Below are 576,716 nucleotides of genomic sequence, written 5' to 3' on the forward strand. Positions count from 1 at the left end.
CAGAATAACTTCTTCCGTGATTCCAGCTACCAGAACTTCGTGGCTAACTGTTGTGTTTCCCAATTCAATGGTGGAGACGATCGATCCATAAGTCGGTATTTCCTGTCCAGATGCAGTTCGAAGTTTGATCCTAACTGGGCGAATCTTGAATCCTTCAGCAATTTCTGGACGCGCAATGGTTTTAGTCGAGCCAGTGTCTACGAGTATTTTCACACTTCTATCATTTATCTTTCCTGGGATCACTATGCTTGATAAATCCTTAGACATTATTCCTCGGATTATCACTTCGGGGGCATTTTTGGTTTGGGTCGATTTATGCCCCTTATCACCGACCCCTTCTAGTTTCCCTGCTGAGACTCTTTTTCCAATTCTGGACAGTTTCGCTTAAAATGCCCACTTTTGTTGCAGTTCCAGCACACAGCATCCTTTTTCCTAACTTGTGATATTCTGCGGATTTCTTCTCTGACAATGTCCTGGATAGATCGGTCTGTGTCTTGGACTTGTCTTACACGAAGGTGTCCTCTATGTGAAGCTTGCTTTGCTGCCTCAATTTCTAAAGCCTGGGCTAAGGCATCATCAATGGTTCTAGGGCGTGCTAGTCTCAGGGCTTGTTGTATTTCGCTATCCTTTATCCCATCCACGAATGTCTGGATTGATAGCTGTTCCAGGAAGCTATCTGGAGCAGATGGATAAGCCAGCCTGACTAATCTCGCCACATCAGCTTCAAACTCCTGGAGATTTTCCCCTGTTTTCTGCACTCGGTTCTTTATTTGTGCATGGTATACTTGTTGTAAATGAGCATCACCATATCTCATCTGAAGTTTCGATGTAAGAACTTCGTAACAGGCTTGTTGACTCTCCGGGATCGTCTGCAGAATGTTGAGTGCCTCTCCTCGTAGAGCTATTATTAATGCCGTGGCTTTTTCGTTATCGTTCCAATTGTTCGCCAGCGCAGCAGCTTCAAACTGTTTTTGGTATGTAGACCAGGGTATTTTTCCATCAAAAGTTGGAGGCTTGATCTTCATTCTACTACCTTCGCCGTCATTTTCCGCTTTCGCTGTGCTGTAGGGTGTTGAAGCCAGAATATCTGTTCTGTTTGACATTCTTTTCAAGGAATCTATGAACTTGGAATGATGTTCAATTATTCCTGCCATTTCTTCAAACTTTCCGTTAACCTTGTCAAACTTTTCATCAACTTCGTCAAATTTTCCACTCACTATATCGAATCTCTCGTCCACTTTATCGAATTTTTCATTTATGGTTTCCAGTTTCTCATCCAATTTGTCTGTAAGTTGACTCACCACATCATTACAATTCTCCCTAATCTGGTCCATTTTCTCATTTAATTTCTCATCAATTTTCTCATTTAATCTTCTGGAATTTTCTTCCATTTGTTCATTCAACTTACATGAGTTCTCGTCCATTTTCTCATTCAATTTTCGAGAATTTTCTTCCATTCTTTCGTTCATCTTACTCAAAAAGTCCATTACCGCTTGAGTCTCCATTGCGTTCTGTAATCTTGTGGTCACTGGCATGAACAAATAACCGAAAATATTTATTTAATTCGAGCGATGTTTCACCTCACACGTGACACCAATGTAACGTTTTCTTTGCTTGATTAAAACGTCCAACTTATTAAAATTATTTATTTACACTTAATACACACTTATAACTCACAAACTAACTATCACACTACTATTTATTTCCACTCTTGTTTATTTGCACTAGTCGCTTGCACTGTTACTATACTTGTACTTGCCTACCTGCTCCTCCGCTGGGCTTATATAGGCGCCGGAAACATTCAGGTAGATTCGCGGTTATTCTGGAATTTCTCGACCGCTCTGTTTCTCGAAAGGTCCGACCGCAAGGGCCGGACTGGTTACATAATGTAGAAGAATATTTAGATTACTGTAGAATACACAGAAATATGTGATTAGGCTGAAATATATTTCGAATTATGAAGTATGATAACATACTAGGACATTTTTTCTTGTACTCACAATTAGTATGTACTATGAATTGAATAAAAATTGTTATTGTTATTGTTATTGAATATAGGCTGATGAGGACTATTAGACGTAGTAGGCGTGCATACGGGCAATACATTCTCACTGGACACATCAGCACTAGGTTCAGGTCTAACTATTTCATCTGTTGATTCTGTCGCTGACGAGATTTTGTGTGGCTGATCTATGGCTGGAGTAACCGTCACTGATAACTCATTCAATTCACTATTTGAATCCGGAACAACAGCAATATTTAGAGGTGTATGGGAGTGTGTAATCCTTCTTGGGATTTCTGCTTCTTAACGAAGAAATCGAACAACGTTTTTTCCCGAAGAACGCTTCATTTTGAACTTTCGATTTGACCAGAAGAGGTTATATTAACGATGAGGTAATGCGCATGCAGTGAACTCTAAAAGAATTCTTATAGCACAGTTCACTGTGCGCATGGCAGTAGGTTCAGATATGATCACGAATTGTCGTATGACGTCGGTTTGCGAAGGCAGAGCCTCCCTCGCCACGTCGTGAGGGCCACTCATTTTCAAAAGTATACAAGTTCTGCTACCCTAAAAAAATTATATAAATTCATTTCATATTCCCCAGAAAGTGAGGGGGCAACCGCCCCCCCCTGGCCCCCCCTAATCGCCGCCAATGCTCGTGCTAACCTAGATACGGAAATACACAACCGTAACAATTCGGCATCACGGGCATTCTGGAAGCTGAAGGACAGAGTTTTTCAAAATCACGACCTCAATGTGAGGACCAAGACAGCTGTTTACAAAGCAGTGGTCCTCCCAACGCTTCTTTACGGAAGCGAAACCTAGACGTCCTACAGGCGACATATTAAACAGCTTGAACAAACGCAACAACGTCATCTAATTGGTACCACTCACTAGGCGTTTTCTCCGGGACTTTACGATAGGGACTATCGAGGAATACCCATCATAAGTCCCCGTGTGTGGCCGACCAGCCCCTACTATCGACATCCCCAATATCTGGGAATTTCTCGTACTCGGGCGACCGAGTGATATTCATTGATGCTACACTGGAATAAGGTTCCTAGTCCCGAGTAGAAGCCCCGTGTGTGGCCGACCTAGCATAGCCTAGCATCAGATCGCCAGATGGGATCCTCTTCGGCATCGATGATCTACCTGATAGTCCCGGAAAGAACGCCTCGTGAGTGGTACCCGTAAGACAAATAATGCACATCAGATGATTCCACAAAGTTTCGAATGTAGAAGTCTTGCTACGAGCGAGTTGTACCTACAACAATTGAGACTCAAGTAACGAGGGCCCTACTCAGATGGTCGAGCGGCCGGCCATATTCACAGAGGGAGCTCAAAACCCAGGAGGCCAGTATAAGCGGTTTAAGGATATACTACATCAATCCCTAAATTCAGTTAATGCCAATCATAACTGGAAACAACTAGCGTTAGATAGATCACAGTGGAGATCTTTGGTTCACAGTTATAATGGAGACTCGAAAAGAATACAGCTGCGGCCAGATCTGATTGGTGACTATCCATGCCCGGAGTGTGGAAGTATCTGTAGATCGCGGCTGGGTCTCTTGAATCACAGGAGGGCACACAGTCGCAATTAACCCTCAGAAATTATTATTATTATTATTATTATTAATGAAAATAAGAGTTGAGGCAAAGCCTATAAACTCAATACAAAATAACAAACAATTCTCGAATAACTAAACTGACAGCAAACACAGAGTCGTATGGCACTCAAAGTACACTCTATAAAGTTCAATTGACACAGCCATCGAAGCGATTTTTGAAGGCATTAACCGAAGGAGCGTTTACAACTGAGGGCGGCAAACCATTCCAAACGTCGAAGAGGAAGCACTGACGCTGGGTAGTTTTGAATTTTTCCTTGGCCAACTTCAGACTGTGTCCTCGGAGATGGTTGCGGTTTCTCCCGAACATGTCCCCGATTGACTTGCCAAAATGACCATTGAGGGCTCTATAGGTCACGATGACATCACCTCTCTCGCGGCGCTTCTCAAAAGTGGTCAATCCAAACAATTGTAGTCTCTCCTCATAGCAGGGGCGCAACCAGCCGTACGGAATTCTGGTATTCCAACGTTGGATCGACTCCAACAATGCTGCATCACTCCTCCGGGCAACCCACCAAGCAGGACCGGCATACTCCATAATCGGTCTTACATAGGTCTCATATAAAAGCTTTGCAGTCTTGATGTCACATCTGCTAAAGTTTTTCTGGAGCAACCAAGTGACTTTTCTGGCTTTGGCTGATACAGACGCAATTATAAGTGTGTTCGCAACGTTTTTTTTTTGTAGATTGATTCCTGGTAACGGGATACAGCAATGGAATGGAATATATTTCCTTTATTTTTAAATAATTCTGTTTTTATGATCATTAAGTGAACGGATACGATTTTTCTCCAAATCAGTCTCCTATGAAATTCATGATAAGATCAACCAATTTTTTATTGTTATGGCAGCTATTTGCTTTTGGGTAACTATATTCAATAGTTTTTACGTTTAAAGTTTTGAAATTCTGAAAAACTACTTTTCTGGACCATAATATTTCATACTGATTTCATTTTGATTAGTATTCTTTGTGTAATTTTCGAGGATGCACATCCATCTTTTGTGACTCTAGCTATACCAAAGAGGAAAGTTTGGCTATACAGAGGGTATCACGCTAATTCCGTTCGTAAAAATTTTTTGAGATGGAATAGAAATTCACATTTGCGATTTCAGAGTTAAGCTTTGACCAAAGATATAACACCCTAAATTCTTCGAGATTCGTGGGACTTCCAGAAGTGAAACAATTTTCCAATGGTGAACTTTGGAGTTATTGCTGTTCTAGCAGAGCTTCATTATTTTCAGATCTGTTTTGGAAATTCCAAATTGAAAAATAATTTTCTGAAAGTTTGACATTCAATAAACAACTCAGACTTTCATGAGGAATCATTTTTAATATTAAAATATGAGGCTACCCATTTGAAAAACGAGAGCTGGTGTCACTTCTAGTGGAAACGCGAATCTTGAAGAATTTAGAAGCAGTGATCCCTCTAGTCAAACTCCGAGATCGCAAACGTGTATTTCGATTCCTTCCAAAATAATATTTTAAGATGAGTTATATAACATGGGACTTTCTCGCCATCCGTATACGCAGTAAGGGAAAAAAGACTGTCAGAATGTAGGGGGTGTTTTGCCAGAACACTTGAACGATCGGTAGAAGTTAAAAATATGCAATTACAATAGTTTCCACTTTCGTAGAAAAGATGGCAGCACTTTACGAACATTTTCAATTTCATCAGGTTTCGAATTGTAGCCGATGGCAAGACTTTTCGAGGAATTTTTTATGTAGAAATTCTTGGAAAAAATTATTTAACCTCGGAAAGTGAATGATAATTTGTTCTTCAATGAAAGAATGTTTCTAGTTTTTCCCGTTTGACGAATAAACAAATTCTGACTTTCGGAGATGACGAACTGACTAAATTGAATTTTAAAGAAAACACCATATAATTAGTGGTTTCTGACGTAAGATATACCTTTTCCCTTTTTGAACTAACTGACCAATAAAACCCTTCTTAACGAACGGAATTCTTGTGTTGTGACAGTTATCGCTGACATGGTCCCAACCGAATCTGTTATCAAGCCAAATCGGTATTGAATATCAGGAGGACTAGAAGCGAAATATTCAAATTGAATTGTGGACAGATTTTATTAATACATGAAGTTTTGGCAGTGATTCTGATAAAAGTACAATTCAAGTAATTATATACATCCACAAATACAATGGAATGTCAGAAAATCACACAAAATGGATACATGGATTACAAAAACCTTTGAGATCTCCATTCTTCCTTTTATCTACACATCTAATAACGATCACAGAAAATTCATTCGAAAAAAATAATTTCAATATGGGGTGCATATAACGAGAAAAACAAATGTAAGTAATATTTTTTACTGAAGGAAATTGTTCATCGTGTCCCTAAGCCAACAATTAAAATATGAACATTACTCGCCATATTGTTATTGATCAAAGTTCATGCATTTCCAGCAATTAGTTAAGAAAATATTCCCAGAGATATATTGCAAGCGACGAAAAGATCATTTTGTTGTTTAATTATACAGCATTCATATAGCCATTTCATATGAAATGATTAATCTGTTCATACAATTTGTTTGATGAACATGTATATATTTCCATTTTATTATCATAGAAATTAGAACTTCACAGCATAGAAACCAAATTTCGTTTGCGAAATTTCAAAGGAGAGCGTTCACGAAGAATGGTAATATTTTCTACTATTTTCGCGAAAGGTAAATTTACTGTAGGACAAGAATGTGGAAAAAGACTTCATATACCTATTTTATTTATAATTACAAATCATGGGAGAAACTAGAAAGATTATATATTACATTTTCTTTGGTACTACACAATTCATACAATAAAATCTCAACATTTATATCAAATATAATAATTTCCCCTGTATAGTTGTATTCAACTTTAATAAATAGATATTTTCACCTTTCTAGGAAACATTTTTGTACATAGAAATGAGTAGAATAAAAATTTTGAAACCGGAATTAAAATTTAATTATACAAGTATTATATACTATTTACAATGTTCATATAAGAGTCCTTTATAATTTTTATCATTCAATGAAAAGACTGAGTGCTCACATTCACTTTGTGCTGATTGTGATGGGACATTGGAAAACAGACCATATGAAGATTAAACAGTTCGGAACTGAGTTCACTTTGAATGTAGCAAATCAGTGTTTAACAGCTCATTATTTTGAATGGAAGAATTCTATACACTTCACTGTTCACCCATAAAAAAGTTTGAGTAGAGAGTACGGTTGAACTGTTATAATAATTTAAATAAATATATAAGTAATGAAACTTGTTGGAAAAATTACTTTCTAACTTTCAATTGCTAAGACTGTCCTTGATTTCTCTTTTATTAGTTCACTAGTCGTTAAATACACGATACTAGATTTCTCACTTTATTTTCGAATTTTAAAATATGTAAATTATCAATGTTTATTAGCTTCAAATTTATCATCAAAACAATCGCGAGACTGCGAGACATTAGACAGAAATATGTTTTTGTTATTGTGAACATGTCACAAGTGATAAGTAGTTTTTACACTTCAACAGGCGTTAAAGTCCGCAGCGATTCAGTAATTTTAATTTTTTTTTGGAGATTATGATGACAGGAGAGAAAGTGTAGCGATGTTTTTTTGTCAGAGCTTGCAATGGTTGACACTAGACTGTATGAATATCTGGATGTCATATCATAAGACATAATATGTTTTAACTTCAAAAATAAATGACCAATGTAGAGAGTGAAGACTCATTCCATTGCAGTTAGGAAAATACGGAAAGAAAAGAACAATTGAAAGTTTGAAAATTTTTCATAAAATATATATATATATATATATACATATTTTCATGTTTTTTATCATGTCTGAATTTTTCATATAGATTTATAGTCAGGTAATAGGCATATCTGAAAAGCAGACATTGTTACCTGGGTGACTAGGAAGTGGAGTATGAATTTGGGACAAAGTGAAATGTTTCGAAGGCTTCAGAAAAATATTACTGCTGTTGCACGAGTAACTGTTCTAATTCGTCAGCAGATCTCAACAGGAAGGCTGCAGATTCTCTATATCCAGTAATAAGTTGCCTGACAGCTGCCATTTCTCCTGTACTCAGTTTGTGATTGATCAGTGGTTTTTGTTTCATGCTCAGATCTGTTGGACCTGTAAGTAATTCAATTTAACTTCTTATTTGTATATCCTGAAAATGTGAACCTAAAAAGTGATTAATCCTATACTCTCATTTTCACTGAACATTTTTGTTTCTTCTTATTTCAATACAATAACAACACTTTTATCTCATAATAGAATTATATTGTGGACGCTTGGTTAGAATGAATTAATTCGAAATTCACGAGTTGATAGGGCGTCCCAAAAATAAAAGACGATCACCTACTACATCTTTGAAAATCCAAAAAACTTATTTTTCATCTTATTTATGAATTCTTTATTGAATTCTGAGTATACTTTGTGTATAGCCGGATAATCCCAAAAACTTATAAACTGTCAAGTTTTTACTAAAGGTCAAGGTATGGCATATTGTTGAAATTGTCTTCAAATCAGCTATCTAACGATACAAACATTTACATGGTTCTCCATTTGAGATAAGAAAGTAGTAGGCAGAGGACTGAAAATTCATTTTGTCGAAAACCCAAACATACAAATTTTCAGCACAAAATTATGGTTAGTTCTCTAACGTCTAATAGGCCATATCGCTATGAATCACCTTGTATATGTGTAACCGTTGTGGAAAAAGGTTGCAAATGTTTAGGTTATATTTTGCGAATTCAGAGGGTTAATGAAGAAAAAATTAAATTCTGGGTGTTGACCTGACGAAGTTCTGTTGCATGTCTGTAACCAGACTTAAACTGGTAACGTATTCATTGGAAAAAAATTGTGATAATTTGCAGGAATTTGATTAATTTGAACCAAAAACGTGAAACAAACGAACAAAGTGAAAAGGTTTGCGCCGAAATTGTCTTCAAAACACGAAGCCTTATTCACAGATACATTCAACTGCAATGTAGAAACCATTATCCATAGAAATCAATGCTTGGAAACATAATTCTTTGACGAAACTTTCTTCAGTTTAGAACCGAATAATTCGAAATTTGGTCTTTAAATGGTCTTCTTTCTTTGTTAATTTACAAAATTTCCAGACGCCTTACACGAGAGATAATTGTATAGTTATTTATGACATATATCATGCTTAAAATTTGGTGCAGATATTAACCATTGGTAAGAAGACTAGCACCGCCTGAAGAGAAAGATGAAGATCCTGGAAACAACGGATAAGGTCCTGACCTCTGGAAGGCTTGGGTGAAATTAGGTCTATACATGTTGGTGGGAAGGGAACCGGCTGTACTAGAGATGCCGATGCCGTTCATATTGTTAGCACCTAAACCAGCCACATTCGATGCACTGCAACAAAAATAATTTTATTAGTTTATAAACTACATTACACATTATTACTACGTAAATTTCCAAAATTATTCTCCAGAAAACACTTAGATGTTAGTAATAATTAAAATAATGTTGATATAATGTTAACAAGTTGCCACAACTTACCTTAAAGAAGTTTTTATATCCGACGTGATGGACATACTTTTACTCATGGCATTTGAAGTGCTAGATGGCGTTGTAGACGAAGGAAATACATTCATCACAGGTTCCACGTCCATTTTTACTGAGTTACTGCTAGAAAAATCTAAACCCCTACTGATGGGTGCAGTTGTATCTGTGGGCTGAAGAAATTTGGTACACATGAGTCTCAAAGCTTTCTTCACATCAATATTTCAAATACAAATCTGAGTAAGTTACTATTCGTATGAATTCCAAGAATTTGCCTGAGTTTCTCGAAATGCTTACACGCCTCATGAAATTCAAGGCATATATCTACATATTGTTTACTAAAGGTACGTCAAAACGGCAGGATACTCGGCAGGAGATGATTCCTTATCCGAAAAATCAATGTTGGGTGAAGAAACATGGCGTTGAATATAAACCAAATATGGGACATGGGGTTCAAAAATAGAAATCTTCCTCATGTTTCATACAAAATTTTTCATAGCATATAACTAACATGTCACAAATGCGGGAGGATAAATTCTCTCACAAAAAATATTTATATTGATGTAACTGCGGCATAGGCATCAACTTATTCTGGTTTATAGGAAAACCGGAAATAGGTAGTAGGTACTACACACTACAAGTACCAAAATATTGAAAATGTATCAGTGTTTCAGGACTTCATCCTTGGAAACGATTGGGTTTTATTTATATTTATGTAACTGCGGCATAGGCATCAACTTATTCTGGTTTATAGGAAAACCGGAAATAGGTAGTAGGTACTACACACTACTAGTACCAAAATATTGAAAATGTATCAGTGTTTTCTACTGTTTCAGGACTTCATCCTCGGAAACGATTGGGTTAAAGGTTTTAGACCAAAAGGACCATTTTTTTTTACAACCACTCCAAGGTTTTAGAGAATGTACGAAAGTAAATTTGCATTTTGGGTGATAACTCTTGAAAACACCACCGAAACAAACGGTAGGTGATGAGTTGATATTTTTCGTTCAAAATAATGAAGGATACCAACATTTCGATTTCAATGAAATATCCCATTCCTTTTCAATTTCAGTTTAACAAGGAAAATGTGACAAAAAACTGAAAGTGTTCCATTTTTGACACCTCTCATCTCAGGAGAGATGAGCGCCTTGCCCCTTCATCTTTTGAGAAAAAATTTCTCAGGGCGCGTAGATGCAGAATCCGTGAAAAATTTGTGTCTGCGTGTGTATGTTTGTGAAATCGAAAAAATTCTGTTGTGTTTGAGTTACACACATTAAAAAAATTATGTTGGAAATGTTGGCATGCTACAGTTCGCAATTTCGAAACTATCGATGTGAAATTTTAGACGTTGGTGCTGATCTGAATCTTAACGAAGCCAGCCTATTGATTTTGGTCGAAATTGATTCAGCTGTTTTAGAGTTTCATTGAATTAATGGCAATTTGAAGTCTTTCAGCAGTTTCTGCTCATTAGATATAGTGATTTTTCGAAGGAATTTCATTTTAGGTTATGACAGAGGATCAGAGGAAATGCTTTTTTCGCGAAAAAATCGAGATATATAAAAGATTTATTTCATTTCAGAAGATGCTCAATCAGGTAGATTTATTTTATTTAGATCACTCCACGGTGCGCCACCTGGTGTCAGTTTTTGCAATTAGGGTAAGTAATTACATCCAGTATTATAACAAAATTTGAAGTCCCTTCAATTTTAAACCTTCCTTTAGTACATACTATCAACAGCCAGTTTCATGATCAGTTTGTCCCTTCAAGATTGAACCCTTTACGTTCACTTTCATAATCAAATTTAAGTAAGTGTCATTTTTAGTAAGGTTAGAGGAAGCTTTAAAATTAAAGTGACTTTAGTTTTGATTATGAAATCGGCCGTCAGTAGGACTAAAAGAAGCTTTGAAATTAAAGGGACTTTGGGTTTGATTATGAAACCGACTGATAGTTTCATTCTTACGCCAGTTTCATATTCAAACTTAAAGTTCCTTTAATTTCAAAGTTTCTTACTAACGGCAGATTTCATAATCAAAACTAGAGTCACCGGCCGTTAAAATAACAGTAAAGGAAGCTTTAAGCTTTGAGTGACTTTAAATTTGATTATGTAACTGGACATAAAGCAAGCTCTTAGCTTAAAGTGACTTTAAATTTGATTATGGAACTGGGCGTAATAAAAATGACACTGAAGAAGGCTTTAGGCTCGAAGGGACTTGAAAATTGAACTGACCGTTAGTTGTTGGTTTACATCGAAGAGAAGATTTTTTCTTGTTTTATAATTAAAACAACAAAATCTTCTCCGAGTGCCGTACTTCTGACTTCTGACACTTATAAATTCTCTTAGGCCCGGTACTTTCACGTTCGAATAAATAAATTTATTCGATAGATAAGTCTTATTCGTAGGATAAGTGAATATGCAGTCTTTTCACTTTCAGATAGTGTTATTCGTCGAATAAATCTGTCATTGAAACTCGTTAATAAGATTTTATTTGTCATAGATCGAATGTCGGTACGTCATTATTGGTTGAATTTTTAAGATTCTGGATGTATGGCTATTTTTTGAGTGATTTTCACGAAATATTCGCTTTGTAGTTGGAATTATGACAATTTCTACAATACGGTCTCTTATGTTACATTAATCAGTGAAAAGTAGTATACCATGTTTTCATAGAATTGTTATTCGTCAAATAATTTCATCTGAAAGCACCGAAATAAGGTATCCTTCAGATAGGAAATTATTTGACGGATACTTATTGACAGTGAATAAAATTTATTCGAAGGTGAAAGTACCGGGCCTTAGTCGAAAATGGCGAAGATTTTGTTGTTGTTTTAATTATATAACAAGAAAAAATCTTCTTGGAACTTTTTATTTTCACCATCATAATTTTCTCATCCATTACGTAATGTTTTGGTTTCTTGTTGTTTCTTCTTCTTGAATATGCTCCGAAACATGTTAATCTTTGGTTCATTCGGTTAATATTTGTCATGAAGTGCCAAACCGACTGCGAGATTTGTGCTTTCCTTGTCGCTTGTCGCTAACGTCTTTGTCGGAAGATTTCCTCAAATTTCGAATAAAGTCGACATAGAAATTTAGTAATCACATAGTTTTTAAATTCTTCACGGGTAACAGAAAAAAATGACTTTGTCATTTTGTCCATAAGGATAGTAAGTTATTTTATCCGATTCGTTCTTTTTATGATATTGAAGCATATTTTCGAAACAAAACACTTTAACATATTATTATTCTCTTATACAATTACAGAGTACATGGACACATTCGTAGCTGTTGCAACAGTGAAGATGGATTTCAATTTTATCGCAGGATTGCTACATTACAAACGGCACATGAAGCGCCGTGAAAGCCTCGGCGCCAATTTAGAAAAACTCAGTGCGTCATTATGTCCGCATATTATGTATTTCTGTCCGTATTTCCCCTATATTAAAACTACCGATCTTCTGGACCACTACTTTAAATCTTGTTTCTTCACTATAAATTGATGTTTTCAGACGAGAAATCAACTTATGCATTTCTGCCGCATCTTTAGTAACAAACTGCATACAAACTTAGCGAAACCTCTTGTTTTTACTCTGATTTGTTTTATAACTGGCATCTCATTGCAGAATGAAAAAATTAAAGTTAACTCACCTGTGTACCAGGTACAATTGGCATTGGTTGACTCACTGGCTCAAGTCCTAATCTCATTCGTTTAGCATTATGACTTTCGTTTTCACAGGCTGTGGCTAGAATTTGTTCTGCTTGTACTGAGGTTAGATGCGCAGGTGTAGGCCGAGTCTGGAATACAAAATACAAAGTTATTTATTGATGAAAGAAAGTTATCTCAGTGTTCGTACCAATTTACAGACCAAATGGAACCAACGCATACAGTGCGTCAATTTGAAAAGGTACCACTTTTAATGTCTCGGCCCCAATGCAAAATCAGAGAAAATGCAAGAAAAAGTAAACTTTGGTTCGAAGGAGGACATTTTGTACGGTTTGTTCCAATCAATTTGTAGCAATCAACCCTAAGAGCGTGACGACAACAACCCTTAAAATCTTAAATAGGAAGGGGGCTAGCTGGAGTGACACCTTGTTTTAAAGGTAATTCGATTGCCTTTTCAAAATGCCATACAATTGTTAGAGTACTAACACTTAAATATGAAATAATGAAACAATTTTCACTATAAAAAATTGAGGAACAAATTCTGGAAATAGTTGAAACAATATCCAGTACAAGATATACAGGGAGAGTCAACAGCGCTCGATTGGTCGATAACTGTTAGCAATTTTAGGCCTTTGAATTTTAAAAACTATTTATTTTAGGACTGAAATGTTTCCATAAAAACGAAGACTACCCACTGACACGAAAAGTTCAGGGCATGCCATCTGCCAAAAAGGACTTTTTTACATTTTTCAAAATTCATTTTCGAAAAATCGCTGTGTCTCTCGGACCACTGTAGATTAATCGAGAAACCCGAAAGAGGAAAAACTCTACTGGAATCCAGTAATTTGTCATCCGTGGATCCAAATAATCGGACTTTTTGTTTGTTTTCCTTTGTGTCCAATTTTCATAATACTAGACTCATTATTATACACGAAATGTTCGAGATTATCTGGATAATTCGTTTGGAGTCATTTGTAAAAGTTGGAGTAGGTATCGTGAAAGGAAAGTGAACAGTGTAGAATTGATGCATGGTATTGAAAGTTATAAATTGTTCGTAATTATTCTTTTACTGCAACAGTATTTTCCCCCAGAATAGACTGTGTGGACTACAAACTAATGTTGACAACTCTGAACAATTACTGCCAATCATGTAGAGCAATTTAATTGGTGATTTTTTTAACTTATTTTCAATATTGTTAACATTCTCAAGTCTACAACGTATCGAAATGAAGCATTTGGTGAAAAACTCACAAGATAATTAGAAAATTTAAATTCAAGTTAATCATATTTTTCTCGCTGATTTTCAGGGAAACTGTTTGTATTGAGTTATACTTTTTCAGTTGAAAGAAAACATTTCCCAAATATATTTTGGGATACTCACCGCATCCCATGACGAATTTGGGTCTCTGGCTCTTTTGTTTCTCCTACAGGATTTAAGGTACGTTCGAATCCGCTTTCTTGCTCTTTCTGCGAATTCTGGAAACTGCCTCGTACACGAGTCGATGATAGCTTGTATCTTCTCTTTGGGTTGTTTACTAATTGGCACCATTCTATCTAAGTTTTCATCTACAAATAATCTGACGAACATCTGAAATAAAATATCGTTATATATTCATATGACACATATGTACACATAATACAACATTTGTAGGATTGTAGGTAACGGGAGGCCTGATGAAAAAGTGTAGTGTAATAATTAGAAGGAAAACTTTTTCGAAATTCAAACATTTAATGTTTTGGGAAGACCATTTTTCAAGAATTCCCCATTTGTGGAAACGTTAATAATAATTTAACGGTCTATTGAAATTTTAATCCTCCACCTTCATGGTCCAACTGTTTTCTTAATTCGAATAAAAGGGACTAGGAAATTTGGCAATCTGAATGGAATACTATTTAAAACAAAGAATTAGTTTTTCATCCTTCGAATAGAGTTCCAAGAAAATATGTTGTACTCTTGATGTATAAGAACATGTCGAGGACGTTACAATAGTATGCTTTTCGGATCGAATTCTGCGGGAAGCAGAAGAAATAATAAATCACCGGTTTAATAATAATTGTCCAATTATGAATTTCAGACTGGTGACTGTCAAATCGTTGAACAGTTTTGTGAAACCCGCTGTTAGCATGCATATAACCTTAAGCTATTATAGAAAATGATAAATGAGACCATTTTTACTGATCAACTCACATTAAAGGCTTTTAGTCTTTCTGGATCATGAGTTTGTGTGTCGATTTTGTCATCACTCTCATCATCGTCGTCGTCCTCATCCTCCTTATTACCACTAGAACTAGTTTCGTCATGTGCTGATCCTGTTTCGGCATTCACTGGACTCTATAAACAAAAGTAGAAATAAATATCATAGGGCGGTCGTTCCTGGTGAATATTTATATATTCATAATTTCAAGAAACTTGATGATGACAGAAAACTGCGGATTGCGAAGGCGTAGAAAAACCACGGATTCTTTTTTTTTCATCCAAATGTATAAGACATAGGAACCAAGTAAAATGTAATCCACAAACGTCATATCTTCGGTATTTATTTACTATTTTGTACAAAAATGTTCGAACAAATAAACTTGAGTATTTTTAGGACTGAAAGATATTTCGGATTTTTTCTTATCTGTCCCAATAAATTTGCGATGAAGGAAATACACGAAAGATCATATTTCATATGATTTTCACTGAAATGATCTGTTCAACCACGACACGTGATTCGCTCACAATAGCATCTTTTATAGATATTAATATATACAGAGAAGCGTCTACTCTTACCAAGAGGGGGTTATGACAGTTTCCAGAACATTTAGAGCAAATACAGAACAGCTATGAGTCGAAGGATCGGTCGTTGAATAATATAGCGGAAAAACTTTCTACTAGTCCGAATATAGATACTAATTTAGTAAGCACCTAGTGGGAGGGGCAGAAGGGGAAAATCAGCTGATTAAGAGGTTTGGGAAATCTCTATTTCTTCGAAAACCGCCGCACGTCCATGTCCGCGAAAAATGCAAAACGAAAGACTAATAACCGGAGCACAAGTACCTACTACCAAAAAAAGTATCAGTTGATAGTTGATACTCTTTGCTACTAGGTACTCTCGACTCGAGAAACAGATCGAAAATAAGAAGGAAAAGCTTCAGAAATTCCAGATTTTATAACTCGAATGTTAACACATCCAGCTTCACCTAGGGCTTGTTGTAGTTTCTTATATTTTCGGGAGGAGTTTTATGATTACTGAGGACCTACCTCCCTTTCAATACGAAACCAACCTGGAAAGGCATTTTTCATATTGCAAAATATCGAGATGAATTGTGAATTTTCAAAAATTCGTTCGTTCCGTTTCCTCAAGTCGGTAACGTTCATTTCCGCAAAACGGCCAAGCGAAATCAGCACATCAGCTGACATTAACATTATCTACGTACAAGGTGTCCGAGCTAAAGTGTCCCTATACCTTATTGTGGAAAATAAAGGAGCTAGAAGAAAAAGTTGAATACAAAACTTATCTGTGATAGAGTGAACTTTTATTTTTCATAACCCATCTTAACATAGGGTGCCCCGTTTTTTCCCAATTGGTATCAACTTTTTTATTTCAAATGGAACACCCAGTAAATTATTGCATTTTTGAATGCCTTGTTAAATTTCAAGGTAACTCTGGCGTAACGGGTTTAGTTTGCAAAAGGGTTTAATCTCGAGCGCCAGCTATTCTTTCAATAGGGAGGAATAGCAAACCCACCCAGGTACCTACTACTCTTAGACAAAGTTCGGGGTTATCTAAGGTGGTAGCGATAACAAGTACTTCAAAACCGAATTTATTACAGTGAACCATACAATGATTTCCAAGTCAAGAAATATATATAGCTGAAGACCCAGTTCAAAATGAGGAAAACAGAAATGCAATAATTAATCTGTCTTGGTGATCAGAAATTCAAACTCAACACAGTGAAATTAATGAATTAAACAATATTCAAATCAATTATATTCAGTCAAAATATCAGGTATTAAAGAAAGAAAGTAATCAATAGCGGTCACTTTGATTCCTTCTGAGACAATGAGGGTTGTACGGGGTTTAGACAAAATTTACAGTAACTGGTTGTCTCAGAAAGATCCAAGTCCCTGTAATCGGTTAATTTAGCGATGGGTTTGATCCCGAGCACTTTCAGTGATTTTCAGTGTACAGGCCAATCAGAATTGGAACTATTCAATAAACGGGACGGGGTTGATGCAGGTGGAACACAATGCAACAATTTACAGGATAACGGGGTAGTTTATCGTGGTCTCTCCGTGGCAACCTTGGGTGTACGCGCCAAGCATTACCAGCGGAACGGCTTCGAGACTTCTGTCGATTGGTCTTGGTTCACCAGAGAACCAGGCGACAGAAGTCTGCGTTAAACAGGGGGATTAACACAATTAAACAAATAAAAGAATGCAACTTTGAATCACGAAATATGCGGTATTAAGAAAAGACTTACGGTACGTTCCAGTACGGTCACACCACCAATAACAGATCCAGGATCTTCGAATTTAGAAAAACAATTAATAGGTAATGAATGTCGAAGAATGAATTGCGAATCAAGAATCACTGCCAAATAATGAATAATGAATCAAGAATGATCGAATACAGAATAATGATTCGCAGTGAATAATGAATAATTGTCGAATCAGGAATCAAGAATAAAGAATCAAGAATCGTCGAATCAAGCATAAAAAATGACCGAATAAAGAAACATGAATGACGTTCGTCTGGTGGTGCGGCCCTATTTATCAACTTTCCAACAAGTGGACGAACATGTGATCAAAATTGCATCCAAAAATAATAACAAGTAATTGGGAGCGAGTACTGATTATGAGTAAAAGAGTCTTTTTGTCTTTCATTAGTAAATCTAGTTAATTAAATTTAAAAAGAAAATCCAAGCTAACCATATAGCAGCAACACTAATTATGTAATAATTATCGTTGGTTCTTACGGGAAAATGCACTTTTTCGTCCATATTTCTGAAACTATTCACTTGACAGAAAAAGCTTGAATACATTTTTTGCTCCTTCTGACCTGCTCTACGTGATGAACAAGAAAAGAATATAGGTTGCCATTCCAAAAACTTTAGTTTTGATTCAACTTCTATTTGAATTTTTATCGAAGACCCTGTATATCAGAGTGCTAAAAACAGAGATGTAACGTATGATCCAAGATGTTGAAAAGAGCTGGGCAAAATTTGGTTTCGATACATTCATTAGAAAACTAGTATCAGTTATTTTAGTGAGGACCTGCAGCTGTCAAAATTTTAGGAAAAAGTCGAATATCTCAGAATCGGTGATATAGAGGACCATAGTTGTCATACCAGTGTAACGATACTTGATTGTTTTATATAAAAATAAAGCTACGTTTTGAAGGCCCGTTTCCCTGAATTTTACAGCTGAAGCAATGCAACACCGTCTGATGGAGATTTCAGTTTTAATATAGTTATTCCGTTTCATTTCAGAAATATTTTTCAGAATCCTGATTAATAAATTCAAAATCCGTATAATTGAAATTTCCATCATTAATCTGCCGTAATAATCCAAAACAAAGAAAAAGTGTCTTTCTGCATTAGGCGTTGTTTTTCCGTCCATAAAAACACACCGAATTCAACATAAAACAACGTGGATTGCAGATAACGACAGTTTCTTCTTCGTCCACATGTTGGAAAGTTGATAAATGTTTCTTTTTTCGGTCATTCTTTATGCTTGATTCGGCGATTCTTGATTCTTTATTCTTGATTCCTGATTCGACAATTATTCATTATTCACTTTTCGGCGATTATTCATTATTCTATATTCTGCTAATCATTATTCTGTATTCGATCATTCTTGATTCATAATTCATTATTTGGCAGTGATTCTCGATTGGCAATTCATTCTTCGACATTCATTACTTATCAATTGTTTTTCTAAATTTGAAGATCCTGTGATCTGTTATTGGTGGTGTGACCGTACCGGAACAAACCGTAAGTCTTTTCTTAATACCGCATACTTCGTGATTCAAAGTTGCATTCTTTTATTTGTTTAATTGTGTTAATCCTTATTGTTAATCCCCCTGTTTAACGCAGACTTCTATCGCCTGGCTCTTCGGTGAACCAAGACCAATCGAGGGAAGTCTCGAAGTCGTTCCGCTGGTAATACTTGGCGTGTATACCCAAGGTTTCCACGGAAAGACCACATTAGCCTACCCATCCTACCTCTGTCGTGTTTCGTTTTCGTTTTCCCGTTAAACGCAGACTTCTATCGCCTGGTTCTTTGGTAAACCAAGACCAATCGACAGAAGTCTCGAAGCCGTTCCGCTGGTAATGCTTGCCGCGTACACCCAAGGTTGCCACGGAGAGACCACGATAAACTAACCCGTTATCCTGTAAACTGTTGCATTGTGTTTCACCTGCATCAACCCCGTTCCGTTTATTGAATAGTTTCAATTCTGATTGGCCTGTACACTGAAAATCACTGAAAGTGCTCGGAATCAAACCCATCGCTAAATTAACCGATTACAGGGACTTGGATCTTTCTGTGAGAACCGGTTACTGTAAATCTTATGTAAACCCTGTACATCCCTCATTGTCTCAGAAGGAATCAAAGTGACCGCTATTGAGTTCTTTCTTTCTTTAATACCTAACATTTTGACTAAAGATAATTAATTTGAAAATTGTTTAATTCATTAATTTCACTGTGTTGAGTTTGAATTTCTGATCACCAAGACAGATTAATTATTGCATTTCTGTTTTCCTCATTTTGAACTAGGTCATCAGCTATATATATTTCTTTACTTGGAAATTATTGTATGGTTCACTGTAATTTAGATTATTGTAATGAATTCGGTTTTGAAGTACTTGTTATCGCTACCACCTGAGATAACCCCGAACTCTGTCTCCGACTAGTAGGTACCTGGGTGGGTTTGCTTTTCCTCCCTATTGAAAGAATAGCTGGCGCTCGAGATTAACCCTTTCGCAAACTGAACCCGTTACACCAGAGTTAACTAAAAATTTGACAAGAAATTCAAAAATGCAATAATTTACTGGGTGTTCCATTTGAAATAAAAAAGTTGATACCAATTTGGAAAAAACGGAGCACCCTATATTAAGATGGGTTATAAAAATAAAAGTTCAATCTATTACAGATAAGTTTTGTATTCAACATTTTCTTCTAGCTCCGTTAGTTTCCACAATAAGGTATAGGGACACTTTCATTCAGACACCCTGTACATGGCTAATATTAATGTCAACTGATGTGCTGATTTAGCTTAGCCGTTTTGCGAGAATGGATCTTACCGACTTGAGGAAACAGAACGATTTCTCGAATTTTTGAAAATTCACAATTCATTTCGATATTTTGCGCCCGAATATGGTTTTGTATTCAAATTTTTTTTCTAGCTCCTTTAATTTCCACAATAAAGTATAGGGACACACAAACTCGGACACCCTGTACCTAACTTCACTCAGCCGCTGACCCAGATTTGTACTCCTGAATATTTCAGTTATACCTAAAACTTCGAATCTTTTTTATTTTTTCCATAAAAATGAGGGAACTTTCAAAAATCAACAGACTATGGAAATTCTTCAGTTGAAGGGGCTGAATTGTGAAATAAAATCGAACAATGAAATTGGTGATCAACTGTATACTCATCTTAGATTAATAAAACAGGAGATAGAGCATTTCGACAAAAACGCGTTCACAAAATACTGCCATCGTTGTCTTCGTCTGGGTTTCTATCTGGAGGGGATTGAATCGGACTTTCATACTGGGTGGCGCTCTGTGTCACTGTATAGTACTTAGTAGTCGCTGTGTTACTGGATAGTACTCAGTAGCGCTTGCCAGTAATGAATGAGGGTCCATCAATTCCAAACGATCTCAATCGGAGAAAAAGCTATGTTGCTCTAACGAGGTCAAATGAAACCGAAACAATGGTCAGCATCTGCTTTTCTTCGATGGAGCGTACTCCATTTGGGTTCTTGACGATGGCAAATTGGCTAGTTCAATACAGATCGTAACACTTGTTGATATTCATATAAGCGGGTGGTATGCATCTGAATTAATTCTTCTTATTGTATTAATTGCCTCACTGTTTCAGCGTGATCCTTTTTCATATCCTAACATAATTTTTTCTTTATACTAGAGCTCCGAGGATCAAAATGAACTATTCAGTCTACCATGAAGTGCATATCTGTCATTTTTCAAGTTCAAAATGGCCGGCAAAGATAATTGATGGATAGAAGAAGGTATCAGATGTACTACTTTTGTTACATTTTGACAGCCCCAGAACCCCCCACTCCAACGATCTAAATGAACCGATATTCTGGATGCGATGGATTTTTCGAAAATTTAAGAGTGATATTCAACAAAATTGAAAGAAATAGAAATTTTTCTGAGTGAATCTGATACATTCCTCTATCAATTTTATTGGAGAGTCGTTTTACACATTCGAAAAAAATATGTGGATCATGCTCTCTATCGTTGATAGAATGGTGGTGGTTCATATTAATCTATGGAGCAGAGGCTCTAGCGCTTTCAGTATGAAAAAAATTTTAGGATATTTTATTCATCCCTCTATCAACTCTATCCGGCTATTTGATATTGATATTTCTTCCGGAGTAGAAATCCTTCAAATATTATGAATAGAAAACAGAACGTTGTATGAAATCAAGGATTATAAACCAGAATCTATAATCCTCGGTAAGAACTCAGTCCATCCCTCATCTTCGTGAAGTTGTTCCTCAATATTCCAAGATGACCACGAATTTTTCCTGTGATAATGGGTTTGAAGGGTTACCCAGTTACCCCATTATTAATCCTTCATTTGATGAATAATTTAATTTTTGAATTGTAAATAACTTGGGGACCGACAGACTTTTGGAAAATCCATTATTTCATTGCGAATAATTGGATTCTACTAGAGATGTGTTTCTACTATAAGGACTGTTTCATCTGGAGGAATGCTTGGGAATAGATTTTCAACATCGAAAGGAATGAACTCAGAATTTTTTTGGAGAGATATTATAATATGAGAATTCTTGATACTAAATTTTGGTTCTTAGTTTCTAACATAAAACAAAGAAACAAACAGAAAAAGAACAAAAAAGCCATAAAAATTGAATGAAAATTACATGTGAAATAATAATAAAGGGAAAAAATCTTTAAGATCTAAGGGAAGGTGATATGTAGCATGCAGCTTTTGATACCATCGAGGAATATTTCAATTATTCAACGGCCGATCCTCCGATTTGTATACCTGCTCTGTTATTGCTCTGAATATTCTGAAAACTATCATTACCCCACTCTAGATATTTAGGAGTAGCGTTAATCGCTTGTTTATATTATCTTCTCGTTCGATACCAAATATTTCACTTTACCTCCACCAACCTAAAGATTGAAGATGCTATTGTGATAGTTAAACAGCTCATATCAGTGAAAATCATTAAATGCTATTTTTAGTTAAATTATGGATATTCATCAAATATCGGCCACATACATCAATTCAATATTTCGGTGACATATTTGAATAATACTTACAGATTGATCTCTTGTACTCGGTGGTGTCGCTTTCCCCTTTGCGAATCCTCCTAATGCTGATTGATATTGCGCCCAAAGCCCGGCCATTTCTTCATTTCCTGCTACACTTGATAAATCGACATCTGAATTGCAGTTCCTATTTCCTGAAGAGGTAATGGATTATTAGACTGATACCTATTTCCGTAGAACAATTATGATTCACAGGTCAGAACAAAATACTCCTCAAGTGATAATTTTTGAATTTTTAGAGAAAAAGCAGAATTTCTTCAGGATACATTGAAGAGTGCTCCATTGGAATGTAATCAAATCAAAGGAATTGTAAAATTAGCCGGTCCTCGAATATAAACCTAAGTCTAGCCGGCTTATCTTAAGTTTATGCTCACACCTATTTTTAGCCGTAACATCTACACTGATGTTCCTCGAACTAACGGAGACATAGTTAACTGCATCAGTCAATGCATAAATCAATTTTTGTTGACGACTTGCTGAGGACAAAACTCAGACAGAACAACAAGGCTAATACAACTTTGTATAAAAAATAGCCAAGTTCATTTTCTCTCTGACAAATAAACCTTAAGTAAAGAAATTCACAAATATTATAGCCTTTCTTGGAATAATCTTTGATAACAAACTCACATGGCGTGAACACACGAAACAACTCAAGTTCTAGTCTAATAATTGTATTGGACCAAAAATATTTTCACGTAAAATATTGCCAAGATAAAACCAGCAAACTATAATTTCTGAATCCTGGAGAAAGATTTTAAACAAAATCAGACTTCATTACACCACCTATAATAAACTACCATCACATCCAACGGTAATACTAAACACATCTTCCTGTATTGAAAAATCTTGGTTTCAGTGCGTGCAAAAATATATTAAAAGTGTCCGGCTATAGAGTTCAGGCTAAAGCCAAGTTCAACTTAATCGAAAAAATTGGTGTCTGTTGAATGAAAACTGATATAATGCCTAGTTTCTTTACTGAAACACAACACTATTAAAATATTCCCACTACTTTAGTAGAATCATAAAACAAAATGTAACATTCTGTAGTAAATTAATTTATACTCCCTTCACTTTAATAAAAGTAGTCGGTTGGCCATGCAATATTTTTTTGAAGTTTTTGTAACTAGAACGGAAGAAGGTTGGTATTAATAAAATGTCGTTAATGTCAAAACGATGTTGCCACAACTATTTACTGTGCCAGCCGAAGAGGAAAGACAATTTCGAAGAAAGTGCTACTTGGAATTAAGATCCGCTTATTTTAATATAACACTGATTGAAATTAATAATACAGGGTGAGTCTTTGACTCTTACAAATATTTTAACACTAGATTACTGAGGTAAAAAGAAACACTTTTGTCTTTATCATTGTTACCAAATCGACCCGGTTCAATAGATACAGGCTGTTGAAAAACCGCAAAAAAAATGTGATTTTTGGTTCAATCTCACAAACGGTTTCATCGAATGAAATGAATTTCGAAATATATTTTATATTTATTTGATGAATCTTTTTAGAACACAAGATATCACCCAAGTATTCCAGTTTTCTCATTATGACCATTTCGTACCATAAAAATACCAAAAGTGTGAAAACTAAGTTGGATACCATATAATGAATATTTGAACGTTTTGTAAAATAGAAGAATTCTTCATATTTTCTCGTAAAATGCACCATTTTCAAATAATTTAATGTCCAAAAATTAAAGAGTATCTGTGAAATTTGAAAAATTATGTAATTTGGCTGAATATAAAACTCTGTTTAAAAGATCCAAGGATGTGTAGTGTCACAGATTTAGCTAGTTATTCTAAAAATAATTTGGTTTTCTAGGGGTGGCACAGCTCATTATGAAAATTTAAAATGGCTTCATATTTTTATCAGGGCCGAATCGGAAAAACGTATTAAGAAAAAAGTGTTTCTTTTGACCTCAAGAGTCTTCTGCTAAAATATTTGTACGACTCAAAGACTCACTCTGTGACGGTATCGAACATATTCAATCAATGTAAGAAAATTTATATTATGTTTCGTCTGAACGTGAACGACTTATGATTAAGCTGAATGTTTCTTCCTTCTATTGGAAGATCCAAAAAAATTGTTGGCAGTTGACTAGTTTATGACTATTTCTGAAAAAGACCTGCAACGACATATTTGGAATTATAATTTTAGAAATACATAAGATCACCTTTGGGTTGATTTTTGTGAATGAATTCTTGATTAGAATCAACCTTCAGTCCAAGAGGATAACCAACATTAAATCTTCTCAAGCAACTGCTCATTATGTGTTAATAATTTAATTTTGCTCCAAAGCTAAAATGAATATGTTTAAACACTGATGTCTTATACTTTCCGTGCAAATAACTAGATGAGGAATCCCTTCAATCAAATTGTATAAACATTCTTTAGGTATTTTCGAACTCATTTATATTCTGAAGTGAATTCATATATATGTTGTGACAAGAGTCATAAACTTATTTTCGTTCTATAAAGGGTGGAATGTGTCAAATTTCCATGAACAGCCGACTACTTTAATAAAAGTGAAAGGAGTATAGTCAGAAACATAATCAGATTAATTCGACTCCTCCACCTATATACAGAGTGTTTTCAAAGATGAGGCTTTTTTTGACAGAAGGTAGAACTCATAAGTCGTTTAACCAAAAATTGTATAAAATATACAAGATGGCTGAGAATCAACCCCTAGAAGTTCGACAAAATTTCATTGAATTTCGAGTACGGGACTGTGGAAAGTGACTTCGGCATGGCAAAAACGAAACAAAACATAAAAATATGGCTTGACAATGAATGGTTCAGTACCAAGTTCATCGGATAAGATGCATCAGGTCACTTTTGAGAGAATCATAATTGTTGTATCGCGCAATTTATGGTGAAAAAAAATGTAGAAAATCGAGGAAGTTTCTCGAAAGTGCTTCTGTTAGTCATATAAGGGGTTCAGAGCTGAAGTGAACCAACTCCATGCAGCCTAGTTTCGAGATAAATTGCTTAAAAGTTGTTTATCACCAAATAATTCAAAAGTGACTTCTTTAGATTTTGAAAGGTTAGAATGTAAGCTATGCTTCTTACTAATCTTTCAAAATCTCAAGAAGTCACTTTTGAATTAATTGGTAATAAACAACTTCTAACCCATTTATCTCAAAACTAGGCTGAATGGACTTGGTTCACTTCAGCTCTGAACCCCTCATATGTAGTTTCGTTATTATTCCTACAACATATTTAATATCGAACCCGAGAACATTACTGTGGCAGTAACTAAGACCTTTCGGAGTGAATGAAGAAGCGTATTATATCAATACCCACCAACTTTTGAATGCACATTAAAAAAATACGAACAGTTCTTGGACAATTGAAAAATTTTGATATATTATATTATTACAAGGTTTACTAGCCACTACGTTAACAAGTGAACGGCAAAGAAAACGGCATTTGGGTCTTCATCATTTATTTTGTTTTTACACAGCAGAGAGTGGAATCATATTGCCTTTATATTATGCTGCGTCCAGACCAAAGCTCGAACGCCAACCAAGGCAAACCCTACGAAATTATCAATTAACGTTGGGATTCGAAAAGATTTTAAGCGACTCGATGTTGTCGTCCACATGGGATTAAGTTTAAAATTGAAAACCGTTTGATGGAGTTCGATGATACTTTCGACGCCAGGATATGATTATCTACCACTGAAAACATTCCAGTTCCATCCACACCAAAACAAACTTCGATATACCAGGCCAATGCCATCCCACCGTTGGCGTTTAGATAGATTTGGCCTCGTCTTCCACACCAAATCCATTTCTCCGATTCTCTATTCACATATATGATTTCGTTGCTGTTCGCATTTTTTTTTGGGATTAAACATATTGTCATACTTTTGTGTTTTGTGTTCGTATGTGTATTCAAATTTAGGCCAATAATTTCCAGTTCTTGTAAAACATATAATGCTAATTAGTATGAAGGAGCAGAAGGACCACAGAATTATTTTATATTTTGGCTATTATTTTATCTCCGAATTCAAACTAGTCGTAATTTTTTCGAGTTTGTGAACCACAAACACGCGAAAAATTCTGCAACACATTATCGATTATACCAATCTGAAGAGCAACAGGAAGTGAATTCTGACAAATAATTTGTAGTCAATTATACTAAACTCTTTGAAATACTTTGCAAGCAATTTTTTTGACCTTCATTTTTTGAAACATATGGAGACGAATGTACATTAGACTGGGATTCTACATTTACCTAAGGCTAAGCTCTTTGCCCTCATCACCATCTAGTTCGATAACGGTTAGGACTCATAGAAATCATATTATATATTATTACTCTAGAATGCTAATCCAGTAGTAAGAAATGCGGCGAAAAATTGACAGTGGTCGTTAATACGAATGCGCATCATTAGTTTATTAGTAGAACGTTGCCGAGTTCCTGAATATTCTGTCGATCGAATCATATAAAGAGGGGACAATTCAAGTATCGAAGGTATACCGTCGGTTGTTGGACAACAACGCGTTTTCTTTCAGTCATTCGATTTTTCACTGTAGCACGATCTGCTCAGAGGTAAGGAGTTTTAATTGACATTTTCTGAAATGTTCCCGTGTACTTGTCTATCATATCATATTTACCTAATGAAATATGTTTATTTCTCATTAATATCAAATAAACAATTCGACTGACATAAGGTAGGAAAGTCTAGGCAACGTTCGAGTTAAAATAAACTAATGGCGCGCCGTCGCTTTAACGACAACTGTTAATTTTTCGCCGCATTTCTTACTACTGGATTAGCATTCTAGAGTATATATGTTACGGCTAAAGATAGGTGTGAGCATAAACTTAAGATTAGCCGGCTAAACTTAGGTTTATATTCGAGGATCGGCTAAAGTTCGATAAAATATTCATCTGCGTAAGGGCATTTCATCTTTAGCCGGCTAATGTGCACACTACCCAAAACGGAACGGCTAAAAATGTATTCGATGGATACGCGGAGAGGTGATGTCTCATGAATGATCGGATAAGAGAAGACGAAAGCACGAGGCCACGTTTTTGTTTAAATTTTCAGAATTGAAATATGCAAAAGAGCATCGAATGTATTAGGGTTGTATTACATAACGTCCATGGGTTTTCAACTCAACATTGAACGAGTTTTTTTCATCTGTTCAGGAGATTAATGCTCTTCAAACTGAGCCTAATTTGTGAAAAACCATAATATGACCTCAGAAGAAAAGTCTTAGCCTTAGTACACATAAGGGCGTTAAACGCCGCGTTGAGCGCGCGTTTGTAGTTTTCACTTCGACCGTCGCGTTTGTTTGTAGTGCGCTTCGAGTTACTAGACTGGGCATTGGAGCGTACACATGTACGCGCGCTCAACGCGGCGTCTAACGCTCTCATGTGACCATAGCCTAAAGCTTATCAGCCAAATCGAAGATTATAGAGTAACAACTGCTACCGATCAGAGCCGACAGATGGAGTTACCTGGTTTTCAAGCTTAACGGAACTTCCCACAATTTGAACACTGTTTCTTGTACAGTTTTGTAAATAAGTTATTGGTACTATTGGTAGTGTTGAGGGAAATAAAGAACTGTATATATTGTAGCCATTTATTGCCAGTAAAAGTCAGTTTCAACAGGTTTTTCCGTCAGAAGAGGACCTTAGTGTTCATGGATATCCTTCTCTACTGATAATTCAAGTCTACCTCGGCCCTCTAATATTCGGAGATTCCGTGACAGATATGGAGTTTCACTGATTGCCCTACTAGCGCCCGAGCAAAGGAAAGGGGCTGCCAGAATGTGGAAAAGGTCTATCAGCGTAAAAGAAAGTCTGACTTAGCATTGTACTTGGCCTGCCACGGCAAACCATTGCTCCGGAATTGACCAAAAGTTTAAGGCAGCTATCTTGAAGTGGAGTCGTTCTTCTGACACGTTCTATACCTGTAGATCTTTTTAATTCAATATCCGACAACAAGTCACTATCGCAGTGGAGGCCTGTGTATATCTATCATGTAACGGCAGTTTTTTTCTTTATATTTTTTATATGTAATATATCCCTTCTGCACCAAACTACTCATTTTAGGACAAGGTCTTGGCATATTTTCCAAAAACAGCATATCCTCGTGTGACAAACTTTTCACCGTATCAATCAACAAATCAACTTCGTCCGGAATTTCACCAGAAGCGACAAATTCTTTAACCTGATTTCTCGTAAATAATTGACTCTAGAGTCTAGAGGAAACGTATACGCCAGCGCGCCTATTGGCAAAAACATGAACTACCCTATTGGTTCATGTTTTAGGGGACAAAAAAATCTATGGTCTCAAAGCAGCGATCGTTCTCCTTCTCTCTACTCTCCATAATGTCTATTATGACGATCGCTGCTTTGAGACCATAGATTTTTTGTCCCCTGAAATAAGTACCAATATGGTAGTTCATGTTTTTGGCAACATGAGCGCTGGCCATCAAGAGAGTGCGAAATTTTGATTTAAGCAAATTGTAGTTGGCTGAGTGAACTGTTTTCCTGGTGGCAGATGATAGGAATATTATTATTTTCGATTCTTGATAAGAGAACAACATATGACCATGGTGAAATGTTGGAGTGTGCGTTAGTATAAGAGTGTTTTGACATCGGAAAGAAAGGGAGAAGAGATAAAATTTCCAAGAGCATTTTTGAGAGAAAATTGGAAAAAACCTTACCTCAAGAATCGACTCCAAATCAATTTGTTTGTCAAGAGCTTTTTTGCGATGAAGATATCAAAAAGATGATGGATTAATTATAAACGAAATCGAAATTGTCATCCCTCGTGAGAAGTAGACTCTTCTGAATAAGAATATCTAACCAATAATAAAACTACTTGGTGCAGAAGTGAATATTCTCGAAGAATTTTGTTGGCACGCTTGAATCTCCACCCCTTATCGATAAACGTAGCGATAGCAGCGACTTCTGTCCTACGTTTCCCGTTTTCGGGGACACATTTTTAGTACGGCGACTGTTCTCCTTCTCTCTACTCTCCATAAATAGAGAGTTGAAGTGCAGCTATGAACGTAAACGTTAACGTTATAATTGACATCTACGCATGCTCATTCGTCCGTTTTTAACGTTAACGTTAGCGTCAGCTTTACGGCCTACGTAAACTAGCGGTCTCCCACGTATACCTTAAACATCGACGTACGTTAACCGAACGTTAAACGAGTAGCACCGATGACTTGCGAATGGCCGAATTTTGATTGTTAAAAGCAATTCTCGATAACCTCAAACTGTCTTTGTTTACATTTCCTGTGCATTTTCTCATAATGAACGAAAATTCTAGGAAATCAGCAGTGATTTGAAAGTTATCAAAAGGATTAAGTTAAATTACTGTGTTATCAGATTACATTCAGTACATAAGGAAATGGCTGAAACTACATTGCTGATGTCTCTAACACTTGAACATTTCATTGATAATAAAATACTTTCAAGCTGAAAATTCTCTTTATTAGGCATATAAATCATTAGATTTATTAGAATCAATATTCCAAATGTTATTCCAGCTGTCGGAGCTCAATATTAGATAAAAGAGAGTTCACGCGAAACGAAAGCAAAATCAAATTGATAGGTTATGTTTAACGTCTGACGTTTCATGATGGCAGCACTTCAACTCAAATTTCATCACAACACGTAAACGTTATATCTGACGTTATTTCTCACGTTAACGTTTACGTTCAGGCTAACGTATTGTGCACACTTCAACTCTCGAATGACATGATGAACAAATAGAAGCATTGATTATATTGTATTTTGAGTATTGTACGACGATCAAATGCGAATTGTAGCTAGAAAACATATTTATTGCTTACTTATTTTTTTTTTTTTGAGAAGGGATTACTCTGAAGATGATAAAACTGATCGTTTTTTATCCTGACTCAAACATAAATAAACCTAGAAATTTTTTCGAATAAATTCATTAATACTGGGTGTTCTGTTTTCCATGTAAATATGTGAGTATATATTCCGGACACCCTTGTCCTCTTTACCCACATACTTTCGACTAACGTCAGTACTTCCTACTCACTACTACTACTACTTTCCTATCTCACAAAATTTTTTATAAACTCATCTATAGCCTAGGGCGAGGCCTATAGCCGTTAATTCCATGTTTCATATTATCTGCAAAAATAAATATATCTCATCGTTGAAACAAATATCTTTCGATCGATCAGGATCTTGAATAATCAAGAAGTATACAAATACAGAACACCTATGTCAGAAAAATCTTCCCGAAAGAGTCAATTCTGATTCGTTTATCGTTTTGTTTCGAAAAAATTCGAGGTCCTATGAAAGACTCACAGCTCCTTTGGTTTTACACAGTTTCCTATTTCTCTGAAGTTGAAATTGAAAAGTAGAAAAACTTTCAATGATTTTTTAATAGGTACCCTTCTCTAGAAATAAATGAAATCATCACTTGAGCCGTATTTTGGCGATCTTCGAAAGAAAAGATGGAATTCGTAATATTGTGAATACGAGTCAGTGTTAACTTGTTCAATTTGTGTTACCTTGTGATTGATTGTGGTAGTTCCATGCCAATAGCATCAGCTTGAGTTTGTCCGTATCTTTCATCGAGCCACCTCCTGCACAGCCAATTATATCACGATTAGCAGGGTTAGCTTACACTATTGAACTAATTGGAATAATCAAAATTAATCGTGAAATATCTCAGAAGGAAACACAGTGAAATTGATCGAATAATACGTGAACATAAAACGAGATTTCCTGGTTTGTTTGTAGATACACATTTCGAAAATTCCAATCAGCGCATCACTACTGAAAACTATAAAAAGAAAAATTTTGACTCGCGGAAAGTACCAAACAAAATGATATTTTCGATGGACATATGAGTGCACGAGTTCGGTTTGTTTTTGAGATAAAACCTGTCATAATTGATCCTGAGATACTATCGTGTTTGATTTATAAATGATTAAGTACGTAAATTATAAATTTCAGGAGTAAGCAGAGTGGAAAGTTCAACATTTCTGAATTAATCACATTCGTATTGAGTAGTTTCGCTGTCTAAACTTTACTAACAACTAATAGAGATTGGTGAATTCATGTACCGTATAATTTACATTTTCTAGAGATTGAAAAAATAAATTGAAGTTTTACATTTTTGTTCAGATCTTTCATCTTTTGAATGCAAAATGAGCCCAATCGATAATTTAATTTGTTGACTACAAAATTTGTTTCATTCTCGGAATATTTTAAGGGACAAAATTGAAGCATTAAAACTACAAGCCATCAACAATCGAATTTCTTAAATATGTAAACTAGATCCTTCTGAACGTGGATTGTGCACCTAAACTGATGAATATATACTGCATTCACATTTATTTCAGCAGTCGGTTGGCCATGAAATAATTTTCCCAAGTTTTTGTAACTAGAACGGAGTAAGGTTGGCACTCATGAAATGTCGTTAATGTCATAACGCCGTTGCCACAACTTATATCAAAATTAATATTACGGAAGGCCGAAAGTGATTGAAAAAAGAGGCAGGGTGTCAGGAAGTGCTATTTAGAATTCACGTCCGCTCATTCAAATAGTTATACCCTGATATTCTAAAATCCACAATACGTTAGACGGTAGCGAACATATTCAATGTTAGAGAATTTATATAATGTTTCATCTGAATCTAAACTACTTATATTTCAGCTGAATATTTCCACAATCAGAAAGATTGTGAATGAAGAGGATGACAAAGAATTTCCTTCTATTGGGAGACCCAAAAAAGTGGTGGCATTTGAGAATTTTATGTTTGAGTGAATTAATGCAAAAAGTTTACTACAGGATTTTCGATGGATGTCATCGTAGATTGAGTTCCCGAAAATTGATTTTTCCATTTTTCATTTGACTTGTCCTATACATTGTAAATGTCTCAAGGTACCAATAAATACCTAATTATTATTATTATATCAATGCATTAAGATGAACAGCCACAAATACGCGCCAGTTGTCCTGCTAATTGTTTATTCATGTGAAATTTTTGTTCAAAGGTGAAGTTCGTCTTGATTGAAACTTCCTTTAATTCCTTTTACTTATATTGATGCAAGATGATTTTGTTGAAGAATTTAACATTCTTATAATTATCTGTTAATTCTTTCGGGAGATACCCATTCCCAACTGCATCATATGCATTTCATCTTCGGGTTAATATTTTTGAAATCTACAAATGATGTAGCGTATTCAAACTTTGGCCAAAGAAGATAACGAACATTAACTTTCCTCAAGCTAGTGCATATTATGATATTATACTGATCTCTTGTATTTTCCAAGCGAATAACTGGATTTGGTATGCCTTTAATCAGTTTGTATTAACTTCAATTATGTTCGTCACATATTTTCCGAGGAGAATCAACATTGTGATAAAATACGTAATAAGAGAAACTTTTACGTAGAACGGGCAACATAGCGTTGATTTAAAACCCAAAAATGTTTTGACAAGCGTCATAACCACACATTTTCGTACTATACAGAGTGAAATGTGCCAAATTTCCATGGCCAACCGACTGCTAAAATAAAAGTGAATGGAGTATTAAAATATTTTCAAATTTGGATAGGTCTTTCGATATGAGTGAAAAAATATAAAATATGACTAATGAAATGAAATTGACGTTTGAGAACATAAAGCCATAATCAGAATCAATCAAGATGCATGATAACTGCCTATAAAATATGTACCGTAAATTAATGCAACAAAACCTGGCCATAGATTCTCGGGACAAAAACAGGAGATGCCTGTATCTGATTAAGGCACTTTCGGTTTCGGTCCCTTAAATTCCGGCTCTTAAAAATAGCCTTTCTTCTCTTCTCCAGTCATCAAGAAAATCACTGACTTTGGCACATAGGAATTTTATGATATGCGAAATCCCACAGTGCTCTACTCATTGTGACGGTGGACCCCCTTAAAGGCACTTTTTACTAAGCCACAATGTCTTTGGGACCACTTAACATTAACCGTATATTTGGATCTCGTTAAAATTGTTGAACCGTTAGAAAGCCCGCATTCAATGTTTCTTTTATGAAAGTGTTTCAATCGAATGGGGTTTCTGACGGTTTAAGAATTTCAACAATTCAAATACATACGCGTTTAATGTTTAGCAGTTCCAAAGACATTTTGTTTAGGTAGCACTATGAGATTCGGCTTTGGCAGGACATCATAAAACTCCTGTGCACGAAATTAACAGATTTACGGATACCCTGCACAGCGCTAGTCTTCAACTTGGAATAAATTCAGTAAATCAAAGAATTATTTGTTGTTGTGAATATGCTCACTTAGGACGATTACTATAATAAATGGCGCTCTTATTGATAAAAAGAAATCTTATTCAGAACATATTTTTATTTATTTCGAGGATGAAAAATTCTGGACCTCAAAAAATTAATGAGTGGGTTTCTTGGCGAAACAAGTCCCTGTACAATAATATTGTAAAATATTATTCACAAATTTGGAAAGACCAGTAATGAATGTTTTTTGTTTTTTCGCATATAATTTTTCACTCTTTAACTTGAAAAATTGAAAAAATGTCTTCCTCAATTGGTACTTTTCTATAAAATCATCAACTTTTTCTGATCCTAAATAGTGGTTCCCAACCTTATTGAAAGAATAGAGGAAATGTCCATGATAAGTACAAATTATTATCAACAATAACTGAGTCCGAAGAAAATAATCATAATATTTGTTCATTGCACTACATCGAAGCAAAAAATTTCCGTGGGAAAAATTCATTTTAAACGAAATAACGTGTACATTTTGAAGGATGAACCAAAATAGAAAATCAATAAACCAGAATTTTTCTTTTATCGGCGTCTAGTTATTTTTTTAGCTTGAGTATAAGCATTTCATGATTCTTCTGAAGCATTTTCGCTGAAAATAATTATAAAACGCAGCAGTCCGTACGCACCTATTGATTAGTTTACTGAGTAATAAACTTCAGATTCATACTTAATTATAACAGTATGGGATATCGAACTCACAGTGTGAAGTTTACTAAATAAAACATACGTATACACTGGTGCATTTTTATTTTCATTATCAAGAATACCGTCAAACGTGGTGAAGTGGATCAAAAATCGAAGTTTTTTAGCAATAAGATTCAAAGTATCAGTGCGAGCGGGCTGACTTTTATAATATAGATTCTATGATCCTTTTGCTATCGATTGGCCTATTCACCAAAATTTTTGGCTGCACAGTTTTTGAAATTTTTTGGTTGAAGTGCGATCCACTTCACCTCGTACTTTGGGGTGAAGTGGATCACATTTTAAAAATCAATGGATATTCACTTTAACTATACAAGGGTGGAAGTGGGTCAGCTGAAATGAAAAAAAAAATTATTTTGAGTATTAAGACCAACGGGTGCTGTGAAATCAGAACTAGAACCATTGAAAAAATAAAAAAAACTGTATTCTTCCTGTGTAAAACTAAACATATTTCGTTTCAAAACAAAATACAATAAACAACGAAAATAACTTTCTAACGAACATAAAAACAGTCCTTTGAATGAAGACTCTGGCATAGCTACGAAAGTGGACAACTCCCCCCCAAAGATACCAACAATTCAAATTTTTTTCTATTACAATCATTGAACGATCGTTCGTTGTAAAGCCCCCCCCCTAAACGAAATCTTGGCTGCGCCACTGAATGAAGGTATATAAATGTTCTCTATACTCTAGTCAGTCTTCATATAGGTAGAGATTCAATATTCTCTTCTTTGGCTTCCAGAGTAAAGATGTGCCGGCCACGTGTAGGGGAGAGTGGGGTAATTGGGAACGGCGGGTAATTGGGAACAACTAGATAAAAAATACTTCCTCATGTGCGACACTGTCTTCAACATTTTCAACGGATGCATCTGGCGATTCTCAGGGCTTACTCAAAAGTTGCGGCGATAAGTTGCATATTTCCTGTTACAGTGAGTCGATGAATGGATTCCGCATTTCAACTATAATTTTTTCGTGTGTTAATAATAATTGTAACTATCTTATTTTGAAGTTTAGAGGTGCCAGATTTTGTTGATTCCATACTGGTACTATGTTTTTCCAAAACCTAGGTGATTTGAAGTTGAAAGAAAATGGGTAAGTGAATGCCAGCCATTTTCAATTCTTTTGATAACTTGGGGTAATTAGGAACGATGTCAGGTGGGTTATTTGAAACGTTCCCTTGTGTTCCCAATTACTTCTGTGCTGCTCTGGTTGATGGTTAACAAATATATTAACGTTGAAATGTGTTCTATCTAGATGCCAAGAAATTATACAAAGAAGACCGAAACGAAATATAAAATTGAATATCCCTGCTGTGTGTTCGAAGATTTGAAAAACGAAAAGCTCACATTAGGCTAAGCTTGAACTAAATACTCTATTCCGAAAATTGAAACAAAATGAATTCAAGATATTATCAAGTTCACTAATGAAAAATCAACACGAAGAAAAGCAAAGAAGGCAAATACCCACAGAGAAATGTTAAGAAGGAAAAAAATTAACATAAAGAACCTAAAACCAACATAAAAAGGGTACAAAAAGGCACGCCAAAAGCAAAGGACTGAGAAATTCAACCCAGGTCACACAGAAGAAGAATTTTTCTGCATAATTTGCTATATAAAGTATGAAGCCCCACCAATGGAGGATTGGATCGTATGAGATACCTGTAAACTAGGGGCACATGAAAAATGTACTGCAAGAGAAACAAGACGTGGATACTTGTGTGATATGTGCCACTTCTAATTATTTTTATTTGCTCCAGGACTGTTCACAATTACCCCATAGGGTGTCGGGTGAATAGAAACGATAGTATTTTTTGATTTCGTTGATATTTTTTAGGAAACGTTGATTTTTTATAGTTTTTTGTTTCCGATTAGTACATAAATGAGCAAAGTTCATTTTTCAATGGAAGTTTAATACTTTTAGTGATTTTTTGTATAATTTTTCAGCGTTTGAAATTAAGTGTTCCCAATTCCCCCACTTTCCCCTATAACTTGCTTCAGGTGGATTTTGCGAATTATTTGGTGCCTTTCCACAAGAGCTATATCCTCTGCATGCGTATATACTAAAAGGGTAATTTTGCGACATAGGCCTATACGCAACATGGTCAAACATCATCATTGGTGATCGACTTCACCCCTAACTTTTGAGTGATGTTACAAATATTTTTTTTCCTGAAGAACTGTGGTGGTTTAATTGATTTCAAAAAGGGGAATATCATTCCAACTAGTTTATACGTAACTTGTAAAAGTTTAGGTGAGAATAACTATCGTAGTTGTTGCCAAATATATAATTGAAGTTGAACAACTGAAAAACTGTTTATTCGAGAGACTACGAAACTTTTTTTTTGTGAGAAAAATAACCATCCAGAGTTGTATCCACTGCACGAGTTAGCAATCTTAGGAGGTAACAGTGGACACAGAGTTTTTTCTAGGGTCTTTTCTATGAGTTACGCGATAAAATATGCGGAAAAACACGGTTGATCCACTTCACCCCGCTATATCCACTTCACCCCGTTTGACGGTACATCAGAAGAGTTCAGAAATGATTGTGCTACCAAATTTCTGAAACATCAGAATTTGACCCATGCTAACCAGTGGACCAGTCTTACTAATTTTCTCTGCTCTTTCCGAACTTGTAAATGAAGTTACAAAAAAAAAATGAATAAAATATTACGAAAACGTGTAGGGTGGTTCATAAGTTAGGATTAATTGAATGAATGAAGCAATCAATATATCACCCTGTATCATGGTAATAAAGAATGATCGATCTAGAAAATATGGGTTATTTAGAAGCATAATTTGGTATCCTCCATATACCCAGATGTACGCGCATCGCGCATTTCCCAATGAATCACCCTGTATGGAGACCATAAATATTAGGCTGTGACTAGAGTCCCGACTCGGGACTCGTGTCCAGTCCCGAGTGACGTCAATAAATTCGGGACTGATATTCGGTCCCGATTTCAACGATGCACTGCACTGGTGCAATTAAATTTTTAAGTAGTGAATGGAGTAGCGAAAAACTCAATATTCTACAAATCATAAGCTTATACCCAGTCAAATAGAAACAATGATTCATATTTCAATCGTGCATGTAGTTAAAGATAAATATGTTGTTGAAGTATATCTCATTTTCAAATCATCACATGTATATCGAGAAAAAAGAGCAATCTTGTAATGAAACATCTAAGGTGAACATTTTAAACAGAACCACTACCTTTACCTTTTTGGCTAAATTTTCATACACTTAAAATAAAAATACATTTTATTGAGGGGCCCAGCTTTGTTTCATTATTTCGTATCAAATATAATACATTTTACAAATATATTTGGCAGCTTCCTTTCTCGATCACATTTTTTTAGTCAAGAATGGCCGTAAGGAAGAGGTTCGCTGAATCAAAGATTACGTCTGGCAATTCCTCTGTATTCACACTAAGCAATTCTCAACTTTCCCACTAGTTAGAATTGCATACTTTGCTACACCTTCCATTCTCAAATTCCAAGATACTATTTTCTCCTGTCTTTTCAATCTTGATTCAGAAAAAGCCCACACTATTTTTTGATGAGGAATCACTCCTTGAATTTTGTCGCAACTATTCATAAATAATATTATACGATTCGCGAACATAACCTCAAAACCCTTTAACAATTTACGGGACTGGACACAGATCGCGAGTCGGAACTCTAGTCACAGCCTAAATATTAATCATATTTATAATTAAGTTGAAAAAATTGTCGATGACTTCAAATCTCGAGTCATCATCATGATGTACCTGTCCGAGTATATCTGCTGCAAAAAACTATGTTTTATTTACACAATATATTCCAAGTAAGAGACTTGCACTGTAAAAATATCCAGAAACCCGTAACTCGAGGTATCCATGGATAGACTATTCTATAAATTTGTTTATATTTATAATGACGGATGTTAGGCGTCTGCATTGATGTAAAATATAAATTAAGTCACTTTCAGGAGAAAAAGGTTAGTCTTAAGGTGCCTACACATTACTCTGACGTAACGTGGTCCCACGTCATAATGCGCACGAGTCAGAAATCTAAACATAGGATTTTGCGCGGAAGCGTTCGCATTGTCCTGACGTGACGTGGGACCATGACATTTGAATCATGCGCATTATGACGTGGGACAACGTTACGTAAGAGTGATCTGTAAGTAATCATTAAACTTATGATGAGTTTATTGACTTTGTGAAAAGGTTTATAACCGAAGTTGGAGTGAATTCAGAGTGGAGTATCATCCCAAAAATGGGCTTTATAAATTTCGCAGTTGTATGATCCGAAGGTTTGTATTAAAAACAGGTTTCATGATGCGCTTAACAGTTGATACTTCTCCTCGTTCGAAATCATATAATTGACAAATGACTGTTGAGAATCATAAAGCCCTAAAATATGAGATATTCATAATAATATTTTTGTAACTGCTGTGAATTCATGTCTGGTCGGGAGAACATAAGAGTATTGAAAGAGGCTCATTGAGTCTGAAATGTATAATCTAACCCTGCTTTGGTACTCCGCAATAAATAATTTGGTAAAAGCAATCTGAAAGATACAAATGATTCCGAAATTTTCAAGGAGCAAACTCCAAATTCCAAGTAGTCTCAATTCTGTGTTACAAATTTTGATAGTTCAGAGGCAAAATTAGGTGCAACAAACTGATATAGGGAGAAGTTGTTATCCATCCATGTCTCAGAAAATGACTAGCTATTGATTAAAATAGTTACCTATGAATTGATCATCTTCGTTTGACTCCAATGATTCCGGATTGGGTAGATTTTCCTGTAACGAAAAAATACATGTATAAAAATATGAGACAATTCGTGCATCAGACTAGTAGAAAAAGGCCTTTTTCTACATCAACATCAATTAATGTAGCTCCAATAAAATGTCCGTACTCCACATAGGGAGCTACTATTAATGTAACAGGGTGCTACTCCCCTGACAACGAGCCTGTTAGCAACACACGTAAAAGTAGCGACTCCACTGAGCAATGTTCGCTAAATCGCTAATACGGCTGTTCCTCACAGCTTTGTGAAGATCCTGTGATTTTCCAGCATGTATGGTATGAAATACAATAACTGACCCAGGTCAATTCATTGAAGGGTAGTACCGTTGGAAGCGTTGGCAAAATAATATTTTGTTATTTCAGTTATATACAGGGTAAGTCTTTGACTCGTACAAATATTTTGACAGTAGATTCTTGAGGTCAAAAGAAACACTTTTCCTATACCATTTTTCCGATTCGACCCTGATACAGGGGCGGATGGGACCACTGGGAAACCGGTAGATTCCCGGTGGGCCGGTCGATTGTTGGACCGGAGGGCTGGTCAGTTCGTACCATTTTTTTGTCTTCGGCGGAACATATTTTACGTCGATATTTTTATTTTTACAAATATTGAAAACCAATTCGAAATGAATGTTGGGAAAACTACCAATAAATATATGTTTCAATAAGTTTTGAAAATAATATTGTTAAAAATAAATTATTCCTGAACAACTGGCATAAACAGGGTGGCTTGAAACGTAATGAAATACAGAAGTTGCAAAAAAATCTACACGTGATTGTATGATTATTATGCTGAATTTGCCTTATACGAATGTTTTAAGTTGCGAGTCCATGGGACACGGGGTGTGAAAGTAAAGTTTGGTTATGTGATATTAAACCTCTGTTTTTAATATCACACTAATAAACTTTACTTTATTACTTCATTTAATATTATTTGACAGAAGCTTGCCCGCTATAGAAAAAACAAAATCCATGTCGGCCAACTTAGTATTTGAAGATGCTTAGATTGCAATTCAATTATGTAAAACGAAAATCTCTTAAAAAAGGTTAAGGTTATTGAGAAAATATATATTCTCTGGCAGGATAGGTCTCTTCTTTGAGATCTAGCTTTTTAAATAATCTACACTGAAACGAGTTATATAAGTATTCTTATTTCTCAACAAAAAACTCCTACAACTCAATTTTCTTGTTTCTACAGTCAAAATTATCATTATTATAAATTTTTGTGTTTTCCACATCACGAAACTAGCAACATTAGGCGTGTTTAGCTTAATCAGTAGTCTATAGATTTTATTTAAGTTTTGAATAATATGTATGAGTGTTTCTTCGAAATTTATGTAGGTACAGTGGGTATCTCACGTAAGTGGGTCACTGGATAGCACTTTATTCGTTAAGCGAATGAATAATCAATATGATGATATTTCAAGGTATATAAAAATAACATGTCGAAAAAACTATCTAACATAATCATGGAAAGGGTATTATCGTAAAAAACTAAAAACCATTTTTCAAATTAGTAATAATTCTTCAGTGTCGACTGGCTTAGAAATTAATGGTACATAGAGACTATTTCTAACCTTTTTTTTTTCATTTAAGATTCCACCAATTTCATTCAAAATTACCTACCCTAAGGAAATTTGAAATCGAAATTTGGAAACTATGCATCCATGGTTCAAAAAATACTTGATGTCAAATGTGAGAAAATTTGAAAATTTTCATTTTTTCAACCATACTTATAGATAACATAGATACATTTTTCGTTGATTCTATTTACTCAGAGTTGTTTTGAATAAAATGGATTGAAATAAATATAAAACTAACATAATGCAGATTGTAAAGAAGTAGTTAATTTAAGGGTCGATTTATAGTCGGTCTTTCATATAATATTTTTTTTTTGAGCAGTTTGTATATATGTTTATATACAGCTTCCTGAAGAAAGCATATGAAAAGAAATGTTTAATTTTTTTTCTTAGAAACCAGAAAGGGGACAAAAATCAAATTGAGTAGTTGTTCTATATAGGCAATAAATTTTTTTTTGGTGTTTCCCTATAATGTCTGCATGCTATCCGCCAACTAGGTGAAAACTTTCACTTAAAGCAGGAAATCAAAAATTAATTTCTCGAAAGTATTACATGAATAAGAAACGATTTTAGAGATGTTTTTTAATATCCCTTGCAATTATATAGGAACATGGTGCAATTTTTTCATCGCCTTCTCGCTCCCACAAAATGTCTGCTCAATTTTTTGACAGTTTTTTGAATTGTAAAAAAACATTTGAAAATTGCTTTTAATGTGCCATCTTTAGGGGCTGCTCATCAAAAAATTTTTTTTCATGGCAACTCATACTAGCTACTCCACTGAACCCCCACCTTAAAAGTACTTTTTTTGTTCTTGAAGTGGGCTGGTCTGGAAGAAAATTCCTGGGCCGGTTCGAGGTAGCCCATCCGCCCCTGCCCTGATAAAAAGATAAGTGCATTTTCAACGGTTTTCTTCAATACAGATGTTTTTTCCGAGCAGGAATAAAAAAAGATGATATTATCAGATTTTGAATGTATTGGATCCATTCTAAAATCAGTTGTTCTCGATCAATTCTAGTGATCAATAGTTTTTTCTTTCGTTTGATTTTCTACACTCGATCACTATGCAAAGCGAAACACGCAATTTGACCCAAGAGGAATGTGCCTAAGCGGTAGTTTTGCGAGAAGAAGGGTGGACATAAACAAGAAGTGCAGAAAGGTTTGGAGTTTTCCATACAAGTGTGTCCAGAATGTTGCAGCGATTCAGGGAGACAGGTATGAATGTCCGAAGACCAGGACAGGGTAGACCACGGATAACAAGTGCCATTCAAGAACGTCCAGATCTCAATCCGATTGAGCAGGTTTGGGACAACCTCAATAGAAGGTTGAGAAGTTCAGAAAATCATCCAGTTACTCTTAATGACTTAGGAATCCAACTCGGAGAAATTTGGGAAGGATTAGATCAGAACATTTTAAGATCAATCATTTTGAGTATGAACCGTCGTTGCCGAGCTGTAATTAACGCAAGGGGTGGAAATACCAAGTATTAAATCACTTATCAGCATTTCAGTATTTCACATAATATTCGGTGAAATCCTGAATTTTTATTCCATTTAATGTGTCTTGTTTCGTTCAAAACCTTCCCGAGAGAACATAAAAAATAAGTTATAAAGTCAATGTAGAGTTAACTTTCATTAAAATTGAGATTTTCAGAATGTAAATTTTTTTGCGCAGTGTAGTTATTTGAAATTCGAAATACGGAGTTATATTTATTTTTCTTTTATGGGAACGAGTCAGGTCCTCGAATATTGAAATAATTGATATTCATCTGATTAGATCCCAAGCTTCAATAAATTCCATCGGTAAGTTTGTCTTTGATGATGGTCTCAGTATTTCTATGAATTTCGAAATTAATTTTTTATAGTCAATCCACACTCAGCTAGTCCTACTCCATTTTTGATAAGAGTATGTACGGTTACTCCCGGAACACCCTGTATAAACATATAAGGAAAATTGCCGAAGCCGAATAAAAAAAAAGAAGCAAGACAATGATGTACGGCACGTCGGTCTTCGTCTCTGATTGATTTACTGCAGTAATAAGCATCCTATAAGTTAGAAATGCCGAAACGTGGTCGTACATCAGCGGCGCACCGAACACATAATATGAAAGTCAGATATCTGGAAGTTGTCGAAAAACCGGCACCGATTATTTCATATATACGCGTAGCACGTAGACGAGTAACGTAGCAAGTTGTGATGGATTGTCCATTTTCATCACACGAAAAAGTATTGCGAGATATCTACGCCCATCTTTGCGAGCGATTATTTCCATAAAAAGAAATGCAGGTGAAGCAGGTGTTTCACGAGGGAAAAAGAAGGATGCGCATCAACATTGTCCGACTCCTTTGGAGGTCGACGTGCTTCAGGAGGACGGAAATGAGGACTACTTCTCTAACCGGAAACGAACTATTGGCAAAAATACGCTGTTAACGTAACTTTTTGTGATTAAATTTCGTTATCACAACTTTCACAAGTAGAAACTCAATGGTTTTTAACTTCGATCATAAATACGGACCTAATACCATTAGTCGAAGGTTTATTGACCTTCAAATTGAGATGCATATTATGAATTTAAGTTCGATACATTCAGAACAAGTGGAGATTTCGATGCTCGATTCAACAGACACTGAGATAAATTTCATGAAAACTGTTGTATCACTTCGTACCATATCTTAAATTTCGCATGATTTACAAATAGAGATGCATATTGTGAATTGAAGTTCCATACATTCAGTACAAGTTAAGATTTCAATTCTGGATTCAACAGAAAATGAGATCTATTTCATGAAAACTTTTGAACTAGTTCGAACCAAACCTTGAAACTCGCATAATTTCAAAATTGAGATGCATATTGTGAATTACAGTTCGATATATTCAGTACAAGGTGTAAGTGAAGATTTCAATGCTTACAACAAAGAATCTTCATGAAAACTGTTGTACTAGTTCGAACCAAATCTTGAAACACGCTTAATTTACAAATTGAAATGTGAATTCAAGTTCGATACATTCGATATAAGTGAAGAATTCAATGCTCTATTCAAGAAGGAATGTGATAAATGTCGTGAAAATTGTTGTATCAAATCTTTAATCTCTCATAATTTTCAAATTCAGATACATTCGATACATTCAGTACAAGTGAAGATTTCAATGCTGGATTCAACAGAGAATGAGATCTATTTCATGAAAACTGTTGAACTAATTCGAACCAAATCTTGAAACTCATATAATTTTCAAATTGAGATGCATATTGTGAATTACAGTTCGACATATAGTACAAGGTAGGTACATGTGAAGATTTCAATGTTGCAACAAAGAAACTTCATAAAAATTGTTGTACTAATTCGAACCAAATCTTGAAACTCGTTTTATTTTCAAATTGAAATGTGAATTTAAGTTTGATACATTCGGTATGAATGAAGATTTCAATGCTCGATTCAAGGAGGAATGACATAAATGTCGTGGAAATTGTTGTATCAAATCTTAAATCTCTAATAATTTTCAAATTGAGATGCATGTTATGAATCAAAGTTCGATACATTCAGTACAAGTAAAGATTTCAATAATGGATTCAACAAAGAATGAGATCTATTTCATGAAAACTTTTGAAGAAGTTCGAACCAAATCTTGAAACTCGTATAATTTTTAAATTGAGATGCATATTGTGAATTACATTTCGATATATTCAGTATAAGGTAGGTACATGTGAAGATTTCAATGCTTGCAACAAAGAAACTTTATGAAAACTGTTATACTAATTCGAACCAAATCTTGAAACTTGCTTTATTTTCAAATTGAAATGTGAATTTCTGTTCGATACATTCGGAATAAGATTTCAATGCTCTATTCAAGAAGGAATGAGATGAATTTCGTGAAATTTGTTGTATCAAATCTTTAATCTCTCATAATTTTTAAATTGAGATGCATATTGTGAATTAAAGTTCGATACATTCAGTACGATTAAAGATTTCAATACTGGATTCAACAGAGAATGAGATCTATTTCATGAAAACTGTTGAACTAGTTCGAACCAAATCTTGCAACTCGTATACTTTTCAAATTGAGATGCATATTGTGAATTAAAGTTCGATATATTCAGTGCAAGTAAAGATTTCAATGCTGGATTCAACAGAGAATGAGATCTATTTCATGAAAACTGTTGAACTAGTTCGAACCAAATCTTGCAACTCGTATAATTTTCAAATTGAGATGCATATTGTGAATTAAAGTTCGATATATTCAGTACAAGTAAAGATTTCAATGCTGGATTCAACTGAGAATGCGATCTATTTCATGAAAACTTTGGAACTAGTTCGAACCAAATTTTGAAACTAGCATAATTTTAAAATTGAGATGCATATTGTGAATTACACTTCGATATATTCAATACGAGGTAGAAGTGAAGATTTCAATGCTTGCAACAAAGAAACTCGCTTTATTTTCAAATTGAAATGTGAATTTAAGTTCGATACATTCGGTATATAAGTGAAGATTTCAATGCTCGATTCAAGGAGGAATGAGATAAATTTCGTGAAAATTGTTGTATCAAATCTCAAATCCCTCATAGTTTTCAAATTGAGATGCATATTGTGAATTGAAGTTCGATATATTCAGTACAAGTAAAGATTTCAATGCTTGCAACAAAGAAACTTCATGAAAACTGTTGTACTAGTTCGAACCAAATCTTGAAACTCATATAATTCTCAAATTGAGATGCATATCGTGAATTACAGTTCGATATACATATTCAGTGCAAGGTACAAGTGAAGATTTCAATGCTTGCAACAAAGAAACTTCATGAAAACTGTTGTACTAGTTCGAACCAAATCTTCAAACTCGCCTTATTTTCAAATTGAAATGTGAATTTAAGTTCGATGCATTCGGTATAAGTGAAGATTTCAATGCTCTATTCAAGAAGGAATGAGATAAATTTCGTGAAAATTGTTGTATCAAATTTTTTATCTCTCATAATTTTCAAATTGAGATGCATATTGTGAATTAAAGTTCGATACATTCAGTTTCAGTACAAGTAGAGATTTCAATGCTGAATTCAACAGATAATGAGATCTACTTAATGAAAACTGTTGAAATAGTTCGAACCAAATCTTGCAACTCGTATAATTCTCAAATTGAGATGCATATTGTGAATTACAGTTCGATATACATATTCAGTACAAGGTGTAAGTGAAGATTTCAATGCTTGAAACAAAGAAACTTCATGAAAACTGTTGTACTAGTTCAAATCAAATCTTGAAACTCGCTTTATTTTCAAATTGAAATGTGAATTCAAGTTCGATACATTCGGTAGTATAAGGGAAGATTTCAAGGCTCGATTCAAGAAGGAATAAAATAAATTTCGTGGAAATTGTTGTATGAAATCTTTAATCTCTCATAATTTTCAAATTGAGATGCATATTGTGAATTAAAGTTCGATACATTCAGTACAAGTAGAGATTTCAATGCTGAATTCAACAGATAATGAGATCTATTTAATGAAAACTGTTGAAATAGTTCGAACCAAATCTTGCAACTCGTATAATTCTCAAATTGAGATGCATATTGTGAATTACAGTTCGATATACATATTCAGTACAAGGTGTAAGTGAAGATTTCAATGCTTGCAACAAAGAAACTTCATGAAAACTGTTGTACTAGTTCCAATCAAATCTTGAAACTCGCTTTATTTTCAAATTGAAATGTGAAGTTAAGTTCGATACATTCGGTATAAGTGAAGATTTCAATGCTCGATTCAAGGAGGAATGACATAAATGTCGTGAAAAGTGTTGTATCAAGTCTTAAATCTCTCATAATTTTCAAATTGAGAAGCATAATGTGAATTAAAGTTCGATACATTCAGTACAAGTAAAGATTTCAATGCTGGATTCAACAGAGAATGAGATCTATTTCATGAAAACTGTTGAACTAGTTCGAACCAAATCTTGCAACTCGTATAATTCTCAAATTATGCATATTGTGAATAACAGTTCGATATACATACTCAGTACAAGGTGTTAGTGAAGATTTCAATGCTTACAACAAAGAAACTTCATAAAAACTGTTGTACTAGTTCGAACCAAATCTTGAAACTAGCTTAATTTTCAAATTGAAATGTGAATTTAAGTTCGATACATTCGGTAGTATAAGGAAAGAATTCAATGCTCGATTCAAGGAGAAATGAGATAAATTTCGTGAAAATTGTTTTATCAAATCTTCAATTTCTCATAACTTTCAAATTGAGATGCATATTGCGAATTAAAGTTCGATACATTCAGTACAAGTAAAGATTTCAATGCTGGCTTCAACAGAGAATGAGATCTATTTCATGAAAATTGTTGTATTAGTTCGAAACAAATCTTGAAACTCGCTTAATTTTCAAATGAAATGTGAATTCAAGTTCGCTACATTCGGAATAAGTAAAGATTTCAATGCTCGATTCAAGGGGGATTGAGATTAATTTGGTGAAAATTGTTGTATCAAATCAATTTTTCATAATTATCAAATTGAGATGCATATTGTGAATTGAAGTTCGATACATTCAGTACAAGTAAAGATTTCCATGCTGGATTCAACAGAGAATGAGATCTATTTCATGAAAACTGTTGAACTAGTTCGAACCAAATCTTGCATCTCGTATAATTCTCAAATTGAGATGCATATTGTGAATTACAGTTCGATATATTCAGTACAACGTGTAAGTGAAGCTTTCAATGCTTACAACAAAGAATCTTCATAAAAACTGTTGTACTAGTTCGAACCAAATCTTGAAACTAGCTTAATTTTCAAATTGAAATGTGAATTCAAGTTCGCTACATTCGGAATAAGTGAAGATTTCAATGCTCGATTCAAGGAGGAATGAGATTAATTTCGTGAAAATTGTTGTATCAAATATTGAATTTTTCATAATTTCCGAATTGAGATGCATATTGTGAATTGAAGTTCGATACATTCGGCACAAGTAAAGATTTCAATTTTGGATTCAACATAAAATGAGATGTAATTCATGAAAACTGTTGTACTAGTTCGAAGCAAATCTTGCATCTCGTATAATTCTCAAATTGAGATGCATATTGTGAATTACAGTTCGATATATTCAGTACAACGTGTAAGTGAAGATTTCAATGCTTACAACAAAGAAACTTCATAAAAACTGTTGTACTAGTTCGAACCAAATCTTGAAACTAGCTTAATTTTCGAATTGAAATGTGAATTTAAGTTCGCTACATTCGGAATAAGTGAAGATTTCAATGCTCGATTCAAGGAGGAATGAGATTAATTTCGTGAAAGTTGTTGTATCAAATCTTGAATTTTTCATAATTTTCAAATTGAGATGCATATTGTGAATTGAAGTTCGATACAAGTAAATATTTCAATTCTAGATTCAACATAGAATAAGATGTAATTCATGAAAACTGTTGTACTAGTTCGAAGCAAATCTTGAAACTCCTATAATTCTCAAATTGAGATGCATATTGTGAATTACAGTTCGATATACATACTCAGTACAAGGTGTAAGTGAAGATTTCAATGCTAACACAAAGAAACTTCATGAAAACTGTTGTATTAGTTCGAACCAAATCTTGAAACTAGCTTAATTTTCAAATTAAATGTGAATTTAAGTTCTATACATTCGGTAGTATAAGGGAAGATTTCAATGCTCGATTCAAGGAGAAATGAGATAAATTTCGTGAAAATTGTTTTATCAAATCTTGAATTTTTCATAATTTTCAAATTGAGATGCATATTGTGAATTGAAGTTCGATACATTCGGCACAAGTAAAGATTTCAATTCTGGATTCAACAGAGAATGAGATATAATTCATGAAAACTGTTATACTAGTTCAAAGCAAATCTTGAAACTCGCTTCATTTTGAATTATCGTAACCGTCCATAGCTTTTCAGAATTATCTACCGCATTTACCAGCTGATTCGCATAGTGATTCTTTCTGGCCTTCCTGGTAAGTGTAACAATAACTTTTCTGTTCGCCTAAATCAGTGGCGGCCCGAGCATATTAAATTTTTTTTTAAATATTTTCTATATGTATTTCCACAACACCATAGGGTACTGCACTCGGTGCGTTAGTTTTTCATAGTGGAGTGTCGCCAAAATTTTCGTTTCTGTTTCAATAATCTCTGAAGATTATCCGGAAAATAAAAAATGATTGAGAAATAACTATTTTAGCCCTGCATGCCACTTGAAAAATAAACATAATTTCGGAACAAATATGAAAATAAGAACCGAAAATATATATAACAAATAATAAACTCTAAAAATAGCTTATCCGTAAAATAAAATTGGAAAAACGAACAAAAGTGCATTCTAACGAAATTGAGAATCACCTCTAGCGCAAACGATAGAATCGAGATATCCCGAAAGACCATTCTTCGAGCTATCAAAGAGAGGCATTCTAGGGTCGGCAGGGTCGCTGCCTGCCGGACCTATATGTCCTACACCGTGCGAAGTATTGAGCCAACAATATCAACTTTCATCATAGTTTTGGTCCTTTATTCTTTGTAAAATTCTTAAAAAATTGTCGGAATTTGATTAGTATTATATATTCAGCACTAACGTTTATAGAAATCATCAAATATGATTAAATTTCGTTTTTAGTAACAGCGATCTCTTGTAATTTGTTATAGGAAACTGAAACTATCGGATATTGGCGAAACAAAACATGAAATAAGAGGCTTATCTAATTTTAATTGTTATCCGAATGAAATTACAACAAAAATTATTCAAGTTTGAAGCAATTTGACTCATTGATATTAGCGCTCCTTCAATATGTTTACAAGGCAGGTTCGGCATGCCGTACCTGACTGAACTGAACGAACGGTCGGTCACTCGGTCGCTAGGGAAGGCATCTGCAGCGCTTTTTTCGTAGCTCGATGGGAGATGAGCGTATTTTGTCTACGGACCGAGTAGATGTGTGATGTGTGATTTAAATTGAAACAGCGTATTTCTAACAAGTTCCATATTCCATTGATATCAGATAATATCATATACCTAATTTTTTCGATTTTTATAAAATTTATTGAGAGCTATGTAATGTTTGGAATTTCTCATACGTTATTATTTTACACAAGTGAGAATTCACATTTTTGCTGCTCGTGAAATTTTGGGTCGGCACTGCTGACCCTGCCGTCCCTAATGGGCCGCCACTGGCCTAAATCCATTTTCAGAATTGAATAGCTGACTCAGAATCTTCCAAGGCTGATTCCTATTTTTATCGTATTCAGCAAACTTCCAAAAGGAGGTGTCACTCAACGCCTTTTCCAAATTTAAATGATTGGGGTTGAAACGCCCTCTCGTAGAGGGTGGAGTTTGTAAGATTATTGAGTACCGCGAAATATGCTTCTCTACGAATCTTAACGAACGTATTACCTTAAATTTTGCTATGAATGAGAGATATGAGGGGTGGTCGCTTTTCATTGGGACACCATGTATTTCTCCTGAACGATGGGACTGAATTCTGAGCAAATGGCCTTAAATCTGTTACTTCCTTCGCAGGCAGATCTGAAACTGTCGACGAGTGATAACTTTTTATTCGATGTCGCGTTTACCGCATGCGACCTCAGGTTCCAATTTGAAAGTTGTATATTTGAAGAGGGGCACGGCCGCCGCCGCCGGGCGGGGGCGGTACGTGGGCTTTGCGGTCTGATGCACTGCGCTTGGTGTCCATTCTTCGAACCCACATGAGTCCGTAGCTATGTGACCCGCTGTGGAACCAGCAGGACTGTAATTGCAACAAAGAGCTCGATAATGCATCGCGGTAATAGCCGGTTAATGGAACTGGCTGCTGCTCGTGGCAGCTGAGTGATGAGTGAATATTTCTAGCTTCTGCTGCATGAAATCGGAAAAAAAAAATCATGTCATTAGGTTACTACGAAGACGTAGAAGGGTCAGGTATTCTCAATACCGACTTATAATCAGGATGATCTATACTCCATTCACTTTTATTTTAGCACTCGGTTGGCATTGGAAATTTGTCACATTTCTCTCTGTATAGTACAAAAATGTGGGGTTACGAAGCTTGTCAAAACATTTTTGGGTTTTAAATCAACGCTATGTTGCCCATTCTACGTGAAAGTTTCTGTTATTACGTATTTTATCACAATGTCGAATCTCTTCGGAAAATATGTGACGAAAATAATTGAAGTTTATACAAACTGATTGGCATACCAAATGCAGTTATTTGCATTGAAAATACAAGAGATCAGTATAATATCATAATATGCACTAGCTTGTGAGAGTTCGTTATCTTCTTTGGCCAAAGTTTGAATACATTACATCAGTTGTAGATGTTAAATTCTTCAGCAAAAATCATCTTGCATCAATGGAAGTAAAAGGAATTGAAGGAAAATTCAGGTCAAGAGGAACTTGACCTTTGAACAAAAATTTCCCATGAATAAACAATTAACAGGACAACTGGCTGGTATTTGTGGCTGTGTATCTTAATACTTTGATATAATAATAATAATCATCTATTTATTGGTACCATAAGACAATTAATGAAAAATAGAATAATCAATTTTTGGGAACTTGTTTAACGATGACATTCATCGAAAATCCTGTAGAAGCTTGTCGCATTAATCCACCCAAACATAAAATTCTCAAACGCCACCACTTTTTTGGGTCTCCCAATAGAAGGAAATACTTTGTTATCCTCTTCATTCACAATCTTTCTGATTGTGGAAATATTCAGTTGAAATATAAGTCGTTTAGATTCAGATGAAATATTATATAAATTCTCTTATATTGAATATGTTCGCTACCGTCTGACCTAATGTGGATTTTAGAATATCAGGGTATAACTATTTGAATGAGCGGACCTGAATTCTAAATAGCACTTCCTGTCTCACTTTTCAATCACTTTCGGCATTTTCGTAATAATAATTGATATTAGTTGTGGCAACGGCGTTATGATATTAACGACATTTCATGAGTGCTAACCTTACTCCGTTCTAGTTAAAAAAACTTGAGAAAATTATTTCATGGCCAACCGACTGCTAAAATAAATGTGAATGGATTATATGTTCTCGAGTTATGAGTCCAAGAGTCGGGATTTTGGCTGCAAACTTTCAATTTAACTTAGTCCTGTCGTTTTATTTTACAATAAAAGAGCTATTATAATACATACCTGCATATAACGGTTCTTTTCGGATATTTAAGAAATGTAACTCATGAGATCGTATAGTCAGCCATCTAATTTCAATTACATTTCAATTAATGTAATTATTTTCTCCGAGAGGACTGAAAAGATACTGTTTAAAAACCATGGAAAAATTTTTTTTCAGTTCTCACAGTTCTCACAAACGGTTCTATAGAATGAAATGAATTTCGGAATATAGTTTTTGATTTATTTAATGAAGAATTTTTTTCGAACACAAAGTTTCACCCACGTCTTCCAGTTTTACTTTATAACGTTTACGTACCATAAAAATACTGATGAATATTTGAACGTTTTGTAAAATAAAAGTATTCTTCATATTTTCTCGTATAATGCGCTGGTTTCGAGTAATTTGATGTTCAAAAATGAAAAATATCTGTGATACGGAATACAGAGAATTGTAGTGTTATAGATTTAGCTTGTCATTCTGAATGGAAGTTTGTTTCTTCAGGGGTGGCATAGCTAATTGTGAAAAGTTAAAATGGCTATATCTTCTTATCAGGGTCGAATCGGAAAAAACGTTATAAGAAAAAAGTGTTTCTTTTGACCTAAAGAATTAGGAATTCCAAACAAGCGATACTCCGCCTGGTGTCATTGTTGTAAATAAAAAGTTAATGCACTTTTGTTTGTTTACATCGAGGAACGGATAATATTTTGGTGTTTCAATGATAGTTTTTATAAGAAATGTATCTGAATCTGCTGAAAATATCTTAATCTATTTCGTGACAATGGGGAAAGATTAGTAAAATTTTCATAATTTGTATCCTTTGAGCAAATATCCGATTACGACTTTCAAGGGAAGATGTCAGCTTTCACTATTTTCCACGATGATGAACGTTTAGTCGATGTTTAATGACATATCACAAATGTATCTCGTCCTTATAGTAGGGTAAAATTGTTGTACATTTCAAGATGGTTACAAAGAACAGAAGGTGAATTAACTAACCTGTACATATAACCTCAAAATGAAAGGATTTACACAAAAAACAAATAAATTCAGATTAAAAAATATTGCCCCTTTAATCAGCTGATTCCGAGGCTGATTCAGAACATTTTTTTCATAAATACTAATACTTCATGACTATTGACCTGAAATTAATAATAATTACGACATTTGAATCCAGATTGGACAACCAATGAAAATGAAAAATGAGAAAAAACAACCATAAACTGAGAAAAAAGGATTTATTTGACAAAAATCTCAGAACCCCCTTCAAAAATTAACAAAGACTGCATTGACTTTCTACTTCGGACTGTCATCACCATGTCGCTGCAATCTACATTTGAATTGCCAATCTACTGTTAAAATATTTGTACGACTCAAAGACCCACCCTGTATATACAGTTATTTTGTGTTGCAATTCCGATAAAATTTATGTTTCTCTTTGGAATTTATAAGCATAGAATCTCCTTTCCTTAATCGACGTGAAACAATTGATGGTGGAAATTTATTGTAGGTATGATCTATTTGGCTATTTCCATCAGTTTGGAACATTCACTATAAATTTTAATGATAAGTAACGTCGATATGATTACATTGATTACATACACTGAATGAAAATTCTTTAGCATAAATTTGGACTGTTTTATTGAATCTATGTATTATAAATTTTCTCGATGTGTTGAGATCTATTCAGGTACATTTTAGAATTAATATGACCATTGTTTTATTCAAGGTGACTGTTACATCATGAATATGTTAGGATGCCTGACTCGGGTTTGTCAGGCGGATTTTGTCCCAGTTGGTGGCGACGCCTTGCGAACAGAGAGCAAACTCTCCGACTATCATTCATAATGATTTAGAATCATCATCATCGTCGTGCATTCCAAAAGTTTTCAAAAACCCAAAGTGATATCAAACCCATTTGCGAACAATTAGTGACAGAATTTGAATCGATGTAGTTACGAGTCTTGAGAAAGAATCATGAAATATTCGAAACGTTGGCGATGTACTAATATAATAGATTCGATAAAACTCCTCAAATTCCTTCTGAGGAATTTTCATTCACTATAAAGTTCGACTACAGTTGGCCTGTTTATAATTGAAAAAATTAGTTAGTCACATATCATTCGGAAAAGAATATTTTTGAGAATTTTTTCTGATTAGATTTCCATAAACATCTAAGAGACCATGCATTGCGGTGAATCACCTTGTGTACATTTACATCAACTGTTTCATGTGGAGATGCACCATTTTGTTGGAACTTAAAACTCTGAACAGAGTCCTCCCTTAGAGGATCAATTCATTGAGTCAATGTCTCTGAATTTACAGGGTGACCAATTTTGAAAAATGCACTGAAACAACTCCTTGGGAACAGCCTTGATCAAAAAATGTTTCTTAGTTTTCAGAGAAACATAGAAGGCACATCAGTTTGATTCCAAGATCATTTCAAGGTCAATTAAAATTTTTGAATAGAAATAAAAAAATTTCTGGGCAGAGCATAGATGAAAGCTATCATTCTTCACGATCTGTATTTCGAAAACTAGTCATACCATTATGACTTGACCAAAATCCATTTTCCATACAGATAATGCAGGATCCTTTTCTCTTTTACCGTTTTAATAATAGTCGATAAGCTATATATCATACGTGAAAAATGTCTGGAATCCGAATTCAGGGTATTCAGGTACTCAACCCTTTTATTTCATACCGCTAGTGTCAGATAAGGAAACTGAAATTCCTCGGATTGCGTGGTATTATTATCTAGGCCTCTGTCTTACCTAATAAGATATCGAATTGTATTGCCCTCTTCCGCAGTTCTGTACAGTATCTCAAGCTATAAATGACTTTCGGATTATACATGTACGCACTGGCCTCAGGGCAATCCTAATTATACCACCTTGCACGAGTCGAAACACTTGTCTGGTTGACCTTGCTCCGTCACATTACTATTCGCGAATTGAAGTGCAACTATACAAAGCTATCAACAGAATTCAACTCCACATATTTGATGGGTTAATCATTCTAAGAATGTTTCCCCGATACACTTTTTCGAGATTGCTGTTGGTATACAGTGTGCCAATTTGCAAAATGAAAAAAAAAGAGGTTACCTCTGGTTCGTTGTCAATTTGTATCTATGAGCGTGATGACAACAATCCGAATCCCTTAAACCATAAATGGAAAAGAGGGTTGAGTGACAACTTGTTTTAAACACTATTCGATTGCCTTTTCAAAAATGCCATACTCTTGACCTTTTTGGTTAGTACTTTCGAAAAATAAGAAAAGAGTAGAATAATAATAATGATAGCAAGTGTTGCAAGGAGGCATGAAAATAAAGAAATTGTGTTCGTATCGGTTCATACTGGGTCACGCTTTTTATTACTCGATAATACTCAGTAGCGTCTGCCAGTAGGGTTTGTCAATTCCAAACGTTTTTCCATAGAAGAATCTATGTTGCTCTGACGAGGTCAAAGGAAACCGAAACCATGGTCAGCGTCTGCTTTTCTTCGGTAGAACGTACTTCACTTAGATGGTAACACTTGTTGATATTCATATCAGCGGGTGTTATGCATCTGAATTGATTTTTATTATTATGATGAATTTAATCTGCCACTTAAATGCCTTGAGGTGACTCAGAGCTCAAAACAAGGGGAACTTAATCGGCGTGGAATGAAATACTGCTCTCCCTTTAAACGTTCTCATATTTTTATACAGTATTTTGTAACAATGATGATACTCCATGAATTAGGCAATCATTTCCATTCTCTGTTAACACTCCACTCCAACAAGTTGTAATTGAGCCACCAGGTTCACACTAATCGAATTCACTCCAGGCCGTCTAATTACCAGAAATTACCCGAGTTGACTCCAATTTATTGAAATTAAATTTGTGTGAAAACCTTCCAATGAATACAGAATGGTTGGTTATTGGCATCCGATTCAGTCAATTTTTTTCCTGAATTCACCCAAAATTATACGGAGAAATACTGAAGATATCTGCATGTATGTTATTGGGAAAATTTCTATACTTTCACGTTTTTGTTTCTTCCGGTTAGACCGGTTGTAACTATTAACTTCTGTTTCTTAAATGGCATTATGAATGAATTATCACATTTTTGGAGTCCCCATCCAATTTCAATGTTTCTCTGATCATTATCACCCAGAGTGTGTACAGGCCATTTGGGTGACATTATCATCTATTGTCCTTCAACTGTAGGTATGTTTTTCCACAGAAATAGTTGGTCAAGGCATATTTAGCCTTATGGCCATATTTCTGTCTTAGTGTATGTCCTAATAGTTATGGATCCCCTATATATTGCTATGTCTTTTTACTTAATGCGCAAAAAATCCCAACTAAGTTGAATCGTATTATAATTTGTTTAGGCCACAGCTGTATCACTTTACGATGCAGTAGAATGAAAAATTTCTGCGATCGATTATTCTGTTAAATTATCGACAAAAACAATTTATTCTTTGCGAAGGTTTGTGGTGTTGTTCTGACTTATTTTGTATCTATTAAATGTAATAGGACAACTAGTCACTCATAACCAAGAAGTAGATATGCCCTAAATTTTAGAACGAATTTCTTTATTTCGCGAGTCAAAAAAATATTTCAACAACAAAAGTGTGTGCAGAATCATACACATGCTGGTCATACTAAAGCATTTTTTGGATTTATCTGCTTATACTCTCATAAAGGCATGTGAGGTCGACCAAAAAATGTAATATGCACCTCGGCAAAATTCTGTCCACATTGTCTCGCCTGTTTGCTTGCCTCAGCTGCGTCTCGGCTATCAATTGGCAGGCTCTACTATTATAAGCAGTGTTACGTCCTTGGTACATAAATAACTTTTTTGCGTGGCGTTTGTGTCCTGGACCAAACAAAACCTAGATTTCGAGTTTCCATTTTCATAGCCATCAAGAATATTTAAATTTGAGTGTACTCTTTTGTATTTCTTTCTTGGAACATAGCTTCAATACTAAATATCGAGGAGTTTAGCTGGATTCCTAGCTGAATTACTAAACCCATTTGGAAAGTTTCGTTTGAAGTTAAAAACTAGGAATGATGCATAAACTATCTGGTAACTCTTGAGGTGCTGATGCAACTACTTTTCAAGCGACAGCCCTAGTTTTGGTTTTTTCGGCTGATGAATACTGTTGCCTCATTAAAATTGATGCACAGCTAAATCAACTATCCATGAAAATTATATCTATAACTATTAGGTCCTCACCTAATCAATAGTTACCAGTTCTTTCAAATATTGCACCGTCCCTTATTCCCAAAAAGACTTCAGTTATGAATTCTTGGAATGAATTTTGCTCCTTCCCGATTCAATTCCAATTCTGTCCTGTATTCTAGACAATACGATTCCAAGACCGAAGTCTCGTAAACCTTTATGGTCCAACTCTTTTCTTAATTTGAATAAAAGGCAAAAGTATGTTTTGTAGTCTAAATGGAATGCGAACACTTTTTTTCAACGAAGAATTAGTTACTGATGCTTCGAATAGCCTAGTTTCGATCTCCCCAGGGAATGTGGTGTATTCTAAATCGAATAAGAACATGTCAAGGACGTTGCAATAGTATGCTTTTCAGATGGAATTAAGTTGAAAGCCCTAGTTGTGAATGCGGGGAACCAGAAGAAACCATAAATCATCTGGTTAATCATTGTCCCTTTTATAAATTTCAAGATCGTTTTGTGGCTATGCATGTAGTGTGAGAATACTTTTTCAATTGGGTTGTGAATTTCAGATCAATCTGACATACTGAATTCAATTTCATTATCCTACATACTTCTGCTTTTATTTTCTTCATATTTCAGATAAGAGTTTCTGGTAACTTGGAGAAGACACTCAGGATTTTCAGTTTTTTCTAGGGAAGAAACAATTTTTGCAGAGCGGGATGCCCTACAATATCAAATTTCTTTTTATTTCGTGTTTCATCTTTTAAAATTCACTACACTCACAAGGAGAAATAATTTTTCACTAAGCTCTTGTATCATACGCAAAATTGTATGGTAACCTATTACCCCTAACCTCTGCTAAAACATCATTTCTTATATATGCTATATTTGTTGTTTGATTTCACATGGTGATACCAGTGTTGCCAGTTCTCAATACATAAATAGCAAAACTTGTATTCCGAAGCTTTTTGAAAAGCATTCGGGATGATCAATACTTGCACAAGTTAGAAAATATTTTTCCGGAACTGATATGGAAGCCATATTGTACATTTTTCAATGTGATTTTGACGAAATTCTTAATGCAAAAACATGCCGAATTTCGAACATTAGATCCTTATAGAGTGTCCATTATTGATCATTCTCCACTACTAGGTTTTGACCGTTTACACATCTCCATTCAGGAAATAATCCAACCTTAATTGGGTGTTCCTATTTCTCTCAGTATAAGATAAAGATACTGGAACCTTGAGAGCACTGTTGATATGAAATTCTTCGAGGTCTACTGACGAGTGTCATCGGGTTGGATTCACATGTTTTTCCTTAGCTTTTATCGGTGAATGACCCGAACCAAGAGAAATCGACTTTGTTAATATTTTGTTTCTGATAAAAGAATTCAAATACAACAATCGAATGAGTCAATTCAAATAGGACATTTCCGATTATTTCCAGGATCCAGAAATCTCAAAATACGGATACTGATGCCTCTACAGGTCACGCTCGACTGTGACAGGACTAAGTCATGTAGCCCTTCTAATCGGATTTAAGCAGTGGCTATGTGAAATTTGGAGTATTTCATATAGAACTTTCAGAATGTAACGTTCTTTTACATCTGTTCGAAGATGATTTCCTTAAATTTTTTTATTATTGTAAATAAACCAAAGCATCGCAAGGTCGAAACTTAGCTTTTTCAGTTGAAACGTGATAAAAATTCATTTTATTCCTTGACATTGCTTGTCCCATTTTGAATCTTGCCATGTGTAAGCAGTTACTGTTGTAAGTAGGTATTTATTTCTAAGAATTTATCGATGAAGTTCCAGACAAATCAGCATCACTAAATCTTCTAACATTAGGTGTTGCTAAATCTTCTTTTCCATCTTCCTCACGAAAGCACATGTTCCGAAACTACCTTCGATTTTTTGATATAGCTGAATAAACTTATCTCTTCTTTCAATTACATCAAAGATAGTTGATTCGACTACTCATTTCTTGATCTGAACCGTTTGAACTTTTTTCATTATTTTCACTTCGATTCACAGTATCGATATCGAGCAAAAATTTCACAGCACCTAACCTAATATGCACTGCTCGTGCAGAATGCAGATGCGGTCACATACACACTCACGCACGTCTGATCATTCAACTCTCGAAAGGTCAACGTTTTTCAGGGGCCCCATTTCGAAAATCGACGATCATAACATTCAACAGTAACAATAAGCATAATCTTCCCAGTTTTCAGTCCAACATACCTTGTGATGTTGTACGATGGCTGATGATTTGCGCTTAGCGGACATCGTTGAATGAACTTGTTGCTCCTGATCGTTTGCACCAATTAATAGAACATGAAAAAATTGCGACGGGCAAAGCAGACCGAATAAATCTTATCGCAAACGATTAACAAACTGAGTGAACACAAGTTTGAGGAGCGGTAAATATAACTAAATATCCTTGAGAATAACCATGACCGATTAAAATGATTCCAACGTTGTGATAGGTCAGGTCTCGCTTACAGTTTGCATTCGAACAATTTACTATACGGTACTCCTTCCTATCCAGATTAAATCACATTTGATTTCACTGTTGTGGCAGTCATAAATTTCACCGATTGTTTTATTTTCACTTGATCACTCAATTTTTTTTCGAAAACTGTGTTGGATTGAAGGTTAGGTTGCTTCAAGAATGTCGTCTGTGGTTAGATTGGAAATATTCTTTTGTATATATATTATCACTTATAATCACTGAAACTTGACATGAACAGGTACAACTCGATTAGAGGTTATAGTTCACCGGTGAACTTGACAAATATCACTTTGTCGGATCGAGTTCATGCCTGTTACCTGTGTCAATGCCGACTAAGATACTGTTCTTCCCCGCCCTATATTGCTTCCCTACTCCCTTGTCCACGCGCAGGCGTGCCATCTCGTGCTTCCCGCGCGCTTCTCGTTCGACCCACAGAATACAACAAACTGTGACAGTAAAGTAACGCAATCGACCTCAACTAAAAAGATAACCCCTACTTTGGTCACTACGATGGAAGGCCAGGATAGACGACGATTCGATAATCACCTTCTAGCTTCTACAGATGGATCAGTAAATAAATCTAAACTGACTTATCTGATTGGTACACACATCACTTATCAGTTTGTTAAGATGGGTTTAATCCTCTGTACTCTCAGACAATAACGAACACTTCCATCAAAGCAGGAGTATTTTAATCTTTTGGAAATACATTGTGTTGAAAGAACACAATTCACCTCTTAAAAGGGGTGAACCTATATTGATCATTGATCTTCATAAATAAAAATAGAATGGACCCCTGTTTTGCTTTGTCATCGCATCACGTAAAAACGGCTGAACCGATTTTCGTCAATTAGGACTAATTAGGAAAAGTTGCCAGGAAAACTGTAAAAATTAAGAAAACTAAACCAGATTGGGTAGTCTAGCCTACTCGGACAGATGGCTGTTTACAGTTGACAAATGAACAATTCATCTGAAATGATTTAAGGGTCTCAAACTTCATCATATTGATCATCAATCATTGAGAGTCTTAAAATTATGCTAAATCTATACATCGCGCTTGCGCTTTGCATTTTTATTTCTACCTCAAATTTCGGCGAGAGAAAATTCTACTTTAAAAAGGTACAGCAATTTTAATGAAAAAATACATAATATTGTATGCATAAATATATGTTGATTACCAAATTATGCAAATTTTCAAAAGGAAATGAAAATAGTGCTCACCAATACTGACTGGGAGATGTTTCGAAGTTGTTGGGGAGAATATTTGAAAGAAACGTAGATGATATTAAACAAATATTCATTCAGTTGAAAGATACAAAACAAGTGGGAATAGAAAATTTGGGAAATTTCCATAATCACAGAAATAGAAAATGTTTCGGATTTTACTATGCATTCCGGATTGACCAAAGATTATAGAGTAGATGAGAGATAGGAAACGCCCTCATATCTCTAGTACTAAACACCAACTACATTTTGGCCAGCGAAAACACATTTGGCAATGAGATGGCGCTGAAAACGTACTGTCAATACAGAAAAACTTTTTGAAAACAGTTTTCTGTTTTATAATTGAGGGGCGCCAAATTCGAACTCTATTCCTTGTATTTAATTTCAAACCAGAAACAAACATCCTGAGCGACAAACGAAAGTACCTATGGTTTTATTTTGTGATAAGGATGTTAATTTTCATCTGAACATTGTTTGGAATCAATTGATATCAATATAATACTCTGTCAGATGTGATATATTTTATTTGCAATTTATAAAAATTTACAGATATTTGAAATTATGGACAACGAATAGAGCTTTGACTAGGACAACTCTTGTGATCTGCTGTACGTCAAAGGTGTTATTTCTGCGCAATACGTTGTTTCGATATTATATACTTCGTCGAATTTGTACAATTTATATCAGAAATTAATAATGAACCAATATTCAATATACTATCATAGCATACACATTCCAGTTACTCACATATTATTTACAGAATTTTCAGAACTACAATTAAAAAACCTTACAGAGATATAAAACAAGACCTGTATGTTAACACATCAGTATAATTTGTTTATGCTTTTTTATGATTTCTTCATGATATTGTCTCTTTGTGACACAATATACAAATTGATTAATGAATGAACAAAACACTCACACCAGGTTGCATAAAACTTTGAATTTCCAAACAACAGTTACTCGATTCCCAAAACGAAATCAATAAAACCTTTGCATTTCTGTATATAAATGTATATTAAAGGAGTAGCAATTGGGAATCTTTGAATGGACGTATAAAGTTCATAATTTCGCCTAAATAGGCCCTTCATGCAAGGGATGCTTCCTGCATACAACAATTTACCTGGATGAACAGTTCTCAATTGACTTCAAATGTTCACTGCACATGGTGTAGTCAGTAGTGTTCGCATACCTTTATGCCCTGCAAATTTTATCTACTTCAGAGCAATGAAAATAAAAATTAATGAATAACCGAGTCACATGTTAGCAGTTTTAATACTTACATTTTCATTTTCCTTAGTAAAGTAAAAAACTTAATTTCGGAAAATCCATTTCATGTGATAGTAAAATTCTACCGATTCACAGTTCTTCACCGTGTAATAATTTTCCAACGATATTTTGAGATTTTCACCAAGAAATTAAACATAAAAATTCAATAATCAGCAACTAGAACGAGCTAGATAAACAAAAAGCGGTATTAGAATCAAAACATTCGAAACCTATTCGATCAAAATGTCCATCTAAAATCTCACAAAATTTCATCTGCAAATGGCCCTCGAATTAATAGTTTAGCCAGTCGTAGGGTCTTAGAAACACATTTGAAACACAGATGGCGCTCACATCACTTTAGTCGCTTCGTTTCCCATCTTTCTACTGTATAATCTTTGGGATTTACGTCATTTGAGGGGCAAACAACCTAGATATGACATTTATGAATACGAACAATTGAACGTGTCAATATCACTAATAATAGTCAGTTTTCTATCATACCGAAAGATTATTAAAGAAGACATCAGTTTGTTTTCATATAGATATGAGAATATGGAGCTGCTGGAAACCAGAAAAGTGAAGTTATGTGAAGCTGGAATCACCAAATGAGAATTTTGTCCATGTTTGTCCAGGCACCGTTTGAGAGAAGAAAAGAAGAAGTTCTTTTGGTGCAATTTCTGAGCAGAACCCCCAAATTGCGAAAACGTGATTTGAATGGGCTATATTGTTTGTTCAACGTAAGTCTACTTGTGTGATGTTGGCACCACCAAATGCGAATTTTGAAATCAAAATTTCAGGATCATCTGTTCATCGTTGGTCCATGTTTGTCCGCCTTTTATTTTCATTTGTCCAGTCACCGTTTGAGAGATCTGGAAATTGCACCGAAAAAACTTTTTCTTCCATATCTCTCAAACAGTACCTGGACAATTGAAAAAAATTGGTTGACAAACATGGACCTACGATGGACAAACGACCTGAAATTTTGATTTTAAAATTCGCATTTGGGGGTAACAGCTTCACATAGCTGAAAAGTTTATATTGGGACGCCTTATCATTCTCAGAAATTGGAGTTTGATGTTTAACAGCAGAACTTCTTAGAGAAGAAATCCTAATGCTTTTTGTAGCTGAATTTTCACGATATGAAACCAACCATTTGAATAGGACAAGTTGATCGGCCACTGATGAAAGGATGAGAAGTTTTATATGAAAACTGGAAGGGTCCAACCCACTCGAAATTATGGCTTGGTTAGATTATACACGAAAATTTAGTGCTGAAATTTCAATTGCACCATAATTTCACCCTATACATTCGAAAAATCTCACTGAATAGAGAGGGCTTTGTCTGGATTCGGGTTTTTTATTTACCTACTCGCTGAAATTATTAGTTTATCATACCTATCTTTACAACTGAATCACGATAAAATGCTAAGTAATGAGAAAGGACAAAGACAGTGGTGAAGGATTAAAGGCAGAAGCAAGAATAAACCATATCCAGACACATCTTATTTGATCATAAAATTCCTTCACAATGGAATTTACAGTATTCAAACATGATATAGGGAACGCCTTCAAGTTATGTTTTAGGATAAAATTGCCAACTCTGCAAAGAAGTTTTCGAGATATGCTGTCAACAGAATTTCAGGAATACCTAGATCATTCAAAAAAGCAGCAAAGAGAATTCCTTTCTCTAATATTGTGAAACTATCCTTCAGACTTGAGTCATATGTCATTCAGTTTTTTTATACTCTTCGTTTTGTTAGATCACCTCAAACGTACTTTGCAATTAATCAAATGTAAAAAAATCAAACAAAGCGCCATAGTTTACCGAAAGGTATCAAACTTTTTCTCGCTTTTATTAAAGGTACATCGCATCGGTTAAATATCGGCATTCTTGCTTCATCAAAACTTCGAACAGAAGCAAAGGAATGGAATTTAATTCATTGCCACCTATAGTTATCACAAGGTTCGAGAAATCTATATAGTATTTTCGTGTCTATTACCAATTATTATAGAAACGCTTCGGTAATGAACTTATTTGAGAGTGAGGGTGGATGTGAAAATGATTTCTGCAACTGTAGACGAAAGGTAGATTATAGCTTCGGGAGGATAGGGCCAAATTTTTTTCCTGTGTAGAGCAATGCCGTCTTTCTGTTAGAATTGTTTATTTCTTAGGTCTTAGTTCTTAGAAACTTTACATGAACCCACCGTGAATCAAAGTGTTTTTGTTACGAATATCATTCGATTAGTATTTCAAATAGCTTTCTATATAAAATATTATACAGGATATCGCAAATTCGGAATATGACGTCATCGATAAGTATTTCGAATGGCTATCCTTATTTTTTGCAGACTACTCTTAAAAGATATAGTTACACATGCATACTGAATATTAAAATCTTCTTAGTCCTTGCCATTAAAGGAATATTCAACAAACCTCAACTAAATAAAAAACGAAGAAATTTTATTCACATCAGTGAAATAATTAAGGCAATTTAAAGATGGAATGTGATGCGTTATTTGTTTGAAATTTTTTGTTGAACAAAATATTTATAAGAAGCGGAGATTAGCGATGATATTCATTAGTTTTTCGTTTTGTGAGAAACAACGTTTTCAGCCTGGATCTGAAATAATTTATTGACAGAACTCTCTCTGTATAGGGTGGTCAAGATTCGTTGGGGTTGAATGGCAGCTCAGTAACTGTAAAAACTAGGGAAAACTGGAAACATGGATAATGATCAAAACCACATCCCTATTCCCTCCATCTTCTTTTGTTCTCAAGTTATAAGTGAAAACTCATTTTTCGTCTCTTTGAATTGGTGCCAATATTTCGTAAAGTTTCAGTTATAGCGAAAAACCAATGTAACGTTCTACAGTCACTTTTTATGTATAATTCAGTGGCGTAGTCGAAGATTTTGTTTCAGTCCGAAACTTCACTGATACAATCGTAATATTAATTTTTTCATTGTATTTAAAATATATGTTTTTTCTACATGTTCGACTTCCATGTTTTTTCTGATTTAGAATATATGCCTATATACTCCATTCACTTTTATTTTAGCAGTCGGTTGGCCATGGAAATTCGACACATTTCCCTCTGTATATTCGTATAATACGAAAATGTGGGGTTATGACGCTTGTCAAAACATTTTTGGGTTTTAAATCAACGCTATGTTGCCCGTTCTACGTAAAAGTTTCTGTTATTACGTATTTTTTCACAATGTCGAATCTCTTCGAAAAATATGTGACGAACATAATTGAAGTTTATACAAACTGTTTGAAGGCATACCAAATCCAGTTATTTGCATGGAAAATACAAGAGATCAGTATAATATTAAAATATGCACTAGCTTGAGGAGAGTTAATGTTCGTTATCTTCTTTGGCTAAAGTTTCAATACGTTACATCAATTGTAGATTTAAAAAATTATAACCCGAAGATAAAATGCATATGTTCGAGTGGTTGGGAATGGGTATTTCCCGAAGGAATTAACAGATAATTACAAGACTGTTAAATTCTTCAACAAAAATCATATCTTGCATCAATATAAGTAAAAAGAATTAAAGGAAGTTTCAATCAAGATGAACTTCACATTTGAACAAAAATTTCACATGAATAAACAATTAGCAGGACAACTGGCGCGTATTTGTGGCTGTTCATCTTAATGCATTGATATAATAATAATGATTAGGTACTTATTGGTACCTTAAGACATTTAAAATGTATAGGACAAGTCAGATGAAAAATAGAAAAATTATTCTACGATGACATCAATCGAAAACCTTGTAGTAAACTTTTCGCATTAATTCACTCAAACACAAAATTCTCAAATGCCACCACTTTTTTGGGTCTCCCAATAGAAGGAAATTCTTCGTCATCCTCATCATTCACAATCTTTCTGATTGTGGAAATATTCAGCTGAAATATAAGTCGTTTAGATTCAGATGAAACATTATATAAATTCTCTTACATTGAATATGTTCGCTACCGTCTGACGTATTGTGGATTTTAGAATATCAGGGTATAACTATTTGAATGAGCGGACCTGAATTCTAAATAGCACCCTGCCTTTTTTATCAATCACTTTCGGCATTTTCGTAATATTAATTGATATAAGTGGCAACGTTGTTATGACATTAACGACATTTCATGAGTGCCAACCTTACTCCGCTCTAGTTACAAAAACTTGAGAAAATTATTTCATGGCCAACCGTCTGCTAAAATAAATGTGAATGCAGTATAGTAGATGTCATATACCAAATTGTACCACCATGAAAATTACTCCTTATATATGTTGAGCTACAAATATTTTTTATAACAGCAATAGCCAAATATGAACATTATCAATTTCCGTATCTCAGATCGTCAGTGAAAACAAACTAATAGTTGCGTATTCTCTATTACTTTGAGTTTCACACTCTCGAGCGAAACCCTCAATATTAAAGCAAGGGTGAACCAAAATATATTAAAATATCTGAAATGAAGTTGATCTTCAAAATCTCTTATAACCTGACAAGATATAGAAGCTTAAAATTCTACACGTAATACCTAATTATCAAAGAAAATGCCCTGAGAACTTTACCGATAGTCTTTCTTATTGGAAAAACAATTCGAATATCGACGTAAATTATATTTATACAGGGTGATTCATAACTATTGGGACATAGCATAAGGGCAGATTGTTTGGACCAAAATATGGCGATAGGACCAAATATTCCTCAATAAAATATTGCTGTTGAAAAAGATAGAGGGTGTTAAAGTTGAATTTTTTTTTCGTTTTTTGCTAATAATTTCACTGTATATTTTTTCATCCGTTTTCAAGAAAAACACAATTGAACAGTTCAGAGCATCGGAAGGGGATTTGAAGTATCGATTTATTTATTTTATTTATTTATTTCGATGATAAAGCATAATTAAAAACAATGTAACATAAAAAGAATAAAATTAAATTAAATGTTGTACGTGGCCTCCTCCAACTTCTATGCCTTTTCTAATTCTGTTAATAAAGGACTTACAAACTTCGAAGAAAATATTATTCTGTCCCCTCATAAAAAGTTCAACTTTAACGCCCTCTATCTTTTTCCACAGCAATATTTTATTGAGGTATATTTGGTCCTATCGTCATATTTTGGTTCAAACAATCTGCCCTTAGCCTATGTCCTAATAGTTATGAATCACCCTGTATGAAAAAATACGGGACTGGAATATGTTAAAAAAATAGGGAAAATTTAAAGTTACGATTATATTACTGAAGTGGTGGACTCCGCCACTGAATTCTGCACAAAACTACTGAAACTTTACGAAATATAGGCATCTACTCGAAGTGTTAGCTCTTATAACTTTAATACGAAACAAGATAACAAGCCATCATCCACCTTTTGAAAATCGAGTTAGAAACTGTGCCATTCATTTTTCCCCAGCCCTTACGCCCCTTACAGTAACGGGGCGGCTATTCAATCCTATAAAATCTTGCCCACCCTGTACAGGGCACATTTTCTAAATCGACAAAATATGAAAATTTGGTTATATCTTCAAGAAAAATGACTACTTTCGACGATTTTACTGATTTAGTCTAAAAGAACGAGAAACAGCCAAAATCAAGCAATTTGGGATACCCTGTGAACTGAACATTTCAATTCCAAATCCGTAAATCAGGGTGTTCGTTGTCCCGCCTTGTTTGTTTTTCATTGACGATGACTTTTCAATCAGTATCGCAGGTCTTTCTTGAAACAGGGGAAGACAGGATTATTGCTGGGTCTGGAATAGAATCAATCCCCTCTGTTTCAGTGGCTAACATTGTACCTCTGCAACATGCCGTTAAGTGCAATTAGGGAAATATAATCCCCACACCGTTCCAAGGAGGCCCGAACACGCACCCAACGCATGTTGTCCTTGCCGCGCCCGTGAGCGACATCGCAGTCCCCCAACGGGGCATTAGCCCCTACCCTACCCCTATCTGACAACGTGAGTGAGTATATATTGAGTATTCTAGTCCACCCCATGAACCCTTAACCACCACCCACCCCTATAAAACAACGTCCGTATGACTAAATACTGCCGGCCGTCGCACAACGTCAAAATGCAGTGTTGCTATGCTAGTTTTAAAACTATTCTAATCAGTGAGTGTTACACACTCAGGGGCGGCTTCTCCTGTGAGGCAGTGCCTCGCCAATTAATTATATGTTTGACGAGTATTAATGGAATATTTAATCGCGATATACTAATTTCGTAAGCACCTAGTGGGAGAGACAAGAGGGGAAAATCAGCTGATTTAGAGATGCGGAAAATCTCGTTTTCTTCGAAAACCGCTGCACGTCTATGTCCACGAAAAATGCCAAACGAAAGACGAATAATTGGGGCATAAGCACCTACTACTCTCGACTCGGGAAACAGATCGGTAATAAGAAAGAAAAGCTTCAGAAATTAGAGATTTTACATCAACGAGATTGTAAACACACCCAGCTTCACCTATGCCTGTTATCTTTTCTTATAGTTTCAGGAGTTAATTCCTGACAACCTAAGCAACCTGGAAACACCTACTAATAGCAAGCCTACAATCATTTTTCATATCCCTAGCACGCTCTGTAACCCACATACACGGTCGTAAAATATCGAGATGAGCTGTGAATTTTCAAAAATTCGATGTTACTTCGTTATTCCCACAAGTCGATAAGGACCATTGTTCCCATAATAGCCAAGGGAGATCAGCACATCAGCTGACATTGAAATTATGTAAAGATAAACATATAAACAAACACACTTTCACATTTATAATATCAGTAAGGTATAGTAAAGATATAGGATTTGGAAGGTTGATGGTATTTTGCACCGTTTCATGTAGGCAATAATTCAATTCTCAAAGCACCCTTAGTTCACAGAAATTATATGCTTGAACGCAAAGATTATAGAGTAGAAAGATAGGAAACGCCCCCATATCGCTAGTACTAAAAACCGGCTACATTTTGGCCAGTGAAAACACACTTGACAATGAGATGGTGCTGAAAACGTATTGTTAATACAGAAAAACTGTTTAATAACAGTTTTCTGTTTTATAATTGAGGGGCGCGAAATTCGAATTCTATTCCTTGTATCTTGTATTTCAATATTGACCTTGTTGAGACCAGAAAGCAAGCATCCTGAGCAACAAAACAAAAAGATGGTTTTGTTTTGTGATGTTAAGGATGTTAATTTTCATCTGAACATTGTTTGGAATCAATTGGTATCAATGAAATACGCTAATGGATGTAATAAATTTTTCTTTGCAATTTATAAAAAATTTCTAGAAATTTGAAATTATGGACAACGAATAGAGCTTTGACTACGACACAAGAGAATATGGTTATCTGCTATAGGTACGTCAAAGGTGCTTTTTCTGTGAAAACATAGGTTTTATTAATCTTGTTGAATTTGTACAATTTATATCAGAAATTAATATGAAGCAATATTCAATTTACCGTCATAGGATACACATTTCCGTTACTTACATATTATGTATTTACAAAATTTTCAGAACCACAATTGAAAAAATCCTTACAGAGGTATAATACAAGACCTGTATGTTAACCCATCAGTATAATTTGTTTATGCTTTTTTATGATTTCTTCATGATATTATCTCTATGTGACCCAATATACAAATTGATAAATAAATGAACAAAACACTCACACCAGGTTTCATAAAACTTTGAATATCCAAACAACAGTTACTCGATTCCCAAAACGAAATCAATAAAACCTTTGCATTTCTGTATACAAATGAATATTGAAAGAGTAGCAATTGGGAATCTTTGAATGGACGTATAAAAGTCATAATTTCCCCTAAATGGGCCTTTCATGCAAAAGATGCTTCCTGCATACTACAATTTACGTGAATGAACAGTTCTCAATTGAATTGAAGTAAAATATTCATTGCACATAGTGTAGTCAGTAGTGTTTGCAGGCCTTTACGCCCTGAAAATTTTATCCACTTCGTAGCACTGAAAATGAAAATGAATGAATGACCGAGTCACGTGTTACCAGTTTTAATACTTACATTCCAATTTTCCTCAGTAAAATTCGTTTTATTTGATTCACAGTTCTTCACCATACAATAATTTTTGAACGATATTTTGAGGTTTTCACCAAGAAATTGAACAAAAATTTTAATAATCAGGAACTAGAACGAGCTTGATAAACAAAAGGCGGTACGAGAATCAAAACATTCAAAACCTCTGAAATCTCAGAAATTTCATATGTTTCTGTGAATGTCCCTCGAACTGATATTTTAACCAGTCTTAAGGCCTTAAAAACACATTTGAAACACAGATGGCGCTCACATCACTTTAGTCGCTTCGTTTCCTATCTTTCAATCTATAATCTTTGTTTGAACAGGGGGTCGTAGGTTCGAGTTCTGCTTGTGGAGGTACTTTTTACTCACTTACTTCAATTAATTCAGATACATACTATCTGTTGTCATTAAATCTACAAATGTTTCTGAATAGAACTAACAAATCATCACCATTCAAAGTATCAACAGATTACGGTGTCCGGGACAACGGTTACTGCCACTCATTCGAAATTTTCTGCATTCTTTCTCTCTCTGTCTTTCTCTCTCTCTCTCTGCTTGATTAGCGTGATATGATATTAGATATTAGAGTTTGAGAATGTAATTATGCACCCCGTACCTTGATCAATGGAAGAGCGGCTTTCCACTGGACAAGGAATGATTATTTTTAAGATATTAATACACAACATTGAAGGCCCTCTGAAGGGCAAAACTGTGGATTCGGATGGGCGCGAGAAGGAGAGGCCTTGAAGTTGATATTATTTCTATATTTTCCTGAGGAGAAAAATATGTCTAAGTGGAAAGCCGCTCTTCCATTGATCAAGATACAGGGTGCATTATTACACTGGTGACAGCGGTGGGACGTCAAAGTTGTGAAAAAATGGAGCACGACCAAGGATGTTCACAAGAAAATAGACTTTGCAATTGTACTTGAACTGTGATTAGGCGGATTCAGAAGCGACGGGTTAGGTTCAGGAAAGAATGAAGAATTATTGAATTTCCATCCAATACTTCCGAATTTCTGATGAGTTATCCATGATGGAAAAATTTCAATTCACTAATCCTCTCTATAATTAATATTTAAGGTTGAAAAGAGCTCTCCAATATCCTTCCTACAGCGCGTTTTGTGCAGGTCGTAGTAGAGTAAATAATTCATTAACGGAAAATACTGCAATCTATCGCTTTCGCTAATTGCAAGAACAATTTGGACGTGCAGGAAGAAACAGAGTTGCGTGACATCGGCTCGCATTTATATCACTGGGGTGGCGTCAAACAACCCTTTGTTCGGGAAACCCTCATTTGTGCAAAGGCCTCTCGAACGAACATCGTTCGGAAATTTGAGTTGTTCGTCAATAATTCTGAGAATACTCCCGAACGATATTATCTGGTTCGAAACCACAATGTACCAGAAAAAATCGAAAGAGATGGAGCATATAGGTTTTAGTTAGAAAGCTTTTTATCTAAACCACATCCAACATCTCTTCTCTATTCAAAAAGTGTTGGGGATTGTTGCCTCCCTCATGTGTTTTCGGAATTCTTTTTCCTTAATAGAGAAAATTATTTTTGTGATTCTTCAAAACTCTTAGGTTCTAGAGTTTGGGTGAATTTCAGATCTCTTTTAAGCCAAGTCAAAATGGTGATCTGTAATTTTCGAAAAAAGAACAGAAAATAAATATTTTTGTCTGATTCTGCTCCATATGTTGTCCGATCTGATAATATAACACCAACAATATCTTTCGTCTGCCTATCAGTTGAATTGATAATTATTGACAAGAAGTGTTTTCCAGCAAGGTAATTCAGATCAGTTAGATTCATTCCCGAAATCGTGAATGATATTTCAGAAAATACCAATTGTATTTATTCAGAAAAAAATGAATTGAATGAGGCACGCGTTAACTGATAATACTGAGGATGAAAAACATTCCGACTTTTCAGGAGAAGGAAAAAGTTGTATGAAAAATAAGGTGTCCTTTTGAAATAAGAAAATAGGATCACATTCAGACTTTCAGCAACACCCTAAACAGGGTGATTATTTGACTCGTACAAATATTTTAACAGTAGAATCTTGAGGTGAATAGAAGCACCCAATTTATCGAATTTCACAGAAAATGTTGAACATGAAATTACTCGAAAACGGCGCGGCGCATTATACGAAAATATGAGGAATACTTTCAATTTAAGAAACGTTTAAATATTCATTAGATAGCGTCCAACTTAGTTTCAAGAGTTGGGTTTTTTGAATTTTTGGTATTTTTGTGGTATGTTGTGGTCATAATGAGAAAACTGGAAGACGTGGGTGATGTGAGATAGAACTGAAAATAACATTTCTTATGGTTTTTCAACCTATATCTTTTGAACTGATCTATTTCGGAAGAAATGGTAAAAAAAGTGTTTCTTTTGACTTCAAGAATGTGAAAAACAATTCTGAATCATTTCGAATCATAAAACTTTTGTAGGATTGTATTTTTCTCACAAGGTGACACAAAAAAGTTGAAGAGAGGATAGGGGCATGTATAATCACTCACCCTGTATTGAGTTATCAAATAAATCTTGAAGACAATTAACACGTTCATAACCTTGAATCACGGGTCAACACCAAATTTGACTTTGACTGCAAAGCATAAAATTTCGATAGTTTAGATTGCATTTACAATAACTACAAGCAACATGTGGAGCCCATGGCTTGTCCTCATTCCAAACAGGAAAGTCAAAATATGCTTCATAGGCTTCAGAGTGAACGTGAAATGTCTTTAATTCGTATTTCACGTCACGAATTATAATAAATTCACCACATATAAAACAAAATGCATCGGCATCGTATTTACACTTTCTTGACGACATTTGAAGTTTGTGTGGGCTTGTAAACAACACCTTATCGTTGTTTATGACTCGAGTGCCCACAAGCGGCTTTTTGTAAGGGTAAACACCCTAGTCTCATCGCGCGGTTTTTGAATTATTAAGAATTATTAAAAAAATTGGGGAATAAGTATTAATACTATAACTACCACAAAAGCAAACTTTATACCAAAAAAAGGTATTTTCTTTTCGTTTTTGTGCATAATTAACCGGAAAATCCTAGTATAAACATTAGGACAAAGAACGAAAATTTTTTTGTAGAGTCTTGTAATATTCGTAATTATTGAAATACGCAGTTTCTTATACAAATGATTAATCTGATTTACAATTATTTAATCTGAATTACATTTGGTATTTCCTGAAATAAATGCGACTAAATTTAATTTCAAATTTCAATTTCAATTTCAAATTTATTTCAAATTTAAATTTCAATTTAAAATTTTAATTTCAAATTTAAATTTCGAATTTCAATTTCGAATTTAAATTTCAAATTTAAATTTCAAATTTAAATTTCAAATTTCAATTTCGAATTTAAATTTCGAATTTCAATTTCTGAAATTGAATTGACTAATCTGAAATACAATTCACGGTTTCTAATATAAACTTGACTAATCTGAATTACAATTGGAAATGTTACTCACAAGTCGGCTTCGCGATTTGCCCGCCAGTGGTCCAGGTTTTCAGAATAATCAGTAGACAACTCTGACACGAATCAAACAACTTTTGGAAAGTTTATGAAGCTAAGTAAAGCTTTAAAACAAAGCTAAGCCAATGCTTGCTTCAAAATGCTTGACTTTCAAGCCCAAGCCAAGGTTTTATAATTCCAGCCAAACTACCTAGTTTGGTGAATCCCTGTCACTATGAGATTCTCATTGAAAATAAATTCAGGAAGAGAATGAACTACAAGAGAAAGGTGGAGAATAAATCCGTAGCCAGACAGAAACTTGGATATTGATTCTTCGCCAACTTCTTTTCCGGTAACGAGCCCGCAAGGTACCGAGAAGAAAATTATTCATGAAGGAACTCTGGAAGGTGGGTGCTCCTCCTTAGGGAAGTTCTGATTTCCTCGCCCGAATCTGTTTACTTATATATTTTATATCCTCCCAGTGCCGGGGGGTCCGGACGGACGTTTTAATTTGTTTGTGCCTACAGTCAACTTTGGTCCTCCTGGAATAATAATCTAGAAACGAAATGAACGTAAGTGATAAATGTAGTAAGTGGAGGTATCTACTTTCACGTTTTGATTTTGTTTCAGTTGGTTTGTCACAATACATAATTTATAAAAAAAAAACAAAAAATTCCTTCAAAAAAGGTTTCTCACCCTTTGAAAGCTAAAAATAAATTGTAGCATAAGGACAAAACATGTGTCAGTACTATAAATCATAATTATGCTGAATTTGCATTAAGATAATATATTCGGAAGTTTAATAGGAAAAACTCAAAAGATCCTTTCTGAGAGTTGTAACATCTCGAATAAAGGAATTCGGCTATAATTTCATTTGACAAATACTAAATATATTTCTTGGTTTTTTATCCCTCTTGTACTATTTTAAACGTCTTCGGCTATACAATACGATAGTGGACGAATTTTGTAGTCTCGTGACCACAGATTCATGAAGGTTTTCATCTGCAATGAACGAATGTTAAAAAGTGTAAATCGATTGATGTTCTGTTCATTGTTGTTTATTTCTTGTTTTTATTCAATAACGAAAACTTGCTTATTGGACAAAAAAAGGAGTCTAGGTACTATTTTCAATCTTGAATAATTCTTATCCATAAGTAGAGCATATTTTTAATGATTTTTTTTATTAGAAGACATTTTATCGATATATCGAAATCTAAACCACAGATAATAGAAGAATAGAATTCAATTCACAGGTATTTACAAATCACGAGACGATTTTGAATATACTGATCATCAGTTTGCTATGGATAATCCATAACCAAAGGTCAAATTTGTATTTAAAAAGGCTTTGCTCTGTCGAAATATGCCTCAAACTTTCTTTGCGAACGGTGCAGATGTACATTCTCCTCAATCTGGATGTCATAAACGAACGATTCAGAGCAATCCGAGCTGTCCAAGATAATTCCGAACGCAGCCCTAGTAAGTACCTAGTCAATTTTGGTCCAACTCTCTGGACGAACGTGTCTATTTTTGAAATTAAATTAATCGAAAAGGGTTGGTTCTTTAATGATAATGTAGTTCATCAAGTTATTCATTTCACAATGGTGTGGAGACTATGACAATTTATTAATGTCATCAGTTAGTTGGGGAGCCGAAGGGGGAAATTCGGGATTTACTCGAGCGTGTCAGATTAATATAAGGGGACATACCTTGGACCTTGTAGAGTACGTCTACCAAAAATTAGACCTGTATATAGGTGGGAATTGTTTAGGACAGCCGGTCAGAATAGTAAAAAAATGATCATTGTACATACTCGAGCGTGTCAGATTAAGATAAGGGGACATACCTTGGACCTTGTAGAGTACCTCTACCAAAAATTAGACCTGTATATAGGGGGAATTGTCCAGGACAGCCTGTCAGAATAGTAAAAAAAACGATCATTGTACATACTCGAGCGTGTCAGATTAAGATTACATGTTGAAAAGTATATATTCTCTTAATCTGACAATTTGAGCGTATCGAAAATATGTGGGAGGGCGCCAAAGTTGCAAAAAAAAAACGTCACGTGTACATTCGCGAGCGCGAAAGCATTTTTTCTTATTTTGAAGCTAATGATTCAAGAATAACGAAAAAAATATAATCTGATAGTTTTAGCAAGCCGAAACAATAAAATTGGCCATAAATGTCACAAAAATCAGTTTTTCTTTTAATTATCTTCTCCCCTGGGCTTCAAATCTTTTTCGCATTCATTATAAAAGTTGTAGAGCATAACATTTTCTATAAATTTTGTCCTAAGCAATTTTTTCGACGTTCAAACGTTTTTGAGATATATGCCGATTAATGCGATGTGTTTAGCAATGCATGCTGAAGCGAAAATTCACTGGTTGTAAAAAAGTACATTCTAAGGTTCAGTCAGAGACTAATTTCGAAATTGTCATCGTAGAAATTCCTTGTCATTTCGACAATTGGATGAATCTAGATTAGACTGGGATTCTACATTGACTTTGCCCTTTCGCATGTGTGGCTAAGCTCCTCGCCCTTATCGACCTCTGACTCGAGAACGGTTAAGAGTATGTAAAATTGCTTCAGTCAAAAGTTGTGTAGAATTTTATTATCTACAACTTTCATAATGAATACAAAAACGATTAGAGTAACAGGCAGGGAAATATTCGGAAAAAAAGCATTTTTATCATCTTCAAAGTGTCAGATTAAGAAAACCCCCTGATTAGTATCAGACTAATAGGTCAACACATCTACAACACCGAGATTAACCATCTGTATAAAAATCTGACACGCTCGAGTATGTACAAGTAACGATTTTTTTTACATTTTCAAAGGACTGCTGTGACCTTCCGTCACGTCCAAATTGTCAGTCCCTTGAAAAGTAGCTTTCTCTGGGTCCAATTAACATATCCTCAAAAAATCTGACACGCCAAATTTTTTTTTTTATCATTTTCAACTCTTCCGTACGGCCAGTTCCACCGCGCAAACTGTCAGATAAGCATGAATTCATTAACAGAGACACGTAGGGCATATATACAGTATCTTAATCTGACACGCTCGAGTATGTACAGCGGACGATTTTTTTACATCTTTGAGACCCTGCAGACGCTTCTACCACCGCTGAAAGTGCATACATCATAAAACCTTTTTTTCTTCCTACTAAAATAATCTTCAAAATCCACTAGGTCTCCACGACGCTCGAGTAAATCCCGATTTAGCATTGTCGGCTCCCCAACTATTATTGTGTAAATAAATAATCCATCATAACATTTGGCGACGAGAGTGTTAGAACTCACCTTATCATGAACTCACTCTCGTAAAAACTCAGCAATAACAAATGCAGAAACAACAAGAGCTATTTATAAAAAATCAGCAAGAATTTCTGGTTCAATAAGCCAACACTATTGCTTCTACCTTTGAGTATTCAACTCAATGCTTCTATAAATATTCAAATATCCAGTGCAGCAAATGATTTCAGAATGGAATCTCTTGAGCATACAAATACTGAATTCCATCATGAACATGAATCTGGCATAACATTTGATATATGGTATAAACATAAACGCTTTGAAAATTTCTTCACAGAAGATGATAAAAATTCGTCTAATTCGGCCAAAGTGAGATTACTTCTCAGAAAAATAGATGGTCAATGCCGTGATTAGTATATTAGATATGCAGGGAGAAATATTTTGATACGTAGCATCTGGAAAACTGGTAAAGAAAACATAAGTCTAGAAAAGGTTCGCTCCCTTGCTGAAGCTGAAGAAGCAAGGAAACCTAAGCAAACAACGGGTTATCTACGAAAAACCGATTACTGTCAGGCCCTTTTTAGTTTATAAAGCCCGTTTGCAACAGCCGAGAATTCTCTGGAGAATTCTCTACAAAATTCTCGCAAGAAAAGGGCGGAGACTATTTAGTACGCAACTGAACAGAGAATTCTACCGAAAGTGCGTATGTAACGGTACATAATTCACGGCGCATGAAATCTCGAGTAAATTTTCTAGAGAATTCTCGGCTGTTGCAAACGGGCTTTAGACAAAAAGAATTCAATTTCTGTTGTTCTACTATCTCTAGAAATACAGGGTGTATTCGAAGGTGAGGCTTTTTTTATCACCTATAAAAAACTTTCAAAATGACAAAGTTGGAAAAAAAATTGAAAATGATTACTGAAATAGATCCTAATACGACCATAAACCGTTTGTTAGCTGAATTATCGCAAAGCAGTGGTACAAAACTTCTCCTGATTCGACCTGGTTTCGTTTAGCTTTATTTATTGGCTCGTTCGATATTTACGTGGTAATGAAAATGGAAATTTAGGATTGCCGAATTGTTCTCATTATTTCTTAGTAACATACACGATTTTAAATCGAAATGGCTCATTTCGATAACAACTGACAGAAAAGACACAACTGTAAGAAAAAAATAATACTTAAAAATCTCACCAATAACATTCGAAATTATTCACAATGGGCGTCACTCACAATCTTCTTGTTCGAACATTCCAACAATTTTCGTGAAAATGGGATGAAATGGGGAAACATCATAGCCCCTTTCAACAGAACTAACAAAAGCACTTTGAAGAATCAGCCTCGATTTTTTACATTTTTTTTTATCCTAAATTGCATGAACAATTACGATTTTTTGAAAAGTGACCCAATGCATCTAATCCGATGAACTTGGTACCGAACAATTCATTGTCCAGCCATATATTTATGTTTTGTTTCGTTTTTGCGATTCCAGAGTCACCTTCCACAGTCCCGTACTTGAAATTCAATAAAATTTTGTCGAACTTCTAAGGGTTCTATCTCAGATATCTGGTATATTTAGTATAGACAATTTTTTGTTAAACGACTTCTTTTGATGAGTTCTACTTTTTGTCAAAAAAAAGCCTCACCTTTGAAAACACCCCGTATTGTACGACATTTCAGATTCAACTTGTATAGAAGAAGTTTCATTATTCAATACAATAATTGCAGGTGTATATTTCCTGAGTAATTTCAAAGCAAAATGTACATTTATAAGTATAGGTGCGCAAACTCTTAGTTACAGGGTGGTACAAGTAAAAAAAAAATGTATAGCATCGCAAAAGACACATTTCCAGCATATTTTTGAAAAATATTCTTAAATTAAAAAATTAAGATCATCAAAAACGAAATATCAAAACCAAACTACGTTTTTTATTTAGCTTGTCCGCCTTGGTGTAGTTTTGACAATTTGACAATACACAATACTGCACGAAGAAAATACTTTTTACACTAATTTTCCCTAACATTGCTTGAGCCGTTAGAAATTTTGAGGAATGAAGATAGTCAGTTTTTTTGAACGATATGTCAAATTTTAATCTTCGTGAAAACAATCGCATAAAATTGATTAATTTCCCGACCATAACACATGAGACTGGGCACTGTATGACATCTGACAGCTCGGACTTTCCGCTAAGTCCCGCAAGAAAGCAGAAAAATTAAAGACGAACTGAACTTTTCAAAACCACATTGAAGAAAATTTTTAGAATAGTATTTAATCGATCATTAAACTGAATATCTTGAATATCGAGGTATATTAAAGAACCTCCATGTATGGTATGTAGAATATTGCATAATCTTACTTGACCTGTCTTTCCACACATTTGCAACAAACGATCAGAAATATATGGTTTTTCAACAAGAACTTTGTTTTTCACTATGGCCCCACCGGAACTACATGAAAGTTTTGACATTTGGTTTTTGACATATCTATAGTAGCAACTCGGGCAATTGTTACAATGAATTCCATTTCACTCGAAAATCGTTACAAAATATTAAAAACTAGCTGACCCGGCAAACCTAGTTTTGCCATTTAAATTATTTCTAGATAGGTAGATAATAATAACTAACTCATCGTGATTGCTGGATTGGTCGTAAGAAAAAGGAATGCCTTTTTTTCTGTTCTGTACAATTTTTTTTGGGAATATTTTGTTATATAAACCTTGCCCTAACAATAATAAACACAACAAAAAAAAGAATTTTCCAATTTGGTGCGATCGTTTGAACAATAAAGCATTTTGAAGTAAACCATAGATCCTCTTTTATTAATATATAGATTCACTATGAAAATGTTGGATCTGTAAAAGTTTTACAGATCGGTCAACATAATCGAGAGATGTTAACTAAATTTTGGCCTATTGTTGAAAATATGGATATCACAAATATGTGGTTTCAACAAGACGGTGCCACAAGTCACACATCTACCGAAACAATGGATTTGCATAATTTCACGAAATTCAGCCGTTAAAGGGCTAGCTAGATCATGCGGACTAAACACCGCTGTAACCGTGGTCTTGGTGGACATTTATAAGATATCATTTTCCATTCATAATTGAAAAACCATCCTTTTCTGAATAATATAAAAATTTGAATCATTGTCATCTGAATTTATTGTTTTATTTTGATTTACAAAACAAAGTTCTTGTTAAAAAACCGTATATGTATACCTTTCAGCTGGCCTAATGAAGGTGTGAAATAAACCGAAATCGATCGCCATTAAATAAATAATATAAGACAAGATAGTGTTTTTCTATGAGACCATTCTTTTCAATTATTGATGCAGATATCGAAATTTCTCACACGAGAAATTCTCCCCTAAAACCTTTTTACGCTCCCGCAAAACCCAGGAACAGTGGAGTCTGCTCGGAGGGTAGGTCAGTACGCTCGTATATCTTCTGCGCCGAAAGGAATCAGTAGAGATGCCGCAAAAAAGGGGGACCATAAAGAACGGGGATAATTGCCGTAACCGACGATTTCTTTTCCTGCGAACCCTGCGGAGCACGATCTTGTTTTTGACGGTGTTACCAGCAAGTTTCGAAGACGCATTTATTTTTTGTCTAGCCAAACGTTCCTCTCGTTGCCATCATCACTATTGCCCCCTTTTTTTGTCTCTTATACAAGAGTTTTCTCCCCCATTCTTAAAATATATATGCAACTTATTTAAAAATTAACGAATTCTTGTATTTTTACTTTTTCATTGAGCTGTGCCTTTATGTTGACGTGAAATAATTGATGAGGAATATTTGAAGTAGGATTTATTGGGCATGAAAGCTGGCGAATGCTACCTGAAAGGCTTGATATAATAAAACCACATGACTAAAAAAGAACAATAAATCTTACTGTGCCAATATATCGTAACTTCCTCAAGTTGTGAACGAATTCAGGAAAATTATTTCAGATTCATCATTTGGAAACTTGAGCTTGTAATAATGTTGTTTATTTTTTCTTAGCGTCATATGTCATATGTTTAAAGCCAAAAACTTCAATATTCTGAAATTTCTTCAGGGTTTTCACTTCCAGTCTCTGAAAAAAATCAATAAAAAAATTGAAATAATCGATTTGCTCCTGCGTTTCCGAGGCGAGCCTCGATATTTCAAGGACGAGACGAGAGGAAACTTTTCTCGGTCTCGAGTCTCGTACGAGAGTCTTGCAGTGGTCTCGTAGTCTGCTGAATATTTTGAACAATTGGAAATTCGAAAAAAGCGATATGCCCTCTGGTGTCAATTTTTGTAAATAAAAAGTTAATAGACTTTTGTTTGTTTACCTACATCGAGAAACGGCGAATATTTTGGTGTTTCAATAAGAGTTTTCATAAAAAATATATCTTAATCTATCTCGTGGCAATGGGGAAGTTTTCATAATTTGCATCCTTTGAGCAAATCTTCGATTCAAGGACGTGGTGTAACGTGGTCACCTCGGAGACAACTTATCTCGAGCGCCAGCTATTCTTTTCACTAGGAAGAATAGCAAACCTACCAGAGTAGCTGCTAGTCGGAGACAGAGTTCGCTGCTATCTAGGGTGGTAGCGATAACGAAGTAGTCAAAATCAAATTATGTACTAGTTTATTCACACCTTCGGAAAATGATTATATGTACAACGGAGATATGTGTAGGTATGAAATATGAGCGAATCGATCAGCAAACATACATTCGGGAAATTGAATCCGATCACGAACACTTTGTAAAGTTTATACCGGGTACAGTGAAAAATCAAAGGTTGTTCAATAAAATGCGCCAACCAGAACTGACGAAATGGATACTAAGGATGACCTCGCGAAGTGAAATGACTTTCTATACGGATTCGGGATGTAATTAATTGTATTTCTCCAGAAATGAAAAGAAACACAACCAGGGCGCATCTATTCGAGACTTTTATTCCCTACCCCAAGGGCTAACGCTCCATGACTGATAGCGAAGAAAAGGTCTATTTTGAGCACAACTCAGAGATATAGAAGGGGGGAGATTGAGCTTCGACCACTGCGCATCCTATTTTCATGGGACAAAAGTGGGTCCGCCATTTGTCAGGTCATAGCACGGTATTATGATCACGGTCTAACAATTTAGTGAATATTCTTGTCATTTAGCTGCCATTGCCTGCTGTCAAGTCAAAAGAATGTAAACAATAATAACAAATATGAACGTATTTTTGGTGATATTCAGCGGATTCGTGTGGTTTTATTAGCTTTTTTTTCGCTGAATAGCAGGATATTTACGATGGCTTACTTCACAATTATAGGTAAGTTCCCAATTATATCAATTTTTGAATATCTTTGATAGATTTACAAATTTTTTAAACTTGTTTCAGTATTTCTCCTTCAAAATTGATGAAAAGACTCATCGAATTGAAAAAACTCCATATAGAAGGAAATTATACAATTAAGTCTCTTAAAAATAAAATACAACACATGAAAGAAGTGATGGACTTTTTGAGAAAAGATCAACGTATTTCTGAAAATGCTGCCCATCATTGGGAGAAATCTTTTGATTCAGTGCCACATTGATGAAGAGACATTCAAAAAATGTAGAGAATGATACTGTGACCCTAAAAGTTCCAGTCTTGAGGGAATTGTAATATTCTTCAAAAATCAAGGTAAGATGAGATAAGTTCATATGAAACTGAGATGATTTTATTTTTTGTTTGTTTCAGAGGGACTTCATGTACCATCATATGGAATTATAACGATATGTCAATCAGGAATTTGATGATTTCAACTGAAAATAGAGTTTCAAGAGATGAAAATTTTCTCGAAGCATTTGCAACAATTCAATCCCAAAAATTTTATGATCGTGTTGATGATTTGTTCCCTTCCTTGAAAGAACATTTTTTATATTCTTCAGTGATTGGAAGACATTATGGCTTTCTTTTAGTGAAAAATATTGCCAGATCTCATTTTAAAATTAGAATATTCAATCTGTAAAAAGTTTATGCTGAAAAATTCAAGGTTCTGCAATTAGAAGACTTCATCAGTTGATTTTATGCAGCAATCGATACTGGATATACAATATTGTATAAATAAAATGAATAGAAAAATGTTTTTTTCTTTTATATATTTAATGCCAGTAGCTACTGAAAAATTTATCGACTTGTTAGCTTTCATCATATCATGTCTTACTTCCAATAAAAAATATCGGATCAATTTATCCACTTTGTGCAAAAAATTTAGTGTCCTTCATATTGACAAAATCGTGTTTCCTTAGAAACAGAAAACAAAAATTAAAACTTAAAAGCAGAGTTCCAGAATTGCATCTCGAAGGAAAGTGGGCGAGCAATTTTTCAGGTTACTTTCCTCTGATCGTAATTAGGGAACAGTAGTGAAAAGAAGCGATTCTGGAACAAACCAAATATTGGTGACGCTTCGAAGTCTATATATATCAAACTACCCCATAAGACCAAATTGCTAGAATCTTCGAAATCATGGATTTTATTTTGAAAACGTTATCTATTTAGAAAAGACGAAAAGAAGAAAAGACAATTAAATTAAAATTCATCGTTGGTTACAAACGCTTGAATATAATTCAAAAGGATTCATTGGTTTAGATGATATGTTCAATATTTGGACATCTCATTATATTCACCAGAATACATAAAACAAAAAATTTTTTCCTTCGTTGACATTTTTGGTATTCATTTTGTATTGTACTGAAGAAATAAGAAACGAATTGACCGAAATCTCATCATTTCAAGTACTGTTATCAACGAAATCATAACATTCAAATTCTGAATTTTACGTGCCCCTGTATATAACTCTTGCCACATGCTATCACTTTTAGGCGGTGCTGTATATATTTCCTGACAAATGGCGGCCTTCAATTTTAGCCAGTTCGCGCAGCTTGAAGCTCAATCTCCCCCCTTCTATATCTCTGGCACAACTACGGAATTTCACTGACGACGAGCGGTATCCCTTATTCTCTACACCAAGGGCTTACGCACCATGACTGATAGCGAAAGGAAAAGTCAGACTCGCGATACAGGGTAAAGTACGATAAAATATAACAGAAAGCGATACAGTACAGCAGTGTCAAAGAAGTGACAGGTGTAGGTCTAATGAAGAAACTGAACGGTAAAGACGGGGACCTACTTCCTTTATTTCAGGCACTCGCGGAAAACAAACGAAAACTAAAAATTAATTCCTAAGAGCACTAACTTCGTAATACAAAATTTATTCTAAATTCGCTGAACGGCTTGTCGCGCACACAATTAAAATCGAATCGCAGAGAAAAGAGAGTACAGAGCGTAAAAGAGACTAAAGAGTAAAAGAGTCAAAGTAAAAGTGCCGTCGCTGGGAAAAAATTGCTTTTATAGGCAAATCCCCACACGTTAAAAATCTGGAAATTCCAGAATGCGACAAGGGTGAAAAACGTCGTCAGCTCCGGTTTATCGCATATCGACATCAGAAAAACGTCAAAATCTTCAACGGCATGCAAGAAAAACAACGTTAAACACAGATAAACGGTTTTTTACATTTACTCTGCCTATCGGAATGAATGTACTGAATATTTGAGAATTAAATATTTTCAAAGGCGGAAATGTGAAATGAAAGAAATGCACTAAAATGAACTCCAATTTTTCTCAGAAAACTGGACATCATTACAATGTGTATGTATCTCGTTCTTACGCATGATAAAGTTTTCGTACATTTCAAATTAGTTATGAAGAATAGGAGGTGAATTAACTTACCTGGATAGATAACCTCAAAATGAAAGGATTTACACAAAGAACAAATCTGTTTCCCCCAGAGACGACATTTTCCACCTAGTAAGATGATATACATATGAATTTCGATAACATTCACACAAAATTCATTTAGAAAATAATTTCGGATTTCCAGTTCAACTTGGACAAGTTTTCTTAGCATCAATGTTGCAATTTTAACCATTGTATAAATGGAGACGCCTCAATATCATAGTTGTGGCCCTCATATAATCAATTTTCTTCTATTATAGTCGTGTAATTAGCAATGAAAAAATTGAAATAATCGATTTGCTGCTGCGAAATTCCTGCACTAATTTGTCGGGAGCATATCAGATGGAGAAAAATTGTTGACTGACAATGAACGAAAAATGGAACTTTATGGTAAAACTTCCTGAAGTTTTGAAGTCTACATCAGACTCCTTCATCAGACGAATTCTTAAAAATCTTCAGAATTGTAGTTTGTCAATTGACATTAGTCAACACACGGGGACGTTGATTTTTTAATTTTGAAATTACCGTAGGTCAGTTCGTTCCTCAGTGAATAAATCCAAATACGATCTATTCCTACTGAAGAATTGGTCAAATTATTATTTTGATCCAACAAAATACACTCTTTAATTTTTCGCTTATAATGATCAATGATTCGGTGCTGTCCTTAAAATTTTAGTGTTATTCCGATCAATTATGTGGTCTCTTGTATCAGAATACACATGATCTGCAATCTGTGATATATAAGTTCCTCTATTTTTAATGTAAGTTTTATGTTAGCGCTTTTTTATTTCTATTGGCGAATCCAAAAATGTAGACGCCCTCTGCTGAATTACTAAACTACTTTGTCAGTACTACAAAGTCAAAACAAGTTATGTTTCTTATGTTTTTTCTTATCTCACGTTGTCCACCAAAGTATTATAATTATTATTTGGAGAAGTTATATTGGAATTATTGTCTGGGTTTCTGTATGGAAATATTGATTCCGAAAAAATATTGGAAAAGGTATTTATACCAGTGCTTTCAACTGGCAGGTTAGGAGTCAGGTTAAACGATTTTTCTTTGCGAGAGTTGCTAAATTCAATTGACGATTAAGAAATACAATTTCATAATTTTCATACTTCAAATGAATGCTTTTTCTCATCTGCAGAACTTGTTCCATAAGCTGAATCATATTTGTGTCTCATGAGATTTCAGTATGAGGAATACCTATATCATAACATGGAATTGAAATACTTTAAAAAGAAACTTTAAAACTTCCACATAAATGCTTTACTTATCAAGATGTTTAGTTCCTACCTCCTTCACAAACTCAGTAGCTTTACTTCAAGAAAGAATCTGTGAAATAATAGGAATTTTTGTCTAGGTACAGTGGATCACTAATATCATCGCTCGATTTTATTCCACAATTCATCCCTTTTAAATGAAGTATTTCCAAAGAATGTTGATCTTTCTTTACGAAACTAAATCAAACAATTCACTTCCGATATTTCCGATAAATTTACTAGAAAAACTCTGTTAGGCCGCGGCCGTACAAATCTCGAAAAGGGTACTGACAAACGTCAAAGTTTGTTTTCATTGTGCAGCGCCTTCAACGGTAATTGTATTCGCGAATAGAAATATACTATAATATAATAATAGTTCGAATTGGCGCTAATCAGAATCAAAATGACATTATTCAAAATCAAATTGGCAACATCAATTTCAAACTGGCAAATCAGAAGCAAATTGGCAATAATCAACTTCAAACTGGCATTATCAATTTCAAATTGACAATAAACAAAATAAAATTGCAACTGCAAAAACCGAACATCCAACTTCGAATGGAACTGAATCAGTTGATCACACATATCAATATACTTTTCCAGCTCTTTTTCTCTGTCTTTTTCGTTCAAAACTTATGAGTTTTTCTGGTTGAAACAATTTGAAAGTATTAGTAACTGTCTTCAGAGGCTTCCAAAACTTAGAATATATAGTTTGCGAAATGAAAAAAATAATATTCAAACAACAGTAAACGTTGATTCTAAAACACAATGAGGGGCTGAAATCGTCTCTTTTTATGATAACTGATTGAGAAAACGCACGATTGTGGTTAACTTTTGTTTCTGTTCAGAATTTGCAGAGATTACTGAGATTAGAGAAAATCGTTCATAACAACATTGGCAAGGTAACTATTGTTAATTGAGCAAAATTTCTCACTCATATCATTCCTTTTTGAATTGGATATGGAAGATATAAATTTTCGAGAAAATTTGCAATTGATGAATGCCAAGTTCAAATTGATAATAGCCAATTTGCTTTTGATTAATGCCAGTTTGAATTTGAACTTGAAAAGGTATAGAGGTCTAGACGTTTCACCTGTATAAGTTTTACCACAAATACAGGGAATGTTGTAAACACAATTTTTTGCTTTTTGTTTTTCATTCAAAGTTTTGATTAGTATAGATCTTGAATCATTTTGTGATTTGAAAACAGTTCTCATGTTGTATTTGAAACCGATTCTTGTTATTTTTCTGAAAGGCCATTAACATAGGGATTGACGTTTTTGTTTTTAGTTGTTCTTGACGGTTTCTTGGTTGTTTCTGATGATCATTATCATTTTGGTTAGACATTTTTTTTTCTGAGTTTAATATTATACGATCAACACACAAAAAAGCAGCCTCTACAGTAAACAAATTTTTTCATAAATTACTTCTTTGAGTCATCATATTATTACGCCATAATGAAAAAATTAATCGGAATCATTCTCAGGAAGCCTGCACTGTCAAACTGCCCCCATATCATCTCTGTGTAGATATATGGCTTTGTCCGTCTTAGAAATCCCTTTCGTTCGCATTTTACGTAACGAACGACAGCGGAGCCAAGGTTTGGGGTAGATGTAAACGGTCCAACGGAATATCAAAGAAAAACATCGCTTTGACTTTTTCAGTCTGTGGCGCTCAAAGAAAGATCTGAGTGAATAATATGCTGGAAGGAGAATCATTAAGTCACAAGATCTGGGGGGTATGAGATGTGTTTTTATGTGGACGCGAAAATGTGGGTCGACTAGAAATCGTTGAACATAAAAAAAAAGGATCTGAAATTGCAGGAAACGACTTAACCAGATCTGGTTATACATGGTGTTCCAATCTGTATAGATTCACGTATTGTCATATGTGGAATAACTACAACCAACAATATAAGTTATTAATATTTTAACCCCTCTATTCAAATGAATATTTGGTACTGTGACACATTTAAGATTGTTGATGGGCGATGGTATTTCTATGATGGAAGTTTGGTATTTCTATGATGGAAGTCATGGAAATTATACCTGTCGATTTCTATGCACTTTTTAACATTCATACAATTTCTGTGACGAAACTTCATGCTTGACATAAAATGTCAATGTTCTCGCGAAGCCAAAGTAAAATTAAATCCCTCAGGGGAATCCACATAAATGTTCCACTGTTAAAATTTAATCCCTTGGTGTACGCACCCCCCTACAAACGTGACGCTGTCACCAAGTTCAGGGTTGGTAATCGAGAAGTTGTCGGCTATGGATGGAATGGAGAACCGAATTATGGCGACAGAAGCCTCTTTCCTTTTCCGTCGATAAGATATAAGGAACCTACCCAAGAAATATTGGTGAGATGTATTCTTCATATTTCAAGGATCAATTGATGTTCATTCTGCACCTAGGTGGTGTTAGTCCTTGATTGAACGATATCCTCAAAATTGTGACTAACTAGTAACAAACAATGGAATACCTAATGAACTCTTGTGACTGATTTATTTGATTTGAAATACTAATGCCAATGCCTCTTCGACTTTCGATATTGCATGTTTCAATAAGGATGCTTTTGAAATATCTGGTATGTCAGACAGAAGTTGAAGCAGCCCTGAATAATTAGGAATGGCGTATAAGCTTGCTCAGATTTTGGGATTCAAATTCAAAAAAATTCGCCAAAACTAGAGAAGGAAAAGGAGTTTCCATTGGATCTTTCAAACTGAAATTATTAAAGTGATATACTTAGTTTGAACAATTCACGTATACAATTTGAGAAGGAACTATCCTTTATATCTTGGTCCCCATACTGGAACATAAATACAGGAAATAGCCATTGCAGTGCTATGAATACATTAGTTACCTCTCTGTCTAGCTCGACACTAAGGTAGTGGCGTTACATGAATAAATTCGTATACCTATTTCCTATATTTTCGCATTGTAAACTCACTATAGTCTTTGGACAACAACAAATGTTTATTTTCCATTCCTTGCATCTATGTTACAAGGTCTTCATATAAAATCACAAAAAATGCAAAAAAAGGTAAACTTTGTAGGAGGCCATTTTATACGGCTGGTTCCAATCAATTTGTATCAACCCTGTGAGCGTGATGACAGCAACCCCTGAAATCTTAAATAGGGAGAGGGTTTGAGCATAGACATATAGACATAGACTGTGCCTTCCCTTTATATCTATGCATGAAATACGGTCAAAAAAAGTGACAGAGAGAAACGCACGTCAGGAATGCAGTTGTCTCTTTCTAGAATATTGATTGGTCCACACTCACCTCTATGTGAACAAAAAAGAGAAGGTATATGCCCGACCATCATTTCTCTCTTTCTATAAAAAAAGCCAATTTCATGCTGACATTGCTCAGTCCATGTCTCTAAGTCTATGGGTTTGAGGTTTGAGTGACACTTTAATCTTGCCTTTTTATGTTAGTACTTGACTTTGAAACCAGTTGTATCTGTAGATGGTAGCAACTCTCTTTTTTGCGTGAAGATATCATGCTCAAATAGGTAACGATAGATAATTATCTATCGTTACCTATTTGAGCATGATGTATTTCATACGCTGATACGTCTGATGATGAAAACCTTGACAAAGACAATCGTTAGTCATTGGAAATTGTTTTCTTTCAATGTTTTTCCCGATAACCAAAATTTAGGTCAAGTCTCTCTCGCCCCCTCTTCAACTCTCCCATGAGTTAGGGAGACATGAGCCAATTTTCAGTTCTTAAAAAAATAATTGCTGTACCTACTCAAAATGTTCATCTCACCATCTACTCTACTCTCTACTATTATAATAGTATGGGAGAGTTGAAGAGGGGGCGAGAGAGACTTGACCATAAGTTTGTTTATCGGGAAAAACATTGAAAGAAAACAATTTCCAATGACCAACGATTGTCTATGTCAAGGTTTTCATCATCAGACGTATCAGCGTATGAAATAAATATTTTCTATTTCAGAGTCACTCTCACTTATTTCCGATATGTTTTTTACTTTTTTGAACCTTTGTAAATTTTTTTATAGTTATTTCAATTTTCTTTTTTTGAACTATTATCTAAGCTCAGTGCGGAAAACTTGGACCTCTGATTATGTCTCCCGACCATAATCTATTCAACAAATGTTTTCTTGAAATTTTCATAACTATTATTAAAAAGGCTGTTCGTTTATAAATCAATATTAATGAATGAAAGCAATAAAGCTAAATAAAACCACGCACCTATTAAAATTTTCGGAGAGTGTAACCAACAAAAATTATTCAATTCCTTACTTACTAACAACAAAATCACGTTCAACCCTCTCAATTCCGCACTGTTCTGATGGCAGCTAAAATAGAGCCGCCACTAGTTGTGCCTTGTTACGAGTATGTCACAAGCTATTTACGGTACCGGTAGCGCGAAATTTGAATTGAAATATTTGAGGTTATTCAAGTCTCCCACCTGAGCAAGTCTCTCCCTAGAATATTTTCTATGAAAAATTAAAATAATGAAATATTAATTCAAATTTTCAAAATCGGTACACAACTTTTCACGAGAAATCCATTTTCAACAAAAAATAAATTCTGCAAATTCCACTGCTTCTCGAAATTAAATGGTACCGTGACCATTTTCGAATATTTTAATTTCTTGGATGTGGCCGATCCTTGATGAAAATCTATAATTGAACTCAGAACAGTTTTTACTAAACTATAGTGAGTTTACCTTGACCCACCTGAAGATGCTATTGTGATAGCGAAACATGTGTCGTGATGTAAAAACTCATTTTGTGAAAATCGTATAATCTGTTGTTATTTCAATTTCAAATCTTTCCAGAGAGTGCAGCATTCTTCATTCACATTCAAGTACTTTCTTTTTTTTCATATTTTGAACCAAGTATGAAATTAAAAATAGAACGATTTCTAGGCACTACGTGAGAGAGAAAAAGGTAATTGGAAACTACTTTCGAAAGAAGATAAGAAAGCCCTGTATCGAGCCTCTTTCTGTCAAACGTTTGCCGAATTCTCAACACCAAGACCTGGAGGATTCTGTGAGGTTATAGGTTGGACTCTGATGTGGCTTTCTGTTGGTTTATGGATCTCTATAGGGATTCAATATTATGGTTTGTAACCAGAATAGTTGAAAATTATTCGATGTGTTGAAAATTTTTTGATCTCATCTGAAAATTTTGAAGGTGTTTTCAATTTGAATAATATGTTCCCTTTTCTAACATTATTCCCAATCATAACGATAACACGTACAAAAAGATTTATACATACAGGGTGTTTCATCATAAACTGGACAAACATATATGGTCGGTAAATGACGCCGGGAGAATCATTTTTGCCATATGATATACGTACACCGTTTTCGGCGCATAAGCGTATCTCGCTTATGCGTGTGTTCATCGTCGTATTTGAGCAATATTCTTATGAGTGTTGTCAGTTACGTATAAACCTCAAAGTAACGGATTTTTGAGTGCTTAAATCAGAAAATAAGAATAGCTCCGAAAAAAATTACAAAATGGCGGAAAACCTGCAATATTCGTGATTTTTTTGCGGTCGCCAAATTGAATTTCATTTTCTGAATGAACACAATTTTCGCTTTTCTATTTCCGTGAAGAAATTCTTTCATAAATCGTCAAATCGAACACAACATGTCTACAACAAAAAAAATTTCATTGTTGAAATGTTTACAGATTGTACTTCCTTTTATACCAAAAACGAATATGAAAACAGAATCGAAAAATATCAAACTGTTTCTTTACTGAAGCCGTCCAAATATCCCGTAGGAACCTCTAACATAATAAAAAAAAATAGTTGCGCTTTGAGACCCAAAATTTTTTAATTGAGCTATCAAAACATTTCAGATGCTAATATGAATTTATAAAAAAAAAAAATTTCGATAAAACTTTGTTGGGAGTCGAACTTCCTTTTATATCTTTTTGTCCATAACCACATGTGTTATGACTTTTTTCCGATGTTTTTTGAGTCATCGTTTAGATATAGCCTTTTATCTTGTATTATATTTTATGTTTTGTTTCATTTTTGTTGATATTTCTTGCTTCCGGATTTAAAATTATCTTATTGGTCCTGCGTTATTCTACTTATTGACAGGGTTCTGATATTTCGTGTCTCATTCTTTTAAAATTTTGAAGCCCTGATGAACTATATTTGGTTTGAATGTTCGGTTGAATTGAAGTTTGTCTACGTACACGAGAATTTCGTTTCACTATTTTGTTTTGGAAATCAGGAATTTTTCATTCAAGTACAATAAAATTTTCATTTGGTTTTGGGTAATAGAACAAAAAATGTGGTGGTTGAACCTCTCACGTCAAAAGCACTACATGAAAAGTTATGTGGTATACAGAGAGAGTTAGTCTTTGACTCTTACAAATATTTTAACTGTAGATTCTTTTCTTTTTACTTCTTTTTTCCAAAACCATTTTTTCCAATTCGGCCCTGATAAAAATATATAGCCATATTAAGTTTTTCCAATGAGCTGTGCCAACCCTGGAAAAACAAAATTACCTTCAGAATAATTATCTAAATCTGAGTTGCTGAATACAACTCTAAAATACCCAATTTTTCAAATTTCACGAATACCTACTTTTTATTTTTTGAATATCAAATTACTCGGAAACGGCGCATTAAACGAGAAATTATGAAGAATACTTCTATTTCAAAAAACGTTCAAATATTCATTGGATAGCGTCCAACTTAGATTCAAGAGTTGGGTTCTTTGATTTTTTGGTTTTTTTATTGTACGGAATGGTCATAATGAGACAACTGAGTGATATCTTGAGTTCGAAAAAGATTAATCAAATAAATTAAAAACTTTATTCCGAAATTCATCTCATTACATAAAACCGTTTGTGAGATAGAACTAAAAAATTTTTCATGGTTTTTCAACCGATTGGGCAAAAATTATAAAGGAAAAAAGTGTTTCTTTCGACCTCAGGAATCTAGTGTTAAAATATTTGTACAGTCAAAAAATCACCCTGTACGTTTACGTCAAATACGGCGGTGGCCTTCGACATATTTCAAATATTTGATTCATTTATGCATTCGTACTTTAAAAAACTCAATAGACGTTTCTGTCTCAAAACCGTCCGTCGGCTTTCAAAAAATAGGTTATATGGTATGTCACGTAAATGGTTACACGTTTATATTCTACTAAAGGGTTTTTCTTTGAAGGTGGGGAACAGAAAATGTTAAATATCCGGAAACTTGATAAGAACTAGGCACCGTGGATACCTTATTCACATTCCGGAATAAAAATGGATATTTCACTAATTTTTTGTTCTAATATTCTAGTGAATCCTGAACTTCCCGATAGCTTCACACCAACTAGAAAAAGGGCTCAGATGCGTCGACAGATTTTATTACAAGTCGACCCGGTGTTTGGAATGGCATCTAATTGGGATTACGAAAAAATGGATTGGAAAAAAGTTGGGTGGTTCACACCTCCGAATCCATTCATCATATGTCCTGATGATCTTGATGAAGACGATGAAGAGAATGAATCTTAAATATAGAAATGTTTTCATTTCAAATGATCGAATTGAGGTATTATGTCCTGCTGATGAATGTTAATTTTGTCCTTATTCTAAAATCCATTACGCATCGCAAGAAGAAGATTTTTCATTTTCTATGAAATATTGGAATTTTATAGTCAATATGAAAATGTAGTAAGTAAAAGAGAAACTAATACTTGAAGACTAATATTTTTCCTCCCTACAAATTAGGGATTATCACCCCGTGCATTTCAAATTCGAACAACACGTTAATTGGCATGAAGTTTACGAGTTGGGGCCTTCTCTCGAATCTGGTTATTTAATTGTTTTCGGCTACTATCTACCCTTCATCAATATCAATTCAGGGTCGAACATCATTGAGTCATATTCTCATTAAATTTTTGTTGATGTTGATTATTGCTGTCGATCATTAATTATTATTTCTTTGCGTTTTTATTTTTTGTAGTGAGATTTGTTTATTTTCTGCTCATTATCTTTCTTGAATTAATCTTATTGTTGGGGAGCCGACGATGCTAAATCGGGATTTACTAGAGTGTCGTGGAGACCTAGTGGATTTGATGGTAGGAAAAAAAAGGTTGCAGGTTCTCATAGATGTAAAAATAAATCGTCAGATGTACATACTCGAGCGTGTCAGATTAAGATACGGTATATGCCCCATGTGCCTCTGATAATAAATCCATGTTAATCTGACAGGTTGCGTGGTGGGGCTAGGCGAACGGAAGAGTTAAAAATGGTAAAAAAAAAATTTTTGAGCGTGGCAAATTTTTAAAGGATACGTTAATTGGACCCAAAGGAAGCTACTTTTCAAGGGACTGACAGTTCGGATGTGACACAAGGTCACAGCGGCGGTCCTTTGAAAATGCAAAAATATCGGTGTTGCAGACGTGTGGGTCCATTAATCTGACAATAAGGGAGTTTTCTTAATCTGACAGTTTGAAGATGATAACAAGGCATTTTTTAAAATATCTCTAATCCTTTCTGTATTCATTATGAAAGTTTTAGATAATAAAATCCTATACAACTTTTGTCTGAAACAATTTTACATAATCTTAACCGTTTTCGAGTTAGAGGGTGATGAGGGAGAGGAGCTTAGCCTCACATGCGAAAGGCCAAGGTCAATGTAGAATCCCAGTCTGATGTACAGGGTGGGCAAATTTCGATGTTTTAGCAGCCCAGTTTTTAAACCAGAGGAGATACACAAAATCTGATACCTCATTCTCATTCTCTTTTTCTGAGAAACTAACAATAGTAGTAGTCATTTTTGGCCACTTTCTTTTGTTTTCGAGTTTTTATTTTTTTTTATTTATTTATTTGACATTGGGAACACAAACAGGTCAATGACCCATAAACAGTATCCACAGAGTTATAAGCAAAAATTGGAAAAATGGCGATATCGAAATAAATTTATATCTCCGCTAATACTGATGATGGAGCTCTGAAATTGCAACATTATACAGGCACTTTTTTACGTAGAATCCAGTGGCGTGCTCGTCTTTTTAGCAGGATTTTTAATTACGAATTTATGACCCAAAGTTATGTTTTTTTAGATGGGAACACTAGATTTCTGTACAATTTTTCGAGAGCTTAATTTTTACTGATTTCAAAAATATATAACATCATATGGTTTGTAACAATATAAATAATAAAAAATGGTCAAAAACACTTTTTTCCAGTATTTCTATGGTTTCAACTTTTGACGAGCACAGAAAAATAGAATTTCCTATATCAAAAGCAGTCACCTTCCGGCAATATCATTCTTTCTATGCTTTTTACCAATTTTCACAAAATTTGAATCAAGATATATTTCATGAATTTTCATAATAATGAAAGAACTTATAGAAGGAGGCACTGGTAATCATACGATGCTATATTTTTCTATGCTCATAAAAAGTTGAAACCATAGAAATATTGAGAAATAAGGTTTGTGACCATTTTCTATTATTTATATTGATACAAACCATATGATGTTATATATTTTTGAAATCAGTAAAAATTAAGCTTTCAGAAAATTGCACATAAAACTAGTGTTCCCATTTAAAAAAACATAACTTTGGGTCATATCTTTGTAATTAAAAATCCTGCTAAAAAGGCGAGCACGTTACTGGATTCTACGTAAAAAAGTGCCTGTGTGATGTTTCAATTTCAGAGCTCCATCATCAGCTTTAGCGGAGATATAAATTTATTTCGATATCGCCCTTTTTCCAATTTTTGCTTATAACTCGAAAACAAAAGAAGGTGGCCAAAAATGACTACTAATGTTGTTAGTTTCTCAGAAAAAGAGAACGAGAATGGGGAATCAGATTTTGTGTATCTCCTCTGGTTTAAAAACTGGGCTGCTAAAACATCGAAATTTGCCCACCCTGTACATTCATCGCTATATATCTCGAAAACGTTCAAACTTAGAAAACATTGCTTCGGACATAATTTGTAGAAAATGTTATGCCCTACAACTTTTATAATGAATGCGAAAACAATTTGAAGCCCAGGCGAGGAGTCAATTCGAAAAAACTGATTTTTGTGGCCTTTATGGCCAATTTTTATTGTTTCGGCTAGCTGAAACTGTCAGATTATATATTTTCCGTTAATCTTGAATCATTGGCTTCAATATAAGAAAAAAAGCCACCGCGATCGAGAATGTACACGTGACTTTTTTTGCAAGTTTGGCGGCCACCCATTTTCGTCACGCTTAAATTGTCAGATTAAGGGAATATATACTTTTCAACATGTAATTAACCACATATATCCTTATCTGATACGCTAGAGTATGTTAAGGGTGTTTCAAATTGCGCGTTTTTTTTTTTTGAATAAATAAAATATAGATGGCACACCGAATTTGTCTGGGTATTTTGATATTCGAAAAGTATGATGAACGACATTTATAAAAATGGTTTCGTACACGATACAACAACGCGTTCAGATTGTTTAATTATTTCATGAAAATCAGCGTTCTGTGAAAAGTGTTTTATGGTTTACATAATCGTCCATCTGAAAGCACTGTTGGTCGAATTGTTAACAAATTTCAAGAGACCGGTTCGGTGATAATCGAATTTTTGTGGCCTGAATTAATAAATATTGATAAAGAGGACATTTGGTTTCAACAGGATGGCGCTACACCTCTCTTTGCAAATGACACAATTGATTTATTGAAACAATAATTTCCTGGACGAATAATCTGCATAAACGCTGATGTCAATTGGCCACCAAGATCATGTGATTTGACATTGTTGGACTATTTTCTTTGGGGGTTATGTAAGAAGCCAGGTCTATAAGAATAATCCACAATCGCTTCTCGAACTAAATAATGAAATTATTCGTGTCATCAGTGAGTTAGAGCCTTAATTATGTCGAAATTTCATTGAAAATTTAAACGTCTGTGGAGCTGCAAGAGGAGGCCATTTGGCAGATATTATTTTTCGTACATAAATGTCATAACTGATACATTTTTTGAAAACGATTGCAAATTATGTGTTTTATTTATTTTAAAATAAAACCGCGTAATTTGAATAACCCTTTACAATGATCGTTTTTTTTTACTATTCTGAAGGGTTGTCCTGAGTATGTGCAATGATCGTTTTTTTTTACTATTCTGACAGGCCGTCCTAGACAATTCCCCCTATATACAAGTCTAATTTTTGGTAGAGGTACACTACAGAATCCAAAGAATCTCCCTTTATATTAATCTGACACGCTCTAGTGAATCCCGAATTTTCCTCTTGGGCTCCCCAACTATTATTATATTTTTGCGTTTTACAATGAAATATTACGCGGATTCATGCATGTAGTGGATAATATTCAGAATTTATTAATGGCAAACTGTTTTACATCTACTGAGCGGAGGTAACTGACAGAACATAATATTTGAAATCGAGAGATACATATTATTGCACCTACTGTTTCACCTGCCCGCAGTATTAAAGGTTATATCAATTTCTTTATTTGGCACGAAGATTCGGAGCCAGGATAGTTGCTTCAAATTTTACTCAACCATGTGAAAAAATTTGTCGAATTTATTGCGCAAATAAACACAATGTGTCCTTCCACATGAGATCAGCTTATCTCGTCTTTGATTGTATAATTTTATTTTCGTTAGCTGAAGATAGACCAATAGGTTTGAAACATGTTCTTTCAGAATTGATCACTTTGGACTGATTATGAGCCTTCACACCGTATCCATCATGATGAAAAAAAAATGTTCTCGATAGGAGACAATCTTAGAACTCATAATATAGCATAGCTATCAGTCTGAAATGCCAAGCTTTCCTAGCAAAATCTTCTCATATAGGAGACTTTCTTTCATTATGAAGCATCGATATCCCCCATCGTCATTTGACTCATATCCTTCGTATATCCCTACAGCACTCAAACTTCGAATGTGAGCTCAATATCTAGGAAACTTCCCAGCCCCTAATATAGCCCAGCGTAGGAAAGAACAGAGTCGAGTGTCTGCCTTCATTTAACGTTCCTGGGTGTTCACCCCCATCCCTTCAGTTCGCCCTCTCGTGCCCGTGTCGCCCTTGGGGGTTCCGACCTGCCAGATACCCGAAACGAGGACTGCAATTTACTTGATGAAGGGTGGCGGCGCCGGGGGTGAGGTTGGGCCGATGGGGTGGGCCTTGTATCTCCTGTGTGCCCCTTTCCCCAAACTCGGGGGGTATCCACCCTTCCAGCCTTGTCCCCAGCACAGGAACGTAGTGGAAAAAATTTCACCGCTTCCAGCAAGAAATTCTTCGTAGCGCGATATATTAGGAGGTCTGAAGATTAGAACATTTTTTATGGTGGTGATTTTTGTTGTCTTTAAAGTCAGTAAGGAGTAACGCAAGAAATACCTATTTATTTTTCTGCAGGTCTATACTGTTTTGTAGAAAAATGGGTCAATATTCGTAATTGGGATTTCAAATGTAGATTGCAGCGACATGGTGATGACAGTTCGAAGTAAAAAGCTAATGCAGTCATTGCCAGTTTTGAAGGGGATTTTGAGATTTTCGTCAAATAAATACCTTTTTCTTAGTTTATAGTTGTTTTTTCTCAATTTTGAAGATAGGTTGTCGAAACTGGATTCCAGTGTGTTAATTATTATCAATTTCAGGTCAATAAATGTCAAGAAGTATTAGTATTCATGAAAAGAAATCCGACTATCTTCTGAATCAGGTGAGAACAGAGAGCAATATATTTTGAATCCGAACTTCTTGGCTCTTTATACGATCGTAATAGAAGAAAATTGATCATATGGAGAGCCACAACTATGATATTTTGCCTCCTCCATTATATACAATGGCTAAATTTGCAACATTGATGTTACTTGTCCAAGTTGAACTGCAAATCAGAAATCATTTTCTAAATGAATTTTGTGTGAACGGTATCGAAATTCATATGTTTATCAACTCACTATACTCCATTCACATTTATTTTAACACTCGGTGGCCATGAAATAATTTTCTTAAGTTTTTGAAACTAGAACGGAGTAAGGTTGGCACTCATGAAATGTCGTTAATGTCATAACGCCGTTGCCACAACTAATATCAATTTTTATTACGAAAATGCCGAAAGTGATTGAAAAAAGATACAGGGTTTCAGGAAGTGCTATTTAGAATTCATGTCCGCTCATTCAAATCGTTAAACCCTGATATTCTAAAATCCACATTACGTCAGAGGTAGCGAACATATTCAATGTAAGAGAATTTATTTATTTAATGTTTCATCTTAATCTGAACGACTTATATTTTAGATTTTAGCTGAATAATTCCACAATCAGAAATATTGTGAATGAAGAAGATGACAAACAATTTCCTTTCATTGGGAGACCCAAAAAAGTGGTGGAATTTGAGAATTTTATGTTTGAGTGAATTAATGCGAAAAGTTCACTACAAGATTTTCGATGAAGGTCATCGTAGAATAAGTTCCCGAAAATTGATTTTTCTATTTTTCATTTGACTTGTCCTATACATTGTAAATGTCTTAACGTACCGTACCAATAAATACCTAATTATTATTATTATATCAATGTATTAAGATGAATAGCCACAAATACGCGCCAGTTGTCCTGTTAATTGTTTATTCATGTGAAATTTTTGTTCAAAGGCGGTGAAGTTCTTCTTGACTTGAAACTTCCTTTAATTCCTCTTACTTATATTGATGCAAGATGATTTTTGTTGAAGAATTTAACATTCTTGTAATCATCTGTTAATTCCTTCGGGAGTTACCCATTCCCAAACACTGCATCATATGCATTTCATTTTCGGGTTAATATTTTTGAAATCTACAACTGATGTAATGTATTCAAACTATAGCCAAAGAAGATAACGAACATTATCTCTCCTCAAGCTAGTGCATATTATGATATTATACTGATCTCTTGTATTTTCCATGCAAATAACTGGATTTGGTACTTTTACGTAGAACGGACAAGATAGCGCTCTTTAAAACTCAAAAATGACAAGCGTCGTGAAATGTACAAAAACTTTACCGTGCTATAAGGATGAGATACATATGTTCTTAAACATTGACTAAACGTTCATTTCATTGTGGAAAATAGTAAAAACTGAGATCTTCACAAGAAAGTCGTAATCGGAGATTTTCTCAAAGGTTGCAAATTATGAAAACTTCACTAAGATGTCCCCATTGTCACGAGATAGATTAATATATTTTCAACAGAATAAGAGATATTTCTTATAAAAACTCTTATTGAAACACCAAATATTCTTCGTTCCTCGATGTAAACCAACAAAAGTGCATTAACTCTTCTCTTTATTTACAAAAATTGACACCAGGGGGCGTATCGCTTGTTTGGAATTCCCAATTGCGCAAGTGCATCAAAATTACCGATAATTTCACATGACAGCGTGTTGTCAAAAAACTGTATGAGTTCATTTTTATAATTCGGAAAATGGAGGCTCCTTCTCCAAAAAAAGATATGAACTCATGCAGTTTTTTGACAACACGCTGTCATGCAAAATTATCGAATGAAATGTTTACTTATCAAACTGGCTTTATTAATTTATTGATTCTTACGGCAAACTTAACACCTCGATTTTCCGGCTTTAAAATGAAAATGTGGAAAATTGCTCGGACCCGTAAAGTTCTGATTCGAGGAGGAACAACTTTTCCGCTTTTTGCATTCCCGTGACTGCAACCCCCTAAGGGGGTGAGCACAACTCCTTGATTCTGAAAATGAATAAGTAGTGTTGCCATATCTCATGTTGAAGATCTTATCAAGTATTATCTGATCCTGAAATTTCGCTTCAAAATTTCCATCGTTAACGAAATGACAGGTAAAATAGTGGAAGAGTAGTTACTTTTGTGATTAGTTGATTAAATGCTGGAAATGGACACCATTCACTTCCATGCAGTAATATAAGTTTTACTGAAAAGGTTCACCTACATTACTCAAGTTTTCTAGTATAATTTGACGGCATTCATTGATGATCGGAGTTCACAGAACGAGAGTCGGAGATCGGGATAATCCTCATAAAGTTCCTGAATCAAACGTATCTTATAAGGATGGAATTTATGTTGTTAAAGGATTCTTATGATTGTGATGCGTGAAACACCAGATACATCGGGCAATTTCCCAAGTGCTAAAGGTCAGATCCATTGCTACATGACCTGAGACAGCCACGTCCCTCGCTTCGTCTTCTTCATGCGCCCTATTTTTTGTTTCCCTCTGAACTAGTAGCGTCAAATTTAACAACCAGTTGTACAACGTAACCATCGGATACATTTTTTCCAGAATATCGTTCGTTGAATAAAGTCGCTGTTGTTCGCGTAGAGTCGTTATTTCTAAAAAATAATTTTATCATTTCCACCATTTCTTCTTTTTTTCTACGGAAGACACCATTTCAATTCTAGTGCAAACTCAAAATCGTTCTAACAAACTTGTAAAGTTCTTAAAAATTCACAATACACGAAGGTAAAAAGACAGAATCAAAAAATAACTTCTCTTGCAAACCACCCGGGGTGTCAGAACTACGAACCATATTTTCAAATTGATGGTATTTGAAAAAAACTGCACTTTCCTTTCTTTTCTGTGGATCATTCTGTAGTTGTTTTCTCGTGGCATTTTACGCATCCCTGGCTACTTCAGACTCAATATCAGTAAAAGGGTTGAAATTGATGATCTAGTGAAATATTTTTCCATCAGTAATGTAGCGGTTACGTTCCAAATCGTTTCAGCCGTATATTCTTTGTACTCATGGCCATTGTGCTTACATATTATTATATTGAATGCCCAGTCCATTTTTATTGTTGGCAGAACGTTCATTTGTGTTTTTCATTCAAAATATATTTTTCTCGGTAGAGCTCATAAACTGACGATACAAATATTTTCTGTTATGTTTTGTGTTATTTGGTTCGTTTTTCTACACTTCTTCCTCGATAGCTTGCAATGAAGCACGACCAAAACGAGACATTTTCAATTTCTAGTAGTTTTTGACATTACTCGTAGAACTGACGTAGAATGGAATTACCATGGATATGATCTGTGCAATTATCACAGGACTCTTTCGCTTCCTACAATGCAATTATCGCTATCATTTTGCGATAATTGCACTGCATTTGCATGGGATTTTTGACAGGGGGGAAATATTCACTTCGAATTACACGACCTCTCATGTGTAATTGAGAAGTTTGTCATGCACCCTCTACGAGGGGTGGAGAGTAGTTGAGTTTTTTGAAAGGCAACCGTAACTTTGGGAAGATTTTCAGTTGCTTTGGATATTTGGTCAAGGAAAGGGTTTTTACACTCTTTTCATTATAGGGATAAAATGGTTGAACTTGTTGATTTGGAATTTCAACTTTTTTATGCATTTTGAAATCAGTGATAGGCCTAGGTACAATTTATGAGTCTAATATATATTCGAAGTGTAATCGAAAAACATGTTGCTTATAGGGTATTGATTGATGAGTTATCTGAGAGAATACATCAATAACATGCTCAGTTATTTCTGTGAATTTGAGTTTCATTTGAGATAATTCATCAATTAACTTCCTTGACCCTACGAAAAACAGATGTTTTATACAACACTTAAAAATTACCAATCACTCATTTGTCATTGACCATAAAATACGTAATGAAAGTAAAAAGTCAAATTTAAGAGGGGTCTACACCGTTTTAGTGGTCAGTTCAAAAAGAGAACTTGAATATCTTACGTCAGAAACTACTAATTTATATGGGGTTTACATTATGATTCAATTCAATCAGTTCCTCACCTCGGAAAGTCAGAATTTTTTTTAATCGTCAAACCAAAAAAAAAATTAAGATTTGTTTTCATTGAAAAAAAAAAATTACAATTTACCTCTCCTATGAATTTCCACATGAAGAAATTTCTCGAAAAGTCTCTCCATTGGCTACAATTCGTATCCTGGTGAAATTGAAAAAATCTTTTCGACGAAAGTGAAAACTATTGTACTATTCGTAACTTCTACTTATCGTTCAAATGTTCCGGCAACACCCCACATTCTGGTAGTCTTTCCTCCTTTACGCCTTATACGGATGGCGAGAAAGTCCCGTGGTATAAACTCCTCTTCAATGAGTTTACGTCAAACAAATTTTCGGATGTTGAATCAAAATAAGAACGTAAAACAATACCTTATCTAAAATTATTAGAAAGGTAAACAACTAGAACTTGCCTGAAACTGAAAAATGTTATCAGACGAGGAGAAAAAAAAACATTTCAGATATAAAAAAGTAAACATTTTATTTCCCATTAATTAATGAATACTTGGTGGTCAAAAATCGTCAACTTTTGAAACGGTCATTAGCAGTTTATTGTCAGCAGTTTATTATATTTATATTTATTATAAAAAAAAAATAAGAATTTATTATTATTAGATTATTATTATATTTTTACAATTTCACTACGAATACTCCATTTCTTTGAAATCGCAACATTCCCATCAGATAAAATCTACATATACAGAGTGATTCACCGCGATGGTCTATCAGAAGTTTCCGGAAAACTTGATTTGCATGTTATGGTTTTCGACAATAAACTTTCCCATGAAATATTTTCCTACCTCTGCAACTTCCGGTTATACCGGGAACAGCCTACGACTTTTCACTGCACACCCAGTATACCTCTCTGCATTATAAGAATTGTAAGATAGCTGATTCGATGGCAATTTCAACAGAATACCATACCTCGCCTAAAATCTCAACGGTTTATGAGTTATTGGGGTTCTTATGAAAAAGATTATGAAAACTGGAGGTCACACTTTTTGGAATACTGATTAGGTTTTTTTCAAAAAAAACTTCAGCATTTTTAATTTCATTCAAATAGTAGGTAAACCTGATATTCTAATATCTACACAATATCAGGTGGTAGCGAACATATTCAAAGTAAGTGAAATTGAATGCTGCATCTGAATCTTTCCCCAATCAGGAAGATTGTGAATGAAGAGGATGACAAGGAATTTCCTTCTATTGGGAAACCCTAAAAAGTGGTGGCATTTGAGAATTTTATTTTAGGGTGAACGAATGCGAAAAGCTACTACAGGATTTTCGATGAATGTCCTCGTAGAATAAGTTCCAGAAAATTAATTTTTCTACAAGCGTGCGCGTTCAACCTTTTTCCCGCACGCATTTCAAGTTGCAAAGAGTCACTTTTCCAAAACGTGCGGGAAAAACGCCTGCTATTTCTTTCCCGCACGCATTTGCGTGCGGGAATGGATTAGCAGGGGTTTTTCCCGCACGCAAATATTATAGAGTAAATTAAATTCTATCATGTTTCTACGCACAGAACGTCAACGATGAGAAACCCATAGTAATAACATGCAGAATTACGTCTGTCATTATATATGAATTAATCAAATGAGATATGATCTGTTTCGTGAAATGGTTATATTTATATATTTCAAGCGCTTGTAGAAAAAATATTGTTCCTAACTCTTGCGTAAAGTGTCTTGCCCGCACTCAACTGCTTACCCGAACTCTGCTTCGCATCGTTCGGGCAACGGCAGTTTCATGCGGGCAAGTATCACTTTCCGCACTTGATAGGAAAATAACTATTTTCTACAAGCGTGCGCGTTCAACCTTTTTCCCGCACGCATTCCAAGTTGCAAAGAGTCACTTTTCCAAAACGTGCGGGAAAAACGCCTGCTATTTCTTTCCCGCACGCATTTGCGTGCGGGAATGGATTAGCAAGGGTTTTTCCCGCACGCAAATATTACAGAGTAAATTAAATTCTATCTTGTTTCTATGCATAGAACGTCAATGATGAGAAACCCATAGTATTGACATGCAGAATTACGTCTGTCATTATATATGAATTAATCAAATGAGATATGATCTGCTTCGTGAAATGGATATATTTATATATTTCAAGCGCTTGTAGAAAAAATATTGTTCCTAACTCTTGCGTAAAGTATCTTGCCCGCATGTGATAGAAAAATAACTATTTTCTATTTTTCATTTGACTTGTCCTAAACATTGTGAATGTCTTAAGGGATCAATAAACATATAATTAATATTATTATATCAAAGTATTGAAAATAAACACCCATAAATACGAGCCAGTTGTCCTGTTAATTGTTCATTCAGGTGAAATTTTTGTTTGAAGGTGAAGTTCCTCTTGCCTTGAAATATCATTTAATTATTGTTCTCTTATCCTTTTCATGCAAATAACTAGATTTGGCATGCCTTCAATCAGTTTGTATAAACGTCAATAATGTTCGTCACATATTTTCCGAAGTGATTCGACATTGTAATAAAATACGTAATTACGTAATTACTAAGACTTTTAAGTAGAACGGACAACATAGCGCTGATTTAAAACCCAAAAATGTTTTGACAAGCGTCATAACATAACCCCACATTTTCTTATTATACAGAGTGGAAGGTGTCAAATTTTCGTGGCCAACCGAGTGCTACAACAAAAGTGAATGGAGTGAATGTTTCAATGTTTCAGTCGATTCCACGAAGAAAAAGAGGTGGGATTGCCTAAATGAACCCAGTACTTAAAATGGAAATCAAAGAAAAACTTGAAATAAAGGAAAAGAGCTATTTCGAACTGTTTGACGCGCGGTAACCCTAGAAAAAAACTAAAATTTGATGTTTCGATAAACAAACTCCACATTTCATGAATTGTAGATGAATTCACAACAATTCTTACGAACAATTATTCATAAGATACATTTCATGAAATGTCAAAATTTCTTATCGGAACATAGAATTTTATTCTTTTTCTTTGGTTTCCAGAAGTCACAGTTTTCTTTGATAACTCTGAAAGTTTCCATTTCAGATATAGGGTTTATTTACGCAACCCCCTCTTTTTCACGTAGAATAGATTGGTTCAAAAAATATATGTAAAGGTTGTAATTTGAATAACTTGAGTTTGTATTCGATTTGTCCAATTAGATGACCTGTTCAGGAACACCCTGTACATTTTGGATCCAAACAGCAGACAGTGTCATGATAAATTGGGTGTTTCTGAAGAGAACGCAAACATCCTTAACTATTGACGAGAGCTTTATTTCAACGGTTGTGGGAAATACCCATTAAAAGTATAGAAAGTATAGGAAGAGGAGATCGCATAGAAGGGAATATGAGGTTTGAAGCCCACACTGTCCACCGCCGCTTCGGGGGTAGGATATCTGCGGTATATAACAACTTAGAGCACTAGTGGCAGGGTTGGTCTTGACAGTTTGGTCTGTCCGTTCTGGGGGTGGGTTACGACCCCCGGGGGGTGGGCGTGTGAGAATGTAGGGACCTCGGGGTGTGTGCGGCGGCGGTATCCAGGGTGGACACTATCGATCAAACACTGGCCGGCTCGTTCAGCCGAATATGTGCGTGGGATGAGTAAAAATATATAGCGCTCTAGCTCTAGCCCTAATTGCGCGATGAATTATTTCGTAGCCAATAGAAAATTGGATTGACGATACTGAATTGGTGCCATAAGCGGAATGATCATTTTCAGTACAGGACAATTAGGATTTTTACATATCTCCACTGAAATCTGTAGACTGCATTGGTGCCTCTATTATATCGTAATAACAAAACATTCCGTGTAAAATGAAGAAGTTTTTCATGCACCCTCTACGTGGGTTACGCAACCCTAACTTTTTATGGATAGACTTTTTGTTGCTGAGGGTTATTTGGTCATTGATGATTGATATTTTCGATAAATTTCGAAAGCATAAATCACTTCCAAAATGACTGCCAATATATCAAAAATTGGAAATTCGAATACAATGAGTTTAACCATTTTTTGACTACCTCAATGACATCCTCAGCGATAAAAGGTTCACGCATTTCTATCACAAAAAGTTACCTACCCTCCACCCCTCTTAGATGGTGCATGACAAACTCCTCAACTACCTAGAAACGAGAAGTTGCATAATTCAAAATAAAGTTAACCTATTCTAGCATTTTTTACAAAATAGTGAAGATATAAATTTTTTGCGTTCCGTTTTAATCACTCTGTATATGTATAACAAGCAATGATTGAATAATGATGTGTTGCATGCTCATAACGATTGAGAACAATTCAATATAGATCCGCCAATCAAGCGTTGATTCTCTGATTACCTAGTTATTTGTGCAACCAGTTGGGAAAAGCATTATTTTTCGTAATAAGCGTATTTTTGCGTAACCAGCGAAGCGAGTAACACAAACGCCTTTAAAAGCTTCTCTCGGAGATTCTTTTAAAATCGTCTAGTGATTGAAATTATTCAATTTTTCAATCCGTTACTATGAAATCAAAAAGCAAGTTCATCATCAGTTGCGAAATATTTTACTTTGCCTAACTGGTTGCTAAAAGTGAAACGTTTCAAAACGTCAATGAGTTTGTGAAAGTGTCACTTCATTAGTCAAAATTAGAAAAAAGAATTGTGAAACCGGGCATAATAATAATTATGGTATTAAATTACGATCAATACATACCATTTGTTTATTTCAATTCTCATATATTTTGAACTTACACTTTGACATTGTTCAACCCAACAAATATCAAATGGTTAACAGGGCAATCGAAATTTTTTGATGCACTCCGCAAGCATGTGAATACAGGATGATTCTTTCACCTCAACCAAATTATACGGACAAATCAAGATATTTTCATGAAATAATTTCCAGTGTACATCCTTTTATGTTTATATTCGAGTTATACCGGAAGTATCAATCAACTTCATTCTTTCTGGCATGCTCAATAAATTTAACATTTATGACTTTATTCTTTATTTGTGGTGATCAAAAAGAGTGTCCAAATTGTAAATTTCAGTGACTGTTATTGTAGTTATTCAATCAACTAGGTTATTAATGACAGCGATTAATGATCATTAATCGCTAATAAACGAGTTGATTACAAGATTTTTCCGTCGACCACATTTCGAATTGAACGGGAATTCTTGATTGCAAACATTTTCTATAGATACGTAGTCAAATTCGACACTTTATAAAATTTTCTATGTTCATATCGGAATGTTGATATTTATGCGGCCGATCGAACAATTCGAGAAGTCTATAGAGGGCACATTCGAGTTGTGACATTTTGAGTAAATCACATTGATATCGTACCCTATAATATCTGTTTGAGAATGTGTGGAGCTGGTGGAAGCTAGAGTTGTAGTACATAGATATATTGATTACTCTCTAAGCATCATAATTTTTCTGCAACCTCCACAATTCATCTCTTCTCAATTCACCCGCTAGGTACTACGAAAATCAATGCGGCATACAAATAAAATAATTATTTGGGTAGCTGATGAATACTTCTATCTTCTATTACCCATGACAATAATGCATTAATAGAAAATCAACCAATAAAAGGGTTCATTAAAGGCTAATTTCTTTTATGTTAAACAGTGCTTTTATTAAGAGGTGGGCGGAAAAGCTATTTTAACCCATATTTTCTTATCGAATAATGATTGAAAAAACGAAAAACACATTAATTTTACCAGTTTCGAAATTCTCAAGAAATAACACGTTTCTGAGAACGCATTGAGTTCCCATTATTCATAGATTGTATAAAATGATTCGATATTAAAAATGGTAAACATCAAGAGTTCACTTCTCCGAAATTTAGCTTTAATCTCACACTCACATAATTGAGTTGGGAATAGAGCAATTAGACTCTACATGGAGAGATTCCCTGATAGACCTACATCACCGAGTGAAAAACTCTGTGATGAAGGCTGAAGAGCTAGAGTTATGTTGTTCTAGCATTAGGAGAGTTTTGAAAAAACATATACTGGGTGAGTCTTTGACTTGTACAAATATTTTAACAGTAGATTCTTGAGGTCAGAAGAAACACTTTTTTTCTTTACCATTTTTTACGAATCTACTCGGTTTAAAAGATACAGGCTGTTGGAAAACCATAAAAAAATTTATTTTTAGTTATATCTCTTAAACGGCGTTATCGAATGACATGAATTTCGGAATATAGTTTTTCATTTATTCAATTAATCTTTTTCGAACACAAGATATCACCCACCCAGTTTTCTCATTATCACCTTTACGTACCATAAAAATACCACGAATTCAAAGAACCCAACTCTTGAAACTAAGTTGGACGCTAGCTACTGAATATTTGAACGTTTTGTAAAATAAAAGCATTTTTCATATTTTCTTGTATAATACGCCGTTTTCGAATAATTTGATGTTCAAAAATCAAAAAGTATTTGTGAAATTTGATAAATTGGGTAATTTGGCTGAATACAACTATGTTTTAAAGATCCACAGATGTTTAATGTCACAGATTTAGCTATTTATTCTGAGGCTAATTTTGTTCTTCCAGGGGTGGCACAGCTCATTATGAAAATTATGAAATGATTATATCTCTTTATTAGAGCCGAATCGGACAAAAATGGTATAGGAAAAAAGTGTTCCTTTTGACCTCAAAAATCTACTATTGAATATTTGTACGAGTCAAATTTGTGTGTGTGCTTCCAAATTTGTGAATAATCTAAATAATCACATTTAGGAGACACTTTGGATATTCAGGAATATTGAAAATTCCAAACAAGCGAAACGCCACCTGATGTCAATTTCGTAAGTAGAAATTTAGTGGACTCTAGTTTGTTTACAGCAAGAAACGGAGAAGATTTTGGTGTTTTGATAAGAGTTCTTGAGTTCTCATGAAAAATATCTTTGTCTGTTGAAAATATCTTTATCTATCTCATGATAGTGAGGGAGATGTTATCATAATTTAGATTCTCTGAGCAAATCTTCTATCTTCAACTTTCCTTTGATTGTGTCAGTCTCCACTACTTTCCACGATGGATTGAACGTTTAGTCAATGTTTGAGGACATATCTTGTCTTCATAGAATAGCAAAGTTTTTGAACATTTCAAATTAGTTTCGAAGAATGAGAGTTCACTCAACTAACCTGAATACATAACTTCAAAACGAGAGGATCTGCCCAAACAACAAATTTGTTTTCCACAGAGAAGACTATTCAAACCAAATTCATTAATAATATCGTGTCAAATTTCCAGTTCATCTTGGACAAGTTTTCTTAGTTCAGTTCTTTGTTCAGCAATTGTAGATAATGGAGAAGGCAAAATATCATAGCACTGAACTTCATATGATCAATTTCTTATTAGAACTATGAATAGAGCCAGGAGATTCGGATTTTAAAAATATTATTCTGTTTTATCAGCTGATTCAGAACATATTCAAAATTTTTTTTTCATAAATACTAACACCTCATATCATTTTTTGATCTAAAAGTGCTAATAATCCATTCTTGACAAAAAATCTTCGAAATTGACAAAAAATAACTATCAACTGAGAAAACTGGATTTATTCGACGAAAATCTGAAAATCCTCTTCAAAACGATAATGACTATACTATTCAGCACCATGTCGCTTCAATCTGCATTTGGATCCTCAATTGAAACAAGGATTGAGCCGCTAGTGGATAACAATATTCAGAACTGATGATTCTAACAAGATTGCGCACATCCACATTATTCAGTTAATTTTTTGGCAAAAAATGGTCCTCATCTCTAGCCACCACGTTTTACCGATCTAACGCCCTTAGATTAATATCTTAAGTAAAGGTTGAAAAAATTAGATATGCAACTTCCCTCACTGATAAGAGTATTTCATACAACGCGTCAAGATTGTCAGGAATACGAGAAGATGTAACAAAAAGAAGGCGCAGGTAATTATGATAAGGATAAAGAAAAAGGAAAAATAAGAAACAATAATTTATTTTTCACAAACTAGCTCTCCGAAACTAGGAGAAAGGAAAGGAATTTATACCTAAAAACCAGATCGATGCTACGTTCAGATTTCTCATAGGACCATAGTTTCCGAAGAATAAATATGAAAGCTACAACCTGCTGGTGGAATGATTTGGTTTTTATATCTTTTATATAGCTAGCTATCAAAACCCGTACTCAAAAATTTTATTGCTGCGCCTTGCACCACCTGGTGGATTACTCGGAAATTTCAAATATTATCCCATCACGAGCGTGCCTTGGGCGCGATATTGAACTGAAAATTCATTTTAGAATTAACGAATGTTCAGTTAAAATGCCTCAGAAGGCACCTAATTACTGAAAAGTTGAAATGTCATCCCGTTTTGAATTTAGATAATTCATCGAAATGGAATTCTTTGAATTAAAAAAAAATGTGTTAAGGTATTAGTACCGTATACAAGTGATATGTCAGTTTTACTAAAAAATTTTCCATTTGAATCCTGACTGAATGGAATTAATTTCATCATAGAAGTCATGGCTTCAATTGGATAATTTATAGATTCTTCTACGTCAGGTTGCCTGAGAAAATAATGTATCGATAGGAAATCAGGCATTAACAGTGCCATTAATGGACGATTTTGAGTATATCAAACTGACAAGTCGACATAAACAAATTGATGTTTGAAGGGACGCTTTCGAGGAATTCAGGTTGATTATTTTGACGAAAATTAAAATTCTGCTCCTTGAAGTTGGTCGCCCAAATGTGGATTTTGAAACCAAAAATTCAGGGTCGATTGTCCGTTGTAGGTCTTTGTTTGTTAACCATTCGTTTCATTTGTTCAGGCGCCGTTCAAGATATATGGAAAAAGAAGTTTTCTCTGTTAATTTTCCAATCCTCTAAATGCTAACCGTCTGGGCGGACAATAGACGAATTATGATGAAAAAACTAAGATTACAAATATACAATTTTCAATATGGTTTTTGATTCAGGTGTACAGATGTCTTTCTTTATATTTTACTCAATAGCTGGCTCAGTTAATATTGGTTCAACAAAATCGTTTAAATGGGCTAATATGAAATATTTTCATGGGCATTCAGAATTCAGTGCCAGGAAATGCAGAAAAGCATCGTAAACCTGAAAAATTTAGGTAACCTGGTATTTTTTCAATGGAACACCCTGTATTTTATTTTACTAATTTTTCTCTTCTTTCTGGTTTCAAATACATTATATATACTTTATTGGGGTTATCTTTGTTTTCGAAAAATATAGATTTTTCATCTAAATATAAGGCAACTGATAAACGCCACACGACAGCAATGGATAATAAAACAATTAAATTGTTTTGTTTGACATTGACATTTCTTTTCATTCACTTTGAACATCTATTTCATGATCCTTCATAATTTATTGCTCAATTTTGTACTTCATCTTAGTTCTTTATATTGTACCAAATATCCCTAATCACTTGGTTTTATTTTTTCTATTTCGATTTTTGCAATGAACATTAAAATGATAACATTTTTCGAGTCTCTTCGAGCAATAAGGTCTTCCACCACAGTTTGCCTCTTCTGTTGAGGGGAGCTGTAAGGGCAGGACGAAGAACATTTCCAAGAAAGGTGTGGGAGATTTTATACAGAAACCAAACAACAGTGTGGAATCACATAATTTTGATAAGGTTTATTATAAAAGGTTTTTCTCATCACAAGAACGAAAGAAAAAATAATTATATTTGTTTGTTTTGGATAGAGTGCTTCCAAACGAAGATTTATGAATTTTCGGTTTCAATTGACTTATTATTAAGTTGGTCTTATATCATGAAAAATTTTAGAGTATGAAAATTGAAATTCAAAGTAACTACCTATTATATAAAGCCTTCTATTCACACAACAGAACTATGATTCGTTCAGCTGTATTCGATTAATAATTCTTTGTTATTTAGGCCCGGTACTTTCACGTGCGAATAAATAAATTAATTCGCATTTATTAAGTCTTATTCGTAAGATTAGTAAAAATGCAGTCTTTTCACTTTCAGATAGTGTTATTCATCGAATAAATCTGTCATTGAAACTTAATGATAAGAGTTTATTTGTCATAGATCGAATGTCGGTATGTCATTATTCGTTGAATAAAATTTATTCGAAGGTGAAAGTACCGGGCCTTGAAGGTATAACTCATAAAAGATACCATCAGGTATCTGGTATCGTTCAGGTCATAAATTGTTTAACTTCAAACAGATTAAACGATTTTCAAAAAAAAAACTCATTTTATGAAAATCGTATAATCTGTGATTTATAACTATTGAGAAATTTTCTAAAGCCCGTTTGCAACGGCCGAGAATTCTCTGGAGAATTCTCTACAAAATTCTCGCAAGAAAACGGCAGAGATTATTTTGTATGCATCTGAACAGAGAATTCTACCGAAAGTGCGTATGCAACGGTAAATAATTCACGGCGCATGAATTTTCGAGTAAATTCTCTAGAGAATTCTCGGCTGTTGCAAACGGGCTTAAGATATAACAATTTGAATCAAAATATGACGATGGGATCAAGTAGGACTCAGTGAAGTACTGCTATGAAAAAAGATCAATTTTTTTTCGTTTTTTTGCTGATAATTTGGGCTTTTATTACTCAGTGCCATCTAAATCGGCATAGAGGCATAGCTTTGGGAAAGTAATCTTATTTTACGAATCACTTCAAATTTTGTTATAGAAGCCGCCACATGAATGAATTTTAGTTATTTTTGATGAAACTTCTTGGTGATTTCGATTAGATATAGTAGGATGTAAAAATCATTTGTACATTATATTGGTGATATTGAAATTAGATAATTTCACCTGTTTTTGAGAAAAACGCAGACGAAAAAAACGAAGACTTCATTGTCTCAGAAATGTTTCTAAATGAGATTTCTTCAAGGGAATTATTTTTCTGTGACATTATAGTCTATTGTCGTTCAACTTTAATACCCTGTATGTTTTTCCCACAGCAATAGCTAGTGATGCCCACGAGAGTCTCGTTTTCAAGACGAGACATATTTCATCGACAAGACGAGACGAGACCTTTCTCGGTCTCGTCTCTAGTCTTGTGGGAGAGTCTCTCAGTGATCTTGTAGTCTCGTAGACGTTTTGGACAAAAAATTAGTTTTGCTTCCGAATTTGAAAAATTTTAAATCATTTCTTCGTAATCATAACACTTTTGCTTATTTTTCTCCCATACAAAATTTCAAAAACTATAAAATAAGTTGTTTTCATCGAGAATTTCAACACAATGGACGAGAGCAGACATTCTTCATACTTCTGCATTAAATATACCAAGACGAAGGCACTTGGTGAAAACTTCCAGAGTATGTTTAGGTAAAACAAGGTGGTATTTGATAAATTTCCTAAATATTCCATTCATTTGTGCATTCACTCTGAAAAATTGAATAAATCGTGAAGTGAAGCAGCTGTGACCTAAACAAATTTAATATGATTTAACCAATAGGGATTTTGCGTTTTGCAACCTTCAATAAATTGATGGAATAAGACTATTCTCCACGTGATGAAGATTTCCTAGAGACCGTTTTTCTCTTTATTTTTGAGAAAACATTGTTAGTTAGCATTCGATGATAGTATACATGGTGATTCATAACTATCAGAACTAAGGATAGAAATATAGAGATAGGATCAAATATGCCATGAAAAGCTTTTGCTGTGAGAAGAATATTCAGGTTGTTAAAGTTGAACGACAATAGATAATATGTCACAGCAAAAATAATTCACCTGAAAAAATAACAGTCAGCCACAAAGTAAAATTTTCTGGCATACTTTTCATGAATGAAAAAAAATTAAATTTCCCTCTGAGATAATGGAGTCTTCAATTGCGTTTTTATCAGAAACGACTAAGATTATCGTGTTCATACAATATCATCAATATTCTAAGCAAATCAGTTTTACATTCTTTCTATATAATCACTAGGAAGTTTCTTCAAAATATCAACCATTTTATTTCATCATGAGAAATCATTCATGTAGCGGCCATTATAACCAAATTCGAAGTAATTCATAAAATGAGATTACTTTCCCAAGGCTATCCTCTGTAGTGATTTTGATGGTAATGACAAATAACGCTAAGATTATCAACAGAAAACGAAGAAAAAACAACTACTTGATCTCATCGTCATATTTTAATTCAAATCATTATTCCTTAGCCAATGTCCCAATAGTTATGATTTATTATGTATATTTTCATTGAATGCTTACTAAGGATGTTTCCTCAAAAATAATGAGAATATAGCTATTCCTTAGAAATCGTACGCAAGTACAGAATAGTCTCATTTCACCAATTTATTGAAGGCCGAGAGAAGGTTTTGATGCAAAACGCAAGATTCCAACTCGTAATTATTAAATTGTATTATTATTTGTTTAGGCCTGCAGTTTTTCAGAGTGAACGCATAAATGAATGGGGAATATTATGAAATATGTCTAAGGCCCGTTTGCAACAATCCCCCCTAAAATGAGTACTTAACTCAAGCGTAGTTTAAAGTTAATGGACGCTTAATTTTATTGTCAGTTGCACGACTGCGGCTTAACAGAATCTTAAGCAGGGGGCCCTTAAGTTTTCATATCTAGTGATATTTCAGTTTTTTATTTTGGTGCAACTTCATTCTAGTCTAATAAAGCATTTTCATATGTTGGCCGGTTGCCGATGATCGTTGTCATTTTATTAACCTAATTTTATTAACCTAATTTTATTACCCTGTCAGTCAGTGTCAAGTAAACTATTATATTATTATCAAAGAGTGACAACTTTTTGTTGCTGAATTAGCATTATTATTGATAATGAAATGGATTGTCAAATAAAAGCTACTTGACATTATTAGAAAAACCACAGCAGTTCTGCAGCCAGTTTATGAGTTCAACAAATTATTTCAGGTTAGAATCCCGCCCTTAAATTTAAGGCTAGCTTTAGCCATTTAAATGTCACTTTACAGTTGGTGCCACGTAATTTAAGTTAAGGGTTCATTTTAAGGGACACTTAACACTAAGTGCGTTTGGTGCAAACAGGTCTAAGACATGTTTTACATAATCATACCCTGAAAAAACTTTCAGGTAACTTGGCAAAACTACCAAGTGCGTTTGTCTTGGTATGTATTGTGTAAAATGAATAATTTCTGCTCTCGATAATTGTGTTAAAATTTCCGATTAAAACAACTATATTTTCGTGCTTTTGAAATATTGTATGGGTGATATGATAACGAAGAAATGATTCCAAATTTTTCAAATTCGAAAGGAACACTAAGTTATTGTACAAAATATTCACGAGACTACGAGACCACGTACGAGACTCGTTACTGTCGTGGGCATCATTAACCAACAATGATAACCGATCAAGAAACTGAAAAAAATGGCGGTGTTTTCCACACATTCTAATCAGTAGGTACGCGCCACTGGTCAACGAATACGGAATGGTGCAATCTGTGTTTTCAGACAGTCCCGCCGAAATAATAATATGCCCTTATAAAACCGCAGCATACACATCCGATGCACCGCCAGAGCATGCTAAAACCCCCATCTCCGTCAGGCATGTCTGCAAGAGCCATAGCCAGCGCGATTATTGCCTATAAACCTGAATTACTTTCAATATAATCTGGTGTGTTGTGTCGGTTATTCCGTAGCATTTACGTTCGTTCGGCATCGCTGTATAAACGGAGATGTGGGGGTTATAGGAATTGGGGGTCGGGAGGTTGCACAGAATGTCCTCCCTTTGCATCGGGTTGGCCTAGGATTTTCTCATTTTCTAGCAGGGGCGCATAGGAAAGAATGATGGATAGTTAACTTTCAGACGAGAATTGCTTTTATCTCGGTAGTTTCATTCTCCCAGATCCAAGCGGGGTAATTTCGACGATGCATGAACCAGAAAAATCAGATTCGAACAATGAATTTTTCGCACTACATGAAAATCTCTCACCAATCACACGGATCGCTGGTTTGGGGACGAAATATCGGACAAGATATGTTGCAGACTGTGTCTGCCTATGCTCGTCTCTATGGATCATTAGTCCTTTCAAATTGTGATTCAACTAGTATACTATACTCCATTCACATTTATTTTAGCAGTCGGTTGAGCATTAAATAATTTTCTCAAATTTTTGTAACTAGAAAGGAGTAAGGTTGGCACTCATGAAATGTCGTTAATGTTATAACGCCGTTGCCACAACTAATATCAATTTTTATTACGAAAATGCCGAAAGTGATTGAAGAAAGAGCGAGAGAAAGAGGCAGAGCTTCAGGAAGTGCTATTTAGAATTCAGGTCCGCTCATTCAAATAGTTATACCCTGATATTCTAAAATCCACAATACGTCAGACAGTAGCGAACATATTCAATGTAACAGAATTTATATACTGTTTCATCTGAATCTTAACGACTTATATTTCAGCTGATTATTTCCACAATCAAAAAGATATTGTGAATGAAGAGGATGACAAAGAATTTTCTTCTATTGGGAGACCCAAAAAGGCATTTGAAAATTTTATGTTTGAGTGAATTAATGCGAAAAGTTTACTACAGGATTTTCGATGAATGTCATCGTAGAATGAGTTCTCGAAAATTGGTTGTTCTATTTTTCATTTGACTTGTCCTATACATTGTGAATGTTTTAAGGTACCAATAAATACCTAATTATTATCAATGCATTAAGATAAACAGCCACAAATACGTTGTCCTGCTAATTATTTATTCATGTGAAATTCTTGTTCAAGGGTGAAGTTCATCTTGATTGAAACTTCCTTTAATTCCTTCTACTTATATTGATGCAAGATGATTTTTGTTGAAGAATTTAACATTCTTGTAATTATCTGTCAATTCCTTCGGGAGATACCCATTCCCAACCACCGCATCATAATATGCATTTCATCTTCGGGTTAATATTTTTGAAATCTACAGCTGATGTAACCGTATTCAAACTTTAGCCAAAGAAGATAACGAACATTAACTTTCCTTAAGCTAGTGCATATTATGATATTATACTGATCTCTTGTATTTTCTATGCAAATAACTGGATTTGGTATGCCTTCAATCAGTTTGTATGAACTATCTTTTTCCACAGCAATATTTTATTGAGGTATATTTGGTTCTATCGCCATATTTTGGTCCAAACAATCTGCCCTTAGCCTATGTCCCAATAGTTATGAATCACCCTGTGTAGCGTTTCGAGAATATACCCGAAGTCGGATAAGAGAATTGAGAAATATAAAAAAATTTGAAGAGGAAATAAAGAACTGGATGATTTCTGATGACGGCTCCATGATTCATAGAATTATAAACTCAACATGAAAAACAATTTTACAGAAAAAACAATAATAATAATAAAATAAACCCAATTGGACAAAAAATTCCCGACCGTGACTGTAAGCCTGATGAAGACAAAAGAAGACTACCAACTGCGTGACGAAGAATAGAAGTTTGGACAGGACCTTAATGGGTTTAAAATTTTGGTGTTTTTTTTAATTTGTTGTCGTTAGAAAGAAATTTATTTTGTACAACTGTAAACAGTTATTAAGTGTAACTCACATTTTTTTGGAGTTTACATCAATTAGTATTAGTTGAATAAACTCATTTATATTTTATTCTATTCTAATAAGAATTTATTTCCTAAAAAATTTCCTTAATGTATTTAAACAATCCTAATTTTCTCACGGTGAAAGTGCGTTCAACAATGTAATCCCAAAAAAAATTTTTCTAAAAGAAAACTTAATATCGACTGAGCTAGATTGAAAATACAAAGTTTTACGTTAAATGACAACAAGCGAATACTTTTTCGACGACCCGTTTTCATAATAGGGGATTGAAAATTTGGACCAAATTTCGGAGATACATATGTATATTGTCATGTGTGCAATACTGATTTTTCTAAAACATCTTCGAAAGTAACTTCTACATTGGGTGTAGGGTTGTGCTCCTTATTCACTCCCATTGGACCATGAAAAGGGAGAAAATCTATACAGGGTGACCAATTTTAAAAGATCCGAAATAACTCATTGGAAAGAGCCTGGATGAAAAATGTTTCAAATAAAAATTTCTTAGTCTTGAGGACATCGAATTCAGACATTTAATTCAACCTTGGAGTTTGATTGCAAGGTAATTTCAAGTTCAAGCAGATTTTTTGAGTGGGAAATAAACATTTTTCTTCGCAGAATTTTATTCTCAGTAAAAAACTACGAACGTTCGTTTGGTCCATTTCATTTTTGCCATAAAATAAATCGTCGTGGAGATATGAGTGAGTATCCACGGAGAAACGAATAACAGATCAAAAATTAATTTTACAATTAAAAGACTCAAACCAACCATTAAAAGTTTAAAATTATATAGCAATGCATCTGTTTGAATTGGTAAAAATTCTAAATTCAGCACGCGGTGAGATTTTATTATTAACTCATATGTACGGTTTGAAAAAAAAACGGAAACAAACTACTTTGTCTTTTTGAATATCTCCATATGGAATACAAAAAAAAAGATTTTATGAGAAATAACTTTGATATACTTTATCATGACTATTTTGAGCATGAAACATTTGATATTTCCAGAGAAATTCATTTCACGAAGATACAAAATTTGCATAGTTTTTTCCGAAGATAAATATTTTGCAAAAAATGTTCCGTATTCAAAAAATCTATTCGACCTTGAAATCCTAGTCCAGATTCAATAACTGCATTCGATGTCTGCTAAAAACTATGAATCTTTCATTTGAAACATTATTAATTCATCCAGGCTTGTTCCATCTCCCACTTCATATCTCCAGAGCAATTCCTTTTATGGAAACAACGAAAGAAAAAATGTTGTTAGTTATATTATATTAGATTTATAATCTGCAAAGGAAAGTGTGTACTTATTCCCTAATAAAAAACTGAAAAATACGCATTAATTCAGATGCATACTACCCGCTGATATGAATATCAACAAGTGTTACGATCTGAATTGAACTAGCCAAATTGCTAGTCAGGGCACCAAAAGTCTATAGATTATTTTGAAAACTTTTAGTTTGGTTGTTTCGATATTTCTCGCTTATCTTATCTTATATTCCCTCAACTTTGTTGAATTCATTAAATTGCTGTTATCGTAAATTGTGTCTAATTATTCCACCCAATAACTCATAATAATTATAAATCACAGTCCTTTGTGACCACCCAACACACTAAACGCGTAGTATTAGTTATTTATTTTCTCTGTTCCACTGTCTCACTCAAATATTAATCCTACTTTTTCTTCGAATATGCCTGCTAGATATTTGAACTTATTCACTGTTCTACTTCTTCCGTGGTTGATATTGCCATCCCATTGATCTTGTATTTATTATTCATCTTTAGTGAGTAAAGTGTAACGCACAAGATTTATATCTTCAGTATTTACCAAATAGCGGAGATTTATTCTGAATATCGGAACTTTTTATGTATTATTGAGGAGTTTGTAATGCACCTTCCACGATGGAATTCACTAACACCCTGTATACTGGAACTTTCGAAATTTTTGCACATTTTCAGATATATCTATGTTTTAGATTGATTTATTCCACGTAATTGCACGTAATTTCTTAAAATTTTATCGACATTAGCTTGCATATCTTACAGTCAGCATAAAATAATTTTTGTTATCCAATTGACATTTCAACTTTTCTTGCATTCATTTCATAATTCAACCAAATTCGCATTAATTCATTGCAAAGGTTCAATTATCTTTTCCAAGGGAGGGAATTCTTGACATTGTAAACAGAAAATAAGAAGTTTGAAGTACGTCTGAGAATGATGAAGAATCTTTAAAATTGAAGAATATAGATACCGATAACTTTCAGATTTATGGCACCGATTTATGACACTCACCGGATTTGACTAATAACTTATATCCTCTACCAATCACAACTTTTCGGCCATGTCCATACAATACAATACCACACACAAGAAGTATTTTTAATACTTACTTACTGCTTCGTGGTTATCTGGATTTATTGTTTATTGGTAAAATATGTAGTGTAAACTCTTTTTCCTTTCCTTACTAATAAACTTTGTTATTATTATTAGTAGTATTTGCGACGAGAGCATTGTGACTCTGCACTAGGTTGTCCTGTTGAGCGGATTTCAGGTGAAACACACTGTATAGCTCGAACGAGAACTGTCCATTCAATAGGAAATAATTTCCTTCCGGTTAGGTCACCCCTTGCTCTGTACGTTGTTAATGAGGGAAAAGGGCCAACTATCAATGAAGAAGGGGCCTTGTTGGCCGGACGTATATCGAACCCTCGTCTATAGTCTTATGAAAATTGGTATCCTAAATATACTTGAGCTGAAGCTCAGTATAAATAGGATTTTGAGGGATGTGCGTCCATCAAATCAGCACACCCACTAAATATCATCATGGAAGTTCATCGCGAAAGAAGGCGGCAGTGGGTACATAGGAAATTGTAAATTATTTTTATTCCATCATTTTAACTGCTGAGTGTGATTTATTTATCACTAGCTGACCTGTCAGGCGCTGACCTGTCATAACGAAGAAATATTTAATAACTGAAGTAAAATGAAAAATGCAAAATATTAAGTTAGAATGAAAAGTAAAGAAACTAGAGAACTAAATAATAGAGTATACTCTAAGAAAGTACTCGGTTGGCCATGGAAATTTGTCAGCTTCCACACTATACGCGTATAGTACGAAAATGTAAGGTTATAATGCTTGTCAAAATATTTTTGGGTCTTAAATCAGCTCTATGTTGTCCGTTCTACGTAAAACTGTCAGTAATTGAAGTTATTACATTTAGGATCTATCCTATAGTGGAAACATTTGTCAACTAAGATATGAGTCGCTTAGATTAAGATGAACCATAACCGTCTGATATATATGTTTATATAGTATTCAGAATAATGTAGAATCATGGATACTGCTTGAATGAGCAGCCCTCATTTCTCAATATCACTGATACTCTCTGTTTCATCTCTTTTTCAATCACTTTTATTATACCAATTTATTAGTTGCGGCAACGTCCTGTTGACATTAACGACATTTCATGAATGCCAACCTTACCCCATTCTAGTTACAAAAACTTAAGAAAATTATTTTATGGCCAACCGAGTGCTATTATAAAAGTGAATGGAGTATACATATTTACACATAGAATATCATGTTTTTGTTATCTCTGTTGCACAAACAACTAATGTTGAGGGTTTGTCAGCACACGAATAGGCTACATACAATTGACCGTGTGAAAAGCATGGATTTTCGTACGATGAATTTATTGACCTAGTATCTTTCTAACTGAAATTGAACTTACAGAACTTACCGTCTAAACGAAATTTGAAGTGAATGGAAAAGTACACACCATAATCGCGTATACATATAGTACTCAAAATTAATATACCCACTGATCGTTTAAACTCACAATAAACAATTAAATGATGACCAAAATGCTGACTTTTTAAACGTTAAATCAATATCGAGATGGTCTTGTTGATTAAGTTTAATTGTCAACCGACAGCAAGTGTCAATCACTTGGTCGTAGAGGATAAGTCGAACATACATTTGTGTGCGAAATTCAAATTCCGTTTAGTTTTCTTTTTTTTTAGTTTCCTAGGAAACTTTTCCGAATTTTTCTTCCGTTAAAACGTTTTTTCATACTTGACGAATTAAGTAAGCAAACTTCACCACGTTGGTAAGGGGTTTCGTATGTTATTTATAATGGTTTGTCACATGAGATTAAAACACGTAATAACCACAGAAGTTTCAAAAACTATCGTAGAAACTTGTTTTTTTTTTCAATTATTATTATGAGTAAATCTCAAGGTTGAATAATGCTACACTGACTTCTCAAAACTTGTGCTCAAGAAATGGAAAAAAAATTTAGTGTGTCCCGTTTACACTTTTGGGGTTTATCTTTGTTGGTTACCCAGTGTGTCTGTAGATTTACACACAAAGTAAATAGACCAAGAACCAAGACGGTTCATTCACTGAAAAGGCCACGAAGGTTTGTAGTAAATGTTTAATGCTTGCTACTAATTTTTATGAATTTTCAATTGGATTGAATACAATCCCAATGTATAAAAGTAGTATAAAATTTATTTAATTTTTACTTTTCAGATGCGAATAGTGAAAAACAATTGAAGATAACAGAAGTTGTGAATAAAAATGAATAATTTCACGGGCAATTTCACACTTGGCCTATTTCAATCAGATCACCATAATCAGATCAGCATAATTCACTTTTTAGTTATTTACCTGGATAAAGGTTAGTTTGAAATTCGAAGTTTCAAAACTGGGGGTTTTCTTATTCTAGTCTGACTCTACATGTGTGTGATATTCATTTTAAGTAGTCGATATAAGTATTTTAAATAGAGCTCTTTTTGGTGTACGCAAAACAGCGTGTAGGTACCTACGGAATTTGGGATAATGACGTCATCGATATTGTTCTGATAGGAAACCCTATTCCTTTAATTCGTATAACAAGTTAGATATGCGTACCAAATATAAAATTTTCCTTCCTTTTCGTCAAAAATTCAACAAACATCAACTAATTCAAAAATGAAGTAATTTTACTCACCTAAATGGAACAACAACCCAGGAAGTTTGAAAATCGAAAGTCAACAGTTTGTTTTTCAGTCAGTTCATATACCCCTCTTTGCATAAAATGAAATGATAATTGAGACGTACTTACTCGTTTAGCGTAATAGAGATTAGTTACAGCCATATTGTAAATCAATAGAATGAATTATGTTTACTCGCATGCACCTAACATTCTGATTTTACTGTGAATTTATTACTACCTTGCGTTTATTAGGTATAGCAAATACCTATAATGCATCTTGTTCACTGGGACATCGGAGATGAATTGATATTTCAGATATAATTTTTTACATAATCCATACAGGGTGTGTACATAGGCCATAGCTACCGACATGAGTATTTTTACAAACAATAGGCCGGACAATGACTGTATTCTAACAATATTTCCATATGGAAACAGGTGTCCGAAAATAAAATTCACATAAAAACCAATTCTAGTGATATTACATGAAATGAAAACAGCAGTAGAGAGTAAATCAATAACAGTAAAATAAAGAAAGCTACTTATAAAGGGTGCGACAGAGCCGATTGATAAAATTCGAAGGGTCCTTGCTCGGGCTGTGGTGGGGGCAGTTAGGTGCGGAGGGCTCTTTGTGTACCTTAGGGCATGTAATTTTTGGTCGGCGCCATGCCATGATTTGTAGCAAAATCAATGGGATGTAAGGGGGAAGGATGCGTTTTATAGCCTCTGCTCTCAAATGCCAACCTCACCTACTCGCAGTGCACCCTGTTCTTACGAACGAGGCTCTGGCGACCGAACATGAGCGGTATAACTCTGTTTCCCATAATTACCTAGCCTAAACATTTGCTTGAGCAGGAAATGGCTCTCAGCGTTGCTTAAGTTACGTCTTAGACCTTGTCGTCTCAGGATACCTATGCCACAAGATAATCTAGGCGAAACTGCAACCAAAGTTGCAGATGGAGCGTCCACATTCTGAGGATGCAAGACACAAGACTCCCCAAAAGTCACCAAAAGTTTTCATCATGAGCTGTGCCACCCTTGGCAAAACAAAATTACCTTCAGAATAACTATTATAGCTAAATCTGTCACACTACACTTATGTGGATCTTTTAAACAGAGTTGTATTCAGCCAAAGTACCAATCTGTCAAACTTCACAGATACTTTTTAATTTTTGAACATCAAATTACTCGAAAACGGCGCACTATACAAGAAAATATAAAGAATACTCATATTTTACAAAAAGCTCAAACATTCATTAGATAGCGTCCAACTTAGTTTCATGAGTTGGGTTCTTTGAATTTTTGGTATTTTTATGGTACAGGGTGTCCGACTTAAATTGTCCCTATACCTTATTGTGGAAACTAATAAAGGAGCTAGAAGAAAAAGTTAAATACTAAACTTGTCTTTAACTGATTGAACTTTTATTTTTTATAACCCACCTTAATACAGGGTGCTCCGTTTTTTTCCCTGTTGGTATCAACTTTCTATGATAAATGGCACACCCTGTATATTATTGCATTTTTGAAATCCTTGTCAAATTTTATGTAACTTTGATATGACAACCATGGACCTATATAGCACCGATCCTGAGATATTTGACTTTTTCCTATAACCTATAACTTCAATAAAATAATGTAATGTTACACTCAATTGGAATAAATATCGAAAAAAATCTCTATGATAAATTTTAATATAACTGATAAAAAGTTCTCAAATTGAGTTCCATTATTCTGTAAACAAATATTTCTTTTTCAAACAGAATTCACTGAATTCAACAGCATAACTGGGGAAATATCTTTGATGTCGTTCCTGACTCTGAATCAGCCCTATTTATGACTGCATGGAGTCTTGAAAATTTTATTTTCAACATATCCCCATACGAAGAAATCTTAAGGATTGAGGTCTGGTGATCTTGTTGGTCAGGCAATAGGACCATGCGTTTCCATCCACTAATTCTCGAATAAATTATTCAATTTGATTTTAGTTCGTTGCGAATTATGGGCAGGTGCGCCATCCTGATGATAAGAAACAAAATTCTCTGAAATATTCAAATAAGCCTGCGTATCCAAATTTTCTTCATATATTTTAGGTCCCAGAAATCTTCCGTTCACAATTGCAAGCCATACATTGAATCCAAACCGTCCTTGCCTGTTTATTTGTCTACAAATATTTTCATTTTGGTTGGACTGATAGGGTTCATTATGTCTATTGAATAGCCCATCACTATTGATTCTCACTTGTTCTATCCATATAACTTTATGATCGGAAAGATTGAATTCGTATCATAGAGATGGAGATTTATTGGTAGTGGACAATTTTGTGTGTCAATGGTTTCATAGAATTCTATCAAAAATGCAAATTTTACAAAAATGGTTAATTTGCCTTGAGTAAGAAAGTGATATATCGACATATGTATAGTCCATTCAAGAATGATTGACATCCTAGTAGGTCTTGAAGGTCCAGGCGTAGCTTAATATCTGGTCACAAAAGATCTTTAAAAATTTCTGTACTGTCAATCACAGAACTGGAATATATTAATATAACCTAGAAAAGTATATGAAAATAAGAAATATTCAGATTTGTAGCATATTAATCAGCATTCAAATTTGACACAATTATGTTTCCAATTTATACGATTAAATTAAGAGCATAAACAGCTGTACAAAATTCAAAAAACAGTCGGTAAGTGCATAGATTCACATATAATAGGTCTATAGATCAATGTTCATTCACAAATACTAACATCAATTCCGCAACACAAAATCTCAACTTATGGGCTATTACCAACTTAAATTCGATTTTCCATAGCCACCCGAGATGTCAATCATTCTTGAATGGACTATATGTAAAATAACGAAGTTGTTTTTTTTTCCGCCCTTAGTACAAGACATAAAAAAAGTTAAATATGGTACCGTATTTCCAATAAAAATGTACCCGTAGAAAGTTTTTACCGTTTTCAGATATTTTCGAAAATAAAGAAGTTACGTTTTCGAAATCGACAAAATATTAAAAATTTGGTCAAATCTTCCAGACAAATGAAGATATCGTGAAACGATTTTCAGTTATGGACTTTTCACGAAAAACGAGGACCGCTCCTCTCAAAGTTTTTACCTATCTAGTTTAGAAGTACCAGAAACAGCAAAAATCAAGCAATTTGGGATACAGGGTATCCCAAATTGCTCTTGTTTCGATTTCAAAAACATAATTTTTTTTCACATTTTAATTTTTACTGTATTATCAATGTTCAAAATTATTCAGTTTATGCATTGTAGTGTAACAAATATTCTGCGTTAAAAAAATCAAGAAAATCCGTCTTTTACCAACGAATTACGATTCTTAAACGCAAACTCAGAAACAAGCAACCTTCCATTCAAACGTATCTTTTCTCATAAGTTTGACGGTCGTCATCAGCATGATATCAAATCAATATTTCTCCTTGCCATCGCAGATAGCGCGTATCAAATTTCTTTTTGTTTCATCAAAGGAGGCTCCCTCGAAAATCCGAAGAATGGGAGAACGATCAGCAGGCGAACCGCTGCTCCCCGACAAAGGACATCTATCCTTGAACCGACGTCATGAGGGTCTTATCCTTGCCGTCCGATGCTCATGATTCATCCTTTCAGTGACCAACCTTTTTCGTCCCCAGACCCCAGCTCCTCCAGCCGATGAGCATCCTCTAACCCTCCCCCTTGCTTTCGGGACAGAGACCCTCATCTCCGAAACTTTCATATATACACACGACGGACGTTCTCCGGATTTTGTTTACGGAGGGCCGAGAACATCCGCATTAATTGCGAAGCCGCAAAAAAAGAACTCGGATGGACGTGAACGGGGTTTAGGGTTTCTCCCTCAGGGGTGGGTCTGTCTCGTCACAGGAAGGGAACGGAACAGAATTCCACGAGTGTTGTTTTCCGTTGCTGCTTTATTATTTCCAATAATGGACCATTAGAATCGAAAGAAAAAATTATAACATAAACATAGATCTCAAATTAGACACTTGTACAGGGTCATTCTATCTTTTTACCCAAAATTATACTACAGTACTTCCATTAAAGATATTTTCAATGTCTTATGCGGGGTCACGGAAAAATCTGAAATATTTTTAAGTTTCTTTTCTAATGGATGTAATTGTCAACTTCATTAAGGATTTTCAGATATCCCACAGAGTTTTGATGAGATTTCGACAAATATTCCCATTTTTCTCTAAACGGAATGATCACAAAGAAGGTTATAAACTCCATTCCCTTTTATTTTAGCACTCGGTTGACCATGGATATTTGACACATTCCACTCTGTATAGACCGAAAATGTAAAATGTGGGGTTATGACGCTTGTCCAAACATTTTTGGGTTTTGAATCAGCGCTATATTTGTCTGAATGGCCTAAGCAGCCGTGGACATAGGAAAAGAAAGAAGAAGAAGAAATCAGCGCTATGTTGTCCGTTCTACGTAAAAGTCTCAGTAATTACGTATTTTATCACAATGTCGAATCACTCTGGAAAATATGAAGTCGAAAATATGTGTCGAACATAATTGACGTTTATACAAACTGATTGAAGGCATACCAAGTCAAGTTATTTGCATGGAAAATATAAGAGATCAGTTTTTGAATACAGGGTGTTTCCTAATTGAATGTCAATATTTATGGGGATGATTTTTAGGCCCATTTTAAGAAAAAACTTCATATGAACATATGTCTCACCTTTTGAGATACAAGGTGGTATTATTTAGAGAATCAGTGGCACGCCACTGACCGTACTCAACTATGAGCAAATTTGACCTCTTGAATTTTTTTAGTCCGACGCACAGGTTTCATCTAAAAAAATTAAATCTACGTATGTCACTGCATGGTGATATTGTCATTTATGTATGTATTAAGGATATTGTTATTATCATGCAGAGAAACGGTTTCTATTTTTTCAAGCGGAAATCGTGAATCCGATTGAAAAAAGTCAAGTGATCATGTTTGGTAAGAAATGATTGGGAATTTCAAAAATAATTTTTATTTTAGGAAAAATCTGTGGCGTATCATCACTGCCAAAATAGGTAGGTCAAATTACGTACGAACGCCACTGGTGGCAATTAAGAAAAAAGTGATACATTAAAAAATGCCTCTCGATTCATAGTATACATGTATGACAAGATTCATTGAAATATTTGAAGTGGTATTGTAGATATTGATAATAAATGATTTATTTTTGAAAACTAAGACGTTTAGGACATATGTTCATATAAAGTTTTTTTCTTAAAATGCGCCCAAAAATCACTTCCATAAGTATTAACATTCAATTAGGAAACACCCTGTATATTTAATTCTGCTATGGAAGAAAACTTAATTATTGACACATAATATGCAGTAGTTTGAGGAGAGTTAATGTTGGTTATCTTTTTCGGCCAAAGGTTGAAGACGTTACATCAGATGTAGATTTTAAAAAAATCAACCCGAACATGAAATGCAGTGGGTATCTCTCGAAAGAATTAACGGATAATAGAAGAATGTTGAATTCTTCAACAAAAAATCATATTGCATCAATGGAAGTCAAAATAATAAAAGAAAGTTTCAAGGCAAGAGGAAATTCACCTTTAAAAAAAATTTCACATGGATTAACGATTAACAGGATAACTGGCTCGTATTTGTGGCTGTTTATTCTTTATATTTTGATGAAATAATAATTATCACATATTTATTGATCCCTTAAGATATGGCCAGATGAAAAATAGAAAAATTAATTTTCTGAAACTTATACTACGATGACATTAATCGAAAATCCTGTAGTAACTTTTTCCATTCGTTCATCCTAAAAAAACTTCTCAAATGATACCACTTTTTTGGGTTTCCCAATAGAAGGAAATTCTTTGTCATCATCTTCATTCACAATCTTTCTGATTGTGGAAACATTCAGCTAAAATATAAATTCACTTACATTGAATATGTTCGCTACCGTCTGATATATATTGCAGATATTAGAATATCAGGGTTACCTACTATTGTATTTGGATGAGCGGACCTGAATTCAAAATAGTACTGAAAGCCTGACTTCTCTCTATTTCAATCACTTTCGGCATTTTTGTAATATTAATTAATATAAGTTGTGGCAACGGCGTTATGACATTAACGACATTTCATGAGTGCCACCCTTACAAAACTTGAGAAAAATTATTTCATGGCCGACCGAGTACTAAAATAAAATTGAATATAGTATAGCTAACCCTTCAATATTAGGAAAGATGAAATTCTGGACTAACTTCTTAACTATAATTTTTGAAGCCACATAATGTAATTTTGACAGAGAATTCATAAAAACTAATTGTGTAACAGTTTTTATCACAAACTCTCTGATTTCATTAAATCGAATCATGAACTCCTCAAAACCATTAAAAAATGCCCTAGCAACAATATGCATAAAATTGACCATTGTCGATATATTCAAGAAATAAAACGTTTCTTAAGTGATTACCGCATTAATTTCTAATCATTATCAAATAATTCAATATTGGAAATAGAAATGGTTCACATCAGGAAACAGTTTATTTCTTTGCCGGTCCAGAAAGTAGGCTTCTTCAGGAAAAAGCCTAATCAGGATTGGGATTCTTTTCAAGACTTAAGATTTTTGCTTATTGAAATAAGGCGTATGGGACACATTTCTCTCTCTGAAACAAAAACTACAGGAAATACGATATCTAAGTTTTGTGTGTGATGTGATTTTTTTCCTCTTTTTAATTATTTTAATCTTTTCTTTTTGTTTTATCTGTTAAACAATGGTACTAACCAACTTGGATAGATTAATATTTGAGTCTATTTAATATCATTGAAATTTTAGACGAGTAACACCCTTGAGTATTCATTGAATACTCAAAGGTAACACATAAATTAATATTTCGTCAGATTTCTGGTTGTTAAGGTTTTTCAAGTGTTTGCTTTAATCTGACTGACAAATGATATACGGGGAACTTAATAAATACTCCATTCACTTTTATAAAAGCACTCGATTGGCCATGAAATAATTTTCTCGAGTTTTTGTTACTACAAATGAGTAAGGTCGGCTCTCATGAAATGTCGTTAATATCATACCAACTTTGCCACAACTTATATCAATTGATATTACAAAAATGCCGAAACGGATTGAAAAAGAGGCAGTGTATTAGTGCTATTCAGAATGGAGGGCCGCTCATTCAAATAGTAACCCTGATATTTTAAAATTTACAATAATATAAGGCGGTATCAAACATATTCAATGTGAGTAAATTTAAATAATGTTTCATCTGAATCTAAACGACTTATATTTTAATTGAATATTTCCACAATTAGAAAGATTGTCAATGAAGAGAATTACAAACAAATTCCATTCGAAGACACAAAGAGTTGGTAGCATTTGAGGACTTTATTTTGAGACAAAAAGTTACTACAGTGTTGAGGATATTCGATGAATGTCGTAGAATAAGTTCCAGAAATTTATTTTTCTATTTTTCATTTGATCTTAGTCCTATACATTGTGAATGTCTTAAGGGATCAATTAATATATATTATATTGAAGTATTTAAGAAGGGACAGCCATAAATACGAGCCAGTGTCCTGTCAATCGTTAATTTATGTGAAATATTTGTCTAAAGGTGAAGTTTCTTTTGCTGTAGAACTCCCTTTAATTATTTAGAGTTTCATACTTGCAAATATCCATTAAATTCCTTTGAAAGATACCCATTCCCTACTACTACATCAGATGCATTTCATCTTTGGATTGATTTTTTCGATTCAAGAGCTCATATAAAGTCTTCAACCTTTGGCCAAAAAAGATAACTGACTCAACTTTCCTCAAGCAACTGCACGTTTGAATAATTTAATTATCTTCCAAAGCAGAAATAAATATATTTTAACACTGATTTCCTGTCCTTTTCATGCAAATAACAATATTTTAAATCGCTTCAATCAGTTCGTATAAACGTCAATTATTTTCGACTTCATATTTCATGACATGGTGATAAAATAGGTAATTACTGAAACTTTTACGTAAAACGGACAACCCAGCTTCGATAAAAAACCAAAAAATGCTTTGACAAGCGTTATAACCTCACATTTTCGTACTGTACAGTGTGGAATGTGTCAAATTTCCAACCTAGTGCTTTTATGAAAGTAAATGGTGTATATGCGAGGGGGTGTTTCAGTGGTCCGAATCAGTATCTATTTCATCAATGATTTTTCCTACTCGGTCATTTCGATAGGTTATTTTTGAGGTTTTCGAGGTTTCTACCCTATGTAGAAATGACTCACTTTTAAAACCAACTTGTATTATACAATGAAATTGATGTATTTCTCCATCGGCGTGTAGATTATAGTAAGAAAAGATGAACACACTGGTTTTTGATTATATATTTAATCAGCTATCGATTTCGGCAAAATACTTATACCATCATCAGGATGTCCTGAAATGACACTCATGTGCAAAAGAAAAATAAATATTTCAAGAAAACCTTACTGTCATGAAACACAGAAACAAGCTGCAACTTATAAGATGTAGTACAAACATAACATAAATGAATTTTCACTTAAAATGGAAAATTTCATTAGTCCAAGACATAAATTAAAATGGTAAACAACATATTGGCTGGAGGACAGATGTAGATTCATAACAGCCATGCGTCACATAAGGGCCGCACATAAAATATAAACATAGAGATAAAAAGTTATTTTTCAGGCTATCGTCCCTAAATTAACGTTTTCAAGATATTATGTAACGGAAACTCTTTTACATCGTTTACAAGGTTGATGTCATCCTGATGTCCAAATACGCTTGGTTTGTTCGACATCTTGATTAAAGATTTCTATGTCAGTGGATTGGAGGGAGGAAGCCACAGTCATGGTTGTTTTGAAGCTCAAAATGTCGATTTTTCACAAAAAAACACTACAAGTGCCATGAAAACACCACTTCATTTACAAATACTTAGTTAAGAATATATTTCTAGAACTAATGCATAAAATGAAAAAACAATTACTGTGCTGAAATCAGTATAAAAATACCTTTCAAATGAGGTATAACTCACCCCATCTTCCCTATTCAAAAATTGGGGGTGAGGGTTGTAGTAGCAAGGGTTGAAGCGCTATGCGTCCGTAACCTACATCTTAAGTTGTCCCCCTCGAAACAGAAATCGACCTGTCCGAGCATTTCTATCGAAAAAATTTATTTCGTCTGTAATCTCGTCTGTTTCGTTTTCAAATGGCCACCCTGTATAACTTCTATGTTACTAATAAAGGTGGTAATACTCTGGGTAATATTCTAGTTAACAACAAACCAAAAATAAAAACTGAACAAAAGAGTGGAGTCTACAAGATTGATTGTGAAGAATGTCAGAATGTTCAGATTTTCTGAACACGTGAAGAATAAACCTCCATCGGCACTAGGAAACCACCTCACATTGACAGTAACCATAAAACTTCAATCCATAATCTCAGTATTCTTCACTACGAAAGGAATTTTTATCGTTTGACCCTTTTAGAACAATTGGAAATTTTGAGAAGAAAGGATGACAGCAACCTTGTAAACGATGTAAAAGAGTTTCCGTTACATAATATTTTGAAAACGTTAATTTAGGGATGATAGCCTGAAAAATAACTTTTTATCTCTATGTTTATATTTTCTGTGCGGCCCTTATGTGACGCATGGCTGTTATGTATCTACATCTGTCCTCCAGCCAATATGTTGTTTACCATTTTAATTTATGTCTTGGACTAATGAAATTTTCCATTTTAAGTGAAAATTCATTTATGTTATGTTTGTACTACATCTTATAAGTTGCAGCTTGTTTCTGTGTTTCATGACAGTAAGCTTTTCTTGAAATATTTATTTTTCTTTTGCACATGAGTGTCATTTCAGGACAGCCTGATGATGGTATAAGTATTTTGCCGAAATCGATAGCTGATTAAATATATAATTAAAAACCAGTGTGTTCATCTTTTCTTACTTGTATTATACAATTTGTGATAGTATGATTTATCATTACAGCCTGATCGTACAGTATATCCGCGTTTTTCGAAATATCTTTATTATATTTCTTATATAGGTATGATTATTGCAAGAAACCAACAAATTCACAATTTTATGACGCCAGGTGACAAATTAACTTAGAAAGAATTCAAAAGAGACGAATATTTCTCCACATTGAATGTCGCGCAGCTTAAAGAATTACCGTATTTCGGTAATAATTAGTACAAATGTAAAAAAAAACAAGAAAAAATAATTTTTACCTCATTTTAATTAGAAAAAAATAATCAAATTAAATCAATAAATATATAATACTCAAGAAAATATTAATAACGTATTTTTATGTGAATCATTGTATAGAATATAATATATTGGTTAATTATAAGAGTAGTAATCCGATATTAGTTCATGCAAGAGACCTTCAATCAGTGAACTCACGTTTCTCTTTTCAAATTTCAAGGCATCTTCATCGCTGCATCCCAAACTTCTCATGTATTTCAGGTAAGTTGTCGTTATAGGCATACTGTAGTCGATTTCTCCAGGCATCAACAGATTGTCAGAGTTCTCCCTTTCTTTCTTGACACTTTGTAAAGGAGACCAGAGTTTGGGAGTAGGCGAAGTACTGGCCTTGGTACACTCGGATTTGACCTCTTTCAACTTCGGTGGGCTTTTTGGGGGATCTTTGGAGGTGAGATTGCAGACGTCTAATGGGTTACTCGATTTCTTCGTTTCGGTGAAATGCTGAACCTGTCTCTCGTCATATTGGGGCGCCTGGGTTAGGCTAAGATTTTTCTTCGTTATATCCAGGTTTTTGTCCGAAGAACAATTCTCGAGTAAACTTGACGAGGTTCGACATGATTTGCTCAGATCCAGATATGTCAATTCTGATCCTTGGGTATTATGAACTACCACTATGGGAGGGGCTGTGATAGTCAGAGGTTGCGGCGTGGAGTGTACCAAAGGTAGCGTGGGGCTAGGGCTGGGGGTTGGCAGAACTGATGAAGGGGAAGGCGAGCGAGGGTGCTTCTGACATTCCGTGCATCCCAGTAGGAAACGTGTGACAGCTTCTCGCGGCAGGAATGCATACGTCTCGGTTATCTGAAACACAAACAAAGTATAGTTAGCGTGGCGTGACAATCGAATCTACTCATTTTCATGGAAAGCGAAATAGAGCTCTAGTTATTTTCAAATATTACGTTGAACTTTCGATTCATGTTTTATGAGATTCAATCGATATGCAGAATGCGGAAAAGTAAGGCACAAAATTCATATTTTTGTATTTGTGTTTGCAGGAACATGCTCGAAGAGGATACTTTTCATTTTAAATTACTCAACTTTTCATTAGGAATTTGTCAGCCACTCTCTAGGAGGAGTGGGGTGTGGTTGTCATGTGGGTCATTTTTTCAAATGAGAATCCTGACATATCATAGACCTTTTGTTGTTGAGGATAATTTGCTCCTAGTTGTTTTTTCATCAACCCTTTTTATTATAGAGATGAAATGGTTCGTATTTCTACTTTTTTTATGTATTTTGACGTCAATCATATACATATCAGGACTGATTGTTGCTTTAGAAATGTTACGAAAAACATGAATTTTTCTGAATTACAAAAATGTCATTGATACGTTGAACTGTACAATCACACCCTGAAGTGTATGTTGCAGACTTACAAAAGAATAAAATTCGAATTCAATAAGTTCAATCACTAAATCCATATTCTGAAAATAGGTGGGTAAGAAACCATTCAATTATCAAATTGTCCTCAGCAACAAAAGTTCCGTCCATTTTTGACCCAAAAAACTCGAGTATAAATGAAATGAGAGGTTATCATTGAAATAGATTATCTCAATTACAAAAATAAATGAACATGTCATTGATACGTTTAACTGTACAATCAGAAGCTGAAGTGTATGTTGTAGACTTACAAAAGAATAAAAATTCGAATTCAATAAGTTTAATCACTAAATCCATATTTTGAAAATAGGTGAGAGAGAAACCATTCAATTATCAAATCGTCCTCAGCAACAAAAGTTCCATCCATTTTTGACCCAAAAAACTCGATTACAAATGAAATGAAATGAAATGAAATGAAATGAAATGAAATGAAATGAAATGAAATGAAATGAAATGAAATGAAATGAAATGAAATGAAATGAAATGAAATGAAATGAAATGAAATGAAATGAAATGAAATGAAATGAAATGAAATGAAATGAAATGAAATGAAATGAAATGAAATGAAATGAAATGAAATGAGATAACAGCGAAAGTAGTGAAAGAAGCAATGTGGAATTTATCTCGAGAATATGGGAATATTATTCGACACATTTCCAAAATATTTAGTAGTTATGTTGTAAATTTTTTGACCAAAAAAGTATAATTTTTTTTGTCCAAAAAAGTAGTCGATCATGTTTTTGATTTACCCTAGTATATCGTGAATTTTGAAGAACGTTAACAATGTTCAAAATTTGTAATAGAATTGAAATGGCGCTTTCCGTAGAAAAATGGGGCAACTGGTTGCCAAATTTGAAGCTACTGTTTCGGAAACAAAAAAGGGTGCATGAAAGGGACGAAGCAAGGGACATGGCTGTCTAATGTCATGTAGCAATGGATAAGACCTTTAGTATTAGAAAAATGTCTGATGTATCTGATGTTTCACGCATAACAATCATGAGAAAACAACATAAATTCCATCCTTATAAGATACGATTGGTTTAGGAACTGAATGAGGATGATCCCGATCGCCGACTCCAGTTCTGTGAAGTGGTCAGAGAAATGATTAACAGTAATCAAAACTATATGTGTTTATTTCACCTACACGGCATTGTAAATCGACATAACCTACCGACAGTTATGAAAATCCAAAATGATTTCGTGAGGTGCATACCCAGCTTAGCCAAAAATTAAATGTAAGGGCAGGTACTTATAGAAATCACATAATCGGGCCTTTTTTATACCCGGTAATCTCACTGGCCATATTTATTTAGATCTAATGAAGAACGCTATTTATCCACCCCTCGTGCAAGTATTGGAGAATAGAGAAGTCGATGAAACGATTATTTTCCAATAAGATGATCTTCAACATGAGATATCGCAACACCCCTCATCCCTATTCAAAATTAAGGGGTTGTGCTCACCCCTGTTAGGGAATTGAAGTTACGGGGATGCAGACAGTGGAAAAGTTGTTCTTCCTCGAATAAGAAATGGAAGGGTCACAGCGATTTTCCACATTTGCACTTCAAACCCGGAATATATAGGTGTTGAGTTTTCATCGGACCACACAGTATATTAGCAAATTATAATAATCATTTGCTTCACCTTCACTGAGTTTTTCGAGAAGATCCTTACGTTTCATGTATTTTGAAAACTTCTCAAAAACGAAACAAAAATTTTAAATTCTAAATACAAAGTTATATTTTCACCCTAAACATTCTACATGAGGATTAATGAGTCCAGCCCTGGAATATTGAAATAGTCGATAGCTCTCTGACTAGATCTCAACCTGTATCAATAACTTCCAAGATTCAATAAATTCCGTCGATAAGTTTGGCTTTGGTGATTGTCTCAGTCAGTATCTATTCCCATGAATTTCGAAAATACTTGTATATTTCTGGGGAAAGTCAGAAATTATTTTTTATTGTCAATCCGGATTCTACGAAAGCGCTGAAGTGCCACACAAAAAAAAATCCGACTTGCAAGTCGGAATTCTGAGATACATGTCAGAATTCTGACTTGTAAATCAGAATTCTGAGATACAAGTGAAAATTCTGACTTACAACTCCGAATTCTGAGATACAAGTCAGAATTCTGAGATACAAGTCAGAATTCTGAGATACAAGTGGGAATTCTGAGATGCAGGACAGGAAGAGGGCCAAAATAGGTCTAATGACTTTTGTTTTTTTTTTGATCCGTGAATGTGTTTTTGGCTTCTTGGTGGAATTTTGGATGAATCAATAACGCCAGTTAAAACTTTTGAAAGAAAAGAGATAAGGTAGGCGTAGGTTAAGGGTCCAAATGTGCCTATATATGCCTTACATCTCAGAATTCCAACTTGCAAGTCAGAATTTGAATTTTTTCTGTGTGGCACTTCAACGCTTTCGTAAGATTCAGCTAATGCTACTCTACATCCAATAAGAGTATGTACAGTTACTCTCGGGATACCCTGTATAATCAAACACGCTGTATATGAAAAAACGGAGATCAATTGATTGCAATATCGAAAACACACTTAAAAAGAATTAAAAACTGCTTCAAAATCTACTTCGAAAAATTTATGTCTACCAGCTATTAGCATCGATTAGTAGGTACACTAAGTGATATAACCATCCAGTTAAATTAATGGGATCCCAAAAGGATCAATTACGCAATAAAGAGCTGTGATTGAGTTGTTACGGATTAGGAATTATGTGAAAATCCGCGAGGGGCAGCATACCGCCGTGAAATAGAGAGAAAGCATTATAGACATCCCTTAGAGTTGAGGCTTCCGCCCAAACAACCCCATTTCCATATTGCCAGACTACAAACGTTCAAATATATTGGGGATCAACAGGTGCGACGTAACCGGAATATGAAATAACTCCGGGCGCTGAATCTTTACTTGCTGGTCGGATGAAGGAAGATCGAACTGTTGAAACCTAATTTCCCATTTGTTACGATGATAATTCTCTTTGTATAAATACTATTCATATGAATGGAACTATTGATCCTGATCTTCCGATCGGCAAAATAAAGGAAATGAAAATATAATTTGAAAAAATTTATCGTGGGTTCAAAATAATTCTTCGTTAAGAGGGGTCTACACCGTTTTAGTGGTCAGTTCAAAAAGAGAAAATGAATGTCTTACGTCAGAAACCACTAATTTATATGGGGTTTTCATTATAATTCAATTCAATCAGTTTGTCACCTCGGAAAGTCAGAAATTTTTTTATTCGTCAAACGGAAAAACAAATTTTTAAATGTAAATTGGTGCTTCCCTGACGAAGATTCGTCTCTTATGACATTATTATGAGCGATAAAATAAGAAATGAACAGAATGATATCTAACAAGTATGTGTTAAAAGTAAAGAAGAAGAAGTTTATTACATTATTTACATTGATTACAAGAAGATTTTTTGGTTTCATCTTGAAATTCAGGGTAATATTGGTTGGAAAAGGATTGATTGATTGTTTTTATTTTTTTTTGCAAGAGTTCTTCTGATAACCCCAAAATTGAAACAAAAACAAAGATTAGATATGGTATATGTCTTCATTTAAGGAACGTAAGTTCATGGAGTTCACAGAACATAAACATCAATTATGGATGTTGAAGCTAAGGAGTTCATGAGAAATATTCGATTTTAGTGCCAAAAAATAAATACAGTTATTGGTGACAAACTCTTGATTTTATTGTTTCCAAGAGACTTTTGTGTTTCTTTCTATAACCTCAAGTTTTATCTTTTATCTGTCTACAAAAGATATTCAATGTAATCAATCCAATTCTTAGATGTTGAAGTTGTTGTGTAATTTGACAAAAATTATGTTATGTTGTTGCAACAAATTGGGGGTTTATGATTATATTCTGAAACTACTATGTCTAATGGATGATCTTCAACTTACCGTTCTGTAGGTCCTCTTCTGTCCGGCATGTTTTCCAGGTCGTCCTTCGAGTTCCACGTGAACGTTATAAATGATATCGAAGAAGTTCTCCACCACCGCAACTTTTCGGTAAACAGGATCCCCGATAGAGTTCTGAAAAAAATAAAGAAAAAAATTAGATATTTCAAAGACGAAGCGCTCAGAGAAATCCAAACTTTGGTGTTAATTTCAGGACATCTATTTGTGAAGGGTTATTATATTGAAGATGTTCTCGAGTTAGAGGGACAGTCAAAATAACTGCGATTAACATCCTCATACCTACAGAGTCGACTATTCTCATGCAGAAAGGCCAATACGTTTCTACATTTTACATATTTAGAGTTACATAAGGGCAGCTATGATTGTACATAATTTTTTTTGGGAAAAATGAACATTAGGACCTCACAGTCCCATTGAAATTCACTGTATTATCGATTGAAAACAAATTGACGTCTATTGGTCAATCAAGCGTTGATTCCCCGATCAAGCTTTCAGATCAATAAATGTCATGAAGTACCTATTTATCGAACAAATTCCGACTATGTTCTGAACCAGCTGATGAAACAGAGTAATATTTTTATATCCGAACTTCTTAATTCTTCACACGATCATAATTGAAGGACATTGATAATTGGCGAACCCAAAAATCTAAACGCCGCCTAGCGGCCAATTCATTCACCTAGTATTTAAGTAATATATCGAGTTTTACTTGTTTGAGCTTGATATTTTCATTACATATTCGGTTATCAACTATATTCAGAAGTTTTTTAGGATTTCTGAATGGAAGAATAGGTATTAAAAATATTGAGTGAGTATTTATATTATTTTCATAAAGTTGTGAAACTATTAACCATTTTTCGTTATAATTTTAGGTTAGGAGATTTCTTTGTTCTAGATGAATATTCTGATGTAGTACGACTAAGAAAGGCAATGTGAATAATCCATGATTTCGATAGTGCCGAGAAACCTGAGCAAAAAAAAAGTATAAGATTTAATTTCTGACATAATTGACGTTGTGCATGAAATTGAGTAATCTTTGAGGAATGATAATATGGTGGGAGCATTTCAGATGAAAAGTGGTGATTTGACTTGGAGTTTTGCAGGCTCCATTGAAAGAATTTCAAATTTTGCTATTTGTCAATTGAATTTGAACTGTAGAATCAGTTGTCAGGCGGTCTTGTTGAGGTGGTTGTAATTGTAGGAAAATAACTTCTGTGTTGATATTTTGTAATATGTAGTAGGTATATTTTAATCGAAAAAAATATCCCAAATATTTAAATTCATTCATTTCCACAAATTACATTAATCATGTAGGTGAAATGATCTTGATCAAACGGCACTTATATTTTCAATTACTTCACTAAGCGCCGATTACTATCATGAGATAGATAAAGATATTTTCGACAGATCGAGATATATTTTTTTATTATTAACTTAAATTATATTAGAAAGCTCAGGTCGTTGAACGCCAGATGTCGCAATAATTTATTAATTATGTACTTCGATGCCGCCACTGTCTTCCAACAAAAGGTCCTCTGCTTCATTCAGTCGGCATCGGTTGGTTGAGTTATGTGATACTGACGAGCTCAAACAAGAGCGAAACCGGTCTATCGCTACTCACCATCGATGTCGGCACGTTATCTATCATGGCCTTTCGACGTCAATCTATCTTCATCAACAAACTATTATTAAAACACCAAAATTTCCTCATTTCCTCGATGAAAATAAATCAGAGTCTACTAACCTTACTTACAAAGATTGACACTAGGTGGCTCGGGTAGAAACAGATGTACGCACCCCAGTGTCACTCTGTATATTTCCGGAAAGCTCCTAAATATCAGTAAGTCATAATCGAAATCACAACAAAATTCGATGGGAAATTCAGAAATGTTATAATTAATCGGGCATGCCATTTGAAATAACAAAGTTTGTCCGAAACTTGAAAATATTTCGGATTTTCTCAATTAAATAAGAATTGATTTCATGATCGTGAGATCTTGTATAATTTTTGGGTAAGGTCAAGAAATAATGACCTTGTATATCTATCGTGTAAAGGTCGCCACCGTCTGTAAGTTCTTCGTTGTTCGAAGTAAGGAAATAGAAAGTATTCATTTAATCACTTCATTTTTTTTTAGGTACGTACTAGATGTCTATTTATATATTTCTTCTCAAGTTTGACATATCATTAATGTCACCAATAATTTTCAGTCCCATCTTCAATAACACGGTGCATGAGTTCGTAAAAGAATAATGAATTTGGTTTTCAGTCATTAAAACGCGAGTCTTCCAGCCAAAATAATTTTGAGAGGGAAAATAAGCCATTATATAGAATTCAAAGTTAAGCCGGCGTCGTCTGCCTCCATCTCCAGGCCATTAGGATTAAAATGAATATTTGAACCGTGAACATGGGTGGCAACCATTTTTTTGTATTTTCCACCTGTCCCCAGGCTATGTCTCTACGTTAAAACCATAGTAACAGGGGGTAAAGGTCCGTTGCCGCCGCCATCGCCGCCGTTCGAAAAAGATATTTTTCCTTTGTGCAGAGGAAGAAGGTTGAGCCTGTCCCTCGTTTCGGAGAGCTACACGAGCCAGCCGCCCTTCCTCCTCAAAAGGGTCGTCCGCTCTATCGAATCCACATCAGAATTGCAGAACCGTAATCAGGACCTCTTTCACACTTCAGTTGGAACAATTTCTACTGTTTTTGATTTTGAACTAGAAACTAGGCTTAAACTACACCCTTTTCATTTGTAATTCAGATGTAACAGATTATATGATTTCTACAAAAATTAATTGTTAAACCAAGACACGTGTTTCTATATCACAATAGCATCTTCAGGTGGGTGAAGGTAAACTGAAATACACTGCGCAAAAAAATTAACGCACATTCTGAAAATCTCAATTTTAATGAATGTTAACTCTACATTGACTTAATAACTTATTTTTTATGTTCTCTCGGGAAGGTTTTGAACGAAACAAGACACATTAAATGGAAGAAAAATTCAGGATTTCACCGAATCTTATGTGAAAGAAGAGAAATGAACAATTTTCAAAATACTGGAATGCTGATAAGTGACTTAATACTTGGTATTTCCACCCCTTGCGTTAATTACATCTCGGCAAAGACGTTTCATAATCAAAATGAGTGATCTTAAAATGTTCTGATCTAATCCTTCCCAGATTTCTCCGAGTTGGATTCTTAAATCATTAAGAGTAGCTGGATGATTTTCTGAACTTCTCAGCCTTCTATTGAGGTTGTCCCAAACCTGCTCAATCGGATTGAGATCTGGACTTCTTGCTGGCCATTCCATTCGAGAGACTTCAACCTCTTCAAGGTACTCCTGAAGGATGCGCGCACGATGTGGTCTGGCATTATCGTCCATAAAAATGAAATTTTCACCAATGTATGGGGCAAATGGCACTACATGCTCTTCAAGAATGTTCCTTATATACTTATCAGCATTCATAGCTCCATTTTCAACGACCACTAGGTCTGTGCGAGCAGTCAAAGATATTCCTCCCCATACCATAATCGATTCTCCCCCGAAACCAGTAGTATTCGGGAAATTGCACTGAGCTTATCTTTCATGTGGTAAGTAAGTAAGTAAGTAAGTATTTTGCCATAAAAAACTACAAAAGTAGCATTGACACGTCAAAAAAATAATACGGTGTTTCTCTATCACAATAGCATCTTCAGGTGGGTGAAAGTAAATAAGTATCGGCCACATCAATATTATATTGTTTGGACTCTTGTTATCTAACTCAAAAAATTAAATTCTTGTCGCAAGTAAGCAAAAATAATTATTGAATCAGCTCTCTGAAAAACTGCCTTTCAAAACAAAATGGCGATATAGAGATTTACTCATCAATGTTTACATACATATTTTCATTTTGGTAACGTGAAGTGTTTCAAACAAATACGTTCAGTCGCCTTCAAAATTCCATATAGACAACTTGACGACGCACATATTTTCTAGTGACTTCATCTCAATTTTTTGCAGTGTACTTTTCCTATGGAAATTCACATTGTTTGGTATTTTTGATCGATGCAGCTATACTCCATTCACATTTATTTAAGCAGTCGGTTGGTCATGAAATAAACTACTATCTCTATCTTTCTCTAGGCAACACGTTTCTCTTTCCTTTACCGCTTCCATTGTAATTTCTATGTCTCTTGTATTTTACATGCAAATAACTGGATTTGGTATGCCTTCAATCAGTTCGTATGAACGTCAATTATGTTCATCACATTGTAATGTGGTTACCTCGGAGAAAACTTATCTCGAGCGCCAGCTATTCTTTTCACTAGGAAGAATAGCAAACCTACCAGGGTAGCTGCTAGTCCGAGACAGAGTTCGCTGTTATCTAGGGTGGGAGTGATAACGAAGTAGTCAAAATCAAATTATGTACTAGTTTATTCACACCTTCGGAAACTGATTATATGTACAGCGGATATATGTGTAGGTATGAAATATGAGCGAATCGATCAGCAAACATACATTCGGGAAATTCTATCCGGTCACGAGCACTTTATAAAGTTTATACCGGGTACAGTGGAAAATCAAAGGTTGTTCAATAAAATGCGCCAACCAGAACTGACGAAATGGATACTAAGGATGACCTCGCGAAGTGAAATGACTTGCTATACGGTATCGGGATGTAATTAATTGTATTTCTCCAGAAATGAAAAGAAACTTTTACTCGCTACCCCAAGGGCTAACGCTCCATGACTGATAGCGAAGAAAAGGTCTATTTTTAGCGCAACTACGCGATTTCACTGACGACGAGCGGTATCTCTTATTCTCTACCCCAAGGGCTTACGCGCCCTGACTGATAGAAAAGAAGAGATTTCGGATTCAACACTTATGACGCGGAACGCGGACAGGGGGGTTGACGGGACTTTCCCTTCAGTACCCCAAGGGCTTACGCGCCATGACTGATAGCGAAGGGAAAAGTCAGACTCGCGAAACAGGGTAAAGTACGATAAAATATAACAGAAAGCGATACAGTACAGCAGTGTCAAAGAAGTAACCGGTGTAGGTTCAATTAAGAAACTGAACGGTAAAGACGGGGACCTACCTCCTTTATTTCAGGCACTCGCGGAAAACAAACGAAAACTAAAAATTAATTCCTAAGAGCACTAATACTCGCAACACAAAATTATTTTTAAAATTGTTGAACGGCTTATCGTGTACACAATTAACGTCGAATCGCTGAAAAGTACAGAGCGTAAAAGAGTTAAAGTGAAAGAGCAGAAATCAAAAAGTAAAAAGAGGCCGTCGCGGGGGAAAATCTGCTTTTATAGGCAACCCACACGTTAAAAATCTGAAAATTCCAGAATGCGACAAGAATGAAAAACGTCGTCAGCTCCGGTTTATCGCATATCAACATCAGAAAAACGTCGAAATCTTCAACGGCATGCAAGAAAAACAACGTTAAACACAGATAAACGGTTTTTTACATTTACTCTGCCTATCGGAATGAATGTACTGAATATTTGAGAATTAAATATTTTCAAAGGTGGAAATGTAAAACGGAAGGAATGCACTAAAATGAACTCCAATTTTCCTCAGAAAACGGGGATTCATTACAACATATTTTCCGAAGAGATTCGACATTGCTATAAAATACGTAATAACATAAACTTTTACGTAGAACGGGCAACATAGTGTTGATTTAAAACCAAAAAATGTTTTGACAATCGCCATAACCTCACATTTTCGTACTATAAAGAGTGAAATGTGTCAAATTTCCATGACCAACCGAGTGCTAAAATAAAAGTGAATGGAGTATAGATTTGTCATAATTTACTCAGTTTCTTTTTATGGACACCTGTCTAGCCGGTATGATTGGTTGCTAAGTTCCGAGTTTTCAGGTTCCCCGCGTTGAGTACCCCCCAAAAAAAAAACACGAATCAGCAGCGTACCATTGAAAAAATTCGAGTAGAGTCTAGAGCGCATTATCGCTAACAGATCGAGGATTCCACATTTTCCTTTTTGACCTCTGGGAATAAATTTCCACCGCAGCATACGGTTGCATCACAATCCACTCCAGTGAAATAGTGAGCTGGAATATGGACAAAACTGCGGTGGCGTGGGTTTAGTACAGGCGGACGAAGGGGGAAAAAGGGTATCCCGTAGGTCCGCAGGGTTGAGGATGATTTGGCACAACTCCGACAGGGCACTCGGTCGACGGGGGCGGTTGGAGGTATAAAACCGGAGAGGTGGTGTGGGTTGGAAAGGCAGGCACGGATTAGGTACCCAGAGAGTGGAATTATTCGGGACCAGTTGTTATGATCGAATATTTCCTATCCGCAGATCGATTTGCACCATTCAAGAGTATGGAATGAACAGTACACGGAGCATGCATACGCTTGTGGATACAGGGTGACCCAGGGATGCGTACAGGGTGGGCAAAATTGGTGATACCTGAACTGCAACTTTTTCAACCCAACGAGGTAGAGGAAAATGCATGGCATATAACGTTCGTCTTTTTTCGAGAAACTAATAATACCATAAACTGAATTCCTCTATCTTCTTTTGATTTCGAGTTATAGGTCAAAATTAAAATTTCAACTTTGGTCATTATTTCCGTTTCTGCTGTTCTAGGATGTTGTAATGAAATCCTCATACAGACACTTTTTTGATAGCAATCCAGTGGCGTATTATGATTTTTTCCAATAGGTATATTTGCTGAGCTATAAAATAAAGATGTGTTTTGTCTTATGAAAACAGTAGTTTAAAATAACTTAGAAAAACTGAGGGCGATGTATGATATATTTCTGAAACGGTAAAAAAATGGTGATTCTTTCTAAGTCATTTTAAACTACTGTTTAATAAAACTTTATATTATAGCTCAGCAAATAAACCTGTAGGAAAAAATCATAGTACGCAACTGGATTGCCATAAAAAAAGTGCCTGTATAATGTTTTCATTTCAACATCCTAGCACGAACAGAAACAGAGATAATCGCCCAAACTTAAATTTTAGCCTATAACTCCAAAACAAAAGAAGATAGAGGAATGCAGTTGATGGCATTATTAGTTTCTCGAAAAATGACGACCTGAATGGAATTTTTATTTTCCCTTATCTCGTTGGGTTAAAAAATTGTAGTTCAGGTATCACCAATTTTGTCCACTCTGTACAAGGTCTATAACTGTTTCTGTCCAAGCTTTCGATTTTTTTTCTTGAAACAATAGCCTCGACAATGTACATATCCCGGAAATATTATCATATCCTCCATTCACTTTTATTTTATCACTCGGTTGGCCATGGAAATTTGACACATTTCACTTTGTATAGAACGAAAATGTGGGGTTATGACGCTTGTCAAAACATTTTTGGGTTTTAAATCAACGCTATGTTGTCCGTTTTACGTAAAAGTTTCTGTTATTACGTATTTTATCACAATGTCGAATCTCTTCGGAGAATATGTGACGAACATAATTGTTCAGTTTATACAAACTGATTGAAGGCATACCAAATCCAGTTATTTGTATGGAAAATACGAGAGATCACTATAATATCATAATATGCACTAGCTAGAGGAGAGTCAATCTTCATTATCTTCTTTGGCTAAAATTTGAATACGTTACATCAGTTGTAGATTTCAAAAATATTAACCCGAAGATGAAATGCTTATGATGCGGTGGTTGGGAATAGGTATCTCCTGAAGGAATTAACAGCAGATAATTACCAGAATGTTAAATTCTTCAACAAATATCATCTTGCATCAATATAAGTAAAAGGAATTGAAGGAAGTTTCAAGTCAAGATGAACTTCATCTTTGAACAAAAATTTCAGATGAATAAACAATTAACAGGACAACTGGAGCGTATTGTGGCTGTTCATCTCAATACATTGATATAATAATAATAATTAGGTATTTATTGCTACCTTAAGACATTTATAATGTATAGGACAAGTCAAATGAAAAATAGGAAAATCAATTTTTGGGAACTTATTCTACGATGACATTCATCGAAAATCCTGTAGTAAACTTTTCGCATTAATTCACTCAAACATAGAATTCTCAAATGCCACCACTTTTTTGGGTCTCCCAATAGAAGGACATTCTTTGTCATCCTCTTCATTCACAATATTTCTGATTATGGAAATATTCAGCTGAAATATAAGTAGTTTAGATTCAGGAGAAACATTATATAAATTCGCTTACATTGAATATGTTCGTTACCGTCTGACGTATTGTGGATTTTAGAATATTAGGGTATAACTATTTGAATGAGCGGACTTGAATTCTAAATAGCACTCTTTTTTCAATCACTTTCGGCATTTTCGTAATAAAAATTGAGGTTTCATTTCATGAGTGCCAACCTCACTCCGTTCTAGTTACAAAAACTTGAGAAAATTATTTCTTCTTCTCGAATACTTTTCTAGGTTATATTTATAAATTTCAGTTATGTGAAAGTTGAAAAGTTCAACTGTTTTTTCCTATAATGAAAATGCCAAAAATAGTCCCATCATTGGCCTATCCATTTCTGATAAAAAAAGGTATCTATGTTTGCCGTCAAGAAAACATTGTATAGGATGCATCACAAACTTATGAACAAACGTTGATATTTTATTAAATAAAAATTGACATATTCGAGCATTAATAAGAAAAGTTGAAATTGAAATTGGAAATAAATGGAAAACGGGCAGTTAGAAAAAGAAAAATTGAAGAATGAGAAAGCGAATATTAAAGAAATGGACGTGAGAATCACGAAAAAGATATGCAAAAAAAATGACGATCCAATGACTGAGTTCAAATTTTAGAGTCACTTTGTACTGCCAATGAGTTGACACAAAAAATTCCACAATACTTCATCAAACTTTGTGAAGTATCTTATGAGATGTGAACTCCGCAGATTCCTGCACTGGATTTTTACGCTTAAATACTCATTAAAAATCGCATTTGTTCCACGGGGGCCGTCACCCAATTATTTCAACATGACAAATTATTTTTGCTGGCAGAGAGGCCAATATTTTTCGTTCGACTTTCGCGCACTGTTTACCGACTGAATGACAACTATGCGTTTGATCCTTAACATAGGGCAATCGTATTTCAGCCGAATTTTGTCTTTTGTCCACAAAATCGAAACGAAGTATTTATCAGTAATTTTTTCATATAGAATACAATTAATCAAAATAAACTGCTCGTCGAAAGTTGGGAGTATTGAAGTTTCCCGAAAATGCACCATTTCGTTATCTTAATAGATAGATACATAGATAAATCTTCTTTATTTCCAATCTTACAAACATGTTAAAATATAAGAAATGAAATGACGTCAAAAAAAATCTAATTTCTACAAATGCAGACTAATGGAATTAAAATATTCATCTAAATTATATGGTTCCAATCGAACCAGCATTTTTCTTATCAAGTTCATGATTACATCACTTAACGTTGTCAGGCAGTTTATTGAACAGTTTAATACACATATTGTATGGACCCTTCTCTGTCATGGTTAATCTGTATTGTGGAAAAAAAAGATCTAGATATCTTGTATTATAATTATCTCGATAATTATGTTCTCTATTGAATTCAAAAATATCCTTATTATTGAAAACAAAAACTAAACACTCATAAATATATAAATCATAAATGGTAAATAAATTCTTTTGAGGAAACTTTCCTCTACAAGATTCTCTAAAATATAATATGTACATACATCTAAAAGTTCTTTTTTTATGTACCTATTTTTTTTTCAATTACATAAATCATAATAATTGTAGAAACTTCTACTGGTTGATAGGGAAACGAGTATTCATTAAGTATAATCAGTTTTTCATCAAGTTTGTCAAAACATTTTAATGATTTTCTGTATGATCTGTATTTCGAATTCAATAAGATCAAAGCAGTTTTTGTGCAATAAAAAATGGAATTTTTATTAAACTGAGACAAGTTTCATCCGATGACGATGCCAACAGATCCCTTGGGTTGATTCTGGCTGGTTGAACACAAATTCAAGTGAAAAATTATAATATTTCGGTGAGAACACAGCCTTTCAGCTGTGTCTCGCAGCTCAGTATTTTTATAGACATTGTAGAATTTAGCAGAGCCGGAGCGAGGGCGTGGCGAGAGAGGCGGTCGCCACGGGCGCTAGCGATTTGGGGGCGCAAAATAAAAATAATAAAAAAACAGTATTCTCCCCAATTGAATATTTTTCATTTAATATTTAACACAAAACATAATATTATAAAAATATGCCAAACACATTATACATATGTGTGTGAATTAAATTAATCTGAACGTAAACGAACACTATACAGGTGGGACTGTAAACGTCCGTAGTCCACAGCATGGACTGGAGAATAATAATCAAATACTTAATAATAATAAATTATTAAGATATAGTCCACACCATCAGTCTGAAAACAGAATGCGTCGCCACAGCCTTCTAAAGAACGTCTCTATTGACGGCTGTGGCGTCGCATAACTACCAACGCGATAACAAAGGCCATTTCGAGATCTACTTACAAAAAAACTATCGGAGACCGATTGAGGCGCGAAACCTTAGCCGATTGGGGGTATTTCCTTCAGAACATAGACAACAATATCTCCTGGAGAACTGGAGAGCTGGTAAATTATCACAGATAGAGGTTACAGAAGAGGAAAAGAGAAGAAAAATAAAATAGCCTGGAGAAGAAGCTGATGATGAAACATTCTAATTTTGACTAGAAGAATAAGCTGAAAAAGGACCTCATTCAAGTATTGAACTATATTTCAGTGCAACTCGAAGAAAGATTTAGTGTTTTACCAGAAGTTGCTGAAGACAGCTTTCTCGAGGGAATATGTTTGCAAGACTTTCTACTTGGCGAACTAAACAAGAAAGCATTGAAGTATAGTTCCGATTCAGATTCATACGAATTTGTGGCCACTCAAAATATTCTTGACTTTATCAGTAACTACAGCTGCCACAGCTACATATTAACGTTCTTTCAACAAAATGAAATTAGTGAAAACCTATTTAAGGTCTTTAACTGGACAGGAAAAGCTGTATTATTTAGCATAGCAGTCCCATCAATAGAAAAGAAAAAGAATCACGACATCATTGATATTCTTGCAGAAACCAAAGCAACAAAAGACAAATTATAGTTCATTTTGAATGCATGTTATTGTTATTTCGTATCCCTTTTATTTTGATTTTATTTGTATTAATTTCTTTAAAATAGGAAATATTTTCCCGATCAAAAAAAGCTAGGTATTCGATTATGAAAGATAAATACAAATCAACATAGGAAAGAGAATTTCTTAGGGGCGCATTATGAGAATTCGCCACAGGCGCCAGAATCCTAGTTCCGGCTCTGGAATTTAGTACTAGAAAATGCCAAAAAGCATGGTCCCCTGGTATTTTTCAAATAGAATGCCCTGTATTTTATTTTCTTAATCTTTCTTCTGATTGCAAACATAATTTACACGCCGAGTCTTTGACTCGTACAAATATTTGAACAGTAAATTCTCGAGGTCAAAAGAAACACTTCTTCCCTTAGCATTGATTCCGAATTGGTTCGGTTTAAAAGGTGCAGGTTGTTGAAAAACCATAAAAAATGAAACTAAATTGAACGCCATCTAATAAATATTTCAACATTTTGTAAAATGAAAGTACTTCATATTTCCTCTTATAATGCGCCGTTTTCGAGTAATTTGAGTTCAAAAATGAAAAATTTCTGCGATATTCGAAAAATTGGGTACTTTGATCGAATGCAACTCTTTTTGAAAGATCCACAGATGTTTAGCGTCACAGATTTAGCTAGTTATTCTGAAGGTAATTTCGTTTTTCCAGGAGTGGTACAGCTCATTATGAAAACCTAAAATGAATATATATTTTTATCAGGACCGAATCGGAAAAAATGGTATGGAAAAAAAGTGTTTGCTTTTACCTCAAAAATCTACTGTTAATATATTTATACGAGTCAAAGACACAATATGTATACTTTATTGAGGTTATCTTTGTAAGTTTTCGAAAAATATAGATAACTTCGTCTAAATGTAAGGTGAAAAGTTAGTAGACTCTGATCTGTTTACATCGAAGAACGCAGTGTTTCAATAAAAGTTTTCATGAAAATTTATCTTAATCTGTTGAAAATGAGCTGAATGATTTTCCACACAACAAATCAGTTTCCCCTAGAGAAGACTTTTTCCCACCTAATGAGTTGATATACATATGAATTTCGATAATATTAAATATTCATACAAACTCTATTTACAACAGCAAACCCAATTTCCAGTTCAACTTGGACAACTTTTCTTATTCATTGTTTCAGTTTAAGGCATTGTAGGTAATGAAGAACACAAGATATCATTGCATTGACGCTCATATAATCATGGTTCTTCTATTATGATCGTGTGAAGATCCAAGAAGTTCTGATTTAAGAAATACTATACTCCATTCATATTTATTTAAGCAGTCGGTTGGCTATGAAATAATTTTCTCATGTTTTTGTAACTAGAACGGAGTAAGGTTGGCGCTCATGAAATGTCGTTAATGTCATAACACCGTTGCCCCAACCTAATATCAATTTTTATTACAAAAATACCGAAAGCGATTGAAAAAAGAGACAGGGTTTCAGGAAGTGCTATATAGAATTCTGGTCCGCTCATTCAAATAGTTAAACCCTGACATTCTGAAGTTCGCAATACGTCAGACGGTAGCGAACATATTCAATGTAAGAGAATTTATATAATGTTTCATCTGAATCTAAAAGACTTACATTTCAGCTGAACATTTCCACAATCAGAAAGATTGTGAATGAAGCGGATGACAAAAAATACTGGGAGACCCAAAAAAGTGGTGGCATTTGAGAATTTTATGTTTGAGTGAATTAATGCGAAAAGTTTACTACAGGATTTTCGATTAATGTCATCGTAGAATAAGTTCCCGAAAATTGATTTTTCTATTTTTCATTTGACTTGTCTTATACATTGTAAATGTCTTAAGGTACCAATAAATACCTAATTATTATTATTATATCAATGTATTAAGATGAACAGCCACAAATACGCGCCAGTCGTCTTGTTAATTGTTTATTCATCTGAAATATTTGTTCAAAACTGAAGTTCATCTTGACTTGAAACTTTCTTCAATTCCTTTTACTTATATTGATGCAACTTGATTTTTGTTGAAGAATTTAACATTTTTGTAATTATCTGTTAATTCCTTCGAGATATACGCATTTCCAACCACTGCATCATATACATTTCATCTTCGGGTTAATATTTTTGAAATCTACAACTGATATAACGTTTTCAAACTTTAGCCAAAGAAGATAACGAACATTAACTCTCCTCAAGCTAGTGCATATTATATTATACTGATCTCTTGTATTTTTCATGCAAATAACTGAATTTGGTATGCCTTCAATCAGTTTGTATAAATTTCAATTATGTTCGTCACATATTTTCCGAAGAGATTCGACATTGTGAAAAAATACGTAATAACGGAAACTTTTACGTAGAACGGGCAACATAGCGTTGATTTAAAACCCAAAAATGTTTTGACAAGCTTCATAACCCCACATTTTCGTACTATACAGAGTGACATGTGTCAAATTTCCATAGCCAACCGTTTGCTAAAATAAAAGTGAATGGAGTATACTTCATTCATGGCGCTGTGGGTAAATAATACCCACGAGAACATGACAACATTGAATAAAGTTCCATCAATTCCAAACGTTCTCCACCGTGGAAAAATGCTATGTTGCTCTGATGAGGCCAAATGAGGCCGAAACCATGGTCAGCATCTGCTTTTCTTCGGTGGAGCGTACTCCATTTGGGGGCCTTGACGATGACAAATTGGCTAGCTCAATTCAGATCGTAACACTCGTCGATGTTCATATCGTCGGGTGGTATGCATCTGAATTTATCCGCATTGGAGTATACTTAGTTTTAACAGCTGATTCTGAAAAAGTCGGAATTTTTTTCATAAATCCTAACAGTTCATAACATTAAAATTGCTAATTTACTGTCAACTATTTAGTTCGAACTGTCATCATGATCTCGCTGCAATCCAAATTTGAATCCCCTATAAGATGTAGAGCATTTAAATGAAATTTCGAACATCTCGGATCCCCGGTTGATTCACTTTTTCCTGCTTGGATGGAAGAAATACCGTCTCATCTGTGAGCGATACGCTCCGGACCCTGAACATGTGAGCGATGACGTTAATTCCGGATATTTCAACTGTCAACATAGGTGGCACCCATCCAGAGGCTAGGGGGGAGACAAAAAGGAACCGAAGAGGGGCCCGTGCACATGTATGGATCTCCAATCGGGCAAAAACACGAGGGGGCTCGTCGCAAACCCGAGAGCCGACCGGCCAGCGAACCCTGCTGGCCGCAAATAAGAAATGTGTATATATAGACATTCGATTCAGAGCCGGCTTCACAACGAAAACTTCACAAAATGAAAATTCACTTCTTTCCCAGTAAGGCATAAACATGATAATCTGGAAAATTGTGGCTCTTGAAAATTTTGCTTAGCGTTTCATTGAAAATTTTTGTATAGGTTGGGTAGAATTCGTTGACTGAGTGGATCTCGAGAGCATTAGAGCTCCAAGAAAACGGATGACATATTTCTGAGCTATTTTTCAGAGAAACAAAGAGTGGTGAAAATCGTAGCCTCCTACGATTCTTCGTTTTTGAGTCATAAGCAACAAATGAGATTTTGACGATTTCGAAAAGTTTTCATAACTTTTTTGTCTTTGAAGTTTAGGTACAGATCTGAAACTTGAACCTTCATTGGCACTTTTATCTTATCTTTATGTCATCCGTTTTCTTCTAGCTCTTATAGTTTTCGAGATCCCCTCAGCAGACAACGAATTTTAATCAACTAATACTGCTATCAACGCCAAAATCACCCCTGGAATGTGTCGAACCATTTCATGAGAAAATACAAAACGTTGGAAAAACCCTATCAAGCATACTCAGCAACAAGAAGTTCCATTTCTGGCACCAAAATTAGGGTTCCATTTAACTGAAGTACCCTCTAACTCTTGTAGAGGGAGCATTGGAAACTCATCATATGTGAAAAGCCTGAATGAAAAACATATCTATTGAAGCATTTTCAAACTTACAAAATAGTAAATACCGAAGATATAAATTTTCTGCATTACTTTCCAATCACTCTGTATACTCTTCAATGTAACCATAATAAACTCGCGGTAGATTATTCAATTTACTCTACTTTTTATTCACAGCCTCGCTTGCAGTTTGGAAAGGATGAACCAAAGTACGGTAGATCTCGAGTAGATAACTGAAGAATAATTGGGGCTTGCTTAGTAACGCCATCTATATTCGAGATAAAGAGCGTTGAAGATACAACCAGGAATTTGTTTTTATATCTGACTCTCATAGAGGGCGCTAGCTACACGGTTTGTACCAAGTAGTGTTGAACATAACTTTTGTAAGGTTAGATTCATTCTTTTCCATTGGAAAATGATCATTTTTGAGTAGAATGAGATTAATGTTAAAGTTACATATCATAATATAGATATGGTGGTCAAACCTCGAAAGAGGGAAAATTCAAATTGGAAATCCATTTGTTTTATAACCATAATGGAATCCACGTTGAAAAATAATGTAATTCAACGATAACTTATTAACATTATTAAAATGAAGAGTAATATCTATACTCCATTCACTTTTATTTTAGCACTCGCTTGCCAAAACATTTTTGGGTTTTAAATCAGCGCTCTGTTGCCCGTTCTACGTAAAAGTTTCTGTAATTACGTATTTTATCACAATGTCGAATCTCTTCGGAAAATATGTGACGAACCTAATTGAAGTTTATACAAACTGATTGAAGGCATACCAAATCCAGTTATTTGCATGGAAAATACAAGAGATCAGTAAAATATCATAATATGCACTAGCTTTAGGAGAGTTAATGTTCGTTATCTTCTTTGGCTGAAGTTTGAACACGTTACATCAGTTGTAGATTTCAAAAATATTAACCCGAAGATTAAATGCATATGATGCAGTGGTTGGGAAAGGGTATCTCCCGAAGAAATTAACAGATAATTACAAGAATGTAAAATTCTTCAACAAAATCATCTTGCATCAATATAAGTAAAATGAATTAAAGGAAGTTTCAAGTCAAGATGAACTTCACCTTTGAACAAAAATTTTACATGAATAACAATTAACAGGACAACTGGCGCGTATTTGTGGCTGTTCATCTTAATACATTGATATAACAATATCTAATAATTAGGTATTTATTGGTACCTTAAGACATTTACAATTTATAGGTCAAGTCAAATGAAAAATAGAAAAATCAATTTTCGGGAACTTATTCTACGATGACATTAATCGAAAATCCTGTAGTAAACTTTTCGCATTAATTCACCCAAACATAAAATTCTCAAATGCCACCACTTTTTTGGGTCTCCCAATAGAAGGAAATTTTTTGTCATCCCCTTCATTCACAATCTTTCTGATTGTGGAAATATTCAGCTGAAATATAAGTCGTTTAGATTCAGATGAAACATTATATAAATTCACTTACATTGAATATGTTCGCTACAGTCTGACGTATTGTGGATTTTAGAATATCAGGGTATAACTATTTGAATGAGCGGACATGAATTTTAAATGGCACTTCCTGAAACCCTGTCTTTTTTTTTCAAGCACTTTCGGCATTTTCGAAATAAAAATTGATATTAGTTGTGGCAACGGCGTTATGACATTAACGACATTTCATAAGTGCCAATCTGACTCCGTTCTAGTTACAAAAACTTGAGAAAATTATTTCATGGCCAACCGACTGCTAAAATAAATGTGAATGGAGAATAGTTAGTAGTCAAGATTGGATGCGATACGCATTATTTAGACCAATGTAAACTTTTGCGCCCAGTCCGTTCCTGAGCAATTAACTGCCGAAGGTGACAACCCCGCAGTGCTTATTTCATTCAAGTTCAGTTCGGTTATTACTCCTCCCTAAAACCCCTACATCAAAACGGTCGACAAGGCCCGTTTATTACAAGTCTACTTCAAATAAAATGAAGAAAAGAGATTTTACTCAATACGTCATTTTCCGTGGAAATGGAAGCCAGCAGATCCACATTCGAAGTAGATCAAAAATTGGTAGAAGTGGTAAACTGGTTGTTACCAGTGAGACTGAAGTATAAAAAGGTTAAATTTTTGAACAAGTGGTGTCGAAAGCCTGAGCGAATTTTGCGATATTTCAAAAATTCATTAACTTCATGAAGCACTGTGTAATATAGGTAATAACAGGTCAGGATCAGGATCAATTTTTCCTATATCCAGGAAAAAAAATATGTCCCACATATACCACATCCATGAAATTTCCGTACTTCAACCAAGGTATCTAACTATTTTCAAGAATACCAGGACAGCCTAACTCAAGATTATTTAACAACCCAAAAGTTTTAGCTAGCTAATTAGGATATCCGTTAGGTATTCACTGAATGTGGAAAAAATGAACGAAAATTCAACTTTGTCTCCACGAAAAAGCATTGAATGTTATTTTATGATTTTTGTTAAGTCATCCCGAGTTCTGTTCTGAAAAATTCATCAATTAAAGAGTCGACTTTTCCTGAGAGATGAGGCATCGAAGAAATGAGAATAACATAATGCAAATGGCTTAAATAATAAATCAATATCATCCCCCACATTGTCAGCGCCATCTAAACAGGAAAGCTCGGAGTAAAGGGGATCCTGGAGTAGATTTCCACGCATGTGAGATCAAATCTTCACATAATTCAGATTTAGAGGACTAGGTGGCACTACAGGAAGGAGTTTTCTTTTTTCTAGTTTTATTCAGTAATGAAAACAAAAGTTGAATATAGATTATTTGCAGATCTCACCAACGGTTTTATCAAAGGAAATGAATTCCGAAATATAGTTTTTCATTTATTTGATGAATCTTTTTCGAATACAAGATATCACCCACGTCTTCCAGTTTTCTCATTATGACCTTTATGTACCATACCAAAAATCAAGAAAACTTAATCTCTAATAGTTTTAATTTTTTTCTATTATGTTCCACCACTTCAGAAAAAATGAAAAATTTCTTGAGGTTAGATAACTACGAAAGACATTTTCTGACAAAGTTTCGTGGTGGACACTTTTATAAGTAACATAAAAAAAATATATAATATTATTTTATATCTGCTCTCAAAAATAAGATTTTCAACTGAGAGGCATAATGAAATATGCCTTCCTTATCACTCTTACTACTGAAAACGATAAAAAAAATCACCATCAACCAATTTTGAATTTAAGTCGAAAAAAAATTCAATTGAAAAAAGAGTTTTTTTCGAAAAATTCGGAAACCGTTGGAGAAAAACAGCTGAGAATCGGGGTGAATTATTTTTGTTTAATGTCAAATCGATCACCTGTGTTTAAATTGAAAAAGTCGCGGGGGCAGATTTTCCATATAAACCAAGCGATTGAAGCATTTTCAATGAAAATCTTTATAATAATCTCATATAAGAGATGTCGATAGTATCAACAAGAATTAGGGGATGTCACAAATTTCTGATAATTTGTTTGAAAGAATATCTAACAGAACATTTAAGATTTTTGTCAGGAAGACGAAGATGGAGACCAATACTAACAAGATTTTGTTACTAAGTGAGATTTACATCATTGAAAAACGATTTTGAGAGTGAGTAATGAAAAGTTGCGGAAATAAAGGATTCAGGGGACAAAACACTAGCTTGAAGGTTGCGGTGTGTTGAAAAAAGAAGCGCATATTTTAGTATCGGTCTGTATACTTCTGTTGTTAGTTGTATACTCTTCGAATAGTTTCCGTCGAAATTAAGTTGCGTGCATGAAAAGAAAGCTTTTATGTAAAAGATACCTACTACGAATTTTGATTTCAATATTCTAAATTTTTTATGATAATATGACAATTGGCGTTTGCACCGTTTCAGTAATCACTGATTACATTCTTAAACCACGTTCAAGCACAGAATTATTGAAACGGTGCAAACGGCCATAAAACTTCAGATTGAGTAGATTGAAGCCAGAAATTTTAAAATTTAATGAAGGGAACAAGAGTGTTCACTTCAGAAAAATTTCCCCCTTGAACTAAATCTTGTTCAACAATAGGGGCTGGACACGGGGCAGGATCATGCTCCTTTGGGACTGTAATTCCCTTGAAATATCTCTACTTTGACAGCAGAGGGTGAATCATGTACCGTGAGGAATATTATACATTAAATAAGTACGCTTTTTCCAATAGTAGAAGGGGAATCATGTTACTTAGACTTAGAAAATAATAATCTCCTTAAGAGCTTAAAACTTATCTACACGCTACAAAGCAATGTGGAAAAATATCTGTTTCACAGCGTATACCTGGTCCACTACAAGGAAATAACACTTTTTTTATCAACAGATATGGACTGGCGATTCATGAGTGTAACGAAACATTTCAAAAGAAATTTCGCAAGAAGGTTAATTTCCATCAATATGAAAACCATTAGGTACATAATCTGAACTCAAAATCAGATTTGTGATTCCCTTTATTAACAAGTGAATCTTCCACCTCCCAATTTGGACAATTAGTGTGTTGGTTAAAAATAGTGAAAGGATATCCAGAATATTCCTAAAAGAAAAGATCCATGTCCTTATGTAACACCCTGTAAAAGGTTGTCATATCATTGTTATGACCTCTCATAGAAGAAAACACAAGTAATATGTACACCTTGTATACATAATCATCCATTCATGATAAATGTGGGAACACCTAATATTATATAAATTTGAATATTTGTAGAAAAACAACCTGTATTTCAGGAACTGATCCAAATCGTCATAGAACACCCTTTAGAAGGTCGGAACTGAATAAAATTCCAAGAACGAATTTTTAAAATATGATGTGACCCTTCTACGCCTTCGTAATAAAGCTCCTTCTGCAAACGAAATGGTTCTTAAGTTTTTAAATTCGAAAAAAATATTTCTCGATTACCGTTGATTTGGGTGACTTGGAACGATTTTTAAATTCAACTTGTCATATTTTAAAAACGGTGACCTATTTTTATCTGAAATAGAGGTTTGAATATGGTCAATGATCCAGACTATTGATAAGGATACATACAATGCTTCGGAATTCGGATATGAATTTAAAAAAAAAAAACTAAAGTTAAAATCCATTGATATCTCAACTGTCAAATGAAGTAGGTGACTTGGGACGGTGTAGTTGAAATTCGGTAAGGAAATCAAATGATAAACTCCTATATCTGCGAAAGTAAATATATTGAAACTCAAAAAAAACTAAAAAAAAAAACTAAACAAAAAATTGTTTATTACCTCCTCGTTGGAAGAAAATTTACGACTTTTTGAACTTTTTTCAGTTGAGGAAAGAGATGATAGTCGGATGGAGCCAAATCTGGTGAACAAGAGGAGTGTTTTAGTATTTCAAACCCTAAATCACGAATTTTTGGCATGGCAACATGAGATTTGTGTACAAGGGCGTTGTCCTGCAAAAACAAAACACCTTTGGATAGCTTTCTGCGTCTTTTCTCTTTAATTTTTTCCCGTAGAGTGGTCAGTAATGTCGAATAGTAATCTCCGGTTATTGTTCTACCCTTATCCAAAAAATCAATCATGATTACTCCATGGCAATACCAAAATACTGAAGCAAGAATTATTCCAGCAGATTTTTGGACACGAAACTTCCCAGGTCTTGGAGAACCAAAGTGTCGCCATTCCATCGATTGTTGCTTTGTTTGTGGATCGTAGAAATGTATCCAAGTCTCATCCATAGTAACAATTCGGTTAAAGAAGTCTACATCGCTTTCAAATCGAGCACAGATCGAACGCCATTGCTTCTACCCTTGCACTCTTGTGGTCAACAGTCAAACATTCGGGGATCCATTTTAGAGCAATTTTTTTCATCTCCAAATTGAAGTGAACTATATGATGAACGCGTTCTGAAATATTCCGTGCTTCAGATATCCGTAAGCCTAATTCGACGGTCTGATAAAATCATAACATGAACTGCATCGATATTTTCGAGGACTGACACAGAAACTGGCCTTCCCGATCGGTCATCATCTTCAATGGAAAATCTGCCCTATTTGAAGCTTTCAGTCCAATTTTTCACGGTCGCATACGAAGGACATTGATCATCAAGGGTATTAAGCATATCTTCGTAAATCTGCTTACCTCTTAACCCTTTTAAATACAAGTACTTGATGATGGCCCGATACTTCGATTTTCACAATTTCGGTGAACATCTTCTTTCTTTTAATTTATTGCGTAACTCTGGTTTACTTTTTCACCTCAAACTTCACACTGACACTTTATATGAGTTATTGTTCGTTGCTATGGAAACGCAATTTTTTTTTCATACATGGAACTGGTCTAGGCTAACTAGATATCAATACATCCTCGTATTTGAATGAATACGAAACAACAAAATGAATGAATGAGATCCGTGTTGCCGTTTGATTTGTAAACAACCTTGTTTCATGACATATCTTATATCCCACGTATCCACAAAAAAATTACACATGCAAATAATGAAACGCATGTACAGGGTGGGCAAATTTCGATGTTTTAGCACTACAGCTTTCAAACCAGTGGAGATAGACAAAATCTGATACCCCATTCTCGTTCTCTTTTTCTGAGAAACTTACAATAGTAGTAGTGATTTTTCGCCACTTTCTTTTGTTTTCGAGTTATAAGCAAAAAATGGAAAAATGGCGATATCGAAATAAATTTATATCTCCGCTAATACTGATGATAGAGCTCTGAAATTGAAACATTATACAGGCACTTTTTTACGTAGAATCCAGTGGCGTGCTCGCCTTTTCAGCAGGATTTTCAATTACGAAGCTATTACCCAAAGTTAAGTTTTTTTAAATGGAAACACTAGTTTTCTGTGCAACTTTTCACTGATTTCAAAAATATATAACATCATATAGTTTGTATCAATATAAATAATAGAAAATGGTCAAAAACCTTTTTTCTCAATATTTCTATGGTTTCAACTTTTGACGAGCACAGAAAAATAGAGTTTCCTATAACAAAAGCAGTCTCCTTCCGGCAATGTCATTCTTTCTATGCATTTTACCAATTTTCACAAAATTTGAATCAAGATATATTCAATAAATTTTCATAATAATGAAAAGACTTATAGTAGGAGACAGTTGTAATCATACGATGCTATATATTTCTGTGCTCATCAAAAATTGAAACCATAGAAATATTGAGAAAAAAGGTTTTTGACCATTTTTTATCATTTATATAGATGGAAACCATATGATGTTATATATTTTTGAAATCAGTAAAAATTAAGTTTTCAAAAAATTGCACAGAAAACTAGTGTTCCCATTAAAAAAACATAACTTTGGGTAATAGCTTCGTAATTAAAAATCCTGCTAAAAAGGCGAGCACGCCACTGGATTCTACGTAAAAAAGTGCTTGTATAATGTTTCAATTTCAGAGCTCTATCATCAGTATTAGCGGATATATAAATTTATTTCAATATCGCCATTTTTCCATTTTTTGCTTATAACTCGAAAACAAAAGAAAGTGGCGAAAAATGACTGCTACAATTTTTAGTTTCTCAGAAAAAGAGAACGAGAATGGGGTATCAGATTTTGTCTATTTCCTCTGGTTTAAAAGCTGTAGTGCTAAAACATCGAAATTTGCCCACCCTGTACAGGGCACTAGAAAGTATAAGGGCCATGAAAAACGCGCTTTTACACACCTGAATTCGTTAATTTTTCCCTTCAATTCAAACGCACTGGTCACGACAAACTCAACAGGAATTTATTGTTAAACTAACCGAAGAGGCGCTACACAATCTTATAAGTTTGTTCCCTCACTCATAAATGGTAAGAAACAAAGGAATCTCCAAGAGGTGTAATTGTCCCAAGTTACAGGACTGTTCCATGTCAGACGAATCTACTGATAGTCTATTGTTGAAGTATTTACGAGACTAGGTAAGTACTGTGATTCTCTCATACGAGACCAAGAGAAGTGGACTTAAGTTACAGAAAGATATTGATCCTCTTCGTTGAAACAATTTGTTGGACTTGATTGCAAAGATCGAGTGGTCCAATTTTTGACCGTGTAATCAATTTTCCGTATTTACTCAAAATTAGTTCGTACACATAATTCGGAAGAATATTCAAAAACCCCCGTTCGGTATTCGTAACCTTCCCAGGCCCGCAATTTCCGGAAAGGCGAAGCATGAATATTCATCCAACGTCACGGAATAGGCAGAGACGGTTTACCTTGAAAACATTTCAGACTCCGGTATTTCCCGGACGATCAACATCTCAGACACTTCGCCAAGTCTCAATCTTGGGGAAATTAGGAACGCGCCGAGGCAGTTTCCACGCCCGAAGGGAATGCTAACGAATTTTCCGTCCCCTTAATATTCGACCTCGCTGAAAAGAGCGTCGGAATTAAGAGATCGAACGTCGCGGGGCGCGTACCAATCGGCGGGTACGCAGAGTAAACAGCCGAGATGTACTTCATTAGAAATTTTTAAATCTAATAAGGACGAGAACGGAAGTTATCGGAAACAAGCAATTAGGAGCTACGTTCAGCTAAGTTCACTGCTGCTAGCTCTAGTTCCACCAGATCGAAGTCATAATCCGGCCAAGATACAATCCCAGACCTGAAAATGCCTACCCTAATGGTGAGTGAAACGTTGAGTGGACTGGCTAAATGACCACAGTGAAAAAACCCGGACATTCCGAAAATTTACCTCTAAAAAGCTTACAGAATTTTTTTTTGGAGAGATTGTGGATTCGTTAAGTTAGCAGCAAATGTGTTTCATTGGGAAACGACAATACTTATCAGGCGGATACGTCGCCACGAGGTGGTTCAGGATATACCACATTTATTGGCTCTTACTGTCTTCGTAGCCGAGATACAGGATGTTCAACGAATTATGCTCTTTTTTTCCAGAGGCCATATCAGACGATCCACCCAATATATTTTCTTCATATTTGGCGAACGTGTTCCTTATTCAAAGCTCAAATGTATCATTCAATAACCGCAAGGATAATCCAGGTTCGGGTTAACAAAAAAATTATGAATCGTTTGAATCCTCGAAACAACACCCTGTTGTTTGATGTGACTTTTAATGATGATTAATCAAAACTATTGAATCCATAATTAATTTAACATTACTTAGTTATTATTTATTACCTTGGTTTTGATTTCTATAGCTGCAAACCATTTCAGTTTTCAATTTAAGATATCCTCCCGTCATTTCTCGAAAAAATTAAGGTCCTGTATGTACATAATGATTATCTAAATTGATATTGCTTGGATATTTTTATTTGATATTTCGGTAAAAGAATTGAGATGAAGATAAATTAGGTCGATTTAATTTCTGTTAAAACAATTATGTTCATCTTTTCAAAATAAAAAATTTAACAAAATAAACAAAATACAAAATAAAAGAAAAAACTACATAAACTGCGCTTGAAATGTCTTCCGTTTTGGTCTAAACATTTCCTTGCTCGTTTCAGAACATCCCGAACTGCTTTCCGAATTACATTCAGAATGTTCATTATTTTCTGGATAGGTTGTTCTATTTTCATAATAAGCTGATGCTGAGAATTGATCTCACGGGAAGATACTAGTGATTTCACGTAACCCCAGCAGACATAATCATCCACGAGATTGAAATCAGAGTACCTTGATTTATGTTTGTTTTGTTCATTTTTTCATTCTAAAAACATGTAGGTACCTACATAATTGCTTGAACAAAAATGAAATTGACCTTATTCATCTCAATTCTTTCACTGAAACATTCAATAACAATATCCGAGCAATATCAATTTCGATAATCATTATGTACATACAGGGACTGAACTTTTTCTGGAAATTACGAGAGAGTACCTTAAAAATGAAAATTGAAATGGTCTGCAGCTATAGAATTTAAAACCAAGATAATAAATAATTACAAAGTAATGTTAAAATAATTATGGATTCAATAGTTTTGATAATAATTCATCATTAAAAGTCACTTCAAACAACTCTCATGAATCCAAGTTCGAAACTACACTTTTACAATAAAAATTTGTGCAGTAAAACTGTCTGAGCGAAAATTTAAAGCAGAAGCCTCAGTTTAGTTTTTTGTGGTCTTTTCAAATTTTGAAACAGATTTTCAGTATTTCCGTTTCTCAATGAAACAACCTGTATAATGTGCCCTAACTCGAAAACGATTTTTCCGATTTCAACCAAAATCAATAAACTTCCTGATGCATCCCCATAATCGATGAAAGATTCGAAATTGCGACCTGTAGCATGTTCACAAGATCTACAAGGGACCATTTCACAAACCCATAAGTATACAGGGTGTCCCAACAAAAATTTTACCCCCACCAGAACTCATAAACGAAGATTTAAAAAAACAACAGTTCAACTTCAGTTTTGAGGGGGGCGAATTTCCATCATGAGTTTGTTCCGAAAAAACCACCCCTATGAAAGTGTCATCAACCCCCAACATAGAGGGAGATGTCAAGAGTTGGTTAGTTTCAGAGTTATTCATGTTCTGTACACAACCCAGTTAAAATTTTCAAAATCGGTCTTTTATTCACGAAATAATGTGGAAGGAACAGATTCTAGGATCTGTCTCTTGTTGCCATTTCTTTACAACCGCTTCATTGTTTTTAGATTTTAGAGACAGATCCTCTAATATGTTCCTCGTTCCAGATATCAGTGTAAGCAGAGGAAAAACGTCAACAGGTTACCATACACATCTTCGTATGATACAGAGATAAAAACCTCAGCATAATTTTCTAAGGAATATTTCGCCAGACGTGACAAATTGAAGAAATACAAATTCAGTCAAGAAAAAATTCATCCAGAATCGAAATGTCACATAGTGGCTACTTCGAATTGAAGTTAAAAGCTTCACGATCTATATTATGATCATTTCGAATTGTAGAGTTTTTTTCACGGTTTTTAGTTTTCTTCATAGCGAATTTTTGATGTTGATTATTAATTATTATTACTTTTCGATTTCATTTTTCGTTTTTGTTGATCTACTGCTTCCATAAATTTCTCTAATATTTATACCTTCACTAGCGTTTTACAATGAAACATTAGGCGAGTGAAGCCTCGGGTTTGAGCTAGTGCATATTATAATATATAAAGGAAAAAAAAACTATTTTCCTGATTGCTTTGACCAGAAAATTTCTTACCGGTAAACATCCTGCAAGAAATGTTTCCGCTACTTACGTTGTACAATTGGTTGCCATATTTGACGCTACTAGTTCAGTCGAAATCAAAAAGAAGGGTGCATGACAGAGGCGAAGCGAGGGACGTTGCTGTCTTAGTTCATGAATCCGACCTCTAGTACTGGAAAATGGTCCGATGTATCTAGTAGTTCACGCACAACAATCATGAGACTCCTAAAACTACCTATATTCCTCCCTTATAAGATACGATTGGTTCAGGAACTGAATCGCCTACTCGAGTTCTGTGAAGTGGTCAGTGAAATTATTGACGATAATCAAAACTACATGTTCGATATCTATTTTTTGGACGAGTGTTCATTTTACCTTAACGGCATTGTAAACCGGCATAACTGTCGGTATTGGTCAGATGATTATTTCGTAAGGTGCATACTCAGTTTCCCAAAAAATAAATGTATGGGCGGGTATTTATGGAAATCACATAATCGGCCCGGTTATCTTGCTGGCCAAATTTATTCAGATCTATTGGAGAACGCTATTTATCCAGCCTTCGTGCAAGTATTGTACAATGCAGCAGGCCATCAAACGATCATTTTCCAACAAGATGGAGAGCCACCTCATTTCATTCAACTGGTGCGTCAGCTCTCAAAAGAAAATTTTCCTCACGCCTGGATTGAAAACGACATATTGAGTTGCCACCCAGATCAGCTGATCTGGCTTCACTGGATTTTCTTTCTGTAGGAGTCACCTGAAATCCAAGATTCACATAACCCAGCCTGAGTCACTGGATGATTTGGGAACTCGGATAATTAATAAAAGCCGTCAAATTCCACTAGAAATCTTGAGTAATGTACGTGAAAGTTTTCAGCAAAACTCCAACATTTAATAAACTTATCACAAAAGAAAATGCTCGAACACTATTTTACCTGTCATTTCATTATAGATGAGAATTTTGGAGCGAAATTTCAGGATCAGATAGTATTCGATAAAATCTTCAACATGAGGTGTCGCAAAGCGCCTTATCATTATTCAAAATCAAGGGGATGTGCTCACACCGGTTAGGGGGTTGCAGTAACGAGGATGCAAAAAGCGGAAAAGTTTTTCCTTCTCGAATCAGAAGTTTTCGTTGGACCACTCTGTATATTCTATGGCTCACGCTGAAGAATACTTAGATAAGGTCTTGTTCAGGTGGTAGCTTTCCGAACTCAATCACCAGAATACTAAAATATGGGATCACGCGGACAATTTTCCATATTCCGTATTTTCGGAGCTTTTTTGTCCGGACCATAATACATTCTCCTGCGGGTTTTTCCCGTTCGAAATCCCGCACAGCGTGAAGGGAAAAAGCCGAAACTCCCCACGAAACAGGGCCTCCGGCCTTTCCGAAAGCCATAACTCACATCGGATGGAATTAATTCCCAAATGATCCAGGAAGCCGGAACAAAAAAACGGACAAGACGCAAAGACGAACCGCCGTCGACGCGACGACGACGGTCGGTTGCGAGGCCGATTCTCGGGTTTCTGGGTAATTTATCAGGCCCGGGATACGACTTAACGAGAAGTCGGGGTATCCTGTGACGTGCGAAACGCAGTTGTTGCGAATTGGGTCATGCTGTTTACATATCTATTTTCGGACACCTTTCGGGGGTTCGGTGCAGGAATTCGCACACACGGCCACTACGGCGAAGGTGGAAAATAAATATCCAGAGGATATTCTCTTAGGTGAGGCTTCTTTGTCGAAAAGATGCGAAGTCCAAAAAATTCTACCTTACGGTGAACCCTAAGCGGATGAAAAATCCATAATATTATTGTGCATTATCAAAAAGTTCAATTCTGAATGTCTAGTGAAAATTTACGTTTTCAATTTGATTACTCTGCTGCATATCAAATATAATAAATTTTGCTTTCTAAGCAAAAATTCATCCTCATTTCAAATCCAGTACAGGACTCAGATATCGTTGCAAACCATAAAGATTGCTGAACGTTTTTTACCTCTCTTTTAAGTTTAGAAAAACGATACTACCGCGAAAAACATGAGGTTGGAGATAACCGCGTTTTCGTTCGTCAGTATCGAGTAAAAACATTTAATCGACGCGAATTTTACAGATTTTTAGCATATGAGGGACATACCGTTTCCACACCCCACCGGTGAGTACAAAAGTAGATGTCCCCCCCTACGGTCCATCATTCATTATTCGCAAAGCAATATAAACTAAATATCGATTCGAACTCGCAGAAAACTCTTAACAGCATGACTACTAACGGCCGTTTTCAATAATCCTATCTATCCACTGTTTCAGTTACTGAAGATAGAAAATGCATATGATTTCGTTTCTATGATCTATCTGTAGATATATTTTAGAATGGTTACCAATGGTTACTAATCGCCAGTAAGTGAAACGATGGATAAATAGGTTTATTGAAAACGGCCGTTAAATGCGAGCTCGAGTTTTCTTGCTTTGCGAATAATTTAAATGCGCTTTAAGATATTTTTTAGCCCCTATTTTGCTCAACTTCCGTAGCCCTGCTAATTTTAATGTTTTTCGCTGTAGATCCGTTCTGTGCAGAGTAGTTAACGCACTTAGAGGTAACCATTCATTCATTCATTCATTGCTGCATCCCATTACCGAGAATAAATCTACAAAAAGACTCAAAAACAGAACTATCATCGGTGCGATCAAACTTATAATTTCTTAGGGCTACTGGCGACTGTGACTGAAGATAGCCAACCGTGACCTACAGATCCTTCCACAATCCGGGCATGGATAGTCAATAATCATATCTGGCCGCCGCTGTATTCTTCTCGAGCCTTCGTTAGCTGTATTCGGGTTCGGCTTTCGGACAGTCCGAGAATGGTTCTAGAACTGCAAAGAGGATTTTATACTAGGGCGCAACAGTTTTGCGCAGTTTGAGAACAATTCTCGGACCGTCCAAAAGCCGAACCCGAATACAGCCATTATAACTGTGGACCAAAGACCTCCACTGTGATCTGTCTAACGCTAGTTGTTCCCAGTTATGATTCGCTTTAAATTATTTTAGGGCTTGATGTAGTATATCCATAACCGCTTATACTGGCCTCCTGGTTTCCAAGCTCCCTCAGTGAATTCATAGCCATACAGAGCTATTTTGGGGAATCTTGTGTCTTGCATCCTCAGAATGTGGCCGCTCCATCTGAGTCGAGCCCTCGTTACTTGAGTCTCAATTGTTGTACAACTCACGCGTTGCAAGACTTCTGTATTTGAAACTTTGTGGAACCATCTGATGTGCATTATCTGTCTTAGATGACGTTGTTGCGTTTGTTCAAGCTGTTTAATATGTCGCCTGTAGGGCGTCCAGCTTTCGCTTCCGTAAAGAAGCGTTGGGAGGACCACTTCTTTGTAAACAGCTGTCTTGATTTTCAGATTGAGGTAGTGATTTTGAAACACTCTGTCCTTTAGCTTCCAGAATGCCCGTGATGCCGAATTGATATGCTTGTGTATTTCCGTGTCCAAGTTAGCCATGGTATTTATGAAGCTTCCCAAGTATTTGAACTGCTCGACCTGTTCTAGAGTTTCATCCTCCAGGCTGATATCTGTTTGAAGGCTTTCTGGCGGACTTACCAGGATTTTGGTTTTGTCAATATTAAGTCTAAGACTAAGTCTAATAAGTATATGTTTATAAGTGTCCAACATTATCTATAGATCCTCTGAGCTGCTAGCGATAAGTGCGCAGTCGTCTGCATATTGAAGTTTTGTAATAAACTTTGTACGGGTTTCTGATCTGAGGTGCTTCAGGTTGAACAGGCCTCAATCAAATCTGAATCTTAGTCCAACACCTCTTGCAGGCACACTCATGTCAGCAATTATCGAGATAGCTATGACGAAAATATTGAACAGTAAAGGCGCTGCCATGCTTAATTTCAGAGTTGGTCGGTTGTAGAGCCATTATGCTGTATTCTAGCGGTGCTGTTGATATGGCGGCTTTTACACACTGCTACGAATTTTTCTTAGCCTTACTTAAATCGATATAGACTGTATAGATCCTTGATTGTTGTTCACGGGCCTTGTCTTGCAATTGTAGCAGTGTAAAAATTAGGTCCACTGTACCTCTAGTGGGTCGAAAGCCGCACTCGGATTCAGGTAATAGCTTTTCTAAGAGTGGAATCAGACGATTAGCTATAATCTTCGTGAGAATTTTACCGGCCACCTATCCAACGATATGCCCCTGTAATTGTTGCAATTTGACGTATCGCCTTTGTTCTTATAAAGCGTCTCTGAAGTCTTGAGGCACATCTCCTTGTTCCCAGATCTTGCGGAATAGTGTTGGGAGACTATTGACAATGTCTTCATCCAGAGCTTCGAATATCTCTGATGCAACGCCGTCTAGACCAGTGACTTATTATTTTTTATATTTTTTATCGCACTATACGCTGTGAGCCAGTCTGAAATGGATAAATCCGAATCGTTATTTTGATTCAAGACCTGATAGTAATGCTCCTTCCATCTTTCGAGAATTCTATCATCAGTTAGGATAACTCCATGAGCATCTTTTATAGGAAAGTTAGCTGTTCTGCTTGGACCGTAAATAGTTCTAGTAGCTTCTAAAAAACGCCTTTAGTCATGGTTAAGGCGTAAGCTTGTATTTCCCTAGATTTTTCTCTCCCCCATCTATCCTTGATTTTTCTAATTTCTTGACGGACCTCGCGTTTTATGTTTATGAGACTGTTTTGGGCTGCAACATTGCCAAATAACACATATAATAACAGATATGGCAGAAAATAAATGACTCAACAAAAGCCACCAACAGAAATAGTGTATATTTCAGTTTTTCTTGAATATAGATTTTGATTAACATAGAGAGCACAACAGCCAGGATTGATGAATTCATTAGAAAGCATTTCTAGGTAATTGGTACCTGCTCTGAACATTCCTCGCCCTAGACCGAATTGTACCTGTTATGAAATTGCTCCGAATGTGAAAACCTTCAGTACTCCTTCTAGACTTTCAGGAGTTAAATGCTTGGTTAAACAGGGTGAGTCTTTGACACGTACAGATATCTCAACAGTAGATTCTTGAGGTCGAAAGGAACACTTTTTCTTTTACCATTTTTTTCGCATCGGCTCAAAAGAGACATATTGTTGAAAAACCATAGAAAATGCAACTCTGTTTAAAAGATCCACAGATTTGTAGTGTCACAGATTTAGCTAGATATTCTTGATCTCTTTATCAGGGCAGAATAGGAAAAAATTTCGAAGGAAAAAAGTGTTTCTTTTGACCACAAGAATCTACTGTTAAAATATTCATACGAACCTAGGACTCATTCTGTATATCTTCATGTTCGGTACCAAATATTTCAGTAAACCTTCACCCACCTGAAGATGCTGTTGTAATTGTGTGGTTTAGCAACTCATTTTGTGATCTATTTTTACCTCAATTATGTATCGGCCATGTTTCAAAATCTAATGAAATATTCTTGGGAATTTTCACGCCCCTGAGCTCGAACATAATTTCCGATAATTTCGAGAAAATATATGCGCACAAGCGGATAATTTAATAGCCGACCATTTTGAAATGTCTGAGGTCTGAGGAAACACAAAACAACCCCTTTCCCTCCTCGTACCTCCGGGCAGACCGAAAAAAAGAACAGCTTTCGTCGTGGAAGTGCTCCGACGTCGGAAAATCCCGGTCCGTCGGGACAGTTTTCAGCGTCGCCTGTTAGCCCGTTCGCTCTTTCATTACCCAGGGACCCGTATTCAAGCCTTGTTATCGCTCAGCCAACGAGCGGATAGTCGAACACCCTTCGTCCTTCCACAATCAACCATGGTCTCTTCCGATTCCGTTTTTCCGGTCAACCGGCTCCTCTCCCGCTCCGCCATCCCTCGCCGTTTTCCGGCTTTCCGCAGATCCTATTTTTATTAACCTCCCGATTCGGGAAATGCTGGATGTTTTCCCTGCAGTAACCGTCCCTGCGGTATTCCTTTTATGTAGGTACAGATAGCGGGAATATTAAAAATAAATATCCTCCGCATGAAACCGAAACGATCTGGAGAATTCGCAATCAAATTTATTTCTTCTCATGTGTGAATGTGTTGATTAATATGTACTTACTTTGGTATGTAGAGAGTATCCCAAAATTAACGCAAGATTTGAATATGTCGCCATTTTAGCAGTAGCAAAGATTATAGAGTAGAAAGATAGGAAACGAAGCGAATAGAGTGATGTGAGCACCATCTGTGTTTCAAATGTGTTTTTAAGACCCTAAGACTGGTTAAAATATCAATTCGAGGGACATATGAAATTTTGCGAGATGTCATATGGGCATTTTTATAGAACAGTTTTTGAATGTTTTGATTCTCGTATCCTTAGATAACCTCGTATCGCCTTTTGTTTTTCAAGCCCGTTCTATATAGTTGCTGATTATTGAAATTTTTGTCTGATTTCTTGGCGAAAACCTCAGAATATCGTTCGAAAATTATTGTATGTGAAGAACTGTGGATCAAATAAAACGAATTTTACCCAGGAAAATGGGAATGTAAGTATTAAAACTGATAACATGTGACTCGGTCATTCATTGACTTTTATTTTTAGTGCTACGAAGTGGATAAAATTTTCAGGGCGTAAAAACCTGCAAACACTACTGACTACACCATGTGCAATGAACATTTTACTAAAAGTCGATTGAGAACTGTTCATCCGCGTAAATTGTTGTATGCAGGAAGCATCCCTTACATGAAGGGCTCATTTAGGGGGAATAATGACTTTTTCACGTCCATTCAAAGATTCTCAGCGAATCTATCAGCAAACATACATTCGGGAAGTTCTATCCGGTCACGAGCACTTTATAAAGTTTATACCGGGTACAGTGAAAAATCAAAGGTTGTTCAACCAGAACTGACGAAATGGATACTAAGGATGACCTCGCGAAGTGAAATGACTTGCTATACGGTATCGGGATGTAATTATTTGTATTTATCCAGAAATGAAAGAAACACGACCAGGGCGGATCTACTCGAGACTTTTACTCTCTACCCCAAGGGCTAACGCTCCATGACTGATAGCGAAGAAAAGGTCTATCTTGAGCGCAACTACAGGATTTCACTGACGACGAGCGGTATCTCTTATTCTCTACCCCAAGGGCTTACGCACCATGACTGATAGAAAAGAAGAGATTTCGGATTCAACACTTATGACGCGGACAGAGGGTTGACGGGACTTTCCCTTCAGTACCCCAAGGACTTACGCGCCATGACTGATAGCGAAGGGAAAAGTCAGACTCGCGAAACAGGGTGAAGTACGATAAAATATAACAGAAAGAGATACAGTACAGCAGTGTCAAAGAAGTAACCGGTGTAGGTCTAATCAAGAAACTGAACGGTAAAGACGGGGACCTACCTCCTTTATTTCAGGCACTCGCGGAAAACAAATGAAAAACTAAAAATTAATTCCTCATAGCACTGATACTAGCAACACGAAATTATTCTTAAAATTGTTGAACGGCTTGTCGGGCACACAATTAACTAACTAAAGAGACTGAAGTAAAAGAGCAGAAAAAGTAAAAGCGACTGAAGTAACAGAGAATCAAAAGTCAAAAGTCACCGTCGCGGGGGAAAATCTGCTTTTATAGGCAAATCCCCCCACACGCCAAAATCCGAAAATTCCAGAATGCGACATGAAAAACGTCGTCAGCTCCGGTTTATCGCATATCAACATCAGAAAAACGTCGAAATCTTCAACGGCATGCAAGAAAAACAACGTTAAACACAGATAAACGGTTTTTCACATTTACTCTGCCTATCGGAATGAATGTACTGAATATTTGAGAATTAAATATTTTCAAAGGCGGAAATATGGAATGAAAGGAATGCACTAAAATGAACTCCAATTTTCCTCAGAAAACTGGGCTTCATTACACGCTTCAAACTTTAAATACCCATTTTTTCATTTTTAAGTGCTTAAATGATTTTTTTGGGGAAACGGTTGAAATGGTAATTTCAAAATGTGACGTTTCAAAGATATTCCATAAAAAATACATCATTTTCGTCAGAAGGAGTATTCCCTATTATCGTGAAGAACAGTTATCAACATTTCGCCAATTATCACCTTGTATCACATCCCCGCCTTCTCCTCGATCTTTTCCTAATTTTTCATGGATCTTCGCTGCTTCCGGCTCTGAATCCCGTTCAGCCGTGGAGTGCGAGATGTGATAAATCGACGTGACTGGTGCCGCGATGGGTCACGAGCGCAGAGCCCGTATGTTGGGGCTTTGCGGCGGATTGCCGGAGGGAATAACAAGCAACCCATTCTAGAAATTAACTTTGACAAACACGGGGCTCTGCTAAATTTATGCCCATGCAGATTGCCTTCCTGGAACTGGTGCCTGAGCCGGCCGGCTGAGGCTTCCGATGGATTCAGGCCGCTGGGGATTCGACTGGTCACAATCTGCGTATTGAATTATTTCGCACACATGCAGGAGAGATTTTTGATGTTTCGCAGGTCTGCCTTTCTTCGATTGAAACTGTCAAACATCAAATTGGAAAGATTTTCTGAAAGGAAGAGAATTATACTGGAATATTATATAGAATTTTGCAAAATTAATCATAACTAATACTCTTTTTTGAAATATACACAATTTGTTTCTTCGATTGTCTCCAGCACAGAAATTTTCCCTCACCAGTAGTTTTCACATCAGAAGAGATTCGTACTAACAGTAGAGGTGGACACTGGAAAGTTAGAAAAAAAAGGAAAGGCAGTTCACCCCAGAGTGTGTTCTGCTCCCTCCGGGTTTTCACACCAGCAGAGAATCGAAGAACTAACAGTAGTGGTAGAACCCAAATTGTAGCAAAGGATAGGCAAAGGTGAAGGTGCTGTCTTACCTTCGGACACTGGACGGCTCCTCTAAAGCGCCGGATTAATCAAAACTGAAAATGACTGTACGATAGAAAAACTCGGACAGAACCCCCGAAATGATTCCTTGAAAAAAATCAGTAGGAGATGATAAAATTCGACATGCGACATCGTTTTTCAGAATTGAAAAAAGAATAAACTGTCGGGAAAATATACAAAAGATACTGGCAAGGAATGAGAAATCAATAATTGGAGAGGAGAAACAAATGGAATGCAGATACAAAATATGAGAGTACATGGGAAATACGATATATCGAGTGATCATTACCTGTTGATTAAATTGACTAAAATTAAGAAGAAATTAAATGAAAAAAAAACAGCGAGAGACTTGACTAAAAACCAAGAAACAGTAAATTAAAGCAAGGGTAAAAGAAGTTGCTGATTTATGCAGTGTAAAGGGTTTTTCTTGGAGTTCTCGAGTACCGGCTTCTAATCGACAACCTTTTCCTTCTTTTCTATGGTGTTACCGATAACTATCAAAATCCGAGTTCACAAATTTATTCAGTATCTCGAAATAAAAAACACAATAGTTACTAACACATAACCATGAAATCCACCGATTGAAAGAAATATAAACTAGTATCAGTCAACTAAAAGTACATTTCAATAGATGGAAATAGAAAACGCACAGTTCGAAGATTCTCTCAGTATTATGTGCAGATAGCAATGAGAAGTGGTTATTTTATAAAGTGAGTTCAACGAAAATAAAATGGGACGGAATTCCCATAGCCTCAAAAATTACAGGTTCACAGGTTGGGAGCAATGGCACAACGGTGGGATTCGTTTCTCCGCTCAGTTTTCGTCTTTCCAGGGGTTTTCGCACCGCCAGTCAAAATACTCACAGTGGGGTGAACCCATCGGGGACGGGTTTGTTTCTTCTTTCCAGGGGCTTTCGCACCTCAGGTCAAAAAACTTCCGCAAAGAAAAGGGCTGGACGGATTTGGTTTAATCTGTGTTTTGAATTTAACAGTATGGAGTGGCTATTTAGCTCTTAACTCATCATACTACCTTCGAAGTCTATTGAAGTTCTTCGAGATAGGTTGAATTTTTACTAGGGATGAATCACATTCGTGGTCGCTCAGGAAGACGGGAACAAAGTTTAGGCTCGAGCCAACACTAGTTAGAAAATCAAGAATTACTACGGAATACAGAAAACGGAGTCATTTAAGAATGCAGAATTGATACTCAATAAGAATGAATCACGAATGAAATGAAAATCAATCAAGAATGAACGACAGACAGGGAAAGATCCCCTTTATTAATCCCACCTGAGGGAAGAGGAAAAGGAATGTCTCGCATCTGCTGAAAAATGGCAAAATTCGCACCGGTCAAAATGTCTTTGCTCTGGCTAAACTGATTCATCTAAGAATGAAGAAGGATTTGAAACAAAAAATAGAATTTCGTTACAGAAGGTGTAAAGTGATAAGAAAGAAGAGAAAAAGCTAACTGACGCCGTGCTTAACTAAATGAAGTTGGAAGAATTAGGCAGCTATTCAAGGTAATTCTTAGAATCGGCTGAACAAATTTGGAATTAGGAAAATTATGAATAATAGGATATAAAAAAATTGGTGGTCTGTAAGTACCCGAAGAAACTCCAAAACAGATTATTACAGAGTATAAAGAAACTCAACGGTGTCAACAATGAATTATGCCGATACTGAAAAATGTATACTGAATTTCAATACTCAACAATATCGGTAGTGGTGTAAGCACTCATGCGCAATAGTGTAAACCAGCACTCAAAACACATGAGAGCAAATCTTTAACAGTGTCAATACTGAACAGTGTCATCATGAAACTCATGACTGCCAACGATGAGCCTTATCAACTATTCTGTGTGTTTACACTTACATGGTCAAAAATCAGCCGTATCAACACTCAACAAAGTCGATACTGAATAATGTCGATACTTAACTGAGTCAAAAATCGAAAGCTAAACACTCAATAGGTTCAACAAACAACAGTGCACAAGGGCGGTTCCCCTTGAAAACTTGAGAGAAATATTTTTTCGAATATGTGTGTCAAAACACATGAGGGCAAATCTTTAACAGTGTCAATACTGAACAGTGTCAATATCAAACTGTCACTATAATAATGACTACCAACCATCAGCATTATCAATTCTTCTGTGTGTTTACACTTGCAGGGTCAAAAATCAGCCTTATCAACACTCAACAAAGTCAATACTGAATAATGTCCATACTTAACTGAGTCAACAATCGAAAGCTAAACACTCAATAGGTTCAGCAAACAAAGACCACAAAGGTAGCTCCCATTGAAAACTTGAGAGAAATATTAATTCGAATATTTATTTCTAGAAGATGTTGCTCTTCTAGAATATGTATCACATTTAGATTCACCATGATTCGAAAAATTTCCAAAAAAATGATGTCAGTTGTAAAATCGTCAAGACAGAACAATTGCACCGAGGTCGATGAAATTTCACATTTGGGTTACCTTGACTTTTCTCTAGATTTATTACTAAAAAGAATGATTTTGTTTTCCCCCTCAAGAAAGAATAAGTTTCAAAGTAGTTTTCTTTCAAACATGTAGCTTATTTAACAATTATGAATATATAGGTACCTATTTATATCAACAAACACCGAGACAAACACCTTACAGAATTTCAAATATAAAATTATGCTTTTTCTCCGAAATTACTCCTGGAACCGCAACTATAACAGTGTCAATATTCTTGTATGCCGACGCTAAACAGTTCAAAAACTCCACAATTTCAGTACCCAACACCCGAATCAATATTCATAACTGCCAATGACCAGAGTATGAAGAAGCAATAGTGGCGATTCTGGATCAACAATCATCAGTGTCTTTGACCCTCAACTGTGTCGTTAATAGTATCAAGTCTAAACAGTGCCAATTCAACAATGTCGACAGTCAATAGAGTCAACACATGGATATGTTTACATTTATGAGTTTCTCTAAACAGTGACAACTAATGTTGACACTGTTAAGAGAGCACTATTTAATAATAGTGCAACGCCTAACAATGTCAACATTGACGATACAAGCTGCCATGGATGCTAACGCTAAACAATGTCAGAACATTATATTTTTGATAAGGATAAATTCAGATGCATACCACCCGACGATATGAATATCGACAAGTGTTACGATCTGAATTGAGCTAGCCAATTTGCCATCGTCAAGGCCCCAAATGGAGTACGTTCCACCGAAGAAAAGCAGATGCTGACCATGGTTTCGGCCTCATTTGGCCTCATCAGAGCAACATAGCATTTTTCCACGGTGGAGAACGTTTGGAATTGATGGAACTTTATTCAATGTTGTCATGTTCTACCGGGTATTATTTACCGTTATTATATTTTTGATTTGTAATAAATCAATGATGATTCAAAAGAAGATTTAGCAGTAATTGTCTAATCCTAATCTAGTATCGCCAGTATCGCCATAGTACGGCTTGACACTAACGCCAACGTGAAAAAAATTTGATGGCGTTACCCGAGCACGTCCTTCATTCTCCGACACGACATCCCGTGACCCCGAATTCACGTGACACCTCGTCGTGTTATTGGGTTTCGGAGTTCGATCGCGTCCGCCAGTCAAAACCACGATCCCGCACTAATTGATTGTCGTTAACTGCCAGCAGAGGCGAAGCATTTCCCGGCATTTATATCGATATTACGAATCTCGGCCCAGGGTGTTGATTCTCGATTTGAGCAGAAAATAAATCGAGCGCGCCACGCATTAACGACGGGGAGGTTCGCCATGGATCGCACGGTCCGAGCTCACCCCCCACATAATTGATTTTATGGAAGATGGATTCGACTACCTCGTCGGAAAATAATTGGGTAATATCTTCACGCAATAGCGTTGAACTTTCCAGCCTCTGAGGTGGAAGAACGGATATTACAATATTGTACACATTTCTAAAAGCATTTTTTGACTGCGAAGTCTGTCTTCAGAATTATTTCTCTACTCTTCAATGTAGTCTAGATTTCAGACAGATTTTCATGGCCGAATTTCGAGACAGCAGCGTAGAGAACTGGAATGGACAAGTGTTCAACGAGCCAACAGGTGATTCCAACAAGGAACTACTTGAAATATATCGCCAAGGATGCCTCAGTGGCGGACGATAGCTGTCGTTATGGCTGTGCGACACATGAAACTATCCAACACATCACCGGGGGATTTCAGAAGTTCGCAGGCACGGAGTAAAAAAATAGACATGATGCTGTTGCCAAGATTTTACACCAAGAATTGGCACTAAAACACCAACTTCTAAGTTCGAAAAAGGTTCCTTATTACAATTACCATCCGGATGCTGTATTGGAAAATGAACATCACAAGCTCTACTGGGATCGCACGGTTCTCACAGACCGGAAAATAACCCACAATAGACCAGACCTCATATTGCTCAATAAGGATGAGGTCAGAGCACTATTCATCGACGTGGCGATTCCTAATAATAATAATCATCTAGATAGGCACACTGGAAAAATTTCAAAGTACAGAGATCTCGAGGAACAAACCAGGAGACAGTGGAAGCTGAAAGATGTCAAGACCATCCCTATTGTCATATCATCTACAGGCTTGATACCGAAGAAACTACTAGAGAACTTGAGGAAACTTCAGTTGGACGAAAATATCTATAGAGTCATGCAGAAGGCGGTACTGCTGGGAACGGCGAGAACTGTACGCAAGTACATGGGGAATGCAGAGGAACACCGTCTGCTCCGACAGGAAGTACGGGTGGAGCAGGAATCCAACCGACGGCAGGGAGCCGAGGAGCGACCCGGACACGATCACCACCAAGAGCCCGAAAACCTGGAAAGGGCTCCAACAGAGCTCAATTCTTTTGATATCTGAGATATCTGGGATACGTGAATGTTTCTCGGACGAGGATTGTGAAAGCCGCAAGGCTAAAGTCATGCGACACATGAAACTATCCAGCACATTACCGGTGGATGCCAGAACTTCGCGAGCACGGAATACAAGAATCTACATAATGTTGTTGCCATGATTTTACACCAAGAATTGGCAATAAAATATCAACTTCTAAGATAAACAAAAGTTTACTATTACAATTACCAACCGGATGCTGTTTTGTTTATCATTACATTTACAATAGACCTAACATCATATTGCTGAATAGGGATGAGACCAGAACACTATTCATCGACGTGGCGATTCCAAACAACAACAATCTACTAAATAGGCACATAGAAAATATTACGAAACACTGACACCTCGAGGAACATACCAGGAGACAGTGGAAGTTGAAAGATATCAGAACTATCCCTGTTGTTATTTCATCTACAGGCCTGATGCCGAAAAAACTAACAGAGAATTTGAGGAAACTTCAGTTGGACCAAAATATCTATAGAGTCATGCAGAAAGCGGTACTGTTAGGGACAGCGAGAACGGTGCGCAAGTCCCTAGGAAATGCAGAAAAACATCCACATCCACTTCGACAGGAGATGCGGGGAAATCAGGAACCCAACGGACACCGAGAAGACGAGGAGACAGGACCTGATCGATATCAGGAAACCGAGGAGCAACCCGGACCCGACCACCACCATGATCCCGACAATCGGGAAAGGGCTCCAACAGAGCTTAATCTTTTTAAGATCTGAGATAAGTGAATGTTCCTCTGGAGAGGAGTGTGAAAGCCGCAAGGCTAAAGTCACAACCTAAACAGCAAAAATATGACCGAAGCAATAATTAATACATACGCTCGCTCGGCACTGAGCTACTCATTCGGTATCATCTCTTGAACCACCACCGATTTAGCAATCTTACAGAGAAAAATAAGAACAATGCTGACAAAACATCATTGACATCACCCTAATAATCATAATCATAATTTATTATGATTGTAAGGGTGATGTTAATGATGTTTTGTCAGCATTGTTCTTATTTTTCTCTGCTGATGTTTCCTCATCTGTTTAAAACCAACACGAGAGGGAGGGGATATCTGCTTTTTTACTTCTTTCAATATTCTTTTCGAAAAGTAGTCTATATCCAGAGTCTCTTTAGATTTGAGCTGACTTATGATGTTTTCAATCTCCCTAGCATCAGTAGGCTGTAAATAACATAGACCATTGTTTTTTAGCTTAACATTTCGCATATAATTTTATGCTGACCCATCTGTTCAGTTCCTCAGCGCAGAGATCAGGATCAGGTGATGTTTTTTTTCTAGTATTGGATTCTTTTCTGACAATATTCCAGATTGTCAATAGAACGTACACAGCTGTCCCGACGCCCTAGGGGTCAAGGATTTTAGGATTTGTCGAACCATATGTCTCAGGAAATTGAAGGACATCAGGAATATTTTCTGAACAAGGCTGCTTCATCAGAACTCCATCGAGTAGTTGGTGTTGCTAATAATTCGACTCTTTTGAAGCTGCAACAAGCACACTCAGAAATAGTCGAACACTCTGCTGAAACTGATTGGGAAACCTTTGCATGGAAGGCACCAGAACGAGGTCAACCATGATAACTTCGAAATATCTGCGTCGAACTACAGGTTGACTTCCGGCAAGTTGTTTTCTTAGACGGAGGGCTTCATCATTTTCATACAAGATCAAGTGATTGCAACAAAAAACTACATATATGGAATATATCGCCAAGGATACCTCAGTGGCGAACATAGATTATTGTTTTATTAATCTGAGGAGGCGAACGATAGCTATCGTTATGGCTGTGTGACAAATGAAACCATCCAACACATCACCGGTGGATGCCAGAAGTTCGCAGGCACGGAGCACAAGAATAGACATGATGCTGTTGCCAAGATTATACACCAAGAATTGGCTATAAAATACCAACTTCTGAGGTAAAAATTGTTCCTTACTACAACTTCCAAATTCTGTATTGGAAAATGATCATAACAAACTCTATTTGGTTCTGATAGACAGGAAAATCACACACAATACACCTCAAGTAATATTGCTGAATGAGAAGGAGAATAAAGACCTGGAGGAAAAAACGGGAGACAATGGAAGTTGGAAGATATCAAGACCATCCCTTGAACCATCCCAGTTTAATTGTCATTTCATCAACTGTCCAATACTATTGAAATGACGCGAATTATCCGCTTCATTCTTGAACAGTGTAGTTCCAGGAGAATGAGGAGCTGGAAGAGAAACCTTCTGGCGGAATCTTCCAAGGATTCATCACTTCGAAAAGTTTCTTCGGGACTTCAAAACTGCAAGATCGAAAGGCTATCTTTATCTCATCAAGAATAAGTTACACCTCTTCAGTGGCTTTCTCATGGGACACTGTTTCCTGGTGAGAATTGGTTCAAGAGAAACTAAAGAATGCAGCTTCTATGAGGAAGAGGAGGTGTCTCTGTGACACAACAGACCCTTCATAATTACAAATTATCACCTCAAGTCAATCTACTTGTTCTTTCAGAAAATGCAGCTTTGAACGCTTTCTAAAAACGCGCCCCCTCACAAAAAAAATATGGTTTCTCTAACGCGTTGATTGACGAAGAATTTGGCCCATTAGTCATACGTGATTTATGATACGAAATGCGCAGTGCGATACCAATAATATCGTATATTCGATCGATCCATAACCTTTCCAGGCATCGGACGACGGGGACCCAGACCGACCCCTAATCTGCAGCGTCCCGCATTAGCAACAACAAAAAAAGGTTTATATTATTTTCGAGAGAATATAAGTAAAACACCGAGATACGAGAACGTGAACAAGATATTCGGGAAAATATGGCATTTCCGACAAAATCCCTCCTAGCCGAATGGGTCGTCATTCCCATTTTACGATACCCGGAAAAGGCGAGGATGTTGCGAGCGGAATGCCGAGACTGGAAGGAGGACTTTTTGCTCCGGTTGCTTTTCAGCGTTTCGGCCCCCGTCCCCCGATCGGTGGCGGCGGCGGCGGGAGTTCACCTCTCCGGGCGAACAGTTCAGATGTTAGCGGCGGCGGGCGGCTGAAATGTACACGTACACGCATCAAACGGGAGACGGCGGCGTCGGGCATGATGGGATGAGGGCCCTAGCGCGAAGCTTTGTCGGATATATGTTGGCATGCACGATGACGCGACGGGGAATGACACAGGAGGGCTGTTTTGTGCCCGCAATCCTCGCGCACTGACAGATTGACGCCGCCGGTAATGACATTTATTCAATTCCCTGTTTACTCGGCTGAATCATAACATTCGCTACGTCTCAGCAGTCATTCTATCTAGGATACTTGATGATGATCATTATCACTCAACGGGTTTATCGATAATGTGAAAAGACCACTTGGAATATTGTGATAATTTTCGGTAAATACACGTGTCCCGAAATATATTCTTCATATTTTCTCGTATAATGCGACGTTTTCGAGTAATTTGATGTTCAAATATGAAAAAATATCTGTGAAATTTGAAAAACTCGGTAATTTGGCTGAATACAACTATGTTTAAAAGATCCACATATGTGTAGTCTCATATAATCAGCTAGGGTAATTTTGTTTTTCCAGGGGAGGCACAACTCATTATGAAAACTTAAAATGGCTATATCTTTTTAACAGGTCCGAATCGGAAAAAATGATATAGGAAAAAAGTGTTTCTTTCGACCTGAAAAATCTACTGTTTCATATTTGAAGAGTCAAAGACTCACCCTGTATACATATATAAAAATCTGAAAAGTGCACAAATTTTTCGCAACTCTGCCGTGATTCTTTCAATGTTCTACTGTACTGTACTGTACTGTATACTGTATACTGAAACTTTTCCATGCTTAAAAATCATTAATGGATTTGTAAGATATTATTTACAACAAACAGCGGAAAAGAGGAATTTATACCCGTCGCATGCGCCAATTTGCAACGTTTTCGTCAACCAATAAAATTGAATGAAGATAAGTAGAATAGAAGACAGTAATTTACTGAAAACCCCAATTTTGAAATTTTATGATGATTGTATAGGACAAGAAGACGAAATAAAGTTCTTCGTTTATTCAGAAAGAAGTAGGCTGATTTCCGCACATTTCGCAAAGTTGATACCATAAATATATTCGTTATTCTCCATCCGATATGATGCTACTCTAATTAAGTACTTGTTATTGGGTTTGTATCTCAATTTGACCTCAAGTTCTAAGAGTTCTGGGTTGGTGAAAACTTAGGGACTCGAGGATTGAGATTGATAATACGGAGGATCACTTGATAATGAACGTTTATTTCCTAATCTAACAAACTATATATAGTAAAATTGTACAATGACGTCAAGACCACCTAATCGAAATCGAATTACATTTTGCATATTTAGTACATTTTTCTTCACTCACAATATTGCTGCAGTTCGATTAAGGAATGTTAGATATTAAAACAAACTATTGCAATTGCCGAATCCTTTGTCTCGCCTGGCCCACTTACACATAAAATAACAATTATGAAAGAGCGAATGATCTAAATAATCTCGAATGAAAATATTTGGTTGAATTGAGTTTCTGAATTTTTTGATATATCTAATTTTTCATATTTATTGTACGACTCGTACACTTGTATATTTATGTAACTTTCTTGGTAGAAGAAAAATGGCGAGTAATAGCTCTGGAGATTCCATTTTTTAACCTTCTGAATTATTTCATTGAGTTGAATCGTATTACCCCATTTTACGAATTAGTTTTTTTAAATGTCTGTTTAAGAACAAGAAATAAGAATTTGATATTTGGTACGTACGTGTAACTGCGCATAAAGGGTTAATCTTTGACTCGTACAAATATTTTAGCAGTAGAGCGCAATTTGAAATACACTGCGCAAAAAAATTAACGCACATTCTGAAAATCTCAATTTAAATGAAGCTTAACTCTACATTGACTTTACAACTTATTTTTTATGTTCTTTCGGGGGGGTATTGAACGAAACAAGACACATTAAATGGAAGAAAAATTCAGGATTTCACAAAATCTTATGTGAAAGAAGAGAAATGAACAATTTTCGAAATACTGAAATGCTGATAAGTGATTTAATACTTGGTATTTATACGCCTTGCGTTAATTACAGCTCGGCAACTACGGTTCATTCTCAAAATGAGTGATCTTAAAATGTTCTGATCTAATCCTTCCCAAATTTCTCCGAGATGGATTCCTAAGTCATTAAGAGTAGCTGGATGATTTTCTGAACTTCTCAGCCTTCTATTGAGGTTGTCCCAAACCTGCTCAATCGGATTGAGATCTGGACTTCGTGCTGGCCATTCCATTCGAGAGACTTCAACCTCTTCAAGGTACTCCTGATCTGGGTCTGACATTATCGTCCATAAAATTGAAATTTTCACCAATGTATGGGGCAAATGGCACTACATGCTCTTCAAGAATGTTCCTTATGTGCTTATCAGCATTCATAGCTCCATTATCAACGACCACCAGGTCTATACGAGCAGTCAAAGATATTCCACCCCATACCATAATCGATCCTCCCCCGAAACCAGTAGTATTCAGGAAATTGCACTGAGCATATCTTTCATGTGGTCGTCTGTATACAAGGGAACGTCGATCACAATGGGTAGAGGCAGAATCTAGACTCATCTGTGAAGAGAACTCTTTCCCAATCGGCCTCTTCCCAATGGATATGCTCTCTCGCAAAATCCAAACGCGCCCTTCGATGGGCTGGGATAAGAGCTGGGCCTCTTGCCGCGACACGAGGCCTTAAATCATATTCTCTGAGGCGATTTCTTATTGTCATGAGTTTGCTCAAGCTGAATTTGAAGGAGGCGAGCGGTTGCAAACCGTTGTCTCAACGAAGAAACTCTCAAGTAACGTTCTTGAATGGCAGTTGTTACCCGTGGTCTACCCTGTCCTGGTCTTCGGACATTCATACCTGTCTCCCTGAATCGCTGCAACATTCTGGACACATTTGTATGGGAAACTCCAAACCTTTGTGCAATTTTATGTATGTCCACCCTTCTTCTCGCAAAACTACCGCTTGGGCACATTCCTCTTGGGTCAAATTGCGTGTTTCGCGTTGCATAGCGATCGAGTGTAGAAAATCAAACGAAAGAAAAACTATAGATCACTAGAATTGATCGAGAACAACTGATTTTAGAATGGAGCCAATACATTCAAAATATGATAATATCATCTTTTTTTATTCCTGCTGGGACAAAACATCTGTATTGAAGAAAACCGTTGAAAGTGGATAACATGCATGCATAATTCTGATAAAAATAATTATCATTGAGAACACCTTCAGTTGTAGAATAAATTTGAGATTTCCATAATGTGCGTTAATTTTTTTGCGCAGTGTACTATCCGAGCATATTTAAAAAACTCTCTGTTAAGCCCGTTTGCAACAGCCGAGAATTCTCTAGAAAATTTACTCGAGATTTCATGCGCCGTGAATTATGTACCGTTACATACGCACTTTCGGTAGAATTCTCTGTTCAGTTGCGTACTAAATAGTCTCCGCCCTTTTCTTGCGAGAATTTTGTAGAGAATTCTCCAGAGAATTCTTGGCTGTTGCAAACGGGCTTTAGTCTGTATTTACTGAATTTATTGCAAGTTAGAGACCCGCATTGTTTTTATAATTACGTCCGGATGTCCATCTTCTGGTACGAGTGGCGAAAACTCCCGACCCACTCCACTCTAGAACGGTAAAAAAAAAATAAATAAGAAAATCCCCCGGATGATCGAGCGCCGCGGAACATCCGGGCGAACCGGAATTAATTCCCAGCTTCCGAACGTAGGCTTTTTGACATTTCCCCCGCACCCCTCGACCGCCGAAAATTTCCATGATCCCACACACGGCCGACTTGCGAGGTATATGTGATGGGGGGGCGGAAATAACACTCAAACCGTGGCGGCGGAGAGCGAGGTGTTTATCGCCCCGTTTCTCCTCTCTTTTCCGGATACCAGCCGCCCGCCCGCCCGCCCGCCCGCCGACACCACCCTCCCGGCTTGTTGGCAGATTGGATTGGGCCGGGCGCCGTTCGCACATAATATGAATTATTGGACCGTAAACGGCGCAGTTTTAGGGCTTTTCATAAAGTTGATTTGAGTACGTAAGGCAGAACACTTCGGTTTTATGGTGTCTATGACCTAATTGAACCTTTTTTCTGTTTCTTGGACACATCGTCGAGCTATTTCGGAACGCTACCAAAAAAAAACACCGCCGATTTTTCACTTGCTTCATTGTTTGCAGTCCAGTCTTAAAGCAATCACACACGTTCAGGAAACGTATAAAATGAGACAAAAATTCCTCTTAAGTAACAACGATCGAGTAGAGAAAAGTTATCGACTGTACAGTGCATCCCCTTTTAGGTGAGACAGCCAGGTTTCTGGCTTGCTATTTAAGATAGAGCCTTGCGGTTTTCACGTTCCTGTCCTACTTTTTTGTAAAACCCAAGTTGTCCTAATCAGATTTTGCATAACTGTTTCCGTTTATGAGATACAGGGCGATTTTGGAAATTGATACTTTTTCGAACCCTTCCTTTATCTCCGAAGTTATTAGAAACAATGCTGAGCTTAAAACTGCGTCTGATACAGAATTCTGCGTAGAATCCAGGGGCGTACTCAATATTTTTTTTCGGGGTATGATTTTGAGGACACGACACAATTCTATATTTTTTCAATGGAACACCCTGCATTTTATTACTTCGTTGAATTCGATATTTTTTTCTCTTCAAAATGATGTATAATATTATATAGGTAGGATGTTCAGAGATTTTTTTGTTAGTGGGCCATGAATTTCCCAAGTTTCAAAAAGAGAATTATTACTTTTGATTATTAAAAGTAATAGGTCATGGTTGATAAAAACATCCTTTTTGTTATTAAGGCTACTATTCATTTGGCAGCATTGTTTTATCAAGTAGGCATATTGGAAAGAAAAAAACAAATCTGATCTAGCTGTCATCGCTATGAATTCTTATTGTCTTTCAGACACAACACTCCCGAAGAACTTCGTGCATCAACAGAGACAGCTTTCCAGGATTTACAGAACCGCCTTTTTTTAATATTAAATAATAATATTAAATGCACTCAGCCGAATATTGAAAACTGTCAATTATGTATTAGGGAAAATGGGCAGCAATTTGAACAGTTTAATTAGTAAGATATTATGTAATGGTGAAAATTTGTATTAATGATAAATACTTTATTGGGTATTTCATCTGTATCTAATTTGTATTATGATTTCATCTAGGTAGGTACCTTGTTTTTCGTGTTAGTGATGAGTGTATTATCTTTGTTCGCTTACTATCACAAATGAAAATTATTCAAATGATTCATCTTTTATATGGGAAATCCATGTCCCACTAACAAAAATCATCAGTATGTGATGTTTTAGTATTTTTTAGCATTTCTAAACATCCTACCTATATAATATTATACATCATTTTGAAGAGAAAAAAATATCGAATTCAACGAAGTAATAAAATACAGGGTGTTCCATTGAAAAAAATATAGGTTTGTGTCGTATCTTCAAAATCATACCCCGAAAAAAATATTGAGTACGCCCCTGGATTCTACGCAGAATTCTGTATCAGACGCAGTTTCCAGCTCAGCATTTTTTCTGATAACTTCGGAGATAAAGGAAGGGACCGAAAAGTATCAATTTCCAAAATCGCCCTGTATCTCATAAACGGAAACAGTTTTGCAAAATCTGATTAGGCCAACTTGGGTTTCACAAAAAAGTAGGAAAGGAATGTGAAAACCACAAGGCTCTATCTTGAATAACGAGCGAGAAACCTGGCTGTCTCGCCAAAAATGGGATGCACTGTACAGACAACAAAAATTATTGGGATAAACAGTCAGGTTCAAATTAGAAAACTCTTTTGAATTCATTCGAGCTTTCACTAACTGTTTTATTATCATCTTCATCTTCAGGAATCTACAAATGTAGATTATTGAAAATGAGAGTTACACTGAATATATTTGTAGATTCCTGAAGATGCTAATAAAACAGTTAGCGAAAGCCCGAATGAATTAAAAAGAGTCTTTTAATTTGAACCCGACTGTTTATCCCAATAATTTTTGTTGTAACAACGATCTGTAGTACTTTGTCATGTGAACCGGATATCAATAAAAACATTGAATAAGTGGCGAATCTAATTTCATTGTTATCTGAATAAAATTCTAACAGAAATTGGCCAAATTTAAACAAGTAATTCTCATTGGTATTTACGCTCCATCGATATGTTTATGGGACCAGTTCGGGCAGGGCCGGCAGGTGGTACCTGAACGAGCGGTCGCTAGGGAAGATTCTATAATGGGCGAGGCGGCGCTTTCGCCTTCATATTGTTCGAGATGAGCGTATTTTGTTTACGGACTGAGTTCATGATGAAGGATTTGAAAAAAACTGCAAATTCAAAAAGAGTTTCATAATCAATAGATTATTTCAATTCTTCAAAATTTTTATGAAATTGATTTAGAGTTATGTAACGTTTAGAATTCTCTACATTATATACATGGTTAATTCGATTTTTTGGTGAAAATGTGAAAATTCACATCTTTGCTGGACGAGATATTTTTGGGTCGGTTCGGCCGATCCTGCCGTCCCTAACGGGCAGCTAGGGTAAGAGCAGAAGACGCATTTAGAGGCATAGGTCAATATGGGAAGTTTTTCCATATCTTCACCTCTGTATTACGCCTTGAAATACAATCCTGGACAAAAAAAACGGACAAACAATAACATTTTAGAGTGTGCATCGATTTTGATCATTTTGTTGTCTATTTGTAGCGTATCTCATCTAGTTTATTGCTTGATGTTGATTCTGCAGGAATTTCAATTGAATTTGATGGTATACGGGGTGGAACTGAAAGTTCTAGCTAGAGCTATTTCCTCTAAATTTCTGCAGTACTTAATGAACGTAGAGAGAATTTTACTGCAACCTCCACAATTCATCTCTTCTCAATTCACCCGCTAGGTACTACGAAAATCAATGCGACATACAAATAAAATAATTATTTGGGAAGCTGCTCAATACTTCTATGTTCGATTACCCATGACAATAATGCATTAACAGGAAATTATCCAATAAACGGTTTCATTCATAGCTAATTTCGTGTACGTTAAACAGAGCTATTATTAAGAGGTTGGCGGAAAAAAGGAATTTCAAAATGAATTTGGTGAAAATTTTTCTGTTCATATCAACTTGGGATCTACCTATACCTTTTCAAGTTCAAATTGGCGCTAATCAAACTCAAAATGACATTAGTCAAAAACAAATTGACAATATCAATTTCAAACTGGCATTAATCAGAAGCAAATGGGCATTAATCAATTTCGAATTGGCATTTATCAATTATTACAAATTGACAATAAACAAAATCAAATTGGCAATTCTGAATTTAAATTCTTCATTGTAATAAAATGTATTAATGAAAAAATTTTATTGAATGATATACACACTAAATAACGTAATAATTAATTAAAACTATTCGAGAATAACGAATTTTCTCAAAAGATTTATATCTTGCATATCGAATGCAGAAAAAATGAATCTTTGGATATGAGCGATGAATTTTGCACAATTAACAACCGTTGCCTTGCCAATATTATTTTGAACGATATTCTCTAATTTCTGAAATTTCTTTCTGGAAATTCTGGATTCTATTATACCATTTCGTTTCATTTACAGAACACAGACGGAAGATCGTGTGTTTTTTAATGAGTTATCATAAAAAGAGACGATTTCAGACTCCCATTGTGTTTCAGAATCAACGTTTATTTCGCTGTTCTTTGGATACCTATTAACTATTTCATTTCGCAGAGTATGGAAGATTTGAGAGACTCCGATTACATACACTGCGCAAAAAAATTAATGCACATTCTGAAAAACTCAATTTTAATGAAAGTTAACTCTACATTGACTTTATAACTTATTTCTTATGTTCTCTCGGGAAGGTTTTGAACGAAACAAGACACATTAAATGGATGAAAAATTTGGGATTTCACAGAATCTTATGTGAAAGAAGAGAAATGAACAATTTTCAAAATACTGAAATGCTGATAAGTGATTTAATACTTGGTATTTCCACCCCTTGCGATAATTACAGCTCGGCAACGACGGTTCATACTCAAAATGAGTGATCTTAAAATGTTCTGATCTAATCCTTCCCAGATTTCTCCGAGATGGATTCCTAAGTCATTAAGAATAGCTGGATGATTTTCTGAACTTCTCAGCCTTCTATTGAGGTTGTCCCAAACCTGCTCAATCGGATTGAGATCTGGACTTCTTGCTGGCCATTCCACTCGAGAGACTTCAACCTCTTCAAGGTACTCCTGAACGATGCGCGCACGATGGGGTCTGGCATTATCGTCCATAAAAATGAAATTTTCACCAATGTATGGGGCAAATGGCACTACATGCTCTTCAAGAATGTTCTTTATATACTTATCAGCATTCATAGCTTCATTATCAACGACCAGTAGGTCTGTACGAGCAGTCAAAGATATTCCACCCCATACCATGATCGATCTTCCCCCGAAACCAGTAGTATTCAGGAAATTGCACTGAGTATATCTTTCATGTGGACGTCTGTATACAAGGGAACGTCGATCACAATGGTAGAGGCAGAATCTAAACTCATATGTGAAGAGAACTCTTTTCCAATCGGCCTCTTCCCAATGGATATGCCCTCTCGCAAAATCCTAACGCGCCCTTCGATGGGCTGGAGTAAGAGCTGGGCCTCTTGCCGCGACACGAGGCCTTAAATCATATTCTCTGAGGCGATTTCATATTGTCTGAGTGCTAATTTGCACCTCATGAGTTTGCTCAAGCTGAATTTGAAGGAGGCGAGCGGTTGCAAACCGTTGTCTCAACGAAGAAACTCTCAAGTAACGTTCTTGAATGGCAGTTGTTAGTTGTTACCTGTGGTCTACCCTGTCCTGGTCTTCGGACATTCATACCTGTCTCCCTGAATCGCTGCAACATTCTGGACACACTTGTATGGGAAACTCCAAACCTTTCTGCAATTCTTGTGTATGTCCACCCTTCTTCTCGCAAAACTACCGCTTGGGCACATTCCTCTTGGGTCAAATTGCATGTTTCGCGTTGCATAGCGATCGAGTGTAGAAAATCAAACGAAAGAAAAACTATTGATCACTAGAATTGATCGAGAACAACTGATTTTAGAATGGAGCCAATACATTCAAAATCTGATAATATCATCTTTTTTAATTCCTGCTGGGAAAAAACATCTGTATTGAAGAAAACCGTTGAAAGTGGATAACATAGGCATGCATAATTCTGATGAAAATAATTATCATTGAGAACACCTTCAGTTGTAAAATAAATTTGAAATTTCCATAATGTGCGTTAATTTTTTTGCGCATTGTACTTACTAATACTTTTCGAGATGTAGTCATCAAAAAAACTATTTTTTTTTATTTTTTAACGAAAAAGACAGAGAGAAAAAGAGCTGTGTTGATCTGTTTGATCAACTGATTCAGTTCCATTCGAACGTTGATGTTCGATTTTTACAATTGCAATTTTATTATATTTAATATCACTTTGAAATTGAGAAATGCCAGTTTGAAATTGATAAATGCCAATTTCGACTAATGTCATTTTGATTAGCGCCAATTTGAACTAGTATAGACAACGAATATTCAGTTCGATAATTTTCGTCGAAAAGAACTAGCCCGTCCGCAGTCCCCCTCCTCGCACCACCGAAATCAAACAATCTCCAGCATCCGGCAGAGGGTAGATTCATAAATCTCGAAAATAACGATAAAGCGAGTCGAGCCGCGATCCGCTGTGCCATGCCATGCCGCCGCCGCCGCCGGTCCACTCGAGAAAGAAACGACCGCCTGCCCGCCGATCGTATCTATCTGGAAAGCGCCGCGACGGCAGGCCGGGCGGAAAGAGGAACGGAAAGTGACGGGCGCCCTCCTACCCCCACCCCCACAATTAATATTGCAAGCGACGCTCCCGATCGTCTAACGAGATGGGCTGCACGCTAGCGGCTACCGCTATGATCACCGGGTTTAGCGAGGGGCGAGGCGGGGTGCGGGCGGAGGTCGGAGGCGGCGAGGGATAAAGGCTCGCTTTCGGGCTTTCCCCAACCGGGGCTGACAGATCGGCCGAGAACGGAGGGAACCTTCCGTGTTCCGCTCTGGGGTGAACTCGGATCGCTCCGGGTTTATTGGTATCGAAATTTCTTTGTTCCGGCCGGAATCGGGGAACTTTACGAGTTGACGGAATACGTTCATCAATCCCGCCCGCTTCATACAGAGGGACCCGATTTCGGATCTATACCTACTTGCATATTTCGCGAAATACGTGGGTGTCATTGATTTTTTATCCGGTCTCGGAATTATGAGGAACGAGAGTTCGATAACGAGCTTCCAACGAAATTTGTCGTCTGGCATTGAATTTAGAAATACGTGCGAACAAAAATATTGTCGATTGACTGCTTCTATTTATTTTTCTCATGTGTTGATTAATATTTACCGGGTTCTTCATGGATTCCCCCTTTACAAACAGAAATTTTACGAAATTGATAGAATTTTTTTTAAATAATTACGTCAATTGAAATACAGGGTGTCCCGGATAAGATAGAAAACATTTCAAAGGACAGAAAACCCTTGGGGATCACGAAAATACCCCATATCTAGCATCTGGGAGTTCTAGATTCTGATTTACAGGTTTTTTTTTTTCAAGTTTGAATGGAAATTAAAACCAAATTAAAATGAAATCACCGATTTATCCGAAATTTAGAATGAAGATAGCTTCTACGAGATTCCAGAAAACTTCAATCAAGTATCATTCGATTTGCAGGACCTTATTACATAAATTTGAGCAGTTCTTAAAAATTCGCGAAATCATCTTGTACGAAATGAATTTCATTATCTATTTCTTTGATATATGCGTAGAGCGTAAACTGTAAGGTTCATTTATTCAATTCGCGCATGACACTATCCAAGTTCCTGATTTTTTTTAACTTGATAGTCTCGACATTTAACATCCTTCTCATCTCATAAAGAAGTGAATTTTGAATCTTTATGAAATTAATCTAATGGAAATACATTATTATTGAATATTAATTTCAGTTTTCATTTGATCGAATACATCAGTTTTTTGAAGCATAACTCAAAGTTTTCTAAGAATTATTTATTTTTGAGTAATTTAATTAGCAAGAATGAACTTTGAAGTGATGGATAAGAAATAGGTAATAGACTCTCATTGTCTGTTCGAAATGAAGACAAACTAGATGTTTCTGATTCTTCTTTAAATATATCATAATAAGTCAAAAGTGGAAATAAATCAAAGGTGCCTACTATTACTTTGACAAATAACATCAAATAAAATTATCTCTGCAAGCAAAGATATGCCGTTATTTCATTGATGAAATTCACTAGGATTTACATTCATTGTACGGGATGATTTCGCAAACTTTAAGGAGCTGTCCAAATTTATATGATACGATCTCGCAAATCGAATGATATTTGATTGCAGTTTTCTGGAAACTCATGGAAGTTATCTTCATTCCAAATTTGGATAAGACGTAGTCATGTATGCGGATGATACTAATATATTGGTTGCGGCTACCAACATATCTGAGGTAGTTGAAGTATCACAAAGAAAATTTTCTAAAATCACGAACTGGTGTCAAAGGAATCAAATCAGCTTGAACCTGAATAAAACTGAATGTTTAATATTCTGCACCTCACACAACAGAATACAAAAGCCAGAGAGTGTCGATCTTCTGGGACATAATATTAAAGTTAACCAGAGTACCAATTTTCTCGGTATTATATTAGACGAAAATCTCAACTGGCACAATCATATTGATGCACTCCAACGAATACTAAATTCAGTTCTTTACACTTTTCGAATGTTAAAACAGCAGACTGACTTTGAGTTGCTTAAAACTGTATACTTCTCTAATTTCCAGTCAATCATGGGCTATGGAATCATCGTGTGGGGAAACAGTTCTGATGTTTCTAGAATATTCGTGATTCAAAAAAGGGCTTTAAGAACTATGCTGAGTTTATCCTCCAGAACATCCTGCCGAGGAATATTCAAAAGAGAAGGCATCCTAACAGTAACTGCACTGTATATATATCGAACTTTAGTATTCGTGAAGAATAACTTCCATTATTTTGAAAAATATTTGAATCTAAATATGACCAGGCGCATACACTCATTCCATGTTCCGAGGTGCTCTCTCACGCTAACACAAAGAAACGTAGAATACATGAGCCTTGTTTTGTACAACAAGTTGCCCAAAAAATATCAAATTATAGCAGATATAAAAAAATTCAAAAAAGTTGTTCAAAAACTACTTGTTGATTTGGAACCATATTGTATGAGTGAATATTTGAGTCATAGTTTTCTTGTGTGAACATCTCTGTTTTTTTTTCTCTTGCTTTTGACTTGTTTTCTCTTCAAAATTGTATTTTTGATCATGAAAATAAATATTATTATTATTATTATTATTATTAAATCCAAATTCAGTTCAAATTTTAAAAACACCTAGTAAATCAGAATCTAGGAGTCCTTGATACTACATATGAGGGTTTTTCCTGATCTTTTAGGTGTTATCTATCTCTCATTAATGTTTCCCGTCTGATCCGGGACATTCTGTATATTCAAGTGGACCAACACATTGAATGCATTATGGGACCCCCTGTATATTCATTTATATTTTTTGATAGGTCTTCCTCTCCTGATCCTATCCTATGCATATGTAGATCTGTCTCTCTTATTTGGTCGAGAACTTCAGAGTTTCACAGTTTCAAAATTATGAAATAAAAATACAGAATTTAAAAAAAAATGATAAATTATCCCAAAATGACAAAAACAAAGTAAGTATGTATAAGGGTGGGATATAAACTGTATCAAAAATAAAGAATATCTGTGATAATCGGAAAATTAGGTAGTTTGGCTGAATGCATAACTACAGATCCACAGATCTATCTCATAGATCTAGCTTTTTATTCTAAATGAAATTTCGTTCCCCCAGAGGCGGCATAGCTCATCACGAAAACTTAAAGTGACTATATCTTTTCATCAGGACCGAATTGGAAAAATGTGTTTCTTTTGATCTCAAGAATCCACTTTTGAAATATTTGTACGAGTCAAAGACTCACCCTGTATAATGTAGAACGCCAGGGCAATCATAAAAAAATATTTTTGTTCCTTTTATGTAGAAATCGGTTTGAGTTTTCAGACAAGGAATTATCTCCTCAATTTTTTCCAAATCTTTAGGAAACTTCCAACATCCTGTTAAATATGAAATTTGAACTCTTCATCACTTACCGTAACCAATAACTAATTGTTTTTCTTTTGTTTCATGAGAGATAGCCTCATGGCTTCTCACCTTATTTGATGTAGAAATATTTTGCTCATTGGTTCGAGGGAGAATAGGAAGAAGCTTCATTATTGACACTTCGATAGAACTTACCTGAAAATGAAAAGAAAATATATGAGTTTTATAATCACACGAATCTATTTGTAGGAGATAAATGCAGGGTGTAATATATGTAATTGTAAATAATTGCAATATTGGAGTACCCATATGCAATTTACATTATTCCTTCACTCTCCATTTTAACAAGTATGAAAATCTTGTGCAACTTCGATTTCTAAAATCGAAAAAATCCTTCAAATCTGCAAAATGAGATTATTTTGACGCCGAATGCCATGTTACGAGACATAAAGGCCCTGTATAATGTATATGTACATATAAAACAAGTGTCTAGGTATTTTTATGATTCGTGGGAGCAGAATGAATATCAAAACACCAGAAGAACATTCTATTCGCATGAAAGGGCTTTTCTGTGATTTTGAAGAAAAAATAATTCTTTGTATTTTTCATTTAAATCTGAAACTACTGAATTGATTCCAATAATTTTTTCACCATTAGAAACCTGCATCTGAGGTGACCGATAGATACCGTGCTTCATTTCACTAAAGTTATGATGGCCAAGTTGAAGAAAAAGAACTATTTTTCAAGATCTCCAATAGTGTTACATCAACTGAAGCAGCGGTCGATGCCTTTGAAAATGGAAAAAACGGACTGCAATCAGAAATTTGGAGATTTCAGAGAATTTTTTCTACTGATGCAAAAACGCATCCTGAAGAAAGAATACTTCGAAAATTATTAATGTTTTTTGAGAATAAACTGTGTTCCACTTGACTAGGCTCAGCAGAAAGAGAGCAATACCTATATCAAGTTATAAATGCTGTGATTTAGGTTGAAAACATTATTTGAGCCATCTGAATGAAATTAAAAATTTTCAGTAAATATTATTTCACATTGTTTCAGGCCAGTGAGTTACAAGATCCTCACCCCGACCCTGTAGTCCCGATCAATTATCCAGCGGGAACGAGAGCTAACGGTAACAGAGGTAGAGCTGCCGGTCTCAAACAGGAGATGTTCGAGATTGATGAGAGCCATGTTGCGCTGGTTTTTAGGAATTTCCTGATTCTACGGATCGTGGATGGAAAAAAATGGGATTTTAGGTGCTGATAAGAAGACTCCACAAATTGAGAAACCAATTAGGAATATAATGATTCTAAGATGTAGTTTTACTGACATTATTTGGGATTAGTTCAATATCCAAGTGATCTACTGCCTGTTTCATTTCGATTTATAATTTTTAAAACTCTTGTTTTCAACTTAACCAGTGCGTATGTAATGAAATCTTTCAGCGTAAATTTCACCACTTTAAAAAGAATCTGGTTAACTGGTTAATCTGGGCGCGTTTCGAGGGCCGAAGATTATAGAAATCTGTTTCATCCAAAATCGAATAAGAGGTGGGGAAGTCCGGCGCATTCACCAATTCGCCACTTAACAAAACCACCAAAATAAAGCGGATTTAATTTCGAACTGAATAGAAATATCGCTATGAAGTTTCAAAGTTACTGTCAGCGAAGAGCGTAGTTATATAAAAAAACTCACAAAAACTCGTGGAGAAAAAATGAAAAATGATAAAAATACATAAAGAAGAAGGAGACTGACCAGAGAATGACCGAAACTATTAATTGATGTAAATGAAAATTACCATAACTTAAGAAATATGCCTTCTTTCAGCAATAGGTGGAATCATGATTTGAGCAGGAAAAGACAAAATTACAATCCCAGAGGGGTGAAATTATTATTTTCCAACATATTATGACAATTTTTTTCAGTACTTATAGAGAAAATAGAATCGTCGATGTAACTAGGTCCTTTCGTTTGCATAAAAAGTGTAGCACTTTTCTACACTCGATTTGATTTACACCAGTGTAGAGGAAGTGTAGTTTATCTACACAAAGTCAAAAGGAGATGTAGATAAACTACACCTCCTCTACACTGGTGTAAATTCAATCAGCGAACGAATACTAAAATCGAGTGTAGAAATTGTAGAAAAGCGCTACACTATTTATGCAAACGAAAGGACCTATAATCTATGATGAAGAACTATCGAAAAACGATTATGAAGTGAAGTTTCAAGAATTAAATTGACGAAAAAAGGCGCAGTGACATCAAAACGTCCTTCAACTTCAATTTAAAGATTATTTCATGGACAACTTCTTGAATTATGGAAAACAATTAAAATATTTGGGTCTAATACTCTAATGGCCATATGCACCGTTTCATTAAACGAGATTAGTTCCTTAAACATCCTTTTGTCCATAGAAACTTAAACGTCGTTTTAGAGCTTAAACTTCGTTCAATCAAACGGTGCATAAGGCCATTAATGATTAATGGGAGACATAAGAGTGCTGTATCATTTTGAATCTGTGATCAGATACGGTATTGTTTTTTTTGGAGAACAAGACAAATATCTCGGATCGGATAGTTCGGTGTACACTGTGTCCCATTTTGGTTGAGACTGCAATGTCTCTCAGCTATTAGATAGAGACATGCGGTATACGCGACCCTGTATCACTTTTTTGTAAAACTTTTGAAGCCACCAATAGAAATATTCCAACTACTTTTATTCATTGAATGCAGGACGAAAACGAAAATGTTCACTTTTGCCCTGTATAAGATAGAAAAAAAATAAAACTGCTTATAATAGATATTTCTACATGAAAGTCACTGATGGCGTAATAAAAATTACTGTTTTCAAGATTGGACACAAACTTGGTAGTTTTTAAGCCCGTTTGCAACAGCCGAGAATTCTCTGGAGAATTCTCTACAAAATTCTCGCAAGAAAAGGGCGGAGACTATTTAGTACGCAACTGAACAGAGAATTCTACCGAAAGTGCGTATGTAACGGTACATAATTCACGGCGCATGAAATCTCGAGTAAATTTTCTAGAGAATTCTCGGCTGTTGCAAACGGGCTTTAAATGGAACTCTCCTTAAGCCCGTTTGCAACAGCCGAGAATTCTCTAGAAAATTTACTCGAGATTTCATGCGCCGTGAGTTATGTACCGTTACATACGCACTTTCGGTAGAATTGTCTGTTCAGTTGCGTACTAAATAGTCTCCGCCCTTTTCTTGCGAGAATTCTGTAGAGAATTCTCCAGAGAATTCTCGGCTGTTGCAAACGGGCTTTATATTTTAACGTAAAATTTTTGCAATTTTTTTTCCGAATGCATTGATGTATCACAATCTAATCTTGAGTTTCAGCTTCTGAAACCAGAAAAATCTATATTTATGTTTTTTTTTCAATAGTAGTCCAAGAATTCCTTCACACCTGCATTTAATTATTACTTTTTCAAAACGCCATGTGATGTTAACCTATTTATTCAATTATATTTTAAACATAAACTCAAAATATCACTCTTCAACATAAATTTAAAAATGTTCAAAATATAATTGAATAGATAGGTTCTAATCATATGGCTACTATTAAAAAAAACTTAAATATGGATTTTACTGATTTTTGAAGCTAAAATTTATTGAATATAAGGTTGTGATACGTCAATGTATTTAGAAAAAAGATTGTAAAAATTTGACATTTAATTATACAGGATGTTCCATTTAAAAAATACCAAGTTTGTGCCTAATCTTGAAAACAGTGCTCTGAAAAAATTTTCAATCACGCCACTGACCCTTATGTAAAAATATCTGTTATAAGCAGTTACAATTTTTTATATACAAGGCCTAAGAAATAATAACATCTCCAAAAATGGACATTTTCGCTTTCGCCCTGTATTTCAGGGCGTAGTTGGAATATTTCTGTATGTGGCATTAAAAGTTTTACAAAAAAGTGATAAAGGGTTCCGCAAATCGCATGTCTCTATTTTTAAATAGCTGAGATATAGTGCCCCCCAAAACAAAATCTTGGCTGCGCCTCTGGTTGCATCAAAGTTTTCAACATATTACCAAATGAAATTAAAAGTATTAATAGTGTTTAATTGTTCAAGAATAAAGTGAAGTTGTTTTCATTGAATCTTAAGCCATACGATTTAAAGGAATTTTTTGATGGGTAGTTTGAAGGTGATTCTTTTTGACTTAGTTCCATTAAGCATTTTCTGGGTGTGTGGGTACTCATATCTATAATTATGATGTAATTAGTTGAGAGAATTGTAGGGATATTGTCTGAAATAAATACAGTATTCATTAAGTTTACTTTACGTGAAAGATTTTGAATTTTTTTTTGAATGTCTTAGTTGGGACATCCTGTAAAGATATTAACTCTTTACGGGAAAGATACTTGAGGATACAACGCGCAGAACAAACAAGAAGATGACTTATTTATCCATAGCGTCACCCGAATCCTTCTTTATTTGAACGCTTTCGAACGAAATTTTCAACCATAAATAGGTCGGCAAGGTCTACGGCCCACGGACGCTTCCCCTCGCAGCTATAACGGTTGCCGTAATTAGCAATCGGCGTGGCTGTAGCCCGGAATCGAACAGTTTGGGAGCTCAGCATTGTTCGGGTCCTGCAGATTAGTATCTCCCTACATGCGACGCTTTGATACGGCCCGACCTGACCGCCGCCGGCGGCTTAAATTGGAATATCCGTAAATTATGTTGCTGCCTGTCACGTTTCCGTATTCTTGGGATGAACAGGATATCCTTACGCTACATGAGGTAAACAGCAAATCTCATTACGGAGCGTTCAGAGATGACGATTTATATTCAAGAGAAGTGTTAAGTTGTGAATGCAGATTTTTCAACAATTCCGTTGAATGAACTGATAATTTGCAAGTTTGTTTCTATTTTAGGAATTCTTCCTTAAACTCTGTCGATTTTTAGCCGAAAATGGTCTTATTAAACGATTAATTTGCACTCATTGATAAAGAATTCGTTGTCGAATTCAATTTTGTCTGTATCGAAGATTATAGAGCAAAGATTATAGAGTAGAAAGATAGGAAACGCCCTCATATGGCTAGTACTAAAAACCGACTACATTTTGGCCAGTGAAAACACATTTGACAATCAGATGGCGCTGAAAACGTATAATGAATACAGAAAAACTGTTCAATAACAGTTTTCTGTTTTATAATTCAGGGGCGCGAAATTCAAATTCTATTCCTTGTATTTAATTCCAATATTGACCTTGTTGAGACCAGAAAACAAACATACTGAGCAACAAAACAAAAGGATGGTTTTGTTTTGTGACCAGGATGTTAGTTTTCACCTGAACATTGTTTGGAATCGATTGGTATCAATGAAAAACGATGTTGGATGTGATAAATTTTTATTTGCAATCTATAAAAAATTTACAAAAATTTAAAATTATGGTCAACGAATAGAGCTTTGACTAGGTTACAAGAGCACATGATTATCTGCTATAGGTACGTCAAAGGTGTTTTTTCTGCGAAAACGTTCTGAATTAATAAACTGAGCTGAATTTGTTCAATTTATATCATAAATTGATATGAACCAATATTCAATTTACCGTCATAGGATACACATTTCCGATACTTACATATTATTTACAAAATTTTCAGAACCACAATTGGAAAAACCTTACAGAGGTATACAAGACCTATATTCAAGCCCGTCAGTATAATTTCTTCATGCTTTTTTATGATTTCTTCATGGTATGGTCTCTTTATGAGACAATATACAAATTGATTGACGAACGAACAAAACACTCACAGAAGGTTTCATAAAACTTTGACTTTCCAAACAACAATTTGACAGTCACCCGATTCCCAAATCGAAATCCATAAAACTTTTGCATTTCTGAATATATTGAAGGCAATTGAGAATCTTTGAATGGACGTATAAAAGTCATAATTTCCCCTAAATGAACCCTTCATGTAAGGGATGCTTCTTGCATATAACAATTTACGTGGATAAACAGATATCAATCGACTTGCAGTAAAATGTTCATTGCACATGTTGTAGTCAGTAGTGTTTGCAGGCCTTTACGCCCTGAAAATTTTATCCACTTCGTAGCACTGAAAATAAAAATCAATGAATGACCGAGTCACATGTTACCAGTTTCAATACTTATATTCCCATTTTCCTTAGTAAAATTCGTTTTATTTAATCCACAGTTCTTCACCATACAATAATTTTCGAACAATATTCTGAGGTTTTCGCCAAGAAATTAGACAAAAATTTCAATTATCAGCAACTAGAACGGGCTTGGAAACAAAAGGCGATACGAAGTTGCCTGTGAATACGAGAATCAAAACATTCAAAATCTGTTTGATCAAAATGGCCATAAGACTCTGATATCTCGCAAAATTTCATATGTCCCTCGAATTAAAATTTTAACCAGTCCCAGCTCCTTAAAAACACATTTGAAACACAGATGGCGCTCACGTCACTTTAGTTGCTTCGTTCGGAAATCAAAGCTATTAAAGTGATATGTGCGCCATATCTGGTTTCAAATGTGGGATTTTCCGAAATTAGCTTTTTTAGATTACCACAAAAAATGAAGTGAGTCTGTTATGCATTGATATTAATTTTTAGTGCTGTATGCTGTATGCAGGAAGCATTGCATGTAGGACCCATTTAGGGGAAATTATGATCTACGAGATACGAGTACTTTTTCAACTGTGGTTCTGAGAATTCTGTAACTAATAAGTGAAGAAATGAAATGTGTATGCTATGATTGTACATCGAATATAAGTTTATATAATTATCTGATAATTGTTCAAATTCAACTAATTTTATCAATTCAAAACTTGATTCCGAATATAATTAATTTGGTCCTTCTTATTTTTCTCTGATATGCAATTTTTTTTCCAATCTGTCTGTTTGTGTTTTGCTCGATACTTTGTATACATTTTTTCAACGTTTTTTATCATAGAGTGTGAAATTATTTCATAAATTGTAATCATTGTGAACCTCTGTTATTGGATTTTCTGTTGAGGTTCCTGTTGTAGAAATAAATAAAATAAATAAATAAATAAATATAACACTGTATTGCACGGCAATAACACCTTCGACGTATAACAAATCACCATATACTTTTGTGTCCCATATTCAAAGCCCTTTTCTTCAAAACCCTACTTTTGTTTTGTCGCTCAGGATGTTTTTCGAATTTCGCGCCATTCAATTATGAAATAGTGTTATTAAACAGTTATCTGTATTGAACCTAAGTTTCTAGCACCATCTCATTGTCAAATGTTTAACCACTGACCAAAATAAAGTCGGTTAATATAGTACTAGAGATATGAAGGCGTTTCCTATATTTCTCCTCTATAATCTTTGGTCTGTCTGTTTATGGCTTTCAGTCTTTTCATCGTATCATGCACTAAACATCGTACAATGACGAAGAATCTGATTTGCTCCTGACAAATTAGTGCAAGAATTTACGCAGGAGCAAATCGATTATTTAAATTTTTTTAATGATTTTGTTTCAGAGACTAGAGAGTTTCAGAAGATAAGAAATCTAAATGTTTACTCGCTTATTTAACTCATCATTTTGTCCATTTTTTCATAAGTTTCACTGTTTCAGGTGTAAATTTATTTTCAATATTTGTACTGTACAAACTCAGTCCACTCCAAAAATTGAAAAAATTAAATTCAACAGATTGTTGAAATAGGGATCAATTTCCAGAGTTGCGATAAAAGTGTATGTACAGGTCAGGTGGTTGATGAGGATCCAAAGCTCTTTGTAGCCGATTCCAAGCTCTGACGAACGAGAGGACAGGGCCAAATGCGGAATACCATGAATTTCTAGAGCTTCAACGACAATTCTCACACGATGGGATGGCGCATCATACACCAGAAGCGTTCAGAAGCTGTTGTTGCATGATTCGACAAGTACTCGAATGCTCGCTACGGATAGACAGAGTCAGAAACCGACGGATACCGATCTTGTGCAAGGGTGGAAGATCTTTGGCGTCCACTTTTTGTTTTTGCGGTCACGATATCGATAGACGAGACGGAAAACTATACAGGGTGGGCGAAATTCGATGTCTACTGAGGGGATCTCGAGAACAGCAGCTAGAAAAAAAATATATACATTATCGAGCTCTTTTTTCCTGAGTACTCCAAATCTGAAAACAAAATCTGCCTATCGTTTCTTGATTTTGAGATATGCACAAAAATTATAAATTGCCAGTTTCAATAATGCCGAATTACTCGCTTGTTTCAACTCGTATTCGAAAAGCATTATGATATTCTACAGGCATTTTTTTTGAGTAATTCGAACATGATTTTATTAAATTTTTGGATCCAGCTAAATATTTCGTGATATTGACAATAAGTAGCTAGGCGTTACCATAAAGACTGTTGAATATGCATTCATTTTTCGTGGACTCAATGCTCTATGATCGGAATTACAGATTGTCGAATCACTTTTCCTATGTACCTATCTATTTCTACTTCAGCATTATTGAAAACGGCAGATTCTCTGGTTTTGTTTTCAGATTTTTATTTCTTCTCGAAAATAACGACACGGGAATATATTTTTACGACGCCACTGGTCGTTCGGGTATATTCGGAAACTGGCTGCTAGCTTCATGCCGGTTTCTTCAAGCTGTTTAAGTTATCGCGATCCCCTCAGTAGACAACGAATTTTGCCCACCCTGTAAACTTTCACCGATGAAATTCACTGAATACCTTTAGACCAATAGTCTATAAGCTTTATTTCTACTAAGTTTACGTCTAGGCATTATTGCAATCGAAATTTTCAGATATTTAAACTAAGATAAAAACTCACCTGAAACTGAAAAGTTATCAAACGAGGAGCAAAAAAGCTATTCTGATATAAGAGAGTAAACATTTGATTGCTCATAAATGAGAATTTGATGGGCGAGCATCTAAATCTATCGAAACGGTCACAATATTTCTGAATTTGCTTCTTGAATGTTGAATGTTTGCCTAACTTAAATGAACATATTTTAAATACTGTATCGTTGTAGCAGATACATGATGGAAACTATAATTGAACTAAAAAATGAATCAAGGCATACCTTACTCCACCTTATAATTGATACATGATTAAGATTTTTTCAGCATAGAAGTATAACCAAAAACCATTTCTCCAAAGAGTGATAGATTATGAAGTAGAAAGATGGGAAACGAAGCGACTAAAGTGATGTGAGCGTCATCTGTGTTTCAAATGTGTTTCTAAGACTTTAAGACTGGTTAAAATATTAATTCGAGGGCTACTTGCAGAAACCTATGAAATTTTGTAAGATTTCAGAAGGCCATTTTGATCAAAAAGGTTTTGAATGTTTTGATTCTCGTACTGTTTTTTGTTTATCTAGCTCGTTCTTGTTGCTGATTTTTGAATTTTTTGTCTAATTTCTTGCTGAAAACCTCAAAATATCGTTCGAAAATTGAGTTTTTTACTTTACTAAGGAAAATAGAAATGTAAATATCAAAACTGGTAATATGTGACTCGATCATTCATTGATTTTTATTTCCATTGCTCCGAAGTGGATGCCTGCAAACACTACTGACTACAACATTTGCAGTGAACATTTTACTGCAAGTCAAGTCAATTGAGAACTGTTCATTCCAAGTAAATTGTTGTATGCTGGAAGCATCCCTTGCATGAAGGGCCCATTTAGGAGAATTTATGACTTTTGTACGGCCATTTGAAGATTCTCAATTGCTACTCCTTCAATATATTCAGAAATACAAAGGTTTTATTGATTTCGATTTGGGAAATGAGTGACTGACATATTGTTTCTTGGAAAGTCGAAATTTTATGAAACCTGCTGTGAGTGTTTTGTTCATTCATTAATCAATTTGTATATTGTGTCATAAAGAGACTATACCAAAAAGAAATCATAAAAAAAGCATGAAAAAACTATATTGACGGGCTAACATACGGGTCTTGTATACCCCTGTAAGGTTTTTTTTTTTTAATTGTGGTTCTGAAAATTCTTTAAATAATATGTAAGTAACTAAAATGTGTATGCTATGATGGTATATTGAAAATTGGTTTGAATTAATTTCTGATATAAATTGTACAAATTCAACTAAGTTTATTAATTCAAAATAACGTATTGCACAGAAATAACACCGTTGAAGTAGAGCAGATCACTTATACTCTTGCTCTATTCGTTGTCCATAATTTCAACTTTCTGTAAATTTTACAAAAATTGCAAAGAATATATAGCACATATGACTGCGTATTTCATTGAAATCACTCGATTCCAAACAATGTTCGGATGAAAACTAACATCCTAGTCACAAAACAAAACCATGCTTTATGTCGCTCAGAATGTTTGATTTCTGGTCTCAACAAAGTCGATATTGCAATTCGATACAAGGAATAGAATTCTGATTTCGCGCCCCTCAATTATAAAGTGTTGACACTATTGACACTGAGTTTTCAGCGCCATCTCATTGTCAAATGTGTTTTCACTGGCCAAAATGTAGTCGGTTTTCAGTACTAGTGATATGAGGGCGTTTTCTATATTTCTACTTTATAATTTTTGCATTTCTCGTTAAATCTTCACTGAATTTTCTGACAACTGTCGTCCATTCCACAATCATTGTAATGACAGAAAAAGCTGATGTAATGAGGACGATAGAACGCATATAAAAAAGTTCCAATTCCATTGACAATTGTGAAGTAGGATTTTGGCAATGTATGCTTCCACAGTATGTTTCTGTATATTATTGGTGAATGTAAATAAAAACACACTGTAATTATTGTATAATTCTTTGGCGATCGCTTTCGGCTATGATTAAGCCATCATCAGGCCAGGTGAAATTACATTTTCACAATTTAAGTAATGCTATATTTTTATATAAATGGTAGTCATTGTAAAAGAATGAGAGTGTGCAATCTTACCGTCGTTGGAGGTAAATTGTCAAACATATATGATGAGACAAGATCAAGGATGAAATATGTGACTTCAAGAAATAATTCTTCTCTATTCAATTCTTTGAAATATATCCCAAACTTCGAAGTTCCTGTCGCGTTTAATATGTAAAATGTAGTGGAAAAAAGGAGTAAGATTAGAAGATTAATTTGGGATGTCATCTGTCGAGTTTCCAACGTTGTGTGTTGTGTTCGGGAAATATATCATTTTTATTATGCTGTTATCTCGTAAATTAAATTCTGTCAAATCGTTTAGTAAATGTTGATTACTTCTGTTCTTTAGAATTTCCAATTGTTCAAGTAATGTTAGTTTGTAATTATTATGTTCCTTATGTAGTATTTTTAAGTTGTCAAAGTCAGTGTTATGTTTATGTTCGTCTAGATGGCATCCTAAGGCTGATGTGTATTTCTGCGGTGTTCGTTGAATCGTTTCTTAACGTTACGTGTGGTCATTCCGATGTAGAATGCAGAACCATCTGTGCAGTTGATTTTGTATATTCCTCTTTGTTCTTCTTTTTTGGTTTTTGTCTTATTGTTAACTAATAAATTTTCGATATTTTTATGTCGATTATTTATCAGAGTATAATCATATTTGTTAACAATATGTTGGATGTTTTCATGTAAACCTTTATAGAATGGAATGGATAGATATTGTTTTCTTTTTGCAATGTGGGGGTAGATTTTCTTCAAAATTGTTTTTCTTTTGATTGAATGGTATATCTGATCTATATATTCTCTAGTGTATTGATTATTGTAGCCAATTTGGTATATAATATTCTTTTCTTTATTGTATTTTTCAGGGGATAGGGGAATGTTAATTAGTCTGTGAAATAGAAAGTTAAAAGCAGCTCTTTTCAATGTTGGTGCATGATACGAATGGTAAGGAATGATAATATCGGTTTGTGTAGGCTTTCTATAAATATCAAAAGAGAAGTTATTGTTTCTATCGAGATTAATTGTTAGATCGAGAAAATTTATGGTGTTAAAGATCGAGTGTTCGATGGTAAATTTTATCTTAAACATAGAATTGATGGTTTCAAAGAATTTTTCAAGTTCTGTTTTAGTTCCATCCAAGTAGGATATCGAGAAATCTCTAGGGGTAGCGAAAATCGATTTGACTGCAGGGGCTGTAACATGTAGAGAACTTTGTCAATCCGTTGAGGTCTGATGAATGAGAGAAATCAATCTAAACATCGACGTAAGAAAAATTCGCATATCGGAATTTTTTCACATTCCACCTGTATTTCCTTGAAAGAATAGTGAAGTGAAAAGTCGAAGTCACAAGGACTATATTTTGCCGGTTTCATTGAATCGACCATCCCGGCTGCAGACACAGAGATCCGCGAAAACTTTTCAATTTATCTGGGCTGCGAACAGCACACAAAGTTCGAGCCGCCCTCAACCTTTCCCTAATTAGAGTGACGGTTTTCCGGTCCCCGCTTTCCGCCGCCGCCGACGTAGTAGCGGGGACGCGAGCTCCGAAATGAGATCAGAACATATCCGAAGCCATTCTGGCCCCTTATCTACGAGTCGGGTCGGGCAAAAGGCACACAGAGAGCAGGTAAACACCTGCGACACGTCATCCCGGTGTTATACATCTCAAGGGAGAACCGCCTGCTAGACGATAATGCACAGCCACCGTAAATTCTGCATTTTCCGGAATGTAATCGAGGGAACCGAAGTGCAAGGTTATGAAGGCAAATTTTATATCTAGCGCGGGGGCTTTCATTCCGGGTAATAGAGACTTTGTACTTAGGATGCTCGGTAATTCGATTTTTACCGCGATGCTGATAAGTGAATTAGAGTTATCATCAACAGATAATACTAAGGAAACCTTCGGAATTATCAGCAATTATAAGGAATAATTGTGTTGAAACGTCTGGGGATTTTTTATGTTTTGTCCGTTCACATCCAAAGTGAAAGTTTTCCTGCAACTAAAAAACGTTCTACACAGTCCATATACCGGATGATCCACAGCGATGGCCTATTAGACGTTTACGATGAACTAATCATGATTTTGTGCTGAAACATTTGGGGTTTTCGATAATTAACTTTCCCCTTGAAATATCTTAAGATCTACTACTTCCTTATTTCAAATGGCGCTCCCAGTACATCTTGGCATCATTCGATAGATGATTTGATGGCAATTTAAACAGTATGTCATACCCTTGGTAACAACTCAAAGGTGTATGAGTTTTAGGGATTTTCATGAAAAAAAATTGTTAAAAACACTGTTTTAAATTATCACAAACAAAGGAAAACATCTAAATAACCACATATCAAAATATAAAAAATACAACATTCGCATCAAAAAGATCTTTAAAATGGTCATCAAACCAGCTGGGTTTAAAAGTTGACTAGAAATTATACTAGTCAACATTTTTCATTTTGATTTGTTATTATTTAGATGTATTTCTTTTGTTTGTGGTAATCATTTTTGTCCTCTCCTTTAAGCCTGAAGAAGGTGAAAAATATCACCGAAACGTCGCCTTGCGATTGACTGTTTTTTTTGTTCTTTCTGACCAAAAATTCCATTTTTAATAATTAGAGGAACGACAGGAATTTTTAAAGTTTTGAGAATATTCCTACTGGGGAGGTTTTTCACAAAAATCTTTTGGTGAAATTCATTTTGCTAGTTGGTCCGAAAATTTACAGGTTGTTTATGAAAAGAAAACCAAGTTGGATAAATCGGATTAATCTAAATTCAAGATTTTCAAATCGAAATCGAGTGGTGCTAATGAAACAACACACAAGCACAAGTTCGATGTTACCAAAAACCATATATAATCGTGAAATTAATTCGAGTGAATGATATTTGGTTATACAAGAGTTCGAAATCTTTCGTGATTGCAAATGAATGTGAAATTTTCGGTGAAATGACCTATTTCGATGACTTCTACCTTCTATAAGGAGATGTATTTTATAGTAGTCTGTTGTTTCTGTAAAATATCTTGTCAAAATGAGTTTATTTGTTATTTCTTGTATTGTATGTGTCCTCCTTGTGGATTTTCCTATGTTTTCATGGCTCACGATTCTTAATTTTTGCACCTGATGGCAAAATTTGTTACAATTAACTATGTACTTGCTGTACTGTTATTCTATTATTTTATTTATTTCAATGCGTGTAAGGAACTGGCTGGTCTTGGACTTTGTGCATTTCACATATTGAAATTTTTCTTGTGCTGATGTGAAAATGATGAACAAATGTAATGTGTGTGAGGATGTTATGAAGGAGGATGGTGCGACTGTGAAATAAAGAAGACTCTGAATATTTCTTGAGTGCACTAACTAAAGAATTGTGATTTGAAAGTTTTAGTTGATTTTGTAGCTTACCTATTCTTTTGCTATGACGTTAGTTCAGTGTGAAATTTTCAATGTTCGTTTTTTGAGGATTCATTTTGGGTGGACCTACAGTTTAATTTCTAGGGGTACCTTAGGGTACGTGGGTTTTGATAGTTTTAATTACTAGAGCTGAAGCTCACTTTTCCATCGATGTTTTAAAGTGACCCTAACTTGAAATTCGACTTTTCTGAAATGTGTGGTATGAAAAAAGACCTCTGAATAGTTTTCGAGACAGAATTCAATGCTCAACCACTTTTTAGACTTAACTTTTATCATTTATACGTTATTATAGAGGATGTACTGGTAGTTAAACGAATGATTATTCGTGTGAAGAAGATTTTCTTCAATCTGAAAAATTGGTCAAACTTTCAGCATCCGTAAAACGAGAAAGGATAGTCTCATAAGTAGCAGAATTCGATGCTCTATAACATTCATATTGACCTCAGGGTCCTCAGGGTGGCCCATTTCAGCCTAGGAAATTCAAATTGGGACATATCTAAAGCTATTCCAGCAATAAATGCTTAGGTTGCAATTTTCTCATAATTGGAAGCTCTACTGGGCTAAGAAGGGTTCTCATCATTTTGGATGAGAGCTACTCTGTTAAGTCATAGGTTTTGGACCGTCGTGGTTTGGCAAATCATAGACAAAATGTATGAGAACCGTTATTTGGGACAGGAAATTGTGTACGATCTGTCAGTTTGCAAAACTGCAGACCACGGATCAAGACGAATAGCTTCGTAGGTTGCGGTTGGTTAAATGAACCACCTCAGCAGACCACCGATCAGTTTCGTGGTTGAAAACCATAGACCGTCCAACACAGTATATAGCAAATAGGTCTCTTGAAATCTCTCAAATAAAATCATTAAGAAAACTGAGTAAATTTGAATGAAATGATTTCTGATTGAATGAAGAAGCCTCCGCATCGGCGGACTCAGTATTTATCAGACGTATCATCATGTTTACGTAAGACGAGGCAAGTTTCGCCGCTACCCAATTCTACATCATCATTAATTTTCAACGTCTGTAGCGCGAATAAAGACCCGAGGCCCGCTAGACTGTCGATTGATACTGCGAATCTACCGCTTCGCTTTTAACGTGCGCTAATGATGCCACCGCCGACATCGTCTCTTCGCATGGCCCAGCCGGCGGCACAACGGTTAGCGCGTTAACCAATCGTTGCGATTCTAATTGGAGCTACGCCAACGTGTGTAATTCCCGCAAATGTTCTCCGGGCTATCCATCTATTTCAACCTAAGCCGGTGAATTCTAACTCATGAGCGAATTTTTTGTGTATTTGCAGTGGAAAAACTTTGTCTCGAAGTGCGGACGAGATGATGAGGATTTTGAGTACGGCAGTTTCGCGTATACTGCCGCTTTGAGTCGGTGCATTCAAGATTTAGGACATGCAGACCATGCGATAATTTATATTCGCGAAATTTTCACTGATTTGAATTGGGAATAAGTAGGGCGGATTCCACATTGAAATTTTTTCCGGTAGGGTGTCAAAACGTGGACGCTCACAAAGACGACACGAATAAAATGGAGTCTTTTGAAATGTTTGAAATTGAAAGATTTTTAAGGGTTTCTTGGACATGCCATACAACCAGTACCGACGTCCTAAACCGTATAGAGAAACAAACAGAGAAATGATAACAAACCTAAACTGAACGAAGGTTGCCACCATGCCACCGACGTATTTGCAATCAGATGGTGTTTTGTTGACACGGCGTTTTTCTAAAAACTCATATACAGGGTTAGACTTTGACCAGTCTGGGAAAGTCGGCGACAGTATTTCAGGCAGAAATCTTCGCCATTGATCTGTGCGAAAGCCATTTGCTTAACAGTGGTTGGGCGGGTAGGTCAATGAAAATCCTAACGGTTAGTCAAGCTGCAATTAAATCTCTCGCAGCAGACAAATGCAACTCGGCACAGGTATTTGAATGCAGATCTAAACTCTCCAAATTGGGAAGCTTCAACAGACTGCAACTGATTGGGGTAGCTGGACACTCTGGCTTCAGAGGCAACGAAGTATCGGATGCTCTAGCCAAAGAAGGCGCAACATCAGCGCTTATTGGCCCGGAACCTAGTAAAGAAATTTCCAATTCCTCAATCAGGGAACGGAACAACAGCTGGTTAAAGCGAAAGGTCCTGGAGCAATCGTCCTGGACTGCGTCACTCGCACAGGGCTATTTCAGTGCCTCCCAGCCTATACGCAAGTCGTTGGCTAGAGTTTTCTAGAACCAATCTGAGATCTATCATGGCGGTTTTCACGGGACATTGTAGACTCAGAGCCCATCTTAAAAAGCTTAGCATCATCGATGACCCGCTCTGCAGACTCTGCTTAGAGGAGGACGAAACGATTGAACACATCCTCTGTGACTGCCCGGCGGCAGACAGGGTCAGACTTGGTGTATTTGGTTCTCCGAAGATGGTCCTAGAGAAACTCAAGAATCACTGCCCGTCCGAAATCTTCTACTTTTTGAGTAGGATGGGACTGGAGGGAGAGATCTAGCTCTACGAGCTTGCCTGTGTGCAACAATAGACCGCTTGGTCGCAGTGGCAGGTTTGGTTTATCCGTCCAACACACCCAGCAATCAGTAATCAGGATACGGATGGCGAGAAAGTCCCGTGATATAAACTCCTCTCAATGATATCTTCGATATTATGGATGTAGCAGTATTGTTGTTCGCACATGATTTGAAGAAATATCTCAGGATACTGAACCTTATTGATTGTATCAGACTACAGTCGGCTCTTGATCGTCTTTCAGGGTGGTGCACTAGTAACTGATTAAGCTTGAATATCTCCAAATGTTACGTTATGACATACACAAAGAACATAAATTGGAGATCTGGGGATTTTATGCGACTCTGATTGATCTTTAATACCACATATCAATCAGTTAGTAGTTGCTGCCAAAGGAACAAGGATTTATAGTAAGAAAAACAAAACACTTTTGTGGTTCAAAGACTTTGATAGCTCTATTTAATAGTATGATTAGAAGTAGGTTGGAATATTGTAACATAGTTTGGAGACCTATACATCAATATCATAGGAAAAGAATTGAGTCAGTTCAAAGAAAATTTTACAAATATTCAATTTGGAAGGAGGATGGTGTTTACCCTCCTATAGTATATGATCAGAAATTGTTACTCTCGTGATTCTATGCACAGTCCATTGTGAATAGGGTAAATGTGTGTGCATTGATGCTTCTTTATAAAATTGTTAATGGCAGAATTGATTGTTCGGAAATTTTGTCTGGTTTGCCATTTCTGGTTCCCCGTTTGGCTTCTTGGAGTGAGGAGGTGTTCAACTGTGGAGCGGGGAGAACGAATTGGAGTAGTAAACTACCAATTTATTTTTCTTGTAGATTGTTCAACTCGCTCTCAAGTATATGTGACATACATCACGATTCTATTCGCTCCATCGTGGAGGCCTATTATTTTCACAGCTCTGTGAGTTGATCTTGAGGTTGGGTTGGTGTATCTTTTTCCTTTTTTCTTGTTGTTGATTGATTATGTTTATTGTAATTCGTTATGTGTTCCACATGGCAATATTGTAATGAAAGTTTTGTATTTTCCTGTAATTGGGGATTAACCCTGTTGGCAATAACTGACTAATGATTATATCATTATTATTTATTATTATTATGAAGAAACTTGAAGATGTGGAGAGAATTTTTTGGGAAAAGATTCACACGAAAAGGTATTAATTGAACTTTACATGAATTCTCAACAGCCTGTATCTTTTCAACCGAATCGAATTGGAAAAATGGTAAAGCAAAAAAGTGTTGAACTGTTGAAGCATGTAAAAAGCCCATTAACAAGTAAAACTACTCAGCACCTGCAGAAACCTTGTCAGTCCGTTGATCAGAAGACTATATTGATTAAGATATGGATGTTTTTGCGATGGTCGATGATTACCTACGAATCACATACAGAAGTCCATCTATTTCGAGGAGGACCAATCATTAAGGTTTGTTTGGATGCCAGAGCTGATTTATTTGTATTTCCAAGAACCATGAACTAACAGATGTGGTAGAGAAAACCGGGGATTTCCTCATCTGGCATGACCTTAACGATTCCCTGACTAAATCCAATGGAGCAGACTTGGGAGTCTTGAGACCAGTTACAAACAGCCCTTGGTGTACACAGAGTACAGCCACAATATTTAGGCAACAAATTGAGCAGGATTATCACAACAAGTTGGTGGAAAGCATGCAGGCAAGATCTCAAGCAATTGTTAATGCACGTGGAGGTCATATTTTGTATTGAGGGTGAATAGAACTATGAATTTCTGAAATCTTCAGGTTTTCAGTAGGCTTTCATACGTCAATGTGAAAACAATGCTTTGTATTCTAACTTTAAGAACTCTATGTATATATACATATTTCAAGGTGAAATTAATTTTTCAGTAGAGAAAACGAAAATTAATTCAATATCCCCAACTTTTGTCGAGCAGTTTAGCTCAGATTTTCATCGCAGAACGACCCCCATCTTCCCAAATTCGGCAGTCTCGTATTAACTCCGCCGATATGGCCACGCGGATTGAAAGATCCCGGCGGCGGCCTGCACCGCCAACGTTCCCGATTTCCCCAACGGGGGCCACTCAGACCGGATAAGCCGCTCAACAATTCACCGGCACGCTTTATGTCTTTGCAATATGTGCGGCGCGGCGTGGAGAAAGAGAGACGAGCGCCGCGACACCGATCACAAGCCCCGTCCGTGCGCCCAGTGAACCGTTGACCCTCGGCGGTTTGTCGCTCGATCATGCGGCCTTTTGGACCCTCGTTCTCGGTCCCTCCCGTCTAGTTTAACGCCCTCGAAAGGTATTATATTCGTTTTCGTCATAAATTCTCCCCCGCTTGTTTCATGCCCGGTTCCATCCAGTATTGCTTAGCTGCTTAAATTATAACAAAGAAGTACAGGCTGGGTCGAATCGGACGCGTCCTCTGACAACTCTGTTTCTATCTGAATTTTTTATCTAAGTAAATTTTATCTTTATAATTCTTCTTCAAGAATATCTCAGATTTAGACGTCTACGGTGTTTCAAGATTAAAAGTTCTGAAAGATGTTCAAAAAGTTGTTTTTTTCTAAAAATGTTTCTCGACTGAGCTACAGTCTTTCGGAGGTACCTTGAAGGGGCTAACACACTAGCCAGGAAAGGAGAAGGAACTCCTTTCAGTGAGCCAAAACCTTTCTGTGGAATAGGAAAATGTAACTCGAATCAAGGAAAAAACCGATAGAGAAACGCTCCGGCTGAAAATTCCTGGGTTGAATCCTTCCAAAAAGTTCCTTCGAAACTTTAGTACTGCGAGATTAAGAATATGCTACACCTATACTCCATTCACTTTTATTTTAGCAGTCGGTTGACCATGAAATAATTTTCTCAAGTTTTTGTAACTGGAACGGAGTAATGTAGTTTCCCTGATGAGATGTACTTTTAGAGAGGACCAGGACTCTCTTTACTATATGTAGCGGAATGAGATCTGCGATGACTCCAAGTGCTCTAGTTGGACACGTTGTACTAGTCTCAGTGATGCACGCACAGGCAAGCCTTTGTACCTTGTCGAGTATTTTTCTCGTGCTCTTCGACTCTGCTAGGAATGCATCAAGTATACTCCATTCACTTTTATTTTAGCAGTCGGTTGGCCATGGAAATTTGACACATTTCACTCTGTATGGTACGAAAATGTGGGGTTATGACGCTTGTCACAACATTTTTGGGCGCTATGTTGCCCGTTCAACGTAAAAGTTTCTGTTGTTATTTATTTTATCACAATGTCGAATCTCTTCGGAAAATATGTGACGAACATAATTGAAGTTTATACAAACTGATTGAAGGCATACCAAATCCAGTTATTCGCATGGAAAATACAAGAGATCAGTATATCATAATGTGCACTAGCTTGTGAGAGTTCGTTATCTCTTTGGCCAAAGTTTGAATACATTACATCAGTTGTAGATTTCAAAAATATCAACCCGAAGATGAAATGCATATGATGCAGTGGTTGGGAATGGGTATCTCCCAAAGGATTTAACAGATAATTACAAGAATGTTAAATTCATCAACAAAAATCATCTTGCATCAATATACATAAGTAAAAGGAATAAAAGGAAGTTTCAAGTCAAAATGAACTTCTCGTTTGAACAAAAATTTTACATGAATAAACAATTAACAGTTCAACAGGCGCATATTTGTGGCTGTTCATCTTAATACATTGATATAATAATAATTAGGTATTTATTGGTATCTTGAGACATTTACAATGTATAGGACAAGTAAAATGAAAAATAGAAAAATCAATTTTCGGGAAGTTATTCTGCGATGACATTAATCGAAAATCCTGTAGTAAACTTTTCGCATTATTCACTCAAACATAAAATTCTCAAATGCCACCACTTTTTTGGGTCTCCCAATAGAAGGAAATTCTTTGTCATCCTCTTCATTCGCAATCTTTTTGATTGTGGAAATATTCAGCTGAAATATAAGTCATTTAGGTTCATATGAAACATTATATACCTAAATTCTCTTACATTGAATATGTTCATTACCGTCTGACGTATTGTGGATTTTAGAATATCAGGGTATAACTATTTGAATGAGCGGACCTGAATTCTAAATAGCACTTCCTGAAACCCTGTCTCTTTTTTCAATCACTTTCGGCATTTTCGTCATAAAAATTGATATTAGTTGTGGCAACGGCGTTATGATATTAACGACCTTACTCCGTTCTAGTCAAAAAAATTTGAGAAAATTATTTCATGGCCAACCGACTGCCAAAATAAATAAGAATGGGGCATACACTTCCTCTACACTGGTGTAAATCAAATCGAGTGTAGAAAAGTGCTACTCTTTTTATGCAAACAAAAGGACCTACTAGAACTGGCGAACAGTTTGAATTGAAATTTTTGAAGCTCCATGCATTGACCATAACTGCACTTCAAGGGATCAATTTGCTGGCTATCTATGGAGCTGAGATAGTTCTCAAAGTTGTGCCACTGATGAAAGAATATATAAACGTGCCTCCATCTGCGAAGATGACAATTTTGTTTTTGGTTGAGCTGAGGAGATTGTTCATATGAATCAAGAAGAACAGACCTGAGCCTTGGGGTACTACAGGCTACAGGATTAACATCGAATGCAACCAAGTTTACAGCTTCCACGATCATTATGACTTTAGTCATAATGAACTACTCTCCACATTCACTTTTCTCATATATCAAAAGGATTCAGCTCTGTTTGTGGTGATAGAGTCCAGGCTACACAACTTGTTGTCGGTTGAACTTTTGATCTCCCCGCAGTTCTTTTTTAAGTGCTTGTCAAGTTCTTCTGTATTTCCTATGTACTTGCGTATCGTTCTCGACATCCAAGATTACTGCTTTCTGCATGACTCTTCAGAAACTTTCGTCTAATTGGTCTTTTAAATTCTCTGGTAGTTTCTTCACTATTCGACCTGTAGGTGAAATGACAATATCTATTGTCTCCTGGTTTGTTTCTCGAGATCTCCTTATTTTTTATTTTGAAATTTTTTCGATGGGTCCAGCTGGTAGATTGTTATTATTCGGATTCGCCAAGTCGATGAATATTGTTCTGTTCCCAGCCTTATTCAGCAATATAAGGTCAGGTATTGCGAGTTATTTTCCGGTCTGTCAGAACCGTGCGATCCCAGTAGAGCTTGTGATGATCATTTTCCCATACAGAATCTGGATGGTAATTGTAATAGGGAACCTTTTTAGACCTTAGAAGTTGGTATTATTTATTTAGTGCTGATGCTCATCGTGTCTTTTCTTCTAATCCGTGTCCGCGAACTTCTGGTATACCCCGGTGATGTGCTGGATGGTTTCATGTGTCACACTGCCATAACGACGGCTATCGTCCACCACTGATATTTCATGTAGTTCCTTGTTGGAATCACCTAACCCTGTATGCCAAGGATGAAGTCCTCTATCTCGATAAACAACCTTCAGGAAGTCAACTGGTAGTTCAATGCAAATATTTCGACGTAATCATGGTTGACCCTGTTCTAGTGCCTTCCATGCAATCAGTATTTACATTTTGCTTTCAGCAGAGTATTCGACTGCTTCCGTGTGAACCTTATGCAGCTTTAATAGAGTAGAACCATTAGCATCACACACTACTCTATGAAGTTCTGATGCAGCAGCCTTGTTCAGGAAGTCTGTGATGTGGGTATGTTTGGACAAATCAACAACTCCTCGAACCCCAGAAGCAGCTTTTTTCGTTCAATTGAGCTTTTAGGGTGACGTTTGTAATGTTTTATCAGCATTGTTTTTATTTTACTCTGTAAGGCTGCTAAATCGATAGGGGTTCAAGGTTCAAGAGATGATACCGAATGTGTAGTTCAGTGCTGAGCAAGCGTAGGTATAATCGCTTTTATCCGATTTTTCATTATATCGCAGTCTTCTAGTAAAATCCTCAGCTAATTATTTCTTCATCTGGCTCTGATTGATCCTTCTAGCCTGTTTGATCCCTAGATACTTGTACGTGTCTCCCTCCTCCAAAACTTCGATTTCTGCACCTTCCTTAAGTTTTAATGAACCGTCTTCTATTTTACCTTTCATTATATTGGGAAGACGATTTCCAGTCCAAACTTCATTTTTTTATCTTCAGAGAATTCTTCTGCCATTTTCAGCATCTGTTGCATTTGTTTTTTAGTAGATGCAAAGTGTTTCACATCCTCCACGTGAAGGAGATGATTCAGCTTCATCATTGTTTCACTGCTGCTCTTGATGGGAATCCGTGGTCAGTAAAATTCAATCTATGAGACTTGGGATTCAAGGCCATGCAGGACCACAGTGGGTTGAGCGATTCTCCTTGGAAAATTTCGCTGCTTTCATTTGTAGATTGGTGGGCCAGGTTAACATGACATTATTATTATTAGGTGCATTAGGAGGATGTAATATTCTGCTCATCTTTCTCTTGAGGAGGTGATGGCTATCACAGTATAATTTCAGTTGTTGGCATGTGCGGTAGAATAAATCTCAAAGATTTAGAATATTGGAATTGCTAGTTCAACAGCTAGAGAATGCGATCATTCTGCTATCCTGGTATTTGTAGAAAATGTGGCTTCTCTTGAGAATCTCGGTATGACCTCACAATGTCGTAGATTCCACAAGAGGTGGATATTTTCTGCGAAGGACGTGAATTAGAAAGAAAAACCGGGCAATGAAAATGAAGTAATCAATCGCACAGGAACTGAAAAAAATGGGTGTTTGCTTCCCGGCGAGGTTGAAATACGTAAATTGGTCTGCGGTCATTGATGGAATTAGCGCCCACAGCAGAGTGTAATGGATCGTTAGCCGTTCGATTGATCACCGTTCTCGTTTAACTACGGTTCACAGAATCGACGTAAATAATATCCAGCCTTTGCTATTCGAATGTGGAGTCCGGGATTTGCATTCCTGCGACGGTACAACCGACCGGGATATGGTAACGGCCCGTAAGGATAATGTCACATGAAATTCCATACCTAGTGGTGCATAAGATAACTCGACCTCTCGATGCCAAACAATATGTGACTGACCGATAGCTGCGTTCATTTGACCGGGGATTATGCTGTTTTGCGAATCACCGCTCCTGAAATGATATAATTTAAATGATCATAATAAACCTTTCAAATGAAAGCCTCCATACATAATCGAGCTACACTCTAGGTGCCTTTGTGTGAGCAAGCAAAATTGTTTTCCCCAAATCTATTGAATTTCTAAAAAGAATACTCGAACATATGGGGACAACAAAACACATCACAAGGGTTTTACCGAAGAAGCCCAAACACTACCAGAAATTCGCCAAGGTGACAGTCTGAGTCCAATTTTGTTCAATTCAATTATGGATAAAATAATCAGTAGTGTAAAAGAAGTCTCTGGAGGATACAGGATGGGACAAAGATCAATAAAGATAATTCATTCATTCATTCATTGCTATATTGGGGAATGGGGGGAATGAATCTACAAAAAGACGAAAAAAGGGAAAAAACAAAAAGAAAAAGGAAAAAAAAAAGAGGTTCAAACAGACTTATAATTTTTCAGGGCTTATTGCGACTGTGTGCTCTCCTGTGACTGTAGAGACCCAACCGTGACCTACATATCCTACCACACTCCGGGCATGGATAGTCACCAACCGCTAGTTCTTCCCAGTTATGATTGGCATTAACTGATTTTAGGGATTGATGTAGTGTATCCATAAACCGCTCATACTGGCCTCCTGGTTTCCGGGCTCCCTCAGTGAATTCGCCATATAGAGCTATTTTGGGGAGAATGTGGCCGCTCCATCTGAGTCGGGCCCTCGCTACTTGAGTCTCAACTGTTGTACAACTCGCGCGCTGCAAGACTTCTGCATTCGAAACTTTGTGGAACCATCTGATGTGCATTATCTGTCTTAGATGACGTTGCTGCGTTTGTTCAAGCTGTTTAATATGTCGCCTGTAGGGCGTTCAGCTTTCGCTTCCGTAAAGAAGCGTTGGGAGGACCACTGCCTTGTAAACAGCTGTCTTGGTCTTCAGATTGAGGTCGTGATTTTGAAACACTTTGTCTTTTAGCTTCCAGAATGCCCGTGATGCCGCATTGATACGGTTGTGTAATTCCGTGTCAAGGTTAGCCCTAGTATTTATGAAGCTTCCCAAGTATTTGAACTGCTCGACCTGTTCTAGAGTTTCATTCTCCAGGCTTGAAGGCTTGCTGGCGGACTTACCAGGATTTTGGTTTTGTCGATATTGAGTCTAAGGCCTAAAGCTTCGTATATATGTTTATAGGTGTCCAACATTATCTCCGAGCTGCTAGTGATAAGTGAACAGTCGTCTGCATATTGAAGTTCAGTGATAAACTTGGTACGGGTTTTTGCTCTGAGGCGCTTCAGGTTAAACAGGCCTCCATCAAATCTGAATCTAATCCCGACACCTCTTACGGGCATACTCATGTCCGCTATACTGATTATGCAACCTTGATAGTCGACGACGAGGACCACTTACACGATTTATACGACTGCTATATTGGTTCCAACTGAAAGCCTTAATATGCAGATATCTGTAGAAAAACAGAATGGTCATAGCAAAAGAGCCTACAAGATGTAAATTAGCTGTGAACAACAACCCCATTCACCATAGCATGCAATGTAAATCACAAGCTCCAAAAACTTACAACAAGAAATACAAGCCCAAGTGAATAAAGCCTCAAGAATATCTGGCTATCTGAGTGACCGGAAAAACAAATACATGTCCGTTGATAGTAAAGTCCGCATATTATACAAAACAGTGATAAGACCTATACTTACATATGCAGTGGAAACTCGAGCGGACCCAGCAAGAACGAATAACATAATGAGGGCAACAGAGATGAAAACATTAAGAACTTTTGAAGTAGTAAGCTTAAGAGACCAAATAAAGAGCGGAGTTATAAAAGAAGATCTGAAAATTCAAGACAAAGTACGATTCATGAGATCTGCTTTCCAAGAACCAAGAAGCTGAAGAGTAGAAGAAAGAAAAATTAAAAAAAGAGAAAGAAGAAGACTTGCTTACCTTCTGTTAATTTTGCAAGAAACATTAACTCACTCAATGCAACGACATTTCATATGCTATCTTACCACAGTATAAGCGCACCCATTGCCGAATAAACACACCTTGTTGACAAACAAATCTGAACGCTTGATCATTACATATTATCGTTTGCTAACTTATCTAATTCAGATACATAATGTCAACGAACTTTAAGGGAAAAGGAAAAATATTACCTATAACAATGTATTTTCGTGAGATCAAAATAGTAGCACTTTCTGAGATAGGACGTCAACAGGTATGAAGAAAAAGCTAAAACCATAATGGATAGGATTTGTACATTTCGTGAGATCTTCCATAAGAGAAGTCGATTTTTGGAGGTACGTATCTCAAAAGAGTAACTTTTTGAAATTTGAAATACGTCACTTTGTGACATTAACGACGAATTGTGTAGCATGATGCTGGAAGGGTGGGTATTCCAATCAAAAAATGGGAAAAAAATGTGATTCTCGAATAAATCCGAACGCGAATTCGGAAGCAGAAAATAACGAAACCCTAGTCCGGGCCTGTTCGTCAAATGAACCGGTTAGTCATCCTGCTAGCGAGGATTGCCACTACACCCGCCGCCGCCGCGCTGCTGCTCCGTTGATCATGACGGCCCCCGGCGTCATTAGGGCCCGCTTACGACACGAAACTGCTGTGGCGGGACCGCGTTTACGATGCCGAGGGCATTATCTCTTCGCTTATGCCTCGTTTCCATGTTCGCTTTTTTCCTTTATCTGCGCCAGGAACGATGGATGGGTCGAAGGGTCAAATGGAGATTTTAATATGCTCAAATTAATTACCTAATTCGTTATTACGCGAGGAAGGCCGATGATTTATTGGGTCCACCGTCAGGAACAGCTCGAGGCCGAAATAGATACACATCCGAAATTAACATTTCGACAGTACCCTCTTCCAGACTATAATGACTTTGATTAACAATAATCAAAACAGGTTATCATTTCTGTATTGATATTCCAGACACTTTCGGTTCTCCATCTTCATTAGTCCATCTTTTGTTGTTCTATGCATTCCTACTTGCGACTAATCTATATCTTTCATCAGTTTCATCTCTCCTTACTTCAAGAGAAGATGAAAGAACGTATGAATTTCATGTTTGACGAAGAAACAATGACCCATCAATAATACTCAGCAACTAAAGGTCTATCTATTTCTTGCACAAAAAATTAGGTTAAATTAAGTTAAGTCAGATTAGTTTAGGGTTGCCAATCAGAAACATTCCACTACCTCCGCCCTACATAAAGTATAATTCATGAAAATCTTCTCAATTGTGAAAAATTAAGTACCTAATCTTTCTTTATAGATAAAAATAAGATGTCTAAAACACTGGTGTGTGCACTTGTCACTTTTTGCAAGCATCAACATTTCAGAAAATCGGGGATATGGGATCAGTTTCGTGGCGGCGCCACCATGTCATTTGCTTCGTTTTATCCTTGTTCTATCAAAGGAAGTCCAAGATACTCTCTCGTTTTATTTTGTTTTGCGTTGATATCGAATATCGATCAACGAGTGCAAAATATGAACTGGCCCATTTTGTCAGCTGTTGAGGAATATTTGTGATTTACAGTTCAATTTTCGTTGTAAAAACAATTTTGTCAACATTTCAACACTACCGAATAAGGGTTCAAAGGAGTATTTACTGTTCTTCTTCAAGATAATTTCCGTTTGACAACTTGAATTCGTGAGGAGGGTAATTCAATATGATTTAAATAAAACACAATTGATTGGTCAAATATCCAATATATTCAGTTGATAGAAAGGTAATTTTCACTATATCTATTCAGGAAGAATATTTGAAGAACAAACTCGAATAGATTTATCAATTTCTGATTCTCAATACATGCTCACAATTCACATTACTTATTTCCAATACAGTTTCTTTGAAATATTGCTGAAGTTGCCATAAAACTTAGCTATATCCTTCCCGAATGTTCGTTTATCTGATTTTTTCTGCCTCAAATTCCAACAACACCGAATTATTAGCTGTAGTTCTTGATTGTCCATACAAAAACCTGAACTTACTGAACGACATGTTGAATAAATGAATGTTCTACACCCCTTTCTCGAAACTAATACATTTTCACACACCAATTGACAATGCTCTGTCAAATTCTAAACAGCGCTACCTACAGTGGGAAAAACGAAACTGGTCCGATATCCCCACGAAATTAAAAACAATATCGAATCAGTGAATACACCAGAGTTTTAGACATCTTAGATAAAAATTGTGCCATTTTTTTCGTTGTCACAGAATCACGTAGAAACGGCTGAACCGATTTAATTAATACATTTTTTAAAACCCTATTCATAGTCTGTAGAATGTTTTTACCGAAGAAAAATTTGAAATCTTTTCCGAGGAAAATGAAGAAAACTAAACGAAATTTAAATTTCGCGTACAATTGTATGTTGGGTCGTCTACCCTCAACGACCAAGTGATTGACACTTGCATAGGCGTATCTGTGAACATAAGCGTATCTGTGAACATAGGTGTATCTGTCAGCATAGTAGCATCTGTGAACATAGGCGTTTCTTATCTACGGGCTTACTAGTTCTATTAATTTTAAGAATTATATGTATACATCCAATACATCGATACAGCGATTACGCTTTGCACTTTTTTATTCATTTTTAATTTCGGTTGAAGGGTAACTTTTTTAAGTTACATTTGCGTTAAAAAGACGTAAGACTGTGTTTAGTGAGACTTGCCTTCACAATAACAATGAATAAATCGCCTTTGAGTGTTTGCAGCCTTAAGAGGAGTTTATACCACGGCACTTTTTCGCTATCCGTACAAGGCGTAAAGAGGGAAAGACTACCAGAATGTGGTAACAATGTGGAACACTTGAACGATACGTAAAAAATAGTTACAATAGTTTCCACTATATGGCAGCACTTAACGAACGCCTTTTTTCAATTTCACCAGGATACGAATTGTAGACAATGGCGAGAATTTTCAAGAAATTTCTTCATGTGGAATTTTAAACAACGTTTTATGAGTTATTAGAATTTTTATGAAAGAAATGTTGAAAATAGTAAGTCACACTTTCCTTCTGGAAAGGTTTTTTCAAAAAAATCTTTACCATTTTCAATTTTTCATTGTGTACTATAATAACACCGTTTGCTGTTGGGAACTTAAATGTATAGGGTGTCCAAGGGAAGATGATCAAGTTGTACGTATGGAATTAATCAAAACACAAGATTTTCAAATTGACTATATTTTTTCAGACAATGCTACGTAACAATGAGGGGAGTTTTTACCTAAATAAACCCTATAAAAAAGATATCAAGAAAAAATTTAAAATAAGAGAATACAGCCATTTCGAAATGCTGAAGTTATACTGAGTGGTTGAATAACTTATTCCAGCGAAATTTCTAGCAAACTATAGATTTTCTGAGTTGATTGGGCGGATGCGAAGGCCGCCGGAATATAGTTCCTATAAAAAAGAATAACTAAACATTCCGTAGTCGATTTCTACGTCGGGATGGTGGAAAAGGGGGAGAGTGATTACTCGGAAGGCGACGTTCATTTAGCTTCGTTTATTATTCCACGAACGTCTTCATCGCCTACTAGGTAAACAGCAGCGTCGCACAGGCAGCAGACATCGCGCTATAATACCGAGGCCTGACGCGACCTTCCTAATTCGTTTCTAAACCGTAACCGATTTACGCGCTGAAGACGACGAACGATCAAGGCGCCCGGAAAAAGGGTCGTTGCCAAGAGTTGCCTACAGAGCCGGTTTTCGATTATTTCAGCTGATCCAATTCCAGCAGAAGCGGAGCTACAACGCGATCGTGGTGGAGTTCAATTCAGAAACAAGACACTTTTGAAAAAATTAAAAGGATACAGAATGGTTTGAACTCAATGGAACAATACGAAGGCAACTACAAGACGAGGGTAATTGTTGAAACCACAGAGCAAAACGAAGGTCTTCGAGTCATTGCTCAGGATTCACAAAACCTGCAATAGTACCACAAGCGCACGACTCGACAGTAATTCTCTTTTCCCATCTTTTTGCCACTCTATCTTTGAGACGAGTATGTAAAATTTTCACCTCAGATGATCGATTTTCTGCTTGAATATTTTGTTCACACGAAAACTATCGGGTATAATTAGATTATCAAGATGAAAATACTTGTTGGGTTTGGGAACATTATTAAAAGAAACCACTTTGTGTGATGGCCAACTTTTCGCAAAATTTTTAATTGCATCATCAGGGCTCTAGAAAAACAACTGAAAGTCAGAAAACCACATCGCAACCGAACAATTTGATACAACCTTCAACCAACAGAAAACCAAGAGGAGTACAATCATTTGAAACAGATATATAAACACGGACTACATATATAAAAAGGATTCTTTTCCTGAATGATATAAATATAAATAATATGAATATAAATAGAAAAATATAAAAATGTAAAAAATATAATAAAAAATTGATTTCTCTCGAAATACTCACATTCACAGTTGTGCTTTCTTTGGTCTATTAGAATATCACAGTCAAAAATAAAACAGTAAAATAACATTATGGGTACTATAAAATTCATCGAAAATATCAGGGTAGCAGATATCCAGGAGAGATGAATAAATCGAATAATAATCTGTCATATGTACCAGTCTAACAAGAACAATAACACAGGAGTGACAACATGTTTGAAAACAATTCAGGTGTTAAATCTTCCTAACAAATTAAAATATGAGGAACTAAGTCCATCAATGTCAGATCTTTTGTTGACAGAATTAGGCTCTTTTTTTATACAAATCATCTCCTGTAATAATCTTTTTTTATAATTGGATTGTGATGCTAAAATTTTTACTTCACCAAAGTTAAAATCATGTCCAGTATCTTTTTTATGTTCTACTAAAGCAGTTGGATTTTTTTTAATCAAAAAATTTTTACAATCATTAGAATGTTCATAAATTCTTTGTTTCTGATATCTACCTGTCTGACCTATATAACATTTTGAACAACTTATACAAGGTACCTGATATACCACATCTTAAATCAGATCTTTTCCTGTTCTTGATTTCAAACGAGAAAAGAAAAGGTTTCGAAGTGTATTATATTTTTTACATTTTTTATATTTTTCTATTTATATTCATGTTATTTATATTTATATCATTCAGGAAAAGAATCCTTTTTATATATGCTGTCCGTGTTTATATTTCTGTTTTAAATGATTGTACTTCTCTTGGTTTTCTGTTGGTTGAAGGTTGTATCAAATTGTTCGGTTGCGATGTAGTTTTCTGACGTTTAGTTGTTTTTCTAGAGCCCTGATGATGCAATCATCAATTTTGCGAAACGTTGGCCATCACACAAAGTGGTTTCTTTTAATAACGTTTCCAAACCCAACAAGTATTTTCATCTTGATAATTTGCTGCAACGAAAAATCTATCTGTATAATTAGATTGCCGACCACGCATTAGCGAATTCGTCATCGTTAAGTTGCTGATAGATTTTCGATTGATCGTGGTACCACTACTGGTTTCTCTGCTGGAATAAAAATGCTGTAATATCTTCAAAGAACTACCCAGAGGTAATAAGGTGCCAGAGCATCTAGTTAGCGAAGGAAATGACAACGCCCCTGGACGCTTAGGAAGGAGAAATGGACAAAAAGTCGTCCTCCATATGGTGAACTGACAGGTCAACATAAGAAAGAGGGCATTGGGGTATGTGGACGGATAAAACAGCACCCATCTTAAAGGCAGCGAAACTAGCTGCCTACACTTGTGCCCGAGAGCCATCTATATTAAAACTGGTAGCTACGCCACGTTGGGAATCCTGAAATCATACACCCTAGGATTTCTGCTGATATGGCAATATACCTTAATGCTGATCATCCGGTCTCATTTGGCCTTGCCAGAGCAACACAACTCATACCTTGACGAAAATGGTATGAATTAATGGTCCTTTTATCCGGAAGGTTACGGAAAAGAGATAAGACACTTGATGCCTTGATCTTTATAATAGTTGCCTGAGACAAGAAAGTGTACCAGAATCGTGCGTGGAGCAGAATTCATATTGATATTTTGGAAAGGAGTTGCTTCAAACTTGGATAACAATTGACCCATTAGTTTGCTAACTCAAGTTTACAAACTTTTTACCAGGATAACTGCTTTCGGAAAAGCAGTTAACTCTCTCTTCGTTACAGACATGGGTTACCTCTTTCCACTCCACGCTGCCAAGGAGGACTTTAAGACTACTCCGAGAAGCAACTTTCTCCTCAAAAGACTGTTAGAGACGTGGAATCGGTTTCTCACGAAAGCTGTGTGTTCACAATCGGTGAATCTCTTCAAGAACTCTCTGGATAGATGGTAAGGCCAACAACATTGATTAATTTCAGTTCATTCAATTTTACGTTCCATTCTCTTGCTTGCATCTACTTCTTGTAAACCATCCAAACCAAGATTGTTGGGTAGGACGAGTTATTTTTTGTAACAAAATGGCGAATGCGAAAGTTTAATGGCCACTGCTCTAACCTCATCTACAAATAACGTACCTATGCTAAATATCATTGCTTCCCTAACTAGGTAAACTAGTTCCTCCTGCCGAGTTCCGGTGGCCACGTATAGTACCCCATTTCTGCGATGCGCTAATTGACCGAAGCAGCAGCCCCACTCTCAGTGTTTTCAAAAGCGAAAAACTACACATTTTATTATTCATTCTTTTTGTTCGCTTTGTTGAATTAATTTCTCAATGTTTTCACTTACATTGTGGTAAAACTTCTTTTAACTGTTCACCTCATTTAAGTAATTCTCTTTCTAGTCCTCTCATTCAATACTGGTGTCAAATTGTTCTACAGAAAGGTCATGTACTCTCAGTCTTCTTAAAATTATTACTTAATCCATTTCCATGTCCTTTTCATGATTTCATTATAGATTAAATGTGTCCACGTGCGAGACTATAAAAAGTCTACAAAAAATTTTGATGATAATTTTTTACTGTTTTATTATATTTTACACCTCAACTATATTTTCAGATCTCTTTACATTTTCTCACATGGAAATGGGTATGCAGCACCAGAATTGAATTCTTCTCACGTCATTCTCATTGATAATGAATACTGATTTATTGTCCTCTCATGATTATCTCTTTTATTTGAATCAGTTTATTTCATTTCTCAGCCAACTTTTTTGACTGCTCAATTACATATGACTAATTACTCTTGTCGAGTTTCAGATTAATGTTCCTCATGTTCTCCAGGGTGGATCCTGGATTTTTAGTTTTCCTTCAGAACACGATTTGAACTTCTCAAAGATGGTCCAATGGTCAGTGATAAGCCATGATACTGGTTGACAGTCTCTCGTCCTGGTTCCACCCTGGAAGGTCTGCTCTGGTGATGGTGTACACTCTCAATTGTTATGATCTACTCGTTGAACTCTCATTGATACATTCTCATATTCATTCACCGTGCTCTATATACATGTTAGTTTTGAGCCTTCTACTATTCTCGAAACCAACGATTAGTGGTTTTCCTCATTATAACTCTCGATTTGTACCTCTCATAATTTATCAATTGTATATTCTATTTTTCTGATGGACGTTCTAATCGTGCTTACTTGTAAGTAGTCCGTCTCTATAACTGTTGTATTCATTGATGAATTTTTTTCAGTCTTCAAGACCAACGTTATGTATATTAGTTATAATATTCTTCTTTTTCTCATATTAATCATAACATTCTTGCTCTTCTCATATCAATTATAATATTCTTGCTCTTCTCATATAAATTATAATAGTCTTGCTCCTCTGAGATCAATTATTCTTGCTCTTCTCATTTAAGTTATAATATTCTTGCTCTGCTCATATTTAAATTATAATTATTGCTCTACTCACATTTTATGTATTGATCTCTCATTGATGACCAGACTTAGATACAGTTTCACCTCTACACTATTACAACTCAGCCTTCTCATTAAAATTCATTATTCTGACTTTCTGTTTTTCTGATGGAATGAAGAGGCTCTCGCAATCAATTTTCAGTGATTGCTTTGTTACTGTAAACGTTGTGTTAATTTTGAATTTATTGAACTTTCTCGAAGTCTAAGTCTGACTCAAGTGACTTTTCATTCATACTACTTTGGATTATCTCTGCTTTAGTTGAATAATGCCTCTCTGAGTCTATAGATGTTGTTATTATTTGTTTCATTACTGTATTAGCTTCATGCAGCTGCCTTATTCATTTTATGGTTGTGAACGTTATACAATAAATGTTTTCATATCATATCCAACCCGATTATCTGGTAATACAGTCAACTACTCTTTTTTTACAAAATCGTAACACTGATTTGGAACAGCTTCAAATCAAATAAGGGTATCATTCCAACGGACAGCACACCAAGCAAATAATAAATAATTAAGAGGAATTGACTCCAAAGCTCATTCTGAGTATTCATACAGATATCATATTAATAAAGTTAGTAGGTCAGGAGTCCCACCCTTTCGGGCCGATTAGATTAAAAGACCATAATGAAATGAATTTCATAAATACCGTGGCCAGAAGATTACTCCTTGCTCTGTGAGTTGAATCGATACTTGCACAGCCTCTTATAGAGACTTCAAAGTAACTTAGGTGGCTGTGATACTACCCACCTCTGTCCGTGATAGGTTATAACCTCCCTTTTGACAGTTTTGTGAATATGTTCACATTTGCATTTGGTGAACGTCAAAAATCTCAGTTTTTTCAGACTTTTTCGGTCTTTTCCGATATGGAACCAAAAAGTGCTATATTTAGCTCCTTTGCTATAAACACCGTCTGATTGATTATTCAGCTTTCGTTTGGTTTCTCTCGATGTGTTAAAGACCATGTACCTTGTTTTTAAGTCCTTGAGTCCTTAATCGAAAGGTTCATTATCAAGTAGAATCAACCAATTAACTAATAATCAATACCTATACTTCATTCAAATTTATTTTAGCAGTCGGTTGGCCATGAAATAATTTTCTCAAGTTTTTGTAACTAGAACGAAGTTAGGTTGGCACTCATGAAATGTCGTTAATGTCATAACGCCGTTGCCACAACTAATATCAGTTTTTATTACGAAAATGCCGAAAGTGATTGAAAAAAGAGAAAGAGACAGGGTATTAGGAAGTGCTATTTAGAATTTAGGTCCGCTCATTCAAATAGTTATACCTTGATATTCTAAAATCCAAAATACGTCAGACGGTAGCGAACATATTCAATGTAAGAGAATTTATATAATGTTTCATCTGAATCTAAACGACTTATATTTCAGCTGGATATTTCCACAATTAGAAAGATTGTGAATGAAGAGGATGACAAAGAATTTCCTTCTATTAGGAGACCCAAAAAAAAGATGACATTTGAGAATTTTATGTTTGAGTGAATTAATGCGAAAAGTTTACTACAGAATTTTCGATAAATGTCATCGGAGAATAACTTCCCTAAAATGGATTTTTCCATTTTTCATTTGACTTGTTCTATACAATGTAAATGTCTTAAGGTACTAATAAATACCTAATTATTATTATTACATCAATGTATTAAGATGAGTAGCCCCAAATACGCGCAAGTTGCCCTGTTACTTGTTTATTCATGTGAAATTTTTGTTCAAAGGTGAAGTTCATCTTAACTTGAAACTTCCTTCAATTCCTTTTACTTATATTGATGCAAGATGATTTTTGTTGAAGAATTTAACATTCTTGTCATTATCTGTTAATTCCTTCGGGAGATACCCATTCCCAACCACTGCATCATATGCATTTCATCTTCGGGTTAATATTTTTGAAATCTACAAATGATGTCAGCCAAAGAAGATAACGAACATTAACTCTCTTAAAGCTAGTGCATATTATGATATTATACTGATCTCTTGTATTTTCCATGCAAAAAACTGGATTTGGTATGCCTTCAATCAGTTTGTATAAACTTCAATTATGTTCGTCACATATTTTCCGAAGAGATTCGACATTGTGATGAAATACGTAATAACAGAAACTTTTACGTAGAACGGACAACATAGCGTTGATTTAAAACCCAAAAATGTTTTGACAAGCTTCATAACCCCACATTTTCATACTATACAGAGTGAAATGTGTCAAATTTCCATGGCCAACTGACTGCTAAAATAAAAGTGAATGAAGTATATATTCAATTCGCCCTATGCAGTTGACTAATTCAAGTGGGCGGGTCTCCAATCTAATCACGAACAATATCAAAATAGAAAGAGATCTAAAAGAGCCTCATTATAATTCTGGAATTGTAACATAGTTAGAATATATTATAAATACTTTTTTCAGTAGAAGCCATTCATTCTGAAAACTGAAAAGGCACACAAATAGTTCACCTGACGAACAAATACCTATATTTAAGGAATATAAATACTATCACATTCGCCGTACCCAGGAAACCAACAAGAAAAATTGTCAGATTGGAATAATTTCCCGAGGAAACTTCATTTATAGTGGGAGAATTTATTCTCGCCACTTATGAAATCTTCAGAATGTATTTTCCGTCCTGAAGCAGCCCGATTAACCGGTACACTTCAATGCCCCGAGGGTCGAAGTGATTAACATCTTGCAACAAGTTGTTAATAAATCGCGGTGTATCATCGCTACTTCCTTTCAGTCGTCGGACCCACGGCTCTCGTCCTTCCTGGGCGCTCAATCTCACATTTCATTTCGAATTTGCAGCCCACTCCTTCTCTCGAACATCGGGAAGTTATACAGGGTCATTCCTTCTTAACGTCACCCTAAATAATACGGAGAACCACTCAAAATATTTTCATGGAATTCATTTTCTTTGTGTCATTTGGAATGCTGTGAAAATCTAGATCAAGAGTATGTTTATGTTACTTCTGGTTATGCTGGAAGTAGCAAATAGCATCAGTACATAATATTAAATGACGTCCTCCTCCGCCCCTGTATGTCTATCCGTTCGCGATAAACTCAAAAGATACTGAACGGATTTCCATGCGATTTTCACCAAAAGACAGAATGATTCAAAATAAAGGTTTGGGTGTATAATTTGTTAAGGTTTTTGTTTGGAATATTACGATAATGGGGGATTCTCCTCAATTTGGGTTATCACAGCATATGCAAGTTTAAACTTAATAATTATTAGTTTCATTCATGAATTTTTCAAATGCACCGCGGAAACTATTCAAAATCATTCTTCGAATATAAGGTTTCAAAATTTAAATCGCTTCGTTTCTAGTTTACGATTTGGCAACAGCTTCTACTAGAAAATAAAAAGGACACAATCTTGTTTATAAATTAACAGCTGTTATCTGCCATCATAAGGCGCGTGCTCACTGGCGAGCCTCAACAGCAACTGGCCATAAAATTTCCATAAAATTTTACGACCCCCCTAGTTCGTCGCAGACTTCATAGACAGCCATCTATCATGTCTATCTCATCAAGAAAGTGTATTTGTTGTCCCTTATTATCAACGCATATTTCAGTCGTTGTTGCCAACTTGTGCAAAAGAAACGAAACGCTTTAAATTTTAAATACCCATTTTTATTTTTCATTTTCAAGTACTCAAAATAATTTTTTTTGGGAAACGGTTGAAATGGTTGTTTGAAAATGTGACGTGTCAAAGATATTTCATAAAAAATACATCATTTTCGTCAGAAGGAGTATTCCCTATTATGCAAAATGTGGGAATGAGTGAGTCCTTCTTTAGCTTTCATTGTCAGTTTGACAGTAGGTCACTCCAACTATCTAACCTCAAAAAATTGTGGAGGACTAACAAACGCAGCATTACAAGTGAAATTCCAAACTTGAAGAATATTTTCGTTGTTCCAAGGTACAAAATAATGGCATTTAAGTTCATCAACTCCAAGAATTTTTATTCGGCAATCCGTGAAAGAAATACGACTTTATACGGGTAGTTTATAGAAGAAATGAATATTTTTTCTAAATGTAAATACATAATTTTATGTAATTCAATTATAATAAATATTCTTGAAAAGATGCACTGTTATATTGAAAATATATATTCACTATATCTATAAAACAGGAACAGTGTGAAAATATAATCAGTACAAAATATAAACAATAGATATAAATTGTAAGAAAATAAACAGCATAAATTAAAAGAGTATAAAGCAATATCCAATATAAACCATCTCTCTTAATAATAACATCCAAATATTTTTGTTGTCTCCTTGTCAAGTGTCATTTGTATGTGAAGCATCTTATGTTAAAATACAGAAATTCCTGCAGGAAAACTAACAATATCTCTGTTTCCTCGGCTTCCACATCCAACAACACAACAAGCATAGACATAGAGACATGGACTGAGCAATGTCAGCAAGAAAATGTCTTTTTTATAGAAAGAGAGAAATGATCGTCGGACACCTGTCTCTTTTTTATTCACATAGTCACATTCACATTCACATAGTCACATAAAATTCTAGAAAAAGATAACTGCATGCCCGACGTGCGTTTCTCTCTGTCAATTTTTTTGGCCGTATTTCATGCATGGATATAAAGGGAAGGCACAGTCCATGTCTATATGTCTATGACAACAAGTGAATGTGAATGGCATAATTATTCACTTCCTACGAAAATACTGTGTGACTTGTCCAAGTTATTGAATACTTTCATTACCATTACTAACGCAAATTTTACACTATTAGAGGTAGAACCACTAGGACTAACACCACCAGCAACTTTAAATTTAATGCTATTTCAATGTACGTATGTACATTAACTAAAAGTTAAATAATATTTCGAATTATATGTTATGTTTGCATACACAATACCTAAACTCCATTCACATTTATTTTAGCAGTCGGTTGGTCATGAAATAATTTTCTCAAGTTTTTGTAACTAGAACGGAGTAAGGTTGGCACTCATGAAATGTCGTTAATGTCATAACGCCGTTGCCACAACTAATATCAATTTTTATTACGAAAATGCTGAAAGCTGAAAGTGACTGAAAAAAAGAGACAGGAAGTACTATTTAAAATTCAGGTCCGCTCAATCAAATAGTTATACCCTAATATTCTAAAATCCACAATACGTCAGACATATTCAATGTAAGAGAATTTAAATAATGTTTCATCTGAACCTAAACGACTTATATTTCAGCTGAATATTTAAACAATAAGAAAGAATGAAGAGGATGACAAAGAATTTGCTTCTATTGAGTGACCCAAAAAAGTGGTGGCATTTGAAAATTTTATTTTTGGGTGAATTAAAGCGAAAAGTTTACTACAGGATTTTCGATGAATGTCATCGTAGAATAAGTTCTCGAAAATTGATTTTTCTATTTTTCATTTGACTTGTCCCATACATTGTAAATGTCTTAAGGTACCAATAAATACCTAATTATTATTATTATATCAATGTATTAAGATGAACAGTCACAAATACGCGTCAGTTGTCCTGTTAATTGTTTATTCATGAGAAATTTTTGTTCCAAGGTAAAGTTCATCTTGACTTGTAACTTCCTTTAATTCCTTATACTTATATTGATGCAAGATGATTTTTGTTGAAAAATTTAACTTTCTTGTAATTATCGGTTAATTACTTCGAGAGATACCCATTCCCAATCACTGCATCATATGCATTTCATCTTCGGGTTAATATTTTTGAAATCTACAACTGATGTAACATATTCAAACTTGAGCCAAAGAAGATAACGAACATTAACTCTCCTCAAGCTAGTGCATATTATGATATTATATTGATCTCTTGTTTTTCCATGCAAATAACTGGATTTGGTATGCCTTCAATCAGTTTGTATAAACTTCAATTATGTTCGTCACATATTTTCCGAAGAGATTCGACATTGTGATAAAATAGGTAATAACAGAAACTTTTACGTAGAACGGGCAACATAGCGTTGATTTAAAACCCAAAAATGTTTTGACAAGCGTCATAGCCACACATTTTTGTACTATACAGAGTGAAATGTGCCAAATTTCCATGGCCAACCGAGAACTAAAATAAAAGTGAATGGAGTATATGTTTGTCCTCCACAATTTTATGCTGACGTCTATCTGACAGCGGTTTGTAGTGGCTGACAGAAGTTAGGTTAGACTGGGTCACAAATAGGGGTGGGTAGTACGGATTCAACCCATCGATAGGGAAATAGAGTTTAAGGCATTGGTACTTACTATATTCATTTCATTATGGTTTTTTTAAGGCCCTTAAAGATGAATCTCCTGGCCTATTAATGTCTGTTCCTAATATCCTGATAACATTGTATCCTGGAGTCCCGAATATTTTAATAAATTTTGCAAAACTTTTTCGAGGAGGTGCGAGTCTACAAGCGGATGCGAAGTGTCCGAACGGAAAATGAAATATGGTTATCAAGATGCTGAAAAAGGTAGAGGTGGAATATCGCAGGTTCCGGATATACATCAATTTCGTTAACGAGGCGAACGTTCGGCCGTCTCTGCCTGCGGCAAGGATATATAATAGAATACTTTCCTCGGGGATCGATACGGCCTGGTGTCGGTTCCGTCAACCGTCTAAAGTATTTATTATTAGGCCCGCGCTGCCGTGCAACCGTATCCGCCGCCGCCGCCGCCGTCGTGTCAATCTTGGGGGAATTGCGAGCCCGTCCCGCTCCTTCCGCTTATTTACATAGTAAGACCCTTGCGATGCAGACGCCAAGACCCGAGATTATTTCGAACTTCGCCTTGTCCCGCAACCTGTTCGAAATTTCCATCATTACTCGGGTACGATTGCGAGACGCTTTCGGCGCTCCACTCTCTAGACGCCGATATGTAATATGGCCATTCATCATCAGGAACAGTTCTCGAATAGATCGATCAAACTGCTCGTCAATTATTTTTTCAGTGTTGTTATTTTCAGGTTAGAATAATAACGATGTATTCACAACAACAAAAATATTTGTTGTATTGAAATTCACAAAAAACCGAAAATTTCAAAAATTCATAGTTATTCACCGTTCGTGCGTCAATGACGGCTCGTTAGAGTATGCTGGGTCAGTCGTGCCTGCCCATAAATAATCGTGAAATAAAATTAGTAGTATAACTTATTTGGATCAACATGTCAGTTCTCTTTCATCTTTCCTCACACTGCTGGGCCGGCCAGCCGAGCGAGCGCTTCATAGTACTGTATAACACCTATGACGAGCTGTAAGTACAATATATCGTATTACGTCGCTGCTTGATATACAGGGTGTGGCGTAATGAATAGATAATATGGAGCCTGCAGGTAGAGGACTCTATGGCGGTTCAGAAAAATATATTTTACGTTCAGTAAAAGTGCCTTGGTTTTCGAGATATTCGAGATTTTCGAAAATTCAAGAAAATCACACCCTTCGCCACTCTTTTTGCAGGCAAGACTCCAAATGAAGGAATTTTTTCAAACTGTTTTTTGGATAGTTTTCTTGGATAGATGCGCTATCGAAGGTAAATTATTATTTTTGAGGCGCATGAATAGTTTTTCATGAATAAAAGAATTAACTCAAATTTTCCGTTTTGCTTATTTTTTTTCCCAAGTTCAACCCAGAGTGGTGTGAAAAATAATATGGTTACCTGAGTGCCAAAGCAAGAGAAACCATGCCTGTTTCACTGAGATTCTGAAATGGTATAACTCACTCTATTTTCAGCATTAAATACAAAATAAATTTCTATTACAATGAGTCAATACAGAGTTTGACGTAAGCCTTTTTCTTCAATTTTTAGCAACTGAAATGAGACTTGCAAGCAGAATAAAGCAATTATTCATAAGAAGTTGTAGAGCATCTAATACAGCTCCTGATGCACACTTTGAACACTTTTTGTAAAGCTCGATTCAATTAAACAATATTTTAAAATTGGTTTTTTTCCCCCGTATTCTTTTATTATTAGGCCCTATAGTTATAAAGTTAATAGTTGTTGAGCGAATTTCAAGTAACGAAGTGAATTTTAGCACTTTTGTTAATTAAGAAAAAAAGCTGAAAATTAGGTAATTTTTATTACATTGAGTCAAGACTCTTGTTACAAAAATCCTGAAATTTAATGTATAACTTGAAATTAATTTGAAAATATTGATTTCACAACGTTGAAAAAAAAAACAAAACGAGAAAAAATATCAATTTTAAAATATAGTTTCATTGAATAAAGTTTCACAAATCACAAATGATGCTTAAATTGGCCACCATGAATTCTGATACATGCTCTATAGTCTAAATGAATCATAGCTTTATTGCATAGATATCATTTTAAAATGAGTATCTTTTCATTGAATTAAATATTACAAAAGATTCTCTAAGAGGCCACCATGAGCTTCAGTAAATGCCTTATACCTTCATATGGACGATTGTTTCATTCTGCTTGTATTTCTCATTTTAGCTGATAAAAATTTTAGAAACACTGTTTACATTAAACTAGGCCTCAACTGATTGCAATAGGAATTTATTTTGTATTAAATGCTGAGAATTCAGAGAGTTATACCATTTCCGAATCTCAATGAAACTGGCATGTTTTTTCTTGCATTGGCTCTCAGGTAACCATATTATTTTTTACACCGCGCTAGATTGAACTTATGAAAAAAATTAGCAAAACGGAAAAGTTGAGTTAGAACTTTTTTTCATGAAGAACCATTCATGCGCCTCAAAAATAATGAATTACATTCGATAGATCATCTATCCAGGAGTACTATCCAAAAAACAGTTTGAAAAAATTCCTTCATTTGGAGTCTTGCCTGCAAAACGAGTGGCGAAGGGTGTAATTCGCTTGAATTTTCGAAAATCTCCAATATCTCGAAAACCAAGCCACTTTTACTAAACGTAAAATATATTTTTCTGAACCGCCATAGAGTCCTCTACCCTCAGGCTCAATATTATCAATTCATTACGCCACACCCTGTATACAAGGAAGGCCAGAATCAGCAGGGCCTACCCAGCTATAGTTTGGGCAGCAACGTTTTAGTTTTCACAGTTTTTTATTGTCTATTCCAAGATATGATATTATTTAGGCCCGTAAGATTAATGGTAGTTTGAACCATGAATGAGCGTTTAAATTTTGGAAAACGATTATTTCTTAAGATCAAACATAGTGAATCCATCAAGGATGGTTTAAACTATCGGGACGGTAGGTTTAAACCATCCAAAAGGGATTAAACCCTGTATATTCTATAAAACTATTTTCTACCTGCTTCTATGAAGTTTTTTGTTTGTTTTGATTCAAGAAATTGTGTTTAGGTTTGCGTTGCCGGTTAGAGAATTATTGAGTTCAATGTTTGAAAATGAACATTGGAATATGATAGTGATTCGGATTCAGATATTGAAATCTTGCACGAGTTGAATGATTTCAATAGATATCATGATAGACCATATATTATCCGGGATCGAGAAAATCATTGGGATAAATGGGATGATATCGAATCCAAAACTTCTGCAAGAGCAATTTTAAGAAAAAAATAAGCCACCCTACCTTAAGGTGAAATATCAACATTCAATTTCATATTTTCTCTCACTTGCAATCCATCTTCTGAATTGCTATGTTCAAAAGCAATTCTTTATTTCCACTTCGAAATTTGCCTTTCGTCAGATACTAAATATAGATATTTTTAGAAACGAAGCACTGATGCTATGTTGCTATGTATCAACTATAGGTTTTACCTCACACCTCAATACTACAACAATAATAATGCTGATACAAAGATCACAACAGAACACAATAAATAAATAAACTGATCGCTGCAGTCTGACAGAGCACTGATCCAAAGATTAACACAGAAAACTAAGAAATGACAACCAATGAGTCACAATTAGTTCAAATAGCCAACTATTTTAGCAACTGCACAGGATTAGTTAATCTCTTCTCATTTTGTACTTGATCTTAACACGGCGGTTTAAACCATAGATTAACTATAATCGGAAGTTTAAACTGCGATTAATCTCACGGGCCTAAATGAATAGTGAATCATTAGATATTATGTCTAGTTTAGAAAAGAGCGTATTCGTACTAGAAGCAGTTTAGTCAATAAAAATATAATATATTCCTAACGGACAGTTCCATAATCGTCACTTTTTGAAATAACCATTTCAACCGTTACCCAAAAAACTATTTTAAGTACTCAAAACTGAAAAATAAAAATGGGTATTAAAAATTTGAAGCGTTTCGTTTCTATTTCACAAGTTGTCAACATCGACTGAAATATGCGTTGATAATAAAGGACAACAAATACACTATCGGCAAAGATGGCTGTCTATGAAGTCTGCGACGAACGAGGAAGGTGGTAAAATTTTATGGGTTTTTTATGGCCGGTTGCTGTTGAGGCTCGCCAGTGAGTACGCGCCTTATGATGGCTGTGAATCAATAGCTGTTATTTTATAAACAAGCTATTGTTCTTTTTATTTTCTAGTAGAAGCTGTTGCCAAATCGTAAACTATAAACGAAGCGATTTAAATTTCAAAACCTCATATTTGAAAAATGATTTCGAATAGTTTCCGCAGTGCATTTGAAAAATTCATGAATGAAACTCATAATTATTCAGTTTAAACTTGCATATGCTGTGATAACCTAAGTTGAGGAGAATTGATCGATATCAGAGGCCAAGAGCTTAATAAAGTAAAATAATATTATAATTCTTCTTGAAAGGACTACAAATTCATTTCAATTTGATCTTTATTAGTGAACAACATAGTTATCTGATCCGAAAAAAAATCTTTTAGCTACACGAAACAAAAAAATTGTTCAGTATGATTAACATCGAAACAACTTAACCATATAACAGAAGATGACGAAGAATCATTTGGAAACCGGGGGTTGTAAGCTAATATCGAGATAACGACATGAATAGATGTCTCCCATACAAACATTGAAATTTTGTCATAGGGCTAATAGCTTATCGATTCGGTCCCATTTGAAATAATTCGCTCGAGCTGATTTGGGAAGGACACAAATTATTTACGTCGGCATTAATTGGATAATTTGTGACAACGAATCGCACGTCCACCGTGATCGGATATCGAAAGTGCCACTAATTAGTGGCGTAAATAATTATTCACGGCATTGTTGATGAAGACGCGAAGGGAAGAAGTTCGTATTTCCACTTTGATGAACTAATTTCTCGAATACGATACACGAAATAACATTCGTGTGTTAATAGTAGGTATACAATGTGTCCCAAGAAACTGAAACGAATTCCGTATTTAATTTAATCTCTATATTCCTAGAAAAATACGGGTACCTACATGTCCAATTGGAATTCGTATTTCAAATTGGAAGGAGAAGCGAATACTTTGGCACGCGCTACTGGGTACCATACTATACTCAATTCGTCACACGTCTGTTGTTCGCAAAGGGAATCGGCGTACTGAATCAGAGAAAATATGGGACATATGCTATTGTCTTCGTCTTGGTTTCTATCTGGAGGGAATTGAATCGGACAGCGTTTCATATTGGGTGGCGCTCTGGGTAAATGTATAGTACCCAGTAGCGCGTGCCAATATTGAATAAGGTTCCATCAATTCCAAACGTTCTCCATCGGAGAAAAATGCTATGTTGCTCTGATGAGGTCATATGAGACCGAAACCATGGTCAGCATCTGCTTTTCTTCGATGGGGCGTACTCCATTTGGGGCCTTGACGATGACAAATTGGCTAGTTCAATTCAGATCGTAACACTTGTTGATATTCATATAGGCGGGTGGTATGCATCTGAATTTGTCCTTAAAGTCTCACCAAAGTTCATTCCAAGGACAGTGGACGATTTATCATGTTCAACAAGATGTATGCGGCAAAAGAGAATGATGAAAAATTCATTAAAAAAATCAAAGGGTTTGTTTCAACCCACATTTTATAGTTTTGGAAGTCATTAAAACAAAAGGTGCTACGGACGATTTTCGTCAATTCGATATTGCTCAATACTACTAAGTACCACTGTTTAAAGTTTAGTGCGGAGAATAAATGGTTGGCTTCTTCTGGATGGTGCCCTGAAACCAACATGATTTCTGGAAATTTCAACTCCGATACAAGTAGAAAATGTATTATGTAATTGAGCTAACACATCTTCAGATGATGAAAAAAACTCTGATTGCGACGACGATAGTGACAACTGCGATTGTGAAAGCAGCGAGGAATCGGACTAGAAAATGTAATACACTGATATAAAATGTAACTTGATTCAAGAGACTGATTTTGAAGAAACACGAAAAAAAATTCTTCAGATTTAATTACATTTGTACTTGATGAATGAATTATTCTTCATTATAAAATAAATCTCTTAATACTTTGAGTTTTTTTCATAATATTCATTACGTAATTATAATTTTGTAAATGTTAAGTCGGCTGGCATCCACCATCCTCATCTAACAAGTGGCGTTGCGCGCCAACTCTTTCACTTTATTTCAGATATCTCGCTATTTTAACAGATGGCAGACCTAACTTGCGGCCATTTTTTCACAGGCAGCCATACATCATCCTATTCGAAAAAAAATTAGCTTTAATTTGATATCAAAAACATCCGTAGTAATTCTGCAGCGGGATCTCGTACTATTAGGTATTCCTAAATCAGATAACTCAGATTCAGCTCGTGATATCGTAGATTTAGGAGTTGGATAAGACTATCCGTAGAGGTGACAGCACTTGATCCTGAAATTTCAATACTCTTTTTCATATTAAGCTAAGCATGTTACTTATTCCAGAATAATATTTTTGACGTTTGTAGAAAAAATTTTGTCTTGTTAAAAAAATCAGTTCTCGATCAGCAAAGTAGCATTTCGCGCACTAGATACAAAAATAACTATTATATTATGACAGCTGTCAAAATAGTCGGTTATTCGATATCAAAACCCAAGTGGAAAACGTATCAGCTCAGCCCACCTGGAAATTTTCAAACGGAAATTCCAATTTTCTAAGGCAAAAACCAACTCAAACATAAAACTGTTTCTGTAAAATCTCTTTGGACGTTTCTTATTTCAACTAACGTTGTTTACTCGGTTTTTTATATTAGTATTTTAAGTTTGAAGCTTGCTCACCTACATTTTAATGTTGGTGATTATAAATATTAAATGTTAAATACTTCTGTAAAATGTGCAGCCCGTAGCTACAGTGTCAATTCGGAGGATCAACAATTTTTGCATATGCATTTTTTATCCGATAGCACGGCACCCGGTTGCCCCTCGTCAAATCTCGCGTGAAATACCCATGCCGAAATCTGAAGTAGGAGGTAGCCGCATCGACGACTACAAAGGAGGCATCGGAGTCGGGGAAATTTTATGGAATCCCGTGGCATCTATAAGCAGGGGGTCCGAAGCGGCGGTGGCGGCGACGGCGGCGAGGAGATATAGAATTTTGCCGTCGGCGTTGGCGCATCGCACATCTGCCGCGACGGGAATGCTAATAGCGGAAACATCCCACACCCGCACGTCGTATCGATGCGCGTCAGCCTCCGCTCCCCTGCTTTTCGCTGCTGCCACCGAACCAAGCTGCCCACACGGTATTTACTCATTCACAGGACCGGAATACATTATTTTCCGCAGAAAAGTGTCCCACGATATTTCACCGAATCGTTCATCACCGATTCGGGTAAATGGGATCCAGGAACAACATCCAAGGCGATTCACATTTACCAGCTTCAAATATGTTTCTATACTCCATTCACTTTTATTTTAGCACTCGGTTGGCCAGGAAATTTCACTCTGTATAGCTCGAAAATGTGGGGTTATAACGCTTGTCAAAACATTTTTGGGTTTTAAATCAACGCTATGTTGCCCGTTATTACGTATTTTATCACAATGTCGAATCTCTTCGGAAAATATCTGACGAACATAATTGAAGTTTATACAAACTGATTGAAGGCATACCAAATCCAGTTATTTGCATGGAAAATGCAAGAGATCAGTATAATATCATAATATGCACTAGCTTGAAGAGAGTTAATCTTCGTTATCTTCTTTGGCTAAAGTTTGAATACGTTACATCAGTTCTATATTTCAAAAATATTAACCCGAAGATGAAATGCATATGATGCAGTGGTTGGGATTGGGCATCTCCCGAAGGAATTAACAGATAATCACAAAAATGTTAAATTCTTCAACAAAAATCATCTTGCATCGATGGAAGTTCAAGGACTTGAAGGAAGTTTCAAGTCACGATGAACTTCACCTTTGAACAAAAATTTCACATGAATAAACAATTAACAGGGCAACTGGCGCGTATTTGTGGCTGTTCATCTCAATACATTGATATAATAATAATAATTAGGTATTTATTGGTACCCTACGATATCTACAATGTATAGGACATATCAAATGAAAGGATTTCGATCATCGAAAATCCTGTAGTAACGTTTCGCATCAATTCACTCAAACATAAAATTCTTAAATGCCACCACTTTTTGGGTCTGCCAATAAAAGGAAATTCTTTGTCATCCTCTTCATTCACAATCTTTCTGATTGTGGAAATATTCAGGTGAAATATAAGTCGTTTAGATTCAGATGAAACATTATATAAATTCTCTTACATTGAATATGTTCGCTACCGTCTGACGTATTGGGGATTTTAGAATATCAGGGATAACTATTTGAATGAGCGGACCTGAATTCTAATATCACTTCCTGAAACCACTTTCAGGATTTTCGTAATAGAATTGATATTAGTTGTGACAACGGCGTTATGACACTAACGACATTTCATGAGTGCCAACCTTACTCCGTTCTGGTTACAAAAACTTGAGAAGATTATTTCATGGCCAACCGACTGCTAAAATAAATGTAGATGGAGTATACAAATCATTACAAGTTGTTGATAACTTGTTGGTCGGGAAGAGGAGACTGCCATCACTACCAGTACTGTCCAATGTCCATACAACAACCCCTGTGGTCAATACCTACCTTTTTGAGGAATGAGATTATGCAAGATGGTGGCAACCTTCTTTCCGATCTCCTCTTAAGTTCGTGCTGACTATAGATTTCTGCCTGAGGATGGACGCAAAAGATGAGCTTGGTAGTTTTCTATGGGCAAAGTCTGGGCGGTGTTATTTCTACAGTTATCAGCCACTTGCTTCAAAATGCTGCCACAAATAGTTTTCAAACTAGAGGGGATTGAATTGGCTCACGTTTCATACTGGGTGGCGCTCTATTGAATAGTACTCCGTAGCGGCTGCCAGTATTGAATAAGGGTCCATCAAATCCAAACGTTACTCCATCGGAGAAGGAGCTATGTTGCCCTGACGAAGTCAAATGAGACCGGAACCATGGTTAGCATATGCTTTTTTTCGGTACTTCATTTGTTGACCGTGACGATGGCAAATTGACTAGCTCAATTCAGATCGTAACACTTATTGATATCAAAGGGGTATTATCACCCTCCAGAAGCAGTTCGAACACATGAAAAGTCTCTGGCTTCACGAAGAGTGTGCTGAAGAGTCTTCAATTGATCTAGGCAAAGCCTAATAAGTAGATCTTTTTTAAGAATATGTAGGGCGTGTATTGAGGCTGATTGATGGTGTTGGAATAAGATTCAGATTCGATGGAGGCCTATTTAATCTGAAGCGCCTCAGAGCAAAAACCCGTTCAAAGTTTCTCACGGAACTTCAATATGCAGATGACTGCTCACTTATAGCTAGCAGCCCAGAGGATCTACAGGTAATGCTGGACACCTTTAAACATATATACGAAGCTTTAGGCCTGAATATCGACAATGCCAAAATCCTGGTGTGTCCGCCAGAAAGCCTTCAAATACATATCAGCCTGGAGAATGAAACTCTAGAACAGGTCGAGCAGTTCGAATACTTGGGAAGCTTCATAAATACTAGGGCTAACCTAGACACGGAAATACAAAACCGTATCAATTCGGCATCACGGGCATTCTGGAACCTAAACGACAGAGTGTTTCAAAATCACGACCTCAATCTGAAGACCAAGACAGCTGTTTACAAAGCAGTGGTCCGGTCCTCCCAACGCTTCTTTACGGAAGCGAAAGCTGAACACCCTACAGGCGACATATTAAACAGCTTGAACAAACGCAACGTCTTCTAAGACAGAAAATGCACATCAGATGGGTCCACAAAGTTTCGAATGCAGAATGTCTTGCAGCGCGCGAGTTGTACAACAATTGAGACTCAAGTAACGAGAGACCGACTCAGATGGAACGGCCACATTCTGAGGATGCAAGACACAAGACTCCCCAAAATAGCTCTGTATGGCGAATTCACATAGAGAGAGCCCGAAAACCGGGAGGCCAGTATACGTGGTTTAAGGATACACTACATCAATCCCTAAAATCAGTTGATGCCAATCATAACTGGGAACAACTACCATTGGACAGGTCACAGTGGAGGTCTTTAGTACACAGTTATAATGGAGACTCGAGAAGGATATAGCGGAGGCCAGATCTGGTTGGTGACTATCCATGCCTTGATTGTGGAAGGATCTGCAGGTCACGGGTCTCTTCAGTCACAGGAGGGCACACGGTCGCAATTAGCCCTAGGAAATACAAGTCTGTTCGCACTTTTTTTTGTCTTTTTATAGATTTCTTCCCGGTAACGGGATATATCAATGAATGAATGAATGAATGAATGAATTGTAAAATCAGTCATATTATTCTAGGCTTTTTCAATAAGACTAGGCCTATTGCAACATCACCATAATAATCCAGGATCTCACAATTTCACTGATAATTTGAGGCGTATTATAATATGCCTGTTGCTCTTCAGGCTTATTATTGTCAAAATTCAAAGGCGCGCGAATATCCTGAATTCTGATTGATTTTACTCGTCGTATGGTAATACGACTGACGGCTTGTCAGGCTAATTGTGCAATCTATGCAAAAATGAAGAAATCATGAACCAGAGGAAAGAATGTGTAGTGGGCCAAAAAAGAGCTGCAGAAAAAATGCTGAACGTGAGTAATAAGTAATTGAAACCCTCTAATAAGAGAAACCGTAGCAATCGAAGTTCCTAAAGTAGATAGAGGAATTCCAAAAATATCATGGTAAAAATCTCCAATGATGTTTACCAAATTGGTACCATTCATGGACTGTTAAACAGATGGATAGCCACAGTAACGAAGTGATTAATATTCCAAAAGATAAAGTGATTTCCGTAAGAAGAGCTTTCCTTTTTTCAAAATTCGAAGGACAGGGATTCAAAAAGTGTTCTTGCTAACCATGCAAGTCACAGTGTCCCCATATGAAATGTACAGGGTGGGCAAATTTCGATGTTTTAGCAGTTATGTTTTTTTAAATGGGAACACTAGTTTTCTATGCAATTTTTTGAAAGCTTAATTTTTTCTGATTTCAAAAATATATAACATCATATGGTTTGTACCAATATAAATGATAGAAAATGGTCAAAAACCTTTTTTCTCAATATTTCTATGGTTTCAAATTTTGATGAGCACAGAAACATATAGCATCGTATGATTACCACTGTCTCTTTCTATAAGTCCTTTCATTATTATGAAAATTTATGAAATTTATCTTGATTCAAATTTCGTGAAAATTGGTAAAAAGCATAGAAAGAATGACATTGCCGGAAGGATACTGCATTTGTTATAGGAAACTCTATTTTTCTGTGCTTGTCAAAAGTTGAAACCATAGAAATATCGAGAAAAAAGGTTTTTGACCATTTTATATTATTTATATTGATACAAACCATATGATGTTATATATTTTTGAAATCAGTAAAAATTAAGCATTCAAAAAATTGCACAGAAAACTAGTGTTCCCATTAAAAAAAAAACATAACTTTGGGTAATAGCTTCGTAATTAAAAATCCTGCAAAAAAGGCGAGCACGCCAGTGGATTCTACGTAAAAAAGTGCCTGTATAATGTATCAATTTCAGAGCTCTATCATCAGTATTAGCGGAGATATAAATTTATTTCGATATCGCCATTTTTCCAATTTTTGCTTATAACTCGAAAACAAAAGAAAGTGGCCAAAAATCATTACTACTATTGTAAGTTTCTCAGAAAAAGAGAACGAGAATGGGGAATCAGATTTTGTCTATCTCCTCTGGTTTAAAAGCTGTAGTACTAAAACATCGAAATTTGCCCACCCTGTACAAGCAAATGTGATAAGAGTGGACTATAATCCAAATCGATAATTATTTATTTTTTGTCCTATCAGCGATTTCTATGATTTGCTTGGTAAAATACGACGTATTTTATACAGTCAAATTCTAAAAACATCGCGTACAGATTCTGTTGAACAATAAGACAAAGAAGCGTCAGGCGTTTTATAACACGTCTTAAATAATCAGTCATACTGTTCGATTTTCATTTACTTTGGTAGTTTTACAATCACCTATTCATATTGAAAAAACCTAGGCGTATTATAATTATAATAAGACTGATATTATGATAAGCCTGCGATACATCTATGTTCTAAGATATCATGTTAATCCATCTCTGATGTCGGCGGCATCGGGATAAAATATATCCGAGGCGACGTGATCGAAACGTCTCGGCAGGAGACGGTCGATCGTCAGTTGCCGCAGTTATTAATAAATTATCGACTGGGTCGGAAAAAGTGGATGTCCCGGCCCGAAAATAAAAACGTTCACATCCGGAGCAGCGGCGGAGGACGGTTTGCAAATGCGGTTAGAGGACGATAATTTCGAAAGCGACGGCGACAACGTACGGTGCCCGGTCCGCTACAAAGCCGTTACGGCGGCGCGAGGATTGGAGCAGCGATGGGACGGACCCACATTAGTCAGCATTAATATGAAATGCATGGGTAGCTTTCGTTCGGTCGCTCGGTTCGGCCGGAGGAAGGATACAGGTGCGGAATTGATACGTTTTCCCTCTTCTTTTTTTCCGGGAAAATGGTGAAATGATGCCGGATTCAGACGTGGGCTCTACACAGTAGAAAGACTATTGCTTGAAGCTCTCGACTCTTGTATTTCAGACAAGTTTATTTCAGAAAACAGCAAATGTAATTCAGATTACTCGATTCAATTTCAAAAATGGCCATGTGAAATGCAGTTAGGTCACATTTATTCAAGAAATCGTCAATTGTAATTCAGAAAATATTAGATTGATGCGACCAATACTTGATGAAAATCCATAATTGAACTCTAAAAAGATTTTCACGAAACTTGGTTTTTAAACTACGATACGTGTCTCGATTTTAGCTTCACCCACCTGAAGATGCTATTGTGATAGCGAAACCGAGGCCATCTTTGTGAAAATAGTACATATAATCTAAGTTCAGAAAATATCGATTGCAATTCAGAAAATATCTATCAAGATATTCAGAAATATCAATTGTAATACAGAAAGAAATTAATTTCATACTGACGATGGAAAAGATACAGAATTTTCAGGCTAATGAAAATATTGGATGGAAAAAATAAGGTGTCCATTTGAAATAACGAAATAGGATCGCGATCAGACTTTCTGCACCATCCTATCTATACAGGGTGAGTCTTTGAATCGAACAAATTGTAATGAACGAGTATTTTTCTGACAAAAATGCACCTTCATTTTAGAATAATCTTTTAGTTTCATTTTAAATGATTTTATTTTGAATTAATTTTGGAGAGAAAGATTTTCAGTTTCCAATTCAGGATTCCGGCATCGTTTTTATTCCGTTTTCAGTTCTGAAAAACGATGTCGCACCGTATAAAACATCCTGAATGGGAACATAACCGTGTTTTTTGTTCGCTAGCACAGATTAGTCGAAATTAAGACGTCTTCATCGACGCAAATTTTACCGAATTTCGATAGTCGGGGCACATCTGATTTCCGCACCCCCCTTGTGGGTATAAAATCAGATGTTCCCCCGCAGGTCACTTCACTTACGATTAAATTACGATTAATTCACTTACGCTTGAATTCCGATTAATTGACTTGCTTACGTACGACCCGAATTAACGCTCCGTGTCGACTCAGAAATTTTCTTTTGTTTTTTTTTCGCACAGTTAAGAGTAGAATTTTATTTTATTTTTCTTCGTCACTTCTATTTGGTGATGAAACCATTGGTAAGGCGACACTCCGCCTTTTTTTTTATATATCATTGGAAGTCCAGCCTTCCTTCATCCCTTACTACCCAGGTTCCTACTGCTGAAGCACCCCGCTGGCGTGGATACTCAGGGGGTGCAGAACGCACTTTGAAGTGGCGAAAAACTTCCTCCATCCCTTACTACCCCGGTTTGAATTCCACTCCTACTGCTGAAGCACCCCGCTGGCGTGGATACTCAGGGGGTGCAGAACGCACTTTGAAGTGGCTAAAAATTTCCTCCATCCCTTACTACCCCGGTTTGAATTCCACTCCTACTGCTGAAGCACCCCGCTGGCGTGGATACTCAAGGAGTGAAGAACGCGATTCTCAATTGCGATTTCTTCAATATATTCCGAAAATAAAAAATTTCGGTGATTTAATCTTTGAAATTGAGTAACTGTCAAATCGTTGATCGCGCAATCAAAGTTTCGTGAAACCCGCCGCTCTCAGTATTCTTCCAAATATGGAAGTTACTTTGATGTCTGAGAATAAATTTGAAAAAACTTTTAAGGGCAGAATTTTCAGGCGAATGAAAATATTGGATGAAAAAAATAAGGTGCCCATTGGAACTAAAGAAATAGAATCGGGTTCAGACTTTCTGTAACACCCTACTATACAGGATGAGTCTTGGACTCCTACAATTATTATAACAGTAGATTCTTGAGGTCAAAAGAAACATTTTTTTCCTTCACCATTTTAACCGAATCGGCTCGGTTTAAAAGATACAGGCTGTTTAAAAACCATAAAAAAATCTCACTAACGGTTTTATCGAATGAAATGAATTTCGGAATACAGTTTAACATTTATTTTATTAATCTTTCTCGAACACTATATATCACCCACGTCTTCCAGTTTTCTCATTATGACCCTTACGTTCCAAAAATTCAAACAACCCAACTCTTGAAACTATCTAATGAATATTTGAACGTCTTGTAAAATAAAAGTATTCTCCATATTCTCCAGTATAATGCGCCGTTTCTGAGTATTTTGATGCCCAAAAATAAAAAATATCCTACAATTCGAAAAACTGGGAACTTTGACCGAATGTAACTTTGGTTAAAAGATCACCAGATGTGAATGTATCACAGATTAAGCTAGTTATTTTGAAGGTTATTTTGTTGTACCAGGGGCGGCAACCAACAGCAACCAACAGCTCATTATGAAAACTTAAAATGGCTATATCTTTTTATCAGGGCCGAATAGAAAAAATCGAAGCAATAATACCTCTCATGTCATTTCGTGTTCATGTTCATTATTCTCTGAAGTGTGTTAATATTTGAGTCCTAATCAAAATGAAATAAAATTTTATATAAAACACGTAAGTTATAAATGTTTATTCATTCGAAGATCAACCTCGTGTGTTGAATTTTCTTATTTTGAATGAACGTTCGTTTAACTTACTTGTTGTATAAAGAACTAGTATACAACATGTGAATTATAAATTTTTATTCGTTCTAAGAAATAAACCTACTGACCCTTAAGGCTCATAGGTTAAACTTTTTAATCAAGAATAAACTACTAAAAAGCGTCACAAAACGGTCAAAAGAAAGAAGCGGCATTCATAATAAATCACCTGTACTGAGCTATCAAATAAATCCTGTAGACAATCAACACGCAAATAACCTCAAACTATATTCCTACTTCCTGAATTACAAATGACAGTTCCTGAATCACAAATGATTAATCTGATTTAAAATTAATGTTTTCTGAAATTAAATTGACTAATCTGAATTACATTTGATATTTTCTGAGATAAATGTTGAAAAACAAAATTTCAAATGACCATTTCTAAAATTAAATTGATTAATCTAGAATACAATTGACGGTTTCTAAAATAAACTTGACTAATCTGAATTTCAATTGATCGTTTCTGAATTACAGGTGGAAACGTTGAGAGGAGTCCTGGGCTACCATTTTCAATCCGTGAAAAAATATGGGAGACAGTAAGAAAGAAACGAAACGTCCTGAAATGACCGGAATGCAGCTCACGACGGACTCCCTCGGTTGTGTTTTTCACCGGATCGTTGCGTTCGTCCAGTCTAATCGAGGTATTAGCGCCTTATCGAACCGACAGTCGGCACCGTATAACGGGCAGCCGAACAGGAAGCCACCTCGATGATTAAGGGCATTTATGGTGACATTAAAAAAACGCCACTGCGACACGAACGGCGGGGGGAAACGTCGAATCATCGGACTGTGACATGCACACAACTTGTCATCAAACAGAATGTTAGCCGGTTCGTTCACGATCACAGGCTGAGTCGCCGACCGCTAGATCCGATTTTAGCGTTTACTACCCACTTGAATGTTTCCATTACCAGTTCAATGCACAGGCCCGTACTGGTCATGAATGTCCAGAATGTTGCAGCGATTCAGGGAAACAGGTATGAATGTCCGAAGACCAGGACAGGGTAGACCACGAGTAACAACTGCCATTCAAGAACTTTACTTGAGTTTCTTCGTTGAGACCACGGTTTGCAACCGCTCGCCTCCTTCAAATTCAGCTTGAGCAACCTCATGAGGTGTAAATTAGAACTCAGACAATGGGCATGTTCCGATATTGCTGGTTTTACTGGCCCGCAATCGAATAACAATAGAACTCGAACGACAGGGCCAATAGGCTAAGGCTTTGAAATACTGACAGTACTGTTCAGGAATTTCGGAACAGACGGTATAAGAAATCACCTCAGAGAATATGATTTAAGGCCTCGTGTCGCGGCAAGAGGCCCAGCTCTTACCCCAGCCCATCGAAGGGCGCGTTTGGATTTTGCGAGAGAGCATATCTATTGGGAAGAGGCCGATTGGGAAAGGGTTCTCTTCACAGATGAGTCTAGATTCTACTTCTACCATTGTGATCGACGTTCCCTTGTATACAGACGCGTCCACATGAAAGATATGCTCAGTGCAATTTCCTGAATACTACTGGTTTCGGGGGAGGATCGATTATGGTATGGGGTGGAATATCTTTGACTGCTCGCACAGACCTAGTGGTCGTTGATAATGAAGCTATGAATGCTGATAAGTATATAAGGAACATTCTTGAAGAGCATGTAGTGCCATCTGCCCCGTACATTGGTGAAAATTTCATTTTTATGGACTATAATGTCAGACCCCATCCTGCGCGCATCTTCAGGAGTACCTTGAAGAGGTTGAAGTCTCTCGAATGGAATGGCCAGCAAGAAGTCCAGATCTCAATCCGATTGAGCAGGTTTGGGACAACCTCAATAGAAGGCTGAGAAGTTCAGAAAATCATCCAGCTAGTCTTAATGACTTAGGAATCCAACTCGGAGAAATCTGGGAAGGATTAGATCAGAACATTTTAAGATCACTCATTTTGAGTATGAACCATCGTTGCCGAGCTGTAATTAACGCAAGGGGTGGAAATACCAAGTATTAAATCACTTATCAGCATTTCAGTATTTTGAAAATTTTCATTTTCCTTCTTTCACATAAGATTCGGTGAAATCCTGAATTTTTCTTCCATTTAATGTGTCTTGTTTCGTTCAAAACCTTTCCGAGAGAAAAAAAATAAGTTATAAAGTCAATGTAGAGTTCACTTTCATTAAAATTGAGATTTTCAGAATGTGCGTTAATTTTTTTGCACGGCGTATATCCTATTCTCAAATTCAGACCTTACTTCAAACTTGAAATTATCATTCCCGGTTTCAGTAACCTTGATCGGGCAATCAACGCTTGATTGAAGCTAAACGTCAATTGGTTTTCAATCGATAATTCAATAATGAACATTCAGAATATCATTCTTCAAATTATGATCCATATACATCCATTCAACGATTCTCAATTGCGATTTCTTCAGTATATTCCGAAATGAATAGGTTTCGGTGATTTATTCTTGGAAATCGGGTAACTGTCAAATCGCTGATCGCGCAATCAAAGTTTTGTGAAACTGCTGCTTATTCCAGAATTCAAAAATTGTGTGTATGCCGTTAAAAATGTTTTCAAAATCTTCTGAATCTTGGGACTCTTTTTCATACACAACGTAAGAAAACAGAAAGATATATTTTTGTCAACAACATTTCGAAAATCTTTTACGGTAAAAAATTTTTTACTATTTTCATGTATCATCGAAACTCTTGCTATTGTAACTACCAACCATTCTACCACGATCACGTAGATATTTTGTTCTCTACCCTTCTCATTCATAGAAACCATGGAGGTCATCAATGATGCTGATAAAACCGACAACATCCTTAGGAGCCTTGGTAGTTAGCTCGTGAATACCCAGGACCGGTTTCGCTATATGAATGGTTATTAGGCCAGCCAGCTCTGGCTTACCATGTGTTCAGCTGTTTCTGCTTCTGATCCACAGAGCATACAAAGCTCATCTGCTGACTTTTCCATACGGAACAAATGATATTTGTACCCACAGTGCCCCGTCAGCAGTCCCACCATCACCCGAAGCTCAGCTCGTGACAGCTCTAGCAGTTTTCTGGTGTAGGTCGGTGAAATCATCAAGAATTTCTTTGACTGAGTAAGTCCGGGAGTGTTTCTCCAGAGGGCTATTCTGTTGTTCAACTTCCATTGTTGGACCTCTGCCTTATATCTATTGGTCTTTTCCAAGCCCACAGAAAGGCTCAGGTCCAGCAGGTGTTAACCTTGATGCTCTTTTTCCAAGTTCATCGGCTTTTTCATTTTCTTCAACACCACAATGCCCTGGTACCCATAGTAGAGTCACTCTTTTGCCTCTGGCCAGTTGCTTCATGGTGTTAGGGAACTCCCATGTCAGCAGAGATCCCTGGCAATGTGATTCCAGGGAACACAGCGTGGTCTGGCTTGGCTGTCCGTGATGATGATATTTCCTTCATAACGAGGTGGTTTGATACAAATTGATTGGAACCAACTGTATAAAATTTCCCCCTACAAACCAAAGCTTTTCTCCGAGCTTTTCTCATTTTGCATTTTTTGTGCTTTTGCATGGCGGCCGACATATTAAAGGTGATACCTTTCCAAATTAACACAGTGCACACCCAGAATTATTCAAATATTTGATCTATCAGTAAGTTTTCTTATTTCGATAAGTGAAGATCTTGCTGAAAGTGAAAAGTGTACTGGCTCACAATCCGCTCCAGTCAACCCAATTTTACCGTTGATATCAAACCATACATCGTTAGAAGGAACGATCGTTACCGAAAGAACTTCACAATGCGAATTTCGAGCAGCGGTAGCGACCCACACAAAGTTTCGAATCCGCTCGCTTCCCTCCCGATCTCCCAATTCACCGACGAAATACGGTAACGTGTCCCAAATCTGACATTCACCATCTCCGCCTGAAAATCCGGCAGCTTTTATCAGACCGCGACGGAGGCGGCGGCTCCAATAATTTAATCCCCCGACCGGGAGCATACACACGGGCCCCGCTGGCAACGGGATTAAGAGCGCTATCTGACAATCTGAAAACAGATGATAGCGCCCGTTCGGTTGCTGCCTACTGCGGACCGGTGACGTTGCTTGATGCATATAATGACGGTCAGCGGTACCTAACGCCATTTCCATATCACACTGATCATTTCGCGATTTTTATTTCTTTTTCCAATATTCTTGGGAATGGCAGACTGTAATGTGGCAGTAGTAAGCGAACGCAGCCCTTAATGGCTCCTACTGGGTGGGACACATACGCCTGGTTTCACAATCGATGGTTAAGTTTTAGGGTTATGCTACCCACACTCGATGGTTGACTTATACCAGGCGTTTTGCAATAATCGTCGGAATATACCAATACGCGTGGGAGAGGCAAGAAGGGTCCACTGTTTCTTCGAAAACCACTGCACGTCTATGTCTATGCCAAACGAAAGACGAATAAACGGAACAAAAGCGCCTAATACTCTCGACTCTGGAAACAGATCGGAAATTAGAAAGAAAAGCTTCAGAAATTCGAGATTTTGCGAATGTACACGCATCTGGCTTCACCTGGGGCCTGTTATCGTTTCTTATAGTTTCTGGAGGAGTTTTATAATTGCTGAGAACCTATCTCCTTTTCTATACGAAATCAACCTGGAATAGCCTACTAATAGCAAGAGAATCCTTCTCACCTAACCTAACCTACTGATTGCTGGGTGTATTGGACGGACAAACTAAACCTGCCACTGCGACCAAGTGGTCTATTGTAGCACACAGGCGAGCACGAAAAGCTAGATCTCTTCCTCCAGACCCATCCTACTCCAGAAGAAGATGATGTCGGAGGGGGGTGCTTCTTGAGTTCCTCCAGGACCATCTTCGGAGAGCCAAAACTCCAACTCTGACCCTGTCTGCTGCCGGGCAGTCACAAGGGATGTGCTCAATCGTTTCGTCCTCCTCTAAGCACAGTCTGCAGAGCGGGTCATTGACGATGCTAAGTTTTTTAAAATGGGCTCTGAGTCTACAATGTCCTATGAAAGCCGCCATTATGGATCTCAGATTGGTGCTAGAAAATCCTAGCCAACGACTGGTGTATGGGCTGAGAGGCACTGATATATGGCCCTATGCGAGTGACGCAGTCCAGGACGGTTGCGCCAGTATTCCAGGACCTTTTGCCTTATCCAGCTGTTGTTCCCTGATTAAGGAAACCAACCTGAAAACGCCTACTAATAGCAAGAAAATCGTTCTTACCTACGATCCGTAAAACACATTCAGGCACAAAATATCGAGATGAATTGTGACTTTTCAAAAATTCGAAATCCCTTTGTTCCGTTCCCTAAAGTCGATAAGGTCCATTTTCGCAATACACTAAACTGTCAAGCGAGGATCAGGTGACATTGACAAGAAGATATATTCTTGGTGCCTAACTTCGATGTAAGTCAATGTCAGCAATATTTCGGTTTTTCATAAATGTTAAAAGTTATACTATTCTTCTTATAAAGGGTCACGAAACCCTTTAGGTATTTTTCAATGTTGGTGGAAATAAATAAGTGATTTTACCTCGGATTTTACCTAATAGTAGATTATTTGATCAGTTTCTCCTTGGAAGACATTTGTCCGAATTCATAAATATAAACAAAACAATTTAATAGGAAAATTAAAGAGATTTAACGTAAAATCGAATTCTTTCGTTACCAATCGGTTGAGTCAAATTTTGCCATTCGATAAATACGCGTAAGTAATGTTTGTGTACCAGGTGATTGTTTATATTTTACTTAATAGCTATCCCAGTTGATATTGGTCTCACAAAAACGTTCAAATGGGTAAAATTTTCATGGGCATTCAGAATTCAGTACCAGAAAATTTTAAACCTAAAAATTTCATGTAACCTAATATTTTTTGAGTGGTGCACCTCGTATTGAACTTTCCTAATCCGTAGAGCTCTTTCTTTTGATTTCAATTCCAAACACACAATATAAAGGGTGAGTCTTTGACTGGTACAAATATTTCAACAGTAGATTCTTGAAGTCAAAAGAAATCCTTTTTTGCTATACCTACCATCATTTCCAAATCTTGCAGGCTGTTGAAAAACCATAAAAAATGTTTTTTTAGTTCCATCTTATCGAATGAAATGAATTTCGGAATATAGTTATTCATTAACTTGATGAATATTTTTCGGACACAAGGTATCACCCTTGACGTCCAGTTTTCTCATTATGAGCAGTACGTACTATAAAATACCAAAAATTCAAAGAACCCAACTCTCGACCCAACTCTTGAAACTAGGTTGGACGCTATCTAATGAATATTTGAACCGAGATTTGAACGTTTTGTAAGATAAAAGTATTCTTCATATTTTTCACGTGTTTCGCTATCACAATAGCATCTTCAGGTGGGTGAAGGTAAACTGTTTTCAGCTCTGTACGGCGAATTCACAGAGAGAGCTCGGAAACCAGGAAGCCAGTATAAGCGGTTCAAGGATTTATTACATCAATCCCTAAAATCAGTTAATGCCAATCATAACTGGGAACAACTAAAGTTAAACAGATCACAGTGGAGGTCTTTGGTCCATAGCTATAATGTAGACTCGAGAAGAATACAGCGGCGGCCAGATCTGGTTGGTGACTATCCATGCCCAGAGTGTGGAAGTATCTGTAGGTCACGGTTGGGTCTCTTCAGTCACAAGAGGGCACAAAGTCGCAAGTAGCCCTAAGAAATTATAGATTCATTTCATTATAAATTTGATCGCACCGATAGTATGGTTTCTAAGTCTTTCTGTAGATTTATTCTAGGTAACGAGTTTTAGCAATGAATGAATGAATGAAAGATAGCGAAACTCATGTCGTGGTTTAAAAACTTATTAGGTGAAAATCGTATGTTTTACGCTGAATGATGTATTTTCATTAAGTATTGGCCATATCAATTCAATATTTTTCTTAATCTTATAAATTGCACTGCTCCCTTTGAAAAATAGTATTTCCTTTGAGGAAGGAGCTATTGACCTGAATTAAACAGGAAAATGTTGAGAGAAGATCAGGCTTCAAAACTTATTTAAAGACCCATCATTGCGTCACTAATTAACTCCACAGGGTGTCCAGTAATTTAGAGTAAATTTCAACTTTCAGTTCTACCCTGTATTCCATCAAATTCAAATCAAATTTCTGCGGACTCGACAGCAGGTGATAATCTAGATGAAATAGGCTACAAATGGACAATAAAATGATCAAAATGGATGCACACCTCAAAAAGTTATATCAAAATGAATTTGGTGAAAAACTTCTTTGTCCGGTCTTTTTTTGTCCAGGAGTGTATTTCAAGTTTACCTTCACCCACCTGAAGATGCTATCGTGATAGCGAAACACAGGTAGTGGTACAAAAACTTATTTTGTGAAAATCGTATAATCTGTTCAAAAATTGGTTTGAGAAAATGAATTCATATTCAGCATACGCACCATAATACTTTATGATTTGGGTTGGAAAAGAATGACCTTGTATGTGTGTTTGGTTGTGCGTATTTCAAAAGTCAACATGTGCATGCCGTCTCTTCCAAGCCGTTCCGTATTGAATAAACCGATCAATCGATATGACCCCTTGTTAAGTCCGCTATGCGGGGAACTCTGGAGAGATATGAAGCCGTGTAGCCGTCAACGAAGAAATGGCATCTATAAAAGTGATTGTCGACAACGAAGACAGAGCAATCCAAACGTTAGCCCTCTCTTTCCTCGACTCACCCCCATGTCTTTCGAACCCCTGCTGCATTTGGAATGAATCGAACACTTCTGAACGAAGCCCACGATTTATATGGCTGATCGCTCATCCAAATGAGGGTGCATTCGGTTCCAGCTACATCGTCACAACCATGCGATTCCAGCCAGTCCTTAATTGCTTCGAATTAAATTTCAAAACTCGTACTCTTTCCATAGGTTTGGAGCTGGGTTTCTTATCAGAGGTAAGCCGTGGTTTCACCATGGAGTTATCCATATTCCAACGCTGCGAAACCGAGTTCTAAATCGTAAAATACCATAAAAAGTAAGAGGGGAATTATTATTTCCAACAGAAATGCAGAAGGTTTATATTCTGATGGTTCCTCTGTACGAGTATTAGAACTATTACACATAATTTTCTGTACTTTAGTATATTTCATTTAGAATTAATTTATTCCTTTCGATAACATTATAATTCAGTGATTTTCGTGTTGTTGTTAGTTAGCAGAACTGTTAAATTGACATCTCTATAAATACATCGAATAATACAAATATATTCAGGTTGTTCACCAAAGATGCGACAAAAACGCTGGAGGCAATAAATGTATTCAAATGGTAGTTAGTGGTATTGTATGGGAGTCATGGATAGGTGTAGGATTCTACAGAGTAAATGAGGGTTGGTACAGTCTAGGTGGGACAGGTGGCCCGTCATGATGAAGAAAATATCCCTCATGGTGGGCCTCCAATTTCGCTTAAAGACACCATTTTTCAGTTCAGATGTGTAACACTGCACTGTACCGATGAGGGACAATAATACCGAAACCGGCCTACAGTTTGTGTATATATGTTTCAACCTCTTTGGGAATTCCTGCGCTGATTCATGACTAGCTCGTTTATTCACTTCTGGGTAGATATGGTATTTTTCATTCGTTCATCGAAATCTTCATCTTTCAAAACGAAAACTGCAAAGAATGTGACTTTTGTATGCGCTAGATTCGATCCGTCTAACACATCAAGACTGTTGCAACTAGACACCAAATTTTTTATTACAATGACTCAAGTGCCGTAACATAATTTTAAAATAAAAGAGGTTAATATCACGAAGCGTTTTTCAGGATCCCTCAAGGATGCACTGCGTTACCTTCGAATTTAGTTCAAAGGGGGACCCTTGTCGTTTGAATAAATGCAGGTAAGAATTACAAATTACAGGTGACACTACCTGTATCCCAAATAAAGGTCAACGGCAAGATACAATTAGGGTGTACAATAACAACAATAAAAATTTGTTTACACCTGCAAACAATGCTTAGGCATTTTTTATAGGAATACTTGTGTCTTAAAGATAATCCGATAATTTTAAATGAGTCCTTACAGCAAGTGAAATATCATATGAGAGCTACTGAAAATGCCCATTCAGTCAAACTAATGTATGTTGGTTCGAGCTGATTTTAATGGATAAATTGAATGGATACTATTATAAAATAATTAATAATTTCGAATTTAGTCAGCTTATTTTAGTCAATAAGATTTCCTCACGAAGATTTCACAACTAGTTTCAAAATGTGCTCCATTTACTTTTGGCAAATGTAGTGAAAATGTGTCAGCGGAAAGTACTCCACAATGATTGTTTCAAATTGTCCCGTACTACCGAACTCTCTAGCAGTTCCCAATCTTATGGTGGGTTTATGCCGAGTTTTATGCAGAGCTCCTGAAAACTAAGACCTAAGCATTGCCCAATCTGATGGGTAGATGACAAAGAAGTGAACGCCATCTACCAATTAGATCGTCCTTATTTTATAGGCCTTATAGTTCTTAGTGAGGTTCTCTTAGTAACGCTGTATGAAACCACCCCGAGATCCACCCTTAAGGTAAGCGCACATACAACGGCATCGGACGGACGGCATGGAAGGGACGGCACGGCAGCGGCGGAATTTTTATGAAGGTATCGCACATATAACATCGGAATCGCCGGACTCCGGAGGAATAGATTAGTTGCGGTGAGGAACCAGCGTTCGTTCTGGAGGAAGAAGAGTTTCAAAAGCGAAGGAATCGTAGGCGAATGTGGATACATGACATATGTAAAAAAGGAAGGATTTTGGAGAATATGTTCATTTATTTCCGGACTTGATGAAGGACGAAAAAAAATGGTTGCTATAATTTCTGTCACTTGAATTGTACAGGGTGGGCAAATTTCGATGTTTTTGCACTACAGCTTTTAAACCAGAGGAGATAGACAAAATCTGATACCCCATTCTCGTTCTCTTTTTCTGAGAAACTTACAATAGTTACTAGTGATTTTTAGCCACTTTCTTTTGTTTTTGAGTTATAAGCAAAAATTGGAAAAATGGCGATATCGAAATAAATTTATATCTCCGCTAATACTGATGATAGAGCTCTGAAATCGAAACATTATACAGGCACTTTTTTACGTAGAATCCAGTGGCGTGCTCGCCTTTTTAGCAGGATTTTTAATTACGAAGCTATGATCCAAAGTTTTGTTTTTTTAAATGGGAACACTAGTTTTCTGTGCAATTTTTTGAAAGCTTAATTTTTACTGATTTCAAAAATATATAACATCTTATGGTTTGTATCAATATAAATAATAGAAAATGGTCAAAAACCTTTTTTCTCAATATTTCTATGGTTTTAAATTTAGACGAGCACAGAAAAATAGAGTTTCCTATAACAAAAGCCGTCTCCTTCCAGCAATGTCATTCTTTCTATGCAGTTTACCAATTTTCACAAAATTTGAATCAGATATATTTAATAAATTTTCATAATAATGAAAAGACTTAAAGAAGGAGACAGTGGTAATCATACGATGCTATATGTTTCTGTGCTCATCAAAAGTTGAAACCATAGAAATATTGAGAAAAAAGGTTTTTGACCATTTTTTATCATTTATATTGATACAAACCATATGATGTTATATATTTTTGAAATCAGTAAAAATTAAGCTTTCCAAAAATTGCACAGAAAACTAGGGTTCCCATTTAAAAAACCATACTTTGGATCATAGCTTCGTAATTAAAATTCCTGCTAAAAAGGCGAGCACGCCACTGGATTCTACGTAAAAAAGTGCCTGTATAATGTTTCGATTTCAGAGCTCTATCATCAGTATAAGCGGAGATATAAATTTATTTCGATATCGCCATTTTTCCAATTTTTGCTTATAACTCGAAAACAAAAGAAAGTGGCCAAAAATCACTACTACTATTGTAAGTTTCTCGGAAAAAGAGAACGAGAATGGGGTATCAGATTTTGTCTATTTCCTCTGGTTTACTTTTAAACGGGTAATTTCGATGTTTTAGCAGCTTTCTGTAGTGCTAAAACATCGAAATTTGCCCACCCTGTACAATTCATTATAATTTTGTACGCGCAGTATTAAGTTCTCCTGAAAACTCATGCTTTTGCCGTGAATTCGTATTTCGTATGACTACCCGTACAAGCCGCTGCATGTAGAGACTTGTAAAATGACGCAGATGCCGCGGCAATCTCCTATTGGTATCGCACATATGTCGGGATCGGCCGGCACAGCACGCATCGGTCGGAATTTAATTCTCGTTCCTCAATTCCGTCGGATGCGATGCGATGCGATGCCTGCCGTCCGCCCATATGTGCGTTGCTCCATTCAGTTCCATTTATTTATTCGTGTCAGAAGCATCATATATAATAAGTATTGTAACATAATAAGCATAGTCATATAATAAGTACAGTAATAAAGTATAGTAGGGCTAAACATTTTTTGCCCAGAATCGGGCGACGTCAATTGCGTTCGGCTTCGCTGCCACAAGGTCCTCTATGGTACATCTAGCAGGGCACAGTGGGCATTCAGTTCCATTGAAAGTAATTTATTCCGATCCATGCCGTCCGTCCGATGCCGTTGTATGTGCGCTTGCCTTTAGCTTTCGAATACCCCAGATAAAGATCCAATGGTGTGAGATGAAATTTAATTTTAAACGATATTCTGTTCTGCTCTTTAAATTCACAGATAGACGCAACTTGAGCTTTGGCAGAAGTTATTACTGTTTCTACAATTATGTCTACATTTTGTTCGCTCAACCACATATCATATCATATTGAAATTGAACTTTCTATCAAACAATACTTGTTGCTCAAGCCTCCGAAGAAGCTCTTTCAAATAAGTCCACGATATAGGAAAAAAGGGGTAACTCTCATTAAAATACGTTCCGCTGCTTGGAAATTGTTTCCACACTCACCAACAATTATTAGAACAGCTGCTGTTTTGTCGGCCATAGTATGTACATACCGAGGTAGGTACATACATATATACTGGATCTACTGGAGTTAGGGTATCGAACCTTCCTTCCAAAGGAAAAATTGACGTTTCGAAAGGTTCTGCTAAATCAAGGGACTTAATTATGAAAATGGCCTGTTTTAGTTAGAACAGGCACCTTCACTCACGCCTTCACCTTTATTTCAAAGAATGACTTTACCAGCACGCGCACATAAAAAACCTTGCCAAATAGATGGCGACACAGATAATAGATCAAAACATTAGCACGGTTAGCTTTGGCATAACTGTGTAACTGATGTCCGGTTTTTGAGCTCCATTTATCGGAAGTTCCATTCGATAAACTTAATGAACCGATGAATGGTAATTTCAGTTGCCCGCTCGGAAAAAAGGAATCCCAATAACCTTGGATTAAGTCAACCTCTCCTACTATCTGACGTTCTTGCTCACAGGCATTTAACCTCACTTCAGTAGATACCATCCTCGTGCTAATTTTTGTATTGATGGATTAATCTACCTATAGTAATCCACCAGTTATCGGATTGACAGTTATCAAAACATTGAAAGTTTTAAAGTGACCTCAGAAACTCTCCCAAAATTAAGGGCAATTTATCTATCGTCAAAGTTTTCGAACTTAACCAGAAAAACCAGGCACTAATTATCCAACTTATAATAGAGATTTCTGCGTTTTAAAACTTATTCAAGAGCGTAGAGACTAAAAACGTTCGCCAAAACGCGACAAGTCCAAAGACCTCAAAATGATATAATCACAAGATGGATGATTTATATCAACCGATTCTACTTAGATTATCAGGGAGACAACACCTGTTGCATCGAAAGATCTTCAACGATATTCGACAGGTGGCGCTGTGTTATTACTTGACCCCAACGAGCATAGAATTCCGCCCTCCTTCTATGCGCGATGTTTTGTCGGTTCCACTGTCAGGAAGGGCCAAATGTAGCCACAGTAATCCTAGCTACTCCTTCTCGTTTCCTGTCATCTGACTTAAACCCTAATAAATCAAAGCTCTGAAGACTTTGTTAGATATAGTGAAGGCATAGAAGCTTCAGTAATTCGTCACGTTATCGCTATGTGGGTAAGACAAGTGACGCTCTTATAGGTATACAAATAATAAAGCTTCACCAAACTTCTTTTTGGTAGGAACGAAAAACATATTTCTCTTTGAAATGCGGTGAGATTACATCGACGTTGCTTTGAAAATATGGAATATTCCAAAACATATGCGAAGGTTTTTGCTCATCAGGACTGAAAGTAACGCTTCTTCTTTATGGCCCAAGTGAATGTTAGCAATTATCGACCAACAATAGGAAGTTTGCCGGTCCTGTAATGAAATTTCAATTTGACAAGCATCCGTTCACTCCCTGCAGCAGTGAGGCTGTGGAAAAGGAAGTAAAAGGATGAAGAAGAGGGTAATATCTCTTTACCTTGAATGGGGCATTGGGCACATAGAGCGGTGGATCCCTCGCCGAGCCCGTCATTTTATCCGAGATTGGTGGAATGCCCTCGTCTATATCACAAACACTAAAACGTCCCACGATCGAGTCTGCAGGTTTCGGATCATAACCCGCAGGCCGGCCAACGTGAAAGCCCTTGGCTTTCACCCAAAACCGAAACTTGCTATTATCCGCACTCACTACTTCCTCGCCGCGCAACGTCCTCAAAATCCTCGCGTATTTCTTCAGCGTGATGGTCTTGGTCTTGGCCAGATCGCCGTATGTCTGTATCACCCACGGCTGATAAGCCGCCAACATGTCGTCCCTGCTGTCAGCCGAAAACTTCTGCTTTTTCATGTTGTTGTTCGCTTCCCCGTTCTTGGAAGATTTGCCGCTTTTGACGCCGTTCGGGCTTTTGCGTTTCGTGCCCCTTTTTTCCTTCTTGTCCTCCATTTGATGCGGTACTTCGACACCAGTCAATATATCTGTTGCCATTGTCTCAACACCAAACACATTTATAAACTACTTGGTTCTTCACTTATTCGGTTGGTCCATTATTACATGGAATGAATAAAACACTTCTTTGATCACCTTGACAGGAGTAAAACAATATTAGACACGTTGGAATATCCCCCCTTGGTGACACTTCTTAGGGGTATCAACAATATCGAATCAATAGGCTTCGATCAAGCACAACAACGTCACACGAAAAGAAATTCCGAATACAAGAACAAATGGTTCCTTGTCGGGACTCACTTGTTGATGCACGTCTGTTTCACTAATTGTCACATGGAATCAACAGTCACAGATATCGAGGAGGCTTCCCGTGCGACGCAAAATAAGACTTTCGCGGTGCGCACCTTGATTTCGAATTCAAAAAAAGCGTGAATGCGCAACACAATCAGGAGTGCGGCAGACTGAGAGACCAGGGCAGGTTGGTATCCCGTACTGGAATGATAGGGATTCACGTCTCGTGCTCTCGTTTACGGGACCCCTTTGGTATTTCCCCTTCCCCTCTCCTCGTACGTCGGTTATGAAACGGCCCGTGCGGGGATCGCTATAGGCGCTGCGGCGTGGCCCTTCTGTCGTGCTTTTGCGGTCTGGTGGATAATCACTTTGTTTTTGGCAGGGCGCATGTGGAACGGCCGAAATTACTTCTAATTTTTCACGATTTTATCCATTATCTTCAGTCGGAGCCGGTGTAGGTGTGTGATACGATTTTATTTTATCGATCTGATCACAGATAACTCTGTCGTTAATTTCGCAACCGGAAAATTTGCATTTCAGGCCAGTCTAAACCAAAACCGACTCAAGTTCGAGAAAACAATTATACAACATTCACATTTATTTAAGCAGTCGGTTGGCCATGAAATAATTTTCTCAAGTTTTTGTTCCTAGAACGGAGAAAGGTTGGCACTCATGTCATGTCATAACGCCGTTGCCACAACTAATATCAATTAATAATGCGAAAATGCCGAAAGTGATTAAAAAACAAGAGACAGGGTTTCAGGAAGTGATATTTAGAATACAGGTCCGCTCATTCAAATTATTATTATGAATAGAAAAAGACAAGAGGCCGTAGCCTATAAATCTCAAAATATAATACAAAGTAATGCTTTACAATTGGTGTCACAAAAAAAAAACAAATAGTTGTACCTTGATATTCTAAAATCCACAATAAGTCAGATTGTAGCGAACATACTTATTCAATGTAAGAGAATTTATATAATGTTTCATCTGAATCTAACCGACCTTATTTGAGCTGAATATTTCCACAATCAGAAAGATTGTGAATGAAGAGGGTGACAAAGAATTTCCTTCTATTGGGAGACTTAAAAAAGTGGTGGCATTTGAGAATTTTGTGTTTGAGTGAATTAATGCGAAAAGTTTACTACAGGATTTTCGATGAATGTCATCGTAGAATAAGTTCCCGAAAATTGATTTTTCTATTTTTCATTTGACTTGTCCTACACATTGTAAATGTCAAGGTACCAATAAATACCTAATTATTATTATTATTATATCAATGTATTAAGATGAACAGCCACAAATACGCGCCAGCTGTCCTGTTAATTGTTTATTCATGTGAAATTTTTGTTCAAAGGTGAAGTTCATCTTGACTTGAAAGTTCCTTTTTTCCTTTTACTTATATTGATGCATAATGATTTTTGTTGAAGAATTTAACATTTTTGTTGAAGAATTTAACATTCTTGTAATTATCTGTTAATTCCTCCGAGAGATACCCATTCCCAACCACTGCATCAAATGCATTTCTTCTTCGGGTTAATATTTTTGAAATCTACAACTGATGTAACGTATTCAAACTTTAGCCAAACGAACATTAACTCTCTTCAAGCTAGTGCATATTATGATATTACACTGATCTCTTGTATTTTCCATGCAAATAACTGGATTTGGTATTCCTTCAATCAGTTTGTATAAACTTCAATTATGTTCGTCACATATTTTCCGAAGGGATTCGACATTGTGATAAAATACGTAATAACAGAAACTTTTACGTAGAACGAGCAACATTGCGTTGATTTAAAACCCAAAAATGTTTTGATACGCGTCATAACCCCACATTTTCGTACTATACAGAGTGAAATGTGTCAAATTTCCATGGCCAACCGAGTGCTAAAATAAAAGTGAATGGGGTATATCAAGACAGAGTTTTCTATTAATAGTTTTCTAGTTAATTAAAATTAATATAACATTACTAAATACTCCTTTTTCCCTATTTTCGCTGTTTTTTCATTATCGATTGATATTTGAAGCGAAATTTCAGGGTCAGATAGTATTCGATACCTTCTGCAAAATTAGTTATCGCAACACCCCTCATCCCTATTCAAAATCAAGGGCTTGTGCTCACCCCCGTCAGGGGGTGTCAGTTACGGGGATGGAAAGAGCGGAAAAGTTGTTCCCCATCGAATCATAAATTGATGGGTCCGAAAGATTTTCCACATTTTCATTTTCAAGCGTGGTGTTAAGTTTTCGTTGGACCACACTGTATAAAAAGTCTAGATTACTGTTTATTCACAATAATACTAACATGAATTCCGCAACACAAAATCTTAATTTATGGGCTATTACCAACTTAAATTCGATTTTCCATAGCCACCCGAGATGACAATGATACTTGAGTGGACTTTAATATGTTCGAGAATTATTTTTGTTCCATTAAAAATAAATATAATGAATGATTTTATACAATATTCATACGAAAAATTCAAGAGTTGTGCCATTTTCGAACGAGTGTTAGCAATAAACTCAAAGGCCAATATTTTTAACTATGGTTGGAGAGTTTTATAATATGAGGGGTTTCGTAAATGTAGGAACAAACATGGTTAGCTCATTTGCTATCACACAACCATTTTATCAGAATATCTCAAAAATTGTACAATTAAGGTTGTATTTTTTCAACAGAAGGTAGAACTGGTCAAAATGAAGCGTTTCACCGAAAATCATTATACAAATCTTTCAAAATGACAAAGTTTGGAAAAAATTGAAAATGATTACTGAAATAAATCCTAATACGAGCCTAGACCGTTTGTTAGCTGAATTATCGCAAAGCAGTGGGAAAAAACATATCTCCTGATTCAACCATGTGGTTTCGTTTAGGATATTGGCTCGTTGGATATTTACGTGGTAATCAAAAGGGAAACTTAGGATTGCCCAATTTTTCTCATTATTTTTTAGTAACATGCACGAATTTATTAAATTGCTCATTACATTTCGACGCCAGAGATTTATTACACAAGTGTAAAAAATAGAAAAATTCTTCAAAATCTCACCAATAAAATTCGTCTAAATTATTCACGAATTTCTTCACAATGGGCATCACAATCTTTTTGTTCGAACATTCCAACAATCGTCGTAAAAATGGGATGAAATGGGATAACATCATGGCACTTTTTCAACATATCTAACATAAACACATTAAAGAAACTGCCTCGATTTTCTACAATTTTTTTCACACTAAATATCACGATACAACAATTATGATTCTCTCAAAAGTGACCTGATGCTTCTAATCCGATGAACTGAACCATTCATTGTCCTGCCATATGTTTATGATTTGTTTCGTTTTTGCGATGACGGAGTCACCTTCCACAGTCCCGTTCTTAAATTCAATGAAATTTTGTCGAACTTCTAGGGGTTGTATCTCAGCCATCTTGGATATTTTATATAGACAATTTTTGGGTAAACGACTTATTTTGATGAGTTCTACCTTCTGTCAAAAAAAAGCCTCACCTTTGAAAACATCCTCTATAGGGAAAATTCAAAGGAGATGTTAATAAACATCTTCAAATTGAAAATTGGGGTCAGTCTCGTTTGTACCTCCTGTAGATCAGAACCTTGTGCTGCCAATAGAATATCATCGAATACCTTTTCGGTATCCAATGTCATAGGTACAGTTGATCTGAGTTTCTACATTGGGTTTCTATTTCTAAGATAACAGTTTCTCATAAGCCTCCACCAGTATTTTTTTTAATTGTGAATAACTCCAAAATGTCTCTAGAGTCAGTAAAACTGCTGCTGTTCAAGCTGCACAAAATAAATGTAGGAATTAAAGATACATTGACTATACAAGGCATGCCATTGGACTTGGTGAGTTGATATCTACGGTATCGCCTTATTCATCTTTGTACAAAACTTCAACAGATCCATTATCCTTCTAATGATGGGAAATCCTGGTAGGACACGCTGTATAAGTGCATATATACTTAGAGAAAACATTTTTTACTATTTTACGGTATTCAGAAAACTCAAACTGAGATTGAGTATTGATGGAATAAATGTTGAAGCACTCATTTTATATTTATAATGAAATAAACCATAGACATGTATAAAAAAATGAGGCAATCTTCAACAAAATCTTCAGTTGGCTTTCGAGGCAAATATAAATATTATTGGAAAAGATTAACACTTCTAAGCAAGAGAATTCACATTTGGGAGTGGTAAAGCTATTCGTTTATTTTTTAATATTTTTGGGATTTTTGAACTGTACCACTCTCACAAGGTCATCTAGTGAACGTAACTCCGGATATTTCTACAATATGTTCTTTCATATTCGTTATAGGTATTCAGTTCGTGTCATTGTCCGATGAATTAATACATATTGCTGCTGCGACGTTGTTGATTTTTCTACTTGAATTTCCAATTCCAATCTAAAATGTGAGTAAAGATTCTCCATCTGCCTAAATATTTTCATTCTTGTTTGTTTCATCGAATTCAATATTTCAAACAATGTTTCTTTCATTTTGATAGAAATGAAAACAAATAACAATATTTACATACAGACTTGTGACTCAACATCAAATGTTCCATTAGTGGTTGAGGTTGTTTGATTTCCAACACCCTAGGATTTTTTTTGAGAAGCCCCTGCCCAGAAACAGCCCCTTTTGTCTGCTCAATTTCATTTCTGTCAGTTTTCTGGTTTCCATGAAAAAAATTAAGAATTGCTTCTCAGGTGTCATATTTAGGGAGCTGTATCTAAGCACAGCAGGGGCTGCTCAAAAACCACATATTATTTTTGGACAAGGAATCCTCCCCTCAATTTTTTTTGCTACTATTTATTCACACCCTATTTACTTCTCTAGAAGATTTTCATCACAGTGAATTAGCATGAAAAGAAATTAGACCAGACATATAACCAAATATAAAAATGGAAATTCTGAATAAAGTCCGATAAGTTCTGTTCATAAATGGTAGGCAGTTTGTATATTGTTAAAATCTAGAATATATTAGATTATTTTATTTATCACTTTTAATGAGAAAAATTGCAAAACCTTCAATATGATATCACTCGACGTCTATTTTCATGAGAATTTCAAAGGGGTTACCACCTCATTCAGGAGGGTGATCATACACAAAAAATCGAATGCAATCAAAAGATGTCTTCTTCCAAACTGTCATGATGAAAACGGCCACCATATATGCACAAACATTTCGTACGTCCCTGTGTTTACTGTAGAAGGTGAATCGGAAATATGAAATAAGAAATATTTTTTCTGGTGATGATTAAACACTAAAAATTACATTGGTGATGTTGCATTGATTTTAACTCCGAGATGCAAAGCATTATCCATCGCCAGTATTTTCTTTCCATCTCCTGAATGCAAGAGGCAGCCTAAAATTTCCAGTTTTTGGCGAAGTATTTGGGAATAGTAGAGAGCTTTACAGAGTTTTTTATGCTGATTAGATTATTGTCAGGTCAACTCCTCGGGAAATATTTGCTTGATTTGCCACTTTTCCCATACAATGGGTTATTATTGAAATATGGCCATTTTATTAAATCACATCGTTGTCTCAAAATTCTAGCTATAACTTTGATATTTCTACACCGTTGTTGGATTTTTCAACATTTGTTTAAAACCACCACCCTTTCTTCACGCAACTGAAGAAATACTCTGTTATGATCAAAAGCAGTGGCGTGCTTATGTGGTATATGATATAAAAAAACCTTAATTTCATTTGAAATTTTCTACAGTCCCGTTGAGTTCCACTGAGAGGAGTTCAAAGTGGAGTTTTGTGAAAATGGCATATTTTCGTCATTTGTAAGATTTCACCTAGATAGTCTGGCTGACCCTTCAGGAAAATCTCCAACTTTATGCAAGAGGATTGATGTCAGGGGATCTAGGTGGAAATTCACTATACGATTATCGGATTCTGCACTTGAAAATAGGCAGTATTTATGGTCGATGACGCCTTGCGCCTTGCAACATAGCCCACAAAATACACTCTATATAATCTTCAAAGCTGCAGCTCTGAAAATACTCAGAGAATTCCACTTAAAATTAAGTTTAATTATTTTTTTATAATATGTCTCCTGATGCACGTTAATGCAGTTGATAATTTTAATCATAAGACATCCTTGATTCTGTTCAGACGGCAATAGATTTTCATGAAATGGAGGTATTTCTACAGCAACGCAATGTATCAGGAAAATGACAAAAATATCCCGACGTAACGATCAACAATTCATCCAACATAAACAAAAACTTAATAACGCCTCGATATTTCAATAAGTCAAAAAACAAAATAAAACAAAGCGCCATTTTCGTAAAGATTAAGGCTAGGTCTTCACACCACTGTTGAAAAAACCAACATCGGCAAAGAAATGAAGTTTGAAAAAAAAATGATTTCATAATCATTGTATGTGTAAATTGGTGAACACATCCGGAGGTGTTGACCCAACAATCTACCCCAGCATCAAGAATAACTTCTTAACGCCTTCTACTGTTGCGAAATTCTTCACAAAAAACGCAAATTTTCGGCTGTTCTTCATTCACATTCTGTACAACAAGAAGGGATGGAAAAATACCTTGCGTCAGTGGCATACAGACAAAGGATAATACTGCACCTCAGGCTGAAAATCCAGCATCACCTAAGTAATGATAATGTTAGAGAATTTCTTAGCTTTCCCTCTCCATTTGCTGCCTAGTTTATTTCAAAACCCTGAATAATTTTATAACAATAAATCGAAACGACAGCAATTAACTATGTAAATAGATTATCATCATATAGTTTACATCACCTTTTTCGATCAAAAAACTGACATAAGATAATTCCTTAACCCATCGTTGGTCGTTAAATTTTGCTTAAACAAGTATCAAAAGTCTGTCGGATCTGGTATAGCAAAAAAAATCCCGATAGACTAGGACCCCGGTTAAAGAATACCTTCAGATAACCGTTAAAAAATCCCACCGTATTCCCCAGCATCTTCTACTTGATCTTCGAGTTCTTCGAAAAAAAAAATAACTAGAAACATCACACCATCGTTTGCTTCGTCTAACGGTCATTCTTGCAACCCCTGGACCAATACTGACCTCTGACATCACGACGCGTAGACGCAGCATCCAACCCTTCATTCCCATTCCCTCTCGCAGCATCACTAACCTGTTATCCCGTTCAATGGCCCCCTGTCCATCTGGTACGGCAGCAGCGGTTATGGCAGAAAAAACTGGTTTCGATATCGGACAGAGGCACACAGATGAGTTTTTGTACACCTTGACTCACAACAATAGTGCACCCTCATGTCGTAAGAAGGGAATTTCGGGACAAGAACTTGTCAAGTGTAATGGGGTGCCTTTACTAATGGTCATCGAGAGGGTTAGCGAGGGAAAGTGGAAAGACTTTATTGCTGTCGCACAATTAACTACCATCCTATATTATCTACTTTGCTTAAATCCATAAATCCGATCATATTTTTATGAATATTTTGGAATTATACAGAGTGAGCAAAATTAGTCAATATTTACTTTTTTGTAGGACAATGCTCGTTAGGGTCAACCGTTATTTCAAATTACGTAATGTTCCATGTATAATTGTTGAGTTAATGCACCCTCTGGAAGGCTTGCAGTGTAGTTGAGTTTTTTAAGGGGTAACACTAATTTATTGTGCCAGAAATGGATAAACCTTTTATTGGTGTATTTGGCAATTATGGGCTTCTTCATTGTGATGATTGAAAGGTTAAAATTATTGAATTCGAATTTCCACCTTTTTTATGTATTTTTGAATTGTATGTTATTTGAAAAAAATCACAATCAGAAAAATAAAAGTGAATATGTAATTGTTATATCTGATCACTTAGAGAAAGTATCATTGAATTCCTATGAAGTGGAATATAGTAGGATTCCAACTTATAAAAGATTTTTCTCCTCAGAGAATATTGAGGCCTTCAGGGGAGATTTGAGGGAAAATGACTGGGAGCCTGTGTTTCAATCAGATTGTAGGGATGTTTAGTCAATGGAACAAATTCATAGGTTCCTCTAAAAAGATGTTTGAAACTAAATAAGTTCAAGAATCAAAAAATAAATTAGACTATTTATTGTTGTTGAGAAGTAAACATAAATTATACGATGATATGTACAAACAAGAAAAGAGAAACTATGAATCCCTTCTCATCAAATCTAGGGCCTGGTATTATGAGAAAAAAATTAAAGATTCTGACAACAAGTCGAAAACAATTTGGTCAATAGTACGTGAATTAACTGAGAAAACTCAAAATCAAGATCACAGTTGTGGTGTTCAGGGTACGCCATCTGAATGGTCAGCAAAATTTTCTGATTTTTTCAAAACACTCATCCCGAAACTAAGCGAAATAATTATCGATATATCATTTGTTGACAATTCACCACATATCTCCGAAGTATTTACTCCCAAACCTATGTCACCTGAAGAGGTTATTTCAATAATTAAGAACTTCAAAAATAAAACCTGTTGTGGTTATGATGAAATTCCCTTAATGCTCATCAAATCATGTGGAGAAGATCTAAAATATGCTATTTCATTTATAATCAACAATTCTTTTCAATTTGGAATTTTCCCTAAACAGTTAAAGCATTCTGTCATTAAACCAATATTTAAAAAAGGCAATGATAGAACTGTTGTAGATAATTATAGACCCATAAGCCTTCTCCCTTGTTTTTCTAAAATTTTTGAAAGAGCAATGCACTCGAGGCTTTTAGAATTCCTTGAAAAAAACAATATATTCAGTGTTAGGTGACTCACAACATGGATACCTCAGTCAGAGGTAAATCTCCCATCACTGCCATTTTTCAGTTCACGAAGAATATAGTACAGATATTGGAGTCTGACAAACTTGGATTAGGTTTATTCATTGATCAGTTTAGAGCTTATGATTGCTTAAATCATAGTTATTTGCTACAAATATTGGAAGATATAGGAATTCGTGATGTAGCAAAAGAGTGGTTTCAATCCTACCTACAAGGTCGCCATCAGAGAATTATAGTAAGAAAAAAAAAGAGGGTAAATTATCAGAATCTGAAGAAGTAGAAGTTGTTACAGGAGTACCTCAGGAGAGTACATAAGGTCCCCTACTTTTCATTGTATTTATAAATGATTTGTGTCTGCCTGATTGAGTTCTTGTTCATTATTATCACTTGTTTTGTTGATGACATCAATGTTTTGTTAGAAGGTGAAAGTTTTTCTATCATTAAAAGCAACGCAAATGAGATTTTCAGTGTAATTAAAAACTGGCCAATAACCTCCTGACAAATGAAGCCAAAACAGCAGCACTTGTCTTCAGCACAGGTAGATCTCGTAAAGAGATAGATAATTCTATTAAGCTTGGTGATAACATTGTAGTTATTGACAGGTCTACCAAGTTCTTAGGTTTATATGTTGATAAATTTCTGAAAGGGCATGATCATATTGAGTATTTATCTCTCAAACTGAGTAAAATCACCTTTGCAATAAGAGTGTGTACCAAATATCTGAATGAAAGTAGTTTACGATCAATGTATTTCGCTAATGCTGAATCAATCATGAGATATGGAATAATATTTTGGGGAATCAGTTCAGCAGTAGATTCTGTTTTCAAAATGCAGAAGGAAATTGTTAGAATTATGTTACATATGATGTATGGACTATCTTGTTGAGGTGTATTCAAAGAGAAAAAGTTATTCACGTTATGTGCTATTTACATTTTTGAGTGTTAAGTATTTTTCAAGATAAAATATGTAAAAATAATAATAAGCAAAAAATATGAATGGAAAATAGAGAATCATTTGTCAGTCACACCACGAATCATAGTTATCAAACAACCTACATTACCCTATGCATAGATTGCCAGTAACTGAGAAACATCCTTCCTATATGTTCATAAAACTGTTTAATGCCCTTCCTGATACTTTGAAGGTCTTAACAGATGTAAATAATTTCAAGAATAAATTGAGATTCGTTCCCTTAAATATGAAATCTTATTCTTTGGCAGAGTTTCATGAAGCTGTCAAATCTGTATGATGTGTGAAATTTTTGGACGTCATTTCATTTGCTCTTTGTTGTGTATCTACATGTTTGAAGGTCCTTTGAAATAAAGTTGATTTGTATTGTATTTTTCTTCTTCAATGTTCAAATTGACTTGACACTATCCCAACCTAAAAAAAAACACTGAGACCTGAGTGGACCTTTGCACAAATATACTCTTCTGACATTCTACCTTATAAGAACTATCAAATCATTCAAGACATTCAAAGAAACTATCCTCCACCGCTCCCAGAGGGTGCATAACAAACTTCCTCATAACATATGAAAATTTGCTCATTTTAAAATGAAGACTGACCTGTTCGGGAATTTTCCTACAAAATAGCAATTACCGAAGATCAATTTCATGTGTTACTTTTGACTTACTCTGTGTACAGGGTGAGCAAAATTCGTTGTCTACTGAGGAGATCTCTGAAGTTCAGCAGCTAAAAAAACGATTGACACTCTTTTTTCCTGACTAATCCAAATCTAAAAACAAAACCGACCCATCACTTCTTGATTTTGAGTTATGAACAAAACTTGAGAAATTGCCATTTTCAATGAATTAAATTACCCACTTGTTTCAACTCATGCTCCAAAATAATAATTACATTTTCATTTTACAGGCACTTTTTTATGAGTAATTGGAATATGATATAGAATTTTTTCTACAAGCGTGCGCGTTCAACCTTTTTCCCGCACGCATTCCAAGTTGCAAAGAATCACTTTCCCAAAGGGTGCGGGAAAAACGCCTGCTATTTCTTTCCCGCACGCAAATATTATAGAGTAAATTAAATTCTATCATGTTTCTATGCACAGAACGTCAACGATGAGAAACCCATAGTAAGACATGCAGAATTACGTCTGTCATTATATATGAATTAATCAAATGAGATGTTTCGTAAAATGGATACATTTATATATTTCAAGCGCTTGTAGAAAAAATATTGTTCCCTAACTCTTGCGGAAAGTGTCTTGCCGAACGCATCGTTCAGGCAACGGCAGTTTCGTGCGGGCAAGTAGGTATCACTTTCCGCACTTGATAGGAAAATAACTATTTCGATCCAGCCATTTTCAAGATATGAGGGGAATGTCTGATTTTTCAAATGTAAACTATAGTTTAAAGTAGGTACTTTTATTTTGCTGTTTTTTTTTCAGATTTCAAACATGTATCATATGTAACTAGTAACTATTCACCTATGTAGATATTTCATGAGAAAAGTATGAAATTTTTCCTGCTTCCTGTTTCGCACTATTGAAAAAAGAGGCAATAAGTTGGTAGGCGTTATCATAGCAATTTTGATTCTGGTCAGATCAATAGTGCATGATCAATAAATATATTGTCTGCTGCTTTGCTGATTCCACAATTTTCGAGCTACATTTCACACGAACCCCAATAAGTCATAAGCTGCACTGGCGCAGCTAAGGGGGGAGGCTTTGGGGCTAACAACAAAATAGATTCTTTTGGTACTAAAGTTAGTATCTCAATCATTACTCATCATCATCGTCTCTTCGAGACGGGCGGTAACTTCAAAGAGGATGAGTAAAGTAATTCTGACAGTTCTCTAGTTTTTATACCTTATATTTCGACCTTCAGTTTGATCCATGTGTAGAATGAATATTTTGTTACTTCATTGAAATATTTCAATTATATAATACGCTCTCGATCGTTTGGTGTGCATAGCCCCCTCAAAACAAAAACCTGGCTGCGCCAAACACTAACTTGGTGTGCCATTTGAAATAACAAAATAGTATAAAGGCTGTCTCAACTCCGGTATAACCGGAAGTTGTAGAGAGCAGAGATCTGGGGATATTTTAAGAAGAAAGTTCATTGTCGAAATCCCCAGCATGCAAATTTTCAGTACAAAATTGTGATTAGCTTTCCATAATAAACGTCTAATAGTCCATCGCAGTTAATCAGTTCCGCGAGGATATGAGTATTCATTATAGTTTGTCGTTTTATGAAAACCAATTTAATGGGGATGAGTTTTCTTAAGTCTCGATTCTAAGGAATCACTGCACAAACCCATCCATTATACAAGGTGAGTCGCTGACTTCGACATTTATTTTAATAAGAGGTTCTTGAGTTCAAAAGAAACACTTCTTTCCGTTGCCATTTTTCCGATTCAGCCTAGAGAAAAAGATACCTATATCTACCTAGACACAAATTTTATACAGTTTATATCTAAATAATACCGATAAAATGTAAGGGCTGGTTCTGTTATGGAAATTACCTGTTGGGTATTAGGTATAAAACCTCTCCCAGTAGTCCCAGGCAAAATTTCACTTTCCCGAAAATTAACAAAAAGATTGTTTGTTTCTTTCTTATTTTCCCTATACAGAGTGTTTCCTAATTGAATGTCAATATTTATGGGGGTGATTTTTGGGTCCATTTTAAGAAAAAAACTTCATATGAACATATGTCCTAAACGTCTTACCTTTTGAAATACAGGGTGGTAAAGTTTTCAAAAATATATCATTTATTATCAATATCTACAATACCTCTTCAAATATTTCAATGAAATTTGTCATACATGTATACTATGAATCAAGAGGCATTTTTTAATGAATCACTTTCTTCTTAATTACGTTCGTACGTACCAGATGTCCGATTTTGATGGAAATTTAACTATAGTGTTGATAATTTATCAGATCAGGTTTTGATAACTTCATATACCTATATATAATGAAGAGATGACGAAATATATCGAGCTTTTCTAAATAAGTCGTGCATGAAACTATTGCCTTGTATAAGTGTTTTTGGTGTAGACTAAAACCATTATGAAATTTTGGTGAATTTTGGCGACAATTTTATTTGGAAACCTACCGATCACCGTCGGTGCCTGGCGTCATTAAGTGTTGGTACCTACTGAGTAATGATATTACCTATTCTCGAGTGAATAGCAAATTTGATCTTTCCAGTTGCTCCAAATAAAAATGATCAAGAATGTAAATTCTTGTTAGCTCAGATGTAATTCAGATTCATACCCTTTCCTCTATCTGATACATTTATACATTTCAGCTTCGCACTTTTTCAATATGGGTATATTATCTTTCGAATTTCAAACCGATTCAATATGTGTTAAACTGTAAAGAATGCCTACTTACTCCATAAATTACACAGCCACTTGCGGAGCTAAAAAAAGAATACCTTCACCTGGAAGTTTTCTGGAAGTTATAAATATTGACGATTTTGTAGACTTCGATGGGCGGAATATCTTCTTGTCTTCGCTGTTCTTGATAGATCAGGTGTTGCAAGTTCATCGTCTTGTATACTGATCTTAAAATTCCTCCCGCGAGTAACAGTTAACAGTTTAATCGCAATCCCCTTCGTTTTCGATTCCACCATATACGATTGTTCGAAAATTAATATATAGTCCCCGTTTTCTCCTTATTTTCCTCGCTATTATAATAATATGTGCTAAAGCTTTCGGATTATCATACAGTACAAATTCAGTTTTCATATACTAAAGCATTTGAACCCCAAGGGTTTCTGACATTCTTATATTATATGCATTTGTAAAAAAATAAGTTTCAACAATCGTTCCGGAGCAGTTGACTTGAATCAGCAATCATCCCATTTTTGTTTCTTTTCCATTCCCATTGCTTTGCATTTTGTTCAGTCCACTTTATACCCCCATATCCCATATTATTATACCATATTAAGTATCAACCTCCGGGGGTTAAATACTTAAAGATTATATACTGTGTTATTATTCAGTCAGATATCTTTCTTTTATCGAATTGGAAATTTGTCGGATATTTCACTCCGATATTTTTCCAGTTGACCATGACCATAATGTTCATACATTGATTAGTGCTAGCTTGAAATTAAGCTTGTTCTAAAGGAAAAAGAGGCTTTCATTTTGAGGAGCTGCAGTAGTTCCTATGTAGATAATACGAAATACAAATTTGTCCTATATTGCACAGAACTGAAGTCGCCTAAACCCTTATGGTCCAACTCTTTCCTTGATTCGAATGTAAGGGACAAGGACATTTGGCAGTCTGAATGGAACGCGTGCACTACTTTCAACTAAGAATTAGATAGCGATCTAATAATATCTAGATAGCAATTGTACAACAATTGAGACTCAAGTAACGAGGGCCCGACTCAGATGGAGCGGCCACATTCTGAGGATGCAAGACACAAGACTCCCCAAAATAGCTCTATACGGCGAACTCACTGAGGGAGCCCGGAAACCAGGAGGCCAGTATAAGCGGTTTAAGGATACAATACATCAATCCCTAAAATCAGTTAATGCTAATCATAACTGGGAACAACTAGCGTTAGACAGGTCACAGTGGAGGTCTTTGGTCCACAGTTATAATGGAGAATCGAGAAGGATACAGCGGCGGCCAGATCTGGTTGAAGACTATCCATGCCCTGAGTGTGGAAGGATCTGCAGGTCACGGTTGGGTCTCTTTAGTCACAGGAGGGCACACAATCGCAACTAGCACTAAGAAGTTACAAGTCTGTTCGAATTTTTTTTTCTTCTTCTTTTTGTAGATTTATTTCCGGTAACGGGATACAGCAATGAATGAATGAGATAGCGATCCCTCGAATGGAGTTTCTGGTTTTGATCTTCCCATGAAAATATGGTGTATTTTGAATCGTATAAGAACAGGGACGTTGCAATAGTATGCTTTTCTGATGGAATTCAGTTGAAAGCTCTATAGTTGTGAATGCGGGGAACCTGAAGAAACCATAAAGCATCTGGTTAATTATTGTTCCTTTTATAAATTTCAATATAGTTTCGGAGCTATTCCATGCAGTTTCCGAATCTCTTTTGAATTGTGGGTTGTGAATTTTAGGTCAATTTGATATATAGTAGGTACTTAATTTATTAGCTCACTTCTTCTGCTTTTTTCATTTTTTTTGTCTTCGAGGAAAGGGTCATGAATTTTGCAGTTCGAGATGCTCTTTAATATGAAATATTTCAGCTTATTTTGTAAACAATTTCATCCCTTACAATCCACTACACTCACGGGGAGACAGAGTTTTTACTGGGGTTTTTCCGTAAGCTCTTGTATCATACAACAAATTGTAGGATACGGTACCCCACCCTGTTACGCCAATAATCTCGGCTAAAGTGCTAAAACTGTATCTTACGAGCCGTCTGTTCCGATATTCCTGAACAGTACTGTCAGTATTTCAGAGAAGATGCCTATTGGCCCAGTCGTTCGAGTTCTATTGTTATTCGATTACTGGCCAGTAAAACCAGCAATATCGGAACAGGCCCAATACAACACAATATACACAATACACACAATATATAATTATTACTCGATGTTTAAAATTGTAATGCTCTATTTCAATAGAATAAATTAAAATAAACATCATTTAGATTATGGGAAGCAAAAGTCTCGATTAGGAGAAAACCTGGAAGACCTATGGGCAAACAGTTGGAGGAGATAATAATTTGCGCCAAGAATATTTTCACAAAATTCGCCGTATATTTCGCGAACTCGCAAAAAAAGTTAATCCTGCACTTTAATTTCTTCTACTCTACTCTACTTAACGAAAATTCATCTCATTTTTTGGCCAAGTTTAGTACTTTTATTTTTGCTTGTCGAAAATTAATGAAAAAATTTGTGTCGTAAATATTTCCACTAAATTAATCTTATTTTTCGGAAAATCGCAAAATTATAAAGTTAATTTAGCACTTTTGGGTTCACCTCTCGAAAATTTGTTGATGCCGTGCATATTTTGACTAAAATTTGTCGTAATTTCCGGGAAATATCAACATGGAAAAAGTGCTTTTGTTATTTCTTCTGGAAAATTTATTGAAAAAAAGGTAGACCAGAACCTATAAACGAAAGTTCATAGCGACAAGTGCAAACTAAATAAGAAAAAATTGGACTACCACCTTAAAAAATGATAGACCATGACCATCACCTATAAACGAAACATCAAAGCGATAGTGCAAAAACAGTTGAAGTTATAATTTCCAACGAAAATTATGTTTCGAGTTCAACAGGCAAAATAATGTCTGACCGAAGCATTGAACTTAATAAAGAAATGGAAGGGACACACTCTGGTCAGGGAAAGTGAGGCCGACTGAAATGGAGAATTGAGGTATAACTATCTCACTCTTTCCCAAATAAATGAAATTATCACAAAAACGAAATTGAACCGAGTAATCATCAAAAAAAGTCAGCTGATGGATGTGAACAAAACGCTAATGCGAGAGACGGATACCCGTCAATATGTATATCTCACTCCCACACTTTTGGACACACTCTGTCGATTGCTGATCTGCGGGTCCCTTCCATTTCTTGATAGAGTTCAATGGACCGAATTTAAAAATTTCAACGGCACAAAGCAAGTACAATTCAGCACAAGAAAAATCGAAGTCGCCTAGTGAAACATGGGGCGACATTGGTCTGCCCACTTCCTAGTTGGTCCTACCTACCTTAAAAATTCAGCCTTCTGAGGGAATTATACCATGCGACTTTTCAGATGCGGTTGTTGGGAACTTACGAAGTTTGTGTCGTCTTATACTACACACAATTTCAATTTCGAGAATTCGTTTTGCTTATTTTACAGTTCCTTCTTATTTGATTATTTTTGGTGGAAAATTCTTGGAATGGATAAGGTATCGGTATCGACAAAGCCTTATTATGACTTTAGCCTTGCGGCTTTCACACTCCTCTCCAGAGGAAAATTCACTTATCCCAGATATCTCAGATATCAAAAGGATTAAGCTCTGTTGGAGCCCTTTCCAGGTTTTCGGGCTCGTAGTGGTGGTCGGGTCCGGGTCTCTCCTCGGCTCCCTGCTGTCGGTTGGATTCCTGCTCCACCCGCACTTCCTGTCGGAGCAGGCGGTGTTCCTCTGCATTCCCCATGTACTTGCGTACCGTTCTCGCCGTTCCCAGCAATACCGCCTTCTGCACGACTCTATAGATATTTTCGTCCAACTGAAGTTTCTTCAAGTTTCCTAGTAGTTTCTTCGGTATCAGGGCTGTAGATGAAATGACAATAGGGATGGTCTTGACATCTTTCAGCTTCCAGTGTCTCCTGGTTTGTTCCTAGAGATCTAGTATTTAGAAATTTTTTCAGTTTGCCTATCTAGAATATTATTATTATTTTGAATCGTCACGTCGATGAATAGTGCTCTGTCCTCATCCTTATCGAGCAATATGAGGTGTGGTCTATTTATGGGTTAGTTTCCGGTCTGTGAGAAGCGTGCGATCCCAGTAGAGCTTGTGATGTTCATTTTCCAATACCGCATCCGGATGGTAATTGTAACAAGGAACCTTTTTCGAACTTAGAAGTTGGTGTTTTAGTGCCAATTCTTGGTGAAGAATCTTGGCAACAGCGAACAGCATCATGTCTATTTATGTACTCCGTGCCGCGAACTTCTGACATCCCCCGATGATGTGCTGGATATTTTCATGTGTCGTACAGCCATAACGACAGCTATCATCCGCCACTGAGGCATCCTTGGCGATATATTTCATGTTGGAATCACCTGATCCTGGATGGCGAGCATGAAGTACAACCTTCCGAAAGTCAACCAGTAATTCGACGCAGATATGTCGACGTAATCATGGTTGACCTCGTTCTGGTGCCTTCCATGCAAAGGTTTGCCAAACAGTTTCTGCATTTCACTTTCTGCAGAGTGTTCGACGGTTTCCAAGTGATCCTGTTGTAGCTTTAACGGTGTAGAACTATCAGCAACACAAACTACTCGATGGAGTTCTGACGAAGCAGCCTTGCTCAGAAAATATTTTCGAAGTCCTTCAATTTCCTGGGATATACAGTTGGACAAATCAGTAATTCCTCTACCCCCTAAGATGTCGCGGCAGCTCTGTCCGTTCTATTGAGCTTTTGCGGTGATGTTTATTGTGTTTAGTCAGCATCGTCCTTATTTTTCTCCGTAAAACTGCTAAATTGGTGGTGGTCGAAGTGATGATACAAAATAAGTAGCTCAGCGCCGAACAAGAGTAGGTATTAATCGCTTTTAGCTGATTATTGCTGCTAAGACCAGTTCTCATTATCCTTCTCAATCTTCGGGTGAACTCCTCCGTTAATGTATATTATTATTATTTTTCCGGAACACTGTGGAAAATAATTTTATTTTTGTTTCCAAATGTAATATGGTTGGCTTTGCCGAATGAAATAAATTTTTCATGAAATATCCTTGAAAACAACATAACCATACGAGGTCTGTAGCGGGAGAATAATGTCATTTAAATTTGTATGTAATGTAATTTCCTCTTGAGAAGAGGGTTATGAATATAACAATATTCATATTCAGTGCCTGTTATTGTTAGCAAGTAAAACAAATTTTTTATATTGGGATTCTTTTTTATAAATGTAGATACATTCTTGATTCAAATATCAACTTTATACATATTGCTCCTCTCACTTTCAACAACTTTAATTAATTGTGAGATGACTATGAAGAAAATAACCAACATTTTTGACAAGGAATTATAAATGTACATTGAATAGAGTATAAAATGGAATGTATATATTACATTGGTTATTTTCTCTTTGCATTATTATATAAATCATGGTACAAAAATGGTGTCATATCCAAAGAAAAACTAGTCATTAAATGAAACCATGTGTACTCCTATGAACTTCAGCAAAAAGAAAACATTTTCTTTTCAAGTACAAAATTACAAGCCTTATTTATGTTGTTAGATTGTGACAATTTTCTTCAAATATGTCAACATTCTGAATATAAAATTTGAATTTTTCAACAAACCAAATGACAGAATATAATGACCTTAGAGTGAAATAATTTTCGTCTGGAGCGAAGTTGAAAAACAAATAATTTAACAATTCTAAAATTGAAGTTACCTGCGTCATTATTACATAATTTCAATTTTGTTTGCAATTATTGATGTTTATATAGAAAACCGTGGAATAAATGTATTTTGAAGCAAAAATCCAAAAAATAATTGCTCACTTTCAGGGAGTTAATTTTCACAGACTTCTCCCTAAGGTCGTACTCGTAAGCTATTAATCGATTAAAACACACAAATGTTCAACTTAAACAAGCAATAACATAGAAAACAAAGTGGGTACATTCCACCGTCGGTGGCATTACAGAATAAAATATGATCCACAATTCTTGGAAAACAAAGAAACATACAAAATCAAATAAAAAAAATGTACAAAACAACTTAGGTCCCTATTCAATAAATGGATTGATAACTTATTTTCACAAAATCATAATGATAAGCATAATAAATAGTTTTAACATTGAATGTTAGATACAAGATCCTACGAGAAAAAAAATCCTCTGGAGGCACCTTCCTTCTTGTCTTCTAAGGTACATGAAGTCTTAAACACATTTGCGTTCTTGAAACGGCCCACCTTCATTCAAGTACCGTCCTTAACGAGTTGGTCAACTTTGTATCTATTGTAGGACATGTAGGGAGGCCTGGAGGTATCATTGTCCGTTAAAATTCTAGTCCTGTTCGGCACAACACCTTCACAACGTCCCATCAACCAGTCCATACATTGTTTATGTTGTAAGTCACTCACGTTTTCACTTACCCACCCCTTAAGCCAATATTTGAATCGAGTTGAAAGTCGCATCGTTATACTAGGATGAGACTGAAAACAAAAAAATTAAATTAGATTTAGAATATTCAATAGTAGTGAGTAAATACACATATCCGATACATCTTTGCATTGTTAGATAGCTGATTTAAATTTCAAAAATACGTTGGGTAAAAAAGCAACAGTTCATGAGTTGTTGGGATTCTTATGAAATAATGGTAAAAACACTTTTTTGAATATTTCTGTTGGGGACGTTTTTAATAAGAAATATTCATCATTTTCAATTCTGCCATTATGTAGTATTATGAAACTATTTGCTTTTCGGACCGGGTGTTCATAAAATCATCAATACTCAAGATTTTCGAATTACAACCTACCGTCTTTATTATTTCAGTCGAATCTACGTAAACAAAACAAGAAAGGGTTACCTGAATGAACCCTATACCAAAAATTGAAATTTTCAGAGTTATTAATGAAAAACTTCGAATAAGGGAAAACAGCAATTTCGAACGAATAGTACCTAATAAACTGTTGGGATTGTTGAGATTCTATGAACAATCAATGAAAGGTCAAAATTATTTTTCGCAACATCGAATTCAAGTTTCCATTTGCAGTTTCCGTCACAAACTAATCAAGCAGTTCGAAATTGCTGTTGTTCCTTATTTCAAGTTTTTCCAAGATAATTCGAAATTTTCATTTGTGGTACATATAGTTTATTAAGGTCACCCCTCCTCTTTTTTACGTAGAATCGACTGAACTAATAAAACCTACAGGTTGTAATTTGAAAATCTTGGGTTTTGCTGAATTATATTTGATGTCATAAACACCTTGTACATTTTCTGCCCACACATCAAGTAGTGTGTAATAATTATATGTACTACATAATGGTAGAATTAAAAACGATAAATGCTTTTTAGAAAAAAAACGTACCCAACAGCAATATTCGAAAACGTGTGACTTTTTCACAATTTTTTTTCATACGAATCCCAATAACTCATAAACCGTTGGTCTTCTAGCCCCAAATGGTAAAACGTTTAAATTGCCATTAAGCCAGGTATAGAACGGAGTTCATAGTGGAAAACCCCAATATGCAAATTTTCAGCACGAAATTAGTTCTCTATTAAGAAATAAGTAGTATAAACGTCTAATAGGATAACCTGTATGTAATCAATAAATTTTCTCTGCAACATTAACCATTCCTTATAATGTAAATTCCATTTGATTGTTCAGTTTCTCATGTTTTTTACTGTGTCACTCAAATGAAATAAAAGTCAGTAGCACCCATCTGCGATTAGAGTTTTTCACTATTAAAAAGTAGACAGGGAGAAAATAACAACGCGTTTTTTTTTGCAAATCCACTTATTGCGAGAATACATTTTCGATTCAATAATAACGGGATAAAGTTGTCCACACAAAAAGAGTTTTACAGGCGATTTTGAAAATGCTTCAACAATATCGACGAAGTTAAATTCTCCATCTGATGACTACACTTCGTCCCTTCAACAGATGCGCTTTCCAAAAACTTCTGATAGATACAGCTTTAGGGTTGGTTCATGCTGGCCGGTAAATTATTTCCTAACCCCATAGATGGTTTTTCGTCTATCAAAAAATATGAAATTTTTAGATGTTAGCTTGTAAATATTGGCCCGAAACCTCAACTGATATACGAGGGTGTATTTATTGAAGTTTAACATCCAAAATCCTGCAAATTTTTAGTTTACTTCAGAGTTAAGAATTAGGGATTTAGTTACCACCCAGCATAAACCAACCCTGAGTCAGGAACTAAGTCGGATGCAGACAAAAGCGTTGAACTGTTTGTAGATCGAATTATCAAGTAGTAATAATCTCAGAGTCCTGGAGGTCGATTCTAAAATGTTCAACAGAGCATACTCTCCATAGATTAACGTCCAGTTGCAGGAAAATCCGTTCAAATTTAAAACTCCATCAAAATGTTAATCCTCCATTTCTCGCTTTAAACTAGTTTCAAATTTTGATGGATATCTAAATCTTAATGGACCTGCAACTGCACTCTGTTTAATTAGTCTGTAATACTCGCGCATGTGATTTCAACGAATTGCAGAAACGAAAGCAAAAATCGGTAGATTTCAATTACAAGTAGTGTCGACACTTATTCAAAAAACATTTGAGAATCGCAGAGCCCGATCACTAAATTGGCGAACGAAAGCAGTAGTAGTAGCACGATCAATCGACAATCTATTGACAACTTATCGATGTCGCATTTGATAAGGCGTTGTCGGCAATCTAATTACACCAGGCAGTTTTGCCTGGTCATTCTCAAAAGTTCCACATCTGCTAGATGTGAAAATTATCGGGATCTAAGAAAAATATGTTACACCCCCGCTAGCTTCGTTTGGTAAGGAAGAACACTAGCAGTCCAGAAGAACCACCTTTTCGGGTCGATATGCCTCAAAAAAACATCAATTTAACAAATACCTATGTAAGAAACACTACTCTTCGCTATCGATGAGTTGAATTTGTACTTAACAACCCTGTCCGTGATCGGTTCTAACCTCATATTTGTTAATCTTGTCAAAACGTTTGGTTTTTCATTTCCGATCTGTCTACCGGGTCGGAGAGTATTTGCTGTGTACGCTCCGATTATTCGACTTTTGTTTGGCCTTTTTGCGAACCTCAAGATGTAGCGATTTGCTCACAAATAGCAATTTCCCAACCCTCTGAATCAGCTGATTTTCCCTTTTTACCTATCCCAGTCGATGCAGAAAAAAACAATAAAAGGAATTCCATGAATACCGAGGGCAAAAACACTATAAATCCATTCAAGAATTATTTACATATCGGGCGTCCATAAAGATTTTGACTTGCGGAATTTAGGTTGGTATTGGTCAAAGATTATAAACAAACAGGATGGCTCATTTCGGCGATTTTGTGTGCCATCTCCGATCTCCGCCATGCATGACCTCACCAGGTCTACACTATTGCAAAACTATGGGTATTCGTAAAAAACACCGATCCGTAGACCAATTCAATGAGTTAAATCAGTATTACCCACTTTCAGTTTTGCCAAAAGATTTTTTCCCTCCCTGGTTGAGCGTATTTGTTGGGCACGATCCGGTTATTCCTCTTTCGTTTGAAATTTTTAGCGGCCCTCAATATGCAGCGGTTCGCTCACATTGCGATTTCCCAACCTTCTAATCAGCCTATTTTCCCCTCTTATCTCTCCCACTCGGTTCTAACAAAATTAGTATACAGGTTGACAGGGCAGTTAACCGCCATATTTAAACTATGAATTTAAAATCGAAAAATAACCCAATTTCTTCCTCAATAAACCATAGGCCAAAAAGACGTCCTTTCGAATTGACAGAGTGTTGTAGTTTAATTGAAAAAACGGTATATTTTGCCTTAAATGCAGCCACCATTATGGTTCCATCAGTAATAAGACGATCAGTCGTTTGGTGATAAGTTAGTCATGACAAAACAAAACCATGCATTGCTTCGTTATTGATGTTGAAAATTAGACGCTCAGAAACGTACATCAGAAGTAACGGACAAAATTTCGCGCAATTTACACTGTTTCATTGAAACTGATTTGAAATTATTAGCTTGAACGATTCATTTTGCTAGTTTTGTTTTTCAATTTAACTTCAACAACTTGTGAATTCGAAACGAATCAGTTTTGGCCTATAGGTTATGAAGAATAGAGTTATTTTTTATTTTGAACTGATAGTTAACGTGTGGTGGTTTTTATTTCGAGACACCCTGTATACCGATAATAAGAATAGATCTAACAGAAACCGGAGACAGCTGACCCTTTGGTGAGGGGGAAGAAACTTCGTACTAAAAAGATATAGCAACGAAGGCGCAGTAACAGATGGGTCGTTACCTCTATCTACATGACACTAGCGCATGCAATATGACTGAGCGTACATTGGCGTAGCTCACGGTAGTGTCGTGCAACACATTTAAATGATTTCTTTCTTCTTCACTAATTCTTCTAACTTATGTAAGTATCTGCAGCACTTCCTGTGACTTATTCAGCAGATTAACAATGTTTTCGCATAAAAGTTGAAGGTATTCGCTTTACCCATTGTCTCCGTTACGCCACTGCTAACGATTCAGTTTGACCTTAGCCTCCAATTACGTCATCACCTTTCCGACGAATTTATGAATTGCGCCTCCTTTTATATATCTTCTTGCTAAGAACCACGTCGATACAGAATACCGAACTATGGCTGTAAGAGCGGGCATGTAGCCTCTTTAAGGCTATCCCTGGAGCTCATTAGAACTGAAGGGCGAGCTAAAGAAGATGTAGCAATGAGAACAGCTGCTCTGTCGAGTGACGATGGGCATAATAGATAGTACGGTGAGATAAAAAAAAATACTCTTCCAAATTCTGGAAGAAGTACCTATCCATGTAGGGCCCGATTGCCATTCGAATGCCCTTCGTTCGAGCTACGACATGGAACTTTTACCCACAATCGGTGAATACCTTCTACCAGAATTCATAATGTTATTAGTGTCGTTTTACCAATCTAAGAGGTGTGAGAAACCATTAAATATAGTAACAAGCCGTTAAATTCTGTTTCCTTCTATTCATCTTGTCTTTTTGAGAAATGTTTGATCCGCCTTGTATTTATGTTTTATGAGAGTTATACCTGTTTGTTCACAGACATCAGTCATTTCACGCAGATCCCCTCTTCCTAGTAAAATACAAAATGATCAAGATTTTATAAAATTCAGCTATGTTAAAGCGAATATTGCAAAATCGGATGTGAAATTTAGCGTAAAAGGATCACTCGAATAAACGTTGATCGAGAACGAAAGTGATCTTGCTGTTGAGAGCGAGCTATCGTTGAAAAATCTATACACTTCGTGTAGTCTGGCATAATGCCTTACTCAAAAATGAATATATCCTTACCTCTTTCGCTCTTTCTAAGGCACTAACTTTATATATATAACTGTCTTTATTAGAGGTAAACACTATCTTGGAGTCTTGGAAATTGAATTTGCATTCTGTGTCATCTGCAACGTGATATCCTGGATGATGCGTTTGATTGCGTTCTGGTACATTGCATCCTCTCAGTTCACCTTCGAATTTTTCACTACTTTTTTCCCCTACATCATCACCTGCTTGCTCGCGTTTTTCGTCTTCTGCAGATGAAAAATTCTGGCGATTTTTGGCATTCCTTCTAGAGTGGGATATGCTCTTCATGGCCCTCTTTTTATACAATCTGAAAAATGTTTTACTTTCAATGAAACTATTATAGAATCTATGATATAATGGATAAATAAAAATGAAATGAAAAGTCTTCTTGTTTTCCAATACTTCGTCTCTATGAATGATCACGGCATTCCAATTAAAAACCTATTTTTTACAGCTTTTTTTACTGAAAAGGTCAGCGCAGGTGGACTTTAATATGGGGAGTACTGTGGATAAAGGGAGCAAGTCAAATTTCTCCGGAAAAGCCTCCGATGCTCTAGGTATAAGGCTAGCCGCACATTGAGGTCAGCGCAGCACAGTACAGCAGAGCCTAGCCTAGTAGAGGATTTTGTAACAAATGCAATTAAATAGAACACCGCATATTGGACGTAGCAGAGCATAGGCCTACGCGACGTATTAACAGAGTCTACTCTGTCTACCCTGCGTCAGTTGTGGAGTTCGCACAGTTTCCTCTGCAGAGTGACCACGATTTTTTAAATGTAAGCGTAAAATTTTATGAAAATGGAATTTACGATACGAGTAACAACGACTACATGCGTACAAAGCATAAAGATCTAATCTGGGAGTAGATTAGCAAAAATTTGGAAAAACTATATAAAAACAAAATATTTGCATTTTCTGAATTTGATTTCGAATCCAAAAGTAGGTTCAGCTTATCGGCTGCATCCACATTTTTGTAAGAAACTAACTAGGGACACAGAAACAACTATCTACTGGCAATATGTGCGCATTACCCTATGCTTTGCTAGGCCAGACAGTAACTATGTAGTTACTCCGCTATGCTGTGCTACGCTACACTGCCTTCAATGTGCGGCTAGCCTAACTGCGTGATCGTGTTAAATCGTTTTAGATATTCGAAGCTTGTAACTTTCTCATTCGAAATCGAGTAGTACACACTCTTTGTAGTATTTAAACATAAAATTACAAATTTGAGCAGATATCAATTCAGTTTTATCCAATTCAAAAGTTAGGATGATCTCTCTAACTGGATCGGTATGTTCCGATATTCTATTCAATAATTTAATTGAAGCAGAAGCTGAGAAATAAAAAAATCACTAACGTAATGTTGGCTTTTAAATTCGTGCAAAATTTGGAGGCCATCTGACGGATAGTTCTAGGATTATACTCAGCTCACGAAATTATGGAGAGATCGCAATATATCCAACGCTACCAAGATCAGATGGTTAATAGTCTAATTTTTCCGATTTTCTCGTACGTCTCAGAGACTTGGACCATTCGTGCTGCTGATCAGCGGCGAATTGATGATTTTAAGATGTGGGTTTGCCGGAGGATGCTGAGAATCCCATGGACGGCCAGAAGAACTAATGTCTATGTACCGAAGGAGATCAAACCAGCCCAAAGACTATCATCCTTAACTTATGGGCGAATCCTGAAATTATTCGTACACATTGCACGCCATGATAATATGGCTTTCCTGGGGGGAAAGGAAAAGAGAGCGACCACCTACTCGCTGGAGCGAAGTTGTGGAAAAACTTGTCGATTCGAGTTTTGTGTCTGCCACATTGCAGGCGAGTGATCAGAAACGCTGGAGAGAGGCTGTTGTGGAGGTATTCAAGAGTTTGGAAAACATCGAGTGACAACCATACATCGACAATGATGTTAGGATTAAGAAGAAGATTTCGAGTTTTTTTTTATTTTCTAGTATCACGATACCCGCAATGTCTTCGTATCAGTACAAGCTGTTTGATTATAAATGCCCAGCCCTTCCATAACTTTTTGTCACTGTATTGAAAATAACTCAATTTCGAAATTGATAACAAATTTCTGAAAGAATTTACTTTCACATACACAGAGTGCTTTAGAAATCCTAAGCGTGATCCTCTCTCATTTTCATTTGATTTTTTTCGCCTGGAATTCCGAATCTGTTCTACCACACATAAACTATACCAAAAGATATTGATATGAAAAAACGTTATTGTTTCGTCGACCTCAACAAAAAATTACATACGTAATAATTTCCGAAATAAAAGTGGACTATTTAAAAACGCAAATAGTTAATAAATTCGATTTTTTTTTTGGCAATATGTTTTTATACGTCAAACCAAACAAGCATCTGAAACGCCCTGTACAAATGAAATAGTTTTTTCAAAAATTCGTGATAAATTATGAATATTTTCACGTTTTTATTCTACAGGAAACCCAGATCTAACTGAGATAAAGTGTTCCCAGAATTAAAGTTGACTACAAATTCTTAATCAATCAAACGAACTCGATAGATTCGATACCATTTGCTGCAATGACAGGAATTTGGCAAAATGATAACTATACAGTTGGTAGAAAAAGCGGGCAAAAGTAAAGTGCTTTTAAATATGGGTTTTTTCTTATACCCAGAAAGACTAAAATGTTGGCTCAAACAAGAAATTGAGCTCGGAAAATAATGATACAATACAACAGAATATATTTTTATTGAGAAACTAATACAATGTCTTCTTCAATTTACAATAAATATTCAAAATGCTATTCATTTTTACATTCCATCATTCTCCGCAAGTTGTCCATCAATATGTACCTCAGCATGTCTTGGTGAAAACTTTGCCAGCAATGAGTAATTGTTGCAAACAGTTCACAACGTTGCACTGTGTAACATTGGCAGGAAAAGAAGGGCATTATTTAGCATTGAATATTGCTTATCACTATTTCCCCATTTTTTTAGAATGTTCTGCAGCAATATTGAAATTGCCGCTTGCCGCTATGCTAAATTGAGTACTTATTTCACCTCTCAAAACTTATATTAACCGCGAGCGATTCATGAAGCATAGTTCTACCAAACAGTTCTACAGAAGTTTCAGCATTTGGGCTCTACGATAAAGGAGAGACATCAATAAAAATAGTAAATTACATCACAATCGAAAGCGAAGAGGTTTTTCGATCAGGCGGAACTATAAAAAAAGGACCTACTTACTGGTTTCTTTTTGCAGGGACAGGCCTAAGGGTGGGGAGGAAACTTGAAGGGCGTTGGCAAATTTTCTAAGCAGTTTGAAAAATTTCAAAGCAGACGGAAGGATTTTGAAGTAGTTGGAAAAATGTCTATGTTACTGGACCATCTTTTCGTCTTTCTCAATTTTCAGGGGAAATCAGAAGGACTTTCGATAAAAATCTCACGTTGAGCACAATCTATTCAAGTCGCTTAAACCAAAAAAGTGCTGGTCTGCCTAATTTCATACTTTTTGTGGAACATCTTGAGTAGAAAAATTGAAAGAGAGTGTAAAATGTTTTTAATATCAAGCGCTGCAGGTTTAATTCACCTCCTGATGTTGGAATTCAAGACAAAACCAATTCTCTTACATTGAGATAGAAACTAAGAATCTGATGAACAGTCGGCACAGATACACCTAATAATAATTTTATGACAGTTTCAGCAATATCCACTTGCGAATTATTTGGATGAAACACATTCATTTTTATTCCAACTTAAGATGAATTTTTAACACTACTCACACCATTTCAAAAATCAAACCCTGAAGACGACACGCGAAGACATGCCGAAACGCTGGGAAAAAACATCAAAATGATTATGGAAATAGCCCAGACTATTATCCAGCAAAAAATTTACTTGACAGAATCGATTGTCATTGCCTCCTTTCGGAAGTATGTCTTGTGCACATTTTTTTTAGTGATTTTGGAATTTGTTAATGTATCATCGGCATATTGCTTTTATACTGATCCAGGCTAGTTTTATCCCTTATGTTGCAACAATTGTACACAAATATGTCAAATTCTACGAGTGGATTCCATACTCCAATATGAGGTAATTATTAATACTCTTCCCAGCTAAGATATAAAATAAAGCCTCTCCTTAGGTAGGACTACTTAAGATCATGTGTCGTTGCATAGTTAGCAACTTAGATTTAGGCTATTTGAGTAGAAATAAATGTTGCTGTTGTTTGCGGCCACCTGGTGTCAATTTTTGTAACTAGAATCAATACTTAGCAATGCTGCTGGCGCTTTTAAATCATTTGGGTCGCGGCCAGTGTATCAAATCTACCAATCCACTTCAAAGATAACTTTCGGATCGGATGGAGTTCTTTCCAAAAAAAAGGATAATTCAATCTGCCATTTATTCTGATACCATCAGATGGCGCTGTACCTATACACCGCGATCCTGTGGTTTATTGTGCCCCCTATCTGAACCGTTCTCATATCTGCCAAGTGAAATTGATTTACGGCCGTTTATAATACTCCATTCACTTTTATTTTAGCAGTCGGTTGGCCATGGAAATTTGACACATTTCACTCTGTATAGTACGAAAATGTGGGGTTATGACGCTTGTCAAAACATTTTTGGATTTTAAATCAACGCTATGTTGCCCATTCTACGTAAAAGTTTCTGTTATTACGTATTTTGTAACAATGCCGAATCTCTTCGGAAAATATGTGACGAACATAATTGAAGTTTATACAAACTGATTGAAGGAATACCAAATCCAGTTATTTGCATGGAAACTACAAGAGATCAGTATAATATCATAATATGCACTAGCTTGAGGAGAGTTAATGTTCGTTATCTTCTTTGGCCAAATTTTGATTACGTTACATCAGTTGTAGATTTCAAAAATATTAACCCGAAGATGAAATGCATATGATGCAGTGATTGGGAATGGGTATCTCCCGAAGGAATTAACAGATAATTACAAGAACGTTAAATCCTTCAACAAAAATCATCTTGCATCAATATAAGTGGAAGGAATTAAGGGGGTTTCAATTCAAGATTAACTTAATCTTTGAACAGAAATTTCACATGAATAAACAATTAACAAGACAACTGGCGCGTATTTGTGGCTGTTCATTTTAATACATGGATATAATAATAATGATTAGGTATTTATTGGTACCTTGAGACATTTACAATGTATATAGGAAGTCAAATGAAAAATAGAAAAATCAATTTTCAGGAACTTATTCTACGATGACATTCATCGAAAATCCTGTAGTAAACTTTTCGCATTAATTCACTCAAACATAAAATTCTCAAATGCCACCACTTTTTTGCGTCTCCCAATAGAAGGAAATTCATTGTCATCCTTTTCATTCACAATCTTTCTGATTGTGGTAACATTCAGCTAAAATATAAATCGTTTAGATTCAGATGAAACATTATATAAATTCTCTTACATTGAATAAGTTCGCTACCGTCCGATGTATTGTGGATTTTAGAATATCAGGGTTTAACTATTTGAATGAGCGGACCTGAATTCAAAATAGCACTTCCTGAAACCCTGTCTCTTTTTTTCAATGACTTTCGGCATTTTCGTAATAAAAATTGATATTGGTTGTGGCAACGGCGTTATGACATTAACGAAATTTCATGAGTGCCAACTAAGCCTAGTTGCACACACACCGATTTTGGACGGCCCGGAATAAAATCGACCGATATTTTATCGGTAGCAGTTGCTAGCACACTAACCGGATATTTACCGTCCAAACGATCAGCCGACTAAAGTCGACTGAAATGGTCGGTAAAAAACATTGAACTCAAGAAAGAACTCCTTCTTGAGTTCAATGGTAAACAATCGGTGCTTGTACAAACGTGTACTTAGTCACGTACGCCACTACATCCCGGTATTGCCGGTATTGGACGGTTGCTCACCGGCATTTTACCGTCACCGATCAGTGGTCGGCGTATGTGCAAGGTCCCGTTCCCACACGTGGTTCACTATTGGAATTTGGACGACCGATATAAAATCGACCGTCCAAAATCGGTGTGTGTGCAACTAGGCTTAGATGTCTAAAAACATCTTAGTGCCAACCTTACTCCGTTCTAGTTACAAAAACTTGAGAGAATTATTTCATGGCCAACCGGCTGCTAAAATAAATGTGAATGGAGTATATATATCCATCTTTTCATTTACTGACGATTAGTAACCATTGGAAACCATTCTAAAATATATCTACAGATAGATCATAGAAACGAAATCACATGCATTCTCTATCTCCATTGAAATTTTTGTCTAATTTCTTGGTGAAAACGTCAATATATCGTTCGAAAATTATTGTATGGTGAAGAACTGCGGATCAAATAAAACGAATTTTACTAAGGAGAATGGGAATGTAAGTATTAAAACTGGAAACATGTAACTCGGTCATTCAATGATTTTAATTTTCAGTGTTACGAAGTGGATTTTTCAGGGCGTAAAGGCCTGCAAACACTACTGACTACACCATGTGCAATGAATATTTTACTTCAATGCAATTGAGAACTGTTAATCCACGTAAATTGTTGTATGCAGGAAGCATCCCTTGCATGAAGGGTCCATTTAGGGAAAATTATGACTTTTATACGTCCATTCCAAGATTCTCAATTGCCCTAAATATATTCAGAAATGCAAGTTTTATTGATTTCGATTTGGGAATCGGGTGACGTGTCAAATTGTCGTTTGGAAAGTTAAATTTTTATGAAACCTTCTGTGAGTGTTTTGTTCATTCATTAATCAATTCGTATATTGTGTCATAAAGGGACCATTCCATGAAGAAATCATAAAAAAGCATGAAGAAATTATACTGACGGGCTTGAATACAGGTCTTGTACAATACCTCTGTAAGTTTTTTTTCAATTTTCGTTATAAAAATTTTGTAAATAATATGTAAGTAACGGAAATGTGTATCCTATGACGGTGAATTGAATATTGGTTCATATTAATTTCTGATATAAATTGTACAAATTCAAATAAGTTTATTAATTCAAAAAGTTTTGCACAGAAAAAACACCTTTGACGTACCTATAGCAGATAACCATATACTCTTGTTTCCTAGTCCAAGCTCTATTCGTTGTCCATAATTTAAAATTTTTGTAAATTTTTTATAGATTGCAAATAAAAATTTATCTCATCCAACAGCGTATTTGATTTATACCAATCGATTCCAAACAATGTTCAGATGAAAACTAACATCCTGGTCACAAAACACAACCATCTTTTTGTTTTGTCGCTCAGGATGTTTGTTTTCTGTTTTCAACAAGGTCAATAGTGAAATTCAATACAAGGAATAGAATTCGAATTTCGCGTCCCTCAATTATAAAACAGATAACTGTTATTAAACAGTTTTTCTGTATTGACAATACGTTTTCAGCGCCATCTGATTGTCAAAGGTGTTTTCACTGGCCAAAATGTAGTCGGTTTTCAGCACTAGTGAAATGAGGGCTACACAATAATCTTCGCTTCTATCTGTTTTTAAGGTTGAGGAATCTAAACGTGTAAACAACGTATAAAATGAAAAATATTACGATATATTTGCACATTCAACGATAATAAAAATATTAACAAACACAAGGATGATCGCAATGTATCATTCCAAAAAATACAATAGGAAATGAATTTCGAAAGAAATATGCAGTGAGATATACGAGCCGTTCACAAGAAAAGCTTTTTATCCTCCAAACACTCGTCTTTGAATGGAGGTAGTACGAATATTCTCTTACTCATGTAAGCTTCAATAAAAAAGGCACTTTTTGAGTTATGTCACAATATAGCAGGCCCGAATTTTGATCTTAAAACAGTAAAATCTTTTTTTCAATAGAGCGGAATTAGGAAACATAACAAACGTTTTATTTGACTAGAGAAAAGTACTGTTTTAAAAAAATATGTACAAGTCAGAGATTAAACCCATATCAGGGTCAGTTTTCAAATTACAAACAATTCATCTCGATCATTTAACTATGTGTGCTCACACGTCTGTCACTTACCGAAGGTTCCTCTCCAAAAACACAGGCGACTTGATCTTCCCCGTGTTCATGCAATCACTGTAGCTCTCTCTGTACATGCTCCATTTTTTAGTCTCTTCAACTCTCTTACCATCATCGTTTTCGGTGTCCAGTAGTTCAATAGTCATTCTACAATCTTTTTTGTAAAAGAATATTTTGAAGCAATTTTCATCCTGCACCGCCTTCTCGGCCGCCCTCTGATACGCAAACTCGGCGTGCGCTCGTTTGTAGGCCGTTATGCACAGACCTCCAGTGGCGCCCTTCTTCTGTTCCGATAAGAAGAGATCCGTGCACGCTTTTGCCGTTTTTTCGGACACACAATGTTGCAACTGTCTGACAGCATTAGACACAACTTTGTCCAATGTGAAAGCAACGTAAGCGTAGATGCCAAACATTTCACGGAGAGTATCTTCGTAAGCGTTCGCGTCCATATTGCCGTCCAACAGATTTTTCACCATTTCTAAGAAGGCAGGATAGTATTCTTGTACTTCAATGTGGGGTTTCGGTTTTAACCTAAGAGATATTGCTGTGCTTTCTTTTCGCTTCGGCTGTTGTCTCGCTTCTTCCTCCGCCAATATCACAGATCTTTCATAAATTTTAGACAGTCGATCGCATAAAATTGCGTGTAATCTAAGAAAAATATACCAATTATTGTTGCCCATGAAGAGAGTATATGCTTCCTCCTGGAAAAAAATACGAGATTTACAAACATTTAAGATAAAATACATGAGGAAGAGAAAAACTCGAGATCAATAAAATTGATTTGTGTCAACACTAAAATGATAGTTCAGCGTGTTGAAAAAAGTACTCACTGGATCATTCGTTTGGGCGTGTGGAAGTGTTTGTTCTTTTGTATTAGATTCAGGTTCGGCTCTGTCCGATTCTGATCGTACAGGCGATTTACCACAGTTCGAGGTACTTTTAGAATTTCTATTGCTACTAGGACTACTGTTTGGACTTTCACCTTCTTCTTTCTCATCTGAAATTAAAAGAAAAATGTAAACTGGATGCGACCGACATGGATTTCTTGTCAACTCAGAAAACATATTTTGGATTACAGAGAGGAATAGTCAGATTGGTAAATTCTCTTTCAGAATGAAGTATTTTATTTGAAATATCTTCAAAACACATTTCAAGCCATTTTTCCTGGGAAAATCATTTCAAGTACTCGCAAAAAATATTAATATGGGGATTTAATATTTCAAGGCTTTGTTTCTATTTGACCATTTGGGAATATCTGCGCAGATTACTTTACTTAGATGATAAAGGACAACAGATTGGTAACGGTGATTAGATAAACGAAGATGGCTTCTCGAAAATAACCTGATTTTAAATGGTAAACAAGACATAACCTCATTCTTTGACAGACAAGAGTGCCGAAAATAGTTCCATTAATGAGACAATCCTCTGTCTTAGACACAGTGCATATACATGAGAGGCGCTGTTGCCACAGTGTACACCAGAAACATTTTAAGTTTTCATAATTAGCTATGCCACTCCTGGAAACCTGCCACGGAAGTTTTTCTGAGCATTAGATACATATACCATTTTAACCTTCGAAATAAGCTTCTAGCGGAATTCTCCTCAATAAGGAATACTCCTGCTGACGAAAATGATGTATTTTGTATGAAATATCTTTGAAACGTCACATTTTAAAATAACCATTTCAACCGTTTCCCAAAAAAATATATTTAAAGCAATTAAAAATGAAGAATAAAAATGGGTATTTAAAATTTAAAACGTTTCATTTCAATCGCACAAGTTGGCAACATCGACTAAAATATGCCTTGATAATAAAGGACAACAAATACATTATCTTGATTAGATAGACACAGATGGCTGTCTATGAAGTCTGCGACGAACGAGGAAGGTCGTAGAATTTTATGGGATTTTTATAGCCGGTTGCAGTTGAATCTCGCCAGTAAGTACGCGCCTGTATATCAACATCTGTTATTTTATAAACAAGCTGATCGGACATGGTTCTTTTTATTTTCTAGTAGGCGATGTTGCTTAATCGTAAACTTGAAACCAAGCGATTTAAATTTTAAAACCCCGTATTTGAAAAATGATTTTGAATAGTTTCCGCGGTGCATTTGAAAAAATCATTAATGAAATTCATTTAATTATTCAGTTTAAACTTGCATATGCAGTGATAACCCAAATTGAGGAGAATTCCCCATTGTCAAATATTCATTAATGAGCGTTCAACTTCCAAGAGTTGAGATCTTCGAATTTCTTGTATTTTCATGGTATGTAATGGTCATCATGAGGAAACTGGAAGATGTGGGTGGAAATTTGTGTTCGGAGTAGATTCATCTATAATACATATTTATGCATATTTCGAAAATCATTCCATAGGATGAAATTACAATTATTTTTTTTGTAAATTTTCAACAGCCTGTATCTTTACAACCGAGGGGAATTGGAAAAAAGGAAAAGAAAAAATTGTTTTTCTTCAACTCGGGAATGTTCTGTTGAAATACATAAGTCAAAGACCCACCCTGTATAATAATTTCGTATACACCAAGTTATACAAGACTGTTGAAGCATGTAAAAAGTCCATTAAAAAGTAAAACTAGACAGCGCCTGAAGAAACCTTGTCGGTCCGTTGATCAGAAGACTATTAATTCAGAAAAAATGTTGAAATCAACAAGTTAACAGAGGGAATATTATTTAAGAAGATTATATGATGAATTTTTTGCAGCACATACTACTTCCTGATTGTGCATAAAAGATAAGATGATAATTTCCTGCTAATTATGAGATTATGATTTTGATTGAAAGCTGTAAAAATAAGTTCCCAGTGAAAAATATCTCCAACAATTTCCATTTTTGAAATCAAATTATCAACAAAAATAACTGTACAATGTATCCCATTTCCATAGTTTCCATGTTACGACTTAGATTTTGTGAAGCTCAAGTTGGGCTATTTCGATAATTCGCACTTTTATTGTTATTTGTGATGAAACAAACGCGATCCTCCATTTTTTTTTCTCATACTCAGTATAAGTATGTAGTATTCAGTAGAGTTACGGCAATAACGCATAAGCTTAAAAACAGCTTCAACATACTGATGTAAGATACAATGTATGAAAGAATTCTCAATATTACTATGTTGAAAATTTGCTGATTTAAATTATGATTATTAATTCTATATCATATCAAAAATATTTCAACCCTAGAATCTCGTTTGTCAACTTGGCAACATTTGAACGTTCAGAAAAAATATCATTTATTTATATGAAAATGAACGATTCAATTGGGTTAGGTTCGAATCTGCCAACTCTTGTATGTAATAAAATAAACAAGAATAAACAATTACATACTGGAGATTAATATAAGTGCTAATATGGATGATTGCAAGCTGAATTCGTTATTTTATTATTATCGAAAATGAAATAAAATTTAACGAAAAAATATTGAATATTAATAGCTGGCGAAATTGCAGTAAATCATTTAATGTATTACAAAAAACACTTTGTTCACAAAATGGAATCGAAAAAGTGAGTTTATGCTTGTTTTTCCAAGGTTAAAATGGCGTAATTTTTCACGTCAAAGTCTCGCCCTTTATACACCGAAAAATGCGAATCCTTTGAATATCAGTAGTAATAATTTGCTATCTTCACCATGAAGAGAAATTCAAAGGAAGGAAAATATCACAGAAAGCTTTTGCTCAAACAAAATTCTGAAAAACAAAGCGTCCAATAGATATCCTAGTTAGGATATCTATTTAAGTAATCCGTCTACACATGTATAAGAAATTGCTAATATACCAGTTGAGAAATATCAAGAAAGTCTTGATATTTCCATCAATTTCAAAGTAAAAAGGAATTCCTCACCTTCTTCATCATCACTCAGATGCTGCTTGGGATGAAAAAAGAATTCTGGTAAAGTTCTGAAGAGGAATTGTTTTATTTTGTGCTTCTCACTTTTTTGTATTCCCGTTTGTCTTTTGACATTATGAATAAGTAAATTAGTGGCATCATCTAAAATGGTGCGATCTTTGTAAGGAATTACAATGTGTGGTCCAGTAACAACCTCTCCACCTGATTCCTCATTCTGTTCATGCCTCTAAAAAAAAAAAAGATTCAAGATAAATAACCAACATTTCCAACTATCATTGCATCACAAAAATGACTCAATATCAATTACTATCAGATAATTGCAGCAAATTGCATATTAAAATTTTTGAATCTAAAATATTCAGTTTTTCAAGAATACAGTCCAGATGAAGGATCGGAATATGGATATTTCAAGACGATTGTGTTGTCGTTGACTACAGAAGAAGTCATAGCCTGCTGAGTACAGTTATAGAAGTATTACATATTCCTTCGGGTAAGTTGTGCATGACACACTCTGATGTATTGACTGTCGGAAAAAAAATCTTCACGAAATATTACAGTTCTTACCTCATCGAACAAAGTCTCTATCTCATTAAACAGGCTTTTTGATCTCAAGGCTTTCACATCAGTTGCCTTAAAATTCATGCCCTGATGGTCCAAACTCTTCAGATAATATTTTTCATTTTGTTCACGCCAAATCTTGTTGAATCCTTTTTGGGCTTCCCGCCATTCCACCTCCTTAGATTTCAAACGAGTTAAAATTGTACCGATTGCAGCAGCAGGATTGCACTTTAATCCCTCGATAATATCTTTTGCTCTCTCACCATAAATCCGTTTCAACGCTTTTTGATGGAGAATTGCAGAACTTCCGCCTAAAACGTAAAAACATCGATTCTTCAAAATGAAAAAAACACAATGAAGAGAGGTCTGGGGCAGCACCACATGATGATGGATATATTCTGCCACCAACAAAATTACAACATATTTCACAATATTCCATAAAAAAATATTTAAAACGATAGTATAAGTATTAGAAATCTTTCCATCTCAAACATTTAGAATCTAATAGATAACAGACACTTTAAAATGCTCTCAAATCGAAATCTAGGTATTCCTTGATAGAGTCACCTCTTCATTGACCAATATTTCCTTGAGCAGTGCTGCGAATCTCCTCTAGTTTTCCTTACCACCACATCGGTAGGTTCAAAATCGCTACTTGTGGTGTGTTCATCGATAGATTACACAACTAGATGGAAATTATTTACTGCTTCTGAATCTACGTCTTTTAAAACGAAATTAACGATAATTGTCTTTCGACAAATTTTTTCTTCAAATAAGAGGGCGCACAATAAGCAGCTATGGACACCGCTGGAGCCGTAGCTACTGTTCAACAGCTCTAAGTACATATTTCACATACATACAAGGTGTTAGTGAGTAAGTTCGATAAACTTCAGTAGCTGCTTTTACATGGAAAAATATTTACAATTTGAAAATGCTTCGTTTTCCGATATACAGTTTTTCTGTACTACATATTTTATTATTGCTCTGAAACCGGGCGCCATATGCAAAAGAATAAAACGAGTGTTTTTAATGTCCTCTACTTTTGTCGATAATAAATAATACAGTGTATCAAATAGATGAAAAATACGCGTTAAGAAGTTTTACCTATTTTTCAAGTTTGAATGTCAATGGCGTACCACTTCTTCTTTTGAGAAAATTGATTACTAGTAATAACTACATTTTTTGTAGAAAACATATTTTTGTAGCACACATATGTTAGGAGTTACAGCTCCGTGAAGTGTCACTATTTGTGAAAAAAAAAAGTATTATATTTTGTTATTATGCTAATTATATCAAAATCATTTTGATAAAGGCTCTACTTGGATTTTATATTAACAGGTTGCTCTAAACCTTAACGGATAGGCCGGTAGCGAGAGCACAACTGCTGTCTAGTAGCTGTGCAAGAAAATTTTGATTCACACGCAATTTTTGTTTTTATGGATATCCAACTGATGGTGGCAACACAAATACAAAGACCGCAGAAAGACTTCGTCGATCGAAAAAGCACCTGTCTGTCGATGTCCTTTTTGATGAAAAAACGGTGGTGCATGTTTCACATGAGCGATTTTCAGCCAATGAAAAAATTAGGTTCGTCTCATATCAATGCTGAAGAACAAATGCTGAAAATGATGCCGATGTACTAATGGGGTATTTTCCTAAATTTCAAAATATATGTCATTAAAATCCTTATGACTCGAATATATCGAAATATATTTTTTTCGAATTTTAATATATTGCATTTTGTCTGTATTCACTTACGAAAATTCTGATTTCAGAAGTGCTCTCTTATGAACATTCTACGTCATTTTCACAATCCGGCAACGCCCATCGAGTCAATAATGGTCATGAAAGTTTTCTGATCATCATAGATGTAATAAATATCATGTTTTGTGATCACATTTGACAAGAAAAACAAACAATGACACTAAGACTACGTTTGGCCAGTAAACACCGGTACAGAGCGAGTAGAACTAGAGTTTTATCACAGATCAGCTAGGGCTAATGGAGCCTGTACAAATTGGCAATTTTTGAATGAACGAATGACAAATGTCAACCACAAAAATCATGGGAAAAATTTGAATTTGAATGCAATTTGTTCGAAAATGTATATGAATAGATAATTCTTAGTGTGGATTAAACGGAAATTTTACAGTTTTATGAATAGTTTGTTCATAAGCTGTTTTTTTATGGTTTGTCTCGTTTCATAACCCTACTTCTACACAAACTCCTTTCGCGCCCCACCTTGGGAGCTGGGGCTCATAGAGTTGATTCCGAAAACTCTACTCCGTCTAGAACGAACGAGAACTATTGACACTTATTGTTTTGAAACTGCGTGCCCGAACGAGTCGGAACAAAAAGTGCTGATAGAGTCTACTGGCCGAACGCACCTATATTTGATGCTGTATCTGTGATCGGGGAAGACGTCGATCTTTTAGTACTTCTGCCTTAGCACCAGGCAAAAGTTCTATCTACTTCCGTAGATCTGGTAGAGGAATAACTCCTGAGAGGACATATTCAGCAAGTAGTTTCAAATACGAAGAAGCAGCCAAGCATATTCTGTTCTTGCATGCCTTCAGTGGTTGTGACACTACGTCATCCCTATTCAATCGGGGGAAAATAACAGAGCGGCGGTTCGTGAAATAATAAAAATTTTCAACCAAAAAGATGTTACGCCTGAGCCTGAGCACTTCCGGATATACAAGGAGTGAAAATAATTTTTATTTGTCATTTTTTTGTTTCTGATATGAATGAGTATTTAATGCTAAATACTTCTCAGTTAAAACCATGGTATTCATTCGAATAGTTAACAAAATATCGAAAAAAACTGAAAAAAGAAGATACATGAACACATTATTTTTTTATGCAAAATAACCTTAGATCAATAAAACCCCTCGAAGGTTGTCGCACCAATTAAATAACTCGCTCTATACACTAAACATATTAAAGTATTAAGTAAACTCACCCAAATTATCATCCAATGTAAAATTAGAAAGTTCCTCGGGCTTCATTCTACTGATCTTTTTCTGTACATTTTCTAGAACCCTAATTGTCGCGGCGTTTGTCTCGATCACAACGTCCATCTCGAACCTTTCATCCTCGCATCTGTACATGTATTCTTCGTATTGCGTTTTGCGCGAACCAACAAAAGTGCTGTCCTCAGACCATGTCGGAAAGGAGACCCACTGATCGTTCAACACTTCCTTACACAGTTGGGTTCGACTAGAACTGACTTGTACTTCTTGAGACGCTGGAATGATACAGTAGCTTGCACCTAGCCTTTTGGCAGTTGCAAAATCGATTTCTTGGGCAAGGTCTCCTTTAGGCCTTTCATTTTGAACGGTATTGAATGAAACATTTTCCGTTTCTGAGCGTAGAAAATCTTTGAACCATCTCATCAACTCTGGAAACTTCCCAAGGAGCGGATTGACCATCAATATCAATTCGCCTCTTGTAACAATCTGCTCATTGTACAAGGTTAAGCATCTCAAGAAATTTTCGTAGGTGTCGTAGGATTTCATCGACTTTCTCAACTGAAAAAATAAAAAAAATTTATTGCAGAAGATATTTTCAGGTGATACGATCAAAAAATAATTGGATCGTAGTTGGAACCTTCCAGCATATTATTGAATATGATAACGCCAGATGGAAAATCACGAGCTCTCGAAATTTCTTCTCCCACAGATTTTTTATAATGATAACTAATGAAAAAAAAAAGAATGAAACTTAACTAAACTAAGCAGTAAATGAAGTTAGACACCCAAAAATTGTCTATGTTTGATCAACTATTTCGTCTCTATTTCGTAAAGTTTCGATGATATCGAAAAATAAATGTAACATTCCCTTGGCACTTTCTATGTAGAATGCAGCAGCGAAGTCAAAGATTTTTTTTCCAGTCCGCCACTTCAGTTATATAATGAATAGCAACTTTCATCACTTTTTTTTTAAATATTAACCCCATGTTTTCTTACATATTCGAGTCCCATTTTTTTTTTTTCATAATATAAGTATATGTAATATAAGTCGTGCCTCTAATTGTTCTTCCAATAAAAAAAACTCAAAATCTAGTTCTGTCAAGTCGTCAAGTTTTTTTTTCATTGATAATATGAACTTTATGTATATATGTGTGTCAGGACAGTCAGGTTATGAGAGACTGAAGATCAATTTCATTCTCGGAATGAGGAAATGACGAGAATTTCCATCGCTACTTCATATTTGCCTATACTAGTATGTACTAGCCCAGGCGTCTTTATTTGTGAAGGTGTTTAAAAAGGCTTTGGTGATTATCTACTAGTTGAAAAGTTTTCGGAACATATTCATTTGAAATTTCCTGGAAGTGAGGTATTCCATGAAAATTTTTCATCTTGTCGGATATACTGAATGAAAGTGATTTTCAAACTCACTCAAAATCTGACATGAATATGACCAGCCAACTTGACCGAACTAGTTTTTGAGCTTTTTTTATTGGAAGAACAATTAGAAACACGACGTATATTTCTGAATCAGAAAATAATGTGAAAAAAATATAAGGTTTATATTTAAAAAAAATCTTTAGACTTCGCCACTGCATTTTACAGCAATTCAAAGAGCCGAGTTTTCACTTATGACTTGAAAACAAAAGAAGATAGAGAGATGCGGTTTTGGCCATTACATCTTTTGAAAATTGTGGTCGGAAACATGCCATCCAATTTTCTCTAGCTCCTACGGTTACAGAGCTGCCATTCAATGCCATCGTATTTTGGCAACTCAGTACAGGTTTTGAATGTATTTCTATATTTTGACCTACCATTAGGGAATTGTAAAGGGCCTTGAAGAAAAGTTCTCCTTTTACGAGGATATATTGAAAAATTCTAAGCCTACTATAGAAACGATCAGAAATTCAAAGTCAAAATATTTTATTACTCAACATATTCTCCTCTTAGTTGGATATATTCATTACAGCGAACCTGCAACGTCTCTAGACCTTTAAAAGAATGTTTCTTCTTGCTCTGCAAACCAAACCTCCACAGCTTTTAAACTTTTTTTCAGTTGAGGAAAGAGATGATAATCGGATGGAGCCAAATAATAAGGGAATTTTTTGCATGGCAACATGAGATTTCTGTGCAGGGGCGTTGTCCTGCAAAAACAAAACGCCTTTGGATAGCTTTCCGCTTCTTTTCTCTATAATTTTTTCCCGTAGAGTGGTCAGTAATGTCGAATAGTAATCTCCGGTTATTGTTCTACCCAAAGATTATAGAGTTAGGAAGATAGGAAACCAAGCGTATACACTTGCGGTAGCGCCACCTGGTGGTTCAATTGTTGTGTTACTAATTTGCCAAAATGCCAAAATGCCAAAATATTTATTCGACGGCCATTCGAAGAAACATAATTTGACTTTTGTAAGATTCGGAAAAACATGGCCGTTTTGTTTTGATTCTCTTTCCCCTCGTCGTTTATTTAGTTCATTTTAGTCGCTTATTATTAGTGAATACTTCAGAATCAAAGAAAAATATCTTTGCTCAAAATGTCTTATGGAAACTATTGTATGGTGAGGAACTGTGGAAACTGTAGTACAAAAGATTCTCCGAATATAAGTTTTTTGAATTTACCATAAATATCTGAACGTAAGTATTGAAACTCGTACAATTGATTGATTTTTATTTTCAGTACTCTGAAGTGAATAGGATTTTCAGTATGTCCAGACATTAACTTGGTGAACTGCAGTAAAAAAGTTTTTCCTGGAATACGTAGAGTCATTATAGATTCTTTGAGGTTGCATCTCCCAAATACTGAGCAGAAAAAAGAAATTTGTTCTCTGATGTACGATGAAATTAGTCTATTTGAAGAGTTGCACTTTGGCGATCACCACTTTGTCTATGAGTAAGTGGTGAGACAAGCTGAGGATGGTATAAAAGAGTAAGTCCAAAACTTCAAGTGAAAAAGACAGAGCAATACAAAGTACTAGAGAAACCAACAGGTCGAATTTGGGAATAATTTTTAACTTTAAATCTGATTTTCTCAAAACCACCCAAATAAAATACACTTGTACTCCTAGGCTCTTACACTACAATTTTATACATAGATAGAATAGATACACGTATTTCAATTTATCACTGAATTTTATTATTTATAGCTGGATATATGTATTATTATGTTGATATGCAATTCATGTTATTAGTGAAGTTATTTACTTTTTGGAGTTGAATTGTTATTCTTACATATCTTTACCGACATACAGGTTACACCTATGTAAATTTGTTTTTAATTGTGGTTCTGAAAATTCTGTAACTAATATGTAAAAGAATTCTTGAGATATGTTGTATCGAATATTTGTTCATATTAATTTCTGATAAAAATTTTACAAATTCAATTGATTCTATTAATTGAAAAAAAAAATGTATTGTGTAGAAATTACACCTTTGATATATAACATTTCACCATGTTCTGTTGTGTCCTATATTCAGAGCTCAATTATTTGTGTACAGGATGGTGAATTATTTTCACCAATTGTACCTTCCGTTAAAAAAAAGCCTGACCTTTGAATACACCATGTACAATCTTCAATTTTGTCAAATTTTTCTATATATTTCAAATAAAAAGTATAGCAAATCTAACACAGTATTTCATTAATATTAATTGATTCACAACAATGTTTAGATGAAAAAAACATCTTGATCACAAAACAAAGGCCTATTTTTGTTTTGTCGCTAAGGATGTTTTTTCTGGTTTCGACCAAGTCTACTCGAATTCAATAAAAGGAATAGAATTCGAATTTCGCGCCCTTTTATTGAGGAACAGAATTCGAATTTCGCGCTCTTCAATTATGAAATAGAAAACTGTTATTCAACAGTTCGAGAGCACGATTTCAGCGCCACCTGATTGTCAATTGTGTGCAACACAGGCCAAAACGTATACGCTTTTTAGTACTCTCGATATGAGGCTGTTTCCTATCTTCCGAACTCTATAATCTTTGGTTCTATCCTTATCCAAAAAATCAAACATGATTACTCCATGGCAATCCCAAAAAACTGAAGCAAGAACTTTTCCAGCAGATTTTTGGACACGAAACTTCTTAGGTCTTGGAGAACCAGAGTGTTTCTGGATTGTAGAAATATACCCAAGTCTCATCCATAGTAACAATTCGGTTTAAGAAGTCTATATCGTTTTCAAATCGAGCACAGATCGAACGCGATGCTTCTATCCTTGCACGCTTTTGGTCAACATTCAAACATTTGGGGATCCATTTTGCAGCAATTTTCCTCATGTCCAAATTGACGTGAACTACATGAGGGGTTCAGAGCTGAAGTGAACCAAGTCCATGCAGCCTAGTTTTGAGATGAATGGCTTAGAAGTTGTTTATCACCAAAAATTCAAAAGTGACTTCTTTAGATTTGAAAAGGCATATGCTTACATAAGAATAATAATGAATAAAGAAGTCACTTTTGAGTTTTTGGTGATAAACAACTTCTAAGCCATTCATCTCAAAACTAGGTTGCATGGACTTTGTTCACTTCAGCTCTGAACCCCTCATATGACGAACGCGTTCGTATGAAATATCCAGTGATTCAGATATCCGTTTGAGCCCAATTCGGTCTGATAAAATCATGTCATGAACTGCATCGATATTTTTGGGGACTGACACAGAAACTGGCCTTCCCGATCGGTCATCATCTTCATTGGAAAATTTACATCTTTTGAAGCTTGTAGTCCAATTTTTCACAGTCGCATACGAAGGTCTGATCAGCAAGGGTATTAAGCATATCTTCGTAAATCTGCTCTTAACCCTTCTAAATACAGGTACTTTATGATGGCTCGATACTCCAATTTTTCGATTTTCACAATTTCGGTGGACTTCTACCTTCTTTTAATTTATTGCGCAACTCTGGTTTACTTTTTTGACTTCACACTAACACTTCTGAATTATTGTTCGTTGCTATGGTAACGCAATATTTTTTTTATGTATGGAACTGGTCTAGGCTAAGTAGATATCAATACATCCTCGTAATAGGAGAACTGCAGATACCGGTGTACTGCGTAAAGGATATCTTATAATTAAAATGATCATCACTGACGTGCATAAAGGGACACGAATTTCACGGAGAAAAAACGGAATTTCTTGAAATAGCGATATTTCCATAGCGAATTATTCGCTCAAAAACGGAAAATTTAGGCTGTCTAACAATCACACCCTGCACAACAGAAGGGGTTGAAAAAAATACCCTTCACTTTCATACCGGCCTAGGATTATGTTTTGTATCTCGGGGTGAAAACCCATCACCACAGAAATGTCAAAGTTTAACTATTGCAGCACATAAAACAACTCTAAATTTCCTCCTCAAGTCCCTTTTCTTGAGAAAATAGATTGTCAACTCCAGACTCAGCTTGAGAGAACCGAGGTTTCTAAGTCTGACTATCTACCGCCGGGCAGTCAATTGTCAATTATGTTTTTTTGCAATGTCCAGTGATAGCCATTTGCTAGTAACTCGGGTCAGCTGCGCCAATACTCCAGGACCTTTGTTCCGCCCATATTATTGATATTATGTCATTTTCTTCCTTATCCATGAAATTAGAAATTCTTATAGCAGGTTCCGACATTTAAAAAACTAACTACCATGCACGCCTTGTAGAAATTACATACTTGATAAATCAATTAACTGGTTCAATCATTTTTGTACGAAATAGTAAATACCAAAAGATATAAATTTGTTTAGTCACATTTTACTCACTCTATACAGGGTGTTTCATAGTTCATAGCTCATCTTCGGGTAGGGGACACCCAGACGATTCCAAAACACCTATACCTATGGTGATTAGGGTCTGCAATGCCTATTATAGAAGATATAGGATGTTTTATTCGTTAGTTTCATATATTCTGAAAGCCATAAGCCGGTTTAATTTCCTCATTTTTGTTCGGAATGTACTCGCTGCATATCCCCATCGACTGGTATAGAAAAAAGAGATGAGGGAAAAACGTGACCCAACATAACTAACATCTCTATTTTGAGAGTGGACGTACGATATTTGGGAGTTTATAGAACACATTGAACATATCTCAATAAAAATCTTGATGGCGAGCTGTATAAATTTTATCCGCATGCTAAGGGGAAACGCAATATATAAGTGAATTTTATTTAAATCTGTTTGATGGTACAACTCAAAATTTCACTCGAGTGTATCAAGTGTAAACCTTTATTGAAGTACAATCCTAAAAGTGGAACAGGCTAGCCTTTCAAGACAAATGTATTATTTCTGGTGAAATTAATCCTGAAAAACAACTGACCTAAGTAAGGAGATATAAGAATAAAAAATTCCGAAAAACTAATTTTTTTACTTGATACGTTGCCTTGAATTCTGCCGTTTTATAGATTTCGAACTATTTATAATTTGCAATGTTTATTGATACACTGAAACGAACTCATAATCTCGTGAATCACGTGACTCCTTTTGGTTTAATTTTGTGAGTAAGCGTTCGTGAGCAAGGCAAGATGTGTCGTGAGCGAGCGTGATCGGGCTTGTGATTTCACTCACGTGCCCATCTCCGATAGAAAAGAAACCTGAAATTCAGGCCCGGCTTCGCAAAATTTCATAATACGGAAACATGTCCATGAAACACCTTGTAGAATATAAAACTTCATTAGTAACCCAATTATTTGTATATAGAAGGAAAATTATATATGTTTAAAAATATTTCATAACATTCACTCTTAGAAGGTACTTCTGTTATACTTTCAATGTGAAATTTGGTGAAATAAAATTGAGAATGACATTTTTAGTACTTAGATATCCGAACTTTGGTACGTATTGAATACACGTACGTTCTACGTTGTAGAATCATGACACTGCATATTAGCAAATTGACTGCAAATAATAACATTTTTATTGAATTTTTGAAAATATTAGGGCGGAAATATTGAAAAAAGCGGAAAAAATGACTAAAAAATTCTAAATCTTTTAGTTACTATACATGTTTTACAAGTTCTCATTGATTTCGAAACATTATCATCAATAAGGCAGGTTAAAGACTGACAGGAGTATGAATTATAATAATGAAGACAAATTAGAATGACAGAATTCTACACTCAGAGTAAACTATAGAGTTCCATTAAAGCTCATCAGTACCGCATAACCCAACCAAAAATGTCGACCAAATAAACCCAGTGGGCGCATCGAAGTACTCAATGAAGAGATGCAACAACTGGTATAAGTAAATGGTTTATAAATGTTGTGGTCGTTTTTTTACCCTTTTCAACATTTCCATTACCAAGAAAAGTCACTTTTTTATGATACCGCGTTCTAATTTTGTCGAATGTTCAATGAAAAAGTGCGTCTCCACATTTGACCTGTTAATATACAGTATCACGAGTCAACTTAAGTGTTCTCAAGGTGAACCAACCCAAAGTTCGGACATCAAATACAAAAAATGTAGTTTCTAAATTTTATTTCACCACTTTCAACATTGAATTTACAATTGAAGTATCTTCTAAAACGGAATACGCAGTTTTGAAATACATTTGACCTTATTTATTTCTTCCTGCTCTTTTCAAATAACCAATTTCATGAATTTCGATATATTTTATGGGCTTGTTTGGGAGCCTGGTCTGGATTTCAGGTTTGGCTATACCAGTCGATGGGGATGTGCAGGTAATACATTCTCACCAATATTTAATAAAATATACCAGACCAAACGAACAAAACAGCCTGTATCTTTTAGAACAGACATTGTATACCCTATATCACCATACCAGATTTGGAGTCGTCCGGTCTCCTCTACACAGAGTTGAGTTATGTACATTTAACTATGAAATACCATTGACCCTGTAGATGTTAAATTCCTTGTGATATAAAGGACTAAAATAACAATTTGTAGAGAAATACAACACCTAATGTTTTAGACGCCTACTGACCCATGTTGTATATTCAGCAGGTTTCTACACACTACTTTGTAATACTTCAGAGACAAATTAATTTTTTAGTCAGCATGAAGGTTAGAAAAGAACTGAACTGAAGATTCTAATAGGGCATTTCGGATCAGCTGATATTGACAAGACCCCTGAGGGGCACACAGGTGTTGGTTAGGTTCATGTTATTGTGATTTCGAGTGGTTTTTATAAATCCTCATCAATTTTCTCAGAAAATGTCCTTCAGTGAATATTATTTATCCTTCAATTCAAAGTTATACGATAGTGAATGTTATAGATGGCTTGTTTGCCCCTCAAGTGACCATAGATAATCTACAAGTAACGTTATTCCGAAATGCGTAATTGAGGATGCTTAAACATTCATGATATTTTACATTTCTAATAATTTCGGTAAGACTAATTAAATTCAGGATGTTATGTGACTCGAATAAGCTGGAAAATTGGAAAAAAAGTAGGAAGTATCCACATTACCTTATCAAAAAACGCGTAATCCTTCAGAGTTCCATATTTTCTAGCTTCTGAGAGTGTGCTGTCTCGGCTGGAGCTTAACTTATGTTTCTTCTGTGTATGGCCCTCTCTACAACTCGAATACGGTGAAAGCGATCTTTTCTGACAGGGGGTGATTGGGACTTTAGTAGGTATGCTTCTCTCCACCAGGTTCTCACGGAATGTTGGTTTAACCGCTAATTTTTTGGAACTGTGGAGTTCCGACGATTGAACTTGATTCATATGGCTTGTGGCATCGGGTAGAAATTGTCCGAATTCCGCTAAAAGATCGCTTTGGTTCTCGAAGAGCTTCGCTACTTGACTGTACACCTCTTGTTCTGTCAACTGTTTGCCTCCCAGTCCACCTGCAGTTTCTTTAAGTGTACGTTGCTCCTTCTGGTAGGTATGAAGTATCTCCAAGAACCTCTTATACTTTTCCGGTTGACCTTGGAAGCGATTCTTCAAATGTTTAAAATATTAATGTGAGTACAGTTTTTGAATAAATTGTGAAAAGATAATAATTCAAATAATATTTTATCTATGCAGTGTAAGTTATCGCTGCCAAATTTCAAAGAGTGATTCTACATGCAATTGGTAACAAAAAAATTAATATAGAATATGGTCCAATATTCTCTTCTTCGTGGTATTTTCGGATATAACGGAAACGGAGCCTATGTTATTTCAAATGAGACAACCTATATTTTATTTTTTATTTAAGTAGTTTCCTTGCAGTTTTGGCGCTGTACCTAAATGTTAGAGAATTTTAAGGTATTCCTGATCAAGGACCGCACCTAATGTCCGAAATATTGCATCAATTGACGATTTGTCTTCTTCATTAATTTACCCCCTTGCCACGAACCCAAAACAAGGAAATTTATTATTGGCGGCAGTACTCCCTTCCATTCTCCACAAAATTTGAACTACGGTTTATTTGAACTTCTCCCTAGCCACGCCACGAAGTTGGAGGTATTAATTCAATTGTCTCAAGTTTGAGGTCAAGATAGTCTTGAAAATTTTGATTACTTCTCGAAAAACTTCAAATTTAGATGTATGTTTATATTCTTAGATAGAGATTTTTCTGTCTCATCAATGTTCTATTGAAATACAGTGTTGTTCTAGCACTACTTGTTAGAATCAACAATTTTGAACATCCCTGAGAAACATTCAAATTTAGGTATTTGTATAGTATACATACATTGTAAGATAGAGATTTTTGCATTATATCTAACATTCTGGTAAAATGCAGGGTGTTGTACTAGCACTGTTCCTAAGAATCAATTTTGAATTTCCCCGAAAAACATTCATATTTAGGAATGTACAGGGTATACTCAATTGCTTGATTTTGGCTGTTTCTTTTACTTCCAGACAAGAAAGGTGAAAATGATGTGCGGTTTCCTATGCTCGATTTTCGTTAAAAGTCCATTAGTAAAAACCATTTGATGATATCTTCATTTTTCTTGAAGATATAACTAAATTTTGATATTTTGTCGATTTCGAAAATGTGCAATAACTTCTTTATTTTCGGAAATATCTAGAAATGATAAAAAATTTCTACACGCGCTCTTGTAGAAAGGGTGAAAAAACCCCCTTTTTTTTAAATACGGATCAAACACTTTAACGCGAAAATGTCTCTGATGGCGTTTCTGAATCTCTGCTCTAAATTTAAACCCTATTTATAACTGGAGTCTTGAAAATTTTGTATTAACATATCCCCATACACTTGAAACTAAGTTGGACGCTATCTTATGAATATTTGAAGATTTTGTAAAATGAAAGTATTTTTCTCATTATGACCATTACGTATCATTAAAATACCAATAATTCAAAGAACCCAACTGTTGACTCTAAGTTGTACGCTCTCTGATGAATATTTGTACTTTTTGTAAAATAAAAGTTTCTCTCATATTTTCTCGTATAATGCGCCGTTTTCGAGTAATTCGATGTTCAAAAATTGAAAAGTATCTGTGAAATTTGAAAAATTGGGTACTTTGGCTGAATACAACTCTGTTTCAAAGATCCACAGATGTGTAGTGTCACAGATTTACGTTACAGAATAACGTTCATGAGGTTTGTATATGGAAAGCTCAAACACCATTGTCAAAGTTTTGTGGAGATTTCAAAAATGTAATGAAATACATTTGAAAAAACTCAACTTTCAAGACGAGAAGTTTTAGTTCATTAGATTTCAGTCATTTATTATGGTCCACAAATTTTCAGGAAAAATCTTATTCGGTTCTATAAGTACTTCTAGTGGAGACTTTGCATGAAACACCCTGTGTCTATTCGATGAGGATTTGAAAGACACATAATCTTCCAAATACAATGAAACGTATTTTTGGAATTGCAATCTCAAAATTTCTATTGCATTAGGCACGAGTATTCATTGTAGGATAATATAAACAAGAAGAGAATAAATATTGATTGAAGGATATATCTGGAGGTATATTCTTCCTGAAACTTATTATGGGAAATCACTCAGAAGATACAGGAATAATAAAAAGAAGATTAGACAGTATGTCGACGATTTTCCGAATCGATTCTTGACGTAATTGGATTGCTAAAAAATATAAAATAGAGCTCTTAGAACATAGATCTATGTTCCAAGGTAGAGCTTATCATGTATTCATAAGCAAACTACTCAGAATTTTCCTTCTATCTTAGAGTCTTTAAGAATATTTCATTAATTTTGAGCAGCATAATATAAAATAAGATAGGTACACATTATCCACACAAGTTAAACCAACCTACCTTAATTTTATTGACGTAATTGATGGCATGGTTGAATTCCACTGGCTGGTTTTGAGGGGCTTCTGAATGACCTTGTAGGGCCTGACTTACTGCCGCTTGTGCTGCAGACAACGACAGAGAATTGTAAGACGTCGCATTGTTGGCATATGTGTTCGCATGTTGCACAATAGGTGGTTGTGGTGGTGGTGCCTGAGAAGGCACAGGAGAAATGTGGGATGGTACTGGTACTCCTTGCTGGGTATGAGTGATAGGTTGTCCACAGACCGAAGTGTTATATGTGCCAGAACCTTTCATTATCATCGATGTTTTGTGATGATTTTCTGAGCTGCCAGGCACATTTCCCATGCTGACTGATACATGAAACGCATAACCGTCGTTGTTCTTCTGCACTTCTATCTTATAACCAGGTGGTAGGAATGTATTGAAACCAACAATAAGATCTGGGAAACCATCAAAAAGATTTGAAACCCTTTCGATTACACCTGGAGTGTCGATGCTTTGACTCTTGAACTCCTTCATAATGTCCAGGAAATCATTATACACTTGAGGTTTTGAATTGAATTTGAATTTGACCAGATCCAGATAGGAAAGAGCATCTTCTACTTTCAATCGATGGAAATTACTACCGGGACTTTGCTGCTGAGCCGGCTCCTGAGCAGATGGAGGAGAATTCTCAGAATTCCTGATTTGGCTATGACCAGAATGAGTGACTGTAACCGTCGGCATGGTTCCGTAATTTACGGATGGGGCGGACGGGTATATTCCAGCTTGCATTCCCTCACTGACTACTTTAACAGCGCCTGCTGTTGTGTACGATAAGGTGGATGAATTAGAAATGGGTTGTCTGTAGAGGGTGCTTGATAGAGAACCACCTCCTTCTTTAACTGTTTCATCCACACGCAGTCGTTTCATTTCATATCACATTGAGGGAACTGAAAAAAAAAATTAAAATCAATGTGCTGTTATTTTTCAATAAATAGGGCATTTGAGTAGCAATAAATAACAGGGTTATTCAAAATGATCGTTGCTTGTAAAAATCGATATACAAATGGCTCACTGACTACTGACTATAAAGATTTTTAGGGTTTGTACTCCAAAGGTGCAGAAACAAAAGGGAAGAAGCGAAGAATTCAGAAAGTGAGATATTCTCATTGATACTCAGAAAATAACAAAAATAGTGAAAGAAAAAACATGGTGTTACCAAATAAGTTCAAAACTTTTTAAGGGATAATTAAAAGAGTGAAATTTTAAGTACGTGAATTTGAGCTCTAAGGCATTTCATAAATGCTTTCAAAAATGAGGATAAAATTTTTTTTTCTTTCGGAAGTGCACGACAGTCAGTTGAAGGAATGACATTCTGTGGGCATGTTCTACCAATATAAAGGCTACCTATGAATATTTTTTCAATTTTGTAGTGATCTTTCGAAGAGCATGCAACTCCTTCTCCTTTTTTTACTACAACCTTTATACTCAAAAAATGTCTCAATTTAAAAATAGGATCGTGTTGAAAAAATGATTTATTGCAAATCTTCCCTGATTCGTTTCATGTCAATGGGCTGTCAAGTCGCTTTGATTTCTATAGTAGCCTTCTCATTGGTAGAACATGCCCTAAAATTTCCATTTCTTCAACTCTTCGGCAATTTGGGAGGAAAAAATAATAATTTTTTCCTGTTTTGACAGCTAGTTACTTTCGAGGAAAGTCCTAAGAGCTATAGTTTACATGAAAAACCCCCTTTAATTTTTGCCAAGTAATCACCACCTGAAACCTTACGCACTTATTTGTTGACAATCTGTATACTCCGATAGTCTAGGTTTACAAAACTGAAGAATAAAAAGTAATGCACAAAATTCATTTACTACATATTTTTTAGAAAAATCTGGAATAGGTCAATTTTCCGTCAGCTTTCCAACGAGTCCACACATGGTGACGTTTCCATTTGAAACAAGGAAGTTGGAAGGGGTGGCTAAGGGGTTGAAAAAAAAACACTCAATATTATTGCAAAAAAAATTTGGGTTATTTGAAATCAATCAACGCGTTTGGGAGTTTTCATTTTGAGTTATTGGAGAAATATTATTTTCATTCCAGACCTATGCCCAACCCTGTAGCAGGAACATGAAACCATTTTCATTTTTTGAATTCGGGATATTTCTCAAGCCCATAACACATGTAGATACCCAACAATGAATCAATCAAGAGTTCAGAAAAAACGTGCTGTGGTAAACCGCCAAAACTTTTTTAACTCGAATGGCTCACGGGCGTAGCCAAGGGGAGGTATATAGGTCCTACATAACATAAGTTTCAAAGAGTCTCACTTTATATGTCAAAATAAGAAAAATTTCATTTCAAACCCCCCCCCGAAACTCAATCCTGGCTACGCCCATGGAATGGCTGATCTTGATCTCAAGTAAATCTATATGTAACATTCAACAACAAATTTCGATGTGATCAAGTAGTGGAAACAATTCTGTTCGTTTCATCATTTATCATCCACATAACCCAATTTCAGAATCAAGCCAATGTTCAAAATCGAATTTTCCAACTATGTATTTCATGAAACTGAAAAGAAGTTCATAACCTTCTATGATATCAATCATTTCCATGAGCAATAAACACATACTTAATACTTGAAGATAGAAAAAGGTGCAATAATTAAGTATGCCATTCAAGCTTTAGGACAGACAAATACTTTCACATTTATAATATCTTGCGATCCCAGTATTTATTTAGTATAAAAGAAAACTTATTTTAGATATATCTGAAATACAATACAAAAAGAAGGAGTACTGTACAGTGTACAGCACTCCAGTTCAAGCGCCTAACAGGGCGCATCGGAAGAATGAAAAATTAATGGAAACAACAATTCCGAAGGAATTGTCGTTCCAATAATGTGAGTTAGTCATGAACTATCATAGGAAATCCCAGAGAAGTCGAAAAATTCAAGTACAACTGAGCCATGAACTGTTGTTGGGGTCTGCAGAGAAAGTGAGGCTTTGGTTCAGCCTTTGCGTGACAGGTGGCGTATCGTGATGAGAATATCTCAAAGCGGCGTCCCAAGATCGCATAAGACTACCATCCTCCACTCGGAAGATTCAGTGCTATACTGTACTGACGAGGGAAAATAATCCCGAAACCGGTCTACAGTTGTACTTGAATTTTTCGACTTCTCTGGGTCTTCCTATGATAGTTCATGACTAACTCACATTATTGGAACGACAATTCCTTCGGAATTGTTGTTTCCATTAATTTTTCATATCTGAAATATATCATGGATATAATTTTCCAAATAGGTATAAATATTCGGATATGTGAATGTGTATTAACCACATCCCCAATGTGAATAGTTTGCATATACATAATATACATTTTTGCATTTATTCATGTATTGCAAAATTACTAAGATACCAATGAAAATAATCAAACAAAGGACTGAAGAAAAAAGCTTGAAGACAACACAGGATCATTTCAACATGGCAATAAACGTCACTTCTGAAATCCTGAAATATTTAGTTCAGAGCCCTTTAGTGAGGAGCAGTGCAGAATATTTCGAAAACAACAGCGAAGAATAAGTTATAAAGACCCTATATATCCAAGGATAAGTTAACAATATTATAAATCAATCACTGAAGTAATTTGTGAAGACCGATTAGAAATGTATAGAACAAGATAGATAGAATCATTGAGAATGGAGTGGTGAAAGATTAGTTTTGAAATATAAAACAAAAATTATTTTTCAAATACACAACAAATAATTTTTTCGTAACTTCCTTTTAATATTCATTTACTAACCGAAATTTAAGCACATAGGGTACACTGAAGATTACATGAGTATCATTGACATCTTAGGAGACTGCTAAAAATAGAATTTTAGTTGGTAAAAACCCATACAGTCAGATTTTGTGTCGAAGAATTCAGGTTGTATTGGGAGTAAACACTGACCTATAGACCAATAACATAATATGATACTACGAACTAACCGAAGATATGTATTTAGAATTTTGTACTGTATTCAATCAAACTAATTGAGAAAATAATTGAATAAATATTAATTGCTGATTTAAATACTTTTACAGGTTATTATTTATATTCTTTAGTTCTGTGATTGAAACTACAGAAATTATTGGAGATCTTTTGTGACCAGATATTGAATTCCGTCTAGGCTTTGAAGACCTTACTCGATGTCAATAATTCTTGAATTGAGTGTAACTGCATGAAGTAAAAATTGAGCACCCCTAATTTCTGACAATCCTTACACTAGAAATTTACAAGGCATATTATATAGCTCAAAATAAGGTAATGAGTGAATAGTCAGTAATTCTTGTTATTTTTCATTCTTGTTGAATTGACTTGTTTCTCAAGTTATATTTTAGCCCTCTTTTCAAAGATTTATATTCTTAAATGTCTGGACTTAATTCGCGAATTCATTTTGCCACCGTGCTGCTCCAATAGTAATTCTTCCAGATCAAATACTATTAGTTGCAGAATGCAAAATGTGAAGATGTTGCAGAGTCTGTGTTTATAATGTAATATTTGTTATTGCTCCTCAGATCTAGGCTGGTATCCACGAAATTGTTAATGATCTGGAATATAAATTTGTTACTAATTTTTCCCAGTTCCCATAACCTTTAGAATTTCTAGTCTTTTATATGTGGTGTGTGTTCTTTCCAGTTTTTACAATACTGATCTTCATTTTGTGTTATATCATTTTCGACTGCCAAAGTCATAAATTCCATCAATATCACCTTGCATTCTTAGACACTTTCATTGTAGCATCTCAACAAAGCAGAGGGACAGAGATTGTGCTGGAGAGTCCCTTGTCAGTTATAAACGATAGAAATAGTACTGGTCCTAATGTGAATCCAAGCTTCTTGCTTGGCCTATCAGAGTATAACAACATCTCTTCTTGAAAATACCCGCCAAGCATCTCCTTAGATAATCCATTTGAGCTTTCCCAATAAAATTTTCTCATATACCACATGGAATAAGTGGAGAAATGAAGCTAAAACAAAATTTGTGGCAACTAGGTGTTCGGTTATATATTTCTGAACACTTGTGACATGTGTGAAACTGATCGAACAAAACTTACAGCTTTATTAATTTTTGAAGGAACATTCACTTTGGACCATTAGAATCTACAATTATTTTAAAATGAAACTTCTATTAGAAAATTTCTTGCAGCAGAAAACTTTCTTCATTGTTAATTCAAAATCAAATCATCATGGCACTTCTATCAGTCACAAGATGCCCTATCTCTATTTTATGGTCCTCCTGACTGCTTGTTGTATCATGCTTCCTGGATTGGTACAGGTATAGGGTTCTCTTCTGATTTTTACTTGTTATTAACCAATATTTGTATAAGTACTTCTTGGAACTGTGTAATCTATAACCTCTCAGTTGATTGTATTGGTCGGCTATTTCAGAACTGAATAAACATTTTCCTATACTTATAATTATTGTACTTGATACATCTGGCCAAAACTTCTGAAAGTAATACATACTGAATTTTAATTAAAAACTCAATACTGTTTCGAACTCACGATTAAGTTGAATTACATTCCAATATAACTGTTATATTAGGATTTGAATCAAATCGTTTCTAAAAGGCACATGATTTCAATGTATCTTGAAAAAATATTTGGAATGTAACTTACTCTAAGCAAGCCATATTACCTGTGTTTCATATTCACCAATATCAAGGTATAATTATAGCAGAGTGCTTTTTACATACAGTATACTCAAGTCAATCACAGAAAATTTAATACTTTCTATAAGTTGTTTTACACTAGGTTCTTAGTAATATCCAATATTTAGTTTCAGCCTTCAGTAATTGGCTTTTAACAACTAACAAGTTAGGGTTGCCTCTTTAGAACTCAACTATCCTCCTCCACTAGTAGAGGGTGAATGGAAACTCCTCAATGAAAACAATGATAAAAAGTTGCATATAAAAAATGACATGTTGGGGCATTTTTCTACAAAATGATAAATAACTTTAGTAGTACATAAATTATTTTTAGGGTGCGAGAATTCAAAACTAGGTCATTAAAGTGATCAAAACAAAGACTTCTGTCCAAAACGCGGATCTTAAACTTTTCCATTCAAGACATTCTTTTCATCTGACCATTCATTGTACCATTTATTTGCGTTTCACCATGTAACTCTACAAGTTCTAGTTGATTTTCTTTGACACCCAAAATCTCTCCTTGGCAGAATTCCATATTACAATGAAAAGCCAACGGAAGATCGAGGAAATTTAACCCATCTCTCTAAATAAGAAATTGATGCAACAAAATAGCCAACTTACGTCTTGCGACACAATTCTGTTGCAAGAACTTGTCAACTGTGTGAGGGGCTTTAATATATTTTTTTTGTCCAATTTAAGCTGTCTATGTACCAATTAGTGATAATTAATAGCAGAATTAAAAATGCATCAAGGCCTTTCTGTAAAGTACAATCTTGTTGTTAAAGGAAGAGCCTCTCAGTAGTTACTTTCAAGTTAATACCCCAAGTCGTTAGGAACTGTGATATTAGGTGAAGAGTGCTGTCAGGTCAACTCATTTCTGTACATTCATTGAGAGTATTCATAGGGGTGAAGAAATCCGAAGCAAAAAAGTACAAAATTATCAGTTTTCTTCCTCAGGAACCTAGAGATAGAATTTGGAAAAAGTGTGTTCAATCACCTCGTACTCAAAACCACACACTATGCTCGATAGTCTCAATTTGAAAGCACACTCCTCATGAGAAACTCTTACTTTTACAGGTACTCATCTCTCAAGTCTTTATTAGAGATACCTTTCCTTGCGGACGAAAGAACGAAGTGTAAGAACGAACGGCACGCCCAGTGTGGCATTATTTCTAATGCGGACGTAAAAAGGCAATGCGGAAAAAGATTGAACATGGAAAACTCGCTGAATAGTTATAACAGAAATTGAACACTAATCATATACTTATCAGAAAAAAATAGAAAAAGGATGTTATAACCTCAACAAGAGTTATCCACAAAAGACTTTTGATTTTAAAAGCAATTTTCTGAATGAAGATACTAATGAATTTAGAATCGAACTATAGAAATTGTTTCCTTTTCATTCGTGTACGTAGATTATATAAGGAACGATGAACAAAATAGAACGACACATGAATTCCAACCAAAACGCGCGCAAGTGAACCAAAACTGATTGGCGGTAATCTGGATAGGTATCCTTGCGCAACATCCACAGCTGTTACAACAAAACACGTAAGGATGTACCTAATATTTTCTTGAAAAAATCAGATGATTCGATACTATTACAACCCAGTGCATTTACACTAACGAGAATCTTTATACGATCTGAAAATTAAATAGGAGTGAATAGATCATTTCATTCAGTACGTGAAGGATGAATAAATATTATCTTTTTCATGAAACAAAGAACAAAATTCAAAAAACTAAAGAAATCTATATATTCATTGGAGAATTTCGTCCTCTTATGTTTAGAAGAATATTCTTATCCGTTCGAAATTCTCTCAAACAATTGGAACTAAGTGGAGCTCGCTGTCGATTTACTGAATAAACACACTATTTTCTTGCAAGTCCGGCATCGTTGGATGACGAGTGCACTCCCGCGATCTGGGAACCTAACACCAGATTGGGCATTGGTGAACTGGTAAATCGATAGGACAGTGGGGGAGCATGAAACCGGATAAAATGAGATACTCAATGTTGCCACACCGTTCAACCCAAACACCAAATAAATAGGGATCAAGAGAAATTCTTACGTAAAATTTGTTTCATAGTAGTAAACAAAAAAAAGATATAATATTCTTCCAATATTTAGGCCGGGGATAGGGAAAGACTGAGCGATAACTTCCATCCATAATAGAAGAAAAATAAAATCGAACAGAAAAGGGATGAAAAGATCTCACATGAACAATTCAGAGCGAACATGCTTCCGAAATTTGATTTAATTGTGACAATCTGATGGCACTCGCTATTAATTTCTCACTGTTGCCATGTTAAGTGAGTCTACAGCAACGTCACCGACAATAAACAACTGAATTTTCTTTCGAACTCATATTCCTCGTAAGATACGTTTAGAAAAGGAATTCACAACATTAATACCGTCATCTACAGCCAGGAATGTACAAACAAGATTCAACTGAATAATAACTCATCTGGGTGCTATATGAACGATAAAGAATCTGATAATTTCACCAGATATATAGTTTTAAGCTTTAAGATTTCAATGAATGTAGAAAATTCCAAGTTGAAACAAAAGTAAGCTCACCTCGAAAAATTTTTTGTTGCAAAACTTTACTCCAGTATCACGGATATTCTCTCCCTCTAGGAATACAAAATAATCACAAAATATTTCAAACTTCACATTATCCTTCTTGAAGAAAAAATTGTGACGCATTCTGTCAGAACGTTCCACAGCGATGACCGAATTAATACTGGCTTTGCTTTGCTTACCAGCGACAGCGGTGGTGGTGGAAAGACGTGCGCACTCAAATCCCACAGAGCTCGTTTGGGCGAAACCATTCCGTTTAAATGATTCAAATGTGATATGTTCGACATTTTTTTAGAATTTAATATTTATATACCTTATCGTTGAGAATATGGATAGAAATAGTAGAATCGGTGACATAAATGAGAAAAGTTCCAAGGATTTATCTTGCATTTTAACATGAATATCTCTGAAGTTATGGTTTTCATTGTTTATATGCAATTGAAGCGAACTCCCCTAGTAATAAATGATTCCACTAGGTTCTACTTTCAAGGGCAACGTTCTTGCTATTCTGACATCTGCACTCTGCACAGCAATGTAGGTATAAACAACGTTGCCGTCCGTTGGTTGAGTGAAGGTATGAAGACAAATTTTAAGAATTACGGTGGTCTTTTAGTTTGAAAGGAAAATTGAAATGCTATTATTTTTTGTTCTGAAGTGGAAATGATACCATGTACATCATTATGGTTGGAAAATATGAACGAAAATAGGTCGGAGTTTGGCTGAAATGAACCATTTCCGAAATCATGGAGCTTTTTGATTTATTATTTTCAATAATATGTACCCCCAAAATCGAGAACTAAAGAAAAAATTAGATCTTCTCCTGAAATATTTCCATTTCACGTTTTGAAGCATGTAGTTTCCGGAAAATCATTCCCCTGCTATACAGGCTGTTCCATGTAAAGTTTGGTATATTCAACACTGACAAATGTCAATGTCAAACAGAACAATTTAATCGTTTTAATATCCATAGCTTCTGTCGGGAGGCGTTCTCTAGAGAGGATTTACTTGGGGGGGGCGGTGTCATGGGGGTGGTTACTCCCCCCCTCCCCCATGAGTATCGAAATCCATACGATCTGTGACCGGGTGAACTTTATTTCGAAGGTTATCTGAGAGGGGATTTCCCCCCCCATGAAAAATAGCTACCCTTGGGCGTTCTACAGCTAAATCTATAATTTTCGAAAAATGACAAACATAACCTCAATAAAGTATTTGAAATCAGAAGAAAGCTTTACCGATTAGGAAAATAAAATACAGTTTGCTCCATTGAAAGAATACCAGGTTACATAAAATTCTTTTATAAGGTTTACAATGCTTTCGTGCATTTCCTGGTACGCAATTCTGAACGTTCATAAAAATACTTCATATTTGCCCATATAACCAATATTAACTGGGATAACTATTGAGAAAAATATAAACAATCACCCGGTGCATTAAAAGTGAAAAAATACGAAGGCAGCAACATGAGGTATACAATTAATTATAGATATAAAACTCGCCTTAATAACACAATTTGAAGTAATGAAATCCTAAGACATTAAAATAAAGTTAGAATATTGAAAACTTACTCAGAACACACTCTAAACTCAACGTGGTTTCGAAATTCAATACTTATTTCTTATTTCTCTAGAATAGAAATTGAAATGAGGAGATTCTTCAATATTCCTTCTTCTCTACAAAAATATCTCGATTGTAGAATTTCAATTGACTGAATCATTGGATTGAAGAACTCGTGGGCAATTTCTTCGAATTCATAGCTGGAATAAAGTTGCTTTCTCATGAAGTTTGATGCTAAAAAATTTCTACAAAAATATGTTTATTCTCATCTTTCACTTTTACTGTTTTTGTTTTATGTTCCATTTCTTTCATCTTGTATAACTTTTTCTGATACTAAAATAAATTTAAATTTCTTGTACTGGCAAAACTATGCAGATTTAGCTTTTTGAAGATTTCTCCATTGTTATGATTAAATTCAATATTTTCATCGTTCCATGAGAAACTTAGTTTATGCAATACGGCGAATTTTTGAATTCTGCAGAGTTGACTGAAGGCACCAATTGGGTTTTTGCTTAGGGCGCCAGGTTGGCTAGCGACGGTCCTGCCGCTCATCTTCTGATACAACTCATTGAAAAAACGCTCGATTATGCTTATCTTCTGACTCTGTATTTTAAATGAAACGAATGAATGAATGAAACGAAAAAAAAAAGTTATATCTATTTATAAAAGTCGGGGCCCCTAAAAACCGGGGGCACCGTATCATTGATACCTACCTCTACGGGTGGCGGCGGTAGCTGATAAAAATGTAATCAATGCGAATCAAGTAGGACCAGAAAAAATATAGATATTACTCCATAAGTAAGTATAAATACAAAATTATATTTGAAAACACATAAGTTTTCCAGTCGGCATGTCACTCCTTGCACTCATTTGTTCATCAAACTTGTCGGCATCCTCTTTAAACGTCACCCGATCGATGATCATTTTATTGGGCTGCCCAGCGGCTTCTTTGAAGTGGGATTCTTCAAGCGGCTTCTCTGATTCATTAATTTCCGAATTATAAAGAAAAATGAAGATATATCGAATATGAAATATTCAATTTATTATGAGTAAGCTTACATCTGAAAACAGTCGATATATAATTACTAGTGACTTCAACATAACTTTGCTTACTTCTAGTTGGGAGGCAAAAACTTTTATTTCACTGTTAGAGGGTATGGTGCCCATATAAACGATTCATGGACTAACTCGAGTAACCCCTTTATCTTCTACTCTCTTAGACAACGTAATCACAAATTTAGAAGATTATGAGGCTGAGGTGATTCCGGCTCATCTATCTGATCACACTTCCCAAAAGTTCTCATTTTCTCATATCTGAGTTTGTTCCTAGGCCGAGTAATAAGGAGGTTCGGCTCATTAATGAGGCAACAATAGGAAGGTTCTTATAGAAATGTTCTCACTCTTGAGGAAAATCAGTGCGATATAGATTGTCTCTGTGATAATTTTTATGGCAGGTTCAATTCCATTTTCGATCGTGCTTTTCCTATGATACAGATCAAGGAGTTGACTCTCACAAAAAATAATTCGATAGATCTACTCAAGTAAATAATGAATTAAGAAAACAATTGGATTACCTTTATATTTATTACCTAAAGGGTGTTTCAAATTACGCGGTTTTTTTTAAGAGTAAATAAAACACATAATTTGCATTAATTTTCAAAAACATTTTATAGGTAATTGAAGTATCATTTATGACATTTATGTACCAAAAATATCTGACAAATGGCCTCCTCTTGCAGCTCTACAGACGTCCACTCTTTTGTTAACATTTTCAATGATATTTTGACATAATTGAGGCTCTATATCACAAATGACACGAATAATTTCATCCTTTAGTTCAGGAATTGATTGTGGATTATTCTTATAGACCTGGCTTTCCACATAACCCCAAAGAAAATAGTCCAACGGTATCAAATCAATTGTGTCATTTGCAAAATGAGGTGTAGCGCCATCCTGTTGAAAGCAAATGTCCTCTAGATCAATATTTATTAATTCAGGCAACAAAAATTCGATTATCATCGAATCGGTCTCTTGAAATTTTTTAATAATTCGACCAACAGTGCTTTCAGATGGACGATTATGTAAACCATAAAATTCAAATAAAAACACTTTTCACAGTACGCTGATTTTCATAAAATAATTTAACAATTTGAACGCGTTGTTGTATCGTGTACGAAGCCATTTTTATAAATGTCATACATCACACTTTTTAAATGTCAAAATACCCAGACGAATTCAGTGCGCCATCTATATTTTATTTATTCTTAAAAAAAACCGCGCAATTTGAAACACCCTTTATATACCTTTATACAGTGTTTCTCTTCCTGAACTAATTCATCTCTACAAACAATAACTAAAGAAACAATATGATAGACCTCTGATAACTAACAAAAAAAATATCAAATATTGCATAAATAATAAAATAATAATAAAAGTAAAACTCTTTGGAATATAATAAACGAGATAACTGGGCGGAATAATAAAAATTCCAGAAATGTTATAGAAACGAATAATCACTTTGAATTGTCAAATGAGTTGAATAGACACACTTTATTGTGATATTGCCTCATCGATGGATTTTGCTCATCTATGTACAGAGTAGGCAAATTTCGATGTTTTAGCACTACAGTTTTTAAACCAGAGGAGATAGACAAAATCTGATACCCCGTTCTCGTTCTCTTTTTCTGAGAAACTAACAATAGTAGTAGTGATTTTTGGCCACTTGCTTTTGTTTTCGAGTTATAAGCAAAAATTGGAAAAATGGCGATATCGAAATAAATTTATATCTCCGCTAATACTGATTATAAAGCTCTGAAACTGAAACATTATACGGGCACTTTTTAACGTAGAATCCAGTGGCGTGCTCGCCTTTTTAGCAGGATTTTAAATTAAGAAGCTATGACACAAAGTTATGTTTTTTTGAATGGGAACACTAATTTTCTGTGCAATTTTTTGAAAGTTTAATTTTTACTGATTTCAAAAATATATAACATCATATGGTTTGTATCAATTTAAATAATAGAAAATGGTCAAAAACCTTTTTTTTCAATATTTCTATGATTTCAACTTTTGATGAGCATAGAAAAATATAGCATCGTATGATTACCACTGTCTCCTTCTATAAGTCCTTTCATTATTATGAAAATTTATTAAATATATCTTGATTCAAATTTTGTGAAAATTGGTAAAAAGCATAGAAAGAATGACATTGCCGGAAGGAGACTGCTTTTGTTATATTTTTCTGTGCTCGTCAAAAGTTGAAACCATAGAAATATTGGGAAAAAGTGTTTTTGACCATTTTCTATTATTTATATTGATACAAATCATATGATGTTATATATGTTCGAAATCAGTAAAAATTAAGCTTTCAAAAAATTGCAAAGAAATCTAATGTTTCTATTTAAGAAAACATAATTTTGGGTCATAGCTTCGTAATTAAAAATCCTGCTGCAAAGGCGAGCAGGCCACTGGATTCTACATAAAAAAGTGCCTGTATAATGTTTCAATTTCAGAGCTCTATCATCAGAATTAGCGGAAATATAAATTTATTTCGATATCGCCATTTTTCCAATTTTTGCTTATAACACGAAAACAAAAGCAAGTGGCCAAAAATCACTACTACTATTGTAAGTTTCTCAGAAAAAGAGAACGAGAATGGGGTATCAGATTTTGTCTATCTCCTCTGGTTTAAAAGCTGTAGTGCTAAAACATCGAAATTCGCCAACCCTGTACAGGGTGTCCGAGTTGAAGTGTCCCTATACCTTATTGTGGAAACTAAAGGAGCTAAAAAAAAAAGTTGAATATAAAACTTGTCTGTATTCGATTGAACTTTTATTTTTTATAACCCACATTAATACAGGGTGCTCCGTTTTTCCCCGTTGGTATCAACTTTCTTATTTTAAATGGAACACCCTGTATATTATTGCATTTTTGAATTCCCTGTCAGATTTTAAGGTAACTTTGATATGACAACCGTGGTCCTATATAGCACCGATTCTGAGATATTAGTCTTTTTCCAAAAATTTTGATAGCTGTAGGTGCTGACTAGAAGAGCTGATACTAGTATTCTAATGAATGTATCAAAACCAAATTGTGCCAAGATCTTGTCAACATATTGGATTATACGTTACTTCACTATTTTCAGCAATCTGGTATACAGGGTCTTCAAAAATTAAAGTAAAAAATTCAAATAGAAGTTCCATCAAAACCAAATTTTTTCAAATGGCAACCTATGTTTTTTCTTGTTCATAATGTAGAGCAGGTTAAAATGAGCAAAAAATGTATTTAAACTTTCCCTGTATAGTGAATAGTTTCAGTAATACGGACGAAAAAGTGCATTTTCTCGTAAGAACCAACGATAATTATTAATTAGTGTTGCTGCTTTATAGTTGGCTTTGATTCTTTTGATAAATTTAATTAAGTAGATTGACTCATAAAAAACAAAAAGACTCTCTTACTCATAATCAGTACACGCTCCCAATAAAATTAAATTATTTCAATGTTCAAGGGAGACTCAACTAACAGATACATTTTTCTCAAAATAATCAAGTAGATGTCTCACAACACAAAAGATAACTCAAAAATACACAATTAGATAAGTACTAGTTTCAATAGTAACCATATTCTATCAGCTTAATTAATTAATTATCGTTGGTTCTCACATGGAAAAGCACTTTTTCGTCCATATTTCTGAAACTATTCACTTTACAGAAAAAGTTTGAATCCATTTTTTGCTCATTTTAACCTGCTCTACATGATGAACAAGAAAAAAATATAGGTTGCCACTTGAACAAATTTTGTTTTGATTCAACTTCTATTTGAAGTTTTAACTTTAATTTTTGAAGACCCTGTATATCAGATTACTAAAAATAAAGATGTAACGTATGATCCAATATGTTGATAAGAGCTGGGCAAAATTTGGAGATGATACATTCATTAGAAAACTAGTATCAGCTATTTTAGTGAGCACCTACAGCTGTCCACATTTTAGGAAAAAGTCGAATATCTTAGAATCGGTGCTATATAGGACCATGGTTGTCATACCAAAGTCACCTTGAAATTTGACAAGGAATTCAAAAATGCAATAATATTATAGGGTATTCCATTTAAAAAAAGAAAGTTTATATCAGCATGGAAAGTTTTTTATTCAACTTTTTCATCTAGCTCCTTTAGTTTCCACAATAAGGTATAGGGACACTTTAACTCGGACACCCTGTACATTGAGCTATAGACAATAAAAAGTGCCCTGCTGGTGTAATATTACACTAGCAGGGCACCTCAAAGGATCTTTACAATATTGGTTTCATTCGAAAGCTTTCGTTTTGCTCCATTGTGCTCATCAGTCCGTTCGTTTTGTTCATTTATACTTCACGAGTTTTCGGAGAAATTTTTTTTCTTTTCACCCTAGCGTATCGGATATCTGCATTTGCTGTTTTCAAATCTGCAATTAGTTTTTCTCTAAATCTCTACCACTCACCGTAACCGAGATATAGTATATTACACTAGCAGGGCACCTCAACAGACCTTTCCGGTATTGGTTAGAATAGAAAGACCTCGTTTTGCTCATCTTTATTGAATGATTTCATGAAGTCTTCTGAATGAGTAATTTTTCTCCCCTTTGCCAGACAAACCGTCGAAGGTTTTGTAATCCTGGCGTTATCTTTTATGAATTTGCGGTAGTGTCCTGTGAGCCCAGAAATCCTTTTCAACTGGTGTTTTGAGAACTGGGTAGCGTAAAATTGCATGAATTTTCAATGGGTTGGGTTTAAGGCTTTCTGATGTTATGATGTGACCCAAAAATTCAACCTCTTTTTTGAAAAACTCTGATTTGTCTTTTTGGATTTTGAACTTCGCTGCTATAAGACGATCGAAGACTTTACGCAGTTTTTCATATGCTCCTGAAGTGATGTTGTTGAAGTCCAATATTTTGAAGATTCTATTTAGGCATAGGTACCTGCTGGCCGTGTAAGACTCCTTTCACACCATAGGGTTTTTGCCGTCAGGTTTTTACCCATGGGTAAAAACCTGACGGCAAAAACCCTATGGGGACAGTGCACTATCCCGATTTACACTGATATAATGGGATCTTTCACACCAGATGATACTTACAGCGGCGCTTATCACCGTCCGGCCCATAAATCATCGTTGGGATATGGAGGGGCACGGCTGGCAGCTTTCATACCATCATATCAGGTTTTATCTGTAAGGTTAGGTGGTTTTTCCTCTTCGATATTACTTGAATCCGAGGTAAATTTATTATCCGCTAGGCGGCGCCGGCGTTTAGATTACCTACGGATTACCGTTACCGATTGATATACTATTAAAATTGAACGTATTTTATCGTTTTAACGTTTTACTCATTAGTCTTTACACTGTACGCGCTTTCGATTAGGATTGATATCGAAAACAATGAAGATACACATATATCTCAACTGTTCAGTCCAGTCTCTTCTTCGCCCAAAATTTTGGTCGAAGAAGAGATACAAAAATGAAATGTTTCAATGAGAATAATGAGAGAACAACTTATATTTTAAGTGCTTCCCAAAACAAATCCTCTATATAGAGGTGTACATCAAGTGGTGGAGAACAACTAATTGCAGATTTGAAAAGAGCAAAACGCAGATATTCCACACGCTAGAGTAAAAAGAAAAAAATTTTTCTCCGAAAACTCGTAGTATAAATGAACAGAACGAACGGACTGATGAGAGCAAAACGGAGCAAAACGAGAGCTTTCGAATGAAACCAATATTGGAAAGATGCGTTGAGGTGCCCTGCTAGTCAGCTAGTGTAATGTTACACCCGCAGGGCACTTTCTATTGTCTATAGCTCAATGTACAGGCTGGGCAAAATTGGTGATACCTGAACTACAACATTTAACAAAACGAGATAGAGAAAAATGAATGTACCATTCATGTCGTCATTTTTCGAGAAACTAATAATGCCATCAACTGCATTCCTCTATCTTCTTTTGTTTTTGAGTTATAGGCCAAAATTTAAATTTGGGCGATTTCAACTTTGGTCATTATCTCCGTTTCTGTTTGTGCTAAGATGTTGAAATGCAAACATTAGACATTACATTAGAGACACTTTTCTGATAGGAATCCAGTGGCTTACTATGATTTTTTCCTACAGGTTTATTTGCTGAGCTATAACATAAAGTTGTGTTTTTTCTTATGAAAACAGTAGTTTAAAATGACTCAGAAAGAATCGCCATTTTTTCACCGTTTCAGAAATATATTATACATCACCCTCAGTCTTTCTAAGTAATTTACTGTTTTCATAAGAAGAAATACATCTTTATTTTATAGCTCAGCAAATATTCCTGTTGTAAAAAATCATAGTACGCCACTGGATTGCTATAAAAAAGTGTCTGTATAATGTTTTCATTTCAACATCCTAGCTTAAACAGAAACGGAGATAATGACCAAAGTTGAAATTTTAATTTTGACCCATAACTCGTAAACAAAAGAAGATAGAGTAATGCAGTTGATGGCATGATCAGTTTCTCGAAAAAAGGCGACCGTAATGTGCCATCTTTTTGGGTTGAAAAAGTTGTAATTCAGGTATCACCAATTTTGCCCAGCCTGTACATAGGTGAGCAAAATAAACTGAGTAGTGAGAAAAACGGAGCAAAACGAGAGCAAAGCAGTGCATTAAAATTGTGAAAATTCTTCGAGGTGCCCTGCTAGTGTAACGCTGCTTCCTACTGGCTTTTTCATTGATTTTTCAAAGACTTATGATTGCGTCATTGACGTTGAAAAAACTGAATCTTTATGGAATCAGAGATAAGCAATTGGATTCCATGAGGGGCTACTTACGGGATCGTCGTCAGAGGGTTGCTCTGCAAGTCTGTGGTGATGAATGTGTATCCTCAGATGATGAAGTGAAGGTGGGTGTGCCTCAGGGAGATATTTTCGGCCCCCTTCTATTTTCAATTTATATAAACGATCTCCCAGAATATATTTTTTTTGGATGAGGGACTTCGGACTATCGGGCATATGTGGTCGATTGATGACATCGCTGCGAGTGAATAATAGAGGCATTGAACTCTAAAAGAACTGGAAGCTTGAAGGGCCTCTTAGGTACCGAAATATTACGAAAGGTGTGTCCAACTGAGACGAAAGATGTAGAGCAACCCATCTCTTTCTAATAGTTCGGCAACCAATCGAATAACCGCATCAGACGTCGGACGCAGCAGTCGTCTCACTTCAACGCCCCGGGTTGTTTTTGTTTACATCGTTATAAACCAATTGACATAGCGCAGAGAGAGATAGATTGCTCTACATCTTCCCTTTCAGTCATCCTCAGTTTGCCTGCATCGAGATGCCGTTCCAGTTCTTTCAGAGTTCAATGAGTAGAGGTCACGTGAAATCTTGGCGGACTCCCAATGGATGCGGAAGTCGTCATGTTTGTAGATGATACTAATCTACTGATTATCTACTGCACCTTGTATTTCTGAGACAGTAATGGCTGAAATAGGCTTCTATAATATTTCCAACAGGTCTAATTATAATAAAATAACCATAAACTCAAATAAAACCGAATGTATTGTTTTCGGTACTACGCATTCTGCAGTTAACAAACCTAGTGATATTATTCTCTCTTGACAGGCAGTGCAGGTCTCAGCTAGTACCAGTTTTCTGGGTGTTATAAGCACAGAACACACCGATATCTTGACTTACTTTATGGCTCGTTGCAGAGTAGACTGAACTCTGTTCCCTACACAATTCCTGTTTTGGCGCTGCAGTCGGACTATGAGTTGCTTAGGACAGTGTACTTCTCAAATTTCCATTCTATTATAGCGTGGAGTAATGGCTCCTAGGTTTCGTGGTTCAGAAAAAAGCACTGACAACTATGCTTGGTTTAACCTCGAGAACATCTTGTGGAGGACATTTTTAAAAACAGGGTGTACTAACTGTTGCCGCAACTTATGTTTTGAGATGCCTGTTTTTTTTTTAAAAAACAACCAGTCATTTCAGGATGTATGAGAACACCAACAGGATAAGGCGCATCCACCCTTTTCACTTTTTATTTATTTCGAATACTGAATGGGAATGTGGAAATAAAATACTTTCTCAAGTCTTTCACACCCCTCTCATCAATCAACAATCTGAATTCTGAAAATTGAAAATAAAATCGTTTCGGTAATGTAAAAGAAGCCGCCCCACCAACAGCAGTCAGTGATATTTAATTTGTCCAAGAGAAAAGAGAAGCCGAAGAGCTTCTTAAGTTAACCTAAATAACTCTTGTAGTCTTGAAAACAGTGGCGGAACCAGACGGGATATTTATACGCAGAATGCGAATGCGGAACCTTTGATGGTTTTTTTATTACCCTTAGAGAATGGAGTGTGAGTACGCGACAATAATTAAAGTAGTATTTTGAATTTCTACATATTATATTATATTATTACGTTGATTATATTTTTGGACCAAGCACCAAATGTCATCCCTTAATCTTTGCGCTTTAGGCGGCCGCCTACCCTGCCTCTTACCTACCCTGCTTCATAGTTCAGAATTAACGTTTATTACTGTTATTTGGATATACAGGGTGTTTCGAAATTCAATATATAATAATTTTAGTTGTATATTCCCTGAGTAATTTCAAGGCAAAAGTTCGAATAAACATGGTGGGCAATCGCTTAGTTACGTTGCCACAGGGTGTTATATAAGTTTACATTATTTTTTCAGTTTCCTGTTTATGGCACCTACAGTTTTTGACATATTCGGCTCAAATTTGAAACATTCATTGAGCTAAGGGATTTACATAATGTATAGGGCATGACAAATAATAATTAAAAACTACAGGGTGATATCTCACCCATCCTCCATTATCTGCTCCAGATATTTTTGATGTGAGCTATACTGGTACATTCGAAAAATCAGAATGAATTCCTTGTGTCATATTCGAACAATTTGAATACATTTTTTCGTTTCCCCAACCAATTTATTGAAAATCGCTGCTGAACGAAGGCTGCTACTATCAAAATAAGAAACGGAATTTTTGTACCTATAAAATTCATTTTGTTTTCAATAATTTTAATTCGCATTTCAAGGTACCTCCCTGCAGGAGTTAAAAAGAAAAAGTTTAAACCAACAACTGTAGCTCGGTAACTTAGAATTTGCGCACCTGCATTTATATAAACTTTTGCCTTAAAATCGTTAAGGGAATATACCCCTAAAATTATTTTATTAAATTTTGAAACACACTGTATCTATGAAAAAAGTGCTGGAAAGGTATGTTGATCAGGTTGATCTGTATGAATAACCGATTGCTTCAATTTTTTTACATAAACTCTAAAATTGAGAAAAATAATTCAATAAAGAGTTTTCATTGATAAAATTCAATCACTTAGTATCCACTGTTTCCGATGTCATTCTTTCTCTTCTTGAAAAACCCGGTTATAACGTCAGCAGCTGAAAGAAGCTTTGTGACATTAAAATTAATCTCAAATTATCTCAAAAAACCTGAAGGAACTCTTGGAAAACCAAAATCCTGTTCGGCAGTTATAAAATATTTGACGTTTTGAACCGCAGATGACAGCAGGTTACCGAGAGAACATCCAGGGGATGTACAACAAGGGATTCACCATTTTGGTAAAAGTATAGCATGGGATATCGTTGGGATGTTGTAGGTAGTACCCGCCGTACCCGGTATATCCCTAGGATGTACGGAAAGCAATGAAAGCATTGAACTCAGTGGCGGCTCGTGATCTAGTTCACTAGGGGGCCACTTTAAGAATAATAATAAAAATATGAAATTTTAAAACCAGTTTTCCGCAAAATTGTATGCAATTTATAATTCTTTTTGAAACAAACCTGTTCTTATCTGCTTGCTCGTTGTGCTTAATAATATTATTCCGGTATTCTAATTGAGCAGCGATATTAGTCGTAACCAGAAAAGCTAATTCTGTCGAACAATTTACATGCTTGGCAAATAGCTTATGCTTCTCAATTTTTTCATTAAGGTGCTTCAAATCTCTAAATCCTGCCCTTGCCCATACGTTATCAATTGTTATACACTTGTCTTGAGAATCGTTTTGCTTAAGAAGTGGAGTTTTATCTGCCTGGGTTGAATTTAAATCGGGAGTCGGTCTACCCAGCAGTTGAATACGGCTTTTTTCCGCCAGCGAAAGCCTCGCGAAATTAATTTTTAAAATATTTTGAACACTATTGTCCGCCGTTATTTCAAAACGTAAACAAATACGAACGCACGCTAGGTTGTCTATACGCTAGCCGGCAGCGGCTAGAATGAAGCGGATATGGGCGACTTTTATCGTAGCCCTTTTACTCCTTGAAACGACCGACACGAAGAGTTGCGGCTGGAGCCGAATGACTGTCCGAATGCAAGAATTCGGGGCTATACGATTCATCGCCCATGCAGGGACGAACTGCTAGATTATGATTGAAATAAACAAAACTGCAGGAGTCGCATGAAAGTTTTACATTAATAAATTATATAAATAACCGTGGAAAGTAATATTTTCATTGGAAATCGTATGGGAAGGTAAATAGCATAGAAGGATTGATTTCTTGTGATTTTTTGTATGGGGGGCTGTAGCCCTATAGCCCTCACAGACCAGCCGCCACTGATTGAACTCTAAAAGAACTGAGAACTGGAATGGCATCTCGATGCAGGCAAACTGAGGAAGACAGAAAGGGAAGATGTAGAGCAATCTATCTCTCTCTGCGCTCTGTCAATTCCAATTGGTTTATAACGATGTAAACAAAAACAACCCGGTGCGTTGAAGTGAGACGACTGCTGCGTCCGACGTCTGATGCGGTTATTCGATTGGTTGCCGAACCATTAGAAACAGATGGGTTGCTCTACATCTTCCGTCTCAGTTGGACACACTTTTCGTTGTATTTCGGTACCTAAGAGGCCATTCCAGTTCTTTTAGAGTTCAATTGGAGTTCAATGACGGAAAGTTACTTCCCAAATATGTCCTTTTTGGCAGCCAAAGGGATGTCAACATAACCCGATACGAAACGGCATGTCTCTTGGATGGTCATATGGGAGGAGAAGAACGTACGCGGCCATGTTTTTATGCAAAATAGCATTATATACAGGGTTACAGGGAAAGTCGTACTGAATATTGAAGGAGGTTATTATTCAGGTCATTTCTGATGGATTTAGTTCTATAATATGGTGTCCGAAACTCAATCGTTATCGAGATATATTGAGTTCTGGAGATTAAAAAAATCCTTTATTTTTGGTTTTTGTATCGATTTTTTTTCGAATTGGAGCTCCTAGGGGCCGTTTTTTTATGTATCAAGTTAGAGGGCATGTCAACTAATAAAAATCATCAACAGAAACTGAACCTACCACTAACAGCTCAATATACGACTGCTCGACAACGGTTAGAATTAAAGAACTTTCATTGAGTGTTTTTAACTTTGAAGAGCTTTTTTTGAAAAAAAACTTCATGGAACTTATTCGGCATATAATCTTAAAAACTTCTACGTCTCCTAAGCTTTTCAAAAAGGTATAACACTTGCTATTAAATAAGCGAAATATTGACCAAGTGGCAGTTAAGGTAGTAGAGGATACATTTTCAGTTTGAGGTAAAAGTAGCTAAAATAGGTAAATGAAACATGAAACAAAAAAAGTCCAATGAAGTTTTCTCAAAAAAAGCGCTTCATAGTTAAAAACAGTTCTTCTAACCGTTGTAGAGCAATCGTTTTGAGTTGTTAGTGGTGGGTTCAGTTTCTGTCGAGGTTTCTGTTGATCATTTTTATTAGCTGAAATGCCATCTAACTGGATACATAAAGAAAACGGCCCCTAGGCACTCCAATCCAAAAAAATCGATAAAAAAGCCAAAAATAAAGGATTTTTCAAGAAAATCTTCAAAATTCAATATCTCCATAACGGTTGAGTTTCGGACTCCATATTAAATTCAAATTGCTCGAATGCAAGTTAAGTTGAAAAAAAGCACGCGTTCGTGGAGTGCTCGAGTGCTTTCTTCATTTAAACCATAGAGAAAGGGATCTCTATGGCTTTGACGTTCTGTCCACTGTCAGCAGTTATGTAGGTGTCACTTGTCACATGTCACTATTTCAGCTGATTATGACAGCTTGAGACAATTATTAAAATAATATTCAAAGTTTTGTTCCTTGTGTACAGAGTTATTGATTATTCTTTCGATTAAATATATGAAGAAGCTGAAAATTTAGAAGTTCGATTCGATCTCGAAATACTTAATAAGAAACAACAATGGCAGGAATTAAAAGTGAGTGTTATATTGAGTTCAAAATATACTTATCCCTAAGTTTAAAAGTTTGAAATTCAAAATTTGTTTTCTGTTGTCTAGTTGCATTACTTGGTGCCTTATTTATATTTTTTCTGCCTATTTACCTGATTCTCATAGAATTATTTTTGATCTCTGATCTCTCATATTGGTGTATTCTCAAAATATGTAATTGTTTTCTCAAAATATCCTGATGACTTTCAAATTATGTTCGAATAAGGTTATTGTTAGTTCATATTTGCTATTAATTTATTATAATAATTATCATTCATACATTGTAGAACTAATTCCCTTAATGAACAGTTTATAATGCTTTTTGAATTTGTGCTAGGTATGTATGATTATTGAGTCAATGTATAATCTGCAAAGCAGCTTGTACTATATCGAAGATTGGGGAATTGTTCTGTTGTTAATTTGAGGTTTGATGATTTTTGATAGTTAATTGCCCATTTCTTGTAAAAGCAATCACTAAAAACTTATGGAAATCCTCAAACGATGGAGATGGAAGAATGCAGTTTATCATCTAAAAAGAACAATGCAGTTTACAACCCAAAAATATATCAATACATAAACCTTAAGCTGATAATGCTATTAATAACAGCATGCAGATTACCTAGACAAATGTTCTGAAAGGTCAGAGGATGTTAAAATACCCAAAGTGTTCTGAGTAAGTTGAGATCAAGAAATGAGATAGTGAACTGAAAAAACTGATTCTAGTGGACAATTTTGATTTGGATCACATGAGTGTAGACAATAGAAATATATAGATATATGATATGGGGATATGGGAGCTCCATCAAAATTCCATTCTAGAGGATAATAAATGTCCTCTTACTTGCAATGTGATAAATTTGTCAGATACTTGTTCAATGTTTGAAATAGATTTCCTTTTTGTGACTAACTCGTAAGCTTTGACGGTGAAAATAATTTATTATTTTACTATTGCTAATTTTGATAACAAATAAATATGAATATGAATACCCTTCTGGATAGTCTTCATTTTTATAGAAACGTTTGGACACGTTGACTGTCCCATTCTAATTTTTTCTTCACCCCCACGTCCAACACATTTATCCAAATAGAAGGGTTACTTTTGAGTGATAAATTATATATTCTATGAAAAAATTAATTTTCAAGTCGAATGGATGGCTTGATGCTGACGTTTCTTGAATCATGTAGGATTAATTATGATTGAGGTTATCAATACATATTTCTACAAGACGTTCAGCCTATATGAACCGGCCACACTGCAGCGTTCATGAAAAGTAACCATATTTATCTTGAACGTAAAATGAATCAATGAATCACATACGACTCATGGACTCCTGGAGAAAACCTTTATGCATCATATGTGATACATGGGACAGTCAACGTGTTAAGCCTAAAATGAATGATTTTTAGAATTCATTTCAGTGTTATCATGCCACTTTCGGAACACCTTATGAAGATAGAGAACTTTGAATCATTCTCCTAGCTCAAAATTTCTAACCAGTGTGAAGTTAGCCACATTCACTTTACAAAAAAAAAAATTTTCAATATATTTTTAGGATTAGCAAGATAATTATGCGGAAAATATTGTTCATTTCGTGCAATTTAATCATAAAAAATCATACTATATGACATAACCCTCCTCTCTTCCTTTAACAGGTCTTCAGGTGGGTGGGAGGGGGTAGTTTATGAAAAATAATTCGATAACTTTTTTAAATGAACGAGTACCGCATTCTGCTTCTAGGATGTGTTAAAGGATGGAAAAATTACCTTACAGTTTGTCAGGCGGTCAGGGATGCTTTCAGTGAGCATCGAATTTGGGGCACCCTGTTTCCCCTCATTCTTGGGAAAATCTTTCTATTTTATTTATAGAATATTTCTAGACTCTTCTGCTTCATGCATGTATTTCGTTGACATCTACGAACAATGAAGTTCATTTTTACTCTTAGTATCAGAATATTCTGGAGAGATAAAATAGAGTATTATAACAATGAACATCGTAACAGTCAGAACACAACACACTAACACAGTCACAGTGGTAAAAAAAAATTGAGAAACATTACTTTAACGCATGATAAAATTAAATTACATAGTATTTCTAATGGGTTAATTCAAAAGGTCATATTTTATGGTATTTTGTAACACTACTACAATTATTGTAATAGGGAATACCCCTTCTAAAGAAAATGATGTATTTTTTATGAAATATCTTTGAAAGGTCACATTTTGAAATAATCGTTTCCTAAAAAAAAATTATTTTAAGCACTCAAAAATGAAAAATAAAAATGGGTATTTGAAATTTGAAGCGTTTCATTTCAATTGCACAAGTTGACGACATCGACTGAAATATGCCTTGATAATAAAGGACAACAAATACATTATCTTGATGAGATAGACAAAGATGGCTGTCTATGAAGTCTGCGACGAACGAGAAAGGTCGTGAAATTTTATAGGATTTTTATGGCCGGTTGCACTTGAGGCTCGCCAGTAAGTAGGCGCCTGTAAATCAACAGCTGTTATATTATAAACAAACTGATCAGACATGGTTCTTTGTATTTTCTAGTAGGCGCTGTTGCCGCAGTTTCCGAAAAAATCATGAATGAAACTCATAATTATTCAGTTTAAACTTGCATATGCAGTGATAACCCAAATTGAGGACAATTCCCCATTATAACATAGTTTTTTCCAACCTCTATAGCCATTGTTGCACTTTTATTCAAACAAATTTACAGCGAACTAACATTAGTAGAATGGCTAATAATATAATATAGCAATACCAATGGCGCATCCGAATATATATTTCCATTGAATATTTCTAATTATAATAATTATTGTTTTCTCTGTTTCATGTGTGGTTCTTCTCTCGGAAATCCAAAGCGTGAGTATTAACACAATATTTTGAACCTTATAAGTATGGAAAATTGTCAGTTTGTTTATTTTTTATACATGTTTGTTTATGTTCTGTTGGGCATATTTTGCAATAGATTTTTCAAGCACTAACCGCCTTTTTGAGCTGACATTTGTCGAGTGTTTGACGAAATACAAATTATTTTGATTAAAGAACGAACGAAATATGCTACGATAAATACAAAGCTGAAATATACTGATTTTTTGACTAGTAGGAGTTAATAAATTTCTGCCAAAAGTCACTAATTACAACTAGCGGCTCCAACATGGTGGACGAGTTTTGTGCCTTTCGTTAAATTTACGAAGGGAAGTTCTTAGTCTCCATGATACGTTCTATTCTACTGAAAACCAAGAAGGCATACTAGGTATAGCAAAGGAGGTGCTATATTAATGCAAATAAAATAGGGATGAGTGACCACTCCTGGCACTCCTTTATGGACACCCGATTTTCATAAATACTTTATAAGAATAGGAAGGGTGCAGAAAGTTCCTAAAAAATTTGGATTACATATGTTCCAGAGATCAACTTTTGGGGGGTTATGAGAGTGGATTGAGACGGCATAGACCAGTGGCGCACCCAGAATGAAATTATGGGGGGGATTATTCAAGTCTACCGAGGCTAATTTGTGGAGATTCTGTGAAAGACGTGGGGTTCCCACTGCACTGGCGCCCGAGCTGTTGAGTGCGAAACAGTTTACCACACTCTATCATTTTTGTACGAATAATTATTGGGAAAAATTCTTGCACACTTCGATTTCTCTTTAAAAGAAAATGAACATTATGCATTCTTGAAGTAAAAGTTTTCTCTGAACAACTCCCGCCACTTTTCTTCGTATGAGTACTTTTTTAAATTTTTACCTTTCTTTAAATACAAACCAGCTTAATTAGTTTGTCTTTAGTCTGATCAGTGAATAGCTATAATCTAATGGTCGTACATTTGATATACAGGGTGTCCCTGAAACCGACGTCAATCCGGCACATGGTGATAGCTCAATTCATTTCTGACCAGAATATCAAAATTTGGTTCTAGTAAATGTGTCTTGGTTTTCGAGATATTGACAGTTTTGTGGAATTCGTCGAAATCATAAACTCATTGATTGTTTTCAGTTCCACGGCAACAAATGTTGATATATTTTTTTTTCTAATCGTATATTGAGGATGAATCAGGTTATTCAACATCAAAGATTATAGAATAGGAAGATAGGAAACGTCCTCATATCGCTAGTACTAAAAACCGACTACATTTTGGCCAGTGAAAACACATTTGACAATGAGATGGCGCTGAAAACGTATTGTCAATACAGAAAAATTGTAAATAACAGTTTTCTGTTTTATTCCTTGTATTGAATTTCAATATTGACCTTGTTGAGACCAGAAAACAAACATCCTGAGCGACAAAACAAAAGGATGGTTTTGTTTTGCGACCAGGATGTTTGTTTTCATCTGAACTTTGTTTGGAATCAATTGGTATCAATGAAATACGCTGTTAGATTTGATAAATTTTTATGTGCAATCTATAAAAAATTTACAAAAATTTGAAATTATGGACAACGAATAGAGCTTTGCCCAGGAGACAAGAGTATATGGTTATCTGCTATAGGTACGTCAAAGATGTGAAAACGTTTTGAATTCATAAACTTGATTGAATTTGTACAATGTACATCAGAACATGAACCAATATTCAATTTACCCTCATAGTATACACATTTCCGTTACTTACATATTATTTACAAAATTTTCAGAACCACAATTGAAAAAAACCTTTCAGAGGTATACAAGACCTGTATTCAAGCCCGTCAGTATAATTTCTTCATGCTTTTTCATGATTTCTTCATCGTATGGTCTCTTTATGACACAATATACAAATTGATTAATGAATGAACAAAACACTCACAGAAGGTTTCATAAAACTTTGACCAAAGGTTATAGAGTAGAAAGATAGGAAACGCCCTCATATCGCTAGTACTAAAAACCGACTACATTTTGGCCAGTGAAAACACGCGTGACAATGAGATGGCGCTAAAAACGTACTGTCAATACAGGAAAACTTTTTGATAACAGTTTTCTGTTTTTTAATTGAAGGGCGCGAAATTCGAATTCTATCTGGGCAGTAAATGAAGCTTTAACTAGGACACTAAAGTATATGGTGATCTGCTATACGTCGAAGGTGTTGTTTCTGTACAATAGGTTGTTCTGAATTAATGAACTTAGTTGAATTTGTAAAATATATATATATATATATATATACATATATATATATCAGAAATTAATATGAACCATTTAACTAATATTCAACATACCATCATAGCATACATATACCAGTTACTTACATATGTAGGTATTATTTAAAGAATTTTCAGAACCACACTTAAAAAAAAACCTTACAGACATATGCAAGACCTGTATGTCAGTATAGTTTCTTGGTGCTTTTTTAATGATTTCCTTATGATATGGTCTCTTCATGACACAATATACAAATTGATTAATGAATGAACAAAACACTCACAGCAGGATTCATAAAACTTTGACTTTCCAAACAACAATTTGACAAGCACTCGGTTCCCAAATGGAAATCAATAAAACCTCTGCATTTCTGTATATATTGAAAGAGTAGCAATTGAGTATCATTGAATGGACCTATAAAGATCATAATTTCCTCTTAATAGGCCGTTCCTGCAAGGGATGCTTTCTGCATACAACAATTTACGTCGATGAACAGTTCTCAATTGACCTGCAGTAAAATGTTCATTGCACATGGTGTAGTTAGTAGTGTGTTTGCTGAAGTAATTGTCTTCAAGTCCTGAGAATTTTATCCACTTCGGAGCACTGAAAATTAGAATCAATGAATAACCGATTCACATGTTACGACTTTTAATACTTACGCTTCCATTTTCCTTAGTTGAGTGAAAAACTTAATCACGTAAAATACATTATATTATTTGATCCACCCTTCTTCACCATTCAATAATTTTCGAACAATATTTTGATGTTTTCACCAAGAAATAAGACAAAAAAATTCAAAAATCGGCAACTAGAACGAGCCAGATAAACAAAAAGCGGAATGAGAATCAAAACATTCTAAACCTCTTTGATCAAAATTGACGTCTGAAATCTTGAAAAATTTCATATATTTCTGCAAATGGCACTCAAATTAATATTTTAACCAGTCCTAGCGTCTTAAAAACACGCGTGACACACAGATGGCGCTCAAATCGCTTTAGTCGCTTCGTTTCCCATCTTTCTACTCTATAATCTTTGACTTTGACTTTCCCGATTCACAAATCGAAATCCATAAAACTTTTGCATTTCTGAATATATTGAAGGCAATTGAGAATCTTTGAATGGACGTATAAAAGTCATAATTTCCCCTAAATGGACCCTTCATGCAAGGGATGCTTCCTGCATACAATAATTTACCAGGATGAACAGTTCTCAATTGAATTGAAGTAAAATGTTCATTGCACATGGTGTAGTCAGTATAGTGTTGACAGGCCTTTACGCCCTGAAAATTTTATCCACTTCGTAGCACTGAAAATGAAAAATCAATGAATGACCGATTCACATGTTACCAGTTTTAATACTTACATTCCCTTTTTCCTTAGTAAAATTCGTTTTATTTGATCCACAGTTCTTCACAATACAATAATTTTCAAACGATATTTTGAGGTGTTCACCAAGAAATTAGACAAAATTTCAAAAATCAGCAACTAGAACGAGCTTGATAAACAAAAGGCGGTACGAGAATCAAAATATTCAAAACCACTTTGACAAAAAATCGCCATCTGAAATCTCAGAAATGTCATGTTTCTGTTAATGTCCCCCGAATTGATATTTTAACCAGTCTTAGGGCTTTAAAAACACATTTGAAACACAGATGGCGCTCACATCACTTTAGTCGCTTCGTTTCCTATCTTTCTATTTTTTATACTCTATAATCTGTGTTCAATATGATAAAAGATTATCCAAGGTTACTATGGTGTGCTCAGAAAAAAAAAATTGACTCGCACTATTTTTTTCCTCAAATTTTTCTACCCAAATTTGATCGTTCATGCTATAAAAAAAATTATACCCAACTATTCCGACATGTAATTCGTCAAGTATTCGATAAAACAACATTTTCGACCTTACACGGTGAGACAAAAAAAATCAATGAGGTGATGACGAACTTCACAAAACTGTCAACATCTCGAAAACCAAGACACTTTTACTAGAACCAAATTTTAATATTCTGGTCAGAAATGGAGCTATCGCCTTGTTCCGGGTTCACGTCGGTTTCTGGGACATCCCTGTATAACGATCGCCATAAACGCTTAACGTCGGTGCGAGGATTCTCCTTAATAATTCTTCATACAAGAATTATGGGATTGTTGAATTACTTTTTTGGCACGCTGTATAGAAATTATTATATTTCATTCCACATGGAACTTTTTTCTTTTGGAATGTACATAAAAAAATTTGAAGAAACTGCAGTAGCAGTGTCAATGAAACATTTTTAATATTCATGCACACTTTCAATAAATTTATGGAATCTAATTTTGTATGTGTCTGAGTGTAGTGGCGGATATAAGGAGGGGGCTGGCAGGTCCTCATAAAATCGTACAATATCGTATAATATTTTTACCCTTTTTTCTCCCTTTTCGCGGTTGCTTTTAGAACATCGAAAGTTTCATACGATTTCTATTTCAGTTTTCTTTTAAACATTACTTTTTATTCTTACCTACTTACTTAAGTACCTTAATGAAAATTTTTAGTTTTGTATGTCTCCCTCTCCCTCTGAAATTAATTCTTATGAACTCCACTGTTTTATTGAAATGATTCCTTCCAGGTATAGCGTTTTTTTTTTTATTTCAGGTTGGTATGTCTCGCCTTTGCTGGATCTATGGGTATGACGCTCATCATCTTAGCGTGCGCTCTTAATACTTACGCGTAAGTCTTGAACATTTTCGATGATTTATACCAATTTTTAATTAACTTGAATTTACAGAAGCTGGTGGCCATTTCTTGTAGTATTGTTTTATATGATTTCTCCTATACCTACAATGATAGCGAAAAGATTTTCTGATGGATCTGGTTCCGGAAATTCATGTATGGAAAATGCAATATTTCTCACAATGGGCATTGTAGTTAGTTCATTTGCTCTGCCGATTGTCTTAGCCAGAGTTCCTGTAATACAATGGGGTGCCTGCTATTTGACCTTAGCAGGAAATATAGTTGTTTACAGCACTCTTCTAGGATTTTTTCTCACATTTGATAGTGACGATTCTGATTATAACATGTGGTAATCTTTTAAGTTTTTATAAATGGTTCATTAATGCTTTAAGTGTAAGCGAATTTTATGTATTGTAAGCCAGTAGATTAATATAGGAACTTTTATAGAAGTTCTTCTTTTCACTTTTATGCCTATACAATCGTACTCCACCAGTGGAAGTTAGATCTCAGCCCTGGTGCAAAACAATATCAACGTCGCCTTATCCTTTGAAACAGATTATACGATTTTCACAAAATGAGTTTTCAAACCACTACACATGTTTCGCTATCATAATAGCATCTTCAGGTGGGTGAAGGTAAACAAGTTTACCATTGTGATAGCGAAACGCGTGTCGCGGTTTGAACTCATTTTGTGAAAATCGTATAATCTGTTTCGATTATGGATTTTCATCAAGTATCGGCCACATCAGTTTTATTGTGAAGCATTAAAATCTGTACAAGTGTTCAAGGACTAGAGTTGCCCAACTTTCAGTTCTTGAAAATGTATAGCGGGATGGATATATCGACACAAGTAACATAAAAGGAAACGGCTACTCCTTCAGTGACGTTTCGGAATATTCGCGATCAGCTAATACAAAAACTCTGATGAAGTCATATAAAAACCACAATACACATAAGAAATCTCACCACCAGATCAAGCCATCGAATCAAGTTCTTGAAAAAATTCCATGAGACTAAAAATATATTGGGTGACCCATTTAAAAAAATCCAATGAATTAGCTCCTTGGGGCGAGCTTGGATCAGAAAATCTTTGAAATGAAATTCTCTTGGTCTGTAGATTTTCAAGCTAACCTTGGAGGTCAAGTAAATTTTTCGTACAGAGGATACACATTTTCTTTGCAAAATCATATTCTTCATGGAAACCTGGGGACATTTCGTTTCCTTCAATTGATATTCTGGAAAGAGAAATGTATATTTTTTATTAAAAAAAATCTTCTTGACCTTGAAATCAAACTTGAAGGTCAGATTAGAGGTCTGCATTTGAGGTCTCCCTAAAAAACAAGAAATTTTCCAGGCCCTTCCTACTACTAACTACTATCTACTACAATCAACACTCAAGTTGATCAAAACAACAAGATCATAAGATCTTCTCATTGATAGTGTCCAGCATCACTGGAGGACTTTATTTTATATTTAAATGACCCTAGAGTTTAGGGAATTGTTGAATACTCAAATATAATACACTAAATTATTACCGGTTATTGTCCATTATTTTGATGAATATTATACCTCATTTTTTTCGTGTTTTAAAACTGCACCTGCCCCCTTTTGTTTTTACCTATGTAACTTGATAGATGTCAATACTTTTTAGCGATTCTAACGTCCAGTTGCAGGAAAGTCCATTAAGATTTGATGCCCTATCAAAATTTAAAACTGTCATTTTTGGAGGGAAAATGGAGGATTGACATTTTGACGGAGTATCAAATTTTAATGGACTCTCCTGCAACTGGACGAAAGTCACTTTAATCATTTCGACAGATCTAGTTTTATCAAAGGAACTATTGGTTATAATTATTATTTTTGTAGGCCCTGATGATGTTTATACACAATGAATGAAATGTTTGGGAGAATATACAGGGTGTCCCACCATTAGAAGTTTATGGAGAAATAACAATTCGATCTCTTCCAAATTTTGAATGAAGATATAAGTCAGTTAGAATTTAATTTCTGAAATATTTAGAACATCCTGTATATTATGAAATTTTCAAATGTATCTTACAATACCATATTCATTTCATGTACAGGGTGGGCAAAATTGGTGATACCTGAACTACGAATTTCTCACCCCAACGAGATAGAGGAAAATGATTGTACCATTCATGTCGTCTTTTTTCGTGAAACTAATAATGCCATTAACTGCATTCCTCTTTTCTTTTGTTTTCGAGTTATAGGACAAAATTAAAATTTCAACTTTGATCATTATCTCTGTTTCTGTTGAAGCTAGGATGTTGAAATGAAAACATTATAGACACTTTTTTGATAGCAATCCAGTGGCGTACTATGATTTTTTCCAATGGGTATATTTGCTGAGCTATAAAATAAAGATGTATTTTGTCTTATGAAAACAGTAATTTAAAATGACTTAGAAAAACTGAGGGCGATGTATGATATATTTCTGAAACGGTAAAAAAATGGCGATTTTTTCTAAGTCATTTTAAACTACTGTTCTCATAAGAAAAAATACAACTTTATGTTATAGCTCAGCAAATAAACCTGTAGGAAAAAATCATAGTATGCAACTGGATTGCCATAAAAAAGTGCCTGTATAATGTTTTCATTTCAACATTCTAGCACAAAATTGCGTCTGCGCACCGTGCGGTTTTCCAACAGTCAAAAACTTTTTCAACTTGTTTAGACAATAAAATTATATTGTGTTTTGCATATCAATATTTTCGCGATGGGATTTCAGAGGTAAAAATTTCAAAATGCCTGAAGCATAGAATTGTTCAGATTACTGGAGTGTCCCATGTAGTAACCGTTTCTTACTATTGAGGTTGTACTGTATTATAAGACTCTGAAGACACAAAACAGTGTCTTTCACTCTTTCAGTAAAAATCTAGGATGAATGAATTCTGCTCGGCATTCATTGATCTTGATATTTGGTCTTGGAGGGCCATATTGATTGAACATCCTTTATTTTCCTAATTATTGTGGTTTCAATCAAAACATTAATTGAAGGAATGTTTGAGACAATTTTAATAGTGTAGGATCATTTCTTGAAATGCTATAAATCTTCTTTCACGAAATGGTTTGCTTTGCACAGTCCTATTTTCGAACAAACAAATCCATCTTGACCTTCTTGAAAATATTTTATTACATCATCCTCGTTTTCTTCCATGATAGAGGTACACTGAAAAAAAAAAATCAATGAATATGAATTGTTTTCATCATCCCATCCAGGAGATTAATAATAATATTAATGGCTGTATGCACTATTTCATTGCACACTGATTACATTCTTGAACCACGTTTAAACATCTTATTTCTATGCAATAAAGATGGTTTGGTTTAAGAATTTTTTTCATGTTTTATTTCCACAAGCAATCAGAATATACATTCAGCATATTCGATAACATTTAATATAACAATTTTCCCTCTATTGAGGGGAACTCTTAGTTTTCCAGTAAGTCAGCTGGCCAGTCTTCTCAATCTTCTTGGTTGGTTATCCAATAACAGTGGTTGCGTACCTATTTATGTGACCTTCCAATCTTGTATGATGGTTGTTGCTTCTGGTTTTCAGTACTTCATAGACATGGAAAGAATTCCATGTAGTAACGTTCAGTTGGTTTCACACCATCGTGCATTAGCTATCATTCGCAAAGTTTTTGAAAAAATCTAGAGGTGTCGAGTCTGGGCAGCATGGCGCTCTCCTACCAATTATCTGGGAAAGGATCTGTGAGCCATTGCCTCACTAAATTCGAAATGGCCAATTGAATGGCCACCACACTCCCCAGACTCAACACCTTGATTGCGTTCAGAAAGTTACTCTGCGCAAATAGATTTTCCCTACCATAAAATGGAATTGCGCTTGCCTTGTACAGTTCAGAAATGTTGTGAACCAACAAACAAAACTAATATTTAGCAGCATTTGATTATGTAAAAGTTGACGTCAAAATATGGTACCAGAACAATTGAAGTTGCTAGAAAGATATTTGAGAGACAGATCACAAACAGTAGAAATGGTTATAGATAATACCTATAATACCAGTACACTATAAGGAAAAATAAAGCTGGTGTATCACAAGTAATTATATTATCCTTCGATTCTAAACCTAAAGTAATGCAGAGGGATTTTGGCACAACTTATTGCCTTGACAGATGATGCCATCTTTAGCATTGACAATTGAGGAGGCAAATTCTTTATTGGGGGACATCGAAGGGAACATCAAGAGTTGGTGTAAGGAGAACTATTTTGTTTTGAATATGAAAAAGCTGTGATTTGCACCAACATATATAGTGACATATCGCCAATTGCATAGTTGCTTGGGAATTATCTATCAATAATTATTCAACAAAACATTGTGTAAATTGGCTCTTAGTTTTTAGATCCTTGAAATAGTTTTTAGTTCACATAATTGAGATGTATTCGAAGCCTGAAATTTGTATGCTGGGTAGATAATCTTGCTGTGAAAATCAACATATCAATAGAAAAACCTAAGGTATATAAAATACTTCCCTATTTTTCCCAGTATCCCATCGTACCATAGAGTTAGTTACTTACATAGTACTGTAGACTCTTATTAAGATCATCATCTTGAATAATATCGACTTCTGACATTTTGGAATTCATACCACCTGAAGGGTCCAAAAGGTTCAGAAGAGTTAAAGTACCATTGCTTTTCCAGGTTGCCCTGACATAATTTTCCATTTTATCACATATTTGGTCCATTATTTCTGATAACAGAATTTCTGAATGTGCCGCAGATATTACTTTGGTTGATCTGTAATTTCCTTCAGCATCTAAATGATATCCGCCGACATCAATTTTTTTGGATGGATCCAGCAAATTCACTGCTTTTTTCATTTCATTGATACTTTGTTCACACACTAAAATTCAATAAATTTGTTATATTGAGCTGAAGTTCATAATACCCTGTGATTCTTCTGAAAAAATGCTATTCAGTTCTTTCTAGGGAGCCTGAAACGAATATTTTCATAAAACCCAATAGAAAATTTCAGCAGAGTAAAATACATATGCTGTGATTTCTGAGTTAAACAAAATTTACTGGTTGAAGCTCGAGTGGTGGCTTACCCAGACATTTAAGTTCTCCTGGATCTATTTTTGATAATGCTGAACTCGCTGAGATTGAAATGAATAAAGCTATTCTCAAAACTTCCATTATTTATATCTTATTTCTTATTTTGAATTTCAACGATTACGAAGGCAGAAACAACCATAGAATATAATAGAAAATTATTTTAGGTTAATTTTGTTATTGGGTATGTTCCGATATTTCTGATTGCTGAACTTTAAGCTGCATTCGTAATCAATTTGCGCCATTGCCCATTTGCGGTCCGCAGTGCATTTCGACACGAAAGTTGGCATGAAATTTACCATTCACAATAATAATAATAAACTTCGGATAAAATACTTAAATGAATTGAACATGTAACTGATCCAAAGACCAAACATAAGCACAGCATGATCCAGAGACTCTGGCGTGATCCCGAAGTGATATTGCAACCTGTATCAAAGAGCCTTGTATCAAACTTGCCTGTATCCTGTGATTTCAACTTGCAAGAAACTTTGCTTACTGGTAGAATTGAATTTCATTACGAATAGTAAGGGAGAACGCAGTGGCGCAGCGGAGGCTCCCCTGTTTACCTTCACACACCTGAAGATGCTATTTTGATAGCGAAACACGTGCGGTATGATTATTTCAATTATTTGCAAGAATAAATACACAAAACTGTCAATCTCGAGAGAATCTCAAAATTGACGAGATCTCGCGTGATTGCATTCCCTGAAAATGAAACCACGAAAGTATTGCATTTGAAACACCCTGCCTGCATATACCTACTTAAGGACTTTATCTTCTACAACATAAAAGATATAAATATTCCATTGATTATTTCGTGTCACCCATACCTATGACCACCAAAAATGATATCCAAATTTCAAGCGGGTTTACAGAGAGTTTGATCGTCCTTCAACGATTTCCCTCTTATGCCATTTCCAATTATCGTGCGTTCAAAAAAATTCGTCGTCAAGTAGGCTATGAAATTTTGAAGGCTGATGTTCGGTGGCTGCACGTATGTCTTTCCTTGAATTACTTCATCTTCCCAAAATGTAAACAATGATAACATTAACCTATATATCGTAATTCTGTACGGAAAGGCACTTTTCAGAAAAGGTTACCTGTTAATTTCACCCAACGTTCGAAAAGCATTTCTTTCATTGAGTAAGATGACAAGAATCCAAACAATCTGAGGCGGTTAGAAAAGTTCTTCGTAAAAATTTTAACCGTCCACTATTTTCATACGTAAGAGACATGAATCTTGAATTGATCGTGGTAGTATGTTTTTTTTGTAAGAAGGTTCTAGTTACTTCAGTCATATGAAAAGATCGCAGTAAGATTCTCAATAATATGTTTATTAATTTTCTATAAATATTGAATTCATTTGGCCATTACTGAAAATCCATGACTAAACTAAAGAACTGAATTACATGAAAATGGCTCTTGGACAATTTATTAACACGTTGAGCGCCACAGCGGTCCGTAGGGACCGCTGATGGTCTTACTTGTAGGACCACGGCGGTCCGTAGGGACCGCTGTTTTGGAATTTACGACTACTCTTCAGTAGTTTTTTTTTTCGAATTTTTATTCGAAAAAAATTGAACAGGTGTTGTTATGGTTATAATAAGGAGATTGGACTCGACAAATTTCACCTGTACCGCATTTGCTGTGCGTTTCTATTTTTCTGGGGACCAGAGCGGTCCCGTGGGCCCGCTCATCAATATTCTTGATATCAGGCGATATTGCACTTTTAGCGAGAATCTGAGCAAAGGGATTATCTATATGATATAAGAGCAAATCAAAATATCGACACAGAAAATTTGGCCCCACAAGAAAATATAATAATATTTGGATGGCGCTCAACGTGTTAAAATTCAATTCAGCTATAAAAAGGCATGATGCTTTCTCCTTCATAACGTTCTGCTATTGAAGTTCCATAAAAGAAAGTAGGTCCACATTTTCCCTTTGACTGATGCATACTGTCAGTATGCTAGTATGCATCAGTTCAGTATGATACTGAACTCCAATTTTTCTCGGATGCTACAAGGTTAGGTAATCACAACCTTTTCAGTTTTCTGATAACATGTCAATCTTTATGGAAACAAATGGATATCTTTTTTTCAAAATCGGGTGGCATATGTCAACGGATACTCCATCCACTTGAGATAAAATCTGAAGAGAGGTTTGTCGAGCTTCTGTCACCATGTTTTCATTATTACTGAACTTTAGAGTTTTCTTTTTTGGTATACCACCTTTTGTTTGAACATACCTGTTTCGTCAACACATCGCAAAACAGTACAATGGAAAAATTCATTCTTAATAATCAACAGCAACATAGGCTTCAATGAAGTCGCCGGAACAGAATATTTCCATTTTCCTTCAATGTTCTTTCCAATTTTGAAGTAGAATTCAATAGTAAAAGTCTTTCACACGTCCGTAAAAACCATCTTTATAATTTGCTGATAATTTTAATTCAACAACAACCCAAAATGCTAAAATGACAGTTCACCTGGAAAATAGTAAAGCACGAGCTAAGAATTACGTTTAGACACGAAATATCGACGTTCAAAATTCCATAGCCTACTTGACGACGAATTTTTCTGAACGCACGTTAGATTTTTCATCACCGATCACCGAATATATCGAAAATATGTCAATAGAGAATCAGTCATTGACTGGACGGAAATAGATGTGAGATTGATAATAATTGATGTTTTATGTTCTAAATGCTCAAATAGTTATTTTTGTATCTAGTGCGCGAAATGCTTCTTTGATGAACGAGAACTGATTTTTTTAACGAGGCGCAGCCGAGTTAAAAAAATAGTCGAGGTCACCAAAGTATTTCGCGCATGAGATGCAAACAAAATTTTTTCTACAAACGTCAAAAATATTATTCTAAAATAAGTATCATGTTTAGTTTAATATGAAAAAGGGTATTGAAATTTCAGGATCAAGTGCTGTCACCTCTACGTCAGTTGCTTGCAAATCAAAAATGGATAGTCTTATCCAACTCCCAAATCTACGATATCACGAGCTGAATCTGAGTTATCTGGCTTAGGAATACCTAATTATTGGTTCGTACACTTGCTGCACCATTAATGTTAACATTGTGAATAATAAATAAAATTAAGTAGTGTTAAATTTTCTCACAATTTGAAAGCCTTAATTATTGTTATACATTAATAAATGAATGATTTCTTGGATTTTTGCTTGATTGAGGAACATAAAGGTTATGATATAAAAATCCCATATAGTTTACATGCAGTGTGCGAAGTAAGAATTTCACACACTACTTCGCGCACGGTGTCATGGGAACGAAGGAAAATGAAAAAAAGGGTCACTTCGCATATCGTTGTCAATGCTCGAACCTTGTCATTTTTTGACGTTTGTAGAAAAAAGGAATTATCGATTGAAAAACTTGAGATAGATAGATTTAACATAGTTGCTTCGTTTGACAAGCAAGAAAATGTTTCAGTTCAACCCTGCCGGTCCCAAACATTCTGAACAAAGATTATAGATTTATAATCTTTGATTCTGACCACTGTACAACTACATACTTGGGCTTGGGATTTCTCCTTACCACTTACCACGCCCGCAATGAGAATTTTTTTTAGCACACAGAAATTCTCTTCATGTAGCAAGGATAACTGAAGTAGGGGAGACTAGGGAGCATTGATACATGGGGAGGCTTGATACAGGCTTATATACGCGGTCTGTAGCCGTTTTCAAAAGTAATATACTGGTGAAGACTATTCTCTGGCAGAAGGCAGTACGTGACCTTAATCTGTAAGGCTAACAGTAGTTTGTTCGTGAAATATTCATCAACAAAAAGTGTTTCGAGGTGAGACATTGTAAGTATTTACTCTCGTTACCTAAGGGTTTTATGATCATGCATTAATTTTTCGGCATAAACAAACATTTGACTGGGAAATATGCATGAAACTACTTAATTTCCTGTTTTATTCGGTTGCCAAAATGTATGGGTATAAAATGAAAACATAAATTACTTTAAAACTTGCTTTAAGGGAGGTTTGAGACATTTAGGGTGTGGAGGCCTGATACATGTATCATCTTTAAAAAATATTCCGGAGCTGGTTGGACAGGCCTACATAAAGGCGTTTTTACCATCCAACCTATCTTCTGAACATGTTTCTGCACCTACGGGACCAAAACAAAGCAGTATCATTGCTGACCTACTGATATAAATATTCCTAGTACATCCAGCATCGTACAAATCGAAAACAATGCAAAACAAGAGCCAAGAAAATCAACCAAAAGAGGTAGGTATACGAAAGAAAGAATTTGTAGACCGAGGTTTTTCGGACAATGAGGATGACACTGTTGAAAAATATGACGGAGAGGGCGAAGATGTAACCTGTATATATTGCAATGGTTTATATTCATCCTCTGGATCAAACCAATTCTGGATCAGGTGTCAGGTGCTCTCGCAATGGTGCCGCGAAGAATATGACCGTGTTAGAAATGGCACAAAAATTTTTATATGTGACATTTGCAAGTGATAACAATGGAGCAGACGAGCAAAAAATCAACGGTACATTGAAGTAAGCAAAATAGCATTAAATGCTATTTTGCACAATCATCAATTTATACACGAGTTAAATATACAGTTTTTTTTAAGTATATTTTTTTCCCTAGCATTCAACAATTTCTACGATAGTATCTAATGTTTTTTTCCAACCTTAACACGGGTATGTTTTGTAAATAAACAGGCGTATTTATCAAAAGTGATAAATTTCGCCATCAAACGAAAAACTATGAACTTATATATGAACTTGTTATAAGAATTTCTTTCGGAGACATTGGACATACGAAATAATAATGAATGGATCACTGCCGATGATTGAATCAACAAATTGTGAAAGCACTTGAAGCCTTTTTGTGCTCCCGAGCACTTCTTAAAACCGCATGGTGTTTAGTAATTCGAGCACTTTATCGAAAGGTTTAGTGCTTAGTAATCCCTAAAGAACTTGCGATTACTTCTGGCTCTGGGGATTACTAAGCACTAAGCCCTTCGCGGTCCTTCGGATATCTTGTCGAAACACGAATAAGCTATCGACATGTTTATGAGAATGCCATCCATATACAGGGTGTTTCATGAGTCGTTGGCCATAGCCTAATGGTGAAGGCGGGTCATATAGGTCTTTCAGAAAACTTGCTCGATTTGTACCCTAACGGCCGTTTTCAATAACCTATCTATCCATCAAAACGGTGGATAGATAGATACTAGGGATAGACAAATCTGTCATTCTGTGCTTGTTTACGTTTCAATATTCTATCTGCAGATAGCGATTCTTACTGGCCGCAGCGATCTATCCCTTCCTCTGAAATGAGGTCAGATTGACAACCAGAGATAGGAACTTTCATTATATATGCGCCTATCTGCGTTTCAAAGAAATTTGAAGTAAACCATCGATTGTAAAAATTATCTCCGGTAGTTCAGTTTTTTGATCTGTCGATTTCGAGCAGTAAGGGGTAGAGATAAGCGTTGGAAATTGCTATCAGGGTGCATTTCAGTGATTTTTTCTTAACAATTGAATTGTAATTAACTTCAAAAAATGGATTATTTGAGTAGCGACGATAGCGACATGGAATTATTAGAGATGATTGATGATGAAGAAAGTGAATCGGAAGAGACCCAAAAAGTTTATAAAGCACGAGTTGATTACATGATTATTTTGAATGATTACGAGTTCACATGTAGAATTCAACTGAGCAAAGGTGCTGTGAGTGAATTATTGGATTTAATTAATCCATATTTGAGGGCGCAATGTGGGAAAAAACCGAAGAGTTGAAGGATTCGGTCAATCTTCTCCAACTCTCCTCTTTCAATTTATTGTTGGTAGCATTAATAGCTCTGTTGGTAATAACCCCATCAGCTGCTACAAATTGTACCAAACGCATGGCCTCTTCTTGAGTCATTGGTTTTGATTTAGGCTGAAAAAATCATTGCCTTCAGAACTTGAAATTATTGAAAAATGAATATCGATAACAACGGCGCTTTTATTTGAAGGTACTTACGGTTGAGGAATTCTTTTTCAAGTATTGCGTGTTTGAGAATCTCGATCAACAGTTATTGTGATGTATTTATTGCCGTATGCACTTTTCATTGAACGACGTTCAAGCATAGAATCTCTATGGGAAAAAAAGACATTAAGGAATTAAGCTCGTTTAATGAAATGGTGCATACGGGTATGTAGTCATACACACACGATTAACCTTATATACATAATATTCAAATATTTACACTTTCTAACACACTCCAATATCTCAACCGCTAGAAATTAATTAATGATGTGAGGTCTTATATTAGTGTTCTGTGGTCTGAGCTGAATAGATTCCTATCTATCCTTGCCTTTGGATAGATAACGTCAAACCATAATTGTGAAATGCAAACCATAGATAGATAACTACAAGGATAGATAGGCAGACAAACTGGAGATAGCGATCTATCCCTTATCTTGGATAGGTTATTGAAAACGGCCGTAAGGCTATTAGTTTCGGAGATACGTGTTGATTAATGAAAATTGTCCAAAATAAAGAAGAAAAAATTATTGGGAATATTGGACACTGTTTAATTTCTGTTGTTTATTTCGTGACAATGCCGACGTTTCGAAACAAATTCGTTTCTTTTTCAAGGCCTAAAATGAATACAAATATTCATATTATAAGACATACAATATGACATAACATGAAAATAAATCACCTAGTTACGATAAACAATATTGTACGCTTCTTACAAACATTTAGACATTTCAAAGAAATCAAAAATTTGTAGAGCAGGTACACAATGCAAACATCTATCTTATCAGATATTATTTCCATATTTACGACAATGACACCAACAATTAACATAAGTTTACAAAATATTGACCACGAATGGACTTAACACTATTGACGAGGTCAGCGATTACTTATTACTTTCTAATAGCGTTTTCTATTGGTGAAACTAGTGCAGTGCGAGTGCATATTTTGATGTCACTACAATCATTACAATTCATCTGAAGCTAGTTTTACCACCGAAATTCACTATAATAGCAAATTTCATTTGTAAAACTGGTGCGTATTGAGAGCATATTATAAAAACAGTGCAATAATTTCAAGATATCCTAATTCACATTTGATGTTCTGTGATCCAGTGCAGCACTAGTTTTACCAATAGAAAACGCTATAAGTATATTATTATAAATCGTGCCTAGGTATTGCACATCTTCTCTATTCTCTATGATTAAAGGTGTAATTTCTTTTTATGTGAATCATCTCGCTTATATTACGTTTATAACCAACCTGTTCTCTATCAAGAATTTGTACATTTTTAAAATCAAATTTATGGCCCATAGTCATTTGATGCAAAGTTGAAGCAGTTTTGTTAAAATTTGCAATATTTTCACTATCATATTCATGTTGTTTTATTCTATCGCGTCAAAGCTGCTTTGATTGGCCAACATAACACTTGTTATGTTTAACACAGGGTATTTTGTATATCACTCCCGATTCTAAATGACATATAAGGTGTTTTGAATTAATGTTGTGAAAAATCACTTTGTGGTGAATAAATTGCAAAAAACACACTTGACACTTTACATTCAACTCCTTAAATATTTTATTTACTCTGTGAGAATGAGAAAGACTAGGTAACTATGGAAATTTAAAGTAGGAAGAGACGGTCGTTCTAGAAGGAACATTAACACTACACGACTTCCGTTGGATGTATGTTTATTTATTATTCTTTCCACAAAGTAAGTATGTGGGATAGTTATTCTTTTCAATTTTATATAAGTTCTTCCTATGAAACTTCTTGTTGCTCAGTTTTAAAGATCTTTTTATTAAATTCTCCATTATATTAGTTTTTTTTTGCATGCTATGATTGCTGTAAAGATTTATGCATCTGTTAGTACTTATTGGTTTAGTGTACCAGTCAGTAATAATATGTACTAGAAGTTTCTCTATCAATATATCTAAAAAAAGTAAACTATTGGCTTAATGAGCCATCATACCATCATAAGATAAAGTTCACGATTGAAGTAGAGAAGGACATTAGTTTACCTTTTTTAGATTTATTGATAGAGAAAATTCTAGTACCTATTTTCACTGACTGGTACACTAAACCAATAAGTACTAACAGATGCATCAATCAATCAATCAATCAATCATAGCATGCAACAAAAAACTAATATAATGGAGAATTCAATAAAAAGATCTTTAAAACTCTAGATGCATTGTGTACCTGCTCTATATATTTTTGATTTCTTTAAAATGTCTAAATGTTTTTAAGAAGCGTACAATATTGTTAATTGTAACTAGGTAATTTATTTTCATGTTATGTCATATTGTATGTCTTATGATATAATTTTGTATTCATTTTTAGCCTTGAAAAAGAAACGAATTTGTCTCGAAACGTTGGCATTGCCACGAATTGAAAAATAGGAATTAAACATGTCCTATATTCCCAATAATTTTTTCTTCCTTATTTTAACAACAATGCACGATAACCGAGTTATTATTGTCCTAAATTTGCGATAGCCATAAGTCTGAAATGCAAAGTCCGATTTCGATCAAATTTTATGGCCTTATACACTTCAGAAAGCTCTTTCGACGGCTCATGAAATATCAATGTTTTCAGAGCAGTACTCAGAATATCATGATTTTTCTTTCAAGCTCCAAAATCTATATTTTTCACATCCCTTATAGAAATTTTGTTATCGTCATGAAAAACTGCATAAGTTATGCTAAGGAATTCAATTTTCACTTTGCATGGCACACTTTTCACAAGAGAATAGGAGTCGAACGAATTCATCTTTTATGTAATTTTGTCAAAATGCGGCCCTGTTTTTATTCCTTTGATGATATTATTTATTGCCCTCTGTCGAGATTTTGAACTTTTTTAAATTCTGTTCAACTGAAAAAGTGTTAAAAGTATGCATGTAAAAAAAGTACAGTGTACTCTTTTTGAATCTTGCGCTAGTAGTTTGCATTGTTGATTTAAATTAAAATGAATTGATCAAAGTTAAGATGTCTAAAAACATGGTGTATGCACTCGTCAATTTTTGAATGGAATGACATTTGACTAAATCGAAAATAAGAGATTCGTTTCGTGGCGGCGCCACCATGTTCTATCCTTGTTCTATGAAAGAAAATCTAATGATACTCTCTCGCTTTATTTTGTTCTGCGTTTATTTCGACCACAGATTATAGTCATGTCTGTGTTCCTGATCCATCAAAGAATCCAAAAAAAAATGAAGCGGACTATTTTCTGAGCTGCTAACGAATATTTGTGATTTACACTTGAATTTTCGTTGTAAAAACGAATCTGCAGATATTTCAACACTCTATCGAAGGATTCGAAGGAGCTCTTACTATTTTTCTTCAAGATAATTTCTTTTTGACATATTTTATTCGTGAGGAAGGTGATTCAATATGATTTCAATAAAACATAGTTGATTGGCGAAATATTCAATATATTCAATTGACTGAAACGCAATTTTCACTATACTTGTGAAGAATATTTGAAGAACAGACTCGAACAGATTAACGTATTTCTGTTTCTTAATACATGCTCACAATTCATATTACGTATTTTCAATACAGTTCCTTTATTGCTTAAATATTGCTGAAGTTGCCATTAAACTGTTAGCTCTATCCGTCCCGAATGTTCAACTGATTTGGCTCTGCCTCAATTTCCAACAACAAAGAGTGATAGTCCAACAACACCGAATTCTTAGCTGTAGTTCCATACAGAAAACTGAACGACATGTTCAATAAATTAATATTGTACCTTTCTAATACATTTTCACACACCAATAATCGCTTATAAATACAGCACATTCGCAAGTCGTAGGAATGCATTCAAATTATTTTCAAACATCAATTGACAACTGTCAATTCCTAAACAGCGCTACCTACAGTGGGAAAAACGAAACTTATCTCTTATTTTCGAAGCGGGCAAAGCAAAATCTAATCAGTGCATACACCATGTTTTTAGACATCTTAAGCAAAGTGTTATAATTGACAGTAGTAGAATATTAATCATTGATCTGTCATTATAGAATTTTGATATCGAAAACTTATTTGAGAATTGAAATTGTTATAAGTGAATAATTGGCATTTAATATCGTTTTTTTTTTTACAGGTGAGATTTGTAAATAGTGTTACTGAGAATGATAATAATAATGAAACTCTTTCTTACAGAGAACCTCAGACTTGCTTGTTATCACTAAAAGACTAAAAGAACATTATATGCATAAGCAAATTATGAATTCTTTCGGATTTATAATTTAAATTTGGATTGAAATCAAGTAAACCCGCTTAGAAAATGTGATACGTGAGTGAATTCGCTTTGAAACAAAAATTTTTGACTAATTGAATATCAGGGGGTATTCACTTCCAGCTAGTTATTAGTACAGGTCCTCGTCGATTTAGACTGGGGCTAACTCCATTTCGAACATCTCTCATGTTAGTGTACATTTTCATAGTTGTTTTATGAAAGGAAATAAATAGGTAGGTGAAGGTTTTTCGAAAGAATGAATTTTAATATTTATGATATAAATATATATTTTTACGACGCCACTGGTCGTTCGGGTATATTCGGAAACTGGCTGCTACATTTTGGCTGCTAGCTTCACGCCGGTCATAGCTGAAGCACAGCCCTCTTAAACACTCTTAAACTGTGTTAAGAGAGCTATGGCTGAAGTGAACCAAGTCCGTGCATTTAAAAGGTTAAAATCGAAAGAATTCAATTTTGAATTAGGTAATTGGTGATAAACAACTTCTAAGCCATTTATCTCAAAACTAGGCTGTATGGACTTGGTTAACTTCAGCTATGCACCCCTCAATTACGTCAAGTAGTTCGAAATTGTTCTTTTCTCCGATTTCAGAATTCTTCCTTGATTATTTACGTAAAATAGACTCAAATACCTACATAATATCAAATATGAGTTTTAATTTGAAAATATTGAGTTCCGATGAATTCGCTGGTCTTCGACGATTATTTCGAAAGGACCCTCCCCAGCAGAAATATTCAAATATTGTGGCCTTCTGCATTTTCAACATTTTTATCATAAGAATCCCAATATCACGTAAATCTTAGAGTTTTTACCCATGGTATATAGCACACTGTTGGAATTGACATCAAATCGGCTATTGCCGAAGATGCGAAGATATACTGGGTGTCCCATATGCAATAAGGAACTAGAAATCTAATGCCGGCATATAACCAGAAGTTGCAAAGGCCTGAAAATATTAAAGGGAGAAAGTTCATTGTCGAGAACCCCAACATGAAAATTTTCATCATAAAATTCCGATAACTTCTCCGAAAACATTTAATTAACCATCGCAGACAATATTTATTCATGTATTTCACGGGAAAAGTGATTATAATTCAATTCCGCTTTTAATATGATTGCTTACAGGTGTATGAAATATCATGAAACAAATTCGCATTTGGTGAAAACCGAGTTCCGCATATTCTGAAAACCAAATTCCCTTCTTTCAATATCCAAGTATTGTATCATACAATACTTGGATATTGCACACCTTCTATGACTCAGATGATGGTTAACTACTCAGGAAAAATCACTTGCACCCCTTGCAGATTTCCCTATTTTGACCCTTTTCCGTATACAACTCCGATTTGCCGCTATGGAGCGCGAATATTTTTCTTCACACCTTCTATGTTTTTACGACTGTCAAAGTGCGATTTTCACTTAGATGATAGTTGACTATTCAGGATTGATATTACGTAGTTTAAAACTTCTGTTGCACCCTTTGCAGACTACCCTTTCTTTACCCTTTTCCGTATAAAACTCCGATTTGCCGCTATGAAGCGCGAATATTTTTCTTCACACCTTCTATGATTTTACGACTGTCAAAATGAGATTTTCACTCAGATGATGGTTGACTATTCAGGATTGATATTCCGTAAAAAACTTTTCTTGCACCCCTTGCAGACTACCCTTTCTTTACCCTTTTCCGTATAAAACTCCGATTTGCCGCTATGAAGCGCGAATATTTTTCTTCACACCTTCTATGTTTTTACGACTGTCAAAGTGTGATTTTCACTTAGATGATAGTTGACTATTCAGGATTGATATTACGTAGTTTAAAACTTCTGTTGCACCCTTTGCAGACTACCCTTTCTTTACCCTTTTCCGTATAAAACTCCGATTTGCCGCTATGAAGCGCGAATATTTTTCTTCACACCTTCTATGATTTTACGACTGTCAAAATGAGATTTTCACTCAGATGATGGTTGACTATTCAGGATTGATATTCCGTAAAAAACTTTTCTTGCACCCCTTGCAGACTACCCTTTCTTTACCCTTTTCCGTATAAAACTCCGATTTGCCGCTATGAAGCGCGAATATTTTTCTTCACACCTTCTATGTTTTTACGACTGTCAAAGTGTGATTTTCACTTAGATGATAGTTGACTATTCAGGATTGATATTACGTAGTTTAAAACTTCTGTTGCACCCTTTGCAGACTACCCTTTCTTTACCCTTTTCCGTATAAAACTCCGATTTGCCGCTATGAAGCGCGAATATTTTTCTTCACACCTTCTATGATTTTACGACTGTCAAAATGAGATTTTCACTCAGATGATGGTTGACTATTCAGGATTGATATTACGTAGTTTAAAACTTCTCTTGCACCCTTTGCAGACTACCCTTTCTTTACCCTTTTCCGTATAAAACTCCGATTTGCCGCTATGAAGCGCGAATATTTTTCTTCACACCTTCTATGATTTTACGACTGTCAAAATGAGATTTTCACTCAGATGATGGTTGACTATTCAGGATTGATATTCCGTAAAAAACTTTTCTTGCACCCCTTGCAGACTACCCTTTCTTTACCCTTTTCCGTATAAAACTCCGATTTGCCGCTATGAAGCGCGAATATTTTTCTTCACACCTTCTATGTTTTTACGATTGTCAAAATGAGATTTTCACTCAGATGATAGTTGACTATTCAGGATTGATATTACGAAGAAAACTTTTCTTGCACCCCTTGCAGACTACCCTTTCTTTACCCTTTTCCGTATAAAACTCCGATTTGCCGCTATGAAGCGCGAATATTTTTCTTCACACCTTCTATGTTTTTACGACTGTCAAAGTGTGATTTTCACTTAGATGATAGTTGACTATTCAGGATTGATATTACGAAGAAAACTTTTCTTGCACCCCTTGCAGACTACCCTTTCTTTACCCTTTTCCGTATAAAACTCCGATTTGCCGCTATGAAGCGCGAATATTTTTCTTCACACCTTCTATGATTTTACGACTGTCAAAATGAGATTTTCACTCAGATGATGGTTGACTATTCAGGATTGATATTCCGTAAAAAACTTTTCTTGCACCCCTTGCAGACTACCCTTTCTTTACCCTTTTCCGTATAAAACTCCGATTTGCCGCTATGAAGCGCGAATATTTTTCTTCACACCTTCTATGTTTTTACGATTGTCAAAATGAGATTTTCACTCAGATGATAGTTGACTATTCAGGATTGATATTACGTAGTTTAAAACTTCTCTTGCACCCTTTGCAGACTACCCTTTCTTTACCCTTTTCCGTATAAAACTCCGATTTGCCGCTATGAAGCGCGAATATTTTTCTTCACACCTTCTATGTTTTTACGACTGTCAAAGTGCGATTTTCACTTAGATGATAGTTGACTATTCAGGATTGATATTACGTAGTTTAAAACTTCTCTTGCACCCTTTGCAGACTACCCTTTCTTTACCCTTTTCCGTATAAAACTCCGATTTGCCGCTATGAAGCGCGAATATTTTTCTTCACACCTTCTATGATTTTACGACTGTCAAAATGAGATTTTCACTCAGATGATGTTTGACTATTCAGGATTGATATTCCGTAAAAAACTTTTCTTGCACCCCTTGCAGACTACCCTTTCTTTACCCTTTTCCGTATAAAACTCCGATTTGCCCTATGAAGCGCGAATATTTTTCTTCACACCTTCTATGTTTTTACGATTGTCAAAATGAGAATTTCACTCAGATGATAGTTGACTATTCAGGATTGATATTACGAAGAAAACTTTTCTTGCACCCCTGGCAGACTTCCCTATTTTGACCCTTTTCCGTATAAAACTCCGATTTGCCGCTATGAAGCGCGAATATTTTTCTTCACACCTTCTATGATTTTACGACTGTCAAAATGAGATTTTCACTCAGATGATGGTTGACTATTCAGGATTGATATTCCGTAAAAAACTTTTCTTGCACCCCTTGCAGACTACCCTTTCTTTACCCTTTTCCGTATAAAACTCCGATTTGCCGCTATGAAGCGCGAATATTTTTCTTCACACCTTCTATGATTTTACGACTGTCAAAATGAGATTTTCACTCAGATGATGGTTGACTATTCAGGATTGATATTCCGTAAAAAACTTTTCTTGCACCCCTTGCAGACTACCCTTTCTTTACCCTTTTCCGTATAAAACTCCGATTTGCCGCTATGAAGCGCGAATATTTTTCTTCACACCTTCTATGTTTTTACGACTGTCAAAGTGTGATTTTCACTTAGATGATAGTTGACTATTCAGGATTGATATTACGTAGTTTAAAACTTCTCTTGCACCCTTTGCAGACTACCCTTTCTTTACCCTTTTCCGTATAAAACTCCGATTTGCCGCTATGAAGCGCGAATATTTTTCTTCACACCTTCTATGATTTTACGACTGTCAAAATGAGATTTTCACTCAGATGATGGTTGACTATTCAGGATTGATATTCCGTAAAAAACTTTTCTTGCACCCCTTGCAGACTACCCTTTCTTTACCCTTTTCCGTATAAAACTCCGATTTGCCGCTATGAAGCGCGAATATTTTTCTTCACACCTTCTATGTTTTTACGATTGTCAAAATGAGATTTTCACTCAGATGATAGTTGACTATTCAGGATTGATATTACGAAGAAAACTTTTCTTGCACCCCTTGCAGACTACCCTTTCTTTACCCTTTTCCGTATAAAACTCCGATTTGCCGCTATGAAGCGCGAATATTTTTCTTCACACCTTCTATGTTTTTACGACTGTCAAAATGTGATTTTCACTTAGATGATAGTTGACTATTCAGGATTGATATTACGTAGTTTAAAACTTTTCTTGCACCCCTTGCAGACTACCCTTTCTTTACCCTTTTCCGTATAAAACTCCGATTTGCCGCTATGAAGCGCGAATATTTTTCTTCACACCTTCTATGATTTTACGACTGTCAAAATGAGATTTTCACTCAGATGATGGTTGACTATTCAGGATTGATATTCCGTAAAAAACTTTTCTTGCACCCCTTGCAGACTACCCTTTCTTTACCCTTTTCCGTATAAAACTCCGATTTGCCGCTATGAAGCGCGAATATTTTTCTTCACACCTTCTATGTTTTTACGATTGTCAAAATGAGATTTTCACTCAGATGATAGTTGACTATTCAGGATTGATATTACGTAGTTTAAAACTTCTCTTGCACCCTTTGCAGACTACCCTTTCTTTACCCTTTTCCGTATAAAACTCCGATTTGCCGCTATGAAGCGCGAATATTTTTCTTCACACCTTCTATGATTTTACGACTGTCAAAATGAGATTTTCACTCAGATGATGGTTGACTATTCAGGATTGATATTCCGTAAAAAACTTTTCTTGCACCCCTTGCAGACTACCCTTTCTTTACCCTTTTCCGTATAAAACTCCGATTTGCCGCTATGAAGCGCGAATATTTTTCTTCACACCTTCTATGTTTTTACGATTGTCAAAATGAGATTTTCACTCAGATGATAGTTGACTATTCAGGATTGATATTACGAAGAAAACTTTTCTTGCACCCCTTGCAGACTACCCTTTCTTTACCCTTTTCCGTATAAAACTCCGATTTGCCGCTATGAAGCGCGAATATTTTTCTTCACACCTTCTATGTTTTTACGACTGTCAAAGTGTGATTTTCACTTAGATGATAGTTGACTATTCAGGATTGATATTACGTAGTTTAAAACTTTTCTTGCTCCCCTTGCAGACTACCCTTTCTTTACCCTTTTCCGTATAAAACTCCGATTTGCCGCTATGAAGCGCGAATATTTTTCTTCACACCTTCTATGTTTTTACGACTGTCAAAGTGTGATTTTCACTTAGATGATAGTTGACTATTCAGGATTGATATTACGTAGTTTAAAACTTTTCTTGCACCCCTTGCAGACTACCCTTTCTTTACCCTTTTCCGTATAAAACTCCGATTTGCCGCTATGAAGCGCGAATATTTTTCTTCACACCTTCTATGTTTTTACGACTGTCAAAGTGTGATTTTCACTTAGATGATAGTTGACTATTCAGGATTGATATTACGTAGTTTAAAACTTTTCTTGCACCCCTTGCAGACTACCCTTTCTTTACCCTTTTCCGTATAAAACTCCGATTTGCCGCTATGAAGCGCGAATATTTTTCTTCACACCTTCTATGTTTTTACGACTGTCAAAGTGTGATTTTCACTTAGATGATAGTTGACTATTCAGGATTGATATTACGTAGTTTAAAACTTTTCTTGCACCCCTTGCAGACTACCCTTTCTTTACCCTTTTCCGTATAAAACTCCGATTTGCCGCTATGAAGCGCGAATATTTTTCTTCACACCTTCTATGATTTTACGACTGTCAAAATGAGATTTTCACTCAGATGATGTTTGACTATTCAGGATTGATATTACGAAGAAAACTTTTCTTGCACCCCTTGCAGACTACCCTTTCTTTACCCTTTTCCGTATAAAACTCCGATTTGCCGCTATGAAGCGCGAATATTTTTCTTCACACCTTCTATGATTTTACGACTGTCAAAATGAGATTTTCACTCAGATGATGGTTGACTATTCAGGATTGATATTCCGTAAAAAACTTTTCTTGCACCCCTTGCAGACTACCCTTTCTTTACCCTTTTCCGTATAAAACTCCGATTTGCCGCTATGAAGCGCGAATATTTTTCTTCACACCTTCTATGTTTTTACGATTGTCAAAATGAGATTTTCACTCAGATGATAGTTGACTATTCAGGATTGATATTACGTAGTTTAAAACTTCTCTTGCACCCTTTGCAGACTACCCTTTCTTTACCCTTTTCCGTATAAAACTCCGATTTGCCGCTATGAAGCGCGAATATTTTTCTTCACACCTTCTATGTTTTTACGACTGTCAAAGTGCGATTTTCACTTAGATGATAGTTGACTATTCAGGATTGATATTACGTAGTTTAAAACTTCTCTTGCACCCTTTGCAGACTACCCTTTCTTTACCCTTTTCCGTATAAAACTCCGATTTGCCGCTATGAAGCGCGAATATTTTTCTTCACACCTTCTATGATTTTACGACTGTCAAAATGAGATTTTCACTCAGATGATGTTTGACTATTCAGGATTGATATTCCGTAAAAAACTTTTCTTGCACCCCTTGCAGACTACCCTTTCTTTACCCTTTTCCGTATAAAACTCCGATTTGCCCTATGAAGCGCGAATATTTTTCTTCACACCTTCTATGTTTTTACGATTGTCAAAATGAGATTTTCACTCAGATGATGGTTGACTATTCAGGATTGATATTACGTAGTTTAAAACTTCTCTTGCACCCTTTGCAGACTACCCTTTCTTTACCCATTTCCGTATAAAACTCCGATTTGCCGCTATGAAGCGCGAATATTTTTCTTCACACCTTCTATGATTTTACGACTGTCAAAATGAGATTTTCACTCAGATGATGGTTGACTATTCAGGATTGATATTCCGTAAAAAACTTTTCTTGCACCCCTTGCAGACTACCCTTTCTTTACCCTTTTCCGTATAAAACTCCGATTTGCCGCTATGAAGCGCGAATATTTTTCTTCACACCTTCTATGTTTTTACGACTGTCAAAGTGTGATTTTCACTTAGATGATAGTTGACTATTCAGGATTGATATTACGTAGTTTAAAACTTCTCTTGCACCCTTTGCAGACTACCCTTTCTTTACCCTTTTCCGTATAAAACTCCGATTTGCCGCTATGAAGCGCGAATATTTTTCTTCACACCTTCTATGATTTTACGACTGTCAAAATGAGATTTTCACTCAGATGATGGTTGACTATTCAGGATTGATATTCCGTAAAAAACTTTTCTTGCACCCCTTGCAGACTACCCTTTCTTTACCCTTTTCCGTATAAAACTCCGATTTGCCGCTATGAAGCGCGAATATTTTTCTTCACACCTTCTATGATTTTACGACTGTCAAAATGAGATTTTCACTCAGATGATGTTTGACTATTCAGGATTGATATTACGAAGAAAACTTTTCTTGCACCCCTTGCAGACTACCCTTTCTTTACCCTTTTCCGTATAAAACTCCGATTTGCCGCTATGAAGCGCGAATATTTTTCTTCACACCTTCTATGATTTTACGACTGTCAAAATGAGATCTTCACTCAGATGATGGTTGACTATTCAGGATTGATATTCCGTAAAAAACTTTTCTTGCACCCCTTGCAGACTACCCTTTCTTTACCCTTTTCCGTATAAAACTCCGATTTGCCCTATGAAGCGCGAATATTTTTCTTCACACCTTCTATGTTTTTACGATTGTCAAAATGAGAATTTCACTCAGATGATAGTTGACTATTCAGGATTGATATTACGAAGAAAACTTTTCTTGCACCCCTGGCAGACTTCCCTATTTTGACCCTTTTCCGTATAAAACTCCGATTTGCCGCTATGAAGCGCGAATATTTTTCTTCACACCTTCTATGATTTTACGACTGTCAAAATGAGATTTTCACTCAGATGATGGTTGACTATTCAGGATTGATATTCCGTAAAAAACTTTTCTTGCACCCCTTGCAGACTACCCTTTCTTTACCCTTTTCCGTATAAAACTCCGATTTGCCGCTATGAAGCGCGAATATTTTTCTTCACACCTTCTATGATTTTACGACTGTCAAAATGAGATTTTCACTCAGATGATGGTTGACTATTCAGGATTGATATTCCGTAAAAAACTTTTCTTGCACCCCTTGCAGACTACCCTTTCTTTACCCTTTTCCGTATAAAACTCCGATTTGCCGCTATGAAGCGCGAATATTTTTCTTCACACCTTCTATGTTTTTACGACTGTCAAAGTGTGATTTTCACTTAGATGATAGTTGACTATTCAGGATTGATATTACGTAGTTTAAAACTTCTCTTGCACCCTTTGCAGACTACCCTTTCTTTACCCTTTTCCGTATAAAACTCCGATTTGCCGCTATGAAGCGCGAATATTTTTCTTCACACCTTCTATGATTTTACGACTGTCAAAATGAGATTTTCACTCAGATGATGGTTGACTATTCAGGATTGATATTCCGTAAAAAACTTTTCTTGCACCCCTTGCAGACTACCCTTTCTTTACCCTTTTCCGTATAAAACTCCGATTTGCCGCTATGAAGCGCGAATATTTTTCTTCACACCTTCTATGTTTTTACGATTGTCAAAATGAGATTTTCACTCAGATGATAGTTGACTATTCAGGATTGATATTACGAAGAAAACTTTTCTTGCACCCCTTGCAGACTACCCTTTCTTTACCCTTTTCCGTATAAAACTCCGATTTGCCGCTATGAAGCGCGAATATTTTTCTTCACACCTTCTATGTTTTTACGACTGTCAAAATGAGATTTTCACTCAGATGATGGTTGACTATTCAGGATTGATATTCCGTAAAAAACTTTTCTTGCACCCCTTGCAGACTACCCTTTCTTTACCCTTTTCCGTATAAAACTCCGATTTGCCGCTATGAAGCGCGAATATTTTTCTTCACACCTTCTATGTTTTTACGACTGTCAAAGTGTGATTTTCACTTAGATGATAGTTGACTATTCAGGATTGATATTACGTAGTTTAAAACTTCTCTAGCACCCTTTGCAGACTACCCTTTCTTTACCCTTTTCCGTATAAAACTCCGATTTGCCGCTATGAAGCGCGAATATTTTTCTTCACACCTTCTATGATTTTACGACTGTCAAAATGAGATTTTCACTTAGATGATGGTTGACTATTCAGGATTGATATTCCGTAAAAAACTTTTCTTGCACCCCTTGCAGACTACCCTTTCTTTACCCTTTTCCGTATAAAACTCCGATTTGCCGCTATGAAGCGCGAATATTTTTCTTCACACCTTCTATGTTTTTACGATTGTCAAAATGAGATTTTCACTCAGATGATGGTTGACTATTCAGGATTGATATTACGTAGTTTAAAACTTCTCTTGCACCCTTTGCAGACTACCCTTTCTTTACCCATTTCCGTATAAAACTCCGATTTGCCGCTATGAAGCGCGAATATTTTTCTTCACACCTTCTATGATTTTACGACTGTCAAAATGAGATTTTCACTCAGATGATGGTTGACTATTCAGGATTGATATTCCGTAAAAAACTTTTCTTGCACCCCTTGCAGACTACCCTTTCTTTACCCTTTTCCGTATAAAACTCCGATTTGCCGCTATGAAGCGCGAATATTTTTCTTCACACCTTCTATGTTTTTACGACTGTCAAAGTGTGATTTTCACTTAGATGATAGTTGACTATTCAGGATTGATATTACGTAGTTTAAAACTTCTCTTGCACCCTTTGCAGACTACCCTTTCTTTACCCTTTTCCGTATAAAACTCCGATTTGCCGCTATGAAGCGCGAATATTTTTCTTCACACCTTCTATGATTTTACGACTGTCAAAATGAGATTTTCACTCAGATGATGGTTGACTATTCAGGATTGATATTCCGTAAAAAACTTTTCTTGCACCCCTTGCAGACTACCCTTTCTTTACCCTTTTCCGTATAAAACTCCGATTTGCCGCTATGAAGCGCGAATATTTTTCTTCACACCTTCTATGATTTTACGACTGTCAAAATGAGATTTTCACTCAGATGATGTTTGACTATTCAGGATTGATATTACGAAGAAAACTTTTCTTGCACCCCTTGCAGACTACCCTTTCTTTACCCTTTTCCGTATAAAACTCCGATTTGCCGCTATGAAGCGCGAATATTTTTCTTCACACCTTCTATGATTTTACGACTGTCAAAATGAGATCTTCACTCAGATGATGGTTGACTATTCAGGATTGATATTCCGTGAAAAACTTTTCTTGCACCCCTTGCAGACTACCCTTTCTTTACCCTTTTCCGTATAAAACTCCGATTTGCCGCTATGAAGGGCGAATATTTTTCTTCACACCTTCTATGTTTTTACGATTGTCAAAATGAGATTTTCACTCAGATGATAGTTGACTATTCAGGATTGATATTACGAAGAAAACTTTTCTTGCACCCCTGGCAGACTTCCCTATTTTGACCCTTTTCCGTATAAAACTCCGATTTGCCGCTATGAAGCGCGAATATTTTTCTTCACACCTTCTATGTTTTTACGATTGTCAAAATGAGATTTTCACTCAGATGATAGTTGACTATTCAGGATTGATATTACGAAGAAAACTTTTCTTGCACCCCTGGCAGACTTCCCTATTTCGACCCTTTTCCGTATAAAACTCCGATTTGCCGCTATGAAGCGCGAATATTTTTCTTCACACCTTCTATGATTTTACGACTGTCAAAATGAGATTTTCACTCAGATGATGGTTGACTATTCAGGATTGATATTCCGTAAAAAACTTTTCTTGCACCCCTTGCAGACTACCCTTTCTTTACCCTTTTCCGTATAAAACTCCGATTTGCCGGTATGAAGCGCGAATATTTTTCTTCACACCTTCTATGTTTTTACGACTGTCAAAGTGTGATTTTCACTTAGATGATAGTTGACTATTCAGGATTGATATTACGTAGTTTAAAACTTCTCTTGCACCCTTTGCAGACTACCCTTTCTTTACCCTTTTCCGTATAAAACTCCGATTTGCCGCTATGAAGCGCGAATATTTTTCTTCACACCTTCTATGATTTTACGACTGTCAAAATGAGATTTTCACTCAGATGATGGTTGACTATTCAGGATTGATATTCCGTAAAAAACTTTTCTTGCACCCCTTGCAGACTACCCTTTCTTTACCCTTTTCCGTATAAAACTCCGATTTGCCGCTATGAAGCGCGAATATTTTTCTTCACACCTTCTATGTTTTTACGATTGTCAAAATGAGATTTTCACTCAGATGATAGTTGACTATTCAGGATTGATATTACGAAGAAAACTTTTCTTGCACCCCTTGCAGACTACCCTTTCTTTACCCTTTTCCGTATAAAACTCCGATTTGCCGCTATGAAGCGCGAATATTTTTCTTCACACCTTCTATGTTTTTACGACTGTCAAAATGAGATTTTCACTCAGATGATGGTTGACTATTCAGGATTGATATTCCGTAAAAAACTTTTCTTGCACCCCTTGCAGACTACCCTTTCTTTACCCTTTTCCGTATAAAACTCCGGTTTGCCGCTATGAAGCGCGAATATTTTTCTTCACACCTTCTATGTTTTTACGACTGTCAAAGTGTGATTTTCACTTAGATGATAGTTGACTATTCAGGATTGATATTACGTAGTTTAAAACTTCTCTAGCACCCTTTGCAGACTACCCTTTCTTTACCCTTTTCCGTATAAAACTCCGATTTGCCGCTATGAAGCGCGAATATTTTTCTTCACACCTTCTATGATTTTACGACTGTCAAAATGAGATTTTCACTTAGATGATGGTTGACTATTCAGGATTGATATTCCGTAAAAAACTTTTCTTGCACCCCTTGCAGACTACCCTTTCTTTACCCTTTTCCGTATAAAACTCCGATTTGCCGCTATGAAGCGCGAATATTTTTCTTCACACCTTCTATGTTTTTACGATTGTCAAAATGAGATTTTCACTCAGATGATGGTTGACTATTCAGGATTGATATTACGTAGTTTAAAACTTCTCTTGCACCCTTTGCAGACTACCCTTTCTTTACCCATTTCCGTATAAAACTCCGATTTGCCGCTATGAAGCGCGAATATTTTTCTTCACACCTTCTATGATTTTACGACTGTCAAAATGAGATTTTCACTCAGATGATGGTTGACTATTCAGGATTGATATTCCGTAAAAAACTTTTCTTGCACCCCTTGCAGACTACCCTTTCTTTACCCTTTTCCGTATAAAACTCCGATTTGCCGCTATGAAGCGCGAATATTTTTCTTCACACCTTCTGTGTTTTTACGACTGTCAAAGTGTGATTTTCACTTAGATGATAGTTGACTATTCAGGATTGATATTACGTAGTTTAAAACTTCTCTTGCACCCTTTGCAGACTACCCTTTCTTTACCCTTTTTCGTATAAAACTCCGATTTGCCGCTATGAAGCGCGAATATTTTTCTTCACACCTTCTATGATTTTACGACTGTCAAAATGAGATTTTCACTCAGATGATGGTTGACTATTCAGGATTGATATTCCGTAAAAAACTTTTCTTGCACCCCTTGCAGACTACCCTTTCTTTACCCTTTTCCGTATAAAACTCCGATTTGCCGCTATGAAGCGCGAATATTTTTCTTCACACCTTCTATGATTTTACGACTGTCAAAATGAGATTTTCACTCAGATGATGTTTGACTATTCAGGATTGATATTCCGTAAAAAACTTTTCTTGCACCCCTTGCAGACTACCCTTTCTTTACCCTTTTCCGTATAAAACTCCGATTTGCCGCTATGAAGCGCGAATATTTTTCTTCACACCTTCCATGTTTTTACGATTGTCAAAATGAGATTTTCACTCAGATGATAGTTGACTATTCAGGATTGATATTACGAAGAAAACTTTTCTTGCACCCCTGGCAGACTTCCCTATTTTGACCCTTTTCCGTATAAAACTCCGATTTGCCGCTATGAAGCGCGAATTTTTGTCTTCACACCTTCTATGATTTTACGACTGTCAAAATGAGATCTTCACTCAGATGATGGTTGACTATTCAGGATTGATATTCCGTGAAAAACTTTTCTTGCACCCCTTGCAGACTACCCTTTCTTTACCCTTTTCCGTATAAAACTCCGATTTGCCGCTATGAAGGGCGAATATTTTTCTTCACACCTTCTATGTTTTTACGATTGTCAAAATGAGATTTTCACTCAGATGATAGTTGACTATTCAGGATTGATATTACGAAGAAAACTTTTCTTGCACCCCTGGCAGACTTCCCTATTTTGACCCTTTTCCGTATAAAACTCCGATTTGCCGCTATGAAGCGCGAATATTTTTCTTCACACCTTCTATGTTTTTACGATTGTCAAAATGAGATTTTCACTCAGATGATAGTTGACTATTCAGGATTGATATTACGAAGAAAACTTTTCTTGCACCCCTGGCAGACTTCCCTATTTTGACCCTTTTCCGTATAAAACTCCGATTTGCCGCTATGAAGCGCGAATATTTTTCTTCACACCTTCTATGATTTTACGACTGTCAAAATGAGATTTTCACTCAGATGATGGTTGACTATTCAGGATTGATATTCCGTGAAAAACTTTTCTTGCACCCCTTGCAGACTACCCTTTCTTTACCCTTTTCCGTATAAAACTCCGATTTGCCGCTATGAAGCGCGAATATTTTTCTTCACACCTTCTATGTTTTTACGATTGTCAAAATGAGATTTTCACTCAGATGATAGTTGACTATTCAGGATTGATATTACGAAGAAAACTTTTCTTGCACCCCTGGCAGACTTCCCTATTTTGACCCTTTTCCGTATAAAACTCCGATTTGCCGCTATGAAGCGCGAATATTTTTCTTCACACCTTCTATGTTTTTACGATTGTCAAAATGAGATTTTCACTCAGATGATAGTTGACTATTCAGGATTGATATTCCGTGAAAAACTTTTCTTGCACCCCTTGCAGACTACCCTTTCTTTACCCTTTTCCGTATAAAACTCCGATTTGCCGCTATGAAGCGCGAATATTTTTCTTCACACCTTTTATGTTTTTACGATTGCCAAAATGAGATTTTCACTCAGATGATAGTTGACTATTCAGGATTGATATTACGAAGAAAACTTTTCTTGCACCCCTTGCAGACTACCCTTTCTTTACCCTTTTCCGTATAAAACTCCGATTTGCCGCTATGAAGCGCGAATATTTTTCTTCACACCTTTTATGTTTTTACGATTGTCAAAATGAGATTTTCACTCAGATGATAGTTGACTATTCAGGATTGATATTACGAAGAAAACTTTTCTTGCACCCCTGGCAGACTTCCCTATTTTGACCCTTTTCCGTATAAAACTCCGATTTGCCGCTATGAAGCGCGAATATTTTTCTTCACACCTTCTATGATTTTACGACTGTCAAAATGAGATTTTCACTCAGATGATGTTTGACTATTCAGGATTGATATTCCGTAAAAAACTTTTCTTGCACCCCTTGCAGACTACCCTTTCTTTACCCTTTTCCGTATAAAACTCCGATTTGCCGCTATGAAGCGCGAATATTTTTCTTCACACCTTCCATGTTTTTACGATTGTCAAAATGAGATTTTCACTCAGATGATAGTTGACTATTCAGGATTGATATTACGAAGAAAACTTTTCTTGCACCCCTGGCAGACTTCCCTATTTTGACCCTTTTCCGTATAAAACTCCGATTTGCCGCTATGAAGCGCGAATTTTTGTCTTCACACCTTCTATGATTTTACGACTGTCAAAATGAGATCTTCACTCAGATGATGGTTGACTATTCAGGATTGATATTCCGTGAAAAACTTTTCTTGCACCCCTTGCAGACTACCCTTTCTTTACCCTTTTCCGTATAAAACTCCGATTTGCCGCTATGAAGGGCGAATATTTTTCTTCACACCTTCTATGTTTTTACGATTGTCAAAATGAGATTTTCACTCAGATGATAGTTGACTATTCAGGATTGATATTACGAAGAAAACTTTTCTTGCACCCCTGGCAGACTTCCCTATTTTGACCCTTTTCCGTATAAAACTCCGATTTGCCGCTATGAAGCGCGAATATTTTTCTTCACACCTTCTATGTTTTTACGATTGTCAAAATGAGATTTTCACTCAGATGATAGTTGACTATTCAGGATTGATATTACGAAGAAAACTTTTCTTGCACCCCTGGCAGACTTCCCTATTTTGACCCTTTTCCGTATAAAACTCCGATTTGCCGCTATGAAGCGCGAATATTTTTCTTCACACCTTCTATGATTTTACGACTGTCAAAATGAGATTTTCACTCAGATGATGGTTGACTATTCAGGATTGATATTCCGTGAAAAACTTTTCTTGCACCCCTTGCAGACTACCCTTTCTTTACCCTTTTCCGTATAAAACTCCGATTTGCCGCTATGAAGCGCGAATATTTTTCTTCACACCTTCTATGTTTTTACGATTGTCAAAATGAGATTTTCACTCAGATGATAGTTGACTATTCAGGATTGATATTACGAAGAAAACTTTTCTTGCACCCCTGGCAGACTTCCCTATTTTGACCCTTTTCCGTATAAAACTCCGATTTGCCGCTATGAAGCGCGAATATTTTTCTTCACACCTTCTATGTTTTTACGATTGTCAAAATGAGATTTTCACTCAGATGATAGTTGACTATTCAGGATTGATATTCCGTGAAAAACTTTTCTTGCACCCCTTGCAGACTACCCTTTCTTTACCCTTTTCCGTATAAAACTCCGATTTGCCGCTATGAAGCGCGAATATTTTTCTTCACACCTTTTATGTTTTTACGATTGCCAAAATGAGATTTTCACTCAGATGATAGTTGACTATTCAGGATTGATATTCCGTGAAAAACTTTTCTTGCACCCCTTGCAGACTACCCTTTTTCGACCCTTTTCCGTATAAAATTCCGATTTGGCGCTTTGAGGTGCGAAGTTTTTTCCATAAACGTTTAAAGTTTAAAGGACTGTCAAAATTAGAGTTTCCCACAAATGATTATGACTATTTAAGTTTCATATTCCGATATAAGTTCGTATATGCAGAATTGCAGATTCGATAGGAAAATTGGGTTGTTAAAATATCTCCCGATGACCACCTGCGAACTAGGCATGTTCAAATAAAAACACTTGTATTGTGTATTGTGGGCCCTCTTTCTATTGGATAGAAAGGGTAGCAATCTCGATTCTCGACATACCTAATTTACGACACAAGCACTTGATTTGAAATCTGAAGACTCCGCTCTGAGCTGTTTCAAAGGAAGCTTGTTGTTTTCATTGGGATGGATAAAATCATTCCTTTGTCTATGGGTAAAACCATGTAGATTGTGAATAATTCAGAAATTACTAATGATATGACCTTGGAATTATTCCAACGGAATATACTGGTGAAAGTTTCGGTACTGAGGACGTAAAAAAAATAAAAAATTTCATCTTCACTAATGTCATTATACATATGTAGTTTTTCGTGGCTAATAAGCTAAAATCAGTTTGAAAAACTTAGTATTGAACGAATAATTCTTTTGGGCCCGCGGCTGAACTTGTAACTTTCGGAGCTAATTTCGAGAAATGATTATAAATGGACTTTTTGTGTGAAGGGTCCTGAATTTTCTCTAAATTTCGTGCATATTTCCCAATACATAATGCTCTTCATAAAGGAACTTCTGGTTTTTTACTTCTGTAAAAAGTTGAAACATATTCTTGAGAAGTCATCCGCCATTAACGAACGGGTTCAATGAAAGTACAGAAAAATGATGAAACCATTATTCAGCTTCAAAGTTCAAAGTTCATAGCCCTAGCTATATACCTAGCTATTAGATCTTTACTTTAAAAGAAGTTGCCTATATTTCTATCATCAGCGTGTTTACTAATAACTTTAATGAAATGAGAACAACTATTTTGTGTTGTCAACACAAGTGAATAGTTATGCATGAATCCGGAAAATCTTTCTTACCTGTACAGGGTGGCCAAATTTCGATGTTTTAGCACTACAGTTTTTAAACCAGAGGAGATACACAAAATCTGATACCCCATTCTCGTTCTCTTCTTCTGAGAAACTAACAATAGTAGTAGTCATTTTTGGCCACTTTCTTTTGTTTTCGAGTTATAAGCAAAAATTGGAAAAATGGCGATATCGAAATAAATTTATATCTCCGCTAATACTGATGATAGAGCTCTGAAATTGAAACATTTTGCAGGCACTTTTTTAAGTAGAATCCAGTGGCGTGCTCGCCTTTTTATCAGGATTTTTAATTACGAAGCTATGACCCAAAGTTATGTTTTTGGGAATACATACTATACTTCATTCAATTTTATTTTAGCAGTCGGTTGGCCATGGAAATTTGACACATTTCACTCTGTATAGAACGAAAATGTGGGGTTATGAAGCTTGTCAAAACATTTTTGGGTTTTAAATCAACGCTATGTTGCCCGTTCTACGTAAAAGTTTCTGTTATTACGTATATTATCACAATGTCGAATCTCTTCGGAAAATATGTGACGAACATAATTGAAGTTTATACAAACTGATTGAAGGCATACCAAATCCAGTTATTTGCATGGAAAATACAAGAGATCAGTATAATACCATACTATGCACTAGCTTGAGGAGAGTAAATGTTCGTTATCTTCTTTGGCTCACATCATTTGTAGATTTCGAAAATATTAACCCGAAGATGAAATGCATATGATGCAGTGCTTGGAAATAAGTATCTCCCGAAGTAATTAACAGATAATTACAAGAATGATGAATTCTTCAACAAAAATCATGTTGCATCAATATGAGTTAAAGGAATTGAAGGAACTTAGTTGAGATGCAACTTCACCGTTGAACAAAAATTTCACATGAATAAACAAGTAACAGGGCAACTTGCGCGTATTTGTGGCTATTCATCTTAATAAATTGATGTAATAATAATAATTAGGTATTTATTAGTACCTTAAGACATTTACATTGTATAGGACAAGTCAAATGAAAAATAGAAAAATCCATTTTAGGGAACTTATTCTCCGATGACATTTATCGAAAATCCTGTAGTAAACTTTTCGCATTAATTCACTCAAACATAAAATTCTCAAATTCTACCACTTTTTTGGGTCTCCCAATAGAAGGAAATTCTCGATCATCCTCTTCATTCACAATCTTTCTGATTGTGGAAATATCCAGCTGAAATTTAAGTCGTTTAGATTCAGATGATTATATAAATTCTCTTACATTGATTAGTTCGCTAGCGTCTGACGTATTGTGGATTTCAGAATATCAGGGTATAACTATTTGAATGAGCGGACCTGAATTCTAAATAGCACTTCCTGAAAACCTGGCTCATTTTTCAATCACTTTCGGCATTTTCGTAATAAAAATTGATATTAGTTGTGGCAACGGCGTTATGACATTAACGACATTTCATGAGTGCCAACCTAACTTCGTTCTAGTTACAAAAACTTGAGAAAATTATTTCATGGCCAACCGACTGCTAAAATAAATTTGAATGCAGTATAGTTTTCTGTGCAATTTTTCGAAAGTTTTTACTGATTTCAAAAATATATAACATCATATGGTTTGTATCAATATAAATAATCGAAAATGGTCAAAAACCTTTTTTCTCAATATTTCTATGATTTCAACTTTTGATGAGCACAGAAACATATAGCATCGTATGATTACCACTGTCTCCTTCTATAAGTCCTTTCATTATTATGAAAATTTATGAAATTTACCTTGATTCAAATTTTGTGAAAATTGGTAAAAAGCATAGAAAGAATGACATTGCCAGAAAGGATACTGCATTTGTTATAGGAAACTCTATTTTTCTGTGCTCGTCAAAAGTTGAAACCATAGAAATATTGAGAAAAAAGGTTTTTCACCATTTTCTATTATTTATATTGATAAAAACCATATGATGTTATATATTTTTGAAATCAGTAAAAATTAAGCTTTCAAAAAGTTGCACAGAAAACTAGTGTTCCCATTTAAAAAAACAAAACTTTGGGTCATAGCTTCGTAATTGTAAATCCTGCTAAAAAGGCGAGAACGCCACTGGATTCTACGTAAAAAAAGTGCCTGTATAATGTTTCAACTTCAGAGCTCTATAATCAGTATTAGCGGAGATATACATTTATTTCGATATCGCCATTTTTCAATTTTTGCTTATAACTCGAAAACAAAAGAAAGTGGCCAAAAATCACTACTACTATTGTAAGTTTCTCAGAAAAAGAGGAAGAGAATGGTGTATCAGATTTTGTCCATCTCCTCTGGTTTAAAAACTGTAGTGCTAAAACATCGAAATTTGCCCACCCTGTACATATGACGAAACACTTCTGGAGATATTTTAGGAGGGTGTATTTATATTGCAAAATTTGCTCATTACATGTAAATTAGCATAACTGAAGTCGGTCACGACTACTCCAAATACAGGCCACCTATTATGTTCTCCACAAATTCCTCAAAATCATTGAAGATTTTGAAATGTTTTTTCGCGAAATGATGCGAAGATATCATTTCGAAAACAAGAAATATTCTTTGGGTTCTTTCGGGTCAAGTTAATAACCCCCGAATACAAAAATACTCTCTTCATTTTTCCAAGAAATTTGGGCTCTCTAACAACGACGAAATATAAAAGTGGGAGTTCATTTTTCGACTCGCTTTCAATTACGCCGAACAATTCTTTGCTCTAAAGTTTTACGTTGAATGGCAAACAAATTTCTTGAATGTATTCTCCGTGATCTATTTGCCTTTTTATTAAATCTATTATGTCTTCATTTCTGTCCTTGTATGCAATCTCTTAGGGATCAATTTTCTTTACAGTTATGCATCCTATTTGATAGACTCCAAGTTCACTGATTTTATTGGAGATTTTTTTGATTCAAAAATATTTTTCCTTTTACACTACAAAGTTTCTTATTAAAAATTTTTTTTTTTGCAAAATCTCTCCCTACTATACTCCTCTGACAGACAAAATTATTGGCTGAAATCAAACGAAGAATAATTTTGTAATTGTCTATATGAGGATAATGAATTATTTGCAACCATAATTGTTTCCTTCGCATATGGCCTAGATTTTAACGCAGCCTTTTTTCCTATACTTGGTATATCTGACAACTACGCTGCCAACATTATTGACATATCGGTTCATACGATTTTTTTAATGATAGGGATAATATAATTTGTCTAGCTTATTAGCCACGAAAACTATCTCAGATATACATATTTGCATTAGCGAAGACGTTTGAAATTTGTTTTTTACACCATAAGTTAGTACCAAAATTGTCACCACTCTATTCCGTTGTTCCATCTTTAGTAATTTTTGAATTATTCACAATCTACAGGATGGGCAAAATTCGTTGTCTACTGAGGGGACCTCGAGTAGCAGCTAGAAAAAACGGATGACACATTCTCGAGATCTTTTTTCATAACTCATTCAAATCTGAAAACAGAACCGGCCTATATATTCTAGATTTTGAGTTATAAACAAAAATTGGGATTTTGACGATTTCTAAAACTCCTCATAACTTCTTTGTGTATGAAGTTACAGATCTGAAACTTGAACCTTCTTAGTCACTTTTATAAGTAGATTCTACTAACAGAACCTTTCTTCCAATTCAAAAATGACAAATTCATTAAAAGTTTGCATTTAAAAAATCGAAAGTTCACCTAACGTTTCGAAATGAAAAAATATTTGGTGCTTGTCAGTGGATTCCACTTAAGAAAGGGCCTGTAGAAGGTTCAAGTTTCAGGTTTGTAACTTCAAAAACAAAAAAGTTATGAGAACTTTACGAAATCGTCAATATTTCATTTTTTGCTATTTGTTTCTCTGAAAATGAGCTCGAGGATGTGTCATCCGTTTTCTTCTAGCTGCCATAACATTCGAGTTTCCCTCAGTAGACAAAGAATTTTGCCCACTCTGTATATGGTTTTATCGATCCTCCTGAAAACAACAAGCTTTCTTCCAAATCCAAACGGCTCACAGCGGCATCTTCAAAGCAAGCGCAATTATGTCGTAAATCAGATATGTCAAGATTGCCGTTTCTATCCAATAGGAACAAGGCCCACACGTGTTTTGAACTTCCCTAGTTCGCACTGTTCGCAGGTGGTCATCTGGAGATATTGTAATATTGAAAAATTAATTAATTAATAACTAACCAATTTTATTATTGAATCTGCATATATCATCCGTTTTATACGGAAAAGGGTTGAAAAAGGGTGGTCTGTAAGGGGTTCAAGAAATTTTTTTTACGGAATATTTATCCTGAATAGTCAACAATCATTTTTGTGAAAATCTCATTTTGACAGTCGTAAAAACATAGAAGTTATGGAGAGAAAAATTCGCGCTTTATAGCGCGAATGGTGTTTTATACGGAAAAGGGTCAAAAAAGGGTAGTCTGCAAGTGGTGCAAGAAAAGTTTTTCACGTATAATAAATCCTGAATAGTCAACCATCATCTGGGTGAAAATCTCATTTTAATAGTCGTAAAAACATAGAAGGTGTAAAGAAAAGTATTCGCGCTTCATAGCGGCAAATCGGTGTTTTATACGGAAACGGGTCGAAAAAGGAGAGTCTGCAAGGGCTGCAAGAAAGTTTTTTACGGATTATGAATCCTGAATAGTCCACCATGATCTGAGTGAAAATCTCATTTTGACAGTCGTAAAAACATAAAAGGTGTGAGGAAAAATATTTGCGCTTCATAGCGGCAAATCGGAGTTTAATACGGAAAAGTGTAAAAAAGGGTAGTCTGCGAGGGGTGCAAGAAAAGTTTTTTCACAGAATATGAATCCTGAATAGTCAACCATCATCTGAGTGAAAACCTCATTTTGACAGTCTTAAAAACATAGAAGTTATAGAGAGTAGAATTCGCGCTTTATAGCGCCAAATAGGAGTTTTATATGGAAAAGGGTCAAAAAAGGGTAGTCTGCAAGGGGTGCAAGAAAAGTTTTTTCACAGAATATGAATCCTGAATAGTCAACCATCATCTGAGTGAAAATCTCATTTTGACAGTCGTAAAAACATAGAAGGTGTGAAGAAAAATATTCACGCTTCATAGCGGCAAATCGGAGTTTTATACGGAAAAGGGTAAAAAAAGGGTAGTCTGCAAGGGGTGCAAGAAAACTTTTTAACGGAATATGAATCCTGAATAGTCAACCAGCATCTGAGTGAAAATCTCATTTTGACAATCGTAAAAAAATAGGAGGTGTGAAGAAAAATCCGCGCTTTATAGCGCAAATGCGGTGTTTTATACGGAAACGGGTTGAAAAAGGGTAGTCTGCAAGGGGTGCAAGAAATGTTTTTTACGGAATATCAATTCTGAATAGTCAACCATCATCTGAGAGAAAATCTCATTTTGACAGTCGTAAAAACATAGAAGGTGTGAAAAAAAATTCGCGCTTTATAGTGCAAATGTGGTGTTTTATACGGAAAAGGGTCGAAAAAGGGTAGTCTGCAAGGGGTGCAAGGAAAGTTTTTCACGGAATATGAATTCTGAATAGTCAACCATCATCTGAGTGAAAATCTCATTTTGACAGTCGTGAAAACATAGAAGGTGTGAAGAAAAATTCGCGTTTTATAGCGCAAATGCGGTGTTTTATACGGAAACGGGTTGAAAAAGGGTAGTCTGCAAGGGGTGCAAGAAATGTTTTTTACGGAATATCAATCCTGAATAGTCAACCATCATATGAGTGAAAATCTCATTTTGACAGTCGTAAAAACATAGAAGGTGTGAAGAAAAATTCGCGCTTTATAGCGCAAATGCAGTGTTTTATACGGAAAAGGGTCGAAAAAGGTTAGTCTGCAAGGGGTGCAAGAAAAGTTTTTAACGGAATATGAATCCTGAATAGTCAACCATCATCTGAGTGAAAATCTCATTTTGACAGTCGTAAAAACACAGAAGGTGTGAAGAAAAATATTCGCGCTTCATAGTGGCGCAAATCGGAGTTTTATACGGAAAAGGGTCTAAAAAGGGTAGTATGCAAGGGGTGCAAGAAAAGTTTTTTACGGAATATCAATCCTGAATAGTTAACCATCATCTGAGTGAAAATCATGGATTTACATCAAGTATCGACCTTATCAATCCAATGTTTTATTATTGCCTTCTCGATCCCATGAAATGTCTGCTCGATTTCATTTCTGACAGTTTTCTCAATTCTAAGAAAAAACTAAATAAACTGCTCTTCGGTGCAATCTTCAGGGGCTGCTTGGAAAAAAATCCTTCTTTTCATGTTGCCACATGCTATCTACGCCACTGATTTCCCCCTCATCAAGTTGTGGGCCGGTCTAAAAAAAATTCCCGGGTCGGTTCGAGGTAGTCCATCCACCCCTGTCTTAGAAACGAATATCCTTATTATATAATATACCATCAGAGTATATCAGTTTGTCTCTGATACCATATACCAAATGGAAGACCATTCGATCACCTTCTCAGTGGTGTGTTTAAAAGAAAAACTGGTAATGCTGTTTTTTATTGAAACATTAGGAATAAATGAACAATTTTTGATTGAAGATTATTGCAACTCGACCGTTTATCCTTGCAGTTCTCTCCAATTGTCAATTTTTACCTAATGTTTCAATAAATAAACGGCATCATCAATTCTCCTTTCAGTCACAACGCTGAATTGGTAATATAGGCAATGGCGTTTCATTCAATATTTCACAATCCATATATTCCCATTTGAACAAAAGTGGAAGGATTAGTGTGTAGAGGATAAAAAATATAAAATTCAAAACAGCATAGGATAACTTGCTCTCGAATTCAAAAATCGACGTGGCGAGGATTTTCCTTCATAATACAGTAGGTCCTTTCGTTTGCATAAAAAGTGTAGTACTTTTCTACACTCGATTTGATTTACATCAGTGTAGAGGAAGCGTAGTTTATCTACACATAGTCAAAAGGAGATGTAGATAAACTACACCTCCCCTACACTGATGTAAATCGAATCGAGTGTACAAGAGTGCTACACATTTTATGCAAACGAAAGGACCTATTAAGTACTCGTACCAGAATTATGGCCTTGTTGCGTTACTTTTTCGACACGCTGTGGCTGTGTAGGTACTACTATTCCCTATTCAGCCATTCTCGCCTGCAAAGTCAACAATTTTCTTCACCAGTACCAAAAGTTGTAATCTGCAACGATAATGAAATTCGAAAGAAAATATTTTCACTAAATTCATTTCTTGATAGTTGATTACGAGAGAAAATAATAAATGTTATATTCATTCAGTTAGGCCGGCACCGTATATCACTGATAGGAAAACCTTTCCTTTAACTCTGGTTTTGTTTAGTCTAGAAATTCAATATTGGCTCTCAACGGTCGACTGTTTGTTGGGAACTCAGATTATTCTGGTGCATGGTTTGGAACGCCAACTGAGAAGTTGCAGAATTGCATCGTAGTCCGCAATCGAAGAAAATGTGATAAGCCCCATGGAATAGTATCCATATCAAAACAAGTGGCCAGGCCTTGGTACAGAATAATTTTGCTGAATTATCATCGAAGGCTAATTGAACTAACTTTTGATGGAATGAGGGAGAGTTGTGAAAAAGTTAATTTTGTTGAGTCATCAAAGACTCTAAAGGGAATCGAATTAATTCTGATCGGATGGGAGAAAGATGAAAAATTATACAGGCTTTTACGTTAGTCAGAAAAAGAATTAATATTTCTTCAGCCGATAACTCCAATAAAAACACCGAAACCCGTCAATTGATTTTCAATTGCCCTAATGTTTTGGCAATAAAATTGAGCGTTTTCTCCATAGATGAATAAAACAGGAGATAGAGCATCTCGACAAAACGCGTTCGAAAAATACTGCCATAAATATGAATTTGGATTCTCTGGGTGGAGGAACTGGACAGGGGCGGATTCAGAACTAGTCACACTGTGAATATTTCATATAGTCGGCAATACATTTAAATCGAATGGAAATACGTTTTAATACAAAGATTTGGAGTATTTTTCTCATGACAACTAATCGAAGGGATGTAGAAGTAATAATACCAAAACACCTGATGTAAAAAAGAATTTATTTTGAATACAAAGTTACCATACACTAATGGTTAATATGACCCTAACCTACATACCGTTTTTTTGAAATTTTATTCACTAAGTATATACTGAAAACCAAAAATTACTTTTATCAATTAAATTCCCTTTAAAATGGTAAATTCTCAGATCAATAGAAGTGGAAGCACGAAGCAGCTGAATTTTATGGAATTTGTATAATATAATGAGAATCTAAAAGAGTTTGTTCATTGAAGAGATCCTCAAGTATTTTGAACACATTTTGGAGAATGAAAAAGGTGATTGTAAAATCAGAAATGATTTCTTATTGCATACAGTTACCAATAAAACAATTCCTCAATTATAGATGAAGCATAATTTTTTTTTATATTATGGGCAGTTTTGAATTGAAAAGTTATATTGCATATCAACTAATAAGCAGTATTTTGAACTCTTATTTTCAGCAACTCAAATACTCCAACAACCTGCTTCCCCTTCAAATTTTTATACCTCGAAAGTGCTTTTGGGTGTTGAAGTGCATCATAATTCTTTTTACGAAACTGTAAGCCTTAACTCAATAATAATGTTACTTTAGAGGAAATTGTTTGAGGTCATTGCCATATTTATGTTTTTTATGCGTGCAGCTGTCTTCGAAGAAATTTTACAAGTATACTCCATTCACTTTTATTTTAGCAGTCGGTTGGCCATAGAAATTTGACACATTTCACTCTGTATAGTACGAAAATGTGGGGTTATGACGCTTGTCAAAACATTTTTGGGTTTTAAATCAACGCTATGTTGCCCGTTCTACGTAAAAGTTTCTGTTATTACGTATTTTATCACAATGTCGAATCTCTTCGGAAAATATCTGACGAACATAATTGAAGTTTATACAAACTGATTGAAGGCATACCAAATCCAGTTATTTGCATGGAAAATACAAGAGATCAGTATAATATCATAATATGCACTAGCTTGAGGAGAGTTAATGTTCGTTTTCTTCTTTGGCTAAAGTTGGAATACGTTACATCAGTTGTAGATTGTAGATTTCAAAACTATTAACCCGAAGATGAAATGCATATGTTGCAGTGGTTGGGAATGGGTATCTCCCGAAGGAATTAACAGATAATTACAAGAATGTTAAATTCTTCAACAAAAATTATATTGCATAAATATAAGTGAAAGGAATCAAAGGAAGTTTCAATCAAGATGAACTTCACCTTTGAACAAAAATTTCACATGAATAAACAATTAGCAGGACAACTGGCGCGTATTTGTGGCTGTTCATCTCAATGCATTGATATAATAATAATAATTAGGTATTTATTGGTACCTTAAGACATTTCGAATGTATAGGACAAGTCAAATGAAAAATAGAAAAATCAATTTTCCGGAACTTATTCTACGATGACATTCATCGAAAATCCTGTAGTAAACTTTTCGCATTAATTCACTCAAACATAAAATTCTCAAATGCCACCACTTTTTTGGGTCTCCCAATAGAAGAAAATTCTTTTTCATCCTCTTCATTTACAATCTTTCTGATTGCGGAAATATTCAGCTGAAATATAAGTCGCTTAGATTCAGATGAAACATTATATAAATCCTCTTACATTGAATATGTTCGCTACCGTCTGACGTATTGTGGATCAGGGTATAACTATTTGAATGAGCGGAGCTGAATTCTAAATAGCATTTTCTGAAACCCTGTCTCTTTTTTCAATCACTTTCGGCATTTTCGTAATATTAATTGATATAAGTTGTGGCAACGGCGTTATGACATTAACGACATTTCATGAGTGCCAACCCTACTCCGTTCTAGTTACAAAAACTTGAGAAAATTATTTCATGGCCAACCGACTGCTAAAATAAATGTGAATGCAGTATATTCGCATCGGCTTTTCAAGCTTTCATCTTGAATTTTTCCTTCCAATGAATTGAGAACGGCTTGTAGGGTAGCAACTACTGACGACACACTAGTCGTTTTAAATCGGAGTTCTGACTTCAACTAGCTGTTTTTCAATTTCTGTTCTCCGCGAGTTTATTCCTGCAACAATTTTTCAACTGAAATTTCACTTCGAGATATAAGGTATTCTGTCAAAGGGACAGAACTTTAATAACTCATAAAAATAATGGGAATATCCGAGCTCCATTTGAATGGTCATATGTAATATTGTAATCATAATTAGAGTAGTAGCAAAGATTATAGAGTAGAAAGATAGAAAACGCCCTCATATCGCTAGTATCTAAAAACCGACTACATTTTGGCCAGTGAAAACACGCGTGACAATGAGATGGCGCTAAAAACGCACTGTCAATACAAGAAAACTTTTTGATAACAGTTTTCTGTTTTTTAATTGAGGGGCGCGAAATTCGAATTCTATTTCTCGTATTGCATTCCAATATTGACTTTGTTTCAATCAGAAAACGAACATCCTGAGCGACAAAACAAAAGTATAGTTTTGCTTTGTGATCAGGATGTTAGTTTTCATCTAAACATTGTTTGGAATCAATTGATATCAAGGAAAAACGCTGTTGGATGTGCTATATGTTTATTTGCAATTTATAAAAAATTTACAAAAATTGAAATAGTGGGCAATAAATGAAGCTTTAACTAGGACACTAAAGTATATGGTGATCTGCTATATGTCGAAGGTGTTGTATCTGTACAATAGGTTGTTCTGAATTAATGAACTTTGTTGAATATGTAAAATATACATATATCAGAAATTGCTATGAACCAATATTCAATATACCATCATAGCATACATATTCCAGTTATTTACATATGTAGGTACCTATTATTTAAAGAATTTTCAGAACCACACTTAAAAAAAAACCTTACAGGCATATGCAAGACCTGTATGTCAGTATAGTTTCTTGGTGCTATTTTTATGATTCCTTATGATATGGTCTCTTCATGACACAATATACAAATTTATTAATGAATGAACAAAACACTCACAGCAGGTTTCATAAAACTTTGACTTTCCAAACAACAATTTGACAATCACTCGGTTCCCAAATGGAAATCAATAAAACCTCTGCATTTCTGTATATATTGAAAGAGTAGCAATTGAGAATCATTGAATGGACCTATAAAGATCATAATTTCCCCTTAATAGGCCGTTCATGCAAGGGATGCTTTCTGCATACAACAATTTACGTCGATGAACAGTTTTCAATTGACCTGTAGTAAAATGTTCATTGCACATGGTGTAGTTAGTAGTGTTTGCTGAAGTAATTGTCTTCAAGTCCTGAGAATTTTATCCACTTCGGAGCACTGAAAATTAGAATCAATGAATGACCGATTCACATGTTACGACTTTTAATACTTACGCTTCCATTTTCTTTAGTTGAGTGAAAAACTTAATCACGTAAAATAAATTATATTATCTGATCCTCCCTTCATCATCATTCAATAATTTTCGAACAATATTTTGATGTTTTCACCAAGAAATAAGACAAAAAAATTCAAAAATCAGCAACTAGAACGAGCCAGATAAACAAAAATCGGAATGACAATCAAAATATTCAAAACCTCTTTGATCAAAATTGACGTCTGAAATCTTAAAAAATTTCATATATTTCTGCAAATGGCACTCAAATTAATATTTTAACTAGTCCTAGCGTCTTAAAAACACGCGTGACACACAGTTGTCGCTCAAATCGCTTTAGTCGCGTCGTTTCCCATCTTTCTACTCTATAATCTTTGGAGTAGTAGCATAATTTTCACATTGAAATTGAAATAAATCTCAGAAATAAAGTGAACTTTTTGATTTTCAAAAAAAGGTCAACGCCGTGTGCCTCAAAACATGACCGCTCAATGACCTTTGCTCATTTTTATGGATGTTCATTCCTAAGACGAGTTCTATTTACCATAGTAGTTTATAAGAAATTTTTTGTACCACCCTGGGTGGGAATGTATCTTACTTGTTTTATTCTTGAACTACAAAACGCTTTCATTTCTTCTGCAAATCCTGAACTGGCATTTTTTTTTGATGATTTTGATCCCATTTTCCTTCCATTTTGCTTCAAAATCTCCCAGTACTGATGACAGGTTTGGCACAGTATTGGCTGTAAGTACAACATTGTTAGCAATTAAAATCTCGTTTTACTGTTCATCTCGAAACCAGGAAGGATGTTTGTAAAAAAAAGCATGATATACTATAGGAGGAAGAGAATTTACCAAATTTCACCACAAAACTAGAAGTTTTCAGAAATCACTTGCAAAATTCCAAACAAAGTGATATTCAGACAAGGAAGCGAGTTAAAAAACTGGTAAAGTAACTATCTTACCTCACTCGGGATGGCATCTTTTTTCAATTTTACGGTAAAAGTCGATTTCTCTCATTATACTGAAGTCTGGAGTGTAAATTACATTTCTTGAAAAACTAAAATTCAAATTAATCATTTTAATGCACAAAAACAACTTAGCTTATGTTCCATCTATTTAATCTATGGTTTTCTCCAACCTCCTAGATGCAACCACGTCGAAATTCCAAATGCAAACATTTACCAATGGGGTATTTTCCTAAATTTCAAATTATATGTCATAAAAATCCTTATAACTCAAATATCTCGAAATATATTTTTTTCGAATTTTAACATATTGCATTTTGTCTGTATTCGATTACGAAAATTCTGATTTCAGAAGTGTTCTTGTGAATATTCTACGTCATTTTTACAATCCGGCAACGCTCATTTGTGTCAGTAATGGCCATGAAAGTTTTCTGATCACCATAGACGTAATAGACTTTGAAGTCGGAATTTAGAAATTCCGAGTTCAAAGTCGGAATTTACTAAGTTCCGACTTCAAACTCGGAATTTTATTTAGTTCCGAACTTCTACAGGGTGTTCTACGACGACGCAGATTTGCACAATACGTCAGACGGTAGCGAACATATTCAATGTGAGAGAATTTAAATAATGTTTCATCTGAATCTCAACGACTTATATTTCAGCAGAATATTTCCACAATCAGAAAGATTGTGAATGAAGAGGATGACAAAGAATTTCCTTCTATTGGGAGACCCAAAAAAGTGGTGGCATTTGAGAATTTTATGTTTGAGTGAATTAATGCGAAAAGTTAACCTACTACAGGATTTTCGAATAATGTCATCGTAGAATAAGTTCCCGTAAATTGATTTTTCTATTTTTCTATGACTTTTCCTATACATTGTGAATGTCTTAAGGTACCAATAAATACCTAATTATAATAATTATATCAATGTATTAAGATGAACAGCCACAAATACGCGCCTGTTGTCCTGTTAATTGTTTATTCATGTGAAATTTTTGTTCAAAGGTGAAGTTCATTTGGACTTGAAACTTCCTTCAATTCCTTTTACTTATATTGATGCAAGATGATTTATGTTGAAGAATTTAACATTCTTGTAATTATCTGTTAATTCCTTCGGGAGATACCCATTCCCAACCACTGCATCATATGCATTTCATCTTCGGGTTAATATTTTTGGAATCTACAACTGATGTATTCATACTTTAGCTAAAGAAGATAACGAACATAAACTCTCCTCGAGCTAGTGCATATTATGATATTATACTATACTGATCTCTTGTATTTTCCATGCAAATAACTGGATTTGGTATGCCTTCAATCAGTTAGTATAAACTTCAATTATGTTCGTCACATATTTTCCGAAGAGATTCGACATTGTGATAAAATACGTAATAACAGAAACTTTTACGTAAAACGGCAACATAGCGTTGATTTAAAACCCAAAAATGTTTTGACAAGCGTCATAACCCCACATTTTCGTACTATAGAGAGTGAAATGTGTCAAATTTCCATGGCCAACCGAGTGCTAAAATAAAAGTGAATGGAGTATAGTTATAATTCTTTTGAATCTGCATGGTGAATGAATCAAGTGCTTCCCGGAGAATATTTTCAGACTTTCGGCCTCATTCGACTTATTCTGTAGTTGATGTTTTAATATCGAAGAAAAATCTTGAAATATCGAAATCGACTTTCGAATTATCTTTTATTTCTTTTCACACATTGAATTTTTATAGGTTCAGTTGTATTCGATTAATTCTAGTTTGAAACTCTTCGTTATTTACATAAACCGTATCACTCATATCGGTCAGGTTATAAACTGTTCGAATGAATTGGGTAAATTTGAGGCAACTATTTGAATACATCAATGCGTGAAAGAAACTTTTAAAAATTCCGTATACAGGGTGATTCGTAACTATTAGTATATGTATATGGGTACCTAAAAGCTTTTCAAGGCACATTTAGTCCTACCAATAGTTATGAGCCCCCCTGTATATAATCATTGAATGCTAACTAAGGATGCTTAGTCCAAAATAATGAGAATAACAAACTGTACCTAGGAAATTCTCAACAAGTACAGAATTGTCCCAACCATGCCATAACCCCACGGCCTTCTAAACCTCTGTCTGTCTTTAGACGGCCGTGCATAACCCATACCGTAATATTATACCAATTTATTGAGGGCCGACAAAGGGTTTTGCTGCAAAACAGGCACCAGCTGCATCACTTTACGATCTTTTCAGTTTTTCAGAGTGAAAGCAGAAATGAACGGAATATTTATGAATTATATCGCCGGCTCGTGTTTTACACACTGAAAGTTTAATCCAATAAGAGTGAGTTCTTCTTGGGAAGTTTATTGCAATGGGATGAAGAATTTCTGGTTTCGTCATTCTGATAAAATTTTCCATATAAACAATTTTTTTTCATGCTTACGAAGTCTTGTATGGGAAAAAACGAGAAAAATTGATGATATGAATAAGAAACTCGGCGAATTATTCAGTATAACCTGTAATAGGATATCCGGTCTCCTCGCAAAAAATGACGGATATACAGGGTGGCCATTTGAAAACGAAACAGACGAGGTTGCAGACGAAATAAATTTTTTCGATAGAAATGCTCGGACAGGTCGATTTCTGTTTCGAGGGGGACAACTTAAGATGTAGGTTACGGACGCATAGCGCTTCAACCCTTGCTACTACAACCCTCACCCCCAATTTTTGAATAAGGAAGATGGGGTGAGTGATACCTCATTTGAAAGGTATTTTTATACTGATTTCAGCACAGTAATTGTTTCTTCATTTTATGCATTAGTTCTCGAAATATTCTTAACTAAGTATTTGAAAATAAAGTGGTGTTTTCATGGCACTTGTAGTGTTTTTCTGTGAAAAATCGACATTTTGAGCTTCAAAACAACCATGACTGTGGCTTCCTTCCTCCAATCCACTGACATAGAAATCTTTAATCAAGATGTCAAACAAACAAAGCGTATTGCGAAGGAGCTCAATCTTGCTGAAACTCAATCTAAATTATCTTCGATATAATTTGCAGTATTTCCAATAACATTCGGTAACACTTGATCGATAGAAATCTCCAAAAAGTCCAAATACGTACATATCTCTAATCAGATTACCAGGTAAGAAAATCAAATCATTAATGATGCCACAGAAATATTCCAGTCCCAATTCGTGAAACGATTTCCGACTTTATTATGAAGTGTTTTTTCAGTTGGCGTCAATAATGTTTTCATTTTGTTGATTATTGAATTCATATCTTTTTCAAAAAAATGAGAATCGATAATTTTTTATTTATTACGAATAGATCATTAAGTTGGCTTACTGGTTCTTTGACATGTGAATTATTCTTAGTTTTGAATCGAGACTTATATGTGTTCTAATTCATTGTTCGACATGGTTTATTCAATTGCAGAGCGGGTGGAAATAATTTCACTTTTTTTTGCAAACAATCAATGTGTGAATAGAACCGCAGAATTCTTCAATCAATGACATTTAGATGAACATGTTAATAGGAAGTATGTTTTGAAGCTCAAAATGTCGATTTTTTACAAAAAAACACTACAAGTGCCACCACTTCATTTTCAAATACTTAGTTAAGAATATTTCGAGAACTAATGCATCAAATGAAAAAACAATTACTGTGCTGGAATCCGTATAAAAATACCTTTCAAATGAGGTATCACTCACCCCATCTTCCCTATTCAAAAATTGGGGGTGAGGGTTGTAGTAGCAAGGGTTGAAGCGCTATGCGTCCGTAACCTACATCTTAAGTTGTCCCCCTCGAAACAGAAATCGACCTGTCCGAGCATTTCTATCGAAAAATTTATTTCGTCAGTATCTCGTCTGTTTCGTTTTCAAATGGCCACCCTGTATATCTCACTATTTCAAATCAAAACTGAAAGTGAAAAATTTTCGAACCGAACGAGCATCGAACTCGAACGATTCTTAACAATACGGATTATTTCATTTTGGGATAAATATAATTTATATCGAGCTCACTTTCCATTATCAGGAATGACGAGACAGAAAAGGCCAAGGGTGTGAGAATACCAATATCTATCATTTATATAAATTACAAATACAATAATGTTCCCATAATTTGAAATTTGAACGTAATATTCGTATTGTCAGATGTGAAATGTATAAATAAATTCTACTACAGTCGATGATGGTTTTGAATTTCAATAAACCATTCCCGATCTCGATTTGCTTGTTAATGAATCTTCTGCACCCCAAATGATTCCAAAGTTTTCAAATTCGAAAGCAATAATCCTCTGAGCCTTCTACCTTCCGAATTATTCACGAGACTACGAGACCACTGCGAGACTCTCACGTACGAGACTCGAGACGAGACCAAGAAAAGTCTCGTCTCGTCTCGTACATGGAATATCAAGTGACGAGACTGTCGAAAACGAGACTCTCGTGGGCTTCACTTCACTACATGTCGGAGTGATGATGGTTAGCTTGTTCGATTTAGATCGTAACATTTGTTGATTTTTGTATTAATTGGCAATATACAGGATGCTTCATGAGTCGTTGGCCATAGCCCATTGGTGAATGCAGGTCATCCAGGCTTTTCAGAAAACGGGCTTATTTTGTATCCTAAGGCTAATATTTTCGAGATACGGGGTGATTCATGAATATTGGTCGAAATTTGTGATAGCCATGACTCTGGACTGCAAGGTCCGATTTCTATAAAATTTTATGTGTTGGTTCGCTTTAGAATGCTCTTTCAGACGGCTCATGAAATATCAATATTTTCAGGGCAGTACTCAGAATATCATGATTTTTCTTTCAGAACGAACGAAATACGTCACATATTTGATCAGCCGCCTTTGCATGTGGCCCAGATGGGTTCTCGGGGTACAAATTCACTCGCGAAATTGGGTACAAGGGATGTTGATGCAGACAGAGACAAACGAGACGGTTAACTTGGCATTGAAATCTGTCCCATTTTAAGGAATTCGTGCATCTCACTCTTTCTTGTATTAGCTTCCATAAGTCTCTCTTCGTTTAACGTTTAATTATGGGAAAGCGTTTCTAGAGGTCGCCCCAGTAGGAAACATTTCCTAGTTGTCAAATGCGTTATTTGACAATTTTGACATGGCAGCCTTGAGGTTGTGTTTATGTTTACATGTGTAAAAATTCGCATGATTTTCAATTCTTTTCTGTTTATTCCAAGTTTCGAGGTTGACTTAGTTATCAAACAAAGTTCTGGAGTTATTTCGACAATTTGAAGACAATCTTCCAAGATAGCAAAATGCCAAGATTGCTTTGTTTACTTTGTGGTGGAGATGAGACAAATGTTCAAAAATTGCATAATTTTCCCTGTAATCTTGCAAGGTGAGTTAATATATTATTGCTAAGGTTTCTCTGTTTCTTAAACCAAAGAATCAATAATGTCTTCCGTAAATCTTTTAGAGTGATATGTAAAATAGTCATTATAAGCATGGTCGATCTATTAATGGAATCTTTTTTGCAATGTGCTAATATTATTAAAATCTCAGATCTAAGGAATGGCAAGAAATACTAGGAATGGAATTCACGGGTGAATCTCTGCATTCATTCTAGATCTGCAATAAGCATTTTTCACCAGATTTATATATGGATCTGAACATATTTAAGCTTCACAGATCCGCAGTTCCTATTCCTTGGAAAACCTCTGCAATAACTATTAAGACACTTGAAGTAAATATGGAATTTCATCTGTAGAATCTGAAAAAGGTTTTTGAAAATTGCGATTTTGTGTGTACGCCCTTCTGTCACGAAACCCTTCATATGATAACACATAATATCTCAACTCATTTTGCAAAAGTTTTGTTTCTTGTAGTTGTTGAAAAATAGTTATGAACTGTTTCAGAAATTATGACTGAAGTGACTGAGGCAGCTTTGGATGATCCAAGACCTAGCTCAAAAACCCCACATTTGGCCACACCGAGTATCAAGGAAGAAAATATTCAGAAATTTTGATAAACTTTCAATAATGGACAGTACACCAAGAAAAATGCATTTAATAAAAATCATTCATAGAAGGGAGAACAATCTGAGGAAGATCAAAACCTTATGTAAGGAAAATCCCAAGATTTAAAAGCTCTCACAAATGTGTGTGAAAGTAGTGTGGTATGTTAAATTGTGAAATTAATGAAATTAGAAAAGAGAAAAGACAGTGATGAGAAAAATAAAAATAATTCAACATTGAAAAATTTCAAATTCATTAATTTCACATTTTTTTTCTATAAGTTCCATTTATTTTGTATTTCATTTGTAAAATAAAATTTACCTAATTTATATATACCTATATTTGATAATTATTGAATTGTTTTTTACTAAAATTGTGCTGGGACTTTTTTATGTTTGGAGTTGAAATATAGCTATGAATCTTACTGATGTAGTTTTACATTTCCTATTTCCTTAGTGAATAAATGAGAAACTTTGCATTTTTGATGTCTGAAAATTTTCCTTGATGAAAATGTGTCAATGAAGGCAATATTCATCAGATAGGAAATTTTCCGTTCGTCAAAAATGCAAAATTTCTCATAAAACAATGTTGGCTCTTCGAACTGAATAAAATCGGCAATGCGTCAGTTCAAATTTCCCGCGCTTTTGCGAGATACTGCATGCAGCGCCTCTACAAATGCTTTCCGAAAAAATGAGAGAGATGGAGAATTAGGATGTGACTTGATTTTAGCAGGTAGTTGACCATCTCGTTTGTCTCTGATGCAGATATTGTTTATCGACCAGACCGTGCAAGGAGCACAGATTGCAGAAACAACTTTCTGTAATCTGTGGAAAGTAGTGCCATTGAAGTAGGATACTCCAGCTTTACAAACAGCAGAACCCTGGACGTAACATCAGACTGCAGTTTCCGTCCTATAGCATGAGGCTTACAGAAGACCTTGTGAGATACCACCCACAGGACCAGAGTATCCTCAATAAATAAGGATAAATTCAGATGCATACCACCCGCTGATGATATGAATATCAACAAGTGTTACGATCTGAAATGAACTAGCCAATTTGCCATCGTCAGATCCCAAATGGAGTACATCCCAAAGAAAAGCAGATGCTGACTATGGTTTCGGTCTCATTAGACCTCATCAGAACGTTTTCAATTCCAAACGTTCTCCATGTGAGAATGGTGATATTCATATCAGCGTGTGGTATGCATCTGAATTTATCCTTATTTATTGTATTCATTGCCTCCCCGTTTAGGCGTGATCATTCTTTATTTATTTATAAGTATCCTCAATACTTCTAACTTGAGGGGGAGACGGAGTTTCCATCTTTGGAGTTAGGTGAGTCAAACTCAAACTCAAACAACGAGAAATTGTCACAGAGTCAATCAATGTAAAAAATCGCAATCAAAAAAAATATTATTGGAAAGTTGTAAATCTCTGTTGTATGTTGTATCTTATTGATGGAGCGTCTTGTGGTGGAGGTGTTAGTGAAAATGGTAATGATGGGTAACCATTGTCCCCAACAACCATTATCCCCATCCAGTACACGTTGTGTGTACCTCATGTGAAATCTGGACATTTGAAAGACCACGTTATGATTAAGATGTCTAAAACACTGGTGTGCGCACTTGTCACTTTTGCAAAGCATCAACATAACAGAAAATCGGGGATATGGGATCAGTTTCGTGGCGGCGCCACCATGTCATTTGCTTCGTTCTATCCTTGTTCTACTGAAGGACGTCCAATGATACTCTCTCGTTTTATTCTGTTTTGCGTTGATATCGAATGTCGATCAACGAGTTCAAAATATGAACTGGTGCATTTTGACAGCTGTTAAGGAATATTTGTTCTTTACAGTTCAATTTTCGTTGTCAAAACAAATCTGTCAATATTTCAACACTATCGAATAAGGGTTCGAAGGAGGATTTACTGTTCTTCTTCAAGATAATTTCCGCTTGACAACTTGAATTCGTGGGGGGGGGGTAATTCAATATGATTTTAATAAAACACAGTTGATTGGTCAAATGTCCAATATATTAAGTTGACAGAAAGGGAATTTTCACTATATCTACTCAGTAAGAAGATTTGAAGTAACAGACTCGAATAGATTTATGTATTTCTGATTCTCAATACATGCTCACAATTCACATTACGTAAATCCAATACAGTTTCTTTGAAATATTGCTGAAGTTGATGAAACTATATCGGTATATCGGTCCCGAATGTTCGTTCATCTGATTTGGTTGTGCTTTAAATTCCCACAACACCGAATTGTTAGCTGTAGCTCTTGATTGTCCAAACAGAAAACTGAACTTACTGAACGACATGTTGAATAAATGAATGTTCTACACCCCTTTCTCGAAACTAATACATTTTCACACACCAATAATCGCTTATAAATACAACATATTCGTACGTCGTAGGAAATTATTCAAATTATTTTCAAATATCAAATGACAATGCTCTGTCAAATTCTAAACAGCGCTACCTACAGTGGGAAAAACGAAACTGATCCCATATCCCCACGAAATTAAAAACAAAATCGAATCAGTGAATACACCAGAGTTTTAGACATCTTAGTTAAGATGAAATCGTTTCCATGGAAACATAATCTAACTTCAAACTTCAATGAAATCATTTGAAAACTCATTTCAAGTTTCATGTGAAATATTGGCAATGAAATGGATTGGATTGAATATGATCGAGTGAGGAGACAGAGAATATTATCCATATTTCTGGTAATGCAACTCTACAAGAAAGTGCAGAAGATTCGTATTAGCTCTCATTCTTCATTGAAAACAATTTCGCAATCAACAGTTAATGCGAATCTTTCCTTTTCAATTTTTTTTTCAAATTAGTACCTCAAATACATATCACCCATCCTGTACTTCCGATCGTTTTTGTATTCATTATGAAAGTAGTAGATAATAAAATGCTATACAACTTTTTTCTGAATCAATCAATAAAAAACATACTCTTAACTGTTTTCGAGTTAGAAGGCGATAAGGGCGAGGAGCTTAGCCACCCATGAGAAAGGCCAAGGTCATAGTAGAAACATTTACCGCCATATATCTCAAAAATGTTCAGATGTAGAAAAAATTGCTACAGACAAAATTTGTAGAAAATGTTTTGCGCTACAACTTTTATAATGAATGCAAAAACAATTTGAAGCCCAGTAGAGGAGATAATTAAAAAAAAATTATTTTTGTGATCTTTATGGCCAATTTTTATTGCTTCGGCATGCTGAAACTGTCAGATTATATTTTTTTCTTTATTGTTGAATCATTAGCTTCTGAATAAGTAAAACAGCTACCGCACTCGAGAATGAACATGTGACTTTTTTTTGCAAATTTGGCGTCCTTCCATACATTTTCGTCACGCTTGAATGGTCAGATCAAGAGAATATGTATTATCAACATGTAATTAACCACACTTATATTAATCTGACACGCTCAAGTATCGTTTTTTTTTGCTATTCTCAGAGGCTCCCTTAGAAAATTTCACCATATAGACAGGTCTAATTTTTGTTGCCATAAGTAAGTGTTGACAGATGCAGTTCGAGTCAGCCCTGCCAGTTTTTATTGTGAATATATTATTATAGTTTGATTCAGACCATCATTGTTCCTGTTTTCCTTATTATTTACGAATTAACACCTATTTCATAACACTGATTTAAAATATATTTTCCAAAAATCAATTTTAAAATTATCCAGCAATTTTTTTCTTTCGCGAACCATTTGGCGCCCCTTTCTGAGTAGCGCCAGGAGGCATGATGCCCCCCCTCTCGCTACGTCACTGCTGAGCATTTTTCTACAAAATACCAAAGATCTGGATTCTGTGCGTTACTTATTTCTCACTCTGTATATCTTCTTGTTCTTGCGATAACCAATGTGTGGGAATTTTTGCAGAAACGCACGGCAAGGATTGGTTCATCTTGATCCGTTCGGGCAACTTCGGCGAACAACCATATTGCACATTAAACAGTACCTACTCTACTCCCGCCCGATTCCGTTTCAGTCAACGCTCAACGTGCGGCGGCGTACTTTTTTATTTCGGTTTTCAGTTAATCAGTTTCTCTCGTTGGTTCGTTTTGCGTCGTCCATCACGAACATCTCACTATACAGGCTTAGGAAAAATTAACCGAAAGGTAGGATTATTTCAAAATATAAAAGTTATCTGAAAATGTTTTACGTGAAAGTTGTAGGGCTGATAAAAATCTAGGTACATATATTATGTCAATATGAAATATACCGGGTCGCTCACCAAGGTGTGAAGAGTGACAGATAGGTTTTTTTGGATGGAACATCTTGTATATTAGTGCCTATTTTGATTGTCTACTCAATTCTAAACAATTTTTATTAACCGTATGTAATACATATCTGAATCTCAATCGAGCAACAAGTGTAGGTTAACGTAATTTTTGCGATAATTTGTATCATTGTCATTTATTGAATGGAGCCATTTTCGACACATACCACTGAAAAATAGAGCCATTTTGCCATGATTTCTTATACGTTTTTGTTTGAAGTCAACTTGTTAAATGTGTCTTGAAATTTATTTGTGTTCAGTAACTGATCGAAATGTCATGATATATTTTTTTAACTTTTATACTTATGAGAATTTTTCAGATATCTTTGTACATTTCGAAATGATCGTACGTTCGGGTAATTTCTCCCTACCCTGCATACAGGGTGTCTCACAGAAAGTGAGAAGTGAGTAAGATGTTTATGGAGAAATAATAATTCTTTCTTTTCAAATTTTGTGTTAACATATGAGTCAGTTAGACCATTTCTGAAATATTTTCAAATAGGTACCAATGACTTTCTGTTGCACCGGAAATGACACCAATTTTCTTATTTCAAATCATAATATACACCCTGTATATTAAGACAGTTTCGGATGTATCTTTGAATTCCACATTCATTTTTTGTACATTTACTTATACCTATCTTGAGCCGTTTTGGAGTTATTTACTGTTATTTGAGCTTTGTTACCGATTAGATATTCTACGTCGTTATGTGGAGAACATTACTTTTTGATTTATAGGAAGACCAAATGAGATTCTCAAATTTGGAATACAAAAAAGGCCCGAATATCACGAAAATGGAACATTTTGGATAAAGGGAACCCTTAAAAGACTCGACTTATTTTTTCTTCACAAATTGATATGTAAGTAGAAAAAATTGTGATTCCATTTGAAAAAATCAATTTTTGACATTTTTTTCTATTCCAACTTTGAGACTCTCACCTGATCTTCCTGTATATCACAAAGTAATGTTCTCTACATAACGACGTAAAATATCTTATCGGTAACAAACCTCAAAAAACAGATCTGACATTGTGCGTGCGGTTTTATGTAATCCTCACTCTTCTACTTACAAGCCTCCATTTGTGATTTTTTTCGTAAAACAGTGAATAACTCGTAAACAGCTCAAGATGGCTATAGGAAAATGTACATGAAATGAATGTGCAATTTAAAGGTATATCCTAAAATGTCATGATATACAGGCTGTTCCAAATATTTCAGAAATTAAGTTCCAACTGACTAATATCTTCATTCAAAATTTGGAAGAGATCGAATTATTATTTCTCCATGAACTTCTAATGGGCACTTCCGGTGGGACACCCTTTATAGAAGCAAAACTTCGTTGTGTCCAAACCGTTTCATATAAAGAAAAAAGAAACTGTGGTGTTGGTTTTTGTGATTCAGATACAAAATTGTTCTTGGTTCCTACAAACATCGTGAGTGGTTTTCATGCTGCAAATTTTTCATTTCGGATAGGAATGTACAGGATTTCCGTAATTGCTTGATACAAATAGCGAAAAGACTCCGGAATTATATTTTCTAGAAAACTTATTGGTGAAAACCGAATTCCGATACATTCAATAATCTTTTTAAGAGAAGTGACTAAATTTTGATTTTGACTCGAAAATGTAGTATAAAATAGCACGAGACATCGCAACTGTTCTCTGTTCTCCTCTAATATTGATATAACTAAAATCGGGTAGAATTTTCTACATGCACATTGTTTCTGAAAATTGACACAACAATTCATTTTTTAATTTTTAATAAAAAAAAACCACTTTGTTCATATAAATACGAAAGACATCCTCAATTGACTCCATATGAGCAATGAAATAAGCTTTCCGTAAAAATATATGGAGGTTCAACATAATACAGGCTGTCCTGAAATTAGCTTGAAAAAACGAGTAAAAAAAAATCCATGGTATGTTCTTTGCGAGGTCCTTTGTCACTTTTCCATTCAAAGCAAAATATTTATTTGTGAAATAGGAAATAGTAAAAAACACATTTGGTAGAAGAATCTCTGTAAAAATCGGCCACAGAAAAAATTTTCGAAGAAAAAATTTCATTCCTGAGTTCATAGAGCAAGATCGATCTTACTTTTCCCAAAATTTCATTGAGAAAGCTCGGCAGTAGGCATTGGCCAAATCGATTTCAAGTTATAGTTCGATTTTAATGAGAATGTGTTGAATAGAAAGCAATTTTATTATCGCATATTGTAGTGAAATCAGTTATATCACTAAAGATGCCGAAGATAATGGTGCCCATTCCATCAATTCACCTATATTTCAGTTCAGACCATTCTTAATTAAATTTAACGCAGTTTGAGTCGATCTAGCCAAAGCATGCTTCTTGTGTAGACTGTAGAGAAACATCCGAGGGAAGATTGATCTAATATCATAGAAATAGAAATTTTCTTAAAGGAAAAATGTTCTGTGGCTGATTTACAGAATACTTTATCTGAGACTATCAAATTTTGATAATTTCACTTAAATGAATATTAAGCTTACTGAAATATTTTTGCTATCTTAGCTTTTCCGATTGTCCAGAAAATGAAAAATATTTCTTGTTTCAGTTCTTCCCTGTATAAGTGGAAGGCTGCGATTGCAAAAAGTAAAGATGACGAACAATATAATATCCATTTTTAGATTTCAAATAGGCCTGGTTCTCCGGAAACCTCTTTTAGGCAATCGTACTTGGCACACCTTGTATAATTCTTAACTCAACCTGAGGAAACTATTTTTCAATTCAACTTCAATTCAACCCTTGGTAAACTGTGCTAACTAGACTTATTGTTGATAAAAGCCATTTCCTTTTGCTCATTTCTTCTCATTTCCTGACACAGATTTCAGATCGGGATTATACAATCAAAATTATGTTGATTTCATTATGGTCAAACATTCTGAATATAAAGCTGGAGTTTAGTCAAAAAGATGGCATTTCAATGCACCTTACTCTGGTATTTTGATTGCAGATTCCGAGGCAGTCATCAGTCATCTGTGAGTCGGGAATGGACACGAAAGAAAAGTAAGTTTTCAGGATTTATTGATTATATAATTTTTTATACCAAGTGCTCGGGAATCTATTTGAAATTTTGTACAATAACATGCGGCAAATTAATTTTCTCTTTTGAAATATTTGCAACGATTTATTTCGTATATCACGTATCACGGCATGTGAGAAACATATTTGGATATTTGATTGGTTTAAGTCTAGTATAAGTGAATGAAACGCACTTTGTGCAACAATTCATATTCAGGGTGTCTAAAACGAATGCGAAGGACTTAGGGAGATGACTCCTCGATGAAAATAAATTATATATATATATAAATTTTTTTCGAAATCGACCTCCCTTCCAAGAAACAGCCTTTGCAAGGCGATGACGAGTTGACAGTTTTTAATTTTTTTACGGGTTCTAAAGAATACTGAGTCATAATATGAAGCACTAAGTAGATGACCGGTGTGACCGGTTGTAGGACTCGGAGGGGTGAATTTCACCCCCTCTTCTCAGAGTCCACAAAATAATTCGAAAATACGTCTAAAAAATGAATGAAGGGTTTGAAATTCGGTGCATGTATTTATAAAGCACTATTAAACGACATTCCGAGAGATTTTTCATTTGCAAGACTTGGAAGGGTGAATTTCACCCCCTCTTCTCAGAGTCCACAAAATAATTCGAAAATAGGTCTAAAAAATGAATAAAGGGTTTGAAATTCGGTGTATGTATTTATAAACCCTCACAGAACGATATTCCGAGAGCTTTTTCATTTGCAGGACTTGGAAGGGTGAATTTCGCCCCTCTCCTCGCAGTCCACAAATTAATTCGAAAATAGGTCTAAAAAATGGAAAAAGGATTTGAAATTCGGTTTGCATATTTATAAGGCACCATATAACGATATTCCGAGAGCTTTTTCATTTGCAGGACTTTGGAGGGTGAATTTCACTCCCTATTCTCAGAGTCCACAAAATAATGCGAAAAAATGAATAAAGGGTTTGAAATTCGGTTTACATATGCAATAAGCACTATTAAACGATATTCCGAGAGATTTTCCATTTGCAGGACTTGGAAAGGTGAATTTCACCCCCTCTTCTCAGAGTCCACAAAATAATTCGAAAATAGGTCTAAAAAATGAATAAAGGGTTTGAAATTCGGTGTATGTATTTATACACCTTCAAGGAGCTATATTCCGAGAGCTTTTTTATTTGCAAGACTTGAAAGGGTGAATTTCACCCCCTTTTCTCAGAGTCCACAAAATAATTCGAAAATAGGTCTAAAAAATTAATAAAGGGATTGAAATTCGGTATATCTAATATTAATTATTCTGAATATTCGTTTTTTCATAATATTTCGTTGCATCGTAAAGTAAATATAATTGTGTGGACGTTTTAATATCGAAAGTTTCTGGAAGAAATATTTTTTTTTTATAACCTTTATTGAAATTTACAATGTACTTTTCACAAGTAATAAGTAAATATGGTGATATCAAAATGTCATGTAGAAGTTATCAAACTTATTGAAACTTCTTATTCACACTTCAATTGAAGTCAATTGGCCATGTTTTCTGTAACCTTCTTCTGTTGAACGGGTTTTCCGCTAGTTGGTCTATGAAGCGGTTTTCATGTCCTTCCAGATTTTGTTGATATTTTTTTGAACGTTTTTCTATCTCATCAATAATGAAGGGGAAGAAATATACATATATTTATTTTAATGCGTTTCACAAATAAATACAAACTTATATACATATATAACAGATTTCATATACGATCTATGATGCTCATCATACAAGGAAATGACAAGAAAGCAATTGATATGAAATTTAAAACAATAGACAAATATAATCATAATCATGTAGCTCATACTAACAATATTCGTTGAAAAACTATCCGCCTTTGTTTCATATCATATCACATACAAAATTTTCATATCAAATCAAATTAGAAAAATTAGTTTTCAACTTAACTATATAATATAATGGTCGTTCTTTGCGGAATACGCATTTGTTAAACCTTAGAGAAATTCTTTGAAGTATATCAATTTGAAATGAAACATAAAATGAAATGAAACAATAAAATGTACATAAAAGTACATCGATAGGAATGGTTGGAATGAATAATATAAATACTACCTAATTAAATCAGCCCCAAAAAATATTGAAAAAATTTCAATTCTGAACTACTTTTTGAAAATATTTGAATATAATTATTTATTTTTTGGGAAGCACCTGAAGAGATTGCGAAAACCTTGATCCCCCTATCTCAAAAGGTGAGAGAAATACCCTTTTTAAAAGTGGAATACCTTGTACATATGGGAATGTCTCTGCAGTACCGTCTACATAGATCACAAATGCCATATTTTGTTTTTTCACTTTTTGAATAACCAGAATTTATTTCAGCAGAAGTCAATAGACATTTTTCTTGTGTGAATCTCATACAAAGTATACACCTGAAATGTTCCTCGCTACATTTACATGCACAGAAAAAACAACATTTATCCACTGCTGAACTTTTCTTGATCAATAAATACTTCAAGTCGTTCCTGTATTTATTTATATTAATGGAATCAGTTAAACATTCGTTCTTTATTAATTTATGAAAAAAGTAAATCACAAAAACACCGCAATTGAACACATCTTTCTGAATTACATGTTCAAGGATTTCTTTCCTCCAATTTAGGCAGTCCATCTGTTTCAATTCCATAAAGTTTAAAATTTGTCCTGCATAAAAATCTATATTTTTCGGCTCATTACCAAGTGTATCAATGAAATTGAAAATTCATTGTTTTATTAGAACGAAATGGTGATTTCTTACTATTGGAAAAATCGCGTTCACCTTCGAGAATTCAAAGCTCTGTAAAAACTCATTGGAAAATGTTTTGTTATTGACGATTATTGACGATTTTTCCAATGAGAATATTTGATAAGTATCATTGTTAATCAGGTGTAGACAATGATCGATAACAAAGCTACTCAAACATTGTTTTGCAGATAGTTTCTGAAAATCCTCAATAAAAATTTCATTTACTGCGAGGTCTGGGAAGGCATTAATAGACACGACGTAGCTTCGATTATTTTTGAGTGGAATATAATATTCAATGTCATCAACTAATCCATTAGGCAATTAATGAATTTTTTTAGATGATTTCCATTTTCGTTCCGAAATACCTGAAGCGTACTAGAAGGGTATTGTTGTATTCCGATGTAATCAACGGACTTCGAAATGAGAACCAAAAAGTAACACTCGTTTTAAACAACTTCATTTCCCACAAAATAAAATTTCATACAGGTGTTTTCCATTTGTGCTACATCAAACATCACTCGAACTGCCTAATTATTATTATAATATCGGCTTGCGCCGGATTCTTATCCCTCCTACGCGCTGCGCACATAAATGCGTAAAGAAATATTCTTAAAAATATAAAATATAACAATTCCTCCCTCTCTAAGTTTACAAAGGTTCCATACCTAACCTTGATGGTGCTTTTCGTATGCGTGTGGACCTCCTTAGGGTACAAGGATCATATGGAGCAGGCAACTGTTTTGGTATTTCCGTTTGAGGAGCTTTAGTTATGTTCAAGGTCTGTTTAGAATCTTTATTCTCCTCAGTATTTTCCCTACTGGAATTTTCTAAATTTATCTCAAAATTTTGAGCTGATTCTGTTGAAATCAAAACAGGATTTCAGTCATTTGACTTTTCACTGTTGCACGATCTGCTCGGAGGTAAGGAGTTTTAAGTCACATTTTCTGAAATGTACTTGTGTACTTGTCTATCATATTAAAAATAATAAATGCAAACAAAAAATTCAAAACTTGAATGAATTATCGAGTTCCACTGATAGCGAATTCCATTGATGGTATATAGTAGTATTGCACTAGATCAGGATGTTTCAAAATTGTTGCATGGAGTTTATAATATGCACTCAATGCTTAGGTACCTGTTCAATGTTCATCTAATGGAATCTGCGATAATATCGAATTGCATTGGTGATATTAAGTTTAGATCTTCTGGAATTTTTGTTGTGAGTTCCAAATATTCAGTAAGCACCAGTTATTACCATGGAATTCGCTATAAAACTCCAATCTTCAGCCAATTCGCGGTTTGGTCAAACAATCAATGAATACTCAATAATACCTCTATCGACAAATTTAGATTCGGACTTATAACACGTTACCTCCGAGATCCCGATATATTTTCATCGAAACCTGCAACATCATTGTACTGATATTCTAACAAAGCATATATAAACACAATTAGTCATCCATGCATGTGTTCAATACCGACAAGAAGTCCTGTATGAATCGAAAAATAAGTTCTTTTACCGAAAGAAATATGTTTATTTCTCATTTATGCCAAATAAACAATTCGACTAACATAGGGTAGGAAACTCTAGGCAACGTTCGAGTTGAAATGAACTAATGTCGCGCATTCGCTTTAACGACAACCGTCAATTTATCGCCGCATTTCTTACTACTGGATTAGCATTCTAGAGTAAGTATATACAGGGTCTTTCACGAGGAACCTCACCCATATTTATACGGGAAACTACTGAACGTATTTTCATGAAATTCAGCACTTATAAGTATTTCACTATGCTGATGAAATCTAAAATATTTTCAAGGCATGAGCACCTCCGGTTTTTCCGGAAATGACGTCAACTTCCGTTTTTCAAATTAGAACACCTTTTTTTTATTGCAGAAATAGATTCCTTAGAAAATTTCAAGTTATTTTGATGTAACATTTTTCAGTTTTGGTTGGAAAATTCTCTCTGAGCGGGAAAATTCGAAAAAAAAATCAAAAAAAGAGCTCCGCTGCAACAAGAATAACTTCGAGGTTTTTGGATGGAAAATTTTCATTTTTGGGATTTTTCAAGATGTAAGATTGATGTATCCACTTTAAAAATCGAAATCGCGATTCATGATACAGGGGGTGAAAAAATCGCTTTCAAAGTTAGGGATGACAAAATCGTGAAAAATCAATTTTTTCAAATTAGAACCCCATTTTTTTATGGCAGATATTGAATCTACGTTAAAAAATAATGTGAGTGTTTGCATCACACCCTTGCCCTAAAGTGGATATTTTCTCCTATTCACAAAAAACTGTTTTTCGTCTTGAATTTTCAGCTATTTCTTTTCCCTTCACGCCAAAAAGATGAAATTTTCAGGAACTGTTATTTGAACAATGCTGTAGATTTTTCACCCCTTCTTGAAACCGACTTCAAGTTACTATTAGGAGAACCATGACAAACTCTCGCAGTTATAACTAGAGAAGATGCTCAAAGTTTTGACCGTTAATTTCTAGACATTTATTTATACGTCTCAGGAATGCTTCGTGCGTTGCTCTTCTTATTTCATCGGGAGGAAGAGATCTGCAAAAGTGTTTAAAAACCAAATTGAGTTTCAAAACTAAGAATCTAAAAATCTAAACAAACCTGAACGCATTTCTGACTCGTTCTATGCAGTCCTCTTTATCAGTCAAGGGAGTTGAGTAGACAATATTTTTTATCCTACCCCAAACATAATAGTCTAAAGGAGTTAAATCGGGAGAACGTGGTGGCCAAAGATGTGGACCATTGTTCGCCTGTAATAAATAGGAATATTGAAGAGATATATATGCTGGTAGAATATTGGGCTAGGAAATTCTTTCTGGGGCTCTCAACGTTCAAGATAATTGAAAATAAAGGTTTTGATGACAAGCGTATGAATGATATTTTTCCAGTAAGAAGATAAGTGTCGAAGAAGTAGAGTTTCATGTCGGACTTGAGGCTGATTTTAAGTTAAAAGGAAAACGGTTTAGTTTAGATAATAACTCGCCCATAAGAGCTTATATATCAATTCAATATTCGAAGATAATTGATTCGGCGTTGTAAGAATTAGCAGGCTCTTGAGTTTTAACCGGCTAATTCAATTAGTTCAGAAAAATGCAAGGTTAGCGCGTCGTAGAATAATTCTGGATACACCCACGAGAGGTGGAGAGGAAATTTGGGTTTTTGGTCTAAGAAGGGGAATGATAAAAAGGAACCAAAAAAGGGAAGGGAGTGAGTGGGAAGTTGGTCGAAGAAAATATACGTCGGGAGGACGGAAGTAGAATCCGGGATTCTAATAGGGTATATTTGGAAGTCCGAGAGTAGATTCGGCAGTTCGAGAAATTTAGAAGTATTTTTCGGAGTTAGGTCTCAAAAAAGGGAGACGGGTACAAGCTATTCGGGGAATAGTGTAAGAGATTTAGTACCGTGGTTAAAGTCAGTTAGGGCGTAATAATTGTTTTTATTTGTGGTATAGATCGGATATAGGATTTTAGGGATTTCGTATAGAGTCGAAACGAAGAGCGTTAATCGTTGACGACGGAAAAGTGCGGTTGAGTGTAAAGAATTCGCCGTTCTGTGCGAGGAAAGTCTGGTGATCGAAAAGTTCACCAGCAGCCCCAGGCGAACGACGGTCGCTGGTCGCAGAAAAAGGTAGAAGGTTCCAATTTTTGTTTGTCCAGAGTCCTGAAAGCTCCTCTAAAATTCATCTGATTTTTGATCATATTCTTATTGTTGTTGTGCAATTGAGAAAAGAGAATTTTCAATCCAAGATTTTGTTGGCGAAATTTTAATGATTATTGCTTTGCGTACTTTGTATGTGCGAAAGAAATTGAGATTTTATTTTGGTCGTTATCGACCAAATACGTGCTTGTATTCAAATTTCTGCAATAGAGTTATTCGTTAAATTTAACAGATTTTCATTTAAATTTTCTCCCCAGAAAATATAGAAAAACATCAAAGACCTGTCCTTCGCGCGACGGGCCGAATCCACCATTTTTGCCCTTAAAGGGGCCTTCAATTTTGTGTAGTAAACATCTTCAAAATAATCTCCCCTGTTCAGTGGAAAGCCGCTCTTCCATTGATTCCAGATAAGGGGTGTTTTATTTCACGCCAACCATCGATCTTCAAATAGCCTGTAGAGGATATTTGACACATTGAGTGAATTGTGTGGAGGCGCGCCATCTTGTTGATACCATAAGTCATTATGGTTCTGTACTAGCGGCTCAATTATTTGAGTCAATATGTCAGAATATCTATCTCCTAAGGGAGAACATCCTTAAAATAATGCAAACCTGTGTAGTGTTCTATCTTACCAGTTAAAGTCCCATCATAAATGTGAACATCGAGAATTGCATTATTTTTGATGGCACAAAAAAAATTGAAACTCCAGGTCTCTTGAAAGTTCCATTGTCTGAAGTGGTGGTTGTTCTCTTCATCCCAATAATGACTGTTATTTCTATTGAAAGAACCATTCTTTGTGAATTTAGATTCATCTGTCCAAATTATACAGTCCAAAAAGTTTTCATTCTCTTGAAATCGAATCATCATAGCTTCGCAAAACTCTGTTCTCCTGACGAAATCAGTTTCCTTCAAATGCTGTACCCTATTGAATTCATATGGGTGCATTTTATGTTTTTTTAATATTCTCCAAACACTCGATTGAGATAACCCCAGATCAATCTCGGCATCTTTGAGAGAATTTTGAGGATTCACACGAAAATATGCAAGAACTGTAATTTCGTTGTTCTCATCTTCTACTACACTTTTTTCTCTGTGTATAGTTTTCTTAACGAAAGATCCGACATTTCTCAAGTTTGTCATGGTTCTGTTAATGGTATCTCTCGTCGGTCAGGAAACCTCTCAATGAACAGTCGAATCGTTCTATCTACAAGTTTATTACATTCTCCATGAAGTAGAATGAGATTTAAATAATCTTCATTGGTAAAATTAGGCATAGTCTGTATCAGGATTTTCGTCCATGTTATCAATAATAAAAACCAATTATCGGGAATTTGGACTTTTATTGTGAATGTTAAATTACTTTAAATCTTCGCCGACGTTTCGGACACAAACTTGTTCCTTTATCAAGGCTAAAATGTAACAAAGTATAAAATTGCAGAGTTCACCCGGAAGAGCACGAAACAGGTACCCACCTCGAATTTTCATTAATTTAACATGTAAGCTTTTGGAAGAATGATCATTAATTTTAAAACTTTGCAACTCATTTGGTGAGATTTTTCTCTATCTTTCGGAAGTACTTGAACATATGAACGGACAACAAAGTTTTAGGTTGGAGCATAGAATAATGTTTTCTGTTTTTTCTTTTCTCAAGGTTTGTGATCAAGGTGGGCATCCGAATCCTGTCCTCCCAAGCGCCATCCGCATCAACATGATTAAAACAGTGTGATGTAGAAATCAAAAAGGATTTGACAAACAATCCACAAATCAATATAACACACATAAACAATCAATTGGGCAACAACACAAATACAATGATGTTACATAAATCTTCAAATATAATTTCGACAGATCACAGTTATTCGAGCATTACAAAGTTTTCTAAATATTAACAACATTAAAAATATATCACAGCACTACCACCTTCCAAAGATTAAAGAATACTATTCTTAAACAATTTCATTTTTGATGAGAAATATAGTCAAAAACCATCCACCAACCATTACTCTAAGTTCTACCATTATTATTCATTAAACTATCATAAATTTTGCTGAGGTGTTGAGTATCCTCTCTGAAGTTAACTGTGTTGTGCGTTCTGATGTGAATCATTTCACTAATTAACCTTCTGTTGTAATGTTGTTCTACGTCCAATATTGTAACCCCGCCAAAGTCAAATCTGTGTCCTTCTGTGTGAGTGTGTGCCGTCAGTGCCGTCTTTTGTGTATTGTCAAATTTCCTTGAGTCAATAGTATGTTGTCTGATTCGTTCTTGTAGAAGTTGTTTTGTTTGTCCTATGTAGCATTTTTGGCAATTAGAGCATTCAATCTTATAGACCAGTTCTGATTGTTTCAAAAGAGGTGTTTTGTCCTTTAATTTGGTGTAAAACAATCTTTTATTATCCATTTTGTTATAGAACGCTGCAGTACAATTGTGTTCTTTAAAAATTTTGTTAATTTTATATGACAAAATTGGGTAGAATACTAACTTGGAAAAAGTGGAAGAACTTAAATTGGTGGAAGTACCAGAAGATTATGAGTTGATTTCGTTGGATGTAGTATCATTATTTACAAATATACCGAAACAACTTGTTAGCATAACCATAGCATCACAGTGGCATTACATAAAAAACTTCACTAATTTAAGTAGGAGTGATTTTTTGACCTTGGTCGACTTATGCTTTGACGGTGGTTGTTTTTCTTTCAACAATGCTCATTACCAACAAATTGAAGGTACAGCAATGGGTTCTCCAGAAAGTACCACTTTCGCAAATTTGATAATGCATGCTTTGTTTGATTTTGCGGTCGCAAGATTGGATTTTGCAATTCCACTGTTAAGATTATATGTTGACGATACCCTAATCTTGGTTCCCAAAAACAAAACCGAAGAAACTCTCGACGTATTTAACTCATTTCACAGAAACATTGTATTTACCTTAGAAAGAGAATCAAATTTTAGAATTCACAGTCAACGGCGAACCGTGGTATTGCGAACACGTGTGACCTAAGTTGATACGATAAACAGTGTTTTCATCTGGAGATAAGATTCGAAACAGGTGAAATAAACAAATATTATGCTAATTATTCATCATCATAGTGATATTACTACGTAAAAAGTAATTTTCTCGAAATGAATAACTCAAACCCCCCTACCCAACAAATGTCTTATTCAACTGCTACTCAGACACAAACACCAACTTCTTTTCCGAAGAAGGATCAAGGAATCATAATGAATGCAAATGAGAACTTGAGAAACAATGACTATGTTAAATCAATCGCAACTTTAATTGGAGCAAAAAATATAAAATACATTTCCCGTCTCTCAAATGGAAGAATTTGTGTATTTCTAGATAGTAAACAAAGAGTTGAACAATTGGTGGAAAATCACCCCTCGATCTTAATAAACCAAATACAAGTAAACATTCGCAAACTGGTAACTCCTGCGAAAAGAGTGGTAATTTCAAATGCTTGTCCGTCTATACCACACGAACTAATCGAAGAACACTTAAAACCTTAGGACTAAAACCCGTTTCACGAATGAGTTTTCTTAGAGCAGGAATAGACGGTGAAGAATTCGCTCATGTTCTCAGTTTCAAGAGACAAATCTACATCAATCCACCTGAAGAGGATAATATGGAACTTCCGAATACTTTCTTACTCACGTACGAGGGGACAACATACAGGGTCTTTCACGAGGAACCTCACCCATATTTATACGGGAAACTACTGAACGTATTTTCATGAAATTCAGCACTTATAAGTATTTCACGATGCTGATGAAATCTAAAATATTTCCAAGGCATGAGCACCTCCGGTTTTTCCGGAAATGACGTCACCTTCCTTTTTTCAAATTAGAACACCATTTTTTTATTGCAGAAATAGATTCCTTAGAAAATTTCAAGTTATTTTGATGTAACATTTTTCAGTTTTGGTTGGAAAATTCTCTCTGAGCGGGAAAATTCGAAAAAAAAATCGAAAATAGAGCTCCGCTGAAACAAGAATAACTTCGAGGTTTTTGGATGGAAAATTTTCATTTTTGGGATTTTTCAAGATGTAAGACTGATGTATCCACTTTAAAAATTGAAATCGCGATTCATGATACAGGGGGTGAAAAAATCGCTTTCAAAATTAGGGATGACAAAATCGTGAAAAATCAATTTTTTCAAATTAGAACCCCATTTTTTTATGGCAGATATTGAATCTACGTTAAAAAATAATGTGAGTGTATGCATCACACCCTTGCCCTAAAGTGGATATTTTCTGAGTTATTCACAAAAAACTGTTTTTCGTCTTGAATTTTCAGCTATTTCTTTTCCCTTCACGCCAAAATGATGAAATTTTCAGGAACTGTTATTTGAACCATGTTTTAGATTTTACTATCCTAATATGTAAGAGAAAAAAGTTATAGGTTGTTCCTAAATAGATGGCGAATTTTGATTCGAATTTGTATCGGAAACCTCTTTATTTCAACTAATCGGCCATTGGTTTTCTCTCCAGTGATAAATAAATAATTCCTTATGAACCATATGCAAAAACTTACCATGTTTTACATTCTTTTTTTTAATGATAGATATCATTAATTACATCTGCCAAATTCCTCTTTATTCAGTAGCATTTTGTGTTTACTATTAATTTGGTGATAATTCGTATTAAGTTATAAAATCGATCACTATGCCTGATTTTACCAATGAAGATTATTTAAATCTCATTCTACTTCATGGAGAATGTAATAAAGTTGTAGATAGAACGACGACTGTTCATTGAGAGGTTTCCTGACCGACCCAGACCAACGAGAGATACCATTAACAGAACCATGACAAACTTGAGAAATGTCGGATCTTTCGTTAAGAAAACTATAAAATTTCATCTTTTTGGCGTGAAGGGAAAAGAAATAGCTGAAAATTCAAGACGAAAAACAGTTTTTTGTGAATAACTCAGAAAATATCCATTTTAGGGCAAGGGTGTGATGCAAACACTCACATTATTTTTTAACGTAGATTCAATATCTGCCATAAAAAAATGGGGTTCTAATTTGAAAAAATTGATTTTTCACGATTTTGTCATCCCTAACTTTGAAAGCGATTTTTTCACCCCCTGTATCATGAATCGCGATTTCGATTTTTAAAGTGGAAACATCAATCTTACATCTTGAAAAATCCCAAAAATGAAAATTTTCCATCCAAAAACCTCGAAGTTATTCTTGTTTCAGCGGAGCTCTATTTTCGATTTTTTTTTTCGAATTTTCCCGCTGAGAGAGAATTTTCCAACCAAAACTGAAAAATGTTACATCAAAATAACTTGAAATTTTCTAAGGAATCTATTTCTGCATTAAAAAAATGGTGTTCTAATTTGAAAAACGGAAGTTGACGTCATTTCCGGAAAAACCGTAGGTGCTCATGCCTTGAAAATATTTTAGATTTCATCAGCATCGTGAAATACTTATAAGTGCTGAATTTCATGAAAATACTTTCACTAGTTTCCCGTATAAATATGGGTGAGGTTCCTCGTGAAAGACCCTGTATAGATTGTTCCTCTCGTCAGATGGCTATACCTGTTTCAACTGTAAACAAACAGGACACATCGCACAGAATTGCCCAAATAACACTACTGAAGATGCAAATAAGAATAAAGAACCAGCATGCCCCCCATTGGAAATAAAAAATAAATCTAATAATGATAATAATTTCAACAAAACTGACAACCCATTGAAACGACGAGCCTCTACAAGTCAGCCTTCATCACCAACTGAATGCCATAATCAAGTTTCTGGTAATGAACATCACACAGAACCCTTTGACAATACTACCTTCATCGCACCAACCAAGCTAGCTCCAAATCATAACAAAAACAAAAAACATAGAATCACAGAACAATCATTCACCGATAAAAATATGGATAATGTCAAAAAACTAATAGAAGGAGACCCTTCCCAATTTCCTTTCTCTTTTGAAAAAATTAACGCACGCATTCCAAGTTGCAAAGAGTCACTTTCCCAAAAGGTGCGGGAAAAACGCTTGCTATTTCTTTCCCGCACGCATTTGCGTGCGGGAATGGATTAGCAGGGGTTTTTCCCGCACGCAAATATTATAGAGTAAATTAAATTCTATCATGTTTCTATGCACAGAACGTCAACGATGAGAAACCCATGGTAATGACATGTAGAATTACGTCTGTCATTATATATGAATTAATCAAATGAGATATGATCTGTATCGTGCAATTGATATATTTATATATTTCAAGCGCTTGTAGAAAAAATATTGTTCCTAACTCTTGCGGAAAGTGTCTTGCCCGCACTCAACTGCTTACCCGAACTCTGCTTCGCAACGTTTCGGGCAGTTTCGTGCGGGCAAGTATTACTTTCCGCACTTGATAGGAAAATAACTATTTCCAAAAACCATATTTAAAATTATCCAGCAATTTTTTTCTTTCGCGAACCATTTGGCGCCCGGGGCCATGATGCCTACCCTCTGCTGAGCATTTTTCTACAAAATACCAAAGATCTGGATACTGTGCGTTACTTATTTCTCACTCTGTATATCTTCTTGCGATAACCAATGTGTGGAAATTTTTGCAGAAACGCACGGCAAGGATTGGGTCATCTTGATACGTTCGGGCAACTTCGGCGAACAACCATATTGGACATAAAACAGTACCTACTCTACTCCCGCCATAGACATATTAAACACATGGACACGGTGTAGAGAGAGAGGGGGTGCGGCCGAAATAAGATAGAGCTAGTATGGGCAAAACATTCGTTTGAACTTTGTATTTATCGAAATTTTCAGAATTTTCTCATCAATTTTAGATCAACTTTGAATGTCGTATCCTTTTTCTATTATGAAAGTAATAATGGTGTCCTCGTAGAGTGCAATTAATAGTACGAAATGAGTTGAAAAGACAGATAAAGTGAAATTTTACAGGTATAGTAACTTCGAATGTATTAATAGATTTATTATATCATAGTTGAATTAATCATTTCAAATAAATAAATGTATGTCAATTCTGTTCTCATCTAGCTAAAATAATACTCAAGAAGCACTTGAGATTAGAAGAGAAAATTAGTATGCTGATTGTAATGTCTATTTTTCAATATTGAGCAATGAAATATTTTTTCAGATATTGAACAAGAAATCAGAATATTGTGTTGGCTAAAAATGTGCTCAATTGTTTTTATTCAAATCGATTTATTTACGAACTTTTCATGAACTTATCTGTTGTATTTTCTGAGGAATAGTTGCCGAAAGCAAAAATTGTGCTCTTTAGTTCTAAATGGATCATTAAACGCAATCTAAATGATACTAATATTCGTTCAATTTTTTATATTCGATTATGGGTACTTATTTTTATCTCTAACGAGCGCCAATATACAAATATAGCTCGGAAATTAATACCATCTTGCCCATACTAGCTCTATCTCATGTTGGCCGCACTCGTGGCTATTGAAACTCACTGAAAGGGCGCGTCCATGTGTTTTATAGGTCTATGACTCCCGCCCGATTCCGTTTCAGTCAACGCTCAACGTGCGACGGCGTACTTTTTTACTTCAGTTAATCAGTTTCTCTCGTTGGTTCGTTTTGCATCGTCCACCACGAGATCTCACTATACAGGGTTAGGAAAAATTATCCGAAAGGTAGGATTATTTCAAAATATAAAAGTTATCTGAAAATGTTTTACGTGAAAGTAAAGTAGGGCTGATAAAAATCAAGGTACATACGAGTATATTATGTGATAATATGAAATATAAAGGATCGCTCACAAAGGTGTGAAGAGTGAGAGATAGGTTTTTTGGATGGAACATCTTGTATATTAGTGCCTATTTTGATTGTCTACTCAATTCTAAACAATTTTTATTAACCGTATGTAATACATACCTGAATCTGGAACGAGCAACAGGTCTAGGATAACGTAATTTTTGCGATAATTTGTATCATTGTCATTTATTGAAGGGAGCCATTTTCAACACATACCACTGAAAAATAGAGCCATTTTGCCATGATTTCTGATACGTTTTTGTTTGAAGTCAACTTGTTAAATGTTTCTTGAAATTTATTTGTGTTCAGTAACTGCTCGAAATGTCATGATATATTTTTTCAAACTTTTATACTTATGTCATTTTTAGATATCTTTGTACATTTCGAAATTATCGTACGTTCAGGTCATTTCTCCCTACCCTGTATACAGGGTGTCTCACAGAAAGTGAGAAGTGAGTTAGAAGTTTATGGAGAAATAATTCTATCTTTTCAAATTTTGTGTTAACATATGAGTCAGTCAGACCATTTCTGAAATATTTTCAAATAGGTAGCAATGACTTTCCGTTGCACCGGAAATGACACCAATTTTCTTATTTCAAATGAAACACCCTGTATATTATGACAGTTTTGGATGTATCTTTGAATTCCACATTCATTTTTTGTACATTTCCCTATAGCCGTTTTGGAGTTATTTACTGTTTTTTGAGCTTTGTTACCGATTAGATATTCTACGTCGTTACGTGGAGAACATTACTTTTTGATTTATAGGAAGACCAAATGAGATTCTCAAATTCGGAATACAAAAAAGGACCGAATATCACGAAAATGGAACATTTTGTATATAGGGAACCCTTAAAAGATTCCACTTTCTTCACAAATTCATATGGAAGTGGAAAAAATTGTGTTTCCTTAAAAAAAAACAATTTTTGGCTTTTTTTTCTATTCCACATTTGAGACTCTCACTTGATCTTCCTCTATATCAGAAAGTAATGTTCTCTACATAACGACGTAAAATATCTTTTCGGTAACAAACCTCAAAAACAGATCTGACATTGGTCGCATTCAGCGGACGGAGCGCAAAACGCTTCTGCTACCCATCGGTAGCGGTAGCGGTCGGGAACATGTTGAACGTTCGCTGGCAAGCCGAGATAGGATAAGGCAGTCCAACGAGCTGTCACTATCAGCTGATTAGTTGAGAAGTCTGTAGGAAAGACGTAAACAAACGGATTTTTTAAGTTTCATTAACCTTGTGCTGGTTAAGTCAGTTTTTTTTTGTGAAAAACATAACCTAGAATTCTGACGAATTACTTTGTTGCTGTAGTATATTTCCTATAACTTATTTAACATCCTTCTTTATTACCTTCCATCAATTTTCATTTCATTTTCCTCAACAAACTCAATCTCGTGCATCTTCCACACTAAATAACAACTACCTACTCAGTTCAAGTCCAACTTTCGCTCCTTTCCGCTACCGCTACCTAGCACAAATCAAATCCGCTCCCAAAAGTGGCGTCCGCTCCAGAACGTGTTGAGAATGTAGCGCATATGTCACCGAACGTTTACGCTAGCGTTTGGTAACAGTTGCGCAACTGTTTCGTCCGCTGAATGCGACCATTGTGAGTTGGGTTTTTATGTAATCCTCACTCTTCTACTTACAAAGCGTCCATTTGTGATTTTGTTCGAAAAACAGTGAATAACTCTAAAACAGCTCAAGATGGCTATAGAAAAATGTACATGAAATGAATGTGCAATAAAGGTATATCCGAAAATGTCATGATATACAGGCTGTTCCAAATATTTCAGAAATTAAGTTCCAACTGACTAATATCTTCATTCAAAATTTGGAAGAGATCGAATTATTATTTCTCCATAAACTTCTAATGGGCACTTCCGGTGGGACAACCTTTATAGTAGCAAAACTTCGTTGTGTTCAAACCGAGGTTCAAACTGTTTCATATAAAGAAACTCTGGTTAGTTTTTGTGATTCAGATGCAAAATTGTTCTTGGTTTCTACAAACATATCGTGAGTGGTTTTCATGCTGCAAATTTTTCATTTCGGATAGGAATGTACAGGGTCTCCAAAAATGCTCGATAAAAATACCGAAAAGACTCTGGATTTATATTTTCTAGAAAACTTATTGGTGAAAACCGATTTCCGATACATTCGATAATCTATATAAGGGAAGTGACTAAATTTTTATTTTAGATTTAATTTCACTTAAATGAATATTAAGTTTACTGAAATATTTTTGCTATCCTAGCTTTTCCGATTGTCCAGAAAATGAAAAATATTTAAGATAACGAACAATATAATAATAACCATTTTTAGATTTCAAATAGGCCTGGTTCTCTGGAAACCTCTTTTAGGCAATCGTACTTGGCACACCTTGTATAATTCTCAACTCATCCTGAGGAAACTAGTTTTCAATTCAACCCTTGGTAAACTATGCGAACTAGACTTATTTTTGATAAAAGCCATATGCTTTTTGCTACTCATTTCCTGCCACAGATTTCAGATCGAGATTATACAATCAAAATTATATTGATTTTATTGTGATCAAACATTCTGAATATAAAGCTGGAGCTTAGTCAAAAAAATGGAATTTCAATGCACCTTACACTGGTATTTTGATTGCAGATTCCGAGGCAGTCCTCAGTCATCTGTGAGTCGGGAATGGACACGAAAGAAAAGTGAGTTTTCAGGATTTATTAATTATATAATTTTCTATAACAAGTGCTCGGGAATCTATTCGAAATTTTGTACAATAACATGCGGCAAATTAACTTTCTCTTATGAAATATTTGCTACGATTCATTTCGTATATTACGACATGAAAAATACTACCTTTATAGTATGCTATCTTGAGTAGTTCATAGTTTCTAAAAAAATCGAGAGCTGAAGGCATGTGAGAAACATATTTGTATATTTGATTGGTTTAAGTCTAGTAGGTATCTGTGAATGAAACGCACTTTGTGAAACAATCCATAAACAGGGTGTCTGAAACAAATGCGGAGGACTCCTCAATGAAAATAAGCAGGGGTATTTCCTATAAATTTTTTTTCGAAATCGACCTCCCTTCCAAAAAAAAAGCCTTTGCAAGGCGATGACGAGTTAACAGTTTTTAATTTTTTTACGGGTTCTGAAAAATATTGGGTCATAATATGAAGCACTAAGTAGATGTTACACAATTTTTTTAGATTTCATAACTTTATTATTACAACAACCCCTTATGATTTTCTTTCAAATATTGCTTTCGTGGGACAGATTTGCCAAAAATAAAATTCTCTTATGGTTTACCATTCAATTCTGAAGAAAAAAATGTCTCTTGCAAAATTTCGATACAGTCGATACTTTTCTCGGAAAAGTAAAGAATGTCGATCTATATTCGCGATGAACATTGAACAAACTGAAGAAGGGAGAAATATCTTATTACAAAAATATGATTTTACAGGGTGATTCATTGCAATATACGCATAGTATTAGCGTAGATAAAGGGTGCTTCTAAATAATTATTATTAACTTTCCCCATGTAAGTACTGGAGTTGTACATATTCTTCGAGCACACTGATTTCTGTTGAGATACATTCAAGGTGGTAAACCAAATCACTGACTCATTTAGAATTCTCGACGACAATAAATATGTCGAAAGTGATTGGTTTATTAGTCAACAATATTAGGGCTAGCGGTCAAAGTGTTGAATGACGATCCCCAGCAGTGTTCGACTGTGTGAACCATATATTCTTTGCTATTGAAATATACAGAGTGGGCCATTGAAGACGAAACAGACGAGATTACAGACGAAATAAATTTTTTCGATAGGAATGCTCGGACAGGTTGATTTCTGTTTCGAGGGGGACAACTTAAGATGTAGGTTACGGACGCATAGCGCTTCAACCCTTGCTACTACAACCCTCACCCCCAATTTTTGAATAGGGGAGAAGGGGTGAGTGATACCTCATTTGAAAGGTATTTTTATACTGATTTCAGCACAGTAATTGTTTTTTCATTTTATGCATTAGTTCTCGAAATATTCTCAACTAAGTATTTGAAAATGAAGTGGTGTTTTCATGGCACTTGTAGTGTTTTTTTGTGAAAAATCGACATTTTGAGCTTCAAAACAACCACGACTGTGGCTTCCTTCCTCCAATCCACTGACATAGAAATCTTTAATCAAGACGTCGAACAAACAAAGCGTATTGCGAAGGAGCTCAATCTTGATGAAACTCAATCTAAATTATCTTCGATATAATTTGCAGTACAGTAAAATCCGGTTATAACGACATTGAGGGGACCGTGAATATTAAGTCGTTATATCCGATGGTCGTTATATCCAAAAAATTTTATAAAGAACTCAGAAATAGGATTTATCTATGTATTTTATTTTGAGATCGTAATAACTGCATACATAAAGAATACAAATAGGTATATACATATGCGAGTATATGGATAAGATCAAATTCATACTGTAAATAAGTGCATGTTACAACATCGAACTTATTTATGTACATATACAATTAAATAGTAGTAGGCTTGAAAAAATGAGTGATTTTACTTTGTTTTTTAAATCTATAATTCTCATAATAGACACGTTCAAGTCTTTGGTCAATCATAGAAATACTGTTCAATAATCTCTGGTCATTTAGTCCTTCATAAGTAACAAATTTTTTCAAAATCGATACTGCGTGTAGAGCCTCGGCACCTGATGGCACTGAACACGAAAAATTATCATCTTCATCGTTGTTTTCATATTCTGGCTCGCTATTGTTCTCAATATTCTTGACAATATCAGCTTCATTTAAGTCTTCGCAGGTTTCTAATTCTGTGTCAACATTTGTAAGCTCCAAAAGTTCATTATCTGATAATATCGTATCAATACAACTTTGCTTAAGTTGGGCCAAGGGAATGTTATCTTCTTCATCAGAATCATTTTCATCTGTCATTTCATTTGTTGAAGTAAATCCCGCATGGCGGAAACATCCTTGAATTGTTTTAGCTGTTACCTTTTCCCAGGCAGCAGACACCATTAAAACGGCGTCTAATAGTGATATAGCAGTTTCTTTTTCCAGTTTTATATTTTTTATAGTTTCCAACAGTTGCATTTTACGGTAATGAGTTTTCAGTGAATTGATTACACCTTGATCCATCGGTTGTAGAACTGAAGTGCAATTTGGAGGCAAGGAACACAACTCAATTGATTTTAAATCCTCAAGCCTTGGATGTGCAGGACAGTTATCCACAACTAATAAAATTCTTCTTGAGAATTTTTGTAGCTCCTTGTCCCAATCATGAAGATTTTATGAATAAATCGCTGGTCATCCATGATTTTTTGTTATGTTCATAAACAACAGGCAAGTTTTTCACATTCTTGAAACACCGAGGGTTTTTCGATTTTCCAATAACAAGCAATTTTCGCTTTTCACTTCCACTCATGTTTGCCGCAACCATTACAGTAATTCTGTCCTTACTCATTTTTCCGCCGGAGCATTTTTCTCCTTTAAACCTCATTGTGTTATCATAAGTCATTTTATAAAAAAGTCCAGTCTCGTCTGCATTGAAGATTTCATCGTCCGAATATCCCTTTCTGATTTCTTGAAAAACATTCTTTAACCATGATTCAGGAACAGATTTACTCACGCTTGCCGCTTCCCCCGATATTTTTCCAAAGATAATGTTATGGCGAACTCGGAATCTATTAATCCATCCCTCGGAACAATGAAAGTTTTTTTTTTTTGAAAGGATAGCAAACTCGTTAGCTTTTTGCCTTAAAATCGGGCCGGTTATGGGGACATTTTTGGTGCGTTGAATTTTGAACCACTCCAATAGGCACTTATCCAAGTTTTCATGAGGGGTCCCACGAAGTTTTTTTGATTTCAAAGTGCATTGATTAAATGCTTCCTTAATTTTTTCTTTATTTTTCCACATCGTTGAGATTGTAGAATGAGCAACTCCAAATTCCAGAGCCAACTGGCTATTGCTCTCTCCATTTTCTAGTCGAGCTAATATAGCTCCCTTCTCTTCGATTGAAAAACATTTTCTTTTCAATTTCGACGTTGAAGCCATTTAACTGTACTCACTCACTCGATGAATAAACTGTTAACTAATGAAGACCTGCTTATGTCTTCAGAATCAAAGATTATAGAGATCTCGATAATCTCCATTCAGACCGTAGCATACAACATAAAACTGGGATTCCCCTATATCGCTTCGGTATTTCCCCGAAGATCACGTAGAGTCGACATCCCTTGCAGTGGCGAATTGTTACTGGTACGTCGTTATAATCGGAAGAAATAGAACAAGCTTAGAAAATTTTTGTCGCAATAAGCGACTTCGTCGTTATAGTCAAAGTCGTTACATCCGAATGGTTTTATGTTAAATTACTTAGAATTTCAAACAATTGTCGATAATTTCTTCGTTATATACGGATTTTCGTTATAACCGGTGTCGTAATAAACGGCTTTCATTGTATTTCCAATAACATGCGGTAACACTTGATCGATAGAAATCTCCAAAAAGTCCAAATACGTACATATCTCTAATCAGATAACCAGGTAAGAAAATCAAATCATTAATGATGCCACAGAAATATTCCAGTCCCAATTCGTGAAACGATTTCCGACTTAATTATGAAGTGTTTTCTCAGTTGGCTTCAATATTGTTTCCATTTTGTTGATTATTGAATTCATATCTTTTTCAAAAAAATGAGAATCGATAATTTTTTATTTATTACGAACAGTTCATTAAGTTGGCTTACTGGTTATTTGACATGTGAATTATTCTTAGTTTTGAATCGAGACTTGTATGTGTTCTAATCCATTGTTCGACATGGTTTATTCAATTGCAGAGCGGGTGGAAATAATTTCACTTTTTTTTGCAAACAATCAATGTGCGAATAGAACCGCAGAATTCTTCAATCAACGACATTTAGATAAACATGTTAATAGGAAGTATGTTTTGAAGCTCAAAATGTCGATTTTTCACAAAAAAACACTACAAGTGCCATGAAAACACCACTTCATTTTCAAATACTCAGTTGAGAATATTTCGAGAACTAATGCATAAAATGAAAAAACAAATACTGTGCTGAAATCAGTATAAAGATACCTTTCAAATGAGGTATCACTCACCCCCATCTTCCCTATTCAAAAATTGGGGGTGAGGGTTGTAGTAGCAAGGGTTGAAGCGCTATGCGTCCGTAACCTACATCTTAAGTTGTCCCCCTCGAAACAGAAATCGACCTGTCCGAGCATTTCTATCGAAAAAATTTATTTCGTCTGTAATCTCGTCTGTTTCGTTTTCAAATGGCCACCCTGTATACCTATGCTACTATACTCTATATAAGTATCTTTTCGGAATAAGATATTTCTTTCCTTCTTAGTAATTTCTCGTTTGATATTCATTGAGAGTATAGATCGACCTCCGTTAAATCGATTGAATCAATATACGGATTGTTTCAAGAAGTGCGTTTCATTGAAGAATAATTTATCAAAATTTATCCTTATCCAGCAGTTTCGATAAACATAACAAAAAAATATCTTATTTACGGCCTGGTTTGAAAAAAAAATCATTAAGTAGCTTTCGTGTCTAAACAAGACCCTGTATATCAATTTTTATTTCTGAATTTGGAGAGACCAGAAAGGGGAAAACGCATGACTGAATATTTTTGGTGCTTCCCCATAAAATTTTGTCAACCACAAACTTGGGTCAGATCCAAATGTTTCGATAACGAGATAATACAAAATTAAAATCTCCAGCTTTAATCCATAAAATCATCAAATATTTCTTATTCCCTTATTGAAAAACGAGAGCACATTTACCATTTTGGGAAAAATTATTATTTTTTCAATGACTAACATTCGAACACCCTGTAAGCTTAAAAAAACTATCATAACACTTCTTCATTGCTCTACAGTCTACATTAAAGAGTTTGAATGATAACTACCCAATTTATTGAATAGGAATTGAATGACTTTATGTGGCTTATTAATCCACTTGATGACCATGTTTGGCATTTCATATTTCATAATAGTTCATAATGAACAAATCATCCTGTATTTTCGTAATAAAGAACTATATTGGTACCCGTAAAATATACTGTAAACGATATTCGGAAGTATTTTATTTAATGACTATACAGTTTGAATTTGAAAGCTCAGGATAGAATTAAATTCTTAGACAAACTAAAAAGAATGGCACTCCCCGCTCGAAGAGTTTGACGTCAGCCCCCTATTCTAGAGCGTGGTCCCATGCCACCCCCAAATGAAAATTTCTGAACCAAAATTTCCGGATCGTTTGTACATCGTAGGTCCATGTTTGTACACCTTTTATTTTCATTTGTCCAGGCACCGTTTGAGAGATATGGAAAAAGAAGTAGTTTCGGTGCATTTTCTGAGCAGCACCCCCCCAAATTGCAGAAACGTATTTTTAATGGTATGGATGGTTTGTCCAACGTAAGTCCACTTTTGTTCACCCAAGTTTTTCATTTGTCTATCCACAGAACCATAGAAATCCATCTATGAAAATTCTGGAATGTGAAATTGCCAACCCCAAATGAAAATTTTTAACCAAAATTTCAGGGTAGTTTGTCTATCATAGGTCCATTTTTTTTTCATTTGTCCAGGCACCGTTTGAAAGATATGGAAAAATGAGTTTTTTCGGTGCATTTTCTGAGCAGCTGACCCAAATTGCGAAAACGATGGTAAATATGTATCGTTTGTCCAACGTTAGTTCACTTTTGTCCACCCAATTTTTTATTTGTCCACAGAAGTTTTAAGTTCCATGACTAACACAAAATTTCAAACCAAATATTCAGACATAAATTCCACTTCTTACTTCCTAATTCAAATATTCAGGTTCGTTCGTCTTTCGCTATTTCATTTTTGTACATTAGTAATTTATTCATTTCCTCCCAGACTCCATTCGCAATTTGGGATCGAAAATTGATTAATCAAAATTCTTCGTTGACTATTCCTAAAAGCAGAATATTTTTCACCGAATGAATCGTTGGTCTATAGCGGGACTTGTTGACAAATATTACCTCTACATCCAAGTTGGTTGTATAGCTATGCTGAATATTGTGCCCGGACGAATGAGAAAAAAGGTGGACAAACATGGACTTACGATGGACCAATGACCCTGAAATTTTGGTTTGAAAATTTTCATTTGGGGCTGCCAACTTCACACGGAAAAAAAAAACAAATAGGTACTTGTTTCAATTCGATATTACTCAATTCAAGCTGATGTTAGATTTTTATAAGCCCTAGAGGATATCTATTTCAATGGAGATTATCAAATTTTCAGCGCCATTGATTTAAAGGTAAAAAATGATTATTCAATTTAAGTATACATGGAAGCACATTCCAAGATCAATTTAGTACTTATTCTAATAAAATGTAATCTTGAGTCAAATAAAAAGTTTACTTAATCGCAGAATGTAGGGATTAGAACGAAGTATGTATAACATCTGATTGCATAGAAAATTCGGTAGGATAATATTGAGATTATAATTTCTCAGAGTTAAAGTATCATCTGATTACATTGAGAACTTAGAATACTCATATTGTGAATATCAACTCTTAAAGTAAATCTCCATTTTTTTGTTTCCAATTTTGCATATAATTGAAGTGAGTATTGCATCACATCATTAAGATAATATCAAGTTTTTAAAATAAGATTTTCTTTTTTAATTCAAATATCTGATATTTTTGAAATGAAAATCCTGAGCTTCTATGCAAAGTACTTGATATTCGAATTAGTTTTTTGAATAAGTTTATTCTAAGAGCATAATGATCAATATCGTATTAATTATATTTTCAAAATGAGAATTTTTCGAATGGTCGAATGAAACATTATTAGAAGAAGATTCTCATTTTTGAAATATAACTTATAATATAGGTATAGATTATTATTAAAATAAGATTAAAACATACTTTTTCATGTGGAAAATGATGAATATTAATAGGTATTACAAAAAATACATAATAATTAGACAATTTAAAATCTACTGAATCAAAAATAGTGCATTATAACCGTCTTCAACCACACAGCTCTATGATTAGAACTAACAAATATAGTAAATACATAAAAAATAGTAAATATATAAAAAATATATAAAAACGAAAAAAAAAATAAATCTGAGTTTTTTGAACACATCTTTATATTTTTTGAAAAATTAATTCATGAAATAATTAACTGAAAAGTAACATATAGGTATAGGTACATGATCACGAAACTGTCCATAGGGGGACTAATAAGTACTGATAATAATTCAACCTTTTGATATCGAATATTAAAAATGTCTGAAAATGAACTGTACTGTTACTCCGCACTCAATTTTGTGACGAATGAAACACTTCCTACATTTCGTAAAGTTGTTGGGAATTCGGAAAAAAGTTCTTCAGGCTTTAAACTGCTTGTAGTCTCAACTTTGTATGCATAATAATGTTCTCTAAACCCTGTTGTTATTAGCATCAGACAGTTGAAATAAACAGCAGTAGGGGAGACCGGGGTTGGTTGTGCCAATTTTAAAGTATAATTATTTGTACATCTCGATAATAAAACTCAAGGCTCTCGAACGCATATTTATTTAGTTTAAACATATATCTGTAAAAAAAAATAGAAACGAACTAATTGAAAGCAATACAAACATGGCTACTGAGAATTAAAAAAAAAACTCTAAATCTCACAACCTGCCCCGACATGGGGCTGGTTGTGACGCTTATGGGGTTGGTTGTGACGCCCCTACATATCGTCATCGGAATTGCAGTGAATGCATACAAAATATGGACTTTTATCCGGGCATTCTTCATGAGCCCATCTAGAGCAACTGGTGCACTGCAGCCATTTTTCTTCAGGTCGAGAGATGGAAAAAGGTTCGTGGTTCGTGACGAATTAAACAGAAAGTTTCCTCTTCATCTTCCAAACTGCTTCTAGCTTAAATGGTCTTAGCTTTAGCTTTACCTTTACCCTTGCATATATTTCTCTTGACGCCGGTTTCCTTCGTTTTTTCTTTTGTTCTTTCAAATCTTTCATCTTTTGTTTTTCTTCTAATTCCTTCTTATTTGGAGTATCTGTCCATATGGCTGATCTACCAGGTTTTCGCCCTTTTCTTTTTAGCTAGACGTTTTTCAGCCTTTGGTGTTGGTCTCAAATCTTCTGGAGAAAAATATGTTGTGATGCTAGAAGGTCCTGGTGAATTTTCAAGTTCTAAGTCTGGAAAGGAAAGGGAATATGTCTAAGATGGTGAATTTTTGGGGGTGCTTGGGGCCTCAATGTGGTTGGTTTTACTATTGGGCTGTGTTTTTGGAATGTCACAACCAATCCCAAAGCACATTTCTGCTTTGTTCTCTTATTTCCAACTTTATTTCAATGAATGGCCAAATAATTTTATATATGTGAGAAAGAGCATACCTGAATTAGTATTTTAACGCCACAATACTCATTTCAGCTGTTACATTAGTCACTTCACACAACAATATTTGACGTCACTTTTATTTCCTGAGGCACCTCGAAAATACATAAATCATCCAAACACACGCGGTACGTTAGCGATCAAAGCCACCGTCAGGCGCAATACTTAATAGCTATAGCTGGCTCTATTGGAATAATCGCGACGCTACTAATATCTATTAATTGAGCGCAAAAGCCTCTGTCACAACCAGCCCCCGTCACAACCAACCCCGGTCTCCCCTACCTATGTTCAATTTTATTAACCAAAATATTTTTAATTCGGCAGAAATTTGGATGGTTGTCATCAAGAACATTGTAAACAAGCACATCATTAGTTTCATACTTAATACCGTTTAATTCATATTAATTTTGCTGAAAAAACAGCTCAGGCTCTAAAAACTTAGATTTCAACCATTTTTGCAAATCTTGATCAGCATCATTTATTTTTCCGAAGTTCATTTCATCACCGAATCCTTTAGATACCATTAATCTGTAACAAAATTCCGCACAACCCCAATCCTTCAGAACTTCACTTATGTCCACCTCCGAAGGCGAACTATTCGCCTGCATAATGTCACGAAATGAAAAACCAGCAACTCGAGTTTGTGTAGTTAACTCTCTTCCTGAATTATGATTGATTAATTGTACGTAAACGATATCCAAAAGGGCAAAAGCAAACTGGACACTGGACGTCAGCGAAGAAAAGATACGTCTGAAACTAGAGTCTGGACTTCCCCGGAGTTATGAACTAGGTGATCCGGGGAAGCCCATGCAGGTGTCCCATAAAATTATAGTTTTTTTTTAGTGCATTTGAGACTGAATAATGCCATCAGATCTCAGATCAAGTAAATCATAGAAATTTGAAGATCATTTTGAGCTTCTGATTATAAAAATATCGTTAGGCTGAACATTCCATATTGCACAATGATAAATATTATACTTCTCCAATAAAGTATCGACCAATAAAACAATATAGAGAGAAACTTATCGGGTTTGTTGGTCAATGTATAAGAGTGATCTTAAAAACCTCTTTAAACCTAGCTTTCGGCTGATAATTCTGCCTTCTTCAGGGTCCTAAAATGGTAACAACATTAAACAATATACTCTGGGAATAAATCCTGAAAGGACCTACTGCAATAGTGTGAGGTGTTTTTCCCAACCGTGCTGGCTGTCGCAAAGTTGAGTCTCTCATGGATATTCCTATCTGTTACAAATGATCTTATTAATTTTTCCTCTGAAATACATCGAGGGAGAGTTAGAATATTGTTGAAAAGTAGAACATTAACATAAAACATTAATTGAGACGCCACATTCTGACATATGGCAATTGACTTAGGCCGAGAGACGGTCCGTCATTACATTTCTTCTTCTTCTTTCTTCGTGGTCCTTAATCAATTTTAGTAAGTTACAATACAGGTTATTGATGCCGTGGTAATCGGTTACCAGGTTTAAATTATCCTTATGGTTGTGGACTTCCAAGAACATTCTCTTGCTCCAGTTTTTTTCTTTACGGATGTGGCGTCTCAATTAATGTTTTATGTTAATGTTCTACTTTTCAACAATATTCTAACTCTCCCTTGATGTATTTCAGAGTTCATCAGTTTCCAGAACCGGACGCTTAAAAAAAAAATTCACTATTGAAAAACCCAATCTGAAATGAGAGTCCGTCCCTGAATATTGCAATACTTGCACATCGAGTGGATATCAACTGATAATTTCATAACTCTGATAATATTCTTCTGTGTCCACTTTTTGATATATCTCGGTACGGTTTTTCCATGAAACTCAAGCCGTCCAAAAAATTTATCTCCGAGTACGCATTTTCAATATATTTTTTCTCTAAATCTGTAGGTGTGCCACGAGATTTTATGAATCTTATTTAGAATGTATTTAATGTAGTTTGAACTGCCATAACAGGTTTATGAACTTTTCCATCTGCAGGGTGATTTTCTATATGATTTCCGATAATATGAAAAAAATAGCGTCCGGTTCTGGCTGACCTAGCATATGGGGTATTTTTCAGTGTTCGAAAATATTATGATATTTATACAAATATCAAAATATCGGATATATATCGATACATATCCGATATATATCAACTTTCTGATATTTATTCTTTTTAACAATTTTTCAAATTTATTTTTGGAAAAATCCATAAATCAAACACATTAAAAATTAAATTTACCAAAATTTATTGAAAAAACTTTACAAGATCCTCAAAAACAGAAAATAAAAAAATAAAAGTTAGTTAATAAATTTATTAAAGGTTCGTCATCCGAATCATTAGGAATTTCCTGTGAAGATGCAGTGGCTTGATCTCATATCCATTCCAAATTGTGACTACTGCAAACTTCAGCTGTAGACGTAAACGCATGCTTTCTGTTCAAATATTTAAACAAAAAAATTCTGAATGTTCTCTGCTCCATCCAATAGACCTTACTGTTCAATGTTGCAGAACATACTTCTACAGAATCACACGGTATGTGATGATTGTAGGTATTTCTGCAACAATGATTCTGCAGATCTATGTCAACATGATAAAGATTATTAAGAATTTTTGATTCTGCTTGCCTCAAAATTATCCGCTTGATGACATTCCTCACATCATATTGAGCAGCTTGTAATGTCCTACTCGTAATATTCCTGAAACAAACACAAAAAGACCAAAATAAAAAGGACTAAAATAAGGAATAATATATGATATGTTCAAAATTGCTAGGCCTCGATTTCGGCTCGTTCAAATAGTATTCATACAACCTGGTAGGTGTCTGCGTAATACTGGTAGAACACTTTGTACTAGCATGTATTGCAGCTTCGAAGGGGTAGAAAAGGTTACCATTCCTGCAGTCACTTCCACAGGAGGATAAATGTTCAGTCTCTTCGGTGCACCAAATATTTCTGTAAACCTTTGCCCCTTCATATACTTTGCATTAGCTGTTTTGGCAACGTAAGGTTCCTACCAAGTACAAGGTCCTACTCGTTTGGGTCTACGAATCTTCCTCATTCACGCAGAGCACTGTTGCGGATATGTGCTTGCAATGACCTGAAATGCCAGCAATACAGTTTTAGAATAAAAGTCAGACAAACTTCTCCTGGTTTATTTCTTCTTCAGTACTTAATATTTGGATACAATACAATGACTATTTCTTACTTAACATAATAACGTGTACCTCTTTTAACCTCATTATTCTAGAATGTTCTATCATAGAACTATATATGAATATAACTGGTTAGGTCACAGAACATAAAATTATTCTAATAACAATTTAGTGAGATTGCTCACAACATTATTATTAACATACAGGAGCAAGATGCATTGCTCACATTTCTCTCTTTGTCAAGCTGAAAATGGAATTATTATTAATTAAAATATAATAATGACCATGGGTACTCACCGTGATCTTCACATTATAAGGAGGCAAATTCACCGAAGTCTGCCTCATTACTGTAGAACATATCACACCACCTCTCTCAATGAGTCCAAAAACATGGCCAGCTGCCTTTAAAGCTTGGCCTTTTTCCTCATTTCCTTTAGAGAAATGATCGAAATTTATTTTCAGAAAACCGAACGATGTTTGGATTTCCATTATTTCACTCGAACAACTACACAAAAATACACAAAAACCACTATCGAAACTTGAATAAATATAACCTAAACGTTACGAAAGCTCTGTTTTACTAATAGTGTTGCCCAAAGTCACCACCAGATGTCGCGTAGTGAATCGTGCGTTTATCGCTGCATCTGGACAGGCAGTGTTGCCAACTCAATTTTCATCAAATTTGAATTAACCAAACAAACGGTAACCTTGAAATATATATATCAATTGAAAAATTCACAAAACATTTTGCTCAAATGAGAAATTTATACAAGAAATAGGTACTTTTATCACGGTATTCTTGGTTGTCTCATCTGGCACAGTCACTACACTATTCATCATCATCGTTACTTAATATCTCAAATATTTCTGTAGTCTCATCTGACGAAGTCGCAGTTGATGTTGAGGGTTGAACGTTGCTCAAAAGCTCAAGTTCTTCAAGTTCAACGCTTTTTGAAGTAAAAGAATAACTCCTGTTCGTTCCAATTAGTTGTAGCATTTCTGTCGGTATTTCAAAAGATACGCAATCTTTACCTTGTTTTTTTAATTGATCTCTCAGCAGGATTAAGGCATTGATAGTTTTCAACGACATTCTATTGCGTTGTTTTGTTTTTATTATATTCATAGAGCTGAATACTCATTACCACATTCAGCATTTGAATGTGGTAATGATAGAATAGTAATTGCCAGTTGAGAAATCAAAGAAAATGGATTATCTCCAGCAGCATTTTTGTACTGCAAAACCTCACTCCAAAATCTAACAGTATTAGTGGTATTATTCCACTTAATGAAGTTGATGTTTTGCCACTCTTGCAGCATACCGTCTATAAAGTCATTATCAAATCCTAATTCTTTCGCTACTTCACCAAGAGCGTCATTTTTATTCGCTTTCAATGTTTCATCAACATTTAACATAGAAAATTTTCTAAGGATGGAGATATTATTAGGTAGTCTCTGTTGAATCTCTTTTATGAGTTTTAGAGTGAACTCAACACATCTCTTCCTCAAGTTATTTTTATTTTCTTTAGACATACTTGACTCGGACATTTTCTGCTCGAAAGAATATCCAAGATGAGGGTTTGCGTACATACATTCACTCGGAACTGGTGTTGTCAACAAATCAACAGTTGGAAATACCATATTTTTTCCGAGTGACTGCATCAGAAATACTAGAGTTTCTAATAATTTAGTTGGGTCGTTATCTTCACCTTCGAATGCTTTCATAGCTAATTGTAATTCTTTCAATGTATATTTTAGGTAAATCATGTAGAGTTGATTTGAATCGTCACAGTACATTCTGTACAGAAGGTCTGCTGTGTAGCAATTGTCCTGAACCATAGATATAGAAAAATGGAGCTTCAGTTCTTCCCACTGCTCCAGAATCCTTCGAACAGCAAGTTCGATTGAAAGCCAACGGTTTGCACATACTTTTAAAATTTTGAGGGGCTCGTTTCCGCAATTTATGGTCTCGTAAATCTTCTTATATTCATCTTGCCTTTTAGGAGAAATCGAAAACCAATTATAAGTTTCCCGTACAAGAAACTCGATATTTCTGGGCATTGTATTCACTGAGGTATGTGAAACTGCAAGTTGTAAGGCTGGAAACGCACCGGATGCAACATTTTGTTTCGAGACGTTGCGGGATGTTGCAAGATGTTGCAAGCTCCGCATTTTCTTCAGAATCAAATGGGACGGCACGCACCGCTTGCAACACGGGTTCGAAACGTTGCGAGACGTTGCGAGACGTTGCGAGATGTTGCGAGATGTTGCGAGGTGTTTCGCATCAAATTTAGTAGGTGTTCTACCGAAGGTTCGAACTGATCGAATGCAACATTTTGTTTCAAGATGTTGCAAGCTTCTCGTTCCCTTCAGAATGAAATGGGAAGAAAGTCACTGCTTGCAACGTTGCGAGACGTTTCGCAACAAAAAGGCGAAGCAGCCCTGCCGAAGAGGTTGCAACATTCACCTTGCAACATACTAGAGGATTGATCTATTGATCGAAGTTCTGTTGTCCAGATGATGAGTAGAAATAATACAAACAATACTTTAGTCAATAGTTGATTTAGGTCACTCTTTACTTTTACATTATGAGGCATACTGTATCTCATTGCGTCACCAATGCAAGAAAATTTATACCTGTACTATTCAGTGCAGTTAATGTTTTTATTTGTTTCTCATTTGTAAACGTCAGTTTCCAAAAACACAATATTAATCGAGAAAGTTTATTTTATCAAGTCACTAACTTGTTAAACTGACAGTTAACTTGCAAAATTTTTACAAGTTAGTAGTATTATTTAAATTAGAAAATTTTGTTTTATCGTCATTATGTTGAAAATAATGGTACAATTGTTATTTCCAGTAACACTGTTGACTCAGAAACTGCTGAACTCGAGGACTGCAGAACATTTGTTCTCCTTACTACCAAATAATTTGCTAGACATTTCGATTTTTTTGTTGACCGAATCATCGATATAACTCATCGCAATTTCGGTGCTTTCTGTTCCAGGAGGCCGAAGATTTACATATTTTCTGTATAACATGCAGAAAATGTTATACAGAATACAGATGATGCAGCACTGCAGCCATCATCGGTTATGGTGAATCTTCTTGTCGTTAAATTTTTCGTTTGCCGCAATGTCACAATAACGTATTTTCCCATATCTTCTACTTCATTCATGTTTAAGGAGAGAATTTCGTCACATCGACAACATCCAAAAATCCCAAATATTGTTACAATTTTCGCCAGCAACCACTGGTCATCAGGAGCATGTGAAAGAAATTGTTCAGCCTCTTCTTTACTTAAAACCTTGGCATTTTTGGCGTATAACGCTCATTTTTTCGTTTCAGAAACGCTATTACCTTTTGAAATCTGCAAATGACAACTAAACGTCATATTTTTCAATTAATTTTTTAAGGAAAACAAACCTGCGAACAGGGTCATTTTCTTTCATTCGCAAGCAGCTTTTCAGCATAGACCATTTTGCTTCATTTTCGCTTTCGCCAAAACAAATGTAAAGAAAAATAAACAGACATGTTCATAGCAACGCTTCCATAGCTTACGACATTTGCGACAAATTATTGAGATTTTTTTGGAATGTATCTAACCTTTACAAATGAGAAACAAATAAAATATAAAACAATACACGCAAGGTAACGGGTTCTTCTGGCTCAAGGAGGTAAAACTCTCTTACCTTGCTAGTAATGTTATATACTATAGGACATTTCTCAATAGTCTTCATGACCTCCAAACTCTCGAAATAATAATAATAATGAATAATAATTATAATATGAATAATAATAATAATTCGTATCTTGCTTGCGAATTTTTTCTTTGATTAAACTCAAAAGATGGTCGAAAGTTTCGATGTTCATTCGGCAATAGTTATAAAATTTCTCTGGATCATTCCTGAGCTCTCCAATGAATCCCAGTATGTTTCTTTTTTTGTTTAAAGGATGTATCCAAATCTACTTTTCAGGTTCCAGTAATTGAAGAAATTGCCATATAAGGATATTCGGGTCCATTTTCTATACGTATACAAATTAATTCACCTCGAAAAAACGAAAGTCGAAATACGTGTGATCCTGTCAAACTTCAGAAATACACTAGGCCTAAGGCTGGAAACGCACCGGATGCAACGTTTTGTTGCGAGACGTTGCGGGATGTTGCAAGATGTTGCAAGCTCCGCATTTTCTTCAGAATCAAATGGGACGGCACGCACCGCTTGCAACACGGGTTCGAAACGTTGCAAGACGTTGCGAGATGTTGCGAGGTGTTTCGCATCTAATTTAGTAGGTGCTCCACCGAAGGTTCGAAATGATCAAATGCAACATTTTGTTTCAAGATGTTGCAAGCTTCTCGTTCCCTTCAGAATGAAATGGGAAGAAAGTCACTGCTTGCAACGTTGCGAGACTTTTCGCAACAAAAAGGCGAAGCAGCCCTGCCGAAGAGGTTGCAACATTCACCTTGCAACATACTAGAGGATTGATCTATTGATCGAAGTTCTGTTGTCCAGATGATGAGTAGAAATAATACAAACTATACTTTAGTCAATAGTTGATTTACGTCACTTTTTGCTTTTACATTATGAGGCATACTGTATCTCATTGCGCCACCAATGCAAGAAAATTTATACCTGTACTATTCAGTGCAGTTAATGTTTTTATTTGTTCCTCATTTGTAAACGTCAGTTTCCAAAAACACAATATTAATCAAGAAAGTTTATTTTATCAAATCACTAACTTGTAAAACTGACAGTTAATTTGCAAAATTTTTACAAGTTAGTAGTATTATTTACATTGGAAATTTTGTTTTACCGTCATATATGTTGAAAATCATGGTACAATTGTTATTTCCAGTAACACAGATTTTTGATGATGAAAGAGTTGATACTGATGATGATGAACCATCTGTTGACTCAGAAACTGCTGAACTCGAGGTCTGCAGAACATTTGTACTCTCCTTACTACCAAATAATTTGCTAGACATTTCGATTATTTTGTTGACCGATGTAATAATGCACCCCGTATCTTGATCAGTGGAAGAGCGGCTTTCCACTGGTCATGGGGTGATTATTTTTATTATCTGTCTGTATAATCCTGGTGACGGGCGCCATGAATTTTGACTGATTGTTAACCAAAAAAGGCAATTCGTTATAGCATTTCTCAGCTCGTCTCACTATTACTGTGCGAGGGACGCACCGCATAATATACAGGACTTCACCTAACACTCTTCCTACGTATCCCCCATGTTCTTTCACTAGTTGACTCAACGGGTTCGGTACCAAAGGGGCCATGAGTAATCGGTTTCTCAGTATCTCTCGTTGCAAAAGACACCGCCTGTAGACTGTGTCCGTGTATAGTTGGTCCAATTTTCTAGTGTACGCCTGTTCCACGTATAAAAATTTGCTATTTACGTATGCCATCAAGTCAGCGTTGTGAGGTAGGATGTTCATTTTGGGTCGGATTCGATCTCTTCGGGCCTCTTGCCAAACCAAAATTCTAGGATGTTCTGTTTGCCAAATCTCTATCTGACATGTTACCACCTTTTTGATTAATGTTACAGCAAATACTTTAGTACTATCTTCTATGACCAAAATCTGTTCGCTGGTGACCCGATTGGAAACTAGATCAGCTTGACCGTGGTAGAGCAAGCTCAGCGCCTCTTCACAAGTAGCCAATGGTTCGTTTTCCCAGGTTACTTCACCTAAGGTAGTGTCAAAACAGTATCCCTTCAAATATGGGCACGTAACGCCCCCCAAAAGACTTATCTCGTTCTTATCTATTTTCACCCTAGCTTCATAGTCAGAGACCCTTATCTTCACTGACGCAGTTATAACGACGTCCTGCCATGTTTGCCCATTTTCTTGATATGTGGTTCCTTTACAAGTCCCGTCGGTCTTCACCATGCCCCCTATTGTGATAGACGCCGATGTAGTCCCATTCATGTTTATTTCCCCTATCTCTTGGTGATACAGCTTCAGCGTTCGATACCGATGTACGGCCCGACATTCTTCCGCACCTAGTCTATATATATAGTTCGATACACCCCCAGCCACGATCGAACTATGGCTATGCATTCCGCAATGCGTAATTACCCGCGTTATTTCGACACAGCAAGTCCACACGTGACGTAATTTTACCTCGTCCTTCTGTAACACTTGTACCTTGACCTGTTCATTTTTATATGCCGACTCCACCGTCGGACACTTCGCCACGTCCCGAATCGACACCACCGTTATTTCCGTGTTTTTGTCCGTACAGTCATACGCTATCAACGCCCGAGCCACTTGACTTTTCACGCACACTACCCGAAAAAAGGCTATTCCATAAGCTAGGATCAGCTTCATCGTCGCTCAGTTGATTACCCCTGGATCGTGGTTCCTGTATAAAATTACATTAGTTTCCATACTATATCACATTCTCATTTCAACAAATCAGTGAACATAAAATAATTAGAAGAACATGCCACCCTAACTTACACCCTGTGTTCGTCCGTCGTATCGACGACCACCAGGCTTTTCTTTCCAAGCAAAAAAAAATTGTTACATTTTTTTTTTCTCACTCACCCTTGACATTACCCTACAATAATTCCGGGCCTATCGACATTAAACTTCATTTTTCCCGTCTCAACCCTAAATCGGTATTCCCCCCGTTACTACTTACCGTTATATCTCTACAATTTATCATGTTGACCTTATATATGTCATGCAACTAACTACTTATCATTTCTTTACACTACCCTGCTCTGCCCAAAATACATCTTCCTCCCCTCTTTCTTTCGGACTCATACTACCATACTAATCACGTTTTCTAACTAATTCTCTCTCTCTCCGGGAGTTCCTCACTTCCTAGCATATAGCAACTACTCCCCCTAACGTCTACATCATTATCTTCTGCCCCCTCTTACCATCCACAATTTGAGGTCTCTCTACTACCAATTCGCACTTGCCCCGAGTAACCGGAACAAAAAAAAACTAACAAATAACAACCCAGAAGGCAGAAAATGGAGAGACACCAGAAAACATGCAAAGTTACGTACGATGGAACAAGGATTCCGTCGTTCGATCAGACAGTACGAGCAAAAGATAATGATGAACGTCGTTCTATACCTCAAAGTCATGCGAAAGGACAACTGCTACGATTTGCTTCTCGCCAGCAGCGAGAAGGGTAACAGGACAACAAGACCCATAGGATAGACGACGTCGATAATGAGATTCCCCCAAAAGTAAGCCAAATACATGGGACCCCTCAATATTGAGGAACCCCCCCTTTTGGAGAGGTAGCGAAAGAAAAAGGAGAGAAACCGTAAAAAAAAATTGAGATGCCAAGCCATAGACCCCTAAAAAACGGACTCTATGGCTTACGACTCGGACCGTGGGGGCGTCACACCCCAGTGGTATCTAAACCACTCCGTGCGGGCGTATGCAAAACATTAAAACTTTCATCTTAATCATAAGACAACCGGTTGGGAGGGCGTCTGATCCTAGTAGATCTCCGTAAAACCGGCGCTGGTTCCTCATGTTCAACCTCTTCATCCGTCCCCCCTATTTCCTCCTCAAAAATCATTTCTTCCTCGTCCGAATCCGGCCCCACCACCCTATTCCAACATGGAAGCATTAGGGGGCGAGCCCTTTCTGTTTCCTCTACCTCCTCTACGAGTTCCGTCTCGTCGGAGTCGCTATAAATTTCTCCCTGTCTCTTTAATGTCCGTTCTCTTATCCCCTCCGATATCCTATTAATATAGGGTTTTAACCTATTTACATGAACAGTTTGTTCATCTCTTCCCTTACATTTCCGTACTTTACAAGTAACGGGGCCTATTTTTTCGGTTATTCTATATGGACCGATCCAACTCTTTACCAATTTTTGTGATAACCCCCTTTTTGAACTCTTATCCCTTACATATACCGTGTCTCCTACTTCGAACTGCGGATCCGACGTCCGTTCGTTGAACTTGTTCACTCTTGTCGTCTTAGCTTCTTCCGTGTTTTCAAATACCTCCGTATAAACCCTTTGTTTTGGCGAATTACAATGGACTGTATAGTTTTTAATAAATAATGTGGAAATTGCTGAGAATTCAACTCACCAAAAACCAAATCCTTGCTAGCGTATGTTACCCTTCGTGAATCACTGGATAAAGGTTGGGTTGTAGGATAGAAAGGAGCGAAGGGCTTCACCAAGCACCCTTTCCTCTATTTCGTTTCTTGTCTTCCACACAAAAAAACAGGAGACACTAGCAGCACTAACTACTATTGCGAGCAAATCTATAGTGAATAGCGGGTGAAACTAAAGTTTTGATATAGCGGGTGTTTCTATTCTAATATTCGCGGTAATTTCTATGAATTTAGCAGAATTTCAAGAGCGGGTGAAAAACTATAATAATCTAAACTATAATAATAAAACAGCGATATCCTCAACTCAGAACAATCGAGACAATACTGAATTCACACGCGATCTTTTGGATACGATATCGACAGATGTTCCCCTTATGTTTTCACGCAAAGAAAATCAAGAAAATAATAAATGCGTAAACATCCTCCCTCACCATTGGGGAATGGTACTCATTCTCCAATTATTAATGATTACCTAACGTATTAAAACTAAGATAAAATTACAAAAAAAATGAAAAGCGGTGCGTTCATTGTGTCGGCAAAGGACACAATTTGGTAACTGGCCTTTGATATGTTCCATGTTTCGTTCTGACAGAGGCGGCTCTAACAATACCGTCTTTTCCTGGAAAAACCTCAACTATGATACCTAAAGGCCATTGAAGGACAGGAGTATTTTCATTCATGAGAACAACTATTGTTCCGAGTGTGAGGGGACTTGAATTTTTTGTCCACTTCGTGCGTACCTGAAGTTGGCTCAAATACTCGTTCTTCCAACGCCTCCAGTACGACTGAACTATTTGATCCAATAGTTGCTTTCTATTTAATCTATTCAAAGAGATATCTGAGACGTCAATTGATGGTAAGCACTGTAGCGTATTTAAAGTAAAATGAGCGGGCGTGAGCATTTCAGGATCAGATGGATCACTACTAATATACCCACATAAAGGGCGACTATTCAAAAGTGCTTCTATTTGGGCCAAAACAGTAGCGAATTCCTCATAACAAAGAATTTGATGTCCTATTGCCTTAAAAAAATGGGTTTTCATCGATTTGACATTAATCTCCCATAAACCACCCATATGAGGCGCTAATGGAACATTAAACTTCCAACTAATCTGATTCTCAATAAGAATGTTTTTGAGAGAATTTGTGTAATCGCTTGAGGCGATGAATTTCTTCAAGGAATCTAAGTGGCGTTTTGCTCCTACAAAATTCGTTCCTCTATCGGAATAAAGGGTCTGAATTGGGCCTCTTCTACTCAAAAATCTTTTGAGGCAATCTAAAAATGTGTCAGTAGATAAATCTGACGCAAGTTCTAAATGTAAAGCTTTGGTAGCCAAACAGACAAATAAACAAACATAAGCCTTTTGCGTTTTTACTCCTCTATGTCGAGTCAATGTAATTGAAAAAGGACCTGCATAATTAACCCCGGTATCTATAAATGGTTTTTGCGGAATATTTACTCGGTAAGGAGGTAAATTTCCCATCAATGGATAGGAAGCTTTAGGTTTGAATCTGAAACATATATTGCAAGCTCTGACTCTCTGACGAATCATAGTACGAGCGGAAATGATCCAATATTTTGTCCTTATCAAAGAATGCAGTAAATGTGAACCAGTATGGAAATTTTTCCTATGATAATTATCTATCAAAATTTTCACGAAATGTTCGTTTTTTGGAAGAAGATAAGGATGTCTATGATTGTAACCTATTTCTGCATTTGAGATTCGGCCTCCTACACGAATAATTTTATCTTTATCCAGGAATGGAGACAAATTCCTAAAATTTGAGGGAATTATTCCTCCTTTTTTCAAACACAACAAAAGATCCGCAAACCGTATTTTCTGTAGTATTTTGATGAAATATTTTTCTGCTTCATCTAGATCAGAAATATCGATCTCTTTCCGATAGGGTAACAATTTGGTGAATCGTAATACGAAAACCATAGTGTTACATAACCTTCGGAATGATGAAAATTTGTAAATAAGAGAATAGAAAATATTCTCTGAAGTTTCAACTATAGAAACGAAAGTGAGTTTCTGTTTTTCAGGCAGATCATTAGGCAACTCTAAATTTTTAATACCTACTAAAGGCCACTTTTCAATGTCTTCCTTTAACCATTTCGGACCTGAGAGCCAAACCTCCTTATTTTCTATGAATTCGCGGGGATACATTCCTCTTGAAATAATATCAGCCACATTTTCACGGCCCTGAACGAAAAACCAATTTCCTCTAGAAATGTTGGTTTGGATTAATGATACGCGATTAGCCACAAATGTTTGCCATCTATGAGGTGAACTCGAAATCCAAGCTAATGCGATCTGCGAATCACTGCAGGCATATATTCTTTCAACTTTACCTCTGGCGCGATATACGGATTCTACATACTTCATTAATTTGGACAACAACAAAGCAGCGCAAAGTTCCAGTCTTGGAATTGATATTACTTTTAAAGGAGCTACTTTTGATTTAGAATAAATTAAATTTACATAAACTTGTTGACCAACAACTATGCGTGAGTAAATGGCAGCACCGTATGAACCACTGCATGCGTCTGCGAAACCAATCAATGAAATGCAAATGTTATTGTTTGCTCCTAACCATCTAGGAATAGAAATATTTTTTAAAAGCGGAATTTCTGTTTCAAATTTTCTCCATCTATCTATTAAATTACTTGGAAGATTGGAATCCCAATCCACTTTCAAAGCCCACAATTGCCGAATAAATAACTTGGCATATAAAATAACCGGACCCAAAATGCCCAGTGGATCGAAAATTCTACTTATTTTTGAAAGAATTACACGTTTGCTGAGTATCTTTTCTTCAACCAAAAAGTTTTTTATACTAAAAGACAATGAATCCGCCTCCGAATCCCACCGAATACCCAATACTTTCACCATTTCACTCTCATCGTTGAACTGAAAAATCGAAGAACGTTGTTCTATAGGAATATTCGATAATAATTCCTCCGAATTAGTATGCCACTTTGTAATTTGGAAACCTCCTGACCTAAACATATCAGTAAGTTCAGAAAACAAGAGTTTTGCATCATCTATATTATCCACACTAGTGGCTAAATCATCCACATACAAATCTCTGGAAGCTATCTTTGAAGCGAGTGGAAATTTTTGTGATTCATCGGAAGCTAACTGTTGAACTACTCGCAAAGCTAAAAACGGCGAGGCCTTCACGCCGAAGGCAACTGTAGTCAATTCATAGATGTCAACTGATTCTTCGGGTGAAAAAGCGCCACAATATCCTTTGAAATCGGTGATGGTCCTCAAATAATTTCACCTGTCTATACATTTGACATAAATCAGCAATGATAGCTATTTCGAAAATTCGAAAATTCAAAAAGAGTTGCACTATATCTATTTTCAGTCTAGGGCCTGCAAACAAGCAATCGTTCAACGAAAGGGAGTTTGGATTTGTTTTCAGGCTAGCATCGAATACGACTCTGACCGGAGTCGTAGTGGAATTTTTAAAAATAGCGTGATGCGGAATGAAATAGTGCGGTGCGAGAGTAGAAACATCAAAAGTTTCATCTAAAGTTGAAAACTTTTTCATATGACCCTGATTCAAGTAATCTCGAAAAACTTCACTATATTTCTCCTACAAGTCTAATGACGAGGACAGTCTCTTTTCTAAAGTTAAAAACCTTTTCAAAGCAGAAGTGAACGAATCTCCTAGATTGGAGGGATCTATTTTGAAAGGGAGAGCTACTTTATACCTTCCTGAAGGTTCCCTAGAGTAAGTTGCTTTGAATAAATCTTCGCAAGCTAAATCATCAGAGCTAAAATGTTCCTTTTCTGGAACTTCTTCGAGTTTTATGAAATGTTTCAATAATTTTTCTAAAGCGAAATTATCAACAACTATGTGAAACGAATTGGAATAAAGCGGCAAGTTGGTTTTGTTGCATGAAGAAAATTTTCCACTAATAACATAACCGAAGGAAGTGTTAAGAGCGAATAAGCTATCTGAGCGGTCAATTATTTTATCCCCCTTCAGAATTCCAACGAAAATTGCTGCACCTAAAATACCATCAATTTTCTCAGAATGGCTAAATCTACTATCCGCTAGAGGCAAATTGTCAATGAAACTTAAATCCTCCAATGGTATATCGTATGATGGTAGTTTTGAGGTAAGATTATCTATAACTAATGCATCTAATGTTATTTGGAATCTTTCATTGAAGCGTGAGAATATTGTTAGGTCTTGAGCAATGCCCCTTATAGGTGTAGTAATATTTCCTATCCCAGTTACCTTAATATCTCTTTTTGAGAACGGAATTTTCAAATGCTTGCAACATTCAGTTGAGAGAAAATTATCCTGACTACCACTATCTAAAAGAACTCGGATTTTTTCTAACCTATCATCTACTTTAATCATTACCTCAGCTGTAGGTAATAAAGTGATTCTGTCATAATTATGCGAAATATCCATTTTCCGATTAATACTATCAGCTACCACTAAACTTACACCACTTTGAGAAACATTACCTTCTGCAGTAACGATAGGTTTTGCTTCTTTTGGAGTTTCTTTCTTGAAATGTAAAAGAGAATGATGTTTATTCTTGCAAACACTACAAGAATTTAAAGATTTACATTGACTTATTTTATGTTTGCTACTCAAACAATTTAAACATAAGATTTTTTCTCTTGTCAATTTATATCTTTCGTTTGGCGAAAGCTTCAAAAATCGATGACATTTGGTTATCAAATGGCTATTTTCTCCGCAGATAGGACAAGGATACTGTACTATTTTATCTGAAACAGAACTAGCGCTGGCATAAGAATATGAGCCTTTAGGTTTCGGCCCAGGCGATTTTGACTGGGTGGAACTACTGGCATGAGTAGAGGTTCTACTCAAAACTTTCGATTGTTTTTGAACGAACTTTATAAGGCTATCATAAGATGGAATTTCATTCGATGCCAAAGACATCTCAAAAAGCCTTTGTGTATTAGGATCTAATTTTGATAACGCTATAGAAACAAGCAAAAAATCAGCAAGATTCTTCAACGAAAGCTGCTTAAGAGCACTAACGGCTACATCAAATTTTTCTAAAAATGAATTCAAATTATTTGCGGATTCTATATTCAATTGTTTGAAATCAACTATAGATTTGAAATATGTAGCAGCTAGAAGGCGTTCATCTTGAAAAGTGTCTACTAATACTTTCCAAATTGTTTCATAATTTTCTGCTACTGGTGAGATGCCAGAGCACAAAGTTTGAGCTCGTCCGCGTAATTTCCCAAGCAAATAATGAATTTTGCATGTGTCATCTAAATCAGAATTTTCATGAACACAGCTTTTGAAATTTTGATAAAAAATTGGCCACATTTTAGGATCACCAGAAAATTCCACCAAATCAATTTTCGGCAATCTTGGTTGTGCTTTCATTGCGGATAAAGAACTTACATTAGTTTCATTCGTAGATATTCTTTTAGAAGCCTCTATAATGTGACAATATAAATCGTCTGCTGCTTCAATTACTTGATAGGAAGGAACATACTCTGGTAAACATTCACCGGTGTGAATACAGCGGCCAAAGATAGCAGACCAAATCTCCGGAAACACCCGAACGCCCGGACCAGTGGCGTCCGGACCGATTCAGTTTTATCATACGAATTCGATGTATAACGGGAGGAATAGTGGGAATATCAGTGGAATCAAGATTTTCTATATTTGATCAATTAATTCTTCAAGGAATGAAGTCATCTGGGAAATTAACCTTTAGAATCGGACTAGTTTTTATTCACGGCACGTAAATTTATCAATGTCGGCATGGAGAAAATGGATAATGCTAAGATACCAGGAATATACTGTATCCACCAAATTTGAATAAAAAGTATTTCTAGGCAATATCATTAATTAGCGAAAAAAAGTTGACTTCCGATGGGCTTCAGGGGTTGAATTTTCAACCCTTAACAGTAATGGTCGTATTTCGACGGGAAGGCGTGATCCTTGCATAATCAAATTTGCAGTAAATATTCTTCAGGTCAATATCATTAATTAGCGAAAAAAAAATTTGACTTCCGATGGGATTCAGGGGTTGAATTTTCAACCCTTAACAGTAATGGTCGTATTTCGACGGGAAGGCGTGATCCTTGCATAATCAAATTTTCAGTAAATATTCTTCCTAGCAATATCATTAATAAGCAAAAAAAAAATTTGACTTCCGATGGGATTCAGGGGTTGAACTTTCAACCCTTATAGGTAATGGTCGTATTTCGAAGTGAAGGCGTGATCCTTGCATAACCAAATTTGCAGTAAATATTCTTCCTAGCAATATCATTAATAAGCAAAAAAAAAATTTGACTTCCGATGGGATTCAGGGGTTGAACTTTCAACCCTTATAGGTAATGGTCGTATTTCGAAGTGAAGGCGTGATCCTTGCATAACCAAATTTGCAGTAAATATTCTTCAGGTCAATATCATTAATTAGCGAAAAAAAAATTTGACTTCCGATGGGATTCAGTGGTTGAATTTTCAACCCTTAACAGTAATGGTCGTATTTCGACGGGAAGGCGTGATCCTTGCATAATCAAATTTTCAGTAAATATTCTTCAGGTCAATATCATTAATTAGCGAAAAAAAAATTTGACTTCCGATGGGATTCAGGGGTTGAATTTTCAACCCTTATAGGTAATGGTCGTATTTCGAAGTGAAGGCGTGATCCTTGCATAACCAAATTTGCAGTAAATATTCTTCAGGTCAATATCATTAATTAGCGAAAAAAAAATTTGACTTCCGATGGGATTCAGGGGTTGAATTTTCAACCCTTAACAGTAATGGTCGTATTTCGAAGTGAAGGCGTGATCCTTGCATAACCAAATTTGCAGTAAATATTCTTCAGGTTAATATCATTAATTAGCGAAAAAAAAATTTTACTTCCGATGGGATTCAGGGGTTGAATTTTCAACCCTTAACAGTAATGGTCGTATTTGGAAGTGAAGGCGTGATCCTTGCATAACCAAATTTGCAGTAAATATTCTTCCTAGCAATATCATTAATAAGCAAAAAAAAAATTTGACTTCCGATGGGATTCAGGGGTTGAATTTTCAACCCTTAACAGTAATGGTCGTATTTCGAAGTGAAGGCGTGATCCTTGCATAACCAAATTTGCAGTAAATATTCTTCAGGTTAATATCATTAATTAGCGAAAAAAAAATTTTACTTCCGATGGGATTCAGGGGTTGAATTTTCAACCCTTAACAGTAATGGTCGTATTTGGAAGTGAAGGCGTGATCCTTGCATAACCAAATTTGCAGTAAATATTCTTCCTAGCAATATCATTAATAAGCAAAAAAAAAATTTGACTTCCGATGGGATTCAGGGGTTGAATTTTCAACCCTTAACAGTAATGGTCGTATTTCGAAGTGAAGGCGTGATCCTTGCATAACCAAATTTTCAGTAAATATTCTTCAGGTCAATATCATTAATTAGCGAAAAAAAAATTTGACTTCCGATGGGATTCAGGGGTTGAATTTTCAACCCTTAACAGTAATGGTCGTATTTCGACGGGAAGGCGTGATCCTTGCATAATCAAATTTGCAGTAAATATTCTTCAGGTCAATATCATTAATTAGCGAAAAAAAAATTTGACTTCCGATGGGATTCAGGGGTTGATTTTTCAACCCTTAACAGTAATGGTCGTATTTCGAAGTGAAGGCGTGATCCTTGCATAACCAAATTTGCAGTAAATATTCTTCCTAGCAATATCATTAATAAGCAAAAAAAAATTTGACTTCCGATGGGTTGAAAATTCAACCCCTGAATCCCATCGGAAGTCAAATTTTTTTTTCGCTAATTAATGATATTGAACTGCAGAATATTTACTGCAAATTTGATTATGCAAGGATCACGCCTTCCCGTCGAAATACGACCATTACTGTTAAGGGTTGAAAATTCAACCCCTGAATCCCATCGGAAGTGAAATTTTTTTTTCGCTTATTAATGATATTGCTAGGAGGAATATTTACTGCAAATTTGGTTATGCAAGGATCACGCCTTCACTTCGAAATACGACCATTACCTATAAGGGTTGAAAGTTCAACCCCTGAATCCCATCGGAAGTCAAATTTTTTTTTTGCTTATTAATGATATTGCTAGGAAGAATATTTACTGCAAATTTGGTTATGCAAGGATCACGCCTTCACTTCGAAATACGACCATTACTGTTAAGGGTTGAAAATTCAACCCCTGAATCCCATCGGAAGTCAAATTTTTTTTTCGCTAATTAATGATATTAACCTGAAGAATATTTACTGCAAATTTGATTATGCAAGGATCACGCCTTCCCGTCGAAATACGACCATTACTGTTAAGGGTTGAAAATTCAACCCCTGAATCCCATCGGAAGTGAAATTTTTTTTTCGCTTATTAATGATATTGCTAGGAGGAATATTTACTGCAAATTTGGTTATGCAAGGATCACGCCTTCACTTCGAAATACGACCATTACCTATAAGGGTTGAAAGTTCAACCCCTGAATCCCATCGGAAGTCAAATTTTTTTTTTGCTTATTAATGATATTGCTAGGAAGAATATTTACTCCAAATTTGGTTATGCAAGGATCACGCCTTCACTTCGAAATACGACCATTACTGTTAAGGGTTGAAAATTCAACCCCTGAATCCCATCGGAAGTCAAATTTTTTTTTTGCTTATTAATGATATTGCTAGGAAGAATATTTACTGCAAATTTGGTTATGCAAGGATCACGCCTTCCCGTCGAAATACGACCATTACTGTTAAGGGTTGAAAATTCAACCCCTGAATCCCATCGGAAGTCAAATTTTTTTTTCGCTAATTAATGATATTGACCTGAAGAATATTTACTGCAAATTTGATTATGCAAGGATCACGCCTTCACTTCGAAATACGACCATTACCTATAAGGGTTGAAAGTTCAACCCCTGAATCCCATGGGAAGTCAAATTTTTTTTTTGCTTATTAATGATATTGCTAGGAAGAATATTTACTGCAAATTTGGTTATGCAAGGATCACGCCTTCACTTCGAAATACGACCATTACTGTTAAGGGTTGAAAATTCAACCCCTGAATCCCATCGGAAGTCAAATTTTTTTTTCGCTAATTAATGATATTGACCTGAAGAATATTTACTGCAAATTTGGTTATGCAAGGATCACGCCTTCACTTCGAAATACGACCATTACCTATAAGGGTTGAAAGTTCAACCCCTGAATCCCATCGGAAGTCAAATTTTTTTTTTGCTTATTAATGATATTGCTAGGAAGAATATTTACTGCAAATTTGGTTATGCAAGGATCACGCCTTCACTTCGAAATACGACCATTACTGTTAAGGGTTGAAAATTCAACCCCTGAAGCCCATCGGAAGTCAACTTTTTTTTCGCTAATTAATGATATTGCCTAGAAATACTTTTTATTCAAATTTGGTGGATACAGTATATTCCTGGTATCCATTATCCATTTTCTTCATGCCGACATTGATAAATTTACGTGCCGTGAATAAAAACTAGTCCGATTCTAAAGGTGAATTTCCCAGATGACTTCATTCCTTGAAGAATTAATTGATCAAATATAGAAAATCTTGATTCCACTGATATTCCCACTATTCCTCCCGTTATACATCGAATTCGTATGATAAAACTGAATCGATCCGGACGCCACTGGTCCGGGCGTTCGGGTGTTTCCGGAGATTTGGTCTGCTATCTTTGGCCGCTGTATTCACACCGGTTAAACATTCTACACTCAGTAAATTGATCTCATCAACTACTTCCAACAATTGAGTCTTCGATTTCTCCAAATTATTCAAGCCAACCTTGAAATATTCCAGAATTTTTGGATTATCCAGACTTTTTGTATAATCGTACAGTTTCTGGAAACGTTGGAACAACATTTTTTTTCTTGATTCTAAGACTTTTAGTTTATTGTTTTTAGTCTCCATCTGAGGTTCTGATTTCGACATACTTAATTTAAATTCGATCAAATGGAAAATGAAATCAGGTTCAATAATATTAACAGCATATGTGAACACAAAAACCAGATTTTGAATGCGTTGAATGTTAGAACATCTGTCAACTCGAACCCACAAGAAATGAAGAGTTGAAATTCCAATCGTGAAATATAGAATAAATTCAATAAAATCAACGAAATTCAAATGAATGAAATTGAATTCCAGCAACTTACACACTATCCGGCCCGAAGGACCAATAATGTTTTGGCGAATTACAATGGACTGTATAGTTTTTAATAAATAATGTGGAAATTGCTGAGAATTCAACTCACCAAAAACCAAATCCTTGCTAGCGTATGTTACCCTTCGTGAATCACTGGATAAAGGTTGGGTTGTAGGATAGAAAGGAGCGAAGGGCTTCACCAAGCACCCTTTCCTCTATTTCGTTTCTTGTCTTCCACACAAAAAAACAGGAGACACTAGCAGCACTAACTACTATTGCGAGCAAATCTATAGTGAATAGCGGGTGAAACTAAAGTTTTGATATAGCGGGTGTTTCTATTCTAATATTCGCGGTAATTTCTATGAATTTAGCAGAATTTCAAGAGCGGGTGAAAAACTATAATAATCTAAACTATAATAATAAAACAGCGATATCCTCAACTCAGAACAATCGAGACAATACTGAATTCACACGCGATCTTGTGGATACGATATCGACAGATGTTCGCCTTATGTTTTCACGCAAAGAAAATCAAGAAAATAATAAATGCGGAAACACCCTTCTTAACCTTTCCTTTAATTCCGAAGCGTAATTTTCGTCATAATCGTACCTGACCCTGCCCGATTTTATAAAACTATCGATCGGCAGTACTTGTTCTCTCCCATGAAGGAGGAAGAATGGACTATAACCCGTGGTGGAATGAACATTTCCCCGATATGCCATTGAAACGAATGGTATCCAACTATCCCAATCCCTTTAATCCCTACTTATATAATGTGATAACATATCCTTTAATACCCTATGCATCCTCTCAATTTGTCCATTCGAAGTAGGTGCGTAACTCGAAGTTTGAATTTTTCGTATCCTTGAAATGCCGCATACTTCCTTAAATAAACTTGACATAAAATTTGTCCCCCTATCAGTTAATAATTTCTGCGGGGTGCCATGTCGAACGATGACATTTTCCACAAAAGCTCGAGCTATTGTATCCGCCTTCAGATCCGGTACTGGTATTGCCTCTACATACTTCGTAAAGTAATCCTGGAAGGTAAGAATATAACGGTTCCTATTAAAAGATGGTACTAATGGCCCTACAATATCCATCGATGTCAATTCCCAGGGTTCGATCGTTGAAGTGAACCGTTGCAGTGGTGCTTTCTTCTGGTGAGGCGACGTCTTCCTTCTATTACAAGCATCGCAGCTGGTACAATACTTGATAACGTCCGTCCGCATTTTTGGCCAGTAAAACCTTCGTTTTAGACTGGCCGGACTGGCGAGAGTCTTCTGTTGGCCAGGGGGTCCCACCGCTGTCACCAGTGTAATAATGCACCCCGTATTTTGATCAGTGGAAGAGCGGCTTTCCACTGGTCATGGGGTGATTATTTTTATATGTTAAATACACAAATCGAATGCCCTCGAAAGGGGAAAAAATGTGGATCCGGCCCGTCGCACGAAGGACAGGTCTTGAAGTTGATATATATTTTTTTTTTCTGGAGAGAAGTTTAAATGAAACTCATGAAAAACTTTAACAAATAAATCTATTGGCAAAATAAAATTAGAACTTCTCCACAAATACGTACTCGGTCGAAGACGACCAACAAAAAAAATCTTCAATTTTTTAAACCTATGCAAATGAGCGCAAAACAATAAAACATATTTTATTGTTACCAAAAATCTTGGGTTAAAATTCAACTTCCCAATTTAGCTCGCAATATTAATCAATACTTAATCAATGAATTTTTTAGAGGGGCTTTCAAGACTCTGGACGAATAAAAGAATTGGAACTTTCTCTTTTTTCTGCGACTGCTATTTGTATGATGCTGCCGATGAAAACTTTTCGACACCAGACTTTACCCGCACCAATCGGCGAATTCTCTACACTTAACCGAACTTCCCGCACTTTTCCGTCGCAAACGTTTTTCGCTTTGAGTTTCCCTATCCAAAATCTCAACACAATTCGATATGTGGTTTTACTACAAATCAAAAATCAACGATCACTCCTCGAATACTACTTTACTGATTACCGATAAACTGACTTCAGTTCCAAATTATTTCCGTTCTCTACCTAATTCCAGAATTCCTGATGTTCCGTTTCTACTTGAACAAAATCAACAAAAACAAAGGACTGGACTTTTCTTTATACGCAACTTTTCTAAATTTATGAGCCGACCTAGTCTCCGATTCTATTCCGTGATCTACCTCTAGTTTTTCTCTTACTTCGTGCCAACCTAATTATTCTATACTTCTCTATACTCTTTCCATACTGACTGACTCTACAAAAGACTTATAACTTCTCTACTATTCCGTACCGACTCGAAGGGGTATATCTTTCGATATTTTACAGATCACGTCCCCGGACCGACTGAGACTGACTAACTTTTTCCGAGGTACTTTTTCCTCAGTCTTTCTCTCCCACCCTATGGGTGGTACCAAAACGTCCCAAAATCGAATTCATTGGACGATCATTCTTGCTGAGTTGAAAAATCAGCGTTCCCAGGCTCGGCGGTTACAAGAAAATTTCGGCATTCTGAGAACTGTTTTCCTCTCGGGGTCTCCAAACTGATAAATCTTTCTTAATCTACATAACTAACCATTTTCACTTGTTCCGAAGTCCCTATCACCGGATGTTGGAATCAATTACATAGGCCGCCGATCGCCGGTTGCTCTCTGAAAACGTAGGGTATCAAATATCTGCCGATTTTCTGACTGAGCAACACTAACTCTTTCAACTCTTATTGAACTGGTTATTATTTAAATTCCCACGACTTAATACCGTCTGATCTCAAGCGCCTCAAAGTATCGTATTTCCAACTAAAAATCGCCTCTGCCGCACGGCTGCAACAATGTATGAAGGTTCCAGTGATACCTCGTTTAAATTATTCCAAATTAATTAGAATTTCTTATTCCGATTTATTACAATACACCCCCCTTTTAAAAAGTTTTGGCATTGGATGCCACAACTTTTCCTAATTATCATATATCCGTCCAAAGTCCATCATCTTACACTACCCTAAGACTAACATTCACAAGATTATGTTGCATAAAAGAATTCATCTCGCAATTCATAGTTCCTTCCCTATTACTTAACCTACTACTGTTCTAAACGACTGAGGTGGTATGTTCTTCGCACAAAATATAAGCAAAATTCAGAACTCTTCCGGTACCTCTTAGCTGTGTTAACAAAATTAAAAGAGCTGAGGTACCCTCAAAAAAATGAAACAAACAAAAACAAAAATGCTGCGCTACAATTATTTAATCAAGCAGTCTTTTCATCCCTTCTAGCACTTTTCCAAAATACCCCACTATCTCCAGCATGGAGTCCTTTCACTTTACGGAATTGCTATTTCACTTTCGCGCACACTTTCCGCTTAGTCCCCTGGTTGCTACGCTTCCTGCCATCCTCTCGTATCGTTGTTCCCTAAGCCTAACCCTTCGCTTCTGGAATAACCTTTATATTACAGTTACAACCACATCTTATTATTGTTCCGCCTAATCACAGTTCAAGTACAACTACGAAGTCAACTTTTTTCTTCCGAACACCCTGGGTTTTTTCGCGAAACGCTTTATAGTCGGGTAGGGGCTTAATCCCATCCATTGGTCGTCTATTTTGTGAAGGGGGGGCATAAGGCCATTGCAATCCACTTCTTCAGCATATGTCTGTATAATTCTGGTGACGGGCGCCATGAATTTTGACTGATTGTTGACCAAAATAGGCAATTCGTTATAGCATTTCTCAGCTCGTCTCACTATTACTGTGCGAGGGACGCACCGCATAATATACAGTACTTCACCTAACACTCTTCCTACGTATCCTCCATGTTCTTTCACTAGTTGACTCAACGTGTTCGGTACCGAAGGGGCCATGAGTAATCGTTTTCTCAGTATCTCTCGTTGCAAAAGACACCGCCTGTAGACTGTGTCCGTGTATAGTTGGTCCAATTTTCTAGTGTACGCCTGTTCCACGTATAAAAATTTGCTATTTACGTATGCCATCAAGTCAGCGTTGTGAGGTAGGATGTTCATTTTGGGTCGGATTCGATCTCTTCGGGCCTCTTGCCAAACCAAAATTCTAGGATGTTCTGTTTGCCAAATCTCTATCTGACTTGTTACCACCTTTTTGATTAATGTTACAGCAAATACTTTTGTACTATCTTCTATGACCAGAATCTGTTCGCTGGTGACCCGATTGGAAACTAGATCAGCTTGACCGTGGTAGAGCAAGCTCAGCGCCTCTTCACAAGTAGCCAATGGTTCGTTTTCCCAGGTTACTTCACCTAAGGTAGTGTCAAAACAGTATCCCTTCAAATATGGGCACGTAACGCCCCCCAAAAGACTTATCTCGTTCTTATCTATTTTCACCCTAGCTTCATAATCAGAGACCCTTATCTTCACTGATGCAGTTATAACGACGTCCTGCCATGTTTGCCCATTTTCTTGGTATGTGGTCCCTTTACAAGTCCCGTCGGTCTTCACCATGCCCTATTCCTATTGAATACACGTTGAGGGTGCACTAAAATAACAACGTTTCATGTTAGTGGATTCAGTAACCAGCTTGATCATAAACGTTGATTATATGTGAAATCAACCTATGGTGGAATTTAGGTTTCGAAATAACGTTACAAAATTCAACGAGTAACCTTGAATCAACGCCCCCCACCACATATAAACGTATAATACACGTGTGTGTGTGTTTATTGGGTTCCTTACCCTCCCCCTCTCTCTTCGGGAGTTCCTCACTTCCTAGCATATAGCAACTACTCCCCTAACGTCTGCATCCGCCATCTTCTCCCCCCCCCCCCCTACCCTCCACAATTTGAGGTCTCTCTACTATCAATTCACTTGCCCCGAGTAACCGGAACGTACAAAAATAACCTAACAAATAACAACACAGAAGGCAGAAAATGGAGAGACACCAGAAGAACAAGCAAAGTTGCGTAAGATGGAACAAGGATTTCATCGTTAACGATGAAGCTTTCGGAAATGTCCAAATTACCATAAAACAATCAGGAGTGCTCGCGTGGGGAGACTGGACCTACATTCAGGTCTTCAATATTATCATCAGGAAATGCCTGCACCCTATGCGCCTCGAACCCACACAGAAGAACCACCACGATGCCACTGCCATCGAGGATATACCGAATCATCCCATCCGAATCCGGCCCGGTTTCTTCACATCGATCAGACAGCACGAGCAGAAGACAATGATGAACGTCGATCTGTGCTTCAAAGTCATGCGAAAAGACAACTGCTACGATTTACTTCTCGCCTGCAGCGAGAGGGGGCAGCAGGAATGTGGTGCTCACGCATTACAACAACAAGACCCATAGGATAGACGACGTCGATGATGAGAACACTCCACTCATCCAGTTCACGAAGACAGATGGAACGAGGATTTCCTACAAGCAATATTATTTCGAGTGGTACAAAATTCAGACCCCAAGCGAGGTAAGTGAGATGGGACAAGGATATCCTACAAGCAGTATTATTTCGCGAGGTACAAAATTCATAGCAACAGATTCCCCAAAAGTAAGCCAAAGACCGGAATAGCATAAATGGGACCCCCCGATATTGAGGAACCCCCCCTGGAGAGGTAGTGAAAGAAAAGGAGAAAAAAAAAATGGCAGAGATGCTAAGCCATAGACCCCCCCAAAAAAAAAACGGACTCTATGGCTTACGACTCGGACCGTGGGGGCGTCACACTCTAGTGGTATCTAAACCACTCCGTGCGGGAATACGCAAAACATTAAAACTTTCATCTTAATCATAAGACAACCGGTTGGGAGGGCGTCTGATCCTAGTGGATCTCCGTAAAACCGACGCTGGTTCCTCATGTTCAACTTCTTCATCCGTCCCCCCTATTTCCTCCTCCTCAGGAAACTTGTTTTCACAGCAGATTTTTTTTTGGAAAAAAACTTGATAGCTACAGCCATAGTTTTCGTTGTGCTTATGTCTGTGCTTTCATCTATAATTATCGAAAACTTATTATTTTCCTCTCTAAGCTCTTCCAATAGAGCATCCTTAAAGCCTTTTCCGAGAACATAGCTGCTATAGCAGCAGACTTTGATCTTTTGCATGAAAAGTTTTCAGCGACCTCAGGATTTTGAAACACACTATTTATCACTTCACTTATATGGTCCATGGCTCGGAATGGAATATTATGCTCCAAAAGTACGGCCACAATTTTCATTTCAGCCTTTTTGACTTCATCATCTAGAGATGTCTTCTTAAAAAACTTGTCAATCTAGAAATCGAACATGTTCGAAAAAATTTAAAAAGATGTTATTCCACTTACCGAGGACGAGCCTGTTAATCCAATTATATGACGTTGATGTTTCGCTGAATTAGAATGTTCGCATAGAATATCGCACTTACATGCCTTACAATGAGCCATTTCGGTTCTTGACTCTTTAGATTTGCAAAGCCAAGAAGAAAACATGGGATTTTGTTCCCAATCAGTTCGGTAAGACTGATTATAAACTCTCTTCATAATCAACAAATAAACTAATAATAACACAAAACAAAAAACTTCAAAATATTCACTTCGGAAGAATTTGCGACCAGTTTGTCAAGGACAACGGAAAACTGAGCAAAAGCAATTTATCTATCAACAAAACTCGTCCGGGGAAATACCGAATACGGGATTAAAGAAGCCATCTATCTATTCTTCTATACGATTTCGGCTATTTTCTCACATAGTTCATGCCTTTGTTGGTAGGTGGAGCCACTTCTTAACTCAGACAGCAGCGTTTTACCGCTTCTACATTTGAAAGTAGAATTCTACCAACCTAACCCTAATTCTACCTACCAAGTTCGAAAAACTACTAAAATCTACTGCTCAATTTCTATCTACTAATGATATCGAAATTATAACGAAAATGTACTAAAAAAGTAGATTTCTACACTGGTAATATCGGAACGCGGAAGCCCGGCTCCTCTAGTCAAGACCAGCTATAATGGAAAATTTCAAATCAGCGTGACCACCTTTCAAAAAGCGAATCTACTTCAACAATGACAGAAATCTACTAAAATCTACTATATCATCTTTGCGCATGCTCAAAGCTCTTCGCGTATTTGTGATACTGAACAATAGGTGGCACTGGTTTTGTTATTTGTGTTTGTAGGATACTATAATAATTCTTTGAGATCGTCAGTCTTCAAAAACATTGTTTAATGAATTCAATAACTTTCCATTCAAATTTAACGATATTTAAACCTGAGAAAAATCTGACACAAAAAGAAAAAATATAAAATATATATTTAAGCCATAAAACAACGTGGATTACATAAAATTCATAAAAGAGTACCTACATACAACTATTCATTTGTCTCAGTAAGATTAATATTTTCATAAAGAGAAGCTTTATTCATAAGTTTTAACATTTCTGAGTCAGGAGTAAATTCGCAACATTCACCAGCTTCTTTTAATCCTTCTTTGGCATGTAAAATGGAAGCAACATTTTTGTTCACAAATCTGTTTCGATCTTTAGTTTTTATTCTATTTATTTCGGAAAATATTCGTTCACATTTCACATTTGACAATGGCAAACATAGCATTTGCTTAGCAAATTTTGAAATGTGCAAATATTTTTCGATGTTGGCAGCATTTTTCAATTTGCCGACCATGGTCCAAAACTTTTCTGCATTTACAGAATCGTTGGATACCCTTGTACTACTACTGCTGCATAAAAAGTTACCTACTTCTACATCTAACTTAATTTCTCTGTATTCATTATCTATCATTTGTATTTCGTCTTCTTCCACTAAATTGGGAAATTTTGAAAGAAGACGACCAAGCGATTGAAAATCATGGTAAATAGCCACTTGAGGATCTAAAAAAGCTAATTGTTTGAATATAATATTGGAGGGCAATCGCGCCTGTAATTGGACCGATCATTCTATAAGGAAAGATTGACACCTGGTTAAAAAATCGTTAATTGCTTCTACAGAAATTTTCCCTGTGCAATTGTTCAAATGAGTTGAAACTTTGTGTCCTAAATATAAAGATTGCAGTGGTAAATATTGCGAAGTACATTTAGGATCAATATCTTCAATTGGGGTGTTTCTAACGTAATTAGATGTCATGTAACAGCTCAAAATTGATGACAACATTTCTGATATATCTCTATATACTCTGTGTACTACAGGATAGTCTCCCTGGAAAATTACATTGAATTTGTTTGCAATAGGCAAAATGAAATCTAAAAAATTTAAATATAGCTTCACTGTCTCATCATTGAAAGCATTAAATAAAAACTCGCAAGAAGCATGCTGCCTTTTATCTTCCAAATATTGCCCATTAAAAAATAATTGAAGAGGTGACCACTGTTCTAAAATTCTACTTACACAAGCATGTAATGATAGCCAACGAATATCATAAAGCCTAAGTATTTTATGCTGTTCAGAATTAGTGAAACTTTGAAATTCTTGAAACTCTCTCTGTCGTTTGCTACTTTGTGAAAAATAGCCATATACTTCTTTTACTAATTGCTCAACACCTCTAGGTAAAACTCTACAAGCGTAGCTGACAGAGAGAGCCACAGAATGGCATACACATTTTACCAAAATACAATTTGGATTTTGTTCTTTGATTTTTGCAACTACTCCTGATTTTTCACCAAAAATAACGTTAGTGGTGTCGGCTGCAAATCCAATCATATTCTTAAAGTGAAGATCTCTCTCTTCAAGTGCAACCTTCATAGCACCAAATAAATGTTCGGCTGTTTCACCCTGAAGATCAACCGAACACAAGAATCTAGTTTTCACCATTTGATCTTTCTCCGAAAAATATTTTATTGCTATTCCAAGAACTTTGGTGGTACTAATATCTGTGCTTTCATCAATTATGATTGAATATGTACAAAAACTCCCTTTTATATCTTCTTGTAAAATTTTTTCAAATCTACTACCAATAACATTATATGCTATTGCAGCAGATTTTGTTCTCCTACAGGAAAAACTCTTGGCTATCTCCGAATCGTGAAAAGATTTACTAAGAACTTGGCTCAAATGGTCCATAACTCGGAATGGACTGTTGTGTTCAACAAGGGTGGCTACAATGTTGATTTCGGCTTTTTTCACTTCTTCGGAGATTGAATTGCTCTTGAAATATTTGTTGATCTATAAATTAATAGTGTGAACCCCTCAACTCAATTGAAATCAATAACTGATAACATACCTGGGAACATCCGGAAATTCCTTCCATAGATTTTTTATGTTTCGCAGAAGAGAAGTGTTCCTTCAAAGAGGCAATGCGGGGTAAAAGTTTACAATTACACGCCTTGCAGTGAGCGCTTTCATTGTCTTCTTTAGATTTACACAACCACGATGAAAATAGTTTATTTTGCTCCCACTCTGCTCTATAGCTTTGTTGAGCATATTTTCTTTTCATTTTGAAAAATTTTCAAATACACTATATTATTTCTGAAGCTGATCTAACACAAATCACAAACACAAATACCTAACGAACCACGAATCTTAATCTGGACTGGAAACTGGAATACTCATATACTCATATAAAGGAAACAAACTTGCTGAAACTGCGTTATTACCCCAGGCAGGGGATCCACCGAATCCAGTGGCTCAAATTGCGAATGTAGTGCCATCTAGTACCTAATAGTCAAAGAAGGCAGAAATTTACCAAAATCTACTGAGAAAAATTTACCTACCACAGATGACCTGAAATCTACTAAGAAAGTAGATTTCTACTATAGATGGTCACGCTGTTTCAAACTCATCCTGATGTACAGAGCAGGGACCAATCTGAAGCCGAACTCAAAACCACGTGACGGAGGCAAGCCTCCTGTCCAATCACGATAAAATGATTGTTGGATTCGGATTTTTTCGTTGCGCCGGCGAACCACGGCGTTACCTCCGAGTAGAATATTCATATCGGAGGTAACGACCACGGTCGGCTGTTTCTTTCACATGCGTTATTCCTCAATAACCTAGCGTCAGTGTCCTCCTTTCATCTGAGTATGCGCGTACGGTTTGTGGTTTTATGGATGTTGTGTGTTGTGCAAAGTTTATTAGCGAGAGTAGGAGTATGGGCTATTCAGATAGGTACCTATTCATATTTCATAAAGAAAAATGGAAACTCAAACTGTGACCATATCATTGATGGGAATAAGGTTATTATGCAGTTCTTTCTAAACTGCATAATTACCCAAACTTTTTAAAACTAAAACTATGAAAACAGCTCAGTCTGCTATGTAAAGATTAGTTATCAATTCGTTCCTTTCTGCAATGAATTCGAATAACTAGCAGGAAGTACAGTTCGTAATGAACTTTTTTGTTGGTTTTGTTTCTCTTTTTCTAATGATTCAGAAAATGGACAGAATAAAAAGAACATCAGAAAATATTGTGTTGTCAAAATTAGTTTATTCTGATCTTAAAAATGCACTACATATTTTATTGAAAAACATAGAATTTGAGCTGTATGACTTCGACTGTATGGATTTTCTCATGAAGTTCGTTTCGTTTGATTTAAATTTAACGCCTTTTAGGAGTCTATCAAACTGGAATTTTGGACACTCTGTGATTTTTTTGTCAGAGGTTAGGTAAACTCGCTGTTTACAGAAGTGAGATTTCAGGTTCAAATTGCGCATGCGCAAAAAGCGTTATTCGTGGATTTTGTTGCCAGATTTTGCAATAATATATCTTTGGGAGCGATCTTGAAATGAGAAGCGAATTATCAACTTCGGGTGCGTTCGGGTTAGAACGGAATTGGCTACAATATATTTACCGCGTTCGGCAACTACCTCCGACCTCTCGGATTGCTCTGAATCGTTCGTTTACGGTATCCAGATGCCGGATAAAGGTAAGCGCACATACATCGGCATCGGTCGGACGGCATGGAAGGAACGGCACGGCAGCGGCGGAATTATTATGAAGGTATCGCACATATAACATCGGAATCGCCGGAGGAATAGATAAGTTGCGAATATGTCTTCAAGCGGTGAGGAACTAGCGTTTGTTCTGGAGGAAGAAGAGTTTTAAAAGCGAAGGAAGCGTAGACGAATGTGGATACATGACATATGAAAAAAAGGAAGGATTTTGGTGAATATGTTTATTTATTTCCGGACTTGATGAAGGACGAAAAAAAAATGGTAGCTATAATTTCTGTCACTTAAATTGTACAATTCATTATAATTTTGTACGCGCAGTATTAAGTTCTCCTGAAAACTCATGCTTCTGCCGTGAATTCGTATTTCGTATGACTACCCGTACAAGCCGCTGCATGTAGAGACTTGGAAAATGACGCAGATACCGCGGCAATCTCCGATTGGTATCGCACATATGTCGGGATCGGCCGGCACAGCACGCATCGGTTGGAATTCGATTCTCGTTCCTCAATTCCGTCGGATGCGATGCGATGCCTGCCGTCCGCACATATGTGCGTTGCTCCATTCAGTTCCATTGAAAGTAATTTATTCCGATCCGTACCGTCCGTCCGATGCCGTCGTATGTGCGCTTACCTTTAATGTTCTATTGAGCGGTAATTGTGGAAATATATATGTAGTTAGTTTCATTGAATTTTATTTTATGATATGCTAGTTTGGGAATTCCCATCCAAGTTAAATTATGGAATTATTATTATTGAGCAATAAATATTTTAAGGAATACTACAGAAAATTTTAGTTTTATTTGATGAGAGAGAACTTAATCTGTACAAAATTATATTCGCAAAATAAGCGAAAATTTTACCCATGAAATGGATTCTTCATTTCATTCCGTTCTTCATTTTCTTTCCCTGATAACAGTGTAGGACAGAAAATTTCAAAGTACATTTCGAAATGGAATTAATATTTCCAGCAAGATAAAAAATAAAGGTAATGCAGTTTTGAAGAGGAAACCTCTTAACATCGTACAATTCACAGTTTTGGTGATATTCACAGTGTTGGACGCCGATGAGTTCGAATTAACGCGTCGTTTTATTATATAGCAATGATTTTGAAGGGAACTTGTGATAGCTTTGAATTATAGAGAGGTTCGAATTATCGCAGGTTTGAATTAACGAGCGTCGACTGTAGTAGGTAACTGAAATAATAGAGGCAATGCGAACTTCAATTAAAGTAAAAAGATTATTAAATTAAATACAATTGTGAATTAAATCACACAAAAGAGGCACATAAGAAGTAACCTTTCTGAAATAATTTTAATTAAGCAGTTAAACTGTTTGTTGCAATATTTGCTAATATCAATAAATCACACAAAAAAGGACATAAAAAGTTTTCTTTCTGAATTAAGCTTCAATTAGGGTATAAAAAAGTTTCATACAATTGAGAGCAGTAAAACTGTTAGTTGCAATATTTGTTATTATCAATAAATCCCACAAAAAAAGGCACATAAGAAGCATTCTTCCTGGAGTTAGCGTCAATTAGAGTATAAAAAAAGTTTTACATAGATTTATACAATTGAGAGCAGTAAAACTGTAGATCCAGTAAGATCATTTCTATAAGGCACAGCAGTTTTTTCGGAACACTTTCCATATTATTGGGGAGTGGCACCTGTAAGGGAGTACTTGAATACAAACATGGCAATTTGTGCATACCTCGATGTGAAGATAATTCTGGATTAAATGCAGGGATCATTCATCCTTGTATGTTTGGAGATATTGAATTTATGTCAAGCTCATTGTCGATCCGTCAACACTTTGCTGCCCAATTTGTATTCTACTCCAACACTATATCATCAACTCAAGAGAAACCATTAAATTTACTTGAAAATAATTTCAAGTCCAATCTTGAGGGAGAGAGTAAGAAACTTAAACCTAATCAATTCAAGTCCTTTCTTGGGGAGGGCGGGGGGAGTAACTCAAAACTAACGAACTCAAGTCCTATCTTGGGGAGGGCGGGGGAGTAACTAAAAACTAATTAAGTCAAGTCCTATCTTGGGGGAGGAAAGGGGAGACACGAAAACCACAGCACTACACTACACTCTAAGCCACTGGGTATTGGGCAGCGACTGCTAAGAGGAATTCTTCGCAAATCTGGGTCTTTGGATACTGATTCCTCCACACAAAATAGTGGAGGTAAGATGTAAACATTGACTCGGATGTTCCGAACTGCCTCCGAAGCTTCCTCTTAGCTCGCATCCACATGTTCTCTACTGATTGGGTGTGGATGGAGGCATCATTTGGGTCCACGAAGTTCTCCTCATGGATGATCACTTGGTGTTCGTAGATGAACCCACCAATCCTATCAATGTTTCGATAGGCCCTCCATCCATCGGACATGATTAATGTTCCTGTTAAAATGTGCCTGTAATTGAATCAATAATCTTCTACAGTTTGTAATTAATGTACTTTCAAAGAAACTCAAATGGGATTCTGTAAAAAAAAATGAAAAGTAATTCTTCAAAGAAAAAAAAAAGCGATGCATTAAAATGACCTGCAACATGCCAATGTATACCACACACAGTACTTGCAGTAAATGCAACTTCAGAGATGATTCTGCTTCATGCATAAAAACACATAACATTATTAGCCGCCCAATCACACCTTTTTTCGTATCGTTTATCGTGCCACCTATAAAATAATTTGGAAAATCATTTGTGTGTTTGTGACCATATATCATACAGAGCCACGGAAAAACGGGAGGAGATTTTAGGCGTAATATACTCTGGGGTGTATTGCACACACCTAAGATGAGGTACAACTCACACACACGCTACTATATAGAGAATACGAATACTGAGCCGTGGTGCATCGAAATCACTTTTATAGTATTCGATGACTATACATGCCATTTCATTTTCATTTACGAAAAATAACACTGTTCGCCCATACACCGCTTCATTTCCAAGCCCCATGATACAAGCCGTAAAAGCACGCGCTTTTCAAAAGCTATTCAAAAAAATCAGCCTACTATACCATAACTTACTTCATAAGAGAAGGAAGCAAATATTTATCTTATAAGCTCAAACCCATGCAGACCTCAATCATACCTCTCTATTACGGCTGCCAAGGTAGCCTCTACCAGGAAACATTTTCCACTCCCTCTCTCGATTCCTCCAAATACCCAGTGGCCCTCAATCCATCGTCCTCTATGGTACTTCCGATGAAAAAATTTCGATTCATCGATCTCTACAATTTTCGAAGTACCATCTTCGTTGATCCCTCCATTCGCTATTTCATTTTGCATGAAATAAGTTTCACACACTTCCCGACAGAAATTATACCAGTCGGAAAGTGTGTGACTTCTTCCTCCCAACTCCGCTTTTCTGGCGACATAATCCTGAGGAGTTGGCCCATCCATATATAATTATCAAAATCTGACTTAAAGTCATATGACTCCTCTGAAAAAAACCAGTGTGAATGCAGCCACGAGTTCCAGCCACGCGTTTGCCTCGGCGCCTCGGTGAAGCGGTCGGCCTGCTCGGGGTGTATCTTGATTCGTAATGAAGGCTAGTACGGGATTGATATTGAAAAGTGGTAATGAAAATGAAATTTAACGATGTTCTCGAAAAGGGGTGAGGGTACTGAGTATCTACAACCATTCTGAACTATTACTAAGAATGAATAACGGGCTAGTGGGTCAATAAAATGGAAATTTTCTAGTTTCGAGTAAAATTGAGATATTTGAATTTTTTTTCAGTGAATATATTCTATTCACAATGCTCTTTAAGACCTATATACCCACTGACTTTGTCGGGCACGAATTCACCCCCCACTACCCCCAACTTGTGTGTTTGAAAAATTATGCTAAGTCGGGTAAAATTGAGATATTTGAATTTTTTTTCAGTGAATATATTCCCTTTAACATGCTTTTTAAGACCTATATACTCACTGATTTTGTCGGGCACGAATTCACCCCCTACTACCCCCAACTTGTGCGTCTGAAAAATTATGCTAAGTCGGGTAAAATTGAGATATTTGAATTTTTTTTCAGTGAATATATTTTATTTACAATGCTCTTTAAGACCTATATACCCACTGATTTTGTCGGGCACCGATTCACCCCCCACTACCCCCAACTTGTGTGTCTGAAAAATTATGCTAAGTCGGGAAAAATTGAGATATTTGAATTTTTTTTCAGTGAATATATTTTATTTACAATGCTCTTTAAGACCTATATACCCACTGATTTTGTCGGGCACCGATTCACCCCCCACTACCCCCAACTTGTGTGTTTGAAAAATTATGCTAAGTCGGGAAAAAAAATTCAAATATCTCAATTTAACCCGACTTAGCATAATTTTTCAAACACACAAGTTGGGGGTAGTGGGGGGTGAATTCGTGCCCGATAAAATCAGTGGGTATATAGGTCTTAGAGAGCATTGTAAATAGAATAAATTCACTGAAAAAAAAATTCAAATATCTCAATTTTTCCCGACTTAGCATAATTTTTCGGAAACACACAAGTTGGGGGTAGTGGGGGGTGAATTCGTGCCCGACAAAATCAGGTGGTATAAAGGTCTTGAAGAGCATTGTAAATAGAATATATTCACTGAAAAAAAAATTCAAATATCTCAATATTACCCGACTTAGCATAATTTTTCAGACACACAAGTTGGGGGTAGTGGGGGGTGAATCGGTGCCCGACAAAATCAATGGGTATATAGGTCTTGAAGAGCATTGTAAATAGAATATATTCACTGAAAAAAAAATTCGATTATCTCAATTTTTCCCGACTTAGCTTAATTTTTCAGACACACAAGTTGGGGGTAGTGGGGGGTGAATCGGTGCCCGACGAAATCAGTGGGTATATAGGTCTTGAAGAGCCTTGTAAATAGAACATATTCACTGAAAAAAAAATTCAAATATCTCAATTTTTCCCGACTTAGCATAATTTTTCAAACACACAAGTTGGGGGTAGTGGGGGGTGAATCGGTGCCCGACAAAATCAGTGGGTATATAGGTCTTGAAGAGCATTGTAAATAGAATACATTCACTGAAAAAAAAATTCAAATATCTCAATTTTACCTGACTTAGCATAATTTTTCAAACACACAAGTTGGGGGTAGTGGGGGTGAATTCGTGCCCGACAAAATCAGTGGGTATATAGGTCTTAAAGAGCATTGTAAATAGAATATATTCACTGAAAAAAAAATTCAAATATCTCAATTTTACCCGACTTAGCATAATTTTTCAGACACACAAGTTGGGGGTAGTGGGGGGTGAATTCGTGCCCGACAAAATCAGGTAGTATATAGGTCTTGAAGAGCATTGTAAATAGAATATATTCACTGAAAAAAAAAAAATTCAAATATCCCAATTTTACCCGACTTAGCATAATTTTTCAAACACACAGGTTGGGGGTAGTGGGGGGTGAATCGGTGCCCGACAAAATCAGTGGGTATATAGGTCTTGAAGAGCATTGTATATAGAATATATTCACTGAAAAAAAAATTCAAATATCTCAATTTTTCCCGACCTAGCATAATTTTTCGGAAACACACAAGTTGGGGGTAGTGGGGGGTGAATTCGTGCCCGACAAAATCAGGTGGTATATAGGTCTTGAAGAGCATTGTAAATAGAATATTTTCACCGAAAAAAAAATTCAAATATCTCAATTTTACTCGAAACTAGAAAATTTCCATTTTATTGATCCACTAGCCCGTTATTCATTCCTAGTAATAGTTCAGAATGGTTGTAGATACTCAGTACCCTCACCCCTTTTCGAGAACATCGTTAAATTTCATTTTCATTACCACTTTTCAATATCAATCCCGTACTAGCCTTCATTACGAATCAAGATACACCCCGAGCGGGCCCACCGCTTCACCGAGGCAAACGCGTGGCTGGAACTCGTGGCTGCATTCACACTGGTCTGAAAAAAGGAGCCTTTTCTTATACTCCTTGACTTTTTACACAACTTGCACATCCACTGGTGTCCGTCGGCATGTATTCTTGCGTTTCGTCTAAACGTCATTGGGATGTTGCACCCATCACAATCACAAGAATTCTTCAATAGTCCCCTCTTCACGCACCACATAATTCCTTCTAATTGCGAAGCAAATATTATTTTTCTAGTTATTATTGTATCCTGACGAATTTCGTCGTCGGCTAGAATAAGTGCAGGGTCCACGATTTGAATTTGTCCGCTCATCTTTAATGAAAATTTATATATTCCGCGCACACGATCTCTCCTGAAGGCATAGACATATAAACCGTTAATTTTGACAAGTTACTCACTAGGAGGCCATAATCCATTTTTTTAATATAACATAATAAACTCTTTGTACTTAATGGACTCTTTTTTATTTAATATCTACTCTACATGTTTCGCCTTGTTAGGGCATCTTCAGGAGTTCTACAAAAGGAAAAAGGAAATGGATATGTGATCCCCTTACAACAACAGAATGGGGACTTACTTGTCAAACATACAGGCATCAAGTATCATATACATATAGTCATCGTCTTTTTTATTTATTTACAATATCAAGAAGGTTGAATAAAATTTCCCCGGTTTTATTTTCAATTCCAATAGAACAGATTCTTTTCTCCACTATAACACTCGTAAATTGTATCGACAGAGTCATATATATATATAATTGACAACTCACAGAATATCGAATGTTGACATGACATCTGACATAAGTAAAAGCCACGTTCCGAATGACAACATATAAAGTGAACAATATTATATTAGATTCTCGAAAATGGGGTGATAGCTGAGGTGGGATTCCACTTGTGTATTAAGGCATTTATCGGGATGTATTTTTAAATTTTTTGCAATTTCATATATTTCCATCAAGTCAAGTAGATTACCCCTATCTAAGCTGTGTAGAAGTTCTACATTTTCATCCTTATCAAATTCATGGTTGTCACCTTTGAGATGTTTTCCAAAGGAACTTTTGTCGTTATAGTTCCTTATGTGTTCAGATATCCTTGTGCCTAAGGCCCTAAACGTTTTACCGATGTAGAATTTATCACACAGTTACAGTTGAGTTTGTATACACCGTTCTTTTCCAATATCGGGGTCACATCCTTACAATTCAGCAGATAGTTGTAAAGGTAGTTGTTGGCCTTGAATACTATGTCTATGTTGTGTCTTCTTAATATTTTCGCAATGGGATAACACATTTTACCGTAAAATGGTAGAGACAACCTCTTCACTGGTTGTTTATTATCATTAGAATCATTTTTATTATTATTATAGGTTTGCCGCTTCGACAGCTAGGTCATTAGCGGTGTTGGTACTGTTACATGTATGACTTAAGGGACTATTTACAATTAAATTTTCACATTGATAGACTTTATAAAAGCTAAAGTATTGAGGATATCCGTTGTGTTTATCTTAAGAGCTTCTTCCATCTTGATGTTCACATTGAAATGATTCCTTTGGGTTTGGTACATGCTGCATTCTGTTATAATGTGCCGGATGGTGATATTGGTGTTGCATGTAGTACATATTGGGGCGTTATCCTTTGCTAGGAGGTGTTGATGAGATACAAGGCTATGTCCGATTCGGAGTCGTCTTATGGTCACTAAGTCTCTTCTATGTTGGGTGATAGGATTTAGGTTGGATATAGTTGGGTCGATGAGTGCAAGTTTGGACCTTTGATGTTGCCAAATATTTTTCCATTTTTTCTTTATAAAGGTTTTGTAGGTGTTACTCATATCGTAATTGGTCAACATATCAATTTCCTCTACTGAAGAGATTGCTTCTTTTGCTGCCTGATCAGCTTTCTCATTTCCATCTATGCCACTATGTGAAGGAACCCAAACTATTTGGCAGCTATTCTGTCTGGAGTACAAGGATGTCAATAGATCTGTTATCTTAGTCACCATAGTGTTACTCGAGTAGAGCTCTTGAATTGCTTGAATAGCACTTAATGAATCTGTACACACGACGGAGTGGGCAATGTTTTGTTCCTCAATATGGAACATTCTGTTGGAAGTCTGAATTTTTTTGTATGTGACTGTGTGAGGAAGGCGCATCCAACTCCTTCAGCTGACTTGGAGGCATCGGTGTATACTATTACTTCATCTTCATGTTTGGCCATTAATTCATTGAATTTTCCTTGAATAATGAGAGGGTGTATGTTCGTTTTTCTATATAGTGTAAGTGAAGTGTTTGTATCAGCCCTTTTGTGAGACCATGGTGGTTGTGATGGTAATTTATGTTTTAGAGTTACAGGTATTCTAAAATCCGCCAGGACATGAACGCATCGCGTCCTTACCTTTACAGGCTGTGTTGGCTGAGTTCCTTGCTTCTTGGAGCTGTATTTCTGGTGCGTCATCTGTTTCGTCTACGTATCGCAAATCGTCACTGAGGTCCCAATCCCGTGGAGCTGAATCGTCGTCTCCATTCTTTACTAGTTGTTGAAGGGTCTGAGCGATAATAGCTGATGCCGGGTAGTACTCGTAACAATTATGCTTAGCAGCGCCGATCCTACCGTAACTACCATCGGTAGAGGGGTATATGTCAGAGTTTAGATGGAAGTAGCTCCCATTCGGATCCTGTACATCACCTATTCCTCGTAGATAGGCAGAAATGGCAGTGGGTATCGGAAATTGTTTGTTCGAGAAGATCTGTTCTAATCTGCGTGAGTCTGCGGTAACAATCCCTTTATGCTTGTTGACACATACGACACGTATCCAAAAGTGTTGGATGACGTAGTACAGCCACATTGCCTCGGGTAATTGCTTCCTTACCATCTCATTTGCGTCGCACATCTTCTCAAAGACGTTACGCGCGAGTAGGATTAGACCGTGCGCGGAAAAGCTGAATCTCTCATAACGTGGGGCTGGTGTGATGCGAAGTTCCAGGAAGTCCGTGCTCGCGTCTGCGATGAGCGGATCGTCCTTTGGCTTGCTGGCCTCCTTTGACGTTAGTTGGGTGGAAATTTTGCGGTTTTGACCGTTGTTGCTGGTTGGCTTCCTCATCAACAACCGGTCAACCACATTTGACTTGTAACCATTTTTGTAAGCAATATACTTTATTATTTCCAACTCTTTATCAAAATTTCTTCTACTCAATGGTAAACTCAATAGTCTGTGCAAGTAAGTGTTGAGGGCAGCAAATTTGTGGTAAGCAGGGTGGTTCGAGCTTTCATTTATTATTGCTACTGTTTGGGATTCTTTTCTATATACATCCACAAATATTCTGTCTTCTTCCAAGGTTAGTGTCAAATCTAGAAAGTTGATCTGGTTGAAACCAATCTCCAATGTAAAGTGAATGTTTTTATGTAATGAGTTGAATAATTCCAATAAAACCCAAATAAGATCTGTGCCACCTGTAAATATGATCAAAATATCATCTACGTATCTGTAATATTTGAAAATGTGACGTATTATGGGAGTCTTCAAATTAAATAATATTTCCTCCAAGTGATTCATAAAACTTTCTGCCATCAGGGATGATGGAGGTGCACCCATTGGTAAACCCTTATCAAATTTATAAATATCATTGTTAAATTGGCAAAAGTTTTGCTCTAAGGATATTTTGAAAAGGCTTGTAATATCCTTTTTCAATTCAGGTGTCACATTTTTCTCCGTTAACTTTTTGTCTATTATTGTGATACATTCATCTGGAGGAATAGAAGTATATAGGTTTTTAGCATCGACGGAAATTAGTTTAGCACCCTCCGGAGAGCACTGAGTGCAGGGAGGGTATCTGTTCAAGTCCTATCTTGAGGGTGGACACTGAGGGCAGGCAGGGAGGGTAAGCGTTCAAGTCCTATCTTGAGGGAGGGCAGGGAGAGTATGAGTTCAAGTCCTATCTTGAGGGAGGGTAGTAAGAGTATGACTCCAAGTCCTATCTTGAGGGAGGGCAGGGAAAACACAAGAGCACTGAACACTAGGCCACAGGATATTGCTTAGCAATTGGAATTCCTCTAAAACTTGATGCCTTGGGAAATGGTTTCTCCACACAAAGTCGTTAAGGTAAGATGTGAACAGTGCCTCTGAAGTACCAAACTGCCTCCTTGGCACGCATCCACATGTCGGCACATGTTCTCCACCGACTGTGTGTGGATAGTAGCATCATTAGGATCCACGAAGTTTTCTTCGTGGATTATGACCTGGTGTTCATAAATCCCTCCACCGATGGAGCTTAGTTTCCTATACGCCCTCCATCCATCAGACATTATGATGGTGCCAGGTAAAATGTGTCTGTAATTGATTCAATAACCTTTTAATAACGTATAATTCATATATTTCAAGTAAACTCGAAAGGGATTCTGTAAAAAATAAAAAATAATTCTTAAAAAAAACCTGGAGTTCGTGGAATTACCTTCCATAAGCTAATATATGTAACAATACTCACTGTACATGCCATGCAAGAATAAAACAAGCTTATTACTTACTAATATCAGCCCATACTCGAAGCAGCAGCATGTTTTATGATTAAAGCGATTCTTAAATGATAACTCTTTATAACTGTACATGTGATTTCAGCTCAAAACAAGCTTTTTGCTTACTGATATCAGCCAATACAACAAGCAGCATATTTTATGATTAAAGCGATTCCTAAATGATACCTCTCTATGATAGCTGCCAGAGTTGCTTCGATCCGGTCTGGCACCTCCACCAAAAAACATTTTTTGGTACCCCTTTCAATACCCCCGAAGACCCAATGGCCTTCTACCCACCTGCCTCTGTGGTACTTTCGGTGGAAGAATTTAGACTCATCTATTTCCACCACTTTCGATGTACCGTCCTCATTGATTCCTCCAATCACTATTTCGTTTTGAATAAAATAGTTCTCGCACACCTCCCGGCGAAAATTGTACCAGTCAGACACTGTCGAGCTGTTAGCACTCAACTCTGCCTCCCTAGCCACATACTCCTGAGGAAACTCATTTGCCCACCCATATAATACAATGAGAATTTGGAAAAGGGTCAAATGACTTCCCTCAAAGAAGGAGCCCTTTCTTAGACTTCTCGTATGGCGAAACCGTTTACATCCCCACTGATACATTCCGGAGTACTTGATGAAACCCATCGGAATGTTACATTCCTCACAAACACAATTGTTTTTTAAAAGTTTTCTCCTGGCACACCATTTAATGCCCTCAAGTGGACTTGGCAATATAATTTTTCTCGTAATTATAGCGTCCTGTCGGATTTCACTCTCGTCCATAATTTCGTACGCGTCCACTATGTGTGAGCTGAGCCCATTTTAAATTGATATTTGAAATTTAAACAAAAATCACAAAAAAAAAACAAACAAACACTTTTACTATTAAAAGACGTTATGTGATGACGTTAAGTTTAGATTCGATCCGATATGTCAAATCTTTCGCTTCTATGATTCATTCTTCAAATACCTGAATAATCGTCACATCTGGACATCCATTTTCATGGGCTCCTGTATTTTCAGTAAATAAACCAATCTACCTATGAGGATTTCTTACTTCGTAGATAAGCAGTGTACCAGGTATTAATCTTCGATAGTACTTTCTGAGGCACTGGGAATGATTCTAACAGAAGACAAATCCAAACTTTGTGTGACGAGTTTTCTAAATTGTTATTTTTGATAAACCATTGCTGGACATCCATTTTCATGGGCTCCTGTATTTTCAGTAAATAAACCAATCTACCTCTGAGGATTTCTTACTTGTCTTCTGGGAACCTTCGTAGATAAGTAGTTTACCAGGTATTCATCTTCAATAGTACATTTTTTTACGCCAAATATTGGCCTCTAACATTTTTTTTGTTGGAGTAAACTTCTCACAATTCTCATTACTTTTTATTCCATCCGATGTGGCCACCTCTGATGGTTTCAGTAGCCAGAAGATTTCTCTTATCAGTTTTTATGTTGAAGAGTTACTGAAAACTCTTTCAACACTGGCATTGGAAAAAGGAAGAACAAAAAGTAATGAGAATATTCTTTCCAAATATGGAAATAGGTTTACTCCAGCATCATTTTTCCATCTAAAGAATTTGGCCCAATATTTTTCTGCGTCATAAGATGCTAGAAGGTCTAAAGTATTATATTCTAAAAGTGCATGAGCCCTCCATTCATTGTCCAAATCTTGTGGGTCTATATAATTTTTTAGTATTGGAAATCTTTCCAATACAGGTCTGAGGGATTGAAATGAGGAAGACTGTGAAACTTTTGGATCCATTATTTCAATTAAATTGAAAATAGGATCATCAAACTTGAATTTATCTTTAATATTTGATATCAGTTTGATGTAAAAACACAAAACAGTTTTGTAAAAAGATTCAGTCTTTCTTCCCAATGGATTTATTTATTTCCTTCAAAGATGCAGTAACAGCAACACCTTAATATATTTTATCAAGGGGTACGAAAAAATCCGGATTCTCATGATTCAACTTAAAAATATCGTTCCTATATTAAATATTTCAGTTTCAGGCTTGAGTTTATACAAAAGTTGTTTTTCAGACTGAACAACTATGTTGAACTCAGTCATCAAGCCTAAAACTTGAGCCCTTAATTCTAGGTACACTTTTGTGTAAGGATTTCTCATTGTTTCCAAAATGGTGATGTAAGATGGATCCTCATAAACATTCTCCCTGAAATAGCCTAACAGAGCCTCATACTGTTCAAGTACACGAACCACGAATTTTCATCACTGATTAGAATATTATTATCCATATATGACGTTTTCCTTCATAGAAGCTTTGAAACTCTCTTCGGGATTTCCTCACTTCCTAGAATATAGCAACTACTCCCCTAACGTCTGCATCCGCCATCTTCTGCACCCCCCCTACCCTCCACAATTTGAGGTCTCTCTACTATTAATTTACAACTTGCCCCGAGTAACCGGAACGTACAAAAATAACCTAACAAATAACAACACAGAAGGCAGAAAATGGAGAGACACCAGAAGAACAAGCAAAGTTGCGTAAGATGGAACAAGGATTTCATCGTTAACGATGAAGCTTTCGGAAATGTCCAAATTACCATAAAATAATCATGAGTGCTCGCGTGGGGAGACTGGACCTACATTCAGGTCTTCAATATTATCATCAGGAAATGCCTGCACCCTATGCGCCTCGAACCCTCACAGAGGAACCACCACGATGCCACTGCCATCGAGGATATACCGAATCATCTCATCCGAATCCGGCCCAGCTTCTTCACATCGATCAGACAGCACGAGCAGAAGACAATGATGAACGTCGATCTGTGCTTCAAAGTCATGCGAAAAGACAACTGCTACGATTTACTTCTCGCCTGCAGCGAGAGGTGCAGCAGGAATGTAGTGCTCACGCATTACAACAACAAGACCCATAGGATAGACGACGTCGATGATGAGAACACTCCACTCATCCAGTTCACGAAGAAAGATGGAACGAGGATTTCCTACAAGCAATATTATTTCGAGTGGTACAAAATTCAGACCCCAAGCGAGGGTGAGTGAGATGGGACAAGGGTATCCTGCAAGCAGTATTATTTCGCGAGGTACAAAATTCATAGCAACAGATTCCCCAAAAGGAAGCCAAAGACCGAAATAGCATAAATGGGACCCCCTGATATTGAGGAATCCCCCCTGGAGAGGTAGTGAAAGAACAGGAGAAAAAAGAAATGGCAGAGATGCTAAGCCATAGACCCCAAATAAAAACGGACTCTATGGCTTACGACCTGGACCGTGGGGGCGTCACACCCCAGTGGTATCTAAACCACTCCGTGCGGGAATACGCAAAACATTAAAACTTTCATTTTAATCATAAAACAACCGGTTGGGAGGGCGTCTGATCCTAGTGGATCTCCGTAAAACCGACGCTGGTTCCTCATGTTCAACTTCTTCATCCGTCCTCCCTATTTCCTCCTCCTCAAAAATCATTTCTTCCTCGTCCGAATCCGGCCCCACCACCCTATTCCAACATGGAAGCATTAGGGGGCGAGCCTTTTCTGTTTCCTCTATTTCCTCTACGAGTTCCATCTCGTCGGAGTCGCTACAAATTTCTCCCTGTCTCCTTAAATTTTTTTCTCTTATCCCCTCCGATATCCTATTATAATAATAATAATAATAATAAAGGGCCTTTATTTTGTACTCTACGAATACAATCATGAGGCGAAGTTTAGCCTATAGCTATTCTACTTAACCTCTTACAATAATTTTATCGAAAACAAATACGACAAAAATAACTTCTGATATAATACAACAAAGCAAGATGAAAAAAAAAACATTTTCTACTAAAACTACAACTATACTAGGTATACTACAAAAACAATAAACCTAACTATTCTGAGAAAGTAGCAAGTATCTTCTCAAATGTTTCCTAACACCATTCACAGAGTAACTATCGAATAGGTACTTAAAGCTATTATATACACTGACAGCACAAAACGTGAAGGATCGCTGAAACATGGCTGATCTAAATCGGGGCAACATAAGCCTATTCCTATGTCTTACAGAGACATCATGAACATCTCCTCGAAAGATGAGCTTATCACGCAAATATGGAGGGTTTGACGAAGTCAAAATTTTTTTTATTGAAACAGCAAGCTGCAATCTGTACAAGCCATCGAGTTTTAACCACTGGAGTTCCTTTATTTTATTAGAGATCCTGGAGAACTTGCGCAAACCGAATATGAATCTACAACATGCATTCTGAACTTTCTGAAGTCGGTACTTAGTTGTGGAGTCCAAGCAAGGATAGAACAATATCAAGCCATAATTCAATATAGACAGCACAAGGGACTCACAAAGGTATTTACGTGAACGAAAACCCAGAATACGCCGATTCCTATACAGATGTCTCAGTGCAAGGTACGACTTCTTTACGAGCAGCGCAACATGCTCAACAAATCTCAGTCTGCAGTCGAAAATGATGCCAAGATTCCTACAGCTGTTAGCAAACGGAATTCGCTCATCACCAACTTTAAGGATAATCTGCTCCGAATTAATTCTAGATCCACTAGAAAAAAGCAATGAGACACACTTCGGGATACTCAACCTGAGATTATTGGCACTGGAGTACTCTACTAATCTGGACAAATCTGCATTGATCTTCGTCACCGCTTCATCAACATCAGAGGGATGGAAAGAAAGTCGAATCTGCGCATCATCTGCATAAAAGTATATCATCACATACATAACTACCCTATACATATCGGCTACATAAATTAAAAATAGAATAGGTCCCAGGATTGAACCCTGCGGAACACCGGAGGTTACGGGGGAAATATCAGAAAATATATCACCCACACGAACTCTCTGAAATCTGCCAACGAGATACGATCGAAAGAACCGCAGAGCACCCACACCGAAACCGTAGAAAGATAACTTAGCACACAAGAGCTCGTGGTCGAGAGTGTCAAATGCTTTGGCAAAATCTAACAAGGTCAATATCGTGGATTTTCCCTCATCCAATGCCCTAAATATGTCATCCGCCACATTCAATAACAGTGTTGTAGTACTGAAACCCCTTCTGAAGCCTGATTGACTGGCTGTTATAATATCAGCTTCAGTAATGTACCTATATATTTGCTCACTAAGAATCTTCTCAAGGATCTTCGACATGCAAGGGAGAATACTTATCGGTCTGAAATCGCTAAGCTGTTCCGGACTCTTCAATTTGGGTAGAAGCCTGACAATAGAACACTTCCAAGCGGTAGGAAAGTAACAAGCTTCAATACAAACATTAATAATATGTGTGAGATAAGGCAATATAATGTCAATCGATAGCTGCAACATTTTCGCCGAAATATTATCACATCCGACAGCATTCGACCCGAGACCAAGAACAACCACTCTAATCTCTTCCTGAGAAGCGAGTTTGAATTCGAAATGTGCGTGAGAACTGAAGGTGTTGGACCTATAATAACTCGCCGTTTCGGGACAAGCGTTTGGTTGACTGAAAACAGAAGCAAAATATTTATTGAACTCGTCCGGGTTTTCGAAACCCTCGGGAATATCTGCGTCGAACCGATTATTGAGTGACCTGAAGGCTTTCCAAAAACGTTTAGACCCTTGAGACGCTGACCGACCCAGAAAAGCAGCTTTCTCTTTCCTTACAGCAGAAGTCGCGATGTTACGAAGCTGCGTATAGTACTTATAATCAGCGATATTCTTAGTACGTTTATACTTAGCTAAGGCCCCATCCCTTAGCTTCATAATATTTTTCACGGTAGGAGTTATCCACGGAGCGAACGGTTTGGTGATCTTAGACTCAATGAAAGGGGCATGTTTGTCAAAAACATGAATTAACTTCTGACTGAAAATGGAAATCTTGGAGTCAACATCATTGACATATAAAATGTCCTGAAAGGAAACCCTAGATAAGTCAGATCTGAAATTCTCAATTGAAAAGCCACGATAATCCCTATATATAGCAAGCTTCGGAATCCTCACGTCTTTCCTGACATCTATCTCACAATAAACACCACGGTGATCAGACATTGAATGATCAATTACCCCAGAGCTCAAAATCAAGTCAGTCCTATTTGTGCAAAAAATATCTAGTAGGGTTCGCGATGAACCTGCAATACGTGTAGGCTCAGATATCAGTTGTTCAAAGCCGTAAGAGCCAATGCAATCAGGAACTGGATTTCCAACCAACTGATCGACATTCACATCACCTGTGAGAATTATGTGATCGTACTGTGGCGAAACAAATGATAAGACGTCATCCAGGTAAATGATGAAGCTTGATAAGCTACAGGCCGATGTGCGATATAAAGACCCAACAAGAATAATTCCACTCTTAACCTTCAGAGCCACCCATATAGCTTCCACTCCATCCGGCACAATAAAATCACTCAAGACAACTTCAGCCGTTATGGACCTTCTTATATAAAAACCAACACCTCCACCAATACGAGCGACACGATCCCTCCTGAAAAATCTGAAATCAGGGATGCTCAGACTATCGTCATCAGTATACTCATTCAGCCAGGTTTCAGACAATCCCACAACATCCAAACCCCAATGCAACATAACATCAAACAAGCGATCTACTTTCGGAAACAGAGAGCGAACATTGAAATGAGCAATTTTTACGAATTTGCTTGAATTATCCATATTTACACTCAATACTGAATTCTAGATTTCAACCTATTAATTTGACTCAAATAATATGGACATTCAGCACTATTCGCAGTATGACATATATCGTAGTTGGTTTTCAAACCAGAATTACTATCTATACAATTTGTACACATCTTATCGGAAGAATCGCAAAACTTCTTTTCATGTGAACCCGAGCAGTTGGGACAAACAACTGTAGAACTCTTGCAATCCTTTATATAATGACCGAACTTACAGCATTTGAAACATTTAATCAAACTGAAATGCTCCTTCACAAAACATCTTGACCAACCCAAATATAGAAAACCTTTACTAATAATACTTTTGAATAAAATGGGATTTGTCTCTAATACAATGTTGAACTTATCTTTATATTTCATCTTCGTTATTATTTTGACATCATTCAAGGAACAATTCAGGTCATTTACTCGGATCATTTCAGACAGAAAATTACTTTTAGCCAAGGAGAATGAATCTACACTATAAACTATCAAACGAGGATTAAGTTTTTTAGGAACCGAAACATTGAAAGAGCCCTTCGTCTCGCTGTTAATTTTCAGTTTCAACTTCTCAAGAGAACCCTCATCACCACAACTTATCAAAAAGCCATCCCTTATTTTTCTAGTTCCCAGCACGTGAACATCATCAGAAATTGGATTCACTTTGGTCTTGATTTCATTCTCAATGTCAGCATTGTTTACATTTTTATTCGTGGATTTCACCAACAATACATGGGAATCCCCATCCGTTTTTACAGCTGATGCATATGATTTCTTCGTATCTTCCGTGTGTGATAAGAACTTATTATCAGAAGCGGGTGTCGGAAGAGATACATTCAAATTGAATCTTAGCTTCATTAAATTATTCGAAAATTCCAATTCCGAATTATATTTCTCCAGAAGGGATTTTTCCCTGTTCAAGCATTCAATTTCTTTCCTTAGAATACTCTCGTTCACAGTGGCTTCACTAACCGAAAAAGATTGCAGACAAGATTGATTTTTCTTTACTGCATCGGAACAAACACGACACATAAAGTTATCTTTATCGATGAGAATTACCCTTGCTATGGAATCAAAACACTTACTGTGTATTTTTGATTCACAACCATCGCCATTGCATTTTATATCACTCGAACAGGTGAACTTTCCACAAAAACGACATTTCTTGTCGGGAGGATCTGAAGACGAACCACCCGCCATCGCAGCTGAATCGTTGAATTAATATAGGGTTTTAACCTATTCACATGAACAATTTGTTCATCCCTTCATTTAGGGCATCAAACAAATCTTGGGCTGTTTCTCCCTTTATATCAACCAAACACAGGAAACTTGTTTTCACAGCAGATTTTTTTTTGGAAAAGAACTTGATAGCTACAGCCATAGTTTTCGTTGTGCTTATGTATGTGCTTTCATCTATAATTATCGAAAACTTATTATTTTCCTCTCTAAGCTCTTCGAATAGAGCATCCTTAAAGCCTTTTCCGAGAACATTATAGGCTATAGCAGCAGACTTTGATCTTTTGCATGAAAAGTTTTTAGCCACCTCAGGATTTTGAAACACACTATTTATCACTTCACTTATATGGTCCATGGCTCGGAATGGAATATTATGCTCCAAAAGTACGGCCACAATTTTCATTTCAGCCTATTTGACTTCATCATCTAGAGATGTCTTCTTAAAAAACTTGTCAATCTAGAAAATCGAACCACCAATTGGCCCAGCATTCTCCTGCAAGGACGAAAAATGGTCCACGACCATTTCCCGGCAGTAGTGAAACCTGAAAATAACAAATACCATATATGTCCAATAGGTATATCTGTAAAATTTGGAATTCAACATTAACCAGGCAGCAATAGTGCTATTGCTCAGATGGGAGCTGACTGTTCCGTCCTCCTCTACCTGCTCTGCCTCGAATCTGGTATCGTCATACGACCAATCGCGCGAAAAAGCGTACATCAAACTGCGATAATATTCATTACTCAAAATAATTCACTCTAAAGAAGGAAGAAATACTAACCGAATGCAACGGCAACCTGCACTCTTCAAAAAAAGTACCAATGGCACCAGAAATTCCCTTGTTGCAGGATTTCTTGGGGCAACGAAAACGCCCAAACGAAGGATTGTTGTAAAATTTCATAACTGTCCTATGTACAGAACAAGATTTGGACGTCGGACTAGGAAGGAGTCCTTGTGCACGAGCCCAATCTTTCGCATCCTCAACATTACGAGGCAACCTCACCAAATTCCACCTCACAGCCGACATTTTCTCGTCACAATAATTTTACGTATTACGACCTTAACTGAGGAGCTAACGACAGTCGACACAAGTCTCAATATATCTATATATATTTAATCCTTCCCGCCAATTACATTTGCAAAGATTTCGAAAGTGCAATAAAATAGGGTTTTTTTGAACTAACATTTTGTACCTATTATATGTTATAAGTATAATTTGTGAACCTTATTAGTAGAGTTATTTAAACATTTGCTCGGATAAATCCTGATTCAATTCAAGTAATTTTAGTTTCTTCACTAAATACACTCGGCATATACTGAAAAAAAAATTAATTTTGAATTTCCATCAACGTTTTATCAACATTCAACCTCTCTTCTAGTGTCAAATAGCGTAGCACAGGTTTCATTTAATTTATTTTCAGATTTCCCGTATAGTCTCTTAGGGGAATCCCCCGATTTCAATCAGTCAGCCATTCCTATCTTTATTCGATATACACTGATAACTAGTTAATATTAATTCGTACAAAAGTTTTTGATAGTTGAATTTTTGCATATCTCGAAATCATTCGTATATTTTCAGCATAATATTACAAAAATAAGTTTAACATCATTTATTTCTCAGGGTTGGCAACATTGATCCCTATAAATCAAAAAATTCTAATGCCTGTCCTTATTCGATATGTGACTAAGTAGTAGTTCTTTTCTCGTACGTAAATACTTGATAATTGAAAATATGCATTTCTTAATTATTTTGCAAAATATCCCATACATATCGGGTAAACTTTATATACATTTCAGTGTTGGTAACATTGATCCCAATTGTCAACTGTCAGATCAAAAACATATGATGGATTAAATGCATAGATATACTAACCTTACATGGATGAGCCCTCCCATATTGGAGCTATGGAAGAATGTGTTGCCAGCCAGCGCAACTAAGAGAGAGATAGAGCTAGTAGTGGCAAAAAGCCCGCAAATTTCATTCAAAATGCATTCAATTCGTATGGAAATCTGTTATTTCTGCGTTTTTCATGAGAATTCTAGGAGCAAACATGAACATTTCTGAGCGTATGCATTGCCTAAATGATTATTTGTTTTTATAGGTGCAAAAATTCATTATTGAAAGCGCACTTTTCATATGAAAATTCAAGGAACTTAGCAGGAAGAAAAATATAAATCCTATTCCGATCGCACTAATGGTTTATTTAATGAATTTGACTGAATACAGAGTGTTTCAAAATTTAATACAATAAGTTTAGGGGTTTATTCTCTTGGGAATTTTTAGGAAAAATGGTCATACACACATAGGACCTCAAACGCAAGCGGTTTTGAAAGTTATTTTTCTGTTTGTTTTTTATAACCCCTGCCATTTTTTAAATTAATGAAAATCTACAGGGTGATATTTTTTCAGAGGTCGTTCACCATTTATCTTTTCCAGTTTTTTTGACTTTAGCTAATGATATACTACGAACTAAAAATGAATTCACCGTTTCATTTGCAAACTTTTTGAACCCTCCACTTTACTTCTGCTGCAATTATCAAGACAAAAAACAGAAAGTTTGTACAGGAAATATAACCCCAGAATTGAATTTTTCAACGCATTGTATAATCATATATTAGTAATTGTGATCTCTTTCAATATAGTAATCAATATAATAATAATGAAATTGCAACATTTTGAATATAAATAACTTTTATTTGCATTAGAAACTGAATTACATGACATTCACCAACACAGCAGCATCTTCAAGTAAATGAAGATATACTTTTATTTGTATTTAAAAATTATCATCCAGAAATAACATTTACTACACAATCAAAATTGAAAATGAAAACAATTTCTTAGATTCAACAAGTATTAAAAAACATATTTATTAGTACATATAAAAAAGAATAGAATGACAAACCGGCCTGGTCAGAAAGTTATTTAAATGATATTTATTTAAATCTTATACAATCATGAATTATAAAATAAATGTTAGTTTTGCATTAAATGGTTGTTTTTTAAAATTACCAATTCCTGATTCTAGACCAGAAACTTGAGTTAATTGAAATAAATAAAAACTCAGATAAGAAAGATACATAGGAAAACTCACTTGTGGAATTTAATATTCTCGCCCATCTTGAATCTTTTAGTACAGTTAATGGCTGCACAAGATTTCACCATTATGTATTGGTCCTATTTGAACACTTTTATTTGAAAATACTCCGAAAATCGCACAAAAATCACAGCAACAACAACATAAACACTAGTACACAACGCTTTTAGCGAGCTTTTTGCCACTACTAGCTCTATCTTTCTCTAGGCAACACGTTTCTCTTTCCTTTACCGCTTCCATTGGAAGTTATTAGTTCTATGATTAAATGTCAATTTTTGATGATTTTTGATGAAACTTTAAAAAATCATATCTCGTAAACTATAAGTCTCCGGAAGTTGAGACTTACATCAATCGTTTTCTCATACAAAACTTAGTCTAAAAAAAATTGGCGATGAAATCCGAGGTGGGCGCTAAAGTAAACAGGAGCCAAACTATGAAAATAGCTCAGTCTGCTATGTAAAGTTAGTATATTAGTTATCAATTCCAAACATAATCGTTCCTTTTGCGTACATTTCTGCAATGAATTCGAATAACTAGCAGGAAGTAAAGTTCGTAATGAACTTTTTTGTTGGTTTTTTTTCTCTTTTTCTAATGATTCAGAGGTAAACTCGCTGTTTACACAAGTGAGATTTGAGGTTCAAATTGCGCATGCGCAAAAAGCGTCATTCGTGGATTTTGTTGCCAGATTGTGCAATAATATATCTTAGGGAGCGATCATAAAATCATAGAAGCGAATTATCAACATTGGGTGCGTTCGGCATCTACCTCGGACCTTTCGGATTGCTCTGAATCGTTCGTTTACGGTATCCAGATGCCGGATAAACGTTCTATTGAACAGTAATTGTGGAAATATATAGTTAGTTTCATTGAATTTTATTATGATATGCTAGTTTGGGAGTTCCCTTCCAAGTTAAATTATGGAATTATTATTATTAAGCAATAAATATTTTCAGGAATACTACAGAAAATTTTAGTTTTGTTCAATGAGAGAGAACTTCTTCCTGAAGTTAGCGTTAATTAGAGTATAAAAAAAGTTTTACATAGATTTATACAATTGAGAGCAGTAAAACTGTAGATCCAGTAAGATCATTTCTATAAGGCACAGCAGTTTTTTCGGAATACTTTCCATATTATTGGGGAGTGGCACCTGTAAGGGAGTACTTGAATACATACATGGCAATTTGTGCATACCTCGATGTAAAGATAATCCTGGATTAAATTCAGGGATCATTCATCCTTGTATGTTTGGAGACATTGAATTTATGTCAAGCTCATTGTCGATCCGTCAACACTTTGCTGCCCAATTTGTATTCTACTCCAACACTAAATCATCAACTCAAGAGAAACCATTAAATTTACTTGAAAATAATTTCAAGTCCAATCTTGAGGGAGAGAGTAAGAATCTTAAAACTAATCAATTCAAGTCCTTTCTTGGGGGAGGGCAGAGGGAGTAACTTAAAACTAATTAAATCAAGTCCTTTCTTGGGGGAGGGCAGAGGGAGTAACTTAAAACTAATTAAATCAAGTCCTTTCTTGGGGGAGGGCAGAGGTAGAAACTAAAAACTAATTAAGTCAAGTCCTATCTTGGGGAAGGAAAGGGGAGACACGAAAACCACAGCACTACACTACACTCTAAGCCACTGGGTATTGGGCAGGGACTGCTAAAAGGAATTCTTCGCAAATCTGGGTCTTTGGGATACTGATTCCTCCACACAAAATAGTGGAGGTAAGATTTAAACATCGACTCGACTTAGCTCGCATCCACATATTCTCGACTGATTGGGTGTGGATGGAGGCATCATTTGGGTCCACGAAGTTCTCCTCATGGATGATCACTTGGTGTTCGTAGATGCCCCCACCAATCCTATCAATGTTTCGATAGGCCCTCCATCCATCGAACATGATTAATGTTCCTGGTAAAATGTGCCTGTGATTGAATCAATAACCTTCTACAGTTTATTATCAATGTACTTTCAAAGAAACTCAAATGGGATTCTGTAAAAAAAATAAAAAGTAATTCTTCAAAGAAAAAAAAGCGATGCATTAAAATGACCTGCAACATGCCAATGTATACCACACATAGTACTTGCAGTAAATGCAACTTCAGAGATGATTCTGCTTCATGCATTAAAACACATAACATTATTATCCGCCCAATCACACCTTTTTTCGTATCGTTTATCGTGCCACCTATAAAATAATTTGGAAAATCATTTGTGTGTTTGTGACCATATATCATACAGGGCCATGGAAAAACGGGAGGAGATTTTAGGCGTAATATACTCTGGGGTGTATTGCGCACACCTAACATGAGGTACAACTCACACACGCTACTATATAGAGAATACAAATACTGAGCCGTGGTGTATCGAAATCACTTTAATAGTATTAGATGACTATACATGCCATTTCAATTGACTACGAAAAATAACACTGTTCGCCCATACACCGCTTCATTTCCAAGCCCCATGATACAAGTCGTAAAAGCACGCGCTGTTCGAAAGCTATTCAAAAAAATCAGCTTACTATACCATAACTTACTACATAAGAGAAGGAAGCAAATATTTATCTTATATGCTTAAACCGATGCAGACCTCAATCATACCTCTCTATTACGGCTGCCAAGGTAGCCTCTGTTCTATCTGGCACTTCTACCAGGCAACATTTTCCACTCCCTCTCTCGATTCCTCCAAATACCCAGTGGCCCTCAATCCATCGTCCTCTATGGTACTTCCGATGAAAAAATTTCGATTCATCGATCTCTACAAATTTCGAAGTACCATCTTCGTTGATCCCTCCAATCGCTATTTCATTTTGCATGAAATAAGTTTCACACACTTCCCGACAGAAATTTTACCAGTCGGAAAGTGTGACTTCTTCCTCCCAACTCCGCTTCTCTGGCGACATAATCATGAGGAGATTCGTTGGCCCATCCATATATAATTATCAAAATCTGACTTAAAGTCAGATGACTCCTCTCAAAAAAGGAGCCTTTTCTTATACTCCTTGACTTTTTACACAACTTGCACATCCACTGGTGTCCGTCGGCATGTAATCTTGCGTTTCGTGTAAACGTCATTGGGATGTTGCACCCATCACAATCACAAGAATTCTTCAATAGTCTCCTCTTCAAGCACCACACAATTCCTTCTATTGAGAAGCAAATATTACTTTTCTCGTGATTATTCTATCCTGACGAATTTCGTCGTCGGTTAGAATAAGTGCAGGGTCCACAATTTGAATTTGTCCGCTCATCTTTGATGAAAATTTATATATTCCGCGCACACGATCTCTCGTACGTAAGAATGATAAAATTGATAGACATATAAACCGTCAATTTTGAGTTCAAGCGGGAAATGAACATACTGTCAAATAAATAGGGGATTTATGGAGGTGAAGGAACGTACCTGCATGGGAATTCCAATTCAGATTGTAGCGACATGGTGGTGAAAGTTCGAATTAAATAGTTAGTAGAGTCAAGTAAAACATTTTCGCAATTGGGATGATTATTTTTTTTTTCAATTGTGAAGATTGTTTCTTAGAAGTGAATTCGAGTGTGATAATAATTGATAGTTTTGGATCGATAAATGATCCGAATTGTCAATATTGTAAAACGAAACGTTCTAAATCAGCTAATAAACAAAACAGCCTAAACGCGTTGTTTTTCACTCTTACCAAAGATTATAGAGTTGACTCTTACATATTTTTTTCACACAATCATATTAGCTGGACATTGATTATGTCAGAGCCACTGCTGAGATAAGTTGCTTTTTACATTATCTGCAATGGCTAATTTTGAAGCACTAAAACTAAGAAATGTTTCTGCACTTATCAGTTTTTCCAAGTTGAACTGGAAAGTAGAATAAACGCAGGAAATGAGTTTTATAGTACAATTGGATATAAATAATAAGTTAACGTGACTGGCATCACATATCCAAAAACTCAGAGTACAACCTTCAATCATTAAAAATTATATAGGACACTCAGATTTCTTTATGTATATTACATCCTAAAACAATTATTCCAGAAATTACTGTAGAAACATTAAAGTCCTATCTTGAGGGAGGGAAGGGAGGGTATCTGTTCAAGACCTATCTTGAGGAAGGGCAGGGAAAACACAAGAGCACTGAACACTAGGCCACAGGATATTGCTTAGCAATTGGAATTCCTCTAAAACTTGATGCCTTGGGAAATGGTTTCTCCACACAAAGTCGTTAAGGTAGGATGTGAACAGTGCCTCTGAAGTACCAAACTGCCTCCTTGGCACGCATCCACATGTCGGCACATGTTCTCCACCGACTGTGTGTGGATAGTAGCATCATTAGGATCCACGAAGTTTTCTTCGTGGATTATGACCTGGTGTTCATAAATCCCTCCACCGATGGAGCTTAGGTTCCTATACGCCCTCCATCCATCAGACATTATGATGGTGCCAGGTAAAATGTGTCTGTAATTGATTCAATAACCTTTTAATAACGTATAATTCATATATTTCAAGTAAACTCGAAAGGGATTCTGTAAAAAATAAAAAATAATTCTTAAAAAAAACCTGGTGTTCGTGGAATTACCTTCCATAAGCTAATATATGCAACAATACTCACTGTACATGCCATGCAAGAATAAAACAAGCTTATTACTTACTAATATCAGCCTACTCGAAGCAGCAGCATGTTTTATGATTAAAGCGATTCTTAAATGATACCTCTTTATAACTGTACATGTCATTTCAGAGCAAAACAAGCTTTTTACTTACTAATATCAGCCAATACAACAAGCAGCATATTTTATGATTAAAGCGATTCCTAAATGATACCTCTCTATGATAGCTGCCAGAGTTGCTTCGGTCCGGTCTGGCACCTCCACCAAAAAACAATTTTTGGTACCTCTTTCAATACCCCCGAAGACCCAATGGCCTTCTACCCACCTGCCTCTGTGGTACTTTCGGTGGAAGAATTTAGACTCATCTATTTCCACCACTTTCGATGTACCGTCCTCATTGATTCCTCCAATCACTATTTCGTTTTGAATAAAATAGTTCTAGCACTCGTCCCGGCAAAAATTGTACCAGTCAGACACTGTCGAGCTGTTAGCACTCAACTCTGCCTTCCTAGCCACATAATACTCCTGAGGTGACTCATTTGCCCACCCATATAATACAATGAGTATTTGGGAAAGGGTCAAATGACTTCCCTCAAAGAAGGAGCCCTTTCTTAGACTTCTCGTATGGCGAAACCGTTTACATCCCCAGTGATACCCATCAGTAACATTCCGTGAGTACTTGCTGAAACTCATCGGAATGTTACATTCCTCACAAACACAATTGTTTTTTAAAAGTTTTCTCCTGGCACACCATTTAATGCCCTCAAGGGGACTTGGGAATATAATTTTCCTTGTAATTATACCGTCCTGTCGGATTTCACTCTCGTCCATAATTTCTGACGCATCCACTATGTGTGAGCCCATTTTAAATTGATATTTGATGAAATTTAAACAAAAATCACAAAAAAAAACAAACAAACACTTTTACTATTAAAAGACGTTATGTGATGACGTTAAGTTTAAATTCGATCCGATATGTCAAATATTTCGCTTCTATGATTCATTCTTCAAATACCTGAATAATCGTCACATCTGGCAACGTTGCTGCTCATGTTAAAGACCGCCCACATCCACATGACGAAAAGTCATGTTTACCATGAATTGAAAATATAATTATATAATGAATAAAAAAGGAACTGAATATTGCAAAACTGTTTTTGGCCTCCTCGATTCAAAAGACCACGAGCCGCCACTGATGATGAATACTGAGTTGAAATTGTTAGCTGGAAACCAGTCCTTCGCCTTAAGAAGTGTACACAGTGATTTATTCGAGAGCCCCTCTTCATTCTCGCCAACTATAAGGAAGAAGGTGTCATCCACAGAGTATTGTGCCATCTGACTGGACATTTGCTGGTAAGTCGTTGATGTGGAGTAAAAATATTATGGGTCCAAGCATGGATTTCTGAGGAACCCCATCGTCTACGTGTTTCAAATCCGAACTCTCTCCCCCTATAACCACTATCTGGTGTCTGTCCCTAACAAAGCTCTCTATCAGCTTCAATGCTATTCCTCTGATGCCATATTGTTTCAGTTTCTGTAGTAATACTCCATGCTTAATAGAGTCGAATGCCTTACTGAGGTCGCATGTTACCAGTTTGCATTTAACTTCTACCTGCCCTGGGATATGTTGGCGTGTCCAGGTGGTAAAATACGCTGCCGTTGGGGTCAGCGGCATCACCGATCGACCTCGAGTATGCAGATAAGATAGACGGGATTGGAAATTGTTTGTTCATGAACGCTTGTTCCAAACTTCCCTCCATCCCGGGTCTCCTCTTTGTTTCAATTTTAGCTCCCTTTCTTTTCCGCATAGAAGAACAATATACTAATCATTTGGTACCTTTCTCTGCATAACCTTTTCGCATATCTCCCTCATATGTATGTTCGTTTGCCGCAATAATTCGATCAGCACCCGACGACTACTCATAGGTCTCTCTTTGGTTTATATCCGCGAACTTCAAGAGCATAAACACTCGGCAAATCATGGAAATAGGGACTTATTGCTTTATCCTCGCACATTTTTGTGATATCAAGATGATAGTCAAACTCGAATACTTTTTCAAGTTCTTTGTGCTTGGACACACAAACTACTCTCACCCAAAAGCGCTGTATCACATAGTACAGCCAGATGGGCTCCAGTAGCTTCTTTCTTAGCCCTTCGTTCACATCGTACATCGTCTTGTAGATCTTTCGTGCTAGAAGTACCAAGCTGTGCGCGGACATTGAGAAATTCTCCCCACGCTGCACCGGTTTTATCCTTAGGTCTAGGAAATCTGTTAACTCGGAGTTAATTAAGGAGTCATCCCTTAGCCACGCTAGGTTAAAAAGAAAGTAACGTATGGATATTGAATAACCTAACATAACAGCTTCAGATTCTTTTTCCAGTGGTTCTTCTTTTTTTCAACGGAATATTATGTGAAATTTCATTGTTTTACATTCAATAATAACTCACCAACATTCTTGGAATTTCTCCACAATCAGAAATTATGCCAGGGATCTTCGGTGTCATCCTTGAAATCATATTCTTTTGTCACTGAAAATAATGAAAGTTGGAAAAACTTTTGAGAAGGATTTCATTACGTTATTGAGATACCTGTTGATTCATCAGTCTCAAAATTACGCGCTCCAGCTAATTCCATAATTTTTTGACATCGAGTTGATCTGAAGAATTGTCGATTTTTGGAGGATATTGTTAAAACGTAGAAATCATATCTCCTATTTCTACCTCTCACACCTATGCTCAATCTGAAAAGTAGCTTAAATATTACAGTTTACGTGGAAGGCAAGAGTAAATTATTTCTCCATATTTCAACAGGTGAAATAATATAGAAATTGCTCAGAATATAACTAGCAGACGTATACACTGTGTATAGAACAAACATATTTGGAAACAGCTCCTTTTTATTAATCTAAAAATGTAACAAACTACAGGGTGTTACATTTGAACCAATTGCCGCTAGACAATAAGTATTTTTGATAATTTTGATATTTTTGATGACCTTGGTATCAATATGTATTAGTGATTAGAGGTTTCTTTTAGGTCGAAATTTCAGAAACTCAATTAGACAAAATGCCGACGTTTCGATTTTATTTTAAATCATCTTCAGGGCTCTAAAACAAATGACAAACTTTATAGTAAAAACAAGTAAAAATTCCAAAGGAATAGAGAATAGAAGTCTCGAAACAGGAACATATAACAACTACTGAATAAGAACATTAATCAGACTAACAAAGTAATAAATATGATGAAAAGTATCTTTGAAATTATCACATATATACAAATAACAATTAGAAGCTACTCACATTGCCAGTTGGTCTCTATTGTCAATTCGAAAATTAAAAACAACGAGGATGAAACAATAAACGACATTATATGGTTGACTAACTTGTACGAAATAAAATACGTCAAGGAAAACGAGCTGTAAAGATAATAACATAGCATTAGCTGAACATACTTTGAATACGTTACACTCCTTTGATTTTGAAGGTGTCACTATTTTAGATACTCAAACCAACTTGAAAAAAAGATTGTTCTGTGAAATGCTTGAAATTAAAAAAGATGCGAATTCTGTTAACAAGAGAGGCGACATTGATAACTTGAATACGGCCTATTTTGATCTCATACAGAGAATACGAGATTTATAACATCCACAGATTTGTATTGTTCGTGTTCGCTTGAATTTACCTACACATTATTTCGTTTTTCTTATTTGATAATTATCAGATGATTAACACTGAATGTCATCCGTCCGGCTCGTTTTCCTTGACGTATTTTATTTCGTACAAGTTAGTCAACCATATAATGTCGTTTATTGTTTCATCCTCGTTGTTTTTAATTTTCGAATTGACAATAGAGACCAACTGGCAATGTGAGTAGCTTCTAATTGTTATTTGTATATATGTGATAATTTCAAAGATACTTTTCATCATATTTATTACTTTGTTAGTCTGATTAATGTTCTTATTCAGTAGTTGTTATATGTTCCTGTTTCGAGACTTCTATTCTCTATTCCTTTGGAATTTTTACTTGTTTTTACTATAAAGTTTGTCATTTGTTTTAGAGCCCTGAAGATGATTTAAAATAAAATCGAAACGTCGGCATTTTGTCTAATTGAGTTTCTGAAATTTCGACCTAAAAGAAACCTCTAATCACTAATACATATTTTTGATAATATTGTTAATTTGACTAATAAATTAATACAAGACATAGTGCCCTGCGAAAAATCATATTCATTAGATTAGATTTATAACAGTATCTCCATTCATTGCGGCCCACACATTTACTTTCTCAGGAGTCTGAGTGTGCCCTTCTCGATAGAGGTGTGGATTCTCATCATCCCAATAACGGCAGTTCTGCTTATTGACACTATCGTTGAGGAAAAAAACTACATTAGTCGCTGAAACAAATGTTCTTTATGGTTTCCGGTTCAGCAGCAATCAAATTTGTTATGATTTCGCAATATTCGATGCGTTCTTGCACTATTTGCAGTTTATATGGAAAAAACTTGTTTTCTCAGCACATTTCGCACTTATTCACGGGAAACTCCTGTGTTTTGAGCTGCTTGTCGCTTATGGGTTGATGGCAAATTCTGCAGCTTCACCAAGCACTCGCGTTGAAGCCCTCCTTTCATTCCCTAAACAGCCAGTTTGTTCAAATTTTTCTACCAATTGACGTATGTATTCATAGCTCACAAGTTCGTCTGGATGTCGTTCATTCAATACGTTGGCAGCTCTTCGGAAACAATTACCCTGTTGCGCATACAGCATACATTCGTTCTGAAAGTGAATAAACCATTTTCATGAAAGTACATGTCGGATGACCATGCAAATATTGCTCAAATGATAACATGCGTATTTTCGCTTCTTATGCAGATCGATGTACACATGTGGCTGTAACAATGCACCCCGTATCTTGATCAATGGAAGAGCGGCTTTCCACTGGTCATGGTGTGATTATTTTTAAGATGTTATACACACAAAATTTGAATGCCCTCGAAAGGGGAAAAATGTGGATTTGCCCGTCGCACGAAGGACTGGTCAGAAAGATGGAACAAGGATTTCGTACAAGCGGTATTATTATGAGAGATACAAGATACAAATTCAGGTTGACAACCATCCCCTGTTGGTCTCCAAGACGCCAGCGAAAGAAAAGGAGAGCTGGTTTGCCGGACGTTGTAATATTAGTTGCGGAGTTATGTCAATTGACCGGTTTGACCGAAGAACAGCGGCGAAATTTTACAGTTGACGTCCGCTTGGCGACTAAGACCAGAATCCCACCGCTGTCACCAGTGTAACAATGCACCCCGTATCTTGTTCAATGGAAGAGCGGCTTTCCACTGGTCATGGGGTGATTATTTTTAAGATGTTATACACACAAATTGAATGACCTCCAAAGGGGAAAAAAATGTGGATTCGGTCCGTCGCACGAAGGACTGGTCAGAAAGATGGAACAAGGATTTCGTACAAGCGGTATTATTATGAGAGATACAGGATACAAATTCAGGTTGACAACCATCCCCTGTTGGTCTCCAAGACGCAAACGAGAGAAAAGGAAAGCTGGTTTGCCGGACGTTGTAATATTAGTTGAGGAGTTATGTCAATTGACCGGTTTGACCGAAGAACAGCAGCAAAATTTCCAGTTGATTTCCGCTTGGCGACTAAGAACAGAATCCCACCGCTGTCACCAGTGTAACAATGCACCCCGTATCTTGATCAATGGAAGAGCGGCTTTCCACTGGTCATGGGGTGATTATTTTTAAGATGTTATACACACAAATTGAATGACCTCCAAAGGGGAAAAAATGTGGATTCGGCCCGTCGCGCGAAGGACAGGTCTTGAGTTGATATTATTTCTGGGGAGAAAGTTTGAATGAAAATGTATAAATTAACAAATAAATCTATTGAAAATAAAATTTGAACTTCTCTACAACACTCGTACTGGGCCGTTAACACCAACTTAAATCCTTAATTTCTCAAAATACATGCAACGAGAGCAAAACAATAAACAGTAATTTCCATCAATAAAATCTTGGGTTGAAATCTATTTCCCATCTTAGCGCATAACAGCAATAAAATGCAATCAATGAATTTTTCAGGACTCTGGACAAAAAAATTGGAACTTTCTAACTTTTTCTGCGACTGTTCTTCGCCTAACGCTGCTGATGAAGAACTTTCGGACACCAGACTTTCCACGCACAAAACGGCGAATTGTTTACACTCAACCCGCACTTTTCCGTCGCAAACTCTTAACGCTTTACGTTTCGACCCTATCCAAAATTGCAAAAAATCCTATATCCAATCTTAAGGTACTACAAATAAAAAATAATCGCCTTCCTCAGGCTACAAAGAAATTAATAACGATAAATTAAGTAAATGTGAACATAGTGGCATAATATAAATAATACTTCATTAGATATTTATAGGTGTCTAATGCAGTATTCAAGAAATACTTCGATGCTGCTACCTGTTAAACATTTCGTTGTGGCTTTTCAACGCTTCGAATTTATTGTTATGGCGGTTGTGCCGTTTTTGTTCTTCTCTCTGCATTAGCAGTACCTTTACATTTTTCATTCCGTTGCGTTCTCCACGAATCCGTGAAAACTGTTGTCACTTGTCACATTCTGTGGACGCGTTAACATTGATTTTAATCATTGGTAACATTGTAGTATGTATCAGTATGAACAACCTGTATATTTTCATACGTGAGACGGCAAGGCCTGTGAAATTATTATTATTATTAGAACGTGCCTCAGATAGATAGACTTGATCTTGAAATATCACGTAATCGATATCTGTATGTTTATAACCATTGTCATTCATATTTATCAATTCATGATGTATTATAAACACAACCCGTAAACAATGTATAAATAATATATAGCATTTGTCTAAGGAAGATTCATTCAGTGTGTGTATTCATTCATTATTGAATTACATCATACAGTTGTCAATTCTATAGTCTGTGCTCCGTTCAACATGTCTTAAGAAATAAACACCTTTGATGAGTCTGCCGAACATTATTCGTCATCCCTCCACCGCATAGACGATTAGCCGAACCTACCCTAGTTGGGTACATCACAACATTAAGATCGGAGTGAAACGCGTCGTTTTGTTCACTGGGAGAAGAAACGTTGAATAGAAAAATAAGCAAGCCATCTATCTAGGCAAAGTTTCACTTTCATTTTCATTAATTCGGATTTTTTTCAAGAAAAAAACGTGGAATTGATGATAAGATTACAGTTCAAGTGAATAAGAAGAAAAAAACAAAACCTAGAGACACAATACCAACAGAAGTGCCTCATATTACTTTCAAAAATATTGTCGGAATGGAGAGCACATTATATGAAATAATTCGGCATGCATTTCCCCTAAAGAATCAAGATGTAAGAGAATATTTCGGCCCTAAACGCCGCATAGGTTATTTACTATATGGACCTCCTGGTTGTGGTAAAACTCTTTTGGCCCACGCAATTGCTGGACACTTCGGTTACCCACTCATAAAAGTTGCTGCTCCAGAACTTGTAGAGGGAATATCAGGAAATAGTGAAAAGTTGATAAGAGATCTTTTCAAAAAAGCTATTGCTTCGGCTCCCTGCGTTCTCTTCATTGACGACATCGATGTCATTACCAACAATAGGTTGAATTCTCAAAAAGATATGCAAAAGAGGATTGTTTCACAAATCAATTGTTGCCTGGATGACCTTGCAACAAATCCATTGGCGGGAAAAGTAGTATTGATTGGCGCAACAACTAATCCAGATTCAATGGATCCAGCACTGAGGAGGAATGGAAGATTTTCGCGTGAAGTTAGGTTAGGTATACCATATATATTATATTGAGTATAAAAAAAAACGGTTTACCATCAATCAGAATCTAGTGATTTTCATACATTTCTGAGAATTGGTTTTCGATAAGAACGTTCAGACTAGTTACTCATTTATTTCTTATGAACAGACTACAATCATTTCAAATATCATTACTATCAAAAGATAGTGTGTGTGTTCACCACACAAAAATTACAGAACTTCATACCCGATTATATAGCCTAATAATATAGTTGTGTTATTTCATTGATAATTATGACTATTTTTTTTCATTGCATATTTATGATTTATGATTTTTGTCAATTAGCAACATACTTGAGATTTTGTTTCATAATTTTGGAATCAATGAAAAAAAAAGTATTTACTACATTTCCCAGTTTCTCTTGTGTAGCCTCTTGTGTGGCACCTAGAACTTCTTCTTCTTCTGGGAACCTTCGTATATAAGCAGTTTACCAGGTATTCATCTTCAATAGTACTTTCTGAGGTACTGGGAATGATTCTAACCGAAGACAAATCCGAACTTTGTGGGACGAGTTTTATAAATTGCTGTTTTGAGCCCGTTTGTAACAGCCGAGAATTCTCTGGAAAATTCTCTAGCAAATTTTGGTAAGAAAACGGCAGAGATTATTTTGTATGCAACTTAACTACCGAAGGTGCGTATGTAACGGTAAAGAATTCACGGCGCATGAAACCTCGAGTAAATTTTCTAGAGAATTCTCGGCTGTTGCAAACGTGCTTTAGATAAACCATTGCTGGACATCCAGTTTCATAGGCTCCTGTATTTTTCAGTAAATAAACCAATCTACCTATGAGGATTTCTTACTTGTCTTCTGAGAACCTTCGTAGATAAGCAGTTTACCAGGTATTCATCTTCGATAGTACTTTCTGAGGTACTGGGAATGATTCTAACAGAAGACAAATCCGAACTTTTTGTGACGAGTTTTCTGAATTGTTATTTTAGATAAACCATTGCTGGACATCCAGTTTCATAGGCTCCTGTATTTTTCAGTAAATAAACCAATCTACCTATGAGGATTTCCTACTTGTCTTCTGGGAATTTTCGTAGATAAGCAGTTTACCAGGTATTCATCTTCGATAGTACTTTCTGAGGTACTGGGAATGATTCTAACAGAAGACAAATCCGAACTTTTTGTGACGAGTTTTCTGAATTGTTATTTTAGATGAACCATTGCTGGACATCCAGTTTCATAGGCTCCTGTATTTTTCAGTAAATAAACCAATCTACCTATGAGGATTTCTTACTTGTCTTCTGGGAATCTTCGTAGATAAGCAGTTCACCAGGTATTCATCTTCAATAGTACATTTTTTTACGCCAAATATTGGCCTCTGACATTTCTTTCGTAAACTTCTCACAATTCTCATTACTTTTTATTCCATCCGATGTGGCCATGATACCTCTGATGGTTTCAGAAGCCAGAAGATTTCTCTTATCAGTTTTTATGTTGAAGAGATTACTGAAAACTCTTTCAACACTGGCATTAGAAAAAGGAAGAACAAAAAGTAATGAGAACATTCTTTCCAAATTTGAAAATAGGTTCACTCCAGCATCATTTTTCAATTTAAAGACTTTGGCCCAATATTTTTCTGCGTCATAAGATGCTAGAAGGTCTAAAGTATTATATTCTAAAAGTGCATGAGCCCTCCATTCATTGTCCAAATCTTGTGGGTCTATATAATTTTTAAGTATTGGAAATCTTTCCAATACAGGTCTGAGGGATTGAATTGAGAAAGACTGTGAAACTTTTGGATCCATTATTTCAATTAAATTGAAAATAGGATCATCAAACTTGAATTTATCTTTAATATTTGATATCAGTTTGATGTAAAAAGACAAAACAGTATTGTAAAAAGATTCACAGTATTTCTGCCTAATGGATTTATTTATTTCCTGAAATGATGCAGTAGCAGCAACACCTAAATATATTTTATCAAGGGGTACGAAAAAATCCGGATTCTCATGATTCAATTTAAAAATATCGTTCCTATATTGTCACTACAGGCATTTTTAAATAATATGACGCTAAAGTAGATAGCAATTTTTTAGTTTCAAGCTTGAGTTCATACAAAAGTTGTTTTTCAGACTGAAAAATCATGTTGAACTCAGTTATCAAGCCTAAAACTTGAACCATTAATTCTAGGTACACTTTCGTGTAAGGATTACTCATTGTTTCCAAAATGGCTTCAGTGATGTAAGATGGATCCTCATAAACATTCTCCCTGAAATAGCCTAACAGAGCCTCATACTGTTCAAGTAGTCGGTCAACACAAGCCTTAACAGAGAGCCATCTGGTATTTGAAGGAGAGAGAATTTTATGAATATCCACCTTGAAGAAAATTTGGAATTCTTCATATTTTTGTCTGCGTGAAGAGCTCCTACTAAAATGGCTGCCTATATTTCTGAGCATGTCTTCTACATGTTTTGGTAATACTAAGCAAGCCCTTGAGGCTGCTAAATGAGCCATATGGCAAGAACACTTCACGCACACAATATAGGGAAGACATTTTTTTAAATGGGCAAATACTGACTGATGCTCCCCAACCATTACATTGGTGGTATCAGACGAAAAGCCTACTAAGTTTTGAAGGGGAATTTGGCGTGTGTCCAAGCTACCCTTCAAAACATCGAATAATTCTTGTGCAGTAGAGCCCTTTGTTTCTACCAAATCAAAAAATTGAGTTATGATTTTTTCTTCACTACTGAAATAGATCACAGTAAAGGCACACTGCTTTTTAACTGATATATCGGTAGTCTCGTCCTTGATAAGAGAGAAAAAATTTCCAGGAATTTTTAAATTATTAAAAAGGATTTTCAAAAAATTATGACCCAAACTTTCAGTTACCAAAGCAGTGGCCTTACTCCTTTTCAATTTTATGCTTTGAGCTATTTTGGAATCCAGAAATATATTTTTCAATACAGGAACTAAAGTGTCCATGAATAGAAATGAGAGATTATTAGTAGCTACCAAACTACTCAACTTCAATTCTGCCACCTTCACAGCATTTTCATGAGCGGATTGACTTGGATTTTTCAATATTTCATCAATTTTGGAATTTTGCGAAACTTTCTTATCATTCAATTTATGTTTTTTTGTTTTACAATGGCTGAGCAACAAACTCTCGTGGCTCAAAATTTTGCAGTGGCACAATTTACAAAATGCATACTTATCGTTTTCTGACCTTTTCAGCCAGAATATGAATTCCGGTAGTTCGAGCCAACACTCCTGCAACTTAGATATTTTTGTCGCTCAGCTTCCAGTGCATTCTTCTGACGATGTCCTCTTCCTTTTCCGTTCATGAATGGTTTCATTCGGAGCCTAGAGAAAATAATTATAAAATTAAAAATGAACAATCATGAGTCCCACATTAATTTCTATTTTGAGGTAAAATGAACCTTTTGCTGAAAATTCATTTTGATATTAAATTTTTGATTCAATCATACTTTCCTATACGCAGAATGAATCAATTCGGATTTGATTGAATAAAAAAATTTAATTTTATAATTTTTCCAAAAAAAAAGCATTTAACATTTAACTAGTTCTCCGCAATTTAAAATATTTAATTCAAAAATGTAATATTTAGAAAGTATTCTTAAGAACTAAGAAACAAATCTACTACAATACTAGATGCAGGACATGCTCAAAAAAAATTCACCCACAAGTCCAATTTCTTCATTGATGATCTCTCCATCATTATCATCGTCATGGTGAGTGTTTGGCACTATATCAGCGGTGTTGGATGGAAGTTCTTGTTCTTCAGGAATGTCCTCGTCATTCAAATCATTCGATACTGAAGAACTTGTGGAAGGTTCTTCCGAACCACTCCTCTATAAAGCATAAAAATGTACAATAGCAACATGATTAAAAAAGTATTATGTAATTCAGTATTTACTTTGCTTTTGAATTGTTGAAGCCACTTGTCCAATTTCAAAGAATGAAAAAAAATTGTACAAGAATTTATTTTCTAACGGTCACTGGATGAAGAAATCTTTATCTTTGCTTGGATTTAGCGCTTGCATAGCTGACTCACGTAACTCTCTCGAAATTAACAAACAAATAAGAAACGCGAACGCAACTAAGTACAAAGGTACGGAGCTTTTACAGACTTGCAACATCTGGAAATAAGTCATTTCATTTCATTGCTGTATCCCGTTACCGGGAATAAATCTACAAAAAGAAGAAGAAGAAAAAAATAATTCGAACAGACTTGTAATTTCTTAGTGCTAGTTGCGACTGTGTGCCCTCCTGTGACTAAAGAGACCCAACCGTGACCTGTAGATCCTTCCACACTCAGGGCATGGATAGTCACCAACCAGATCTGGCCGCCGCTGTATCCTTCTCGATTCTCCATCATAACTGTGTACCAAAGACCTCCACTGTGACCTGTCTAACTCTAGTTGTTCCCAGTTATGATTGGCATTAACTGATTTTAGGGATTGATGTAGTGTATCCTTAAACCGCTTATACTGGCCTCCTGGTTTCCGGGCTCCCTCAGTGAGTTCGCCGTATAGAGCTATTTTGGGGAGTCTTGTGTATTGCATCCTCAGAATGTGGCCGCTCCATCTGAGTCGGGCCCTCGTTACTTAAGTCTCAATTGTTGTACAACTCGCGCGCTGCAAGACTTCTGCATTCGAAACTTTGTGGAACCATCTGATGTGCATTATCTGTCTTAGATGACGTTGCTGCGTCTGTTCAAGCTGTTTAATATGTCGCCTGTAGGGAGTCCAGCTTTCGCTTCCGTAAAGAAGCGTTGGGAGGACCACTGCTCTGTAAACAGCTGTCTTGGTCTTCAGATTGAGGTCGCGGGAAATAAGTACAGCCGTAACGGCAGAAAATATGTGCTGAGTTCCTTAAATCGCTAAATTCCAACCATATACTGGATGCATGTCCATTAGGTGTATGCATATTTTTATCCTTCCCCAAACATGGTAATCTGAGTCCGTTAGATCGGGTTGACGTGATGGCCGTGGAACCAGAAATTTTGTTTTTACTTTATTAAACAGTGAAAAAAAAAAGAGATGTGTAGATGAGAATTACGGACTTTAACTATTATTCATTATTCAATTATTTGAAAATTGGTTAAATAATTAGAACTGAAAGTTGCTACTAGATATACCTATTATTGGTTGAATATTGCAAGAATGATGAATTACAGGCATATAGTTGAGGTGATATTTTTCAATGGTTTTCAGAAGTAAAAATCATAAGATGAAATTGAAATTAAGAAGTGGAATTCATGACTGTGAGTTATAATAAATAAAGAGATTAACGGCATGCAGACAATTATTGAATTCTGAAAAAGTACACCTCCGGACAGGATTCGAACTAGCGGCCCTCTTGATTCCCTGCAGATGTCGCTCAATATCGACGTTTGAACGTCTTTTTTATGAATATCTTCATCAGAGTCATCTAAAAACTCTTATTCTTTAATATTTTTATCAATTTGTTTATTGCATGAACTAGGAACTTTAATGTCTACTCCTAAAACCTGAAATGATCTGACTACTCTATCTCTTACTTTCGAGAAAATAGTTTTTAGAATATATATTTGATCCGCATCAAAATCATGCCAATGAAGAACAAGATTTGAAGTGAATTCATTATAATTCAAAATTAAATTATTTTGTACTACCTACCTAACAGCAATAGATTTAGGAATATCTTTTTTTAAAACCCTTTTTGATTTCTTCACTACGGAAGCATGAATATTTACGAAGTACAGTTTGGCCTCATTCCAAGTAGTAAACATATAGAACGAATTGTTGCAAAAATGCTTACTTATGGGTTATTGAGAAATATAAATAAAATTGATCTAATTCTAACGAGACACAAAACATATTACCTAACAATTGTTTTCTATTGAAGCACTAATTATGATTAAGTTTTTAGTCAGCACGAAAGTTTTTCCACATACCTCATTACGGATCACCGAACTTGTACCTAATTGTCTATCAGAAATTTCGGATTTCATCTTTCTTCTTTGTTGGGATGCTAAACCTCTGGTGCGGCTCTCAACACCATGCTTCTAGATATGTCTATCTTCATACCTCTCTTGTATCTCTTCATTATTTTCATCATCAAGATCGCACAAACGGCACCAGTTATACAGTACATCATAACTCGAATGTCGTTGGGCATCTTTATATCTTGTTCATCCACAATCAAATTTGAGTTGACCACACCTGAACTCGAAACTTCGGACTGCTCTGATTTGCTGCTCCCCATTTTCTCCTTTGCGGTTCTCAAAGCAGCTGGCTGGATCGCCATGTAGTGGCGTTCAGGGGGTGGTAAGGTGGAAGAGATAACACTGACCGGTCACACTTTATTATTCTACCATTTGGTTAGTACAATGATATAAAATCTCAATTCTGATCTGAATCGACTAGTCTGCTAGTTATATATCGGTACTTGTTTACAAACATAGTCACCGACGATATACAGGCTGTGAGTATCGCACTACACGTTCATTAAATACGGTGGCAGCTCTTCGGAAACAATTACCCTGTTGTGCATACAGGAAAATAATTTCAATTCGTTCTGAAAGTGAATAAACCATTTTCATGTACACTTTCGTGAAAGTACATGTCGGATGACAGTCAACTGTTCGCGAATTCTTAGACTATAAAATTTTCAACTAGAACCATGCAAATATTGCTCAAATGATAACATGCGTATTTTCGCTTCTTATGCAGATCGATGTACACATGTGGCTGTAACAATGCACCCCGTATCTTGATCAATGGAAGAGCGGCTTCCCACTCGTCATGGGGTGATTATTTTTAAGATTTTATACACACAAAATTTGAATGCCCCGAAAGGGGAAAAATGTGGATTCGGCACGTCGCACGAAGGACTGGACTGAAAGATGGAATAAGGATTTCGTACAAGCGGTATTATTATGAGAAATACAAGATACAAATTCAGGTTGACAACCATCCCCTGTTGGTTTCCAAGACGCAAGCAAGAGAAAAGGAGAGCTGGTTTGCCGGACGTTGTAATATTAGTTGAGGAATTATGTCAATTGACCGGTTTGACAGAAGAACAGCGGCGAAATTTCCAGTTGATGTCCGCTTGGCGACTAAGACCAGAATCCCACCGCTGTCACCAGTGTAACAATGCACCCCGTATCTTGATCAATGGAAGAGCGGCTTTCCACTGGTCATGAGGTGATTATTTTTAAGATGTTAAACACACAAATTGAATGCCCTCGATAGGGGAAAAATGTGGATTCGGTCCGTCGCACGAAGGACAGGTCTTGAAGTTGATATTATTTCTGGGGAGAAAGTTTAAATGAAACTAATGTATAAATTAACAAATAAATCTATTGAAAATAAAATTTGAACTTCTCTACAACACTCGTACTGGGCCGATAACGACCAACTTAAAACCTAATACAATTTGCAAAAAATAGCAAACGAATCAATAAGAAATCGTTAATAATGATGAACTATTAAAAAAAATGGTTTACCATCAATCAGATTCTAGTGATTTTCATATATTTCTGAGAGTTGGTTTTCAATAAGAACGTTCAGACTAGTTACCCATTTATTTCTTATGAACAGACTACAATCATTTCAAATATCATTAGTTTTCTCTGGTGATTGGCGACGTCTATGATGTGTTGCTGGTTTTGTTGAAGGTCATCTATGTCGTGATAGACTTCGTCGTTAACGCCGAAGATGGATGTCATTAATTGTCCTAATATTCCTCTTCTGGATCTAGAAGATAGGTGTTGGATGCTGTCGATAAGCAGGTTCGTTTCATACTTCATTTCTGAGATGTGGTGTTGGAATTCGTGACAGTGATTTATCTGCGATAGTTTTGAAGCTGTTTTGCTTAGTTCTTGAAATTCTTCAACCGTTCTGTTAAGATTGCTTCGGTCTAATTGTAGTTGATCGAGATAAAAGGGTGTTGATAATTTAAACTCGCCTCCATTTATGTATGCTTTTCCCAAATGTTCTACGTAGAATCCAGGAGGTAGATTGTGAATTTCATGATGTGCTGTTACGGTGTCAACTTTGGCTAGGCATAGTAGCATGATCATAATTAAGGATTGGATTATTTCCTTTTTTGAAGAAGTTTCAAGTTTGATTGGTTCCTCGTTCGTTCTTGCGACAGGTAGTTTACAAATCTTGGTTATGGGTCGCCTGATTTCTTTTCCATCTTTACATCGTATCGTCACCACTCTTACAAAGCCGTCAGTTCCTGGGTGACTTTGTGTCACTTTTCCTAAGGGCCAATTGTTAGGATTGATGTTGTCCTGTTTGATTAAGACAATGTCTCCCTTTTCGATATTTTCTTTTTTGTCTGTCCACTTGCTTCTGTATTGCAATCTGGACAGGTATTCTGAGGTCCATTTTGTCCAGAAATTTTGTTTCAGCTTTTGTATGAGCCTCCATCTAGCAATGTGATATTGTTTCCATTGTTCTCTGGATCCGGTATTGATTTGAGAGAATTTCCAATGAGAAAATGTCCTGGGGTCAGCACGTCCAATTCTTGTGGATCTTCAGTGAGTGGCGTGAGAGGACGAGAGTTGAGGCATGCTTCCATTTGACATAGTAATGTGCTCATTTCTTCGAAAGTCAGTTTGTGATCTCCAACTATCCTTCGTAGGTGAAACTTCATAGACTTCACCCCTGCTTCCCATAGTCCGCCAAAAAAACACCATATTAGATTTGCCCAACTACGAAATGTCCTACTTATTCCTACACCCTTTGTTGGAAAGAATGTCAATGTAGGGCCTAATTCTTTAATCAGATTGTCTACATTCTTATACTGTCTTATTAATGCGTGATTTAGCATTCTTGTATAACCTGCCTTATACTCATATAACTGTGCCTGATAAAGGTATCCGCCTGTTTCTAATAATTCACTCATCATCTCTTGGACTAGACATGATGGACCAAAATCTTGCCATATCTCCCTCCCTTATGCATTTACCAGGTGGTAAACTTCTCTTTTATCCAGGTCATAATATAGATGCAGTAGGATTGACAAAATTTTCATCACCGGCTGTATACCTACTTATATACTGTTCTTAAACTAATGGGTGACGTGTATGGTTGATTTGTTTGTGAGGGTCACCATGTGATTTTGAACTTATTTATGATAATCCTGGATAATAACAGTGCTGCTATAGCTTGAGCAGTGGAAGCTCTTTTAACTATCTTCAAAAGTAAACTATCAGGAACAACTGAAAGAGGGGTTAATAATGATATATCAGCAAATATCAACAGATTTTTTGTCCTATATTGTTTTACACTTAACAGAGACGGGTTGAAGACTTTTGTATCACTCAAATACTCTTCACAACTCAAGCAGGTGTAGTGAAGGTGGACTATCTGCCTTGGTGTTTTGGCTGTATTATCTGACTCTCCACTATATTCTTGAGGAGTATGCCCGTAAAGACATTTCCAATGCATGAATGTCATTCCCAGCATTAATGCACCTTGAAAATATAGGTTAGTATTTTATTGCCTTTACTGAATCTTCCCATACTATCAGATGTTATATATATATATATATATATATATATATATATGGGAGGCGATATTAGGTCTCACGTTAAGATGAACTCCTTGTTGAGTGAAGTGATCATTTAACCTGTGGACTTGAGAGCCTGAAGTAATCAGTTTTGATGATAACTCTGAAATATTAAGTGGGATATTTGTTCTCTGGGATACAAGATTTGTCACCACTTGCAGATTTGTTTTGTCCTGTTCCATGCACCAGAAGAATAACTGTATCAATCTCTCGGCAGCTTTTAAGGGTCTGCTAACATCTGGTATCTGAAGAATTTTTCCGCTAGTTTTTTTTGAGGTTTCATGACCATGAAAGCGTACAAATGGACCACGACTGTGCAATAATTTTGATGTTCGCAACTCATTGGATATGAACACAAAGTGTTCCTCTGAGGGATGACAAGTATCATGATCTCCGGATTCTGGTGAGGATATCATAAATTGATGATACGGATGAGGTATTGATACACCTAGTGAGACAGAGCCTCCTGTTGTAGAACTCCAAGTATGATTTCTTAGTTTTGACGCATGCATGGGGCATCTAGAATACGATATTTCATACATATCCTAATTATCAACTCATCAGTGCGCATCCAATAGTTAGTGTGTGTCACTTCTGCTGTAATTACAGATTTATTCACCCTGATCAAATCCTGTCTTGTTAACATACCTTGGAATGTCCTAGCCGAACAAAACTTTGAAATTATTTTAGATCTGCATGCAGTCACGGTTTGTCTCAAGAACTCATGTAAAAATCGAGGGTATATTGGTCGATACTGCAACAAGTAATGATACAATCTATCATCCTCTGTTTGAAAGTTCATATGGAAAACCTCCTTGATCATACGATTTCTTGTTGTTGTCTTCAGTTTTTCATACATAGCGTTCTTAAAGATCTGGCTGAGCTGAGTAGGTCTTTCAACATTGATGCTCAAGGGATTATTGATAAGTAATTCCGGATCACCCTGACCGACAGTATATGATTCATTGATAAAATATAATAATATACCTTCACATTTCTTGCAGTTAGTGTAATTAGAGGTCAGAAATGTAAGATACGATGAGAGAGGGTCTGGATGTCCTCTCTGGAGGCTCTGGAGGGCTTCTGCTGGCGCTGGAAGGCTTCCCCGCAGACGCTGGTGATGTGATCGAGATTAGGGTAGTGAATCCTTTCTCTCGATCCGACTCGAAGGACCAAAAAATGTTGCTTCTATTGTTTGAATCAACACTTGAGGCAACTGAACGACCAGACTCAGAACGTTCAAGGGAAGTCTTAACTCCACAGTTGCCGGTAAGGTGAATTGATCAAACGATAAGTGAATGATGATTTTATTAATTACAATCTAAGCTCATATACTAAATCGAACCATAAAAATGAAAATAACATTTCCTTATTTGGTCACAAGTGTAAATGAAGTCCCCGGTTGTTGTACCGTGTTCCTTCCCGTCAGCAGATTTCGGTTGGTGCCGTGATCCACTTCGATTATTCATCAATTCGAATTATAATGGAGTTTTCCATCGGAAATGAATATCTGAATGGATAATTTGAAATAATGTTCGAATTTCGAACATTACTCCAAAGGCCGAAGTATTGCAGACGTGATGGATGTGGCTTGGAATTGACACTCGATCATTGTTCGTGCTTCATTAGATATGGTCAGGAATGGGTGCTGACGTCCGGAGTTGGGCTCTTGTCTGGAGTTCCGTTTTCGCCTCGGCGTAAAGCTGGTCAAGGTCGAAAATTTGTTGGCGTGGTTTTGGTATTGGTGGAATCTCCGTCAATGGGATTTCTGCTTCTGTTTTATTTATCCCAGTGGTTGATCTGTTGGCTCTTCTGGTTCGAAGAAGTGGGCTTAGGTATCGCATCCATAAGTATGTTACAGCTAGTGTGACTATAGCAGAAATTCCTATCACAGTAGTTGTAGCAAGAGGGTGCGAAAAGTGTCTCCAGATATGTGGACTTTGTTCCTCTTCTTCTATGAGATTTTTCGTTAAGTTCGCATAGATGTCATCCATTGCTTTCTCGGGTTTGAAGAGGTTTTCTTCAGAATGGAAATGTTTCAACTGCCCTTGCCATAAGTTCAATGGGATCGGCTTGCTGAATGTTGTTGTTGATTTCATCTCATTCGTGAATTTTGCACGAAGAATTATATTTTGCGTTTTAAGAAGACAGTCCGATGCGATGTGAATTGTGCCAGTTCCATTCATTGTTAATTCTTCTCGTTTCCCTGCACATAGTTTCGATATAGTGGGGGGTTGGTTGCAGATGAACATCCACGTATTTGGTTTGAGTAGTTCTTTCCATGATACGTCTTGGATTCGAATGCTGGAGAGATCACAGTCAAATTTCCCATTTTTCTGATAAATGCTTTGGATAACGCAATTCGGATGCTGCTCCATGTTTTTGACCATTCCAGGATTATAAATATATAGGCCCTCTCGTAATTTGACAGCTTCCTTGATTTCCTGCTCATATATTATTTCGAAATATTTTTGGCTGCTGCTAGTAGATCATTGGATACTTTTGGTGCTATAAATGTGTTATCTGCCTTCTTTATCGGAAGGGGAGTCACCTTGATTACGTCTTAACTTTGTCTTTGAATGATGAAGAAGAAGGTGACAATTCTTAGTTCATTTGCATCATAGAATACTTCCATTCTGCTCACAGGTATGATTAGTATGTGCATGTCGGATGGTATGGCTGTTTCAGCCTTCTGGATAAGTTTTGCTAGCTCACTTGGAGAAAGTAAATCCGTGATGTGGCCCTGACCATGGCATATGTTTATGATCTTTGTGTATTTGTTGTTGACTTCTTTCAAATAGTTCGCAGCTAAATGAGAGTTCTGAATGATTTGAAGATTTATGGTGTTTTCGTCAACATGTTTGTACCACAAATGCATTTCGTTGATGATCGCTATGCCCTTGTTAAATTTTACACGAAAATGATCTAATTTTTGGTTTATTATTGTCCTGTATTTTCAGTAAATAAACCTATCTACCTATGAGGATTTCTTACTTCTTACAGTCTTCTGGGAACCTAGATAAGCAGTTTACCAGGTATTCATCTTCGATAGTACTTTCTGAGGTACTGGGAATGATTCTAACCGAAGACAAATCCGAATTTTGTGCGACGAGTTTTCTAAATTGTTGTGTTAGAAAAACCATTGCTGGACATCCAGTTCCATAGGCTCCTGTATTTTCAGTAAATAAACCAATCTACCCTGAGTATTTCTTACTTGTCTTCTGGGAACCTTCGTAGATAAGCAGTTTACCAGGTATTCATCTTCGATAGTACTTTCTGAGGTACTGGGCATGATTCTAACCGAAGACAAATCCGAACTTTGTGTGAGGAATTTTCTAAATTGTTATTTTAGATAAACCATTGCTGGACATCCATTTTCATAGGCTCCTGTATTTTCAGTAAATTAACCAATCTACCTATGAGGATTTCCTACTTGTCTTCTGGGAACCTTCGTAGATGAGCAGTTTACCAGGTATTCATCTTCGATAGTACTTTCTGAGGTACTGGGCATGATTCTAACCGAAGACAAATCCGAACTTTGTGTGAGGAGTTTTCTAAATTGTTATTTTAGATAAACCATTGCTGGACATCCATTTTCATAGGCTCCTGTATTTTCAGTAAATAAACCAATCTACCTATGAGGATTTCTTACTTGTCTTCTGGGAACCTTCGTAGATAAGCAGTTTACCAGGTATTCATCTTCGATAGTACTTTCTGAGGTACTGGGCATGATTCTAACCGAAGACAAATCCGAACTTTGTGTGAGGAGTTTTCCAAATTGTTATTTTAGATAAACCATTGCTGGACATCCAGTTTCATAGGCTCCTGTATTTTCAGTAAATAAACCAATCTACCTATGAGGATTTCTTACTTGTCTTCTGGGAACCTTCGTAGATAAGCAGTTTACCAGGTATTCATCTTCGATAGTACTTTCTGAGGTACTGGGCATGATTCTAACCGAAGACAAATCCGAACTTTGTGTGAGGAGTTTTCTAAATTGTTATTTTAGATAAACCATTGCTGGACATCCATTTTCATAGGCTCCTGTATTTTCAGTAAATTAACCAATCTACCTATGAGGATTTCCTACTTGTCTTCTGGGAACCTTCGTAGATGAGCAGTTTACCAGGTATTCATCTTCGATAGTACTTTCTGAGGTACTGGGAATGATTCTAACCGAAGACAAATCCGAACTTGTGTGACGAGTTTTCTAAATTGTTGTTTTAGATAAACCATTGCTGGACATTCAGTTTCATAGGCTCCTGTATTTTCAGTAAATAAACCAATCTACCTATGAGGATTTCCTACTTGTCTTCTGGGAATTTTCGTAGATAAGCAGTTTACCAGGTATTCATCTTCGATAGTACTTTCTGAGGTACTGGGAATGATTCTAACCGAAGACAAATCCGAACTTTGTGTGACGAGTTTTCCAAATTGTTGTTTTAGATAAACAATTGCTGGACATCCAGTTTCATAGGCTCCTGTATTTTCAGTCAATAAACCAATCTACCTATGAGAATTCTTATTTTTCTTTTGGGAACCTTCGTAGATAATTAGTTGCGTCTAATGTTGCAAAATGATGAAGTTTAATGAATTTTGACTACTATTTATTAGAAATCAACGATAAAATACAAACTACTACGTAATGCAAACCTGAGTTTGAACCTGATTCAAACCGATATCAACATATTGATAGGTTAAGGTCGAAAAGATTCGAATGGTTGTGAAATAAAATCATTTCGTTCGTGTTAATTCATAAAACCATGTTTCAGAAAGAGATAGAGCTCATCAGGTATTTTTATTCTTAATATTTCTGCACATGCGCAGAAGTCGATTCCGGCCACGGGCTGGTTTTAATTTTCGAAGCCCCATTATCGATATAGAATATAATAGATATATGGGTTTATCCCAGTGTTGCATAAAATATTCCTAGTGTTACAGTGAGATATCACTTTTATCCCAGTGTTGCATTAAGTATTATCAACTTTGGATTTTTGCAACACTGAGATTTATATAATAACTGACCTCTTAATCACTAAAACACAGGCCCGCGGCTAGCTGTCTGAGCGCCCGCGTGCAAATACTGTTATGCCGCCCCAATAGGGCGCTACATCAGGGGCGTATGTGAGCTTCGATAATGTCAGATCTGGTTGGTGACTATCCATGCCTTGACTGTGGAAGGATCTGCAGGTCACGGTTGGGTCTCTTCAGTCACAGGAGGGTACACAGTCGTAACTAGCCCTAAGAAATTACAAGTCTGCTCGAAATTTTTTTTTTCTTCTTTTTGTAGATTTATTCCTGGTAACGGGATACAGCAATGAATGAATGAATGTGCTAATATGACAACTGAATGACACTGATATGAATATTCGTTCTATTTTTTTAATACCTACTTTTCTAGTAAGACATCCAAAAAATTTTCTGAATATAGTTCACTGGTAACCGAATATATGATGAAAATATCAAACTCAAACACGTAAAACTGGATATATTACTCAATAAAAAAATAGTAGGGTAGTTAGGAAATATGAAAGATCTTCACAAAATTTTGACTCACACTTTTGTTACTATGATTCCTAGGTGGCTCAATTCTTTTCCTTCGTCCTAAGGTTGTTATATCACTTTTTTCTGCTAGGTCTTCCCCCATATTCGGGTCATTATCATCCTCTTCTAGCAACTTCTTTAGGTATTCACTGCTTCATTAACATATATTGAGGGTTTTTCACATCAAAGAATTTGCGTGGCACCATATCAGCAAAAATCTGAGATATTCATTATTGATAAAGAGAGAATCAGAAATTCACCAATATTTTGAAAGAATGAAAATAATTACATGTAAAGGTGCAATGTCCAATATGACCATCACAATAATAAATCCAGGATAATTTTACGAATTCTGTATGAAATTGGTCAGGAGGGATGAATTCCATTCTTGAATTTGAAGTCTATTAATATTTCACTAAACCATTGAAGAATCTGAAAAGTTTTTTTTGTGGCAAAGTTTTTTCCTACCTCACGTGATTGAACAGTTATTTGTGCAACCAGTTGTGCGAAGCATTATTTTTCGTAATGAGCGTGAAAAACGCAAAAGATCGCGAAATACGAAAAATAGTGTTTTTTGACGTGCTTCACACAATATTTTTTCTAATTTTGAGAAGGATGTGGCAATGACTTCAAATTAAAAGTAGCAAAAATGTGTACAAGAGATCCTCGCAGATTCTTTTCAAATCGTCCAGTGTTTCAAAACGTCAATTCGTTTCAAAAAGTGTCACTGTCAAAATTAGAAAAAATATGGTTGTTTCATTAATCTCGAGAATTCTGCTTTCTATATCGAATTTCCTACGGTAATCATGTCTCTTCTTGTATAAACGATTGAATCTCCGAATCAAGATCTCTTCAATCTGATAATCAGGAATTATGATCAAGAAATATGTCATTCGATATATTCACTATAATACAGAGACTCAAACCAAAGAATCGGTTTCAGTACAAACTTCTAACATTGTATTGAAAATTTCTTCCATCCAGAACTGTTACATATATTTAACTGAAATTGTCTTTATACTTATGTTTTGAATCTCTTCAATGGAAATTGCTCGTATTCGCTCTTGAAATGATTTTTTTTTTTAATGAATGCCGTGTCAAAAATTTCTGTTGCCATAAGTGAGTATCGGATACCTAAGGAAGCAATCTCTGTTCTCGAATAATTGGTATGAAGGTCCATATTTCCCTTCCTAAGCCATGCAGAATACTTACAGCATATTAAATCGCTCGATATTGAAATGAAATGGTTTCATGTTCGCCAACCAGATGTTGAAAAATAAGTTTCTCCCTTGGATTGCTATGAATGGTTTAGAAATTCTTTCCAGAGAAAATCTCAATTGGAAGAAATGTGACTTGATTCTTGAAACATCGAGAAGAACCATCTCAAGAAGTAATAGTGAGGGAGGTGGAATCCTAGTTGATAGTTAAAACGGGGTTACAATGCACGACCTGAAGGTCTGTAGTGCCTCTTATCAGTTTTCAACACTGAATATGGTGAAATGATTAAAACCAAGATATCTATCATTCTGAAGAGCCGATGACTTTTGAGTATTCTGTTTGGTATGACTTTGCCATTAAACTCGAAATTTTATACGAAATCATGGTGAATAATAGTTTGTATATAATTCATGATGTATTCGAAACAAGCTTGATTGCCAAGATTTTGTATCTTCCTCCGGTAATCCGATATTATTTTATGGCTGTCAGAAAAATTTAGAGACAGAAGTCCTTCCTTCTTGCAATGTTGGTTTGGACTGAGCATATATTTTTACTGGTGCATCTGATTTTCACTCATGCCAATGTATAAACTTCTAAAAGGGATTTAAAATTTTGTGAAATAAGTATAAAGCCATTTTTTATTAATCATGAAACTGATTCTTTTTTTGCGTTTCAACTGGCAGTTTAAAATTCAGCAACTAGAACTACATTTATCCAGGAAAAGACATGGCTATCTGAGAGAAGGAACCAAGGCTGTCAAAGCGTCATGATATATGATATCGGATATAACGTGCGTTCAAAAAAATTCGTCGTCAAGTAGGCTATGGAATTTCAAACCTCGATATTGCGTATCTAAACGTAGTTCTTAGCTTGTGCTCTATTATTATTACAGGTTAGCTGTCAAGTTAGCGTTTTGGATTGTTGTTAAATTAAAATTACCAAATAATAAAGATGGTTTTTACCGACGTACAAAAAGCATTCATTATTGAATCCTACTTCAGAAATGGGGAGAAAATAGAAGGCGAGTGGAAATATTCTGTTGAGAAATGTCTCAGCGACTTCAGGATAGAGTATCCCAACGTTGCTGTAGATTACCAATCTTTCCAGAGTACTGTTTCGCGATGTGTGAGCGTTTTTCGTGAAACAGGTAGCGTTCAAAGAAAAAAAGGAAGTGGTCGACCAAAGAAGAGAACACCCGAGTTAATCGAAAATGTTGAGAATGTGATGACAGAAGCTCCACGAACCTCTGTTCGGGTTTTATCTCAACTAGCTGGACTCTCTGTTGGTACATGTCACAAAATTTTGAAAGAATACATCAATTTGTATCCTTATAGATTGACATGTTATCAGAAGATTGAAGAAGTTGATTACCCTCGTAGAATGGCCTTCTGTCAGTGGTTTCTAAACGAATTCATCGATAACCTGAATAAAGTTTTCTTCTCCGTCGAAGCCTGGTTTCATCTTTCTGGATATGTCAACTCCCAAAATATGAGAATGTGGAGCAGTCAAAAACCGGAAAATTTTTACATTGAGACACCACTTCATTCTCAGAAAATTGGAGTTTGGTGTGCTATCAGTCAGAGAAGAATTGTTGGACCTATTTTCTTTGACGGAACTTTAACAGCAGAACGCTATAAAGAGGATATTATCATGCCTTTTATAGCTGAATTAAATTTCGAAGAATGGTCAAATAGTTATTTTCAACAAGATGGAGCCAGAGCACACACAGCTGTAGAAACATTGGCTACACTAAGGAATATTTTTCAGGATCGACTGATTAGCCTCAATACTGAAAATGAATTTCCTCCAAGATCGTGTGATCTTACACCATGTGATTTCTTCTTATGGCCTCATTTGAAGAATTCTATCTTCCAATCACCTATTTCTAATCTGGACGAACTCAAGACTAGGATCATTGAAAAAATTCATCTAATTAACGATGATCCTTTTATATTGAATAATGTCTTTGAATCTCTCAAAAGAAGATGTGAGAAGTGTTTGGAGCAAAGAGGAGGACATTTCCAACAGCTACTTTAATTATATAGAACTCTTGAACGTGAAACTCATTGTAATGAAAATCCTATAATTCAGTTTCTTCAGTTATGGCAGAGACTGCCTCTGGTTATGGATTTTCACTGTCAGCGTCAATTCAATATTTTATTCATTGAGAAATAAACATATTCTGAGGTTCTTAGTGTGATTTATTTCTATTACCTACTGTTATAGGTACAACCTTTTCACATAATTGTAAGTACAAAAACCATAATACTCGATTCGTTCAAGATTCATGTCTTTGACTTATGAACTCAGGTTAATTTTTCCAATCGCCTCAGATTATTTGGATTCTTGTAATCTAATTCAATGAAAAAATGCTAATAAATCATTATTGAATGTGCAAGTAATTTTTTCTGAGAAATTGCCTTTTCATACAAAATTACGATAAATAGGTTAATGTCATCAATGTTTACATTTGGCTGTGATGACTGATGAGTGTGATGTAAGAAAAGAATTACGTTCAGTCACAGAAAATCAACCTACTAAATTCCATAGCCTACTTGACGACGAATTTTTTTGAACGCACGTTAGTATAATTAGTTCATTCAATATCATTGCATAAAGCTGATTTCACCTTAGAACATAGATACATGGAATGGAAAATGAACATTCCAATAACTGGAGTGAGATAGTTGCTTATTGTCGTAAACCACAATTGAGACAGTTGAGTCGGGCATTGTTGTCTTTTCAATTTTCAATAGGAATACATAGGAAGTATGTGCATTTTTCCACGACACGCTAGACAGACAAATATCTAATGTGTGTAATACAAAATATTCATTCGTAGCAGTGAATAGCCATTCCATGTATCTATGTTCCAAGGATTTTACACAGAGAGCAGATTCGAAAGAGATTGGCCTTGCACCTAAATATGGCTATCTAGTAATTGTAATTGACAAGTATTCACTCATTGGTTAATCATCTGTAATCGAATTCATATAATATGACATCAATCAGTTGGAACAAAAGCTATTAGGGTCCAAGAATTCATCGAAACATTTGGTTCTCTATTTTATTTATTTATTCATATTAATGTCCGCTTTGACGACTAGGTCATCAGCGGTTCCAATGGAACAGTAAGGTAAATAAAATCAGTCAATATGATAAAGAAGAATCATTAACACAAAGAGAAAAAAGGAAACTTATATCCTAAGCTTTGATGCTTTTATATAATTCAATGTGTTGGAAACTGGTTGGGAAATATTTAGAGCTTCTTCCACTTTTTTGCTAACCTAACCATATATTGGATTCTCTGGGGTTCGTATTGTTCTTTAGTTGACCTATATTTATCAAACGATGGAATTCATCACTCTTCGACAAAAAGTGTTTCTATTTCAAGGGTCCAATTTGCTGAATTAAGAAATAGGAAGGATATCGGGATAAAGTGTACAAGAAAAGTGGGTGAAATCTTATAGGTGGGGAGCCCAAGAGGGAAATTCGGATTAACTCGAGCGTGTCAGATTAAGGACAGATACTTTGGACCCTGTATAGTACCTCTATCAAAAATTAGACCTGTATATATTTGTCTGGGACCACCTGTCAGAATAGTAAAAAAAAAAACGATCATTGATCATTGTAGATACTCGAGCTCTGATATGTGGTTAATTATATGTTGAAAAGTATATATTCTCCTAATCTCAAGCTTAATTAAGCGTGTCGAAAATGTGTGGAAGGGCGCCAAGCATGGCAACGCCTCCATAGCTTACGACATTTGCGACAAATTATTGAGATTTTTTTTGGAATTTATCTAACCTTTTTACAAATGAGAAACAAATAAAATATAAAACAATACACGCAAGGTAAAGGGTTTTACTGGCTCAAGGAGGTAACTCCTCCATTCGCCAGTAAAAACCCTCTTACCTTGCTAATAATGTTATATACTATATCACTTTCATAGCCTTGAATAGAATTCATAATCCTGTGGATTGCGGATCGATCCCCTTCAATAAGCCATTTTTTAATATCATTTTTGAACTTATTTTCGTTTTTTATTTCCTTTATTATGGTTGGTACAATCAGGTATATTCTAGATGCTATATATCCAAGCTTCTCTTGTGAACGTCCAAAATACCTCCCCATCCTATTATCCCATATGAAATTGGCTGATCATTCTTGCTGAGTTGTGTAATCAGCGTTCCCAAGCTCGGCTTCTACAAGAAATTTTCGACTACTTCGAATTCTGAGAACTGATTTCCACTCAGGGTCTCCAGACTAATACATCTTCTCTAATTTACATGACTAACCGTTTTCACCCGTTCTGAAGTCCCAATCACCGGATATTGGAATCAATTACATAAGCCGGCGATCGCCGGTTGCTCTCCGAAAACGTACATTGTATCATTATCTGAAGATTTTCTGACTGAGTGTCACACTTTCAGCTCTTATCGGGCTGGTTATTATTTAAATTCTGGCGACTTGATACCGCCTGATCTCAAGCGCCTCAGAGTGTCATATTTCCACCTAATAAACGCCTTTGCATCACGGCTGCAACAATGTATGAAAGTTCTAGCGATACATCTTTCGAATTGTCCCAAATTAATTCTGAATTTCGTATTCCGATTTATTACAATACTCCCTCCTTTTGAAAAGTTTTGGCATTAGATGCCATAACTTTTCCCTATTATCATATATCCGTCCAAGATCCATCATCTCCAGCTTTTTCCTGAATTTAATATTTAACAAATCAGGTATCACAAAAAAAAAATTTACAAGTCACAGTTCCTTTCTTATGAAATAAAACACCCCTTATCTGGAATCAAAGGAAGAGCAGCTTTCCACTGAACAAGGGTGTAATGTATTAATGATGAGATATTTATTAATTTGAATAATACTCAACGTAATGTGTTCTAATGAGATATATATTAATTTGAATAATACACAAAGACTCAAATGGATGATACCAACGTTTATTCTCGACTGACTGAATTACATTTTCAGATATGGTCCATGTCTCACTCTTATTATGAAGCCTAGCATCTTATGAGCCTTTTTGGAAATATAATTAATGTGGTGATCGAAAATAAGCTTAGAGTCATATAAAATGCCCAAATCTTTCATTACAAAAACTCTATTCAACATATTGTGGTTTATTCGATATTGGGCACTGATAATATTTTTACTGCGTGAAAATGTCATGAAATGGCACTTACTGAAATTGAGAAAAAGAAAGTTTTCTTGGTAATGGGTCATTCTTAATAAATGGAGAGCCGAGCTTCATGATTTTAATTTTTTTTTAAATTATTTATTTATTAATTTTTCAGTATCCAAATGTTTATTTAGTACTATAGTAAGTAAAATACATTCCCTCCGAGCTCGCTGAGTAAAAAAACCCTAAGAAATCGAATTTTTATTTATAATGGTATTCACGGAGGGGATAACATTATTAACGAAAAGAGATAATGCTAGTGGTTCCTAAGGTGTTTTTTTTTTATACTGGATTACTGGAATCTCTTCATCACTTGAACCTTCAGAGGATGAATATACTTCATAATAGTCAATACGATTATGTGGAATCATTCTTGTATTGGTACCTGTAAAAGTAGAATATAAATTAAAATCTTACCAAAATTGGAGAACGCACCTATTTTGCTTACCATTGTTGCTAATATTAGGTTCATCAACATTGAAACCGTGATTCTCATTGTAATTCTTCATATTATTACAAGCATTATGATTGACGTCGAAGTAGCTAGTACCCACAGAAGTTTCTTTATATGGGTCATTTTCAGGATTCTTCCAGATACTCTCTATAAAATAAAAAAAAGTTGAAAAAAATACATAGGTCTACAGAATAGTTTAATTACCATCCAAGTCTATGTGTATGTTTCCCAAGCCATAGTGAGGGCAGTTTATGCCCGGGCTACACTCTAAACAGGTCAATTCTCTTACAGAAAAAATATTAGGCAATGATCTCAGCCAGCAAATTTCATGGCAACGTCCCTTTGAATGTTGAAAGGTTTTCTGGTATCAACAACTCGATGTTTTTGTATGCTTCATTGAAATCATGTTTGTTTAGTCCAAAAACTTTGACAGAAGAAGTGCTAAAAGCATCAAGTAATTTTTCAAAATCGGAAACATCTTTACCAAAAGAGACAAGACGATCTGCTTCTCTTTTTATGTAGCCTCCAACGCCATCAGGCGCACCTTTACCATGGCCACTTTCACTGTAGTGCCATCTCACAGTGTTTGTATGCAGTTGTTTAGAAAGATAAGCACCCATCAAAAAAAACATTTTCCGGTTTCGATACTGTGTTGTGGGCCCGTCACTTAAGAAATGCGTAGTATTTAAAGTAGGTACAACTTTTTTAATTTCTGTTATCACTAGATCTAAGTGAACACATATGGCAATGGGATCGTGTCTTAGATCATCTGACATTGTACAAAAAGATAATGGCACTACAGCTGATTCACTAGTAGGTCTATAATAAACCACTACCGTATGCAAAGATATTTGCTGCTTAGAGCCCCCAAAGTGTACTGATTGTACTTCTTCAGCATATTTGCATAAAAATTTTTCCGAGAAGTCAATATGGAAAAGCACCTCAGTATCGGACAATGATTTCTTTATTTGATCTATACTTTTGTACTGATGGGAGATATTCCTTATATGCAACAAAAACTTGGGTATTGCTAAATTTAATTGCTCACAAAGCTCTCTTTTTCTGCAATGTACCTGTTCTTTAATAGTTTTGGAACAAGTTTTTCCTTGTCCCTTTATTACAACTACTTCTCTTTTAGTCAGCCACTTTTGGTAACTGGTGAAATCTTCTCCATCGTATTCTAAAAAGAATATCTTCTTTTCTTTACAATTTTGGCATTTTCTCTCCAAACATTTTTCACTATCGCGATTACAACACAACGATTTTACTACTTCTTGTGGAGAATTTTCATTGATCATTTTTAGATATTTCAGTTTTGGCACCATAAGACTCATATTGGCATGTGTGATACACATACAAGTTTGTCTGTTGTTCACAGTTGGCTGCAATATCCACAATGGTCGAAATTTGCAAAAGGTAGCATAAGAAATTTTCGAGGTAGGATGGTTCTGCTTGAATTTTGCATACAAATTTTTAAGTTAGTCATTTAAATAACGTTTTTGTTTTTTAATCCTTCCTCTTGTGATAGTATCTCTTTTTCCAGGACACAGGCGACTATGCTCATCTTTAGACAAAAAATCTTTAACAAGTCTTTTAGTAAGCACAATTTTTTCCAAATAACCTTTGTTTTTCTTGAGTTTTCCATATAAAATTTTGTTTGAGGCAATCTTAGAAAGGTATTTGGTATAACCGTCTCGTCTTAGTAAATTTCCAGATATATATTCTATGAACTTTCTCTTTTCCTTCTTGCCCTTGATTTGCTTAAAGTTATTTTTTACTTGGGAAAAAAGGGCGTCACCAAATCCAAGTCTCTTTTTAATGTTTTCCGTAGCCGAAATCGAGTTTAAAATTAATTTCACTTCCCGCTTTTCTGGGCTTTCTTCTCTAAAATTATTATTCTCTTTTTTTAATCGGTAATACCGCTTTTTGTATTTTCTTGCGCGCATTTCAGATTTTTTTAGTAAAGCTTGTAACTGGTTTATTTTTGCATTTAACTCATTTCGGTTCTTTCTTTTAATTTTTTCTCCTATTAAAAATTGTCTGCTCACTCTTTGTCTATTAGGAACTAAAATTTCAGGAGAAACTTCTCTTGGTAAATCATTTTGAACCAAGTTTTCTTCGTCGAATCTTCTATCTGGACTGTTAGGCGGAGTATGTTCATCCAAAAATCTTTCCAATCGTTGGTTTTCTTTCTTTTTTTTATATCTCTGGTTAAATTTCACACGCCATTCTTTTCTGATACGCCTTTGCTCACGAGGAGTCATATCTTTGACTGATTTTATTTTACCCGCTGCTTTGCGAGCATTATATCTTTCCCTCTCCTTTTTCTTAGACTCTTCATATTTTGCTGGATCCGACCTTATTCTTTCTCGTAGTTTACGCATCGCTTCTTTGCTTTTTTCTCGTTTTTTTTTTAACTCTTCCTCAGATACGCTTTTCCGATTCTTTTTCTGATTTTTTGCCATATTCAATTCTGAAAATAACACTTTATGTGAGTGAAAACAACTTAAATACAAAATATATCCCCTCCGTTAACAAATTCTCCACTCCGTTACCACGGAATTTAACGGAGCGGAGAGTAACGGGGGAGAGAAATTTTGAATTTACCGCCATTTTCACCTTGATAAAATGGCTTCTGTAAACAACTGAGCCGGCTTTAGAAACAAACCGTTTTGAGAGTGTAGGAAAGCTATTATTCAATATTATATCAAATAAATTACCTAATCTACTGACGCTAACGGTAAAGAGAGTTTATGCTTGACATATTAGATATTACTTACCTATATTGTCAATTTTTTTCTGCTTTTCTTGCTTTAAAAAAACCAACACACCTTTTCCTTGCGAACAACAACACAGACTGACTAATGAAAGAGTTGCAACAAGCGCCCGTATGTATCAGCTGATTTTACGCGCGAATTTATAGGGACCAACGGAGGAGAGGAAAATGACTGGGGACAATATATTATTCGTATTTTTTTGGTGTTGATATAAAAATTACAACTAAAATGCAGTATAGTGTTAAGAATTAAAAACTATTCAACGACAGCAGGTACAAATTTTACTCTGCTTAGCTTTATTCTGGTTTAAAATAATAAATACAACAACGACATCAGCGAAGAGACACGTAACGGAGGGGAGATTTGACATCTTCAAAATAATTTATTTATGGTAAAATGAAATTTTGCAGCTTTATCACATAATATAAATGAAAATATTGGACCTTTTCTTCAATAACAGCAAATTTCAGTTAAATATACATATTTTTTAACGAAAATAAATTGAAGAAACAACAAAAGTCTCCTTTTGGTGAGAATGACCCATATATTTGTTGGTCAATGATTTTGGCCAAAAATATTTGGTAGATTTATCCTATATTTTCGTAAATTGTGCCAGCCTCTCGAGTTCTGTTATGATTCTATTGCTTCATATTGATCGTCATTGGACATGTTTTCTAAAATTCCTGCACAACAATCAAGGGAGTTGGCAATATTCACTGATGCTAATTCCATCATTACAACCGATTGTGCACAATTCACTAAAATATTTTCCAATATTCTAGATGTATTACAGTTTTTTCCACTGTCTACTGGAACAATATTTGAATTTCTGCCTTTTCTACAATTCAAATGATATAAATGTCTATCAACATCATCAATCACGATATTATTGAACAAACCTATGCTTAGCTATAGCTGAATCTGCCAAAGCTTGGATGAAATAGTTCAATACTTCCGTTTCATCTAAGGACAGCGGAGATGATTCAATTTTGTCCTTCAAGCATGGCATATCCTTTATAGGAACTGCTTTGTACCTTTCTCTGATTCTGAGTCTCTGAGTGTTCCATACACACTTCAAATCAGTTTTTGAAACTACCTCAAGTTCAGACAGATGTTCCCTAAAAAAAGAAAAAACCAAGCGGAAAAAAGAAAGGGACTATAAGTTTTGTTGAATATATTCAGTTCAATTAATTTGGCACGATTCCGCCTTCTAGAAATAGAAACATTATACACCTAAATAGTTTTATTGAAACTGCAGTAATATGCTTGCAGTTCCCTCCTGCTCCTGCTTTACAGGAACAAATCATTTTTTTTTAATTTTCACCATATCATTTTCAAGGATGAAGGATCCTGATATTTGATGGGGTTCCGAGTTTACCGCACTTGATTGCAGACAAAGGGCACATATGTCTAGACTGTTGGGGCTGCTACTCGTTTTACCATAAATATGTGTTCTGCATTTACACCTCTTCACCTTCAAAAAGAGTCCTTGAATTGCCCGTTGAGGCACCAATGTATTCTAGAAGCTCAAGCAAACTCAATCTCTTGCTCATTTCAATACAAGAACTGAAAATAATATTAAAATTATTGCTCAGGAAGGATCTAAACTAAAAGTTCCTACGCACCTGAAAATAACCACTAATCTATAGGATCTTTAAAAGATTTCACTGCTATTTGCACGAATTAACACAATTAATACAAATAAACACCGGGGAAAGGTTAATCAATGATAAACAGCTGTTTGTTGTACTAACTTAGACTAGTGCAAACTTTTACCACCGTGGCGCTGGCATATACGCAGAAGTTCCCAATTGCAATGTCAGATGTGTTGCTCTCCCAGTTTTTTAAATTTTTTAATACTTCATTCTCAACAGGAAAACTATGACAACTTTCTTTATTTCGAAAAAAATCCTTTGCGTGAAATACTCCATAGAGCGTTTTAGTATTCAATGAAGTTCGGATTTTAGTTTTGTTCAAATTGATAGCAAGAAAATTCGTTCAACTGTTGCTGTGCTATGTAGAAGAATCCTTCTATGGTTCAGCAATCTAACTGAAAATGGGAATATTAGTTTTTCGTAATTATTTTTCAATTCTGAAACATTCTGACGGTTGTACCAAGTTGTCATGTTCACTTTTATTAGTAGGGCAAAAATTGAGCAGGGACTGCTGGCCTCTCAAAGCTATTGAATTATTTTCGCACATTTTGTTGATAGAGTTTGTCTATCATCAAAATAGTTTCATAGTTTGTGGTTGTTAATACCTATCTTTAATGTGGAGTGTTGTCGTATTAGATTAACTTTAATGGAGTTATTTGGGTGCTTGGCAAGTGGGGGCTCTTCGTGTGTGCAGATTTTGTGTTGTTAACACCCATGTCACTTACAATTGACCACTGAATAAGTTGCAGCATGTAAGCATTGAAAACAGAAATTTTCATAAGTGTCAAATTTATTTTGCTTCCAGGGTGCATACAGTCCTCGAGCTATCACCACTTGGAAGGTTTCAAGAGTACCCTTTGCTCTTTTGTGTCTATGCAACTTTTATTCGATATACATTATGTATTTCATATAATGCTAAAAAATGTCTGCAAGGAAAAACTGTTTTTAAATTCCTCCTTTCTCCGAAATGCTCATCCCCAAATCTACTGCGTCCTCGGAAGAAGTCCTTACAAGGACGCCACGTAGCCTCAATTTGCTGAGTGTGTGTGCCATCCTCAGCTAGAAATGAGGTTATTTTATTCCTGAAATAATTCACGCGAATATTCAACTAACCAACAACCGGTGCTCCGGGTCACTATGGTTGACCTTATGATGAACATAATTCATTCCTGGGAGAGAAGAGAGGCCATCATATGCTCTCCACGAGTCTGTATGGATGACAGACCCAGGGAGTACAAATTTTTGTATCTCCCCTAGGAGCGTAGTGGCGTCCCGATGCTCCACAACCACCATCCTCACCTCCTCGGTCAGGGAATCGATCATTCCGAGTACCCAGTGTCCCGTCAGCACCCGACCCCTATTATACTTTCTATGTCCAAATAGACTCTAGTCTATTTGGACGATAACTTCTGGGCCACCAATTGGCCCTGCATTCTCCTGCAAGGACGAAAAATGGTCCACGACCATTTCCCGGCAGTAGTGAAACCTAAAAATAACGAATACCATATATGTCCAATAGGTATATCTGTAAAATTTGGAATTCAACACTAACCAGGCAGCAAAAGTGCTATTGCTTAGATGGGAGCTGACTGTTCTTTCCTCCTCTACCTGCTCTGCCTCGAATCTGGTGTCGTCATCCGACCAATCGCGCGAAAAAGGGTACATCAAACTGCGATAATATTCAATATATTCATCACTCAAAATAATTCACTCTAAAGAAGGAAGAAATACTAACCGAATGGTTACATGCAACGGCAACCTGCACTCTTCAAAAAAAGTACCAATGGCGCCAGAAATTCCCTTGTTGCAGGATTTCTTGGGGCATCGGAAACGCCCAAACGAAGGATTGTTATAAAACTTCATAAGTGTTCTATGTACAGGACAAGATTTGGACGTCGGACTAGGAAGGAGTCCTTGTGCACGAGCCCAATCTTTCGCATCCTCAACATTACGAGGCAACCTCACCAAATTCCACCGCACAGCCGACATTTTCTCGTCACAATAATTATACGACTTACGACGTTAACTGAGGAGCTAACGACAGTCGACACAAGTCTCAATATATCTATATATATTGAATCCTTCCCGCCAATTACATTTGCAAAGATTTCGAAAATGCAATAAAATAGGTTTTTTTTTTTAACTAACATTTTGTACCTATTATATGTTATAAGTATAATTTGTGAACCTTATTAGTAGAGTTATTTAAACATTCGCTCAGATAAATCCTGATTCAATTCAAGTAATTCAGTTTCTTCACTAAATACACTCGGGATATACTGAAAAAAAAATAATTTTGAATTTTCATCAACGTTTTATCAACATTCATTCTCTCTTCTAGTGTCAAATAGCGTAGCACAGGTCTTATTTAATTTATTTTCAGATTTCCCGTGTAGTCTCTTAGGGGAATCCCCCGATTTCAATCAGTCAGCCATTCCTATCTTTATTCGATATGCACTGATAACTAGTTATTATTAATTCGTACAAAAGTTTTTGATAGTTGAATTTTTGCATATCTCGAAATCATTCGTATATATTCAGCATAATATTACAAAAATAAGTTTAACATGATTTATTTCTCAGGGTTGGCAACATTGATTCCTATAAATCAAAAAATTCTAATGCCTATCCTTATTCGATACGTGACTAAGTAGTAGTTCTTTTCTCGTACGTAAATACTTGATAATTGAAAATTTGCATTTCTTAAATGAGGACCCTAATATCAAAGGCGGCAATCTCCACCGTGTTCCTATTTGAGTAAAGCGCAAAAAACGGCTACGTCCATATTGTTTCATATTTAACTGCGTGCGTAGTTTCTAACGGAATAAAATACTAAACTCCATTGAATAATGAAGTTATTATGCCTAATTTCTTTTTCGTTGTCGAAAAAATGAGAAAAAATGAATGGAGAATGCCGTGTTTGATACTGACTATTGGATTTTGCCGGATTTGATACCAAAGTTTCTACTGAAATCAGTTTGGATCTGAATATCAAGTGTTTTGAAAAAGATTCACGAATAGAATAATAACAATATTGAAATAATTCCAAGAAAACATGTAATCAAAAATATTTTTATTAACATAACATATTTATTATACATATCAATTGATCTCCAGGTAGCCCCAAAGTGTGTTGAAAGAAGTTTGTCAACATCTTTAAGTTTCAACATATTGATTTGTTTCAGACCACTTTTCATGATGACTGGTTCAATCATGTGAAGGGTTTTTCCTTTTCTAAGTACACTTTTGAAGGTTTGCAAAAACGAACGGAATTGACGCTCGGAATTCAGATGAATTACGAACGTCACGACACACATGAGCTGATTGGCCAGAACGGACATTGCCGGCTTTGATTCTAAGAGGGTCTTGGAGATTGCCAGGTTTGATTCTCAGACGAAGTTTCAAAGTGGTTTTTTAATGGGATATAGCCTTTCTTGACACACGCGAACCATATGTTCAGATGTAGCGCGAAAAATTGAGAAATATTATGTATTTAACTCAATTTCGACAAAAAGTGGAGATTGCCGACTTTGATACCAGGGTCCTCAAATATTTTGCAAAATATCCCATACATATCGGTTTAACTTTATATACATTTCAGTGTTGGTAACATTGATCCCAATTGTCAACTGTCAGATCAAAAACATATGATGGATTAAATGTCAATTTTTGATGAAATTTAAAAAAATCATATCTCGTAAACTATAAGTCTCCGGACGTTGAGACTTACATCAATCGTTTTCTCATACAAAACTTAATCTAAAAAAAAATTGGCGATAAAATCCGAGGTGGGCGCTAAAGTAAACGGGAGCCGAGATTTTTTAGAATATATATTTGATCCTCATCGAAATCATGCCAATCAAGAACAAGATTTGAAACGAATTCATTATAATTCAAAATTAAATTATTTTGTACTTCCTCCCTAACAGCAATAGATTTAAGGCGGAAACACATTATTAACACGCGACGCGAGCTGACGAAACGTGATGCGTGTTGAGTCGAATCAAATGTATTGCTTTCTATAGACCAGAATCATACTATGAACACCCGATGCGACGCCACGCGCGTACAATTTTCGCGTCAGCTCGCGTCGCGTGTTAATAATATGTTTCCGCCTTTAGGAATATATTTTTTCAAAACCCTTTTTGATTCCTTCACTACGGAAGCATAAATATTTTCAAAGTACAGTTTGGCCTCATTCCAAGTAGTAAACATACAGAATGATACACCGAATTGTTGCAAAAATGCTTACTTATAGGTTATTGAGAAATATAAATAAAATTGATCTGATTTCAACGAGGAACAAAACATATTACCTGACTATTGTTTTCTGTTGTAGCACTAATTATGATTAAGTCTTTAGTCAGCACGAAAGTTTTTCAACATACCTCATTACGGATCACCGAACTTGTCCCTAATTGTCTTATCAGAAATTTTGGATTTCTTCTTTCTTATTTGTTGGGATGCTATACCTCTGGTGCGGCTCTCAACACCATTGTCCTGTATCTCTTCATTATTTTCATCATCAAGATCGCACAAACGGCACCAGTTATACAGTACATCATAATTCGAATGTGGTTGGGCATTTCTATATCTTGCTCATCCACAATAAAATTCGAGTTGACCGCACCTGAACTTGAAACTTCGGACTGTTTTGATTTGCTGCTCCCCATTTTCTCTTTTGCGGTTCTCAAAGCAGCTGGCAGGATCGCCATGTAGTGGCGTTCAGGGGGTGGTAAGGTGGAAGAGATAACACTGACCGGTCACACTTTATTATTCTACCATTTGGTTAGTACAATGATATAAAATCTCAATTCTGATTCTGAATCGACTAGTCTGCGAGCTATATATCGGTACTTGTTCACAAACATAGTCACCGACGATATACAGGCTGTGAGTATCGCACAACATTACCATCCAGTAAACACAAATTGATCTCAGAGATATTAGTTATACTCACATCCGAGTTTCAAATCTCACCTGCGAGTCGAATTGTTACTCATATAATTATCTCCAGAACTTCTATTTCGGACCCTTTTGGTCATTTTCTACTTCACATTCTGACATGAAAAGGAACTCAAAGTTACCTGAATGCGAGTCTCACCATCAATATGAGATGGTAAAGTTCACAACTTTCTTCATATTCCCTGCTCACCTTATTTTCCAAATTATTATTAGAGAGTGGGTTTCGGCATTAGTTACAGAAAGAATGGAATGGTATGGAAAAAAAAAACATTATTTAACTTTTGATCACTTATTTCATTGAAGAATTCAGAAATTCAGGGGGCCAAGGATCTGGCCAACGGTGCTTCCCGCTCCTTCCTTTGCTTCGCATGGCGAAGCCAGTCTCTAGTCAGGATCTCAAATTCCTTCAGAGTTGTGGGGTATTCACCCACAAATTGCATCTGAAAAATAAACAGATTAAATGTTTTTTTCACATAACGGAAAGCGACTGTTTCACAAAATGGGGTGCAAGTTTTCAGAAAAAGAAACTTGAAGTCATCTCGATAAACAACTGAAGATTTTGGTAGAGCAGAGAATAACTATTTTCTGGCTAATATCACGAAGAACATTAAATCACATATGTATTGTGTTCGACATCTATACGAAATATACGATTATATAAATTAACCTAATTTCAAAGATATCTTCCAAAAAAGTGGTGGTTGTTTAACAGATGAACACTATTACTACATAGATGTCGACTGAAATTCAATATGGGATGATTTCGCAATTTCTGAAACTTTTTAGGGTTTTCACTCCCAATCTCTGGAACAAAATCAATTAAAAAAATTGAAATTAACGATTTGCTCCTGCGTAAATTCTTGCACTAATTTGTCAGGAGCAAATCAAGTAGAAAAAATTGTTGCAATGACAATTAACTGAAAAGAAGAATTTTAATTATATATAGTAACGTTTCGGAGTCTATATCAGAATCCTTCATCAGACGAAAATCAATGATATAGATATAAACTATCCGTTACTGTATATAATTATAATTATAATTTCAATTTTTTTTTTCAGTTCATTGTCAGGCAACAATTTTCTCTACTTGATTTGCTCCTGACAAATTAGTGCAAGAATTTACGCAGGAGCAAATCGTTTATTTCAATTTTTTTATTGATTTTGTTCCAGAGATTGGGAGTGAAAACCCTAACTATTGCATAGATTTTTTAACGAATCATTCAATGAGTTCAGAGTTCGAAGAACAGTTGTTCAATGGATCTTCCAGTATTACTTGTCATATCACAAATAAAACAAATGTTATTTCTGAACATATTGGCTTCATGCAGTTCAGTTGAATTCAGAAATGCTGAAATACTGCATGAACAACAAAAAAGTCATCTTACAATTGTTCTCTGTTTCATCAACATCTGATTGAACTTATACTCTTTCAAATCGTTTTTGGCCTTCAAAGTTTCCTGAATTCATTGAAGATGATGGATAAATTGATGAGTTTCTCACCATATATATATATATATATATATATATATATATATATATATATATATATATATATATATATATATATATATATATATATATATATTCTTTTGAAAAAGAGTGTTACAAACTTTTACAATCTGAAAATAAAAATGAAGCGGGTGTAAAGAAATGGAACAAGAAACAGATCCTAAAAACCTGTTTCACGTTCCAGATCTCAGTGTAAGCAGAGGAAAAATGTCAACGGGGTACCATACATATCTTCGTATGATACATGAAAAAAACAGAGATAAAAACCTCAGAAAAAACTCTCTGTTTGCCCGTATAAGTGTAATGATGATGTATTTGTGTAAAGAATAAGCTGAAAATAATTGAAATTGAAGGACATCTTCTTCATATGCCAAAATCCAAAAACTTCCTCCCATTCTTTGTACTATGATGGTTGACGAAGAATAATCTGAAAACAAAAAAGAAAGAAAAAACGAAAGGGGTGTGTTGCATTTTATATTACTCATTAAATAATTTTGAAATTAGTAACCCAACTCAAAAAAGAATCGGTAACCGAATGAATACCTTCGAAACCACCCTGAAAACGATATATTCCACAACTGTTCACCAAGTGGTCTATAGTTTCTTCTTCTGCACCACACTCACATCTTGGACTATCAACAGCATTCCACCTAAAGAGCATGCTATTACACCGACCATGGCCAGTCCTCAGTCGATTTAGTGTACACCAAATTTTTCTTGGAAGATCAAAGCCAGGAACTTTTTTTGAAGACTTTTTTCCTGTTTAGATAAATCAGAAATGGACATTTTTTCTTTGCTCCTTGACTTTTTCCTGCCTTCAGCCAATTTCCATCCAGAAGTTTCGTCCAACGGTTGCGAAGAGACGCTAAACGAATTTTCATTGTTATTTTTATTGAATTTGCGTTGATCATTCGGACCGCCTGTAGATTGAACAAATTTATCATTACTAGACGTATGTTTCATCACCGTATCTGTTGGGAGATTCCATGCACCTGTTGAAGATTCCCGAGGTTCAACGTCAGCTGTGACATCCCGTACACATGCCGCTGCGGACGAGAGAGCGTTTTTTCCTGCAGCGAATGTTTGGATTATTTCAGTGAGCGAATCAATTTGTTTACTTTGAGTAACAATTACATTCCTCAAGTTGTTTAATTCGAAATGCAAAGGTCTTAATGCATCTTGAATAGCCTTAAAAATAATTGGACTCAATTCAAGAGGCTCAGAAGCGGAATCCAGCGGGGGGCACACAGTAAATGCGTTCGGCATTGACATCGGATGTGTCTGACGCACGTATTATCGTTCGATAATTACATCTAGATGTAGGGGAGGTAAATCTGTTTCGTTCGACATTTCACGTCCGAAGTATCCGGATGAAATCTTTTTGCTCGGCCCCGAGAGACGGAGGGAAACGATGAATCGAAAGTGGGCGAGCGTTGATTGACATTTGACATTATTTGATATTTGTATTTTGCGTCTTGCGCAAGTTTGCTGTTCTGTATTTTGCATTTTTGTCCGGAATGTCGCTTCAAATTGAACTGCGGGATGAAGAACAACAGAAAACGTACAGAATCTGCGTAAGTGATGAGGAATATAATGAGATAATCGGAAAAGGAAGTAAGTATGAAAATAGATGATTTCGAAGAAATTATTTAATTTTCTAGAAGGATTTTGGTGGAAATATGATTTTTCACATATCTATGTATTATTTTTCAGATATAGCACTCGCCACACGATTACTCATAATGCAAAAGGAGAAAGAGGAGACGATGCATATATACAATAATACGAATGTATTTATGTCCCAAACTCCAGGTGAGGAATTTCTTACGAGGTAGACTTTAGAGTTGGAACAAGAGGGGCAACCCTGTGGTGAACCCCCTGTTACAACTCCAAGCACATTCAAGTGAAACAATGTTCAATAATGTTTCAGAAGTTTTTGGAATTTCTTTCTCGTTTTTTCCTATTTCATAATGAATAACCACTGATATATTTATGGGAGATGATACCCCAACATAAGGGTCCTGTAACGTTCCTAAAGCTGCGTTTACATTAACGAAATTTCCTCGCGAAAATCACTCGGGCATCAATTACTCTCATCGAGTGAAATTTCGCAGTTCCCAAAACAAAGCGCAATTAAGAGCGAAATCTTTCGCGAGTACAGCGAGCCGCCTTCAGTTTTTGTTTCGCAGTCAGTACGGAGATTGTGGACCACGTCTACACTAGGCGAAATTTCCTCGCGCAATTTCGCTAATGTAAACGCAGCTTAAGCTCTTGTATCATACTCCAAATTGTATGGTACCCCGTTACAGTAATCTCTGCTGAAACTGTTATATTGTTCGATAACTATTTGATTCTAGATTTGTTCGAAACACCACACGTTAGCAGTGAAGAGCTGCCAATAGAATGCCCAAGCCCTGCCAGAGTGCCAATACCTGAGCCTACCTCAATTCAAGGTAATAATTTAAAAAAAAATTCCAATATATACATTTAAATACAAAAATATATTCATAACACCAAAAAATGATATAAATAAGAAAACCATAGGATTGTTGAAACATTCAAAAACATCCACTTCACATGACGACTCTTTATTTAAATTATTTTGTCTCTTTTCTAGAGAACACCAAGCTTTGGAGTCATGAGGCTACCCTTATGTTGATTCAACTTTGTGGCAAATACGAGAAAGAGTTCCAAAATAGTGTGAAGAAATATGTGTGGCAGAAGATTGCTAAGGAACTGTCACAATGTTTCAATCAAAAATTTGAAATTCAACAGTGTGATACTAAATTTAAGGGCCTAAAACATACTTACAAGACCATAAAAAAGCACAATGAAGAATCTGGTAACAACAGAAAGGAGTGGAAGTATTTTGATCAAATGAATGAACTTTTATTTTCAAGACCCGAAATTAATTCGCCAGCAACATGTTCCAGTAGAGTGGGACTGCATGTACTTGGTGAAAGGACAAATATTCTAGGAGAAAGAACAACTGGAGGTAGTTTTTTCTGATTAAAAGAATAGTGCAATAATTTCCTATTAATCACATTTCTAAAATATTTTTTTCACTACACTATACATCAACATAGGTATTGAATTGATGTGACCCATACTTGATGAAAATCCATTGATTGTGAAATATTTTTTTTTGTTAGGAAGTAATGTTGAAATAGTAACCACAAATAGTGAGATAGTCACCACTCCAAGCACAAGCTATCAGTCCTCATTCATACGAAAAAGAAAATTAGCAGAAAATGCTAATGAAAGAAGACATAAAGAAAAAATGGCTAGGCAAGATCGCTATCTTGATCTTTTAGAGAGATTGACAAAAGCAGTAGAGGGATCTTGTTCAGCAAGTCACTCTTATGCGGAATGATGTTTTTTTCATAAAATTACTATTATTTTTATTATTTTGTTCTGAAATATGTATCAAGAAACTTTCAGTTCCTATAAGAAGAATGTAAAAATATTGCAATAAAAACAACTCATTTTGGAAAAATTATGTTTTATTTTATGCCATCCCTGAACAGTCTCAAAATCCAAACATTTCTATCAAATTCACAGTATTTACCACCTTTGAATTTCCCCATTAAAAACACTAAAATGCTACACTAATTTGAATAATCGATATAAAATATATACAATAAAGCTGAGGTAGGTAAAACAAACATTTCATTATTTTTCTATTTTACACAAATTGTTGATCTAGCTCTAATGCATTCATAATTGATAGTCTCTTAGCTACAGCTGGCTGGTTATTTTCAGGAAGGTCATACATGGCAATATTACTCGATCTTCTTTCTTCTTCAAGTTCCTCTTCAAGATTTATAATATCCAATGGATTTTCTCCTTGAAGTATGCAAATATTGTGTAGTATGCATGCCACTACAGTTAATAATGCTATTAAATCTAATCTCACAGTCTCCATGTATTTCAAACGGCGAAACCGTCCCTTCAAAAGAGCAAATGCGTTTTCTATTGCTACTCTTGCCTTTGATAGTTTGAAATTGAAATTTTTCTGCCGGTTCGTCAAATTTCCATTATTTTTGAAACCAACCATTAGGTAGCTTCTCAGTTTGTATGCTAAGTCACCTAGCATGTGGCTATCGTGCGGAAAAACCAGCTCTCTACTTTCAATGCCAGTGAATAAGTCCGACTTTTCAAAAAGTCTGTTATCATGGATTGACCCCGGCTCTCCAGCATAAACATGGGTGAACAGTTTCCTATTATCACAAACCCCTTGTAGCAAAATTGAATGAAAATTCTTCCTATTGCAATAGGAGTTTGGGTAATTCTTCGGTGGCAAGATCTTTATATGGCTGCCATCAATGCAACCTAACACCCCTGAAATAATGAAATTGTTCAGTGATATAATTTCTACCTAGTAGGTTATAGTAGTATAGTTCTCCACAGAAATTAATACGTGTATATAATGATATTTCAATAGGTTCTTCAATATTACTGTTCGAACCTAGGTAGTTATCTTGAGGATATGTACGTATTATTTCACTAAGATTACTAAGCCCGGAAAAGAAGAAGAGAATCCTTCGTGGATTCTGTTGCCAAACCCTTCGTCCATCCTCAAGAAACAAATTTTTCATAGTTCCGAGTTGAGACTCGAAGACGAGAAACCTATAAAACAATTAAAACCTCGGTACCCGCCGAGGTAGTCCTATTCTGAAAAAAGGTGATTGCCGGAAAATGTTAACTGATACGAGTCGTGAAAAAAAATGTTATATAAAATCAATCACATACCATTTAATCCACTGAGTGCTTGAAAAGACTGCATTATTGATAATGCTCTCTCCCCTGTTGGCCAGCAGATTATTTTGAAAATTTCATTCGTTGCCAGTATTCTGTGGCATGTCCGATATAACACCTCCCAGCAGGTGGATTTGGTCACCCCAAATCTATCTCCTACAGAGCTAAAATAAATATACACTCTGACGAAAAAGTATCCGGAAATTCTCATTTAAATTGCCCGCGGTGAGTATTTTTAAGTATTTCCAGTTTCTGTATGTTGGTAGGACTGTCCGTAATTACTATGCCAAAATGAGGAAAAAATATTGAACAAAGGATTTGTATCAAATTTTGTGTTTTGAACGGAATTTTGTGTACTGACTCGTTGCGAATGCTAGAAATGGCTTATGGAGACTCTATTTTATCGAAAATCCAAGTGTACGAAAGGTACAAAGTCTTTAAAAACGATCAGGAGACCGTAGAAGATTTGCCTCGTTCAGGACGACCGTCGACCTCTTCAACCATCGATAACGTCTAAAAAATCAAGGAAATTGTGTCAAACGGTCAATAAGAACTTCTATTTACTTGTTTTGAGACGTTTGCGTGAAAATATTCGCCGTAAACGGCCGGATTTGTGGCAAAACAATTCGTGGATTTTGCATGACGATAACGCACCAACTGATCGAGCCACGATTATTAGCGATTTTAAAACCAAACACTCGATAAATACCATCGACCAGCCACCTTATTCGCCTGATCTAGCACCGTTTGACTTTTTTCTTTTCTTCAGACTGAAATTACCGCTCCGGGGAACCGGATTTGACTCCATAGACGCCATAAAAGAAAATTCGCAGAAGCAGCCGAAGGCCTGCCCTGAAAGCGCCTATAAAAAATGTTTCCATGATTGGAAAAAAAGTTGGCACATGTGTATCGCTTCAAATGGAGCATATTTCGAAGGAGATTCTCTAAATATTGAAGAAGTTTAATACATATTTGTGCGTTTTATTTAAAATTTCCCGATACTTTTTTGGCAGAGTAGTACATGTTGGCACAGCTTAACCAGTTATATATATATATAAATAAAATGTATTATGTATGCTCAATGCATTCTATAAATTTTTTTTATTTACCGAAAACTTTCCATGTTGGCCAAACACCAAAGAGTGATCATTGCCTGCTTTTCAATCTTAATTTCTGAAGGCCCTGGACCAACAGACTTATGAGACACATGGCTTAATTTCTGCAGAAAATCTTCAAATGTACTCGGTTTCATTCTGAAGTGTTGCTGAAACTGTTTGTCAGAGTACTGAGGCACAATCAGTTCAGCAAAATTCTCGACCTTCTCATTAACATTTACATCTACTTCATCCTCATCCTCATCAAACAAAAAATTGCCGTGTGCCACTGTTAGGATGGCAACCTTTACATCATTTCTAATTCCACCTTCAGCCATAATATCTAATATCTCTAAAATATAATATAATTTTATTTTCCCGATTGCCCTATCTTTCAAGAAAATTCAATTTTCTTTTACAACAGATCTGGACTTGAAATGTAATCATCACAATCATGGACTAATACTTTAAAATGAATCAGAGTAACATTACTTACCGATATTGATCTGCAAAATGATTTATTTTTATTTCAAACTATCCGGGAAAATCGTTCAAAATGTGGTTTGCAGTCATAAACAATACCAAAAAAACGGTCAATTTGGCAGTTGTCAATTTTTAATCTAGATCGTTCGATTATTTCAGATTTGTCAGATATATCTGGAGTCACGTGAACAAAAATCTCTCTGATCTGAGATGTCAATGCCGAACGCGTTTAGTGTTACCACTTGATGGCTTTTCACAGGATTGGCAAATCCATCCATTAAAATCAGCATTTTCACGCATTTTGGTAAAATCTTCCAAGGAAATATTGACACACTTGATATGAAAATTACAATCACATGATTTACAACAAATTGGATCGTCGTATCGATCAATCTTATTTGAACACAGAGAGCAGCTAATACCACGTACTCTCGACATGACGACTCGATACGAAGTGAATGAATCTGAAAACAAAAAAGAAAGAAAAAACGAAAGGGGTGTGTTGCATTTTATATTACTCATTAAATAATTTTGAAATTAGTAACCCAACTCAAAAAAGAATCGGTAACCGAATGAATACCTTCGAAACCACCCTGAAAACGATATATTCCACAACTGTTCACCAAGTGGTCTATAGTTTCTTCTTCTGCACCACACTCACATCTTGGACTATCAACAGCATTCCACCTAAAGAGCATGCTATTACACCGACCATGGCCAGTCCTCAGTCGATTTAGTGTACACCAAATTTTTCTTGGAAGATCAAAGCCAGGAACTTTTTTTGAAGGATCAGTAACCAAATCTTTATTAAAGAGATTACATGAATTCCATTCGGATTGCCAAAATTCTTTATGGTTATTAGTTGAATACAGAAAATCATTAGTCCATAAAGGCTTACGAGATTTTAATCTGGCACTTCTAGAATCTGGTAAATATAGATTCTTATGTGGTGATAGAGGATTTACTTTGATGGATCAGATGTCCCTTGGTAAAGCAAGCGCTATTCGGCTTAGGCCCGGTATGTAAGACTCCTCACTAAAAAGAAGACTGCTTTTGCGAAAAGGTTCGCATTATTCCTATTCATTGACATGTTTATATTCTGCCAATTTCTTAGCATCAGTCTAGCAGCAACCGAATTCAGCATTCCTTGAACGCTGGGGGGCACTACCAACTGATGAAACAAAACTGTATAATCATCAATATATATGCATTCGTTAACGTCCAAAAGAACGTTCCCGTTAGCTTCCTCGGTGGTGGTCAACACCTCGATCCTCACATCAAAGAATCCAACGAAACCGGCAGTAATCGCTAAATCTAGGCACAGACATTTCAAGTGGATCGTTACGAACGGCACCCGCCAGAGCGAGACGACCGGCCAGATCCGGAGTTTCTTCCAGAGTCATGCTGGCGTCATCCCCTAATGGGATCGCTCCATCCGCCGCAGCGCCTTCTATCCTAAGGAAGAATTCAGATCCTTGAAAGACAGTAATTCTTCCTCGCACACCAGCTAACTCAAAAACGTTAATAGGAACGTGGTCCGCGTTTACAAGAACTCTAAACCATCCTCGGGATGGCAGTTTTCGGATTGAAAATTGCTCTGGAGCAGCGGCGTCTACTATACATACTCCTAGCATTGGAGGAAAACCTCCAGTAAACTCTACGCCATTCAGTGAATTAACCGAATTGGCAGCTGAATCAAGCGTTTCTGAACTGGAACTAGCCATACTGACTAATCCAGTTAGGTTCTCGGGACGTGGGGTAAACCCAGGACCAGTAACCGGAGTCAAGCCGGAACAAAGCAAAATGTTGTTAATGGTCATGCCAAAAACGTTAATAAGAACGTCATCAGCTGGAGTCTGCGATTCCGGGTCCAAAGCACATCGACTTGTAGAACAAAACCTCAGAAGATCTGGATCAGGATTGGCCGAACTAGGTCCTGAACTCCTAGACGCCCAACTCGTCGATAAGACGCGAAGTCCTTTCAAAGCTAAATCCATATTGTTACGAGACCGTTTCCCACAAGAAGCACGGAATCGCATCGGAACCCGAAACCCAGGATTCCTGGAAGACGACACAAGGCGTGACCACCGATTGTGACTCTTTCCGTTTTTCAAGCCGTAGGGCATACGAACGTTTTCATAGTGTCCGTTGTTTACTGTGAAGGCCGTTTTTTCTATGGAATCTGGGTCCATTTCAATTTGGTGGAATGCTTTGGCCATGTCCAATGTTGAAAAATAACAACTTTTTCCTAAATTGTCTAAGATTTCTTCAATTCGGGGTAGGGGATACTTGTCTTCTACCGTTTTTTAATTAAACGACGATAGTCGATTACCATTGGATACTTTTTTTCGCCAGATACGTCTTTTTTCTTATTGACGATCCATACGGGGCCACTATAGGGTGAAATTGATGGTCGTATAATTTTATCATCAAGCAATTTTTGTATCTGTTCTTGGATAATTCCTTTCATACTATGAGGGTGTCTGAAGGACTTCACGTAAACTGGTTCTTCATCTTTTGTTCTGATTTTGTGTTTGACCGTGTTACTGAATGAAAGATCACAATTTTCATTATAAAAAATATTTCTGAATTTACTGCAAAGTTTTAGAATTTCTCTCCTTTCTTCCGAATTCATGTGTTCAGTTCTAATGTTTGGAAAATTTAAAATTTCGATTTTCCGCGGGTGGTTCTGATATTTTCGCTTCGAATAAAGATTGAACAGGTATTCTTTCTGAGAAACTTATTTCGATGGTACATTTTATTGGTTGAGGGATTGGTATACAACATAATCCGTCTTTCGCGTGGGCAATACATTCCGGGGTTGAAAATCCTTTGAAGTTCAGCTCTGGTATAATAACATCGCCATTTTCGATAGTAACTGGTATTTTGACATGATTTTTCGCAGCGAATTTTCTAGGTTTAATTTTGGAATTGGAATATTCGAGATTGAAAGGGATATTTAAGCCATTAATTTCTAAAGTGTGTGTTTGATAATCGATTCTTGCTCCTAGTCTTTGTAAATCGGAAGTTCCTGATAATGCGTCGAATTTTTTATGCCAATCAACTACATGTAGGTAAATGAATATTTTCATAGATCCCTAATTCGTATAAAATTGGTATATGTAAATTGTCATCTGATTCAATAGTATTGCATAAGCCAGAAACACTGAATGGTTCTTTGAAAAGGAAATTGAAAAATTTTTCATGAGCTGGCTTTTTATTAATTACTGAATTTGTTGCATCTGAATCAATAAGAATTCTTAAATTTACTTCTGGAAGGTAAATATAGGGCAATTTTGACTTAATCTTAACATAATTCAAGTCTAAGTATTGTTTGTTTCTAGGGCACATGAATTCATTTTCTGCATTTTCTGGAAAATATTCTATCATATTTTCGTCGGAATTACAATTCTCTGATTGAACATTAAATAGTTCTTCTGAGATGAAATTGGGTTTCTGTTGAATTCCCGTTCTTCTGGTGGAAATAGACATGGATGTTACCGGTTGTTTGAAAGTTTTTCTTGTGCTAATAGACATGGGCGTAGGCTTTGGTTGAATCTTATGAAAACTTGATCCTGGTTTTGTCCCGAAAACTTGTCGATTTGTTGGGAATTTTGGATTATTAGTGATCGGTTGATTAATGGGGGTATGGAAAACCTTTTTCATTAGGAATTCGTGCAGGAGTATTATTATAATTTTGCTGACTGAAAGTAGGGATGTTATTATAATTTTGCTGACTGAAAGTAGGTTTTTGAGTAACAAATAGATTCTCTCTATTTGAACTACTATTTTGTTGTCGATAAATTGGTTTTTCATCATTATCCTGAGTTTTTCTTAAGAATTCACAATATTCCCACTCTTGCTTTCTATTATCATAAAATTTGCATCTGTTTATACATTCTTCAAGAGTTTTAGATTCGAAATTGATAAAATATGACCGATATGGTTCTAAGAGTCCAATTTGGAAAGTTTTGAGGGCTAATTTTTCTACATCTTGTTTTTTGTAAAGCAAATAATTTGGATCTTGTGTATTGAGTGTTAGGTATTGTAAAAGGTCATTCAAGTTCTGAGAAATTCTACTGTAAAAATCGAAATAATTTCGAAATAACGGATTGTGTTAATGTAGAAATCAATAGGTCTTCATTTCGTTGATCTCCGTATCTTTGCAATAATGATCGTCTGATGGTGATTCAATCCTTAGCATTTTGGAAAGAAATGTAATCTCTCGCTTCTCCTTTAGTTTTTGATCTTATTGTGAAATTCAAGGCGTAAGTAAGGTCTGGAGTTAACCTTCCTTGGAGATGTATAAAAAGGTTGTCTATTTCATTGATAAATATTGATAAATTTTGACCTGGAGAAAATTCAGGTATTGAGTTCAAAAGCAATTGTATATCTTGTCTTGACATTGCGTCAACTACAGGTGGGTTAGAAGAAGTTTGGTTATTCATTTCGAGGTTTCCAAAATTTCTCCTTTAAGGATATGGTTGCAATCTTCTATTTCTAATTGATTGATTGTTCGAAAAACTTGTTCCTAATTCTAATAGTTCTGAACCTAATTGGTTATTCAAAAAGTTTGTTCCTTATTCTAATAATTCTGAATCTTCAGCGATAACTTCTAGTACGCTTGAAGAATCGGTATGTGTCATTGAACTTTGGGATTCTGGGTTTAAGGAAAGAGATTGATAGACTTACATCACCAACATATGCATCCTAGGGTGTGTAGTTCCTTCTTCTTAATCGAAGTGGATCGAGTTGATGTCCATTCTTCTGGATGGAGTGGTAGAATTGATTCTCTGCTGGTTCGATGTGGTTTCTTGGTGATACCGCACAAAGACTTGATAGTCACCGGGAGTTCCTCGAACACTCTTCGAACAGCCTGTACAATTGCCGGACGAGTTATTCACTTATGGAAACTGATTTTAGTTTTTTTTCTTTTCACTAAAACCCCGTTGCGATATCCTGTTCGCAGCGCCAGTTATGAATAACGTATCCAAAAGTCTATTCTTAAAAAGAACTTATTTCTTTTTAGGGTTGCCAATGGTAATTAAAGGACAACTCAATAGAATGGATATCGTTTCTATTTGTTCAAAGAAAAATCAAATGAATCTATTTAACGCTAGACATCAACTAACTACTATTCAAATTATGAAAAACGGAAAGAGTCACAATCGGTGGTCACGCCTTGTGTCGTCTTCCAGGAATCCTGTATTTCGGGTTCCGATGCGATTCCGTGCTTATTGTGGGAAACGGTATCGTAACAATATAAACATTGTAGGAGTAACATACTCTCGACCTTGTAATTGTTCTTGAATCCTTTCCAAGAACACTGCATGGCAAGGGAATTTGTGAAGACCCTTGCCATCACCCTCGAATGGAAGTCCTTGGAAGTCAAGCCTCCTATCGATTTGAAGTATTGGGTCTGAAAAACAAATAATTCTTTGGAAAAGGAACTGAAAAATCTTTATCTTTATGGAAAAGCATTCTTGATAAAGTGAATTAATATTAAAGAAAAAAAAAATATTGTGCATTCTCTCAAGATAAAAACTCACCACTTTTTTTTTCTCCTCCTCATCTTCTAATCTTGCCTCAAATTCCTTCAATTTTTCCAAAGACGTAAACGGAAATTCATCCCTCAAATCAGTGTGATTCAGCACTTCATTCTTTCCTCGCTGTAACTTTAGCTCCTCAATTTCTAGGAGAATCCTCCCAACAAGTTCAGTCAATCTATCAATCTTTCTTTCTAGGTTCCCTAGAAGTGAATTTTATAATATTACAACTCATTTTGTTGTTCCTTGTATTTTTCTCTTCAAGAAATATTTTTACCATTGTTTTCAACTCTAGTCTGAACCTCTTGATTGATTATGGACAAGGGTGAATCAGGTATTGTGTATCGATTTTCTATAAAAATAAACAATCATAAACAGCACTTGTAGATATTCTTCATTTCTTAACTGGAAATGAAGAGACTGAAATATTCAATATATATAACTTACCAGTGGAAAGTGGCTCATGTTGGTTGACACCTGTTTGTTTTGGCCCTGACGGGTGTTGTAAGATCTCTATAAAATACAATCAATTTATAAACTAGGGGTTCCTCTCTCAACATTCAAAGTTATTTTTTATTCTGCGCAAAAATGCACAAATGCATTCTGTTAAAAAGCAACTCAAGAGTATAATTACCATTGTGTTCGATAGCAACTGTTCCTGTCATGCGGGGAGGACTGTAGAAATTGGAAGAAGTTTGAGGCCATAACCGAGTTAAGTTCTCTGAAAAGCAAAATATTTGTGATTAAGAGATATATAGGTCTTAAGATTATTCACGCTATTAGGTAATTTAGAAATATAATATTATCATTAGAGATTGGGGTATTTAGATATAATAGACCATTTCCATGTTTCAAATAATATTATCATATTGTGTTCCATTTTGAGAAGACCTGGCCTATGTGGTTAAAAATTATTGCAATAACAAACTATTTGCCTAGTGTTTGAAAAAGGTGTTTTCAACAAAATATACATTTCTGATAGAAACATTTAAATTACATCATACATCTATCTTATTATACATCCCTAATGGATTCAATAATGAACTCAATACAAGTAGCTCCAATAAAATTTTACATATCCAAACTGATAACCCAACTGAAACTATCTTTATTAACTGTATGTAATTCTCCCAATGAAACACCATTCCATTTTACTATTTCAAAATATACCAGATGCAGTTACAAACTTTACCTGGTTGTGGCATCCCGATCTCCTGTAGTCTATAATCTGAAAAAAATACATCAATTGTAGAAAAGGCTGAAGAACTTTTTTTGTCTTCTAGCAAAAAACTATTACCTGAATCTGCTGATGATTGATCAGCTTCCTCCATTGGTGGAGACGCACATTTAGAATAACGACCTTAAAAAAATGATTGAGTGAATAATAGGTTCATGAAACAACAAGTTACCTTGTACATATTTCGAAAGTAAATAAATTTTATTCAGACTCGTAAAAAATAGCCAAATTCTGGTCAAAATAGAGTTTGAATACTTCTACTATCCAAAAATATATCTCATCAGCGACTGTTAGATAATTTTGACCAAATTATAGTATGATTGAACTGAAATCCAGCTTTACTGAAATTTCGAGTCTATTTTATAAAAAAAAAAAAATCATTTTTGCTGTAATATACTCAATAGTAATTCATGATTTGAAGTTTGCTTGATGATCACCACAAAGAAACCTATTTACCTATCAGGTGCTTCGAAATTTTTTTTTCTTAGGCCTCTGCCTTTCTCATCTTCTGATGAGGATTCCCTAATGCAGTGCCTTCTAGCATCTGCAAGACTATCTGAAATACATAAAAATGTAAATACAAAATGAAATTCTAATACTCCAATATTTTTTATTGTAAATGACAAAAATCTACCCAACAAATACAACAGCTTTTTCAGCCTTTCATAATATATGTACATAATTGAAATAATGTTTGATAGCATTGCTTTTTTTTTTTCAAGGCTTCACATAACTTGAACAAGCGAATTCATTTTTATTAAAATGAAAATATTTGTGTACGCTCTTTTGGAAAGAATGGAAGTAACTTACCACATATTCGATCACACCTGAAAATTTAATTGAATACAATATATGAATTCCTAATATTTATTGATAATTTTAGTTTTAGTTTTTAATAATTGAAGGAGAAACTGAATTACATGATTTTTACAGGTATAAAGAAAATATCGAATAAGTAGAATTATACAGGGTGATTCATAACTATTGGGACATAGGCTAAGGGCAGATTGTTTGGACCAAAATATGGCGATAGGACCAAATATACCTATATATATATATATATATTGAATTTTTTTTCGTTTTTTGCTAATAATTTCTTACCATTTTATCTGGGACACCAAATTGTGAAAATTTCTGTTAACAAAAATTGATCACTTTATCTGCTGTTTTTGACTTTGTAGGGTAACTTCCACCCAGTTTATAATAATAATAATAATAATAATAAACTTTATTGATCCTTTTGGACATTATAAAAATGTATAGGACAAGTCATACAAAATAACAAACATAAGAAAAGAACTACAATAAAAAAAAATACAGATTCAACTGATGGAGTCCTTGAGGAACTCGTCTATACTGTAGTAACATCTCTTGAGCAATAATGTCATGCAATAAGTGTCATAGTTTCGTGTTCCATACTCGTGAAAGTCAGAGCATTTCTTGAAGTTACTTACGTTCAGATGGACGTAGACAAGGCTATTGATAATAAATATACATGGGAAGGGAAGAATTTGAAATTGGTAGAAAATCGGACGGCATGAATCACATGGGCGAAGTTTGAAAATGAGGCGTATGATACGTTTCTGGGAAATAAACACCCGATTAGACCCTACCGAGGAGCCCCAGAGAACAACGTTGTAACTTAAATGGCTATAAGCCATGCTGTAATAAATAGTCAGCAGCTCCTCGACAGGGAGACAACTCCTGAGTCGTAATAAAGCATAGTAAGCGGTGTTTAGCCTACCACAAACATGATCAATGTGAATATACCACCTCAGATTAGCGTCCACATAGAGGCCCAGAAGTCTCACGTCGTCTCTCGCCTCCAAGACTCCTTGATTGTATTCAATGATGAGAGGTTCGCATGGTTTATCCTGATTCTGAAACCTGACTATCACCGACTTGGTCAGATTGAGTATGAGTGCATTTTTGTAACACCAATCAGTGAAACATTGTACTATAGTCTCGCATAGCAACTTCAATTCCTGCAGACTTTTCGCTTTGATAGCGATAGAGGTATCATCAGCGAACATCACCAGTATATTGGCTACCACATATGCAGGCAGATCGTTTATGAACAGTAGAAACAGTAGTGGGCCCAGAACAGATCCTTGAGCGACACCTAGGCTGTTAGTGTGTTCGTCAGATGTAGCGTCATTCAATCGAACATAAATTCTGCGATCAGATAAAAAAGTCCTGACCCAATCCAGAAACACGCCCCTGAATCCCATTTGGTACATCTTATCCAGAATGAAACAATGTTGAAGAGTGTCGAACGCCTTCGACAGATCAAAAAATATACCTGCCACGTACTCACCGCCGTCAAGGCTCTTGTAGACAAATTCAAAAAATTCACAACTGGCCGTTTGGGTTGACCTACCATGTCTGAAGCCGTGTTGCTGATCAGATAGTATGGAGTACTTTGTCAAATAATTGTACATGCGATTGTATATTATTCTTTCAAAAATCTTGGACAATTGACTTAAGATGGAGATAGGTCGATAATTTGTTATATCCTGGCTGTCACCCTTTTTGTGGACTGGTAAAATCCGTGCCAATTTAAGGACAGATGGGAAATGCCCAGAGGACACTGATTCATTTAGTAAATGAGAAATAGGTTCAGAAATCAAAGGAGCCAAGACCTTGAGGGCTCTGGCTGATATCATATCAGGTCCTGGGCTACCACCATTCTTCAGTCCGCAAATGGTAGACGAAACTTCCTGGGCAGTAGCAGGAAAGAAAAAGAAATTACTATCAAGGGAAGTATGCAAGGTGCAAGATCCAGAAAGGGAAACGCCAAAATATGTATGAACAGAGGCAGCATTAACCTCGGTGAAAAATTTGGCAAAGGCCTCCGACACCTTCTGTGGACAAGAAATGAGTTCATTATCAACCCGGAGAGTGATGTTATTCTCGGATTTGACTCTATTATTCAATTCTTTATTAACTAATTTCCAAACTGTTTTGCAAACATTATCTGAACTATGTAGAATTTTTTTGTTGTAAGCCAATTTAGAGAACTTCAATAATTGATTGTACTCAGATTTCGCACTACTATATAAGTGTGAAGCCTCGAGCGTGTTCAAGTTCTTCGTCAGCCAGTGCAGGTTCCTCAAATTGTCCCGAGCTGAAATGATTGTGGCATCGATCCAACCAGGTTTTTGGCGAGAAGGAAAGCAATTTATACGTTTTAGTGGAAAGGCTGTGTCAAATGTTGACTTCAATAAGGTAACAAACTTCTCGAACTTGTCTTCAAGGGTCGAATCAAAATGTATCCACTGAAAATCAGCACGCTCAATTAACGAATAGAAAATCTTCCAGTTATTATCCGACATAGTTCTCATTATTTTTTCCTTAGAGGCGCAAGGATCGTTACCACAACAAACATATTCTAGTATAATTGCTCTATGGTCAGCAATGAACGCTTCAAACACACTTGCATCAACTAATTGAGAGTTAGCATTAGTGGCTATATAATCAACCTTCGTGGAGGAGGTTAGGCCATTCGAACCTGTAACAACCCTAGTTGGGTCCCTTGAGGTAACTGATAGATTATGACGTAAAAACAAGTCATTTAAAGATCGATATTGTGGAGAGAGGGATAGATAATCTATGTTGAGGTCTCCACATAAGAAAATAACATCAGAGGCAGTACTGCAGTACGTAAGTACATATTCTAAAGAATTGTGAAACAGGTCGCAATCACCTGAAGGAGGTCTATAAACACTTAAAACACAAAAAGTATTCTCACCATATTTTATCTTAACTGCACACAGTTCACAGTGCATTTCCACTGAGTATTTAGCCACATTAAGCTGCTGTACTCGGAGAACCGACCTGACATAAATAACAACACCCCCATGTTCACGGCTTGGTCTGGTATAAAAGGAAGCAATCTGATAACCTGCTATCGTCATGAAGGATAACTTCTATGAAGAACAACAATGTTCAGCCACACTCAGTAAATCCGGGCTTGAAGAACTAAGTAAAACTTCCAAAGATGTGAACTTGTTAGCAATGCTTCGTGCATTTATCTGCATTAACTTGAACTTAGGTCTACTACTTTTGTCGTTTCCATGTTCCGAGATGGACTTTTCGGAAAAGGAGGATCCATCAGCCGACGTCTGATAAAAAACCTATTAACGGTTACTCCCTCTGGCCAAAATGCGGACTCCATTACCTGTGTTAAGTATTGGGATGGAAATGATAGTTTAAAGGAGGAGTAGACATCAGGCTTTTTGGAATTGAGTTTTTCACATATAGGATCTTGAATTGTTTCACCTAGGTACTTGATTACATATTCGGCAGCAGTAGAAGGACTGAGCCTCGATATATGTAGATGAGCCATGGACTTTTTTGGAGCGCTCATCAAAGCAGTACTTTTCGATGAACCAATTATAGGTTTTCTTCTTTTTTCCTGTTTAGATAAATCAGAAATGGACATTTTTTCTTTGCTCCTTGACTTTTTCCTGCCTTCAGCCAATTTCCATCCAGAAGTTTCGTCCAACGGTTGCGAAGAGACGCTAAACGAATTTTCATTGTTATTTTTATTGAATTTGCGTTGATCATTCGGACCGCCTGTAGATTGAACAAATTTATCATTACTAGACGTATGTTTCATCACCGTATCTGTTGGGAGATTCCATGCACCTGTTGAAGATTCCCGAGGTTCAACGTCAGCTGTGACATCCCGTACACATGCCGCTGCGGACGAGAGAGCGTTTTTTCCTGCAGCGAATGTTTGGATTATTTCAGTGAGCGAATCAATTTGTTTACTTTGAGTAACAATTACATTCCTCAAGTTGTTTAATTCGAAATGCAAAGGTCTTAATGCATCTTGAATAGCCTTAAAAATAATTGGACTCAATTCAAGAGGCTCAGAAGCGGAATCCAGCGGGGGGCACACAGTGTTACCACTTGATGGCTTTTCACAGGATTGGCAAATCCATCCATTAAAATCAGCATTTTCACGCATTTTGGTAAAATCTTCCAAGGAAATATTGACACACTTGATATGAAAATTACAATCACATGATTTACAACAAATTGGATCGTCGTATCGATCAATCTTATTTGAACACAGAGAGCAGCTAATACCACGTACTCTCGACATGACGACTCGATACGAAGTGAATGAATCTGAAAACAAAAAAGAAAGAAAAAACGAAAGGGGTGTGTTGCATTTTATATTACTCATTAAATAATTTTGAAATTAGTAACCCAACTCAAAAAAGAATCGGTAACCGAATGAATACCTTCGAAACCACCCTGAAAACGATATATTCCACAACTGTTCACCAAGTGGTCTATAGTTTCTTCTTCTGCACCACACTCACATCTTGGACTATCAACAGCATTCCACCTAAAGAGCATGCTATTACACCGACCATGGCCAGTCCTCAGTCGATTTAGTGTACACCAAATTTTTCTTGGAAGATCAAAGCCAGGAACTTTTTTTGAAGGATCAGTAATCAAATCTTTATTAAAGAGATTACATGAATTCCATTCGGATTGCCAAAATTCTTTATGGTTATTAGTTGAATACAGAAAATCATTAGTCCATAAAGGCTTACGAGATTTTAATCTGGCACTTCTAGAATCTGGTAAATATAGATTCTTATGTGGTGATAGAGGATTTACTTTGATGGATCAGATGTCCCTTGGTAAAGCAAGCGCTATTCGGCTTAGGCCCGGTATGTAAGACTCCTCACTAAAAAGAAGACTGCTTTTGCGAAAAGGTTCGCATTATTCCTATTCATTGACATGTTTATATTCTGCCAATTTCTTAGCATCAGTCTAGCAGCAACCGAATTCAGCATTCCTTGAACGCTGGGGGGCACTACCAACTGATGAAACAAAACTGTATAATCATCAATATATATGCATTCGTTAACGTCCAAAAGAACGTTCCCGTTAGCTTCCTCGGTGGTGGTCAACACCTCGATCCTCACATCAAAGAATCCAACGAAACCGGCAGTAATCGCTAAATCTAGGCACAGACATTTCAAGTGGATCGTTACGAACGGCACCCGCCAGAGCGAGACGACCGGCCAGATCCGGAGTTTCTTCCAGAGTCATGCTGGCGTCATCCCCTAATGGGATCGCTCCATCCGCCGCAGCGCCTTCTATCCTAAGGAAGAATTCAGATCCTTGAAAGACAGTAATTCTTCCTCGCACACCAGCTAACTCAAAAACGTTAATAGGAACGTGGTCCGCGTTTACAAGAACTCTAAACCATCCTCGGGATGGCAGTTTTCGGATTGAAAATTGCTCTGGAGCAGCGGCGTCTACTATACATACTCCTAGCATTGGAGGAAAACCTCCAGTAAACTCTACGCCATTCAGTGAATTAACCGAATTGGCAGCTGAATCAAGCGTTTCTGAACTGGAACTAGCCATACTGACTAATCCAGTTAGGTTCTCGGGACGTGGGGTAAACCCAGGACCAGTAACCGGAGTCAAGCCGGAACAAAGCAAAATGTTGTTAATGGTCATGCCAAAAACGTTAATAAGAACGTCATCAGCTGGAGTCTGCGATTCCGGGTCCAAAGCACATCGACTTGTAGAACAAAACCTCAGAAGATCTGGATCAGGATTGGCCGAACTAGGTCCTGAACTCCTAGACGCCCAACTCGTCGATAAGACGCGAAGTCCTTTCAAAGCTAAATCCATATTGTTACGAGACCGTTTCCCACAAGAAGCACGGAATCGCATCGGAACCCGAAACCCAGGATTCCTGGAAGACGACACAAGGCGTGACCACCGATTGTGACTCTTTCCGTTTTTCAAGCCGTAGGGCATACGAACGTTTTCATAGTGTCCGTTGTTTACTGTGAAGGCCGTTTTTTCTATGGAATCTGGGTCCATTTCAATTTGGTGGAATGCTTTGGCCATGTCCAATGTTGAAAAATAACAACTTTTTCCTAAATTGTCTAAGATTTCTTCAATTCGGGGTAGGGGATACTTGTCTTCTACCGTTTTTTAATTAAACGACGATAGTCGATTACCATTGGATACTTTTTTTCGCCAGATACGTCTTTTTTCTTATTGACGATCCATACGGGGCCACTATAGGGTGAAATTGATGGTCGTATAATTTTATCATCAAGCAATTTTTGTATCTGTTCTTGGATAATTCCTTTCATACTATGAGGGTGTCTGAAGGACTTCACGTAAACTGGTTCTTCATCTTTTGTTCTGATTTTGTGTTTGACCGTGTTACTGAATGAAAGATCACAATTTTCATTATAAAAAATATTTCTGAATTTACTGCAAAGTTTTAGAATTTCTCTCCTTTCTTCCGAATTCATGTGTTCAGTTCTAATGTTTGGAAAATTTAAAATTTCGATTTTCCGCGGGTGCTTCTGATATTTTCGCTTCGAATAAAGATTGAACAGGTATTCTTTCTGAGAAACTTATTTCGATGGTACATTTTATTGGTTGAGGGATTGGTATACAACATAATCCGTCTTTCGCGTGGGCAATACATTCCGGGGTTGAAAATCCTTTGAAGTTCAGCTCTGGTATAATAACATCGCCATTTTCGATAGTAACTGGTATTTTGACATGATTTTTCGCAGCGAATTTTCTAGGTTTAATTTTGGAATTGGAATATTCGAGATTGAAAGGGATATTTAAGCCATTAATTTCTAAAGTGTGTGTTTGATAATCGATTCTTGCTCCTAGTCTTTGTAAATCGGAAGTTCCTGATAATGCGTCGAATTTTTTATGCCAATCAACTACATGTAGGTAAATGAATATTTTCATAGATCCCTAATTCGTATAAAATTGGTATATGTAAATTGTCATCTGATTCAATAGTATTGCCTAAGCCAGAAACACTGAATGGTTCTTTGAAAAGGAAATTGAAAAATTTTTCATGAGCTGGCTTTTTATTAATTACTGAATTTGTTGCATCTGAATCAATAAGAATTCTTAAATTTACTTCTGGAAGGTAAATATAGGGCAATTTTGACTTAATCTTAACATAATTCAAGTCTAAGTATTGTTTGTTTCTAGGGCACATGAATTCATTTTCTGCATTTTCTGGAAAATATTCTATCATATTTTCGTCGGAATTACAATTCTCTGATTGAACATTAAATAGTTCTTCTGAGATGAAATTGGGTTTCTGTTGAATTCCCGTTCTTCTGGTGGAAATAGACATGGATGTTACCGGTTGTTTGAAAGTTTTTCTTGTGCTAATAGACATGGGCGTAGGCTTTGGTTGAATCTTATGAAAACTTGATCCTGGTTTTGTCCCGAAAACTTGTCGATTTGTTGGGAATTTTGGATTATTAGTGATCGGTTGATTAATGGGGGTATGGAAAACCTTTTTCATTAGGAATTCGTGCAGGAGTATTATTATAATTTTGCTGACTGAAAGTAGGGATGTTATTATAATTTTGCTGACTGAAAGTAGGTTTTTGAGTAACAAATAGATTCTCTCTATTTGAACTACTATTTTGTTGTCGATAAATTGGTTTTTCATCATTATCCTGAGTTTTTCTTAAGAATTCACAATATTCCCACTCTTGCTTTCTATTATCATAAAATTTGCATCTGTTTATACATTCTTCAAGAGTTTTAGATTCGAAATTGATAAAATATGACCGATATGGTTCTAAGAGTCCAATTTGGAAAGTTTTGAGGGCTAATTTTTCTACATCTTGTTTTTTGTAAAGCAAATAATTTGGATCTTGTGTATTGAGTGTTAGGTATTGTAAAAGGTCATTCAAGTTCTGAGAAATTCTACTGTAAAAATCGAAATAATTTCGAAATAACGGATTGTGTTAATGTAGAAATCAATAGGTCTTCATTTCGTTGATCTCCGTATCTTTGCAATAATGATCGTCTGATGGTGATTCAATCCTTAGCATTTTGGAAAGAAATGTAATCTCTCGCTTCTCCTTTAGTTTTTGATCTTATTGTGAAATTCAAGGCGTAAGTAAGGTCTGGAGTTAACCTTCCTTGGAGATGTATAAAAAGGTTGTCTATTTCATTGATAAATATTGATAAATTTTGACCTGGAGAAAATTCAGGTATTGAGTTCAAAAGCAATTGTATATCTTGTCTTGACATTGCGTCAACTACAGGTGGGTTAGAAGAAGTTTGGTTATTCATTTCGAGGTTTTCAAAATTTCTCCTTTAAGGATATGGTTGCAATCTTCTATTTCTAATTGATTGATTGTTCGAAAAACTTGTTCCTAATTCTAATAGTTCTGAACCTAATTGGTTATTCAAAAAGTTTGTTCCTTATTCTAATAATTCTGAATCTTCAGCGATAACTTCTAGTACGCTTGAAGAATCGGTATGTGTCATTGAACTTTGGGATTCTGGGTTTAAGGAAAGAGATTGATAGACTTACATCACCAACATATGCATCCTAGGGTGTGTAGTTCCTTCTTCTTAATCGAAGTGGATCGAGTTGATGTCCATTCTTCTGGATGGAGTGGTAGAATTGATTCTCTGCTGGTTCGATGTGGTTTCTTGGTGATACCGCACAAAGACTTGATAGTCACCGGGAGTTCCTCGAACACTCTTCGAACAGCCTGTACAATTGCCGGACGAGTCCTTATTCACTTATGGAAACTGATTTTAGTTTTTTTTCTTTTCACTAAAACCCCGTTGCGATATCCTGTTCGCAGCGCCAGTTATGAATAACGTATCCAAAAGTCTATTCTTAAAAAGAACTTATTTCTTTTTAGGGTTGCCAATGGTAATTAAAGGACAACTCAATAGAATGGATATCGTTTCTATTTGTTCAAAGAAAAATCAAATGAATCTATTTAACGCTAGACATCAACTAACTACTATTCAAATTATGAAAAACGGAAAGAGTCACAATCGGTGGTCACGCCTTGTGCCGTCTTCCAGGAATCCTGTATTTCGGGTTCCGATGCGATTCCGTGCTTATTGTGGGAAACGGTATCGTAACAATATAAACATTGTAGGAGTAACATACTCTCGACCTTGTAATTGTTCTTGAATCCTTTCCAAGAACACTGCATGGCAAGGGAATTTGTGAAGACCCTTGCCATCACCCTCGAATGGAAGTCCTTGGAAGTCAAGCCTCCTATCGATTTGAAGTATTGGGTCTGAAAAACAAATAATTCTTTGGAAAAGGAACTGACAAATCTTTATCTTTATGGAAAAGCATTCTTGATAAAGTGAATTAATATTAAAGAAAAAAAAAATATTGTGCATTCTCTCAAGATAAAAACTCACCACTTTTTTTTTCTCCTCCTCATCTTCTAATCTTGCCTCAAATTCCTTCAATTTTTCCAAAGACGTAAACGGAAATTCATCCCTCAAATCAGTGTGATTCAGCACTTCATTCTTTCCTCGCTGTAACTTTAGCTCCTCAATTTCTAGGAGAATCCTCCCAACAAGTTCAGTCAATCTATCAATCTTTCTTTCTAGGTTCCCTAGAAGTGAATTTTATAATATTACAACTCATTTTGTTGTTCCTTGTATTTTTCTCTTCAAGAAATATTTTTACCATTGTTTTCAACTCTAGTCTGAACCTCTTGATTGATTATGGACAAGGGTGAATCAGGTATTGTGTATCGATTTTCTATAAAAATAAACAATCATAAACAGCACTTGTAGATATTCTTCATTTCTTAACTGGAAATGAAGAGACTGAAATATTCAATATATATAACTTACCAGTGGAAAGTGGCTCATGTTGGTTGACACCTGTTTGTTTTGGCCCTGACGGGTGTTGTAAGATCTCTATAAAATACAATCAATTTATAAACTAGGGGTTCCTCTCTCAACATTCAAAGTTATTTTTTATTCTGCGCAAAAATGCACAAATGCATTCTGTTAAAAAGCAACTCAAGAGTATAATTACCATTGTGTTCGATAGCAACTGTTCCTGTCATGCGGGGAGGACTGTAGAAATTGGAAGAAGTTTGAGGCCATAACCGAGTTAAGTTCTCTGAAAAGCAAAATATTTGTGATTAAGAGATATATAGGTCTTAAGATTATTCACGCTATTAGGTAATTTAGAAATATAATATTATCATTAGAGATTGGGGTATTTAGATATAATAGACCATTTCCATGTTTCAAATAATATTATCATATTGTGTTCCATTTTGAGAAGACCTGGCCTATGTGGTTAAAAATTATTGCAATAACAAACTATTTGCCTAGTGTTTGAAAAAGGTGTTTTCAACAAAATATACATTTCTGATAGAAACATTTAAATTACATCATACATCTATCTTATTATACATCCCTAATGGATTCAATAATGAACTCAATACAAGTAGCTCCAATAAAATTTTACATATCCAAACTGATAACCCAACTGAAACTATCTTTATTAACTGTATGTAATTCTCCCAATGAAACACCATTCCATTTTACTATTTCAAAATATACCAGATGCAGTTACAAACTTTACCTGGTTGTGGCATCCCGATCTCCTGTAGTCTATAATCTGAAAAAAATACATCAATTGTAGAAAAGGCTGAAGAACTTTTTTTGTCTTCTAGCAAAAAACTATTACCTGAATCTGCTGATGATTGATCAGCTTCCTCCATTGGTGGAGACGCACATTTAGAATAACGACCTTAAAAAAATGATTGAGTGAATAATAGGTTCATGAAACAACAAGTTACCTTGTACATATTTCGAAAGTAAATAAATTTTATTCAGACTCGTAAAAAATAGCCAAATTCTGGTCAAAATAGAGTTTGAATACTTCTACTATCCAAAAATATATCTCATCAGCGACTGTTAGATAATTTTGACCAAATTATAGTATGATTGAACTGAAATCCAGCTTTACTGAAATTTCGAGTCTATTTTATAAAAAAAAAAAAATCATTTTTGCTGTAATATACTCAATAGTAATTCATGATTTGAAGTTTGCTTGATGATCACCACAAAGAAACCTATTTACCTATCAGGTGCTTCGAAATTTTTTTTTCTTAGGCCTCTGCCTTTCTCATCTTCTGATGAGGATTCCCTAATGCAGTGCCTTCTAGCATCTGCAAGACTATCTGAAATACATAAAAATGTAAATACAAAATGAAATTCTAATACTCCAATATTTTTTATTGTAAATGACAAAAATCTACCCAACAAATACAACAGCTTTTTCAGCCTTTCATAATATATGTACATAATTGAAATAATGTTTGATAGCATTGCTGAATTTTTTTCAAGGCTTCACATAACTTGAACAAGCGAATTCATTTTTATTAAAATGAAAATATTTGTGTACGCTCTTTTGGAAAGAATGGAAGTAACTTACCACATATTCGATCACACCTGATTGGACATAATTTCCATGAACCCGAGGGTGGTGTTCCGTTTAGTGTATAGTTGGATGGAGGTATATTAGTTGGATGGAGGCCACATACACATGGTATTATTATTTTTCAGCCAAGAAATGGGCACTTCTTGGACAACTTCTGAATCTCCCTGGCATTCATCCACAAAGCAGACAACTGCATACGACATTTTCCTAGAAAAGTTTTGAAAGCAGCAGAATGATTTGTATGTCTCAGATCAGCCCGACAACACAATCCCCAAGAATATGATTCGATTCCAGATTCTGTCAAGCCTTGTCTGATGATATTTCGACAAAATTCATTTCCACAGAACTTGAATATTGAAAAATTCATTATGATTGAAAATTTAAATTGAATACAATATATGAATTCCTAATATTTATTGATAATTTTAGTTTTAGTTTTTAATAATTGAAGGAGAAACTGAATTACATGATTTTTACAGGTATAAAGAAAATATCGAATAAGTAGAATTACACAGGGTGATTCATAACTATTGGGACATAGGCTAAGGGCAGATTGTTTGGACCAAAATATGGCGATAGGACCAAATATACCTATATATATATATATATTGAATTTTTTTTCGTTTTTTGCTAATAATTTCTTACCATTTTATCTGGGACACCAAATTGTGAAAATTTCTGTTAACAAAAATTGATCACTTTATCTGCTGTTTTTGACTTTGTAGGGTAACTTCCACCCAGTTTATAATAATAATAATAATAATAATAAACTTTATTGATCCTTTTGGACATTATAAAAATGTATAGGACAAGTCATACAAAATAACAAACATAAGAAAAGAACTACAATAAAAAAAAATACAGATTCAACTGATGGAGTCCTTGAGGAACTCGTCTATACTGTAGTAACATCTCTTGAGCAATAATGTCATGCAATAAGTGTCATAGTTTCGTGTTCCATACTCGTGAAAGTCAGAGCATTTCTTGAAGTTACTTACGTTCAGATGGACGTAGACAAGGCTATTGATAATAAATATACATGGGAAGGGAAGAATTTGAAATTGGTAGAAAATCGGACGGCATGAATCACATGGGCGAAGTTTGAAAATGAGGCGTATGATACGTTTCTGGGAAATAAACACCCGATTAGACCCTACCGAGGAGCCCCAGAGAACAACGTTGTAACTTAAATGGCTATAAGCCATGCTGTAATAAATAGTCAGCAGCTCCTCGACAGGGAGACAACTCCTGAGTCGTAATAAAGCATAGTAAGCGGTGTTTAGCCTACCACAAACATGATCAATGTGAATATACCACCTCAGATTAGCGTCCACATAGAGGCCCAGAAGTCTCACGTCGTCTCTCGCCTCCAAGACTCCTTGATTGTATTCAATGATGAGAGGTTCGCATGGTTTATCCTGATTCTGAAACCTGACTATCACCGACTTGGTCAGATTGAGTATGAGTGCATTTTTGTAACACCAATCAGTGAAACATTGTACTATAGTCTCGCATAGCAACTTCAATTCCTGCAGACTTTTCGCTTTGATAGCGATAGAGGTATCATCAGCGAACATCACCAGTATATTGGCTACCACATATGCAGGCAGATCGTTTATGAACAGTAGAAACAGTAGTGGGCCCAGAACAGATCCTTGAGCGACACCTAGGCTGTTAGTGTGTTCGTCAGATGTAGCGTCATTCAATCGAACATAAATTCTGCGATCAGATAAAAAAGTCCTGACCCAATCCAGAAACACGCCCCTGAATCCCATTTGGTACATCTTATCCAGAATGAAACAATGTTGAAGAGTGTCGAACGCCTTCGACAGATCAAAAAATATACCTGCCACGTACTCACCGCCGTCAAGGCTCTTGTAGACAAATTCAAAAAATTCACAACTGGCCGTTTGGGTTGACCTACCATGTCTGAAGCCGTGTTGCTGATCAGATAGTAAGAGTACTTTGTCAAATAATTGTACATGCGATTGTATATTATTCTTTCAAAAATCTTGGACAATTGACTTAAGATGGAGATAGGTCGATAATTTGTTATATCCTGGCTGTCACCCTTTTTGTGGACTGGTAAAATCCGTGCCAATTTAAGGACAGATGGGAAATGCCCAGAGGACACTGATTCATTTAGTAAATGAGAAATAGGTTCAGAAATCAAAGGAGCCAAGACCTTGAGGGCTCTGGCTGATATCATATCAGGTCCTGGGCTACCACCATTCTTCAGTCCGCAAATGGTAGACGAAACTTCCTGGGCAGTAGCAGGAAAGAAAAAGAAATTACTATCAAGGGAAGTATGCAAGGTGCAAGATCCAGAAAGGGAAACGCCAAAATATGTATGAACAGAGGCAGCATTAACCTCGGTGAAAAATTTGGCAAAGGCCTCCGACACCTTCTGTGGACAAGAAATGAGTTCATTATCAACCCGGAGAGTGATGTTATTCTCGGATTTGACTCTATTATTCAATTCTTTATTAACTAATTTCCAAACTGTTTTGCAAACATTATCTGAACTATGTAGAATTTTTTTGTTGTAAGCCAATTTAGAGAACTTCAATAATTGATTGTACTCAGATTTCGCACTACTATATAAGTGTGAAGCCTCGAGCGTGTTCAAGTTCTTCGTCAGCCAGTGCAGGTTCCTCAAATTGTCCCGAGCTGAAATGATTGTGGCATCGATCCAACCAGGTTTTTGGCGAGAAGGAAAGCAATTTATACGTTTTAGTGGAAAGGCTGTGTCAAATGTTGACTTCAATAAGGTAACAAACTTCTCGAACTTGTCTTCAAGGGTCGAATCAAAATGTATCCACTGAAAATCAGCACGCTCAATTAACGAATAGAAAATCTTCCAGTTATTATCCGACATAGTTCTCATTATTTTTTCCTTAGAGGCGCAAGGATCGTTACCACAACAAACATATTCTAGTATAATTGCTCTATGGTCAGCAATGAACGCTTCAAACACACTTGCATCAACTAATTGAGAGTTAGCATTAGTGGCTATATAATCAACCTTCGTGGAGGAGGTTAGGCCATTCGAACCTGTAACAACCCTAGTTGGGTCCCTTGAGGTAACTGATAGATTATGACGTAAAAACAAGTCATTTAAAGATCGATATTGTGGAGAGAGGGATAGATAATCTATGTTGAGGTCTCCACATAAGAAAATAACATCAGAGGCAGTACTGCAGTACGTAAGTACATATTCTAAAGAATTGTGAAACAGGTCGCAATCACCTGAAGGAGGTCTATAAACACTTAAAACACAAAAAGTATTCTCACCATATTTTATCTTAACTGCACACAGTTCACAGTGCATTTCCACTGAGTATTTAGCCACATTAAGCTGCTGTACTCGGAGAACCGACCTGACATAAATAACAACACCCCCATGTTCACGGCTTGGTCTGGTATAAAAGGAAGCAATCTGATAACCTGCTATCGTCATGAAGGATAACTTCTATGAAGAACAACAATGTTCAGCCACACTCAGTAAATCCGGGCTTGAAGAACTAAGTAAAACTTCCAAAGATGTGAACTTGTTAGCAATGCTTCGTGCATTTATCTGCATTAACTTGAACTTAGGTCTACTACTTTTGTCGTTTCCATGTTCCGAGATGGACTTTTCGGAAAAGGAGGATCCATCAGCCGACGTCTGATAAAAAACCTATTAACGGTTACTCACTCTGGCCAAAATGCGGACTCCATTACCTGTGTTAAGTATTGGGATGGAAATGATGGTTTAAAGGAGGAGTAGACATCAGGCTTTTTGGAATTGAGTTTTTCACATATAGGATCTTGAATTGTTTCACCTAGGTACTTGATTACATATTCGGCAGCAGTAGAAGGACTGAGCCTCGATATATGTAGATGAGCCATGGACTTTTTTGGAGCGCTCATCAAAGCAGTACTTTTCGATGAACCAATTATAGGTTTTCTTCTTTTTTCCTGTTTAGATAAATCAGAAATGGACATTTTTTCTTTGCTCCTTGACTTTTTCCTGCCTTCAGCCAATTTCCATCCAGAAGTTTCGTCCAACGGTTGCGAAGAGACGCTAAACGAATTTTCATTGTTATTTTTATTGAATTTGCGTTGATCATTCGGACCGCCTGTAGATTGAACAAATTTATCATTACTAGACGTATGTTTCATCACCGTATCTGTTGGGAGATTCCATGCACCTGTTGAAGATTCCCGAGGTTCAACGTCAGCTGTGACATCCCGTACACATGCCGCTGCGGACGAGAGAGCGTTTTTTCCTGCAGCGAATGTTTGGATTATTTCAGTGAGCGAATCAATTTGTTTACTTTGAGTAACAATTACATTCCTCAAGTTGTTTAATTCGAAATGCAAAGGTCTTAATGCATCTTGAATAGCCTTAAAAATAATTGGACTCAATTCAAGAGGCTCAGAAGCGGAATCCAGCGGGGGGCACACAGTGTTACCACTTGATGGCTTTTCACAGGATTGGCAAATCCATCCATTAAAATCAGCATTTTCACGCATTTTGGTAAAATCTTCCAAGGAAATATTGACACACTTGATATGAAAATTACAATCACATGATTTACAACAAATTGGATCGTCGTATCGATCAATCTTATTTGAACACAGAGAGCAGCTAATACCACGTACTCTCGACATGACGACTCGATACGAAGTGAATGAATCTGAAAACAAAAAAGAAAGAAAAAACGAAAGGGGTGTGTTGCATTTTATATTACTCATTAAATAATTTTGAAATTAGTAACCCAACTCAAAAAAGAATCGGTAACCGAATGAATACCTTCGAAACCACCCTGAAAACGATATATTCCACAACTGTTCACCAAGTGGTCTATAGTTTCTTCTTCTGCACCACACTCACATCTTGGACTATCAACAGCATTCCACCTAAAGAGCATGCTATTACACCGACCATGGCCAGTCCTCAGTCGATTTAGTGTACACCAAATTTTTCTTGGAAGATCAAAGCCAGGAACTTTTTTTGAAGGATCAGTAATCAAATCTTTATTAAAGAGATTACATGAATTCCATTCGGATTGCCAAAATTCTTTATGGTTATTAGTTGAATACAGAAAATCATTAGTCCATAAAGGCTTACGAGATTTTAATCTGGCACTTCTAGAATTTGGTAAATATAGATTCTTATGTGGTGATAGAGGATTTACTTTGATGGATCAGATGTCCCTTGGTAAAGCAAGCGCTATTCGGCTTAGGCCCGGTATGTAAGACTCCTCACTAAAAAGAAGACTGCTTTTGCGAAAAGGTTCGCATTATTCCTATTCATTGACATGTTTATATTCTGCCAATTTCTTAGCATCAGTCTAGCAGCAACCGAATTCAGCATTCCTTGAACGCTGGGGGGCACTACCAACTGATGAAACAAAACTGTATAATCATCAATATATATGCATTCGTTAACGTCCAAAAGAACGTTCCCGTTAGCTTCCTCGGTGGTGGTCAACACCTCGATCCTCACATCAAAGAATCCAACGAAACCGGCAGTAATCGCTAAATCTAGGCACAGACATTTCAAGTGGATCGTTACGAACGGCACCCGCCAGAGCGAGACGACCGGCCAGATCCGGAGTTTCTTCCAGAGTCATGCTGGCGTCATCCCCTAATGGGATCGCTCCATCCGCCGCAGCGCCTTCTATCCTAAGGAAGAATTCAGATCCTTGAAAGACAGTAATTCTTCCTCGCACACCAGCTAACTCAAAAACGTTAATAGGAACGTGGTCCGCGTTTACAAGAACTCTAAACCATCCTCGGGATGGCAGTTTTCGGATTGAAAATTGCTCTGGAGCAGCGGCGTCTACTATACATACTCCTAGCATTGGAGGAAAACCTCCAGTAAACTCTACGCCATTCAGTGAATTAACCGAATTGGCAGCTGAATCAAGCGTTTCTGAACTGGAACTAGCCATACTGACTAATCCAGTTAGGTTCTCGGGACGTGGGGTAAACCCAGGACCAGTAACCGGAGTCAAGCCGGAACAAAGCAAAATGTTGTTAATGGTCATGCCAAAAACGTTAATAAGAACGTCATCAGCTGGAGTCTGCGATTCCGGGTCCAAAGCACATCGACTTGTAGAACAAAACCTCAGAAGATCTGGATCAGGATTGGCCGAACTAGGTCCTGAACTCCTAGACGCCCAACTCGTCGATAAGACGCGAAGTCCTTTCAAAGCTAAATCCATATTGTTACGAGACCGTTTCCCACAAGAAGCACGGAATCGCATCGGAACCCGAAACCCAGGATTCCTGGAAGACGACACAAGGCGTGACCACCGATTGTGACTCTTTCCGTTTTTCAAGCCGTAGGGCATACGAACGTTTTCATAGTGTCCGTTGTTTACTGTGAAGGCCGTTTTTTCTATGGAATCTGGGTCCATTTCAATTTGGTGGAATGCTTTGGCCATGTCCAATGTTGAAAAATAACAACTTTTTCCTAAATTGTCTAAGATTTCTTCAATTCGGGGTAGGGGATACTTGTCTTCTACCGTTTTTTAATTAAACGACGATAGTCGATTACCATTGGATACTTTTTTTCGCCAGATACGTCTTTTTTCTTATTGACGATCCATACGGGGCCACTATAGGGTGAAATTGATGGTCGTATAATTTTATCATCAAGCAATTTTTGTATCTGTTCTTGGATAATTCCTTTCATACTATGAGGGTGTCTGAAGGACTTCACGTAAACTGGTTCTTCATCTTTTGTTCTGATTTTGTGTTTGACCGTGTTACTGAATGAAAGATCACAATTTTCATTATAAAAAATATTTCTGAATTTACTGCAAAGTTTTAGAATTTCTCTCCTTTCTTCCGAATTCATGTGTTCAGTTCTAATGTTTGGAAAATTTAAAATTTCGATTTTCCGCGGGTGCTTCTGATATTTTCGCTTCGAATAAAGATTGAACAGGTATTCTTTCTGAGAAACTTATTTCGATGGTACATTTTATTGGTTGAGGGATTGGTATACAACATAATCCGTCTTTCGCGTGGGCAATACATTCCGGGGTTGAAAATCCTTTGAAGTTCAGCTCTGGTATAATAACATCGCCATTTTCGATAGTAACTGGTATTTTGACATGATTTTTCGCAGCGAATTTTCTAGGTTTAATTTTGGAATTGGAATATTCGAGATTGAAAGGGATATTTAAGCCATTAATTTCTAAAGTGTGTGTTTGATAATCGATTCTTGCTCCTAGTCTTTGTAAATCGGAAGTTCCTGATAATGCGTCGAATTTTTTATGCCAATCAACTACATGTAGGTAAATGAATATTTTCATAGATCCCTAATTCGTATAAAATTGGTATATGTAAATTGTCATCTGATTCAATAGTATTGCCTAAGCCAGAAACACTGAATGGTTCTTTGAAAAGGAAATTGAAAAATTTTTCATGAGCTGGCTTTTTATTAATTACTGAATTTGTTGCATCTGAATCAATAAGAATTCTTAAATTTACTTCTGGAAGGTAAATATAGGGCAATTTTGACTTAATCTTAACATAATTCAAGTCTAAGTATTGTTTGTTTCTAGGGCACATGAATTCATTTTCTGCATTTTCTGGAAAATATTCTATCATATTTTCGTCGGAATTACAATTCTCTGATTGAACATTAAATAGTTCTTCTGAGATGAAATTGGGTTTCTGTTGAATTCCCGTTCTTCTGGTGGAAATAGACATGGATGTTACCGGTTGTTTGAAAGTTTTTCTTGTGCTAATAGACATGGGCGTAGGCTTTGGTTGAATCTTATGAAAACTTGATCCTGGTTTTGTCCCGAAAACTTGTCGATTTGTTGGGAATTTTGGATTATTAGTGATCGGTTGATTAATGGGGGTATGGAAAACCTTTTTCATTAGGAATTCGTGCAGGAGTATTATTATAATTTTGCTGACTGAAAGTAGGGATGTTATTATAATTTTGCTGACTGAAAGTAGGTTTTTGAGTAACAAATAGATTCTCTCTATTTGAACTACTATTTTGTTGTCGATAAATTGGTTTTTCATCATTATCCTGAGTTTTTCTTAAGAATTCACAATATTCCCACTCTTGCTTTCTATTATCATAAAATTTGCATCTGTTTATACATTCTTCAAGAGTTTTAGATTCGAAATTGATAAAATATGACCGATATGGTTCTAAGAGTCCAATTTGGAAAGTTTTGAGGGCTAATTTTTCTACATCTTGTTTTTTGTAAAGCAAATAATTTGGATCTTGTGTATTGAGTGTTAGGTATTGTAAAAGGTCATTCAAGTTCTGAGAAATTCTACTGTAAAAATCGAAATAATTTCGAAATAACGGATTGTGTTAATGTAGAAATCAATAGGTCTTCATTTCGTTGATCTCCGTATCTTTGCAATAATGATCGTCTGATGGTGATTCAATCCTTAGCATTTTGGAAAGAAATGTAATCTCTCGCTTCTCCTTTAGTTTTTGATCTTATTGTGAAATTCAAGGCGTAAGTAAGGTCTGGAGTTAACCTTCCTTGGAGATGTATAAAAAGGTTGTCTATTTCATTGATAAATATTGATAAATTTTGACCTGGAGAAAATTCAGGTATTGAGTTCAAAAGCAATTGTATATCTTGTCTTGACATTGCGTCAACTACAGGTGGGTTAGAAGAAGTTTGGTTATTCATTTCGAGGTTTTCAAAATTTCTCCTTTAAGGATATGGTTGCAATCTTCTATTTCTAATTGATTGATTGTTCGAAAAACTTGTTCCTAATTCTAATAGTTCTGAACCTAATTGGTTATTCAAAAAGTTTGTTCCTTATTCTAATAATTCTGAATCTTCAGCGATAACTTCTAGTACGCTTGAAGAATCGGTATGTGTCATTGAACTTTGGGATTCTGGGTTTAAGGAAAGAGATTGATAGACTTACATCACCAACATATGCATCCTAGGGTGTGTAGTTCCTTCTTCTTAATCGAAGTGGATCGAGTTGATGTCCATTCTTCTGGATGGAGTGGTAGAATTGATTCTCTGCTGGTTCGATGTGGTTTCTTGGTGATACCGCACAAAGACTTGATAGTCACCGGGAGTTCCTCGAACACTCTTCGAACAGCCTGTACAATTGCCGGACGAGTCCTTATTCACTTATGGAAACTGATTTTAGTTTTTTTTCTTTTCACTAAAACCCCGTTGCGATATCCTGTTCGCAGCGCCAGTTATGAATAACGTATCCAAAAGTCTATTCTTAAAAAGAACTTATTTCTTTTTAGGGTTGCCAATGGTAATTAAAGGACAACTCAATAGAATGGATATCGTTTCTATTTGTTCAAAGAAAAATCAAATGAATCTATTTAACGCTAGACATCAACTAACTACTATTCAAATTATGAAAAACGGAAAGAGTCACAATCGGTGGTCACGCCTTGTGTCGTCTTCCAGGAATCCTGTATTTCGGGTTCCGATGCGATTCCGTGCTTATTGTGGGAAACGGTATCGTAACAATATAAACATTGTAGGAGTAACATACTCTCGACCTTGTAATTGTTCTTGAATCCTTTCCAAGAACACTGCATGGCAAGGGAATTTGTGAAGACCCTTGCCATCACCCTCGAATGGAAGTCCTTGGAAGTCAAGCCTCCTATCGATTTGAAGTATTGGGTCTGAAAAACAAATAATTCTTTGGAAAAGGAACTGAAAAATCTTTATCTTTATGGAAAAGCATTCTTGATAAAGTGAATTAATATTAAAGAAAAAAAAAATATTGTGCATTCTCTCAAGATAAAAACTCACCACTTTTTTTTTCTCCTCCTCATCTTCTAATCTTGCCTCAAATTCCTTCAATTTTTCCAAAGACGTAAACGGAAATTCATCCCTCAAATCAGTGTGATTCAGCACTTCATTCTTTCCTCGCTGTAACTTTAGCTCCTCAATTTCTAGGAGAATCCTCCCAACAAGTTCAGTCAATCTATCAATCTTTCTTTCTAGGTTCCCTAGAAGTGAATTTTATAATATTACAACTCATTTTGTTGTTCCTTGTATTTTTCTCTTCAAGAAATATTTTTACCATTGTTTTCAACTCTAGTCTGAACCTCTTGATTGATTATGGACAAGGGTGAATCAGGTATTGTGTATCGATTTTCTATAAAAATAAACAATCATAAACAGCACTTGTAGATATTCTTCATTTCTTAACTGGAAATGAAGAGACTGAAATATTCAATATATATAACTTACCAGTGGAAAGTGGCTCATGTTGGTTGACACCTGTTTGTTTTGGCCCTGACGGGTGTTGTAAGATCTCTATAAAATACAATCAATTTATAAACTAGGGGTTCCTCTCTCAACATTCAAAGTTATTTTTTATTCTGCGCAAAAATGCACAAATGCATTCTGTTAAAAAGCAACTCAAGAGTATAATTACCATTGTGTTCGATAGCAACTGTTCCTGTCATGCGGGGAGGACTGTAGAAATTGGAAGAAGTTTGAGGCCATAACCGAGTTAAGTTCTCTGAAAAGCAAAATATTTGTGATTAAGAGATATATAGGTCTTAAGATTATTCACGCTATTAGGTAATTTAGAAATATAATATTATCATTAGAGATTGGGGTATTTAGATATAATAGACCATTTCCATGTTTCAAATAATATTATCATATTGTGTTCCATTTTGAGAAGACCTGGCCTATGTGGTTAAAAATTATTGCAATAACAAACTATTTGCCTAGTGTTTGAAAAAGGTGTTTTCAACAAAATATACATTTCTGATAGAAACATTTAAATTACATCATACATCTATCTTATTATACATCCCTAATGGATTCAATAATGAACTCAATACAAGTAGCTCCAATAAAATTTTACATATCCAAACTGATAACCCAACTGAAACTATCTTTATTAACTGTATGTAATTCTCCCAATGAAACACCATTCCATTTTACTATTTCAAAATATACCAGATGCAGTTACAAACTTTACCTGGTTGTGGCATCCCGATCTCCTGTAGTCTATAATCTGAAAAAAATACATCAATTGTAGAAAAGGCTGAAGAACTTTTTTTGTCTTCTAGCAAAAAACTATTACCTGAATCTGCTGATGATTGATCAGCTTCCTCCATTGGTGGAGACGCACATTTAGAATAACGACCTTAAAAAAATGATTGAGTGAATAATAGGTTCATGAAACAACAAGTTACCTTGTACATATTTCGAAAGTAAATAAATTTTATTCAGACTCGTAAAAAATAGCCAAATTCTGGTCAAAATAGAGTTTGAATACTTCTACTATCCAAAAATATATCTCATCAGCGACTGTTAGATAATTTTGACCAAATTATAGTATGATTGAACTGAAATCCAGCTTTACTGAAATTTCGAGTCTATTTTATAAAAAAAAAAAAATCATTTTTGCTGTAATATACTCAATAGTAATTCATGATTTGAAGTTTGCTTGATGATCACCACAAAGAAACCTATTTACCTATCAGGTGCTTCGAAATTTTTTTTTCTTAGGCCTCTGCCTTTCTCATCTTCTGATGAGGATTCCCTAATGCAGTGCCTTCTAGCATCTGCAAGACTATCTGAAATACATAAAAATGTAAATACAAAATGAAATTCTAATACTCCAATATTTTTTATTGTAAATGACAAAAATCTACCCAACAAATACAACAGCTTTTTCAGCCTTTCATAATATATGTACATAATTGAAATAATGTTTGATAGCATTGCTGAATTTTTTTCAAGGCTTCACATAACTTGAACAAGCGAATTCATTTTTATTAAAATGAAAATATTTGTGTACGCTCTTTTGGAAAGAATGGAAGTAACTTACCACATATTCGATCACACCTGATTGGACATAATTTCCATGAACCCGAGGGTGGTGTTCCGTTTAGTGTATAGTTGGATGGAGGTATATTAGTTGGATGGAGGCCACATACACATGGTATTATTATTTTTCAGCCAAGAAATGGGCACTTCTTGGACAACTTCTGAATCTCCCTGGCATTCATCCACAAAGCAGACAACTGCATACGACATTTTCCTAGAAAAGTTTTGAAAGCAGCAGAATGATTTGTATGTCTCAGATCAGCCCGACAACACAATCCCCAAGAATATGATTCGATTCCAGATTCTGTCAAGCCTTGTCTGATGATATTTCGACAAAATTCATTTCCACAGAACTTGAATATTGAAAAATTCATTATGATTGAAAATTTAAATTGAATACAATATATGAATTCCTAATATTTATTGATAATTTTAGTTTTAGTTTTTAATAATTGAAGGAGAAACTGAATTACATGATTTTTACAGGTATAAAGAAAATATCGAATAAGTAGAATTACACAGGGTGATTCACAACTATTGGGACATAGGCTAAGGGCAGATTGTTTGGACCAAAATATGGCGATAGGACCAAATATACCTATATATATATATATATTGAATTTTTTTTCGTTTTTTGCTAATAATTTCTTACCATTTTATCTGGGACACCAAATTGTGAAAATTTCTGTTAACAAAAATTGATCACTTTATCTGCTGTTTTTGACTTTGTAGGGTAACTTCCACCCAGTTTATAATAATAATAATAATAATAATAAACTTTATTGATCCTTTTGGACATTATAAAAATGTATAGGACAAGTCATACAAAATAACAAACATAAGAAAAGAACTACAATAAAAAAAAATACAGATTCAACTGATGGAGTCCTTGAGGAACTCGTCTATACTGTAGTAACATCTCTTGAGCAATAATGTCATGCAATAAGTGTCATAGTTTCGTGTTCCATACTCGTGAAAGTCAGAGCATTTCTTGAAGTTACTTACGTTCAGATGGACGTAGACAAGGCTATTGATAATAAATATACATGGGAAGGGAAGAATTTGAAATTGGTAGAAAATCGGACGGCATGAATCACATGGGCGAAGTTTGAAAATGAGGCGTATGATACGTTTCTGGGAAATAAACACCCGATTAGACCCTACCGAGGAGCCCCAGAGAACAACGTTGTAACTTAAATGGCTATAAGCCATGCTGTAATAAATAGTCAGCAGCTCCTCGACAGGGAGACAACTCCTGAGTCGTAATAAAGCATAGTAAGCGGTGTTTAGCCTACCACAAACATGATCAATGTGAATATACCACCTCAGATTAGCGTCCACATAGAGGCCCAGAAGTCTCACGTCGTCTCTCGCCTCCAAGACTCCTTGATTGTATTCAATGATGAGAGGTTCGCATGGTTTATCCTGATTCTGAAACCTGACTATCACCGACTTGGTCAGATTGAGTATGAGTGCATTTTTGTAACACCAATCAGTGAAACATTGTACTATAGTCTCGCATAGCAACTTCAATTCCTGCAGACTTTTCGCTTTGATAGCGATAGAGGTATCATCAGCGAACATCACCAGTATATTGGCTACCACATATGCAGGCAGATCGTTTATGAACAGTAGAAACAGTAGTGGGCCCAGAACAGATCCTTGAGCGACACCTAGGCTGTTAGTGTGTTCGTCAGATGTAGCGTCATTCAATCGAACATAAATTCTGCGATCAGATAAAAAAGTCCTGACCCAATCCAGAAACACGCCCCTGAATCCCATTTGGTACATCTTATCCAGAATGAAACAATGTTGAAGAGTGTCGAACGCCTTCGACAGATCAAAAAATATACCTGCCACGTACTCACCGCCGTCAAGGCTCTTGTAGACAAATTCAAAAAATTCACAACTGGCCGTTTGGGTTGACCTACCATGTCTGAAGCCGTGTTGCTGATCAGATAGTATGGAGTACTTTGTCAAATAATTGTACATGCGATTGTATATTATTCTTTCAAAAATCTTGGACAATTGACTTAAGATGGAGATAGGTCGATAATTTGTTATATCCTGGCTGTCACCCTTTTTGTGGACTGGTAAAATCCGTGCCAATTTAAGGACAGATGGGAAATGCCCAGAGGACACTGATTCATTTAGTAAATGAGAAATAGGTTCAGAAATCAAAGGAGCCAAGACCTTGAGGGCTCTGGCTGATATCATATCAGGTCCTGGGCTACCACCATTCTTCAGTCCGCAAATAGTAGACGAAACTTCCTGGGCAGTAGCAGGAAAGAAAAAGAAATTACTATCAAGGGAAGTATGCAAGGTGCAAGATCCAGAAAGGGAAACGCCAAAATATGTATGAACAGAGGCAGCATTAACCTCGGTGAAAAATTTGGCAAAGGCCTCCGACACCTTCTGTGGACAAGAAATGAGTTCATTATCAACCCGGAGAGTGATGTTATTCTCGGATTTGACTCTATTATTCAATTCTTTATTAACTAATTTCCAAACTGTTTTGCAAACATTATCTGAACTATGTAGAATTTTTTTGTTGTAAGCCAATTTAGAGAACTTCAATAATTGATTGTACTCAGATTTCGCACTACTATATAAGTGTGAAGCCTCGAGCGTGTTCAAGTTCTTCGTCAGCCAGTGCAGGTTCCTCAAATTGTCCCGAGCTGAAATGATTGTGGCATCGATCCAACCAGGTTTTTGGCGAGAAGGAAAGCAATTTATACGTTTTAGTGGAAAGGCTGTGTCAAATGTTGACTTCAATAAGGTAACAAACTTCTCGAACTTGTCTTCAAGGGTCGAATCAAAATGTATCCACTGAAAATCAGCACGCTCAATTAACGAATAGAAAATCTTCCAGTTATTATCCGACATAGTTCTCATTATTTTTTCCTTAGAGGCGCAAGGATCGTTACCACAACAAACATATTCTAGTATAATTGCTCTATGGTCAGCAATGAACGCTTCAAACACACTTGCATCAACTAATTGAGAGTTAGCATTAGTGGCTATATAATCAACCTTCGTGGAGGAGGTTAGGCCATTCGAACCTGTAACAACCCTAGTTGGGTCCCTTGAGGTAACTGATAGATTATGACGTAAAAACAAGTCATTTAAAGATCGATATTGTGGAGAGAGGGATAGATAATCTATGTTGAGGTCTCCACATAAGAAAATAACATCAGAGGCAGTACTGCAGTACGTAAGTACATATTCTAAAGAATTGTGAAACAGGTCGCAATCACCTGAAGGAGGTCTATAAACACTTAAAACACAAAAAGTATTCTCACCATATTTTATCTTAACTGCACACAGTTCACAGTGCATTTCCACTGAGTATTTAGCCACATTAAGCTGCTGTACTCGGAGAACCGACCTGACATAAATAACAACACCCCCATGTTCACGGCTTGGTCTGGTATAAAAGGAAGCAATCTGATAACCTGCTATCGTCATGAAGGATAACTTCTATGAAGAACAACAATGTTCAGCCACACTCAGTAAATCCGGGCTTGAAGAACTAAGTAAAACTTCCAAAGATGTGAACTTGTTAGCAATGCTTCGTGCATTTATCTGCATTAACTTGAACTTAGGTCTACTACTTTTGTCGTTTCCATGTTCCGAGATGGACTTTTCGGAAAAGGAGGATCCATCAGCCGACGTCTGATAAAAAACCTATTAACGGTTACTCACTCTGGCCAAAATGCGGACTCCATTACCTGTGTTAAGTATTGGGATGGAAATGATGGTTTAAAGGAGGAGTAGACATCAGGCTTTTTGGAATTGAGTTTTTCACATATAGGATCTTGAATTGTTTCACCTAGGTACTTGATTACATATTCGGCAGCAGTAGAAGGACTGAGCCTCGATATATGTAGATGAGCCATGGACTTTTTTGGAGCGCTCATCAAAGCAGTACTTTTCGATGAACCAATTATAGGTTTTCTTCTTTTTTCCTGTTTAGATAAATCAGAAATGGACATTTTTTCTTTGCTCCTTGACTTTTTCCTGCCTTCAGCCAATTTCCATCCAGAAGTTTCGTCCAACGGTTGCGAAGAGACGCTAAACGAATTTTCATTGTTATTTTTATTGAATTTGCGTTGATCATTCGGACCGCCTGTAGATTGAACAAATTTATCATTACTAGACGTATGTTTCATCACCGTATCTGTTGGGAGATTCCATGCACCTGTTGAAGATTCCCGAGGTTCAACGTCAGCTGTGACATCCCGTACACATGCCGCTGCGGACGAGAGAGCGTTTTTTCCTGCAGCGAATGTTTGGATTATTTCAGTGAGCGAATCAATTTGTTTACTTTGAGTAACAATTACATTCCTCAAGTTGTTTAATTCGAAATGCAAAGGTCTTAATGCATCTTGAATAGCCTTAAAAATAATTGGACTCAATTCAAGAGGCTCAGAAGCGGAATCCAGCGGGGGGCACACAGTGTTACCACTTGATGGCTTTTCACAGGATTGGCAAATCCATCCATTAAAATCAGCATTTTCACGCATTTTGGTAAAATCTTCCAAGGAAATATTGACACACTTGATATGAAAATTACAATCACATGATTTACAACAAATTGGATCGTCGTATCGATCAATCTTATTTGAACACAGAGAGCAGCTAATACCACGTACTCTCGACATGACGACTCGATACGAAGTGAATGAATCTGAAAACAAAAAAGAAAGAAAAAACGAAAGGGGTGTGTTGCATTTTATATTACTCATTAAATAATTTTGAAATTAGTAACCCAACTCAAAAAAGAATCGGTAACCGAATGAATACCTTCGAAACCACCCTGAAAACGATATATTCCACAACTGTTCACCAAGTGGTCTATAGTTTCTTCTTCTGCACCACACTCACATCTTGGACTATCAACAGCATTCCACCTAAAGAGCATGCTATTACACCGACCATGGCCAGTCCTCAGTCGATTTAGTGTACACCAAATTTTTCTTGGAAGATCAAAGCCAGGAACTTTTTTTGAAGGATCAGTAATCAAATCTTTATTAAAGAGATTACATGAATTCCATTCGGATTGCCAAAATTCTTTATGGTTATTAGTTGAATACAGAAAATCATTAGTCCATAAAGGCTTACGAGATTTTAATCTGGCACTTCTAGAATCTGGTAAATATAGATTCTTATGTGGTGATAGAGGATTTACTTTGATGGATCAGATGTCCCTTGGTAAAGCAAGCGCTATTCGGCTTAGGCCCGGTATGTAAGACTCCTCACTAAAAAGAAGACTGCTTTTGCGAAAAGGTTCGCATTATTCCTATTCATTGACATGTTTATATTCTGCCAATTTCTTAGCATCAGTCTAGCAGCAACCGAATTCAGCATTCCTTGAACGCTGGGGGGCACTACCAACTGATGAAACAAAACTGTATAATCATCAATATATATGCATTCGTTAACGTCCAAAAGAACGTTCCCGTTAGCTTCCTCGGTGGTGGTCAACACCTCGATCCTCACATCAAAGAATCCAACGAAACCGGCAGTAATCGCTAAATCTAGGCACAGACATTTCAAGTGGATCGTTACGAACGGCACCCGCCAGAGCGAGACGACCGGCCAGATCCGGAGTTTCTTCCAGAGTCATGCTGGCGTCATCCCCTAATGGGATCGCTCCATCCGCCGCAGCGCCTTCTATCCTAAGGAAGAATTCAGATCCTTGAAAGACAGTAATTCTTCCTCGCACACCAGCTAACTCAAAAACGTTAATAGGAACGTGGTCCGCGTTTACAAGAACTCTAAACCATCCTCGGGATGGCAGTTTTCGGATTGAAAATTGCTCTGGAGCAGCGGCGTCTACTATACATACTCCTAGCATTGGAGGAAAACCTCCAGTAAACTCTACGCCATTCAGTGAATTAACCGAATTGGCAGCTGAATCAAGCGTTTCTGAACTGGAACTAGCCATACTGACTAATCCAGTTAGGTTCTCGGGACGTGGGGTAAACCCAGGACCAGTAACCGGAGTCAAGCCGGAACAAAGCAAAATGTTGTTAATGGTCATGCCAAAAACGTTAATAAGAACGTCATCAGCTGGAGTCTGCGATTCCGGGTCCAAAGCACATCGACTTGTAGAACAAAACCTCAGAAGATCTGGATCAGGATTGGCCGAACTAGGTCCTGAACTCCTAGACGCCCAACTCGTCGATAAGACGCGAAGTCCTTTCAAAGCTAAATCCATATTGTTACGAGACCGTTTCCCACAAGAAGCACGGAATCGCATCGGAACCCGAAACCCAGGATTCCTGGAAGACGACACAAGGCGTGACCACCGATTGTGACTCTTTCCGTTTTTCAAGCCGTAGGGCATACGAACGTTTTCATAGTGTCCGTTGTTTACTGTGAAGGCCGTTTTTTCTATGGAATCTGGGTCCATTTCAATTTGGTGGAATGCTTTGGCCATGTCCAATGTTGAAAAATAACAACTTTTTCCTAAATTGTCTAAGATTTCTTCAATTCGGGGTAGGGGATACTTGTCTTCTACCGTTTTTTAATTAAACGACGATAGTCGATTACCATTGGATACTTTTTTTCGCCAGATACGTCTTTTTTCTTATTGACGATCCATACGGGGCCACTATAGGGTGAAATTGATGGTCGTATAATTTTATCATCAAGCAATTTTTGTATCTGTTCTTGGATAATTCCTTTCATACTATGAGGGTGTCTGAAGGACTTCACGTAAACTGGTTCTTCATCTTTTGTTCTGATTTTGTGTTTGACCGTGTTACTGAATGAAAGATCACAATTTTCATTATAAAAAATATTTCTGAATTTACTGCAAAGTTTTAGAATTTCTCTCCTTTCTTCCGAATTCATGTGTTCAGTTCTAATGTTTGGAAAATTTAAAATTTCGATTTTCCGCGGGTGCTTCTGATATTTTCGCTTCGAATAAAGATTGAACAGGTATTCTTTCTGAGAAACTTATTTCGATGGTACATTTTATTGGTTGAGGGATTGGTATACAACATAATCCGTCTTTCGCGTGGGCAATACATTCCGGGGTTGAAAATCCTTTGAAGTTCAGCTCTGGTATAATAACATCGCCATTTTCGATAGTAACTGGTATTTTGACATGATTTTTCGCAGCGAATTTTCTAGGTTTAATTTTGGAATTGGAATATTCGAGATTGAAAGGGATATTTAAGCCATTAATTTCTAAAGTGTGTGTTTGATAATCGATTCTTGCTCCTAGTCTTTGTAAATCGGAAGTTCCTGATAATGCGTCGAATTTTTTATGCCAATCAACTACATGTAGGTAAATGAATATTTTCATAGATCCCTAATTCGTATAAAATTGGTATATGTAAATTGTCATCTGATTCAATAGTATTGCCTAAGCCAGAAACACTGAATGGTTCTTTGAAAAGGAAATTGAAAAATTTTTCATGAGCTGGCTTTTTATTAATTACTGAATTTGTTGCATCTGAATCAATAAGAATTCTTAAATTTACTTCTGGAAGGTAAATATAGGGCAATTTTGACTTAATCTTAACATAATTCAAGTCTAAGTATTGTTTGTTTCTAGGGCACATGAATTCATTTTCTGCATTTTCTGGAAAATATTCTATCATATTTTCGTCGGAATTACAATTCTCTGATTGAACATTAAATAGTTCTTCTGAGATGAAATTGGGTTTCTGTTGAATTCCCGTTCTTCTGGTGGAAATAGACATGGATGTTACCGGTTGTTTGAAAGTTTTTCTTGTGCTAATAGACATGGGCGTAGGCTTTGGTTGAATCTTATGAAAACTTGATCCTGGTTTTGTCCCGAAAACTTGTCGATTTGTTGGGAATTTTGGATTATTAGTGATCGGTTGATTAATGGGGGTATGGAAAACCTTTTTCATTAGGAATTCGTGCAGGAGTATTATTATAATTTTGCTGACTGAAAGTAGGGATGTTATTATAATTTTGCTGACTGAAAGTAGGTTTTTGAGTAACAAATAGATTCTCTCTATTTGAACTACTATTTTGTTGTCGATAAATTGGTTTTTCATCATTATCCTGAGTTTTTCTTAAGAATTCACAATATTCCCACTCTTGCTTTCTATTATCATAAAATTTGCATCTGTTTATACATTCTTCAAGAGTTTTAGATTCGAAATTGATAAAATATGACCGATATGGTTCTAAGAGTCCAATTTGGAAAGTTTTGAGGGCTAATTTTTCTACATCTTGTTTTTTGTAAAGCAAATAATTTGGATCTTGTGTATTGAGTGTTAGGTATTGTAAAAGGTCATTCAAGTTCTGAGAAATTCTACTGTAAAAATCGAAATAATTTCGAAATAACGGATTGTGTTAATGTAGAAATCAATAGGTCTTCATTTCGTTGATCTCCGTATCTTTGCAATAATGATCGTCTGATGGTGATTCAATCCTTAGCATTTTGGAAAGAAATGTAATCTCTCGCTTCTCCTTTAGTTTTTGATCTTATTGTGAAATTCAAGGCGTAAGTAAGGTCTGGAGTTAACCTTCCTTGGAGATGTATAAAAAGGTTGTCTATTTCATTGATAAATATTGATAAATTTTGACCTGGAGAAAATTCAGGTATTGAGTTCAAAAGCAATTGTATATCTTGTCTTGACATTGCGTCAACTACAGGTGGGTTAGAAGAAGTTTGGTTATTCATTTCGAGGTTTTCAAAATTTCTCCTTTAAGGATATGGTTGCAATCTTCTATTTCTAATTGATTGATTGTTCGAAAAACTTGTTCCTAATTCTAATAGTTCTGAACCTAATTGGTTATTCAAAAAGTTTGTTCCTTATTCTAATAATTCTGAATCTTCAGCGATAACTTCTAGTACGCTTGAAGAATCGGTATGTGTCATTGAACTTTGGGATTCTGGGTTTAAGGAAAGAGATTGATAGACTTACATCACCAACATATGCATCCTAGGGTGTGTAGTTCCTTCTTCTTAATCGAAGTGGATCGAGTTGATGTCCATTCTTCTGGATGGAGTGGTAGAATTGATTCTCTGCTGGTTCGATGTGGTTTCTTGGTGATACCGCACAAAGACTTGATAGTCACCGGGAGTTCCTCGAACACTCTTCGAACAGCCTGTACAATTGCCGGACGAGTCCTTATTCACTTATGGAAACTGATTTTAGTTTTTTTTCTTTTCACTAAAACCCCGTTGCGATATCCTGTTCGCAGCGCCAGTTATGAATAACGTATCCAAAAGTCTATTCTTAAAAAGAACTTATTTCTTTTTAGGGTTGCCAATGGTAATTAAAGGACAACTCAATAGAATGGATATCGTTTCTATTTGTTCAAAGAAAAATCAAATGAATCTATTTAACGCTAGACATCAACTAACTACTATTCAAATTATGAAAAACGGAAAGAGTCACAATCGGTGGTCACGCCTTGTGTCGTCTTCCAGGAATCCTGTATTTCGGGTTCCGATGCGATTCCGTGCTTATTGTGGGAAACGGTATCGTAACAATATAAACATTGTAGGAGTAACATACTCTCGACCTTGTAATTGTTCTTGAATCCTTTCCAAGAACACTGCATGGCAAGGGAATTTGTGAAGACCCTTGCCATCACCCTCGAATGGAAGTCCTTGGAAGTCAAGCCTCCTATCGATTTGAAGTATTGGGTCTGAAAAACAAATAATTCTTTGGAAAAGGAACTGAAAAATCTTTATCTTTATGGAAAAGCATTCTTGATAAAGTGAATTAATATTAAAGAAAAAAAAAATATTGTGCATTCTCTCAAGATAAAAACTCACCACTTTTTTTTTCTCCTCCTCATCTTCTAATCTTGCCTCAAATTCCTTCAATTTTTCCAAAGACGTAAACGGAAATTCATCCCTCAAATCAGTGTGATTCAGCACTTCATTCTTTCCTCGCTGTAACTTTAGCTCCTCAATTTCTAGGAGAATCCTCCCAACAAGTTCAGTCAATCTATCAATCTTTCTTTCTAGGTTCCCTAGAAGTGAATTTTATAATATTACAACTCATTTTGTTGTTCCTTGTATTTTTCTCTTCAAGAAATATTTTTACCATTGTTTTCAACTCTAGTCTGAACCTCTTGATTGATTATGGACAAGGGTGAATCAGGTATTGTGTATCGATTTTCTATAAAAATAAACAATCATAAACAGCACTTGTAGATATTCTTCATTTCTTAACTGGAAATGAAGAGACTGAAATATTCAATATATATAACTTACCAGTGGAAAGTGGCTCATGTTGGTTGACACCTGTTTGTTTTGGCCCTGACGGGTGTTGTAAGATCTCTATAAAATACAATCAATTTATAAACTAGGGGTTCCTCTCTCAACATTCAAAGTTATTTTTTATTCTGCGCAAAAATGCACAAATGCATTCTGTTAAAAAGCAACTCAAGAGTATAATTACCATTGTGTTCGATAGCAACTGTTCCTGTCATGCGGGGAGGACTGTAGAAATTGGAAGAAGTTTGAGGCCATAACCGAGTTAAGTTCTCTGAAAAGCAAAATATTTGTGA

General features: G+C 35.7%; 17 protein-coding genes and 1 long non-coding RNA gene across 24 annotated transcripts in view; 7 read left to right on the forward strand and 11 right to left on the reverse strand.

Annotated features, from left to right (window-relative positions):
• Positions 1-6,349: 6,349 nt before the first annotated feature.
• On the reverse strand, positions 6,350-264,173 carry LOC123307435 (nucleolar protein 4). Of its 5 annotated transcripts, none has more exons than XM_044889747.1 (12): positions 263,219-264,173; positions 138,565-138,696; positions 133,408-134,067; positions 39,098-39,152; positions 30,888-30,962; positions 22,359-22,501; positions 15,018-15,161; positions 14,211-14,417; positions 12,814-12,960; positions 9,167-9,342; positions 8,832-9,019; positions 6,350-7,753 (listed from the first exon to the last, which is right to left on the reverse strand). In XM_044889747.1, the coding sequence occupies exons 1-12, from the start codon at positions 263,720-263,722 to the stop codon at positions 7,599-7,601; spliced, it is 2,586 nt and encodes an 861-aa protein (XP_044745682.1). In that variant the 5' UTR covers positions 263,723-264,173; the 3' UTR covers positions 6,350-7,598. The 5 variants fall into 5 exon arrangements, with proteins under 5 accessions (XP_044745682.1, XP_044745681.1, XP_044745685.1 ...); XM_044889746.1 differs by having other exon boundaries at positions 6,350-7,762; positions 263,219-264,172; XM_044889750.1 differs by lacking the exon at positions 263,219-264,173 and adding an exon at positions 205,641-205,682 and having other exon boundaries at positions 6,350-7,762.
• On the forward strand, positions 81,800-82,887 carry LOC123307437. The gene is made up of 3 exons (XR_006536974.1): positions 81,800-82,090; positions 82,160-82,444; positions 82,502-82,887. It is a non-coding gene; the product is annotated as an uncharacterized LOC123307437 (long non-coding RNA).
• On the forward strand, positions 87,900-93,493 carry LOC123307436. Its single transcript, XM_044889751.1, has 3 exons — positions 87,900-88,162; positions 90,710-90,905; positions 93,100-93,493. Exons 1-3 carry the CDS (start codon positions 87,917-87,919, stop codon positions 93,312-93,314), a joined length of 657 nt encoding a protein of 218 aa, XP_044745686.1. The 5' UTR covers positions 87,900-87,916; the 3' UTR covers positions 93,315-93,493.
• An 18,076-nt stretch (positions 264,174-282,249) lies between the features above and the next one.
• LOC123306275 (paired amphipathic helix protein Sin3b) lies at positions 282,250-323,405 on the reverse strand. Of its 2 annotated transcripts, XM_044888180.1 has the most exons (10): positions 323,226-323,402; positions 314,967-315,898; positions 312,204-312,677; positions 303,800-304,367; positions 300,844-301,148; positions 300,274-300,505; positions 297,247-297,413; positions 296,417-297,117; positions 288,415-288,727; positions 282,250-283,571 (listed from the first exon to the last, which is right to left on the reverse strand). In XM_044888180.1, the coding sequence occupies exons 2-10, from the start codon at positions 315,876-315,878 to the stop codon at positions 283,335-283,337; spliced, it is 3,909 nt and encodes a 1,302-aa protein (XP_044744115.1). In that variant the 5' UTR covers positions 315,879-315,898; positions 323,226-323,402; the 3' UTR covers positions 282,250-283,334. The 2 variants fall into 2 exon arrangements, with proteins under 2 accessions (XP_044744115.1, XP_044744116.1); XM_044888181.1 differs by lacking the exon at positions 288,415-288,727 and having other exon boundaries at positions 283,422-283,571; positions 323,226-323,405.
• Positions 323,406-337,808: 14,403 nt separating this feature from the next.
• Positions 337,809-346,299, forward strand: LOC123307220 (leptin receptor gene-related protein-like). Of its 2 annotated transcripts, none has more exons than XM_044889440.1 (3): positions 337,809-338,008; positions 345,773-345,847; positions 345,906-346,299. In XM_044889440.1, the coding sequence occupies exons 2-3, from the start codon at positions 345,801-345,803 to the stop codon at positions 346,201-346,203; spliced, it is 345 nt and encodes a 114-aa protein (XP_044745375.1). In that variant the 5' UTR covers positions 337,809-338,008; positions 345,773-345,800; the 3' UTR covers positions 346,204-346,299. The 2 variants fall into 2 exon arrangements, with proteins under 2 accessions (XP_044745375.1, XP_044745376.1); XM_044889441.1 differs by lacking the exon at positions 337,809-338,008 and adding an exon at positions 340,874-340,892.
• Positions 346,300-348,808: 2,509 nt separating this feature from the next.
• On the reverse strand, positions 348,809-351,084 carry LOC123307366 (protein seele). The gene is made up of 3 exons (XM_044889648.1): positions 350,943-351,084; positions 350,412-350,737; positions 348,809-349,040 (listed from the first exon to the last, which is right to left on the reverse strand). The coding sequence occupies exons 1-3, from the start codon at positions 351,028-351,030 to the stop codon at positions 348,915-348,917; spliced, it is 540 nt and encodes a 179-aa protein (XP_044745583.1). The 5' UTR covers positions 351,031-351,084; the 3' UTR covers positions 348,809-348,914.
• Positions 351,085-440,634: 89,550 nt separating this feature from the next.
• On the reverse strand, positions 440,635-452,697 carry LOC123306929. Its single transcript, XM_044889131.1, has 4 exons — positions 452,560-452,697; positions 452,263-452,505; positions 445,799-445,841; positions 440,635-441,224 (listed from the first exon to the last, which is right to left on the reverse strand). The coding sequence occupies exons 1-4, from the start codon at positions 452,695-452,697 to the stop codon at positions 440,635-440,637; spliced, it is 1,014 nt and encodes a 337-aa protein (XP_044745066.1).
• A 442-nt stretch (positions 452,698-453,139) lies between these two features.
• On the reverse strand, positions 453,140-456,146 carry LOC123306695. Its single transcript, XM_044888814.1, has one exon. It carries the CDS (start codon positions 455,938-455,940, stop codon positions 454,975-454,977), a length of 966 nt encoding a protein of 321 aa, XP_044744749.1. The 5' UTR covers positions 455,941-456,146; the 3' UTR covers positions 453,140-454,974.
• Positions 456,147-459,354: 3,208 nt separating this feature from the next.
• Positions 459,355-460,509, reverse strand: LOC123306930. The gene has a single exon (XM_044889132.1). The coding sequence runs from the start codon at positions 460,477-460,479 to the stop codon at positions 459,355-459,357; it is 1,125 nt and encodes a 374-aa protein (XP_044745067.1). The 5' UTR covers positions 460,480-460,509.
• A 14,533-nt stretch (positions 460,510-475,042) lies between these two features.
• LOC123306722 (piwi-like protein 1) lies at positions 475,043-475,857 on the forward strand. The gene has a single exon (XM_044888844.1). The coding sequence runs from the start codon at positions 475,369-475,371 to the stop codon at positions 475,741-475,743; it is 375 nt and encodes a 124-aa protein (XP_044744779.1). The 5' UTR covers positions 475,043-475,368; the 3' UTR covers positions 475,744-475,857.
• A 17,265-nt stretch (positions 475,858-493,122) lies between these two features.
• On the forward strand, positions 493,123-493,603 carry LOC123306723. Its single transcript, XM_044888845.1, has one exon. The coding sequence runs from the start codon at positions 493,205-493,207 to the stop codon at positions 493,577-493,579; it is 375 nt and encodes a 124-aa protein (XP_044744780.1). The 5' UTR covers positions 493,123-493,204; the 3' UTR covers positions 493,580-493,603.
• A 1,892-nt stretch (positions 493,604-495,495) lies between these two features.
• On the forward strand, positions 495,496-497,115 carry LOC123306717 (nuclear valosin-containing protein-like). The gene has a single exon (XM_044888839.1). It carries the CDS (start codon positions 495,611-495,613, stop codon positions 496,121-496,123), a length of 513 nt encoding a protein of 170 aa, XP_044744774.1. The 5' UTR covers positions 495,496-495,610; the 3' UTR covers positions 496,124-497,115.
• A 376-nt stretch (positions 497,116-497,491) lies between these two features.
• LOC123306698 lies at positions 497,492-500,221 on the reverse strand. The gene is made up of 2 exons (XM_044888816.1): positions 499,785-500,221; positions 497,492-499,443 (listed from the first exon to the last, which is right to left on the reverse strand). The coding sequence occupies exon 2, from the start codon at positions 499,060-499,062 to the stop codon at positions 498,112-498,114; it is 951 nt and encodes a 316-aa protein (XP_044744751.1). The 5' UTR covers positions 499,063-499,443; positions 499,785-500,221; the 3' UTR covers positions 497,492-498,111.
• Positions 500,222-530,242: 30,021 nt separating this feature from the next.
• LOC123306702 lies at positions 530,243-532,486 on the forward strand. Its single transcript, XM_044888822.1, has 5 exons — positions 530,243-530,604; positions 530,704-530,802; positions 531,348-531,443; positions 531,608-531,985; positions 532,143-532,486. Exons 1-5 carry the CDS (start codon positions 530,508-530,510, stop codon positions 532,361-532,363), a joined length of 891 nt encoding a protein of 296 aa, XP_044744757.1. The 5' UTR covers positions 530,243-530,507; the 3' UTR covers positions 532,364-532,486.
• A 22-nt stretch (positions 532,487-532,508) lies between these two features.
• LOC123306692 (protein ANTAGONIST OF LIKE HETEROCHROMATIN PROTEIN 1-like) lies at positions 532,509-535,558 on the reverse strand. The gene is made up of 4 exons (XM_044888811.1): positions 535,339-535,558; positions 534,858-535,194; positions 533,743-533,912; positions 532,509-533,331 (listed from the first exon to the last, which is right to left on the reverse strand). The coding sequence occupies exons 2-4, from the start codon at positions 535,178-535,180 to the stop codon at positions 532,676-532,678; spliced, it is 1,149 nt and encodes a 382-aa protein (XP_044744746.1). The 5' UTR covers positions 535,181-535,194; positions 535,339-535,558; the 3' UTR covers positions 532,509-532,675.
• A 4,764-nt stretch (positions 535,559-540,322) lies between these two features.
• On the reverse strand, positions 540,323-542,642 carry LOC123306707. Its single transcript, XM_044888827.1, has 8 exons — positions 542,565-542,642; positions 542,169-542,231; positions 542,064-542,099; positions 541,506-541,592; positions 541,319-541,384; positions 541,149-541,223; positions 540,875-541,074; positions 540,323-540,744 (listed from the first exon to the last, which is right to left on the reverse strand). The coding sequence occupies exons 2-8, from the start codon at positions 542,200-542,202 to the stop codon at positions 540,469-540,471; spliced, it is 774 nt and encodes a 257-aa protein (XP_044744762.1). The 5' UTR covers positions 542,203-542,231; positions 542,565-542,642; the 3' UTR covers positions 540,323-540,468.
• A 20,545-nt stretch (positions 542,643-563,187) lies between these two features.
• LOC123306705 lies at positions 563,188-569,671 on the reverse strand. The gene is made up of 10 exons (XM_044888825.1): positions 569,501-569,671; positions 566,200-566,412; positions 565,846-565,945; positions 565,450-565,512; positions 565,345-565,380; positions 564,787-564,873; positions 564,600-564,665; positions 564,430-564,504; positions 564,156-564,355; positions 563,188-564,025 (listed from the first exon to the last, which is right to left on the reverse strand). Exons 4-10 carry the CDS (start codon positions 565,481-565,483, stop codon positions 563,750-563,752), a joined length of 774 nt encoding a protein of 257 aa, XP_044744760.1. The 5' UTR covers positions 565,484-565,512; positions 565,846-565,945; positions 566,200-566,412; positions 569,501-569,671; the 3' UTR covers positions 563,188-563,749.
• A 5,337-nt stretch (positions 569,672-575,008) lies between these two features.
• LOC123306706 overlaps positions 575,009-576,716 on the reverse strand; it is a 9,125-nt gene continuing 7,417 nt past the window's right edge. The window contains exons 6-10 of the mRNA XM_044888826.1: positions 576,608-576,694; positions 576,421-576,486; positions 576,251-576,325; positions 575,977-576,176; positions 575,009-575,846 (exon numbers count right to left, since the gene is read on the reverse strand). Of these exons, the coding sequence (XP_044744761.1) occupies positions 575,571-575,846; positions 575,977-576,176; positions 576,251-576,325; positions 576,421-576,486; positions 576,608-576,694 (704 nt within the window). The 3' untranslated portion in view covers positions 575,009-575,570. The remainder of the gene's footprint in view (positions 575,847-575,976; positions 576,177-576,250; positions 576,326-576,420; positions 576,487-576,607; positions 576,695-576,716) is intronic.

The sequence above is a fragment of the Coccinella septempunctata genome, chromosome 2 (assembly GCF_907165205.1).
Source record: "Coccinella septempunctata chromosome 2, icCocSept1.1, whole genome shotgun sequence".
Classification (NCBI taxonomy): domain Eukaryota; kingdom Metazoa; phylum Arthropoda; class Insecta; order Coleoptera; family Coccinellidae; genus Coccinella; species Coccinella septempunctata.

Excerpts from the sequence above, each read along its gene's own strand:
- LOC123307436 (XM_044889751.1), top strand. The coding sequence starts at position 87,917 with ATGTCAATGTTCTCGCGAAGCCAAAGTAAAATTAAATCCCTCAGGGGA. Across the intron at positions 88,163-90,709 it reads AACCTACCCAAGAAATATTG|GCACTACGTGAGAGAGAAAA; the intron begins GTGAGATGTATT and ends AACGATTTCTAG. Across the intron at positions 90,906-93,099 it reads TATAGGGATTCAATATTATG|TGAATCCTGAACTTCCCGAT; the intron begins GTTTGTAACCAG and ends CTAATATTCTAG.
- LOC123307435 (XM_044889746.1), bottom strand. The coding sequence starts at position 263,722 with ATGGCAACAGATATATTGACTGGTGTCGAAGTACCGCATCAAATGGAG. Across the intron at positions 39,153-133,407 it reads TGAAATTTGAAAAGAGAAAC|GAAAATCTACCCAATCCGGA; the intron begins GTGAGTTCACTG and ends TTTTCGTTACAG. Across the intron at positions 15,162-22,358 it reads CGAGTACAAGAGATCAATCT|AGTCCAGTGAATGCCGAAAC; the intron begins GTAAGTATTATT and ends TTTTGTTTATAG.
- LOC123306275 (XM_044888180.1), bottom strand. The coding sequence starts at position 315,878 with ATGAAACGACTGCGTGTGGATGAAACAGTTAAAGAAGGAGGTGGTTCT. Across the intron at positions 304,368-312,203 it reads ATTACGCGTTTTTTGATAAG|TTGAGAAAGTCGATGAAATC; the intron begins GTAATGTGGATA and ends TTATTTTTTCAG. Across the intron at positions 288,728-296,416 it reads TTTTTGGAGAGGAACCTTCG|ATTGTATAAAAAGAGGGCCA; the intron begins GTAAGTGACAGA and ends AACATTTTTCAG.
- LOC123307220 (XM_044889440.1), top strand. The coding sequence starts at position 345,801 with ATGGGTATGACGCTCATCATCTTAGCGTGCGCTCTTAATACTTACGC. Across the intron at positions 345,848-345,905 it reads TGCGCTCTTAATACTTACGC|AAGCTGGTGGCCATTTCTTG; the intron begins GTAAGTCTTGAA and ends TTGAATTTACAG.
- LOC123307366 (XM_044889648.1), bottom strand. The coding sequence starts at position 351,030 with ATGGAAGTTTTGAGAATAGCTTTATTCATTTCAATCTCAGCGAGTTCA. Across the intron at positions 350,738-350,942 it reads AGGAGAACTTAAATGTCTGG|TGTGTGAACAAAGTATCAAT; the intron begins GTAAGCCACCAC and ends ATTGAATTTTAG. Across the intron at positions 349,041-350,411 it reads ATAAGAGTCTACAGTACTAT|TGTACCTCTATCATGGAAGA; the intron begins GTAAGTAACTAA and ends TTTTTTTTTCAG.
- LOC123306929 (XM_044889131.1), bottom strand. The coding sequence starts at position 452,697 with ATGCGGACGGACGTTATCAAGTATTGTACCAGCTGCGATGCTTGTAAT. Across the intron at positions 452,506-452,559 it reads AATTGACATCGATGGATATT|GATTACTTTACGAAGTATGT; the intron begins GTAGGGCCATTA and ends CTTACCTTCCAG. Across the intron at positions 445,842-452,262 it reads AAATTGAGAGGATGCATAGG|AAAGAAACTCCAAAAGAAGC; the intron begins GTATTAAAGGAT and ends TTACATTTCAAG.
- LOC123306695 (XM_044888814.1), bottom strand. The coding sequence starts at position 455,940 with ATGGTGAAGACCGACGGGACTTGTAAAGGGACCACATACCAAGAAAAT.
- LOC123306930 (XM_044889132.1), bottom strand. The coding sequence starts at position 460,479 with ATGGACCATTTGAGCCAAGTTCTTAGTAAATCTTTTCACGATTCGGAG.
- LOC123306722 (XM_044888844.1), top strand. The coding sequence starts at position 475,369 with ATGCGCCTCGAACCCTCACAGAGGAACCACCACGATGCCACTGCCATC.
- LOC123306723 (XM_044888845.1), top strand. The coding sequence starts at position 493,205 with ATGGAAGAGCGGCTTTCCACTGGTCATGGTGTGATTATTTTTAAGATG.
- LOC123306717 (XM_044888839.1), top strand. The coding sequence starts at position 495,611 with ATGGAGAGCACATTATATGAAATAATTCGGCATGCATTTCCCCTAAAG.
- LOC123306698 (XM_044888816.1), bottom strand. The coding sequence starts at position 499,062 with ATGGACACTTTAGTTCCTGTATTGAAAAATATATTTCTGGATTCCAAA.
- LOC123306702 (XM_044888822.1), top strand. The coding sequence starts at position 530,508 with ATGTCGCTTCAAATTGAACTGCGGGATGAAGAACAACAGAAAACGTAC. Across the intron at positions 530,605-530,703 it reads TGAGATAATCGGAAAAGGAA|ATATAGCACTCGCCACACGA; the intron begins GTAAGTATGAAA and ends ATTATTTTTCAG. Across the intron at positions 530,803-531,347 it reads ATTTATGTCCCAAACTCCAG|ATTTGTTCGAAACACCACAC; the intron begins GTGAGGAATTTC and ends ATTTGATTCTAG.
- LOC123306692 (XM_044888811.1), bottom strand. The coding sequence starts at position 535,180 with ATGGCTGAAGGTGGAATTAGAAATGATGTAAAGGTTGCCATCCTAACA. Across the intron at positions 533,913-534,857 it reads GCCAACATGGAAAGTTTTCG|CTCTGTAGGAGATAGATTTG; the intron begins GTAAATAAAAAA and ends TATTTATTTTAG. Across the intron at positions 533,332-533,742 it reads AGCACTCAGTGGATTAAATG|GGGTGTTAGGTTGCATTGAT; the intron begins GTATGTGATTGA and ends TCATTATTTCAG.
- LOC123306707 (XM_044888827.1), bottom strand. The coding sequence starts at position 542,202 with ATGGAGGAAGCTGATCAATCATCAGCAGATTCAG. Across the intron at positions 542,100-542,168 it reads TCAATCATCAGCAGATTCAG|ATTATAGACTACAGGAGATC; the intron begins GTAATAGTTTTT and ends TATTTTTTTCAG. Across the intron at positions 541,385-541,505 it reads AGTTGCTATCGAACACAATG|AGATCTTACAACACCCGTCA; the intron begins GTAATTATACTC and ends TGTATTTTATAG.
- LOC123306705 (XM_044888825.1), bottom strand. The coding sequence starts at position 565,483 with ATGGAGGAAGCTGATCAATCATCAGCAGATTCAG. Across the intron at positions 564,666-564,786 it reads AGTTGCTATCGAACACAATG|AGATCTTACAACACCCGTCA; the intron begins GTAATTATACTC and ends TGTATTTTATAG. Across the intron at positions 564,356-564,429 it reads GACTAGAGTTGAAAACAATG|GGAACCTAGAAAGAAAGATT; the intron begins GTAAAAATATTT and ends ATTCACTTCTAG.